Raw genomic sequence first — 538,683 nt, forward strand, 5'->3', positions numbered from 1 at the left:
TGATGGTGGTGGCCCATACTTTAATCCCAGCACTTGGGAGGCAGAGACAGGTGGATCTCTGTGAATTTGAGGCCAGTCTGTTCTACAGAGCGAGTTCCAGGACAGGCTTCAAAGCTACACAGGGAAACCCTGTCTCAAAGAAAACAAAACCAAAACAAACAAAAATAGATTACATCATTCATGTTTTCCTGTGTGAGTGGGAAGTTCAGCAGTTGGGACAGTAATAATAATGAGTATTTTTGCTGGGGCTAAAGCTCAGTGGTAGAGTTCTTGCCTAGTGTATATATGAAGCTGTAGGGTCTGTCTGTCTCCAACACTGAACACACACATACATATGTACATGCACATAAATATATACATAACCATACATGCACATACACATACATGCACATACATGTGCACTCACAGGATGCTAATAGCTGATAGCTGTTTAGTTGCTTTAACTGAGGAACTAATTTCAAGAAGGCTGCAGTAGTAAGAGCATGGAGCCATCATTTGGTGGTATTAATTTTCCCTACTCTGGGTTTGGTTTCACTGCCCCTCTATCCCTGCCCACTTACTGCTGATGATGCAGTGAAACTTAGGCCAGTGAAAGAAAGCAGAAGTCTGGGTGTGCTCTACTCACTTTTCCATTGGTGGTTTAACTTCTCCACTGACTTGTAAATGGTCTTAATCTGGGTATTATTTCCTTCAAGAATTCTATGTTGTCTGAACGTGTTTTTAGCTTTTAGTCCTGTCATTTGTTCAACTTTTTACCTGCAGGGCTTCATATTCACATATATCCACATGCTTCTGCCTCCCAGTTGCTTGAATACAAGGTATATACCACTGTACCAAGTTGCTCCTTTTAGTTTATTAGTGTGAATGAACCCAATCTTTCCCTGACATTTTGTGCTTTTTGTTTTTGGCTTTGCATTGTGTGTGTGTGTGTGTGTGTGTGTGTGTGTGTGTGTGTGTGTGTGTGTGCACTTTTGAATTTTTATTTAAGAATTTCTTTCATCAAGAATTCACTGGAGATTGCGATCTCAATACTCAAGAGACTGAGGTAGAAGGTTTGCCTTGAGTTTGAGGTCAGCCTGGGTCACAGAGTGAGATCCTGTCTCAAAAAACAAACAAAAAACCCAAATAAATAATAAATAAATAAGGGAAACCACTCATTTTCTGTTTTAAAACAGGTTTAATTTTTTTTAATTATGAGTATATACATGGGTTTGTGCACATGAGTACAGATGTCTGCAGAGGCCATAAAGGGACATCAGATCTCTTGGAACTAGAGTTATAGACAGTTGTTAGCCTTTTAGTGTGGTTGCTGGGATTTGAACTCAAGTACTCTGGAAGACCATTACATGCTCCTAACCATCAAGGCATCCCACCAGCCCAGAATTCCTTTTTCTCAAGACATCTACAGGAATATTCTCTACACTTTGCTTTACTACCATAATAGCTGTAACTCTCTCAGTCCACCTGTTTTCTGTGGTCATTCTGGATCTATGTATGTTTAGTTCACTCTGTAGTGAGTCTCCTTCTTTAGGATCTAGACACAACTGTAAAAAACTCTTGTTAAACAAACAAACAAAAAACCCTGTAGAAACGCAAGACCTGTGGCCACCCATATCACGGGATGGTTTATTATTAATCAACCTCCACTGCTGTGCCCTCTTTATGGATCGAGGGACTCTTCTCTTGGCTTGGGTTAATTCTATACCCACAGCCATTGACTGACACAACACACTCAATAGTCTTTAGGGGCTTTTGCTAAACACTGAGAGTATATAGACTCTTTTTACTTAGCAATTTGTCTTTAGCAACTGCAAACCTTAGATCTTTGATGAACTATACAAATCTCTTGCCTGTTCTGCTGTTACCAATTTTTTTTTTTTTTTTTTTTTTAAATCAAGAAAGTAATCTCCTTCCTTCTGAAAAATCAGCACCTCTTTGCTCTCAATATCTTAGTAGAGACTAGGGGATTTTTTTATGGCTAGGCAATATTCCCTGCCCTTCTTACCAATGCAAAACAACTGGCACCTTACTTTCCATGTTGGTGATTGCTGGCTTGTTCTAGGTTGAACATCCTGGGCCATGCTTAGTTTGAAGATGCAAATTGGACATGATCTTTGGTTGCAAGCCTCAGAGTGGTACTCAACAGGTTTATATTTCAGTCTTGAAGCATCAAAAATGCTCAGTTGGTAAACTCTATGTAGAAATTCCCTAGACCTTATAAACTAGCACTTCTGATAAAGAATGTTAAAATTGTTATGTTCTTTTTCATGTTTAACTCTTTGTTGGTCAGCACGGTTTAAGATCAATTTGCTGAAGACATTTGTAGTTTATTCTAGCAAGATATTCACATTTAGCATATGATAGTGAAGATAACAGTATTTCTTAAAGGGAAAAAGAAAAAAATTTAAAAGATGTCACTTACACAGTGCAACAGTTCTGTACTCCGCTGACTCTTTACCTGAAGCCCAAGAACATAAACAACCTGGCCAGGGGCTGCTTATCTCTCAGTTGTGTTCAAAATTTCATTTTAGAGAACTCGGTGGTGATTTACCTTGGGGATGGAAGAAGGAGGGGGAATTGCAAGTATAAGTTAAGATACACAAAAATGAATTGTGACCATAGTCTTGATAAATGTCAGTCAAGTTAAAGCATCACTAGTAAAAAATAAAACTAACAATCAGCATAGAAAAGAGAACTAGGCTAGAGCAACTGTAGCACTCTCCAAATCTAAGAGTAATAGAAGAGCTGTACAGAGAGCAGTTATAATGCATAAGCAGGTGGTTACACTGAGCAGTCTCTTTAATCCATCCAGATTAACAGATAATACCAAGGAAAGGAATTTTTTTTTTTTTTATCCTTTAAGTTCATGTCAGATGGGTAATGTGCCCACGTTGTAACAAGGTTTAATGGGCGGCACACGTCACACAGAGGCGTGAGTCCCAATCATCACGCTTATGAACCAAAAAAGGATTTCTTAAACTACTGAGAATTTGTGTACTGTGATTCCAGGCTGGAAGCATTCACAACCAGAACATTGAACATGCTTCTGAGGTGTGTGTGAAGATGAGACAGGCTTTGAATGTTGTTCAGGGATAGAATGCATGTATAGCATATATCAGACTCTAGTTTGAATTCCTCAGTGTGTGTGTGTGTGTGTGTGTGTGTGTGTGTGTGTGTGTGTGTGTGTGTACAATTAAAACAGAACTTTAAAAAGATGTAATTGGGAAAGAAGTGTCTGGGAACTAAGTGATGAAGAAGGGTAGGCAGACTGTGCAAGTTCATGTCTCTGCCCCTCCTGTCCCTGCTGTCTTATTTTTCTGTTCCCAGCCAGGCTTGCTCAAGAACAGCGTTGACCGACTACACTCTGACATAGATCATTTAGTATTACTCATCATTTATAGTTCTCTCTTTTCCACCAAAGACTTTTCTGTGCCAAATTAGCAAACTGAAGACACTGTCTTGGTACATGGGAATAATGCTTTATTTCTGAACATTCCTGCCTTTTGTGGAAAAGTATACTCTACTGAGAATTGTGAATGGAATTGTAATAAATGAGATCAAGAGGAATTTATAGATAATTTAAACAGAAGGCCTAATTATTTTGCTTCTTTCTTTCGCCAATAGACTGGATAAGGTATATGAATTTTCAGTGACTATTTTTTATAAATGAGACCAAAATTAAAATGATCAAACTATGTATGGTTATACTTTATTATATAATATATTATATTATACTTTAATTTAAAAATAAAACAACATACTTTATATGTGTGCATGCAAGCATTGTGCATCACCATGTCATAGGAAGACCATTTGAAGGCCAGAGACAATTTGGGGAGTTGATTCCAAGCTTCTTTGAGCAACCTGACAGCAAACTGTGCCAGCTGGGCTGGGGAGGCACTGACCTAAGGTGCTGGTCCAGACTCGCCAGTGTACACTTAGAATAAAGTGTTATGTGGCCACCAGAGTGGTATCTATAGGTTAGAATCTATAACCAGTGTGGAGCTGTTCACAAGGGGTGCGAGGGCATGCAGCCATGAATTAGAGTTTTTGCTGGGCAGGAAGCCTTGCTGCTCTTCCTGGCAGCCATTTTCTCCTTGTTGAAGACATTGTTTTCATCTCAGTGCTCAGTGCTTGGTACTTCATTTATATGTGGTGCAGTTTCTGAGATTGAGTCATTATTGGGTTCATAGGTAAATGATAAGTCTCAGAAATGGCTCATACAATTTCTAACTTTTCTTATGAGGGTGGAGGGTCTTCAACATGCAGAATTGGCTCAGGGGAGAGGAAACTCTTAAGAATTTCACAGCTTGTTTGAATGCATTGCAGCAGTTGCAAAGCAGTATCCCGGGGCTCCAGACAGTGGAAGATTGCAGGAGTGGAAGTAAATAGGAAAGATGAAGAAATGTACTGAGAGTGTTCAAGGAAATTAAATGTGTCCTGTAGATAATCAGACATTTCTACACTGTGAGTCAAATTATAGTAGAAGCACATAAGTCTCTGTAACTCGGAAGGCCAAGTGTTGTACAAGACAGCTCCAGTGTGATAGCACCCCCTTCTGTCAACTGTCTTAGCAGCTTATCACGTGTTTCTGAAGGCAGGTTTACTTTAGGTGAGCATGCGCACGCTAATAGTAGTCAGGCTATGACATCACTCCTCTTCATGGGAACAAATTGTGCAGTTCTGGCCCAGTATTTGCCTTTCCCTTTACTTTTTAGAGAAGTGAGAATCAGTCCCTGAGTTAGTTTTTACAGTACAGGAGGGAAAGGGTGGCCATGGAGAACTGCAAGTACCAAGGGAAAAGTAAAACTGTGAGGTATTTCAGCCTATGCCTTCAGAGCAATCTGAGGGCACATCAGCTCAGAAAACCCATTTTTGTGGTGTGGTGAAAGTCCTTGGATAAAAGGGTGTCAAATGCAACAATGTTCTTAACAGTCTAGGACCAGAAAAGGAGAGTCCTCAGGAAAATATCCTCTAGCTGGCATCATATAGAACTTTGCCAGTAGCCATCCTCAAGCATCTTGTGGAGTGGTGGCTAGTTTAATTCCCTAACTGTAGGGGAGTGACAGTTAAGGTACCATCTCCATTATTGCTTAGATTCTCTGTTGAGTTTATCATTGTAGATTCCTGGGCATTTCCCTAGTGCTGGGTTTCTTGTTAACCCCATAATGGCTCCCTCTTTGTCCTTCCCCCAACTCCACTTTGCTAATCCCCCATATTCTCCTCTCCCTCCCCTTCTCCCTTTCCCATCCTTCTACTACCTTTCCCCCTCCCCCCACACTCCTAATTTACCTAGGAGATCTTGTCTATTTCCCCTTGGGGAGGTGGGGGTCCATGTATGTCTCTCTTAGGGTCCTCCTTGTTTCCTAGCTTCTCTGAAAGTGTGGATTGTAGGCTGGTTATCCTTTGCTCTAAGTTATCCACTTATGAGTGAGTATAAACTGCACTTGTTTTTCCATGTCTGGGTTACCTCACTCAGGATATTTTCTTCTAGTTCCATCCATTTGCCTGAAAATTTCAAGATGTCATTGTTTTTACCCATGAGTAGTATAGTAAGTACTCCATTGTGTATATGTACTACATTTTCTTTATCCATTCTTCAGTTAAGAAACATCTAGTTTGCTTCAAGGTTCTGGCTGCCCTTCCCCTATAATGAGATTGATGACTACTTTAATTGCAATCATAGAGCCTGCATCTAGTAACTGATGGAAGCAGATGCAGAGATCCACAACCAAACACTGGGCTGAACTCCTGGAGTCTGTTGTAGAGAGGGAGGGGTGATAATATAAGCAAAGGGGTTTCCATGTTGGGGAAACCCACATAAACAGCTGACCTGAGCAAGTGGGGGCTCACTGGCTCCAGACTGACAGCTGGGGAACCAGCATAAGACAGACCTAGGCCCCCTGAATGTCGGTGACAATTGGGGGGGGGCTTGGGCAGTTTAGGGAGCCGCTGGCCATGGAACCAGTATTTATCCCTAATGCATGAACTGGCTTTTTGGAGCCCATTCTCTTTGGAGGGATACCTTGCTCAGCCTAGATACAGGGGAAGGGCCTTGGTCCTGCTCTAAATGATGTGATAGACTTTGATGATTCCCCATGGGAGGCCTCACCCTCTCTGAGGAGTGGATGGGGGGAGGGGGATGGTAGGGGAAATGGGAGGGAGAGGGAACTAAGGTTGTTTAAAAAAATTCCCTAAAAAAACAAAACTTGCTGGGCAGTGGTGGTACATGCCTTTAATGCCAACACTTGGGAGGTAAGCCAGGCAAATTTCTGTGAGTTTGAGACCAGACCAAATGAGTTCCAGGACTGCCAGGACTGTAGAAACCCCGTATTGAAAACCAAAACCAAACAAAAACCCCACAAAAATAAAGTAGTATTGCTACCTCAGATATATATTTTACAGTCCTAAATGAGATAGCCCAGGCAGATGACTTTAGTGAAGGTAAGCCTGACTAGGAAGGAAGGCCATTGCTAAGTGTAGACCTAAACACTAGTCAGAGCTTACCCAGCATGTCAAAGTCAAAGCGGCTTCTCTCACATCAGCCTCATGCTTTCTGATTGCCATCGTGATGACACAAGGGGGAGAATCCCATGGATCCCATGAGATGGCTCTGTTCAGAATACAGGTACACTAACTGCAAATAGTAGTGCATACATTACCTTCAGACCACATATGTGTACAAGAGAAGTGTCCTGTTCAAGCTGTGTTCAATCCCTAAGCACTTTATGTATGTGCAAATATTTCTCTGTCTGAAACAATGACAAATCTGAACTATTTCTTGTCCTGAGCATTTTGTAAAGGGAGTCAGCATGTGTGTGCTGGGACTATATAGGACTCACATATAGGACTCATTGGGTCTTTGAGGTGTGCATTGCTTCCCAGCTTGTCTGTAGCATTTCAGCATAGGTTATTGTGGCTCCCCCACGCCATGCTGAAAAGGCTAGCTTTGTGTAAATCTGTCTATTGGTAGTGTCACTTGTGCCTTCGTTCCATGCTTAGAAGGTATTCTCATCAGTATAAGAGGGTCTCCAGTGTTTCCCTTCCAGTGCTTAGTGGATTGTTTTTGACATTTAAACTCCTTCTGTTTCTGATTTGCTTATGGGCACAGATAAACACAGGGCTTCGTCCCCCATCTCCATCCCCATCCCAGCAGTCTGAGCTCTCCTTTGCATAGCTTGCATTCCCAGTATGCTCTCTTTGGTATCCACGGGTGTCACAATTGTCCTGATCCAGACTTTTCTGTTTCTATTGGCCCTCCTTTTGTTCATCTTCCTGATCGGCATTCCAGGTGCCTGTCAACCAGCTACTGTTTCTCACTATCAGGGTCTTGGGTTTAGACTAGTGCTAGAGTATGGGCTTGGCATGTACAAGGTGCTTAGTCCGTGCTTAACACCCGACCCAATTAACTAACTAATGAAAACAATCACCTGATTGTTTTCTATTAATATCTTCATTTGTTTACCAAAAGAATTTATGAAAGTAATTAAAAATAGTTTGTCAGTGGAATTTTTAGGTTTCTAAATATGTGGTTTGAAAATAAGATTCCATTGACCCTTGTTGAATTTTTGTGTTCTTTCAGCTGTGTGGCTCACTGCCTTTCAGTGTCTTGGAGAGGAGCAGCAACAGTAGATGTCTGTGCATAGCCTGCTCACATTACAGAAGGCTCATTCCGATGTACTTGTGGGGCTGGGTGTTGAATTTTATTAAGTACCTTTCAACCTGAATTACATTTTAAAATTGTGTGTCTCTGTCTATGTCTTTGTATAGGTATGTGTACAAGAGCACAGGTGCCCATGGAGGCCAGAAAAGTGTCAGCTTCCTTGGAGCTGTAGTTGAAGGTGGTTGTGAGCCACCATGTGGGTGCTGAGAACTGGGTGGGGGTCCTCTGAGCGAGCAATGTGAGCTCTAAACCTCTGTGCTATCTCTCCAGCCCCTCAAATTATATTTTTAATGATTTGTTTCACTTTAGTCTGTTAATAAATTTTTTATGTGCAGTTTTAAATATTAAATTTTCACTGAACATTTATGGTGTTTGCTTTTGATACTTAAATTATATAAATGTCTTAACATTCACAACAGAGTTAATATGAGACTGTATATTCAAATATGTTTTGTTAAAATTGTGCATGAGCTTTCCTTTTGTATACCAGTTGTTTGTTATTCTTCCTTATGCTTTGTAAGTTTTTATGTTTTTTTAAATCTTTATATGCTAGTACCCTTACCTTCCTTTATTATTATGGGCTAGAAGAGAAGCTGGTCAGTGAAAGTATGGCAAAATCAACTTCTGACCGTGTCCCTACTTGGTTTTTTTTTTTTTTCTCCTCCTAAGGAAGCTTTTTCCCTACCTTTTCATCTTAGGAAATTGGGATTTTTAACTAACCAAATAAGCAAATTTTGGTCTGGTTTGCATGGCTTTTCACTGTGGACCCCATTAGCTAATGATAAGTCTCTGTGTTTTTTTTTTTTTTCCCAAGAAAGAACTTCTAAGTTAATACAGGCTGTTTTCTGACTCAGTGGCCTTAACCCTGTCTTAACTTGGATGTTTGTGATACTCCAGTTTCATCATTGTTTGTTTCAGCTGCATGACCAACAAAGTCTGTAACACTTCTGGAAATTTACCTGAACCATCTTTGTGGTCTCTTTGTAGTCAGTCTTGTGAACCCATTACTGGTATTTATTTAGGTCCCAGGTCTGTTGGTTAAGTCTCTAGATCCATATTCTGTTTTCCATACATATTTTTGTGTGTGGACTCAGAGAAGTGAACTAATGTCTTGAGCTCTCTATTCTTGCCAGCATTTCATTTCTTCCTCATAGGTTTTGTATTATAACTGTGTAGGTCTTGATAGTTTGTATGACTGTTTTTTGGCCCCAGGTGCTCTGGGTTCCAAATCCTATGCACTGAGACCCTGGTCCTGCTCATGTTCATGTTTTTAAATTGCTTGTCTGTTTTAATTGTCTGGCAGTATTATACTGTGTGAATATTCTGCATTAAATTTTACAGTATTTTTATTCTTTGAGAATTTCACATGTATTTTGATCATATTCACCATCCTTGATCTCCTCCCACATCTCCTTGCAGTGTGCTTTGCACATTCATTTTCAGTTTTTCTCCTTGTTTTTCATATTGTCACATTTGATGTGCTTTCCATTTTAATTGATTTTTTTTGTTTATGTATTTCAATATATATGGTGTATTGAGATAATTAGAAACTTTTTTGTTCGAAGTTATTTATAAATTTAAATAACCTCTGAGGTAGTTTTTAAAAGCTGTTGATTGAGAATGTGGCAGAATAAGTATGCATGGCCTTCATTTCCTCCCTGACACATTCCTATTTGTTAATTACAGCATCTCCATTGTCAGAATTAATGTTCTGTTCTGTTCTCTAATCAAAATCTCCATGTTTCTGTCTTAGTCCTTCAGTTAATTTATGACAGAAAGAGGAAGTCTGTAAAAGTGAGCTGTCTCCTAAACAGAAAGTCACCATCTTCCCCATGCTGAATGCGGGGTGTGGCACAACCCCTTCTGCTGGTCTCATCTGGACTTTCTCCAGAAAAAGGACAAAAATCCATCTTTTGAATCAACAAGGTCCTTAAAAGCTGTCTTTTTTTTTCTTTTCATTTTCAAAATTGATAAAATTCCTTCTGTCCTGTTTTATTTTCTCTTATTTATTATGATGTATTACTTTCTTTTCTTACATGGGATATTCATGGGAAGAGTCTGAGGCCATTCTGATTGTCTCATAATTTGATTTTTTGTTGTTTTGAGGCAGAGTCTTTGTACCTAGGCTAGCCTTAAACTTGCTATGGAGGCGTTGTATTACAACTTGCCCTTGACTTCAAACTCCTGATGCTGCCGGAGTGCTGGGATTACAAGCAAGCGTCCCCATGCACTCTGTTTTATCTAGATTGGCCAAGGGCTCTTTGGAGACTACTAGTATAGGGAAGAAAAATATTGACATTTTCTGTTGGTTTTCTTCTTCTAATGAATAAAAATAGAAGAAATATATGGTGTTTTGTCTGAAATAAAACCAGTAATAAAGATTAAACTAAGTGAAGTAGAGATGGACATAAACAAGTAGAAAAATGCTAGAGTAAGTGTAGCTGGTGAACACAGGATTTACTATTGTTTTCTGTGGTTCAGAGGAGGGTTATAATGTTTCACTTATTTACTTTTTATTTTTAAAATACCATAAATATGTAAATCCACTAGTGTGTACATTGCCTTCTTGGTGACAACATGTGTCCATGTTCTTAGCAACCATTCACAGTCTCTCACACACTCATTGGTGCAATTTCCTGAGTTCTGAGTACAAGTACTTTTAAAAGTATTAAAAGTATTCTAAAGTCTTTGATGGAGGATTATGAGAGTCTGTCTTTAGAGTCTGCAGAGTAAAGGGAGTAATGAAAAAATTAATTGCTTGTTTGACCCAAGTGTACCCAGGGATTTGTATTTGTCCATTGGGACTCTTTTAAATACTGTTGCTCCAAACATACAGGCTGAAAATAATGTCATGTGCTGCTTAGAAAGCCTGTCTAAAAGGACTGTGTGTTGTTAGGCTGCCCCATCTGGGGTGAAGCTGATTGGATCTTTTCCTTTAGTTCCTTTAGTTTATAATTGTTTGAGCTTTAAAAAAAATATATACTATGCTTAAAAAAAAATGTTTTATGTCTTTAAAAAATGTTTAAAATGTGGCCTAATTCAGAACATTGGAAAATGTCTTTAAAATGAAATGTTAAAATGTTGCAACCTAAAGAACTCTAGTCACAAGTACTTTATGGAGTGATAAGCCTTTGGTTTACATTGGGACACTTTGGAAGGAAATTTTGTGTTGGTAACAATCTTTGAAGAGCTTGGAAATACCTTTGCCAATCCATCATTTTCTTTGGGGGGAAAATAGCGTCATAGAGTTGAGTGCTTGGACACTTTCATGTCCTTCTTTCCCTCCCTTCTTTTCCTTCTTCCCTTTCACCCCCTTTCGCCCATTCTTCCCTACTTCCTTTCCCTTGTTCCTTCCATAAATATAAGTGCTAATAAAAGAGGAACAAATGACCCTTCCTTTTCTTGTTTTTACTCCTTTTTAGTTGGCGTGACTGAGAAATGTATAACTTTGTGTTTCCTCTGTGTTCAGGTATATGTCCCGCGTCCACGGCATGCATCCCAAAGAGACCACCCGTCAGCTGAGCTTAGCTGTGAAAGATGGTCTTATTGTCGAAACTCTAACAGTGGGCTGCAAAGGCTCCAAAGCTGGTATTGAGCAAGAAGGATATTGGTTACCAGGAGATGAGATTGTAAGTATATTTTATCTGATGGATTCAGAAATTTGGACTTTTGGGGGTTTTTTAATGTTAATATAACCTATAGAAATTCATTGTCAGAAAGGTAAGCATTTTTAGCATTTTTATTTACATTATGGCTCTATATTGATAGCATCCTTGTGATTCCTTAGGAGAAAACTTTTACAAAATTCTTGCCATTCTGTCTATTATCTTGCATCTAAAAAAATAAAACTAAATGTACATATGAATCATGGTACTTCCGGTGCTTTCTTGAACTAATACTAGTTTTGAAAACTGCTTTAGTGCAGGACAGTGTTTATACTGACTTGACAGATGGAAAGGACACATTGCCTGTTTAGGATAGCTCACTTGGATGGGATTAAGTCTGAGCTGGACTTTCTACAGAGTTCTCATGTACAACACATGACTGGCCATGGTCCACACTGACCAGTGACTACTGGCAGGCTTCGGGTAGGCCTTGAGCATAAGTCAGTGTGGACGGATAGAAAGTTCCTTCTTCCTGTACCTTCCTTTTGCTCCAGCTGCGCCTCTTGGGGGGAGGGGAGGGTGATTTGTACAACTGAGTCCTTTTCAGGACATGGCTTTATGATGACAGGCAGATAGAGAAGCACTAAATTCTTGCACAAAGATTGCTTTCAGGTGTGGCATTTCTATCTCCCCATCATACTTTTTTTTATATTTTAACCAACACATTAGAAAATGTTATTATAATAAAAGTCTTTTAAGATAATAGGTTTCAAATGTATGTTTGGCCAATTTAATAATTAATTTAAAATCTAAAATTTTGAAAATCTCATAAAATCTTAAAAATTGATTCATTGTGGGAAAACTTCTGAAAGCTTTTGCTTTTTCATTTCATTTTTCTGGTGACGTGGCAGACAAGCCCATGGATTTAGGGAAGCTGAAGAACCAAAACCAAGCGCCTCTGCTAATTCTAAATGTAGGAAGTTGTTCGTGCCTAACAGTTTTGTCATTTTTTTTTTTTTATGCCAAAACATCAGAAAACATGGGGCCAAAAAACATTACTTGTATCAATTTAATTTAGTTTGTTCACCGGAAATATTTCTGAGAAGAAATGTGACTTGCCAGCAGAGCAGCTTCCTTGCAAGTCCTTGCTGCAGCTGGAAGCTTTGCTGTTGCAGTAATAAGATGGAGCACTGAGGGCCAGTGTGAGTGACTTAGGACAGTCTAGGCAAGAGGGTATATACTGTCCCAGGCACTGGGACACTTAGAGCTTCGGAAGTCACACAGAGAATGTGAGGATGGGAATGTAACTGATAACTGAGCTTACATCAGGACTTAGAATTGTGGGTCATGTGTATATATTTCTTAGAATACATGGTTTGTTTTCTCCTTTAAGATTTGTGATTTTTTTTTTTAAATGCGCTTTGTTCTTCCTCAGACTGAAATGTCTTTAATTCATCAAGCAGTAAATTAGCTTATTATATGTTTCTCATAGCATTAGGTTTTCTATTTCTTTTTACTTTTATGTTTTTTTGTGCATACTTGTAGTCTTCTTTTCTTCTCTTTTTACTAAATGAAATCTTAAAGTATATTAGACAGCAATTATACAAGTTTAATGCTAATTAGTTCTTAGTCACAGCAGTTTTATACCAAATTTGCATATGTGATGTAACTGAATATGTCAAACTTATGTTTAGGTTATAAAATATGTACCTATAAAGACTCAAGGATAAAGTAGTATATGGAATGAGATAATGTCCATCTTAAGCATTTCATGCCTACATGTCTGGAATTATTTAAACTTACATGGATTCAGTTCTCAGCTGTAATGTGGGCATATTAATATTTATTTTATTTAATCAAAGATTCTTAGATACTGTTCTATTACTGTGAAGAGACACCATAAGCAAGACAGTTCTTATAAAAGAAAATATTTAACTGGGGACTTGTTTACAGTTTCAGAGAATTAGTCCATTATTATTGTGGCAGGGAGCCATGGTGATAGGCAGACAAAGGGCTGAGTGCTTACATCCTGACCCACAGGCAGGCAGACAGAGAGAGAAACTGGGCCTGATGGGGACTTGTGAAACCTCAGAGCCCACCCCCAAGTGACATACCTCAAACAAGGCCACACCTTCCTATACTTCCTAAACAGTTTACCAACTGGGAACCAAACATGCAAATATATGAGCCTGTGGTGGCCTTTCTCACTCAGACTACAAGGACTGAATGAAAATATGTCCATGAAATAGCCTACACAAATACACTTAAAGCCAAGTGTTTTGACCAGTAAATAAGTATGCTTAGTAATGATCTCTTGTGCAGAAAAGTAATAGAGTTAATAATAATGTTATATCTATTTCAAAACAGCTAAAAGAATAGGCTTTAAATGCATGTGGTAATTATCCTGATTTGGTCATTCCACTACACACACACACACACACACACACACACACACACACACACCAGAGCATCACACTCTATCCTATAAAGTTATGGTTATTACTCACAAATTAAAACATTAAAATGATTAAAATAAGTGTCTGTAGACAGTATAGTAAAAGTGTCAATTTTTTACTAGCCATATAAGCAGTCTTCTTTATACTACTTTGTAACCAGTATTCTCCAATATAAATCCCATGAAGAGCTTGCCCTTGAAAAAGTAGATCTTGTTGAAGGTATAAAATAATGAAGCTAACTGACTAAATTAGGATCTCACTACCTGGGTTGATACACCACTTGACTCGTAGTGAGTGTCCTCATGCCCTATAACATCCACAAACTCATGTGATTAACCATCTCACCTGCAGCACAAAAGAAGATTCTGCATTGCCCAGGCTTTGTGTATTTTTATTGAGTCTGTCATCTGTGCAGGAGGCATGTCTAACCTGTGAACTGACAAGTTAGTAAATGCCCTCACACCATAGACACTGTTATTCAAAGGTCCTCTCCTGAATAACAAGAGTATCTCAAGAAGGGCTGATGGAAGGAAGTTCTGTGGGCCAGAGCTCTGCACACAAACAATTTGGACTTTGTAGTTTCACCACTTTGTGACTTCAATTGCTTTGGTGCTCTAGAAACTTGAGTTTTAGAATTTAGTATGTATGTTGAATACTTCATTCAGGGTTGTGATGAGCGTTAGGAAGAAGGTTCTGTTATTTATGAATAGGTGATGATGCTCTTGTGCCTCTTGAGAGAAGCTGTACTATCAGAAATGAGTAAACAGGGTTCTTTTGGAGTCACACAGGCTTCATCTCCAGAGTTACTTTATGATGTAGTGGTTGGACAATGCTTGTATTCACTCCCATCAATGTGTGGAGAAAGAGAAGCCAATGAGTATAGTTCTCCTTTCTCCCACACAACTATGGTAAAAGGGGCTTAAAAGTCAGTTTGTTGGTATTACATTGTTAATACACTCCTACTACCTCTTTTTCTCTAATGCTTAATTTTAGAACTTGAAGCGATCAGAATACATGCATCTCTGGGTCATTATTTTTATTAAGTACAGCAACCATGTCCTAAAACTCACTGTTCTGTGAGACTATATCTGTCTTTGAGGAAGCCAGTATATTATAATACAAAGGCAGAGGCCCCTGTATTATTAAAATTCCTCCTTCTAGCCCAGAAATATTGTCAGACATTTTCCAACAGTGATAGCATATTTAATTAGCGGCCTCTGTGTAAATGCCAATTCTGTGGAGAAACTATGGTAAAACTGTTTAGTGTCTAAACATCTTTATGGTGATTCTTATATGTATATATGAGATAGTGGAAAAAACAGCAACCATTCACAAGACTACTCCTTTTTCTAGATGGCCTGCTTACACAATAATCAATAAGTAATTATACATACCAATCTGTTTTCTAAATGACATACACACCGTACTCGGGTATTTTTGTGGTCATCCTAGACTAGTAATAACAATAACACTAACTGATAGGGTCCAAATAGTTCCTAAACATGGTTTTCTTAGCTTGTAAAGTTCTGGTGAGAGGATACAGAGTACCTTTTTGCTATCTGAAGTTTAATACTTTGTTTTATCAATACATTTTCTAAGTTTTTAAAGCTAGCAGAGTGCTTTTTTGGCACTCTTGCAAGACTGGCCCAGTTTTGCAACATAATTAATGAATGCATATATACACGTGCACACACACACATGCTTGAATGTGTGCATGCTATACATACATGCGTACATGCTCATGTTCATAGAATGCTTCATCATCTGCTTACTCTAAAGTACACATGATGGGAAGCCATATATTTAATACATATTTCTAGTATTTCATTCTCTATATTCTTAAATTCTGAAAACTATATTTCAAGTTTTAGCACTTGCTAGAGGACTGAAGTTTAGGGTTTACTTTGTGATCAATGTCAGTTAATGGTCTACACATTAGGCTTTTGGCTTATAAAGTGCTCACCAAGGATAGGAAGGTGTTTCCACTTCTTTTAATGTAGGAAGCAGGTAATTCTGAGTTTTGGATCATTTACAGATAAAATATTTACAATATGTATCTTGAAACCAGGTGATTATTGTGAACTATTTAATGATTTCCAACATTATTGACAGTTCCCAGGACAAGGCTGCACTTTTATTTGTGATTTTGATCTGACAGTAAAGATTTTGGTTGCCAGTATTGAATATGGCTTAAAAGTCTGTTATAAAAATGATGTTACTTGTAAAATTACTTTTTCTGTTTATAGACCTGCTGAATTTGGACTCATGACCTCATTTCTTTCATAGTTCATGTCAGTATAGGAATAGGAAATCTACTGAAAGCTTTGATTGCAGTTTCATGTAGAATCCCTGTTTTGCTCTGAGTTCAGACTAATTGCAGGTATGACTAGATTTTTCACTCTGAGCATTTCCAAGTGAATCATCCCTAATATCAGGACTTCAGGCTGCTCCTAGGCCTGAGAACATCGTTCTAAGTAAAAAGGGGCATTCTACATTTTTTTCTCTCTGTATTTTTTATACTTTTTTTTTTTAAAGCATAATTAAGGAAGTATGTGTTTTGTGGTTTCCTAAAGAGAGGAGCATATTATGTTAGCAATGAATGGGCTGAAATCCCAAACCTCAATGGGACAAGATTGATACCTGGAGGGAGTGCTGTCGTCTTCTATTTCCAACTCAAATGCCACCCCCCCAGAAGTGATGATTTCTATTTATCTTGAAATTTAGCTAAGTTCACAAGTCTTAGGTAAAACATTGGATTAGAATTGATGGTCTCATTCCTTGAAGCCACAGCAAGAGGGCCTTCCCCTGTTTCATTCTTGAGGAAACATGTTGAGAGGCTCAGAAGTCATGCTGAAATGGACATTCCAGTACACTGAATACATGTAGCATGTGAATTTTAAGAATTAGTTTTTTCTAAAGCAATTTAAATTTTTTCCCTTTTCTGTTATAGTTTATATTTGACACATTCCTTGTTTTGTTTTTCGAGACGGGGTTTCTCTGTGTAAGCCTTTTTGGTTGTCCTGAAACTTGCTCTGTAGACCAGGCTGGCCTCTGAACTCACGGAGATTCATCTGCTTCTGCCTCCTGAGTGCTGGGTTAAAGGCGCATACCACCACTGCCCGTCTAGTTCATTGTTTTAAATACCTTTAAACACAAATTTCAATGTACCTTTGATGCTGTTGGTGGTTAAAAATTGAAATGTTTTTGTAATTTATGTATTTATGTATGTGTGTACATTTTTTCTTTGAATATTTATTCCCAACCTTAAAGAAGTAAATAATCCTTTATTTACTAACTAGTCAGTAAATGCTGATGATTGTATGTTAACTAGAAACCAGTTACACTAGAGTTCTGTGTGATTTTACACTGTGATTTACTGAGAAGTGACTGCCAAGAGTCTCTATTTGCTCATAATGTGTTGGTGGATTGTGTGCATGAGTTCCTGCTGTTTGGCCCTTTCTCCTTCTCTGAATTCTGAATTCACTGGGCAATATTGTAATTTATTTTCAATATTTAAAACCACTAAAAATATGTAGCCATCATATCCTCCCATGTAAATAATTAAATGAATTGTTAGCAGAATTAAATTAAATTTAGAAAGGTAGAGAACTCACTTTACAGTGTATCTGCATTAAAGCACACTGTCATATACATGCTTTGTAGTGTGTCTGCTCATGAACACACAGCCAATTAAAAAGTTAAAATTGTGCTTCAATTATTGAAGAGCCTTGATCAGAATTTGGAATACCCCTTTTCCAACAGTGCTTCAAACACCTCCCTTGGTACATAGCCAAACATCTTTCTGAGCTTCCTTTTTATCCCTGAATCTGTTTTACCTTGCTCAGAGAAATGTTGTGAAAATCAGATATGATAATGAATTCTAAAATGCTTGGAGAGAAATGCACTCATGTTATTAGAAGCATGTTATTCATCTGTGGCTTGGTTCCTGTTTTGTGCAATACATAGATAATAACACTGGCTAACATCTCCTGAGTGCTCAGGCTGTGCCAGACACTCTTTTGTGCACTTATGTACATATGAGCTCATTTGATTCTTATCAAGACACCGGAAACTAGGCACTGCCATTCTGTTTATTTTACAGACAGAGGAGCTAAGTATTCTGCCCAAGACCATACAGCCATTAGTGTCAAGGTTAGGATTTGAACCAGTTTGGCTCCAGTTTCCCCTAAGCAGTGTATCAGGCTGGAATTTTTTGCTCCGAGGATCTGAGGGCAGCAGTATAAATTTAATGCCTTGGTGAAGTAGAGTTTACCACTCTGAGATTCTTTATTCTGATTGTTTAAAAAGTTCAGTGTAATCCAGTTTCAGACCAATCAGACATGATTTGTGGTGTTGTACAGGTATGGGTGGCACAGATGTTATTTGCTAGTAAGATGTTTCCTGACAAGACTGTATATTTCATGGTACATAAATTCCCCAAGAGTAGAATGCCACTATCTTTTCATTAATAATGAGCTTATTAATAATAGCCTTTTCTGTTAACATTGTCTGCCAAATAGTATGGGTTGTACTTCAAGTAATAAGCCATGTATGAAATCCCTTTAGCCCTGTGTATTACCTGATATGAGCAAAATTATGGTAGAGAGACCAAGATTATCTTGTTTTTATCTTGAAAGGCCTACAGTACGCAGCCTTTCTCCAGGACAGCAGCCCCAGACAAGGTGAACTAATTTTGTGCTGTTATTTTACTTTAAGTCTGATTTTTTTTTTTTTTTTTTTTTTTTTTTTTTTTGTAATAGAGTTCTATCTTGTTTAGGTTAGCTCAGTTAACTCTTACTAGGCTTGTTTGTGAAAACTGTACTATAATTTACTGCTTCCAGCTTTGAACTTTGTGTTAGTGGACTTGCTCTTTAAAAGCATTCTTGTTCTGAAGTGCCATTTTACACACACTGCTAACTAGGCTGTCTCCAGAACAGCTGATGACTTCTGGTGCAAATGTAAACTCAACTTATTAGTGTATGTGGCAGATGTGTGTCAGCCTTGCTGTTTAAATGACTGCTGTTTACTAAAGAGAAACTAAAGGCAGCTTGGCCACAGTCCACATGACCATTTAATAGATTTTGAGTCAGTGACTTCTGTGTATTTTGTGTGTTATGAATGGCTCTTGCCATGATTAAAATAACAAGAAGCACTGTCTTCTTTAACCCATGTGATGATGGGATTAGTGATGTCCATATGAAAAACATACCCAAGCCAGGTGTGTGGGTGCATGCCTGGAGTTCCAGCACTTGAGGGGCAGATCTTTGTGGGTGCCAGGCCAGACTGGCCTACACAGTGAGTTCCTGGCCTGCTAGTGAGGTCCTGTCTTATAAAAGAAAAAAGAAAGTAGTTAAAAAAAATAAAAGTTTCTGCACATTGCTTCATTTAAGTTACGGTTGCATTCCTGCAATTATTTTTCAAAGTGTAGCTCTAGGCACCTCAACAGAGACAGATACATTTTAGTGCCTATTTCTTAAGTAGGTAAAAATCGTGCAGTAGAAGGAGGAAGGCGGTGAAGTGGAAAGACTGGGACTGTGTTCTTCCTGCCCTTGTGGCCATCCCAGTAACCACCATTTGACTCATCATGTGAAGATGGATTAAAATAAAAAATTAAATCATGAAGGATGGCAGTTTCTATTATTAGTCATTATATATAAATCATTAATGTATATGTCTAAATAGTCATGAGAATAAAATATTTTGTTTTAAGCTTAGAATAAGTTCTTTAAAAAAATAGACTAGAATTCTGACGCTTATTTACATCAAAATTTTGAATATGAAAATGAAATAGCTAATATACAATGTATGTATGAGCTGTCTATCTGAAATGTGGCTTTCATACTTGTCTTTGGTGTACCTCAGTCAAACTCCGTAGTGTAGATGCCTTTTTCTGAGTTTTATGTAAAATTAGTATTTTATGATTACAATCCAAAAGGATCATTCCATCAGATGAGTTCACAGGGAATGTATGTACAGCTGCAGTGAGGAACTAAAAACGCTCCTATTTTACCTAATTTTTTCTGGTCAGGGAAGACCATTCATTTCTTATTGAAACATAAACCGAGAACATTTAGATTTCTACAGAACTGACTACTCTCCCCTCACCATGCCTCTGGATAGGGGTTGGAGGACATGCACTTTGAACATTAATAAGTGGATGGTGGCATTCAGTGTGGTTGAAGTAGTCAGTGCTTATTTAGTCAAACTTGAACCCCATTTGCTGGGCTAATATTAGCATCTGAGAAAATGAGGAAGCCACACAGCCTTGGAAAGAGTACAGATATACATAAAAATAGTTTATAGCTGAACCCAAATATGAAATGTCAGGATCCCACTGGAAGTAGCCTTGGTTTTTCCCTTTGTGCATTTGTCTTCCACAGCTCCAAAAGAAGGTCAAGAGTTAACCTTTACTCTGAAGTATATTTTAGAAAAAGTGAAGAGTAACATCTATAAAGAATGAGTTCTAAGCTAAAAGCAAATCTGAGTCTTCCTGTCTATACTCGGCCTACCTGCCCTGGCTGTTCAGAGACCTCACTGATAAGATGTTGAAGAATGCTTGTGCAACTTTTTGTGTTCTTTGATTGCTAGGACTAGCCACATCAATGAATGAGCCTGTTTCCTTTTGTTTCATGTGGTAATCAATCTCTTTCAGATAGTGTGATTAAACCTTTAGTTTCACATTTTCAATTTATTTTTCTAAATTCAACAGACCCTGAATATTTGGCGACCTGTCGGGACATGGGCATTTTGATTAGTTGTTATTTTCAGTTAAGCATCAAATACTGTGAGCTCCACCATTCGAGACTGTGCACCCCGTCCCCGCAGTATGTCAGCACTCAGTTTGTAATCTGTAAAAAGCAGGACAAAACACAGGTTTGTCTGTTTGAAATATTAAGCTGCCAGTTGGTGTGGGGCACTCAACTTACAAAAGACACCATTCCTTAATTTGTAATTTTAAATGAAAAGATAATATTAGACCTGGGATTGGCTCTGGGCATAATTCACTTTGGAGCTGTTTGCTATCAGATCACCTTAAGGTATTTCTGAGTATTGATACTGCATAGGAGAGAATCCATGTTTTAAAGAAGTAAATTTCTAGGTATTTTCTCTCTTGTTTTAACACATTAAATGTCTTAAATTGTTTATAATGCCTAACTTGTTGGACTTTAGTTTCAATTTTGTTGTTAGTTATTGAAGATATTGACAAAATGTCATACGAAATTATTTTGTATTTTTTGTAGGACTGGGAAACAGAAACTCATGACTGGTATTGTTTTGAATGCCATTTGCCTGGAGAGGTGTTGATATGTGACCTGTGTTTTCGTGTGTATCATTCCAAGTGTTTGTCTGATGAGTTCAGGCTTAGAGACAGCAGTAGTCACTGGCAGTGCCCAGTTTGCAGGGTGAGTACCTACGAGCTTTCATGTGCTGGTCAGAGGGTTGAAATTTATGAATATAGTGTCACCAAGATACCCCAAGTGGTCTTGCCAGGTGAATGACAAATCCTGGAGGGTGGGGGTTATCATCTGAAACGACTGTGACAAATGAACACAACACTCACAAATGTGCAGACAGAGCACACCCCATGTGTCAGGGTTTACATTTTACAGAATTTTAATCACATGAAAGTATCTTCTCTTCGCATTTTACACTTATTTCTAGATTATGTGACTGCTTTAAAGCATAGCTTTTCAAAATGTGAGCTGCTTGTCAATAATGATTTTGTAATTTGTGGCAGAGTTGATGCTACTGAAAACACACATGGGCAAAAGGCACAGTGTTGGGATGTCCTTGATGAGCTTCCCATCTTATAGCCATGGAAGTTGCTTTTGTTTCTGTCATCATGACTTAGTTTATTTTTTGCTTGTATTTTATGTGGAGGGTGGAAGGATGGGACATTTGCACATCAAGAATTCTAATTACTCAAAGTAAAATGCATTGTGCGGTTGGTAAATACATATTTGCACAATAACTTTCAGTCATTTTTCTCACTGAAGAATATGCATGCTGTGAGATTGTAGTGTGTCTGTATATGAGTGATGCGTGCTGAGTAAATACTACATTCCACAGGGCACTGATGGTGATGGTATAACCTTATTTGGTTGCAGGCACTGTTGTCGTATAATTTGTATTACTTGACTACTAAGCTGGAATCTCACATTGTCCCAGTTACAACCAGAGTGTGTCTTAAATAATCTTTTAGTAATTTAAGTGGTGAATTTCTCAATTTTATATTTACTATTTTCTCCTCTTTAACATCAAAGATTTCATCTGGGCATGATCAGTGAATATCTAGAACCATCCAATTCCTCCATAGTAACGAAGTCCTTGGTTACCTCAGCTCACTTGGCACAGTGTTTCCTTAGTAACCGAGGTTTGATTACGTGAGCCCACTTCACCCAGAGGTATTCTTAGTAACTGAGGCCTTGAATTACTTGAGCCCATCTCGTCTAGTTGTTGCTTTGAAACTGAGGACTTTAATTAAATGAGCCCACTCTACCTAGTCCTCCTTTGGGAACAGAGGTCTTAATTACTTGAGCCCACTTAGCTTAAGAAGTAGACAAAGGACACTTAGGGTATCTTTAGAAACTGGTTTCATGGTGAAGTATTGGGAAATGTGAGATCACTCACTCACTCAATCAATCAGTGTCAAAGCTGAGATTGTAGATTTCTTGTAGATCTTCAACAGCACTGATGTCCACACAAACTTAGTGCAGGTGTGACCTCAGGTCACCACCCTGAGAGGGGGCTGGTGTCACTTGTGTTCTGTATTTATGGATTTGGATCATGCCTCTTAAAAGCAAACACATATCTTATATTCTAGGAAGTAAAAACTTGATCTCTCAAGAGGAAGAGCTGGGCCTGGTGGCACAGGCCTTTAATCCCAGCTACTCAGGACTGCCTAGGCTATGGAGTAAGCTCAGGACCAAACTAGAAAAATCAGAGGCCCCGTCTGCAAAAACAAGCAAACAAGCAAAAAACTAAAGATGCCTTTTATATATAGCTGAACAGCAGATTCCTGACCAGCTTTCCTAGCCTCTATGAGAGCCTGGATTCAGTCCTTTGTACCTAACCCCTAAAAATGGAACAGTGAAAGCACTGTAGTAGTAAAAACACAGGGGAGCAGGAGACACCCACCCACACCTTGGGTTTTAGTTAATGTTCAATTCTTCACGGATAGTAAGGGATTTAAGCCAAAGCATGGAGAGTTTTGAGGCAGAGTGATCACAATGAGGGTTTTGCATTACTCATATAAAAGATAGAAAAGGAACTATACTTTGAAGAAAATAGTATGAATGTATCTATTTCTGTTTCTTGTCTACAGTTGCTCTGCTGGTTTCTGATTAGGTTTTGTTGTTTGTTTTTTAATATGTCGTTGTCAATGTACTCAAATGCATGGCCAACTCATTTGTTTTTTGTTTTTTGGTTTTTTTACTTTTGTTTTTCCTTATTCAGTTTGGATGAGTTTATGATACAAGGATATAATTGTACTTATGCAAATGATACTATAAGTCACACACAAAAAAACTAAATTATATATATATAGCAAAGTCTGTGAACTAGTCTCTGGCAAGACTCAGAATGTCTGTGTTTGAGGCTGAATGTGGGGAATTTGACCTTCAATTCTGATACCTCCAAAGAAATCATCATGTATAAGTTAGGTCTGTTCTGTGTTTTAAATTGTTATGTTCAAGAAAAAGATAATTGCTAATGGTTCCTTTTCTAGTATGAAAGGAAATAATAACCTTAAAGTTGTAATGGAAATTTAAATGTGTAGAGGGAAGACTTTTTGGTTAATTTAGTTTTAAAACGAAACAAGTAATAAAACCATCTTTAATATTTAACAAATGATTGACCAGATTAAAAAATTCCTGGACTAAGAGAGCTTGGGGTTCACAGATTAAAACTCTAGAATTGTGGTTCCAATTAGAATTGACTTTCCAGTCTCTCTTTCCGTCCATGGAATGTTGGAGAATTACACATGCAAATAGAATTTTGTACAGAAGAACCTTATTTCCTGTCAGGCAAAAACAGCAGATAGAAGTGAGTTATGGCTACAAAAATGAACGTTTAAAGCAGACGTGTTTGTAATACCTGGTAGAGATCTGAAGACTTCTCTGCCTTAGGTCCCAGGTGTTTTAAAGCGCCACTGAGAACAGGCTGTCTCCCTGCTGTCAGCTGTGCTGTCACATTAGTCACATTGTGTCTCAGGGCAAGGTCAAGCTGACTGTGTGCACCTTTCTCAGTCAAGAGGTTTTAGCAGTTTAATTTAGGAATCTTATATTGCCAAGAACATTCCTTTAGAATGGTTGCTTTCTAAACAAAGGCTGTTATTTTGCAGACACAGCCAGTTGTTTCTAAAAAGTAGCCCTGAATATCTATCTAATTAGATTTTACTTTGAAAAAAATACCCTCACTGTCTAGTTATATACTCTTGTTCCTGTAAATGTATTAATTTAGAAAATATTTTAAAATGATTTTTAGAGCTTTGCTGTAAAGTATTCAAGTAAAACAAGAAAAGCAAATGCACAGAATTCCTTTTCTGTTGGTCAATATTCTTCAAACTTCCTGTGTTGCACATATGTGTTTGTGTGTGTGAATTACATGCACTACTGATACAGTCAGCTTATCTCCAGTAAGCTGTGTCCTAGACATCCTATTTGTTCGTCTTACCATAGAGAAAAGTCACAGGCTCCTCACCTGACCATTCTTATCAATGTGACAGCTAGTCAATTCACATTGTTGTGTTTGAAATCATGCCCACTTTCAGCGTGTGAAGACTCTATTTCTTCATGAAGCTAGTTTACATTTTTTTTCATGAAATGATCATGCATTTACCAAGCAAAACTTAAAAATATATATCCTTTTTTGAAAACTCCTTTGAAGTTTTTATTTATGTAAGGAAGTACCTTTAAAACACAATGTAGTTCTCTGGGCGTTAGTGGTGTACACCTTTGATCCCAGCACTTGGGAGGCAGCGGCAGGCAGATCTTTGTGAGTTCGAGACCAGCTTGATCTACAAGAGCTAGTTCTAGGACAGCCTCCAGAGCCACAGAGAAACCCTGTGGGGGGGGGAGGTGAGGGGGAGGGAAGAAAAAAAGCAAAACAAAAAACACACAATGTACTTCATGGTACTTTTCAAAAAGCATTTGTGTGTGTATACATTTTTCTGTCTGGTTACTTTTGGTAGGATGAGTTCACCGACTACAATTCTTAAATCTGACAGGTATGGACATTTATATTATTTGCTAAAATAACATCTTACCCTTCAAAGAGTGTACCCATTTACATCACAACGCGTGGCAGCAATTTCCGTTGACTATTTTTTGTCTGACTTCTCAATTTCACTTCACTTTATTTTGTAAATAGGTTCCAAATTACAAAGTCATTTTCCTCTTTGGTGTAATAGTTTGTGGTGTGTGGGGGGGGGTGTGTGTCTGTCTGTCTGTCTGTCTGTCTACACACTGCATTCTTGTTAGCCTTTAAGCTTTTGTGGGAAAAAATCACAGGGATGTTGGAGTGATGCCTTGAACATTTATTATTGAACTAAGAGAACTGGGAATCATTAGACTAAAATCAGGAACTATGATTACAATCAGAATCAACTTTCCAGTCTACTTTTCCCTTTTAATGTATGGAAAAAAATATAGGATAGTTAGATATACTAATAAGAAACTATTGAGCATTGTTTTAATATACAGGCAAGGTGGTCTGTCATTAAGAACCCCACAGCTGCCTGCTATGGTGGCACCACAGTGCCCCTTGGCGTAGTGTTCCCTGGCATTCTGCAGTGGTGACAGTGCTGTTCAGTGACAGTCTTCAGCCCATGTAGCTCTGGCTACCAGAGCAGACAGTGTTGTTTTCAAACATGCATACTCTGAACCCTATACAGCCCCAAGAGAAGCATCTTCCATGTGAAATGTCAGAGTGGTCTGGCCTCCTTCTCCTCATCAGACCATATTACTTTAAGAATTCTACAGGAATGGTCTGCATGGACTTCCCCTTCCCAGTGTACAGATCTGTAGCAAGCCCTATCAGTGAGAGCAGTGACTTTAGTATCTGAGAGTGTGATGTTTGCTCTCTATCTGGTAACTCATAAAGCATTAGATTAATGAGGGAGGTGGTGCCATAAATCAAGTAAAATGTCTTTTTTCAGACAATAGGTACTTTCCAGTGAATGATAGATAGGGTTTGAGTGTGGGCCCTATTTTCCCCTCCCTCCCTTCAATATGTTCACTCTTCTACTGGTGCATTTTGTTTCCTCTGCTTTTTGTTTGTTTGTTTTTTGACTTAGAGGAGTTGTAGATTCATGTTAGTGCCACAGTTTAAATTCATACACACAGTTTACATCTGTGAACTATGCCATTGGCAGCTGTTAGGACACCAAGTGTGTTACATGCTTGCATAGTCAGTGAATACTGGGAAGCAGGTAATTAGGAGTCATAGTGAGCCCTTGCTCTTTTCTCTGTTTCTGGGAATCAGAGGGAATACTGCTCTGAGATTTTGCCTACAAGGAATAATAACAATGTTACTTGATTGATTATTCATCACCTCATCTGACTAAACTCTATATCACTTCACATCTCATGTAGTGCTCATACACACACATACCACATACATATGTGCATGCATACATACATGTATACCATTAAATACACATATACAATACACCAGACATACCAAAGACATCACACATACTACACACCAGATACTACAACACACCAGGCATATCAGACACCACACACACAAACCACATACTACGCCAGACATCACACACCAAACAATAGACACACACACACACATACACACACACCACATATACCACTCACTACTTTTTAATGAAAGGATCCACTTAAGGAATGAAAATAAGATTGTTACAGTCTTTAAAAACTGCCAAATATTCATTCCTTCTCAGATATCTATGTGGCATTTTTTTCTGTGAAAAATTAATGTTTATGTATGAATTACATGGTAAATGAATGAATGAGGCTCATTAGTAAATTATGGAATCATGGGAAATACAGATAACAAAAAAAAAAGATGAATGTTAGAGAATACTATTATAATGTAGTGCCTTGGGTTTGGGTTATAAAGCTCTCTAGTCCCTTACCCTTGACCTTACCTCTAAAATGTCCACTGAGATCAAAGAAAACGCCTTCCAAAGCCTCTAGCCTGTGGTGATGGCTTTCAGAGTCTTCTGCTACCACAATTTCTGAATGTCCACAAAAGGGAACGGTTTTACCAAACAAACAAACATACAATTTAGAAGCTAACATATTGATGGGCAGGAGATATGCTCAGTGCTTCATAGCATAGACTGTTCTTTCAGAGGACCCAGGTTCACTTCCTGGTGCTCATCTAGGCAGATCATAGACACTTGCAACTCTAGCTCTAGGGCACCTGGTGTGTCTAGTTTCCTCAGGCACCAGCCTGTTCAAGTTAACTTTTAAATTCTGTGTCAAGCCCCTGCTTGCTACTTTTTCTGTTCCCACATGGGTTGCAGTGTGCCCATGGTAGATGGAAATGAAAGGAAGAGAAGTGTCTGCTATTACAATTAACCACAAAGTGTCTACATGGAGGAGCAACAGAGAATCACTGACAGCTTAGGTGGACCTGGTATGGAAGTGAGCCACACTGACTCAATGGTGAGGCATTTGAAAGCTGTCTTATGGAAAGAGCTGGGGTTTCATCTGTACCTCTTGCGTGCTTTGGGGACATGGGCAGTGTAGTATTTTTTCATTCCCGCAGTGGAATGATATGCAGTTAATGCTCACAATGAGACTGAATGTTAAATGAAAGTGGTTTGTATGCAAATTCTTTTTTATGTATCTGCTTTGAAATAGCTATCCTTGTTCTTTGGTTGGTTCACTTTTGTGAATATAGGCAATACGTGTGATGTTTTCAAAGGCTGGTTAGCACTTAACTTTATTATATTTTATTAGATTTATTTTAATTTGGTATATATATATATAGGTGGTTTGCCTGCATGTATGTCTGTACATCACATTAATGTCTGGAACCCATAGAGGTCAGAGAGAGCACTGGATACTCTGAAACTGGAGTTACAGATGGTTTCAAGCCATCATCTGGTCTTTGGAATCAAACCCAAGTCCTCTACAAGGATAAGAACTCTAAATAAATAAGCCAGTGAGCCCCATGAAGCTTATTATAATGCCCAGGTTCAGAGAAGGTAATGCTTATGCTGATTCCTGTACAGATGGGTAAAATCTTAAGCAAAACTTGTTCAGTGTTTACTGTATTGAGGATCAGAAAATACATAATTTCCTCTTGTCTGCAGTGTAAAATACATGGTCTGGGGTGGGAGGGTTGTGGAACTATGCAGGCAGAGGTCTCCCCATCTGCATGTCTTCCTTCTTAAACACAGAACAAGTGGTTAGGTGTGCTTTGGCACAAAACAGCAAAAGAGGGCTAGCAAGGAGGCTCGGTAGTCAAGATTAGGGACCTGTGTTCAATCCTCAGGACTTAACATGGTGGAGGAAAAGAACTAACTCCCTTAAGTTATCCTTTGCCCTCTCTATGTGTGTTAGTGCTGTGTTTGATAATTCAGTAGGACTGGCCTCTTGACCATGGAGGTCCATGCCAATGGAGTCTTACTCACTTGGATTGAAGAAGGCTAAGTCCTGCCTGTGGAGAACATGCATAATCTTCAAAACCAGTGAAGGGGTTTATGGGTGTGTGTGTGTGTGTGTGTGTGTGTGTGTGTGTGTGTGTGTGTGTGTGTTAGTGTTATATGCTAGGGTCAGAAGCATTTACACCTGGTCAGAAATTGGTTAGCGATTCTGACAGTCATGCTTATTTTAAAAGCTATTCCTCCATGGGTTGGAGGAGCTTTTCCTAAGACTACTCAAATCTATTCGTGGCCTGATGCTCACATACTGCAACACTCTGTGTCAGTGCCTAAGTGGGCAGCCCCATTTCCTACAGGCACCCCAGATGTCTTGCTCTGTACATTTTGGTTTTGAGACAAGATCTTTCTATATAGTCCTGGCTATCCTTCTGGAACTCCCTATGTAGACAAGGCTCTGCTTGACCTCACAAAGCTTTCCTACCTCTGCCTCCCAAATGGTGGGATTAAAGGCATGTGCCACCACACACAGCTTTTATGAAATAGTGAACTTGATATATACCTACCTGGTAATGGAGAAAACCTACAAGCCCCTCAGGTATTAAAACATCTTGTGGCCCACATTTTGTTCTCATGCATCCTCGGGAGAGGTTCTGCTCTGTTGAGAAGCCAGTCTTTTGTGGCTCTGTGATCACTACCAGCAGGCAATAACCATCAGGAGTGGGTGTGCAACAAAAGGCTTGAGAGCAGCTTTAGTATCTGAGCAGAATTCCTTGTTAACAGAAAAGAGGGGCTGGGTCTCAAGCAAAAACTACACACTCCACAAACTGGCCTGGTTTGCCTGTGAAACTCCTTTGGGCCAGTCCTATATGACCGAGGATGCTGAAGCTGCGGCTATAGTAGCTAAAATGAACCCACAAATGCTTAAAATATAACCAACTTCCACAGTGTATTTGGTGCATACAGTGAGGGAAGACACTTCCTTTTGTGATCAGCAGACCAAAGCTGGGTGAGGACGGAGAAACAAGTTCAGGTGGACTGGGAAGTAATCTTCAAAAGCAGCTTTAGAAGATTCATCGCTTCACACTTAATCAGTAGGGTAGCAAAAGTGAAATTTCAACTGCTGTCCCAGTATGTGCCTCCAGTGTCTGTTTTGTTTTGTTTTTCTAATGACCTTAGGCAGTGGGTCACACTGAGGATAGCATGTAGACTGTGGCCAGTCATGTCTACATGTGGCATGTAGACTTCAAGCCGCTCAATCAGAACCCCGGGAGTGGCTTATAGATAATCCAGCAGTTTTCATTTAAGGAAAGGTCGGTGTTAGAAGGGTACACACTGGCCCCTGTGCAGCATCTGAATACCATGTGGGTGTGGTTCAGCACAGCAAGATCTTGTCCCTTCTCATTCACAGGAGTTTCCTTGTTTTAGGACTGCATATAAATGGACACTGGCATTACTTCTTATGGCACTTAAATATTCCAGCCACCTGGCTGCAAACAAATTGAAACAGTGTAAGAACTAGCTGTCATCCTCTGTCCTACTATGCATTCCAAGAAAAGCTCTACACTTATACTCTTCCCCAGATAATGTTGCTGTGTACAGCTGTGCAGATCACAGCCTTGATCACACACATAAAGGCAGAAAGGACAGAACTCAGATTCTTCTGTTGAAGCTAGGTAATGATGGGGGCAAGCACCTGATGAGGTTCAGGATGCAGTCACTGCTGTTTTTTCCATGCTGTTGCAAAGTGTTTTAAAGACATAGAATCTAGTGGAGATGTTTTAGCTGCTGTGATATTCCAGTTCCATTCATATCTTCACATGGGAAACATTGTATTGCTTTATTTTGTGAGGCACTGGCATCTTAGGTTCAAGCCAACAGAGTGGAACATATTGTTGGTTTATGTTCAGGGCACAGGTGCTAGAGTTCAAAGATTCCAGGCCACTGCTGCCAGCTAAGCAGCTTCAGACAGCCCAGCTGGGCTTGAGGAACTCAAAGGAGGGTTTGGAGAGGACAGGTTCAGTATTTAGTGAGTATATTTTAGTACTACATAAAGTGTTAATTGTCTATTTCCTTGAAATGAGTTACCTACCTGTAGACTGTAACTGGGTCAGTAGGTATTCATTGCTATTGTACGTGGCTGTGAGGACATTTCTCATCTGAGCAGCAGTGCTAATGATGTGTCCATGGTGTGGTAGAGCAGAACTGACAGGGCGCCTGGATAGGAGCACGTGTTTCCATGCCCCCTTCTTTTTAAAGGATGTAACTTGTTTTCCTGGGAAGAACACTGCTGGGAAGAAGTGCTTGTCTCACCCTCTTCAACTCGTATCTAACCACTTACCATCTGTTTGTGTTAGATGATGGCATAGGGCTGAGAGCCGAAACATGGAGTGTGCCTTCTCTTTGCCAAAGAGGCCAGTGAGAAATGCGAATGGAAGAAAAGCTAGGTCTTCAGTGGTAAATGTCTGAGCAAAGTATGACATATGACTATAATAGCAGCACTCAGCCAGATGAGTTCAATGCCAGGCTAGCTACATAGCAAGTTCCAGGCCAACCTTTTCTATATGATGAGACCCTTTTTCAAGAAATGAAGCAATTATCTGAGATTGTTTATAGATAGTAAATTGTCAATTTTTTTACTAGATATTTTAATATACATATATAATGCATCTGAAAATATTTGCTTTCCTCTCCATGTTTAGCATATTAAAATGACTTTCTGTGTGTAAATAACTTCCTGTGTGTAAAGCTTCCCAGCAGAAGTGATACTAACTGTGGGAAATCATAATCTAGTAGCTGAAAAGTCTTGACATCCTTTCATCTCTCTGCAGTGTGATGTAGCAATGCTGCCTTTGGCCTGGCATGTGCCAGGGGCATTTATCCTAGTTTCTTGGATGTCTAGAAATGACATGAAATGTGAAATCCAATTTTCTTGAGATTAATAAAAAGTCTAATTAGTAATAATTCTATTTCCACTAATCTGGCATATGAACTCAACATGTCTATAGCATGAAAAACAGATATGTTAGTGTACACACCAAGCACAATTCATCAACAGATTACTTTTTAATGTTTTAACAAAGTATGTTATATTGAAATTGTCTATTTGGTAGTATCAGTTTATAGTGTTCCTGAAAAGACATTAACTACTGGTCTTTAGTAAATGTAAGAGAGTCTCTGTTATATATATTTTTTCTCCTTGTCAGAAAATGCTTTGAAGTTTTAAAATATCAATAAAAGATTTTTATTTCTTAGATATTATGTCAAGTACAACATATTTTTCAATTCCTTCTTATTGACAGACTCATTACTTCTGTTATGCAATCATGACAGACTTTATCAAATGTTAGAAGTAATTTAATGAAGTATTTGCTCCAGTCCTTTTTATTTTTCTGCCTTTGACATATGGACACATAAATGATGGACTTGTCTGGCCTCTTCTTTTTTCTCCAGAGCATTAAGAAGAAGCATTCAAACAAGCAGGAGATGGGCACCTACCTGAGGTTCATTGTCTCCCGCATGAAGGAGCGGGTGAGTGTTGCTGGATCCCAGCATCTTGCCAGGCTTGCATTGCTCTGTCTCCTCACACTGTGCTTCTCACATTGGGAACCACAGCAAAGTATGTGGGCATATTTGGCCATGATCTAGTGTTTCCTAAACAAGATCTCAATCTGTAACCCAGAATGGGCTTGAATTTGTAATCCTCTTGCCTTAGCCTCCTGGGATTATAGTATAGGTCTGTACTACCAAATTTGGTTGCTGTTTTGTTCATTTTCTACAACAAATGTTTTTGTATTAGACCGGACTTTGTCTTTTGTTTTGCTTAAGCATTTTATTGACTACCTTCAATTAAACACAGTTTAAAAATTAAATTTATCAAATGAATATTTGAATTTGTTATTGCTATTTAAAATGAAAAGACATTTCTCAAATAGCTGTTCTATCAAACCTTGAAGAATGACATTGCATTAACTGTACACATTTTCCATTAATTGTAAAGGATGTCTTGTAAGATTATAAAATATGCTGAGCTTTAGGAATTGTTGTTTTACATGTCCCTTTATGTATTTAACAACCCTTTAGGCTATAGACCTTAATAAGAAGGGAAAGGACAGTAAGCATCCAATGTACCGGAGGCTGGTCCATTCAGCTGTTGACGTCCCTACCATACAAGAGGTAACTAGGCTCCTTTTATTTCTAATTCCATGTGTCTTAACTACTAAGTTAGAGGGTAAGTAGTAGCATGCACAATGATGGTGGCTGTGGTGTCATGGTATGTTGAGCATTCATGCCTTTAACTGTCACACACTCATGCAGATTTTAAAAGACCCCCTATTTCAACCGCTTACAGCTAGCTTCTTGATATTTGTTGATTACAGAAAGAAGATTCTTGCCTAGGCAGCTTGACATTTTGCATATAAAGTACTGATTTCTGAACATGACTTTCCACTTTAGCAGTGTGCTTGGGAGTTTTAGGCAAAACAGTGTATAGAATGGATTTAGTGTCTTAGGAAACTATAAAAGGAAGAAAACTAGGGTTGAATTTAAAGAAGTAATTCTTAGATCTTTGAGAATTACAAACAGTGAGTTTTGATCATATTCACCTTCTTCCCCAACTCCTCCCAGATCTAACCCCTCTTTCCACTCACCCAAGTTTAGATCCTCTCTCTTTTTTTAATTTTTATTATTTTTTTTAACCTATGAAGTCCAATTTGTGATGCCCATATATCTCAGGCTTTGGTCTTGTCTTCGTGCTACGTTAAAAGGCATGAAGATCTAAAGACACAGCCAGCTGTGTCCCCCCCCCCCAATCCCTCCCACCCCTGTGCTTGTCCCTTCCTGACAAAGCCCTCTAGACCCCACTGCTGTGAGCCTCTGGATCCTGTCAGGCCCCCTGTGAAATGCAATGATGTTAGCTGGGTTAATGACTTGTGTAATATGAGCCGAAGTCCTGAAAGACAGATTAACAGAAAGAAGATTTTTATGATCTTACCAGTTTAAAATCTAAAATATGAATTATGGTTCAGAGCAGAACTTACCAGGAGGCACTTTTAGGGGTGCTGTAAAGAGATATGTAGCCTGGACAAGGCTCTGTACCGGTTCACTGCCTGGTGTACCCCAGCCCTACAGAGGCAGGAATGCAGGGAGGGAAGTCAAGTATCAAAGCTGAGAGATGCCACATGGCATGCCATTTCATGTAGGTAAGGGCCTAGGAGAAGTGGGCTTTTCATGAAGGGTAGTGGATCTAGAACTATACAGAAAGAAGCTGCATGAGGGAAGAGGTGGGGCACATGGGCGGGGCATAGGGAATGAGCAATCTTTAGAGGCCTTGGCCTTCTAAGCCATTTCTATGCCGAGATCACTAGGATTCAGAAATGTTCTCTTGCTATTCCAGGTAGCTTAGCTATATACACACTACCTGAAAAAGTTTGAGCTCCTTTCAAACCTCTCCCAAGTTCTTCTGTAATTCTCTTTGGCCACCAAAGGCAGAGCTACAGAGAGTACATCGAAGAGTCCTTTTCTGTGCCTCATCAGTGTAGACAAAGTTGTGCAGTGCCCTGCTCTATAGAGGAACTCCCAAAACTTCACTTCAAGCTAGTGCCTGTGCCTTCGAGCAGTGGTGACTTTCAGATATTCACAATGCAATTCATAACAGTAGCAAAATCAGTTAAGAAGTAGCAATGAAATATTTTTATGGTTGGGTGTCACCACAACATGAACAGTGTTAAAGGGTTGCAGCATTTGGGGGGTTGAGAGTCACTGTCTTAGAGGTTTGGTGACTGCTGTGGAGGGGAATGGCTCCTTTTTCCAGTCTTCATCCAGCTGTTAGAAAGATGTCAGGCAAGTGTGGTCCTGCTCTCATCTGAGCATTTTCTGATAAAGCCCAGCAGCAGCTGCCACCACTGCAGCAGATGAGCCGTGTCAGCTGTGAGGTCCACTGTGGGAAGTTAACACAATGGGTACAGTACTTGTAGCCCTGTCACTTCTGGTGAGGGCAGCAGGAGGACTCCTGATGTCATCTGGATAGATTCTGTTGTGCCCCCTTCTTAAGTCCTGTTACTCACAACAAATTTGTCCTTCTGTCTTTTGCTCCCACAGAAAGTGAACGAGGGGAAATACCGGAGTTACGAAGAATTCAAAGCTGATGCACAGCTGCTTCTCCACAATACAGTGATTTTCTATGGAGGTTCAGTCCTTTTCCTCTTTTGTGTGCAGTTTTGAAAATATTAAATTCCATGTTGAGAATATCAGTCACAGTCCATTGTAATCCATACATGAGTAATGGTTTTGGTATGTAAACTGGTGGCTGCTTGCTGGTATGGCTTACAGAGGAACAGTGGTGTGAGGAAAATATTCTTTGATTTTTATATTTATGGTGGTAAGATGAGGAGCTAGCCCAGGGCCAGGGCCCCATGCATGCTAATTAAACACTCTACCACTGAGCTACATCTCAGTGAAGTGTGTCCTTTACATTTACAGGTATCTTAGCTAAGAGGTTTGTCCAGGCATTTCATTAATTCTGACATTTTCCCACTAAGATCTCATTCTTAAAATCAATAGGTCATTCTCTACCTAGAAAATTAGTGGTTGTCTTAAATGTAAAAGTGAAAGTTGCCTGTAGGATTTATTTTGTCACCTGACTGTATATAAAATGTATGTTTTGATAAATGTGTCTCCCATTTGGTAACCTGAAATGACAATAGGGTCACTTGACTTGATGGTGGCAGTTTCTAGAGTATTGATGAGAGATTGTGTTTATCTTCAATTACAGCAGACAGTGAGCAAGCGGATATTGCGAGGATGTTATATAAAGACACATGTCATGAGGTACTTACCATTCATAACAATTAAACTTGCTATAGTCCAAGTTTATTTAAGGCTTCTGTCCTTCCTTTCTACATTCTCATTATGGCATTTCCTTTAATGTAATTTGATTTTCATGTTTGGAATACATGGAAAGTAACTTAACAATGTTTCTGAAAAGGCTGACAAAGGATGTCATGGTAGGTTAGTTAGTGACTCTCAAGCACTGCTGGTGCTGATTAAGTGTTGGTGAGGTGTGAACAAGCTGCACTCTGCACCAGAACCATATCTTGGGATGAGAGTTCACCTGTGCTTCCTATAGACCAGTGGGCAAACCAGTTTAGGCACAGAACAACATTTGTATGCATATAGTAAGTGAAGTGCCCACAAATATTCGTGTAAAAATTCTCATGTAAGAATGTGGTTTCTTCAGTTCATTTTAAATTTGACTTTTCCTTTTTAGTTATTGAATAGCCATTTTACTGAATGTCTACAGTGTGCCAGACAGTGTGCTGAAAGGGATGAAATGGTGGAATAGGTATAGACTCCAGTGTATGTCTTCTGAAGAGAGGTTGATGACAGGAAAGAAAAAAGAAGTGGTCTTTACAGTGACAAAGAGAACAGTGTGCAAGCAAGGGATGACAGTGGGCACAGCAAAGGAAGGACACTGTCAACCTTACATGTCTTCTACATGCTGGTCAGTGAGTGGCAGAGTTCAGCCATGCAGGACCTTCTGTCCTAGAAGATTTCAAGTGTGCTAGATTTAAGAAAGGGATATAGTTCAGAGCCTGAGTGAGAGCTGCCTGTCAGTCCCACACAGCCGCATTGGTTGGCTCAGACCATTGCTTTGCTTTTCAGCTGGATGAGCTGCAGCTTTGCAAGAACTGCTTCTATCTATCAAACGCACGGCCCGACAACTGGTTCTGCTATCCTTGCGTATGTGTAATTTTGTCATTTTCATTTGTAGAGTTCCATTTGGATCATAATTACTTCATGTTTACTTAGGGATGATAATACCTGTGAAATTTAGTACATGTGGTCTTAATGAATGTGCACAACTGAAACATGAAAAAATAACAGTAATTGCTTTTCAGTTCTGAATTTCAAACAAAGTACTTAGTAAGGCCATGCACTGGATCCTTTGATAGACAGGAAAGTGAATCTTTGCTTTTTCTCTCATTTTCAATAGGAGACCTATGACTTTGCTTTTGTCTGTAGCTCCATCATATCCTCTGGGTATCTGAGGGCAGAATCCTCAGGAACACTGACATTGGGTGGACGTAGGAGACCTAACAATAATAAAGTCTGTGTGTGGCCTAATTCTCCCCTTTCTGATAAATACCCAGGTGATGTTGGGCACAGAAGCAAAGTCAGAGAACTCTGTGTCCTACTATCATGCACAGGGCCCTTGACTTTAGAGGACCTAATTCCAGTTCCTGCTTCATCTGGGAAATAGTCCTTAATGGTGTTTTCTCTTAAGCATACGAATTGTTTTTCTTGATGGCAAAAAGAAAACAAAACAAAACACTTGTATATGTTTCATTGTTCAAAGGAAACATTATCCATATGGATTATGTCTTACTTAATCCATGATTGTCTATTTAAGTAGTTCAGTATTAAAAGAAATAACGTTTCATTTTCAGATACCTAATCATGAGCTGGTTTGGGCTAAGATGAAAGGTTTTGGGTTTTGGCCAGCCAAAGTCATGCAGAAAGAAGACAATCAAGTTGATGTTCGCTTCTTTGGCCACCACCATCAGAGGTAATCTCCAGCTTACACAGTAGCAAGAGCTGCGCTTATGCATGTGTGCTGACTGCTGTTAGAGAAGTGAGTGCTATGTTTGTTTGAAGTTCATCACGTGCCTGTAGCTGGTAGTAACTTATGCGGGTTTTCTAGTGTTATTGTAAACAGGACATTTAGGTGCGATGCTTGGTTCTCAGGTACAGAGCACACTAGTGCTGAGAATGAGCCCATCTTTGCGGGCATTGGGTGCAGGGCTGAGTCCACAGGCATATCCATTCCACACTGTAAAGATGTGCAGGTATTTGAGTCTTCTCTGTGACCCTATGCTACAATCAACTTGGGATTGTAGCATCAGCCTAAAAATGTGGACAAGCACAGTAAGTGTAGAGGAGAGGGACAGCACACAGTCACAAAGCATCATCTCCACTCCCAGGCATAAGTTTCTAAAGCATAAAAACTTACATATGTGGAATACATAAAATGTATTCTAAAAAACAAAGAAGCTGACTATAAAATTACTTCATGTATTTCATAGATAGCAACCTATGGATGACACAATTACAATACTGTTCTCAGTGTGAGTTATTACATTGAACATTAAAAATTAGGGTATTAACAGTATTGTCATAAAGTATTGTCACCATTAGTTTGGGTTCAAAAAGTGAATTTAACTTTTGAGAAATCCTATTGAACTCAATTTAAGGACTCCAGTGATAAAGCCAGAAAAATTTCCTCTAACACAGATATTAAAGGGAATCCTGATACCAGTCAGTCATGCATGTATTTTGAACATCTCTTTAGATCTTAGTGTCTGGGGCAGAGGTCAGTAATGTACGGAAGCTTCAAGACAAAGGATTGTATTTTCCCCTCCTGGTTTATAGTTTGTCTTATATAATCTGTGAGTACTTTAAATGTCTGTTTTCTCATTCATATAGACACACCTAACCAGACACTGTTAAGAAACATAAACCAATGACACAGTATCCAATTTTAATACAGAGTGAACATTTTTGCCTTTGATGAATAGGTTAGTTTTAGCATTATTTAGCCTATTTAGCTTCATGCATCATATCTCGTTAGTTTCAGGTTCTGACAAGGGGCACTGTACATATGCTAGTGAGGCAAGTCAGTGTCTGTCAGTGTGTGTCCCAGTCTCTGCACCAACTCTGTCACCCAGACACACTAGCCAGGCTCTCTGAACTTTGGGAAAGCTTGGCCTCACTCCTCATGCAAGCTTGATACAGACATAGCATAGCTTGTAGCTGGTAGTGGCAGTGCGCAAAGTGATAAGTTACAAAGCAAACGTAGGGAGGGAAGTTTTTGTTTTTGATAGGTATATTGTATTACACATAGGGGGCAGAAAAAATTGAGCAAGTAATTTTGAACTCTCCTAGACTGGGAGGCTGACTTAGTCTGCAGGAGAAGTCAATTATTGCTTTCACATGGGACCTATGGGGGTGGGTCTGTCTAGGATCGGCAAGATGGTCAGTTGCTTTGGACCAATTAGCTTCTCTAAGGCAGCCAGACCCTTTGCTGCAAGTTGCTAGAGATGGCATGACCCCAGTCAGGAGTCAGCAAGAAAGATGTTGAATAATTTGTAGTAAGTCACAAAATCGGTTCATACATCTTTACTGTATTATACTAGCCTTGAATTTTGGGATATCTTTACTCCTTGCCTTTTTTTTTTATAGTTCAGAGTACCCAGTGTTAATTTAAACTGACACCTATGCATGGAAATGTTTTAAACTGTGTTGAGAATATAAGGAAAGGAGCACCTGTCACAGGATTTTCACTGAAGCAGTGTACTTTTACATTTTTGCCCCCTGCCCCTGTGCAACAGGAGTATATGACTTCCTGTGTCACTTCTTACATTAGCTTGGTCATAAAGGCAGAGACACTATATATCATGAGCATGCATCACATGCTTACAGTTACCAGTGTGCATATACATGCACACACACACTCCTTGTTCCTTACTTTCAAATCTCTGGTATGTGTTATAACTTCTGAGGGCTTGCATTGTTGCTAAAGATTACAGACCCAGCTCTGTGTGTTAGTTTGGTTTGTCTAAAGTACAGGGGCATAGCAGAAATATTACTTAGTTAATATTTTTAAGATACCCTCATTGTATATAGATACATATACATATATAAAGAAAAATTATGTACATTTTGAAATGGTTCCATAATGCTGATCAGCATGTAGCTGGATGGGTCCTACTAGCTTACATCATCCAAAAGAACAAGTAGTATTTTTTAAAAGACTTATTATGACTGTCTGTGAATAGTGGAAGGCTGAGGTGACTAAAGAGGACAATGAGCAAGTCACCTTGTCCTGGGAACTGTTTCCTTACCTCCTGTCTACTGGCTAAGAGTTTGTTAAGGCTGGGTGTCAGCCTTTGTCAAGTTGTTGCAGTATTCTTTACAGTAGGCAGAGTCTACACCGTTTTCTTAACCCTTCCTACTACTGTGGCTTTTTCTAACTCCACCTCCCAAAACTTCCTGTAGGGCCTGGATTCCTTCTGAGAACATTCAGGATATCACTGTCAATGTTCACCGACTGCATGTGAAGCGCAGCATGGGCTGGAAGAAGGCCTGTGATGAGTTGGAACTGCACCAGCGCTTCCTCCGTGAAGGCCGGTTCTGGAAGTCTAAGAATGAGGACGGAGGTGAGGAAGAGGCAGAATCCAGTATCTCCTCCACCAGCAATGAACAGGTGAGTGGTGTCGCGGTAAGAAGGTCCGCCTGGTTCGGATTTTTTTTTTTTTTTCCAACGCAGAAACCTCTGTGTACATTCCTCACTGTCATAGACAGGTTCTGACATCTTCTTTCCCTTTCATACAAACATCTGTAAAGTGCCCTGCATAAGTAAGCAAACCAGTGCAAAGATGTGAGTGGGTAGAAGCGACGTGGAGCCTGACCCAGCCGGTGGGAGGAGAGTAAGCGTGCTGCTCAGCTCTGCAGGCCCGCCCACTGGCTCTTTCTTCACCAATCCACAGCAATAACGAAGCGAGTGACTGCTGAGTACATGGACGGACTCCCTTCTCTCCTGCGGGTCCACCACAAGTATTCTCAGCACAGAGGTATTTCCTAGTGTGCCGAATAATAAGATATTACTTTTGTAATACCCACAGCTGAAGGTCACTCAAGAACCAAGAGCAAAGAAAGGACGACGTAATCAGAGTGTGGAGCCCAAAAAGGAAGTAAGTTGCCCACCTCACAGTGTCCAGGTGGCAATCGAAAGAGGAAAGAGTCTCAAAGTACGGTCAAGACAGTCAAGTAATGTCCGTCAAGTTAAGGCCCAGTCTCCCGACTCGTGCCGTTGTGGACTGCTGCTCGACCAGCACACGAGTGCCCAGACTCCATCCCCAGTAAGCAGCCGTGGAGCAGAGTCCGGGGAGCGAGCAGGGTGCTGCTGTGTTTCCTGAGAACCTGGTGTTTTACAAGGCATTATATAAAACAGAGTGATTATCTGATGAACCAGTGTGCCAGCATTTGCAAACAAGGAGACCATGGTCAAGCTTTCTTTTTTGTGTGAACTGAGCATGTTTTAAAATTGTAAATCTAGGTACATGCCAGACACATTCAGTGAGGTGTGATTTAGGACTGTAAGAAATCTGCTGATAAGTTGGTAATGATTTTAATTTTTTATAAACCAAAAACTTTATTTTACAAGTAAGATCCATTGTGTTAACATACAGTGAAATTATAAATGAATTTGTTTAGAATTTTCTTAAGCTATCATATGATTTTTCATTCACTGTGTTTAGGGAGTATTTATTTAATTGTGTTGAGCTATATAAACAAGATATCAGCATTACTTGCTTGTTAACAGTGTGTGTGTGTATGTATGTATGTATGTATGTATGTGTATGTGTACACATGCACACTCATATACACTGCATTTTTCGCTTAACTGAGCTCGGGTGAGTTACATTGTCCTGTTTTGCTTCTAAACACTTTAGGAACCAGAGCCAGAAACAGAAGCAGTAAGTTCCAGTCAGGAAATCCCCACAATTCCTCAGCCAATTGAGAAGGTGTCAGTGTCAACCCAGACCAAGAAGTTAAGTGCCTCTTCCCCAAGAATGCTGCATCGAAGCACCCAGACGACTACTGATGGCGTCTGTCAGAGCATGTGCCACGACAAATACACCAAAATTTTTAATGACTTTAAAGACAGGATGAAGTCAGACCACAAACGTGAAACAGAAAGAGTGGTCCGAGAGGCGCTGGAAAAGGTGGGGCTGCGCATTGCTGGGGGGCGGTGGGGAGTGGGCCAGCGGGGAGTGGGCCAGCTTCTCGGAGCAGCTGAGCCCGTATCCCTTAAATGAGCAGTGCGTTATGTTAGTAATGCGCTCTTGCTAACGAACATCTTGTGTGTCTACCAAAATAGTGGGAACAGAGCCTGACCTCAGCAGTGAGGCTTTACTTACGTGTGTCCTGTCTGTTGCTGTCTTCATTTTAGCTACGTTCTGAAATGGAAGAAGAAAAAAGACAAGCTGTAAATAAAGCTGTAGCCAACGTGCAGGGTGAGATGGACAGAAAGTGTAAGCAGGTGAAGGAAAAGTGTAAGGAGGAATTTGTAGAGGAGATCAAGAAGCTAGCGACGCAGCACAAGCAGCTCATTTCTCAGACCAAGAAGAAGCAGTGGGTGAGTAGCATACTGTCCCCAGGAATGAGACCAGTTGTGGTGAGGCCAGTTGAGAAAGAGAGGTGCAGTGTAACAGATGGGGGCCCTGGAAGGGTCACTGACTCCACAGCATTCAGGAGTGTCCTGGGAGCCCTCCTGGGCAGAGCACTGCTGCTGTCTACACTCATGTGCAGTTTATTCAGCGGTGTAGATACGAGTGTCAAGTGCCTGGTCTCCACCTTAATGCCAAGATGTCTGTGGTGTCCAAGATGGAAAGCTGCACATGTGTCCCAACAATCGACGTCCCTGTTGCAGATATTTCCCATTTTTCATAGAAATTGCTTCCTTTTGCTTATAGTAAGAGCATGTCCTTACTTGGCAAGTGCCCTCCTTCAACCTGACTGGAGGTGTCACTGAGTCCTGATTCTAAGCCTTTCCTTCCCCTTGGGATAGAGGCTCCTGCACATAGCCTCAAGGGAACTACCTGGTGGGAACAATTCTCCCTTACTCTCCTAATTTGATTTCAATTTTGAAAGGTTCTATATAGCATTTCATGATGATTCTTCCTTTTACCCAGCTTCTATTATGAAGATTCTGTAAATACATGTAAGGTTTTCACAAAGCATGTGTTAAGAAAAGCAAGAATGACACGGTTCTCTGAGCACATATACCTGTATAGACAGCTTGGTGGGAGGAAGTGCTGCCTAAGACGATGGGTAGACAGGACTAAGGTTCATCCCAGCAAGCTCCAGAAGGCCCAGACACCATGGTAGTATTTCTGTCTTATAAAGATGCTAGATTTATTGAAGCCATGACTCTTCCCCACCTTCCCAGCAGCAATATGCCAGGAGTTGCCATTGTTGATGTAGCAGAATCACAAAACTCAAAATATTAATTTTGACAGAAAATAAAACAAATATGTAGGCAAGAAGAAAAATAGAAGGTTGAGTTTTGAATTTTTACCAACCCAATGTAGGCGAGTGTGCTGGGTCCTCACCGTGTCTGTCAGCCTGTGTGCAGAGTACAATGTACATAGCCTTGTGAGTTTTAAGGTCAGCCTGGTCTCTCCTGCTCATCCTCTTCATAGGAGTCTACAGCGATGAAGCTGCTAGCTCATCAGCCCTGCTTAAAACTTGAACATGAACTTTCTCTCATTTCTTCTCCCAAATCTAAAGGTCTAACACTAGGTACTTTTTGACTCACATGGCCATTGTGAGTCTTTTAGTACAAGAGTGACTTCTCCCTGAAAGCTAGGGCTCCAGTCATATGCAGTGGAGGGATGTGAGGGGTGGGAGACAGAGCTACAAATGTCCCTCCCTGTGGAGTCAGAGCAGGTAAAGAATGGGAGGGAAGAGCAGCATGTGGGAAGGAAACAGTTGATGTGGAGTTGATGAACACAGGTGGATGTAGTGTTGGGAAGATGCCTGTGCCCTCACCTTGGGCTCCTCTCCTTCCACGTAAGATACTCCAGTGTCCAGTGTACACGCATGTGCCTGTGGGCTAGCCCACACAACCTTAGAAACTTAGGCAGCTCTGAGCTATTGGCTCCTGGTCTCATGTGTGCCTCCTGCCCTGCAGTGCTACAACTGTGAGGAGGAGGCCATGTACCACTGCTGCTGGAACACATCCTACTGCTCCATCAAGTGCCAGCAGGAACACTGGCACGCAGAGCACAAGCGCACCTGCCGCCGGAAGAGATGAGCCTGCCCGCCACCCTCACACGCAGCGGTTTTTGTTTCCAAGAAGCCAAAATTGTTTAGAATTTGCTTCCCATTTTGCACCAGCCTTTAAACACTTTTCGTGGTGAAATTTTGCACAGTAGTTTAAATCTTTTGTTAATGCTCCTCCGGCATTTTTCGGGGGCTGAAGTAACATCAATGGAGGGTATTACTCTAAATAAATTCTAATTGAGAATTTGTTGCATTTTCAGCAAATTTTAAAACATTTTTAGGTTTTACAGAGATTTTAACCTTTAAACAACAGATCTTAAAACAACAACAACAACAACAGGTGAATACGAGTGAGTCTAACAAAGACGGAACAGAGCTGAATGTAAGAGCGGCAGACGCTTCAGAAGAAGACAGACTACCTGGCCGTGACCTGGCCGTGACCTTGCTGAGCTGGTCTTGTACAGCTTGCTCACTGTTCACAGGTGTTGCCTGTGGCCGTGCTGGCAGCATGTGATTGAATATAGGGAACAGGGTTGACACAGCAGGGCTAGCCCTGCATATTTTTTCTTAAATATTTCCCAATTGTGTTTTCATTATTTCTTTTCAATATATAACTTTTATAACAAATTATTAGCTTTGATCTTGTAGTTTAAAATTGCAGGGAAACTGGGGTAATCTTTTACTGAGCTGGATCTTAGAGAAAAAAATGAATATTTAAAATTTAAAGTTTGCACATTTCATCTTTGTCCTGACATGAGTGCTTGTAACAAAATCAGCAGCAAAAACAAAAATGAAAAGCCAAAAACTACCTGTACTCAGAATGTGGAATACAACTGAGGCATGGAGTTTCTTCAGAGTCCCCTCCCTCCCCAGGGCCACCCCAACCTTACTCCCTGTATCTCCTTGAGTGTGAAGCTACTACTTGGAGAGAGAAAGCACTTACATGTCACAGAAGCCGTTGTGCTGTAGGGAAGGGTCATTGCTACTAACGAACTCCGTCACTGTACACAGTGAATAATGCATGTTACTTTTCTTGTATTAAAGATGCCGTGATTTGTACAAAGTCTGTATTTTGCAGGATGTCTGGTTAAGAAGCATTACCAGTAGGAATGGATCGATAGTTGAATAACATTTTTTATATATACATAGATATATAAAAGACAACCAGGAAAATTAAATTTCTTTAAAACTTTCTCACAATTTGTTTCTTTTTCTCCAAGACTGATCATAGACCAAGCCAAATTCCCACTTTATCCTTTAGTTATTTTTTGAGGTTAGAGAAATAATTTGTAAATATTTATTTAGACCTTTGATATTTATTAAAGCAATCACTCACAACAGAAGTGAAAGGATCGGGAGAAAAGCCTTTCAAAAAGTTCTCTCTGGTCCATCAGGTCACTCTAAAGATGAAAGCTAGTTCTGCAAAACCTCCATCCGGCGCTGACGCTATTGCAGATGGTGGTAACACAAGTTAATTGCAAACTACTGCCAAACGGAGCACACTCTTGTATAAAACCACCAGTAGCCCATCACCTCCGCTCTGCAGCAACTTGGCACCTCCGCTCCCTCCTCTGCCGCATAACCATCATTGCTGCTGCACTGCCCTAACCAAGGACACTCGACAGTCTTCGTTTTCAGGTTTTAAAACTTCGATCCACCCCTGTGAGAGCAAGTTATTGTGGGAATATTTTTGGTGTAAAATCATTCCAGAGTATGTACTATTTACCTGATAGCTGCATGAAAGTGAGGTTCCTGTTACTTTGGCTTCTTGTCTCTGTCGACACGGCTGCACATTTCCAAGTTACTACAGTGTGAAAACTGTGTGTTTAAAAAAAAAAAAAAAAACAAAATTAAAAAAAGATTGTGGCCTGGTTTTGTAAAAGTTTTAGGTAAAATTACAATTGATTGTTTTAGGAATCATTATAATTTTCTGCAATCATAAAGCTCTATCAAGGTGTTGAGGTAAGCCACTCTGCACATTGTAAGTACCCATTGTGGCTGTCCAGTTCTATGATGCATTCTGGCATTTTGTAAGCTGCTCTGACTAGCAATATATAGATTTCATTTACTGTGTTAACATTGGTTAATAAATGTATTTAAAAAAAATGACACAACTCTTGTCAATAAGCTGCTTTGGTCCAGTGTCCTGTGCCAGACAAAAAATACAGCTACACCTAAAGGTCTGTCAAGAGTGGTGGGTTGCTTGTGGGGACTAGAAAACCAGTGTGAGGAGTTGGAGAGATGACTCATCACCTAGGAGCACTGGCTACCATATCAGAGGAACAGTGTTTGATCCCCACATGCTACTTCACAAGCATCTATAGTTCCAGAGAACACAGTGTCCTCTTCAGACCTCTGTGAGCCCTGGGCATATGAACGAGGTGCATACCAGGAAGGCAACACATTAATACACATAAATGTAAAAACAAGTATGTGTATTCTGTTCAGTTCTGTTCTACATTTACCTTGGATGATGTGGGTCATTTCTCAAAGATGAGGATGAGTACATGTGCTCATGCCTGCTCTTGACTGGAATGCTGAGTAGTCAGGGCGACTCTGTTCTCACCTGGGCATGGCAGGTGGGTGCCATTTTACCAGCCTGGGGCTTTCACTCCAGTGTTAACCTGTCTGCATGTAGTTTTCTGTAGTAATTTTTAAAAAGTGGTATAAGAGAGAAATATACCATGTGATAGGAGTTTGAGTGGAGGGTTTGTTTTGTTTTTTAATTAGGGAAAGGGATCATAAGGGGAGTGGCTATCAGAGCCCCAAGGACAGGCCAGTACTGATGCCTGAATGCTAACAGTTTTATCACTGACATCTGTAGTAGTATCATAGTTGGGATGTGGTTTGAACTTACTGTAGGAATATGAAGCTCCCAACAATCATCAAAGAACACCATTCTATTCTCTTCAATTTTGTCTTTGTCTCTAAGCAATGAGCTTACCTGTCCCCCCCCCCCCAAAAAAAAAAACCTGGAACTTGGGACACGTAATTCTATGTATACAGTGTTGTACCTGCTCTCCAGAAGAGAGCACCAGATCTCATTATAGATAGTTGAGAGCCACCATGTGGTTGATGGGAATTGAACTCAGGACCTCTAGAGTGCTCTTAACCTCACAGCTATCTCTCCAGTCCCTTGGATACATAATTCTAGACCTTAAGTGTAACAGTTGTGCTCAGAAAGGTTTTCAACTAAGAAATACTTAACAGATATGAGCCCATACAGTGCAGACTAAGTGACAGTCTCACTGAGACCAGCCAAGGCCAGAGATGATACAGTGCATTGGTGCATGCCAGGAGACAGATAAGCAGCTTGTACCAATGCTTAAACAAAAACCTGCAATAGGAGACTGCATGGAAGTGGCTGTGTTCTAACACATTATTAGAAGGAAGCTTTTCAGTTAGTCTAGCAACCAGTAACCATGGTCTGGCCACTCAAGAGCAGGAAAGTATCGACAGGTCAATTCAAAGTGATTTACTAACCTTCTTAGATGTGCTTAAATGGTGAGTTACAGAGCTCTGCTTCAAACTCAGGTTGGTTTGATTGCAAAAGGCTATTTCATTTTTAACCCATCTTCTGTGCCAGACTTAGAAAAACTTAATGACCATCTGACAGTTGTCAGTGTCAGCAAGTTCCAAGTCCCCTGAGACATACTTGTCATCTGCCCCACCTCAGCTGGCATCTCCCCTCTACCCCACACATTGCTCTCTCAGTCCAGGGCAGCCACACCCCTCACTGACTAAGATGACACACCAAGCAGTACTGTGCCTGTGTTTTCCTTTGCAGTCTCTGGTTTAGAGGACACCAAACTTGATGCCAGGAGGCCTATGCATTTCCAGGTCCCTCCACTTCCCCACAGGCATCATTAATGAGTTCCCAAGGGTGCCACTCTGAGTACCACAGTTGTATTACCTGGAAAATAAAAGTGATGGGTCCATATGCCAATGTGCAAGACAAACTGCATGAAATTCTATAGGAGCCTCTTTCTCTCTTTTTTAAAATATTTATTTTATGTATATGAGTGAGCTGTCTTATCTTCATGCACATCAGAAGAAGGAACCAGATCCCATTACAGATGGCTATGAGCCACCATGTGGTGCTGGGAATTGAACTCAGGACCTCTAGAATAACAACCAGTGCTCTTAACTGCTGAGTTTGTTTGTTTTCATAGTGTAGTGGTTATCATCTTCACCTCACAGGTTAAGAATTCTTGACCTAATCAAATTAATGAAACATCAATAGGTAGAGAGACAAATAGTTCCTATAATCTAGTTCAAACTGCTCAAAGCCACATAGGTAGCTCACCCAACAGCTGTCAGGATCCATGAAGTGGGTCTCTCACATGGACAGCTACAGATCTGTCTGCTTCTTCTAAACTTCCAGGCAGTATGGAGTCTGCTGACCAGGTTGGAAATTCATAGAAGGTGGGTATTACTGCATTAAACCGCAAACTCCATAAAACATAAATGCGGAAAGGGAAATAGAACGTTACCAGAAGTAGACATTTTATAGTAGCCACACTGTATGTATGTATGTATGTATAATCACAACCAGATAAAATTAATGTGTCTTCAAGCACTAATTTGTAAGTAACAAAAATTACTTATGGTTATTACTTTTGAGAAAGGATCTCACATATTCCTGACAACCACAAACTATGTAGCCAAGGGTGGTCTTTCAGGCTGTACCACCAGAATGCTGAGATCACAGGCATGTACTACCACATCTGCCTCATGTGCTTCTGAACATGGAACTCAGGGCTTTGTGCATGCTAGACAAGCTTTCTATCACAGAGCTACATCTCAGTTCTAATATAAAAAATATGACTGGTGCGATTTGCATTCTTGTTTTGTATCAAGCGTTCAAAATCTAGTATTTTATTACTTTCCCCATATCTCCATTGAGAAAAGCCACACTGTCCCTTATGACCACTGACTTCCTTTGTCATAGACAAGTCCCTGTCCTGTCAGTGACTCACTCTAGCATTCACCAACTTACATGTATTAGAGTGCCTAAGAGCTGCAGAAAAAGAAAAAAACAATTCTTGCCAGAATTAGAGCCACTTTGACTCTGCATTGCAGTCTCAAATTTGAGAGCTTGGTCACCACATTCTAAAGAAAATTGAGACCCTCCCTCATCAAAAATTCTGTAACGTGATAAGGATTAACCTTAAGGCAAGAGTAGGCAAGGCAAAATTTTACCTGCATCATCTATGGCTAGGAAAGAATGACTCACATGGAAACAGGGTACATACATTTCACATGGGGCCTCACAGAAAATCTCAACACTCAACTGGCAAATCCTGAATATGATGTGGAACAGCAGTTATATGTGAAAAGGGGGCTGATGATGGGAGCTGACAGAAGCAAATAGCTTCTGGGAAAGACCAAGAAAGATCTCATGGAGTTGTCTGTTCCCTGGCTGACGGCGTTTCTTGTTGGCACATGGGGTCATTCTCAAAAGAGTTTCATTCTCCTGGGTTTTTAAAATTTATTTATTTTTGTTTTATATGCATTGTTGTTTTGCCGTGTGTGTTGGGTCCCCTGGAGCTGAAATTACAGGTGGTTGTGAGCTGTCATGCAGGTGCTGGGAATTGAACCCAGTTCTTCTGGAAGAGCAGTCTGTGCTCTCAAGCACTGAGCTATCTCTCCAGCTCCTCATTCTCCTGTTTTTTGAGAGGGCGCATGAGAACATCCTTTACACCCAACCCTCCTGTAGAAACAGAGCATATCAGATGGTGTATTTTGCCACACTTCAGGGAAATGTAAATGAAGAAGTCAACACTGATCCAACATGGATGAGATTCTAAAGCAGTCCAGGGCAAAGACTCAGCGAACCATGCCTGGCAAGAACCAGGAATGGGAGTTGCTAGTGAATGGCTGGAATCCCAATCTTGCAAGATACATAAGATCTAGAGACCAACAGCAATAGTGTGGCTCCTCAAAGTGTGTTCATTTGGTAGATCTCACACCCATCCTTACCAGTACAGAAAAGATTGAGACCTCAGACAAAGAAGACAGAGTAAAAGCAAAAGCCCTCAAAAATACACCTTCCCTTGAGACCAGGTGACACCCACTAGGACTGCTGTTCACTCATCACCCTCATCTGCAGTCTCACACACACATTCCAGGGTTACAGGAAACCTCAGATACTATTGACTCTACATGTCCATGTCTACCTATGCATAGCAACATTCTCTTCTGTTGACTGTAAGAAAATTCCCGACAAAACTACTTAAGGAAGGAAGGGTTTACTTTGGCTCACCAGTCAAGGTTCCAGGAGGCGCAGTGGCAGAAGTCTGAGGCATCTGGCCATGAATATGCAGCTGTAAGCAGAGATGAACACAGGTGCTCAGCTCATTGTCCCGTTACTCAGTCAAGGACAAATGCCTGACAGATGGTTCCACCCACATTCAAGGTGGATCATTCCTTCTTTCTAAATACCCTCTAAAGCAATGAACTCAGTCTAGTTGACAACGAAGATTAACAATCACAAGTGCATACCTAGAATGAAAATCTAACAATAATTGTATGCTCAGCCCCACTATGATTAGAGAAATCTGCAATGCCTGCATGAGGAGACAGCATGATGTCAGGTGACTGCAGCTAATTAAAAGTGTGGGAACCAAACCCACAGATAGAGGACAGCTGATGGACAAGATGGCAGTACTGTCAAGGATGTAAAAACCCAGACTCCTCACCCACTGCTGGCAAGAATGTAAACGGAGAGCTTGGGAGATGGCTCAGTTGGTAAAATGCTTCCTGTGAGGACCTGAATATGATCTCCAGAACCCATGCAGAAATGGCCAGCCACAGAGTTGTATGCTTGCTTTTAATTCTAGTGCTGGGGAGATGGAGACAGCTGGATTCTAGGAGCTTGCATGGAGCCTTGTCTTGTCTGCCAGGCAAAGTCCAGTCAAAGAGACCCTGTTTAAAAAAAAACAAAATGATGGGAGATACCTATATATCTATTATATAATATCCCTAAGGGGTGATGTGTGTGTGTGTGTGTGTGTGTGTGTGTGTGTGTGTGAGAGAGAGAGAGAGAGAGAGAGAGAGAGAGAGAGAGAAAGAGAGAGAGAAAGAGAGAGGGGGGGAGTGGACAGTGCCTAATGTATGATACCAAAGATTGTCCTTAGGCGATATACACATGCATGGAAATGAGTACAAGCACATGCACATGCACACGCACACACACACACACACACACACACACACACACACAGAGTCACTTCAGGAAAGTTTGGAGTTATTTGGATGCACCATAGAGTATGACTGCATGGTCCAGTCATCTTACTTCTGGGTATGTATACCTCAGAAAGGAAAGCATGGCTGCCAGAAACTGCACACATGTTCATGGCAGTGTTGCTCCTCAAAGTCAGAGTGTGTCCAGATGCCCATCAAAATGTAGTGGCTTAGTTAAAACTAGAAAGGAAGGCAGTGATGGTGAGGGCGAGGAGGAGCAGAGATTTGAAGATGTGCAACATTCTGTTTTAAACCCTGTGCTTGTCTAGCCTGAGTGAAACCAGTGTTCAATCACCAACAACCAAAAACCACACATGGCACACACCTGCAGTCTTACCAATGAGGAGATGGAGGCAGCGGTACCAGAAATTAAATTACCCTTGGTGCTATAGCCCCACACGAGAACTTGAGTTTCAAAAACTGCCATTTGAAAAATGAAGCAAAAGCAGAAAGAAAACATTATATGATGTCAAAAGAAGGCCCTATTATGTGTTTCTGAGTAAAGTTTTACCCAGCAGCATGGAGAGAAACATTCTCAACTTCATACACAGAGGACTCATTTTCCAGTTAATAGAGGTTGGGACACTAGAGAAGCAAAGGCATTTTCAATGACATCTGAGAGGAAGATGCAATCACATGTTTAAAAATAAATGCAGAAACGTATATCCAAGATCTCACTTAGTGGTGGAGAAGCAAGATTCACAACTGGCTCTGAGACTCCCAAAGCCACCATATACACCAAGAACAGAATTCTCAAATGAAATAATAAATAGGTGAATTAAGTCTATCACTAAGTAACAATCAATACACCCACACAAAACAGTTTACTTTTCCATGGGCAGGAGTAATCATTTTCTACCATTCAGTAGAAGTAGCTCAATGATAGAAAGAGGCATGGATAATCTGGTGGCTGAGGACAGGATGGCAGTAGTCCTCATTCACCCATTTAAAAGCCATTCTCCTGCCTGAGAGATGGCTCTTCAGTAAAGAGCATACACTGTTCTTGAAGAGGAACTGAGCTTGGTTCCCGCACCCACATCAGGTGACTTAGCACCACCTGTAACTCTAGCTCCAGGGAATCTGACACCTCTGGCATCTGAAGCCACCTACACTCATGTGCACATATTCACATATACAAAAAATGCAAATTAAAGAGCACCTATAATATTTCTCATATGCTATACTGGCGAAAATTTTTAAAAAGACTGCTTTTTGAGGTAGTTTTGGTGAGTTTCATTTGTGTTGATATAGATGAAATGTGAAACATGTAGGTGTGACAGATGTGTTTATCATTTATCAGTCTTATGTCTGGAAACCTATTGAACATATGTACTTACCACACAGGAAATAAACAAATGAACAATGTGATGTCATAACAAAAGTAAAATGTCTAAAATTGCAGGGTACCTAAAAAGATTTTGTGTCACCAATAGGGACTACGAAGCATCCAGACAATATCACATTATTCTATTGTTTGATATAGTACCAGCCCAGGATCTCATGTGTACTAGACAAGTGCATTACCAAGATAATCCATAAGAAACCAAGGTGTAAACAAAGTGCATACTACACTCTGTTGGGTTATGGGGGTGGAGAGGGGGTGTGGGTAAAAATGTAGTTCCATAATCGGTTTGTATTCACAAACACTGGAAAGATATACCAGAGGTAATATACATGGTTAAACAAGACACAGAGTTCTTGGTTACTGCTTCAGAGTTGCTACATTTGAACCAAGTGACTCAGTTCCTTTTGAAAATTTTATTCTTTGTACAAAATGATTTGCCTTTCCCCTAACAGCCACATGTGCACACTGAGCTGTTTACCACACCAAGTAATGGAGATATATTTGCTTCTCTCTTCAAGTGTGTCATTTCTATCCTATAGGTCTCTCTCTCTACACATACATATTGATTTGTTTGCCCTAGTTAACCTTCACTCTTAGCAAAATTTTGTAGCCTTGGTGTTTGTGAACCCTCCCCTGCTACACAGAGGAGACTGTAAGGAGGAAACATAACCAAACCTCCACCCCAGCCATGGAAAACCAGAAGGGCTGCCTCCAGAGTGTTCTCAGTCACATCTAAGGAGGTCTTTCTGTGGAAACCCATCTCTAAGTCATCCTTTACATAAGTGAACAAACCTTCCTGATGCCAACACCTGAATATTTGATACAAACTTCAGACAGGTCTGATGGAGGGTTTAATTATCCACACTGCAGAAAATCATGGGATCTTTAAGTTGCTTCTCAATGGCATCCTTACATCACTTTAAACACAGAGGGAGTGAGAAATGAAGTGTGTATCTTTGCCTCTGCTAATGGACTACTGAGCAGAAATTAAGACAGAGCAGTTCTGAACTGTGGTGTGGGGATATAGAACTGACAATTTGGGGCAATCTATTATTATCAAGAAACTTGAGGGCTGCCTTATTATCCTTTCCATGGACCACAGCCCTGCACTTCTAAATGAAGAAACAAGGGCTATTAGGTACAACATGGTGCTGCTGTACCAATCAGATACACCAACACTCCAGGACCACCTTTCACTCATCTTTACACAGAAGCTTAGCCAGCCCCATACTGTACACAGGGGGTCTTTGGTATTCTATGCATTAACCTGTTGAAATGAAAATGTCATGTCTGTGCAGCTGGGGACATGGCTTGATTGGTCAAGTGCTTTCCAGGAAAGGTTAAGATTCTACATTAGATCCACAGTACCCACATACAGAGCCAGGCACATCCAGGTGTACCTTTAATCCCAGCATTGGGCAGGCAGAGATAAGAAGATCCCAGAAAGACAGGTATCTGATTCAAAAATAAGGTGAATGACTGAGCAAGACCACTAATGTCACCCTCTGCCCCCCCTTATAAACAAACACAAATGTTATGTCCCTTCTGTTCATCACAGTGCTCCCTGGGTGTTTTCTATCAGGAGCCCAGTTTGCACAGCTTCCTCACTAAAACTAGGGATCTAGGGAGAACAACATTTTCTGAGCTGTTCCAGATACCATGCTGAAAAATTGTCAAGTTGTGAACAAGTTCTCTCAGCAGGCCCAAATGGTAACTCAGAGTAATTCACTGTACCTAAAGCTAAGAACCTAAAAAAACAAAAACAAACAAACACACACACACAAAAAAATAGATTCTCACTTTTTAAAAAAAGTGCTAGCACAGGCTAGCCTTGAAATTACTGTGTAGCCAAGAATGACCTTGAATTTCTGCTCTTCCTGCTTCTACTTCTTGAGTGTCTGGATTACAGGTATGCATCAATATGCCCTGGTGTAAAAGCACTTGTACAGTGAACACTGGGTGCACTCAAGTCATACTGGCTATAGGGAAGGGGTTAAGGAGCAGAGGAGGGAGATTTCACACAGACATGCCAGTCACAGGAGAAGCACCTTTGTTCCCAGGTCCCTTGGAGCCCTGTGGACATTTGAGTCACAATTTTAATTTACCCATCAGGAATATCAAATTTTCTCTTGGGTTTGGCCACAGCTGTTCTCTACCTCTTGTCACTAAAATTGGATATAATTTCTTCACATCAGTAGCTGGTAAGAGGTTAAGAGAGTGAGCCAGCATTTTGATACCCTTGGTTAGATGGATTCAGAGCAGCTCATATGTGTTGGGGAAAAGAAGAGACCTTCCCAGAAAGTAACCTGTTTCCCTGTTGTGTAAATGGACACACTGTGGAAGGACAGAGACTTCCCTCATTGCGCATAGTCTGGTCTTGAGTCTGGGGATGCATCATCCATATCCCCAGCAACAATCAGTGTATGTGGGGTGTGGTGTTTAAGTGTGTGTTGACTGAACACCCAAATGAGACAGAACTTGAATTAAACATTTTCATTCCTTCTTCCTTTCAGTTTACAAAACTTAATTACTCTGTGGGTCATTTGATGACTCCCCTTGGGAGATACTTAAATGGGTACACTTTTCTCACACACAGTGGGACTAAAGGTAAAAGAACACATGTCTCCTCTCATCCTAGCCATGTAATCAGGCTTCCTGGGATATGTTATCTGCTTGCCTCTCCATTCTTAGACTGCCTCTAGAATAAACCCAGGTGAAACAGGCACTATCTCAGCGAGTTCACACAAGGCATTCACCATCAGGTGTCTGAGGCAGCAAGAGGAGCATGACCTCTTTATATTTCTACTCTTTCTAGTTGGACAGCCATATCTCAGTGAAAATGACCTAGCCATTGTCTGGCATTTAGTCCTGTTTCAAGGGAAGGAGCCAAGATGGAGTGTACTCTGGGGAATATAATTAAGATATGGCACAAGTAAATCTTCAATCCAGCCAGATGACCTGGCCTTGCCCATCATGGAAAGACATTATTGCAGTAAAATGACAAACATTGGAACCAGGTGACCAACCATTTGCTGAGGGAAAAAAAAGTATTGGTTGTATGTTCCCTGGTTTTTGCTCACATAACCTGAAAGAAAAAAAGAAAAGAAAGAAAGAAAGGAAGAAAGAAAGAAAGAAAGAAAGAAAGAAAGAAAAAGAAAAGAAACAGTGTAAGGTAGCCAGAGTAGACCTACCTTTGCTCCAAGGAAACAAGAACGCTGACATCTCTGATGCTGCAAAGATAACCCAAAACCTTGGAAAAGGTCATATAGAATTCCACCAAGACATTCTAGCATAAGATAGAAAACAATGTTTAGTATATGGGAAGGATCAGGAATCAAGAGGTCTACCTACAGATGAAGCAAGCTACAGAAACATCACAGTCCATGTGGTAGCTAAGGAATGTTTCCTTCACCCCAGAACTTCTCCTATAGAACTTCACTCCCCTATTTCCAGTAGTCAGACAAACTGTTGGATCTCAACATACTGGGATGTCAAAGGGGACTCAGTCCTAGGATGGAATAATTAGCCAGTAACCAAAGTGCTACAGAACATGCCTCAGGACCTCAGCATTGTCAGAGAGGACTAAGTGTGCAGCACAACACACTAAAACATGCCATTTGTACACACATACATGCATAAGCATAAGTACATGCGCTGGATCTGAAGCAGCCTCCGTGGGCACAGTTCTTAATGGTTACCTGGTTTGTATTTGACCAGTTGTTATCAGGGTGAGAAACCTGGGTCTCTGTAGAAGCACTCCAGTCTTGCAAGATTCTTTCATCTTGATGTTGCCAGGCAGATATTGTACCTTTTGCATACTCAAAGCCACGTTAGCCTTTGTCATGTCTGATACAGCCTGGGCGTAGGTAAGTAGAACTCTAACACAAAGGCTTTAGATTAACCTGGGGGCTCTGCACAGATGCACCTAAGGTCTGATTCTGTGAATAAGCTCTGGCTTCTGAGTGGAAGCCAGATGTCCAACCTAGCTGATATTTTTCAGGACATATCCATCTTGATTTGTGACACAGGGTCTCTCCTTGACCTGGAACTCAGAGGTTAGCCTGATCAGTGAGTCTCAGATTCCGTTTGCTTCCCCAGTGCTAGGGTTAAAGGCCTGTGTCATTGTGGCCTTCTTTAATATCATTTGTGTGTATGATGTATTATGGAGGGTGTACCATTGGGTGCCTGTGGAGACTAAAGAACAGCTTTGTGGAACATTTGTATGTAAGTTCCAGGAATCAAACTCAGATTACCAGGCTGTGTGGCAATCACTTAACCAGCTAAGCAATTTCCCTAGCCTCAGGCTGACCTTTTTATAATCATCAGGCTATAAAGATCTGGTAACTAGTCATGGCTTTCCCAAGACAAAACTATTAAGACCCTAGGATCTTGAGTAAAAGATAGAACCTTTGATTATTAAACAAACAAAGACAGTTTGAATGAGAGAGAACAGGCAACTAGTTGCCTGTCCATACTTGTCAAGTTCCCCTGTGAAACAACAAATAGAAGGGTTCACACCCAGGATATATGCTTATTGTCTGTCCCAAAGAGTTACCAATAATCTGTATACTTGCAGCAAAATGTGAACAAATATATTCAGCTATATTTAAAAGAATAAAAAAAATTCACAAAACATTTGTTGCCATAGGAACTGCTGTTAACTAGAAATGCCTACCTCAAGATTCACAGATTACTTAGAGAAGGATCATCTGCACTAAGTTATGCAACAAGTCATGTAAACAGAATCGGACACATTTCCCAGCAGGAGTCACCTCCTTTTTCACCCGGAAGTGGTGTGACCCAAACATTTTCCCCCAGGGTACCAATTAAGAAACTGCTATTTTCAGAGCAACAAAAATAAAAGCTTTTATTTGTTCATTTGAATATAAAACAGGCGTTATCACAGATGTACAAAGCGTACTGGTGGTTGAACATACAAGAAGGTTGCTGTCCTTTGCACATAAAAATTTTGTTTGAAACTGTGATTGGTTGAGTACATGAGTTCTCTCTAACCAGTCACCACACTCTGAAATAACGCTGCTAACATTCAACTGATAAAGGGACCGTCCCCTCGGGTAAAGTGTCAAGCAGGGTTAAATATATATAATAAACAAGCACCATGAGGAATCTGCTCCTGTTTGATTAGATCTGTGTCTCAATGTTCATTGTGTACCCTCTTTTTGTGCAAGTTGATTACACGGTTTTGGCTGACTCCAAAAGCACATGGTCACAAGACAAACATTTTTTTTTAAAACATTCTCATGAATGATTTATCTACAGTACAATTTCTAATACACAACGATCCTCCTTTATTGCTGAAACTGGTGGTACTTAAGCGTTTCCTTTCCTTTTTCTTGCACAACGAAGCTTCCAACCCAGTCCACCAACTCTTTCAAACCTAAAGTCTAATGTCACAGATGACAGGGTGCAGAAGAGACCTGTTGTGAACTGCTTGTACAACTGTACTGCAGCCTTCGCCCTCCTTGGGTGTGAAGTTGATATGGTGAAAAGTAAAGAGTATGTTTTGAGTGACATCTAAATTTGCTTTGCTTCCTTATATCAGCCAGATGGAAGCTTTCCTGCACACTGCAATGATGTTTACCTATCAGTATCCTATCTGAAATGTTCAACCAAGTTCCCTTTAAGAGAAGGAGGGAGACAAAGAGGGCAAAAAAAAAAAAAAAAAAAAAAAAAAAAAAAAAAAAAAAAAAAAAAAAAAAGGGAGAGAGAGAGAGAGAGAGAGAGAGAGAGAGAGAGAGTATGAGGGTATTACATGAGTCAAGAAAATGTTTTTCTGTATGTGGCAGGGATTCCACCCACCCCCTTAGGAAGCTGCAGACTGTAGGAATGTGTATTTGAAACACATATAAACACATAGCAATGAGCAAACAATATTTGAAAAATCAAATAATTCATGGAGATGGAAGAAAGTTTTGCATATGCAAATTTTTCTAAAAAATTGCCACTTTAAAAACAAACCTAACAGCCTTAGATCTCAGAAGTCAAACAAAACTCTTTCAGCAAATGGCTTACTGTTGACTGCACACAGTGAAGGCAGACAAAGTCCTTGCCCATAATGCAATCAAGAACCTTTTTTCTGCCCAGCAATAATTTTAGTTAGGCTAATCTAGTCCTGGGAGCCACTGCAGGAGCATACTGTGGCAAAAACAAAATACCCCCCTTGCATTGCTGATATATCCTCCTCGGCTAGATGCAGACAGGCCAGATCAACTGAGGGATACAGTGGTCGAGCTGTGGGCACACATAACCAGAGATCAGTTCACCAACAGTTAGTACAAGGATGAAGGTGGAAGAACTCCTTGCTGCAACCAGAGCTCTGTTTTGAGTCCCTGGAACAGTTGGCTACATAGAGCCAAATTAGGAAACTCTCAGGACTATTGGATCAGAGTTAGATGGGTCTACAGTCTCAGGAAGATAGAACACATAGCTTTCCTCTCAAAGCTGTTCTTGACATTTATCTGCTCACAGTGGCCACTGGAAGGGGGTAAATGAGTGATACCTGGTACAAATTACCATAGGGTATCATTCTTTTATTACCAACCAAAAAAATAATTTTTTAAAAGTGATACACACACACACACACACACACACACATACAATGCTAAAATAAAATAGACATTATGCAACGAGTTCTTGCAGCTGATAAAACAGTGCTATTTGCCAACCTGGAGCCCCTCAATGTCATTGGCACATGCTGGCACAAAAGCATTCACTGTCGTCCTCACAGCAAAGGAAAAAATAGTGCACATTAGCATTAAATCCCTTCACCATCTCAGAGACGGCGGTGACTCCACTTGCTGGTCTCTGGTCTAAGACAGGGTTACTGGCAACCTGTGATTGCTTGGAAACAGCCAAGTGTGTGTGAATACAGTGGAGGGCGCACCATGCAAGTGACAAATTCTGCATTTAAACTTTAAAATCTCCTTTGTTCATTAGTGAATTTATATTTCATATATATATATTTGTTGTGATACTATCCACGCAAGATAATACAACACTTTTTTATATTAGCAAACATTACAAGACTTTAATATTCTTGAATGTTTTTTTCTCTTTTATATTTCTAAAGAGATCAAAATAAATTAAACATTTTGTACATAATTACATATCGAGGAAGTTAACTTATTTTTATCTTTTTAGTTTAGTACAAAGATATTTGCAAGATAGTTGCCGAAATACCTTATTTATAATCGCTTCTTGTTCTATGTTAACTTCAAAGGCCATAAACTGGCCCCTGTTTCTTCAGCATAGCTCTGACAAAGAAAGCTGCTAAAATCTAATTGGAAGGTGCTACCTGGAAGGTTCTCGTACCTCAGTAAACTCTCCTAGAAGGGTGACATCTATCGATGGCTTAAATTAGTAACAGATCCATGTCATTAAGATTCCATGACACATTAAAACAGAGAAAACAATTCTTTGCCACACTACATAAATTGTTTAAAAGAACCCATTTGGAGGGTAGAATATTCTTTTTAATCGCTATTTTGGCTTAACAAAATACCACATTTACGAAGAGAACACTTCTTATCCAATAATTAAAAAAAGAAATAAGGAAAAGAAAGTTCTTAAGATGAGCTTTTTCCAGCAAACTGAAGGCAGTGATCCAAAGTCCTTCTGAGCAAAATCCAGCGTAAATTCACATTTCATCTCCCTGCCAGGTGACTGCTCCTAGAAGTCTTCCCCCAACCCCACCACACCAGGCTCTTCCTTTGTGTGTGGCTAAGTGTCTGCATGTCTCTGTGGACACTGAGAAAAAAAAAATGGTCACATCCGTAGAAAAGTCTATGAAAGCCAAAGTGATGAGACTACATATTATAGGCCACATAGATGGGATCCAGCTGGTCTGCCAAGAACCCATCTCGCAGGTGCATCCTTTGTTTCTCTCCCCGGGAGTTGATGGGGATGACACCGATGTCCACCACGACCACCACGCCTACAATCAGGTAATGCTCTTCCAGGACCACATTGGTTACCAAGGGAACCAAGTCCAAGGCTTCCTGTTCTGACCCATCAAGTTCAACCACAACCACTAATAGGTTTGTCCAGGTAAAGACAGCACTAGAAGACAGAGAAGAAAACCACCATCATTGGGAGAGTCTTTTACATAATTACAGCACTTTCTCTTTCTGTTTACACCTGCCTGAGGGATCCCACCCATCTCCTCAGACTGGCACATCCTTCTGAGCTGAGTCAGAATATAGTCTTCCCAGCCACAACATACCTTTTCAAATTTTTCTCCTGGCCTTCTCTCATGGTGGCTTCTGCATGTTATGTGGTGTTTTCTGGATTCTGCTTCTATGGCACAGGGTCACTTCTGTGTCCTTAGGGGAGTCTGGGTTTCAGGTCTGCTGATTTACAGCTGCCTGAGGTGCAATTTCCCCCACCACTTTCATCAGCCTCCTAACTCAGCCTCCCATCATCTCTTTCAGGCACCAAGATCTACTGCTGCAGGGGTTTGAGTAGTAGCGGCTTAGTCCAGCACTCCCATTTCCAGCCCTTGGGTTCAATATGGTACATGGTCAATGTGTGTGAGCAACGTGACACCAACAGAGGGTATAGAGGTGCTGGGATGTTTTCCCTTGTTCTGATGTAGTACTGGCATTGCCAGGCTAGAAATGTGCCTGAGCTGGCCCCAGAGGATAAAACACATGTAGGCCAGCGTCATAAACATGTGAGCATGATTAGTAGTTCTGTCTTAGAGTACTGAGTTTGAAGAGTAGATATTTATTTGGTGGAAGAACCTCCTGAATAATTAGTCTTCTTAATTACTGGAAGATAATCCCAGTGCTTTACTATTTTAAATTCCATTACCCTTGTAACACTGGCTTTTAGGACTGGTATGCACAAGCTCTGGCACAGGTCTGCTTGGCTACAGGAACCAGAATACTGAAGGGTGGAAGGAACTATATGGATAAGACAGAAAGTTTCTGGTAGGGAGCGGGCACATGAAGAAGGGCACCAGATTTAGAACCTATCAAACCAGCTTACCTCTGCCTGTTTAACAATTTCTATCCTATCTTGAGATGGGATGAACTTAGAGGCAATATTTTTCCTACAAGCATGAGAGTAAGTCTACTAGAAAACAGTGCAAATTTTATTCAGTATCATCAATGTGCATGTATTATGCTAAAAGGGAGAACTGCAGAGAGCATTAAGAGGTATGTTGCCGTTGGACACCTCCACCCACCCCCACAGAGATCAGTTTTGAAAATGGTTTCCAAGATGTGCTGACATTTCATTCTCTTAATTTTGAGTTCCCATGACACTGAAATATTGGTTTCCAAGAAACATTGTGTCTGTGATATCAGTGATCACCCATACATTTGGTCAAATGCAATTATGGCATCTGAAATATATGCCACTGTCCTGAAGTACTAGGAACTAGCATTCACAGTGAACGGAAGTCAAGGTGAGCTTTGCTATCACTTCAGGGTTTGCCAAGCAGAATGGGATGGGGACTGGAGACTTCTAACCATCACAGCTTTCTTAGGGGCTGTGTCAACAAAACAAGTCCCCTGATAAGAAATGAATTTAATTGGCTTGAATTTGGCAACATGGAGATGGTTTTGTCTTTTACATGGGGTTTCTCAAGTGGCAGGCAACCTAGAGGACATGATGGGGTGGAGACATGGAGAAGACCAGCAGGACCAGGGAAGGAAGGACCAGAAGCAGGGGAGAAAGTCTGTGTGACTGAACAATTCTTAAAGTCTGGAGTTCATCAGAACCAAATTTCATGATTCATCAGTTTCCTTCCTCTGGGGCTTCTACAAGACCGGGTGAATTGCAGACCTTGACTGACCACCTCAGGGTCAGACTCAGCTCAGGAGCCACATAGTAGGTAATCAACTAATGCTCAGGAAAAAATCCAGAGGGAGGCCCCTCAGCATACATCTTGAGGGAGATGATACAGTCAATTAAACTAAGGCTGCACCTGAGATTTATAGCCACAAAATGAGTTCAGCCCTGGGCCTGTGCCTTGAATACCAAGAGTTGATACTACTTTTGCATTTCTGTCATCTATCCACAGTTAAGGAGGAAATTCTGAAACTGGAGGCCTTGCTCTTTTTTTGTTTTTTTTGTGGTGTTAAGCACCTAATCCAAGGATTTGGGCATGCCAGGTAAGTATGCTAACAAACCCCTGGAGGCTTATGTTGGTAAGGATCTAGGGCAATGTGACTACAGGGCAACTCTTACATACACAAACAGGATCTCAGGTTCTTTGCCAAGAGCTTTATAATCAGACTCAGGACTTGCCTAACATGTAGGAGACACTGTTTCAAATCCTGGCACCACAAAAACCAAACAAGTAAATAAATATACTTGTATTATTTAGATTCAATAAATGGCAATTAAGTCTGAGCCTATTTTTGGAAACCCATTAGAAGAATGAACAATCTCAGAACCAAGGCTTAGAAACTATTCAAAGCCATTCTTGCACCTGTTTCCTTTATTGGTTATACCCCAAGACTGCGAGTGGTCACATCAGCCTCTCTGACAGGGGTGGGGAGGGCATAGTTCCTTCGTGAGTGAACACCTTGCCTGTCATCAAATGAGTGAATAAACCGACACTGAAAAGCATGAAGTCACTTTTCATTCCTAAACACAGTATGAAAGTGTCAAGCAAGTCTAACTGCCATTAGCACTGGAAGCAAAAGTGAGCTCATGAGTGTCAGTCCTTCTGCTTGCCAATGGCACTTTGTAAATACATGGAATGGACTTAGGCAGAAGACAGACGCATGCTTCTGGGAAGGATAATAATTTATAACCCCATCCTTGGGTCACAGTGTGCAAGGCCACTGTGTGCAGGATGTGGCTTGGGCTTTGGTTTAATTGAAGCAATTCTTACCTAGTACACATATTTAGTGAGGCTAGGCTAAAATAATGCCTCTCTCCTCATGTTTTCCTTTCCCACGGAAGTACAATGCTCAGTAGAAGTCATGTTTTGCCTGTTTGCTTTGTTTTGTTGTTGTTTTAATTTGTGAAAATGTGATACATAGAAGTAAAACAAATGCCATAAATACATAATGCAGACAATAACAACTTGGCTTCCTGGAAACACTGTGGCTAAAACTCTGTGGCTTCCAGTCACCTGGGATGTCCTAACAGAGTAGGTTCTTTCCTATATTGTTCTTAGCCTTGAAGAGACACCGCATCCTTCCCAGTACCATATCTTAGGAAAACTCTTCCATATCTCCTGTGATCAGTAACTAGGCTCCTGACTTCAGAACAGGTAATGCCCTCCCATCCACTTACCATTCTGTGACACTTTTGTGGGCTCTGATGACTGAAGTCTCAATATCTATTGGGTGGTACCTCATGCCTCGCAGCTCCATGGCTTCATCTAGTGCCCCCACCACGTAGAGGGCATCATGGCGCTCTGTTGGAGAAGAAACCAAATGCCAATCAAGACTTGTTCTCTCTCTCTCTCTCTCTCTCTCTCTCTCTCTCTCTCTCTCTCTCTCTCTCTCTCTCTCAAGAACATGCCCACTCTAGTGACATAGATAAGCAAGGAAAGGAAGGAAGGTTCACTTCTAGGGATGGTTGGTCCTTTCTCCTGGGGAGTGTCAGCTGCCTCAGGCTCAGGCATCCTCTCTTATCTTCCCATGCTGGATGCCTGGCCACCAGGTTCTCATGTTTTGTTTGTTTGGTTTTTCTTCTTAGATATTTGTATGTATGTATACATGGGGAGGCCATAGTTCAAGGCTAAATGTTTTCCTCTATTGAGCTCCACATCATTTTATGAGATAGTATCTCTCACCAAACCTGGATCTCAGCAATTCAACTAGGTTGGCTGGCTAGCAAGCTCCAGGTATCCTTCTCAGCATTCCTAGTACTGGTATTAAAGCCATATCTGGCTTTTCTTAGATATTTTGTATGAATGTATATTAGTTATATAAAATAATACATTTCATTATAATGCTTTCATAAAGGTATACAGCATGCCTCTCCATCATGCTCTTACCCCTTTTCATTTTTCATCCTATCCTGTCTAATTTCTGAACCTGTCCACTGGGGATAAGCCAATCTTCTTTTGGACCAGCTTCTACCATCAGACACAAGATCACATCTTCATTAGTGACTAAGGGACTAAGTTAACACCAGTTAACACTTAATAGCCTAAACTTTGTGAGGTAGAACTCATTTGCAAGTCCCTAAGGGCTTCATCTGTTCAAAGGCATAAAGGTTACAGTTCAGCCAAAATGCACCTAGTTTTCCTCAACTCAATTACAGGAGGTCCTCAGTGTGTTGATCTCATGTAAATGGGAGGGAAAACAGTTACTTGTCATGTTCATGAATGAAGATTTCTTTAGTCTAGGTAACCTTAACATCTCCCTTCCTCTCTCCCTCCCTCCTTCCCTACCCCCTTCCCACCTCTGTGTGTGTTGTATGAACACATGCATATGCCTGTGCCTGTGGAGAGGAAAGACTGGCATCAGGTATTGTTCTCTCATCTCCTATACTGAGGTGGGATCTCTCACTTGAACTCAAGCCTTCCCAAATAGACTAGTTTAGCTAGTAAGACTGCTCCAAAGATCCCCTGTCTGACTCCTGTGAGTTGAGATTTCAGGCAGGCTGCCATGCCTTCCTAATATTTATGTTGGTTCTGGAGTTCAAACTCTGATTTTCACTTGCTGAGCCATCTTCTCCAGCCCCACAAGACTTACTTTTATCCTGCAGGAAAACCACATAATAATGAAAAAATGGTCAGTCCTATCTTTGCTTGAAAATAAGAACTCTTTCCTTAATTTTGAGCTGGGTAATAAGGATGTCAGGGAAAATTTGAAATAAATGATGAACATGAAGTAACAGCATATAAACCTTTCCTAATATAGGCAGACAGCAAGATAGAGACCACTACTTACTTGCTTCTGCTTACCACAGAGCTTTGTTTCTTTACTTGATGTATGGGTTCATGACATCATCCAGGGACAAGTGAGGTGAAGACAATAACTATATTCTGCTGCCCTGCTCCCTAGGATTCAACTGGCCAGGATTCTATAGGTCTTCCTTGAGGCATGTAAACTGACACCACTTTTTACAACTATGAACGCTACATACGTGATTAAATGAACCTATGACTATTCATCATGAAACTGCCACACTAGCATGTTCAATTTCCCTAAATGCAGAGCTCAGGTTAGCAGGTATGTTTGTGATTTAGGAGATCTCAGTAGAGCCTAGATTCTCATCTGCCCAGGATTTTGGTCTCATCGCAGTTCTAGAAATACATGGTAAGACAGGTTTCTTTTATTTTTACCTGGATTAGGGAGGTAAGAAAGGATTATGAAAGAAGCAGAAGATGAATATTCAGGTCAGTTTATTTTTGTGTGTGTGTGCTTGTGGATGCATCTGCACTTTACTTGTTAAGACTGGGTCTCTGACTGAACCTGAAGCATACCACTTTGGCTAGATTGGCTGGCCTGTGAGCTCTAGGGATACACTCTTCTGTCTTCCTTGTCCTGAGATTACAGGTGTGTGTGTGTGTGTGTGGCTACACCTGAGCACTAGGGATCTTAACTCAGATTATTGCATATCAAGTATTTACAAACTGAATTATCTCCCCAGCTCCTAATTTTAAAATTAATCTCTCTCTCTCTCTCTCTCTGTGTGTGTGTGTGTGTGTTTGTGTGTTGAGAGAGAGAGAGAGAGAAAGAGAGAGAGAGAGGAGCCTCAGGCATGCATTTTGACACTGAACCATCCCCTAGGCTTCTAAGTATGCTTTAGTATCTTGGCTTCATGAAATACCACAGTGTGGCTCCCCATATGGAGGCACAGACAGCTAGCAATAAACTATACCACTATTAAACACAGATCCATGTCCAAATAATGGGAACAGGAAGGCCCAGTTGCTAGCCATCAGGGCCCAGAGCTTCAGGACTACTCCAGTCCAAATGCCATAGGAGTAGTTCTGGCAGGGACAGCATACAGCCCCTGGAACTTATGAGGACATTCAGCACACTTCATCATAGGGAATACTGGGCTGCAGTTTAGCTTTACCTTTGCTCTTGATTCTTAGGAAGACAAAAGAAGGGCTGGGTGGTGGTGGCACATGCCTTTGATGCCAGCACTCAGGAAGCAGAGGCAGGTGGATCTCTGTGAATTCAAGGCCAGCATGGTCTACAGAGCTAATTCAGCTCTGTCTACTGCATTTATATCTTCCTTGCCTGTGTGCACATCTTCATGTGTATGCATTTGTACAGTTGTGTCCTCATTCATGTGTGTGTACATGAGTGTGGAAGATAGAAATCAGCTTCAGAGATTTCTCTTGGTTGTTAGTTACCTTGTTTGTTGAGACAGGGTTTCTCACTGAACTTCTGTCTAGGCTGGGCTGGCTACCATGGCCCCGGAGAACTAAGTTTCTAGCCCTAAGATTATAAGAAGCACATACTTGAGTTCTAGGGATTAAACTCGTCTGATGTTTACATTGTAAACATACTTTACCAACTATACTATCTACCCTACTTGTTTCTCTTTTACTATTAGGCACTTTCAGATCAGTAGGGGCAAGCAGAGGTCCTGGTGTGGCTCTCAAAGCATAAGATCATTTTCAGTGTTTTTCAATTCAGTTTCTATAAAATGCATGTCATCTTCCAGTCTGGACTCACCTCCATTTGCATCTGTGAGCTCAGTTCTCCGCAGGAAGCCCAGGTAGCCTGTTCGGGCCCAGATGGTCTGGGTATCTCCAAAACTCAACCGGGAATTGAAATGATCGGACTGGAGAGACTCATCTCCATAAATGGTAAAATAGCCACTGGCATTGTGGGCACTGTGGACCCATATCTATGGACAGAGAGAAACATCATTGTGCAGGAGCCTCTCTGTGTATCCAGCCTTCTCCAGGGAAGAGATGTTAACTGTCTCTATAACTCAAGTTATTTTCCACAATGCTCAAGGTTTCCTTGGGTCTTTCTGAATACAAGGCAATAGTGATTTTGCTTAGGTGTCTGGGGGTCTGGAGTAGAGAGTGGGGAATACAGACACCCATAAAGTGTTCTATAATAAAGTCCCAAGCAAGATATGTAACAGTCAAGCAACCAACTAAGTTATTCACCTGCTAAAATTTTCATTAAAGCAGATAACTGGAAGGTTATAAAGTGGACACGGTTGTATGAGTTTCCTTATAGTTTTCTAATAGTTATTTCTATGAGCAACTGGAAAATGCTCAAAGCTTTAAGATTTTACTTTCCTTTTTTACTTGGCTAGCAGACTGCTTGAAGCAGACATAAAATACAAGGAAGGGGCAGGCAAAGTCAACAGAAAGATAGGTGCATGTGGGGTCTGTGGTAGCACAGTTAAGTAGAGGCCGACACAGATTCAAAGTAATAGCTATGGATGATGTGGAGCCACATGAAAGGTCTAGGGAAATAGTGTAGACAACACAATTTCAAAGATATCTGTACAATGCATTCAATGATGTTGGCATACAGAGCCAGACCCATGAGGAGGGCTTTGGGATTATGCTGCTTGCAGCACAGGCATTCTGAAATTGGGTATTTCATTATTTTATTAACATTGAAACATGGCTAAGTACCCTGAAGAGAAAACTACATTTGTATTGTTTACCATTGTATCCCAAGAACCCAGAATAGTGCCTGGATCCTAGCAGACATTTACTAAGCACCTGCTGAAGTAATCAAAAGGTAACATATAGATAGAACAACAACAGATGAGGTAGAGACAACTGCTTTCTGTATCAAATATGAAGTATTTCCTTGCTGAGACAATTGTGACAGATTATATTGGTTGTCAACTTGAGTGGATCTATAATCACTTTGGAGACAGGTCTTTGAACACATCTGTGGGGGATTATCTTGATTAGGTTAGCTGAAGTGGGAAGAACCATCCTAAATGTAAGCAGTTCCATTCATTACGCTGCATTCTAGACTACATAAAAAGGAGAAAGCTAGTTGAACACCATCATTCATCTGTCTATGCTCCTTGACTGTAGATATAATGTGACCAACACTCTACAGCTCTTGACATTATGACTTCCCTACTATGATAGACAATACCCTGAGACCACAAGCCAAGATAAACTCTTTCTTATTTTTCTTTTGTCACAATTAATACAGACAATATCATATAATTCAGGGGAAAATGGAAGCCTGACATTGTTAACAACATGAGTGGGAGGAGTAAGAGCAAGATATATATATATATATATATATATATATATATATATATATATATATATATATACACACACACACCACCACCTAATCTCAGCTATATGTGAACTCTAAAAGTTTGCACTCATAGGAAGCAGAAAGCCAAACAGCTGTCATTTATACCTCAGTGTGGACAGGGATGGGGAAATGTTGGCTGAAGGGACTAGCCTCCATTTACATGATGAATGACTTGTGTGAACCAAAACACAACACAGAGACTATGCTTTTTCAGCTTGAAATCTGGCAACAAACTTAAATATTCTCACTAGACATAGAAAAAGATAATTTTATAAGGTGATAGATGTACCAGTTACCTTGAATGTAAATCATTTTACAATGTATGCAACCACTACTGTATCATAAATATCATGTGGTAAACTTGACTTATATGTTTTATTTGCCAATTATCACTCAATAAAGTTGGAGTAAAGAAAAAAAACCAACTTCCTAGCATCTCCAGTCCTGGTTGCCTTGGGAGAGGATAGAACTCTGAATGCAGCACTAGATTAATCCAGTACAGATCAGTTTATATGATCACAATATTCAAACTAAGAGTCACAAAGTACCCAGACAAAAAGGAATGTGGAGAGTATATAGAAATGGTCAGGACTTGATCATGAGTCATGTGTCTACCCATATGGTCTGTGGGAAAGTGTTCCTGTGATACTGTTCTGATGCTGGTAACATATTGGGTAGATGAAGCAAATATGATAACACAAAGACATTCTCAACCAGGCAGCCAAGGTATAGGAAGGATAAATGGAGGGAAAGGAGATATGGTTCTATACAGAAAGTCTGAGACTTGGGCCTTGCCATTTCCTCATGTTCTCTACTTTCTTAGAGAAATATATGGAGAGAGTAAGAGAGGACAAGGTGTGACACTTGACTTCAACAAATGAGTAGCATCAGGGTCCAGCTGATGTCAGGGGGAAAACTTAGAGGCTAGGAAGCATAATGAAATATTTTTCTCCAGCCACACCTTACCAATAGCATGGGGGCACCAAATGACAGGAAACCATAGTGGGTGGGATTTCATCACAGTGGTATAAAGTACCACTGTTTTCTTTTTTATTTTTTTCAGGGTTCACAGTTTATATAATGAAACAATTTAAGAATGACATCTTTAAATATGCATGTGGCCAATGTTTTCTCTCTGGTCTAAAACACATATCTAACTGCTAGTTTGTTGTTATGTGGGCTTTTGAGTTTTGTGGCCATCATGCTAGGTTTCAATAATTTCCTGATGATGGAGTTCTTAGGAATAGAGAAGGCTTATGAGAACACTCTCTAGAGTGAGTCTGCAGAGGTTAAATTTGATGTGCTTTTGGAATTCTCTGATGTCTTCTGTGTCATTAGAGAAATGCCACTCTATAATACTGAGCTTTGCAGGGATGACTGAAGCTATAAAGCACATATTTAGCTCTTTTCTGGCCACCATAACTTGCCTCATGTGAGCAGCATGAGCTGTGGATGACATATCTGGGAGGACACATCTCCCAAAAAACATTTATGGTGATATTTTGTTTATGATTTAACAAATAGAGCTTGCCTAAAGATCAGAGTGCACAGCTAGTCACATTAGTTAGCCACAGAGGCTGCACAGTGTTGGTATACACCTTTAATCCCAGCACTCAGGAGACAGAGGCAGACAGATCTCTGTTAACTGAATGCCATCTTGAGCTACACAAAACTGATCCAGTCTAAAAGAAAAAGCTCATACAAAGGTGATTTCAGCACTTGTGATCCCATGTCTTCAATCCCAGCATTAGAGAGAAATACAGGGTGAGAGGAGGCAGGGGTTCAGTACAGTCTGAGATTTGGTGGGAGACAGATGCAATCTGGAGATGCAGTCTGAGGACAGGATCACCCTTTTGGTCTGAGCACTGACAGAGGTGAGAACTCTCTAGTGGCCGGCCACTTTGCTTCTCTGATCTTCAGCTTTAACCCCAATTGATTTTTATTATTAAGAACAATTAGAATTCATGCTATAGGCTTTTCATGACTCACCTCTCCAAGGTGGGAGTCTCCCAGTGGGCCTTTAGTTTCTGGATTGGCAATAATGATCCGGACTCCAGGAAGTATCTGAGAAAAGAAAGACAATTGCTGATTGCGGCTCATAAGACAGGCAGGTATCACACATTCTTCCATGGCAACTTTGCCTTAATGCCAAGTGGCCATTTCCTTTACCAATACCATTTAGAGAGCATTGTAGCATGAAGCTGAAGTGTATGCCATTACTAAAGGGTGTCCTTGCTGTCAATGCTCTACAATTCTACAGTCTGGGGCAGAGGGACTTTAAAATATGAAACCCAATTGCCAATCATATCTCAAAGCTGATAAATGCCCAAATCTGACCATTTAAAAAGGAATTCTCAAGCAAAATCAGTGATAAATAATGCAACATTTCACATGGTCTGATGTGCAAAACAGGAATTTGTACACATTGATTTAGCAGTCTGGCATGTAGGGATTAAAGAATGAGGGGGTCAGAGTCAACTTGAACTTGAGGAATTGCAGAGGGGATTCAAATATTTACCAAATGATCCTTAGTAAATAAATAATTCAATAGAGGATGCTTTTATAGTAGGTAGAAGTAGGTCAACTCCTAGCCCAACCTGGTGGCTTCTGATTGGAACTTCTGTCCTGCTATCTACTCCTCTCTACTATATTTGCATCTTGAGCCCCCAAGGGACCCATCCCTATAGGCAAACAACTTTTATTATAGACATTGACATTAAGTTCTTCCTCTCAATGTACACTGAACCTAACAACATTCTACTGTATGAAATAGGGCTCAAAGGTCTATTCTAAATATTGGCTACCTAAGTTCAGAAAACTTAACATTCTATAGTCAAGTTGAAGAAAGATACTCTATGGTAGAAACTCATGACATCTTAGAGCAGTCAGGTTGCACCTGAAGGGTGATGACCCTGGTATCTGTACTTAACAGTCTCTCATATTGTGTTGGGCTTGTGGTTACTTTCTACCCTGAAAACAACATCATGAAGGGACAGGACTTGACGAAATGGACATAGAGATTCTAAAAGGCCCACAGCAACATAAACTGCTTTTAGAAGTGTGTCAAGGGCCTGGAGAAATGGCTCAGTGAGTATGAGCACTTGCCATACAAGCATGAATGCATGGGTTTAAATCTCCAGCATCCATATAAGAAGCTATGAATGGCTGTGCATGCTTGTAACAGCAGCACTGGGGATTAGAGTCAGATGGATCCCAAGAGCTCTCCAGTTAATCAACCTAGTCAAAAACACATTAACTTCTACTTCAGTGAAGACCTTGTCTGAAGACAATATGGCAGAGAGTGAGTGACAGAGAGAGGAACCCAACATCCTGCTCTGGCCTCTGCATTTGTGTGTGAACATGGGCATGTAAACCACATAAAAGTCCATAAATAAAATAAACTTAACAATAGAATAATGTTATATGGAGAAAGAGTTGCTATTTAGGGTAAAAGGGAAAAATATATGTAAGTTTAAACATATTTTTAGTTCTTTGAAGACTAACAATATGACAGAAACTAAGCTAATAATTTCCCACTGAGAACCACTATCCACATACTTCTTAATGTGATAGTCTGATCTTTTATCTAGAACACTAGGATAATAAGAATCAACAGAATACTTCATAGCCTTTGCTTCCATTAGGTATGAACAGGTGACTAAGTAGTAGCCAATGGAATTTAAGTATAAGACAGTATGAGAACCTTCTCAATGTTCTAAAAGTCTTTTCTTCTCCTGAGAGCTGGGACTGGCACTGGAAACATGGGACAGATAACTGAACTGGAATAGTCAGTTTAGAACCTAGGCACCCCCTTAGGTCAGAGGCCATAGAAAGAGAGGTAGCATCCAGGCTTCTAGTGGATTGAATTCAGCATAAGTTTGCTATTTAAAAAAATAAACAAGGTTAAAACACTGTTATGGACTTTTTGTACACATAGTCAAACATAGCCAAAGCATCCTGAAATATCTTCAAGAAAGCTTCCCCCTGCCCCTCCGGGGTAATACAGAGTCTCTGAGAACATATTTCTTGATACTTTAAAGCCCATTCATCCTTACCTTTATACTGGAATAGGACCTTAACACTTTTTAATACTTACTTTTCCAGACTCCATCAGAGGTAAGCTGTGAGGAGATCCCCTTTCTACCAACCGGACTCTATAAGTGGAAATACATATCACTCAGTGAGCTTTTGGATCACATCATTGTCTTTGGCCACTTTTAGTACATGGTATGTATATGACAGGTTACCAAGTAAGTTAATTGTTAGCATTATTCCATAGCAAAAGTGGAAATTCCAGCTAGGGCTACTGATAGCAGAGTCAACAATGCACTGGCAAGGACAAATGGCAAGAACACATCTGCAATAACCACTGAGAAAGAAGATGGAGTCTAATTTGCCCCATCTGCAAAACATCTGTAAAGATGCCTCTTTACTCAAAGTATGTCTACATTTAAAGGGGGAAAGGTGAGCATCAAATGGAATTCTTAAACATGCCAGGTGCCTTAGGCCATGAACTTTTAGACCTATGGTTAGCAAAGCTCTGCTTAGGTATAGACAACATGCTGAGGAAGGCAGTGCCTGTGGGTTTAGTAAGCCACAGGTGGCCTGCTGAACTAAGAGTGCCTAACTAAAGAAACAGTGAAAACCCTCTCCAGGAGGGAAAAGTCTTTAGTCTAAAGCATAGTTAAAGGTAACTTTGTCTGGAGAATTGGTGAGAAGGCCATGACCAGAGCTGGTTCACTGTACTTCCCAGGGTTCTACCTTTCAGGCTGTGATCTTCACTATTTATTTTCCTTCCTTACCAGTTAACCAAGGACTAGATTCTGTGCATTTACCTACAAGACAATGTTGTGTGTGTGTGTGTGTGTGTGTGTGTGTGTGTGTGTGTGTGTGTGTGTGTGTGTGTGTAGGGAGGGGATTTGGAGGTCAAAGGTCAACACCTTCTATTTTCTTTTCTTTTCTTTTTTGTTGAGTCACAGAATTACATTTACCCGGAGCTTGCTAAATAGGCTAGGCTGGCTGGCCAGAAAACTTCAGGGATCTCCTGTCTCTGCCTTCTCAGAGCTGATAATGTAAACATGTATCTCCATGCCTGACTTTTTGACAATTTTTATTCACACAAAACAAAAAGAGAGTTGAGTGTTTGCAATTAATTGAATACAAACACAAAGTGGGCCTATGCCTTGGAAAAGAAAGAGCTGGGAGCAGATTTGAGGTCAGAACATCAGATCACAAGAGGCCTTCTTTTTATGTGTTTTAGCACCACATCCCTACAAGACACAGGATACAAAAGACCCCCACTCCTACACACTAATAAAGATATAGCAAAGGCCATGGGAGGGGAAAAACAACAGAAGAAGCACTGGAACACATATCAAAGGGCTAATTTTCTGAACAAATGAACTCTCATAACTACCAACAAGGTGATCTGCCATCACTGTCAACACTAGTGCTCTGTACAGTAACTCTTAACTCTGAGTTGAAACCTAGGGAAGACCTGAGCGTTGACTGATTTCCTCACCATGAGAATACTTACCCACACTGCCAGACTATTGGGCAGGGTGAGGTGAATGAACTAAGAACATGATGTGCCCATTCAGGGGCTCCATTGCAGTTTCTGAGTTACAAAGGTCAATGGCTGTTACTAATAACTACACATTTAGAACTGATTTATAAGGTTAAATCCTCAATATATGACCAAGGAGAGATGGACTAGCTGCAGAGTGGGAAAGGGATTCACATTCAGACTAGGCTGAGGTCTGTGTAGAAGGAGCTCAGTCATGTCACTGGTGCTTCCACCAGTAGAAGCCTCCTCCGTCCATACATGCTTAGTGAAAAGTTTCTACACCCCGGTAAGCCTCTGTACTGCTGCAGCAATCCAAATCAGACCAAATCAAACAGAATCAGAAAAAGCCCACACTTAATGACACACAATGTTCCTGGATGGCCTTCCAGGCCACCGCCCCCCAAGAGAAGATAGGAAAAGAGAGACTGGAGGACAGTTTACCCTGGGGGAATGGTCTTGAGCATCTCTGGGGAAGAAGTAATCATTTGGTAGGCTTTCTGAGACACAGCAGGGTTTGGAGGGAGTTAGGAGAGGGAGGCTTGGGTAGAACTTCCACCAAAACATTCCAGACTCTTTGGGTATATGGATGTCAGGGGCTGGTGTGAAGCTTTCACCAAAACACTTAGTACAAGGAATATTTGAAGAGGACGAGAAATGTGAATACATCTTTCATGAGGCACCAAGAAACGGGTTTGGAAGCAAGTTCCCTGTAAGATTGGGGTTCACCTAAGGGATAGAAAATGGAAATTCTTATCAAAATACCCACAAGTGAGATTCCACAAAAGGCAATTGCCCTTCACTTTCTCCATGGGGACAGTTATCTGATTTTCAAGTATACTTCAGAGTATATTTTCAAGTGCTGGTTAGTCAGAGAAATCACATGACATCACAATCTTGTCATCATATTCTAGCATCAAGTTTAGTCAAACAGTGAGTTAAAGACTTTCCTTGTCTGAAGAGAGTCAACATTGAAATAAAGGAAGCAAAGAAGCTAGTAATTACTCAAGGCATCTGTCAGTCACTTTAGCCAGAGGGAAAATAAGGCCTCAGGGAGCAGGTCAAGAATGGTACAAAATACATAGCAGTCTGTCCAAAACACCCATGTGCATGTAACACACGTAATACTCCCAATATACCAATGAGAAACACACAGGTACACACAGGTACACACACACACACACACACACACACACACACACACACACACACACACCCTTACACACATGAAAGTCCTAATTTACAATCACGGGCATGCATATGTAGCCCATTGATAACATACTACCCAGATGCTCTTACATTTCCAACATAAAATACCCTTGAGCACACATGAGCTTACGTGCACATATATAGAATGCCCATACCATACTACAATACACATATGCAAAACTCATGCCACTCACACAATGCACACCAGAGACCAAGCTAGCAAAAGGCCCTGGCCTTGCTTCTCCAATTCTGCTGCTGACCAAATATAAGCCCACTGAGATGCCCTTTTCTCTGTCCACTGTTCTTGGAATTCTTGACAGGGCAGTGACTAGTCTAGAATCCAGGCTTTTATTTCATTCTTTACTGCCTTTCTCCCAGGATGGTTCTCATAGAGCCCAGGATGATCTCAAACTTGTTATGTGGCTGGTTTTCTGGTCTTCCTATCCTTTCTTTCCTCCTCAGTGCTGTAATTACTGAATGTGCTACAATCTCCAGTTTATGCATTGCTAGGGATGGAACACATGGTTTCTTACACGCTAAGCTAAGCAAGTACTCTACTAACTGAACTATACCACCAGCCTGAGAACTCATACTGTTCTAACCTCACTCTTTAAGCATTACTTCTGTTTAAAGGCGTGATGAAAGCAAACAAATATTTACTCTAAACCTTTATACTGTACTGGGTTAAGCTCTGACAACCCATTAAAACTTTTTTTTTTTTTAACTGTCTGAGAAATATTTTTCTTTCCTAAAGATGTAACAATTCACATGCTTAAGAAAAGGTCAAACTGAAAGAGACTGAGTAACTATGGATTCATTTTAAATACATGGAAAATAATACCTTTACAAATTAACTTCCAAATAGCCCCTGAATACTTTCCCTTGTATATGTGGGAACTAAATTTATTCTGGAAACTAGAGGAATATGTATCCTCATTTGTAAGGCAAAAATGTTCTCCATGGCAACCTGGCTACAAATGCAGATTGCCAAAACCCTAACATTGGGGCTATAAGAATTAAATAAGTATTAAACACATAGGCATAAAACCAAGCTGAAATAGTTAATGTGCCTATTTAATCACTTCTTTCCATTTTGATCTCAGTCTCTGAGCTAGCTAGCACCTACCTGTCCTCTCTCCTTCTTTCCCTCACAATGCAGAGCATACAACAAACTAAGCTTTCCCAGGTTAATTAAGTGATAATTGGGCAGGTGTCATGTCACTCCCAAGTGAATGCCCCATTAAATCAATAGGCAAAGTAATTAATCCTTATGACAGATCCTCACGTAGCTGTAAAGAGAAAACCCCTAGCCCACTTCCATAGGAATACCTTAAGAAGGAAAGAACATTTTTAGCAGCTCTCCTGTCTCATTGCCTTCCAGCAACTGGCTTTGCATTTTCTCTTGAGGGTAGCACATCAAGGTGCTGTGGATAGAGACACTAGGCCTCTGTAGAGAAAGCTTACCTCACTACTAGAATCTCCATCCTCTCTCTGTCCAAGGCTCCCAGCATGTTTCAACCTACCCTAAGATCCTCAGAGTTCTTTTCTTTTCTTTTTTTCTTTCTTTTTTCCTTAGCTATTACAGGTGTCTACAAAGACTCATTTTATTGTGCCCATCCTAAACATAAGGAAATTGAGACCTCCCCAAGAGCTAACACCCTGTTTCAGGGTCATAAGCAGATCTTGTCTTGGACCTTTCAGGTCTTGGAGCCCCTATGTCACAGGAGATACAACAAAAGTATATTTTACATATGTCAATCAAGGTCAAATGCAATGCTGAAGATGTAAAATCTGGGCATTATCTCCTTCTAGAAAGAGTTGGCTTCAATGTGGAGGAGACTTAATTTCAGATGAGAGTGATAGACCCAGCTTTTCAAAAGACTATGAGAGAAAATCCCCTGGAGGATCACAAACCATAGGGGGATCTCAGAGAAAGCAGATGAGGTGGTTAGTGTGTCTAGATGTCAGGAGGGTGGACCTCCACAGACAAGTGAAACAAGGATGAAGATAATACTGAAATTTTATTCAATAGACCAAGGAAAAAGGGCCCAGGCAAATGGAGTGAAGTGGGCAGGACAGATTTAGACAAAAGGCTAAACAAGCAGGGACATTGTAAATGCCTATCTTTTGAAAACTACAGTGGAGGATGAGTCTGAGATAACTCATTCAATAAACCTGAGAGTTAGCCCCAGAATGCATGTTAAAAACACTGGTCATGATAATATGTAAATAAAATATTCCCAATGCCAGGGAGGTGGAGATAGGAGGATCCCTGGAAATCACTGGCTAGTCAGTAGAGTTCCATGAGTGGTTGGTCCTATAGCCAAAACCAATCAATTAAACAAACAAACAAACAAACAAACAAAGGTGGACATAACCTGAGTAATGGCATCCCAGGCTCTTCTATGGCCTACCACATGTGCATTCACATATGAGCTCTCATGTGCATGAATACATATATGAAAACACACATGCACATACACATACACACACACACACACACACACACACACACACACACACACACACACACACCCTCACAGTGTAAATATAAGGAGAGTGAGCTGCAGAGTCATGGAGGAAAGGAAGCATCTCTCAACCCCAGGATAAGGGGAAGAATTGCTGGGATAGAGAAAGAGGAGTGGGTTCATCTACCAGAAAGAGTATACTGACAAGGCCTAAGGCAGACCTGAGTGAAGAAGATAGAGGAGGGGTAAGATCCCAGGAGATAGTCTGGTGGCTGAGGAATAGTCCTCAGTTTTTCTCTGATATAGAAGAGAACTGAGCAGGTTATTTCAAGGAAACTGCACTGTGTCATACCCAAGCTCTAAGAAGGTCCCTGGGAATAATCCACCATGTTGATGTGAGACGTTGGGACTGCTCAGACACTATAAGGTATCCCATGCAGGAGGAGTTGTAGTTTAGAAGTCCATCAAGGGCCATGTCATCCCTGATCATTACAACTGATGACATCCAGTGACATTTAATGACACATGACCCCTGAGCAATTTCTAGCATACAACTCACTATCATGTCTGTTTCTACTTATTTTAATAATAAGCAAAGAGCCTAGACAGGGGAAGACTATTACCACTGACTTGAAATTAAGACAAAAGTGTCACTCAGAAGGCCATGGTCAATATCACAGAATTAACTGGTGGTCACAAAAAGCTCATCTTTGACACAGGCCTCCTACTCTTTCCAGCAGTACAATGCTGATCTGATGTTGAGCATTGATTACTTTATCACTATATACCATGCACACCCTCATGTGTGTACTTTCTCCAAACAGTAAGGATATTTGTCATAATGAAGACAAATGATGGGCTTAAAAGATTAATAAAGACAAACTTGAGGTTTTCCCTCATAACATATGAGGACATCCAACCATACTGCACTGAGAAGTCTGTTCTTCCTATATTTTGGGCGGGGCAGGCCAAAGGTACAACTGCTAAAGGGTCACTAGCATGGGCACTCTTTGAGCAAGCTGTACAAACAAGATGTTTTACAAGTAAGGTTTATAATTAAGTGGATTTGTTTGCAGATGCAGAAGACATCACTTGTAGACCTACATGCCTCTGACCCTGGAAGAAGTTATTCAGTTGTTCTAATGCTGGTTCTGAGTTTTGAAAGTGCTTCAGATTGAACTCTGACCATAACCTGATTCTGTGGGGGAAAATGCTGAGGGGAAAGTAATTTTCATCGGTCCCAGCCATCATTAAGGGGTTTTAATGACACAGTCTCTAATTATCTGTGGTTTGTGAGAGCCTCACATAGAGGCCAGGAAGTCCACCAAAAAGAGTGCTATTGACTTCTGTTTGGTGCTGAAAACTGACTACATGCACTGCACAGTGTGGGCAATGTCTCTGACTGTACCAACTACATAACAGCATATCTATCACTTTTTTTTGTGAAAAAGTCTTTATTTTAAGAAAAAAATTAGTTAACAAAAAATTTAACAAGGTTCACTTAGCAAAATACACCCAAAAGGAAATCACAGTACAAAGAAAGCTTTAAGTCAAGGCCTCACCAATTTCCTACAGTATTAGTATTGTGTCTCAATTCTCAAAACTAACTTTTAAAAAGCTTAAACTTAACCTAAAGATTTAAATGAAAATAAAAACTAGAATGAACATGAGAAATGCTTCTTTGCATCAGGGATCTAGCACCTTTGAGTTCTCCAGAAAAGTACATGTCCCCAGTGTGTTCACTGTGGTGTGCTTAAAGATCCACTCAACATACTTAAACTACTTAACTCAGATAACATCACTCTTAAGTATACTACCAAAAATGTTAATTGAGAAAAGCGGAAGAAAATAGTTTTAGTTTACTCATTATTACATGCTAGAAGAAAAGTTTGCATGAGAAACACTGAAGAGGTAATTTTTTAATCCAGATTTCACAAACTCATGGTGCAAAGTGGGTCCCCCAGCTTCCTCTAGAGTTTAAACTGCTCTTGAATGCTTATTGGCTGCCTGTGAAATTTTTGATTGAAATAACTCAAATGCTCCTATACTTATACTAATCATATCCACCCATGCTGTTCTGACCGCTGTAGCCGGCCCTGTAATAGCCACTCACTGACTGGCTTTCCAGGCCACTGTAAGTTGCTTGGGCAGCTGACACTCCCATGCCCTGCATCACCTGGCTGCTGTAAGCCCCATTGCTAGCCCGTTGTTGAATTCAGGAAGAGTTCTATGTATCTGTGCTGCATGTTGGCCCTGTCCTTGGACATAGCTGCCACTGCTTCTTCATGGGTGGCAAACTCAACATCAGCTTCTCCCGTCACTCTTCCATCAGGACCAATCTCAATATGAACTCTCACAGGGTTGAGTGGAGAGAAGAAGTTGTAAATGTCGTTCTCCGTCGCTTTGTAGGGCAGCCCTCTCATGTGGACGCAGTGCAGTGGCCAGTGGTGCTCTGCACTGTGAACTCGCTGTCTCCGTATCTGTGGTCATACATCCCTGAGAGACAGTAGCTGAGGTCTCTCCCAAACAGGTCAGTGGTGAAGCCATAGCCATCACTGAGGCCACTGTATTCTTCATAGCCCCCATAGCCTGCACTATAGGCACCAGACCTCATCCTATCCAAGCCTGCCTGTTTGACAATGCCAATGTACCTCCATGCTGTGCCAGGCCAGTCACAGGGCCCAGGCCTCTGCACAGACATGAACTTCAGAGGAGGGTCTGAGTATGACCTAACTTCCTCCTGACTTCTCTTGAACACTTCAATATACCTGTGCCCTATTCTCTCCTTGTGCTTTCCTAGAGCTTTCTCAGCTAACTCTTGTGAGGCAAACTGAACGAACGCCTCCCCTGTAATCTTGCCCTCCGGGTCCACAGGTAATGTGATCCCGTTTGGCACAATTTCCAACCCTGAGAAGAACTGAACAATTTCTTCCTTTGTGCATCCAAATGGGAGTCCCCGAAGCCTCACAAAACCATCATTGGCGCTGTCGGCGCTGTTTGGACCACTGTGCTTCAACACCCAATCCATCTCGGTTCTGTGTGACTTGAACACCTCAATATACTGGTGTCCCATGCTTTCCCTGTCTTTTTTCAGAGCCAATTTTACATCATCTTCTGACTCAAGTTCAACAAAAGCCTCACCACTCTGCCTGCCTTCTCTAGTATAAATGAAATGAACACCTGCGACCCCATCATGAATTGTGCAGTCGGAGAGGAAGTTTTGTACGTCCTCAATTGATCAGGACCAGGGTAGGACATGAAGTTTGACCACATAGCCTTCACCTCCCTCAGGGCCCAGCATCATGGACACTTCACAAAGCTGATGTCACACAAGCTTGGGCAATTTTTGGTAGCTTAAAAAACCACCACGGGTGCCTTCTGTAGGAAACACTTATGGAAGGTACAAGTTTTCCACGGAGGAAGGTAGAAGTGACTTCTTTCAGTAAGCAACGCGGCTTACGGAACCAACTCCACCCGATGCTTTAAAAACGCAGAGAGCTCCGGGGAAAGTCCAGGTGCATCTTCTTTTTGTTCTCAACCACGATGAGGAGACCGGCGTTCAGGTCCGGAGTCCGGGAAGCAGAAACTGCGTGATCTAGAGCGGCAGTCGGACTCCATATCTATCACTTTTGATGGCAAATTGTACCAACAAAACTGAACCATCAAATATGGTTCCAGATATGGCTAATATTAGTTAAGGATGAACACAGCCTTGTGGGATTAGGGAGTGGTGACTATCCAGGTCTTCAGGATGGTGCATGTTCCACCTGGCCTCCAAATTTGGATCTCTTCTCAGTTTGCAGAGATACTGTGGTTCCTGTCCTTGAAGAGTCAGGCAGGGGCGCACGCTGCTTTCTATTTCTCACCCCCTAACCACACAACCACTCTTGGCCTGTTTTTCATGTATTATAGTTTTGATAGCTAAGTAAACTTCTAAAAAACACAGGGAAACAGCACACTACCTGGTGTATTGCATCACATTCATGTAAAACCTAACCACCTATGAAATATATTAATCCATGCTTATGTCTGCACACTACAAAAATGCTGGGCCATTTCCATGGCCTTCAAGGAGAACACAAATTATTTCAATGGGTAACATTGATGTAAAATAATGACACTTTTTTTTTTCTTTTCTCTTGGTCATCCCAAAAGGATCGTCTAGTTGAGGCAGGACTTCCTTTAAAAAGCTGTGTCTTGTATGGTCACCTGCCCTCTCTTCCTGAGATATACTTTATACAAAAAAATAAAATTGACACACATTAATAGCCTCATTTTAAAATGCTGTTCAGCAGCTTGACTGAAAAGGTAGGTTCACTTCTACTTTTTCATAGAAACACCTACATATGGTAAGCACGCGCGCGCGCACACACACACACACACACACTCATGTAGAAAAGTTGACATATATTGGCATGCAAAATGGAACCTGACTGAGATGGTATGTCTGACATACATTGTACAACCAAGTTTTCATTTGTAAAGTTTGAGTCAACTTGCTCTGTCATACACTTTATTCATATAATGATACTTTGAACAAGTAAACATGACTCCTTTAATTTTTTTTTAACTTGGACACACAAGTGCTAGACCATCAATAATGGAGAAAGGGAGAAAATGAGAGAGAGAGGAGAGAACTCATACCTGTCATGTCTCAGGGCTCTCATGTCCACATAGACAGTGGTGGGGTCAGGTCCCGATGTCCCCTGCAAACAACAATACAGTATGGTTAACCTGTTTGCAGGGAAAAGGCTGTATTTGTATTATACTAACTGGTAAGCCTTTGTTTGGTAAATACCTTAAAATGAACAAACAACCCAAAAGATTAATGGTACTAAACCTACACTTCTCCAAGTAGCCTTTTAACATCTGGTTCAAGCGTCTAAATTCCCAAGGGAATATTTTAGGGTCACACTGGCCCTTCACAAAGCTTGACCCCATTCATGTCTGTATAATAAGAACAAGGGAGGGATACAACTTGTTTTACTAGAAAATGTTTGGCTACAGAAGTGGATTGTCAAGGATATGAAGTGTTTTGCTCAGAAATTTTCACAACATGCATTCAGAAAGGCTATTTTTAGACTTTAAGATACTGAAGCAGAAGTGTGACAGGAGCTGACAGAATGAGGAGGAAGATACAAGAGATAATTATTTTGTTCCTTTTAGTCCTGCTTGTGCCTCCAGCCTGAGAAGGCTATTTTTGTCTGTGACATAAGTCAGGGAGGTTCTATGTTTCTCCAAGTCAGTTGAGCAGTAAGTACTCTGAACAGTCTTCCTTTAGCCTAACAGTCCAGGAATCTCATCTTAGCATTATAAATACCTTCTAAAAATATACTAGACTGACTTCTGACTAATGACTTCTGTTAAGGAAGGTCTTTATTACTGAAATGACATAATACTTTACATTTAGTGATAAGGCAATAAATACAATGCTGAGGTTGAAAAAATATGGCAAATACAACAGTTTTGTGAAAGGGTAGGAGAAATTAAGCCCTTCAGAATTTACTTAATTTAAAAAGGAATCTCAATTTTGCACCAAAATTATGTTTAAATATAAGAATAAAAACAACAACAGCTTTGCTGAGCATGGTGGTACATGCCATTAACCCCAGTGGTCAGGAAGCAGGGGCAGAAGTAAATGGGTATTTTTAAGTTCCAGGCAAGCTATGGCTACATAGTTGAGACCTTGTCTAAAACAAAAACAAATCACTACTTTTTGTTCTAACACTCATTGATAGTGGTGAGTAGGGTCCTACCACTGAGAGCAGGAAAAAATGAAATACATTTAAGTAAAACTTGGATACTTACAGTGACAGTGGCCTAAAAACAATGTTCTTTCTACCCTGTAATTACTCAATGGAGCTGCCTGATAGAGCAGCAGGTAGTGAAAGCACTGTCTAAAATAATGAACTATAAACAGGCAAAGCATAAAACAGGTCCTGAGAAGCAGGTGGGAAATGGAAGGAAATGGGAGTAGACTCAATCAGCAAGGGAACCAATGATCAAATTTATGATGATGTACCATCTACTGTAGATGGTACCTCAGCCACAAGCCTACAAAATGCCTGCAATTTTTGCATTGCACTTTCAGCCTTTCCCAGTGTTAGAAGCTACAAAGGCAGGAGGTAAGGAAATGGGTATGCACTGGTGTGATGAACAGAAAAGTCCCCTACCTGCTCGGCCAGTGTCCACAGCCTATGGGGCTACAAGCAGCAGGAGGGTAGGGACAAGAAAAAAGGAAAAGACAACAGGCCAACAGACACAAAACACAAAAGACACACATAGGAGAGACACACTCAAAACAATGCAACAATTAAGAATGGGATGAAGAAAAGGGAGGAATGGGATTGGGAAAGAAAATGCAGAAAGCAAGGAATAAAGTAATAACAAGATCAAAACAATGTCAAATATGGAAACCATTAAAATTAACAATACTATACTGTTAAAGGTAGGGAAAAAAACTGAAAAGATGTCAACATATCCACAGAGCACAAAAGAGAAGTAGAGGACAGATCATGGCAATTTTTGTGGCAGTATCTTTATCAGTAAATAGATAGCGCACCTCACCAGTGACTTTATGGTGCTTTGAGTTTTCTCTTTCCAATGGCACTAGCAAGTATATATCTTAATGGTTCACTTCATAGTATATATTTGAAACAGTTTTTAAAAAAGATGTTATTCTATTTTAAATTTTGTATGTACATGTGTACCTGTGCCTGGGAAGTTAGGCACTTATAGAAGACATAAGGGCTGGGAACCACTCAGGTCTTCTTCAAGAACAGTAAGTGCTCTTAACCTCTGGGCCACCTCTTTAGCTCCTTAAATAATTCTATATTTCTCATTATGACATGAAGAGAAGTCTACATTTATGGTTATGGTACCCTATTCATAAGATTAGTAACGAAAAGCATCAGGGTGCATTTGAAGTACGAAGGTATCAGATTCCAGGTTCTTACACTGTATACTTGCTCCTTCATCTTTACACATGGAGTTTGATGTCAGCCAGGGCTACATGAGACCCTGTCTCAAAACAAAACAAAATCAAAAATGGTCCTTTTTTTTTTTTTTTTTTTTTTTGGAGAGTAGGGGTGGGATAGGCAAGGTAGATTATTCAGTTTGGTCTGAGCAAAATATAGTGAAAATACAGCTAATTCACTCAACTGTAATCTGACAGGCTGTCCCATTAGCTGTCAAGTTGGTAAATGAAATGAGAATCACAGGGACCATCTTGTTGGATCTGAACTATTTAACTGAAAAATGATCCATTTATTCATACACTATCTGTTTTTGTTTTGAACTGAATCTTCTGAAAAGCCCATACCAACATCAGATCTGACCTCCTCACTCTGACCCTGTAGGAAAACATTCCCAGTGAAGGCTTCCTTTTAAAGGGCTGGTAAGCAATCAATGTGCAATCATCATTCAGGCTGGAGAGTGCTAGCTTTACTGGTCCCACTGAACTTAAAGGACAACCTCAGGTTCTGGTTTCTTGGTTCAAAGTATAGTCTGAAACCCAGGAATTTTTCTTGACTACAACAAAGAACAAGTCAAGTGACGAAGGATACAGGTTCAGTAATCTTAGATGGGAGTCTTAAATATCAAGGACAACATATAGCAGAAGACGATAGGAAAGTTGTAGCTGACTGTGACTAACTCCCTAGAGCATGCAAAAATCTCTGACAACACTTTATTTTTAACTTCTCTTATCTAAGAACATGGCAGAGGAAAACAAGTGGCTTGAAAGCTCAAATTAATTAAACTCTTATTATAGCTATTTGTTTTATGCTGAGAGAGCATTCCCTTTGAGCATTCCATTTTGTTCTCTTTAATGATAAAGGACTCTTACTTCCATCATTATGATAACTGTATTTTTCTTTGTGGGAGTTTCAAGATTTAAGGTTGACTAGAACTATTACTATTGATTTAATTTCACCAAGTTATTTATAGCTTTCCTCTCAGACAAATCACTCATCTTATCCCATGTAATAAAAAAGTCAGCATTCACAGTTAAGTTTTTTTTTTTTTCCTTAATGAGAAAACAACTGAGGTCTCCTTTGTGAGATGAAAGGCATTATTTTTCCTTCTTTTTCTTTAATAAAAAGAGGATGCTAATTTTCACATTATATAGTTAATGCAGAAAGTTTCTCTGCTTTAAATAGCAGTCAAGGCTATGGGAAATTGTTCCCACACAGGTTAATAAACAATGACATTGCTTAAGGGTACTATAGAAACTGATGTTAATCCAGAATAGTGGCTCACACCTTTTATCCAAGCAGTTAGGAGGAAAAGGAAGGTGGAGCTCTATGAGTTTGAGGCCAACCTGGTCTACATAGTGAGTTCCAGGAAATCAGGGCTACATAGTGAAACCCTGTCTCAAAAAATAAAAAAAATAAAAAAATAAAAAATGAAAGAAAGAAAATAGAGAGAGAGGGAGAGAGAGAAGGAAGGAAGCAAGGAAAAAACTGATGTTAAAGCTAATTAAACATTAAAGTCAATTTGATTTTTCCAATATCTATGTTCATCATAAATTCAATAAATCAAAAATTTTATCATTTTTATAGCTCAAGATTCTGAGAAATACCATTCCTAAAAATGATAAATGGCTCATTCTTATAGATATCTTTGTTTTTACTTCATTTACTCTGTCAATTAGCTAAGTCCACTTAATCTCTCTAGGCTTTTCTCTCATAGTAAAAACCAATGACTAACTTCATCCTTCATGAATATGGGAGGATCTACTAGAAGCTATCCTAATAAAAGGATCCAACATGTTAATGACACTCCTCATTCTGTCTGTCTGTTTGTTTCAGTGTGTTCTTACAGAGCAAAGCCTGAATGGTCATTTTTACTTGCAAGAATAATTCACTTGATAAAGATTCATACGATGAGTTCATTTTGGGAAAATCTCAGAGGTTCTATATGCTTTTTACATGGGGCACTAAACTCCAACCAAACAAGTATTCATTTAACTGATGCAATGTAATTCCTGTTGAAATGCATAGGGGTGAAGGTAAAAGGACTACAGTTTTAGCATTTTCAGAAGTGATGGCATCAGTATATGTGACAGTCTGTTGAGTCCTAGAGGGTCATTAGCAAAGCTTTTCCCAAGCATGGCTGCTTACATAAGACAAGACAAAGTATGGGGCAAGAAAAGGAATGAAGGTCCTTGCACTTATGAAGTCTGAAAGGCCTCAGAAGGGACCAGGAAGGGGGCACAGCCTCTGCCATGCAGAAGGTAAACAGCCCATTTTAGGTAGGATCACTGCAGAGATAAGTGTCAGCAAGCAAAGGCATGGATGAACTCCATAGAAGAGAAGGTTGTTCAACATAAGACAAACCATGGATATAAAGAGATATATGAGGCTGGTTGGTGAAAACAGCTGGTTGGGTGAAAAAGATGTTTGCAAAATAAAAACAAATCCCTAATTTATTCCTTCCAAAGTTTACTTTTTACAATTACATTCATTTATTTGTGTACAGTGTGGGGAAAAGAATGTTGAACACATGCACCATGGTGTAGGTGTAAAGGTCAGAGGACAAGGTGTAGGAGTACTCTCCTCTACCATCTGGGTTCTAGAGATTAAACTCATACCACCAGTCTCCAACAGAAATCACCTTTATACAACTAGTCATTTCTCTAGCTCCCTTGGAAACTTTAAAATGGCATGCTATCTGATATATTTGTATATGTGTGTATACAATTATAGCTGTACCTGTGGAGACCATAGGACATCCTCAAGTACTATTCCTTAGATACTGTCCACTTTTCTTAGACAAGGTGTTTTGCTGGCATTAAATTTGCCAACTAGACTAAGCTGGCCAGTTAATGAGGTGTTAAGATTCTCCTAGTTTAACCTCCTTGGTGTTGGGATTACAAGTGTGTATTACCAGGCCTGGATTCCTTTTTAATGCGGGGTCTAGGTTGCCTGGATTTCACACAATGTTTCACTGTAAAGAATCATTTCAAATAAGCAACATATTTAGGGGAAAACAATAACTGTGTGTGTACACATGTATATACACATTTATGATTTGGGGTTATGATAGTAACTCTATATTCTGTAGATTTTCCTGTGGAGACATGAGCAAATGTCTATTTATACTGACATGAACAAATGCTTAATGAACATGAACAAATGCTCAATAAACTTATTTCAAGTTTAGCTTACTTAATCAATGGGTGTATTGGTTTTACGTAAAGAAACACAGGTGAAGAGTCACTTAGAGGAGAATGGATGACTTAGGCAGCTGAATTACCAGAAAGCCCACCCCAACCCAGCATGGTTGATGACTTATGAAAGCCATATTCCCGAACACCCTATAAAACTTTTCAGGCAGCTCTGCTGAAGATTTTCCTCTCTTTAGTAAGTAATTATTGCTTAAGGAAGAAGCCCTGTGAGGGCTCATATGCCAAGCACTTCAAGGCAAAGATCTATACACTACCTTCATTCTCAGGAAGCCACCTTAAAACATTGTACATCTAGGTGAACAGAAACAATGAACAACTAAAGAGTTAGTTAATAAGTACCTCAGATTTTCAGTTTTGTAAAATAAAGAGCCACAGAGCTTTGCCTTCTGTTGTAGTAATTAATACTAATGGAGTATCCCTTCTCAGCTTCCTCTCTCCTCATCTGTGAGCATCATGTGATCAAGAGGTTGCCCCCACCAACATCCTCTCTCATGGTTGCTTTGCTAAAGTAATGTGCTATCACAAACAGGAGGTTGAAGTATTCCAAAGTGCTATCGATGCACATCCCTGTAAGAGGTGGATTTTTGTGCCTCCCACTTCTAGCACAAAGCATGGAAAACCATTTATTATAACCAATACATGGTAATAAGAAAATAATTTATTTTGCTTCTAAATAAAATTAAGACTTTATTCTTTCCTTGGAAAACTTAAGCTTATTGGTTAAAAAATACGGCCTAAGTATTCCTTCTTGAGACTAATTTCCTCTCCTTATACCTAATAACTGCACATTTTCATTACTAGATACCTGAACAAAATAATGGGTTTATTGACCTTTTCATACATGTATACAAAATACTTTGATCACACTCACCCCTTTCACTACCCACCCCAGTTCTTTTTCCCCCACTAAATAGGACCCATTCTATTTTAATGCCATTTTTTTTCTGTAGAGAAAAATCAAACCCAGTTTATACATATGAGAAGAAATACTTAATATTTGTCTTTATGAAACCAGTTAGTTTAATTTTAACATAATGATCTCTAGTTTCATGTATGTCCTGCAAATGATGTAATTTCATTACCCTTTAGGGCTACAGCATACTCCATTACACACACACACACACACACCCCACACCACATACATACACACACCCTTCACAGTTATCATATTTTGGTATAGGAAAAAAATATGAAAGCTTGAACATTAAAAGAAAACACAGGCTGCTGCGCCCACTGCACTGGGTGAGCATTGGGCCAGAGTGAGGGTCCAACAACCTTTCCACCTTTGTGGGACTTCCTGAGTCTGCTCTGAGCACACTGGATCTGCCTATCCATGAGGGACCACCTTGAGGCTGCACTCATTTGATCTTTGGACACCATTGCCTGACCTCTGCCAGAGGAGAGACCTCCAAGAGAGCTTGGATCATCCAGAGTTGCACACATCAAACTCCTGACCCACCTACAACCACCGGGAGAGCAGGAGAGAGAGAGAGAGAGAGAGAGAGAGAGAGAGAGAGAGAGAGAGAGAGAGAGAGAGAGAGAGAGAGAAACAGAGAGAGAGAAACAGAGAGAGAGACAGAGACTCCACCTGCACCCACTGGAAGAAGCAATGGGAATATGGCAATACAAGAAAACACCCAACAATAGAAAGACCAGTATGACACCATCAGAATCTAGGGACTGTATACCAACTAGACCTGAACACACCAAGCAGATGAAGCAGAATAGAACAACTTAAAAAACAACTTCATAAAAATGATAGAGGCTCTCAAAGATGATATGAGAAAATCCCTTAAAGAAATGGAAGAAAAAACAAACTAAAAATTGGAAAGAATAGAAGGAAAGACCAAGCCAAAATGTAAGAAATGAACAGTAAGGAAAGCCAAGAAAAAATAATTAAGCAGATGAAGGAAACAATTCAAACAGTTCAAGATCTGAAAACTGAAATAGAGACAATAAAGAAAACACAAACTGAGGGAATGCTGGAAATAGAAAAACTTGGCAAATGATCAGGAACTACAGATACAAACATAACAAACAGAATACAAGAGATCAAAGAGAGAATCTCAGGAGCTGAAGATAAACTAGAGGAAATAGATTCATCGACCAAAAAAAATCATAAATCCAACAAATCCTTAGCACAAAATATCCAGGAAATGTGGGACACTGTAAAAAGGCCAAACCTAAGAATAATAGGCATAGAAGAAGACAAAGAAGTCCAGCTCGAAGGTACAGAAAACATATTCAACAAAATCATTGAAGAAAACTTTGCAATCGGAAGGACATGCCTATGAAAGTACATGAAGCATACTGAACACCAAATTGTCCCCTTGCCACATAATAACCAAAACACCTAACATACAGAATAAAGAAAGAATATTAAGGACAGGGAAGGAAAAAGGTCAAGTAACATATAAAATTATACCTGACTTCTCCATGGAAACTGTTAATGCCAGAAGGTCCTGGGTCGATGTTCTACAAGTACTAAGAGTCCACAGATGCCAGCCAAGGCTACTAGACACAGTAAACCCTCAATCACCAAAGCCAGATTTTCACAATATATATCTACAAATCCAGCCCTTCAGAAAGTTCTGGAAGGAAAGCTCCAACTCAAGGAAGTTAACTACACTCACAAAGACATAGGGAACAGATAATCCTACTTCACCAGAACCCAAAAGAAAATGTGGGGCAAATATACTCACAATACTGCCAACAACAAATCTAAAACAAACAAGAGTTAACAATCAATGGTCTTTACTTTCCCTCAACATCAATGGTCTTAACTCATCTATAAAAAGACACAGGCTAACAGAATGGATACGAAGACAGAATCAATCCTTCTGCTGCATACAAGAAATACATCTTAGCTTCAAAGACAGACATTACCTCAATGTAAAGGGTTGGGAAAAGAACTTCCAATCAAATGGACCCAAGAAGCAAGCAGGTGTAGCTATCCTAATATCTAACAAGTTAGACTTCAAACCAAAATCAATCAAAAATATGAAGAAATGTCATTTCATATTCTCACTGGAAAAAACCATCAGTACAAAGTCTCAATTCTAAACACCTATGCCCCTAATACAAAGGCACCCACATTCGTTAAAGAAATGGTACTAAAATTCAAAGCTCACATAAAATCTCACATATTCATAGTGGGAGACTTCAACACCTCACTCTCACCACTAGACAGGACCACCAGACAGAAACTTAACAAAGAAACAAAAGAACTAACAGAAGTTATGTCCCAATAGGGTTTAACAGACATCTATAGTACATTCCATCCAAACACAAAATAATATACCTTCTCAGCTCCACATGGAACCTTCTCTAAAACGACCACATACCATGCAACATAACAAACTTCAACAGATATAAAAGAGTTGGGATAGCCCCTGTATCATATCAGACCACCATGCTTTAAAGGTAGAATTCAACAACAACACAAATTGCAGAATCCCTACAAACTCATGGAAACTGAACAATGCGTAATTGCACCATTCCTGGGTCAAGGAAGAAATAAAAAAAGAAATTAAATATTTCCTAGAATTCAATCACCAAAACACCAAATAACCTTATTAAAAAGTGGGGTACAGAGTTGAATAGAGAATTCTCAATGGAGGAATCCAAAATGGCTGAAAGACATTTAAGAAAATACTCAGCATCCTTAGCCATTAGAGAAGTACAAATCAAAACAACTCTGATATAGCATCTTACTTTTGTCAGAATGACTAAAATTAGAAATACCAATGACAGCTTATGCTGGAGAGGATGTGGAGAAAGGGGAACACTCCTCCACTGCTGGTGGGAGTGCAAACTTGTACAGCCATTTTGGAGATCAGTATGGACTTCCTCAGGAAAAGGGGAATCAGTCTACCACAGGACCCAGCAATCCCACTCTTAGGCATATACCCAAATGATCCACATCCATGCAACAAAGACATCTGTTCAACTACATTTATAGCAGCATTATTTGTAATAGAAAGAACCTGGAAACCTAGATGCCCCTCAACTGAAGAATGGATAAAGAAGATGTGGCACATTTATACAGAGGAATATTACTCAGCACAAAACAAAACAAAGCAGAACAAACAAACAAAAACAAAACAAAACAAAAAACCAAAAACCAAAAAACAAACAAACAAACAAACAAACAAACAAAAAACCCCAGAATCTTGAAATTCCCAGGCAAATGGATGGAACTTAAAGAAACCATCTTGAGTGAGGTAACATAGTCACAGAAAGAGGAACATGGTATGTAATCACTCATATATGGATTTTAGACAGAAAACAAAGGATCACCAACCTATAATTTGCACCACCAAAGAAACTAGGATACAAGAAGGAACCTAAGGGATTTATACAAGGTCCCTCACAGAAGGAGAAAGGAACAAGATCTCCTGAGCAGATTGGGAGTGGAGGGGAAGTGAAGGGGAAGCAGAATGGAGAGGGAGTTAGGAGAAAGAGAAGAGGAGGAAAGGAGAACATGTGGGACCAGGAAGATTGAGTCGGGCGAATAGATGAGAGCAAAAAGAGATACCATAATAGAGGGAGCCATTATAGGTTTGAAGAGAAAACTGACTCTAGAGAAATGTACAGAGACCTACAAGGATGACCCCACCTAACAATCTGAGCAACAGTAGAAAGGCTACCTTAAATGTCTCTCCCTGACAATGAGACTGATAACTAAACTAACTTATATGCCATCCTAGAGCCCTCATCCAGTAGCTGATGGAAACAGAAGCAGACATCCACAGCTAAACACTGAGCCAAACCTCTGGAATCCAGTTGCAGAGAGGGAGGAGTGATAAGAAGAGGGGTCAGGACCAGGCTACAGAAACCCACAAAGACACCTGACCTGAACAAGGGGGAGCTCATGGACTCCCAGACTGATAGCTGGGAAACCAGCATTGGACTGACTCAGACCCCTAAATATGGGTCTCAGTTAGAAGGCCTGAGCAGTCTAAGGGACCTCTGACAGTGGAACCAGGATGTATCCCTGGTCCACAAAAGGACTTTGGGAGCACATTCCCCATGGAGGGATACTCCCTTAGCCTAGAGGCAGGAGGGAGGGCCTAGATCCTACTCCAAATGACTTGACAGATTTTGATGATCCCTCCTGGAAGGCATCACCCTTCCTGTGCAGTGGGGGCGTTGGGATGGGAGGAAGAGTCTGGAGGGCATGGGAGGGAGGGATAGGGAACTGGAATTGATATGTAAAATAAGAAAAAATAATATAGGTATATATATATATCATTCATATATACACATGTATATAAGAAAAGAAAACACAGGTAAATTCATCTAAGAGGGAAAAAACCCTTCCAATAATAGGAGAAAACTGAATGTGGATTTTGAGTGGATTTTACTTATTATTTCTATTTTTAAAAAGTATACAATCAATTTGAAGGGAATGAAGAAAGAAACAAGGGACACCTACATAAAAAAAATTTTCACAAGTTGTTGGTAGGTATTTTCTGCTTTGATCTCCTCAGACACTCCCTCCCTCCCTCCCTCCCTCCCTCCCTCCCTCCCTCCCTCCCTCCCTCCCTCTCTCTCTCTGTGTGTGTGTGTTTTGCCTCCTTTACATAGTGGCTAAATACAAGACTATAAAATTGACAAAAAAGAAGCAGATCAAGAGATTTTTGAGTAGCAGACTGTAGCAGTCACCTTTGGGAATATCAATGGCAGGGACATTGAGTAGGAAGGGAAAGAGGTATAGGCAGGGCCAGTTGCTTTACTTCAACTGCTGTGAGTTCAGCTTTTTTCTGTGTACCCCTTGCACCCCATCCACGACTGATAAGTGCTGGGCACAGACTGGAAGCACTCAAGCATATTTCCCATTTGTTCTTTTTCAGCAATATTAATCTTGCATCTCTTTCCCTTCACAGGTGAGAGAGAGAGAGAGAGTGTGTGTGTGTGTGTGTGTGTGTGTATGTATGTATGTATGTATGTATGTATGTATGTATATATAAAGAAAGAAAGAGTAATGGGAACCAAGAAGTGGACCAATGATGAAAAGGAAAACCACCAAAGTTCCCTTTGCCATCATTGCTGCTAGGCTTCCTTCAGAGAGCTGCCTCCCTCCCAGCTAGTTCATAGAAATTCAGATTTTTTGTTTCTATGTTGCCATGCCATGGCAAAAGTAACTCTCAGACCTGCTCATCATAATAGAATTTCCCCTCCAGAAATTACCACATACACATGAATCCACATAGGTCAGTAATTCTCACCCTGTGGGTCCTAACCCCTTTGAGGGTTGGATGAATCTTTTATAAGGGTCACATATCAGATATTATATTAAAATTCATAAGAGTAGCAAAATTATAGTTATGAAGAAGCAATGAAATAATTTTATGGTTGGGGGTCACTACAACATGAGGAACTGTATTAAAGGGTCATAGCATTACAAAGGTTGAGAAGAACCACTGAAATAGATGTTTTTCTTGTATCTAATTTTTTTAATTAAAGTCTGATAGCCCAATTTTGCTAAGAGTTATTCTTGTGCCAAAGTTAAAACATTACAGGACAGAGTAAGTAATGTGAATAGTGACTATTAATGCAGTCTCCAATTAAAAACAGAAAAAGAAAACAGGTGTGTAGCAATTATATCTGTGTGATCAAATGAGATGCATCTAATGTAGGTAGTTTCTGTCAAGGAAAACTCACTCAATAGGTCTGCAGTACACACCTGGCATTGGGACTCACAGTACTCATGGGTTTCAATGAAACTTACCTGTAAGCAAATTGCCAGGTTCACTCTACAGCCGAAAGAAGTGCTAACAGCCCGTGGGTGGAGGCCCAAGTCTTTAAAGAGCTTTGAGAAAGACTGTGTAAGGGCAATTCGGGGACGCTCTTCTGCCACAACCACACAGGTTCTTACCCGGGACAAGTCCAGTCCTCGTGCCTGGAAATAAGGACAGGGACACTAACTCAGCCTTCAACGTGTGTAGCTATGTAACCTAGATACCCTTCACTCAGAATCCCACAGAAATGATGATAATCCAATACTGCTCTCCAATCTAGTACCATCTATACACAAAATGTTCCATAAGACATTCTAAGAGATCAATACAATAAAATCAAACCAACCAGCCAGCTGAACAAACAATAAATAATCAAAACACAAGATAAAACCATACAGGCATTCAAAATAGTAAAGATGCCATTGAAAACATGTTTGAAGCAATAGCAAGGAAATGGGTGAGGCAAGAACTGTCATTGGGGAAGAGCAAACATCAATGTGCATTCTTTTGGGAATGACCTAACAAGAATATACATAGAAGGGAGCTAGAAAAATGGCTCAGTGGCTAAGAGTGCTTGCTGCTCTTCTAGAGGATCCCAGTTCAGTTCTATCACCCACATCTCATGGCTCACAGCTACCAGTAATTCCAGCTCTAAGGGACTAACACTCTTTTATGGCCTCCACAGGTACCAGGAGACACATAGAATGTTAAACACACACACACACACACACACACACACACACACACACACACACACACTTTTAAAAAAGAACTCACCTAGGGGAATGGGAAATATGTTTAAACAGAAAGGCAAAACTAAAGTGCTTAGACAACTTCCTAATGATGGCTCTCCATTTACATCTTTTTGTTTTATTTTATTTTGTTTTATTTTATTTTTAGAGAGAGGGTTTCACTGTGTAGCCTTGGCTGTCCTAGAAATCACTATGTAGACCAGGCCTCGAACTCATGGAGATCTGCCTGCTTCTGCCTCTTTAGTGCTGGGATGAAAGCCAAGTGCCACCACCACCTAGTCTCCATTTGTATCTTATGAGGTTTGAAAAGTTACAGACTGACTTTCATTATCAAGTGCATTTTCATTTCTACAGTAAACACATCATTAACTATTTCTCAGGTTCTGCAACAAATATAGACAGCTGAACTGTACAATGAAAAGCACATAAGGAGAACTCAATAAACTGAACACAAACACTGAGTAGTTAAAGCCAGCGTGCCTCAGGCTGGACTGAGGAAGATGAGATCAGTCACAGAAGGAGGTGTTGCACAGTAAGCAATGCTGGCTTCAGTGAAAGCAGAGCTGTTGACACAGGAATTACCCTAACTCATCACTCAAGCATTCCCCAGCAGAGATAATTACAAGGGCTTTGCGTGTTTCACCAGTGGGCTACACTTCCAGACTTCCATGATAACTTTGATATTAAAACCTGTTAACTACAAATGCATGCAAATAGTTGCATAGGAACAACTAAACTATGGATGATACTAATAATTTTGTGAATGTTCAAGAGGCTATGCCACAACGAGTCCAACTAGCAATTCAAAATTTATCTCTATAATTCTTCAAGTGTAGAAATGTGGATGGAAAGGTTTCTTAATTTATCTGAATTTAAGGTTCTCATCTTTGAAAGGAAGATCGTAATGTATTCTGCTTCACAGAGCTGTGGCAAGTATCAACTGAAATGTAAAGTGTGTGGTTATCACACAATTATGATATTATTATGTACATGCCAGCAAAAAAATCTAATGGAAATGCACCAGACTACTTTGTAATGCAATATAGATTTAAGAAATAATTACGTTCTGTAATTCTTCCTTATTTAAATGTGTAATATCAAAAATTTTTATTTATTACATAGCTTAACATCATAGTTACATATTTTGTTTTATTGCACTAGGGTAAATAGGGAAAAAATTAAGAGGAGATATATGTACTATGTTCAGCTTCACTATATGTGTACACACACAAACATAAATAACCTACACAGTTGCAGATACACACATACTATACATACAGACAGAAAATAGGTTGGAATACTATCAAAACAGATCTTAGCATTATTTTTTCCCCTCTTACTAATAATTATTCAACTTACTCAGTTGAATGGAGGGAAACACTGTTCTCACTTAGTATAAATCAAAAAGAAAAAGTGAATGCCTGATGATTAAGGATGTTGAGCACTTCCTTAAATGTATTTTGGCCATTTGAGATTCTTCTGGTGAGAATTCTGTTTAGTTTTGTATCCCATTTTTCAATTGGGTTATTTTGTATTTTGATGTCTAGTTTGTTCATAGGACTATGATACAAACTTAGTACATGAACTAGCTTGTTGGAGTCCATTCCCAATGGTAGGATGCCAAGCTCAGTCTTAATGCATGTGAGAGGGACCAGGCACCACCCCAACTTAATGAGCCAGACTATATTGACTCCCTAAGGGAGCCCTTACCCATAAGGAGGAGTGGACTGGGGGTGGACTGGGGGGGAGGAGAAGTGGAAAGGAGAACTGTGGTTGGAATGTAAAGTGAAATAAAAAAAAAAATGGGAAAAAAGTGAACACCAAAACACTCAGCTGTAAAATGAATTTTTGTTACAGTGCAGACCTTCAAATAAAGGCCTTCCAACAAACTAAAGATGAATGTGTAAACTTAAAACTTTCTACTTGAATATTACTATCAGGTAGGAACAGAAAAAAAAGGTATCTCTTCAACACTGTTAGAAGAATTTAGGACAGACTACTTTACAGTCCTGCTTTTTAGTATCTGTGGCAGTAGGAAGCTATTCAAGGGGAAAACCTAAAACCTCATTTTCCCCAAAGTCAATCTGCAAGCAGATCACACTTCAGCTCTCTTTGTTGATTTCAGCCAATGCATAAGTGTCTTTTCTCAAGACTAGAGTGGCCTGCAGTGCTAGTGAGCGATGAGGCCCTAGAGGTTTGCTTACCTTGAGGGACTCAGTTTGTGAGCCCAGCCCCTTGGTGCAAAGCTCCATCACCGAATAGGAACAGAAGGTATCTCGGACTTTGTACTGACTCACAGCAAGAAGCCACAAGGCAGGGTTGGTCTCCAGCTCAGAGGGTGGAATCAAAATGGACTGATGCCCGGAGTATACACTGTAAAGACAAAACAGGCCATCAGGACTGGGACCCAGGGCAGATGGGAAAGAGAAAGTAACATTCACCCCTGATAAATAGGATCACTTCAAGCAAGAAACTTTTATTATATGTAAGATTTATAGAAAAGTCAGATATAAAAAGATTAAGAAAACCACATAGGAAGGAAATTAGGACAATCAAACAAAGTCAGACACTTGACCTTCTTAGTTTCAATATACATTCTAATATGTCCAATCCACCATACAAAAGGACAAGTACAGTCATTCTTATTTTTTAATATATAATTTATTTTTTAAAATTTCATTTTACATATCTATCCCAGTCCCCTCTCCTTCCCTCCCTCCCTCTTTCACTCTTTCCCACCCTCTCATGCCCCCCCAATCACCTTCCCCTCCCTCCCTCCTTTCCATCCCCATCATTCCACATGTAGGGTGATGCCCTGCAGAAGGGGTCATCTAATTCTGTCAAGTCATTTGGAGTAGGGACTAGGTCTTCTCTCCTGTCTCTAGGTTAAGGGAGTATCCCTCCATGGGGGATGTGCCCCCAAAGTCCTTTTGTGCACCAGGAATACATCCTGGCTCCCTTATACTTCCAAAGCCTTCTAGCTGAGACCCATGTTCAGGGGGTCTGAGTCAGTCCCATGCTGGATTCCCAGCTATCAGTCTGGGGGCCCATTAGCTCCTCCTTGTTCAAGTCAGATAGCTATCTCTATGTGTTTCTGAAGCCTGGTCTTGTCCTCTCTCTATGCATTTGGATTCTAGTTCGGCTCAGTGTTTAATTGTGGGTGTTTGCTTTATTTCCATGAGCTACTAGATGAGGGCTCCATGATCATTATCAGGGAAGGGCATTTATGGTAGCCTTCCCACTGTTATTTAAATTGTTAGTTGGGGTCAGTCTTGTAGGTCTCTGGACATTTCTCTAGAGTCAGTTTTCTCTTCAAACCTATAATGGCTCCCTCTTTTATGGTCTCGGTCTCTCTCTCTCTCTCTCTCTCTCTCTCCTCTCTTCTATTCCTCCCCTGACTCAATCTTCCTAGTCCCATGTGCTTTCCTCCCCTTCTCTTTCTCCCGGTTCCTTCCCCTCTCACTGGCCTCCCATCTTTATACTTGATAATATACTTAGGAAAATGACAGATTACATATTTTAATTCACAATCAATTGGGTAGATAATTAGTGTGGCTTTAAAAAAACAAAGTATTTGTTTAAACTGCCATTCTTAGTGTTTATCACTGTGAATTAATAATACTTGTCCTGTTAACAATATAGATTATAATAGATCCAAGACAAATATTCTGAGATTTAGAGAGATATTTTAGCTATACAAAAATTCAAAGATGAAACCTACATCACTATTATGTTGTACCAAAAGATCCTTCCCTTTGTGTGCGTGTACATGCGTTCGTGTGTTTGTGTGTGTGTGTAAAATCTTCCTAGCACAAGCTATTTATTCCTTAATGTGGCCAATCTCATTTTTGAAATTTCAAAACCAAAAGCAAGAAGGCCTAGCTGATTCAAGAAATATAAGGAAACTCAATGACCCCACAAGCTTATTTTGAATGGGATCCTTCACTGAGAGAAGTAGAGAAACACTGTAGAGTAAACATGACAAAAGGGCATTGGTGGCAAATGTTAATTTCTCTATTTCTCCATTTCAAAGTTTCACTTATTTTTGTCAAATGGAAATACAGCAAACACTGACTTTTCTTATGGCCTTTTCAATGCAATTATTAATTTGAGAATGAAGAAATGAGCTACATACAAAGAAGGAAAATCAAACTTTAAATTATCATTACTTTTCAATTTAAAAATGGAAATACAGCAAACACTGACTTTTCTTATGGCCTTTTCAATGCAATTACTAATTTGAGAATGAAGAAATGAGCTACATACAAAGAAGGAAAATAAAACTTTAAATTATCATTATTACTTTTCAATTTAAACTGGCTATTTCTTTTTCTTTCTTTAAAAATTCTTATCTCAGGGCTGGAAAAGTGGGTCAGCATTTAGGAGTAATGCTTGCTTTTCGAAAGGGCCCAGGTTCAATTCCTAGCATCCATGTGGTAGTTCAAAACTGTGTCTGTAATATTTTCTTCCTGTTTTGTTTCATCTTGTTTTCAAGACAGGGTTTCTCTGTGAGCTTTTAGAGAATGTCCTGGAACTCACGTCCTGGAGCCAGCCTCGAATTCACAGAGATCCACCTGCCTCTGCCTTCCGAGTGCTGGGATTAAAGGCACGCAACACCACATCCCAGCCTGCTTTGTCTGTACTTTTATTCTAAGGGATCTTCAGGTTTCCATGGGCGCAGGCACAAATGCCATGCAGAGACATGTATAGAAGCAAATACCCATAAACACAAAATAAAGAAAAATTTGTAAAAATTAAAATTCTTATTATACTTATTTCCACATGAGTATATAATGTACTTTGAGCATCTTCCTCCCAAACATGCCCTACCTCTCTTAAGTAGCTAATTTTTGCCCTGACTTTTAAGATTCATTTTACTACTTTATACATGAGTGTGTCTGAATGTATGTCTATGTATAATATGTATACCTGGTGTCCTTGAAGGTCAAAAGAAGGTGTCAGATCCTCTAGAAATGGAGTTACAGATAGTTGTGAGCTGCTATGTGAGTGTTAGTAATTGCACCTTGGTCTTGAAGAACAGTCAGTGCTTAACCACTGAGCCATCACTCCAGCCTGTCCCCAACTTTACTATTTTAACCAATTCTAAGTATACATATCAGCAGCTTTTGTTGTATTCACAAGGATGTGAAACCATCATTCCTATCTATATCCAAGCTCTTTCTCCACTCAAAGAGAAACTCTGTATCCTTCTAAATGATGCTTCAACATCTCCCTTTTCTCTTGCAAGTGGAATTATGCAAATATGTCCTCTTCAGTATGGCTTACTTTACTTATAATAATGATTTTGAGGTTGCCCACATAGTCATGTATGTCTGAGTTTCCTTCCATGTTACATCTGGATACTATTTAACTAGGTGCACATATCATATGGTGTTTATATATTTGCTGTAGAATAATCCTTTTGTACACTGTGAAGATTTGACACTCAAATTGGTTTAGTAAAAAGCTGATTGGTTGGTAGTCAAGCAGGAATTATAAGCAGGACAACCTAACTAGGAGAATGAGGGAAGAAGAAGGGAGTCAGAGGAGTTGAGAGCCAGCCACAGAGGAAGCAGAATGTGTAGAAAATGAGGTACCAAGCCATGAGCATTTTGGCAAAGCATAGATAAGGAATATGAGTTAATTTAGATGTAATAGTTAGCTAGTAACAAGTTTGAGCTATTGGCCAAGCATTTACAATTCATATTTAGTTTCTGAGTCAGTTATTTGGGAAGTGGCTGCTGGTTATCTGGGAGCAGGTAGCTGGGACAGGCAAACTCTACCTACACACATTCTCCACTGATAGATACTTCACTGGGATGCCCGTTTTAACTACTGTGAGTCAAAATGTAAGAAGCACCATTATACCTATTTAGATACTTCTTAATTCTTTTGAGCTATATCCAGGAATACAATGGCTGAACTACACGGTAATTCTTTGACTAACTTTCTGGGAAATGCTAACACTATGTTTTACACTGACTGTGTTAATTTTCCATTCTTACTGGAATGTATAATATCCCAGTCTCTCTGCATATGTTGCCAGCACCTGGTATTTTCTGCTTCCGTATAGCTACTGTACTATGAAATGATGCTTCACTATGATTTTGATTTGCTTTCCCTAGAGAAATGTGCAAATGTCATAACCAGTAAAATCTCATGTAAATAATTCTAGTATCCAATATAAGAATAGATTTCTACTGATTTGCCATTGAGAAGTTCTTTATTAGGGACCATTTTTGCTTTGTTTTGCTTTGCAGATGTCTTCTTAGCTCTCAGAATGCATTTAAGGGAATAACCTATGCTTCCTCTTCTCCTCATCCAGATTGTGTGTATTAAAAATATATTCCATGTTTAATTACTGTATGTGTGCACAGGTGCAAATGAGTGAAGCAGTGCCTGGGGAGGTCAGAGGCATCATATTCTCATAGGACTGGAGTTACAAGCAGTGGTGATCTGCATGGTATGGGTACTGGAAAAAAAAAAAAAAAGTAGGTCCTTCACAAGAGCAGTATGTGCCCTTAATTACTGAGCCTTCCACTCCAAACCCATGAACAATATTTGAAGACTGGTTACCATTTCCAGAGCACATCAAAACTAAAATAGACACCCCATCCTTCTCCCTCCCTGGCTTGAGAGGTTTGCATAATAACCTCATCCTAGCCTTTTCCACAGAAATGTGCAGCCTTTACCTGGATACTCAGGGAAGTAGAGCATTCCCAACTGGACTGACTTTACTGAAACTTAAGATTGCATTTGCTACCAGGAGGCCCCATTTTCCAGTTGGGTTTGCTGGGACTCCAGGATGAACTTATGGACTCTAATTAGGTATGACTTGGAATTAGAGCTCTACTCATTAGCTAACGTGCTGTCCCCAATTAGAAGCCTTCAGGTAGCACTGAGAAGCAATCAGAACAAATAGAAAATTTACCTTGATTCTATGGATATTAAAAGAACTACCTCAAGGCCAAACACAGGCTCAATCACCAGCAAAAGCCCAAGATCTAATAAGCCTACACACTATACAGCTCCCCAAATCATAATTACCCACCAGAAAGCACTATGTGTCTGTCTATCCTGAGAAGCAAAGGAACATGGTGTTTTCTGTTGATATCAAATACTAAATATTCAGCCTATTCATGATTCTAGACACACAATGCTACCTTAATTAGATGTTATTAAAGGCTTTTTATTGAAGCTGAGATTTAAGCAGCTAGTTGTTCACATTAGGGGCTTTTTAGTACTACCAAACAAGCTTAATGACATTTGAGTCCAATGTCTTAGGGAATAAAAACTGAGGCATATAAACTTACACTAATTTTCCTCTTAATTCTGGCAATCTACTATATCCATATTCCCTGACTGCAATTTTGAAATGCTAGCATAAGAAAGTCCAAACTGAAGAACATTAAATACAAATAACCTACTCTCAAAAATATATATCAGGATTAATGAACCGTGTGGTCTGAGTTTTAGCACACAAAAACCTTGAGTCCAAAATTTGAACTCAGGGCCATCTTATTTCAAGCACATTAGTGAAAGTTATTCATAGATTCACTTACCTCTTTAGCATCCCAGAGAAATAAAAAGAAAACAATCCATACAGCCAATACACACACACACACACACACACACACACACACACTACACATGTGCAAACACACACACACACATATGTGCACATATATATCACAGATAGATATACTGAAGCATTGACAGACTTCAAATAACAACACACAAAAACATGTACTTAGCAAAACAGGCTTGTAACACAGAATAAAATGACATTTAGTAACTGCAAAATTATACAACTGACACCACAATGCTGTTGTGGAATATTGGCAACCATTGTTCTACCATTCCTCTGTCTTGAATCATGAATTTTGGATTTGCCCTAATCAAACCATCCAGCAAATTCTGATCCAACAATTTTTTATACATATTGATTTTTCTGGGCACTGACTATAAATAAAACTCATGACCAAGACCAACCTACTTATAAGCAGGTTACCTATATGGAATAAAATATTTTATGGAACTTGATCTATTCTAGGTTAGAACTAAGTTTCAAATGATGAAAAAGCCATTTTTCTTTATATAATTAATTTGTGTGTTAGCAATCAAGTGACTTCAGATTATTAACCTAACAACTCAAATATAAACAGGTCACAAGTGCACTGTCTTTGACTCTCAACAAAACAGCCACATTATCCCAAGGTACTCCTAGGCCAAGCCTCCTTAATTAGCATAATGATGTCTGGCTGTAGAGTAGCATGCCTTTAATCCCAGCACTGAGGAGGCAGAGCCAGGTTGATGCCTGAGTTCAAAGGCCAGCCTGGTCTACAGAGTGAGTTCCAGAACAGCCAGGACTGTTATACAGAGAATCTTTGGCTCAAAACAAAACAAACAAAGAAACCAAAGGGGGTAAACAAACAAACAAACAAACAAAAAAGTATAGAATGCTACCTTTTTATTTTTAGCTAGCATGCAAAAATAATAGGCTTCCATATGATATCTTTTGTTTGCTTGTTTGTTTTGTTTCATGAGACAGGGTTTTTCTGTATTGCTTTGGAGCCTGTCCAGGAAATAGCTCTGTAGCCAAGGCTGACCTCAAACTCACAGAGATCCACCTGCCTCTGCCTCTCAAGTGCTGGGATTAAAGGTGTGTGTCCCCAACACCTGGCTCAATATGACATCTTAATACACATGAACCACTGTACTTTGATTATATCCCACATTTTGCATATCCTATTATAAGAGCATGTTGGCTAATAGGAGTCCTTGGCATTGTTTCCAGGATCAGCTTTGTCCATTTCTACAATTAAGGCTGCTAAGGGTTGGTGGAGATTATACTCAATCAATAGACCCAGTTTGGTAAAATTGATATTTTCATTAAGCATTCCAATTCATGTATATAAGCATCTGATATATACTTTTAGTAGGTACAATACGGGATCCAACTGAGGGCTTTGCAATATGCTAACCAAGTCCTTTTCCACTCAGATTCATTCCTAGCATCTGTCTATGACACACTTGAAACAATATGTATAACTTAGAATATATTTTAAAACAATTCCATTTTATTAATGAATTTCAATAAAATCTTCAAGTCCATGACTGAAAATTGCTTTAGGATAATTTTGTATGTATGTATGTATGTATGTATGTATGTATACACACACACACACACACACACACACACACACATATATATATATATATTTCTTTTGTATTTACAGTTTTCTTAATTTTCAAACAGCCACAAAGTCATAAACAGGTGTCAAATATAGTCAATAAAAATTTTCCTTTACTTCATTTGATATTGAGTTACCAACCTCATGTCTTATCAACCACACATAATATTGGTGGGGGAGGAAGTGTGGAGGAGTTTCCAGGAACCAAGAATAATTTCCTTTATAAATCAATTAAGCTGTCAAAATCTGAAAACAAATACATTTCTTCCAAGCAAGCTCACAGCCTATTCAGCTTCACCAGCTGTTCTGATTACAAGTTTTGTAGTGAAGGGTCTGGTTCAGACTGCCATCACTTACACTGTCCTCACAGGTTTCTTCTGCCTAAAGCAGATGAATTTTAAAGGTTTATTTACTCTCAATACACCACAACTTGTAAAGATGACAGGCACTTGTGTTCCTCAGCCTAGGTGCCTGATGTTTCCACAGGATTGGATCAGGTCAGTCAGCACTGGCAAGAATGAAGCTGATTCCCTTGTGCAGCACATTATGTGGAGCAGAACCTCACCCCCTGCTGCTGAAGACAGTCCCCTCTGATTCCTTCCCTTAGGATTCTCCACTGTGCAACTTCTCATTTGCCCTTTGCAATGAATACCTGTTTTGTGGGCAGCTAATTTATAATTTCTTATTCACCAACTTTTCAATTTGCTCACCTAATTAAATTTCAATAGTTAGACAGTTTTCTATTTGACTTAGAATGTTATAATCTGCTGCAAGTGTTATTTTGATGCACAATTTGTTCCCAGCTCTCCCAGGGGGAACTCCTTCAAAATGTCTCTCACTTTCATATGACTTCACAAATTTTTGGTCATTTCCTTGTTTCCTAGATGATATTTTGGGGTCATTTTGCACATACTCAACCCCAGCTTGGAAGTAAGCTATTTCTTGAAAGAGGTTCAAGTGTGTTGATAGGAATAAGGTATTTATAAGATGAAATAGGGTTAAAAACTGTGATAACTTCTATTAGGGTATAGCTATTGCCAGGTCCTTTCAAGGACAGTGCTGAGGAATGCATAAGATATATTCATTCATAAACAGAGGACATACATACTTGTGTATGTGTGCACACATGCATGCATGTGAACATGTGGTCATAGAAAAGTGCAGGTATGTATAGGAGCACACTCATGTCAAGTTTAGAGCAAGGCATTAGATGCTTCCTCTACCTCTCTGCATTACTGCTTTGAGACAGGCTCTGTCACTGAACTGGATAGGAGCTAACCATTTTACTTAGGCAGAATAACTGGTGAGGTGGAATTCATTTCTCTCCACCCAGTAATGCTGAGGTTACAGACACACAAACCCATGACCCATGCCACTTTTTTTTTTTTTTTAATGTAGGTGCTGGAGATTCAAATTGAGGGCCTTGTGTTTATAGAGCAAACACTCATATCCACTGAGCCTCCTACAACCACATTTCTAAATCTACTGATTGATGCATGTTTGGAAAACACAAATTCACACTAACACACAAAGCTGAATGCAATACAAGCATTAACTACTTTCTGAACCTATAGCCAGAATCCAGCTTCATTATTTTAAACATTTAAATTTATTTTTAGTCCCCTTGCAAGAAACAATCTCTTCCACTGCTGCCCAGTCCCCTATAGTTCCTCCTATCACTTCACTCTCAAAGCTGGCACCAGTCACTTCCCCATATGGATGCTCTCCTCCCTCTTCCTAAGCTTTCATAGCCATACTATTCTGTTCTCTCATCCTGATACACTCCCTGTGCTATCTGCATATTTACACACCACTTAAAACATTTTTGCACAAAAGATTGTCTTTGGACGGTCCCTAGTCCTAGATGCTGGCTCACATGGGTAATGAAAACTTCTTATTCTTTGTAACGCTTATTAGTGATTGTGCATTAAAACCCAACATGAATTTTTTTTTAAAGCAAGCCCTTTGTGATATGCGTGCAGATCACATTTTGTTTATATTTACATAGTTGCCTTTATTGTTTCAGATCAGAGGCAATCAGCAAAACATTGTAGCTTTTTGTGCATGTATATGTGTATGGAAAATAAGAGGACAACCTTAGCTATTGTTCCTAGGCACCATTCACCTTGGAGTTGTTTCTGTTTTCTGAGACAAGCTCTCACATTAGCCTCTCACATTGTCAAGGAGATTAGGGTGACTGACCACCAACACCAAGGATCCATTTCTACTTCTCTAATCCTTAGTGCTGGGATTATCAGTGTATACCACCATACCTAGCATTTTTAACTTGGGTTCTTGGGATCAAACTCATGCCTTCTATAATATTTTACCAACTGAGCCATCCCAGCCCAGAATACTTTAGCTTTGAACCTTGTGAGTGAATTTGAAAGAACATATGTTAATAAAGGTTGCTAGCTTAACAGCACAGACAACCCTTTTAAGATCATTCAAATCCAGAACATATTCTCTTGAAACAAGCCCCTTCTCTGAGGATGTTGTGGGGATGACACCTGGTAGGCCTGCAGAACCAAACAGTCTTCCATTACTGACTATATGTTGATGAGTTCTTTGCTAAATGCATATAGTTCTCTTAGAGAATAATGTTTAGAACAAACTCATATCTTCCTCTTCCGCTGGCATAGATGGTTTCAAGCATATGGCCCCTGCTGATAGAATAAGATATTCTGAGCTCTCTCCTGAGGGCTAAAAAAATTCAATGCAATTCCATCTGTATTGAGGTACACAGAAAGCTACTAAGCATGTCATTGTTTCAATTCTGTTTGCTTTTTCAAAAAGCTGAATTGTCTAAATACAATGTACTTTTGAAACATACACATTTAGACTTTAGTAGAATTAAATACTAAATTAATATCAGATACTACAAATACACTAAAAATAATTATTCATATTCAAATTCACAAGAAAAGAACCACAATGAACTAATAAGAAATAATGAAAAAAATTACACATAATTACCTCAATTATACAACAGTTTTAATGTATACTTCTGAAATTTATAAGCATAAACACCATAGATAAAATGTTGTATTTGTATTAAAACACAAATAATGCATAATAACACAAAAATAACAGAAAAAAATAATATACAGTGAACAAAAAAGCAACAATAAAAACCAACCCACAGAAAAATACAAGAAAGAAAATTGAGAACCTGTTGATAGTCATGACAGATGGGCAAGGAACACTGCTACCTACTTTAGCATATTTATACACTTAGAGATGTACTAGAAAATGCTAATTGGAAATTATGCTACATTAGAAAAGACACCCTGGAATACTATATGCCATCTTGCTAATCCTGGACACTTACTGAGACCACTACTGATTAACTGGTATTCTTAACAGCTACATTCTTCAGTTTTGTTTTCTGAGAAAGGCTCACATGTCTCCAGGCAAGTTCCAGGCAAGTTTCAAACATGCTACAATGCTCAAGCTCATCTGAACTCCTGATCCTCCTCCTCCTGAAATGCAGCTGAGGCTGAAGATGAACTCCTGATCCTCCGTTCTTTATCTCCTAAGTGCTAGACTTACAGGGGTGTGACATCACACTTACCTTTGTATTTATTTTAAGAAATAAAAATATCTACAGAAAAGAATATATATAAAAAATATATATATATATATATATATATATATATATATATATATTCAGAAAAAAGAGAGCCAGCAATTTGTGTATTCTATTCCATCATTCATTCATTCTTTAAGTATTTGCTGAGCATTTTCTAAGAGCCAGCAACAAGCTGGTATCAATAACCACAGAAGTGAGCTAAGACTTCATAGTCCCCCCCCACAGTCCAAGGCTACCACTTTGTAAAATTAGGGGAAAAGACAAGAGGAGGTGAAAATTTTGATAACCTCTAGAAGGCATGACTCCAGGGTTTCAGGTTGTAGACTTAAATCTGATAGTCTTCTGATGGTAATAAAAACTTAGCTTGCAGAAGACACCACCCTACACCTTAGCAAAGGTAGTTTACCCACTGGCTGTTTCCTTAAAATGCTATTCAACTACTATAGGAAGTAAAAGTGCTACAGAACTCATTCTGGTACTGAGATGGGGTCTCAGTGAGAGACATATGGTTAGGGTTTTTGTACTCAGCTCCACAGAGAAGAAGATAAAGGTTTTTTTTTTTTCTTTGAAAAACAAAAACAATTAATTTAAGGATGTTAGGGAAGAATCTCACCTGCAGAGACACCAGAGGACAAACCCAAGCCCACAGTAAGGGTCCAAGCAGATGGCCACTTCTCTAGAAGGGTAAAGCTCACATTGCAGCTTAATAGAACGGCAAAAGGCACTGGTGGCTGCATGAGACATCTGAAAGACAGAAAGGAAGTAAAAAATAAGTGACTATACACCCAGCTTCCAGTGACATCTGTGGGACATTTCTAATTTCATGGCAATGAACATTAAATGCCCCTAAGATACTTTTAGAGACAGAGATAGCCAAAGTGAGCTTGGGTCACATTGTTCTGGAAGAGTGGATGCTGATGTTCTTTCTCATTACTCTTCCTACTTTCCTTCTTTTTTTTTGAGGGTGGATGGGTAAGGGGAAGGTAGTAGACATGTTCTCTCACATGTCACCCAAGGTGGCCTGGAACTCACTACAAAGCCTACTCTGGCTTTTAATTTGTGGCAATCTTTCTACCTTAACCTTCTGAGTTGTGTGGATTACATTCAGGAGTCATTACACTTAGAAGGCTTCCATTTTGAACAAATAAACCTCACTCAAAACTTCTTGACTCTCCTTGTAACTCCAGCAGTGGAAACGAGAATGCTTTGAATATGAAAAACAGTATATATACAGGGATTCCTGAGTCCACATAACTGCCTACAGGTAGATGAAGGTATGAGGCTCCATGACCACCTCTGCAATAGAGACTGGGTTTTATTTCCCTTGAAGTTCAGGGACCCTTACAGCACCTGCTCACTATATGCAGGTGCCTATACTTTGTAAGCACGGAATCTCATGTTTATGTGCCTCATAAGTGAAAGAACATGCTGAAAATCACATAAATGAGTTTCAGAAGTAAAGCCTGAACCTCCTAGGTAACCCTCAGGTCCTTCCTATATATGACTATTCCACAATGAAATCACAGTCAAACCCTATCTCTGTGTAGTATGGAAGACAGTGAAGCTCTTTCGGTGTAACCCTTTCCTCTCTTCCCCTCAGAATAGATCTTGTACAATAAACACGGTAACGAATTCTGAAACACCACAGATTGTATTTAACAATATCATTGTTTTTGTGAGAACTTGATAACCAAGTCAACTGCTGAGAAGTCAAGGAAGCTTAGAAAGCTGTATTTGATATGATGGGTTAAAATATGTCACAAGTTAAATGTGAAGCAGCTTGCCACTGCAGTGCTAATTTATAAACTGAACTAGTAAAGAACACAAACAAGGAAATCCAATCCATTCATTCAACACTTTATTCACTTAGCCGAGATAAAAGAAAGAAGGGTGGAGCGTCCTTTCATTATCAAGTGTCAGTTCATTGTCAGAAGAAAGGGAAAGGCTGTATTATGATCTACTTGCTGAATTCATCCCAGTAATGGAGAGTTACTTTAAAATGCAATGTATGTATGTATGTATGTATGTATGTATGTATGTATGTATGTATGTGTATATGTAAGTGTATGTACACACACAGATCCATAGCTTCTACTTAATGGAAAAACAAAGCTATAGTTATACCATGTTCCTCTAAGATCCTGTCATTCTTTGAATCTTAGTAAATTCTCCTACCAAGTACTCAAGGTAAGTGATCAAAGCAACCTTTACTTCCTAGATGCACTGGGAAGGGAACCATGCAGAACCAGAAAACAGCCCTTCTGTTCATTAGGTTAAATCTGCTATGCTAAGTGCTTGTTCTGTTACTTTACAAGGCACTGTATTCAGTGCTAGGAATTAAAACAAAACAAAACTACAACCAGGTGTGGTACACTGTTATTCAGCTCTTGGGAATCTTAGGCAAACCGACTGCTGCAAATTTTAAGGCAGTCTGAGCCACATAGTAAATTCCAAACCAGTTTCAGGTACAGAGATTCTCTCTATAACAAATAACAAGAATTCATCATGTGGTGGACAGTTCAGACACAGTGGGAAACTACAAGGTCTGCCAGCACTTTTCCAAATATGATCAATATAAAGACAGTGGAAAGAAGGGTGCTCACATCTCCCTGGCTGGGAGCTATGGAATCTTCTAGGTTTTGAGAGTAGTTCTAACACAGTGGCATGAGGACAAACAGGTTAATAAAAAACAACACAGGGAAAAAAGCCAAAAACCAAAACAACAACAACAACAACAAAACCAAACCACACAAAACCTTCCATCTTCTAAGCACATTCCAATCTGGGCCCTAAATTGGGAATCTATTTTGGTATGAAGTGTAAATTCCTGATTTTTACTAGATAACCTCAGACTTGAATAAAGAATTATCTTTTGCCAGATTCCAAGCAACAAAGGACTTTGAGATGCACCAAAAGCAGATCCCTGAATCCACGTGCATCAGATGTGAGACAGCCTCAAACCTATGTACTGCTTATATTGGTTGCACTATGATCTAATACATGGCATGTACTAAGCAGATTTGTATTTCAGTACCATTTTGCTTTGCCTGATGTTAAGTTAGTGTCCTTTCCCTGGAGGTATACAACTATGCGTGCACAGATCATTCCAAGTCCAACGCAACACAATTAAATGGGTAAAATGTAAGAATTAGCTATAGCACCTTCATGTATCCTTCTGTTTTATATGAATCCTGACATTTCAAAGCATCAATTACAGAGAAAACACACACAGATTCTTCTAACTTTCATGGTATACAACTGAATGCTTTTGTTCAATAGCTAAAATTAAGTAAGAATTTCTTCCAGAGAAAAATGGTGTCTCTGCAACCTTATGGGACTAAAGAGACAGATATTAGAGGAGACAATATGCCAGACAACTTCTCCTATTTTAAGGGCATTTCAGCCCTTAAAATTAAAGGGGTTTTGTTAACTGATACTACAATATACTTCTTTTCACATATTCAGCAAACAGATCATCAAAAATTGGAAAAACATTTTAAGAGTTTGAAATAAATTCTAGTTACCCATCTCTCTGAGTTTTTCTATGGTGCATAAATTAAATTGAGTCACCAGGAAGTAATAACACATATCATAGTATCTGTTTCATGTAGATATATCTTTATTAAATTATGATTTAATATTATAGTTCCCACTTCCATGCTTCATGAGAATAACTGGAAGGATGGGTTTATATTTTGGCTCTGACAGGAAGAAATTCAAAGCTCACTTGAGGATGACAGTAATTAACTCATCTTGCTCTGAGAATATTTCTTTTAGGAAGTTATTTTCTAAAAGAAAAATTATTTAATATTCTTAGATACTTGGGCATGCTTTCTCTATTCCACTGAAGACATCAAATCTGAGAACTAAGTAACAGGTAACCAGCTGAAACTGTCCCAATGCAACACAGAGGAAAAGACTTTAGTTCAGGCTTTAGTTCAAGACCCTGACACCTGAACTGTGAGGATGCTGATGTTAGGTGACATCAGTAGTTCTATCCTTTGACAGTCAAAAGGCTCTCATGGTAGCTTCACCAAGTGTCAATCTTACAGGGTTATGATTATGTTCAAGCTTAATAAGAAAAGAATGCAGTACAAAAATGCAGAGCTGAGTAAGAAGGGTAGCAAGCAAGAAGACTGTATATAGCATTCTAGTATGCAGTAAGCTCTGACAATATGACAAATTTGTTAGGTTTTTTTTTTTCCTTCAGTACTGAAGATTGAATTCAGGGCAGTGAACATGCTAGGTAAGGGATGTATGAGTAAGTCATGTCCCCAGCTTTCCCCAGATTATTTGGAAAGTAGCTATTGGGTATCAAAAGGTCACATATGTCATAGCTTATATGAAAATCATATCACACCTCTCTCTATGCATCATGGGAACACAATCATATATAACATTAGTGAACAATCAGTGCATGGCTTGTCTGTTGTCCACCACTGGTCTGCACATTGGGCAGACCCCTCCTCTTCTTACCTTTACACCAGCTAGCATCCCGGTTGTGGACACACTAAAGTCAAGGTAAGCCAGCGTGTCTGGGTTGGAAGGTTTGTAGATCTGGGTAGGCCGCTTCTTTGGCAAATCATCTGCAGAAGAAAACAAAGCAATCAGTCTACTTTCATACAGTAAAGACCACAACAAACAAATGTATGTGGAAGCTAGTCCAAGTGCTGACCTGTGTCCAGTATGAGAGGCCATGTCCTGACATCTACAGCTGCTGCCGCCTCCCTGGACCTTAGCAGTTTACAGATCAGTTGTGTTGTCATGAGACAAGCAGAGCGACTCACCTGAGGACCAAAGACAAGAAGTAAAGGAATGAATACATCTTGGAAGGGCTCATCATTTATATGCCTATAGATTAAATGTACACAGCTTTAATTCCCAAGAGCTAGCTGAAGAAGTGGAGCTGGTCTGGCTGCAAATGTCACCCATGGTCTGCCAGTGTTGATCCAGCTAATCTCGCTGGCTTGGTGGGTATCTTCTTCCTCCCTGATTGCTCCATGAGCCTCATTGCTGAAGGTTCATTCATGGTTGAAGAGGATGACCTTTTCCAGTAGTAGAAGGCCATTCTCTAGTCTAGGGTCTCCTGCTAGAACATCCAAACTAATTCGCAAGAGCTAGCTGGGGTATGGCAAAACCAGGAGCACTGGTCAAGTATATACCCAGGCAACACTTGGAGGCTAGGTTCCTGAACTCCCTCGCATTATTCTCACACCCTAGAAAACATCAGAGGCTTCTCTCTTAGCATGTGCTAGTCACAAAAGTTACATACGTAGATACATTGCAGCTATTTTCTAGCAGGACTGTCTTTCTTGGCAGTGTTCCCACAAAGCTACTGAGAACATTCACCAGGGTACCAGGACTATTCTTCGTTTCTTTTGACTCTGCTTCCCATAAGAGAAACATACTCTAGTCTATCGCGATAAAATAAGGATCAGATAAACAAATAGGCCGAATAGATGTTTATTCAGGGAGAAATAACTTACAACCTAGACAGATGAACACTAGGAAATTCCACCGGATGCTCGAATCCCGCCAGCAAGAGAGCTTTTCCTGGCTCTTCCTCAGACCTCCTTCCACAGGTCTCATCTGCCCATGGCTCCACCCCAATGGGCGTGGTCAGTGCCACAGAATGACTATGTCACTACACTAGTCTTTTCAACTTCCTTATACTTAAAAACAAACATATACACTCTAAAAACAAGGAAGATAACCTTCTAGATTCAGAAGAAAGGAACTTGAAGAAAATACTGTTTTTCATTCAGATTGCTTCTTTGTGTTTGGTGATGAAGCCTTCTCTATGGAGCCAATATGAGGCACCCTCAGTGTCAATGCATTGCAATAGCTGCTCACAGCTGGCCAAAGCTTCCATGTTACTCAGCTTGGTTCTTACTCCCTAAGCTAGATGATTAATTCCCTGGAGACAGACTATTTCCAATTCTATTACTTTCATTGCAAATCCACTTGTACGGCTAGCAGCTGCCCCAGGAGACTACAGGTCTATGCCTCACAGCATGCCCCTGAGCATAGGCAGGTGAAAGGCACACAGCCTCCTACTCAGGCCTTGGTTACCTCTACAATCATCTTGACTGTAGGCAATGTTGTTGCAATGTTCTGTGGATGTGGCGGACGCACGGTGATTGGCACACAGCCTGCATACAGGCAACCATAGAATGCAGCAATCAGGTCTATTCCTACATGAGAGGAAAGCAGAAATACTTACATGAAGCCAGTCACATTGCTTAATGATCACCACTGCTCTTTCTCAGTGAAAGTTCTAGTCTTGGAAAATTCAGACAGTTAAGGAAACAGACCTTTAAAGAGCTCCTTTCCTGTGCCTTTTGGTCTCAGTAATTACTTTCTTATGGCTTGCCCTTTTTTCCTATTTTTTTCTTTGAAGCAATCTTATTTTATATGTTAATCTCAGTTCCCTCTCCCTTCCATTCTCCCATGCCCCTCGACTGACCCCACCACCCCCAATACACTCCCCAGGGAGGGTGAGGCCTTCCATGGGTGATCATTAAAGTGTGTCATATTATTTGGGGGAGGGCCTAGGCCCTCCCCTGTGTATCTAGGCTGAGAGAGTAGCCCCCAATGGAGAATGGGCTCTCAAAGTCCATTTGTGCACTAGGGATAAATACTGGTTCCACTGTCAGAGGACCCATAGACTGCCCAGTGCTCCTAACAGACACCCATATTTGGAAGGCTTGGTTCAGTCCAATGCTGGTTCCCCAGCTTTATGACTAGGGTCCATGTGTTCCCACTTTATCAGGCAAAGACACAACATGCTAAGACAACTTAGTTGTTTCATTTATATGTCATTTCAATGGTATGATTATGACTAGAGGCTGAAAACTTTACTACTACCAATAATATGAACCACCTTAGCAACTTAATCAAATGTAGCTATAAAAGTTTTGGTATGTATTGTTTTAAGCCTCTAGAGCAGTGTTAACATGTAGCTTAGGCCCCATGAATGAGAACAGCCTGGTGAGAATCTAAACAGATACAGAGAACATGGTAGGCAGTAACCCAGCAACTCCACAAGTATAGTTGGGGACAACAATGTGCCTCCTCCCATTGCTGTCCTTGCTACCTCTCAGGGGTCAGGTCTCATCCTATTGCTTTACCTGGAGGGTAGACTAATGCCACATGGTCTCCATCTTGCAGGTGGCCCCTTTCCATCAGCATAACTGCTATCTTCTCTGCACGTTTGTGAAGCTGAACACATGTCAATGAGTTTGCAATTGTTCCCTGAGCATGATAAGAAGAGGTGGTTAGGGAGATTGTCACCATAGCAGATTATGCAGCATATAATCCATTTATACAAAATTCTTAGGTCAGTGGGTTTAGATGTAGCCATAGTTATGAACCATAATTATAATGGTCATATTTAGAATGTTTTTTTCTTCTAATATATCAGAAGAAACTTGACTCTCCCTCCTCAAAAGCCAACCATCAACAGCTCTCTAGGCAGTTCAAGTACACTTTCATGTAGATTTTTAAAAAATATGTAAAAACAAAAAGAAAACATCTTTAAGCTAAAAATACCTTGAAAGAGGCTTACCAATGTAGAATATTATTTTAAGATGTGCTACATTTGTTTATGCTGTAGAACATTAGTTTAATGATATAAAGATGTGTTGCTTTTGTTTATGCTACATTTGTTTAATTCTTTGCTTGTCTAAAATGCCTGATGTTCTAATAAAGAGCTGAAGGGACAATAGCAAGGCAGCAGAAAGTATAGGCAGGGCTGGCAGGCAAAAAGAATAGGTAGGAGGAGTAAGGAGAAAAGGAAGAAGGAGGAGCAAGATAGAACAATGAGGAAGTCAGGAGCCAGCCAGCCACACAGCCAGTCAGAGTAAGAGTAAAAAAGTAAGCTATATAGAAGTAAGAAAAGGAAAAAGCCCAGAGGCAAAAGGTAGTCGGGACAATTTAAGTTAAGAAAGCTGGCTAGAAACAAGCCAAGCTAAGACAGGGTATTTATAAGAAAAAGTAAGCCTCTGAGTGTATGATTTATTTGGGAGCTGGCAGCCCCCCTCTCCAAAAAGAGCAAAGAGTCAAAGACTAAAATGCAAACAGCAACATAGCAGGAAAGATTAGTGCAGGATAGGAACTGAGAAATATCAAAAGGTATACAATTCATTATTTATGTTGTGAAGAAAAGAATGAATAAACTGTATTACAGCTGGGCATGCAGGTATATGCCTACAGTCCTATATCTTGGGCAAGACAACCAAGAGTTAGAGGTCAGCCTAGGCTATTTAGAAACTTTGTTTTGTTTTATTTTTATTTAAAAATTATTTTTTAATCTTACATAACAACAACCCCAGTTCTCTCCCTCCCTTTCTCCTGTCCCCTGCCTCCCCCCTTTATACTTCCATCCACTCATCAGATTACCCAAGCTAAGACTCCTAGCAATAATGGAGAAGGTGTCTGAACATGCTTTCTCCTTTAATCAGATTAGTGACTACCCTGTCATCATAGAACCTATATCCAGTAACTAATAGAAGCAGATGTAGTGACCCACGAGCTAAGCACTGGACTGTGAGCTACTGGAGTTTTGTTGAAGAGAGGAAGGAGGGATCACATGAATCAGGTGGGATCAAGACTGGGATGGGGAAGACCACAGAGACATCTGACCAGAGCTAGTAGGAGCTCATAGACTATGGACTGACAGCTGAGGATCCCGCATGGGTCCTAACTAGACCCTCTGAGTATGGGTGACAGTTATGTGACCTGATCTGTTTGGCAGGGGTGAGGGGTTGGCAGTGGTACCAGGACCTATTTCAATAGCATGAACTGGTCTTTTAGAGCCCATTCCCTATAGTGGGATACGTTGCTCAGCTTGATACAGGGAATACGGGTGTGGGTGGAGGGGCTTGGTCCTGCCTCAACCTCATTTGCCAGACTTTGTTGACTCCTCAAGGAAGGCTATTTAGAAATTTTGAGAATATCCGGTACTGTCCATATAATCTGTCTTAAAACAAATTAGTGTGTGGGGAGGAGGAGGTGCAAACAAACCCTCTCTCACAAATTACATTCAACTAAAAAAATTCCTGATACAATGTGTAGGTCATTAGCATCAATCATAGGTGCAAAGATCACTGTCTACCGCTACTTTTAAAAGCAATAGACAATTCTGACTAGCAGTTTATGGGGTGAGGAAGACTAGGGGAGCTGAAAATGAAAAGGGATCATGAACAATCTTGGGCTATTAAAGCAAGTAGCTTCAAAGAAGGATGCTGGAGCTTGTGGGACTCATAAGAAAACAGTGAGCTTCAAGACTAGGTTCTGAAACTCCCAAAAGAAAGATATGTGTAAAAGTGAGAGCCTAAAGAAGTTGAGAGGAGGAGCTACTATGTGGAAAACAGCTGTATGGATCACAATTAGGGAGCAATGTCTGGAAAAACACACTTAATTCCTTTCCTAAATGTCCCATGTCATAAACACACATATGGATGGGAGTGCAAGAAAAGTATTTTATGATGCATTAAGATATATACACAAGTACCTCATATTTAGCAAAAAAACATTCACAGTAAATCCAGAGGCCAAGTTGTTGTCTCTGATGACCGACACAATGAAAGGCAAGGTAGTGTGTAACCACCCAGGTTACAGCAGAATCAGCCTTCAGACATCCACTGATGTTGTGATCAGCGTTTTGGATAGAAGAGATGCTAAGCTTGCAAGTCTCCAAATTTATCCTTCTCTCCCACACACTTTTCTTTGCATCACAGGAAAATTAAAATAAGAAAATAGAAACTGGTATGTAAAGTAGACTAGTGAGAAAGAAAGCAGAATACAGCAAAGATGCTGAGTAGGAGTAGGTGTAAGCAAATGAGATGGCATGAGTCTAAGAAACACAGACAAAAATTTATAATTTGGTGCCTTTAAGAATTAGTATTCTCAAGCATTTACTCATGGACATGTCTGTCAACATGACTCAAAACACACATTAAACTGGAATTAAGACCCATTGAATTCTTCAAAGTGGCTATGGGAAATAAAATGAACATCATGGCTCCTCATCAAACCCATTCTTGACACTGGAGTATGGCAGTCTCTTTATAAGGAAAAGCAGCATATCCATGGTCATTCATACACAGCGGATGAGCCTCATGGCATACCAGCAATATGTCTCAGAAGAGAGCTGGCAGAATTAGTGTATACATATGTCCCTATTGGGAACATCTACCCATTTTATGGGGGAGTCCCTCACCATCCTACAGTTAGGGTATGCTTAGTTCTGCCTAAGATAACTACAATTTCTCTAATCAGTTTTCTTCCACTATCAGAAGAGCTAACATGGATCCCTACTATAGTGATCTGAGTTTTTTCTAAAGGACCATGGGTTAAAATTAAATTTCAATTGTGAAATATTAAGACTCCTGGAAATTTATTAGTCCACAGTGTTTAGAGGTAAAGTTTTTGGGGATAGAAAGTAGGATTATTACATAATGCCATTAGAATGGAAACTCCATGGTTGAATCATGGTTGATTTCTGAGAAGAGGAAGAGAACATGTAAATATTCAGGGTTCTTTTTTTTTTTTTTTTTTCTTGGTTTTTCAAGACAGGATTTTGCTGTAGTTTTGGAAGCTGTCCTAGAACCTTCTCAGAAGATCAGACTGGCCTTGAACTAATAAAGATGCCCCTACCTTCTACCTCTTGAGTGCTGGGATTAAAGAAATGTGCCACCACTGCCCAGCTCACAGTTCTACTCTTATCTCAGGATTTTATCAGCAAGATAGCTAGCATAAGATGTGACCTCTCAACTTTGCATTCCAAGAAATATAAGCCAACATAAGCTTTTTAAAGTGAAATGATCTGCCTCAGAGATTTTATTATAGCAACAAAAGGTGGATTAATACAATCACTCATCAATAACCTATTGTTGGAAGACTAAGCCCACGATTTGCCCTTTCCCTTTCTCTGGTTCTGAGAGTTGAGAAGGTGTATAGCTTACAAAGAGCAGTCACTAATTTCTTCAAAAATACACTTTAATTCTAGTTCCTGAAAATTCCTACCTACAGGCTTTTGACAAAATGTGAAATTTAATTTACATGCTAGATTTTATCTTTGATAAAGTTCTTCAACAATTTCTAAAACACTTGGCTTTTGGGGGATTAATAAAAAAAATTAACCCATCACACCCCGTGTGTGGAGAAACACGCTTTATGGGAATTAGGATTGATCTGAAGCTAGCATGTATAGAGACTTGAAATTCATCACTATTACGCTTAAGTCCATTCAGAGGCTGGTATGTTGGAAAGAGGTAGATTATCCTATGTTAGGTAGATCTGACGTGATTTTTTGCTCCATACCTGGAGCTATGTAATGAGGTGACCAACAAATGGGTAACTTTCTTGCTTGTAATAAATAGTCTTCACCGGAACACTGGAATCCCTCACTGGGCCACTAGATGTGAAAAGTGTTAAGATCCTTCTTTCCCATATCTAAAGAGTAACTCACAATAGTCTGACAGTTTGAATGCCAATAATAATTAGACATTATTCTATTCCTTGCTTTTCCTCCTTCCAGCTTGCAAGGTTGACTCCACCATATAATGAATATAAAAAGTGACACAAGTATATAGTCACTTGCTCTTTAATAGTCTTGTGTGTTTGTGTTCATGTATGTGAGGGTGCATGTTTGTGCACATGCACAGAGAGTGAAGAGGGCAACCTCAGATGTAGTTCATCCTCAGCTGCTGTCTACTCCCATCTTTTTTGAGAAGAGTTCTCTCAGTGTCCTTGAACCCAGGGATCCACATGTCTCTACTTTCCCAAGGCTGCAATTATAAGCACTTCATCTTTTTTTCCATTGTACATTACAGGAGTTGAACTCATGTCCTCATACTTACAAGGTAAGCACTTTATTGGATGAACTATTTCTCCAACCTCTATTCAGTTAAGGAATTTAAAAAATCTTTTAATACAATAGAAATACTGCCAATTTTCAGCACATATTTTGTTTTTCCAAGCACTACCTATTAGGAACACACGTTCCAAGTGTTTCCATGATGCTTTAATCATTTAACCTCAGGTAACAGCCATTATTTCCCAACATTCTCATCAGCATTCATGGGAAAAATTTATTTCTAGTCTCAAACCACCAAATAAAAAGCAGATTTCTAGGTAAAGTTATTTTGTCAAGTTAGAACTGTCTTTTAATATATTCATGGGAGAGTTTCTATTGGCAGGATGGTAATGCACAGACATCCTGGGGGTCAGCCTCCATTCTAAACACAACAAATATTAATGTCACTCACTGTGAACTTGACACTATTTTAAAGTTTTATTATAACAACTGAAACAATCAAGGAATGAAGAAAAGGCCAAATAAAAGTCATGGTTTGAAATTACAAAGAAAAATACTCCAAATAAACAAAACTAAAAAATTAAATGATTTGGCTAGAGTTCCTGGTAAAATTAAAAAAGGATATTCTGCATGTTTTGAGAGGGAAAATTTTCCATTGTTAGTGATTATTTTATTTATTTATTTATTTATTTATTTATTTATTTAATAACCAAGTCCATTTAAATGGAAACAAACATTTATAGACAATATTTGGGAATTTGGGGTTAGTGATCATCTTATTATGCAATATTCCAAACTTCAAACTTGCAAACCTCACACCTAATTATGACAGCTAATTGCCATGGATGTAAGTACATGATTGGATACCAAAGGCAACAAGAAGTACCCTTCACATTCTGAAGTCACATGTCCTAATTACCCTAAAAAGATCCATAGTTTAAGAAAGTTAAAGAAAATTAAACTCATAGTTATTAAAATGCTTTGCACAACAATGCAGCATGGGTTGTAAAAAAGCATTGGAAAAGCCACAGGTGACACATAACGGTCCCCCAGACATGTCACAAGAAATTCATTAAAAAAATGAATTCTCATGTATCTATGTACTCTTTTTAATGCTGCATTTAGAAAACATGACTATACACATGACCTATGATGTTTTCCTGTTTGACTAAACAAGACATAGATTTAAGTGGAAATTATACTGTAGTGACCATGTTGCTGCTGTGTTCCAGGTTGAGCACTTATAATTTGCTCCAAGTGCAGAGAGAGGCTACAAGCTGCTTGACTCTGAACTTTTCTGAAGACACTGTGACCCTTCAGACATCTCAGAATGAAACTGCATATAGATCACAGGAGAGTTAGGAATGGGTCACATATAAAAGGAGAAGGTACCCTTGGACCATATTTTTTGCATTCTAAACTAAAGTAAATTTATTAATGGCTTTGACTTTTATAACTGAAGGTCATTTGTTGAAATCACTTTAAAGTATGTGAGTTATTTTCTACTAAACATTTTACCATAGATTCAATGATTTGCTCTAGTAAATGACTATAATAACAGAGTTCAAGGGCCTAGACAATGTTCAAAAGGTCACAAAGATCGGATGTCTGACATCACTCCAAGGAGGTACTTGAGATATTTTCTTCATAGATGATCTGTTCATGAACATACTGCCATCAAGTTTGAATCTTCATATCTCTAAGGATCTACTTCCTCGTGAGCTTAGACTTAGACTTCCACAAAATTTGAACACATGTGTTTATCCATCTTACAAAAATGCAAGCGAGGTATTGAGCAATGTTAATGGGATGGGGTTGGGGGTGGGGAGATTAATAATGAATTAATAATGATTCAAGTCTGACTTGCTCTCTAAATGTTGACAGTTTGTACAGGATTCAATTACCATGGCAGTGTTAGGGAAATTAATGAAAAGGAGAAAGCTCTACTCATTAAAAAAAAAAAAAAAAAAAAAAAAATGTAAAAAGTACCATGCCCAGAGAAAAGGAGGTCAGTTACAGCTAAGACCATACATTCTAGACATCACTTAGGAGGCAATATTGGAAGAGGGAGAGCCAGATAGACAAAGGAAAGTCAAGAGGAACTTACAGGAAAAACAACACGGAGAGAGTCACAAGAATCCAGGAAGAGGGAAGATTAAAGGTAAGTGAAAACATCATAGATGTGAAGGAAGATGAAAATGGACAGTTATGTGAGTAAGGAGAGTCATGTCTATATCTATAGGTTAAAGGTGGATTCAGTAAATAAGATAAAATGGAAGTCTGGGACCAGAGGGATGGATTATCAGGTAAAGAAAGGTACATGCTGATAACCCTGAAGATCTGAGTTCAATATCTAGGATTCATGTAATGGAAAAAGAGAGAACTGACTCCCACAAGTTGTCCTCTAACTTCTAGAAGTTAGTACTGTTTCATACATGTACACATGTAAGAACACAGAAAGACAAAAATGTAATAAAACTGAAATACAGAAAAAAGAGGGAGTCATTTTAGGTGCATGGGTATGTGATTACTGAATTCACAAAGTTCAGGCTCTATGAACAAATGATCATATAAAGGAGGAGGCCTATGGGCTGTGAAGACAGCGTGCCTCTCAGAGAAGAGCTATGCCACTTTACATTCAGAGAATAAGGGGACAATAGGGAAATGTTCTTTCTTGTTTACAAGGACTCTCCTTCAATAGGTCTTAAGCAGATATAGCATATGATGAACCACCATGGCCAATGCCACAAAGGGCAATTTCAAGCTGAGAAGGACTTTTATGACAGAGCAAGTACATATATTCAGAGGAACTCAGATCACACACAAACACCCTGATAACTAGAAACCAAACTTTTGAACACTCAAGACTTTGATAATTAGGAATACTAAACAGCTGCACATTTACTAACTTGCAGGTAGCTGTCCCCACCAAGAAATCATGGTCTGTTTAACAAGCTTTAGTTCTACAGCATAAATAAAAGTTAAAAACAAACAAAAAAAACAAAATTAGATATTTGCAGCATGTAACTTCTACTGTTAATATTTCCTCCTATATTTAAGGTCTCACTTCTAAGGTCTCTTACGGTGGAAGACTTTGATTTCATAATGTGAACTTTAAACAGAAACTTTATAAAGTAGAAATGGTTTTCATTCCCTAGAGCCATGTAACAAACACATATTTATATGTAAACAAATTGGTTTGTAATAAGAATAAGAATATAACTATCTCCTGGAACTGAATTAGTTCTCTTCTGTAGATATTATTACCCTCCCAGTTTTGGGTGGGAAATACTGAGGATAAAGTGAGAGCAGTGAGAAATTTATATTTATTGCTTTGCTCTCTGCTTCTTCACTGCTGACGGAGTATGATTGACTTGCTGCCTCAAGCTCCAGACACTGTGACTTTCTTCATGATGTGAACTGTAACCTCTGAGCAGACGTAAATCCTTTCCCCCATATGTTGCTTTTGTTAGAGTATTTTACCACAGAATCAGGGAAAAGAAGTCTTTGGGAATGTTGTAAAAGGAGGTAACTTTTCAGGGAAAAGTTCAGACTACTAAAGTAAGTAATTAGGAAAATGCGAGCTTTGAGGCTCTGGAGCCTACCCGACAATTGAGCAGTGTGTACAGTAGGTGGTCTGGGGTGGTCTGCGCTCTCCACTGTAAGACCTCTGAGAGGAACAGGAACTGGAAAGACACAAGGATGTTAGAATCATGCCACTGGAGTCTGGATTAGGCAATATCAATATATTTAAGTAAAAATAGTTTGAGTGCATGCTTTTCTACACAGAGGCACGAGGACACATTCACATTTAAAAAAAGTCAAACAAATATATCATCAGCAGAACAAGCAAATACTAGGCTTTCCCCTGTAGTCATTTATAATTCAATGAAACTAATTCAGACGGACAGCTCCAAGGACTGCTATAGTACCCTTGGATAGGCAAGGGCTCTATAAGTCAGCCCAAGGCAGAGGAGAGTTAACACTCTTATAAGTACAACCAGCTAAAATATGTAATGTTGATTTCTGTGATATGCAGGGAAAGAATATAATCTAGTTTACTTTAAAAAAAACTTCTATTAAATGTGATTGTAGAATGCCAATTCTCTGGTGCTATTAAATTGCACTGCAATAACATAGATTATTAAATGTATCTTATTGATTAAGTTTGTAATAAAAAGGATAGCCCTAATTCACATGAGCATATATGAAATATCCATATAATACCCTAACACCTTTTATTAATAGAAATGTATTACATGAGAGGAGTGTGATGGTCAAGTTCTTTTAACAAAGAAATTGCTGTATGTTATTACACTGGCAGTATTTTCATAATTTCATCACTTTCCTAAATAGGCAATACTGAATAGGCCTATCATTGGGCTGTGGGAAACAGAATCCTAAGCATTTTCAGAAAGGAAGTGTTACAATGGGACTGAGAAATACATAGGCAAGTTATGTGCTTTGCTGTATGGGTGAGGAGGAGCTAGATATTTGCTCTTTAAGCTGCAATAAAGAGGTTAACTGTTAAACTCAAAAGACAAAAACTGTGCACCAAGGCCACTATGAGGCAGCATGGGCTTCACATCAGAGCTGACAGGGGGCTACTTAGAAACAAGTGATGAAGATTAATGATTTCTTAACATTTGTCACAGTCCTGCCCATGTTAATGATGTCACTTCTTCATTTCTGTGCCTTGTTGCAATTTCCTAAAGCCTCATGTACCCTGAAACATTCTCCCCTATAAGACTATGAATCTCTACTGTGAAGTCGGGGTAGTATCATCAAAGATGTGAAATCAGTAATAGATATGGAACTGACATAGTGGAGAATCAGGACAGTCACTCTGTGATTCTACAAATAGTTAACACAGCTCTAGAGTCAAGAGAATAATATGAGCTCTGACCTCGGTTCTCACCTTCCGGGCCTGGTCATTGTCCTCTATCTGACCCAGGTCTCTGCCACTAGCCTGGGCAATCCTCTTCCCAGACACCAGGTTTCCCACCATCACAGAGGCAGGGCCAATTTCTGGGGGAACAAAGAGAAGAATAACCTTAAAGATATAAGTGAAATTCTTTTTAGCAAGAATCTTAGTCAATTAATGAAGAATTAAAATTAACCTAGGGAAAACACTTTGAAAGGCCCAGCTTTGAATAACTATTATAAGAGACAGCAAAGAAGTCATTGCTGTGTTTGTGATGGTCAAAATGAACAAACCTGGATGAGGTTACACAGGAGTGATGTTTTCAATACATAGAAAATCAGTTAGCACTACATAGCTGATGCTTCTACTATCTAGCATTAGCACAACATGTGATAATGCATACTCAGCTGTGATTGCAAAAGTGGTACTGAGGGTAAATACAGGGGATAAAGACTTCTAGGTTATACCTCTTCTTGTTTTCTGCTGTTAGTACCTATTAAGAGGGTTGACTCAAACTAAGAAAAGTATAACACATTTACATCTTGGGATAGATTCAGAGATACTCATGAAAGGACATGATAATCACTGATTTTTAAATTTAACTGACTAGTGAGGTTTGAGATGTTCCATCATGCCTACAATGATATGTAAAGAGAGAACCCAGAAGCCACTTTAAAATGAAAGATTTTTTTAAAATCTACTGTTAACAAACTCAGTGAACATTCTTTCCCTAGTTTAAGATAGCAGTTTGAAGAGAACCATCAAACATGTTTCTGATACATTTATTTTTTTTACATTGAAAAGTGTTTCTTATTATTTTATTTTATATAACAAAGTCCAATTAAATGAAAACAAACATTTATACACAATATTTGGGAATTTGGGCATCGTTCTTTCCAAACTACTTCCTGCTGTCAACTTAGAACCTTCTGTAAGGCAAAGGACACAGTGGACAAGACCAAACGGCAGCCCACAGACTGGGAAAAGATTTTCACCAATCCTATATCCGACAAAGGGCTGATCTTCAAAATATACAAACAACTCAAGAAACTAGTCAACAAAACACCAAGTAACCCTATTAAAAAATGGGGTACAGAACTGAAGAAAGAATTCTCAATAGAGGAAATCAAAAAGGCTGAAAGACACTTAAGAAAATGCTCCACATCCTTAGCTATCAGGGAAATGCAAATCAAAACAACTTTGAGATACCATTTTACCCCTGCCAGAATGGCTAAAATTAGAAACACCAGTGATGACTTATGTTGGAGAGGATGTGGAGAAAGTGGAACACTCCTCCACTGCTGGTGGGAGTGCAAACTCATACAGCCATTTTGGAGATCAGTATGGCGGTTCCTCTGGAAAATGGGAATTAGTTTACCACAGGACCCGGCAATCCCCCTCTTAGGCATATACCCAAAGGATTCACATCCATGCAACAAAGACATCTGTTCAACTATGTTCACAGCAGCACTATTGTAATAGCAAGAACCTGGAAGCAACCTAGATGCCCCTCAATTGAAGAATGGGTAATGAAGATGTGGCACATCTACACAATGGAATACTACTCTGCAGAAAAAAAATAATGGTATCTTGAAATTCGCAGGCAAGTGGATGGCACTTGAAGAAACCATCCTGAATGAGGTAACCCAGTCACAAAAAGAGGAACACAGTATGTACTCACTCATATATGGATTTTAGACCTAGAGCAAAGGATCACCAGCCTATAATTCACATCACCAGAGGAACTAGGATACAAGGTGTATTCTAAGAGATTCATATAAAGTCCCTCACAGAACTGGGAAGGGACAAGTCCCCCAGAGCTCAGGTGAAGTGGGGGGGGGCAGGGAATGGAGAGAGAAGTAGGAGAAAATGAGGGGGAGGAAAGGAAAACATTTACTTTTTTAATAAGAAGGAAGTTTATTTTAAAATTTTTTTTGTAAAAAGAATTACTACATTTATTTACTTATGCATGTGCATGCACTTATGTCATGGTATGAGTGTAGAGGTTAGAGGACAACTTGCTAGAGAGTCAGTTCTCTCCTTCCATCATGTGGCTCTTAGGGGATTCCAAATCACATTCAGGATGGTATGAAGTACTTTACTCACTGAGCCATCTTACTGGCCCAGAAATTTCTTATTGAACTGCAGAAACTAATTTTTTGACTGTTAGAAATCCTAACACATTGCTAACATTTCTTTCATTACATGTATACATACAAACCAAGGAATATATATTTAATAGGGAAAGATTAGACACTCTAGATCCCCCCCAATCCCGTGTGTGTGTGCGTGTGCGTGTGTGTGTGTGCGTGTGTGTGTGTGCGTGTGTGTGTATTTGGGTGAAATGGGGGAGGTACTGAGGAGAAGGAAAAGGAAACAGATATTTAATAAAGAATTACATTATAAAGACTGAGAAGATGTTTTGGGGGTTAAATAACTTACTATGCAGGAGAGAGTAGTAGAGTTCAAACTCCAAGAACTCATAAAAAAAGCTAGGTGGGTGTGGTGGTCCCCCTGTAATCTCAGTGCACAGGAGGCAATATATCAGGGCAGAGGCAGCTTTGAACAAGCTGGCTAGACAGATTAGCTGAATCAACAAGCTTTGCATTCAATAAGAGCCCCTCCCTCAGGGTCTTAGGTGGAGAATGATTAAAGACATGTCACATCAAACCTTGAGCCTTCATGCACAAGCACACACAAGTGTACTTACACATGTGAGTGTACACACAAAACACACCACAGACAAATAAGGGAAAAAAAATCACAGTATGATGGGTGATGTCATTCTGTAAGTATGTTTCTCGTATTGGTTAATGAATAAAGCACTGTTGGCCAATAGGAAAGCATGATAGGCAGGACTAGGAGACAAGGAGGAGAGGGGAAGTAGTAGGGAGAAGATTCATGATGGAGGATGGAGAGAGAAGAATGCCAGCCCCTCTCTCCGGTAAGATAAGACCACGTGGAAGTACTTAGATTAGTAGAAATGGGTTAATAATTAAGACAGAGCTAGCCTATAAGAAATTAGTAACAGGCCAACAGAATTATATCTAATACAGTGTCTCTGTATGTTAATTGTGGCTGACATGGCAGTGGGACCAAACCCGCAGGGGAAAAAAACTACTCATAACAAAATGGTGACCAACGCGGACCTAAGAACTTCCACTTAAAAGTTAACAAAAGCTTAAGAAAGGGTTTTAGAAACAAAAGAACAGAGATAAGCAAGACTTCCTGGTAGCAATTTTTTTTTTTGGTTATAATCTGTTTTGCTAGAGACTTGCACGGCTCTTTTAAGGGAGGTTTCCTGACTCAGCATAAGCGGCAAAAACCCACAAGGCTTTTAAAGAGCTCTGCTAACAACTAAATGATATGTATGAGAACTGGCAATGGCAGTAACCACATCTCCAAGCCAGCAACATGCTGGTGGGTGGCAGCATAGACCAAGGCAATGAGCACAGCTCTCAGTTCTGGCAGTAAAAGTACCCGCCACCATCTTGGACAGTCTGAGGCTAATACAGCTGTGGCTTTCATTTTAGCAATGTTGTAGTTTACCAGATAAAAGACTGGTGGACACAAAAAGATAAAGATTTACAGTAAAGACAGATTAACATTAAGAAAAACTGATAAAGGTTTACAGTATGTTTTTAAATATATTTAGGCTTGGCAGAGAAAAAGAATAAAATGGTTTTAAAAAGACAGAGTAGCTGGGTGTGGTGGCACACACCTTTAATTCCAGCACTTGGGAGGTAGAGGCAAGTAGATCTCTGTGATTTCAAAGTAAACCTGGTTAATTACAGGACAGATAAAGTTTCACAGAGAAACCATGTCTCAAAAAAATGAAAAAATAGAAGTAGAAGTAATAGAGTAATAAAGAAGCCACATAAAGATGGGAAGCACAAAAAAGAGTGTGGCTACTATATGCTGTTCTGTTGTCTTTAAATTATTTGACTGCTGAGGAAATAGCAACAACTGTTAAAAGAAATGCCGCTGGATTAATTCAATTTATATATTTTAAAAATGCTTTGACTTCAAAATTTAAGTCTAAGGACAGGTTATTGGGGGAAAGGATTTCTATTTTTGTTTCCACAGAAAATGAAAAGCTGTGGATTCCTTCCAGACTAACATGGTTGGATGAAGCCAGACCCCCTGAAAACGGCATCCCAGGTGATCCAACATTCAAAACAGTTGGGGCAAGGCAGCCTTGCAGACTACAGCCAGGATTTCTTCATCTTCTTAGAATCCCCCATGACAGCGCCCACTACCAACAGGAAGCAGTTTGGAAAGAATGCTGCCCAAATTCCCAAATATTGTTTATAAATGTTTGCTTATATTTAAATAGGCTTGATTATAAATGGTTAATGACCACAACCAATTTCTTTTTAAAGGTAAAAAGGGGATTATGGTATAGATATGAATACTTTGTTTTAGAATGGATTTTCATTTATTGGTATAACTTAATGTCAATTTTGTGATATGTATATTTCTCTTGTTTAGGTATTGTGTTTATATAGCTCATTTAGAAATGTAATGTATAATTTAATAAATATTTTAGATAGTTACCTGTAATAGTTAAAACTTATAGTTAAGTTAGGATTTCTAGATATACAGAGATATATATCTGATGAATAGACATTCTTCCAAACTTTCAAATACTACAAAATATGGCATTTAAAATGGTTTAGGGGTTTTCTTAACAGTGAGACATAACTGCTCCTGGCAACACCACCTACATCAGAAAGGAAGATGGACATCGAAGAAACAAGACTGTTATTTGGGCAAGATATTGCTCTTGTGTGAACTGTTTGATTTTATGCTGTATAAACTGGACATGCAGGACCCACAGAAAAGTGACTGCTGATACAAGATGGACATTGCTACAGGGTTTCTGCTTCATGGAAGAGTCTGCCAGACTTTCTGCAGGGCACAGAGAAAAGTGACTGACAAACTGCCAGAGTAGTCTGTCAGTCACACTATGGCCTATAGGCTGAAGATGAAACATTATAGAAGAACTTCGGGTGACTGACCAGGCAGTGAGTTGTCTGTCATTTCTAGAGTTTATATATTATCCTTCTGTGTTCTTTGAGGGAGTTGATGACAAATAGTTATGATTATAGTTTTCCTTATTTTAGATTAAAGATGAGTTACATATAGGACTTTAGACTCACAAAGATAGGATAGATGATGGAATATTTTCTTTAAATCTTGCTAAATGTTAATGGACTAAATATTGTTAACTGTGGTTCTTATTTGATAACTGTTTTGTTATATATTTTGCTATGTTAAGGTTAAAATCCTTCTCTTTATTGTAGACAGAAAAGAGGAGATGATGGGAGATGTCATTCTGTAAATATGTTCCTCTTATTGGTTAATGAATAAAGCACTGTTGGCCAATAGGAAAGCAAGGTAGGTGGGACTAGGACACTAGGTGGAGAAAGGAAGGAGTAAGTAGGGGACTCAAGGTGGAGGACCTACAGGGTAGTATGCCGGGGCCTCTCTCTGGTAAGATAAGACCATGTGGAAATACATAGGTTAATAGGAATGGGTTAATATTTAAGACAGATCTAGCCAATAAGAAATGCTAGTAACAGGCCAACAGCATTATATCTAATACAAGGTCTCTGTGTGTTATTTGGGGCTGGTGCAGCAGTGGGACCAGGTGGCAGGGAAAACATAATCATAACAACAGCATAAAATAACAAAGGTAGTATAATCAATTTGTATTTGACTTCCGGTTTAATGAAATTTAAGTTGGCAACTGGTAAGTCAAATTGCTACTTAAATTTCTTATGGTTAAGTTCTATGTTCATTAATCAAGCCATATGCATTATTTACTACACACAAAGAGCTGAGAGTGTCCTGCAGCTCAACCAGGAGATCATGGGACACATAAAATAAAATGATGAGATTCACATCAATGGATTTAGAGGCAGAGAACAAGGCATAGAATGGGCCAGTAACCATGACATCCACAATGACCATTATTCTGACTTCCCCTTGAAACCTTTAAAATGCTCACTCAGATCACAAGGCACTCCAGTACCTGTTCATCCTTTAGCTGACTATCCAAGATGAACACAGGGCCCGGGGCCATTTCTCAACAGATATGCTCAATTTCTCATAGCTGCCGAGGAGAAGGTGGGGTGCTTTAAGGTGAGTTGAAATTGAGAGATGAGTCTCTGATCGACTTCTGGGGTTCAAACTGCTACTGTCTTTGGTATGAGGTTAGACTGTTTCAAACACTCAGCTTAAGCATTTACCAGTTTCCCCATATAGTATCTGTAGGCAGATTAAATTCCTTTTCTTGGTTTTTTACTGAAGCACTATGAAAGAGAATTTTTTTTTTCACTTTTAACAAACCAAAACTCAAATCTGGTAGTACTCTGCTTTTTAGTGATGGCTGTGGAAGAAGTCCATTCATGAACTGTTTATGCAAGAACATTATTCTCTCCTGTAGCTGAATCCTCACTCATTAGCCATTTGCTTTCCATTTTTACTATTTGTTAATGATGCACCTTAATGTTCTCTCCCTGGAGACTGAGGCCTGGCAAGATATGCTCTCTAAAAGCTAACTTGAAACCTTCCTTAACTAGTATAAAGATGATTCCATTATGAGTTTGAGAATTCAAGCTAGGGATGTGAACATTACTTTGAGAAGATATAGAGTCTGCACAATGCCTTGCTTTGGGAGCCTTTGATATCTGTGAACTCTTTCCTTACTAAGGTTTACTTCTGCACGTGTACTCTCAAGGTGGAGTCTGGGACCTTAAGTCACTTTCTCTTCACATACATGTAAATGGAGTTCTTAATTGATCTAAACAATAAAAACTTGAAGTCAGAAATAAAAGAAAATGTTGAGAGACCAGAGAAAAAGGATCAAGCCAAAGCAACCTTTTGCTCATTAGCTTCCCAGAGGAAAGGACAGTGAGTTCCTGTTTCTTCCCACTTATATCCTTTCTCTTTTCAGCCATCTCACTTCCTATTTTCAGCCATCTCACTTCCTGTCTGTCTGTATAGACCTCCAGATCTCTATGGTTAGCTAGTGGCAAGCTACATCCTCTGGTCTTCAGACAAGCTTTATTTGTAACAAGCAAGATATGACCACACATACAATTATGACTTAGTTTCCCCAAATGGTGCTTAGAGACTCCAAGTTTTGCTGCTGCATTTCTTTATAAAATATCAGTAGAAATTCATGATAGTGCTCCCTGTTGAAGTAAGGTGGGTATATATGAAATGCTCTTATGGTGAATTACTGTCCCATAGTCTAAAAGCATCAAGTAGAGATACACCCCAAAAAGTGTGTGCTTGAGATTCATGATTATTCTCATGTTTCTACTCATATTTGTGTATCTGCAAGCTAGCAAGAATATCACCAATATTCTTGAATTCCAACCAAAGAATGCTTTACCAGTTGACACAAATTTTTATTACACACACACACACACACACACACACACACACACACACACACACATACACACACACACACACAAACCAAACAACAGATACACAATTCTGAAAGACAAGCAACATTTTTCTCTTCTTGTGCTGCACCCTCTACATAGGTCTCCTCAGTGTTCTTTAGCTATTCTGATGGAACATCCTGAGGCAAACTGTAGCTGTGGACTTGGGTCTTTTCTAGTAACTGTTGTAGAATTGTTGCTAGTTTCTACAATGGTTTAAAGGTCTTTCAGTACTTCTGTGCTCAGGTTTTTAATAACGTTACACACTACTACTAATTGAGTACATAATTTGCCAATAGAAAACAAAATTGTTGTCTGTAAATATGTATTTTAAGAGTTCTATTTGCAGCTCACAGCAAAACCTTTACTCATATTTGGCTACATTCAATGTTTGCTCTGGTTGCCAGTAGCATACTAGTTCAGAATAATTTTAAATATTCCTTCAAAAGGGGCCTTTGGTGTCATTTACTTTAATTCCCTCACCATATATTTAGAAAATGAGGTTCCAAGGCAATGTCTTCTAAGGCCATTACAGATCATCAGCAAATCTAGAGTCATATACAAATGAGTCACAGGGCCTCAGCTTAGTTGCTATTCAGTATCTGTTGAAGGGATGGGGAGTACAGAAGGATAGAAAGAGGGTAAAAAAGAAAATAAGAAAGTGACAAGACACTGTTTAGCATTTGTAAATTCCTGGGTTCTATTTGCAGAATGAAAGAAGAAGAAAAGAAAGAATGTCTTTTGGACACAATTATATAACTACACCTGCACACACAAACACATATGTGCATATATATAATTTCTTCCTTGATTTAATGATTACATACAGCTTTATCAAGTAAGTACAGTATTAAAGTATTAATTTTTAAACAACCATTTCCCTCTATCCCTAATGAAAGCATCTTTCTTTAGGTGTCCTGACCTTTGCTCCAGCCTCAGACCAAGGTCCTTTCCTATGAGCTGATTTTTCAGAACCACTTAGTTTCTTAAGATTGAACAGCTGAGGCCGGTCATTATGAAATTATTTCATTTACTTGCAAATGATTCTCCTTATAACACACAGCTATCCCGAGGCTTCATGTGTTATGGAACAGGCAGGCTTTGCTGTGGAATTACTGCTAGTAGGATCACTAGGGCCAGGCTTCCCACCACTGAAGCCATCAAAATCTAGTCACCTTCAGTTTGATACTGAAGACACATTAGTGAGTACTGACAGAAGCATGACACCTTAATACCATAGATACCAACATGCCTACAAAAAGCAAGCACTCTAACATTTCTAGGGTTATTTATGTTCTTAGACAGTATGGGATAACAGAGGCTGCTTTCCATCCTTCTGTGATGCTCTCTGGAAGGCAGTGCTTCCTATCTTTTGGAAGTTTAATTGTTAAAGCATTACTTATATGTATATAATTTAAAGAAGTGGATACTTTAGTCAGCTACAGTTCCACATTTACCATAGAAATCATATAGACCAAAAACAGTGAAATATATATATATTCTAGGAGAAAAGAAATAGAGGAGATCTATAACATAAGAAAAGCAGAGACAGAAAAAATTAAGGTGTGGTGGCACATGTATAATCTGGCACTTGGGAGACTGAGACAGGAGAATTCTAAATTTAAGGCCAGACTGGGCTACATACCAAGACACCATCTAAGAAAGAGACGGGAAGAGAAAGAGAGGAGGAAGAGAGAAAACAGTGAAATTAGATAGCAACAAGAAAAGTTAATCCAATGTATCTAGAAAATCAACAAAATAAAAAAAACCCCACTTCTTATGATATTTTGCATACTTAAGCATGGCTACTCTAAGAGAGATCACACTCCTCAGCTGCATGAATTCCACACTGCCTACCATGCAAAACATCCCTTAGATGTAGAGATAATAAAAGCATGGGTTCGAAATCAGAAGGCCTCAATTCAAGTCCTCAGCTAATTACGTTTGGCTGATCACTTTTCTCCTTCAAGCTTTACATTCTTAATCTTTGAATTTGAGAAGGTTACCTACCTGTCTCATTGACACACCTATGTCCTGGAGTTGTGCAGGCAGTCTGCACCCTCAAGACCTGGTCAACTCTGAAGAGCATCCAGGATGAGATTGTCAGAAATAGGTTGCATGTATTCAGGCACCTTTAAGATGACTTGCTAAAGACTTCTGCCCAACAGTATCATTCTTTAACAGGTTGGCAATAAAAGATCCCAAGCTAGGCTTAAGAAACAGGGAGTGGAGGAGGGTAATGTTGAGACACAGAGTACCTCACTTATTTTAGATTCTGTGTTAAACACATTGTAGCTATGTAATGTTAGACAAAACAACCTCTCTGTGGTTCATTTTCTTCATCTATACAATGAAGAGCAGCCTTTTTTTCATGGGGTCCTGTGAGAATCAACAGATTAGCACATATAGAGACTGTGATGAGAGTATGGTATACACCATATCATAGTTTTCTGGCTTTGGTCTTGTCTGAATGTATCAGCCCCTCTGCTATCAAGTTAGCAGGAGAGTTCTTGCTTCCTAACTTACATTCTGACAATAAATTCACTGATAAGTGTGTGAGATTTAGTAGTACATCACTGATTTAGTAACTATGAGAAGCACAGCATATAAAAGATGTGTTCTTAATCAGTCAGACAATAGTCTCAGTCAGAAATAAACAGAATACCTCATGTTTCAAAGTCTTAATCCTATAACCTACCACCTTCACTCTTAAATTAGCCACATAAAACCTATAAGGATGAATTACTCAGATACTGTACACAAGGACCCCACCCAAGGGGTTTATGTCTAGTGTACACTTACCAAGAGGTGACTACACATTACCAGTCCCCTGAAAGTGATATCTAACGAGAAGGCTGCATGCCTCTTCTACTGACATGCTCTGTACAGACAACCTGAGTATACTACATCTCAGCAATCAAGGTACAAACACATCTTGTGAGGAGAATGTACTGCCTGGGAGTATGCATCATGCAGAGAACATGAGTGCACAGATTACCAGTATTCACAGATGTATCCCCTCCCAAGCCTGCTATTGATAGGACAAAGCTTACAGAGTCCACTCAAGGCTATGTCAGACCATGCAGGGCTACAGGACATACCTGGCTGCTTCTGACGTGGTTTAGGTAAATTTGTGACACAGGTGTGTGGACACATCAGGACATTGCAGGGGTGGAGGGAACCCTCCAGGAAAAGCTGCTTTGTTTCTGACAGATGGATGCCACCAAGTGGTGTTTTGGGAAGAGTATTTGCTGGTACCAAGGCTAGGCAATAAACTCCAACTTGATGTATACTGTCAATTGCCTGAAAAATAAGAAAGTCACAGTAATATTTAAATAGGATCTATAAACAGAAATAGTACAACAAAGTGTATTACTTAGGTTTTTTTGTTTGTGTATGGGGGTACAGAAATGTGTGTGTGTGTACATGTATATATAAGTGTGTGGAAGCCAGAGGACAACCACTTGTGTTGGTTTTTAAGTACTGCCTACTTTTATTCATTTATCTTGTTGAAGAAAGGGTCTCTTAGTGGTCCAGAATTTGACAATTAGACTAGGCTGACTGGACGGTGTGACCCAAGGATCTGCTTATCTCTGCCTTTCCAACAATATGATCACTAGACCACACCACTGTGCCTGGCTTTTTTACATGGCATCTGGGATTGAGCTCAGGTCTTTATGCATGCACAGCAAGTACTTGACCCACTCCTTATCTCCTTATCCTCTCCATTTTGAGTTCTTATTTTTTTATTTGAATAGAGACATAGCCACACACACTATAGCCCAGGCTGATCTTTAACTAGTGTCAATCCTCCTGTGTCAGCCTCTGAAATGCTGGAATTACAGTAATGAGTCAATATACCTAGCCTTTGAAAATAACTGCATGCACAATAACCTTGTCTATACAAATGTCCAAAAAGGAAAAATTAGTCACAAAAGAAGAATTCATTTTCTATAATGGAGTCTTACTTGGTATATGAACTATATTTAATGGTAAGGCCCCCATGGCCAGCAATAGATAGCTAACACAAAATGAACTCAATGGTATTTTTGGAGGGTTTTGTCTTATAATGCTTTGCAAAAAGGTCTTTTGCTTATGTATTATACTTTCCAATTTTGTGTTTTTTTGAGATTTTAGTGTATAAGTGAGTGTATCTTTGTCTGTATGCATTTTTTTTTTTTTTTTTTTTTTTTTTTTGGCTTCCATTTGTTTTTGTCCTTGTCAGTCTCTGTCGCTGTCAAGCTCTCCCTCTCCTTATATGTGTGTATGTGTGCTTGTGTTCAGTTGCCTGCTTTTTAATGAGAGAAACAAGGGATGTGGATTTGGGTGTGTGGGGAGGTAAGAGGATCTTGGAAAATCTGTGGGAGGGAGAATCGTAATCAGAATATACTTTATGAAAAAAAAAAAGAAATCTATTTTCAATAAAAATTTAAATTATAAAAAACCCACTATCTATTACATACAAGATATATTACAAAAGTATGCATGGTATGGACAGTGCTCTGGGTGTACAAAAGCCAAAGAAGAAATGGTGTTCTCACTACAATAAAAAGGTTGCATAATTTCACAGAGGGCAATTGGAAAGCCATATATAATTAAAGGGGGAGGGTCTGGAGAAAAGAGCATATATTATTATGATTGTAACAACCTGTTTGTTGTCCTCCAATGTAACTACTAAGAAGCAGTTTTGTAGTTCTTGACTTCTGCCCATGATCAGTTCAGTTTATTTCTGGAGACTGCATAGAATTTCTAACCAGACAGTTTAAACAACAGAATATGGACATGTGGGCAAAGGAATGGCTGACAAAGGTTGAGCCACAATCCCTCGGTGAATCAGAAAAGCAGGAACTACTTGAAAGCTTCAAGACACAGCCATATTACCTGGAGTACTCTGCTCATCCACTGAAAACTGTCTTCCTCTGTGGAGTCTGGCCTCTGCTCGGCCACAATCACTATCCTTTCATCATGAAGGACAGTCACAGAGAACACAGCTATCCTGTAGAGACAAAGGGAACCTATGGTGAGTACAGGACAGAGACCTGCTTCCAAGGACTCCAAGAACTCCTACAGCATTAAGGATTTTAAGCAAGATTAATCACACAAATCTTAGGATTCCTTCACTAATGCAGACTAGTCCCAGACTCCCATACATGACCTAATGTTATAAAAATTTGGGGGTGAGGGGAAACAATGTACACCTAACACTAGGATGCTGTTTGTCATCTCCTTAAGGGTTGGAGATGAGATTAAAGGTGTACCCAATATGCAGTCAAAAATAGGTACAGATGAAGCCCAACATAAAATAGTAAACAAACTTATAGTCATGTGACTTTTTTCACATGAATTTTTTTTTTTTTAAAGTAGGGGATAACTCAACTGTGTAGTTGCCTAAATTGGCTATTACTGGAGAATGAGTTTACATATGATTAGCGGAATGTCTAGTATTTGGAGACCAGTATCAGTCTTTCTTGAGTTTGGAACTGTAAAGGAGTCCTTTCCCTAGCAGTAGAAAAGTTTGTTTGCAGCTAATGATACTTTGCTCAAATTTTCATGTTTTGATTGGTCAGCATACAATTTCAGCAACTGAACACACACCTCCCCTTTCAAAAAGAGGTTCTCTGTTGTAGAGTATTTACTTACATTGTAAAAATGTGTTTCTGCCTGAAACAGCTGACCTGAACAAGGGGGAGTTCATGGACCCCAGACTGAAAGCTGGGAAACCAGCACAGGACAGACCTAGACCCCCTAAATGTGGGTCTGTTATGAGGCCTGGGCAGTCTATGGGGCCTCTGACAGTGGAACCAGGCTGTATCCCTGGTGCATGAAAGGACTTCCGGAGCACATTTCCCATGGAGTGATACTCCCTTAGCCTAGAAACATGATGGAAGGCCTAGGCCGTATCCCAAATGACTTGAGAGATTTTGATGATCACTTCTGGAAGCTCTCACTCTCCCTGCAGAGTAGATGGAAGTTGGGATGGGGGGGGCATTGGGGGAATATGGGAGGATAGGAGGGAGAGGGAACTGGGATCAATATGTAAAGTAAGAAAAAAATAAAAAAAAAATAAAAATTAAAAAAGAATGTTCCTGACTAAGGTACCTTCCGATTGGTTTAATAAAGACCTAAATGGCCAATAGCTAAGCAGGAGAGATAGGTGAGACTTCCAGACAGAGAAAAGAAAAGAGGTGAATCCAGGCATTTGAGAGACATCAGCCAAATGTGGAGCCAGCCAGATGTGGAATAAATAAAGACACACCGAATGGGATTAAGATAAAAACCAAGTAGTAGAATGTAGATTAATAAAAATATGGGTTAATTTAAGTTATAAGAGGTAGTTGAAAAGAAGCCCAGGCCAGAGTCCAAACTTTCATAATTAATAATAAGTCTCAATGTCATCACTTGAGAGCTGGATGGAGAGACAGAGAAAGACTCCTTATACATGGCAGTATCCCATATATATCCCATTGGATATGGCATGTCTGATGTAGGGGCATGTATTTCCACATAGAACCTGAGAAAACTTAAAAAAAAAAATTGACACGTGCAAACACAAAGCCAGATGTGGCTTTCTAGTCCCGCAGCCTCTCAGGCAGGCCACTGCATACACATATGCATCTTCCTGTCATTGCCCATGGGCTTGAGTCAACCAGCACCATGTGCTGAGAGCCTTGCAGCTGATTTAAGGTTTGGCCCACATGGTCAGAGAAGGGTAAAGGTGTGCAGTGAAGCAGTCCAGACTGAGAAATAAGCAGATAAAGTAAAAGTGGGTATAAACAGTCATAGAAAATATTTTAAAAATAATAAGTCTTGAAAGATAAGTAATAAAAAAAATAATAAACCATGTAAAGATGGGAAATTCAGTGTGTCTGAATCCTATATGGTACTTTGTTGACTTTGAATGTTTTAAAACATTTAAAAGCAATAGCTGCTGAGAGACATTGGAGTATGGAAACTGCTAAGATAAACTAACGTATATATTTTATAGTTTAAGATGTCTTAACTTCAAAATGGAAGTCAGAAAATGTGTTGTGGGAGAGGTTATGCCTTTGTTTCCACAGGAAACAAAAAGTTATGGATTTTTCATATAAATGAAGATCAGATTTGATTGGGAGAGACCTCCTGAAAATTTTGGCTACAGACATAAAAGAAGAAACCAAGAGAAGACTACAGAACAGATGTCTTATATGTTGACCTATCTCCTATGGGAACATCTCTAATACTGGATGAGAAATGATAAATATTATTGGCTACAGAGTCCTCATGACTTATTATTACATGCTATCCTTTCATATGGCATGGACAGTGGTTTGGTTATACAGCCCAAAGTCAAAAACTGACTTGTATACACTGTACATTCCATACTTCTGTTAGTGCAGCTATATGTGTTACCTTTAAAAGTTTACATGATTTCAGAAAAAAACAGACCAGACACCAATAAATACAAGTAGTCAGGTAATCCAGTCTCTCAGAACACCTCTGTTGCAGTTTGCTCAAAATTCTGCATCCAGAACAACTTGAAAGCTGCTAGTTGAAGATGGTTCAGCCTCACAGACTATCCAGCCAAGATTTCAGATACGTTCTACACTTTCCCATCATACTAAACAAAAAAATAATACAGCTAGGAGTTGACCATTATCCTAATTTTCTCAGGATCTACCACACAGACAACATGAAGCAGTCTAAAGAACATGACACCACATTCCCAAGAGGTGAAGAGGGAGGTTTTTGGCTATTCAGTGGATTATGGATGTTTGTCATAATTTAGGCAAGTTTGTGCCTAGTCTTATAACTTCTTAAGCCTTGTTTGGTTGATATCCCTGGGAGGCCTGCTTTTCTTCCTTCCTTCCTTTTGAAGAGAATTGGAGGAGGAGGAGTAGGTATGAAGGAGAGGAGAGGTGATGGGGGGCTGGGATGAGTAGAAGGAAACTGCAGTTGGGATATAATGTATGAGAGAAGAAGAAAAGAAAAAAAATAAAAAGGCAGCAGCAGCAAAGCCAACAAGCAGCACTCCTCCACAGCCTCTGTATCAGATCCTGCTTACAGGTTCTTGCTCTGCTTGACTTCTTGTCCTGATTTCCATCAATGATGAACAATAATGTGAAAGATTGAGTCAAATAAACTCTTTCATCTTCAAATTGCTTTTCATCATGGTGTTTCATCACAGTAATAGTAACTAACTAGGAAAACCAATTATACCAAATTAAGTATTTAATTAGCACATAAGTACACTAACCTTCCTCTGTAGACAAACTTCATGGGCTCTACAGCCAAGGCTGTGGCTACGATGTCATCAGCATTGTGTCTTCGTCCACTGACTACCATCAGACCATCCATCTTACCCACTACAAAGACAAGGCCTCCAGGACCAACAAATCCAAGCAAACCTGTCCTTATGAATGGGTATTCACTGATCGGAGCACCAGAGCTCGTCATGGGAAATACCTAAGGGAACAAAGCAATAATTAGGCCAACTCCAAGGGTTAGCAGGTTCTACAATCTTATCCCTTCTCTAGAGAGAGACTAAATTTACTTCCCTACCTTTAATAACTCTGTCAACATGAGGTCATGGTGACTTTGTTTGACAGTCTACAAACATGGTATGATATTTAATCATTGTGGTGAGTAAGACTGGATTTTGAATCACCTAGGAGACACACTCTGGTCATACCAGAGAGCTCTACCTGAGGGAAGACCTAATCTGGATGTGGGTGACTCTATTCCATGGGTTGAGGGCTTAGACTGAATACAAAGGAAGCTATGTGCCAATAATCATCACTTCCTGCTTTTTTTTTACCTTGGGTGTAATTAGATAACTTATCTCACATTCCTGCCACCATGGCTTCCCCACCATGATGGATTACACTCTCAAACTATAAACAAAACACTCTTGCCCTGATGTGGCTTTTGTCAGGTAGTTATAGGCAGGTCAAAAGTAACTAATGCACATGGACACATATTTTCCTTTCATTTTCAATGCAAGCTCAGCAAAGTTCTGTTGTTTCTGCATGTCTGGGTTATGTGCATGGGCTACAGGAAGTTCTTCTTACAGTTTCTGAGCATCCAGACAGGCAGCAAACAGAAATCACTGCGCTATGATTAAGATACCAGGTGAAAATGATTAATGGAGACTCAAGGTACATTTTTAAGTAACATATATTGGCAGTAGCTGATCCTATCATTAAAATGTTACTTTTCCTTATTGAAAGCACGCTAAAAAGGAAAATGTAGAGAAAGCATAGCTAGTAAAAAATACAAATCTTGTTTCCTTCAACCTTGAAGATAATCACATAGAAAATGAAAGTTTTACTTAGATCATACACTCATCTGTAGTTTCAGAATTTTTAGAGATTTGAGTTTATATTCACATGTATGTTCACTCTGAGATCGAACATTTAGGAATGAATAATCTGCTCTACTCATGAATCAGTGAAATATTGTGTCAATCCTAAGACTAGATACCATATGAGAAAAAGAAGTTCTAAGAATACTGTGGTACAGGACAAGACACCTAAACCTGTGAACTTAATTCCTTTGACATCTCTGTTCACTGTGTTCACCACCTATACAAAGCAGGTTATGTGACTGTGTACAGCAGTCACATATGAGTATGCCACACACTTCATACATATCTCACACAACACATAGACACACACTAATGTAAATCTATACCCATGATCTGTCACCATATACCTTACATACTCACTGTATTAATGAAATTATATTTAATGTACACATTTGTTCAGGTTCTCCTAAGTTCACATCTAGATAAGTCTTCTATGCTACAAGACTGTGTAGAACAGCCAGCTGACTTCCTGAGTGAGGACATTTACCCACACACTTATGCACATATTCTCCTATCACATATGTTCTTTATTATCACTTGTCAGCTGAGAAAAACAACAAACAAAAACCCCATTTTAAAGAACTGTTTATTCTTCCTGGACACTGGCTAAAAGGTCAAAATGATGCTGCTAACTCAATTATCATACAAAAATATAGTATGAAAATAGCTACCAATTTAATATGAATGCTCTTTTGCAAAGTCATCATCTTAGTAGGTTTCTTGTCTGTTTCTGAACACCTGGCAAAGCTGTTAAGAGGCCAGAACCAGAGAATGAACTGAGGAAAGGAATTTCTCCAACAACCTACCTCAAAGGTGTTTTTGGTCATGCCAGAAAGACCATAATATGATGTTCCTGTGGCCACTGCACAAACACAGAGCTCCCCAATTTCATCTGTCCTGCACAACTGAGGAATCCCATCTGGCTTCACTGAACACATGATAGCTAAAGGCAAAGTGAAAAAGCACAAGGAGAACATGAGCAAAAATGAGGCAAACTAATAACTCCATGAATACCAACGGGGGAACAAATAAACAGAAATACCACCTTGAATAAAATTCCAATTATGTCCAGGTGCTCATTTTCTCTAAGTGTTGTAAATTCTCATGTTGTAGCAAATTGTCAGATTTCATTATTATATCAATTACTTTAATTTTAATATAAAATTATACTTAAAGAGAAATGCCATGTGCCATTTGTGTATGAGATGATATTTAGAGACCTGTCACAGTCATTCACTAGACATGTACCAGAAGAATAGGTAAAAGTTCCAAAGCATATCTTCATTCCTGCAAATGAACCAGCACAGGTATCTCTGTTCTCATGTTTTCCATTGCTTCTTTAGGTTGAAAGCATAATTTACAGCCTCCAGTGTCCTACATAAATCTTTGGTTTTGGTTTAAATGACCTGTTGAACATAATCCTTCAGAGAATACCATTTAATATTTTGGCACTCAGTCTGTGTGTTCATACACACTCATGTCAAGGCTGGAAGTAGAATATCCTATCTTTTCTGCTCACTCTTCCACCTTATTTATTTATTTATTTATTTATTTATTTATTTATTTATTTATGAAGCATGGTCTCTTATTGAACCTGGAGCTCATTATTTCAGCTATGTTATCTGGCCAGTGAGCTCCATGGGTTTACTTGTTCCTACCTTCAACATCTCCCTGCACCTGGATTATACTGCTGTGGCAGATTTTTAAAGAGGTTTTGGGGATGCAAACTCTGATCACAGTAAGCACTTTGCCAACTGAGCCCTTCCCTCTTCAGCCTTTTAAGTACACATTTGACAATGCTAAATTTTCTTTAAGTTGTGACTCACACACTTACTTGATGTCTATGTGACTCCAACATCCTACCTACCATCATCCTACGATAAGCCTGACTAGGGAAACGGGACTACTGTCTTGGGCAAGTGATGTTTATAGCCAGTGACAGTTGAGTGTCAGCCAATTCTACAACCTCCAGAGGCTGGCATTACATCTAAGAAATAGAATTAAAAAAAAAAAAAAAACATGAAAAGCTAAACTGACTCATAAATAGAAAAATATACATCCAAACTACATAAAAAAGCAGAGTAAATTAGTAAGTGAGTTCAAGGTCAGTCTAGTGAAGTTAGTAAAACATTGCCTTAAAGTAAAATATACAGGAAAGGGCCAGACACAGTGGCACAGACCTTTAATGCCAACACTCAAGTGGCAGAGGCAGGCGAATCTCTGCAAATTCAAAGCCAGCCTAGTCTACATAGAGTTTCAGGGCATCAAGGGCTATGTAGAAATACCTCATCTGTCTCAAGAAATAAAACAAAACACAAAAAATGTACTAGAAAGGCTTGGGAGACAGCTCAATGGTAGCATGCTAGCCTAATGTGAGGGTGTGGATTCAATTTCTAGTAGCAGAAACCACAATAAACAAAAACCAAAAGTAGACCAAAATGTTTTATCAGACTAGAAAACATCAAGATGGGAAAGGCAGAAAGAAAGTGGGATTAGCACACATCACTGCCAGGAGTATGAGTTCTTACAAGCTTTCTGGTAACAATTGAATATGATCAAAATTATGTGGGCATGCTGCCCTTGAAGCAGACACAAGACCTACAACTAAGATTGAGTCAGCCAAAATCCCAGCATGGATAGGGGAAGAGGTTTATAAAGTTCTACCCCTAGAGCTGAGAAGCTACTGGTAACCAATGGCGATGCAGGGGGGAAGAGGAGGTTTTTCTTCAAGAATAGTCACTGAATGGCTGCTCATGATGACCCTATACCCATGTACATACAGGCAGCACTAAGTAGACTCAGCAGGTTTAAAAAGAGGTAACTGGAAAAATGACTCAGTAATAAGAGCACTAGCTACTCTTACAGATGACCCAGATTTGGTTCTCTGTTCTCACATGGTGGTTCACAACCATCTGAAACTACAAGGGACCCAATATCTACTTTTAGCTTCCCCTGGGCACCAAGCATACATATGGTAGACAGACACACATGCAGGTAAAACCCTCATACACATACAAAAATTTAAAGAGAAAGAGCATATGAAGTTGGAAGTAAAGTGGGAGGGGGAGAGAATTGGGGGCATATGACGGAATTGCAGAGAAAGGAATGGGGGTAGATTTCATCAAAAACAGCTTATGTAAGCATGAAATTCTTAATAATGAAAAAGAAACACTTAATTTCTGAGAATTTTTTCATTATATTCCTATACCCTTGTAGAGTAAAGCTTAGATGTAGTCCTTCACATCAGAATACAACAGGGTACAACTCCAACTGTGGAAGGTATATATTGTGCATTCAAACTGTGCAATACTGCACTGCATGCAAAGAAGTAGACTGTTTATGTGCTAACAAATGAACATAAGACAGAAAACGTGGTGGTACTATTTCCTATAATTGCATTTAAAAAGCCCAAATCCAAGAAAGACAATATACAAGTAGACATAGATGTGGGCTGTGTTTCTTTGATATAATACTATACTATGAAGTATTTCTGAGTAGAAATTTCTGAAAAGAAGCCTGTGATGCTGTAGGTACTTGAGTGAACAAAACAATTTTTCATTGTTATGCCACCTGAATCTTTTGATGCCTCAGCGTGGGAATCTATTTGTTTAAAAACTAGTTTGCTTGATTTTGTAAAGAAATAAAGCAACAGAGCTAGATGGTCTGGCTAATCCTGGGAAGAGGGCAATGAGTCTGAGACAGCCTGAATTTGGAGTTTAGAGTCCTAAGTTGCTCTGACTCTAAAAGAGCTTTCATGAGAGCAGGTTGAATGGAAACAGTTAGAAAGCTATAAAGAATTAGAAGCACAAAAGCCAGGCTTTATTTCTGTTATACTTTGAACTAGCCAAAAGACCATCCCTTATAGAAAGGCAGTGTGAAAAATCTATCTCTCTGTGAATCCATGAGGGCAATGTGGCCTTTTATCCACTAGGTTTTGACCCAGTACTCAGATTGCATCCTGATCCCATGAGAAGCTAATTGGCTATATGCAGTTATGTAGTATAACTAGACATATAACAATGAGTGCTTTCATGGTCTTGTCACTCTATTGTGTGAAGGAGCATGGAGGGACTTCAAAGAAGGAGGCCTAGATTCTGCGCAGGAACTCTGAGACAGAAATGTGGCTCCATGCTGGAAGACAGAAATTGAAGACAAAAATGCTGATGTGTGGCCCTGTGAAACAGGAATCAGGAACAATATTCAACAAATAAGAACATGGGCCATAATCTAGTATGTGGCTCAGAAGCACCAAAGCACATTATATGAGGGGCTGGAGGGACTAGATAGGAAGGCGAGGATATGACACAGTATTATCTCTTCAGTCAAGTTACTCGTTATACTGCTTTCATGCTAAACAGTAGATTCACAAATAACAAAAACTCTTCCTCAGGTTTCATATATACTGCTCAAAGCCTTCCATAAGGCTGAGCTTTAGAGTCCAGCTTGGGCTGAGTCAGGATGGTTGAAGAGGGGGTGTGAGTTGCAAAAAAAGATAGCAGCTAAGGACCAGTGTAGGGGTACAGAGTCAGTCCATAATGCCTTCCTGGAGAAAAGGGTTCCAGAGGATAGATTTCCTTCATCTATGAATATTTTTTATTTTATTTTCTTGGGAGAGAGAATATTGCTTTTGGTGTCTGAAGATCAATCAGAAACATCCAAATATTAGGAGTTCCAGTGTTGAACCCAAGATATCATATAAAGGGAAATGGATGGAAAGGAAGAGAAGATGCTAACCTTTGTTCAAAAAGCATATACCAACTGATGAATCAGGAGGCCATGCTAGGACTGCCTACTTCATACCTGTGCTGGCTGGTTTTATGCCAACTTGACATAAGCTACAGTCATCTGAAAGGAGGGAACCTCAATTAAGATGTCTCAGTAAGATTCAGCTGTTGGCAAGTCGGCAGGGCATTTTCTGAATCATTGATTGATGTGGGAGGGCCCAGCCCATTGTGGGTAGAGCACCTCTAGGCTGGTGGTCCTGGTTTCTATAAGAAAGCAGATATAGTAAGCCTAAGGGAGCAAGACAATAGGCAGCAATCTCCTTAGCTTCTCTGTATCAGTTCCTGACTCCAGTTTCCTGCCCTGTTTGAGTTCCTGCCTTGGCTTCCCTAATGAAATGTAACCCAGAATTGATAAACCAAATAAAACCTTTCATTCCCAAGCTGTGTATAGTATGTTTTATTGCAACGGTAAAAACTCAAACTAAGCACTTCAGAGCTGTACTCACCTCCAGGCATGACAAGGCCAACATCCTGCACTGTGAGCACCGACAGCTTCTCCTCTGAATCCACTCGGATCACACCATAGGTCAGCCCATGCATGGATAGCACACCCCGCCCTGGTGGCTGGTTGCTGTCATCTGTGGGCCTAAAAGGGTAGTTTTAGCTGAGTATGTGCAAGAAAACAAACCATTCTACTTTTAGATGTGCACATCTTCACATACACATGTACACATATAGTCAGGTATGAATAGGGATCTTCTGGAGAGGAGCTGGCTACCATCTGTGCCAGCACTGAGGAGCACTTGCCTCCTGTTTACTCAGTATTGGTTCTATCCAGGAGTTGATCCCAGAGTTCTCAGGCTAACTAGAAATGCCTTAGAATGTGAAGGTAGTACTAGATCCTCTACCCTCCTCACATTCCCTCAGGATACTGGTCATAATAGATAAACTCACTGATTCATGATGTCCTTTCTGCTCTTTGTGAGGTCTGGTTTCCAAGTCTTGTAAATGGTGAACAAGAGAGAAAAACAATTCTAAGCAATATACATAAACTCAGAGAACAGAAAAGGTGGGCATCCTGGCTGGTCAGCCTCAGTTCAGTCAGATGTATGCTGTCTAAACTTAATCAATTTCATATGCAAGAATCCAAGCTGGGTAGGACAATTACTTAGATGACAGGTATGCTGTAAAAAAACACTTTATGGTTTAGAAAGTATGGATTTTAGACAAGGCACAGTTCTGAAATGATGACCATGTCTGTTTTTCCCCTGTTGCCAGCAGACTCTAAGAACTAAAACATCAGTAACTCCCCGGTCTTCAAACAGCTCTCTCTAAGACCCAAGCTCTTACCCACTGTGGGGTTTCTCATTGTTTTCTTCCTTTGGAACATTCCTTCAGAGGTTTTCTTAATTATGAGACTAGAATTAACTAGTCTAATAAAAATGTATTTGTCTACCACTCTCATTTCCAGAGCCTTGAGCATGTGATTATGTGTAAGCCTTACTCCATCAAACTCTGCCATTCCCAAGAACAAGCAGGCAGGTTATTCATTTCTGCATTCTATCTACTCTTGGAACCGTACCTAGCAATAAAAACCTATTGATGAATAAGTGTGCTAAAGAAAAAGTTCAAGATTATAGACTTCAGCAATTAAAGATTTATGTCTACTAAGTGAAAGATCACCATTTTGGTAATCCCATTTTTTTTTTTTCTATAATTCCCCCCCCCTTTTTTTTTACTATATTTTATTGTGTATGTATGGGGTCATGTGTGTGCTATGACATGCATGTGAAGGACTTCTCCCACTGTGTGGATTGCAGAGATTAAACTTGGGGGGGGGGTTAGGATTAATGACAAGTATCTCTACCTACCGAACCTACCTACCTCATGGGCCCTGCTTCTATAATTTTCCATGGGAAAAATCTTTAAAGGGGCCTTAAAATCTCTACATTTGTCTATAAACGTGAGTTTATGGTTGGACATTAGAATACTGTGAAGGTTTATCAAGAAGCTAAAGAAGTAAAAGTTAAAATATGGGATAGCATAAAAGTTAAAAATTGCAAAAGAAGCTCTTACGTGTATCAAGTAGTTGGATGTTAAAAAATACAAAAGTGTCAGGAAATGTAATTATTCTATTTATAAGAATTAATAAGCGGGAAAAAGGATTTCTATTTTTGTTTCCACAGAAAATGAAAAGATGTGGATTCCTTCCAGACTAATGTGGTTTGATCAAGCCAGACCACCTGAAACAGAGTACCAGGTGATCCTACATTCAAAACAGCTGGACAAAGCAGCCTGACAGACTACAGCCAGGATTTCTAAATCTTGTTCGAATCCCCCATGACAGCGCCCCTTACCAGCAGGAAGTACTTTGGAAAGAACAATGCCCAAATTCCCAAATATTGTCTATAAATGTTTGTTTTCATTTAAAATGACTACCATCCTTTTCCTACCCCATGACAACACTCCACAAAGATTTCATGTGCAAGCCAGGAATTAAAAGCCATAGGACTAAAACTGAGGAAGTAGTTCAGTTGGAACATTGCTTGCCTAGACCACACAATCTGTAGCTCTGCATAAGTTGGGTGCCATGGCATATGCTTTCAATCTCAGTACTTGGGAGGTAGAGGCAGGAGAAAAAGGAATTCAAATCCATCCTTGGCTACATATACCAAGTCCAAGACCAGCCTAGGATACATAAGACTCAGCCCAACAATAAAAGAACAACAAAATTCCTTAGAGCTGGCTGTGAGCTAAATTGTTTGCCCTCAAGGACAATCCTCCTGGTACCTATGCTAACTTTATTTAGAAACAGAACCTTCCCATACTCAACAATATAGGATTATAATACCTAAGTGTAGACCTTAAATTTAATTACAGATGTCTTCAGGATATTCAAAGAAACATAGGCAAAGCTGAATGTCTAATGAAGACAGAAGCAGAATACACTAACACACAAGTGAAAGGATGCCCTGGCTATTGGCTACTTCCAGCAACTGTAGGTAGACCTATGACAGATGCACTCCAAGGTCCTTGAAGGAACAGTTGACTTTGGGTTTCTGATTCCAGGGGGAGAGAATCATCTCATTTTTTTTTAAATAAAGACAGCCAGCTACACTTTGTTATGACAGCCTAAGATACTAACATACTCTTAGAAATAAAAGGGAGAGGATTACATAGAAGCCAACATGGTAGCATACTTTTAAGGTCCAACAATATGTGGTTTATTACCTTAGTTGCAATATTATTAAGTTATAACTGATTCAGAAGTGATTAATACTAACTTTACTTTAACACAGTCCACTATCACTTACTATATATAATAGATTCCCTTGCTTGGCAGAGGAAAAGTTCCCAGAGTTTTCTTCCTTAAAGACTTACAAAATGGCGTATGAAAAGGGACTAGGAGACCAGGAGGAGAGGGGAAGTAGGGGGAGGAGATTCAAGATGGTGGATTGAGAGAGAATAATGGCGGGGCCTTTCTCCGGTAAGATAAGACCACATGGAAATACTTAGATTAATAGAAATGGGTTAATAATTAAGACAGAGCTAGCCAATAAGCAATGATAATAACAGGCCAACAGCTTTATATCTAATACAGCATCTCTGTGTCTTATTTGGGACTGGAAAGGTGGTGGGACTAGACTGGCAGGGAAAACCTACTCATAACATAATGGCGCCAAACATGGACCTGAGAACTTCCACTTAAAACTTAACAAAAGCTTAAAAAATAGTTTTGGAAACAAAAGAACGGAGAGAAGCAAGGCTTCTTGGTAGCAGCATTTTCTGGGTTATCCTCTGTTTTGCTAGAGACAAGCAGAGACTTGTGCAGCTCCTTTAAGGGAGGTTTCCTGACTCAGCAAAAGGGGCAAAACCCCACACAGCTTTTAAAGAGCTCTGCTAACAACTAAATGATATGTATGAGAGTTGGCAATGGCAGTGACCACATCTTCAAGCTGGCAACATGCTGCTGGATGGCAGCATAGACCAAGGCAGTGAGCACAGCTCTCAGTTCTGGCAGTAAAAGTACCCGCCGCCATCTTGGACAGTCCGAGGCTAATACAGCTGTGGCTTTCATTTTAGCAATGTTGTTGTTTACCAGATAAAAGACTTGTGAACACAAAAAGATAAAGATTTACATTAAAGACAGATTCACATTAAGAAAAACCGCTCAAGTTTTACAGTGTATTTTAAAACATATTTAGGCTTGGGAGAGAAAAAAAGAATAAAATGGTTTTTTAAAAGACAGGGTTAATTCCAACACTGGAGAGACAGAGGCAAATAGATCTCTGTGATTTCAAAGTAAACCTGGTATACAGAGTTAATTCCAGGACAGATAAAAGTTACACAAAGAAACCCTGTCTCAAAAATGAAAAAATAGTAGTAGAACAAATAGAGTAATAAAAAAGCCACATAAAGCAGGAAATATATGTGTAAGATACATATGTAGTCAGATAATGAAATAAGTATCTATACTTAAAATTTTAAGGAATCCTAAAAGCATTTTGAAAAGAATATATGACCTTGCTTTCCCTCTAACAGAATGGAATACACTAGCATTTTCTTATTGGTTAGACCTGTATGCAGCACTGGATGAATACAGTTTTACTTATATGTATTCATATATTTCTTTTACAGTAACCCTGTGCAGAAATGAGGAGAGGTTATTTTTAGATCATGACCATAGCTCAAGTATCAAATGCATGTAGCCTCAAGAATGTGTATCTTACTAGTGTCTCACCATTAATTTTATTTACTAAATTGATAAAAGCAGCATTTAGCTTCCTTGTTTCAGTTGTGTTTCTTGATGATTATATTAGGCTTGTTTTTATAATTTGTTATTATGATGAGTACCTTAACTTTGTCAACTTAAGAGAGGAAAGGTTTATTTTGGCTCATAGTTCCAGAGGGAATACTGTACATTATGCTGTAGAAGGCATGGTGGCAGTAGTATAAGGCTGGTTGGTTGCTTTTCATCAGTAGTCCAGAAACAGAGTGAACAAACAGGAAGGGAAGTCAGAATATGAAACTCCTAGGCCTACCCTCAGTAACTTAATTCCTTCAGCAAGGCTCCACTTTCTAATAATTCCATTACATTCTTGAACAACACCACTAATTGGGGACCAAGTGTTCAAATGCATGGGGCCAGTTCACATTCAAATCACATGGATTAATAAATGAGTTATATCTTTTTCTATCACTTAGTATTCAAGGAAATAACAATACTCCAAGGAGATAAAAAGAGATGGCTAAATGGAAAAAAAGTAGTGCTGATAAGCAGAATCCAGACAGATTCAAAACACTTACTGCAATAATCAATATGAACAAAGTGAACAATGGCTGATAAAGACAGAGACCCATTTTTCAACCTTCAGACTCAGCTCAAAAATGGCAGAATATTCTCAGGACTGCAGCAATGCATGCCTACAAAGAACAAGCTTCAAAAAGAGTGAGTTCAGCAATTTCTAGGAATGTTAAAAGGTTTCTCTATCTAGAAGTATGGAAGGAAGAAAATACGCAGCTATGCATTGTACACTATGGTGCAATAATGTATAAAAAGCAACTTAAAAGAAACAGAAAGTAGCATTTCAACCTTGGCAATAAGAAATAAGAAATATGCTCTAAGGTAAATGACTTCAATCTGTGTATGTACTACTTAAGAATATGCTCAGCATTTCATCCCCTTTTCATGGCATTTCTAGTCTCTGTAAAGTACTTGATAAGCTATTAGCTAATCTTGTTATATAATATTTGAAGAAATAGCTACTATAAATTTTTTTAATTTTATTTAATTTTATATAACAGTCCAATTAAATGAAAACAAACATTTATACACAATATTTGGGAATTTGGGCATCGTTCTTTCCAAACTACTTCCTGCTGGTAAGGGGCGCTGTCTTGGGGGATTCGAAGAAGATTCAGATACCCTGGCTGCTACTATAAATTTTAAACTAGAGTTTGTTATTGCCAACAACAGGCAGAGCCAGGCAAGCCTCAAAAAGCATCAACACTAAATAAATAGAGGTGCGTAAATAATTCGCAGTCATGATGATTCCTTTTTCCAGGGCTTTATAGACTAAAGGTGGCTACATCTGGAAAGCCTTGCTGCCATCTGTCATTCACTTACTATTTGCAAAAGAAGATAAAAACAAAGGTCTTTCATCTTTCTGAGTGTATTTAGGGAATGTCCAATGGAGAAATTCTCAACTGAGAAATAGTGGGTTATTTGGGGGAAGGAAACAAATGTGGACAATAACATGTTTCCCTCCACTTGTCTTTAACAGTCAGTCACTGCACTATTTCTATATAACTGTTCATTACAGATCACATACACAATAATAAGCAGTTAGGATTTCTTGAATTCCAGCTATGTATCAGGTATATATTTTCTTTTACTTAAAAGATTTATTATTTATTTAGTGTACATGAGGTTTTGCTTGTATGTCTTTCTGTCTGTGTGAAGGTATGAGATCCCCTGAAACTGGAGTTACGGCAGTTATGAGCTGCCATGTCCATGAGGGGAACTGAAACCTGGTCCTTTGGAAGAGAAGCCACAGGTCTTCATCACTGAGTCATCTGGTATATTTTCAAATACTCAAAGCAGATGGATACAGACCTACGATGCAGGTACTTCTTCATTCCCAGACCACACAAAGCCAATATGTAAACAGTAAGGAGATGGAGACATACAGAGACCAAAAACCTCCAAAGGAGACTAGCTGACCAGGGTACTGATGCTGAGACAGTAAGCAAGATGTGGCTCCATCCCTGGAATGAAGAAATGTCTCCTCATGGACAGTGTGCTCCATGTGGTAGTATCAAACTAGCTCATTCACCTGAGTGTGGTGGCACTAATGCCTGTCAACCCTAATCAGAGAATGTGAGGGCAAAAGCAGGAGAACCAGGAGTTGAAAGCCAGCCTTGGCTACATAGCAAGTTAGAAGCCAGTCAGAATATGTGAGACTCAGCAAGTAGTCCAAAGTAGCTTCGGCAATGCTGCCACTGTGAGAAAATGTCTAGGCTTCTAGTAAGTCAATCACTAAGATGGTACCTTGCAACTCACTTGAGGATTTCTTTGGGACTGCTAAGCAGGGCTAGGAAAGAGGTACTTTTTCTAGGACTTCTGCTTTGCTCTAAAGTCACAAAACCAGTACTGAAGGCTTCCCCCCCCCCCAGATGATGTAAGCTAGCATTTTTAAGTGCCCAAGTCACCAAGCAGTGTGCAGATACAGAGTATCTCCACTGACTATCAATCTTCTTTAGAGGGATCTTTTTAAACTGAAGGAAAATGACTCATAATAAGTTACCATCATATATCCATTTGCTTTGAAGGTTAGAAAGCAGATATTTATTTTAACAAATAGTATTTGTGGGGAATTTTTTTGAATGCAAGGAGAAACTTAAGGTGAAAAAAAAATCCCTAATTCAATGTTTAGTGTGAAAGACATGATAAAATGCAACAGATACTAAAGCTATAACTTTAGACAGTGAAGTTACAAAATAAAAGCAATGCACTATCAGCTCAAAGCAGTGTTCTTTCTCTCCTTTCATTTGAGTAATACATGCTGTTATGCTTTGAATGTGAAATGTGTTCTAGTCTCTTGTGTTTGAACACTTGGTTCCCAGAAGGTAGTATTGTTTGGGGGAGGTTGTAAAGACTTGAGAAGGTAAAATCTTTAACTACAGGAAATGGTTTACTTTGTAAGTATTCGCAGTTATCTGTGATAAGACCAGAAAGGACAGGGTGGAGGCTAGTTTCTTTCCTCTGTGTATGTTCCTTCTTTACCATAATAAGCTTCTGAGTGCAATTTAATTTAACCTAGTGTGGTGGTGTGAATGAAAATGGCCCTGTAGAGTAGTATTGAGTGGTGTTATTGGCTTTGTGACCTTCTTAGAGTAGGTATAGTCTTGTTGGAGAAAGTATGTTACTAGATGGTAGACTCTGAGATTACAGAAGTTCAAGCCAAGCCTAGTGGCTCACTCTCTTCTGCTGCCTTCTGATCCAGATGTGAACTCTCAGTTACTTCAGCAGTATGTCACCATGCTTCTAGAACCGTAAGCCAGCCCCAATTAAATGTTTTCCTTTATAAGAGTTGTCATGGTCATGGTGTCACTTCACAGCAATAGGAACCCTAACTAAGACAGCAAGTGACAGAATCCTTGTGGTCAGAGTCTAAGTGGTCAGGAAAACTGAACAGAAGGCAACTGTTCTCTTAGTGTTACTCAAGTCTGGATCTCATTGATGCAATTTTCATCTCTAAAATATTTTGTGATGAACTATTTATAATTTTCCTACATTTTTACTTAAAATTATAAACACTGTTTTTTATCTTCCTGTGTTTTAAAAACAAAACCATGGTTCTCCAATTCAGTTTTTTTTAAGTAATCATGAATGCCCTTGAAATAGTCATGCTAATTTGTGGACTAGGTTTACAATTTTTTTTTTCTTTTTACAACTATGTGTCCCTGATTACATCCCAGGAAGAAACTACTTAATTTCATTATTAGATGAGTATCAGATGGTAGATATTGCCTTTTGGTTGTCCTTTTCCTCTTGATTTTCTCCCAGCTTTTAATCTTGTGACTTTTCAAAAAGCAGATAATTGTAGAGACTAGGGCATCATTATTTCACTGAAATTATATTTTGATTGCTTTTTTTATATTATCATTACTTTTCTTTGCTATTATCAAGGTACTGAAGCAGAATCCTGTTTTTAAAACCTAAGAAACATTTTTCAATTGAATAAATTATTACAATCTAGCATAAAAAGTCAAATACCATGTGGGGATATGCTCAGAGACCACGTGACTGCTCTTTCAGCAGTCCCAGGTTCAATTCCACATAACCATGTGGTAGTTCACAACCATCCCTAACTCTAATTCCAGGAGATCTGACGTCATCTTCTGGCTTCCATGCCATATACACAGGCTAAATACCCATACACATAAAAATTTAAAAATGATGTCAAATATGGCTGGGTTTGATACTGCATACTGCATACCTGCAATTTCCTGTATTTGGGAGGTAGAGGCAAGAATACCAGGAGTTCAATGCCATTCTCAACTACATAGTGAATCCAAAGCCAGCTTGGACAACATGAGATAGTGTAAAAAAAAAAAAACTAATAAAATCAAGTCTGTTTCACATTCTGTGTCCTGTATATAAAATAGACCTGAATGTCAGGCTAGTAGGGGCCTGGGAGACACTTGATAGATTACTATTAATTGTTTATCATTGATCTTCATCCTTCTGATGAGTTTGGTACCATATTCCATGTTTCCCTAATATTTTTCGATTCTACAATTTTCCTTGAGAAAAGGGGAGCATACAAAATATTATGGTATGGTGACTGTAGTTTTTAATACTTGGGTGTCTCAGTCTGTTTTCTCTTCTTAAAACAAAATGTTATACAAACTGATCAACATGCGGAATAGAGAGATTTGTTGAGCTTCCAGTTCTAGAGGTTTGGAAGAAATCCAAGTACAGGTTGCTGGGCCTGGTAAGTATCTTGTAAGTATCATAACATGACAGAAGGACTCACATGACGAGATAGGACAAGCATATTAACATTCTACTTTTTTTTTTCTTATAAAACCTTTATTATCATCATGGGACAGTGACCTGAAATAATCCTAATCATCCTCCAAAGGCCTTTCCTCCAGACACCATGAACACATGGGTTTGAGGACCAAGTTTCTAACAATAACCATACCACAGAACTTACTAAATAAATATCTTCTATAGGAAGCCAGAACATAACTGTATGACTTCCTGCTGTTACCTGCCTGACCCTCATGATGCTAGGAACACATGTAAATGATGCATGCATACAGACACACATAAAGATGAGGTCATGTGATGCTCTTGTTACTTCTTGTTAACTTCTGTTCTTTCTTTAAAAGCTTCAACATGACACCCCAATACTGCTAATTCTGCTTGGAGACTGCCTTTATCTGAGAACACTGACCAGATTAGTTAACAGCCAGGCATATCACCCTAAGGTTGCCTGTCAGACTTTTCCTTTTCCCTATTGCTCATGGTCCTCTGCTGTTACTTAGAAGCATCCTTACAGTCTGTCTATCAAGCAGAATACTGGAAGTTTCATTCATTATCCATACCCATTCATGATCCATAACCTTCCAATATTTTCTATTTTGTACAAGAGATAAATGGTAAAATACTCAACAGTTAGTGGGCCTCACTAAGTAACCACCTCACCAGGTCTGAAGCCCTGGAAGACCTGACTTTTCACACCTCTCTAAGTCTGATCCAAGGGCATATCCTCAATGGCACCCAATGGCCCATACGCAGGTGCCACCTAAATCACTTTCCTATAACTCACCCAGCTTGCTGATTTTTGATTTGTACTTGCTTTTTGTTTGTTTTGCTTTTTTCATTAAAGAAAAGAACCACAAAGCAATAGATATGTCAAAGGGTTAAAAGTCTACCAAGAATCCACAAATGCATCTGCAATTTTATCTTCACTGATTACCATGGATAATAATTGAACATCTTTTAATTAAATGGACTAAAAGCCAGACAAGCAATCAGCTGTACTGTAATGTTTACTGGAAGTTCAATCTCTCCTTCATTACCAGGGCAGAATAAGCTATCCCTGAAGATTATTAAACATGAGACACAATTTGCTTAGATGACAACATAGAAGAAATGTCAGTCCTCCTACACACTTCAAGACAGAGTAATTAGTCCTCTGAAGTAATTTCTCTACAACAGAACAACAAAATATAACAGCCAAATGCTTGTTTTCCTTTAAAACCGTATTATGTAAAATACACGCCATGGTTAATTTGAACTGTCAACTTGATTGGATTACGAAACACATTGGATACCTTTGGGTATGTCCAAGGGGGCATATCCAGAGAAAATTAACTGAAGGAAGAAGTTAAATAGAAGATCCTCCTTAAATGTGGGCAGAGCTACCCCATGGGCTGGGATCCTGGATTGAATAAAAAGGGAGAAAATGAGAGAACAGAGTCCCACCATTCTCTACTCTCTCTTTGCTTCCTGGTCTGCTGAGAAATAAGCAAGCAGCTGCTTCATGCTCCTATCACCAGTGAGCTGCCCCCTTAAACCACCACCATCAGTTCATGCCCCCTTAAACCATGAACCAACACAAATATCTCCTTTAAGTTGCTTCTTGTCAGGTATTTGATAACAACAATGAAAGCAATGAAAAATAATACACAAAAGGATTGCCAATACCTTCTACATTGTACTTTAGGAGATATTTAAGAAAGCCCCATTTTTGTCTTTGCACTAAAATCTTTAATGAAACTTTTCCATAGACCCAGGTGAAATAGTTTCATAGGATATATCAAAGCTATTTTTCCTTTTAAAAAAATTACTTAATTTTCCTGTAAGTTGTTGTTGTGGTAACATGTATGCCTGTGCAACAGTAGCGGATCCCTGGAACTGAAGTTACAGACAGTTGTGAGATGCCTGCCATGTGGGTGCTGGGAATTAAACCCAGGTTGTCTAGAAGAGAACCAGTGATCTTAACCGCTAAGCCATCTTTCCAGCCCCAATAAAACTGGTTTTCTTTAACCTAATAATCTAGCAACAGAATTCGTACACATGAAAAATTCATGTCAAGTAATCAGTACATGTTTTGGAGAAGGTGGTATACAGTCAACACAAATGCAATGAGAGTCACTTGTGTCAGCTCATTTCCCCAAAACAACAATCCTTATCCTATCCACAAGATACAATACATGAAACATCAGCCAGAGGACATTTTTCTCTGTTAACATATTATAGAAACAATCCATACTGAATGTTGAAACAAATGCAAGTATGTATACTACTTTTCATCAAATGTATTCAATAACAAATTAAAAGAAGAATGAGAAAAAGACAAAATCTAAACTAAGGAAAAATGCTTTGTTTCCTAAAGATATTCAGTACTCATCAATGTCGACTGCAGCACTACTCATAACAACCTAGGTGCCCAACAACAGAGAAAACCATAAGGAAAATGTGGCACATATATACAGTGGGATTATTTTACAGCCATAGAAGAGAGTAAACTTAGGTTGTGTAGAAAGTGCAGCTTACAGAAACCAGGGCTTTCAATCACTAAGGTCTATTTTCTTCAAAAGAAGGGAATGAATGATACCTAGTCACCTAGAATGCCACTGTGAAAAGCAGTCAATCAACCTGTTGATTCTTTGCTATTCTATTTGAAGTCAGCTTCCACCTGAATCTCCCCAATATCTTGAGCAATTGTTCAGGCCTTAATCCTGCAGTGAATAGAACACATTCTTTTGACAGGAGCCCCATGTACTTTGTACCCTCCATCAATACAATTTATCCTTATGTTTATGATACATTCTTCCTCTAGATCAGTGGTTGATTCTCAACAAGTGGGTCAAGACATCTTTGGGGTCATCTATCAGATATCCTGCATGTCAGATATTTACAGAAAAATTACAGTTATGAAGTAGCAATGGAATCATTTTGTAGTTGCAGGTCACCTCAACATGAGGAGCTATATGAAAGGATCATAGCATTAGGAAGGTTGACAATCACTGCTCTAGGCACTAGTCCTGACCTCTGTTTATCAGCCAACAGAATTCATTCATATTGCAAAGGTCACAGGTCACAGTAAACGATAAGGTCAGTCTTTGAAAGGCTACAACCCAATGCCTGCAAAGACCATACTGAGTTTCATTCTTCACTTCTCTAGAATGTGTCTCCCTACAGGCTGTGAGGTTTGTGGGTGGGGTGAGGGGCTAGGCAATCTATGGAGCCTCTTGCAGTGGAACCAGTATTCATCCCTAGTGCATGAATGGGATTTCCATCTTAGATTTTTCTTACACTGTTTTTCTTAAAGCAAATAAATAAAAATCCAAAAATCCAAAATGGCAGGATCTATAAAATAGGAGGTAGTATCTCGTCCTCAAAGACTCCTAGATCAGACCCCAAGTCTCAGTGATGTTATTCTTGAAATACTTTCATCAGAAATTGGAGGAGAGGATAACAAATAGAGGACCTGTGAAACTAAGTTGGGACATAGCTGATGAAATAAGAGGGTTTTTTTTTTCTTTTTATTGTATTACAAGTGCTACTGATATAGAAGTATTAGCTAAAGCAGAAGTTAGTTTAAAAAATACAGGTAACCTAAAACCTCTTGGAAGAAGACATACCTAAATTCCAGCTGTTACTATAGCCCTCCTTTAAGGGACAGGATATGTAGCATGTCAACTAAAGTCTCAGAGTCATACATGTTGATGACATGCTGGGAGTGTTTGACTTACCTAAAGAATAAATGTGAATGTATATTAGCAGTGCATGACATCCCTTGAAGTGAGCTAATTTTGATGTCAAGTTTATCGTGGGTTCTCATTTATAGGCAACACTAGAACAATGAAGTTTCTAAAATGCTGCACACCTTTAAATAGCACCCGGCCAAATTGGAGAATGCTTGCTATGCCTGAAAACATAGGCCTTGGAGATTCCCCAAACATGTGTTGGCAGAGGTATTCTTAGTTAAGAAAGAAACAACAGATTAGAAAGAGGGCATTTATTAAAAATCACTCCAGTTGGTTTCTCTCTGAGAAGCTCCTGAGACACCAGTCTGTGACTGTTACTTAGATTGCATTTGACTTTATTATGGTTTTTGTGTAGACATATAGACATATTTATGAAAAATGCTTCTAGTTGTACTAGTTTGAAGTTATACACAAGACATACTTAAGTTTATTCAAATGAGTGTTTCTCCCATTCATCAATGTTTTCACAACTATTTGCCTTCTTGAGTCCTTTCCTAGTTAACCTTTGCTTGTTTATCCATGTTATATGAACATAGATCAAGTGTACTGTCAGATCTACTCTAATTCATTCCTTGTAGATTTTACAGTCATTTAAGGTGTGTACAGATGCCCTAAAAGCTTGCAAATTCAGCTAGACAGGCTAGTTAACAAGCCTCAGCATCCCCCTTTCTTTGCCTTCCAAGCTCTGAGGTTATAGATGTGTACAATCATGCCAGCCTTTTTTCTGGTTGTTTGGATTCTGAACTTAGGTCTACATGCTTATGCAGCAATCACTTTACTCACTGTTTATTTCACCAGGCCTATGAAGTAGTAATTTTTAGTGGAAGCTGCTAAAGCTATGATTTTGTTGCATAGACAAAATATTTCTCAGTGAAACTTTTGCACTTGAGCTTCTCCTTAATTCTGTAGTAATAGTAGTTTTTTAAGCTCCCCAAATAGGTTTAATTCGTGGAACAACAATTAAATTTCTGTGCATTTTTAAGCCATTGTGAATTTCCATTAAACAGTCTTCCAGAAAAGCTGACAGTGACCTACATGTATTTCAGAAAATGTGGTGAGGAACAGGAGTTAACAGCAATTTTGCTGACAAATCTGAATTGAATTACATTTGTATATAAAACAGCAAACCTCTCAGTAGTGATTAGTTACTAGGTTATTATTTTTTGTCATTATATCTAAAGCCTGTTTATAGACATTCCTATTCTAGTACCTATAAGAAATCACATTAAACCTTTCTATTTGTCCCATGAAGTTAATAGACTATGTTGCCAAGAAAATGTATTATGTGGAACTCAGCAACAAGACAGTTGTCAGTGGCCCTGAGAGGAGACTTGCAGTCTATAGCAGCCTGCAATCTGACTGAACTGGTTACCAATCATCAATATGAATGTAAGCCAGACTTGAGTGTGACTGTGCTGACTGACTACCACATATCTCTAACTTGTCCTGAGTTTTTTTCAGAGGTTAGATACCACACCTTATTTTTGTGTGTAAGAGCCAAGGTTTTGAAAATATCTATCAAAAATATTAGCTAAAGAAAATTAAAATATAGATAGGCCTAATTATTCAAAAGCACACAGATATGTCCATGTAAAACAATACAAGTTCTAGCATAGCACAGTAAAGGGGCAAGCTTTGTACAGACTTGGCACTGTGGCAACTCAGGAGATCCCTTAAAGACAAGCATCAATGATCGTTGTTTTGAGCATGGAGATCAGAGGTTGATCAGGTTGACCAATACTGGATGTCTTCTCAATTACTCTCCACCTTATTTTTCTGAGACAGGGTCTCTCATTGGACCTGTAGATCACCATTTCACTAGACCGGCTGGCCATCAAGCTCCAAATTTGCCCATCTCCAAGTCTCCAGCACTAGGCTAAAGATGTGTACCATTGCACCCAGCTTTTTATATGACTGGTGGAGACCCAAACTCAGATCATCATGCTTATAAAGCAAGTACACTACCAATTAAGCCATTTCCTTAGGCCCTTCATTGATTATTTTTTGTCATAAGCAGCCATGTTTCTCTAAAGAACCACAGGTCTCCTCTAGGACATGAATCAGTCATCCAAAAATTACTCAAGGTAGCATTCAGAAATAAAATTTAGATTAGAAACTATACTATAATTTCCAACATTACTCAAACCCTGCTGCTTCATTTTAAGGGTGTTTAGTGTGAGTTGAAGGAATGTGGTGTCACATACCTGTCTTTCTATACCTAAGGTCTCCGAATAATTTTCATAACCATCTACACAAAGGGTAGGGGGCACAGGTACAGAAAAGTCTTATTTGCCACGCCAGTATACAATCCCATTCCTCTACTGGCTTCGAGATTGTTCAGAGGAACTTGGAAAGGACTTTGTGCAGAAGCGCTAAACTCTGCCAGGCAAACTCTACAGGACTGAAGTATCCTTGGCCCTGAAATATTGTCTTCCAGAGATGTAAACCAAAATATAACCATCAGAGAAGAATCATACCATTCTACTCTCTGCTTAGCAAAGGGAAGATGGCACTATGAGGCAAAGGTAGTCCCTCAACACTGGAAGAGAAACTGAATCAGTTTCAGGGAAGGACAAAGCAAGGTACTCTGTGAGGGACCATTTTTCTTTTCTCACTTGGCCAAAACTTGGAGAAGTAAAGTTATTTCTAGAGATTAGATCATTGAATTTTCAGTAAAACCAATTTAGACCCAGAATGTAGGCAGGAATTGAATTGTCAAGAAGAATTATATTATTTGTTACCAGTTGAGATAACTAAGAAAGAAATTTGTGTTATAACATCATAGAAAATAGTTGCACTTATTACTTCACGATCACATTTGCTCTCTGAACACAGAATTTGGCCTCATATTCTATTCTGTTTCCAGAGAGTACATGGTGATGGGAAAATGAAGATAAACTGAAGATATACTTGTTACAGCACCTACTTAAGTGGTATATTTTTCTTGTGTGTGTGTGTGTGTGTGTGTGTGTGTGTGTGTGTGTGTGTGTGGTGTACCAGTGGAGATCAGAGATTGATATGAGGTGTTTTCCTAAATCACTCTCCACCTTATATTTTGAGGCAGAACCTCTCATTAAACCTGGAGCTCCACAGTTTGTCTGAACTGTCTAAGCCTGGGATCTTCCTCTGTCTCTGCTTACTAGTGCTACAATTACAGGCATGCACTGTGTGCCCAACAACTACCCCCATTTTCAAAACGTAGATAGTTCGGATTGAACTCAGTCTTCATGCTTAAATACTAAGTCATCTCTATTTAGCCCCACATATCTTTCCAGATATTTTCCTCTTTTCTATAGATATTTAAAACCCAAAGAGCTCATAGAAATTATTTCTACCTCCTATAGTGTCTTGAGATAACAATCTCAGTCACATTAGCTTCCTCAAAACAACTCTAGCATGCTATGTTTAGGGCAGTACTATAGTAACTACAGCCACAAGTATGAGTGACGGAGTCCAAGAGAACATATGCTAGCTTGTACCAGAGAGGTCAAACAGCAAGGGCTGAATGTAAGGATATAAAAGTGAATAAATGGAATTCTTAAGGCTTATAAAATATTCTTACTGAAAATATTTCAGGATTATACACAGATATTTTGGCTCTCAAAATGATGAATCTTTCTTCTTTTGACCTATAATCTTTTAAATTTCTGGAGGAAAAAAAAAAAAGGTTTACAAGAGAAAATTCTGACAAGGTAACCAAGCATGGTAAGACATGCTTGTAAATGCAGGAGGATTCTTCAGTGGTTTGAATAAGAATGGCCATATATTTGAATGCTTGCTCATCAGAGAGTGGCACTGTACAAGAAGGATTAGGAGGTGTGGCCTTGGGTGGTTGGTTTTGAGGTTTCATAAAGTACATGCCAGACCCAGTGTCTCTCTCTGTCTGTTGCCAACAGATCAGGATGTAGCTCTTGACTATTACCAAAGCACCATGCCTGCCTGCATGGGGCCATGCTCTTTGACATGATAATGAACTTAATCTCTGAAACTCTAAGCAAGCCCTGAGTTAAATACTTTCTTTTATAAGAGTTGCCTTGGTCATGGTATTTCTTCACAGCAATAGAACAGGGACTAGGACAGGGTCCAAGTTCAAAGCCAGACTGAGCTACATATCAAGACTCTTGTGTTTCAATAAAATAAAACCAACAGCAACAACTAAATTAGCCTCAGTGATCATATCACATATTCTATTTTCTGCTCAGTTAACACCAGTTAAAAAATGGTGATGAAAGTGAAGCATCCTTTGAGAACAATGAACCTAGATACTTTTTTTGTGGTGATTAACATTTAAGACCTACAATGAAAACTTCACCATCAAGGACAAATTTGCAGGAAGAGCAAATTATCCAATCCAATCTATACATGTGGATCACATTTGTGACCTATTTAATGGCTATTTATCATCTATTTATCATCACTGTAAAATCTTAAATATTTATACAAAAGACAATTTAGAAATTACTGTATCCAATCTCTCACTTTTAATGGAATAAACTAAAGCTCTGGAACATGTGCTGTTGTGAAGGTTATGTGGCCAAGCATCAGTAAGGTTGAAGTCAAACTTAAGACTCTGGACTCTTGGCCCCCATCTACTTGGTATCTACTCTTAGGAGCACAAATAAAGCACATTTAAAAACTGATCTTGGAAGAAGACAATTAGGATACATCTCCTGTGCTATACAACCCTATGTATGCTTTATGTTTCAAGGTCAAACACAAACGTCAGGTAATTCAGAGAGCACCTACAATACAATACTTCTAAAGGATGGAGAATAAACTCTTGCTAATAACATGTTTCATCATGTTTTCTAGTTTGACAAGATTAAAAGTAGCTCATACTTTAGAAAATTTTATTTTCTCAAGCCTACAATATAGTTAATAATACAACAAAAATCTAAGAATGTCACAGAGTTTCTTACTTACAGAAATTATCTGTAATGGTTAAATTTCATGACCAACTTCACTAAAAGTGAAATTACCTAGAAAATAAACCTCTTGGGGCACATGAAAGGGTATTTGCAGGAAGTTTAACTGATGATCAAAGATACACACTGAATAAATATGACATCATCTATTGAACTGGGGTTCCAATTGAACAAAAGAGAGAAAGCTAGCTGAACTAGCATTTATCTCTCTCAGCCTCTTAACAATGACACAATGTAAACTGTTATCTCACACTCTTGCTACCATGCTTCCCTGCCCCAATGGACTATATTCTCAATCTGTTCCACAAAAAAGGAGCCCTTCCTTCCCTAAGTTCCTTTTGTCAAATATTTCATCACAACAAGAAAAGTAACTAATACATTCTTCAGATCAATATTTTTAGGAAGCTCTATTTTTAAATTTTAAAAATTCTTTGACAATTTCAAACACATGTGTAATATGTTTTGGTTATTTTCATCCTCCAATTACCCTCCCTTCATTTCCTTCCTACCTATGTTGAGCCTCTTCCAAACATGTTCCTCTGCTACTTTCACGATTGGTTTTCACATGTGTATGATCCATTGAATTTATAAGGGATGGAACATACTCTCTTCTACTGAAATAATAAAACATAGCTTCTACGTTTGAATGTTACCTATTTTCTCAATGTTACCTATTTTCATAATGGAGTGCACATCCATTACATGGAATACAAGCCACTTAAAGGTAAGACCCAAAATCATTTTAAAGACATTTATGCTGCCAACGCTTCTTTATGTTAGTGTTGATAACTGAAAGGCCAGCAATTACTGATGATGTTGATCACGTGATCCTTCCTTTTATTCCTTTACAGGGCCTAGCTTTTCTCAGTGGAGTAGAATAAACCTTACATATCTAGAACTACTTCCCCTCCCCTGTACTGCACTACTCTGAAGCAAGCTGGAGTGACTTATTATTAATAGTGAATAATATCATTCCCAGCAAAAGCAGCTCATAACACTCAATGGCCAGGCTGTGAGACAACTAGTTATCACAGTCCTCAGAGCTACTGATGTACCACCACGCTGCTCAGAAAACCATGGTTTCATTTCTTTTCCTTTCCTTCTTTTTTTTTTCTCCCAACAGTATCTTACTATGTGATGCCTATCTGGCCTATGTGGACCAGATAGGCCATGAACTTACAAAGATCCAGTTACCTCTGCCTCCTATGTAGGAATTAAAGGTGTTAAAGGTGTGTGCTTTTACATCTGGCTAAGTTTCTTAAAGTACATTTTTCCATGGGACAAAAAGTAGAGATGACAATAATACCACATTCCAGGATCATGTTCAATAATTACTTCATTCCACCCCATAAATAAAAACCAGAGATTTGCACAAGCCAATGAAAATTGAATACTGCATTTGAAAATCATATGGGTCCCACATATTCTGAAACAAAGATCTAACAACTCAGGAAAGACAGTGAAACTGGAAAAAAAAAAAATAGAAATATTTCTCTAACTAACCAATCTAGAGAATTCAAGAGAATCCACAAAGAACTTGAAGGCTATTCCTAAGACTATTCCTAAGCTCATACTAAGCACTAATTACTATGATTTCTCCCTTTTTCAGTTATTCCATTATGACCCAGTACCTCCGGATTGCCACAGTTAGGGCCTCTGGTGAGCTAGCACAGGGACAGATGACCTCCTGTCGAAGGCCTTTACTCTGGAAGACATTGAGAAATGCATCACAAGAAGAAATAGACCCTAGAGAAAAAGAGAGACAATGGTCAGATAAGTGTAACACTGCGAATGACTTAAAATTATCCCAAAATAGCAAAATAATTTTGAAGTTTGGATTCAGATATAAACAGAATAAGGCACCATGGAGAAATAAAAACATTAACTACAGTTATTTTTTGTTACACTGAAAGATAATAATGGTAAGCCTTTAGAACAAGAATTCAAAAATTGCAACTTCTAGTTTTTGCTAACTAATGAATTTATTTTATTAACTTCCCTGAAACCTGGTCTACCACTTTGAATATGCACATTCCAGAAAAATGTGTCAATCTAAACAAAGAAAAGGTTAATTGATAAGAACTCATAAAATTCATACTTTCAAAAACAAAATTTACTTTGTTTTATGCAAGATATTCTGTGGTGATGTCTATTAAAATTAATTATTTAACTAGTTCACATTTTATTCAATTATTTTAGAAGTGAAGGAATCATTTATAAACCCAGTGATCTGTTTCTAAGCTCACTTTCACTTGCCAGGTATCAATAAAATGTAGCCTGCTTTAATTTAGAAATACAGCTATGCCTAGTTTACAGATGAGATCGAAACAGTCTTTCATTCAGTTCTATTCTGACACATGGCTTCTGACTTTATAGACCTGTTTCACAAAAAAAAAAAAAAAAAAAAAAAAACAAGCTATTTCAAGGCACATAAGGAATATTTTATGGAATGCTAATTTATTTTATCTGAGTTTTTGTTAAAGTATTTTATAGCAAAGTTTTATTAAAAATGAAAGCTTAGCTGGGGGGGCAGTGGTATATGCCTTTAATCTCACACCTGGGAAGCAGAGACAGGTGGATCTCTGTGAGTTCAAGACCAGCCTTGCCTACAGACTAAGTTCCAGGACAGCCAGGGCTGTTACATAGATTAAACCCTGTCTTGTACAACTAATAAGTAAGTAAGTAAGAAAGTAAGTAAATTACATATATATATATATATATATATATATATATATATATATATATATCTTGATGTTGATCAAAGGACCATAACATAGTGTTTCCTGTGCTTTCATTATATGCCAAAGAACTATACTTAGGAATTGACCCTTTTAATACTCAAGCATTATGCTCTGACTATCACTGTAGAGTTGAGAAAACAAAATTCAAAAAGGAAGTATCTCTTCTTTTGATTCTAGGCCTGCAGTCTGTAAACATCCTGTTCTTAAGCATTCTGTTATCCTGGTATTTAAGAAGAGCATTACTTGGTTAATTTAAGATAATCTCAACCAAGATACAGATTAGGAAAACAAACAAACAAACAAATAAAAAGCCATTTAGGTGACAAGAACAACATGTGGAAAACAAGGAACGCTGAAACTTGCCCATCTTCAAATCTACAATTGATGCTTCACTTACAGGGATTTGCTCCATCAGCCACTATTAACATTCGAAGAGAGGATAGGTTGACATCTCTCTGATCTCTATGTGCTACAAGTGCCCAGTGCATGTCTCTTGATTTCACACAAGCCACTTTTGCTACAAAGGAAAACAGAAGTTATGATATGTCTCTGCCAGACTGTACAAACCTGAAAAAGACAGATGATTGCAATTCACAGGGAATAGTGAATTATCTTGTCACCAAATCACCCACAGGCCCAGGAGAGACCAACCTTTGTATTGGCAGACTTTCTGGATCCAGGAGAGGGGGTTTACCTTCATCAGTGAGTATGGGATGCTGATGACGTGCATCATGTTCATGACACTCTGAAACCAACAATGAACATAAGAGGTAAGAAAAGAGGTTGAAATACAAGAGGAGAGAGGCTCACTGTTATGATGAAGGGTAAGTAAGCCAGAGCTCAGCAGTCAGAAGAATAAACATGAGCACTTCAAGGAGGTATTGAGGTTAACTAACACAAAAGGAGCTTTGGGGGACAAGCAGATGGCTGACTCAGGTAAGGCTCTGTGTTATTAGGGTATACTCTGGTACAATCTTTTAAGACAAAGTGACCTCTTGGAGATCCTCTCTGCTTCTCAACTACTACTTACAGAATCAAAGAATTTTAAGTTCCAAATACTTTTCTCATTAAAACCTTGTATTAAAAAGAACCTCAAAAGGCACTTTTCATAAGTAGATGCACAGGGTGTGCAAATGGTTCAGTTGGAAAAGTGCCTGCCAGTCAAGTTCTGATCCCCCAATATGCATGAAAAAGTTGTATATGATGTCATGTGTCTGTAAGTCCCACCCTTGGGGGGGAGTGAAGAGACAAAGACAGGGAAATCTCTGAAGCTCACTAGTTAGCCAGCCCAATCCAATCAATGAGCTTCAGCTTCAGAAAAAGACCCTGTATAAAAATGTTAAAGGTATCAGACATTTAACTTTGGCTTCTACACACACATATGCACAGGAACCTGCATATATCTACACTAACAAGAACATATACCACACATGGGCACATATACAGAGTACAATACACACATCAAACCAGGGAAATGAAAGTCAAAACTAAATGAGTTATCATCCTTCTCAGAATGGTTATCACAAAAAAAAAAAAAAAAAAAAAAAAAAAAAAAAAAAAAGAGGGAAAATGCTAGTAAATACTCAGAGAAGTGGTAATCTCAAAGAAACTTAGTGGCAATGTACATTAGTATAGCCATACTGAAAAACTGTTCAAGGACTGCAAAACACACATACATGAAACCCCAAATACAAACAATAATAACAAGATAACTAAAATATGATCCACCAGGATCACTGCTGTGCATATTTACAGAAGAACTGAAATCATTATGTTGAAGAGACATCATATTCATGAGCTCACTATAGCTCTATCTCAAACAGCCATGATACAAACTTAATCTAGCTACCTGTCAATGGAGGAATGGGTAGAAAATATGATACATGAACACATGAAGATATAAGAATGGAATCCTGCTATGTGTTGCAATATGGGACTGACTGGGGGACATGATGTTAATCAGCCAGACACAGGAAGACAAAATACTGCATGGTGTTATTTATATGTGGAAGCTTAAATGTTGGTCTCAAAGAAGAGGTAAATAAAGCAGTGTTATTAGAAGAAGCTTGAAATGGAAGATACAATGGGATGAAGAGGTGGTAAATACACATAGAACATAGCTAGACAGGAAGATTAACCTCTAATATCCTACACTTAATTTTAGTCAACTGAACAATAAATGGTAACTTTTAAATTTCTTCAGCACAATAGGATAACAAAGATGGACAAGACTGATAGCTTTAGTATAAGGACTAGAGAAATTCTGAATGTTTCTGTAATTACAATGATACATGTCCCCACACCAATTACTCTACTCTCATCTTAACACATAGTACATATACTGAAATGTCACATGAGACTACTTAAACAGATAATTGTCAATTACTAACAAATATATAACACTTAGCTTTATAGTCTTTTATTCTAAATCTGATTCATTTTTAAAGAAGAGTATAATAGCTGTCTCCACAATTAATGTTGCTAGCTAATAGACTATAAAGAAAGCAACTTTGGAAAGGTGTCAGAAACAGTCTCCATCCAGCCTTGCCAACATAGATTGAAACTCTCTGACAGTTCCTAAAAGCAGATGATGCAAGCTGACTATAAAAATGGTCAACACACATAGGTTGTGATTAAGACTCACATGCCTTGCAGATATACTGATCTTCAGCACAACCCCAGGAAGGACTACAGACTGTAAAGAGCAAGTCAGTGCTTTGGCTTGGCTTATGTACACTGGGGAATCACAGCTTCAAAGGAAGAAGCTCCAAATGAAAAGACCACCATATATCCCTTAACAAGAATAAGGTCTCCATAGAGCTTATGCAAACCCAGCTTTATTTTTTTGGGAGGGGATTCTTACCACTGAGTTCTGGGAACAAGGAGCTTATACACCCCAAGGATGAGGCAAAGAATATCCTATACAATGTATTCGATCATCTGGCTTTAGAAGAAGTCAACAAAAGAGACTCACAAATTACCAGGTAAGACAGGGAAGCAGAACAACAGAATTAAAGTGTGTTAAAAAAGAAAGCCTCTTGAGCAGAATTGGTGATACTGTCAGTGAGGAATAGGAAGCAGAAATACAGAAGACAATGCATAATCAGAACCATGGCATGTGCTACTAGAGATACTAACTCTAATAGTAACCATTTCTGTTCTTGAGGATGTGACAAGGGAAACACATGTAGGCTATATGCTTACTCAACACCAAGCCACATCATTCTTATGCCAAACACAACAGGCTAGACTATTCTCATTTGATTCTATTAATAAATGGATGTTGCCAGGTGACCTAGCTACTTGGAAGGTTGAGGCAGGATGATTCCATATTCAAGATCAGTCAAGATACCAAATTTGGCTTGGGGTGTGGTGGCACACACCTTTAATCCCAGCACTTGGGAGGAAGAGCCTGGTCTATAAAGCAAGTTCCCGGATACCAGGGCTGTTAAACAGAGAAACCCATCAAACAAACAAACAAAAAGACAAAAAACCAAAACCACAACCAAATAAACAAACAAAAAACAAAATAGCCAAGCTCTGCTCAATGGAAGCATTTGTCTAAGATTCAAAAAGCCTTGCATTTAATTTCCAGTGCTGGGAAAAAAAGAAAGAAAAAAAAATAAAAACAAAAAAAACAAAAAAAAAAACCCACCATCTTTTATACACGAATATTACAATCCCTAGAGTCACAGATACAAGCTCAGGTTTCTTAATTTTATAATCCCAAACCTGTGTTATTCCCTTTGCAATAGCACACACCAGTATACCAACATTTCAAACCATCCAGATGTTAAAAGTAAGCCTTACTGAGCTATCTACAAGATATTATATGTTCATGGATCATACAAATAGATCTGGCTCACCAGCAAACAGCAAACTGCAATGTTTATATTCTCATCATTTATGTAAAAATTACTGGAGTCTTCTACTTCAGAAAATAAAATGACGTTTAAGCATAAAAAACTACTAAGAAAAAAAAATCAGTTAAAACTGCCCTAATGAGATAGAGAATCCCAAGCATGTGTTTTTGTTCTCTCCTCTCTTTCTCTCTTCTTTTATTAAGTACCAACAAGACATTCAAAAATCTAAGATCATTTCTCTCCTAATGTACCCACAGCCAGCTCAGTCATCACTTTGCAAGTGGCACTAATAATGAGACAAATATCTCTCCAATCAGGTCCAAGATTCAAAACAGCTTTTCTGAGATCAAATGTCTTTACTATACTGTTAAAGTAAGCTGGCTGAATGGGCAATATGACTCCTACCACAAGATTTCTTTGTTTACAAGGTAAGAAGCGACTTTGCAGAAGTTGGACACATGTATAATAGATACTTTGAGGCATGAAGAGGGCTTACTTACTGTCAATATGCCATGCCATAGCCCCACATCCTTTTTGAAGTCTAGAACATTCACAATGGTTTCAGCTGTATAAGAAAAATAAAATCACAGCTTTACTTGACATGATAGAGCAGCAACAGGAGTGAAATTGCAAGAAAAACCCATCATCTGAAGGGGTCATCCTGGATCTTAGAATACCATATTACTCTTTATTCACAGAAATTTTACAGTCATTTACAGAAATGCTGGCCAGGTTGGAGAGTGTTTTCAGGATAATATTTGGGTATGTCAGTGAACAGCAATAGCTGCCCACACATCACCATTGAAAAGCATGTTACCAGTATCAGACATGGTGATGCAGGGCTGTGATGACAGCACTTGAGATGCTGAGAGAGGATCACCACAGGCCTGGCTATACAGCTAATTCAAAGCCAGCTTGAGCATACAGTGAGACTTCTAAAACACTGCACATAACAACCTATCCCCAAACAGAGTATTACCATTCTATTTATGTTCCACCTTCCTGGGGTTTTCTTTTAATTTTTCCCACATGACCTAGTTTTCCATCACAGGAAAACATTGGGGGGGCAGAGATTTTAGTAATGCACAGGCTTGTTTTGTCATAATAGAACTGTTTAACAGCAGTAGGGGTGAGTTAATAAAGGGTCTAAGGTACCTCAAGACAGGGATGGTATAATATTGGAGCAGCATGGGGATGAGAATTCCAAAAGGAAAAGGACAGGGAAAAAAGCTGCAAAGTATGTTGTTGAAAACAATTATTTCCAAAGACTGAGGAAGTGATGCTGGACAGCCTGGCACTGAAGATTTTAGTCCTTCATTTGACCTTATTCTTATCAAATTGATTCTAGGGCACTTTGGTCATCTGTATACAGGCTCCTGGCCACTTTTCAGTGTCCTGGGCATTTACCAATGTGAGGTCTTAGGGTTACTCATTCCTTCTGGAAATATTTAACAAAGGCTCAAACATTCTATCTCCTGGTCACCTATCAGAGACTAAAATATGGAGGTAGACCAGACAAACAAAATTGAAATGCAGATATCTAAAGAAAATATCCTAGATACCTTTTTATAAATTTAAAGTAGAAAAATTTTATATGTGTATGTGTTTATATTTGCTTCTGATATCTAAAGGGTAACAGCCTCAGAACTTCAAAGCATGCAGGCCAGGACACCCAAGTCATTATGTTTTGACAAAAAGAATAGCACAGATTAGAGGACTAAGTGTTAAACAGTCTAACCACTAATAGAGCACATCTAACAGACAAATCATTCTTAAAAGGGGCAAGGATGGGAAGATCATATAAACTGCAAGAAAAAGAAAAATCACTTAGAAGTGAATTTAGAGAATACCACTTGCTTCCTCAGGTCTCAGAAACTGATGTCAGTGTAGAGTTGTCTGCTGTGACTATGCCCTCCCTGAAAAGGTAGTTGGGGCAACAAATCAAAGGCTCTTGGAGGTGGTTGCATTAGCTTCCTTCTCTATGTCCACTCAAACCTATTATCATAGTTACTACCATACACTCTACCTCTGCTTCTCATAACCAGAGAAAACACACCAGGAAAAACTGTCCTCTAGCAAAGCTTAAAAACCTATTCTCAAAACTTCTTATTCAACAGTGCACAGTGGTCTGAAACATGGCACACAAAGAAAAAGAGATTCTAAAGATATATATTCACATGCTGGTGGGGATTAATATGGTGCGCCAACTGTGAACTAAACCACAAATCTCCAAATCCATGTGTTAATACCTCTTGTGGGGATGAGCCTTCAAGAATGTAATAAATATTAAATGAGGACATGGGCAGGACTCCATAGGTGCCACATAGAAAATGTCATAAGAGGTCACAATAAGATTATCTAGAAGGATGGTAGAGCCTATATTGCCAGCATTCTCATTTCAGAATTTCTTTTGTAGTACCTGTGCCTCTGTAACACCAGTTCAAGTTGATGTCCTAACTCAACCACTTAAAGTCACAAACCGATAGATGGAATTGGGCACAAACAGAATACACTTTTTTGAGTACCAGTAGGAACCACACAAGTTGGCTTGCCATTAGGCATCCCTGGTCAGTGGGGCATCTCCAAAAACCCAGATCCAAGGGAGTCTCATGGCCATCCACACCTTCTGTATAGCCGCAGGCCTGTGTGAGTGCCTGGCAATGTGTCAGCAGTGCTATCCTCGTCACGGTCACCCCAAGAACACTTCCGTCTTTACATGTCTTATACTGAAACGAGACAGAAAGTTAGGAAAGGGATTTTAACATACTTCTGGTCCTCACTCAATAGCTTTTAGCTATTTGAGACTCTGTGAGTCTCTCCACACTGGAACTAGTTTAATGAGGAGAAACGCATGCCTTTTCCCAGTTTAAACACCCAGATCCTGGGGAAGGATGACATCCATCTTACCTCAATATAAGCTGTGTCATTATTTGCATCTTTGATGTGTGGAAACCAGTCCCTAGGAGGTTTAGAGAGGTGTTTTGATTCTGTGACAAACCATAGCAGCTTTGGCCAACCTTAGAAATAAATCATGAATTCCTTTTAAGTAAATAGAAACTACAAAACAGGTCTATAAAATTTCTTTTTGATTACACAGCTTGTTTTCAAACATCACTTCAGACTACATGGACTCTCTAGCATACCCATATGCTAAACTGAAGACAGTATCATCAAAAGGGTACTCAAGACACCACCAGTCACAGATGAGCTACACCTATTATCAAAATGTTGATCTAGAAAAATTTTAACCTGGACTCAATTGAACATTGTTTCACAATGAAGAGCCAGTTTATAGAATGAAAGATTGAAAGGGGAAGCAAATTCTCAGAGGCTCTGACATACCTTTGAACTGTGGGATCTCTCCTGTTGGGCTTTTTGGAAGTCCTTTGTGACAAGCATCGCTAGTCAAGGCAACAGTTACTCCACAGCTTCCAAGCAAGAAACCTATCTGTTGGCTCCCTGCATCCTGAAAAGTGATAAAAAAAAAAAAAAAAAAAAAAAAGAGTCTAAGACAAGCCAGCCAATGGTGGTGCATGCCTTTAATCCCAGCACTCATGAGGCAGAGGCAGGGAAATCTCTGTGAGTTTGAGGTCAGCCTGGTCTACAGAATGAGTTCCAGAACAGCTAGGGCTTCACAGAGAAACCCTGTCTCAAACAACAAAAATCTAAGACAAAACTGTACTCCTGGCCAAGGAACTGCCTCATCATCTAGGGTACATGGAAATGAACTGCCCTCCCCAAGACCCTTTTCTCCCATTTGTGTGCACAAATGTATATGTGTAACAGAAAGAGAGAGAAGTGGAAGAGAGACAAGACTGAAAGACAGCACGAGAAAGCTCCTAAGTGTGAGCACACACATAAAAAATTTGGGTGGATAGGAAAGTGAAGAGAATTTGGGAGGGGTTATATATTCAATAAAAGTTTTAAATTAAAAAAACAAAGACAGTGATCTTAAGGCTTCATTATCATGGAGAGAAATTATCTATAACATGAATACATAGCAAACTGATTTTTCACACAGTCACAGACTTGTTAGAACCAAGAGGAATCTTCATCCAGAAGGAGGATCACCTTTTTTATATAGTATACATCACATCTCAATGGAGTAACCAATGTACATTAAAATTGGCTATGGATATAGGGCAATGACTCTGGAGACAGAAAGCCTAGGAAGGCACCAAGATGTCAGGACTAAATGTCACCTTTCAGTAGATGTCACAGATGGGGCTGTCCCAGACTGCAATAGCCATAGTAGCTGCCTCCCAATGTGAGTTTTACTATCCCTGCTTCTCATGAAGACATATGATTAAATAGCCTAGTCAACTAGATTCAACTTTTTTCCCATCAGCTCTACTACTATGTTGTTGGCTTGAAAAGCAAAATTAAGTCTCATAGTATCCAGCATTTCTAGAACTAAAAACATATCATGGTGTAGGATAGCTGAGGCTACTACACCCAGCTTGACCCTATGAACAACCTTCAGGAAGTCTGGCTTGTTGAATCTCCTGCCTGTCTCAGGAATAACTGGAGAAAGTAGAGTACTTTAGTATTCATCAGCATTAAGATTTCAAAGCTGTTTTCTGCTAAATGTTCAGATTATACTTTTCCTAATGTAAATTGAAAATCTGCTTACATGGATTTTTTTTTTTTTTTTTTTTTGTTCAGGGAGCAAAAGCCAACAAGCTAATTGTATAATTAAGACAACTCTGCAATGAGAGAGATGATATGGACTTTACTATACAGGGTCAGTCCCTATTTTGAACACTTGTTTTTGTGGAACTTTTTATTGTTGCAATATTGTTTTCAAGTAAAGTCAAAATTAAACACTACTCCTCAGATGGAGTGAAGCAGGCAGAAGAGGTAGGTTTTAGCATCAGCAAGTGGGCTGATGCTAAACTTATGAATGCCTTGCTGAGACAGGCAAACACCACAGCTGTCTCCCAGTGAGGAGTGACTGGGGTCAGAGTTACCCACAGCTACTTGCAGCATACATACAAACAATAGGGTATGACATGCTGACCTTGGGCCTAACACCAGGAGCCCAACTTTTCCTTTCTCCAAAATAGACCCCTAAAAGCTAGAAACATAATTAAGTAGAAAGAGCATTTAGTAGACATGTATGAATTCCTGGGGTATTCAATCCCAGTATGGATAAAATTTTTAAAAAGAGACAGTGCATGACAAAATGGGAGAGGAGACTGGCACAAGAAGGACAGCCCTGAAATATAAAAAAGAATAAAAACCATATGAAAGCAGGACCAAGATTTCAAGACTGTTGTCAGTATTAAATGTTGTCTCTAATTTTACCTCCCATTCTATAAACGTTCTTTTCCAGGCACTAGACATAGCTTCCTAAAAAAGTCTGCCAAGTCATTCACAGTACCCTCAGGGTAGCAGCAACAAACATACTATAGCCTGCTTCGCCTACATTCAACATTCAACCAAGATGGTGCATCAGACCACATCAAAACAAAAGGCAAAACAAGAACTTTGGGGTCCTCACAATCTCTGCTCCTGACCCAAGAAGAAGATAAACAGCTACAAATCCCCATAGCAGCAATGGCTTCCTATGGTCTACAAGGTCCCTGGAAAGGTATCTGCCTCCATCTGGCTGGAGTAAAGGCTAAGCCAGGGAAATACCACATCTCAGGATGTGAAATGAGATAAATCCTCACAGATACATACTCTGACCTTGATATCATTTGCCAAATACTTTGCCCATATGAAAAATCATGGCTCTGACAGGCAGTCTCTTTCTCAATTCAGAGCAGATATGTAAACATACCACACTCTGAGAGGGAGGAGAGGCACAACTCCCACCCATCAATCCCTGGCAGTTCTATAACACTAAGGGCAGCAGATGATCATTCCCTTTACAATCAAAGTCTATAATTTTTCCCATTTAATAAAAGTCACACCAAACATGAATTCAAATATCTCTATTTCCAAAAATTTCTTCAACATAGAAAAGGCTACTTGATGTCATTGTTTATAAATAACTTGTATGTGGCCTCTGTAGCAGTAACTCCTCACACTATCATATCAAATTTTCATCAAATGTTTATCAATTGTCTTTTTAACTCTGTCTATAATGGGAATGTTTAAGCACATACAAAGTCAGATAAGAAAAAGCATCCTCATGTATAGATCATTCAATGTTAATAATGATAAATTTTTAATCATGCTGGCCTCATCAATCATCCTCACTATACAAGTGTATATTCATAGGAAATGTTTACCAAGGAACTCAACATATAAGCATGAGCATGCAATACACACACACACACACACACACACACACACACACACACACACGAGCTTATCCACCCATGTACAATATCTAGCACATGAATACACATAAGGGTCACACATGCTCAAATAAATACTTGTATGTCCACAAACATTAACGAACACTCACATACCATATCCAGGCATATAAGAAAGTGAATCAGGTGTTTGCCATGCTGTATAAATAATAACACTTCAGCTAGGGGTTACCCTTTCTGGAGCAGCTCTTCCTCACCCTAGCATGCAACTGCTCCTCATCTCTCCTAGCCTTCACCAACTCTACTATTTTCCCTCTATGTGGTTCAAGATTCCAAGTCTATCGAGTGCCTGTTTCAAAATGTCACTCTGTTTATATAAAGTTGTAAGCATATAAGACTTTGATTACTCCTTCCAGAGGTTTCATCTGAAATAGTATTGGAAACATCTGTTTTGTTTTGTTTTTTTTTTCCCAGACAGGGTCTCATTCAGTAGCCTACATTGACCTCATTGAGGGAAATCTGCCTGTTTCAGTATCCCTATTGCTATGATTACATTCAAGTGCCACATGCCCCCATTTGGAAACATTTACTAACACAAGCAACCAATCAACCATGATCAGAGCTCTCTGGAGAAAGCCAGATACCCTTGACAGCACACACAAAGGCTCAGGCAGCATAGATCCCAATGACTGTTACACAGCTGCTCAAGTTACAGCAAGAAGGGAATGACCAGGCCAGAACAGGCTGTACACACACACACACACACACACACACACACACACACACACACACACACACACACACAGAGAGAGAGAGAGTCAGATTCTTTATTCTGCCAGCCTGGCTGGGTCTGCACAGTAGCTATCACATTGTATACAGATCATCACACCTATGGATAATCTTTGGTCTTGAAGGACATCTTGGCTTAACTTACTTTTCAGGTTAGCAAACTCACTTGGTTGAAAGAAATGTGTACAGGTTCAGACACCATGAGAATAGTAACAGTCAATTTCCAAATGTACAATGGCATTCAAGTCCCACTGATAAGGTTATAGGTTGGCTTTCTCTTGTGCCCCTTCCTGTCCTGTAAGTTGGATCACCAACTATTCTGTAAAAAAAATGCCTAGGTGTTTCCCTTTTACTACTAGGATTAGAGAAAAAAAAAAAAAAAAAAAAAAAAAAAAAACTAAAGGCAAGTTGTTACTTAGGCATTAAACAAGTTTCAGGATTGAGAATGAGGAGTGTTCAATGAGGCCTTTACAGGAACTCTAATGGATGTTTGGACAAGAAGATACAAGAATTAGGCTCCACACACTGTTACCTACTCATACACATCTTATTCCACTTCCAATTGTCCTCAGGTAAGAACAGGCAGGTAAAATTAAGAAAAATACACACAGGCCAACAGGATACTATGTTCTACAGGCACAGGGCAGGAAAGAAAGTTCAGCAGCACTGTTAGAAAAATGCAAATTAAAACCACAGTGAGATTGTTTTAGACCTGTTGGAATAGTTTTTTATCAAACAGGTGAACAGTAAGAGGTGAGGGCAAGACTGTGAAGAAAAGTAAACCCACAGAAGCTGCTGACCTGAACAAGGGGAGCTCATGGACCCCAGTCTGTTAGCTAGGACCCACCCAGAGCCCCTGATCATGGGTGTTAGTTAGGAGGACTGGGCAGTGTATGGGGCCTCAGTATTTATATCTATTATACAAATGGACTTTGGGAGCCCATTCCACATAGAGGGATACTCTCTCAGCCTAGACACATGGGGGAGGGCCTAGGCCCTGCTCCAAATGATATGACAGACTTTGAAGACTCCCCATGGAAGGCCACACCCTCCCAGGGGAGCAAAAAGGGGATTAGATCGGAGTTGGGGGGGGGGGCGGGAAGAATGGGAGGGTTCAGGAACTGGAATTGACATGTAAAACAAGTTTGTTTCTAATTTAAATTAAAAAATTTAAAACTACAAAAAATTTTTTTAAAAGTAAAAAGAAAAGTAAACCCTCAAGACTATTAGTGGTGCTGAAAACTACTATAGTGATCCTGGAAATGGTGTGGAGATTCCCAAAAACACTAACATCAGAGCTTGTACAGCTCTGGTGGCTATGACAGCAAATCATATTAGGGACTGGCAATTATGTTAGTGAGCAGTATATACAATATTAGCTTCTTATTGGTTCCACAGTAAGAATACATAATAAAGATAACAGCAAACTTAGTCATCTTAATTAAAGCGATATGACCAACCAGAGGTGAACCTGGAAATTGACAATATCAAGACAACTGAACACAAGGCAAGAACCACCACCCACAATCAAGACGAGTCATTGAGTGCTATCATGGACCTGGCTTTCTATGAATGATACTAAGGAATGGGAAAATAGATCGAGATAAGACAGTTCCATGTTGTACTAACAAATAAACTTACCTCTAAGAGATCTCATACCTGCAGGTGAGACATGCTGTATGTGTGAATAACTGCTCCCTTAATAGATGAAACAGATGAAAATCTGTTCTAAGTCTTAGAGACAATGATTACACATCACTGCACTTGGCACAGCAAAGATAAAAAGTCATTTATAAAATGGCAGTCGGCACATTCTCACCCAGAACATTCAATTGCCACTGAGCCTGTCACTTCCCTATAAGTAGGATTAATGAACAAGGAATTCTTTACCTTTCTTGTGAGTGGCACTTCAATGGGGACAGGGACAACTTCAGCCAAAAGGCAACCATAGAAGGCCACCATGAAAGCAGCAGGGTCATTGTTAGGAAACACTAGTGCCACCTGGAGACAAGAATGACACAGAGCAGACACAACAGAACAATTTATCTTTCCACAGACAACAGCATGAAAATTCCAAAACTCCAACACAGTATAGTAAAGACCTATAAGACCAGTACTCAGGAGGCTGAGGAAGAAGGAGTGTAAGTTCAGGGCCATAGTGGGCTACCTAGCAAAAATACATTTCAAAGTGATGGATGATGAGAAAAAAATTTTATGTAAAATGTATAGTAAGAAATACATTAATAAATGTTCCATGCTTTTTTTCCCAACTTACACGGAAGAGAAACATTAACAGCTACAAACTATAGCACCATTACTAGACAATAGCTCATTTTATACTTTCCTCTTATCTTCTATAGCCATGTAATTTTTATATGCATAAAAAGTGTACATAATGTGTTCTTACTTTTTTCACTGATCTACATAAACAACTCCTTGCATTCTGATATGCAGTTTTCACAACTATAAAATTAATTATACATAATTAAATGCTTGTACAATTCTTTACTAGTACATTCTGATATACAGTTTTCACAACTATAAAATTAATTATACATAATTAAATGCTTGTATAATTCTTTACTAGGGAGATGGGCAAAAAGCTTGAGATCTATACCTAGATAACACTTAATTCAGATCCTAAGGTTCTTCTGAGTTCTGGGATCTTAGGTATAATTCTGGCCTCTCTAAGCATTGGTTTCCAAGTATGAAAAAAGGAGCAATAATAGAAACTAGACATGATTGTCATGGTAAAGGTCAAATAACATAGGGTTTACAGAGTTCTGTGTAGAGCATGACATACCACATCATATGTATCTATAAATATGTACTACTAGTAATATTCACGTTACTAGTCCTGGCATAATTTCAACATCAGTCTCTTACATTGTACAATGCACATTTTCACTGCCAACTATTATAAGTATTTAACCAGTATTTGATTGTTCCTGGTCCTTCCTTGTTCATCCAACCTGCTCAGTTCAGCCAGTCTGAGAGTAGAATATTATAAACCACTACTGAATGAAGCTGGATGTAATTACTAAATAGATTTTTCCAACACTCCTTAACAACATGGCATATCTTAATGTTACAATTTTTCCTCTTATAGATTAATTTACATTTCCAAAATTTTTCCTTTCAGTGTCTTGTTATGTTCCCTGGAATTTGTGTCTAATATATTTGAAACAAAGATTTCCTGATATATTTCCACATTTTGGTATATTTTGATGTTTTAAATGTGTTTCCTTTATATTCACAGGTAATAAATATTTGACTCAAATTCTCCATACTTTTTAAATGAATAGAGACTTAATTTTGGTGTTGACATATTTCTGAGAAATGTGTTTGGTTGTTTTATAATTATGGCAGTATCAGAGAATGTATTCATGCAGACTAAAATGACTACGACTTGATTAAGCAACATCTTCTGGGATGCATCCTACATGCAAACTGTCACTGGATATTAGTGTGTGGTACATGACTAAAGCACAGCCAATTTAATGTTTATCATACCCTAATGCTCTCTTAATGTTCCTTCCTACTTTCTGGTTTCAGAAAGCTCCTATATGGTACTTTTGTTTGTTCTGTTTTGTTTTTATAGGATCCCTACTATGTTCTTCAGGATGCCGCCTCTAATTTTAAACAAGCTCCTCTAGCATGTTGTGGCACCTTTAGTATTAATACTTTACAAACCAAAGTGGGTATATTTTCCCAGGCACATACATATAGTGATTTAGCACATCTGCATCATTTTTACAGTTTCTTATTCTGGAGTTTCAAATGGGTTCTTTAAAAAATGTTCTAAATAGACCTTATTAATTTTGGTAAGAACATTTAAATAAGCTAAACAGGCTAGCATAAAAGGATTGTGATGGTAGTAATGAAAGCAGGAGTTATTGGTTAATGAATAACCCTATTGGCCTATAGGGAAACAAGATAGGTGGGACTAGGAGACAAGGAGGATTCTGGGAGATGTAGTAGAAAGGATTCAAAATGTAGGTCCGCAAGAGGAGTAAGAGGTCCAGACCCTCTCTCTGGAAAGATAAGACCATTATGAAACACTTAGATTGGTAGAAATGAGTTAATATTTAAGACAGAGCTAGCCAATAAGAAATCCTAGTAACAGGGCAACAGCTTTATAACTAATACATTGTCTCTCTGTATTATTTGGGACTGAAGTGGATGTGGGACCAGGCTGGCAGGAAAGTGCTTGTAACAGAGCTGTATATCTTAAATTTGGTCATGCTGGCTATTTAACAATATAGGATGGTTGGTGGAAAAATTAAGTTCTAGAATACATGATTTCTTTTCTACATGCTATAAAACCAGCTAGATGAACAAGTTGGAAAAGGAATAAGACTTATTTGTGTATGTAAGCATATTAACAAAAACCAATTCTTTGAGACTGAGGTGTCCTGTGTATCTGCTTTTATCTGAGGAAGTCTGTGTGTATGGAGAAACATATTTTCAGATGGTTGAGGCTCATGAAGCAACAAGAAACAATTATAAGTTTATAATGTTCTCAGGTGACTACTGCCTCATGATTTCTTCCCACAAAGCAGGCCAAGAAGTCTAAGGAAACTGATCAAAGCAGTAAAACACACAAAACTTCCCAAAATTATGAATGTTTATCTTTCATATCCAATCTTACTCTGCTAAGGAAGAACAGGCTGAATCCGTGGATTGTGAGACAGAAGTTATCTAATTATTTGAACCTCACTTACCCTGTCTCCGGGTCGTACCATAGGTTCTTGTTTTGTACCTAATTTATGTAGAATGTTGTAAGCAACCTTCATACTTCTTGTCCACAGTTTACCTGTTAATATGAAGAATGAACACACACGCAACTTTAACAACATACACTTGCATTTTCAGTTATACACAACTGTAAATATTAAACCAGGGAACATTTTATAGGCAAACACATACATCTATTTTGCTCAGTATATGTGGTTGGAAATATCTGTCATGTAGGAGACTATTGACAAAAAGGAAGACAGGAAACAAGACTATAAAACTGAAAGCTACTACTCAGAAGTAGTAGAGATTTTAAAAACAGAAGAGAGACAAGGGTAGGAGGGAAGAGGAAGAAAGAGAGGAGAGAGGGAGAGGGGAGAAGAAAAAGAGAAAAAGCAGGAGAGGGAGGAAGGAGAGAGGAAAGGAGAAGGATTGAATTCCTTAATTTTTGCCAGTTTTGCCAGTCTTATGATTGGCCTATGACAGGGAAGGAGTTGTAGGACATGAAACCATAAGTTTCTTATTAATAGTATACAGCCATAGGAATGTGAGGGATGAAGGTCTTGAAAATTCCTCTCTCACAAACTTTGCCCAAAGATTTTTGTTGTTTTCATTTTAAGCCTTCAACTTAAATTCTCAGAATCAAGAAGGAAAATAAGTGCTAATCCTGACACATTGCCAGAGATCATGAGAGCAAGGCCTTAACACCCTTAACTCCTCCAAGTATATGACACACTTACTGAAAGCTATAGAAATGTTTAAAAGTTTGCCAAATTTCTTCTGGATTAAGCATTGGGGATAGAAGTGCCAGTGAGAGGTTATAAATCTCTATTAGTGACCTATTAATGTGTCCTGTCTTAGGTAACTGTAATGAACACAAACTGTAAAAATGCCTCTAACTAGTCATTCAAAACCTGATCCCCTGCAAATTGTAAACTTCTCAGAATGAACATTTTCTAATCTCAGGATTTAGAGATTTTGGAAGAGGAATCTATCCACTTAAAAATTATGATAAATATCATTTATCATTTTTAAAATTATGAACTCTGAGAAAAAATTCTCAAGTATAATATAAGTGTAATTTTTTTTCTTTTCCTAAAGTTTCTACAAGTTTTATTTAAGAACAAAACCAAGCTCTGAAGGAACTTTGCCTTTCAAGCCTTACTCCTGTGCCAGTACATTTCCAGGTAATCATGAGTAGTATAAGGTGGAATAAAAGTGACTTCAAATCTAAGGAGAGTTCTTGCATACATTTTATAGCACAGTCTAAGATACTCAACTATTAACAGCTTTCAAAATAAATCAAGATTCAAGTTAATACATTATATATTATATATATTATATATATAATAATATAATACAGATCAATCTAATTATGTCTCAATATAGTCAATGTCTAGTTTTCCTCTTGTAAATAGAAATGATTTTAATTTATAACACAGTTTTAATTTAAAAAATGATTTAAATTTATTTCCCATTAGAACTACATATACTTAAATTAATTTTGCTATTATTTACCATTCATAGGATTCATCTACTTGTCTGCTTCTCAGTGGATAATGAGCAAGAAGAATGTTTTATCTTCCATTGTCCATTGTCTTGATTCTCAGTACATGCTAGCCATTTTTGGGGGGGTCATTTATGTCATAGGCAAACACCAATCAACTCCACAATCAAGGTATGCAAGTTAATATAACTATTAAGTATTTCATTACTATATGTTAAGGTTTAATTCATGATCACTTCCTCACCTGAACCCCCTAGGTCTTTAAAGTCATTTGATATCTTATTTGGGGAGTATACATCTCTATCACTAACCATCAGTTCATAAGAAACAACAGAGTGAATTGGTTTTTTCCCATAAATACTTTAAGGCTTCAGACTTTTTTGCTTACTGTAAACAAAACTAGGGAAGTATTCTAGCTGAATAATTACATTTTGTTAACACTGAATAAAATAAAAAGTAACGTGTTATAAATAAACCAATCAATTAAAACCATTACAGTTTGTTAATGATTCAACTTCATTTTCAGCTGTGATTCTTAGACGTTGGCATCATTACACACACACAATCCAGTTTTACATCTTCTAGTTTTCAGAGAAAAGGCAATTGAGTAAGCACAGTTGATAGTATAATCAATGACAAGAGATACTTCCAGAGTGGGTGACAAGGACTATTGTCTTTAGTTTCTCTTAGATTTAAGTGAAATCTAGGCTACTCTGCAGACAATGTAACTGCAGAGAAAGGAGACAGTTATGCAGGGATAATACAATTATCAGAAGAATATTACATCTATAAAACCGGGGCAATAATTGGAGAGACTTATCATTTAACAACTTATAATAAATGGCAGAAAGACCTGTAATTCAGGCAGCTAAAACCCTGCCATACTTGAAGTAACTCAGTTACTCCAGAGCTATTGTAGCTCTACCCCTGCATGGGGGAGCTATTGACAACAGAATCTACTGGGGAGGAAGAGTCAATTTTCTTCAGGAAAGCAAGCCTGAAGCCTACCCATGCCCCCAATAGATGGTCCTATAGTCACACATATACAGAGAGCACTAAATGGACTCAGTGGGTATTAGGAGGAAAAAAAAAATGAGCACATTAGGTTGTAAGTGAAAAGAGATGGTGGAGATAGGGGAGTAATTGAAAGGGAAAGAATGGGAAATGGATTTCATCAAATATACCACACGTGTATAGATGTTAAATATTTTAAAAACAAAAAAGATAAACAGGAACATTTATGTGGTAGAAAAGAAAAATTTATTTACAGGTATCCTAACAAAACAAGAGGAAGTAGATGAAGCCTGTTTTCTACCAAGTGAGAATGAAAAAGGAAATACTGTGCAGTATGGTTATTTTTTATTACTAAAGGTTGCAGTAGCCCATGGGTACTGCTTAGTATGCTTCCTATTTCTACTGCAATGTGAAGTCTTAAGTATAAGATATTTTAAAGGTTTACTCTATCTACATTTTCTACCAAACATTCAAAATTTCTCAGCTAAAAATTCTGCTGTCTCAGGACTTTACATGGAATTAAATTTGAGATCTGAAGGGATATTTGAAGATGTTAAGTACTATGGAACTTCAATTATATCAATTTTCTCAGGCATTAAATCAACTGAAATTCAAGGAGCCTTGTTTTCCTTGAATTTTCTCGGAAATAACAAATCTTCAGTTCATTTATTTTTGTTTCCCACAGAGATAGCATTCATGTATAGTATTCACTGTCTCAGTGAAGATTTTCATTTATGTACTGATACAGTGTAAGCTATATTTGAAAATATCTTATTTTCTAATGTTTTCTTAGAAACAAGCAAAATTAAAGTGAACCATAACACATTACTGACAAATTATATCAAAATACAGAACATAAGAGGCTTACAAGCATGAATTGGAACATTTTGGTACAAGTATGACGCATATGTAAAAATATGTATCCCTTGAAGCAACAATCTGTTTCTTGTATTTCAAACTTACTATAGCCTTTCCAGCAAGGCAAAGAGGCAAGCACTAGCTTCCTGAATAAGCAGTTAACAGAGAGGGGCTGCAGTTTTACTCTTATGATAATCCTCTTAAGAAATACGTTTTGTTCAACTTGGAGTTCCAAAGCCAGAGTGCTTGGAACTCAGTGCATGCTTGCAGGTCACTAAAATGCACACAACTTCAGGGACAAACACAAAGGTTGGTGCTAGGTTCCCCGACACAAAGACAGGCAAGTGTTGGAGTCATTAGCTTTAAAACAGCAGTGACTCCAAGTACACAATTAGCTTTCAGAATTAATTTGAGCAGACATGAGGGTCACACAGAAAAAGTCTTCTCTTTTTGATTAATAAAACCTTTCTCTGAGTGCATACTTTAAAAACAACAACAAAAGTTTTATGCTCTATCTATTTTAAAGGTCCAAATGTAGCCACAAATACAGACCATAAAAAATAGACTGACAAATCCAACATACTTCTAAGCCCAAATCTCATTTTGGTACATGGAATGCAGAGGTACCTCTGGGGTGCCACCCTCAAAATGTTGGGTTCTACTTAGTTATATTACTTGCAGAACATCTGGCTATTAACCTTGGTGGCTAATTTAAAGCTGAAGCTCTTTCCTCATAATTATCCAAAGTGTTTGCAATATAGACACAAAGCCAGTTCTTTTTTTTTTTTTTTAAAGCACCATCGAATGTCATGCATGCAGATGTAAAACGAGCCATATATTCTTGTAGCCATGAAGCTTAAAAACTGAAGCCAGGAGTATGAAAATAACCGTAATCTGTTTTCTCCATGATGATGGAACTATGAGAAAGGCCCCTCTCCAGCACAGCTGGCCATGAGCAAAATTTTAGTCTGCATTAAGTATACTGTGGAAAGAATTAAGTGAAGCCTGTTCCTCTAACTTTTTGCAATGTGTATCCAGATTTTGCTGCTTCTGAGTGATAGATGTCAATGTGGAGCCAGTCATAAATAATCATAAATACTAGAAGCCTGAATGTTGATATAATTATCTGAAATCTGAAATGCTGAAATCCCCAAGGGACAAATCCTAAAAACAATTCTCACTGAGAGAGTATGGAAAGACTTTGTAAGAGGGACAGAATAGTAGCAAGGTCTGCGTAGGGGGTTATTGTCTCTACTTACATGAAGGATGATATCATGTTATGTAGAAGAAATACCTAGAACTCTGGTCAAACACCATCTTGGATATGTCTGTGAGGTGGTCCAAAGATCAGTGTGGGTCTAAATGGATCATTTAGGGATGCTCACCCTTAATATTGACTGATAATCATTTAGCCAGTCAGGAGACCAGAAAAAAACAGAGGCAAGTGAACTGCTCTTTCTCTGAGAATTACAAAGTTTTTCTTTGCTGCACCAGAGATCAGAACACTAAGCATGGGCAGAGGAGTTAGCTCATTGACAGTATGTGTTCCTGACATGCACAAAGTCCTGAGTTCAACCTCTACCAGTGCAAAAACAAAGGCATAAAACAAGCACAAGACAAAAATCAGCAGCCTCTAGATTCAACAACCCACAATACACCATTAGCTTCCTCAGAGTCAGCAGACTTTTAGCTTCCTACTATTTTAAAATGTCAGCATTACAATGCTGTGTCTTTTATTGTATTGTTCCCATTCCAACATTGGAGGTACAAATGATACAGACTTTCAGACAGCTCTAACTCATTTTAGTCTCTGTGAAGGTACCTGAGATATCGCCTTTCAGTATCAATATTGTTTGAATATGTAAATGCACTGAAATTTCCTCAAATTAATGACTGCCCTCATTATGCACTTGTAGTCTTCTAGGATAAAACTTTCCAAGATTCCAAATGTTTTTTGATTAGCTACGTCAGAAGACTTGGACTATCCATCATTGCATTACAGAGGACCACAGTTATAAAGCTGGATTATGTAATCGCCAACATGATACACATGTAGACATTTGCTTTCTGACTTGGTTCTTTATGGATGAAGTGTATCTGCTTGTAATTCTATTTTTAAAATTAATTTTTGTTTAAATTAAAAACAATCTTATTTTAGATACCAATCCCAGTTCCCTCTCCCTCCTGCCCTCCCATTTACCCCACCAAACTTCCTATCCCCCATCCACTCCTTAGGAAAGGTGAGGTCTCCCATGGGAATATCATCAAAGTCTGTTACATCATTTGGGGCAGGACCTAGGCCCTCCCCTGCGTATCTAGGCTGAGAGAGTATCCCTCCATAGGAAATGGGCTCCCAAAGCCCATTCATGCACTATGAATAAACAGTGGTTCCACTGCCAGAGGCACTATAGACTTCCCAGGATCCCAAATGACACCCATGTTCAGGGGGCCTGGTTCAGTCGTATGCTGGTTCCCCAGTTGTCAAAATGGGGTTAATGAGCTCCCTGTTGTTCAAGTCAGCTGTTTCTGTGGATTTCCCCAGCATGATCTGGACCATTTGCTCATCACTCCTCCTTTATTACAACTGGATTCCAGGAGTTTGACTCAGTGTTTAGCTGGGAATCTCTGCTTCTGTTTGCATGAGTTACTAGATAAATGAAGTCTCTGATGGCATTTAAAGTAGTCATCAATCTCAGGATAGGGGAAGGGCATTTAAGGTAGCCTCTTTATTATTGCTTAGATTCTTGTTGGCATCATCCTTGTGGATCCCTGGAGATTTCCCTAGTGCCAGATTTCTTGTTACTGCTTGTAATTCTTAAAGCTATATGACTTGTATAAATAAATCTGAATATTTACCTTAGCAAAAATTTCTGTATTCTTAATACAGAAATATTATAGAAGTATTATGTCAACATTTTCATACCTTCCTTATATAAATCTCCCATTAAAAATGTACATGAAGCACTTGCCCCTGGCCAATCATGCAATCCAGAGTCTGCTGACATTGCTGTGCTAGTTTCTTTCCTTCCCCCACTCCTCTCAGAGAAGAGGTGAGCTTGGGCCCGTCTCAGGCCTGACTTCCACTCTCCCTCTTTGGGATCTCCTGGCCTGGGGACTGAGGGTAGGTAGACTTGCTCCCAGCAGATCAAGCCATCCAGAGTCTACTGACATCACAATGTTAGCGCCTCTACAACCTACCCAGAGAGGGAGTCCCTCAGACCTGCCTGTACCCATCATGAGACCACTGCAGTATTGGACCTTCTTGTACCCACCGGAAGAGAACATTGAACCCACCAGGAAAGGAAGAGACCCCACCTGCACCAACTGGAAGAAGGGATGGGAAGATTACAATATAAGAACACATTCAACAACAGAAAAACCAGTATGACACCACCAGAGTCTGGGGACTCTATACCTGCAAATCTGAACATTCCAACACAGATGAAGCAGAAGAGAATGACCTTAAAAACAACTTAATGAAGATGATAGAGACCCAAAAAGAGGAAATGAGAAAATAAATTGCAAGAAACAATTCAAATAGTGCAATGTTTGACAACTGACAAAAAAAGACACACACACACACACACACCCACACACACACACCCCACACACCAAAAAAATTGATCAAAAATTACAGATGCAAGCATAACCAACAGAATACAAGGGATAGAAGAGACAATCTCTGGCACTGAAGATGCACTAGGAGAAATAGATTCATCAACCAAAGAAAATCTTAAGTCCAACAAATCCCTAACACAAAATATTCAGAAAATAAGGGACACTGGGAAAAGGCCAAATCTAAGAATAATAGGTATGGATGAAGGTGAAGAAACCCAACTCAAAGGTGCAGAAAATATACTCAACAAAATCATAGAAGAAAACTTTCCCAACATAAAGAATGGCATGCCAATGAAAGTACAAGAAGCTTAAAGAACACCAAATAGAGTGGACCACAAATAACTCCCCTCAACACATAATAATCAAAATACCAAACATACAGATAAAGAAAGAATATTAAGAGCAGCAAAGGAAAAAGGCCAAGTAACATATAAAGGCAAACCTATCAGAATTACACCTGACTTCTCCATGGAAACTCTGAAAGCCAAAAGGTCCTAATTCTACCAACACTAAGAGACCACGTATGCCAGACCAGACTACTATACCTTGCAAAGCTTTCAATCACTATAGATGGAGAAAATAAGATATTCCATGACAATTCCAGATTTAAAATATACTTATCCACTAAACCAGCCCTACAGAAAGTTGTTGGGGGGAAAACAACACAAAACTTACAAAAACATAGGCAATTCATAATCCCACTTTACCAAAAGCCAAAAGAAAAAGCAGGGTAAATCTACTCACAATACCACCAACAACAACAAATACAAAACAAAGAAAAATTAACAATCAATGGCACCCAAAAAAAAAGAAGAAAGAAAAAGAAAAAAAATTAAAAAACAAAACAAAACAAAAAAACAATCAATGGCCCTTAATTTCCCTCAATATTAATGGTCTTAACTCACCTATAAAAAAAACATAGGCTAACAGTATGGACATGAATACAGAACCATCCTTCTGCTGCATACAAGAAACACAGCTCAACTTCAAAAACAGATGTTACTTAAGAGTAATAAGTTGGGAAAAGATTTTCCAATCAAATGGACCCAAGAAACAAATTGGTGTAGCTAATATCCTAATATCTAACAAATTAGACTTCAAACTAAAATCAATCAAAAGAGATAAAGATCATTTTATATGCATCACAGGAAAAATCCATCAGGATGAAGTCTTAGTTCTGAACATCTATTCCCCAAATACAAAGGCACCCACATTCATAAAAGAAACATTACAAAAACTCAAATCTCACATAAAACCTCACACACTTATATAGTGGGAGACTTCAACACCCCACTCACACCACTGGATGGACCACCAGACAGAAACTTAACAAAGAAACAAAAGAACTAACAGAAGTTGTGACCCCAATGGGTTTAACAGACATCTACAAAAAATTCCATCCAAACACAAAAGAATATACCTTATACATGGTCCCCAGGAGAAGGGGAAAGGGAAAAGATCTCCTGAGCAAATTGGGAGGGGGAGGGAGGGAGTCAGGACAAAGAGAAGAGGTGAAAAGGAGGGGAGAGGAGGATAAGAGGGAACAGGAAGATTGAGTCAGGGGAAGAATAAAGGAGAGTAAGAAAAGAGGGAGCCATTATAGGTTTAAAGAGAAATCTGGCACTAGGGAAATGTCCAGAGATCTACAAGGATGACCCCAACTAACAATCTAAGCAATAGTGGAGAGGCTACCTTAAATGCCCTTCCCTGATAATGAGATTGATGACTACCTTATATGCCATCCAAGAGCCTTCATCCAGTAGCTAATGGAAGCGGAAGCTGACACCCACAGCCAAACACTGAGCTGAACTCCTGGAATCCAGGTGCAAAGAGGGAGGAATGGTGAGCAAAGGGGCCAAGATCATCAGCCTGGAAAAACTCCTAGAAACAGCTGACCTGAACATGAGGGAGCTCATGGGCCCCAGACAGATAGCTGGGAAACCAGCATCGGACACAGGCAGACCACTTGAGCATGGGTCTCAGTTAGGAGGTATGGATAGTCTATGGAGCCTCTGACAGTGAGTGGATCAGTATTTATCCCTAGTATACTAATGGACTTTGGGAGCCTATTCCACATAGAGGAAAACTCCCTCAGCCTAGAAACATGAGGGAGGGCCTAAACCCTGCTCCAAATGATATGGCAGACTTTGAAGATCTCCCATGGAAGGCCTCACCCTCCCTGGGAAGCAAAAAAAGGGTGTGAAAGGGGGTAGGTTGGGGGCAGGGGAGGAGGAGGAGAGAGAACTGGAATTAACTTGTAAAAAAAAGCTTGTTTCTAGTTTAAATTTAAAAAAAAAAAGTAAATGAAGCCAGGTGTAGTGTATGCCTTTAATTCTGGCTCCAGGGAATCCTGAGGTGGGTAGATCTCTGCATATTGGAGCCCATTCTGGTCTACATAGCAAATTCCAGGGCAGCAAGGGCCACATACAGAGATTCTGTCTCAAAACAAAACAAAACAAAAAACAAAAAACAAAAAACAAAAAAACAAAACCATACACACACGTGTTTGTATGTATAATAAATGTCATTTAAAGAATTTTAAATACTTTTTCATAACTGTATTTTTGGGATTTTAAACTTCAGGAATTTCCAATACCTTTCAGTGTCAGCATTTGTGATTACAGCATTTTGGTGTTTGGGGGTCTTATAATTCAAATCTAGACTCAAAGTTTTGATACATACTCCCTATTGTCATCAGTGAAAGTATTCTTTTGAAAACAAAAGCAAAAACAAGATCTAGCATCACAGTGAAGTTATAATCACAGCTTTATACATCCATTTCTGGTTTAACTTTTTTTTTTAAGTAGTAACTCTTTTGTCATCACAAAATAATATATTTTAGAATAATTTTAGATAAATGAGTCACCCAGAAGTTTTTTTTTCCCCCCATTTTGTAGTGGTTATGCCATTTTGTAGTGGTAATATGCAGGAATGACAAAGGACAGATAGTGAACTTTATAGGATTGCTATAAGTAACAGTATGAGATTACCATAAGTGAGGATATACAAGGGTTTTCCATTTGTGTCCATGGTAGTCAGGCAGGGGGCCTTTGGTGAGATGGTTCCCCATCGCTGTAGTGCTGCTTCTAAAGAGGGTGGCCAGTTCGTGACCACTCCCAACTGCTCCCCTCTTGTGGCCAGCATCTGGGCACCTTCTGGCTTTGGCTGATTTGGATCTGGTTGTTGAACTAAATACATTTAAAAATACAAGATTTTCAAGAAAAATGCATCCATGTTAGCATAATATTTTTAAAGTTTATAAAAAATCTAAGAGATTTGTATTTAAGGCATAAATGTATCAGCTGACAGTAAACATGCTTTTCTAGAATTAAAATCATTACAGATGTAACAAAAGAATTGAGCTCTTACAATTTCCAAAGCAACACAGAATGGAGAATTTAGGTGGGTGTGAGAACATTTGTAGATAACAGACAAAACTGAACCATATGCCTAGAGTCTCACATTTAAATGCATGGGTTTGAAGTTCTACTTATTAGCACACAGTATTCAAGACTACAAAAGGCTCAGTTCTTACATTATATTTTTCCCTTCAAAGATGAAATATAGGCAGAAATCATCTACCAATACTCTGTATAACAAAAGCACGGTGAAAGTACTTGAGTGAATAAAACTAAAATAAATGCCTCACTGAAAACACTGTGTTCTTCTTTTAGTTTAGATAGGTCTTAGCTAGTAGTGGTGCTGCAAGCTTTTGATCCCAGCACTCAGGAGACAGAGGCAGGTGAATCTCTGTGAGTTGAAGGTCATCCTGGTTTACAGAGAGATCCATGATAGTCAGGGCTACACAGAGAAACCATGTCTCGAGAAAAACAAAAAGTTTAGACAGGTGTGAAAGAAAGATATCTAGAAAGAAATTCTCTCTCAGAAATTGAGTGATTGCCTCCACCTGCTATCTGGAAAATCAACTAAGCCTTCTATAAATTTTATTTTTCAATTTTCAGGTGCATGAATGTGTAGTATGGATATATATGTGCCTCTGTGTGTGTGTGTGTGTGTGGTCCCATGTGTACATGAGTATGAATGTGTAGGTTGAAGTTTGATGTTAGGAACTGTCCTCCATAATTCTTCTACCTTATTCATTAAGGCAGCCCAGCCTCACAATCAAGCCCAGCACTCAAGGTTGAGGCTAGTCTCATTCATCAACTTGACCTAGTGATCTCGTCTATACTTTTCAAGATTGCATTTAACATGGGTTCTGAAATCCTACCTTCACACTTGCACTAAAATGCTTTATCCCATTAGTCATCTGTCTCACCATCATTCAGCTGAGTCTTAACTTCAGTTAACAGATAACAAGAAGCATACTAAGAAACATACTAATAACAAGAAACATACTAATCATTTTGTTTCAATTTTAAGTTATCTAGTTGCAGACTCCCATTCATCATAGGTGAGATGGAGGGCAGAGTTCCCACCATACTCCAGCAATCTTATTATAAGCTTGTGTAGAAAGTACCCTTTGGCTTTGAGCCAAGGATCTCTATAGTTTCATTTTGCTTTGCTATCACAGCATTGAGTCCTTATAAAGAGGCCTAAATCACATAACAGAGTCACATTCCACTAAAGGGGGGGGGGGAACAGATGGCTTCAAAGCTCTAAAATGCTAGCCACTTGGTGTACTGTTACCATATTCATTGGAAGCAGCAACCTGCATTCTGACTTAGAGTGCTATTGTCAAGAAAAGGCAAGATTATCACTTTTTTAAAATTATATTTTATTTTACATGTCAATCCCAGTTCCCTCCCTCTTACCCTTTCTGCCCCCTCACATGCACCCAGACCACCCTCCCCTCCCATCCCCCAACCCCAATTCCACCTGTAGGGCAATGCCATCCAGGTGGGGTCATGTAAATCTGTCAAGTCATTTGAAGTAGGGACTAGGACTTCTCTTCTGTCTCTAGGTTAAGGTAGTATCCCTCCATAGGGGATGTGTCCACAAGGTCATTTTGTGCACCAGGAATACATCCTGGTTCCACTGTCTGAGATCCCTTAGACTGCTCAGTCCTTCTAGCTTAGACCGATATTCAGGGGGCCTGAGTCAGTCCCGTGCTTGCTTCCCAGCTATCAGTCTGGGGACCCGTTAGCTCCTCCTTGTTCAGGTCAGCTGTCTCTATGTGTTTCTGCAACCTGGTCTTGTCCTCTTCCTCTGCATCTGGATTCTAGTTCGACTCAATGTTTAGTTATGGGTGTTTGCTTCTGTTTCCAACAGGTACTAGATAAGGGCTCCATGGTGGTGGATAAGTTAGTTGTTGATCTCACTATCCAGGAAGGGCATATATGGTAGCCTTTGAACTCAAATTGTTAGTTGGTGGCAGTCTTGTAGGTCTCTAGACATTTCTTTAGGTTCAGTTTTCTCTTCAAACCAATAATGGCTCCCTCTTTTATGTTTGTTCTCTCTCTCTCTCTCTCTCTCTCTCTCTCTCTCTCTCTCTCTCTCTCTCTCTCTCTGTCTCTCTCTGTCTCTCTCTCTCTCGTCTTCCCTGACTCAATCTTCCTAGTCACACCTCTCCTCCCCTTCTCTTTCTCCTACTTCTCTCTCCATTCACTGCCCCCCCCACTTCCCATGTGCTCTGGGGGACTTGTCCCTTCCCCCTTCTGTGAGGGTCTTTAAATGAATCTCTTAGAATAAACCTTGTATCCTAGTTCCTCTGGTGTTGTGAATTATAGGCTGGTATCACTCTAAACAAAATAAAGGCATTTTGCAGAAAATGTAGTATTGTACCATGGAACTATAGGATCTCATAAAAGAAGAGGTAAAAACATTACCTTCTAACAATTCCTCAAAGTCATCAACAAAGAATTCCCGTAATGGGGGTCGCTTCGGTCGTTTAAGGGTATTGACAAGCTGCTGAATTTTTGCAGATACCCTGCTACTTACTGGTACACCTAACGAAAAAGAAAAAAGAAAAAAAAAAGAAAGAAAGAAAGAAAAGGGAATCAGAGTGAAAATGAACAAACACTGGAGGAAACATGGTAACTTGCAAAAAAATTTCCCCAAACAATAGTGTTTTTGTTTCCTGTAGTGGACACAGCATAAGGCCTTATACATGCCAGACAAGGTATCTAAGCAATGACATATACCTCCATTACTTCAAAATCATTTTAATCTTAAATGTACTTTCAGATTAAAAAAAAAATTATAGCACTGACAACATGGAAAAATTGCCACAATTCTCAACATCTAAATATAGTATCTTCTCAATTAATCCCAAACAATTTGTTTCAGATGAATCCAAGACCAGTGGTTTTGAAGCTTAGGTGAGAATGTTAGTACTAGCTGTGGGTGTGATTCTGAGTTGATGGTGTACACAATGAGAAGCGCTGGACTACATAATACAGGAGCCAGAATTTACCTAATTCCAGAACTTGACAGATTTTAAAGATAATGTAAGTTCTTAAATAATGGCAAGAATAATATCTATGATCATTTTCAATAATGGGTATGTCAGAGAATGAAAGCCAACTTGGTAGAATAAAAGGACAGCCAATTCTGTAAGAAATGTAATTGCTACAGTTTTTATTAAATTGATCTTTATGAATAAGTAGTATTAGGGCTTCAACCATGCTGAGGACAGTATGCCATTTGTTAAAGATATGGCTAGTATTAGGTATTTAATTGTGAACCACCCCAGTCATCATAACAACATCAACAAACACTGTCAGGTACATTGACTGTGGCGTGTTGATACTGTTCAATTTTTCATAAAGAAATAAGTAATTTTACTGATAGATTCTAATCTAACTTTTATGACCGGTGCAGGAATATAACACAATTCAACTAGAATACAGAGAAAGTTCATATCTGTGGTTTGCTGATTGGTATTCCATACTTGGAACTATTAATGTTACTATAATACACCAAGATTAGAAATTTGGAAACTAGGGAAACCCTTTTATTCTGTAAGTTATCAAAGCAGTGATCATTTATTTCCAATTTTAATAAAAAAAAAAAAAGGTACCTCCTTCTTCCAAAATCTAAGGCTACAACACCTCTATAAATCACTTTGTTTTCCCATTTATCTTCATGTTGCTCTTTGAAATAAGCATTCACAGTCTTAACACTTATACTGTAAATTCTTAGATTCTAATGACTCATCCAACATTAGTTATACACTAGAAAAATATCAGCATCTAATTAAATCTTTATCTTCTCATGGCTAAATTACTGCAATATCTACATTGTTTTTAATAAGGATAAATCCTTAGACAATGTGGAAATGATTTACATTTTTCAAAGTTAGGTCACCTAGAAAAGTTCCAAAGGAACATGATAAGCAGGACTGAAGGAACCAAGGAGTATCTAGAAGCAGCACCTTCACTCAAAAAGAGTAATACTAATCATAGTAAAGACAGCAGTAGAGCATTCACATTGGAGGAAGCACCTCACTGTATGACATACCATCCCCAGTCTCCATGAGCTCAGCATTGCCATACTTTGGTGCTGTCCGGGATGTGGTAGAGCCCTGTGGCCTTTCTACTTGTATTGAGTGTTCTGAGGTGTATGTGGTTACATCAGGAGGTGCAGAATGATTTTCTGTAAAGAAGCACAGAAGACAATTTTCTCATGAACATGGTTATTCCAAAGGCTAAGCAATAGGGCCTCAAAAATGTCTAGAAAATACTCTATAAAAAGATACTTTGACCAAACATGGTGACACAAGCCTGTATTCCTAATACTTGGAAGCATATGCAATGAAGTCCATTATCATCACAGCAAGAGTAGGGCAGGAGGCAAGGCAGGAATAGTGCTAGAGAAGTAGTTGAGAGCTACATCATGATCTGCAGGCAGGAGAGGCTGCCTGGGCCCAGCATGAGCTTTTGAAACCTTACCTCCTATTCTAGTGACTCACTCCCCCCAAAAAGGCCACACCTCCCAATCCTTCTAATATTTATTTTTTTGGAGGGGGGAGTTGAGACAGAATTTCTCTGTATTACTTTGGAACTTGATCTGTAGACCATGCTGGCCTGGAACTCACAAAGATCCACCTGCCTCTGCCTCCCGAGTGCACCAACAATGCCTGGCTCCTTCTTATCTTTTTAAACACTGTCCATTTCAACCTTACAGTAAAATTCTGGTTCATATAAGCTTTCATCAATAAAATCACAAAAACATCACAGAGGGCATGCTGTAAAAAGCACAAAAATTTGGGGTTGAAGAGATGGCTCAGCAGATAAAGCATCAGCTGCTCTTTCAGAAAACCAGAAGCTGAATCCCCAATGACACCTCACAACTGTCTGTAACTCCAGTTCCAGGGGATCCTACAGCTTCACACAGACATACATGTAGACAAAACACCAATGCATATAAAATTAATTAAAAAAAAACACACTTCTATTGACAGAGAACTAAAACAAGAGGGCCAGGGCAATCCTATTGGGACCTAAGTCACAAATGTGTACTTCAGGCAACAAGAATTTTAAGGGTTCGGCACATGTTCATGAATAATAGAAAACTCTCCACTATTTGCGGAGGGGCACTAATTACCTCCAGAGTGGAATGTGAACAGGATGAAGGCTTAGCATATTTTTTGGAGGCAAGAAGTATAATTTGGATTTTAACAACTTAATGTAAAATGTGTTTTGAAAGATCACACCATGAAATTATTTCTAGCAAAAAGTGACAATCCCAAATCCATGTTTTAACCATCCTGATGGGACATGGAGGATTAGGCACATAACATGGGCCACCACTGACAGTTTCCATTCAGCCTGGTATTATCTTAGAGAAGATTCATATTTTTCAGTTTGCTTTTGGAGTAAAGTTTAAAATTCTAAAATGTGGATCAAAAAACTATGAGTAGCTGTTTACCAGGCACCTGACTTTAGAAATATTAGCATATAGATGTGTCTTTGTATTTGTAGCTTATTTTGTGATAAAGGTACCATGTTCAATAGCTGCAGCAGTAAAATATTTAATTATCTATCCATTTATAGGAAAAATTTGTTGATCTGCTCTAAAATTATAATATTCTAACTGCAATACCACCCAAGTTGAGAGGGATGGGACATTAGGGAGATACTAGCCCTTAATACGCAGGCTGTGGCAACATCACCAATTTTGGTATATATGTGCTATATTAGGGCAACATATGTTTTAAAAGCTTAAATACTTAGGACGATTACAGATAAATAAACAAGGGTAATTTATAATAGTGGCTATTCAAACTGAATAAATTTCCCTAATAAAACAGACTCCACAATCAAAACATCCAATTGCCAGGCTCTTGCTTATTATGTAATAACTAATACATCTCTGGGATAAATAAAGATTTTTATAAATTCATTCTGTTAGTTTTTTCATTTATTTGTTTACATTCACACATACTAGTTATCTACTTATGTGGAAGTGCACATATGTGGGGACAGAAGTTGACATTGTTGATCTAACCTTATTTTTTTGGGACAGGGTCTGTGATATCTACTTTTAGTTGTAAAATTGATTACATCTGAAATTAACAAAAACCCAAGTGGCTGGATACACCTGTGAAGGATTTTTCTTAATCAAATAATTTGAAATGGGAAGAGTCACTGCTTTTAATCCAAATCTTTTCAGGAGGGCAGATTCGCCTTTAATCTGGGCATTATGGTCTGGTGACAGGCCTATGTAAAGGAGATAGAAGAAGGAAGTTTTTGCTCTTTGCCTGGTTGCTCTCAATCTCACTAGCAAATTCATACCTTCATGAGTCTATTTCTTCAAGATTACAATGTATAAACACAAACTGAACAACTACTGGATTCTTAGACTTTCAAGTTGTTAGACAGTCATTGTTGGACTAGCTGAACCACATGTAAGTAATTCGAATAAATCTAACACACACACACACTTATTTTCACTCTATAAATTCTGTTCTTCTAGAGAACATTGAATAATACAGGGTCTCTTGTAGAACCAGAAACTCATTAGTTGTCCACACTAGCTCCAAGAATCTATAGCTGACTCACTGGGACAGGAATTACAGGCAAGGGTTACCAGATCCAGCTTTTTTAGATGGTGCTGGAGATTCAAACTCAGGTCCTGGTGCTTGCATAGCCAGCCCATACCAACTGAAAGATCACCCCAGCTCAACTTCATATCTTCTTAGCAGGGATGGATACAAGAATTCTTACGAGAATTCTAAAACATTCTGGGAAAAATCAATTACTTTTATAAAGACTGGATTAATAAAAATACACTCTCAATATACTCTGACAATGTTGTCAGATAAAGACATTATCAAAAGATTACAGAGGCTTAAAACTAAAATAAGTTCATGTGAAAGTCTAATTTCATATATATATATATATATATATATATATATATATATATTCTGCATTGTCTTTAGTTCTTACTCTATGACTGTATTAATACAGTATGTGTCCAATTTCCCTAGTTATGTTATCTAAGTAATTCCTATAATTTACTCAACATTTTTTCAAATATAAATCTTGGAGTTTAAAATAATTCAAGTAATTATACTGTCTAGTCTAAGTTACATTTCTCAAGTTTTCATTTTGAGCATTAAACCCCTCATTTCTAACTAAGGTTGTTTAATTTTTAACTTTATTTTTGTGGTATTTAGGATTGAAACAAAGCCACAAGAAGCAAACACTGAGCTACAATGCTCAGCCTTAAGGCACTTAATAAGTATGTTCCAATAATTACCATGAGTGATCCAGAGTCATTCTAGGGCTAGCAAGTGCCTCAAAGGTACACAGTTTTGCTAGTATGCACAAGGATCTAGGTTTTGATGTTTGGTAAACAGGTTACCCTGGTTATAGTGATATGGAAAAAATACACAAGTCAGCCAAAGGCACACAATATTCTGCCAGTAATGTAGGAAGTCAGAACATAAGGTCTGACTCCTTGTACTAGCAGTCTACACAATCTCAAAATTTAGCACTGTCAAGTTTGAGGTTTTGCTGTCAGGGTCCTTGGTTACAGATTAACAAGTATATCTTGTAATATACACAACAAGCACTATAGGAGAAAGTAAAATTGATAGCCCAGAATAGAATTTTTCATCCTCTAGTAAGCCATCCTGGCTCACCAAAATACATGGGAGATGTCTTAGGTGTGTGCCCAAGGAAATTTGCAGAAAAAAAAATACAGAAAGGCTTGAGGTTTTGCTTTAACCAAGAAGCAAAAGAATGCCCATTTTGAGAGAGACTATGTGGTTGTTATCTCTTGGCTTTCCTCATTAATGTGCAAAAGAAGTCTCTATAGACTCCACATGATGCAACTTGCCCAAAGGGATCAAACATGATTTTGGAGTTTATTTGTTTTCAGCTTTGCCAAACGTGCATGCATGTATATGCAGGCACACACTCATGCTATTTTCTTTTTCCCAAGATTTTGATGATCTCAGCAAAAGGTCAAGTGGTGACAACTTTGACTCTCCACCTCTCCCCTTGGCTGCCTTTGTCTCTGGAATAAAGTATTCTTAATTCTCATCAGGTTTCATTGTTTTGTCTTTGGGGGGGGGGGAAGCCAATGCCTACAGATAAATTCCAGATATTCTAGGAACTTAGCCTTGTGCCAAATAAGAAATTACTGAAATGTCACACACTCAGGAGTTATATTTAAGACACACTGAGCCTTGGTTGTATATGAGTAATGCAACCTTTTATAGTTTGGATAAATTTAATTCTGCATGCTATAATTTCCTCCAGTATTCCAAGTGTAAACTCACAAGGGGAAAGCCAAAGGCAGGGATTAATCTGTTCAGAAATATTTGGTCCTCTTAGAAAGATTCTGACAACCTTCTTAAAAGAACAAAATCAGAGAACTTCCATGTTCAAGTTGGTGGGTATACTGTCTGTCTGCTCAGGTACCATGGACAGCTGACAGCTTCAGCAGCCATTCTAAGCTGCAATAAGCAAAGAAATGACTTGTGTTATCTAAATATATTTAATGGTGACATTTATATGCAATGTTTAATCTTCTGATATTTTAAATGTAAGTTATCTGGTAACACTGACTAGTAATTTTCTTCAAAATGTGTTAAGCTTAAGTAACTGCTTCAAAAACTTGTTCAGATGTTCCTGTATTCTCCTTTTTACTTGCAACAGTTCAGAAAGTAAAAAGGGCAAGAAACTATGGTTCCCATTTTTTTCCCCTTCACTGAAAATGTGACTTCAAGATCCCAGTGGTTGTTAATGACAGAACTCAAAGCAGATGCTGTTCTTCAGGCAATGAACCAAACAAACTTACTTGAATATAAAAAGGGCAATGCTTTTAACTTTGTTCACTGAGTTCAAATGGGATGAAGCTTAAAACGTCAGTTTGAAATGACTTTAACTGCCCATCAATTAGTTAAAGATCCACATTCTGGGTATCTGAGCTGACTTTGCCATGTTTAACTCATTTATTCCACTTCCTGTTTCCTGATGTGGAAAGGTATTCCTACAGTATTGCAGGTGTGACTTGGGAGAACTACATCTATATCTCACTCAACCTCTAGGTATATATATGACCGTATAATATGCAACTGCCTCTAAGTACCTGGCTATTTCTCTACCTGGTGGCTACATGACAGATAGAACATATTGGATCATATCCAAACAATTTACCTTCTGAAAACCTCTTACCATTGACCTGTTTGAGCTCTTAATCCACAGAAAACAATGGATGAGAACAGAGATCTAGATGTCTCACTTCACACCTAAGAATGAGGACTAGACTGGGACATAGTAAATAATAAGCACATGGGCAGGAATGATATCATCTCCACATTTCATAGAACCAATTACTCATCTAGAACATGTTTCTTCTAATCGCTTACTTCTTTTCTTAAACTATTTTCAGATGCCCCGTGGTCATGCTTCTGACCATGTGGGTTTAATTTTTTTACTTTTCATTATGTATATGAATGTGGGGGATGGGTATATATGAGTATAGCTGCCTGTGGAAGACAAGAGAGGCAGCTAGATTCCCTGGAGTTTAAGTTACAGGGAGCTGTGAATAGTCCAATGTTTGTGCTTCAAACAAACCTCAGGTCCTCTGCAAGAACAGTATGTGCTCTTAACTGCTGGGCCACCTTTCTAGCCCACCTTCTACTTTTTCTAATCTATACAGCCTTCTTCATTCTAGAGCCCACATAAAGAATAATAGTATGAAGTATCTAAACAATGTGAATGCCTTTGGCAGAAATCATTAAGTCCATCAAGTTCCTCAAATGACACTCTCCAAGTAATAACAACTGTACGTTATAATCTCTTGTCTATACCAGCACCACAAAACTTCACTGAGTAGTGTATTTAGCATAAAACACAAACATATAAGTTGATATGGCTGCAAGCTTTCCTAATGAATAAGAACACATTGAAAACTAACACAAAGCTGGAAGAATTCCTGTAACAAAAGACTGAGGTATTGAATAAACATAACAATAGTTTTAGAAATGTTTAGTCCAAAGCAGTAACCCAGGTGTCCATCAGATTCTATAACCAGAGCATTCCTGGAGAACAAACCAATATTCAGTGCTAGCTCAGATAATTCCAAGAGCAAACCAGACACCAAAAAAAGGCAAAGGTATCCATCCCTCCAGGCTATGTACATCTTACTCACCTATGTGTGTCTGGGCCATGACGTCTGCCAGCCGGTGTGCTGCCCCACTGCCCCCACTCTGAGTGGAGGAAGAGGAGGTGGTTGATGTAGTAGAGCCATGGATGGCCTGGCTAATCCAATGCTCCATGTTGATGCTGCCCTGGCTAGAGGTTGGAGTTCCCTGGGAATCACCCTGCACTGAGCCTTCATCTTCTGAACCGGACGAGGTATCTGTTTTCAAGAAGAGATTTGATTTGTTAAATAGTGCTGCAAAGATGATCCTCAACCTCACTGCTTTTCCACACACTGCCAAAAGATACACCTCAGATCAGATAATAACTTCCCAGTGACTTTTGATGAAGGGTTAGTAAGTCTGTGGACCAAATCATGCCTACTGCATGTTTTGTAAACTTTTACTAGAACACAGCACTTCCATCCACTGACACACGAAAATGCCTGCTTTTATGCCACAACAGTAGAGTTGTTGAGCCACAGAGTTGAAGAGCTGTTAAAGCCTACAGAAGCTAAATTACTGTCTCACATTCCACAGGCAAAGCCTAGTGACTCCTGTTTTGGGTCACCATCTGAATTGATTGACAAAGGTCGATTGGTTTCTTCCACAATATAATAATATAGGATATTAGTATTGTAAAATTTTAAGGATATGTGTGTGTATATACGTACACATCTTTCTAGCAGAAGAAAGATCTATATAATTTCAATTATACTTAAAAGGTATAATATTTTCTATATGGGTAAATAATTGAGTAAAATTTTATGTTTTTGAGTAATCATAGTTGAGTCTTCATGAAAATCTAAAATACTGACTAATATAGGTATATATGTAACAATGTTAAAATTTCCCTCCCAAGTTAAACTCATATACTATTTTTGAAGTATGGTTCATGAAGTTCTTACCTCCTGGGCATATACCTGAAGGACTCTATGTCAACACACTACAGATACTTATATATGCTTGCTTATTGAAGCAGAAGTCACAATAGCCAATTATAGAACCAACTTATATGCCCATCAATAAATGAATGAATAAAATGTAGTTAAATATACATAATAGACTTTTATTCGGCTGCAAAAAGACCACCCTGGTCTACAAGAGCTAGTTCCAGGACAGCAGCCAAAGCCAAAGAGAAACACTATCTCAAAAAACTGAAAAACAAAACAAAATAAAACACAAAAACAGAATAAAATCATGACATTTGCAAGAGAATGGACAGAGAAGAGTTCCTTATGTTAAGGGCAAACAACAACAACAACAACAAAATAATACAAATGAGGGTTATTATTGCATATTTCCATTCATATATGAAATCTAGGGTGTATGTAGGTCATGAAAGCAGAAAGAGGAAAGGTAAGATCTAAAGTGGGGAGAACAATAGAGATATTGGATATGTGTGGCATAAAAGGGAAAGAGTTAAAAAAAAATTGGGGGAATGAAAGGGACAAAAAGAGAGATAGAGGGGATCACAAAGACTCTGGGGAGGGTGAGTAACTAATAAACATGTGAACATGACATGATGAGACCGTTATTTTGTATCCTAACTAAAAGTTTTTTTTTTTTTTTTAAAAGACTGATATGACCTAGTTACCAATTAATTCTAAGGCACACATTTACGAAGCAGAAACATGGAAGGCATTGCTCACCTGGGGGTGTATAGGCATCCATGGAAGTCTGTACAACCAGGGATCTTCGTTTGGAAGGCATTGGCACTGCCATCTTCCTTTCTTTGTGTTTAGCAAGAGCTGCCTGGACAGCTTCTGTATGAACATCTGAAACCAACAGAGAACACAATTATCCCACCATTAAGACCAAAGTCCTAAGACCAAAGCCTTCATCCAACCCTCTGTCCCTATAGTACATGGGATCTTTGTACTTGTGCTAAGAAATAAATGGGTAAAGGAAAGCAAAGCAGTTAGTCCCATGAGTCTGATATCCCCAGTAGAAAGAAACATTAAGATTCACTCACTTTATTAGCATTCAATTTTATAAACAAACATTGACTCCAAAATGTTCATGGCTTTCATAGAGTAAATGGACCCTGACCATTGCAGGTCATGTGTTCAAACATGAAAACTCTTTCTAATATTACATTAGAGGAAGTATATATGCCTCATAACTCATAGTCAGAAAGTTTAAGCTACAATCCAGGTACTATGTTAGACATTTTATAAATATTAACACATGAATCAATTCCACACATATTAACTGAATGCCAATTTTGTGTTTATTTTCCTTCACTGCTGGAGATGGAAGGACAAAAGCTCTAACAATGAACTACATCCCTAGCCTGAATGCTTACTTCATAAGGCAGCATCATTACAAAGGACTTGGGGTAATAAGACAGAAGCAAGCACTGAGTTACATTCAGCAAATTTCTTCTTTTTTGAATCTGTGACAATTCTGACAACTATTTATTTAAGGAGGAATATATATTTTTACATACACTTTATTCTAATTGAGGTTTCTCCATCACCTTTCAGGTCCTCCTGATTCCCCATTCACCCAAATTCACACCTTTTCTTAATCTCTCTTATTAAAATACAAATAGGTATTTAAAAATGATAAGGTAAAATAAAAACAAAGAAGCCAGAATAGGACAAAGCAAAAACCTAAGAGAAAGCACAAAAAATATATATAGATTCATATATGCACATTTTCAGAAACACAGAAACCCCACAAAAATACAATTGTGTATATAATATATACACAAAAGATCTGTAAAGAAAAAAAAAATGCCCAGACAAAGCATTACGAGACAAGGAACCTCCAAAAATGGCATTGAGTTGGCCATTTACTGTTGAGCATATAGTCTGTCCTTAAAAATGATTTGTATACCCAGTGGGACTCCATTAGAGAAAACTAATTTTCCTTTGTGAGTAGTTATCAATTGGACATAGCTTCTAAATTAGGGATGAGGGCTTGTGTCCCCTTCCCCTCTCAGTGCTAGCACCACATTAGGGCTTAGACCTGGGCTTGTTATCACAGCCTCTGTCAATTCTTATGTGCATAAGTTCCACTGTGTTTGGAAGGTCTTGTTTTCTTGTTTCCTTGATGTCATGCATCCCCACTGGCTCTTAAAATCTTCCTGCCTCCTCTTCCACAGGTTTCTTGAGCTCTGAGGAGAGGGATTTGGTGGAGACATCACATTTAGGACTGAGTGTTACAAAGTCTCTTATTCTCTGCATTGTCCCATTGTGACTCTGTTTTTGTTCTCATCTATTGCAGGTAGAAGGAAGCCTCTTTAATGATGGCTGAACAAAACAGGGCTCTATGAGTTTAGTAGAATTTCTTTAGGAATCTTTTTATTGCTACCTTCCTTTAGCAGAAAAGTAGTTTTTGGATTTCCGCTAGGTCCCTGATCTCTCTAGTCAGGTTCCTGTCCACTCCAGCAACATCAGGGATGAGTTCTATCTCATGAAGTGGACCTTAAATCTAATCAGAGATTAGTTGGTACCTTAGTTAAGGTTTCTGTTGCTGTGATGAAACACCATGACAAAAAAGCAAGTTGGAAAGGAAAGGGTTTATATGGCTTGCACTTCCACTGCACATGTTCATCTTCAAAGAAGTCAGGGCAGGAGCTGAAACAGGGAAGGAATCTAAAGGCTGAAGCTGATGCAGATGCAATGGAGAGGTTCTGCTTACTGGCTTGTTCAACATGCTTTCTTATAGAACCCAGGACCACTAGCCCAGGGATGGCACCACCCACCATGGGCTAGCCTTTCCCCCATCAATCACTAATTAAAAGAGTGCCCCTACAGGCTTGCTTACAGTCTTATCTTCTGGAGGCATTTTCTTAATTGAGGTTCCTTTCTCTAAGATGGCTTTAGCTTGTACTAAATTAACATAAAACTATTGAGCACAGTTGGTTACTCCCACAAGTTTTGTGTCACTACTGTTCTAGCATATCATGCAGGCAGGTCACCCTTATAGAGCTTAGAGTTTGTAGCTGGGTTGATGTTTACCATTTTTCTCTGGTATAGAGAGTACCTTCCAGTACCATGAACACTAGTCAGTAGGGGTAAAGACTCTAAGTAGGCACCAGCTTTACTTCTCTGTGCTAATGAGGTATATAGGTATATATACCTCCAGTTACCAACAGTTTGTGAAGAACAACCAAATAGCTCTGGAAATAGCCTCAGTTGTTAGGTGGTGTTCATGGGGCCCTTTTAGCCAACAAATTGATTAGATGTAACCCATTCTTGGAACTAGAGGTTCATTTGGTGAAAAGAGATGTCTACTTGGGGCTTTGTCTCCCTGTTATTTGGTGATTCCATTTAGATTTATTTCACATATGTGAATTTTAAGAAGCTCCTACTATATTAGATTTCTATTTGATCCCTCAAATGGCCCTTAGTTTTCGTTGTCCTCCCCTATATTACCTCCCTCACTTCTTCCCTTCCTTTCTCCCTTTGATCCTAACTTTCAAATCCCAAGTCTTATATTCCCTATCTGTTTTATTTCCCCTTCCTAGGGAGATCCACCATCACAACCATGGACACATACATGTCAAGTCCCTTACTCTATATCTAACCTCTGCAGTTATATGGGCTATAGCCTGCTTATCAAAGAATTCACCACTAGCATCCACATGTAAGCAAATATATACCATATTCATCATTGGGTATTAGGGTTACCTCACCCAGAATTTTTTTTTCTAAGTTCCTTCAATTTACCAGCAAATTTCATGATTTCATTTTTTTAACAGGTAAACATTATTCTATTGTATAACTGTACTGCATTTTCTTTATCCATTCTTGTGTTGACAGACATCTAGGCTATTATGAATAGAGCAGCAATGAACAAGACTGAGCAACTGTCTGTAGCAGGATGCAGAGTCCTTTGGAGATAAGTCTGTCTTAGTGGTTCTATTGCTACAAAGAGACAACATGACCATTGCAACTCTTATTAGAGAAAACATTTAACATGGGGCTTGCTTACACTTTCATAGGCTTAATCAATTAACATCAGGGTAGGGAGTATGACAGCAGGCATGGCAGGCATAGTGCAGAGTGAAAGTGAGCCTGGGTGTGTCATGGGCACTTGAAACGCAGTGATACACTTGTTCCAGCAAGGCCAAACCTCCCAATCCTTCTAATGCTATAAATAAGTTCCACTCCAGGGTGACTAAGCATTCAAATAAATGAGCTTATTGGAGCCATTATTATTCAAGGCACCACAATACCAAAGAGTGGTATAGCCAGATCTTGAGGTAAATTTAGTCCCAGATTCTTAACAAACCACCACAATGATCTCCATGGTAGCTGTACAAGATTGCAATCCCACCAGCAATGGATTAGTGTTACCCTTACTGTATATCCTCACTAGCATGAGCTCTCATTTATTTTATTTATTTTATTGATCATTCTGACTGGTATAAGATGAAATGACAAAGTAGTTTTGATTTGTATTTCCCTGATGAGTAAGTACATTTATGTAAGAACATTTCTTTAATTGCTTCTCAGCCATTTGTGTTCCTCTTTTGACAATTCTGTTTGGATCTCTATTCCATTTTTTATGAATTTTATTTAAAATAGAAACAAACTTATTTTACATATCAATCCCAGTTCCCTCTCCCTCTTGCCCTCCCATTCATCCATCAACCCTCCCCCTCCCCCACTCCTGTCCCACCCACCCCTCATCCACTCCACAGGGAGGGTGAGGCCTTTCATGGGGGATCATCAATGTCTGTCAAGTCATTTGGGGTAGGGCCTAGGACCTCCCCCATGTATCTAGGCTAAGAGAGTATCACTCTATGGGGAATGGGCTCCTGAAGTTCATTCATGTCCTAGGGATAAATACTGGTTCCACTGCCAGTGGCTTTATAGACTGCCCAGGCCTCCTAGCTGACACACACATGACAGGCCACCTCCTGGCCTGGTTCAGACCTATATTTGTTCCCCAGCTGTCAGACTGGGGTCCATGAGCTCCCCTTTGTTCAAGTCAGCTATTTCTGTGGGTTTCCCCAGTATGGTCATGACCTCTCTGTTCATCCTCCTCCTTCTCTATAACCAGATTCCAGGAGTTCAGCTCTGTGTTTAGCTATGGATCTCTACTTCTGTTTACATCAGCTACTAGATGCAGGCTCTAGGATGGCATTAAGGTAGTCATCAATCTCATTATAGGGGAAGGGCATTTAAGATAGCCTCTCCACTATTGCTTAGATTCTTGGTTGGGGTCATCCTGTGGATCTCTGGACATTTCCCTGGTGCCATATTTCTCTTTAAACCTATAATGGCTCCCTCTATTAAGGTATCTATTTGCATTATTCTGCATTCAGATATCCATTTTACCCAGCATAAACTGTTGCCTGGTCATTTATCCAGTACGTATTTCTGGCTTTTTTAATAATAATAATAATAATAACAATAAAGTCAGGTATCCATAGGTGTGTGGATTTATGTCTGGGACTTCAATTCAATTCCATTGATAAACATGTCTTTTTTTTTTTTATGTCAATGACATGCTATTTTCATTACTATTAACTCTGTGGTTCAATTTGAGATTGGGAATGATGATACCTCCAGTGGTGCCGATATTATTTAGTATTGTTTCCATATAAAGATGAAAACTATCCTTTCAAGCTCTGTGAAGAACTGTGTTCACATTTTGATGGGGATTGTACTGAGTCTGTAGATTGCATTGGTAGGATGGTCCATTCTGCTGAATTCATCCTACAAAGTTAGGAGCATGGGAAAGCCTTCCATTTCCTAGTATCTTTTTCAATGACTTGACGTTTTTATCATACAAGTCTTTAACTTACTTCGTGAGAGTTATCATAAGATATTTTTCTTAAGGCTATTGTGAAAGATATAGTTTCCCAGATTTCATTCTCAGTCTGTCATACAGGACGACTATGGACTTCCGTATGTTTTTTGCCCTGATATTTTGTGAAAGTGTTTATCAGCTAGCTGTAGGGTTTTCCTGGTGCAATTTCGGGGGTCATTTATATATGTAATCATAGATCTGTAAATAAAGCTATTTTGACTTCTTCCTTTCCTATTTATATCCCTTAATCTCCTTCAGTTATCTTATTGCTCTAGCTAAAACTTCAAGTTCTATGAGTAGGTGTAGAGACAGTGGACAACCTTATCTTGCTCCTGATTTAATGGAAAATGCTTTGTTTTTCTCCATTTAGGTTGATGCTAGCTGTGAGCTTTGCATGTTGCAACATTCTGAGATGAGATAGACAAGAGACAAGCAGCTAGAGTAGAGAACTACTCTGAATTGTGAGGCCAGAGGTATTTCTGAGAGTACAAGTGAACAGGAGTTCCATGCTTCTAAAGCATTGGAGAATACTGAAGTTCTAGGCACCAAACAGTACATGGAATATGTTGGCTGAGATAGTAAAAACCAGAGGCCAAGGAGGATACAAACCTACTGGGACAGGAAATGGTATACATTCTGTTCCAAGTAGGACCAAAAACAGATGATTTTAAGCAGGCAAAGGACATGGGTGTGTGTGTGTGCGTGCGTGTGTGTGTGTGTGAGAGAGAGAGAGACAGAGATAGAGAGAGAAAGGCAGAGACAGAGAAAGAGAAAGAGAGATCCTTCTGAAATGTGCATAAAGATTGTAGAAAGCTACAAGAAAAAATGAGAGCATTATCAGAGAAGAGGACCTCTTATTCCCACTGTACCAGGGAGAAAACAGAGGCTATACAACTTAAGAGCTATTATTTGAAGACAGGTGTGACTAACTCCAAGGATCCACCATCCACCTACTAATCACTCCCTAATGGTTTAACCATTAACTAGGGCAGGCTCCTTCTTCACATCTTCCCCAAATTCCACAGAGGAAATCCAGCTTCATATTGGAGCAGGCATCAGCCAATTATAGCTTCAGACTCTTCACTGGCATGAAACCACACTGCTGATCCATAGGCTATGGCAATGGTTCTCAGTCTTCCTAATGTTTCAACCTGTAGTGAGGTAGTCCTTCTCATGTGGTGACCCCCAATCATTAATATTATTGCTACTTCACAACTGTAATTCTGCTATTGAGCAGTGTCTCGGTTCATAAAGCCACTGGAAATCTGTGTTTTCGACGGCTGCAAAAATAAAGTTGACAAATGCTGGTCTATGAGTATTTCACACCAAAGGGGGCACCATGATGTTCCAAAAGGTCCAAAGCATTTGCTATCTTGAGCTTTAGAGAAAGCATTTGCTGATCTCAAGGTAAAACTATTAAATGACATGTATAATTAACTTATTATACTGCTTAATCTTTTTCAGCCTTTGTATGCACTGTGTTCTCTCTCAACAACTAGACTCAGTATCATGAGACAATCCAGTTTTCTAGTAATTATTTTTCTTATAAGAACAAAAGCCAGTAAACAGAAGAACACAGATACATGGTCTACTTAAAGTTTTCAAAGGTCAGATGGTATTAATTTTCTTCACAGCCAACATTTTCAGTTTTATGTATCTTTTTTTTAAAACTTTTTTGTGGTAACTTGGAAGTTGGAGAAAATCCTCAAAGGCAACAGAGAGAACTCCTATGTAATTTTATCCTGACTGATAAACTACTTACACTTTCTCCTCTCTTTTTGCTTCATGAATTACTTCAAAACTGAAAGTAAGCTGTAGAACATATATCACATGCCTAAATATTTCTGTTTATTTCCCCAAAACAAGGATTTTCTTTTACAAAACAATTATTTCTCTAAAAATCTGGAAATTTAACAATGATATACTATTATTTAATCCAACAACCATGTTCGAAATCAACCTAGTAATTTTCTTTATATTTATTTATTTGCAAACATGTGATCTCTACCATGATAACAGACTGGATTTGTCACATTACCTTTACTTTCTTTCAGTCTTGAAGTTTCTCAGCTTTTATTCACCACAAGGTGGACATTTTAAAGAGGGAAGACCACTTTCTTCACAGCTTGTACTGTTTCCTCATGATTGTATTTAGATTATGTTTGCCAATGGCAGCATCACAGACTAATTCACCTCAGTAGGTAAATGTCACACAGGTTACTTTGTACAGTGTTGTACATCACATTTTCCAGAGAAAAGATACTGTTTCCCACTGCAAACAAATATTTTGGAGCAGGCTGAGCAGGCCTAACAATCCCAGCTACTTAGGAAGTGAATGCAGAGGGAGTACAAGTTCAAGGTCTGCCTGAGCACTACAGTGAACTCAAAACTAATCTGAGAGGCATAGCTAGAACCCAAGTCAAATAAAAGGTAAAAAGTGGACTGAGGATATAGCCCTGTGGTAGAACACTTACACGAGAGACACTAGGTTCAATTTCCATTATGCCCTCACCCCACTGGCAATGTAAAAAGAGATACTTTGAAACTATGGATACATTTCAAAGTAAAAAAAAAAATTAATTGCTCAACTTCTCTACCTGACTGAGCAAAAAAAAAAAAAAAAAAATCTATATATATATATATATATATATATATATATATATATAGAACAAAACAAATTAACCATGATTTAAAGATTTATTCCTCTGCTGAATTTGATTTTAGTTACTACTACTACTCTCAGACAAGCCAGGGTGAAGTTGTACACTGCATATATATAGTAATAGCTATATATAAATATTACTTATTTTAAAAAATATTTTAAATATTCCTGAGAAGGGAATATATAACAGTGAAAAGTGATTATGTAGATTAGCCCAGGCTAAGTAGTAAAAAGGCTAATACAGTCTAATTAAATAAATGACTTTTATAATTGGAAAACTGGAGAACATTACATCATTGGAAGATGCCAGTTTATCAAGGAGGGGTTAAATGAATCTTGTGGAAGTAATGGGTGAGGATTGGCATAACCACCCCAATCATTAAGTAGTGTCTCCAATAAACCCAACCATTTTGAAAGATTGAAGTTCACTCTATGCTGTGTTTAGTCACTCCTACAAAATACAAGTTATTTGAGCAGTAAGTAAAACAATCATTTGATTATACAAGGAAAGTATACCATACATAATTATGGATGTTTTCATAAGACTTTCAAACAGCTTCATATACAATTTTACTAAGCTCATCCTATGAATTTGAAAGAAAACAAAACAAAAAAATATATTTCAAAACATACACATATACACACCACACACACACACACACACACACACACACACACACACACCAGCATCCCTTTGTCATGGAATGCTCTTCATAATAAATAAGAAATATGAAGAACTCTGCTTGCAGTTGAGCTACAAGGATCCAGCAATACAAACAAGAAATATATATTGCAGCAGTCTTAATAAGGTCAGATTTTTTTACTTACTAGCCAAGTCAAGAAACACAAATTTAATAAAGTAAATAAGATTTAAAAATCAAATTTAAGGCCCAATAGATGAGTCAGTAAGGAATGTTACCTACCACCATCCCACGGTCTGAGATTGATACCCAGGACCTACATGGAAGAACACAAGAACCTTCTCTCACAAATTGTTTTCTGGCTTCTATGTGTATGCCATTAAGTACCTACACACATCATACACAAAATAAATATACTAGACTATATATATTAAAATATTTTCAATAACAGCAAATCTAAATTTTACATTAACCTTAAAGCATCACATTGGTTTAAAACATCTAAGAGAGCACTATGATAACTCTATCAGATTATATAGTGAATAATAATTATAAGGGAGATAATAGTATCTCTTCTTCAAACTGATTTTTGTAGACCCCTTCAACAGCACATAAGTCACTTCCAAATATGGCAAAAAGGTAGGAAAGAGTTAACTTTCTAGAGCTGAAGAGAAGCCTCTTGAGCCTGCCGCTTCATTGTGGCCTACAACATTCTATACAACGCTGAGTAAGAATGTTTCAGACAGAATTTTCCCTCATGCATTAAGATGATCCAGTGTTACACAATCCAAATCAAACCTCAACTACGCAAACCAAACAGGAGTGTTAGACTGCTAACATCTTGGAAAAGTGACCAGCCAGATCAGAAACTGGACCTCTGTCAGTTTCTGCTTCAGTGAGAGGAGAGACTAAACCCACATCACTGTGTGATTTTCCTTCCAGGTGCACTTCTCCCTTTTGTTACTATCCACAAAGTTGACTGTATGTCTACCTCTCAACTAGAAAGGAAATGCCCACTGTTGTTACCGGGGAGGCTTCCAAGAATCTGATTTTAAAAGCTGCAAATCTGTGGTGTTTAAAAATAATTGCCAATTTGAAAGGATCTGAACTCACCTTCAAGACAAACCTCTGTCATGTCTGCTAGAGATTTTCTAAATTAGGTTAACTGACATAGGAATAAGAACCTCTAAATGTTCGTGGCATCATTCTAGGGCTTTGTGTGCTGTAGGTGAATCCCAGACTGCATAAAAAAAGGAGAAAGATATTGAGCATTGGCAATCATTGCTCTCTGCTTGACCATGGATACACTGGGACCAGCAACCTTTTGTTCTTGCCAAGATACCTTCACAGCAATGGTGGATTATATCCCCTCAAACTATAAACCAAAATAAATCCTTCCTTAAGCCTTGTAACAGCCACAGGAAAAGTGATTGGTATAATGTCTAACAACCAGAGTCAAATTCTGAAGGGGAAAAGGGCAAGTCTAAGATCTGGGCTCAGAAAATGAGAATACAATGATGTATGTTCTGTCTCTCCTGAAGGTGTGAGAACCAAGGAATCACAGGAAGTCTCCCAAAAACCCAGCCAGTCTCAGTACCCTGGACACAGGAAACAAGAACTGTTGAAACATGTAAGAGTAGAAAGGGTAGATATTACCTGAGATGTAGGGTGAAATCCCACATAAATTGTAAAAGAACACATATGTTTAAACACTTTGAGGGCAAAATAGTAATATGATAAATAGGCTGCTACAAAACAGGTCTTCTTTTTTTAATCTTCATTGACTGTATGAATGAAATGTACCAACTGTGATGCATTAGAAACCCATTAAAGCACTTGATTAAGCATCCCATAAAATCTTAATTAAAATGTTCTTGGTGCAGTTTTTCCAGCCAAATGAATTAAAGATTACATGAGAGGCTATGAAAGGGAAATGATGTAAAGAAAAAAATAAACCTCATTCATGTGAAGGTATTTGGCAGGATAATGAAGATCAGTTTACACAGAGATGCCATGATGTCTTTCTAATGACAATATGTAGTGTCCACAAATCCTTAATAGGACCTGATGATCACACTAGAAACACAGACCCTGTCATGAATTCCAATTGAGTGTCAGAAATACAAATGGCTACAAAGACAAACCTCACAGGAAAAGACTTAGATCCTAGGTGTGTACTATGCTGCAGAAGCTAACTAACTTCCTCTCATGGTACTCACTACTCATGAGTACCAAAAGATGACCAAAATATCAGGGAAATGGAAAAATAACTTTGGGATAGATCCCAAGGTATCCATACCACAGTATCATCATCATCACCATCATCATCATCATCATAAATAAATAAATAAAAATAAAAAACATAAAAAAATAAAGCTAAGCTACAAAGTTATAACATAAAGACAGTCATAAAGGAATCCAGGAGGGACAGCTGGACTAAGGACTCCCACAAGGAGTCCTGATTTGGTAGCACGGACTGTGGTGCTCAGAGAAAAATGTGTTGTGTTTGGCAGTTCTGTCTTCGCAGTGGGGGGGGGGGGGAGAGGGGATTGTTGCATCAGTAAGCATCAGGTAACCTATCGTTGATGTGTAAGAGAAGTTGGGAGCCCTACAGAAGACACAAGGACAAAGAAGTAAAGTCACTGCTCCTGAACCACATTTTGCTGTCCTCTATGAACAGCTAGCCCAAATCTGTAAAGGGCTCAGATTCCCTGTTAATAAAGAACATCATGGAAATTGTCCTTGGAACTGGGTGACAAGCAAATCAATAGTTTGCTCCTTCGATGATCAGAGTCAATTTTCTTGTCTGTGCCCTTGTCTGCTTTAACAGTTTACATTTTATTCACTTTATTGACTTTCCTTCTATTAATTGCCCCAAAACATTCAAATATATATGTACACACACACACACACACACACACACACACACACACACACACACACACACACACATCACTATATGGCGCAAGGCCACCTTCACACAGCACAGATCACTATTGTTAGTAAACAATAAGAAGTTAGGAACTTCTTATATTTATAGCACCAAACACATCATACTAAGAAACATTTCTTCAGCAGAATTTCAGAAAGTACTGGGAATACTAAACACCTTTGCATGACACACAGTGCTTGTGGAAAAGACACTAGTCTCCCTCAGCAAGAGTATATTAAAAGCTCAGTAATACAGCAAAATGTTGGGTAACTCTGGCTCATTTGTCTCCATTTCCTGCAAATATCTCTTTCTAAAATAATCACCATGGGTAACTGGCTTGTACATCTACTCATACCCACACCTCCAACTGGGTTGGAAGATAGACCTTTATGGCTTCTAACAATTTATAGACATAGGAAGTTTTTCTTTTCATTTGGTTCTATGAGCTAAGGTTCTATATTAATGATAGAAGACACAATGAATATAGCAATGGAAAAATCCATCTGTATTTCTTTAGAAACAACAGGATTAAGTAAGTATCCAGGCTTTGGTGGAAAAATACCAGTTCTATTGTTACCATCTACATTAACTCTAAATACAATTTTTGTTTTGGTGTCTTGTGTTTTAAGACAGTATATCAATACATTATCCAGGCTGGCTGACAAACTCAATGGCAATTCTCCTACCACCCAAGTGCTGGGATTACAGCTATGCACCCCCATACTAGGCTTCAATAGATTTTCTTAAGGCAAGAATACAATTTCATCATCTATAAAATGTGAATACCATCACATAGTTGCTGAATTACATAAGATAAAACTCACAAAGTAAAACAGTAAATACCTTTTGAACAAGTACAAGATGACAGCTTCCTTCATCAATATTTTGAGGCAAACACTATTAATACTGAGTATACAACCCTTGAAATCAGAGAGGTGTTAGGCTTCTGACTGATTCAACCTAGTCTTCTTAGACTATACCATGAATTCTTGGAACAATAATGCTGTGGAACATATGACAATTATGGTGCACGTGTGAACAGCAGTCACCCAAATACACTTATTCTGATGTAGGTGTTCCTGTTGGGCCAAAGACTGCAAGAAAAAAAAAAATCTATGAATTGCATGTGAACAGCAAGGAAGAATATGGACACTGTTCAACTCTCTATAGGAGCCACTGAATTACTCCATTTCACTTACCTACCATTAGTCATACCATTTACCTACAGGCTCTGATACAGAATTCTGAAGTAATCCCTCTCCCAAAAACACCAGTAGGATCATACAGGTTCTTTCCATTTATGAGACTTTCTAAGTCAAAAGTCTAAGACCACTGGACAGAAAAATTCAGGAAATGGGCAGATGTTCTTAAAGAACAGAGAACTCAACTTTTGGAGTTATGAATTTTGTCTCGAGATAGAACCTCCATATGTAACTCAAATTCACATAAAATTTTGGTTCATCTGCCTCAGCCTCTCAAGTGCTGGGAATGAAGGTGAGCAAGAGCACACTAAGAAATATTGTCTCACACTGGAAATAACTAGTATCTTGAAAAAATGAAGAGCAAATATTACCATCTGCTCCCATCTCAGTAAGATACATTGGCTGATATTAATAAGGGAACACGGGTAAATTACTAACTAACATCCATTCTATCAAGCACACATTTGACATTAATAATCAGTGTGTTTAATAACATTAAGCATGAATAACAGTGTGAAACAACATGAAGGTACCAATGTAGTGTCCTACATAATAGCTTCACTCCTCAAGCCCTCTGTGCTCATTCATCCATCTCTATTATCTATCAACTCCTGACTTTGTTTTTACCCTCTCTAGATATACATTTTCCATAATGACATGAATGGAGTCACAGGACACCTGCCCTTTTCAGATTGACTCTTTCACTTAGGAAGACACCTTTAGGTTTCAATGCTATCTTTCCATGGATCATTAGAGCACTTCCTTTTACCATTAGTAAAATACTCCGTGATGTATGTAAAAATTGATAAATGAAGATACATCTTGGTTTCTTCCAATTTTACCCATCAAGAACAAAGTTGCTATGAACACTGGCATGCAGGTTATTTGGTTTTCATCCTTTGTGTAAACACCAAAGAGTATGTTTAGCTTTATACGAAACTGCCCAACTATCTCCTTAAATAGCTATGTAATTATGCATCCTCAGCACCAATGACTGTCCCTGATGCTCCATGTCTTTCCTAGCCTTGGATTTTCATTATTTTCATAGCATCTTGCCTTATTAATCTGTATTTCTCATTTAACATATGCAGAGCATCGTCTCCCATGCTCTATTTACCATCTGTGCATCACTTGGTGAGGTTGCCTTTTTAAATCTTCTGTCCATGTTTTAATTTGGTTGCTTTATTACTTTTAAATAGGCTGGCTATTATAACTTTATAATTTATTGTTGAAAGGTTAAAAGAAACCCACATCTGTGGCCTATCTTTCAATATATTAAGGGCACAGGTTTCTAATTTCAGTGGAGCCCAACTTTTAATTTTTCCTGTGTGGATTGCACTTTTGGCATTACCTAAAATTCATCACCAAAATGAAGTTGATCTCTATTTCCTCCATGCTGGCCTCCAGGAACTTTGTGTTTTACATATGGAGTTATAATCCTTTTTCAATTCAGACCTAAATTCAGTGTCTAGTTTTTGTTTTGTTTTTATATACATGTGCAATTAGCCTATTGTCATTTGCTGAAAGGATAATCTTTCCCCATTGCTGGTCCATTCCTGGGCAATCTATGATGCCCCACTGGCTAACATTTTTGCTCTTTTCTCATTTACTTTCACAGTAGGCCATGAACTAAAATGGGTATTGGTCCTATTTCTCCTACACTGTTCTAGGTCTTCACATTTCTATATGAACTTAAGAACAAATTTGTTGATAATAACAGCAGCCAAAACTGATTTTTAATAACCTTCTCAAAACTGTATGCAATTGGAATTATATTTAACATACTGATAAAGTTATAGGAATTTTTGTCTTTTTCTTTTAGTGTTGGGACTCAAATATAAGGCCTTGTTTATACTAAGCATTGGCTTTACCATTGAGACAAATTCCTAGCCTGATAGATGAAGTTATTTGAATTTTATATAATACCATTTTCAAATTATACTTTATTGTAATACTTTCTGCATGGCTGCCCTTGAGTTGACAACATACATTTATAATTAATCCAAGTAGACTTTGATATTAGATAATACCATCTCATGGGTGGTGTAAGGACTTCATTACAAATTATTCCCCAAATCTACCTCCTATCATTTATTATACTAATATACATTGGCTATAATCACTTCATCTTTGTCTGTTAGGTCAATTTAAAAATTATTTTATTGCCATTTATTCCTTTTTAATTGAAATAGAATTATAACACTTTCCCCTTTCCCTTTCCTCCCAATAGCTCTCCCTTTCATATCCCCTCTCTCAAGTTTATATTCTTTTTCTACATACGTGTGTAGCCAAATATATATGTGTGTGTATATATACAAACAAAAAGACATAGCTCCTAAATCTTTGGCTCAGAGAACAGGGGGTAGAAAGATTATAAGTGCCAGAATAATAGGGAGTCTGCTGTTAAACAGTCTGTCCTAGAAATGGCTACATAAACAATACTAGAACAATAGCCATATCATTGTACATATTAACATAGAAAAGGAAATTTTTCACAGGATCTCAGTCCTAGAGAAAGAACTGCAGGCAAGTAATGACTGCAGGAAGAAGGAAAATGAGCCACTGTAGGTATTTGTTTTTTATCACATCTTGAGGATTAGGCTCTCCATATCCCTGCTTACATTATCCATTTGCAATTTTGAGCCAACAACTCTTTGATGAATCTGGGAAGAATCCTTAGTTTTCAGAATGTTCAGTTTTTTCCTTATGAGGACAAGCCTAATAGCTTCTGAGTGCCTTACAATCTAACAATAGGTCTGTATTTTCTTGATTTTAGTTTACCTTCCTTATTTTCTCATTTCTTCTTTATGTGGAGTTAATTTTTCTTTTCTAATGTCCTAAGTCAAGTGATTATTTTTTCACTTTCAAGGATGTCTCCTTTTCCTGAGTATTTGACACGAATTTCCTTCTAAGAACTGTTTCCATTGCATCCTACTGATTTTAATTCTGCATCTTTCCCTCATACCTATAATCCAACAGGTCTTTAATATGTTTCTGCTTAGAATTAGATAACCATCCCAATTCTACCAGACTATCCTATATATTTTCTACTTTATTTGCATTTCTAAAATCTCGTACTGACTAGGCATAGTAAACCAAACTAATTTCACTTTCTTTAGTGTGGAGCCAACCAACCTTTATGCTCTTTTAAGCATCCTTTGCCATTTATTCCATGAGTACCCAGAACAATTTTCCTGTAAAAGGGCATTTGGTAGGTATGACAAAGTTCCTATATGCAGTGTGCAGCATAGAAGCTATACATCTTTAAATGTTGCTAGTCAGGTGGAACAGAATTATAAATTTAATTTAATCTTCATTCATTTAAAATTAAGGTCTCACATATATACGGACAACCCTACAGACAGGGCATCTCTCTAGAGATGGATTGTCACCATTCTGGGAATAGTAAGTGAAAATCACAGACTAATTCAATACTACCACGTGTACTTTTGTCTAATAGCTTATAGTATTCTAATAAACATAATAAGGAAATAAGCATGTTTCTGTTACTATCAATAAGGAAGAAACTGAATTGTTCAGTGAAAGCACAAGTTATACCCTAAGAATCTCCATGAAGTCAGTAAAACCAGATGTCTTGAGAAATAAAAACATCAAAATAGAAAATTAAACTTCAGGATGAAGGTAGAAATTATTCTAGGAAGCTCTCTGAATGCAGGGACTATGTGTTGGTACAGTTTTGCCTCTGCCACAGTTCATAGCAAAGTGCTGAGAACACAAAATATTTTGTACATTTGTTGAAAGAATGGAAGAGAAGGAAAAAAAAAAAAAAAAAAAAACAGAGGCAGAAGATACAAATCTATCCCTAGAAACTAAGTGTATCTTGGCTCACTATATATAGAGAAATTAAGTTTGTTACTATATAGATAGCTGAATTGATTCCAAATTAGTTCAATTATCTATAAGGTAACAATTACTTCATAGGTAATAAAATTTGATCACTGAAGCAACGAAAGCAACTTTACTACAAGTGGTTAAAACTTCAGACCTCTTAAGGAGCTAGGAGGCTCTTCACTTGCAAATGACTTAGATCTTCCTTTGGCTCAAGAAAAATAAAATCTACTAGAAAACTAAAAAGATAGAACATCAGTAGGAAAAAGTTATCCCACCTCTTTTTAGATATTTATCTTTTAAAATATGTATATCTATGTATAGGAATGTACACAGGTGAATGCAAGTACCTACAGAGTCCAGAAGAGTGGGTGAGGAACAAGAAAGGGCAGTGGGAAGGGGTGAATTTAAAAAAAAAAAAAGCAAAACACCTCCTATTGAAAGCCTTCTGAGTGTAAAACCCAGTGTTATAGTAGACTGGTCATCTCTGTTTACAGGTAACAAGCATTTAAAGAGGTAATAATTATTGTAATTATTACTTACCAAAACATAAAAGACTTGCTATGGATCGAGTGGGTAGATCAGTGGTTCTCAACCTATGGATCGTGACCCCCTTTGGGGTTGAATAACCCTTTCACAACAGTTATATATCAGATATCCTACATATCAGATATTTATATTACGATTCCTAACAGTAGCAAAATTACAGTTATAAAGTATCAAAAAAAAATTTTTACAGTGGGGGGGGTCAACACAACATGAGGAACTATATTAAAGGATAGCAGAATTAGGAAGACTGAAAACCACTGGCCTAGAACATACATTGGTACGTGAGCTAGAGCTCCACCTGTGTAAAATCCAAATGTCCTGAACTTGTGCTTCATACATAGCCAATAGGAAGGTGGAGCCTTTATTCACAGTATCAGATCCATGTACAGGGAGTCTAGTGCCTCCATACAATTCCTTACCTGACCTATAACGTTCATCTCGAGAGCCTGAGGATCTTCGACGGTGGTATCGAGAGGCTGAGGAAGGGGTGACAGGTGCCCGTCGCTCTTGGGGCAAAGCTTGGTCCACTCCTGGATACAAGGTAAAACAGCAGTATGAGGGTGAGGCTGTTCTCAGTAGCTAAACTAAAGAAACTCAGTTATAATAAATATTCACTCATTACATTGCCATCACATATTAGACTAGGTGGTGCTGAGAAGCCTTGGGGGTCACTCTGTAGGTCAATAGGAAAGTGAGACACAAGCAAGGCTCAGAGCCCTAGAGAAGTTCATCGCTCCACAATCTCTCAGCTTAGATCCAACTCTTCAGACAGATCCTGTACTAATGCCATTGTAGCCATGCTAAGTACAGATATAATTATTTGATTAAAGGAATAAAACTTCACCTAGCCACCTATGTGTTTAAGACAAGTAACTAAAGTTGAAGTTTGTCTATTCAGATATACTCAATAGATAGCCCTCAACTGCTCAGAGATACAGAGAATATGGCATTTAAAATGTTTTATTAAAAACGTCAGCTCCTGGCAGCACCCCATTTCCTCCAAAAAAAGACAGAGAGGGCTGAACTCTACTTGCAACTTGCTTCGTAAGTAGCAGCACTAGCCACTGAGAAATTCTGCCTTTCACCTCAGCTGCTACAAAGAGCTCTTCAGACCATGGGCAATAGGACACTGAAATCGATTGCCTCCATATTGCCTAGACAACAGTAGACTGGTCTTCCTTAAAAGCTACTAGTCCACAGGATCTTCTGGTACCTGGGAGGCCCTGTGGTGACAGTGGAAGGCAAATATCCTGAGGGCTCTGCCCTCAACAACTATGGAAGACTCTGGGAGTTTCTGTCCAAGTGGCAAGCTAGTATGTCTCTGTCATTCTATAATCATTAATTCAGGTAAAATTTACTCTTCTCAAAAACTCTGATGCTTTTGACGACTGTTAGCTTTACCAGCCTAAACAAACAGCCAAGGCTTCAAGTGCCTTATAAGGTCCCTGTGTAAAAATTCAAGTCACAGGACCTACTTTCTTAGAGTCAATCCTAAGTTTATCTCAATATCAGACTCAAAAAGGGAATAAACTCACAAAACAAATTTCAGGAACAGGTGCTTTAAGGTTTATTTATATAAAGACATGAGAGCTTAAGGTATGAAGATGAAAAGAACTAAGAAGATGTTTTAAAGTGTATGTATGTAAGTTATAAAGGTCTGAAGATGGAAAGGTCTAAGAAACTAAACTAAGGTGTGTGAATACAAGTTATGAAGACAGAAAGGCTTAAATAATGAAAAGGAGTAAGTGATTTGAATGTTTAAAAGAATAAAATATGTTCCAGATTTCTCTCTCTCTCTCTCTCTCTCTCTCTCTCTCTCTCTCTCTCTCTCTCTCTCTGCTACTACTGTTAAGACTCCAAAAGTTCATAGTCTAACATTAATCAATAAAACTCTGATAAGCTATTAGTCCAATTCTGACAGAGTACTAAACACCATCCTATACCACTATACAATCAAATCTCCAAGATTAAGGTGCTTTTCATTGTGCTAAAAACATCTGCCAGTTTTCCAGATGAAAGGAAGAGTGTTGATGTTTTTAATCAAAATAATTTCTGATATGAGTACACTGTCATTTCTACAATGTAAATGTAGATTATTAACAATGGAAATACTAATGTGTCTAAAAGTTACATTTTTACAAACTCAAAGGATTCTTATAAGTACCAGGAATTTGACTTGGATTCACTTTGAATAGGTCAGATGCACTCCAGATAGGTACTGTCAATAAACAATTCAAGGTCCCCACCTTTCTCTGGTCCTGATACCCTCCCCTTCAAACACCAAGAGCTAATTTTTCTTTTTTTTTCCTAAAGCTAACCTTGTCCTCTTCTCTGGCAACATCTTGCCAAGTCTAAGAGGCACCAGAGAGTTCCATACAGCGTGGACCACAATAAAACAACCAGCTACCCTAGGACATGTCAGCATCCAAGATTCCAGGTCCCCCAAAGATGGTCGACACCCCCTAGGTCAGCAGGAAGTAGCCTCGAGAACTGGACATCCTCATTCCCTAACCTGCCACACCTAACTCCTCAACTTTTAAATAATAAAAATGGGAATGTTAAGATTCAGGCAGTATGCTGGCAGAATGTACTCAGGCAGTACCCTGGCCAGTCCAGTGTGCTATGGCTGTTATGTCACTATGTAGTCTGCACACAGGTGCAAAGGTTCCCTTTAAGAGGCAAACTCAGCCCACTTCTGCTCTCCTACTGTCCCTTTGGAGGGACAGACAGGACTTTTCTGCCTCTCTTCTCCTCCCCTCCCCTCCTCTCTCCTCTCTCTCTCCCTCTCTCATCTCTCCTCCCATCCTTCCCTTTCTCCACTCCATTCCCTTTCCCCATAAAACTTACTGTAGTGATATATTATTTATGACTTATTAAAGTTTGTCTAAGGATTCAGAAACAAAGACAGCCACAAGCCATAGACGACAGACACATACCTTTAATCCCAGCAGCCAGAAGCTAGGAGGTGGTGGTACACATCTTTAATCCTAGGACTCAGGATTAAGAGATAGATGGATCTCTGTGAGTCCAAAGCCACCCAGGTCTACACAAGAATGAATCAGTCTAAAAAAGAATTAAAAGCTTACGCCTTTAATCCCAACATTAGGGAAGTATATAAGCCAGAAGCAAGGTCTCAGAGAGGTATTCATTCTCCAGCCACACTGAGGAGAGGCAGTAGTTTTGGACTTGGTGAAGAGCTCATTCATGGATCAGCCCTTTCAGCCTGAGCTAGAGGTGAGAGCTAGTGGCTGGGCCCATTTCTTTCTCATGTTACAACTTCCTTCCCGTGTAATTTCTGCCTGATGGAGTGTTTGTCTCCCACAATAGGATCCACTGCGGTCCTACCTTACACCATATTCCTAACAGTGGGCAGGCTATAGGCAAGTGTTCTTTCTTATTATAGTGTCCACCAAAGCATGAAGTCCAAAACATAAAATCAAATTATTATTGTCTTTTGTTTTGTAGAATGAATAAAAAACCATAAATGCCCTGAGAGATTTTAAAATTACAGTTATCAATAATGTCAACTTTAAAATAAACTTTATAAACTATCTATCTGTATTTGGTAATTGGTAAGTTATCCATTTGTAGCATCCACTTTCAGCTTTTGTCATTCCCAATTACAAACTCTGGAAACTTGCTCCATTTAGTGCTAAGTAGTTGAATAGGATGAACTTGAACATGGATTTTATGAATTATTAAAAATGTGATCTTAGATTCAAAGACAAAAGACAAAATTGCTCCCACTGTGTACTAATGACTATCACTTCTTCTTTAGAAGAGTGATACCTAGAAGACCTAAAACATGAGCTCCCACCACCACCACCAAAAAAGGGCAATGCCTGGATTTCAGTAACAATTAGCTCTCACATAAGCCTATTTTATTGTCCCTTATCACATGTCAAATTTATGAAGCCAAATAGTTCTGCTCTGAGCTGACATTTACTTTTGGACTTAGAGCCCTGATTTCTTTTTCTGCTTTTTGTTTGTTTTTAATTATTTTTTTCAGCCCAATCACTGTTTCCCCTCCCTCCCTACTCTCCCCCAAGTCCCTCTCCCCTACCTCTGCTACCCTAACCATCCACTCTTCTTCCTTTTTCTTCAGAAAAGAGCAGACCTCCCATGTTTATCAGTCAGATATCAAGTTACAGTAAGACTAGGCACTTCCTTTCCTATTAAGGCTGGGTGAAGCAACCTAGTAAAAGAAAAGGGTCCCAAATGCAGGCAAAAGACACAGCCCCTGTTCCCACTGTTAGGAGTCTCACAAGAAGACCAAGCTACATAACTGTTACATATATGCAGAGAGCCTACCTCAGTCCCATTCAGGTTCCCTGATTATTGGTTTAGACTCTGTGGGCCCCTATGAATCCAAATTTGTTGATTCTGTGGGTTTTCTTGTGCTGTCCTTGATCCTGCTGGCTCCTAGAACCCTCCCCTCCCCCTCTTCTTCAAAATTCCCTGAGCTCTGCCTAATGTTTGACTATGGGTCTCTGCAACTGTTTTCCATCAGTTGCTAGGTGAAGCCTCTCTGATAACTACTGATAAGCCTCACTCTAAGACAGCATATTGGCTTCTTGTTATTCACCATAGTTTCTACTACTTACATACATGATCAGGATTATGCTGAGATGAAAAGCTCACATCAGAATGGGTTTAATATATTCCCATTTTATTTATACTGTCCTAGTGTCATGCTTTTAATGTACTTATTTTCTGATACTTTCAAAATACTCTAACTGGAAAACAAAACAAAAACAAACCCTTCCCATACTTTTTTTTCCTCCCCTAGTCAAACACTCACAATCTAGTAATGGTTTTTCAGTTCTTTTTGTTTGTTAGTTTGTTTGATTTCACTGAAGTTTATTTGGAGACCCTTTTTCCTCTAACCTGAGTCACCAAACCTGCTGTGCCATTTGGGATCTCTTTCATCTTGGACTTGTTTTGGTTTTACAGAATTTTAGGTCACTGGTTCCTTGAATCTATCCATGTCTTTCTCCTTGTATTTTAAAGAGGCATCTAAAGTAGGTTTTTCAGAAAAGAGAAATAGCACATAGAGGTCTTGGGTTGTTTTTCTACTGTAACAGGAATAGATCCTGTTTACTTCTTGCCTTTCATTTTCATTATTTCCCCAAAGTTCATTACGATGCTATAATCCTACACTGTCTCTTCTGTGATAACTTTTATTATTTCCTCTTTACTTTTATTTAAGGAGCTGATAGCCAGTTCTCTTCTTGTGGCAGAACACTAATGGACCTCTTTCATATACATCTTTTATTTGGGTTGATTGAGACCTTGAGTATAGTATCCTGCATCTTGAGAAAATTCCTCACTCTGTGGCTGAGACTATTTTCAGGACAATGTAGGTACTCTGACATAGTACTTTTGACTGTAGGACTTGTCTGGTTATGTCCAAACCTAGAGCCTTGTTAACTTTAATTCCTCAGAGAGTACACATGTTCATAAGGACTGAGCAGAGTGGCTGGAGAGATAGTTCAGCCATTAAGAGTACTGGCGGCTCTTCCAGAGGACGGGGGTTCAATTCTCAGCACCCACATGGCAGCTCACAACTGTACCAAGTTCCAAGGGATCTAACTCCTTTACACCAATGCACATACAATTATATACATACATAAATACATACATACATACATACATACATGCATATGACTGAGCAGAGGTAGACACCATTTCCCACAGGTTGTTTCAGCTACTTGCTAAGTAATACCCATGATGTCCACTTAGCATCTGAATGTACTGGCTTTCACTTTGCCAAGTGGCTCCTCTACTTTACATATTATTTACCACTTGTCATTGTTTTTCACATTCCTTTTACACACTGACTGGCATTTTGGAATAGCTCAAGGAACAGCAGAGGTAAACACACACTTCCAAGTTTCCAGGTTCACCAGCTGTAAATCTCTGTACTATTAGTACTATTTTCCTATATAGTCCATGAGTATAAACCTCCTCAGAACTACTTTCACCCTTCATCTCTTCTCAAGATCCATAGTATACAGAGCCAATTCGGCTGTCTGGTTTATTGATAAGCTTTCTATGGCTGTCATCCAGTGGGGTAATTTTGTATACTTGCTCTCATGGAGTGAAATGCAATCAACCACAGATGTTTTAAAAAAAAAAAATTAATATCATGAGGCAGAAGAGCTCCAATAGGTTGCTGGTAACAAAATATATTTTAAAATAGTATTTGAGTCAATATTTCATTCATTACATTTTATCTGACCTTGTTCCAATCAATATTTGAAATGGTGCATTAACACACACACACACACACACACACACACACACACACACAAAAAAAAAAAATCAACAATTGAGTATGTAACTCTCTACAGAACTGAACCTGTCACCATAATGTCACTTGCATGCTCTACCGCAAGGCAACTGACCAATCTCTTGCTGCTGAGGCTGATAAACCATCAACAACATGAATACGAATAATTAGTGAAGCAGTTACAGTTCAGTATTCACCACTGGGGAGAATTCAACACTCACTATAGTGTTTAATTTAGGGAACCATGATTGAAGACCAGTTTTTTAAAAACATACAGAGACCAGCATTCTCACAACAGGAAGTATATTGAGAGTTAAGAGGCTAATGTGGGCAATGGGAAAGAAGACATCATGAAAGATAAAGGGTGATGGTCCCCAACATGTAACAGTCAAGAATTATCAAACTATTGATTCTCATTCATTAAAAAAAAAGTGTCAATATTAAATCCCTTCTCCTACAATAATAATGAGGCAATTGCACACAAGCCATATGCCAAGCACCAAGTCAGCTCTAGGACCCATAAGCTCTAGAACCCAGAGAAACATAGATAATAATTTAATAGCCTTAGATCCCACTGGCTTAGACTCTTCAGACTCACTCTTCTAACAATGCACTCAGCAACCTAGATCTCTCAATTGCATGTACTATGTACACACACACCCTCTTCTAAAAATACAAATACCAACTTAAGACTATCATCTTTATTGAGCAGTATGTACACCCCTCTCTGAACAATGGAATAATTTCTCTTTAATGACTTGGACATCAAACTTGGACAAGTTTTATTAAAATAAATTTCCATAAATTTGGTAGGAAAGGCAGGGGTCTGATCTGGCCTGAACTGTTTCGTGCACCTACACAGTAAGGCAAACTGTATCTTTTAAGTTAACTTTCTGGTAGATTCCCCCTATTTACAATTTTATATGCCTATGCATAATTGGATGTGCATACAATTTAAATCTGATGTTATCAAAGATGGTAGAGTAATAGTTTAATCCCAGCACTCAGGAGGCAGACACAGGTGGATTTCTGTGAGTTCAAGACAAGCTTGATCTACACATAGTAAATTGCAGGCCAGCTAGGCCTACATGGTGAGATTCTGTGTGTCTGTCAGCTTGTTCCCTCACATCAGATGCAGATCCTTTCTCATGAGAAGGGACATACACAGTAAGCAAAGACTTATATAATCAAATTTGTAGATCAAAACAGAAAACCACCCAGGTAATCAAACTCTTCCTTTCCTTAGACAGCATAAAAGGAGGCCCCAAACAAAATCAGGTTCTTGAACACTTTCTTACTCTCTTGCAATGTGTTCCTTTCCTATGTGCATGATTCCTTTGCTTTTTAATGGTTCCTTAGCTACTCTGCAGGCTTTGTAGGCTTTTATTTCATCCTTTAATAAAAGACCAAGAACTGGATATTCCAGGCCCAGATCCCACATGCCTTGGTTTCTGTGACCTTCGACAAGTTCCTTAACCTTTCCTAGGCCTTGCTTTCCATCTGTATTAGAAAACCAACAACAGGTAACAAACACTTCAAATCATTGGTTTAGGGCTCTATTAAAAGCAGGAGATGAATTCTGTTATTTCTGCCATTTTGTTGATGAGGTAATACAGACAAAGAAGTAGAGATCAAACACTGTGCCACTCTTAGATCTAAGCTTTCTCTTCATTCAGAATTGCTTTGTGTTTGTGCTAAGGGTCCTTCCCAGTTGCTCACAGATACCTCTCCCCCAAGCACAAAGCATTCTGGTCACCTCACTTTCTGGCCCTGATGACCACAAAAGCAAGCACCAAACTCATCTATCTGGAACAGAAGACACCCCCAACTGTTGCCTACCTTCCTCTCTGGCTGAAGGAAGAGTTTGACTTCCAAGTCAAACAAAAATTGTGTTTCTTCCCAACTTCTGCTTTGTCTCACTAATTCCACCTCTTTAAATGCCTTGTGTACAAAACAGATTTGGAAATCTGATGACAAATGTGAGAAAAAAAGCTGGAATATCAATTACTTATGGATTGCCATTAAAGGACTCCTCAACAAAAGTTTCTGTAATAGTTGTTACACCTAACCAATCCAACCATTGAAGATGAGAAAACAATGTAGTATCTTTCATAACACTGTGATCAGAAAGACAGTAGACACTACAATAATCTCCATGTTACCCCTAAGGACAGGAACAGGTAGGCCACCTGTCTGTCTTTCTAACTTGCAACTCAATAGGTTAGAGGCCACAAGGCAGGAAAGAAAACCTTGTGTTACTTAAGACACGATATTATTGGAAGGGGGAGTGGATTTCTAAATGTATATTATAAAAGAACTACACTAAAAGTCTTTGTTTTCAAATATAATATAAAATGTCAGATATATGAGAAATACTTTAAAATATTATTTGTGAACTAAGATAAGAAGACCTTGATCCAAACTGGTCTGCATACTTTCAACACTGAATACCTTCAGTGGATTATTGTGCCTCTGTATCTAGGATTTCAAATGTACCATGGAAAGCTTCAGTGAACAAAAACTCTGAAGTGCTCCCAGGACATCCAGTATAACTCACCTCTCCTAGCTTCTTCCCTGGCACAGAAAATAAGCTCCCTGGTGGAGACCCAAAGCTACCATATGCCATAAGGCATGTGAGCCTATCTGAGATACTCTGAAATTGCTGGAGAATTTTTCTAATTTCCAGACTGTCCAAAACTGAATTGAGTCCCACTGTCTTCTAGCACCTCATTATATTCCCTGGATCACATAGCAAGCCCTATTTTTACAGTAACTTTAATTATGGAATTACTCAGGAAGTAAAAAGTACTTGTATGATTAGGTAAATGCATTTTCTATGTTTGCTTTACACTAACACAGATGAGCACAACACAAAACAGAAAATTGAAACTTCATTCTGAGCACCTTAGTACCTACCCTACCATGCAAACCAAATTCTCACATTACTTTCACTGTTACTTCCTTCTCATATTTTACTAACACAGAGCTACTGTGTAATATCATACATTTGTTTTGTAATCATGTTTCTATTACAGTATGTTGATAGGGGAATTTATGAGCTAGCAAAGTTGAATCATCTGAAGCTTGTGAAAATTTGACATTTGCCTTAAACTGCTATCCTGCATTATTTGTTTGTTTCATTTGGGTGCCATTTCTGTTACTGATTAGCACTAATATGGCCAAATGACACTTAGATTCATCCAAATTAAAAAAAAAAAAATAGAATTGTTACCACGGCTTCTGCAAAAGCACTATGCATATCTGAGCAGTGAATGATTTTTGTATAAACTTTGGCTACAGTGTTTGTTAGGAGTGCTCTCTTATAGCTCTACTGGCAAGGCAACAGTGGTCTTGCTGAGCCTCACTGGCACGATAGGAGTTTAGTGGGCACAGGAGGGGGAGAAAAGAACTCAGGGCCCAGGAGAAACCAGCCACTGCCTTGTTCTAACTCTTCCTGCTATGTGCAAATTCTTGAACTAAGTAAACTTACCTACAAGTGCATTGTACTTACTGTGGGCAGGTAATGAGAGATCCTCAGTCAATTCATATCTTACTATTGTAGGGTAATACAATACCAAACTACAACTGCCTGGAAATATTACACAAATAGATCATAAGACTAGGACCTAGGCTTGTCCTAATTAGAAGGACCACGTGAAAAATCCTTCAAAAAGTAAATTTCAGCTGAACATTAAAGAAAACAGAATAGGCAAACATAACACCTACCCAATATAAATATTATAAGAAAGGAGGTGGGTATTTGGGTTAGGGATAGTTTGCTATTTATAATAACATTGAAATTTTGCTACTTTTTGTTACAAGTAAGTCTTCTAAAAGTAGCAAAGACTCTCTATACAGTCTATAATGTATTATAAAAACTCCTCTGAGAACAGTACTAGGTGGCTGGCCTTATTTTCTAATTTTGTCAATTTGATCTGGTTTAAAAGACAACAAAGGCTCATTTGAAACCCACACTTTCTTACTAAAAAGTATAAGAGAAAGTGTCAAACAATTCCCTTAAGTAGTACCATCTCTTAGAAAATAATTTTTCTCCTATTTTCTCCTATTATTTCTCCTATTTAATTCTCATCTGGCTTCATAACTCCCAGAACATTGTTCCCTATCTAAATGGAGGTGCTCACTCAGCCTTGTGCTCAACCAAGAGAAGACATCTTCCCAAGCAGGTGCATCACTTCCATTCCTCTCAGAGTGTTGATGCCCTGAGAAGAAGTAAAAATCCTGGAAAAGAAACTGTGTCTTGAGCATTCTCACTAGGAAAGAACCTCAGCCTGGCAACTCTGTCTCCAGTATCCTAACTTCATCTTATGGCACTCTATTCATAAAAATATGTACCAAACACCTCAGAAATATTTTTGGAATACTTTCTAGGGATCTTAACTTATATTGGTAAATTTAACAGGCACATTCAACTATAAGCTCCATACAGATCATATTGTGACAAACAACTTTCCAGATGGGCTGTTCAAGAAAGATCTCCCAGCTTCAGAAACACCTGCTTTCCTCACTATCTTCCTAAGTCCTGAGGATAATGAGTATTCATGCAATGGCAACTTTTCAGAAGCAGATATCTATAAAATGCTTTTGCTAGGAAATAGGGTAGTTAGAATGAGAATGGTCTCCATAAACTCATATATTTAAATGCTTAGTCACTAGAGGCATAACCTAGAACATGGACGGTTTGGGAAGGATTAGGAGGTGTGACCTAGTGGGAGGAGGTGTGTCACTGGGAGTGAGCTTTGAGGTTTCAAAGTCCCATTCCAGGATCTTCTCTACCACCACCACCACCACCCCCACATTTGCCTCTCTGCCTGCAGACCAGGATGTAACTAAAGCTTTAAGGTATGGTTCAGCACTATGCCTCTAAAACTAAAAGCAAGCCCACAATTAAATGCTTAGTTTCAAAAGTGTTGCCTTAGCTGTGGTGTTGCTTCACTGCAATAGAACAGTAACTACCAAAGGAACCAAGTCCTCCATCCTAAAATGATACCCTCTCCCATATCATAGGAGGGCTGGATGGTTCTCACAACTCAAAATATCCACATTTTTACATTCAATTTTTATTACACTCACATCAGAAACCCCCCCCCCCCAAGACAGGGTTTCTCTATATTGCTTTGGAGGCTGTCCTGGAACTTGCTCTGTAGACCAGGCTGGCCTCGAACTCACAGAGATCTGCCTGCTTCTGCCTCTGGAATACTGGGATTAAAGGTATGTGCCACCATTGCTAGGCAAGAAATTCTTAAATGGAATCTACAGTTAGCATCCAACCTGGTCACCTACTCTGCAAACCTCTGTCCATTTCAACAAGATTACAGTAACTGTCAATAAGGTCACTGGGAGGACAAATATAGGCAGAGATGGAAGACTGTTGAGATGTCCATTTCTAAATATTGAAGTTCACTTCAATATTTTTATGTGATTTGTTTGTTGTATTAGAGATCAAACTCAGGACCTCTCCCATATTCAGCAGGTGTTCTACTACTGAACTATAAGCCCAGCCTATTATTAGCACATAAGCAATGTATTCTACCAGATGTATGACCCAGACCATATACCTACAAATCCAGTTTGCAAATACATATGTTCCTATTTTAAATGTTCTTATTATACGAAAGAGTACATAAAGTCACATTCTGCTTCTTGAATTTCCTAAGTTCCAAAATAAATGGTCCAAACCTTTTAGAAGGGCCCTGACTTTGAAAACATGTACTCTAAGATTACTTGTCTTTCTATTTAAGAAATCAAACACTTTGATCCTTAATGATAGGAGTAAGAGCATGTAGGTCTCAAAATCTTTCTCTTTAGCACATCTCAGGGCTCAAGATTCAATTACTTATCCTCTTCCTAGCTATGTGTCTCTAAGACAAAACAGTGCAACAACTTTAACGGGGAAAAACACCACTGGGCATGCATCCTTCTTTCTTAAGATCTTGGTACTAGAAGAGTCAGTTGACCAGGACCCTGATTCTGGGACAGTCATCACCCATGCATGAGCTCAAGGTGCATGGTAGGTATTCTCTTGGGGGACTGAACCTTTAGGGCCTTTAGTGCCAGCCCTATACTTCGGGAATGACTTCCAAAACTGTTCTTTGCCCATTGGCTGGTCTCTCTCAGGGATAAAGGGCTCACCGAAACGAAAGTAAAACAGAGGCCGATTCCCTGCTGCACTGGCCGCCCTCTCCCTGGCTGCTGCTTCTCGGATGTCGCACACCCCGATGTGGGTGGAGCGGAACGGTCTCCTCGGCACGCCTTCCCCGGGCTGCAGTCTACACCGAACCACGGCAGCTCCATTCGCTGCTGTAACAAGTTGAAAAAAAACTAATTAATTCAGACTTTAGTTTTTTTTAAATTTGTTACAGCGCTGAGCAGAGCTGCCGACCCCATGCAGAAACAGCACAAAGACCAACAAAGGTTCCAGTAGGTGCAGAAACCCTCTGCCCCCAGCCAGACCCGGTCCAGTGAAGACTACAGAACACCTCAGGTAAGCCAGTAACTGCTCATTTTTCACTTTTGTTTGGTATGGCAAATGAATATCCAACAGCTCATCAAATTAACCAAGTAGTCTTCCTCAAGGACAGGGAAGACACACAGAGACATCAACAAGTGACCAGGCCTTTCTGACAATCACACAGGGGTAGACTAAAGTAGAGAACTCTTTTCCCAACACGTGTCCTTAAATCCATTACCAGCCTATTTACTTTGTTTCTTCCAAATGAAACCATGCTTCTTCCTTTCTTCAGCCATGAGAAATCAGTCCCTCAGCTAACACACACGGGCCCACTTTTACACCAATATCCTTAAAAATCACATGAAAAGACATAGCAAGCAGAACTACAAGCACAGCAGACTCCTGATATCAAGTTCAGAAGCCACAGAGCTATTTTTTGCAACTCTATAACATTGGGGTAACACGTTCTGGAGTTTTGTGAACATGCACTTTCAGCCTTGTAGGTTTTGTTTCACCCACAGAAACTGCAGTTTCAGTTTTTACCTTTAACAGGTGCGTTATGAACTTTTTACCTCAAGGAGGGCTATTGTTTGCATTCACTTTGACCAATTTCTAAAGCCTGGCAAACACTCAAGGTTACCCTCTAAGTGATATGATCTGACACACGGAATCCATGCCAATGTAGCTCCATTTTCTTTTTCTTACATCTACAATCTTGCTCAAGTACAGAAATTCTCCGAAGCCACACATGAAACAATAGTGACAGGAAGTATACCTTGTACTTTGCAAGTATAAATAATGCATATTTTACCACCATCTCTAAAAACACCAAACCTTTACAATAATATCCTCTGAGTCAGGCTACCACAACATTTTCTAATAGTCTCAAATCTTGTATTAATTTAAACCATAATCAATAGCAAAGTCAAAAATCATGTTTAAACTCAAGTGCTCCTATTTTTATAATTACAGTGTTTTAAAGACACCAATGTATTGTTGATCTCCAACTATACATAAAATATCTATTAAACTGTATTAGGTATGTTTATAGAAAAATTACATATGCCTTCAAAATTCACAAAAACTATGAGTAATTATACAAAGAAGCCTTTTGTAGAGAACTCAGGTGTCAAGTGTGCACTCTTCAGGCAGATTCCAGAGTGAAGGAAAAGCCTCTTTCAAATGTAGCTATTAACTTTTAAAACTAGACCATTTATACTATTCAAGTTTTACATACTTGGAGGCTGGGGAAGGTAGGCTCCAATTAATTTTGACCTCTTCTTTTCATATCCCTTTTGTGTAATGTCACCTATAAGAGAAGGAAAAACAGAAAGCATTCAGGATAGTTTCAATGGATAGAGTTGGTCATTTAATGAACAAAATATATAACTTTTGTTTGCTTTACAATTAGGTATTTATAAATGTGTATCATTTACTTTAACATTTTCCTTTACCACCCCTTTTCCCCCTGCCCCGCCAAAAGAAAATCATAGGCATTCATGTTATATAAAAACTCATTTTCTCAGTACATATTCATCTATGGCAACTTTTGGCTTGAGTTTCCACACTGAGGGTGCAAAATTAGATCTGTGCAATTTTATTCACATCTGCAGGCACAGGAAGCCTGCTCAATCTTTAGGGGCCCTCATTAACTTAATCAACAATGGATTGGACAACTGTCTTGGGTTGGAAAGCTGGCAAAAACATTACAAACAGGCACTGCATTTCATTAATGAGATTTCTTTTCCTTTTTTTTTTTTTTTTACTTCCCCTAATCAAGCATGTCAGTCACAAGGACTTTACACTGCTAAGTTATCTTTGAAAACAACAACAAAGAAATAACCAAAATTAAATTAACAAAAAAATAAAGAAAGACTAAGACCAAAGAAAGCATTAGATAAAAACCAAGGAAATGAACATGGGACCCATAGAGATTTAAAAGACACCCATTGTTCAAATAAGAATTAAAATGATAAAGACAAATATTCATACACAGGTCAAAGGAGGTCAGATCTTTCCCTAAGGGTTAGGTCACTAAGGATACAGGCAAAATAACATTAATTAATATGTAATAGTCTTTCCTAACTGTAAGCTCCAAAACGCAATGCTAAGTTTGCCCTTCATTTTCAAAAAGAAAAAAATACACATGTAGACATGTGCACAAGAGCACAAGCACTCCAGCGCAAGTGTGCAGGCAAATACACACTCATGCAGATACACCACAGGCTTTGTCCTTGAATTTGAGGGGGTTATAAAATTTACTTTGCCCTTTAATTTTTTGAGGATGTTTCAGATTTTTATTCCTTGCATTCTGACCTACCTCTTCAAAGAGAAAAAAGATTTGAGCTTCTATGAAAACAAAGCAAACCAAAGAATAATAATTATTATTATGCATGGTCAAGATGGTAAATTAGCCTAATGATATGTGTTTACTATGGCCATGTAACCCTACAGATCTGAGGGCTGATTTTATTAGTCAAAGCTGTTCTACACAAATTTGCTTAGGTAAAAAATTAATGTATGGCCAACATTTAAATGTGAGCCATAAAGAGAGAAAATGAATATTTTCCCTTATCAACTACTAAGTGGTTTTATGCTAAATGTTATGATTATACCATTATGAATGAAGGGGGCTGTATAAATGTTGCATAAACATTATTTTGCATTATGTTTGGCTATACTTTGCAATCTCAACCATCAGCTGTATATCACTGAGATTGGGGCATTATTCTTATAACTCTCCTCTGCAAATCTCACTTCTTCATCACCATAGTCACTATAGACATATTAGCACAGTCCAGAATATTCTCATGATTGGCTAGGAAAATAAGGGAATGGAGTAATGTATTACAGACTGGCTGTGAAACTTTCTTTTGCCCTCTCTCTATAGTTGTCTGTACCTATAGCACTAAAAGATGAAGAGAATTGTCTGGCTTTGAAGAAATAATAGTTTGTAAACAAGATAAAATCTCTAGTGCCTTGCTCTGTGACATTTAAAGCAAGGGTCTAGGACCAGTAATCACAGGAGACCTGATTTACTGCCCCACTTCAACATTCCTGATAATAAAAAGGAATGGGGTAGAGTACTGGCACCCATTCTGGCTAACCTAAACATCCCATTCCTACTCACAGGAAAGGCAGAGCATCCTATCCTAGAAAGCAAAACACAAACAACCTCCCATCCCATATGCACAGCTTCTTGAGAAATCCCCCAAAAAACAGATCAATAGCACCCCAGAAGCAGTTGCTTTACTACCTGTCTCCACATGGGATATAGTAACCTTGACTAACAAGCAACAGCTTTTACTAACAGTAATCCTTCTTTAAACATTAAAACTGAAGAAGCTAGTTTTCATGTTAATCGTAATGCTACATAATCCATCTTGTCTCTGCCTGAGACAAAACCTCAAACCACTGCCAGCTAAATTAAAGAGAAAGAGGTAGGCTCATAAGAAAATGAAAATTAGTAAGAACTGTATGTAGAAAGCCCCAGTAAAGAGTACCTCATCTGGGCCTCAGGCAAGATGCTATCTTTGCACTTTTCCACCTACTGCCCATGTCCAGATTGAGTAGTTGCTTTGATAACTCTACTATCAAATTCTAGTCCAGGTAAACCAAGTCATTTCACAGGTTAATTATACCCAAACTTCAGCTCAAGTTTCACTAATTTCTCAACTGAATACTTAAAGGCCAGAGGGAACTCTTCCTTATTTTTTACTATAGATCAACTTCAAAGAAAACGAACTTTCTGCCTTACTTCAGAGTTGGTATTATTTTGGAAATTTCTGATTGCTTTAAGGCTAACAAGATATAAGGACATTTTTTTTTAAAGCCCTGGAAGTCTCTCCTAGACTAAAAACCAAACCAAACAAAAACAAAAACCACTGAGCATCCCCATAGAAGATACTGAAGAATTGCTGGTGACCACCACCACCAGAACCTGGGAGAGTGAAGAAAAACACTACAGAAGGACGTCTACCTGTCACAGTAGCCACACAGGTGTGAGCAAACAGTCATGTAGGCCAATGGGAACTCTCTGGTCTGTGTTTTTAAAAAGCTTAAGTAGCTGGCAGCCTGTTCCAATATCAATAAACTATGTCACATGCAAAACTACATTTATATATTAGATGGTTCTTTACAGAAAGTTCTGAAGCACTCTGTCCTGAATGTCCTAAGCAATCCCTTTTATTCCTAACATCAACTGATTTTAGAGGGGGAAACAAAGGCATAAATACTATATGGTTCTTTACTCAGACTTTAGATATAAAGAAAAATGTATCCTGAACGCCAACTTTTCTTTCTATTATAGCCACACCTAGTACTGCTCCCTGTACTCTGGACAAAACTGGGGTAGACACTGTCCCAAGAAGAGACACACTGGCATTGGCATTCCTGACTTTGTTAGTGGATTTTTTTTTCCTGTCTGATATCTTTTTACCCAGGTCTTTAAATGGTTCTGTCCATTCTCATCTCTGGAACACAACCCTGCAAACCATTTCCTATTTGACTCCTCCCAATCCCTACCCAAGGAGGATAGCACTTCCAAGTTTTGGGTAACCACAGCATAGATGATGACTATCTAGTTTTCATAGGAGTTATGGCTATGATGTACTTGTCTATGCTGCATTTCTGTAACATATATTTACATACAACTTATCCTGAAACCAGAGTGTTGAGCTTTTGTGAAAAAGCCCCTAACTTACAGAACTTAGTCTTGACCACACTATTTTCCCACTCTAGGACTATAAGTTGATCAATATATTCAAACAGCAAGAGACATTGAGAAACACCAATGTCTATCTCTGACAAAGACGTAGTTGGCAACAGCAGCAGCAGCAAAGACAATCAGCACAGACACTGGGATGATTAGCTATTTGATGATTCTGTGTGGTAGAGGGCAGGGGGAAAATCCATATTGACTCTGTTATTAAAATATGCCAGACAACAGGCCAACTTGTAGTGGTCAAAAAAAAAAAAAAAAATGTGCTACCATCTGTAGCACTGAGACTAGACTCATTTTTGGCTTCAAAGCATCAGGGCTAAAAATACCATTGCCATTTTCTAAATCCAGAACTACTTAAGCATCTGGTAGCCAGAAGTCCAGCATATTATGACCAACTCTCCCTGAAAATTTATAGCAAACTTTCCAATTGAGCTTTTTGTGTTGGAGCTTTCTGAAACCAATGATTTGTGTACTAATGAAGTTACAGATACATAGTTACAGATTATCATCTGTACAGAACAAAAAATATAGTAGATTATAGGCAAATGATAGCTAATACATTAAAATAGGTAAATGAACAGATTATTAATAAATGGCAAATAAAAATAGGAAAGAAGTAGGAAAAAAGTGGTTGATGGGCAAATGACATACAGACAGACACACACACATACAGACATACAGACACAGACAGACACACAGACAGACAGACAGACAGAAAGCAGATAGTAAATTTTGCAAACATCTTCTTTCTAGACACCTCTGTGGCTTCTGTTCAAGCCTTGACCACTGTCAATACCCTAGTGTCCCCATGGAAGCACAGGGCTCTCTGCAAGTACATATGGTTTCCTAATTTATGTTAGTTCAGGCTAAACAGCCAATTGGTTGCCCCCTTTCTCTGCTTCCTACAGGGATCTGTGCTATACAGTCTGCAGGATAAAGCCACATAAATTCAAGAAGGAAAGGTTACAAGACCAAGGTAGCAAATCTTCGGCTTATATGTCTAAGCAAGGCTTCATTTTCTATCTCTTATTATAAGGCATACCACCCCATGGTTTACAGCAGGTTAGCTAAAATTCCTTTAACTTGCAAACTAAAGTCAGTATCATTCAAAACTATTTTAAAAGGCAATTCCAATCAATATAAAAGCTTCTTAGGCAATAAGCAATTTAGCTAATTCTAAATGCATATCTAAAGAGGTTTCTTCCTCCAAAATGTGGCTCATCACATTAAGTCTTCAACCACAGAATTACTTGTTTATTTTCCACAAAAATTCCAAATAGCACACTTTTCATCTTTTAATACCCAAGATACTCATAAGCACAAATAAGAAAGTATGAAAAAAGTCAGTGCAGAAATTTTAACCTCAGCAAGGATAAATTAAAAGTGATCTCTTGAAACAAAGATTAATTTCAAGAAAAATGCTCCTGTTCTTAAGTTCTCCAACACTTCAGATACAAGAACTATAGTTATTTTTTAAACAAAGAACAGGGATGCAGTTGTGCTCGGAGGTGCAGGCTTAAAATTCTAGCTACTCAGAGAGCTGAGTCAGAAGATAACACATTCAAAGCCAGTCTGAGCTACACACAGTAAAGACCCAATTTCAAAATACAAAGTGAAGAAAATGTTGGAACTATATCTATGTGAAATGTTTGCATAGCATGTCCAAGCCCTAAATTCAATCCCCAGTACTACAAAAATACAACAGAAAGACTAGTAAACAAATCATACGTTTACAGAGAAAAATACAAGCAAAAACCATGAGAAGTTGAAGAGCACTTTGAGAGAAGATACAGTTCTTTTCTCTCCTCCACAGGAAGAATCCTCTTATTTTGCAGACTAGTGTTTCAAAGAAAAAAAATTTAAGTCAGAAAAGTAACAGTTGACACAGCAAATGCAAAAGTTACAGTGATCAAAACGAATATGTCATTGTAGCCACAAGGCAAGTTTGGAAATTTTGACCCCATGGACTTGGTACAAAGCCAACCTAATTGCTGCCTAGCTCTAGACATGAAATCTTGGAGAGCCCCTTGGTTCTCCAGGATAAAGCGTGTACCACTGAACTACTCTCAGGGGATGGGATTAGTTCTGAGTAAACAGACAAGTTTAACAGTGATCATTTCCATTCTTGGTGTTGAGAGTTTATTTTATTATTTAATGCTGGAACAAATGTTTTGTATAACAAAGCCATCATTTCCATGTTTGGAATTTTATGGTTGTCAGAAGTCTTCCTAAGGCTCCTCTCTTTAGTCAACTACTTGATATGGCTTGGGCAGGGGAGGAGTAAAGGAGGCATACATAAGGGCTCCAGTTCTCTCATACAAAATGTGTGTTTTTAGCTCTGTGATAAGCTTTTCTCCTGAAAGAAACTATCACTCACAACAATTTTTACATGCACTATTTATTCACCTGCACTGGGAACAGAAGCAGGCATACATGGGGACTGTTCTCACCTAAATCAACCTGCATTCAACCTAGGGTACTTGGTGGACCACCTAGTGTCATTTTATTCTCACTGGTAAGACAAAGGTAATACATGTCAACTTTCTATTAGTGTTGGAAACAGCATGTGCAAAATCTCAACATTAGACCAAGGAAATGACTCAAAGGTTGAAGTACTTGCTATACAAGCATGAGGACCTGAGTTTGGATCCCCAGAAGTCACAACACCCAGCTAGAAAAGCACCCATTTATAATCTCAGCACTCCCATGGTAGGATAACACACACAAACAGGGGATCTCCAGAAGCTCACAGGCCAACTAGCCTGGTATGGGTAGCAATAGTTGTAAACAAGATAGACCCCCATCTTAAACAAAGCAGAAGTCTAGGACCAACAACTGAGTTTGTACTCCAATCCACACATACCTGCCTTGCTACATGAGCACTTGCACTCAATGCACAGAGACATCATTCACAAACTTTTTTCTTAATTTTTCAACAAATATTTCAATTAAGCATGACATATTCAAATTTATGAGAATCTAAATTTATGAGATGGCTCAGTGGTTAAGAGTACTTGTTCTTGTAGAGGACTCAGGTTGGATTCCCAGCACCCACATGATGGTTCACAATCATACACAACTGTAGTCTCAGAGAATCTGACACCTCTTCTGGCCTCATATATATATATATATATATATATATATATATATATATATATATATATATTTCAAAAGTAATCTTCTACTGCCATTTATTTACCACCCTAATTCCTAACAAAATTCTAAAAGGTAACTCCCACCCCTCATCAACAAAGCTTCTTTTTACAGTAAATGGAGACAATTATAGAAAACCACAATTTGACACAATGCAGAAACCAAAGATCCTGGGAAAGCCAGCCTCCAATGGATACATTTACAACAAAACAGGGAACACTGTGGAAGGAGGTAAATATCTTTTAACCATATTCAGTGTAGGATTATTTCAATATGATATTGTTGGTAGAGTAACTACTGCCTTCACCTATAATTACTTTTTACTTCATGAAAAAGAAAGGAAAAGGATACATATAGATATATTGTAGCCAACAAGAGTGTCTTCATCACATTTCTGAACCTCACTGGGCCCTAAGCCCTGAAGGTACTCAAACCAAGTGACTGTAAACCAAGTCTCCTAATGTCACTTACCCAAAATGTATACATAGCTAAATGCCATTGGTAAGCCTTGATCATAGCTTTACCCCCTGAGCTTGGGCAACTTTTACTCAAACAGGATGATATATTCAGACCTTGTCATCTTTACATACTAACAACACCCTGGTAACCCCACAAAATTCCCCTTGCATGCTCCTTAGGTATCAGGTACCTGAGATGCAAGCAGGGCCTCCATGTTGACCTCTGTGTTACAGTACACTCAGTCCTTCCAGCCAAGCTCTTTGTCCTGGCTTCCTTTCCTTGAGGCACATAGCCCCCACAGCTTTCAATTCCTCCAGCACAAGTTATCAAGCACCATACAAAGGAATAGTCCTGACCTTTGAAAAAAATCTAAGAGTATGACAAGAGGATATGACTACAACTTAACATATCCACAATTTACAGATACACAAAAAGGTATTGCTACTTCAACATGGTCTCTTTTATCTAAGAAATTTTGTTCTCATGCTTATTTTACACTAAAATATCTAAATGCCATAGAAATAATTCTGTACTTATTCATTCATTCAACAAATAGCCATAGTTACAATGTGGCCCTGTCAATCAATAAAGCATAGAAAAGGATACTGACCACTTCATGTTTGCTAAAAGATTAAGTCATACTTTATGTTTCAAAACCTTTTTAAGAGTAAAAATAAAGTTGAGTGATGTTAAGTTAAAAACCCCAATGATTTTCTAAGCAAATAGTCCATAAAAGGCAAATATGCAAAATGTTTTAATAAGATTTCCCATTTATAGTTTTATGAAATATAGAATGTACCCTTTTTCTTGATAATTGTGTTTTAAAAATAATGGTTTAACCTTGAAAAGATTTACAGTTGGGAGGGGGCTTAGGGACATTTTTGGAGGGGCAGTTAATAACATACCAGAAGATGTATATAACAAGTTCATGTGGTAGCAGGAAGTCTGTACAACTGTGACTTTTTATGAAATCAGAGAGCCACAGGAAATCCTTCAGCACATACACTGAGCCATCCTATGCTCAATCCCAAAGGCCAAAATAGCTTATACTATTGGGGATAAAACAGATGGGTAATTCCTGCCACAAAATATATACTTGATTACATTTAGATGCATTCACTACCTAATTAAAAAATAATAACTGTGACAGTATGAATTTCAGCTTTGGAAATATCCTTTCTAAATATATTCTGTCTTTTTCAAAGGACAATGATTAGTAATATATTTCATTCAGAAGGTAGACAGTAAAACATACTGTTTGAAATAGTATATTAGTGAATTTATATTTGAGGGAAGGAGTGACAAGTTCTTAAGTAGTCCACACTGCCCAAGGATGATGGTGAATGCCTGACCTACTGCCTCTACTTTCCAAGTGGGATTGCTAGGATTACAGTGTACATTACCTTATTAAACTTGCTAGGGGGAGGGGTTGTTTTTGTTTTGAGACAGGATATCATGGCATAGCCCTAGCTGGCTTAAAGCTCACTAAGTAGACCAGGCAGGCCTCAAACTCACTGAGACCCATGTGTCTCTACTTACTGTATACTGGAATTGAAGTCACTTTTACCTGGCCTCTTATCTGTTGCTTCTTATTCAAAACTCTCTATTGTATATGTGAACACATTTGTATTTAAAGCAACATGTATTGGGACCACATAGTCCCATTGCAGGAAAAACAAAACAAAAAATAAACAAGTAAACCAGTGCATCACCATAACTATGAATTTTAATCTTACTCACTATCTAAAGTGGTGGTAGAATGAGCAGCATAACCGCAACTCAATTGAATTCTCAATGAGAAATTCAAAGTACTTTACAGAACAGGTTGGAGATATACTTTTAAAATAAGAAAACAAGTGTAAAGGCCAAAATCTAATTCAGAATACTAATATAGTTTTCAACATGAGGTCATAGTGCCAAGTAATTTGGATAAAAAAACATTTCAGAGAAGTGAAGAGACTCATAGAAGTGGCAATGGCATTTAATTAAAAACTCAAGCAAACAAACACCAAAATACATACCAAATAGTTACATGTCAAGTACCAATTCACAAAACTCCTGTGCAATCATGCCAATTATATTATCCCCAATGTTCTTACTGCTTTTACATCACTGGTAAGTCCCACACCAACTACTGGCTTGATAATTCAATTATTATTTGCTGGTCAACACAGAGAATGTAAAAACATTATGAGTCAAATACAGAATACAGATATGCTTCAATTTTAGTATTTTGTTTTTTCTTAAAATTTCCTATGTAGCCTTGACTAGTTTCCAAAAAATTTTCCTCACTCTGCTTCATCAGCTCTAGAATCATGGACATCTCCAACATACCTGGTTATGAATTCTCACTTTGATCAAAATGTAAAATGAGATATGAATAAGCCACACATCCATGGATCTCAAAAAAAAGGATACTTCAACTAAAAAAATACAAATTAAAATATATCAAGTGTAGCCAATAAGTATATAATAATAAATGTTGACATGTGAATAAAAAGAAAATCAAAGCTTGTTCTAAACTAAAGCCATGCATCTAAAGAATGAGATAGTAAGCAGCAAAAAAATTAATGGGAAAGAAGCTATATCAGTAATACCTAAAGCCCATATAAGATATCCCAAGGGATTTGGCAACATTAATTTCCAGATCAAATCACTGAGCTTAGCAAGGTCACAGCATACAAAGTAAAATTAAGTTTCAATATGCTAGCAATTATCTAGAAACAAAATTTAAATTATCATTGAGGCTGAATAGATAACTCAGCTATTAAGAGCATTTGCCAGTCTTCCACAGGAGTGACTCTCTCTCTCTCTCTCTCTTCTCTCTCTCTCTCTCTCTCTCCCCACACTCACACTCACACACACACACACACACACTTCTAAAAAAGAAAATACAAGATAAAAATCACCTTAACTCTGGAGTAGACAAATAATTCTCACAAATGGCATCAAAAGATAAGCCACTAAAACAAACAAACAAAAAAAAATAAATGAACTGAACATCAGAACTCAAAGCATTTTAAAATATTTTCCACAAGTAGCATTATAAAGAGAGTAACAACCAGGTGAGGGGATGAAGCTCAGTGGCAGAACATTTGCTTAGTTTGTAGTTTGTAGATGGTCTTGAGTTCAAGCCCTATCTCACACACACACACACAAAACAAACAAACAAACAAACAAACAAAAGGCAGGGAGAGGGAATCAAGTTACTACCAGGTAAGAAGTTATCGTTAAACTATATATGTACAAAAGCCAATAAACATTCCAATTAAACTAAACACTGGCAAATACACTGATGAAATAACTAAGTACTTTGTAACTAAGCACAATAAAAGCACACTATTCACACAGAATTAATTTTACAAGATGTGGATTTAAAAAGAAAACTATGAAGGGGGCATGGGAAATGAAATCATGTTATAAGGCACAGATTTTAAAGATGAGCAGGCAACTGTGGAAGGCTACCATCCATCTCTCACACAAGATCAAGAAAGGAGATTACTGACAGTCTAAACTGAGAGCTATTAACTAAAGCTGAAGTACACATAGAAGAGAAAAAGTAACATCAAGCATCAGCAAAAAATTATTAAGCCTGGCACTAAACGAACACTGTTTTAACAGATCATTGGGTAGTAAAAACAATTAAGTGACTAGAGGGAAATATATATATATATATATATATATATATATATATATATATATATATATATATTCCTTATTTTACATGTCGATCCCAGTTCCCTCTCCCTCCCATGCCCACCCCATTGTATTCATCCTACCCCCTCCCACTCAACAGGTGGTGCCTTTCAGGAGGGGTCATCAAAATCTGTCAAGTCATTAGGAGTAGGACCTGGGCCCACCCTCCTGCCTCTAGGCTAAGGGAGTGTCCCTCCATGGAGAATGTGCTCCCAAAGTCCTTTCATGCACCAGGAATACATCCTGGTTCCACTGTAAGAGGTCCCATAGACTGCCCAGGCCTTCAAACTGTGACCCATGTTCAGGGAGTCTGAGTCAGTCCAATGCTGGTTTCCCAGCTATCAGTCTGGGGGGGGCCATGACCTTGTTCAGGTCAGCTGTCTCTGTGGGTTTCTGAAGCCTGGTCTTAACCTTTTTCTTTTTACTTCTCCCTCTCTGCAACTGGATTCCAGCAGTTTGGCTCGGTATTTAGCTGTGGGCATCTGCTTCTGTTTTCAACAGCTAATATATTAGGGCTCTATGATGGCATCAATCTCATTATCAGGGAATGACATTCAAGGCCTCTCCACTATTGCTCAGATTGTTAGCTGGGGTCATCCTTGTAGGTCTCTGAACATTTTTCTAGAGTTAGTTTTCTCTTCAAACTAATAATGGCTCCCTCTATTATGGTATCTCTCTCTCTCTTTTTTTTTTTTTTTGCTCTTGTCTATTCTTTCCCTGACTCAATCTTCCTAGTCCCACATGTTCTCCTCTCCTCCCCTTCTCTTTCTCCTAACTCCCTCTCCACTTACGCCCCCACCACCACCACCACATGTGCTCAGGAGAACTTGTTCCTTTTCACTTCTGAGAGGGACCTTGTATGAATCTCTTAGGTTCCTCCATTTCCTAGTTTCTCTGGTGGTATGAATTATAGGCTGGTGATCCTTTGCTCTATGTCTAAAATCCATATATGAGTGAGTACATACCATGTTCTACAGAAAACTTTTGACATCTATATATCCAACTAAGGATTAATACCTAGAGTTCACAAACATAGGAATTCAAAAATAAACTGTTCAAAACATGGACTAGAAGAAAGTTTTCAAAAGACGGACTTCAAAGAGCTAATAATCATTTTTAAAGTGTTCAACTTTAAAAGGTTATGGCTAAAGATTGTTAATACAAATTAAAATTATTTTGCAATTCCATATCTTCCCAGTCACTAGAACTATCACCAAGAAACAAATGACAAGTGTTACTGAGGAGGTGGGGAAAGTAACACTTGTATACTATTTGTGAGAATGTAGTGTGGTGCAGATACCATGGAAATTAGATTTTGAAAACAAAATTAATTAATTAATGTTCCTGTTATTTGTATATGAATAAATTCCATATATAGAAAATTCCAAGGTATGTAAGTACAAATAAATAAACTATATGAATGGGGGGTAACATTAAGCAAAACAAATAAGTAAATAAATCAATAAGGCGAGGAGATGGTTCAATCAGCAAAGTATCTGACATACAAGCATACCCTCAGTTAAGAGCTCCAAAATTTTCATATAAAGTCATGGGCAATGGTGCAGGACTGTAACCCAAGCCTTTACAGAAGAATGGGTGCATACACAGGTAGATCCCTAGAGCTCATTGGCTAACCAACTTAAGATCACAGGGTGAAAGAAATATGTATAGTCAGAATGGCATATGGAGGTATGAACATTTTAAATCAGAAATAACACTCTCTAGCACCACTTCTTATTAACTTCTTAGTAATTTACAAATGTGTTTTAGGAAATGCATAAGTAGACTAACATTCTCTAAGGTAACAAACTGTGAATTCTTGCTCAAGGAGAAACGCCAAAGCACACTTTTGAAGGACTCCATGAAACATGAAATAATCCAAATTCAAAAGACTGATTCTAAAGGTTGAAACTAAGACTTGCAAGCAAAGCTCATCAATTTTTTCCCATATTTTTCTGTCATATTTCTATAGTATAGCACTCTAAATAGAGTAACTTGTGCAAAAAAAAAAAAAAAAAAAAAAAAAAAAAAAAAAGACACAGTGGGTTGTGCCAAAATTGTTAGCTGAGAGAACAGGAATGAGACAAAAGAGGAAAGTTCCTGTAAAGATCCTTTTGTAAAAGACACTGAAGAGTCATAACAGCAAGATGAACAATGAAGAAAGCCTAGGAAAGGATCAGAGCTTAAGCAGAGATGAAAAGAGGAAAGAAGTTATTTGTAAAAACATACAGCTTCAATTCTGCTATTACAGTAGCTCATGAACATCTTTCCTAGAGCCCCAATCCCCTAAAACACTCATGAGCCCTAAGGGATGAAGTGGGAAGGGAATAGAATTACTTGCCTTTTTATGGAGCCCCATTTTGAAAAAAAAATTTCAGGTTGCAAAGCTGTGTGAATACAACTATATAGTCTTCCATGAATATGTCAATCTCATCCCACATGCCAGTTCTACACTGCCCCTCAGAAGTCTCAGGGGATACAGGGCCTAGTGATGGTTCCTGTAACATGGACAGGCCATGGATTCAATCTCCAGAACACACATGCACAGTACACACATGCACATGTGCACAAGCACACACACAGACACACACACACACACACACACACACACACACACACACACACGGCTTCTTTGCTACCCTAATAGGGAGAATCACAAAACTTATCTTGTATAGCTATCTGGATTTGAAAAGAAAGTTCCACCCCTTTGCTCATATGGGAGTTGCTGAAGATCTTTCCCATTCTGTAGGCTATCATTTTTGCCTTGTTCACTGTGTTCTTTGCCTTACAGAGTGTATTTCTTTTTAGTTCAATAGGGGAATGGTATGTGTGCATGAAGATTTTAAAAGTTCTCAAGAAAACACAAAGTAATGCTGAAGATGTTCAGAGACCTGACAACGTAGTCACAGTACCATAACCATGTATGTTTCTAATTGTATGGATGTGGTGCTAGAGGGAAGCTTGTTTGACAAATGTAATACAAGAATTATATGTAGTTCATTTACTTCGCTTTCAATTCCTAAGATAGTACTTTGCATGGGTTTGGGCAGCCAGAGGTGCTACTTTTTTTTATTTGTTTGTTTGTTTGTTTGTTTGCATGCTGTCACAGCTTCTCTTGCCTAGGAGCCATAGCTTAGCATCATGCTTCTGTCTTCCTGGTACATCTAAGTCTATGGAAGAACAGAAGATCCCCTGGGTACAAAACAGAATACTACTGGTGTAAACTTTTCTGGGAGAGATGTTATTGAATTCCCAGGACTAGTATGTCCAAGCCAGTTAAGGTTTGAGGGTATCAGTGGCTGGATAGTTATAGAAGGAAGTAGTCAGGTGCTCCTGGGCTAAAGCCTTAAGCAAATATACCTCCCAACCAGAAACAACCATCAGCCCATTTTAGACCTAAGCCAGGGACACAGACAAAAATTTCTGTTCACTTGGACTGAACAAAATTTAAGTGAAATCCTAATAAAGTGTCCTAAACTGCTAATGCCCATAAAGTTACCCAAAGAACTATTAAAAAAAAAAAATGTAATGTAGGCCAACAAGATGGCTCAGCAGGTAAAATCACTTGCTACCAAGTTTTATGAGCTGAATTATATCCCCAAGGCCCACATTTTAGGAGGGAATTGACTTCAAATCACCCTCTGACTTCCACACATGTACTGTGTACACAAAATAACTAAATGTTAAACATTATTCTTAGGAGAAACTTAATGCTTAGGATTTTAAGACTGAAACTTGAAGACTAATTCTATTGACCTAAATCAGATGCTGCAGGCTTGACAGAGCCTACCTCCATGAAAAGGAAGTAGCTAACTTGAAGCATCTGAGACCATTGCTACCACAGAACAGCCAACACTGTTACTACCACTTCCTTCCTTAACACTTCCCACAGCTCTCCAGAACTGTGATTAATGATCAATTATAGCAGGATCTCAAGAAATTTTCTATCACAACTCTATAACCATCAACTCTCAATATGGACATTTAAAACTTAGCATTTCTTTCCTCAAACCCTGCCATGCCCAAAGAGGAAGCAGAACAGACTCATTTTCTTTCTTATGTGGCTTATGCCAATATCAATGACCACTGGTGCTGACTCATGTGTACTTGACCAAGAACACTCATGAATCAAAGCCTTGGTTTCCTCAAAGTGCTTTCTGACCATAAATACAAGGCTGTGGGTTTTAATTTTATTTTAAATTTTATTTCCTTCCTTCTTTCTTTTCTTACGGTGGTGTTCATGTTCACCCCCATAATTTTGCACATTCTGGGCAAGCATTCTACCGCTGAGCTTTATCCTCAACCTAAACTCATTCTTTAAAAGTGGTTATCATTCATTCATTCTATCACAGGCACTACTAATTTAGGACCACTGTCTGAAGACCTGGAACCCAGTCTCTGGTGTTTTTCTGGGTGTATTGCTTTGTTCCTCTTAACCTGACTTTTCATGGCCTCATATTTTCTCTATTCATCACACATCCAGTCAATTCACCCATCACAACTCTTTGGTCCTGGCCCCTCTCATCACCTTCTCCCCAGGGGGAACCCTCCCTGTCAGATACTCTCACTCCCTGCCCTCAGTCATCCTGTGCCATTCTTCTACAACGACATTTCTTCTGAGAACATCTGCTGTCCATGACAAATTTGGCCTTTCCACAAAAGCCCATGAACCACCTCTGACCACAGTCTTCACTGCCATTGCAGCCAAACCCTATTTAGGCCTGCAGTCAAACACCACCTTTCAGTAGTCACAAGCTGCAGCCTATTAGCACCCCTCCACCTGCTAGCCTCCTGTATCTCCTTTTGCTTCCTATTCTCGTACCTTTCTTCCTTTCTCTCAGAATTACTGTTCCTAAGCTTCCATTTGCTAATAACTAAAAGGATAACCCAGCAGGACTTACCTAACAGGGAACTAATTAACATAGCATGTGGCATAGAATAATCACTCAATAAATGAGCACTATTGCTGTGTTATTATTTGTATGTGCTCATTTTGATTTCCTATGAGCCTTTAAGCTCTTTAAAGAAGAGGCCACTCAAAGGATCCAGTTGAAAGCCAGGTACAGGGGCTCAACCTTCATCTACTTAGTGGGTAGACAAATAAGCCACTGGTAGTGACATGTGGTGCATAATGAGATCACACTTAAAATTAATTCCATTTGCTATAGGCAACAGTCAGAATAAAATGTCTCAGATGTTTGTCCTATGTTGGTCTCAATTTCTAGGTGTTCCTAGAAAATGGTTCTAGGTGAACCATTTACATACATCTTACATACCTTGCAGTCATTTAGAAGGGCCAAGATAGGCAAAATACACAGGTGTTTGGGATTCACTAATTCATGAGGATGCACAAGTTTGTTCTGCAAGTACCTTCTTGGCTAAGAGAAAAGCAATGGAGATGGTGAGCTGGAAAGAGAAAGACTACTAACTAAATATTTAACACTTGCATTATATACCACTCAAAACTGCCATCCCATTCCAACAATCATGCTCAGATCCAATTGTCCCACACTCAAGATCAAGTGTTATATGGCTATAGTCTCACTGAGACAGATACCAAGGAGCACTGTGCCTGAGATGGGTCGTCTTCTTTGTTAGTCTGGGCACTCTTTCCGTAGATTAAGTCCTCTGCTTTCATGCTCTCCTTCCCAGAAAACTGGAAAGCTATAGTTGGAGGTTTTTCTCTGTCTTGTCAGGTCCTACTGGACTGGTTTTTCTCCTGCCCACTGGTCCCCACAGCCACTTATAAAATAATCACTCTGAGGCTTAAAATTAATTATGGCTCGTGGCTTGTTACCTCACATCTTGTTTCTCCTGAGGCTACATGGCAACTCCCTGACCCTGCTTCCTTTCATTCTCTGTCTCTGTTTGGATTTCCTGCTATATTCTGCCCTGTCATAGTAAAAGCAACACATATTCACAGCATACAAAAGAACATCCCACATCAGACACCCAACCTTCTATAAGCCAAGATAGCTCATTGAAGGAGTCACTAAGAAAATCCATATATAACAAAAGACAACTCATGGTGTTTCCTGGAAAGGACATGTATGCTGTTTTATCATATAACCAGGAATGAAAGAATGAGTGAATAGTTGGTGCAGTAACTTTTCAAGTAACACTCACAGATTGTACTTTACCTAATAGGAACCAAGAGGAAACTGGAGAATTTGCAACACTGAGCATTTTCCACAAGCCAGACATTTCCACACACACCAATATCATTGGAGTTAAATGATAAATATTTTTTCTTACAGGTGAGACAAGGGATATTCATGAAATTAAGGCCTGAATCCTAAAACAACATGCACATGAAGCTGCCAAAATTTGTTGAGGTGCTTCCATGGGCTTCTTACACTGTTGGAGCTCCTAATATGCAATAGGGGATTAAATATCTATTCACAATGTAAATTATGGACAAGAGCTGGCCCTGCAGGTGCAAGCCAAATGTAGCCTATTTCATACTTGCTGGATGACTCAGTGACTCCATGCATTCAAGTTTGCAGATGTGACCTCATTCCAAACTAAGAAACCTAGGCTATGAAATGATGTTACCTACCACTTCTTTGGGTAGAGGTAGGACAACTGAACAGGAACATTCAGAAGAGAAGGCCCAAGCTCATCCAGTTCTCCATTAACCTTGTGGCAGCTCTAGGGGAAGACTATCCATTAAGCCTCTCTCAACCAGTAACACCTTGAGTTCCTCAGCTCTCTATCACCTCCTCCTAACCTCATAGCCTGATATTTTGGAGAGGTGTCTTGATCATGTTACTGTCATAAATGAGTATGGTAGTTTGAATGTAATTAGCCTCCACAAGCTCATAGAAAATGACACTATTGAGAGGTGTGGCTTTGTTGGAGTGGGTACAGCCTTGTTAGAGGAAATATGTCACTGTGGGGGCAGGTTCTGAGGTTTCCTATACTCAGTATACTGTCAAGTGTCCGGTCCATTTCCTGGGATCTATATCAAATGACTCTCAGCTAATATTCCAGCACATCTGCCTGCCAGCCACCATGTTCCCCACCATGATGATAATGGACTGGACCTCTGAAACTGTAAGCAAGCCACTCCAATCAAATGTTTTCCATGTAACAGTTGCCTTATATGTTGTCTCTTCACAGAAATAGAAGCCCAAACTAAATCAATGGGTCATACTTTATAGGAATGCAGTCAGTCAAGATTGTCTATATACAAGTAGGCTTCTAATAATTGGAATGGCATTGGCACTGACTTTGCACCAATGGGATGCAACCATAGTAACAAGAGTTGTGGGAAATCCTGAGATGATTGAATGTTATGGGCTCACTAGTCCAGGGTTCCTGACAGACTGCTCATATCAGAGTCCCTTCCTGGATGAAGAACCCATGCATGATAGAGTGGGGAGAGACATAGATAGTACATTAAAAGAAAGATTCAACATCCCTCTTGGTGAATATTAACTGTCGTAAAATGTCACTGAACTGATAATCAATTGACTTACATTGTCACTGTACTGTGAGTAATCTAAGTGATACAATTTAAGAGTGTACTGAGCAGTGTTGGCACGTGCCTTTAATCCCAGTACTCGGTAGGCAGAGGCAGGTGGACCTCTGTGAGTTCGAGGCCAGCCTGGTCTATAGATCAAGTTCCAGAACAGCCTCCAATGCTACATAGAGAAACCCTGTCTCCAAAAACAAACAAACAAATAATAATAATAACAATAAAATAAAAAATTTAAAAAAGAAAAAGGTGTACTGAGACATAAGACAAAGACCAATTAGAGTAAGAATGAAGGCTCTTCAAAACAAAGTTCTGTAAAGGACAATTAAATACACTACTTGACATCTGAGAGAACAGACTATAAATTTCACAATGTTACTTTAGGCTTAGAAATCAACTAAAGGCAAATTGAACTGAGACAAGTTCACTTCCCACAAGTTTATAGCCCTCTCGGAAAGAGGAACATTCAGGCAGATCCCTCTGAGGCATTTCTTGTTCTTCATCCAAAGTGACTGGAAAAGAAACATTTCAGGGCCCACTGCTTCCTGGGGCCCAGCTTTTTATTTAATAGCTTCAAGCACAAAAGGCAATCAATTAGCTCAGCTCTAAAAAGCACTTTCATACATAAGCTTGAGTACAACTTACCAAAATCCAAGTTACCAGTTTAATATTCAGTAGCATCTTATAGATCAATGTGTGTGTATCAATCTTTAAAACATTAACAATAGCAAATCTTATTGACACCCCCCCTTACCTTGGTTCTAAGTGCTATAGTTACCATTATTACAACATAGGCTTCATTCAAGAAATGTATAAATCACAGGGAACTCAGTGTTACAGATCATTATTTAAAGAACAGGAAAATGGGTTTTATAACATAAAGAATAAGTCAGTTAAGGATCTTAATGTGCTCACTGTGTTCTAGAGTCTCCTCACAAGGGCTGGTTTGGTTTTACACTCTGAAAATCATTAATTTCACTCAAATTTCTTCCTTTGTAAATATACTATTTAGCCTGATATGTACCCTAAATTGCAGGTGCTCATCCCACAGAGGGATGAGCAAAGCCATTCCTCTTTCAAGTTATTCCCATTAGTTCACAGGGCCCTGGATTCTGCCATACAATTGTGCCAGGGAAGCTTGGAAATATACTGCAGTAAAATCACTATGGTGTGAAAACTGTGATGTCTGGCATTTTAAACAGTAGATCTGCTTAAACAAGGAAAAACTGAATAAAAATTTTTGTATTTTAGAACAGACAAACGTCTCAAAAATGTAAATTAAGGTTTCCAGAGAACAAATAACACATATGTTAAAGATCAAGGCTGATTAACTAGGTAAAGTTGATAATGTTGAAAATCCCAAAGCCAAATTGGGCTATATCTATCACTTAGTAGTCATTCATTGACCATCTCTGTGTTTGACCTAATATCTTGTGACTATCAGGTTAAACCTTTTGGAATATATTAATTTATTAGGTCACTACCTTCTTGGCAACCTAAAAGAATATTAGATAGCATCTCATTTCACCAATTTGAGGTAGCCCAGGTACCTTAAGTTCTGACCAATTTATCTGAAAAGATCTTTAATGATTATCTTCTCTTATTCTGTAATTACAAAAACCTCATGAAGTTGGTAAAGATCAATGGAATCTAAAATGAGCCAATGACCATATTAAGATCATCAATAGTACACAGAACCCTGGGGAATCCTCAGTCATCTAGCACAGACCACACCACTAATCTGATGATGGAGTTTTCTGTCCTGCCTGGTCCCACAGCTGTTTAGCCCCAAATAAGCACACAGAGGCTTATATTAATTATAAACTGGCCAATGGCTCAGGCATCTTATTTACTAGCTCTCTCTTTATCATTAATCCATTTCTATGAAACTATGTATTGCCACAGGCTGTGGCTTACCTGTAATACTCCAGTATGTTACTCCTTCGACAGCTACATGGTGTCTCCCTCTCATGACTCCTTCTCCCCATTTCTTTCTCTAGCCTTCTCCTAGTCCAGTAGTCCCACCTATACTTCCTGCCTGGCTACATCCTGCCTGTCCATTGGCTGAAACAGTTTTATCATCAACCAATAAACATATATTTACAGCATACAGAAGGACCTCTCCCATCACTATTCTGTTCCTATTTTCTTTAAATCTACTTTATCAAAACCTATTGTATTCTACTCAATATCAATTATTAGCCTAGTTAAGTCTATTTGCCTTCTGGACATATTTTCAGTATAGTTATAGTCAAAATGTTTAAGACTATTTAAAACCCCTTACTATCTTTATCATGTACATAAAACTCACACACACACAATCTGTTACTGAAATCTAATATTAGGGGAGGAAAGGCATCAGTGCCCCAACAGACAACTCACAGAAGTTAATTTTATATTAAACACTAGAGGGCAGTAGGAGCAACAAAACACTAGTGCTCTATCAATAACAACAGTGCCACAATGGTCATATAGAAGTTCACGCCTACAGAATGCTCCTACATATGTGATTATGTCAAAGTGAGGTTCCATTACTAACATGTTAGCAGTACCGCACTAGCTATTAAACTACTTTCAAATGGATCTGCCATGAGAAGCTAGAAGATTTAACAAGAGTTCTTATGAGAAAGACAATATTAGATTCAGTGTAAAGTAGCCAGATATGTTATCCTACAAAGCTTGTTAAACACTGAAAAGATAAAGCAGCATGACATTTACTTAAGAAACTTCTTTTAGGTTCTGAATTTGCCTAGCTCATGGCTATTTACCATTGTGGGTTCTTTTAAGAAACAGACTAGGAAAACTCGATTGTAAATCTTACCCAGCTCCTATCAGGCAAACTACTTTCTGCAAAACATTAGACCTACTCAATTTCTGTCACCTCAACACAGTCATGTCACCAATTTAAATCTTTTCCCAGAGAATATCAAATTGAAGCTGGAGATGGAAACAGACACTAACACACAATTGCTTTAAACATTAGTAAGTGTAATGGGCCTGGAGATATTCTAGCTCAGAGGTTAAGAGTGCTTGTTGCTCTTGTAGAGGATCCGGATTTGATTCCTAATATCCACATGATGGCTCACAACTATCTGTAATTCCAGTACCCAGGGTCTCCAATGCAATCTACTGGCCTCCAAGGACACTGGGCATGCACATGATACACTACATAGATGCAAGCAAAACACTCACACATATATAAGTTTAAAATAAATTTTAGATGTAATAAAGATTTAAGCAATTATGTGATATTCACTAGAAATAAAACCCAGAGTCTAAAGCTTGCAAGGAAAGTCATCTACCCACTAAACTATATCTTCAGCCTTAGTGTTTTAAAACTGTAAAAACAAATTAAACCCAGCTTTAACTTTTGTGCTGCAATAAAATAAGGCAAGTATCCTCTGTTATTTTTACATTTGATTCCTTGTAGGTATTCCCTATCTTAGTGACTTGACAGTAGGTATCCTGTATAATATTCTAGCTTAGGACCCTGTAGTCAAAGTGCTATCCCTATGATGCTGTGAACATTGGCATAACCCACAGACAAAATACACTCAATGAGCTTTTTCACATTTTCTATACATAAAAGTTTGCCTTCTTCAGGTACCTGGGACTGAAAGTTTAAAAATGCAATCTACAAATAAATACTTGTGCATTCTTCTGTTTTGTTCTGGTGCTACTATCATCTTATTAAGTCAAACTGATTTTAAAAGGTAAAAAAAGAATGTTAAGATTGATTTCTAACCATGGAATGGATATTTATACTCACTCCACTGGTTTTTTATAAACTGAACATGGTCTTGCTCTGAAACCCTGGCTGGCCTAAAACTCCCTACATAGCCCAGGCTGACCTCAAATTCAAGGTAATCCTCCTGGCACAGCATTGATACAATTCTAGGATGACAGGTATGAGCCACTTTACCCATTTTTTGAGTTTTTATAAGACTAAGAAGACAGATGAAAACATTCATCATTCATTATGTCCTTATACACACACCACAATAGCACCATTACCTCCTACTGAATACTTGTAATCCTTTCTGACAAGACACACTGCTGAAAGTATCAACATCTAAGAGTCTTATTCTAAGTCTCATAAGGACAGGTATCCAAGTCTTTACACAAATTAGCTGACTGTCCTTTAGAAACAATGGACCTTACTATCTGGTTAGATGTAACTTTAAAATTTGTGTTTAAATTTTGATGAAATAAATACATTGAGGAATTAATGACAGGAAAATAGATACTAGACATACAATAGCAAATGAGAAAAATTAAATTTGTAAATTGAAAATTCAGAATGTACTAATAACCAAACTAAAGATCTCCCTGAATGTCCCTTCACCATAGCAGATGAGTTCTGGGAAGACTATTTCTGTTCTATGTTTGCTCCCTGAAAATGCAAGTCTCTATTTCTTGATCCTGAGCTCAAAAGGAGCAGGCCCTTATGCACAGGTTTTAAACAAATATTCTAACAAAGAAGCAAAACTAATATCCCTTGAACCTTGGATCCTATATTCTGTTCACGCATCTTGAAGTAAGAAATGGTTAATCACAAAACAAAACAAAACAAAACAAAAGCCACAATCATCAACATTCACCATCATGGCCCCGAAATCCAGGCCTCTGCTAAAGAAAGAGGCCTCAGCTGGAGTGTTCCAGTTTCCAGTGAGATCCCACTATCCTGTAAAACCTTCCCATGTTCCAGCTCAGCCCTTGTTCTCTTCCGCCACCTATTGGCCAGAGGTGAGTCTGGGCCCAATCGGGGCTGCCTGTCCCCTACAACCTCTTCCCCAACCTCCCCTGCCTGAACTCCCTGGGTTAGCCCATGATCCTGCTGCTCCTGTCTCCAGTCCCCATCAAGAGCACCCTTGGAGCTCTGATACGACCCCACCCATCCCCACCGCGAGCCTACCCCTCTACCCAGTGCCCTATCCTACCCACAGTCCTGCTGCTCTGGTTGAGCACTGGGACAGAGGGTGGAGCCAACAGTCCACCCTACTTCAGAGACTTCTGGGAGCAACTCTGAACAAAGGAGACCTGACTATCCACTGGCCCACAATATCCACCTGCTTGGTCTCTGACCCCACCTCCAGTCCTTTGCTGGAGTCCCGGGCCCCTCCCAGAGATCCGCCTATCTCTGCAGGACCATTGTGAGCACCTGCTGGCATCTTATACTGGATCCTCATCCTTGACCCCATCCCTGGGTCCCTGTCTGCAGAGAAACCTCCTAGAGAGCTTGGACCACACAGAGCTACAGATAGTGAATCTCAGACCCACATAAGCCCATCGGGGAAGTACCATGGAGAGAGGGGGAGACCCCACCAACACCTACTGGAAGAAGCTATGGGAAGAGAACACCTAACAACAGAGAGACAAGCATGACACCACCAGAATCTAGGGAATCTACACCAACTAGAATGGAACACAACATCAAAGCAGAGGAAGCAGAAGGGTACAACTTAAAAATTACCATCATAAAAATAATAGAGGCCCTCAAAGAAGATGTGAGAAAATCCCTTAAAGAAATGGAGGATAAAACAAACAAAAAAGTGGAAGAAATGAACAAATTCCTTAAGGAAAGTACAGAAAGCCAAGAAACAACAATTAAGCAGGTGAAGGAAACAGTTCAAGACTTGAAAACTGAAATGGAGAAAATAAAGGCAACACAAACTGAAAAAATGCTGGAAATAGAAAAGATGAGCAAAAAATCTGCAACTACAGACACAAGCATAACCAATAGAATTCAAGAGATCGAAGAGAGAATCTCAGGCGCAGAAGATAAACTAGAAGAAATAGATTCATCGACCAAAGAAAATCATAAATCCACAAATCCTTAACACACAATATCCAGGAAATGTGGGACACCATGAAAAGGCCAAACCTAAGAATAATAGGCATAGACGAAGGTGAGGAAGCCCAGCTCAAAGGTGCCGAAAAAATATTCAACAAAATCATCGAGGAAAACTTTCCAAATCTGAAGAAGGACATGCCCATGAAAGTACAAGAAGCATACCGAACCCCAAATAGGCTGGACCAAAAAAAAAAGACCCCTCGACATATAATAATCAAAACACCTAGCATACAGAATAAAGAAAGAATATTAAGAGCAGCGAAGGAAAAAGGACAGGTAACATATAAAGGCAGACCGATCAAAATTACACCTGACTTCTCCATGGAAACACTCAAGGCCAGAAGGTCCTGGATAGATGTTCTAAAAGTATTAAGAGAACACGGATGCCAGCCTAGGCTACTATATCCAGCAAAACTCTCAGTCAATATAGATGGAGAGAACAAGATATTCAATGACAAAACCAGATTTTCCCAATATGTATCTACAAATCCAGCCCTACAGAAAGTATTGGAAGGAAAACTCCAACCCAAGGAAGGTAACTACGCCCAAAAAAATGTAGGCAACAGAGAATCCAACTACACCAGAAACCAAGGGAAAAGCAGAACTAATATATTCACAATACCACTGCCAACAACAAACCTAAATCAAACAAGCATCAACAATCAATGGTCCTTACTCACCCTCAACATTAATGGTCTTAACTCACCAAAAAAAAAAAAAAAAAAACCACAGGCTAACAGAATGGATACGAAGGCAGAAACCATCCTTCTGCTGCATACAAGAAACACATCTAAGCTTCAAAGATAGACATTACCACAGGGTAAAGGGTTGGGAAAAGATTTTCCAATCAAATGGAAATAAGAAGCAAGCAGGCATAGCTATCCTAATATCTAACAAGTTAGACTTCAAACCAAAATTACTCAAAACAGATGAAGACAGTCATTTCATATTCATCTCAGGAGAAATCCATCAACACAAACTCTCAGTTCTGAACATCTATGCCCCTAATACAAAGGCACCCACATTTGTAAAAGAAACACTACTAAAATTCAAAGCTCATATATAACCTCACACACTTATAGTGGGAGACTTCAATACACCACTCTCAACACTAGACAGGACCACAAATCAGAAACTCAACAAAGAAACAAAAGAATTAACAGAAGTTATGTCTCAACTGGGGTTAACAGACATCTATAGAATATTCCATACAAAGACAAAAGAATATACCTTCTTCTCTGCTCCACATGGAAACTTCTCTAAATTCGACCACATACTAGGTGACATAACAAACCTCAACAGATACAAGAGAATAGGAATAGTTCCCTGTATCTTATCGGACCACCATCCTTTAAAATTGGAATTCAACAACAACACAAATAGCAGAAAACCTGCAAACTCATGGAAACTGAACAATGTGCAATTGCACCACTCCTGGCTCAAAGAAGAAATAAAGAAAGAAATTCAGGACTTTCTAATATTCAACAAGAAAGAGGATACAACATACCCGAAATTATGGGACATCTTGAAAGCGATGCTACTTGGGAAGTTCATTGCACTAAGTGCCCATATGAAGAAAACAAAGGATAGTCACATAAGAGAATTAACCTATAGTTCTGAAAACAGCCTGGTATTGGCATAAAAATAGACAGGTAGACCAATGGAATCGAATTGAAAATCCTGATATTAATCCACACACCTATGAACACCTGGTTTTCGAAAAAACACCTAAACTTATACAATGGGGCGAGGACAGCATCTTCAACAAATGGTGCTGGCACAATTGGATGAGGGTATGTAGAAGACTGCAAATAGACCCATGTCTGTCGCCATGCACAAAACTCAAGTCCAAATGGATCAAAGACCTCAACATCAATCCAGCCACATTGAACCTCTTAGAAGAGAAAGTAGGAGGTACCCTTAAACAAATTGGTATAGGAGATCGCTTCCTGAACATAACTCCAGGGGCACAGACACTGAGAGAAACAATTAATAAATGGGACCTCTTCAAACTTAGAAGCTTCTGTAAGGCAAAGGACACAGTGGACAAGACCAAACGGCAGCCCACTGACTAGGAAAAGATTTTCACCAATCCTATATCCGACAAAGGGCTGATCTCTAAAATATACAAAGAACTCAAGAAACTAGTCAACAAAACACCAAGTAACCCTATTAAAAAATGGGGTACAGAACTGAAGAAAGAATTCTCAATAGAGGAAATCAAAAAGGCTGAAAGACACTTAAGAAAATGCTCCACATCCTTAGCTATCAGGGAAATGCAAATCAAAACAACTTTGAGATACCATCTTACCCCTGCCAGAATGGCTAAAATTAGAAACACCAGTGATGACTTATGTTGGAGAGGATGTGGAGAAAGTGGAACACTCCTCCACTGCTGGTGGGAGTGCAAACTCATACAGCCATTTTGGAGATCAGTATGGCGGTTCCTCTGGAAAATGGGAATTAGTTTACCACAGGACCCGGCAATCCCCCTCTTAGGCATATACCCAAAGGATTCACATCCATGCAACAAAGACATCTGTTCAACTATGTTCATAGCAGCACTATTTGTAATAGCAAGAACCTGGAAGCAACCTAGATGCCCCTCAATTGAAGAATGGGTAATGAAGATGTGGCACATCTACACAATGGAATACTACTCTGCAGAAAAACATAATGGTATCTTGAAATTCGCAGGCAAGTGGATGGCACTTGAAGAAACCATCCTGAATGAGGTAACCCAGTCACAAAAAGAGGAACACAGTATGTTCTCACTCATATATGGATTTTAGACCTAGATCAAAGGATCACCAGCCTATAATTCACATCACCAGACGAACTAGGATACAAGGTGTATTCTAAGAGATTCATATAAAGTCCCTCACAGAACTGGGAAGGGACAAGTCCCCCAGAGCTCAGGTGAAGTGGGGGGGGGGGGCAGCAAATGGAGAGAGAAGTAGGAGAAAATGAGGGGGAGGAAAGGAAAACATGTGCGACCAGGAATATTGAGCCTGGTTAGGAATAGAAGATAGGAAAGAGAGAGAGAGAGAGAGAGAGAGAGAGGGAGGGGGAGACAGAGACAGAGAGAGAGGGGGGGGGGGGGGGGGGGGGGGGGGGAGGAAACATAAAAGAGGGAGCCAATATTGGTTTGAAGATAAAATTGAACACAAAGAAAGGTCTAGAGAACTACAAGACTGCTCCCAACTATCGATCTCAGCTTCCGTGGAAAGGCTATCATAAATGCCCTTCCTGGAGAATGAGATCAACAACTAACTTCTCCACGGAGCCCTCAACTAATGCCTGTTGAAAACAGGATCAAACACCCATACATAAACACTGAGTCGAACTAGAACCCAGATGCAGATGGAGAGGACAAGACCATGCGGCAGAAACACATACAGACAGTTTACCTGAACAAGGAGGAGCTAAGGGCCACTAGACTGATAGCTGGGAAGCCAGCATGGGACTGACTCAGGCCCCCTGAATATGGGTCTCAGCCAGAAGGACTGAGCAGTCTAAGAGACCTCAGACAGTGGAGCCAGGATGTATCCCTGGTGCACAAAAGGACTTTGCGAACACATCCCCCATGGAGGGATAACTGCCTTAATCTGGAGACAGGAGAGAAGCCCTAGTCCCTACTTCACAGGACCTGTCAGATCTACATGACCCCAACTGAATGGCATTCCCCTACATATGGAATTGGGGTGGGGGGAATGGGAGGGGAGGGTGGTTAGAGTGCATGTGAAAGGGCAGAGAGGGTAAAAGGGAGGGAAGAAGGGAGGGAGGGATGGGGGGAGGGAGGGAGGGAGGGAGGGAGAAGGAACTGGGATTGACATGTAAAATAATAAATATTATTTAAAAAAATGCTTTGACTCCAAAATTTAAGTTGAAGGACAAGTTACTGGGAAAAAGGATTTCTATTTTTGTTTCCACAGAAAATGAAAAGATGTGGATTCCTTCCAGACTAATGTGGTTTGATCAAGCCAGACTGCCTGAAACAGAGTAGGAGGTGATCCTACATTCAAAACAGCTGGACAAAGCAGCCTTACAGACTACAGCCAGGATTTCTGAATCTTCTTCGAATTTCCCATGACAGCGCCCCTTACCAGCAGAAAGTAGTTTGGAAAGAACAAAGCCCAAATTCCCAAATATTGGCTATAAATATTTGTTTTCATTTAAATGGACTTTGTTATATAAAATTAAAAAGATTCACCATCATGAAATTTATAGTACTCCTTCTAAAAAAAATAAACAAAAAGAAAGTATTAACTCATGATTCCAACTGGTAGATTCATTTGCATGATAGTTTTTTTAATAAAACAATTTAAATAAAATGACTTAGCTAATCTTCCAGGAAAAATGGAATTTTGTATGAAAATGCATTTGTAATGCATTGGAAGTTAACAGGGCCTTCCATCCAGCTAGCTTCAGATCCTATAGCTAAGCAAGCAATATAAAACCACAACCACCACATGCAGAAAAGTGTTGGAAAAATGTTCATTCTCAGCAATACACAAAGTCAGGTGTGAACTGTATAGAAACCTTAACAATAAAAAAAAGAGAACAAATGAGCCATGAGCCAGTGTCAACAAAACAATGTTTATGCCATACTTCAAGCATGTGCAACAAGAATATTAGAACACCACAGTGGACCAGTGGTTCTCTATGTCTTATTTGCTCTTAGTGGCCCACGTTTGGTTCCTTCCACAGAAACCTGCCAACACTCATAAAATACATTATTTCCTTGAGTTATATTGCATTTAAATATCCTAATCAGAAGTCTGTTTATAGAATCCTCATGGATATAACACAGCGACACTTCATGACAGACCAGTTCTGCTCCTCTTTTCCAGTCTTTACAGAAGCCCTGCATAGTAGCGTCTACTAACATCTACCAGGGTCCTGAAATATAGAGGCTATCGCCTTCAGACTATCTATGAAGCCTACCACATATCCATCCAAGTATCCTTTAGGCAGTGTCTCACTTCCCAAGATCTTCGCAAGCAGGACTTTCTTATTGTGACTCCCTGATCCAACCCTCATTCTGTTGGCAATTTTTTTCCTACTGTGCTCCTGCAATGATGAGATTCCTGATGCACCCTCATTCCTGCCTCCCAGTAGTCTAGATTTAGGTTGGGAGAGCTCTAATACACTCCCAAATTGCATCATTTATCCAGCTAGTTCTGACTTTCAATTTTTACTTTGTTGCTTATTTAAAAATTTTTTTCTTCCAACCATGAAAATGATAGAGGTAAGAGTCTAAGTGCCTGAAATGACCTCATTTCTGCAGCAAGGCAACAAGAGAAGTAACAAAAATACAAAAGGGTTTTTTAACTTCATCTCTTCACACAAAAAAAAAAAAAAGAGAGAAAAAAAAAGATGAAGAAAAATATTAATTGTTTTTTGTTTGCTTTGTTTTCCCTGTATCAGGATCTCAAAAGATCCCACCAAACAGGCATCCACATACACCTCCAAGAAAACCAGTTGTTACATATTATGATCACTTAGCCTAATCATCACTATTTAACAAGAACTATCCCAAATATACAAGTTGATCATGTTATAGGGTTAACAAATTAAAAGGCACACAGGAAAAAACAAAAAAAAATTAATAAAAGGGAATGTTTCACTTCTGGTTTCTGAACAAAAAGAAAAAGTTGATTTCTGGCAAAGCAATAAACATTAATTAGATAAGTGCACAAAATGCCTCAGGAAGATTTAAACAAATAATATAATCCAATTAATCCTTTAAAGTGTTATGAATGCAGCTGAGTTGTAATGGTAATTTTTCTATAATCACAAAATCTTTTAAAATTTTAATGCCAAAATAACCATAAATGGGTAGGAAAATGCAAAATAGAGGTGTTAACATTTGGCACCATTTTTGTCTGGCATTTCTCTAATACATGGTTATTATTTTCTCAACAGAAGCATATCCCTCTCCTACGTACTTCAAAGGTGATTTTTAAAACACAGGCTGATTTCTGGTATTTGAAAATAGCTTTAAAAGATGTCTAAGGCACCTAAACATAAAAACTTAATCCTTAAATAATTCAACAAGCCTCCTCCCAGGAATCAGCCTACAATGGTTGCACAATAAAAATCTCAGTGCCTTTTCACACTTTAGTATACACTCATCACTAGTTAAAAATTAAACAGAGAATTAAAGGCCATGAGTGAGTTCACCATTAGGAAATTGTGTCAAAGAAGACTGGTCAATTTGGGGAAAGGGCAGGCATCTCAGAGATCAACTAACCAAGGAGAGTGGCTTCCATTTCCAAGTTCACAAACAGAAGTTATTCTGAAAATTCTGATTAAGACTGGAGATCTAGCTCCTGCTCTCTTCTCTGTTCTCCCTGTCACAGGAATGACAGTGTGAAAAATTAGATGATTATGAAGGTGGGTTTGTTCTCCATTACTCAAGGAGGAATGAAAGATGAAAATTCAAAATGGTTGGTTTAAGCCTTCCTTGTTTAACAACTCCCTGATAGGCCTGGGGTCCTTGAAAATGGACAAGCAGCATCTACAGTCTAATGACAATCCAGAAGTATAGTAGAGAAGAAGAATGAGCATTAGGATTATGTCCATTGCTGTATTTTGTTCCCAGGCCTTGCTCTGCCAGCTATCAAGTAGGTGACCAGGGCTGACCAGTGGCTTTCAAACTGAGCCAAGGAAGAGTACTGAGGAGAAGAGGTGCCATTGCGGTCCATATCCCTGCAGAGCCTTTCAAGAGTCCCCAGGAAGCACACATTGCTTCTAGACCTCCCTGCTGCCAAAGTTTCAGCTTTTATATGTTCTTATTTGTATTTAATTTTTTTAAATTCTTAAGAGAAGGCAAAAGAAACTCTAAACCTCAATTTTAATAAGAGTCTAGATTCTGTATCAGAGTCTCCAAGGACCTCAAATCATTGGATCATTGGCAAGTGAGCAGTATTGAGCATGAAAGAAAACAGATATGGGAAACAGATGGGTCTGAGCAACATAAAGTAATGTAGAATCTCAGCCAGTCTTCTTTTCTTACTATGCTTTTCATTTTCTGACAGTTTTTATCAAGATACCTAACTTTTTAGTTAAAGCAACACATTTACTCACTTCCTGAAACACCCTGTGATGGTAAGTGCACAGTCACCATAGGATCAGTCAGCACCCAGCCGCCCACTCACAGAACATCCTTCCTTGGCTCCCCTTAGAAGTTTGATCTCTATTATCTCTCAGCTCCTAATCAGTCTCTTGCTACTGCCCCTCTGTCTTTATGATATTTTTCATAATGAGAAGAGCTAGCTAGACTATGTACTCACCATTGATATCAAGACTACTTTCCACTTGATGAAACTGTGATAATTCCTAATTGTCATGCCGTTCCACATTAAGTCCTGAAGGAGATATGTGAGCTTTATGTCTCCAATGTTAGCTAACCTATGAACATACAAACAGGATGTCAGACATGTTCTCAATGTTTGTATTCTCAGAGAAACCAAACTTTGAAATCTGGTTTTCCATGATATCAGGAAGCAGGGGCTTTAAGAGAGAGATAGGTCACAAGGGTATTCTCTATTAGTTACTTTTGTATTAGTTACTTCTGTATTGGTTACTTTTTGTTGTTGTTGTTGTGATAAAATGCTATGACCAAAAAGAGACTTAGGGAAGAAGGATGTTATTTTGGCTTATTGTTTAAAAAAGTTAAGAGTCTATAATTGCAGGGAAGCATGATAACAGTAGGCACTGCAGAAAGGCATGGTTGCCAGAAATGAAAGCTGAGAATTCACATCCTCATCCATAACCATAAAGAAGAAAGAGCAAACTGCAAGTGTGAAACTAGGTTTTAAACTCTCAAATCCTGTCTCTAGTGACCCACTTCCTCAACAAAGTCACATCTAAACCTCTCAATAAATTGTCACTAACTGGGGACAAAGCTCAAATATTTGAGCTTATGGGGAATGTTGTTCATTCACAGTCCACAAATGGAATCATTATCCTCATAAAAGAACTGCCAGTGAGTATCCTGCCACCTTTCCACTTACAGGGAAAAGTTAGTCTATCTGTACCTGCAAGACGCTCTAACTAGATCACCTAGATCACTCAGACTTCTTTCCTGATTTTTTAGTGCCCAGTCCATGGTACTTCCTTATGGAAGCCTCAGCAGGTCAGACACTGAGTTTCAGTAGCACATGAACATGACTACCTTTTTGTTGTTGTTGAATGTATTTTTTACAATTTATTTATTTTTTAAAATTTCATTTACATTCTCCATCTCACCCCTCCTCCCCCTAGCCCCATCCCCCATACCTCCTCACTAGTAAGAGTTCCCATGAGGAGTCTGGCATAGTAAATTAGGACAGGACCAAGCCCCTCTCCCATGCATTAAGGCTGAGCATGGCATCTCACCATAAGGAATGGGCTCCAACAAGCTAGCTCATGTGCTAGCATTAGACACTGGTCCCACTGCCAGGGGACATTCAGATAGTGTTGAATGTATTTTTATATTTATTGACCATTTGTATTTCTTCATGTGAAAAATATCTGTTCACCCCATTTGTCCATTCAATGGCTGGACTGATTATTATTTAAACTGTTTAGTTCTTTATATATTCTGGATATTAATCCTAAATTGGATGAGTAATTGACAAACATTTTCTCTCACTTTGTAGGGTACGTCTTAATTCTTGCTTTGGCTTTGTAGGCTTTCCACTTTTGTTTGCAATGCAAATTCTTTATAAGTTTTTGAAGTCTCCTTGCTTAGGACATAACTACTCTTTCACAGAAACTGAGACACTGAAATGATTTAAAATCCCTGTATAGGTGACTGTGTTTTGATTAACCCACGTCCACATTTTGGGTGTGTACTATCCTTTCCATGGGTCTATTATATTCTACTAGAATTTAAATTTTCTGCTAAAATCTTTGTGTGTGTATGTGTGTATGGATTTGATACACATACACACATGCATGTTCATGTTGTGCAGGTGCATATGAATGTGTGCATGTGCATCTAGAGGCTGGAGAACAACTTCTGACATGATCCTCAGGAAAATCATCCTCCTTTGAGATAGGGACTCTCATTGGCTTAGAACTAATCATTTAGGTAAACTGACTGCCCAGGGGTCCTCAAAAATCCTCCTGTATCTACCTCCCCAACACTGAGATTATAAGCACACCCCACCACACTCATCTGTTTGTGTGGGTGCTGAGATTGAACTCAGTTTCTTGTGCCTGGGACATCTCTCCAGGACAAAAATCTTTTAGCAAAATCTAACAATAAATAAGTTAGTAGTAAATTATACAAAAACCCTCTATGTTGCAATAACATTCAGACTTGGTCTTCATCTTTGTGTTGTGTAGGCAAATGGCAGTGATGATTAAATGAAAGAGATCATTAGAGATCAATATATTCCCTAAGTGTAAAGGTGGTTTCACTATTTGTCTATGTCAATAACCTAATGCCTAGTCTACATGTGGAATTAATTGCACACTTTAAATTGTTCATGCAATGCTTACTTCTTTCCTATTTTGCTACTAGTGTGCAAACTTTCCTAAATATACCTCTTCTTTCTGTAGCCAAACCATTCCTAGTGAGGCTAGTCTGTTGCCCAGGACAGTATAAACAAGCAGCTAATGTTTTCTTGGCCCTAGTGCTGGCGTGGCCCTCTGTCTGGCACTAAGCCAACCTCCCCAGCCTGTTGTCCTGGATCCTTGAAAGAGCCATAGAGAAATTATCTTCTGAGGTTCTTGGCAGTTATTCCATGACAGATGTGGACGAGCAGACACCAATGAGGAAAAAACAAATGTAAATGCAACATCAGCGATTGAACGGTAGTGGTGAGCCACTAAACAGAGACAAACCAAAGCCTATATCAATTCTGGGCTTACCAGGTCATGAACTTACTTTTTTTCACCACTGTCTATCCAGTTATTATGTCTGGATGGTCCACCCTGGCCCAGCCATCAAGGATACAGTGAAAAACAAAATAGGGCCTCCAGCTAATAAAATGACAACAGCTACATGGCCATGCTAATTTCTACCTGCCACCACAAAGCTCTCAGTAGGTATAGGTTCACACAGTGCTGCTGCTCACAGCCTCTTCAAGGAACCTCCCAAAGCATCTCAACTGTTAAAAGATCAACCTGAGGCAGGACTCCACAGAAATCCATTACTCTCCAGTTAAGGACAGAAACTGGATCTTATCTTTCTTATTCTCCCTCTGTACACCAGGTTACAAAATGATGCTGCAGCTAAGTTGTGTTTAACTTATCTACAAGAGTCCAGGTCACATTGATGCTCCTATCTGATACCATTTTAGAGGTAAAATGGCATGTGTTGACATTAGAACCTTAAACCATCTAAAAGTAGACAATATAGCTTTCAATGGTACTTCTTCCTCAAAAGCCTTGCTTTATACTTGAAATGTTATATATTGAAAATGTGAAACTCAATCCATGGAAAAAGATGGCTTTCCTTAGAGTAAAAACATATACATAACAAAGTTCATGCTGAGAACCCCCTCACAATGCAAAATCACATTAGTAAATTATACTGAAGGAAATGGTTGTGTAGTAAATTTCCAAGGCCATATAATATCTCAGTGAGCCCACCATTTCTGAAAGAGGACTGCTAAAGGAAATAAGGCAGAGCAGCAAAAACTTACACAAAGGACCTGCATCAAGGAAAGTGTACACCACCTCACATTGACACTGGGGCTGACATGTTGGGAACACCACACAGAAAAAGTGAAAAGGGGAATGACAGTTCAATAATACAATGAAAAATTGTATTTTTCTAATTTTGGTAAGTATGTGCATAAAATCATGTGATTAAGATGAAAAAAATAAGTAAGTTTGTATGTGGGATAATGTAACTAATATTCAGTAATAAATCCTGTGCTAGTGACATTCATTTGTGAGCACATTTTAAATTCAGAGAATTTAAGCAATCAAATTTAAACTTGCTGGTAATTATTAATTAAATGGATGTAATAAACTAACAATGGTTATAAAACACAGAAAGGTCTAATATAAATAATGAAACTTTAAGACTACATAAATGCAATGTGCGAATTTATCCATGAATGCTTAAAATTCAGCATTTTCAAATAATTCAATCTAAATGACCTAACTTTTAAAATACACTCCTCCTCCCTTTCTCTTTAGGAAAGGACAGGTCTCCCATGAGTATTAACAAAACTAATCAGTGTACTCAGGAAGCTGGACTAGAGACCAACCATCCTCTATATAAGCAACTTGTTGAACATGAGAACATACAAATTTTCAGACACCCCTGAAATCAGGCCTCCTGGCTGTCCAAGCCAAGACTGTCCTATATGGTCTGCAGCAATTATTGCTATGGCAAGAACTAGTGGAGCTAAAGACTGGCTCATCTGCTTAAAATAATAAAAATCTGGCTAGCAATTTATCCCTAACACTCCACAGAAAGCTGAGAGTTCTAGTTTCATATCTGTCCCACGTAGCCTTCTTCTCAGTATAATTCTACTATAGCTGGCACTATGACAATGGAAGTCACCTGAGCTGTAAGGTAAGAAACAAGGAGAAGAACAAGTTAGCCTGGAGCAACTCTGAAGCAAATTGATATGGTGATTAACCTCTCCATTAGTTCGGGTCAGGTTCAAATTATGAATAATTTAGATATCCATATGTCAACAGAGACTCCTGCACACACTGGCCACATCCACACAGATTTCAACTGGTTAGCACTATGGTTACACTTTTCTTCCTAAATAGGCTTTATTTTTAAAGTACTTTTTAATACAGAGTATAATTTACTTCAAAGTACACAGGTTGCCCACATCCCTCTTGTGCTTATACAGCAATCAGTCCCACCATCAATGAACCACATCAGAGTGGTACATTGGTACAAATGAGGAATCTACACTGACAAACATATCATCTCACACCTGTAGTTTATATCAGGGCTGTCGTGTAGCCTATTTCTTCCTAATTTAAACAGTCCCCTCCCCCCTCAATGAAGGAGGAGGGAGGCTCATAAGATTCAAGAAGTATATGACATTTATGAAGTTAAAAAAGATCCTGAAAGTTACAAGACTAAAATGCTTCCTCCTCCAGAGACTCTACCCACCAGGCTTTCAGCCGAGTTTTCTCACAAATCATGCAGCAGCTCCAGAAGCCAACTTTTGCAAGCTGTCACCATGCTGGGGCGGGCTTTTTTTGGATGTTAGTGCCTTTGACTCATACATGCTCCTGTAAATAATCCTAAGAAACTCACTAGTTTACAAAGACAGACTTGGGTGATATCATTTCTTTGATCTGTCATCAGTTCCCTATGAGAAATTAAGAAACATTTGGCTCACATATGCCCAAGGAAACTCACACAACAAGGGCTCACAAAACCATAATAAACGCATATGAGTTTTCTTAATGATCTCGAAGCTTGAAGTTTATTGAGAGGTAGTAGGAACTTTAAGAAGTGTAGCCTAATTGAACAATATCACTAAGCTGAGAGAGTATAGAGGCCTCTTCCCCCCCCTTTTTTTTTTTTTTTTTTTACTTGCTGGTTTCCTTGTGAGGTACACAGCTTTCCCATGACAAAGAAGTCTGCTATAGTGTACTACCAAGTCATAGACTTTAAACCAAACAAGACAATTGACCATGAGCTAAAACCATGCAACAAGGAATTTTTCACGTAAATTGATTTCACTCAGTTATTTTATCAGAATGGAAGACTAATACAGCACTCCATTAGTTTGGGCAGATTTACTATCCCAAGTATGGTGTTACAACAAAATACATTATAAAAATAATACTCTGTGCTCCATCTATTTAATCTCTGCCCCATCAATCCACAAAACCACTGATCTGTTCACTGTCCCCATGCACTTTTGCCTCTTTGAGAATGTCACAAATAGTCACATATTAGGTTACTAATTGCAAACCTGATGATACATCCCTATACTGTTACATGCTGGGATTACAGGCCTCATCCACCATTCCTGGATCCAGAATTAAATTTTTGACTGAAAGTTTTATATAAGACAGAAGAAATACCTCAAACCTATCATATCAGTTTTATCTTACCTATGAATGAAAATAATTTCGTGAGAATCACTTGAAGAAAACAGGTGAAATCTCATACTATCCCTTTTAGAGTGAACCTTTTAGAGGAAGAGTATCCCCAGCTATAAAAGCATAGGAGACAAGGGACAGAACACCCTGGAAGACCTTGACGTTTCCATAGGACTTCAGCAGTAAATCACATCAAGTCTTGCTGCCTACTTCAGACAAAGATTACACAAGAGATACCTTGCTTTGTGGGCATGCCAAGCACCTATGAGGGCACCTACCTAGTTATACCATTAAATCTTCACTATAGTGGATATTAAGTTCTTAGAGGAAAGGAGAAATACTGAGATTTAAGTCACTTGTCTATATTCTGGATTCTCACACTGGGGCAAAATTTTCAGGAGGAGGGTAAATCCAGTGTCCTCAAACCTCATCCCAGATTCCAATGCCTCAAGGTCCACATCTAAGAATTTGTATCCCCTAGCTGCCAGAAACTACAATGGAGGTCACAGGAGACAGAGTGAACACTCCCATACACTCCCTTCCTTACTGCAGTACCTGGTATCAAGAGCCTCCTAAATTGCTTGAACCACTCTATTGAGCTCCTACTCTTTTTTCTCATGCGCATTAAACTTATACATAGAATGAAAAGATAAATGAATTCAACACTTCTGTAAGTCTAAAAAGGAGAATTTACCTGAAATAAAAATTAACTGATACTAGGATCATTAAGAGCAGAAAAATGCAATAGAATGTGCATTAGAAATAGCTCTCTCCTGTTCAACCTAGAGCAATATAGCTTCAACTTGCAAAGTTCACTGATGGACAGAAAGGAGATGACAAACAATTATTATGCTAATAAAGTTTTATTTCATTGCATAAAACAAGCTATATAAAAATAGCATGATAATATGCAGATGTCTATTTACATGCTAAATACAAAAGAAACAAAAGCCAGGTATTTTAAGTAATACCACTGTGAACATGATTACATTTCCTTTTCATACACACAGAAATTGTCTGCCTATGGCACAGAATCAACACAGGACAGATATGTTATCATATTCATAATTTTACGATTACACCTCCAGCTCTAACCACCAAACTAAAAATCTTATCATTTAATATAAAAAATTGATATAAAAAAACAGGCTTACAACATTTTTAGAACTAGTCCTGTATTATATCTCAAGACTGCTTCATATAATGCTTGTCAAATGACAATATTCTATCATGTCATAAATCCATCAACAACATTAACTAGAAATAGTTCAACTATTTCTACATAAGTAACTTTCCATAGGCATTTCATTTCATGTCAATATCTAAACTCTGAAACTTTCATTCTCCAATAGTTTATGACTATTTACTTCCCTGCTTTATGACAGCACCATCTCCCCCAAGGAGTCAGTGGAATGCTCTGAAGTATTACAACTCATTGTAACATTGTGACAAGAGAAAGACTCAAAGACTTAGCTCTAACAGTGTTCAGCTGGAATGGTATGAAATAACTTCATATAAATGTCTTTTTTAGAAAAACCATACACTTAGGATAAGTAGGAAATGAAAAGAGGAAGGCTATAGAGAGCAGGGATTAAACTGGATACATTCAAGTTAGTGGGGTAACTGGTATATTATCAGCCAGGCAATCTTTCAGTAGTAATCTACCATGACATGAGAATCTACCAAAGTGCTGTCGCTCCCTATTTCCAGTCCTTTTAATCCTGAGAAGCCTGGATTCTTTCACACCATTTTAGCCTTCACCAAGTTCACAGCTGATGGCAAACCCACTTATGGCCTTTAATCTTGTGTACATTTATCTTGCCTTCCTAACAGACTTCACTCCAGTAGAGCTATCTTGACCACATATTGTCTATGACTTCATACACATAAATACAGATGATTGGCTAGAATAAGGTCTCACTCTATTGGTCAGGTTTTGCCCACAATTTCTGATATTAGATCATATTCCAGAATAGGAAATAATATGAGAAACACTACTGTATTCAGCTTAGAAATCACTTAACCTTTATCTCTGTCACTACTTTTATAAATTCTATCATATATTCTCTAATTTTTGTAAGACTTTTGGAAATTTTTTTAAAAAGATTAAAATATCACTTACACTTTTTACCTTAAATACTCACACAGTAGCAAAGATTTACTAAAAGTAACTTCCACAGAATAGAATTCTACAAATAATCTGTATACTAGCAAACTACTAAATATGCATACAAAGAGAGCTATAGAACACAATGGTTAAATCAAATCAAGAAATATATACCAGTTTGTGGCCCTTCTAAAACTGCTGTAGGATCCAGACTAATCTTCCCAGCAGAAATCAACAAGTATATTAATTCTACTTTGAAAGAAAAAGATAGCATATTACAGCATAATCAATCTTTTCTTCACATCCCTATCCACTAGACCAGCTCTAAGAAATGTTGCCAGATGGTCATCAAAATATACTACCTACCTAGTCTGAAGGCATAGTTCAGTCAGCCAAGTGCCTCCCATATAAGCATGGGGCCCTAAATTCTGATCCCGAACACCCACTTTAAAAGCCAAGCAGAGTGATGAGTCTTTGTAATTCTCTAGAGATCACAGAGACAGGAGTGTCCCTGGGGCTTTCTATTCAGCCAGTCTAGCCTACAGTGAACTCCAGGTTTTGAAATACTTTTTCAAAAAAAATAAGACAGAGGGCTAGAAAACAGCTGATCAGTTAAAAGCACTTGTTACTCTTCCAGAACACTGGGATTCAATTTGCAGCACCCACATGAAGGCTTACAACTCCAACTCCAGTCCTAGGGGTCTGGACTCTTCTGGCCTCTACTGGTATTGTATATGCATGGTGCATGACATACATTCAAATACTCATTTTATATGTATATATGTGCATATACATGTATAACTATATGTTATATATGTTTTATGCATTACTATTTAACTATATATACTACAACTATAAATAACTATATATAAATATATGTATAAGTTATATAAATAATCTCCCAGAATCTTTTAAAAAAAAATAGGTAAGTTGCTAGAGTTTTTCTTACCCACCAGGTCCCACTGCCTCCTCATCTAAAATAAGCACACAAACTATAAAACTGTTGGGCAATGTCTAGGGCTTCTTGTTAGCTAACTCTGTCTTAATTATCAACCAGTTTCTATTAATCTAAGTATTTCCATGTGGTCTTGGCTTACTGGAGAATGCCCAGACCTGTTACTCCTTTCACAGCTATATTGAGTCACTTTTTGCCTACCTTTACCAGAATTCTCCTTGTCTCCTAGTCCCACATAGCTTCCCGCCTCTATTGGCTAAACAGTGTTTTATTCATCAACCAATAGGAGAAACATATATACAGATGGACATTCCTCATCGTCTCCTCTTTTCTATTTAAATAAAAAGATTTTAACTTTAACATAGTAAAATTATATATAACAAAACATCTGTCAAGCAAGAACTACAGTTAACAATATTTAGTTCATTAACATTTGGCAAAATTTATAGAAAATATTCTATCATCTATCTTTGTGAGTCTAAAAAAGTTTTATATGTAACTTATCTTTCATCATAATTAAGGAAAACTATAAGGACATCCCCCATCATAGGTAGAGAGTGAGTAATGCATACATCTGATGGTTATGTGAATTCCACATTCACACATCTATTTCAATGCATAGCTATTACTTACTCCTAAGGAATACTAAATTGAAGGCTTTGGCTGTAAACTTTCCATCCAAGCTCTTTCTTATTCCCACCAGCATCAATAGAACCTTCACATTCAACCACATAAATAATAGGACTATTCTGCTCTCACCTTGGGAATTCAATGGAGAAATTTGTATCTCTGAATGGCTATATGGAACAGAGTCATGACCTTGAGCATGCCGTTAAACAATTTTGATAGAAAACTACTTTGTTTTTTAAGCTACTACACTGATATCTTGTTATAGGAGCTTTTTGCCCTAATGCAGTACCCTTTATTTAATAATGTCATAATTAAATAAAAATATGTTAAAGCATTTATGCACACTAAAAATTTATCACTAATCTATTGCTCACATTTGTTTTATCAAAAATCTGCCAAAGTTAACATTTTTGATTTGAGTAACATGGCTTTTGTTGTTTTCTTTTTAAGCATGGTCTCCTTTTGCCACTTAGCATTCTAAAAGAAGTTTGCTTCAGGGCAGAATTCACTCCCAGGCCCCAAACCTTCATTCTTGCCCCTATGCAACATACCCACCAGCTTAAGAATACATATGAAGTATTTACAAAATATATGTAATGCTTCTTGACTAAAACTTTTCATTTTACTTTTAATTCTAACTTATGGAGATGAGGAGTTTTTACCTCCAAGGAGAAGGAAATAATCATGAAGTGTGAGTGTGTGTGTGTGTGTGTGTGTGTGTGTGTGTGTGTGTGTGTGTGTGTGTGTGTTGGGGATCTCTCTGAGTTCTCAAGGAATCTTTTCACTGATTATCTGTTTCCTGTTTGTTTCATTGTTTCAATCCTTAAAAGACATGAAAGATAATTCTCAAAACAGCCTATTTTACTGACACCTCTGTATATAGAAGCTGACAAGTCCAAGAAGTGGAGTAACAAGGGAGAACAGAAGAAAAGATCACCAACAAGGTTGAAAAGGAAAACATTAATAAGAAGACTCCAGCAGGCAGACAATGAAGAGGCAGAGTTCAGTTGTCATGTCTATTAAGGAGTCAGATAATACAAAGTAACTCAACCTCAAGAGATTTTCACTGCAATGGCTTTAAATTGGTATGAAGGAAAAAGTTTAGTACATTACTTGGCTAACAAATTCCTAATGTACATATTGAGCAGTTGTTTTCTTGTTAACCTCCTTGCTTCTCCTAACGCACACCATCCTGTACCCAAGCTATTTAATCTCTACTGATGTCAGTTACACAATATATTTCTGTCCAAATTTGGCTAACAAACTCACCAGCTCTTCAAAACCACATGGCCGAATACCTCCGCCCAGCCAAATAAGCCCAAAATACTTCTTGATTTGTTAGTGCATGTGATATTTTATTCCACAGTCCCACTTCTCCTCGGATTATTAGATATGGCATGTGATGAAACTAAAAGGTTAAACAGATACTAAACAATCAGAGAAAAGCTTAGTTCCTGTATATTTGCTATGGGCTTGATTCAAAATAGCTTTTCAGATTCCCAGAGAAACAATTGTCATTAGATGGGATTCCAGCTTTATCTACAGAACAGTCATTAAGGGCCCAATTCACAACAGCTGTTCTTATTAGAACTTAAGACCAGAAGGGAAAAGGGAGGCAGGGAAAACATCTGATTTTATGAGGCTGACCAGTATGCTCAAGGGGTAGGTAAACAGGGTATCAATGCCAGTTTTAAAGCATGGTTGTAACAAAAACAGTAAGAAGGTAAACTCAAATGCTAATACAAATAAAGCAATCAAATTTTATGAAGGCAACACATAGCAGATATAAGCTTCAAGAGCACTCAGTCCAGCTGCTGTTCCTTAGAAACTACTTCAGCAGCAAAGGAAGGCACGACAGAGGCAGGAAAGCAGAAGCTGTCCTCCCCTATGTGTAGAGACCAAAAGAACTTTGACAATGGGATGCAAGAAATTCTCAGGTCTGCCATATGGTTGGGAGAAAAATCAGGAAGCCAAGAGGTAATGGCCATCTGTGATCAGGGCACTATGTGTATGGGACTCAAGGAATATTTAAGGACAGGTTCCAAAGACCTCAAATGGGAAACCCATGAGATGCACACCAATGCTGAGGAAAGATGTCCTGGGAGGAAGAGATCAATGTATTCAAGATTCTCTACTAAAAAGGCAGGATATGAGTGGCCAAGCTCCACCAGAAGTGCCCTACAATTTTATTAAAAGATTTAAAGAATCAGCTTTATCTAGTTATAATACTGAAACTGACTTTACAGGAAAATTTGGTGTACACAGGTTCCAACAGACTCCACAAGTCTAGCCCAAGATCTAGCTACAATGTGGAAAGCCACTGCTCTAGGTACTACATGGCATTCTTAGAACCACCATGCTTCTTGATCTACATGCTTCAAAATCTTTGTAAGACCAAAGGAAGCCTTGGAGCAACCTATTTTCTTCCTCCACTTTACTGCAATCTCATGCCAAGCATTGCTATCTCTGGACCATTCCTGGTTTCGGTTGAATGGATGTGAATCTTAAGAAGTATTAAGTCCTTCCTCCTGGCAGCTTCCATTCATTTGATCCACCTCATCCTCTGAAGAGCCCCATGTGGTCCCAACTCAAATAAGACACATCTACTGCCATTAAACTATTCATTCCAGATGGTTATTCATGTTTTGCCACAAAAAAAAATAATAAAAAATAAGCAATCTACAGGCACCACCTCTAATTTCTTGCAGCCTATAAGGTACATTTACTTTTAAATATATTTTCTTCCATAATGAAAAATAACTACCACTACACCTTATAAGATACAAGGAAAAATTCTTTTATTTGTTAATGGACTTAATAAACTCTATAAATAGTGCCTGGATCTAGTCTGTAAGCATTTTTGCTTGGTGACTTTAGGGACAGCTTACTTTGAAATTCACATGAAGGCTATCCCCACCTCAAGCCTGTTTCATGCAGGGCATACCCAGCTCTTCCTTGACCCAGATCTAAGATATAAAAGCCTTATCAAATCCTGGAAATTTTGGGGTGCTATTACACCTTGCCCAACACCCGTTATTCTGTTTGGGTTCTCTATTCTTCAGGTTCTTCTCTCCAGGTTGACTTTTTCCCTTTATTAGCATGCAAGGGCCAAGTTTGTGGCAAGCTTACACCTAGACCCCTCCTCTACTCAATCTCTACAGGATCAACATTGTATCCAAGTCACATGTCCAATCCAGATGCTGATAAGGCTCTCCAGAGCCACAATTGGCCTGTGTTCAAATTCCATGTGTTGTTCTTTTGCTGTGCAGCTAATGCCTAAGAAACACAAACACGAGACTCAGCGCCCACGTGGAGTTTATTGAGAGAGGGGAGAGAAAGAGGGGGTAGCTGGTGGCCAACCGAAAGCAGGAGAGGGGGGGGGGAACAGGGAGAGAAACCAGAGAGAGAGCAGAGAGAGAAGCACTAGGCGCACTTGAGGCTTGCACATGCATAACTGAGTCCTCTGGCCGCCATGACACGGCCATGAGCATCCCGCCCATCTTCAGGACGGGGGACAGCTGGCTGCTAGTTCCTAACACCATGGATACCACCTTTCATCAATATAACAAGAGGTAATATACTTCATCTCCCTTGCTATAGTATCAAATGATTGAATTGAGGAACATTTATAGAATTGTAACAAAACAGGTCCTAGAGCACATCCTTCCACTAATACTGCACCCTCTCATTTTATAATGTGAGGAGGAGGCTATTTCCTAGGTGTTTCTACTTTAAAATTCCACAAACATATACAACTTCTAAGATACAAGGAAACTTAGCCCATAGCATTTCAGGAATCACTAACTATTCCCAAATCAAACACAAAAGAAAAGAAAGATAATTTTAATTCTGTAATTAAAAACAGCAATAGTGCTCTAAAGGCAAATAGCACTCCACAACCTAATTGACGGAGGGGTGTTCTGACTCTGACCTTAGCAAATGGAATCTATGACTGAGTGTCTGTGGGAGAAGGGGGGTTGCAGAGTGGGGAAGGGAGCTGGTGTGCACAGAACTCAGAGGTCAACCTCAGGTACTGTTCTTCAGTTGCTGTCTACTGTGTTTCTTAAAACAGCATCTTTTATTGGCCTGGAGCTTCCTAGTTAGAGCCCTGGAAGATCCATAGGTATCCACCTTCACAGCACTGAGATAGTAAGCATATGCCACCACACGCCTGTTTGTTCTTGTTCTTGGTGATAAGTTCTGGGGGATTGAACTCAAGCCTCCCTACATGGTAAACTCTTCACTACACCTCCCTGATTACTTTTATATCTACCATACATAAGCATCTTTGTTCCAGAAAATCTGAGCGCTGAACCACTAAGCCTTAGTCAGCAGAGACATTTTATCATTCAAAAGTCAAAAGATAATGAGCTATTTTTATCATGCTTGATAAACACCAAGCAACAGTGTTGATGGCTATACATACTAACATAGCTTTAGCAGGAGAAGGTTAACTGGCTGTGTAGATACACCAAAGAACATTTCAGGTGTTCCAAATGATTTTGTTCGTGAGCATTCTGCATATCACTCAAACTGTTACAAAATAAATCTTGCTCCATTGCCAAATTCTCTGGAGCCATGTTTCCTGCTTCCTGGCCATATAGCCGCTTCCCTAGGTTATGTGAAACTTTCTATGTGAATAATCTTACAGGTTCTAATACTTCTTTCTGTGGAGGGAATATATAATATACAGACTCTGCAGAGAGATAGGAAACCCTATGAGAAACTCTGCAGGAAAGCATCAAGTAACAAAATGTGCTACACTTAGGTTGCTATGGAGATGAGGCTACTATACCACGACAGCACCTCTTAATACATTACACAAAGACCATCTGGGTATGAGAAATTTGATTTTTCAGGATACTCAGCTCAGTCAGTTTTCCACGCACACACTTATTCTGAGATACAGCTTAATAAAATGAACTGTAGCATACTGTGTGTGGCTCACTAATATGCTTAAACGTACAGTGTAAGATTCTACAATGGAGTAGGAATGTAATACAGATAGGTGGTACACCACTTTGCCTAGTATGTGTGCATGTTTATGTTCAATTACAGCAATGAAAGGCAAAAAGAATTTTTTTTTTAATTTTGAATTTAGGCATAGCCTAGGTGTAACCTACAATTGCATTAAATTGTTGTGTCACCAAACTACTTTCTAAATATTTATATCAATAGATTTGTGCTGCTCTTAACCTTGGTTAAAGAAACTTTTGCACTGAGTAGTATTAATGCAACTCAGAACAGGTCAAAGTTCTGGAAATAAATACTAGATATAACAATTATATTAATTTCTCAGGTTCTGGAAGCACCTTGGGAGAAATAGCATAAAGAATTAATTTTAGACCTAGAGCAAATGATCACCAGCCTATAATTCACACCACCAGAGAAACTAGGATACAAGTTGTATTCTAAGAGATCCATATAAAGTCCCTCCAGAAGCGGGAAGGGACAAGTCTCCCAGAGCACAGGGGAAGTGGGGGAGGGGGCAGTGAATGGAGAGAGAAGTAGGAGAAAGAGAGGGGGAGGAGATGGGGACTAGGAAGATTGAGTCAGGGTAGGAATAGAAGACAGGAGAGAGAGGAGAGAGAACATAAAAGAGGGAGCCAATATTGGTTTGAAGATAAAATTGAACACAAATAAAGGTCTAGACACCTACAAGACTGCCATCAACTATCAATTTGAGCATCTGTGGAAAGGCTACAGTAAATATCCTTCCCGGATAGTGAGATCAACAACTAACTTATCCATGGAGCCCTCATCTAATACTTGTTGGAAACAGAAGCAAACACCCATACATAAACACTGAGTCAGTCAAACTAGAACCCAGATACAGATGGAGAGGACAAGACCATGCGGCAGAAACACATACAGACAGCTGACCTGAACAAGGAGGAGCTAACAGGCCCCCAGACTGATAGCTGGGAAGCCAGCATGGGACTGACTCAGGCCCCCCTGCATATGGGTCTCAGCCAGAAGGACTGAGCAGTCTAAGGGACCTCAGACAGTGGAGCCAGGATGTATCCCTGGTGCACAAAAGGACTTTGCGAACACATCCCCCATGGAGGGAAAACTGCCTTAATCTAGAGACAGGAGAGAAGCCCTAGTCCCTACTTCACATGACCTGTCAGACCTACTTGACCCCACCTGGATGGCATTCCCCTACATATGTATTGGGGTGGGGGGATGGGAGAGGAGGGTGGTTAGAGTGCATGTGAGAGAGCAGAGAGGGTAAAAGGAAGGGAGGGAGGGAGGGAGGGAGGGAGGGAGGGAGGGAGGGAGGGAGGGAGAGGGAACTGGGATCGACATGTAAAATAATAAATTAAAAAAAAAAAAGAATTAAGAACCACAGATGAGAGGGAACATGCAGTTTTCTCTTCGTGGGTCTAGGTTACCTCATTCAATATAATCTTTCCTACTTTCATCCATTTACCTGCAAATTTCATTTTTCTTTGCATCTGAATAATATTCCATTATGTATATGTACATTTTCATTATCCATTCATGTGTTGAAGGACATTTAGGTTACTTCTATTTCCTGAATATTATAAATAGGGCTGAGCAAATATATGTGAAATAGTATGCCAAGTCCTTTAGGCCATATGTCAAGGAGCAGTATAGCTGAGTCATATGGTAAATTTTATCTTTTTTTTTTTTTTTTTTTTTTTTTTTTTTTTTTTTTTGAGAATTCTCCATGTTCTCTCTCATCTGTGTGCGATTCCTAGCACCAAAACCACAGACATGAGTATACAACTGCAACCAAAGAAACCATAAAATTAATGGTGATGGCATAACGGGATTCTTGTGTGTAGAAGACTGCAGATAGATCCATATCTATTGCTATGCACGTAACTTAGGTCAAATGGACCAAAGACCTCAACATAAATCCAGGTGCACTGAACTTCTTAGAAGAGAAAGTGGGAGGTACCCCTTGAACCAATTGGTACAAGAGACTACTTCCTGAACAAAACACTAGTAGCACAGACACTGAGATCAAAATTTAATAAATGGGACCTCCTGAAATTTAAAAGCTTCTGTAAGGCAAAGGACACAGTCAACAAGACAAAATGGCAGCCCACAGACTGGGAAAATATCTTCACCAACCCCACATCTGACAGAGGGCTGATTTCTAAAATATACAAAGAACCCAAGTAGCTAATTACCAAAACACCAAATAATCCAATTAAAAAGTGTGGTTCAGAACTAAATAGAGAATTCTCAATAGAGGAATCTAAAATGGCTGAAAGACACTTAAGAAAGTACTCAACATCCTTAGCCATCAAGGAAATGCAAATCAAAACTACACTGAGATATCATCTTATTTTTGCCAGAATAGCTAAAATCAAAAATACCATGCTGAAGAGGATGTGGAGAATGGGCTACACTCCTCCACTGCTGGTGTGAGGTCAAACTCATATAGCCACTTTGGAAATCAGTATGGTGGTTCCTCAGGAAAATGGGAATCAGACTACCTTAAGATCCAGTAATTCCACTCTTAGGCATATACCCAAAAGATGCACATTCATACAACAAGGATATCTGTACAGTTATGCTCATAGCAGCATTATTTGTAACAGCAAGAACCTGGAAGCAATGAAATTATAAAGGGACTATAGGTGGGGGGCTTGGGAGGGAAATGGCAGGATATAGGTGATATAAAGTGGGGAAGGAAATGAATAATAGAGACAGGGTTTCAACTGGGAAGGAGGGAAGGAAGTAAATACAGAAGGAAGAAGAGGGATGAAGGACAAATAACACCAAGGTTGGTAAAGCCTCAATGAATTGTACACATACATATATCTTAAAGGAAATTAAACCTACTTGGGCTGACAATACCCCCATAAGAAATACACAAACCATAACCATATACAAACAAAAACGCTTTCATAGACAAACATAATTCCTTACTACATTCTAAATCTTATCCTATACCCCCAAATAAGTATAACTACCACCCATCATTATAGAAGCTACACTCCAACAAATGGAGATCATCACAGAAAAACACACTTGGACATAAAGTAGTGATCAACAGAGGATTGGGAATCCCAGCCCCAACAGATTCATCTACATCACAGCTCCTGCATCTATCCAAAAACATCTTGGAAAGTTGAACATACATTTTGTTAAGACCCAGAATACCAGGAAGTCTGCAGTTAAATAGTTTCTCCTAGAAATAGCTGCATATATATGATCAGAACAAAAGCAATGTCAGTGAACATGATAAAGGAGGAAACTTCTGTGTGTCTCAATTCTAGATAAATAACTAAAGTTAGCTAATGATAGCTGGGAGGAGAATTGGACTCTCCCATGGATGAATCTCCTTACTGATTGTCCAAAGCAGAGTGGTCAGCCCTAAAACCGTGTGTGTATGTGTGTGTGTGTGTGTGTGTATGAATTTATGTATGTATGAATGTATTATTATGTATGTATGTGTATATGTATGTGTATAAAAAACAAAATCAGCAAAATTGTATTTATTTGTGTGCATGTGCACATGCTTGCACTTGCACATACATATACATGAACACATACATATGTATGTACATAGCAATGATCAAAGAAAAAAAGGCTATCTATGATGGGGGGGACATGACCTGGGAGGGGTATGAAGGAAAGTCATTGGAGGCGACTACAGGGATGAAAGGGTGAAAGTAATGTAATTCTATTTCAATTAAAAATAAATTTTTAAAGAATTATTAAGAGAAATAAAGTGGGGACAAGTGATGTAAAATGCTATCTTCTGGATATGACGTGGTCATTGCACTCAAGTATTCACAGCAGCTGTGGTTGCCAGCAAAAGATATGTACAATATCAAGCCAATTAAAATTCCTACATGGATAGGAGGAAGGTCCACATGACCCCAGCCCTAGCTGAAGACCTATTGTCAATTGATAGCTGCAAGGAAGAAGAAGAGTCCTTTTGCCTTTGTAAGTCTGGCCACTGGGAAGGTTTCCCATGCTCCAGTGGATAGCTGCACACATACCATGTGCATAAAGATTTTACAAGTGACTATGCAGGGGGTGAAGTTCAGAGGAGGGATATGGTATTGGTTAGTTGAGGGAAAGGGTGAGAGAGGTGAAAAGGGGAGTGAGAGCTGGATCTAACCAAAATATATTATATACGTGTATGAAATACTCCAAGGAGTATTAAGAAAATGTGGACAAAGGGTTTGGGATAGTCTGTAAAAATATACAGACAGCTAACACACACACACACACACACACACACACACACACACACACACACACACACACACACCATGTACCCAAACATATTCTGATATTTGTCAACTTAGAATGCAAACTAAAAACACAAAATGCCACTTCACCTTTTAAACTGGGTTTTCTTTTTCAGTCACAAAAGTTGTTTATATAATCCAGACATGAGGCCTGTGTCATTCATGTGTGTGTGTGTGTGTGTGTGTGTGTAAAATATTCTTTGAATTGCTCTACTTGACAGTATCCTTCAAAACAAAGGGGTTTTTACTGGTTTGTTTGTTTGTTTGTTTGTTTGTTTGTTTTTAATTTGGCTGTTTAATCTAATTTTCTTTTGGTTTTTCATTCTTTAGATGCTACATTTAAGAGACTGTTTCATGTGTGCTGACTAGATTTATGTCAACTTGACACAAACTAGAGTCACTGTAGAGGAGGGAGCCTTAACTGAGAAAATGTCTCAATAAGATCAGGCTATAAGCAGGCCTATAGGGCATTTTCTTATTGGTTGATGTAGGAGAGCAATCCCTGGGCAGGTGGTCTAGAGTTCTATAAGAAAGCAGGCTAAACAAGCCATGGGGAGCAAGCAAGCTAGTAAGCAGCACCCCTTCATGGCCTCACCATCTGCTCCTGCCTCCGGGTTCCTGCCCTGTTTGAATTTCTTTCCTCTGATAATGAACAGTAAGATGAATAAACCCCATTCCTCCCAGGTTGCTGGTCATGTTGTTTCATCACAGCAAAACTAACCCTTGAACATAATGTAAGAGTTTTTTAGATTTTTTTTTTTTTTTTTAAAGCTCAGTCTCTCATCTCAACTTCCCTGAAAAACATTGATATTCTGACCAGAAATAACTGGAAATGCCACACCATACTTAATGACAGGGCTTTAAACAGGTAAATCACAGCTACATTAAGTCATACAGCTTGACTCTGGTTTCAAATGACCAAATCTAAAAAAAAGAAAACTGGACATACCCAGAGACACAAAAGATGCAAATAAAGAAAATAGCAAGGTGAGGACAAAAAGGAAAAATACATGCTAAGGAATGCCACTATACAAGTAACCAACCATGCAAACACCTTGGTCATAGAAAGTAAACTTCAAAAGCATCAATAGCTAAGTTTACATTATTTATGCCATCTAGACAGTAGTATTTTGTCATGGCCACCTTACCACTATAACAAAGAATTTTATTTTTGATCTCACAGATCCATTTAGTTTTTTTTTTTAATTATTTTATGTTCATGGGTGTTCTTCATGCATGTATGTCTATGTACCACATGAATGCCTAGCGTCTTCAGATTACAGAAGAGGATGTCAGACTCCCTAGTACTAGAGTTACAGATGGTTGTTAGCCACTATGTGGGAATCCAGATTCTCTCTATCATAGAGAGCTCTACTCTACAAGTATGCTCAGTCACTGAGACAATGCTTCAGCACTCATTTAATGCATTTTGAGCTATATTTTACCTAGGGTATAGAGCAGAAATGTGTTCTTCTTATCTATTGACTAATATAATAAATTGTGTAGATGACTGTCCTTTTCCCACCTAATAATCAGTACATTTTTCATGTCTATGGTATACACTCATGTATGTGGAATGCACACATATATGCAACTGTGTGAGCAAGTATGGCATTCAGAGGCTGACAACAAGTGTATTTTTAAATCAGACCTTCCTCGAACCCAAGGCATAAGCTAGCCTTCTTCTCCCACACTAACGTTAAAAGAAGAATGCCATGGTTGCATGGTAATTTATTGCATTTTAATTTTTTAGGAAATTTAAAAAAAATATATGTGCTTTAATATTTAATATATTAACCTGGCCCAAGAAAGGTTAAATTTGACACTCTCTTTAATCCAAGCACTTGGGAAGCAGAGGCAGGAGGATTTCTCAGCCTGATCTATAAAACTAATTATAGGACTGCCAGAGCTGTTACACAGAGAAACCCTGTCTGGAACAACACCCTCCCCAACCCCACCAAAAAAATGTCATGATCTATGCTAGCTGTATGGTTTATTGTGTGGGCCTCAAGCCATGAAGAATGAGTTTTATCTACTAAAGGGTATAGAAATAGAGTGTTCATATGGGTCACCAACTTGTGAACATGATTAGCCACCAGTAAAAACTGGACCTTGAGGCTCAAATGAGTTTTCTTGTTTAGCAATAGTTTATTGTGGTGACACATATAATTACCTGACAGGCAAGACAAATGGAAGTCACACCAGGTACTCTCCCCCCTCATGTCTCCCCTTGATGTTTTAATACTCATTCGGTGAAATATTTATAAATGTGACTAAAAGAGCTTCACTAGTCTGCATTCAAGTGAATTACTGAATCCAGTGGTAGTCTAAGAGAACCCCAACTTGCAAAATCATTTAAAACAGAGATCATTTGCTAGGTACTAATGATCTTTGATTTCCATGGTTCTTTTCAGTGTATGTAAACGCTCCAATCAGGCTAATGGCTGAGTTCTATGGGCTGTTGTCTTAAAATACAACTACATGAAACTGAGCCTTCATTGTTGAGCATCAGTAGTATCTTCCAAGTCACATCCAATAGAAATCTTCCAGTAAGTGGCCTTTATCAGATTAGCATTATGCAAAGGTTATTCAAAATATGCAATATCCTGATCTGTCAAAGAGAGGAAATGTAATAGATTCAACCATCTAGCAATAGATCCAATGATGAACTGAAAAGGGTAAACATCTCACCATCAATTTACCTAAGTGGTTTTCTATTTAGAGGCTCTCTGGCACCCGTTGCAATCTTACGAAAGTACTCAATGTCAGAAAAAGCAATTCTGTGGGTTACACCTATCAACATTTACCATATAAGAAAATTAGATTTTATCCATTTTAAAATAATAAATTGTGGGGTAGCAAGATAACTCAGCAGGCCAAATGACTCGATTTCAATCCCTGGAAACCATGTGTCTTAGGGTTTTCTATTGCTGTGAAGAGACATCATGACCACAGTAACTCCTATAAAGGAAACATTTAATTGTGGTGACTGACATACAGTTCAGAGGTTCCGTCTGTCATGGCAGGGAGCATGGTGGCATTCAGGCAGGCATGGTACTAGAGAAATAGCCAAGTTTCCTAGATCTTACAGGCAACAAGAAGTTGACTAACACACTGGGTGATATCCTGAGTACTTGACATCTCAAAGCCCACCTTCACAGTGACATACTTCCTCCAACAGAGCCATACTCACTCCAACAAAGCCACACCTCCTAATAGTGCCACTCCCTATGAGGTTATGGGATTATGATATTATGGGATTTGGGGGGTTGTGGGGTTATGGGATTATGGTGGCCAATTACATTCAAACTACCACACTATACAATGGTGAAAGGAGAAAAACAACTGTGGTAAGTTGTCCTCTAGTCTCCACATGCATACCATGACATGTATGTACATATATTCACAATAATAAATGTATTTAATAATATAATCAATTTGAAAATCAAAAGTACTGTTTCCTAAAATAAAGAATGAGTATGCCAATGTTTCCCTTGAACTTTTTTACATCTCATTTCATACTAGATAGACAAGTTCTCGTACCTGTCTCCACATTCAGCTCATGGCATAGCAACTTCATTAGTATATGAAAAGACTCTAGAGCCTTACACTGATACACAGTTTAAGACCCAGTAAAAGTTCCCCTCTAGGGAACTTTTTTCTGCTATGCAAATAAAACAAATGATATTTCCATAACGGCTATTTGGAATATGGAATCTGGGATTTCATCAACAAGTCTTCCAGACTTGATTCCTTCCAAACCTACTGTCCATCCTGAACTTTAAGGCTCTTTTGCTGGCACAAGATCTCTAAGCGCATTTCAATCATTTAGATAACACCGGTTTACACAGCTTCCAATGTTGATAATTCACCTTATAACAACAAAAATTATAGATATGTATTTTTCACCATCAATCACATCATCAATACTGGGTACAAGGATTTCTGAAAATTATCATATTCATTTGAAATCTCAAATGTCCATCATTGGGGGAAAGTAACGTAAAAGAGTTGCTCTCAGTCTTTCAAAAAAAAAAAAAATATATATATATATATATATATATATATATATGTAAATACATACTCCCAAAAATCCAGAACATGCAATTCATTCTTTTAAATAAAAGAGGCATTTCCATGGAAAAAGTGGTTCAGAAAGTTGAGCCCATAACAGAAACACATGCATACTTCTTCTATGAGGTGACTGTCAGACTTGAGTATCTGGTTCTCACTTCAAGTCTTAAAGAGAAGAGGGCCTCACTGGTGAGGCTGAGTAAAACTAATACTTCCATTATTTCACCAAGAATATTCCAAGTGAAATAATCCTTTTCTTCCTTCAATGTGTTATACAGAGTGAAAATTAATTTGATGGACTAATACTGCTGCTCTACCTTGGGCCAAGACACCTTTTATTCCAAATTTCATGACAGCCCTGTATCCTCACCAGAAAAATTCTCAGAGGTTACAGGTAGGGCCCCTGTGGGCACATGAAATGCTGAACAGCCAAAGGCTACAGCTGAAAATCAAGAAAGCCACATCCTAGGAAACAGGCTATAAGACCTATCCATGTGCCCAAGGCATGAGGACATGGAGCCTCTACACAGCCAGAAGAGTAGTGAGACAGGGGTGTGAGGAGGTTTTGAGAAACGCTGTCTTCAAAAATCCTTCAAACTGCCAAAAATACTTCAGTTGTACTAACCAGGAGAATGTCTGCGCCTGATTTCATTTTAATGAAAATTTTATAACTTTCCCAAAAAGTAGCAATTCAGAACTATCATGTATATTTACAGCTCAATACAAATATAGCATACTTCCAAGAGCAAAGAATAATACACTGGCAGAAAAAATACAAAGCAGTTCAACTCTTCTCCAAAAAGGCAAATAAATGCATAAAGAAGAAACCATTTAGGGTTATGGACAAAAATTTGGTCCTCCCACATGTGACAGACCATCTCCACCTTGATGTAATTGTAGGAAAATAGAAAGCTGATTCAATTTACTTAGTTGAAAACTAAAAAGCTGTTCAGTTTATTTTCCTCCACATAGAAAACAAGATGGCAATCTCCAAATGCCCAAATTTCTGTGTATTCAATTTAATCAGCTGAATGTGTGCATATAAAGCTTTGTCACCATTAAAGGACTTTGCAAAACTTTTTCCCTAAATACCTTAGACCAAGGAATTTGATGGCCATAAACACATTGTGTGTAGTTTTATTCTGTAGTCCTTAAGAGGGCACAAACCATTGTTATAGCTAGGATTTTCTCCTTCTAAAGACCCGACTGAACATATACAATGCACACATAGGGATGTAAACCCACTTTTAAAAGGTAAGCTCCCCATTTTAGAACAAATAAAAGCAGCAAGTTTGAATTCTGAAATGACTAAAGAGTAGGCAATACAATTTCATCAAATGCCAAGTGACTTTCTAGAGAAGAGCTGGCCTTCAGAGACACAGCTCTCCCAGGCTTGGAAGATATAAGTTTTAAGCCTTGAACTTGCTCTCGTTCTTTAACCTTGTATTTTTCCCTCAAATACACAGCAGACAGCCCATAAGACAGTATATAATACAAAAAAACCAGCCTCTGCTATAAATAAGCACCTTAGTCAGCTGATGCCACACAAAATGCTACAACTTTTTGGCAACAGGAACAAGTTACTTTAGAAGTGGGAGAGAGGGGTATAGCTCAACAGTAGTGTTTGCCTAGCATATACAAAACACTGGTTTCTATTCCAGTATTATTTAAAAACAACAACAACAATGTCTGTATCATGAATTACTGTAGACAATATCCACTCAAAGTTATCATCAAGAATCATGTTGTCCTCCACCATAGGCAATAGCCATATGTGGCTAAGCTCAAAATAAAATTAAACATTCACTTCCTCATTTGAACCAATCTAATCCCAATGGCTCTAGAGTCACATCTGGCTATCACTTACCTTCTGCAGACATCAGCACAGCTATCACAAAATAAGGTTCTATGATAAGGACATGTGGCTCTAGATCATCACGTTATCGATACTATAGCCCTTCATGTTTTACTTATGTCTGAGGAGAATTACCTTGTTAATTAAGTAGAAAGAACCACCTATTAGGAATGGTATCCTCACCTGGCTGGAGTCCTGGACTTTGTAAGTAGAAAAGGGGGATTGAACAACAGCATGTATTCATTGCTCTGTACTTCCTGAGTGCAGATGCAATGTGACCAGCCAGCCTCCTGCTCCTTCTGCCATATCTTCCCCACTATTATGGACAGTATCTCCACAGACTGCAAGCCAAAATAAGCCCATTCTTAAGCTGCTTTTGTCTGAGTATTTTGTCTCAGCAATAGAAAAGTAAAACACTTTGTTTTTGAGAACAAAGACCAATGGTTATAAGTAATTCAGGAGATTTACTATTCATTTCCTATATGATATTTAAGGTAAAAGCATCATTAAGCTCCAGCATGGAAAAAATTATAAAATCTGTCTCAGTGGGATAGAAAATTTAGCTAGGATATTAATAGATCTATGCAATGAAACAGATGGGCCTATTTTAAGAACAGTGTTTGATGGCTTTTTAGAAACATAGTAAAGCCCCTGCCAAGTAAAGGGTTGTTTATGCCTTTGCTTTGGAAACAGAGAAGGGAAGTTTTCCTTTAATACTTTGGCATATTAAGTATTTGAATATTCTGGCATATGAAGTATACTTCTATTTGGTTGACTTTAATTCTAACTTTTAAAAAAGAGTGACAAAATACCCCAAGTCAGCCCAGGTTTGAGCAAGTCTATATGAAATGGACAAAAGTATTAGAAAATACTCATTCTACTGCCATAGCTGCAATGCTCTAGTTCAACCTACTATGTGGAGGCCATGGCTGTGATGATGCTAATGGCAACAAGAAGAAAACCCACATCTGTATTTGACTGATGGTGGTCCAAAAATATATTTCCCTCCATTTGATATTAATGTGCTTCAGATCTGAATCTGAGTTACAGTTATAGCTGATTTTTGCCAACTGAACTATATACCAGCTGCAGCTAACATGGCACCATCTTACATTGAGCCAGAGTTCATGTTTAGTCAACAAGCTAGGAAAAGCCTTTATTCACTTGAACTCTCTTCATCACCTGGAGCAGGCACATCTAGAAAGCACGGGCAGAGATGGTTTCCCTATAATGAAGAGATACACACTCAGTCTTACTCCATGACATCAAGGGCTCAGTGTGAACTGGGACACCAAGAACTGCATTCTTCACTCTTGTACCTGCATCTAGTTTGCTCTTGGAAACCAAGCAACAGTGCATGCCATTTGTGAGAAGTCCCTTGCAGTAGTCAGCTACAATGCAGGACTCTGTACACTCACAATGGTCACACAAGTAGATTTGTAGAAATTCCCTTCTTGATGCTTCTAGTCATTTCATTTAAATTGTTGGATGATTTTTTATCCACCTACATAAATGCATTATTTATCCAGACAGCAACACAAGTTTGAGTCCAAAAACTTAAAATTTGAAATAACACATTTAAAATTCACATAAAAATCTATGTCACTATTTGTATCTTTCACCAATTTATTTGTCAGATAACTATAAAGGAGAGCTACAAATACAGTCCAACACAACCTTGCAAGCATCCTTATTTTTTTTTTCTAGTAATCAGATTATGGGAACTTGTAGTTGACAATGTCACATCAGAATGTCTAATGGCTGGACATATATGTGGTATGTAGCATAGAAATCAATATAAATGCAGTAAATGTAACACAATGTTTAAAGCAAGGGAACCTCAAAGGATTAACTGCAAAGAGCTTAAAGATGAAAAGAAAGCTATTATTTTCACTTGGAATAGACCAGATACTTCACTGGCAGAAAAACATTTTTCTAGTGATAAAGGATTTTTTACAGTTTGCTTTGTCAAATATTAAACTACCACATTTTACATATTTATATAAAATGCACCATTCTTAGAAGAACTGTAAGTTGTCATAAAATAACTTAAAATCTTTCACACAACTTTCAACTGAAAACAGCTTGAAGGAATGAGAGACCATGTGTTCCTCAGCACTAAGAAGCAAAAAAGGAAATGAGGTCCTTTCTGCCCCTTTCTCTATTTCTAGGAAAGACCACAAGGAGATGTCTCATTCTACATGAAGTCTCAAAGATCCATCCATGCCCAATAAAGACTCTTTTCATCACAGGAAAGAACTGCAAGCCTTAAGGATAAGTCATCCCATCACCAGGCATTGAGTAGGGAATCTTTCACCGAAACTTTGCTGCCAGAGGACAAAGCAGGAGGCAGGAGGAAACCTCTTAAGGTTATTCCCCAAATCTAGACAAACAAGAGATGCAGACAAGGAAGGACTGGTGATTCATAAAAAGCCTTCTGGAATATAGCAGCAATTCCCACATGTTCAATGTCAGAGCTGATCTTCTAGGAACAGCTTTCTCACTTGTGAACCTGGCCAGTTCCTACCCATCTTTAACAATGAGGACATTGTTAAAGGATTTTGAGAAGGAAACAGACCAACACCATCTGATAGTCATAAATTACAACTGATACCCTTACACTTGGAGCCTTTCATTAGGACAAGAACCAAAAACCATCTGACACAACTCACTTACCACACATGCATTGTGGTTTATTATTATTGTTTGGAGCTTCACTTTTACACTTTATGTTTTAAAATACAAAATTATCACAAAGACTTTATACAAATATCCCTAGGATTATATTTGTCTCTACTTCCTCCTTGTAAAAAGCAATTTCCTTCTATAATAAAGTGACAACATTGAATTTATCGGATTGCCTTTTCACAGTGAACAAAGACACCACTTTTATTCCCTAAATTGTTTATGAATTTTTGTCATCTTATATGGTTTTCCCAAAATAAAATTCTTGACACTAGCTACAACTCCTTCTACTGTGGTATGGAGAGCACTGTGCTTGCTCAGCTTTCAAAATTCTTATCTTATTCCAGTTCTTGGTAATAATAGAATCTACACATACTACCAAGAAGTTTCCAGAAATACTAACTTGTTCATATTTACCTTTTTAGTCAACATGTTTTAACTGTTTCTACTTTTAGATTTCTGTTCTCTTTGAGTATTCCTAAATTTTCACCCATGTAATGTGCTTTTAAAAATATTCTAATAACCCTGTTTCTAGGGCTATAGCCTAGCTGGGACAGTCTTTTCACAGTTAAACTGGCAAGTAGAAATTAAACAACACAGCTTCATAGTGTTAAGAATAAGCATCTATCTAATTTGATGGTACACACCTTTTATCCCAGCACATGGATTTTTGTGTTTATAGTATGTACTGGGACTATCTTAAGCAATTCAGTAAATCTTAAAAATATATCAAGAAGCAGGTAACTAGAGACTAGATTCCTAGCCAGGAATGCTGAATATGGAATATCTCAGTACCTAAGGGCCAGGATTGCATCCAGGAAATCTAGCTCGGGCACACATTTACATAGTCTTCTCTCAGTCAACACCCCTCACTGGAATTCTCACCAGACAGAAAACTGATTTTAATTCATAGGAGATTTTACATAAAAATTTTCAATTAAAATTCAGGCAACAAACTTTGCCTGAAGAAGGACTAATTGAACAAAGCATGATAAATAGGTCTTAATTCCAAATGGCTTAAGAGGTCATCATTGGCCTAGCATTAGGACAACTGTGGAAATAAGTGATGGCTCTCTCCAGAATGTGAGGTGCTGCCAAGAAAGAGTGGGTCTTTTCTACCCTGATTCAGAAAATAAATCAGGAAGTCAGCATTAAGTTATACATAAAGAATAACTCAAGAAACTGAGGGACCAGACCTCAGGCTGAATGACTCTAACAGTCCCATCTCAGTTCTACAGGTCTCATATTCTGTGCTGACAGAGAATCAGGATAGCTTGACCAAGGAGACTTATTTAGACCTGACACCAGTGGCACAAAGCCAGGCCTAGCAGTCTGCCTATAACTACAGCACTGAAGGCTTTGCTTTAAAGTAGACAGAATAAGGGAGCTCCTGGTTGCCTCGAGTCTTAAGGTGCCATTTCACACCACTTTACCAATTGCCATTTTGGAAATATTCCTGTCATTATTTTCAGTTACACTTATTCTAAGGCTTGCACATTATCTCTGTTGCAAAAATTCAAGTAAATAAATAACCTGTTATAAGCAACACTTAAGAAAAAATTTGGTAATTTCTATCAACTAGTTTCTGCTATTATCTTAACTGTTAATCCTTTTCTTTTGATTGTGACAGTCATTCTCTGCAACAGACCTATTACCCAGTATAAGGTCCTGTCTTGAAGTATGATCCACAGGATGTTGTGCAAGGATGTGACAGGAGATGAGGAAAAATGTCTCATAACCAATGTGCCTCACAGCACACACATAACAGAGACTCTAGCACTCCTTCAAGATCTATCAATGGGGCAGCTAAGAAATATTTGTTTAGGAGGGGAAATGTAAGATGTTTTCCTTTCTTAAAACCCCAGTGAAATATACAAATTCATTTCCTGGGCTTTTGAGCAGAGTTTTGAATCCATGACCCTTCATAAGCCCTACTCATTTCACATCTGGCAGAATAAAACAGATGTAAGCTTATGTGACTGGGTAAACAGCTTTCTTCCTTCAAACAGCATTCCACAAAAACAAAAAAGAATAAACTTTGCTAGGTGCCTCCTGGAGATGCTATATACCTGCCAAGATCCCTAAATGTCATTTGACATCCCAGCTATTTCCTGCAATCTTTTAGGATCACAATAGATAACAAAAGGTCAAATTATACTGGAAATATCACTCAAGAGAGACTGGAAAAAAAAATCCAGTTCCTTTTCTGACATCTCCAGTTTTTTCTTCCTGAATCATGAATCTGCCAAATCAAGTAAAATAAATGCTACCTCACAAGCTCACCAAGCTTGGCAGGGCATGTACAGCTACCCAACAATCAAACAACATTTTCCAGCCTCTGTCAACAGGTTGACCATGGGATCTAGTGCTGGTTTATGAAAGATAAGGCAGATATGGCTCCTGGCACTTCTAGGTATAGTCTGAGTCTTCCTCATACCTCCATGAAGGAAAAAAGTGACATTCAGTACAGTACAACACATGACAATGGTCAGGAAGCCAGAGAGGAACATCTCTATTCTGGCTAGGCCACTCCTAGGTAGAATTTCAATCACATAGCATTGAACATAATCCCAAGTAAGGTGATGCCTGGAAAGGTAGTGAAAACTTTAAGACAGCTGTGCTTAGTTTGGCACAAATAGGTAAAAAGGAGACACTGAGAGAGAGGGAAGAAACACTAGGGGGAAAGGAGAAACACTGAGGAAGAGGAAGGAAGCCCCCAGAGAGAGGAGGGAAATATGGAGAAAGGAGTGGATAGTGCAGAGGGTAAGGAGAACATTCACTATATATAAATTTACAGAGCAATTCCAGAGGCAGTTGCTCATCATGTGACTTTTCTTTGGGGGTAAAATTTTTGTTGTTTTGTTCTTTAAAAGTCTCAGTATATAATTCTGGCTACTCTGAAATACACTACTTGGACCAGGCTGGCTATCAAACTCAGAAATATGCCTATTAATGTCTTCTGAGTACTAGGATTAAGACATATGCTACTTCTCCGGCAACTTTTTCTTCTGACACTACAAAAGCTGCAGATAAGATCTACGCTATTTATCACACTCTTGCAAGCCCTTCATAAGGGTTCTTTTCACTTTTTTGACCTGTGGACTATCTTTAAGAGCTAGATGCTATCTCAGCACACCAAGACACACCTCAGTATTTATTCTTCTACCTGTGGCCAAACCTAAAATCTCTCATCTGGTCCCTCCCTGCTAACATCAGCTACCATTGCAGGATTTGAAATGCAATCAAGAAATCATCACCCACTACAGAGTGTGAATGTGATTAGTCATTCAGCTCAAAGGCTCTCAGCAAAATAACAGCATCACCTTCCACCTTCACCATCCAGATGACAGGAGGTACCCCTTAACCTTCCTACACACCTTTCAGTCCAACTCACATGCTCCACATTTGACCCTTGAATCTTAGCTATGGAAGGTTCAATCCCACATTGTGATAGACACAAGGACCAGCCATAGGGTAGCTACAGGAGGCAGGATCATCCAAAAGTTAGTTACATACATATTCCCAAACTTCTAGTTTCCTGAACACCCATTGCCTACCCAGATTAAGTGCAAGTCAGGTAACAGGAACAAGAAAGAGCCAATTCCCTGCCCTCATTGGGGCCTTCTGTTTCACAGGCAGAATAGTCAAAATGAAGGCAAATTCACAGCGTACTGGTAGTAAGTAGCCAATGCTGTAGCAAAGCACAGCAGAACAAAAGAACAGAGAGTTATTTCAAACAGCAATTGCCAGAGGTGCATTTCAAAGTCAGGCCCTTTCCTAGAGGAATGAATCGAGGAAAGAGCTCAGAAGCCTGCAGGGCTGGATCAGACACATCAGAGAACTTATTTGGACTGCAACAAAGACATTGTAGGAAGTCTTGAGTACTCATTCCAGCTTTACAAATTTCTTGTGAGCAGCTAATGTAGGTCCCAGAATCTCCCTTTCAGCTAGGCACCTCATCAAATGTGGGGCAGGTTGGATTACAGCCATGGTGCCCCAGCTCTTGGAGGAGCTTGGCTTCCAGCCAGTTTGTCAACCCTGGAAGCTCTCTAACAAAGTGTCACCCCAGCCAAAGAGAAAGTCAATCTGCACAGTACTCCATATTTCACATGCTCAGATGCTAGCAATGCTCGCTGAGCATGCTCAGTGAGGTCCCAGATACATAAAGGCAAGGCTATCCATTGACAAGGACTGCTGCACCAAGTAGAATGTCCCATTGAATGGAGAGACAGGTGGGATGAAGATTCATTCTCTCTTAAGAATGCTAAGATTTCTTCAAACACTTTAACTTCTGTGAGCTACATTTTCCAGAAGTGCTGGCATGCATGACCGAGTAACAACAAGGATAACTATAATGATGAAACTAAGTACATACAACAGTATACATGTGAAGCAGACAATGATGCCTCTGGTTTTCTCAATTTTATTTGTGGCCTATTCGGTAGTATATACTGGTACAAATTTGGACAGAATTAGAAATCTTTCCAATTGTCCTCCAAAATAAGTACACATACTTGACTAAACCAACACATACCAATTTTGCTTAATAATAAAGTAGAATATCTAATAATAAAAATTAGAATCTGACTCCCCTCAAAGCAATAATGTATCTTTCAATACCCAAGTCTATTCGATTCCTACTCATTCATTCCTGCATAAAGACAAAGCTGTAACACCAAACCTCAAGCAAATGGCTTATAAGTGCTCAGAAGCCAGAGACAACTGGTAGGGCTAAACCACATAGCAGCATTTCCCACAGAGAGAGAGGGGGGAACGGAGGAGAGGAGAGAGGAGAGAGGAGAGAAGAGAGAGGAGAGGGGAGAGAGGGGGGGAGAAAGAAAGAAAGAAAGAAAGAAAGAAAGAAAGAAAGAAAGAAAGAAAGAAAGGCAGGAAGGAAGGGAGAGAGAAAGAGAAAGAGAAAGAGAGAAAGAGAAAGAGAAAGAGAAAGAGAAAGAGAAAGAGAAAGAGAAAGAGAAAGAGAAAGAGAAAGAGAAAGAGAAAGAGAAAGAGAAAGAGAAAGAGAAAGAGAAAGAGAAAGAGAAAGAGAAAGAGAAAGAGAAAGAGAAAGAGAAAGAATAAAGAAGGGAAAAGAAAAAAATTCTTTCAAGTTTAGTTTGATTCTACCCTTCTTACAGGTAAATAATTACTGTTTCATAGGTGCTAGCAAAACACAGGAAACTCTTAGATCTGAGGATCTGAGACAAAGGAGTTGATTTCTCATGGCCTATTGGGTGCATGATTTTCACAATTATGCCCATTGGTTCAGTAGATGTTGTACATACATCAAGCCAAGGAAAACAGAAAGTAAAAAGAAAGCTCATTCTTTGCCAGATTGAAACATCACACCTTATTTTTAAACTGCAACATTGAGCAACAAGTCAAAATGAAAGTACCAGGGTCCTATGTTTTTTGGCAAACCCAGAAAGTCAACTGTTCAAATAAGGGTTCTGATACATTAGTGAGGGGAAGGAACTAAAATTATGCATTCCTGAGAGCATCCGAGTACAAAAACCACTATGAAAGTGGCTAGACCATGGGGGGGGGGGGGTGATGAGGGCAGCAGTGCATCTCTGTAGAGCATGACATTGAGCTCAGAGGGCTTCCTAGGTTGGTAGAGTGCTGACAAGGGAATATGAAATAAATGGAAACATGCTGCATCACTAGCCCATGGTTCACAGCACCACAACACAAATCTGAGCATTCCTAATCCAATGGTGTCTCTACACAACTCCACAAAAGCTGACAAAAGTTGATTTCATTTCACTCAAGAACAACCACAGTGTGTGTGTGTGTGTGTGTGTGTGTGTGTGTGTGTGTGTGTGTGTGTGTATGCGCGAGCGCAGCATGATCTCTCTATATTCTAACGTCTTCTGACTTGTCTCATGTGCTATAGCTATAGTGTCTCCTAACCAAGCATCCAACTATATATATTCCCATCACTTGTCTGTTCCCCAAAGATACCTATATAGCATGGTTTCCTTAGTTCTCTGTTTATGTCATCAATGAGAATTCCCCTGAGTATTCAACCCCTAAAACCAATATACATGGGGTTGAGGATATAGCTCAATTGATAAAATGTTTACCTAGCATGCAGGAAGCTACTCCTAGCACCGCATAAAAACCAAGCATGGTTGTACACACTTGCAAACCCAACACTTGGGAGGTGGAGCAAAAATATCAGAAGGTTCAAGATCATGCTCAGTTACATAATGAATTTTGAGAACCAGCCTGGGCTTTGTCTCTAAAAAGTAAAATCAATGTATGTGTACACACACACACAGAGAGAGAGAGAGAGAGAGAGAGAGAGAGAGAGAGAGAGAGAGAGAGACAGAGAGAGAGAGAGAGAGAGAGAGAGAGAGAGAGAGAGAGAGAGAGAGAGAGAGAGAGAGAGAACAGACCAACCTACACAATTCTTTAACCAGTTATCACCTACATTCTACATATGCTTGCTTGGCTCTTGGACAGCACATTCAAACTCCAACCTAGTTCTTGACAGAGAAGTGCTTTTTGGGCAGCAACTATAAATAGGAGACCCCTACAAAAAATAAAGTTTTACCTTATTTATCTTTTTGTAATTCTCTACTACCTAGTAGAGAAGCCAACAATGCATTAGGGCTTCTTCCCACATGAAACAATGGAAGGAGATGGGATAGAGTTCTTTAATAAAGTAGTGTCACCTCTGTTCTATGAAGTCTAATCAAACTGTCATTTTTGTACATAAAGTAACTATAGCCTAAAACTGTACCCCAACCTCAGCTTAAGTGAGATGGGAGCCTGAGGACCTGCTAAGCCCATTGTTGTCAAAGTCCTTGTCTATCTGATAGCAATGTGTCCCATGATAATTATGCTGTTCTCCACTGCTATGACTTTAAGAAAGGGTCCAGTCCAGACAATATCTAAAAGAACAGGTATTATTTACCATGAAGTTGCTTCTAAGAGGGAGGCATTATCCAGTTTGACAGATTCCTTAAGACACAGACTTTAAAGATTTCTTAGTTCAGTTCACTGAAAATACCAAGTGGATAGAAAGAAGTAACATGTGGGCTAAGTATTCATATGTTTGATACTGTACTCACTATAAGATCAGGGCAGAGTGGTTCCATTTCAAAAGCAAGATACAGAATTCAGACCATAGAATCGCATACTTCTGTTTTCTCTTATTCAAAAATCCCTCTACTTTGGACTATCTTATTGGTTTGGTTCCTCTATCATTCAGAAATAGAGAAACACAAGCCACCACCATCACAACTCAGCACACATTCCAGGCAAATAAACCCCATACTTATGCAAAACACAAAATAAAGATATTTCATTGCTGAGGTATTTTAATATTTGTGCCTTTTTTTTTTCTTAAGACAAGAGTCTTATGCAGTCTATGAATGTGTTCCATAGCTGAAAATGACCTTGAATTTCTAAATCTTCCTTCCTCTCCCTCCCAAATGCAGAGGTTACAGTTGTGTGGCATCACATCCAATATTAGGCAATATTGGGAATTGAACCCAGAGCTCAATGTATGCTACACAGACAAGTACTATCAACTGAGCAGTGTATCTCTAGTCTCTTTTCTTCCTGTCTTTACTTGCAAGATATGCTTACAAGTCAAGTACAACCAAACACAACCTACATTTAAACCTATGCAGTGAAACAGCAAAAGCTGTCACTTTCTTCTGCTGCTTGTAGCTGTTTTTCTCAATTTTGATCACCATGGATCAAAGGCTATGCTGACAGGGACACCAAGGTCTTGTTCTTGATCCAGCCAATGTCCGAAGAATATCAAAAACTAGATGTTCCTCGACTCCTTTATGGGAGTATGGAGGTACAAAGGAACCAAATTAACAATTTATAAACAAAAGGCAGACAGGTGCAGAGAAACCAGGTCATTTCCATTATTAACATGCAAATGTGACTATTTTCCTTGCAAAACAGTAAGGATTAAGGAGTCAGGGCACCCTTCCACCCAACTCTTTTACCCTCCATCTCTAAACCCTCTGATTTCCCCCACTTTTCTCCATAAGTCTTTCGTAAGTCTACCTTGAGAACAATTATCCTCAAGCTCAATGTTCTTTCTAAGTCTTCACCATTACAATCAATCACTATTCCTTCCAAGGTACTAATTCTAAAGTACTTTTCCTGATTGGCTATCACAAGCATGCTTACTGTTCTAATACTGATTCATTAAAATTAGAGTATTTTATACTATACAACTAGCTAACTATTAACCAACAACACACACAATGCCATGCAAAATAAAGAAGTTTTAAGCACATTAGTATCATCAATATTAAAACCTCAGAATAAGCCAACCATGATTGCATAAACCTGCAATCACAAACACTCAGGAGGCTGAGGCAGGAAGATGGATCAAGAATTCCAGGCCAGCCTCAGTTACATATTAAGACTATTTAAACACACACACAGGTGGGGGGGGGGAGGGTAGGGGTATCTAAAAGAACTCTGAGTTGGTTCACTGCAGGGAGAGGGAGGCTTGTTTTGACCACCCAGCCAGTTCTACTACCTTGTTCCTAGAAAACAGCTCACACTAAGTATTTGGAAGCAGGAGCCTTTCAATTCAGGATGACCTTGGGACAAGGAACAATTTCAGGAAAATCATCTCTCTGGGACTCTTGGCATTCTTGTGATATAAGTACACTGGGAAAAGAGCTTAGTACCCTCATCACAGGATTTCACTGTCTAATCACTGACTTCTAGCAAGCTGCTTCTGTTCCAACACTGTCTTTTTCTTTTATACATGGCCCACCTGGATGGCATTACCCTACCTGTGGAATTGGAGTGGGGGGATGGGAGGGGAGGGCGGTCAGGGTGCATGTGAGAGGGCAACACTGTCTTTTTCCACCCACCCACTGCATCACATTCTTTCTCATTTTTCTATTTTTTAACTGAACTGAATTACTTTTCCATTTCCAAACATTTTATTCAGACATGCAAATTAGTTAAATATACAAATGTCAAAATCAGGTGGATGCTAAAAACAATACCTCTTTGTTGGCACATTCACAGCCAGGTCTCTCCGCTGATGGATAAATCCCTGCAGACTCAAGGTCACTGTATCTCACAGAAAACATAGCACTTTGAAAAGGAAAGATATTTCAGATGTCAAGCTGGCTTCCCCAGTGTGTCCACAATTCCCATATCAGTATTTCTTAGGCTCTGTTTTGGGTCCCATTGGCTGCACCATTATAGATACCCCAACTTCACAGCAGTCAACCCCTTTCCACACAGATGTTATCACCCTGCCCAAATTGCTCCCAGCTCCTCGCCTTCTCACCCACACTTCCACTTCCAGGCATTAAGCACAACCTCTAGGATGCCTACAAAACCCCCCTCGCAAACTTATTTACAATCCTATTCTAAAAAATTAGAACATAGACTAGTCGCATTAACAAACACATGTTTTATAACTTAACTTTTCTTTGGAAGCACAATAAAGTAAAGAAAACTAACTCTGAAACTTACCCTACAAGATATCTATGTGCCAGGTCCTGTCACAAAATTCCATTCTTAGTCAGTATCCTAACAGCCACAACTATAGCCCAAAGTTGGATCACCTCTTCTCTTCTCCTCATTCTCCATATTACAGTCAGTCATTTTCCTACTTTAAATGTTTTCAAGTTTAACTCAACTTTGAAACAATGTCTAAAATTTTTCACATGACATAGGAGAGTTTCAAGATGAGCCTTAAGGAGCTCCACCACAGTAGGATCCCACTGCAGTTTATTTTCTGTGGTGGTGTTCACACCATTATTTAGGGGTCTCTCGTTTAATATCAGGGGTAAGCAGTACCATCAACAAAATATGACAGAAGAAAAGTTATGTGCTTCCAGCACTGAGTTATAAAGGACAGGCTCAATTACATATTTAGTTCTCGTTGTAATCCCAGCAAACCTGGCCCTACCTTTCACCGACTTGTGCATGGCAAGTGTTATGCCCTGGCTCTTTAAAAGAAAAAGTCCATCTACTTCCATTCTCTGTTTCTCTGACAGGCAGACAAGACATTTTCTGCTACTCCCTTCTCTTCTATCCTGTCTCTGTGTCTCTTTACCTTATTTTCTTTATATATGTATGTGTGTATGTATGTATGTATATATATATATGTGTGTGTGTGTGTATGTATGTATGTGTATATGTGTGTATATATATATGTATATGTATACATATATAATTCTTTTACTTAAATTTGAAACAGGTTTGTTTTACATACCGATTTCAGATAGAAGCAGTCATCGAAAGCCTTCCAACGAAAAAAAGTCCAGGGCCAGATGGATTCAGTGCAGAATTCTACCAGACATTCAAGGAAGAACTAATACCACTACTCCTCAAACTGTTCCACAAGATAGAAACAGAAGGTTTATTGCCAATCTCTTTTTATGAGGCCACAATAACTTTGGTACCCAAACCTCACAAAGACACAACTAAGAAAGAAAACTACAGACCAATATCCCTGATGAACATCGATGCAAAAATACTCAATAAAATAATGGCAAACCGAATTCAAAAATACATCAGAGAAATCATCCACCATGATCAAGTAGGCTTCATACCTGGATTGCAGGGATGGTTTAACATACGAAAATCTATCAACGTGATCCACCATATAAACAAACTGAAAAAGAAAAACCATATGATTATCTCCCTAGATGCAGAAAAAGCCTTCGATAAAATTCAACACCCTTTCATGATAAAGGTATTAGAGAGGTCAGGGATAACAGGAACATACCTAAACATAATAAGAGCAATATACAGCAAACCAACTGCCAACATCAAACTGAATGGAGAGAAACTTAAGCCAATTCCTCTAAAATCAGGAACAAGACAAGGCTGTCCTCTCTCTCCATATCTCTTCAATATCGTACTAGAAGTTCTAGCTAATGCTATAAGACAACAAAAGGAGATCAAGGGCATCCAAATTGGAAAGGAAGAAGTCAAACTGTCTCTATTTGCAGATGATATGATAGTTTACATAAGCGACCCAATAAACTCTACCAGGGAACTCCTACAGCTGATAAACACCTTCAGCAAACTAGCAGGATACAAGATAAACTCAAAAAAATCAGTAGCCCTATTTTTTTCAGACGACAAAGAGGCAGAGAAAGAAATCAGAGAAACATCACCCTTTACAATAGCCACAAGCAACATAAAGTATCTTGGTGTAACGCTTACCAAACAAGTAAAAGATCTATATAATAAGAACTTTGTGACTCTAAAGAAAGAAATTAAAGAAGATACCAGAAAATGGAAAGACCTCCCATGCTCTTGGATAGGTAGGATAAACATAGTAAAAATGGCAATCTTACCAAAAGCAATCTACAGATTCAATGCAATCCCCATTAAAATCCCACCACAATTCTTCACCGACCTTGAAAGGATAATAATCAACTTTATATGGAAAAACAAAAGACCCAGGATAGCCAAAACAACCCTATACAATAAAAGAACATCAGGAGGCATCACCATTCCTGACTTTAAGCTCTACTACAGAGCTATAGTTCTGAAAACAGCCTGGTATTGGCATAAAAATAGACAGGTAGACCAATGGAATCGAATTGAAAATCCTGATATTAATCCATGCACCTATGAACACCTGATTTTCGACAAAACAGCTAAAATGATACAATGGGGCAAAGACAGCATCTTCAACAAATGGTGCTGGCACAATTGGATGAGGGTGTGTAGAAGACTGCAGATAGACCCATGTCTGTCGCCATGCACAAAACTCAAGTCCAAATGGATCAAAGACCTCAACATCAATCCAGCCACATTGAACCTCTTAGAAGAGAAAGTAGGAGGTACCCTTGAACAAATTGGTATAGGAGACCGCTTCTTGAACATAACTCCAGGGGCACAGACACTGAAAGAAACAATTAATAAATGGGACCTCTTCAAACTTAGAAGCTTCTGTAAGGCAAAGGACACAGTTGACAAGACCAAACGGCAGCCCACTGACTGGGAAAAGATTTTCACTAATCCTATATCCGACAAAGGGCTGATCTCCAAAATATACAAAGAACTCAAGAAACTAGTCAACAAAACACCAAATAACCCTATTAAAAAATGGGGTACAGAACTGAAGAAAGAATTCTCAATGGAGGAAATCAAAAAGGCTGAAAGACACTTAAGAAAATGCTCCACATCCTTAGCTATCAGGGAAATGCAAATCAAAACAACTTTGAGATACCATCTTACCCCTGCCAGAATGGCTAAAATTAGAAACACCAGTGATGACTTATGTTGGAGAGGATGTGGAGAAAGTGGAACACTCCTCCACTGCTGGTGGGAGTGCAAACTCATACAGCCACTTTGGAGATCAGTATGGCGGTTCCTCAGGAAAATGGGAATTAGTTTACCACAGGACCCGGCAATCCCCCTCTTAGGCATATACCCAAAGGATTCACATCAATGCAACAAAGACATCTGTTCAACTATGTTCATAGCAGCACTATTTGTAATAGCAAGAACCTGGAAGCAACCTAGATGCCCTTCAATTGAAGAATGGTTAATGAAGATGTGGCACATCTACACAATGGAATACTACTCTGCAGAAAAAAATAATGGTATCTTGAAATTCGCAGGCAAGTGGATGGCACTTGAAGAAACCATCCTGAATGAGGTAACCCAGTCACAAAAAGAGGAACACAGTATGTACTCACTCATATATGGATTTTAGACCTAGATCAAATGATCACCAGAGGAACTAGGATACAAGTTGTATTCTAAGAGATTCATATAAAGTCCCTCACAGAACTGGGAAGGGACAAGTCCCCCAGACCTCAGGTATAGTGGGGGAGGACAGCTAATGGAGAGAGAAGTAGGAGAAAATGAGAGGGAGGAGAGGAAGGCATGTGTGACTAGGAGGATTGAGCCTGGTTAGGAATGGAAAATAGGAAAGAGAGAGAGAGACAGAGACAGAGAGAGAGAACATAAAAGAGGGAGCCAATATTGGTTTGAAGATAAAGTTGAACACAAAGAAAGGTCGAGGGAACTACAAGACTGCTCCCAACTAACAATCTCAGCTTCCGTGGAAAGGCTATCATAAATGCCCTTCCCGGAGAGTGAGATCAACAACTAACTTCTCCATGGAGTCCTCAACTAATGCCTGTTGAAAACAGGAGCAAACACCCATACATAAACACTGAGTCAAACTAGAACCCAGAAGCAGATGGAGAGGACAAGACCATGCGGTAGAAGTACATAGAGACAGCTTACCTGAACAAGGAGGAGCTAAGGGCCACTAGACTGATAGCTGGGAAGCCAACAGAGGTCTGACTCGGACTCCCCTGAATATGGGTCTCAGCCAGAAGGTCTGAGCAGTCTAAGAGACCTCAGACAGTGGAGCCAGGATGTATCCCTGGTGCACAAAAGGACTTTGCAAACATATCCCCCATGGAGGGATAACTGCCTTATTCTAGAGATAGGAGAGAAGCCCTAGTCCCTACTTCACAGGACCTGTCAGATCTACATGACCCCAACTGGATGGCATTCCCCTACATATTGTATTGTGGTGGGGGGTTGGGAGGGGAGGGTGTTTAGAGTGCATGGGAGAGGGTAGAGAGGGAAAAAGGGAGGGAAGGAGGGAGGGAGGGCTTGGGGGGAGGGAGGGAGGGACGGAGAGGGAACTGGGATCGACATGTAAAATAATAAAAAAAAAAAAAAAAAAAAAAACGCTTTGACTCCAAAATTTAAGTTGAAGAACAAGTTACTGGGGAAAAGTATTTCTATTTTTGTTTCCACAGAAAATGAAAAGATGTGGATTCCTTCCAGACTAATGTGGTTTGATCACACCAGACCGCCTGAAACAGAGTACAAGCTGATCCTACATTCCAAACAGCTGGACAAAACAGCCCTACAGACTACAGCTAGGATATCTGAATCTTCTTCGAATCCCCCAAAACAGCGCCCCTTACCAGCAGGAAGTAGTTTGGAAAGAACGACGCCCAAATTCCCAAATATTGTGTATAAATGTTTGTTTTCATTTAATTGGACTTTGTTATATAAAATTAAATAAAAAATACTCTATATGCAAAAAAAAAAAAAAACATACCGATTTCAGTTCCCGCGCCCTCCCATCCTCCCCTGTTCCCCCCACCATCTCCCATCCCATCCCCTTTCTGTTCCCATCCCCTTTCTGTTCCATGGAGAGTCCTCAAAGTCTGTCATATCATTTGGAGCAGGGCCCAGGCCCTCTCCCTATATCTAGGCTGAGAGTATCCCTCTATGTGGAATGGGCTCCCAAAGTCCATTCAGATACTAGGGATAAATACTGATCCACTACCAGAGGCCCCAAAGACTGTCCAGTCCTCCGAACTAACACCACATTCTATACCTTTATCTGTATCTCTGTCTCCCTAGTTCTCAGTCTCTCCTGGAATGGATGTCTATCACTATACCTAAGAACAGACTCCAAGTTTCACTTGCAAGTTAAACTTAAAAGAACAGATCAAAGGAGTTATATACAGCAAATATTTATGCAGCATCTGCTATATATATGGTATAGGCAAGGTTTCCTTGATATTACCAGCCTAGAGGTGGTCTTCCTTAACATAATCTGCTAAAGGAGAAGAGAGCATTATGAAGGGACCACACAGAGAGGAAACACAACAATTGGAACAGGAATCCAGACAAAGGAGAGGAAAGATAAAAATTATTCAGTGGCTGAAGCACAAGCAAAACCCCAACATAGCATGAGTCAAATAAACACCAACTGAAACAAAAATGTCAGAAATCTTCCTGTTAACTGTCCATCAGGATTTACATTTTTCAGCTACTTTGCATCAGCATGCAAACTTCTTCAATGTCGTTATATACATGGCAGAACATTTCTGTAATGTGACTGAATTTGTCCCTATTGTTTTGACACACCAAAACCTTATTTTCTATTTGCCGATAAACTCAACACATAATATTCTTGAAAACCCACTGACTTCCAACAAGATCTACTAATTTGAGAACAAACTGACTACCAAACAACAGAAAATTACAATAAACACAAAACCACTTTTTGATATTTTCATATATGCTTATTTTCTGGCAGTGAAAACTACCCTAATCAAAAGAAGGAAATTATCCTGTGGCACAAATATACTCAGGAATCTCTCTGGTCAGGGGGATCCTGAGCCCCATATGATGATGGCTCTCTCACATATGACAGCTCATAAGGTTCTACACTAATCTCGACCTCTGGGACTTTGGACTGCAAAACTTCAAATAGCAAGGCTCCCAACCTTTGGTCTAGCTCACAAATTTGTCAAGGCTTTGTTTTTGTTGTTATTCTCTGAATTTATTTCCTCTATACATTGCAAAAGAGTCCTAGTTACACTGCACTTCAAAATACCCCTGGCTCTCACCCTGAACCCAGTTTCCTGAGAGACCCTTCCCTGCCTACTGTGGTCTTCTTGGAGACTCAGAAACCTCTTCCTTTAAGAGGACTATTTTCCCAATTGGTCATGCAAAACCCCACTTTCACTTCCTCTCTAGCCTGTTTGTGGGAAGGAAACATTTTCCCATCCCAGAAACAAGAGGTTCCTCAGAGTCAGACTTTGACCACTGTGGAAATGAATACTAAAGAAACTTTTTTTTCCTTAAAAATGATTTATTTTCTCTTGTATAGGTTGCCTCAGTCTTCATAGTCATCTGTGGGGAAGTCATATCTCTGTTCTCTAAGACTGTGAAGACCTTCTCATTTGCAGGGTACTGTGTCTAATCGCTGTTCTTAATTAGATGCAAGTAGAAGAACCAACCAAAGTTACAATCCTAAATTAATAAAGTAGATCAAACTAAGTGAAAAAGTTACTTTCTTAAAGGATACAAGTTCATTAGCATGACATTTGATACATCTTTTATTTTAGAATTTTAACAGTAAAGGTCTCCAGTAATAGGAGAGTCTAAAGGCTACTTCTGAGGTTTAAATCTTACAGGGGTATCTTTACGACAAAATCCTCTTTGGTTACCAAAAAGATAAATTTTAAAATTGGTAATGTTTTTCTACCCTGGAAAATTAAGCTCACTAGAAAACCAAAGTCACAGATGTATTCTTGGCTAAACTGCATGTGGTTTTTATCTCAGTAAGCAAATCATTACTTTAGGAAAAATAGGAGCTTACCATTTAAATACATCTCTGTCAACCAATTTCGATTTTTTTCTAATTTCATTTTCATATATTAGAATCATTAAGCAATACAGTCCTGCCTGGTAAATCACAGAATCTCACTAAATATTGTAACAGACCAGCAGAAGGCTTTATCAACACTGCATACTGGGGCTTCATAGGTTCTGTAGGCCTAACTTGAAAATCCAGCATTATGTTTGATTAGAGACTTCTCCCTGTACAAAAGTCACATGACTACTAAACCACAAATCAGACCCTTATAGTAATCCAAACACAGGTCATCACTCAGGGCATCACTCATAATGACAACCATGTAGACTATTCTTAAAGCACTTTAAGAGGACTTTGCAGCAATAATATTTATAAACTGTGGAGTTCTTAATTTGGTTGTTTGCTTTGGCCATTCACTCATAAATTCTCCAAGCAATGACTATTTTAATACTTATCCTTTAATTATGATGATAATGGTATAACTTCTCCAGTGAAGGTTAAAAAAAAAAAAAAAAAAAAAAAAAAAAAGGCCCTGCCAAGAGAATTTGTAATTCATTTCTCCTCTTCATAAGCTAATAACAGGATTTCCCAAACTGGATGAAGTTCCCAATGGAAAATGATAACACATGTCTGATTCAAGTGCAGTATATTAACATTAATTTAATGTTCAAACTAACTACCGCCTATTAGGCAGTGTGCCTCTTGTTTTTGTACAGTCCATAAACTAAAAATTAAAGAATACAACAAGATATATGAATATGATTGAAACGTAAATGTGAATGAACAAAGTTTTGAGAATAGAGAGAGCGTCATGTCTATTTGTCTGCATCTAATTTACAACCAACTGCTTTCCCTTTGCAAAGACAGTCATTGAATGGCTATTACGACTGTATGTCTCAAAGCCCACAACAGGTCATACAGTGTGGTTATAGGTAACCACTATTTGAGTGGCACAGTTTTCTTACCATAGAATTTTATTGTAAAATGTCTTTTAAAGGGCAATCCTCAAGTGTACCACTACCACTTTTAAGCACAGAAAAAAATGACTAGTTATCAATTCAGAGGACAAATCACTGTATATGGATTATGAGATGAGGTAGGAATGCATGCATGCAGTCAGTATATGTGACCAGGTATACAAAGATTTTATATATGTATATACATGTTTAATACTGTGATATATATGTAAGAAAGCCTGTCATGAAAATTAGAAAACTTAAAATGTTTTTATTGCATTAAAAGACCTCACAAACAGAAAAAAAAATTAGACTGATACCAAAATTTAAAATTCTTTTATTAACAAGAAAAGCTAGTAAGTGTAGCTAGCCAGAGATACATTCCACAAAGGAAAATTAATACATTTGTGTGGTCTATGTGCCAGACCTTTTACTCTATCTCAGCTACTAGAAAATAGAATATAGCAACAGTTTTGAATGGCTTCTACTCAAAAGCTATACTATACACCCATGATAAAATCTCAGATCTGCCATTTAACTCTCTAGTCTTTGCAAGTATTACATTTACCTCAGTCTCTTTAAAATGAGGCTATTTTGGGACCTGGTGTCAAGGGTCTATAATCATAGCTACTCGGGAGGTGAAGGCAGGGAGACTGCAAATTTAAAAGCCTGTCTTGAGATGGGGTCAGCCTGGCAACTTAGATACTGTCTTAAAACTATATTGCCAAGTGGTGGTGGCATATGCCTTTGATTCCAGCACTCAAGAGGCAGAGGCAGGCAGATCTTTGGTCTGCAGAGAGAGTTCCAGGATAGCCAGGGCTACAAAGAGAAATCCTATCTTGAAAACCAAACAATTAAACTATAAACAAAAAGCAGAGAATATAACACAGTGGAAGGATACTTCCAAAAGGATGCATGTGGCCTTGGATTCAATCCCCAGAGGTAGCAAAAATAAAAGTAAAAAGTTATAATACTGCTTGACTTGGAAACTTGTAGACCCAACAAAGCATCTACTTTAAAAACTATTTATGCTAAATACTTGATCTACATCCATTTGTGCTCAGTATCTCTTATGATAATTCCACAACCAACCAGGCATGATGTACATCTGTCACCTGATCGAGAAGATCAGAATTCAAAGCCATTGTTTTTCTGGAGACAGACTCTTACTATATAATCAAGTAAGTATCAACTCAAAACCCTTTCTGCCTCAGCCTTCCAACTACTGGGATCATAAAGAGTACTCTCAGCCAGGTGGGACTGGTGGTGATACACAACTTTATTACTAGCACTCAGAGGCAGGTGGATCTCTGTGAGTCCCAGGTCAGCCAGGGCTGTTACACAGAAAAACCCTGTCTCCAAAAACAAAAACAAAAACAAAAACAAAAAAAAAAAAAAAGAAAAAGAATAATTCTCTGAGCTGAGGGCCACCATAAATCAGTAAAAAAAGCAAGGTACTAACCTAGCATTCCTGAGGTCCTGTGTTCCATATCCAACGAGAAGGTGGTTAAAATTACTCTTTCATAAGTGTGAATTCCATGAAGGAAGTCACTTCTAAACTTGTAGAACAGTATAAAATCCAAAACAGTATTATAGTCAGGGAGAAAATAGGAGGGAAAGGTCAGTACTCAGTCAAAAACAATTACACATTACCATGAAATAAAGTTTTAACTATCCCAATAGATTTATTTTCCATATTGATTCTATTTTTTAAACAATGTGTATGAGAGTTATGTTTTTCCAATTTTAAAAGAAGACATTTTCCACAGACTACTAACCCAACTTTGCCTAGAATTTAAAAAGAGAGAGTTCACATGTGCTTAGGTAGTAAGATGGAATTGTGTTTTGTTCTTTTGCCACCTGCAAGCTTCAGTTTTTAAACAGCATATTATCTAACACATTGTGATTTCTTACTGAAGAAGTCACCCTTAGAAAGGAAGAATGCTTATTAACAGTGTAAATTTGGGAAGTACATGTTCTCCAAGTTGGCACACTGCTTACAAGCACCTAATACTTTAATAACTTAATAAAAATAGCTACTCAGAATGAAGAAAGACACTGCAGTCTATATCACCATTAATGGTTTCTTCTTCTGGGAAGAAGCCCCATGGATGACTTGTTTCAAATACATATCCTGTAAAATTACAGCCTCAAGCTAGCACACTACCCTACATTTCCATCCTGATGTCTTTGAAGTTAATGGTTAACAAAACAGACTTCAAACCAAATCCAATACCTATTTCTAAATTGGAAGAGATTCTAAATAATCAAAAGCTTTAAAACTAACACTTTCTTATGAGGCTTTGTTACATCAAAATTCTTATTTCAAAGCAAATGTATATGGTTCAGCTTTTGTGAAGAGCTGTAATAAACTTATTTTTACTGATTTTAAAATCCTAATGACTACCCTGATGTAGTCAAAGCCTAATCAGGAATCTTACAAACACACTATCTCTTTGACTTAACTTATTGTAAACACATAAATCTTTCTTTTGAGGGCTGCACTACTGTGTTTCCTATGAAAGTGAACTGTCAGCCAGCAGGAAGCTAACACTTTGCTGTTTCAGAGTTTCCTTTTTCTTTTAAACAACACACTCCAAATAAGTTCTGGTAGGCTCCAACACAGTTGCTATTTTTACAGTTCATTTTGACTTTGAAGGTTTTTGGAAGCTTTCAGATGCTGGCACCATCTCCTGCCCTTTCCAGCTGTGCAGCTCCACAGGCTATCCACACGCTGAGAACCTAAGCTTTTCTTCAAAACACTGTGGCTCAGACTCCCTTAGCATCTCACCTGTTTCTAAAGAAATTGGTAGTGACCCCAACTGTGACCAATATAAGTAAGTACTGTAGCTCTTCATTCTGTATGTAAAGCCACATCCACTTAGCAGGCTACCTAGGATCACTACACAGTCTATACACAGATGAGGTCCCAGGTAAGAATCCTGCTGGCTCTTTCACATGTTACATCCCATCTCAGGTAAGATTAGGAGCATCCACTCATCCTAGCCAGGTAAGCATGAATGGGGTAGGGGATAGATGTCTGCTGATAATACAGGCAATTTTAACAAAAGAAAAGAAACTCCACAGATAATAAACAGCAATGCAGATTCTACAGTTAAAACATACTTTCTACATAATCAAATTCTGACAAATTGTTTTCTACTTGGTATATGATCCTTGCACATCAATAAGCATGATGTGGATGTTCTGGGAAGTTTATTTCCAGTGTTGAGGACATCAAGCTTACAAATAATGCTGACTATGACAATATCCACATCACTAGGATGAACATAATTGTGACATTTCTGTGTGAAGATGGCTGGACTCACCATAGTTCTCTGTACATGACAATATTACAAACCTAAAATGCCAAGACCCCTGATTGCTATTTAGCCTGGACATCAGAAACGGGATGTATGTGTTTTGGACACATCACAGCAGAACTCACCTGCTTTCCAGAAGAGAAAATCATCACTCATACCAAAAAAAAAAAAAAAAAAAAAAAAAAAAAAGTTAAGTCTAGGGGGCTGCTAGGTAGACCAGTCACCCAAATACACTTATCTTAACAACTTTTAGAGTTCAAAGAAAAAAAGGGAGAAATGAATAGGCTTTTGTGTGATTGTTTTTTTAAAAATTCAAAAGAGTAAGAACAAGAATTCCCTTGTGAAATCATAGCAGGTTCTTAAATGGGAAGGTAGTCTATTTTTCCAGGAAATTTTATAAATCTGGATGGGAACAAAGTGGCAATCCCTTTTAAGAATGGATTGTAGGAAGCTGGAACTTGAATCTCAGAGACATGCTTATCTGTATAAAGTTCTGACCTGCACAAAATTTATATATGGACTAGCAGCTTCTCTACAGCTGTCCATCAGCTATGGATAATCTCAGCAATGTACTCTCTAGAGCAATAATAAAACCAAAACACTATTGCTTCTCTGTGTTGCGTTTGGTTTTGCAGTATAAAACTTAGCAGCAAGACATTCACATGTGTGGAGAGATGCTTAGGCCATGCAGGAAGGAAAATCTTTTGAAGAAAAAAAAAAAGTTAGGTAACTTTTTGGCATGAAGTTAAAGAATTTTTAAATGAAATAACCAAAGGTATACCTTTTCATAATATATAAGCTGAAACTTCTGAGCAAGATATAATCAATGGCTACAAATTATGATGTTGAGCCACATTCAGGGAAGAATGAAAGCATTTCAAATTTTTTTTTTTTTTTAACAGAATATATACAAGCCAGGTGTTGGTGGCACATGCTTTTAGCCCCAGCACTTGGGAGGCAGAGACAGGTAGATCTCTGTGAGTTCAAGGTCAGCCTGGTCTGTTGTATTTCTTCTCTCTCTCCCAGCCCTGCTGTTCTTTGCTTTCCCACTCTTCCTCACCACTTTTCCAGTAGTCAGAGGTACTCAATTGAACAAGCCAACTTACTTTCAAATCACTAGTGAGATTCTTACCTTCTGTTTAGGTAGGGGTGTGTGTGTGTGTGTGTGTGTGTGTGTGTGTGTGTGTGTGTGTGTGTGTCTGTGTGTGTGTGTGTGTGTGTGTTCATGTAACTGCATATATGTGGAGGACTGAAATGAACCTCAGCAGTCATCCTCAGGCACTATCAACCTATTTATTCTTCTCCTTTTGGGTGGGGGGGGAGAAACATTGTTCTTCACTAGCCTGAAACTCATCAAATAGGCTACACTGGCCAGGCAACAAGTCCCAGATTTCTGGCTGTCTCAACCTCTGCAAATGGGATTGGATATGCTATCACACCTGGCTTTTTAATGTAGGTTCTGGAAACTAAGCACTGTTTCCCAAATAAGCAACTAAACCAAACCCTAGACCCTGCTTTACCCTTTGAAAAGAACACATATTGAATAACTACCTTTAAATTACAGATATCCAAACAGGTATTAGTGTGGATTTGTCAAAATTCTCTGAAGCAAACACATTAGTGTTTCAAGGGTCAGGAAGTGTCAAGAGAGAGCTGGGGATGTGGATCAGTAGTAAAGCATTTGACTAGCTTGTCTAGCATGCACAAAACCCTGGGTTATATGCCAAGCATTAAAGAGGGATGGAGGGGTGTGCAAAAATGTTACCTAGATGTCTTAAATACAGCAATTTTTGCTGACATGCCCAAAATATCTTGTTCATACCAACCATCTCTCTTCTCTTACCTTCCACCATCATATGGTAATATATATATTACACACCCTACCTTCCACCAAAGTTTTTCAGCTACAACATAATGAAAGCTTGAACTTATTAAAAACCTTTACCAGCAGCAGAAGCTTTTGAAAGAATGGACAAATCTACTGTTAACAAGATTCTCAATGTATCTTCAGTACCCTTCCCCCAAAAATAAAAATGGCCTTAATGACAAGGGGGAAAAAATATTTCCACTCTTTGCCACTTGACAAGTAACCTATTTGTGAAGAATGTGGACCTAAATGGATACCACACACAGAACTGGAAAACAATGAACACCAGGAAGATCAAACCTTGTAATATACACACTGCCAAGGATACATTTACCTACCAATCCCTAAGACAAATTAAGAGAGAATTCTTCAGTATAAACTTTACTAAACAGACTGCCATACACATGAATTTTCCTTTATAACAATCCATTAAGTTCTACATGGTTTAAATGCATCCAGGTAGGAGACTCTCCTCCATGACCAGAAACAGCTCCTTCACATCTACCAGAGTCAGACAGTGAGAAGCCACTTTAAGGAACCACCAAGGTCATCAAGAATCTTTCTCCAATACTAGGCTAAATGAGTAGATCAAAAACCAAGATCCCTCAGAAAATAGAAAGCACAAATCCGGGCCCCTGCCAAAGAACGAGGTCTCAGCTGGAGAGCGCCAGTTTCCAGTGAGATCCCACTACCCTGCAAAACCTTCTCAAGTTCCAGCCCAGCCCTCGTCCTATTCTGCTGGCTATTGGCCAGAGGTGAGTCTGGGCCCAATTGGGGCTGCCTGTCCCCTTCAACCTCTTTTCCCCCCTCCCCCGCCTGAACTCCCTGGATTGGCCCCTGATCCTGCTGCTCCTGTCTCCTGTCCCCTTTGAGAGCACCCTTGGAGCTCTGATACACCCCCACCCATCCCAACCTCCAGCCTACCCCCCCCCCACCCTGTGCCCTACCCCACCTACGGTCCTGCCTCTCTGGTTGAGCACTGGGACAGAGGGTGGAGCCAACAGTCCACCCTACTTCGGAGACCTCTCAGAGCAACTCCGAACAAAGGAGACCTGACTATCCACGTGGGACCACCTGTAATTTCCACCGGCTTGGTCCCTGACCCCGCCTCCAGTCCTCTGCTGGAGTCCCAGGCCCCTCCCAGAGATCCGCCTATCTCTGCAGGTCCACTTGGAGTTCCTGCAGGCAAGATCCTTGACCCACAAATCCAGGCCCCTGCCAAAGAATGAGGTCTCAGCTGGAGAGCGCCAGTTTCCAGTGAGATCCCACTACCCTGCAAAACCTTCTCAAGTTCCAGTCCAGCCCTCGTCCTCTTCTCCCGGCTATTGGCCAGAGAGAAGCCTCCTAGAGAGCTTGGACCACACAGAGATACAGACATTGAATCTTTGATCCACATAAGCCCATCTGGGAAGGACCATAGAGAGAGGGAAGAGACACCACCAACACCTACAGGAAGAAACTATGGGAAGAAGGCAATACAAGAGAACACCTAACAACAGAAAGACAAACATGACACCACCAGAATCTAGGGAATCTACACCAACTAGAATGGAACACAACAACAAAGCAGAGGAAGCAGAAGGGTACGACTTAAAAATCACCATCATAAAAATGATAGAGGCCCTCAAAGAAGATATGAGAAAATCCCTTAAAGAAATAGAGGAAAAAAACAAACAAAAAAGTGGAAGAAATGAACAAATTCCTTAAGGAAAGTACAGAAAGCCAAGAAAAAACAATTAACCAGGTGAAGGAAACGGTTCAAGATTTGAAAACCGAAATTGAGAAAATAAAGGCAACACAAATGGAAGGAAAGCTGGAAATTGAAAAGCTGGGCAAAAAATCGGAAACAACGGACACAAGCATAACCAATAGAATTCAAGAGATGGAAGAGAGAATCTCAGGCGCAGAAGATAAACTAGAAGAAATAGATTCATCGACCAAAGAAAACCATAAATCCAACAAATCCTTAACACACAATATCCAGGAAATGTGGGACACCATGAAAAGGCCAAACCTAAGAATAATAGGCATAGAGGAAGGTGAGGAAGCCCAGCTCAAAGGTGCTGAAAACATATTCAACAAAATCATCGAGGAAAACTTTCCAAATCTGAAGAAGGACATGCCCATGAAAGTACAAGAAGCATACCGAACCCCAAATAGGCTGGACCAAAGAAAAAGACCCCTCGACATATAATAATCAAAACACCTAGCATACAGAATAAAGAAAGAATATTAAGAGCAGCGAAGGAAAAAGGACAGGTAACATATAAAGGCAGACCTATCAAAATTACACCTGACTTCTCCATGGAAACACTCAAGGCCAGAAGGTCCTGGATAGATGTTCTAAAAGTATTAAGAGAACACGGATGCCAGCCTAGGCTACTATATCCAGCAAAACTCTCAGTCAATATAGATGGAGAGAACAAGATATTCAATGACAAAACCAGATTTTCCCAATATGTATCTACAAATCCAGCCCTACAGAAAGTATTGGAAGGAAAACTCCAACCCAAGGAAGGTAACTACGCCCAAAAAAATGTAGGCAACAGAGAATCCAACTACACCAGAAACCAAGGGAAAAGCAGAACTAATATATTCACAATACCACTGCCAACAACAAACCTAAATCAAACAACCATCAACAATCAAGGGTCCTTACTCACCCTCAACATTAATGGTCTTAACTCACCTATAAAAAGACACAGATTAACAGAATGGATACGAAGACAGAATCCATCCTTCTGCTGCATACAAGAAACACATCTTAGCTCCAAAGATAGACATTACCTCAGGGTAAAGGGTTGGGAAAAGATTTTCCAATCAAATGGAAATAAGAAGCAAGCAGGCGTAGCTATCCTAATATCTAACAAGCTAGACTTCAAACCAAAACTAGTCAAAAGAGATGAAGACGGTCATTTCATATTCATCTCAGGAGAAATCCATCAACACAAAGTCTCAATTCTGAACATCTATGCCCCTAATACAAAGCCACCCACATTCGTAAAAGAAATGCTACTAAAACTCAAAGCTCATATAAAACCTCACACACTTATAGTGGGAGACTTCAATACACCACTCTCAACACTAGACAGGACCACAAATCAGAAACTCAACAAAGAAACAAAAGAATTAACAGAAGTTATGTCTCAACTGGGGCTAACAGACATCTATAGAACATTCCATCCAAAGACAAAAGAATATACCTTCTTCTCTGCTCCACATGGAACCTTCTCTAAAATCGACCACATACTAGGAGACATAACAAACCTCAACAGATACAAGAGAATAGAAATAGTCCCCTGTATCTTATCGGACCACCATGCTTTAAAATTGGAATTCAACAACAATACAAATAGCAGAAAACCTGCAAACTCATGGAAACTTAACAATGTGCAATTGCACCACTCCTGGGTCAAAGAAGAAATAAAGAAATTAAAGACTTTCTAATATTCAACGAGAATGAGGATACAACATACCCGAACTTATGGGACACCTTGAAAGCAGTGCTACGAGGGAAGTTCATTGCACTAAGTGCCCATATGAAGAAAACAGAGGATAGTCACATAAATGAATTAACAGCGCAACTGAAAACCTTAGAACAGAGAGAAACGAATTCACCCCCCAGGAGCAGACGTCAGGAAATAATCAACTTGAGGGCTGAAATCAACAAAATAGAAACCAGGAAAACAATACAAAAAATCAATGCAACAAAGAGTTGGTTTTTTGAGAAAATCAACAAGATTGATAAACCTTTATCCAAATTAACGAAAAAGCAGAGAGAGAACATGCAAATTAACAAAATCAGAAACGAAATGGGGAACATAACAACAGACACAGAGGAAATCCAGACAATTTTCAGGTCATACTTCGAAAATCTGTATTCCACAAAAATTGAAAATTCAAAGGAAATGGACAAGTTTCTGGATAACTATCACTTACCAAAATTAAATCAAGAACAGACAAACAACTTAAATAGACCTATAACCCGAAATGAAATAGAAGCAGTCATCGAAAGCCTCCCAACGAAAAAAAGTCCAGGGCCAGATGGATTCAGTGCAGAATTCTACCAGACATTCAAGGAAGAACTAATACCACTACTCCTCAAACTGTTCCACAAGATAGAAACAGAAGGTTTATTGCCAATCTCTTTTTATGAGGCCACAATAACTTTGGTACCCAAACCTCACAAAGACACAACTAAGAAAGAAAACTACAGACCAATACCCCTGATGAACATCGATGCAAAAATACTCAATAAAATAATGGCAAACCGAATTCAAAAATACATCAGAGAAATCATCCACCATGATCAAGTAGGCTTCATACCTGGATTGCAGGGATGGTTTAACATACGAAAATCTATCAACGTGATCCACCATATAAACAAACGGAAAAAGAAAAACCATATGATTATCTCCCTAGATGCAGAAAAAGCCTTCGATAAAATTCAACACCCTTTCATGATAAAGGTATTAGAGAGGTCAGGGATAACAGGAACATACCTAAACATAATAAGAGCAATATACAGCAAACCAACTGCCAACATCAAACTGAATGGAGAGAAACTTAAGCCAATTCCTCTAAAATCAGGAACAAGACAAGGCTGTCCTCTCTCTCCATATCTCTTCAATATCGTACTAGAAGTTCTAGCTAATGCTATAAGACAACAAAAGGAGATCAAGGGGATCCAAATTGGAAAGGAAGAAGTCAAACTGTCTCTATTTGCAGATGATATGATAGTTTACATAAGCGACCCAATAAACTCTACCAGGGAACTCCTACAGCTGATAAACACCTTCAGCAAACTAGCAGGATACAAGATAAACTCAAAAAAAATCAGTAGCCCTATTTTTTTCAGACGACAAAGAGGCAGAGAAAGAAATCAGAGAAACATCACCCTTTACAATAGCCACAAGCAACATAAAGTATCTTGGTGTAACGCTTACCAAACAAGTAAAAGATCTATATAATAAGAACTTTGTGACTCTAAAGAAAGAAATTAAAGAAGATACCAGAAAATGGAAAGACCTCCCATGCTCTTGGATAGGTAGGATAAACATAGTAAAAATGGCAATCTTACCAAAAGCAATCTACAGATTCAATGCAATCCCCATTAAAATCCCACCACAATTCTTCACCGACCTTGAAAGGATAATAATCAACTTTATATGGAAAAACAAAAGACCCAGGATAGCCAAAACAACCCTATACAATAAAAGAACATCAGGAGGCATCTCCATTCCTGACTTTAAGCTCTACTACAGAGCTATAGTTCTGAAAACAGCCTGGTATTGGCATAAAAATAGACAGGTAGACCAATGGAATCGAATTGAAAATCCTGATATTAATCCACGCACCTATGAACACCTGATTTTTGACAAAACAGCTAAAATTATACAATGGGGCAAAGACAGCATCTTCAACAAATGGTGCTGGCACAATTGGATGAGAGTGTGTAGAAGACTGCAGATAGACCCATGTCTGTCGCCATGCACAAAACTCAAGTCCAAATGGATCAAAGACCTCAACATCAATCCAGCCACATTGAACCTCTTAGAAGAGAAAGTAGGAGGTACCCTTGAACAAATTGGTATAGGAGACCGCTTCTTGAACATAACTCCAGGGGCACAGACACTGAAAGAAACAATTAATAAATGGGACCTCTTCAAACTTAGAAGCTTCTGTAAGGCAAAGGACACAGTTGACAAGACCAAACGGCAGCCCACTGACTGGGAAAAGATTTTCACTAATCCTATATCCGACAAAGGGCTGATCTCCAAAATATACAAAGAACTCAAGAAACTGGTCAACAAAACACCAAATAACCCTATTAAAAAATGGGGTACAGAACTGAAGAAAGAATTCTCAATGGAGAAATCAAAAAGGCTGAAAGACACTTAAGAAAATGCTCCACATCCTTAGCTATCAGGGAAATGCAAATCAAAACAACTTTGAGATACCATCTTACCCCTGCCAGAATGGCTAAAATTAGAAACACCAGTGATGACTTATGTTGGAGAGGATGTGGAGAAAGTGGAACACTCCTCCACTGCTGGTGGGAGTGCAAACTCATACAGCCACTTTGGAGATCAGTATGGCGGTTCCTCAGGAAAATGGGAATTAGTTTACCACAGGACCCGGCAATCCCCCTCTTAGGCATATACCCAAAGGATTCACATCAATGCAACAAAGACATCTGTTCAACTATGTTCATAGCAGCACTATTTGTAATAGCAAGAACCTGGAAGCAACCTAGATGCCCTTCAATTGAAGAATGGTTAATGAAGATGTGGCACATCTACACAATGGAATACTCCTCTGCATAAAAAAATAATGGTATCTTGAAATTCGCAGGCAAGTGGATGGCACTTGAAGAAACCATCCTGAATGAGGTAACCCAGTCACAAAAAGAGGAACACAGTATGTACTCACTCATATATGGATTTTAGACCTAGATCAAATGATCACCAGCCTATAATTCACATCACCAGAGGAACTAGGATACAAGTTGTATTCTAAGAGATTCATATAAAGTCCCTCACAGAACTGGGAAGGGACAAGTCCCCCAGACCTCAGGTATAGTGGGGGAGGACAGCTAATGGAGAGAGAAGTAGGAGAAAATGAGAGGGAGGAGAGGAAGGCATGTGCGACCAGGAGGATTGAGCCTGGTTAGGAATGGAAAATAGGAAAAAGAGAGAGAGAGACAGAGACAGAGAGAGAGAACATAAAAGAGGGAGCCAATATTGGTTTGAAGATAAAGTTGAACACAAAGAAAGGTCGAGGGAAGTACAAGAGTGCTCCCAACTAACAATCTCAGCTTCCGTGGAAAGGCTATCATAAATGCCCTTCCCCGGAGAGTGAGATCAACAACTAACTTCTCCATGGAGTCCTCAACTAATGCCTGTTGAAAACAGGAGCAAACACCCATACATAAACACTGAGTCAAACTAGAACCCAGAAGCAGATGGAGAGGACAAGACCATGCGGTAGAAGTACATAGAGACAGCTTACCTGAACAAGGAGGAGCTAAGGGCCACTAGACTGATAGCTGGGAAGCCAACAGGGGTCTGACTCGGACCCCCCTGAATATGGGTCTCAGCCAGAAGGTCTGAGCAGCCTAAGAGACCTCAGACAGTGGAGCCAGGATGTATCCCTGGTGCACAAAAGGACTTTGCAAACATATCCCCCATGGAGGGATAACTGCCTTATTCTAGAGATAGGAGAGAAGCCCTAGTCCCTACTTCACAGGACCTGTCAGATCTACATGACCCCAACTGGATGGCATTCCCCTACATATTGTATTGTGGTGGGGGGTTGGGAGGGGAGGGTGTTTAGAGTGCATGGGAGAGGGTAGAGAGGGAAAAAGGGAGGGAAGGAGGGAGGGAGGGCTGGGGGGAGGGAGGGAGGGACGGAGAGGGAACTGGGATCGACATGTAAAATAATAAAAAAAAAAAAAAAAAAAAAAAAAAAACGCTTTGACTCCAAAATTTAAGTTGAAGAACAAGTTACTGGGGAAAAGTATTTCTATTTTTGTTTCCACAGAAAATGAAAAGATGTGGATTCCTTCCAGACTAATGTGGTTTGATCACACCAGACCGCCTGAAACAGAGTACAAGCTGATCCTACATTCCAAACAGCTGGACAAAACAGCCCTACAGACTACAGCTAGGATATCTGAATCTTCTTCGAATCCCCCAAGACAGCGCCCCTTACCAGCAGGAAGTAGTTTGGAAAGAACGACGCCCAAATTCCCAAATATTGTGTATAAATGTTTGTTTTCATTTAATTGGACTTTGTTATATAAAATTAAATAAAAAATACTCTATATGCATAAAAAAAAAAAAAAAAGAAAATAGAAAGCACTTGAACAGTCAAAATGTCCCACACTCTTGAATTTTCTACAAATAAGAAATGAGAATACCAAATGCTGGATAAGGTAATAATACAAAATGTTTTCAGGTAATGAAGCATCATTCTATAGGCTGACTTCATTCTATATGGAAAGTGCTTTGAACTCCTTTAACTGTAATAATAAAAAGAACCCGTTGGGTTTATTCTGTTGTTGAGTATAGCTAATCATCACAAAAGTCAAAATTAAAGGAAATGCATAACAAATCATTCCAACTTATAGCAGTAACTTCCTCAAGTGAATTCTCCTACTCCAGATTTTAAGAACAAAATAAAGATGATGGACAGGAAAATTTTTGATACTAATAAAACATAATTCCATGACTCAAGTTAAGACTACAGAAGGCAATTGAATAGTGGGTACTCCTACACTTTTATTTTTAAATGACTGTTTTATACTCCTTTGAGGCAAATGTATAGAAAGGCTATGCTAATCCCGTAAGAAAAAAAGTGAAAGTTTTCACACCTCAGTCTGACAACTTAAATTCTAAGGCTAAAATTGTTTTATTTTAGAAACAGCATTCAGATCCTTTCCACAGCAATGCTGCAGATGAACAGTCTGACTATCCAATAACTCAAGGCAACAACTCAAGTTTTACAAAAACTGGTCCCAAGGGGCTTCAGACTCACAATCTTCTACCTCAACCTCCAAAACATTGGTATTACAGTATACACCATTGCATAAGTTGAATGCATTCTCAAAACAAATTAATATATGATAAATATACTTGACTAAGTGGATTCTAAGCTAAAACCCTTTATCCACATGGAAAAGACTGTTCTTAGCAATAAAGCCATTTATCATTTACATAGATTATATGTAATTTGAACTAACAATTTAGTCAGTCCTTTTACATGAAGATTAGATATAAGTCTTGGGAAGGTTTTTAGCTAGGTCAACCTGACCACTTTCTAAAACTAAATAGCCAATACAAATTACATACTATTTATGAAAGTATCTATTAGTGAATGCATACATAAGCAAAATGAGACTTAATGTGCTTTGGGAACCCTATTTCAAATAATGGCAGCAGTATAATTAAAAAAAAAAAAAAAAAAACTCAAATGACAGCCTCACATGACATAAGACAAACTAAAGTAACCTGACCCCAACCTGTTAACAGAATCAGGAAATAAAGTTCATTAGTTACTTGGCAGAGTAAAATGATAACTAACGTTTATTTTGTCTTCCTAATGGGAAAAGCAACATGTTGTCTTTTCAAGATCTATTATTTACTCTTTAAAAAAACAATATGCTCCAATATTAACAACCTTTTATTAATAAACACTCATAAAATTCTTATATCATTCATGTTTTTGGATAGGTTTTCAAAGACCAAAGCATGGTACATAACTAAGCTTTCAAACACTCAAAGTTACACATCTTTTAATTGCCTTTAAGTATCCGATGGTTTATATCTACAAAGACTGCTATTAAAATTTAATCTTATATTCTTATTTGGATGCTGTTACAAAACATCTTAGAATAGGTAACTGATAACATAAACCACAGGAATTTACTACCTACATACATCTCTAGATTTTGAGAAGCCCTTTATCAAGTTGCCAGTCATGCCAGATATTTCTAAAGAATTATTAGCAGAAACTGCGAAATTATTTCTTAGGTTGGTAAATGCAGCCCTGTTTTTTTTTGGTTTGTTGGTTTGGTTTGGTTTGTTTAGGAAGGGAATGGTAGGCTGCAATATACTATTTTTTTTAAATTGCTCCTCCACCAACAAACACACACAGGACTGGCAATTCAAACAGTGTACTTCCCATAAGGAAAACTGAGAATTTTTTTCCAGGTGGCCAGAAGTGTTTTTTACTACTGGGTCATTTATATGATCCTTGCAAAAATATAACTCAGTACCCTCAAAACTCAAAAGAGCACAGTCCTTGCAATGTGAGATAGGGCAGTAAAACGTAAAGCTTCCATAGTAAACACATCCACAGAAGAATAATGCACAGAGGGTAACAGTGGGGTGGGGATGAGGCAAAAATTGTCAAAACACAGAGGAAAGTAAGTTTTATCCCATCCCACCGGAGCCTGAAACACAGGAAGCAAATGGGTCAATGGTGAAGCAGCTGGCTCCATCTGTGACCAAGCTCTTGATAAATTCTCCTCCAGTTCCAATTGCAATGCACTGGAGATCAACATCTGTCTTTCAGAAGCCCTATGTTCATACAGTTAGTTGTAGGTTACTCTACTCAACACCCCTTGGGGTGAGAAGATGCAGCACCAACAACTCAGGCACTAGGAGTCAGTGAGTAGCAGAACTTGCTACAGACTTGTTTATTAAGTAAGTTAGACCTACCTTTATACCCCCTCCCAAGGTCCTACTGGCTCAGGCGGCTGACTCTGCTACGTGATCCTTTCTTCACTGGTGTCTCTGGGTGAGGGTGTCTCTTGTCAGCAGTCTCTGGGTGTTGAGGTAGGTGTCTTAGCTCAAAGAGGAAGTGCCACCCATGGGCATGAGGGCTGGCCAGGGCCCTGGGGACAGAGTGATTTCTGTGTGGCTAGACTAGCCACAATTTCTCCTACACCTTATCTTTTTAACGTTCAATTTGATTCTATTAAATAAAGCCTAGGTATAAAAACCTAGACTTAATAACATGTTAGGCTATGAAGCATCTGTAAGAATCAACAAAGTTGAGACACCATTCCTCTACCCTAGTAAGCTCAAGTGCTGCAAGTAACCTCACACTTACTACCAACACACAGAAGACACAGTGCTTACTGTCACTCTGTGTGGCATGAAGGACATCTGATAAAGAGTTCCTTCATCCCAGGGTTCTCTTTGGACACACTTCTATTCAAGTAAAATTTAAAAATCATCTCTGAAGGCCAGGTGGTAGTGGCATACGCTTTTAATCCCAGCACTTGGGAGGCACAGGCAGGCAAATCTCTGTGAGTTTGAGACCTGCCTGGTCTACAAGAGCTAGTTCCAGGACAGGCTACAAAGATACACAGAGAAACCCTGTCTCTTGAAAAACAAAACAAAGCAAACAAACAAAAACCATAATCTTTGTAAATATATACTTTTCCATGGGGGAGGGAGCTGAATGAGGGTCAGGCACATAACTCAGTGGTTAAGCACATACCAAACACAACCTAAGCCCTTGGGTTCAATCTTCAGCACCCACCAAAACCAAGAAAAAGACCATGGAGTGATGAACATATGTATACAACACACAGAACACCCAGATGCACACACATAACTAAAGTAAGATGTTCTGTAACTAATATCAGGAAGGACACTATATTTCTAAACTGAGCTTGATTCAGAAATCACTCACAAAGCCACCTGCTGACTTGTTGTTTTTAACAAAATGACACCAAATTCTGTAATAATATAAAGGAGCTAAGAAAAGTCTTTAGCATCCTAGAATTTCTCTTTAATAAAATGTAATCACTGTAAATCAAATGTGGCAGTGTGTTCCTAATGGAACAGGACTGCCATAAGTACAAAATCAGCTTGGAGGGGAGGGAGGGAAGGAGAAGGAACTGGGATGGATATGTAGAATAAGAAAAAAAGAAAGAAACTAGGAAGGAAGGAAGGAAGGAAGGAAGGAAGGAAGGAAGGAAGGAAGGAAGGAAGGAAGGCAGGCAGGCAGGCAGGCAGGAAGGAAGGAAGGAAGGAAGGAAGGAAAAAAGGAAGGAAGGAGCTGTAGTCTGAAAACAATGTAAGGCACTACTTTTAAATAAGAAACAATTTACACATCACAAGTATGTTTTTGTTGTTGTTGTTGTTTTCAGGGAAGGTACAAATTTCCTTCATAAGTAAAGTTTAGGGTTTGGAATATAATTCAATAGTGTAATGCTTTCCCAGTTTGCTCAAGGTCCTGAATTCAAATCAATTCCAAACAACAGGAGAGTAGTTTGGATAGATGGATGGGCGCCCAGACAGACAAACTATTTAGAGACAGAGATTGTCCTAATTTTCTTTCTGATGCTGTGATAACACCATGAGCAAAGCAAACTGGGGCAGAAAGGGTTTACTTCAATGTCCATCAATGAGGAAAACAAGAGCAGAAACTGAACAACTTAAATAGAAATCATGAAGGAATTCCACTCACTGGCTTGCTCAGCTACCTTTCTATAAGAACCTAGGTTCATAGTGGGCTGGGCCCTACTCTATTAATCATCAATTAAGGAAATTTTTCTGCATGCCCACGGGGCAATCTGATAGATTACCTCACAGGTAACTCTAATTTGTGTCAAGTTCACAATAAAAACTATACACAAAGGGACATACCCACATACATGCCTTCTATTATGTGATGAAATGGTATAATAATTTATAAACTACCATGTTTTCACTGCAGCACTATGAACAACTTGGTTTACAAAATTATCTGATGACTGTTATTCTCCAGAGAAGTGTTCAATCTTATTTCCTCTAAAGGATGACTTCAGTCATGCTAAATGAGCTTATAACAACATCAAAAAAGAACAGTTATAATTAAAGTAAATCTTATAAACACCATTTCCTCCTGAAAACCAAAGTTCATTCTGTAAAAGCCGTTATACTCTGAGGATATACAAATTATCAGCTGACCACAAGCAGAACTAACAATGGCCATTGACTCTCCTGTGGGGCAATCTGATGTTCCCACCAAGAGTCTTGAGAATCTGTCTGTATGTCAGCTAGTCAAGTCATCATGCTTTTGGTGTTGTCAAGTAATCATCTGTCATGAAGAAAGCATCCTTTATTACACGTTGGGGAAGTCAAATGCATGGAGAAAAGTACCCTGCAGAGAAGTAAAGAAGAGCCACATCATATGGAATAATCCTCTGTACACTGTTAATATATGTTACTCTCATTAGTTAATCAAAAAAACTAACTTGCCAGTAGCCAGGCAGGCAGTATAGGTGAGACAACACAGCTGAGAATGCTGGAGGAAGAAGGGCAGAGTTAAAGATCAGCTACAAGATCAGCTATCACAAGTGCTAAGCTCAAAACTCCAGGGCTTCAAAATGGTCATTCTTTTAGAAGTTCACTAAGATATACAGTTTTTGACTAGGAAAATGAATGGCTGCATTTGGAATCAACTAAAATCCAAGCAGCTGTGCACACCTATGAAGGATTTTCTTCATTGTATCATTTGAGGTGAGAAAACCCACCCAAAATTTAAGACACACCTAGTGGTAGCCTACATAAAAGGACAAGGAAAAAGAAGCTTTTGCCCATTCCTGCTTCCCTTCACACTCACTGGCAAGTTCATTTATCCTGTTGTTGAGGCATTCCTTTGCTGGTATTAGAACCTACTTCTTTGGGATTCCAAAGAAGACCAGCCAAGATATCCAGACTCATGGATGAACAACTACTAAATTTTTGGCCTTTCCATCAGAAGATAGGCATTGTTGGACTAGCTCAATGATAGCCTGTAAGTCGCTTTAATGCATCCCACAGTGTGTGGGGCCGGTTTGTGAGAGAGAGTTTTGTCATTCTATCAGTTCTGTTCCTAGAGAACTGTAATACATACTTTCAATTACATTTTTATGTACTTATCCAACACACACAACACACACATACACACACACACAATGGCAGAAGTAAAAGGAGGGGAGGGAGTTTTCTTTCCTCTTTCATGGCCTTTTGCATATACTTCATCCTTCCTCATCACTTCAACACCTTCTGTTTTAAATCAGTGAAATCTTTGTGGCTGTGCTCAGCTTAGCCTTCCAAATACTATTGTCTTCCTAGTGACTCATCTGACCTTGGATAAGCTAATCACTCTCATTCATATTAAAACAAGTTAAGCAACTTCCTCTCATTTAGGAAAGTATCCATGTGCCATGAATGCAATCACATGCATTAATTAATGATCTCTCTGATCACTCATGTTAAGGTTAAGTAGGGAATCTGGTTTCAACAGCATAGGTTCCAGGGGTCAATTTACAGACATGTACTCAATGTGAAAGGAAGAGGCCTTTATTATTAACAGCAGAAGTACCTAGTGGGACATAACAAAGAAAAAGTTTACATGAATTACTGCCAAGAGCTTATTCAGTACTTACAGAAGAGATGAAAGGTAATTTATTCTACACAATAATACTTAAAAAAAGAAGATGATTTACAGTGACACCATCTTAAATAGCAAGTTCACCCAGTAAATGTTAAATACTGAGATTTTAGTATACACACAACTTCATAGAAAGTTACCCAGGAGTATGGTTCAAAGCATATTGTAATAGTAAAAGAAACAAGGATGAGACCTAGCTAGTCCACTTTGCTAGGTGGTTTTTGACTGGTTTATAAGTTTTCTCCCTAAAGTGCAGTTTCTAAGTAAGCAAATCAGGGTAACATCTATTTCTATGGACTTCTTCCAAGATGCAACTTATATGTGTGCAAAAAAGCTCACTGCTGATCCACAATCAGCCCCTTGGTAAATGGAACTCACTTCCCCCATATCACCACCTTGATGATTAGAAAAATAGTGCCTGCACAATACTGAGTTTGCAAAAGTGTGTGTTTGTGTGTGAGAGAGAGAGTGTGTGTGAGAGAGTGAGAGAGAAAGAAAGAGAGAGAGAGAGACAGAGGGAGACAGAGACAGAGAGGGGGAGAGCATGCACAAACACAAACACCTAAAGACGGTTGAGCTTCTCCAAGAGGCAAGCTACACAGGCTGGTTTATCCTACTCCAACATTGGAGGAGCAGCACTGAGCAGATAAGCAATGTGAAAATTTTTCTAGATGAAATCCAGGGTGCCAGGCCTTGGTTGACCACTGCCTAACATCTCAGAAACTGCTAACCTAGAAATAAAATTCCCCCAAACTCTTTAAAGAGGTGTCCACCAACCACAGTGATTAACGTTAGTATTGCACCTGCTTTCAGATTCTCCTATCAAGCACACACCCACCTAGTTATCAACCAAAATCAACTATTCAGACAGAAAGCAAGAAAGAGAATCCCGACTTATTCAATGGGCAGTTTCATAAAGCAAAAGAACAGTTACAATCATTGCTAAAAGAAAAATAACATTGAAACATGCCCTTTTGAAATGTTTGGGGTGATCAGAAACATTTCTACCTGTCACATGTTTAGGAAATTAGTTAGCAGGTTCTAAATAATCTCCAAGCCTGCAACCTGACCTGCATTCCCTTTGGTGGAACAAGCAGGGGATACTATTCAGATTGCAGGTCAAGTTTGGTTTTGCCTTTTAAAACTGGTGCTGGGACAGGATAATTGACTCTTAGAAGCTGGAAGAAGCATTCATTTAGAGACCATCCCTAAGTTGGTAACTCAGCATTTCCTCCCTGTACATTCTAGGTCCCTTTGACAAAATGAAGTGGCATGTGTCCTCATAATCATCAGTGCACTCACAAAGGTAAAGGCTACATCCACCGGGGCCTTTCTTAATCATCCATTGTGTCTGAGGGGAACAGTGACCTTCAAACACATCCTGTTCTATCCCCATTACAAACATGTACATGATACTTGAATAGCAAGTAAACAGAAGAGAAATGCAATGCCTAATTTTCCTCAGAGAAAACCATGAGGGTTATACTATAAAGGGCCTACAGAAAAACTGCTGGTAAAGAAAGGAAGCATTTATGCTCACATTTTACAGATTTGCTACCTTAGCAGAACTCAGGAGAGATCACCTGTGCTCACCTACAATTGAGGGTAGAAGCTTGCCACAGGGAATGTTACTAGAAGGAAGCTTGAGTGCATATCCTTTGTGCTGCCTCCTATAGTCATGGGCCAGGCATGGAAACTGGAAGAGGGAAAAAGAAAGGAGGGGAGAGACTGAGAAGATTCAGAATGGAATGAGACTCTCAGCTCGGGGCAGGCTCTGGTGCAAAGTACTGAAGGACACCACAGTGGTTTACTACGAAGAAAGAATCCATCCTTCTGCTGCATACAAGAAACACATCTAAGCTTCAAAGATAGACATTACCTCAGGGTAAAGGGTTGGGAAAAGATTTTCCAATCAAATGGAACCAAGAGGCAAACAGGCATGGCTATCCTAATATCTAACAAGTTAGACTTCAAACCAAAATTAATCAAAAGAGATGAAGATGGTCATTTCCTATCATCTCAGGAGAAATCCATCAACACAAAGTCTCAGTTCTGAACATCTATGCCCCTAATACAAAGGCACCCACATTCATAAAAGAAATGCTACTAAAACTCAAAGCTCATATAAAACCTCACACACTTATACTGGGAGACTTCAATACACCATTCTCAACACTAGACAGGAACACAAATCAGAAATTCAACAAAGAAACAAAAGAACTAACAGAAGTTATGTCTCAACTGGGGTTAACAGACATCTATAGAACATTCCATACAAAGACAAAAGAATATACATACCTTCTTCTCTGCTCCACATGGAACCTTCTCTAAAATCGACCACATACTAGGTGGCATAACAAACCTCAACAGATACAAGAGAATAGGAATAGTCCCTTGTACTTTATCAGACCACCATGCTTTAAAATTGGAATTCAACAAGAACACAAATAGGAGAAAACCTGCAAACTCATGGAAACTGAACAATGTGCAATTGCACCACTCCTGGGTCAAAGAAGAAATAAAGAAAGAAATTAAGGACTTTCTAATATTCAACGAGAATGAGGATACAACATACCGGAACTTATGGGACACCTTGAAAGCAGTGCTACGAGGGAAGTTCATTGCACTAAGTGCCCATATGAAGAAAACAGGGGATAGTCACATAAGAGAATTAACAGCACAATTGAAAACCTTAGAACAGAGAGAAGCGAACTCACCCCGTAGGAATAGACGCCAGGAAATAATCAACTTGAGGGCTGAAATCAACAAAATAGAAACCAGGAAAACAATACAAAAAAAATCAATGCAACGAAGAGTTGGCTTTTTGAGAAAATCAACAAGATACACAAACCTTTATCCAAATTAACGAAAAAGCAGAGAGAGAACATGCAAATTAACAAAATCAGAAACAAAAAGGGGAACATAACAACGGACACAGAGGAAATCCAGACAATTTTCAGCTCATACTTTTAAAATCTGTATTCCACAAAAATTGAAAATTCAAAGGAAATGGACAAGTTTCTGGATAACTATCACTTACCAAAATTAAATCAAGAACACACAAACAACTTAAATAGACCTATAACCCGCAATGAAATAGAAGCAGTCATCGAAAGCCTTCCAACCAAAAAAAGTCCAGGGCCAGATGGATTCAGTGCAGAATTCTACCAGACATTCAAGGAAGAACTAATACCACTACTCTTCAAACTGTTCCACAAGATAGAAACAGAAGGTTCATTGCCAAACTCTTTTTATGAGGCCACAATAACTTTGGTACCCAAACCTCACAAAGACACAACTAAGAAAGAAAACTACAGACCAATACCCCTGATGAACATCGATGCAAAAATACTCAATAAAATACTGGCAAATTGAATTCAAGAATACATCAGAGAAATCATCCACCATGACCAAGTAGGCTTCATCCCTGGAATGCAGGGATGGTTTAACATACGAAAATCTATCAACGTGATCCACCATATAAACAAACTGAAAAAGAAAAAACATATGATTATCTCCCTAGATGCTGAAAAGGCCTTCGACAAAATTCAACACCCTTTCATGATAAAGGTCTTGGAGAAGTCAGGGATAACAGGAACATACTTAAACATAATAAGAGCAATATACAGCAAACCAACTGCCAACATCAAACTGAATGGAGAGAAACTTAAGCCAATTCCTCTAAAATCAGGAACAAGACAAGGCTGTCCTCTCTCTCCATATCTCTTCAATATCGTACTAGAAGTTCTAGCTAATGCTATAAGACAACAAAAGGAGATCAAGGGGATCCAAATTGGAAAGGAAGAAGTCAAACTGTCTCTATTTGCAGATGATATGATAGTTTACATAAGCGACCCAATAAACTCTACCAGGGAACTCCTACAGCTGATAAACACCTTCAGCAAACTAGCAGGATACAAGATAAACTCAAAAAAAATCAGTAGCCCTACTTTTTTCAGACGACAAAGAGGCAGAGAAAGAAATCAGAGAAACATCACCCTTTACAATAGCCACAAGCAACATAAAGTATCTTGGTGTAATGCTTACCAAACAAGTAAAAGACCTATATAATAAGAACTTTGTGGCTCTAAAGAAAGAAATTAAAGAAGATACCAGAAAATGGAAAGATCTCCCATGCTCTTGGATAGGTAGGATAAACATAGTAAAAATGGCAGTCTTGCCAATAGCAATCTACAGACTGCAAATATTTTTAAAGGAACAGTACAATGATACCATTTGATTAGGGGAATCTGCCTCTTTTTTTTTTTTTTTTTTTTTTTTTTTTTGTTTGTTTGTTTTTTAGTTAATATTAAAGAAAAGAGGCAGACTTGATGTATCATGCCTATAGTCTCATCACCTGAGAGGCTGAGGCAGAATGATTTCCATTAGTTGTAAACAAGCTTAGGCTAAGAACAAAGATGTATCTGAAGGAGAAAAAGGACAAAGGTGAAAGAGGAAAGTAAGGCAGAGGAATTGAAACATGTTTCTCAGAATTTAAAATCTATAATATGCAAGTACACAGAAAAAGAAGCAATACTTTCAATAATTATTAAGTATTTAAAATATTTAATAATAAACTTGAAGCAGTAGGATGAAAAGGTAATTATAATTTCTAAGTTTTTTTTTAAGTTCACAGTAAAAAAAAATTGTTCTAAGATGGGCATGGTGCCACACATCTTTTATCCTAGGACAACCAATACATAGAGAGGCATTCTCAAAAAGAAAGAAGGAAGAAAGAGAGTGAGGGGAGGAGACAGCAGAAGAGGAAGGAAGAAAGGAGGGAAGGAATAAATTGTTCCATTAGTTACATACCATTCTTTTGTGTATTGGAATTTTGTTGTTGTTGTTGTTGTTGTTGTTGTTGTTGTTGTTGTTGGAAAGAGTATCATTACGCAGCTCCAGCTTGTTTGGAGCTAACTATGTAGACCAGGTTGGTCTCAAACTCAATATCCCTCTGTGTCTGTGCCATGCTGGTATTAAAGGAATGCACCACCACATCCTGCATGCACCACTTTTAAAATTACTTGTGTAAAACAAAGTTATAAACAGTATATAGAGCAAAACAGTAGATAATATCTCAAAAGGTTTTACCAAACAGCTTAACTGTTATAGTTTCATTACATCTGCATCTTAAATGTGTGAGTCACACATAACTACTCTTTGTGTCTTGCTGGTACCCATATTAACAGGAGGTTATCACTATGAAAATGTGCTTTAATATTTCTACCATCTACTTTCCCATTTCTATAAATATGCCTAGTCAAATGCATCTTAGTATACCTACTGGAAATAATGCATAAGAAAAAACTAGTGAACATATCAATGGGACCAGATGCCAAAACAATGTATGCAAATAAAGGACTTTAAAAAACAAGGTCAAGGGGTTGCAGCAGCTTATTGCAGCAACTTATCTTCCCACAACATGAGTACAATACTGAACTCATTCCACCTCATCATTGAATTGATTCTGTTCCATGATTAATGGGGAAAATTCACTCTAAGTACCAACACACTTTACTCCTGGAAAATCTATTTAAATATTCATGAGTTGTGCTTACTATTCTATGCAACCCAGAATCATCAGCAGATATGATTGATGTCTTGCTTTTATTTATTTGTTTATCCATATTCCAGATAGGGGGGAGCATTTGTCTGCAAAAGACATGTCTACAGATGAAAGCACTGGGTACCCCAGAAGAGGGCCTCACAAAAGCATGGTAGGTGACCTGCCTCAGCTGCTAATACTCATGTTAGAATTTCATGTTCCCAGGTTTTCTCCTTCTCCAGAAAGAAAATTAGGCCAAGTTATCTTCCTTACTTATGCTCTCATGCGAGGTGCCTCAATGACTCCTGGTCACAATAGAGACCATGGCTGAGGTCATTCTTGTTATAAATAACTATCACAATATCCATGTTCCTGTCATTCAAATGCCAACTTTCTTCTTCCCACCCCCTAACATGAATACAAGTTTGTCCCAATTTCCTTCTATTCCCATTCCTGTGGGATCCATAAAAGCTGGTCTATGAATCCATGGGACATTAAGATACTAAAAATAAACACCCTTTCATGAGTCACACTGAAAAGCTGGGCACATACCTTTAATCCCATCACTCAGAAGGCAGAGGCAGGGGGATCTCTATGCATTCAAGGTCAACCAGGACAGCTAGGACTGTTTCACAGGAAAACCCTACCTCAAAAACCAAACAAACAAAAACATAACAGAAAAAAAAAAAAAAAAAAAAAAAAAAGTCACACTGAAGTTCCTTCCATGTCAGTACAAGATCCTAAAACACTCTGGAATCCTAAGGTAACATGACTGATTTTCTTCAAGGATAAACACAGATGAGGCTATAGCTGTGACACAGAATACCTGCTTGCCATACACAACAGAGTGATGAGACAGACTGAACTGGAGTCAGGAAAATCGTAAGTTCAAGGTCATCCTTGACTATTTAATTCATTCTCTACTGCCAGTCTGAGCTACATGAGACCAAGAAAGAATTAATGCAGGTTATATAGGTGCAAATGTGACTATAAAATAGAGAAATGGAAGATTGTAACTGGGTATCCAAAAAGGTGGGCCAGACTTAACCTTCAAGTTTCTACCTGAATAACTTACATAGTAAAGTCATCCTTTAGGAGCATGCCTATTCTGATGAGATGCCTGAAGATGCACACATAAAATAAACAGCTATGAATAAAATTAACCTGCTAGATTTTACATTCATTTTCATCAAGTAAGGCAAAGATACCATGAAAAGCTTTTTTTCTTTTTCCTTTTTTTTTTTTTTTTTTTTTTTGAAAACAGATAAAATAATGCTGGAAAACAGGTTAAGAGTTCACTGAGCCCTGGCCAAGGAAGATGTTTCCTGGTACAGTGCTTTCCATGTAAGCATGAAGGCCTTACATTTGGATCCCTAGAGCCCTCAAAAAAAAAAAAAAAAAAAAAAAAAAAGCCAGGTATGTGACATGAGCCTATAACTGGAGTGGAGGAGTGGAGATAGATGAATCCTGAAGGTCATGGTCTAGCCAGTAGCACATTCTATGAACTTCAGGGTCAGTAAAAGAGGTGGACAGTCATCAACAATGGCACTGAACATTAATGTTGGGCCTCCACACAACTGAATAAACATGCCCGCACCCATACTAACAAGTATATACATACGTATCTTGGGGGAGGATAAAATTAATATCTTTAAGTCCTTTTTCAAGTAATAGAATTTTAGATAAAAATTTCTACACAAGCACCTTTTTTGTTTCACTGATTGAAACAGAGTACTTATGATATGTACTGTTTTGTCTATTTATTTGCTGGCAATATAGGGACTGAGCCTAGGGCCCCATGCATGCTAGGCAAGTACTCTACCATTGAAGTATAACCACAGGACTAAGATCACATTTTTAATCTAATAAATATAATCTTTCTAGTCCTTTGACAGGTACTTCCACATCTCAGGGATGGTTGGGACTGTGGCTGTAACAGCAACTTAAGTTTCTAATATTTAGTATCCAAGCAGACTTGGCTTGGTACCTCACAGGCATGGTCTCCTTTCAACATCCTCATCATATGTACAAGTAAAATGAGGCTCTAAGAGAGACAAACTCTTGCCAGAGTACCCTGAAACTTAGAATGCAGCTCTGACTCCTACTCATTATTCATCACCATCAAACAGAAGAACTTCTGCCTTTTTGTTGTGTTTTATTACAAGATATTTAAATTTTTTAAGTCCTACTGTCAAAGTCATTGCCAATTTAAAAATTCTAATACTGGCCCAATTTGGGAAATGACACAACACAGTTTTGTTTGTCTTCACATCCTCCATGGTTCTAAAACAATTCCTGACAGAATTAATAAGACACAAGCTAGAATTTGTTTTGCTCTGATTTGAAAAGCCTGCAAAGGGACTTTTTCTTTTTAATTGAAAAGTTCTCCTATTACTACCTTCTTTATCACTGATTAGTTAATAAGTACAAACAACAAGAGAAAGTTACCATTCTCCTATAAGTAGTGAAGGCATAAAACAAGCATTTCTATCTGCTGGGCTGGAACAAACAGGTGCTCTCAATAGGCCAATGACCATGGACTAGAATGTGTTAGGTTCCTTTAGTGTGTGTCTTGGGAACACTGCAATCTAAGCCAAAAATTGCATTTCCTGAATGAATCACATGAATCTACGAAGCCAAAAACTCTCCATGCAACCAAATTGCATCAGAAATCTACAAGATGCCTTTAAAAGCCACTCAGTACCTGTGAGGAGGGTTCTGCTCAGTCAGACCCTTCAATCTCTCATGAGTCCCTTAAATCCCCATGTACTCCTATCAGTGGCGACTTTATCCTTTTCTAGCTATACTGTTTTAATATCATGCTATGAAACAAACAGGTCTCCAAAATTCTGAAGATGATTAGTGCAATCCTTCCTGCCCTGCCACAGTACAAATAATTTTGCCTTCCTCACTGTGAACACACCTATATGCTATACCATGTCCCATCTGGCAGAGCAGCAAGTGCTGATTCCATGAAGGAGGCTTTACTGGGCAGAAAGAAAAAACAACCTAGAATGCTTAAATTTTAATAATACATTTTAAGTTGAAAATGAGTTAAGTCTCATTTCTAAACCTCTAAAAGCAGTGCAGGGCTTTGGTGGGAGAGAGTGATGTGCAATACACAAAAGGCTATGTCTGTAATTGCCAAGACTGAATGATGGCTCAAACATCCAGTGGAAGTAGAAAGTCTGAAAATGCTTCTCTCTCTTGCAGCAGTCCTCTTCCATAAGATAGTGGGGTTTTTGACAGTTCAAGACAAGTCATGAAAATGGGAGGGGGCTAAAGCTCCAGAATGGATCTCTGTGGGTCACCTTAGCAACCTAGCAAGACACACAAGAGGTACCAGCCCCTTCTTACCCACACTCAGTCATGCAATGCCAAGTGGAAAATGAGACCACAGCACCCTTCCAAAAGAAAATAAAAGGTAGTATGCTTCATCTTGGATGTGCGATATGACAAATAGTCAGAAAACAGTTAATCATGCTTACATCAGGGAAAGAGTGGAATGAAGTGTTCCACTCCTGATTCTGACTTTGTGCTCCCTCTCTCTTTGCATGATTCGTTCTAGTCTTAAATGACAGAAAATGAAAGTTACTGATATCCAGTAAAGAGTCCAGATGCACATCAAAGTATGTATTTCCTTGTGTTAGCCAGTTTTATAACACAGTAACAAAATACCCAAGAAAAAGAAAAACTCGGAGGATTTATTCTGGCTCATTCGGGAGTTTTAATCCTTTGTCACTAGATTAATTGTTTGGGACTGTGGGGTAAGACAACATCATTAAGAAGGCATAGGGGGCATATAATATAGCTTCTCACCTCATGGTGGCCAGAAAAGAGGAAGAGAAGGGTATAAATTGAGAGAGGAGAAAGGGGGAAGTAAGGTGGTGCAAATAATAGAAAACTGCAAACAGAGGGCAAACAAGAAAAAGGTAGAAAATGTATGAGAGTATGTGTCCCTATGCACACATACATATGTATTGTGACATAAGACATACTCTTCAAAAGCATAGCACCCTCAATGACCTACTTTGTCTATCCAGGCTCCACTTGCTAGGAATGTATTCAGTTATGAATTTAACAATGGATTGATTCGTATATGAAGTTAGTGCCCTTCATATATAATCACATCTGGCTAGGAACTTTGCCTTTGAAACCCATTTTAGATTCAAACCTCAATACTCCTTAGAAAGAATACTAGCTAAACAAGGCATGGTTCATGTCTACAATGCAAAAAAGGATAACAAGTTAAAAACTGGACTAAAGAATGAGGTGCCAAAAAAGTAAGAAATATATATTAATTGTACACTCAGAATAGAGCACTCTAAGGTACTTCTACTTTTTTTCTTTTTTCATGCTTTTACTTTTAATAATTACTTTTAATAATTCTAATCAACCAAGAATCACAACTCAGATAACATGATCATGTATGTTCTGAAGCAGGGACAGTTAAATTTACATCTGTCATTTTTAGCACCTCAACTGACAGATGTTGTAAGTTTATAGTCACATGAAAACAAGATGTGCTAGCAACTTCTAAACTAGACATACTCCAGTCTCTATAGTGGGTTAGCTAAATATTTCTCCAAGGAGTGGGGTGGGAAGAATATTAAGCAAAACTGAAGGATATGGCATAATACATTTCTCAGAGGATTTTAATTACCAATAGTACTAACTGCATGACCCAAAGAAAATAAACTCCCATTTGGGCCTTAAACTGTAACTACAATGAAATGCACTTAATTGCCATTTTTAAATGAAAGGGGGCATCCTCTATTTCTTTGTCTTGTATGTAGCAAATACTTTCAACTGGCCTGTAATAGTGAAAATCAATTTGTTCAGTCAAAAGACAAAGCCTCTTCAAGGATCCTATGAAGCATGAGGAGATTTTGTTCTCAAATGGAATAAAAGGTAAGGACTTCTGTCTTAGTTACTTTCCTATTGCTGTGAAGACACCATTATCAAGACAATTTATAAAAGAAAGGGATTACTGGGGCTTATAGTTCTAACTGGGAGTGTCTTGAGCTTTTGAAACCTCATAGCCCATTCCCAGTGACCTACTTCCTTCAATAAGTCCACACTTCATAATCCTTCCCAGACAGTTTCACTAATTGTGGACTAAGCATTCAACTACAGAAGCCTACAGGAGCCATTCTCATTCAAATCACATCCTAACAGAAATAAATGGTCCTGCTACTTCCAAACCAGGGATGTCACTAAGCACATCTGCCAACACAAAGTATGGCCCTGGGGTTTGCACTGGCCCTTTTCAGCAATTTTAAGTTGCAACCTAGTTCTCAAGTATCTTTAGGAGAGAATCAAATGATGGCAAGTGTATGGCTAGTTTTGTGTTTCAACTTGATACAAGCAAGACTCATCAGAAGAAAGAGCCTCAGGTGATGGAATGCCTCCATGAGATGCAGCTGTAAGTCATTTTCTCTGTTAATGATCAGTGGGGAAGGGCCAGCCCATGATGGGTGGTACCATCCCTAGGCTGCTGGTCCTGGATTCTATAAGAAAGCAGGCTGAGCAAGCCATGGGAAGCAATCTAGTAGGCAACATCCCCTCCATGACTCTGTATCAGTTCCTGTCTCCAAGTTCCTGCCCTGTTTAAGTTCCTGTCCTGACTTCCTTCAGTGATTGAACAGCAATGCTGAAGTGTAAGCCAAATAAACCCTTTTCTCCTAGCTTGCTTTTTGGTCATGGTGTTTTGGTACAGCAAGAGAAACCCTAACAAAGACACCAAGGGACTTTACAGAGTTTAACATACCAAATACATAGCCAGTTTTTGTAAAGCTAAAAGTAGAAGTCTATGGTGGCTTAAATAATGTCCCCACCCCCACCCCCCAAGCAGGCTCATATATTTGAATGCTTAGTCACCAGGGAGTGGCACTATTTAAAAGGATTAAAAGGCTTAGGAAATGTGGCAATGTTAGAGGAAGTTGTGTCCTTAGGGGGTGGGCTCTAAGGTTTCAAAAGCCTATGCCAAGCCCAGAGTCCCTTCCCATTCACTGCCTGCAGGTCCAGATGTAGAACTCTCAGCTACTTCTCTAGCTCTGCCTATGTGCGGCCATGGGGCCGAACATGATGATAATGGACTAAACCTCTGAAACTGTAAGCAAGCCCCAATTAAATGTTTTCTTTCATAAGAGTTGCCTTGGTCATGGAGCATGTCTCTTCACAGCAACAGAATACTAAGACAAAGTCCATATGGTATTATAAAGTAACAACTGAATCACTTTTGAACTTGATCTAAAAGAGGCATGAAATGAGAGCATAGGAATGCACTGTAAAGCCAAGAATAAAACAATTAAGTCATGTCTGTGATAGCACACTCTATCATTTAGGACCTGCTGTCCATGCTTGAGAACTTCCCTAAAGGCAATAGATACTCACTAACAGGTCCCTCTGCTTCTTCACTAAGGCATAACGAACTAATACTCCTTTGTGGACTTTTTCCAATCCAATTTTCAAATATGCTCGTCTCAGCTTGTTTCTATGAATTCATTCATACTGGGGTGGAGGAGGTTAGCTGTGAATGGTACAACTCATTTCCTTTACAGTTCAAAAAAAAAAAAAAAAAATGTCAACTAGAAACTCAAGCCCTTTTCCTACTTATACAATAATTAGTATCTGTAACATTTCTTATAATATGCTACAAGAAAAATTTTGGCTGAGGGCAAGAAAAATGTTTCAGGAGCCATGATGACACACAAGACAGATACCCACAAGATTTGTATGTACCCCAAGAATGCAAATTTCAGGAAGAATTTCAGGTTTCAAAATAATAAGAGTTTCATCCATTACTAAGTAAGTGGTGGTCTTGTTTCACAGACTATGAAAATGCTGTTTTAAAGTGAGGAAAGAAAACCACATCCATTCTAGAAGTTAAGCAATGAAACAGGACTAAAGATTCTAAAGCTAGGTTGCCCAGGTCTCCAACTGACAGTGTGTAACCTTAACTCTCTACAGTTTAAGCTCCTCAATCAGTAAAACAGAACAGTAGGAACAACAGTAGCAAACTTCCCCATGTGATTGCAAGGGAACAGATCACACAGGCGCGCGCACACGCACACACACACACACACACACACACACACACACACACACACACACACGAGTAAATAAATCTAAACAACAAAAGTTAAGTAGGAGTTCTAAGCAGTGCCTGATGCAATATAATAGGTTCAAATACTATACTGCCTCAAGTGCAATCAATTAACTGAATGTACAGGAAATGAAAATACTCAGCCTTTGAGAGGCTTGAATTACTGATGCTCCCCAATGATCAGAAGGTGATCTCAGGTGACAGGATTTCTAAGCCCCTCAACCCAAAAAGTTCAATGAACTTTATTAACCCTTTGGTAACATGGTGGAGTTTCTTTAAAATTTGGTGTTTCATGAGTAATATACTTGCTGATTCATTCTCATTTGGATTAAACAAGATAACTCACATCCTGACCATTGCAAACAAGAGCTTTCTACAACCTTGGGAGGAGGGGGGAAGCTACAATTTGTTCCTGTGTAACACTCACCACCACCACTCAAATTATATGGGTTTTTATATTCCATATCCTTCTCTTCCGAAAACCAGAAATAAGATACTCTACAGAAGAGAACCAAACATCTCACTGTAAGAATTTTTGATGAAATATTTCTTAGAAGCAAAATGCTCTCTCTTGAGTACCATGCAAACTCAAGCATATTTACTATGATTCTCTTTAAGTCTACCACCATGAAACAGTGCAGAATGAAGGGCTGAGCACACCATGTAAATTTATACAAGGTTAAGAATATTTGGTATAGTGATTGACTGTTGCAGCAAACATACTAGCAAGTATGTCATTGCTGATCCTTTAAAAAGAACCACCACAAAACTCATTCATGTATCTCAATTAATTAGTGGCAAAGCCACAAATACTTCTAGAAACTTTCTCTAGCAGTATTTCCCTTCAAGTAGCCTGAAATAAATTTACAAAATTCTCTGAGGTAGGAAAGACTTCAAAGGTCTCCTCAATGTAACTAGGCCTCAATTTCTTAGGCATACAGTAAGGTAATATGATCTCAAACCCAATGTTCTAACATGTTAGGCATGGTGTCCAGTAACAGTATGTTCACATACTTGAAAGGATTAAACTTTCATAAACTTTCATAGTCAACAGCAAGATAACTATTTCCAGTAATTTAACACAAGGCATGAATACAAATCAATGTGACTGCTTTTCACATGTGGGGTATAACCTGAACAAAAAGGAGAAAATGGAGGAAACTTGCTGTATACCAAACTCACATGTTCCCATTGTGCACGATCAACCAAATAATCACTGGATATTCAGTAATCTGACTTATAAATACAGAAAACTCTGAAGTCAGGACTACTCTCCCTCCTCCGGAATGCAAGGAACAGATCTGGAGCACCTTTATGTACACAGGGATCTTTCACCTCTCCAATCCTATAGGGAGGGTAGCAAAAAATTCAACTGTACCAGGCTTTTTTTAAGCTACCAGCCAACTCCCAAGTCATGATACAGAGACTTACTAGTTTTGAATGCTCAACCTTAGCTTAGGCACATTTCTGGCTAGCTCCTTTAATTTAAATTAGCCTATTTCTCCTTATCTACCCTTTTGCCTTGGGGCTTTTTACTTATCTTTGCTTCTATATATCCTACTTTCACTGTTTGTTTCTGGTTGGCTGGATGGCTGGTGGCAGCCTGGCTTCTTCTTGCAACAGGCATGTCCTTTGTTCTCTCTTCCTCCTCCCACTTACTGTTTCATATCTCTCTCTCTCTCCCTCCCTCCCTCCCTCCCTCCCTCCCTCCCTCCCTCCCTCCCTCCCTCCCTCTCTCTCTCTCTCTCTCTCTCTCTCTCTCTCTCTCTCTCTCTGAGATTTCTCCTCCTATTCCTGCTTATCCTTTCTCCACCTAGCTATTGTATGTTTGGATTTTTATTAGACCAACCTGCCTTAGGCAGGCAAGATGTAACAAGCAACATAATTTTACACGCAGCATAAACTAAAGTAACACACCTTTACACGGTTAAAGTACTAGTCGGCAGCATAAATAAATGTAACACACTTTTGTCTAGTTAAAATACTATTTCACAACAGTTGATGCTCTCTGCTCCTTCTCTGGCTCTACAGTTTGGGTTGCCTCCTCATGGTAAAAGTATCACCTTCTAGAAACTCTACAGTACCTGGTGCTAAATGTTTGCTACCTTTGATGCTTTGGTCAATATCCTGAGAGTTCAATGACCATGGTCAGCACCTCTGTGGTTCACTCCTCCTTCACTCAGTCCCCATATCTTCATTGATCCCAATTCATCAAAGGAAACACAGTAATCTAAGCCCTATCCCCAACCCCAAGGAGCCAGGAGGAAACTCTCAGCCATAGCTCATGGCTCACTGATCACACTAATTCTCAGAACCCTTCCTTCTCATCTCCATCAGAACACAGTTGGGTAAAGTTTGCACTTTCAATATGCCACTTCAAGCATCAACACTGATATGGATTTTATGCATGTCATTAAAAAAATGATTCTATTGGGTACAATAATCACCAAAGACAGAGGCATTTTTTTTTCTTATTTAAATCATTTGTAAAAACAAGCTTCTTACCTATATGTTTTATTGACAGAACCATTAAGCACTAATGTATCTAGAGAACAAATGACACTTTCTAGAAACAAAAACTACCATTTATTTGCCTAGATGCTTCCATCATTCAGTTGACTTGAGCCATGACAACAAAGGCAGATAGTTTACTACTTAAGATTTCCCTTTCAGAGGACTTTGGGAGCACATTCCCCATGGAGAAATACTCCCTTAACCTAGAGGCAGGAGGAAGGGCCTATGCCCTATACTCCAAATGACTTGACAGATTTTGATGATCCCTCCTAGTATGCCTCACCCTCCCAGTGGAGTGAGTGGGGAATGGGATAGGAAGGGAGTCAGGGAGCATGGGAGGATGGGAGGGAGAGGGAACTGGGATCAATATATAAAATAAGAATAATAAAAAGAAAAAGAAAAAAAAAAGATTTCCCTTTCAGATACTCCCTCAGCCTAGACACATGAGGGAGGGCCTAGGCCATCCTCCAAATGATGTGACAGACTTTGAGGGCTCACCATGGAAGGCCTCACCCTCCCTGGGGAGCAGAAAGGGGATGGGAGGGGAATTGCTGGGGGGAACAGGGGAGGTTGGGAGGGTACAGGAACTGGGATTGATATATAAAACAAGCGTGTTTCTAATTTAAATAAAAAATTTTGTGTATGTGTGCGTGCATGCGTGTATAAGAAAAAAAAATTCCCTTTCATCTGTTCATCTTGAGTTAAAAACAGAGTCAGTTCATGGGCTAGAAATATCAACACAAGCCAATGAAGCAAAGGAAACTGCCCAAGAAACACTTGCTATAAACACAGAGCTATGTATCTCAGAGTTCTGACTTCTCTTTTGAAGGACTTCAAAACACTGGGACTCTTCTCAGAAAACCAGTCTGCCTATAAACAAATCCCCACATGTTAAAGGTAACTAGAGTGGTCTATCTGAATATCCTCTAATGGTCACAGAAGCACAAAAACAAGCACAGCTGAAGACCAAGTGAGCACAGGAAATTCAGTTATTAGAAAGAAGGCATGCCACAAACCAAATATTCACTGAAGAACCACATGCAGGCCTAAATATGAAGCTAGAGAACAACATTTCAAATGGGAATCACTGTGACACAAGAAAAAAGGCATGGCCACATAATGATATTTTTATGTTCTCAATATGTTATATCCTCAAATTTCAACATAATAGATTCACTGACTGTCATAAGTGTTAATAAAACTGAATTACAAACTTAAGATTAGAAGAATATTTTCTATAATTATAAGTTCTGTATTTGTAGATATTTGAATACAAAAAGGTTCTGTATCAACCTGAGATCAGGAACACATTATCATGCAGTATTCGTATCTTCTATAAATCTAATATAAATTGACACATTAACCATTTCCCCCAAATAATCCAATGTCCAATAATATCACAAATGGATGTTCACATTGTGCGTACACACACACACACACACACACACACACACACAGTATGTTCACATAATACTCAATAGAAAAATCACATAAACTAGAGCTACAGAAATGAAGTTAATTGTATACATTAAGAACATGGACTAGAAAGAACTGCTTTGGTTTGTTTCAAAGAGATGTTGTTAAGCATGTTACTAAAAGTTAAAATTGACAATGCTTACAGGTGCAAACAGTGACTATACATAATTTTAAGTTTTTATGATTACCTTAAATTTTTAAAATTCGGAAAGCCTTTTCCCCTAATTGTCACTTTGTAGCTTCAAAATTAATCCCATGAAATAAAGCTTCAATGAAGATAGGCTCATTAAAACCTAGCTGTCTTTGTTCCATGTATACCTACAAATCCATTACAAACAAAAAATGCACATCATAAAACTGAATTGTAGTTCTGGCTATCTTTCTAATCCACATTTAAGTGTATTTTTGAAGGCATCTGTTTAGTCAGTCTTTTTCCTGTGCAATCCCAACATGCTTATCTAAGTTTCCATTCCCTCTTTCTCCTCTGAACAACTGCAACTTGGGTTTCTCATCCTGTGGAAAACTCAGTTCTAACTCAAGGACACCCATATTCAGGGTGACTAAAAAGGTATCTGCTGTGGGGAATATATTTATGTGTTTTCCAAGCATGAGTTGAACTGCATTAAATGACTCTCCACTTACAGTAGGAAATTGAACTGCCTTTATACCTAACTTTGTATGTATATGAATGCTGATTGTCATTTGATGGTCCATATGTTTCAGGTTTATGTCTTAAAGGGGTGGTGCTGTTCAAAGGTGATAAAACCTATTGGAAGTCATGGGAAGCATATTCCAAGGGAACTGAATCCCTAGTATCTCTTCTTGTTTATTTCCTGCTCCACAGTGCCAGCAACTGTTCCTCCATGTATTTCTACATTACTATCAGAACTCACCAGCAGCCCAAAGCAAACAAGTCCAAATTTTTGAATTATGATATCTAGAACTATAAGATAGCATAGACCTTCCCAAAAGTTATTTTATTTCAAGTATTTTAACCAGGAAATGTAAAGCTGACTAATGCCCTCTATGCTCCAGTCAGGACATCCCCTCTCAGAATGCCTGCCTTCCTTAACAAGTGTACCAGCCCTCAGCAGCAAACTCCAAACTGCAGTATACTATTCTCACTACCAGGCCACCGACTCTTGTCCCTCTCACAAGGATCCAGCAAAGCTCTGCTTGCTCAAATATAGCCATCCTCAATTCTGATCACTAATCTTCTTGGAACAAGTCAAGAGACCTTCTGTGCTTTCCTTATTGCTAGGGGCACAAATGAGAACACTGATCTTAGCTATGTTTTCTGGATGCCTTGGGCAAAGTCTTCAACTTTCTATATTTGGGAGTTTGCCCATAACCTTGAAGAATAAATGAAGACATCAGTTATACAGTGTTCATAACACTACCTGAATATTCACAGCAAGGGCCAAAAAGATGACTCAGTGAGAAGATGGCTTAGTGCACAGCTAACATGAGGACCTCAAGTTCAGATCCCTAACACTTAATGTAAAAGGCCAGGTTTATCACCCCAACACTCACGAGTAGGAACAGGAAGATTGCAGGGGTTTGCTGGCCAGGAAGTCTATTCAAATTGATCATCTTCAGGTTCAGTGAGAGACTGTCTCAAAAAATAGACTCAAGATTGATAGAGGAGGATAGCAAACCATCAATCTCTGGCCTCCACACGTATTTGAACTCACGAATGCACACACATGCACACTGTACGCTCACTGAACACACACACACACACACAACATTCATAGCCTGAAGATTCCCTCATTGCTATTCAAATATCCCAAATAACCTGGCATATAAAAGAGACCAATGAATATTTTCTTAAGGATAGAATTGCATAAAGTAAATAAACAAAAAAGAATCTGTTTTCTGCTGCAATGAAAGAGCCTCTGAAATACAAAACCCTCTAGAGCAATCTGATACAATTTGTTAATGAACCCAATCACAGCACAAAAACTGTTTTCAGAAATCACTGCTAAAAACTTAAGACTTGCTAACTGTTTTCTTCATTCAATTTATTATCACAACTTATCCTAACAAAGTAGCCTAATATAAACCTGAAGGTGAGGGTGTTTATAGGGGAGCACTTACACAGATAATAATAAAGAACCACCACAGCGTTTCTCTACCCCTCCAATAAGATCCACTGACCCAAAAGAAAAGACCCCAAGAGAGACCATGCCTCACGCTTTCCTCTTTCTGATTTGGTCTGCCTGAAGCCACTGCCAAAGGGGTATGGCCACCATTACAGGTTCACAGGCAAGACTCTGCTACATAAAACCCTAATGGTCTATCTAAAGAATCTGATGACAATGAGATTAAAAGTATATTGTAACATGACAAACCATTACATTTTGTGTGAAAAATACCATAGACATAGGAACAAGCATCTAGGTTATCTTTCATGCTGTTATATGTAACACTTCATCCCCTTAACAAGAGCCTTTTCTTATTTATATAAGTTCTAGCAACACTTGTATCCAAAACATGTACAGGAAGGATGTGATAGTTAATTTTAATTGTCAACTTAACAGCACCTGGAGTCACCTAGGAACCACACATATGGCAGTATTGGGGGGGGGGGCCTGAAAGGTTTAATTGGTATATGTAGAAACTACCATCCCATGGACTGGTACTCTGGACTGAATAAAGAGAAAGAATGTGAAATACAACCATTCCTGGCTTTTTGCTTCTTAACTGTGGTTACAATCTAACCAGCCATCTGGCATTCCTGCTTATATGTACTAGCTACCTTAATGGACTACATGCTTCAATGGTAAGCCTAAATAAATGAACTTCCTTTGGTTAGGAACTTCTGTCAAGAGCAAGGAGAAAAGTAGTTAATATAAAGAGAAAGCATCTAACAGATATCCTACAAAATTATATGAAACCTTCCTATTATATGTTGCCAAAATGATACCTGCCATGAGCTAAAAAGAAATGATCTAAAGTTTGAGGGGAACTTCAGGGCAAGAAGACTTCATCTTAAGTTTTCAGTGTATGTACCACCACTTTTTGTTTGTTTGTTTGTTTGTTTTTCTGGGGGGTTGTTATGTTTTGTATATCAAGGCATGGTTTCTCTGTGTAGCTTTGGCTGTCCTTGAACTCATTATATAGACCAGGCTGGTCTTGAACTCACAAACATCCACCTGACTCTGTCACCTGAGAGCTGGGATTAAAGACATGAGCTACCACCACCACCCAGCTGCCACTTCTTGATAAGCCAACCCCAATTCTTTCATTATTAGTGCAAGTAGAATAGTATTATCTCCATTTTAGAGTTAAGAAAACTCAAGTTCAAAGTTTTCAAGACAGCACAGTAGGGATTCAAACCCAGTCTTTTAATTCAACTGATATTACATTAGTCACTGTTCATGACACCCTTAAGTTTTAATGCCAAGTTACTCTGAAATATCAGGGCTAGGGACCCACTGATATCACAACCATTTGCACTTCCTGACCATCTTGGCTACTCAGTGACATACAAAATCCAAAAACAAAGTATGAAAAACACCTTAGTGAAGAAGTCTGGGGTAACGAAGGCACAAACTACCAAGATCCTTTTTCAGAGATTGTAGAAGGGGCACATGGGGGAGGGATCCACAAGGAGGCATCATTATTATTTCTCTAGCCACGTGTGATGTGGGCTGCAGTTCCCTAGAAAGCATCCCCTTGGGAGACATTCACTGGCTAATGGAGAAAAAGCAGGAACTGATCCCAAACAGCCAATGGGGCTACAAAGAGGACCAAGATTCATAACACCCCCAGTTTCACCAGAAAAGGAAATGGGAAAACCAGATGCTAGGACTGGAAGCAGAGATTCCATCCTCACAGAAATCCAGCCATTGGGCAAATTTACAGTACACTGGACAGATTCCTGTGCCATCTCAGAGCTGATGTTTGTAACGGCCTGTGCCTGTGCCAACATGTCTATTTGAGAAGTATGGATAGGCCTGTGGATCTCAGAGCCTATTCCTAAAATGGAAAAACAGCCACGTTGGCAAATAGCTGGATATGAGCTCATGGCAACTGCTGCTTTCCAGAGCACAGTAAGAGTGAAAACAGCAACGGCCAATGTGTGAGTCTGGCTGTAGGAACTGCTTGACACCCTGCCCTCAATATTCAACACACAAGCTCATAAAGCGTCATGGCCCCTGGAGTGGAGCATTCGTCCCTGAGCACCTTTTCACTTATGAGGACCACCATCATGAAGAGCAGCAATCCTACGAAGTTAATAAGAACCAAAAACAAGAGAACCAAAAACAAGAGTGAGAGGCTTTGCATGCCAGGATCTTGAGTGAGGACCCCTGGAGCAAATGCTGGGCCATCCCTGTACCTTTTTTTCTTTTTCTTTTTTTCTTTTTTTTTTTTTTTTTTTTTTTTTTTTTTAATTATTTTTTTGGTTGGGGGGGTAGGAACAAGCCTTCTACAAACAAAATTTTTATGGGCCTTAAAATGTCCTACAACCAGGCAAGGAAAGTCCTTTGGCAGCAGTAATAGGAAATTCTAAGCTAAAATAATTTACATTTTTACTGTTCTCCTTCAGGAAAACAAAGCCCACAGTTCCATTTTTTCTTTATAATTCTAACAATCTATTATAGTATAGGAGCTATGTAACAATAACTGTTTTCTCCATTAAAACAAAGAAGTGTAACAGAAAAACAAAAATACCTGGAAACCACATCTTTAACCTCACAGCAGCAATTCACTATTGCATGTACATACAATCTACCATCTCTCAATGTTGTAATTATTAATTGTAATGTCTAAGACATCATAGCACCTGTCAATGATGGAAACTTTGTATAAGAACCAGGCTGTGATGAGATCACCAAAGTAGTTGTCATAATGTCCAGAGACAAACTACAGTGAAGCTCATCCAATAGGACAGGAAGTTCTGAAATGACTTGCCCAAGCCAGCTCTAGCCCACTGAATTCTGTATGACACTAATGATGTTTCATGTTCTGAATACCTCAGGAGACAGTACAGGGTTCATGCAGACACAGTCTACAGGAGGGGCTGGACAAGCACTTCTTGGCCTCAGGTTCAGTATGAGCCCCTTTGATTTGAACTGCCCCAGTGTGGAAGTCTAACTATCATTGGAAAGATACCTACATCTAATCACCACAAACATTACACAATTTTAACCATATCCATAAAGAGCTGCCATGAGCCAAGAACTCTGGGTCTTTGTCCTCATGCCAAACACAGAGCAGTATAGCTTGCTCTGACATTTAAATGTTTAATATGCTCTCTATGGCCAGCAGCACCTCTATATTGCTGCTGAGTTACAAAGCTATAGCATGACAGTTACAAAATACAAAGTCATTGCTGCTTTCCTTCCTCATGATTCCTAGTAACCAGAGAGATCCTGCTATAGAAGCCTATTCCTCACACTCTCGGGTTTTTTTTTTTTTTTTTTTTGTTTTTTTTTTTGTTTGTTTTTTTTTGTGGCAGGGTCTCATGTATTCTAAGCTAACCTCAAACTTGCTAGATAGCCCAGGCTAGCCTCAAAGTTCTGATCCTTCTATGCTGGAATTACAAGTGTGTCATTTATTTATGGGGCTGGGGGAGCAGGGGTGCCTGAGAATAACCTTGACTCCACACTACAGTTTTCGGGGAAAATCATGAAAGTCAAAAATTTATCTCAGCTCTTTGTTGAATTGAGCAAGCCTACAAAGAGGCCAAGGCCTACATAACCCAGACCCTATTCCACCAGCACTCAGGCATGAAGAAGGAAGCCAGGAAAAGACACATCACAAGAAGAGGACCTGAGGACACCTGCAAAATCAGCATCAAATGGCAGATCGGAGTCCTATTATTAAGTTCCCAGTTATTTTTTTTTAACAATTTTTTTTTATTTTATGTTTATTGGTCCTTTGCTTGCATACTTTTCTGTGTGTGTTGGGGGAGAGTGTCAGATCCTGGAGTTGCAAACAGTTGTTTGCCATGTGGGTGCTGGGAATTGAACCCAGGTCCTGAAAGAACAGTTAGTGCTCTTAACTGCTGAGCCATCTCTCCAGACCAAGTTCCCACTGTTCTTAAGTGCTGCAAGTCAATTGCCTACTGTGCAGTCTTTGTTACTGTAGTGTATGTACAAGGCAGCAGATACATATTCTGGCTGGGGATCAGTGAATAAAAGCACTTGCCACACAAACATTAAGAACTAGAGTTTACATCTCCAGGACCCATACATAAGTCTGGCAGGTGGGCTGGCCACATATAAGCCCATCAAGCAAAAGTTGACAATCAACTTTGTATAAATGGAATAGAGAGCAATCAATGAATAAATCCAATGTCGGCTTTGGGAGTACACACACATGCTCAGGTTATCATCAAAGGTACTTAGTTATTTCACTTCCCAACATCATCTTCAATGGCCAGAAAAGATAAAGGCAGCTGGGTCAAAGCAAGCAAAGGCAGGCCTCTTCTTGGAACTTGAAAGCTGGCTTCCCATTCATGAAGGCTGAGCTCACATTCACAAGCCTAGTGTGGTGTAATGCCTGTTCACATCCACCCAATCTACAGATCTTCCATATGGTATCACTGGTCTTCTGGGCATTTCTTTCTGAGACAAAAGATAAAATAACAACTCCTCTTGCCAGTAAGGATAGGCAACAGGGAGTGGGACCAAGGAAGGAATCAGAGCTTAGAGGATGCTCAACAGTCTGGCACTAGAAGTTCAACACCAGAAAAAAGATTGGAAAATCCATTGAAGTGATTTTTTTTTTTTTTTAGAGCCTTCCCTTTCGTTAATGCTTCATGAGGAAATCCTATAGAGCTGAAGCCTCTATTAAAACTATGGTAGAGTTCTAAAACAGAATGTGGTGTCTTTATTGGTTTCTACTTTCTCCATAAAGGAGGTCTCTTTGAATAATTATTACACACTAGATTATAGAATATGAAATTAGCATTTTATGAGTCAAAAACAGGTAAATATTGGTAATTTCATATGGTTCAATGGAGCAAAACACTCATGTGTTTCAATGAAACTTCATCACATAGTCAAGGTTGGCACAGTAAATATTTGATTCAAAACTGATGATTTCATATTGAAGCATAAATTCATCTTTCATTCACTCAAGATTTTATACACTTGAAAGACAAGCATCAATATCATAACAAGGAAACTGAATGAAATAACTTCTTTCCCTGTGGATACTTTTTAGAATAAGACAGGACACAAAGTTTTTGCTACTTACTATTATATCATGATAATCAGAAGTCCAAAAACAATCATTTTGACACGTTAACTTGGTATCAGTTAAAGAAGGGAAAGTATATTTTTAAGCTACCAATTTGAGAAGTTGTAATTGTGGAAACATACAAAAGTAAAGACTACAAGTCCATGACTATAATCCTGAACTGATTACCCACTGATGTAAGTGATCAGACATTCATTTAAGAATCTGCTCCTTTTCCTGTTTTGCGTTGTGTCAAAATAAGCAATAGTAGTGAGGGTGTAACTCCGTTGGTAAAGTTAGTTGCCTGGCATGCACAAAACCCTGGTGTTCAATCCCCAGCACTATATAAATCTTACATGGTTGATAATCTATAATCTCAGTACTCTGGGAGTATAGGCAAGAGAATTCAAAGTTCAAAGGTCAGGCTCCATGACACATGTCTCAATAAAAGGAAGGAAAAGAAATGTAGTAGTGGGGAATGGGGACGACTCAGGCTCAGTTCCCAGAACTCCCAGAGATGGCTCACAACCATGTCTAACACCTGTTCCAGGGTATCTGGCAACCTCTTTGATCTACCTAGGCACTAGGTACACATGTAGTATACATATATATGTTCAGGCCAAACATTCATATACATACATGTGTGTGTGCGCGTGCATGCGTGCTTGAGTGTGTGTGTGTGTGTGTGTGTGTGTGTGTGTGTGTGTGTGTGTGTGTGTGTATCCCTGCCCTTGACTTTATTGCTGAAGGGCATTTTGATTCACACTATTAGGGTTATGGAAATCTGAAATGAAACAAATACTATAGTCTGGTTCTATATACAGTTTTCCACCACACAGCTTATCATTTACTCATCCTTGTATCATGAATACAACTGTTCCTGCTGAGCACAGTGGTTCATACCTATAATCTAGCACAAATTATGTAGAAGAAGCAAGAAGATTACAAGTTCAATGTCTTTTTCAGCTACATATCTAGTTCAAAGCCAGCCTGAGAAACATGATAACTGAAAACAAAACAAAAGCAAAGAAAAACCTATACTTCAGGAGATAAAAAGACGGATCTTAAAAACTAGTTAACCTGATGTTAAGATAAAAAATGAACACATTCTGAACTAGATCAACATAAAATATTCCAATAGACAAGCTTTCCGTAACACCTTTCCAAGTGTTCCAAGTCTGTTGATAATTTCATCTTCTACACCTCAGTCACCTCATTCAGACCTACTAACACTCAATGCAGGGGTGTAATAAGGACATACAAGAACCAGCACTCAAGAGTTGTACACTTAAAGGAAATGGAAGAGGACACAATGTGGAGACACATATGAGTGAAAACATGTAATTTTATGTACCAAATCATCTAAGCCATACACAGGACGCCCTGATTGCAGATAAAAGCCTGTGAGAATGTTTCTAGAAGAGATTATAGGAATACCTATCCATAAACTGTATAAAGCAGATGGTCTTCCTCCACTTTGGGTGGGTACCATCCAATATGTCTAGGACACAACAAAGTGGAGGAGACTGGATCAATTCTGTGCTTGATTTCTAAAAAGGTAATATCCCATCTTTTCCAGACTTCAGAGGCTCAGGCCCTCAGAGACAGTCTGGATGTACACCATGGACACTGTGATTCTCAGGTTTTCACCAAGCTGTGCCCTGGATGTCTACACATCACAGGGCTTTTAACTTCCATCATTGCTTGAGACAGTGCTTTCCAATAAATCTCACTCTAGACATGCATATACATCTTACTGGTTCTGCTTCCTTGAAGAATCTGACTACCACAGCCCTCAAGTTATTTTATACATACAGATGATCTCATTAAAGGAATTTCACTTTACAAGTAGCCTCTGAGCTTCCCTCTAGTCCCTAGTCTTTAGAGCCCTCAGTCCCAGTCACAATTCCAGGTATGAAGGAAAGATAAACTAAGAATCATCACTAAGAATGTGTGTGCAGAGAAGTCTCAGAGTACAAGTGGCAATACCCACTAAGAAAGATGGCATACTCACCAAAAATTTAAATATTTTTACTAAACCAAGTTATGTGGATGCTTACCACAAAAACACTTTATATCAATTTGTTCAAAATATATAATTTGTTCATAATACATGATGAATCAAAACTTTGCCTATTAAGAATTATGTAAGTCTTTAAATGCCCTTGAACTATTTCTGTCTCTTCATATTTTTAGAGCAAATAAGCCTAAGGTTAAAAAGTATAAATAGTATTACTGACAACAGCTGGATGACATGAAAACAGGCTTAATACCCATAAGGTACTGGTGACCCCAATTGCTTCCCTTTCTCTAAATATAAAAATATGGAAGAAGGGCAGAGGCCAGAATGTGTACCTTCCCTGTGTTTCCAATGGCCAACAACTATCCCTCATTTTTCTGAGGGTAATTCTGTTGTCCCAGAACCCCCTCAATACACAGCCTCTGCAACCCATGTATCTCCACATACTTCTATCTTATAGCACTCATCCATCCAGCATGATAAATACACGTTTATTTTTTTCACTGATAATTCATGTTCTGGAAAAGCTGATGGAACCTAGAATCAAGTCAAGACACCACACTACTCACAGACTAAAGCTAGATCATACCACAGAGTCAATCCATAAGAAATTCTTTATTAAGGTCTCCAGATTCTCCCCTCACCAAGATGCCAAGGAGAAACAATTTAAGAAGTGTCATTTATTTATTAAAGAGGGATATAATATCAGAGCAGCATTTATTTGTAGGAATGCATCCTAAAGCAACTGTGTTCCCACAGAGGCATCCATGGTCATATCTCATAGGCAGCAACAAATACCCATCACAATATGGTTTTTCTCTTTATTGGTCCAAATGCCCACCTCCATAAAACATTAAGTCTGACAGATACATATTTTCTGTGGAAATTTAATAATCATAATACTCAAGTCCTCAAGAAGCATGGCATAAATGAAACACGTTCCCCAAGATCCTCTTTTCCACTCCTACACAACACTCCACAGCTCTGGCTACCCATCACTCCTTTACATAAAGCGTCCTTGATAAGTAAGTCATCCCTCAAATCCAAAGCAATTGAAAGCATACTTACAGAAATGGTACTTACAAGACTATCTATACTAGGATTAGTTCTTCAAAATTCTTGGGCTGGGAAGATGGCTTAGCTGGTAAAGTGCTTGGTATAAAAGCACAAGGACCTAAGCCCAAAGACATTAATTAAATAAAAAAAAAAAAAAAAAAAAAAAAGCTGGTGTTATGGTACACATTTGGAATCCTAGAGCCAGAGAGGCCAAGACAGGCAGATCCCTGGGCCTGGCTAGTTATCTAGGCTAGTCTAATCTGAGAATTTCAGGTCAGTAAAAGACCTCCTTCTCAAAAAATAAGGTCGTCTCTGTTTGCTATAAAGAGAGACTTCTTTGATAAGAAGTAGCAGCTACAATTATGTGTGGCTATAATAAGAGACCACACTGGATACAATTCAGAGATCATTGGAGAGATCTTCAGAAGCCCATATTGCATCTATGGCTCAGGGAACATCTTGGAAGAGGGGAGAGAAATATTGTAAGAGCCAAAATACCAGGAAGTCTGCTGTGAAATACTCTCTCCCAGAAATGGCTATATTAATAAGATCAGAACAATGGCAATATCATTGGACATGTTAATATGGAAGGGGGAAATTTTTCATGGGGTCGAACCTCAAAACAAAGAACTACAGGCTACTAATAACAGCTGAGAGTAGAAGAATTATCCTCTCTACCAGGGATGAGCCCTCTTACTGTTTCTACCAATGCAAAGTGGCCAGCCTTGAAACCTTATACATACAATCAAGAAAACCAGACTCATCAGTGTGTGTGTGTGTGTGTGTGTGTGTGTGTGTGTGTGTGTGTGTGTGTGTGTAGCAATCAAAAAAAAAGAGGCTATCAAATTGAGAGTGGGGGGAACATGGAAAAGATTCAAGAGAGGGTAGCTAGGAGGAGCTAGAGGGAGGAAAGAGAAGGGAGAAAGTGATATAATTCTATTTCAATTAAAACATTTTTAAAGTCATGCAATTGTTATTATATCATTCTTAGGATTCAGTAATCCTCCAAATAACCAGACATAAATAAAAGTATACCAAGTAATAAAAATAAAGCTTACGTTGCGGTTTCAAAATATACCCACACTTTAAGAACCACTATTTCCAATTTAGGTGTCAAGGTACATATGAAGAAAATAGAAGTATTTGAAACATTGGTCTCAATTGTGGGTTGAGACCCCTTTAGGGCTCCAAGTGACCCTTTCACAGGGGTCACCTAACACCATCCAAAAACATAGATATTTGCATTATTATTCATAACAGTAACAAAATTACAGTTACAAAGAAGCAATGAAATTGTTTTATGGTTGGAGTTCACCACAGCACAAGGGACTGTATTAAAGTATCACAGTATTACGAAGGTTGAGAACCATTGATTTAAAAGTATTTTTCTTTGAGAAATCCTACACAGAAATGCCTGCTTTTAGAAATACAAGAGTTTATGGTTCTAAATGGAACTGGGTTGCTCATTCTATAAGGATTGCTCCCTGATGCTGGAAATTGGAAGACCATGGCTTGGAGGTTACCATCACCTAAAGCTTGGAATGCACTCTCATAGCACAGTCCTACCTGCAGGCTTTGGCTTTTCTCTGCAGAAGACTAGAAGTCAAAACAACACTAATCAAAACCTGCTAAGGAGAGATTCCAGTGGGAAGCATTGTGAAGTAGTAGAGACTGTCACTGCCTATCTGCAGTCTTTCAGTGGTGTAAACAAGAGGCTTTTCTTTCAAAGAGATGGGTATACAGGGCTAGAAGCCACAAAACCACATATAGGATAACAAGGTGGCTGACCACAAGGCTGCGTGTTACCAAGGGGAAGGATGGGAGATGAAGCTTGGGTCAAATGTTCAGGGGGTCTGAGCTGAAGACAAGAGTACAAGATTTGGTTGACCAGAATTTGTTTTGGTTGATCAGTGGAAACAAACTCTACAACTAATCAATTGTATTGCAGAGAATGGGTGTTCATAGGACACGTTGGCCTAGATAAAACCAGTCATCCACAAGTCTTTCCTAAGACATTTGTTAAAGTATTTTTTTAGCAGGAAAACAAAAACTGTAGGGTTTTGTGTATTTACTTATTAAGAAACAGGCGCTTATGCTGGACAGTGATAGCACACGCCTTTAAACACCAGCATTCAGGAGGCAGAGGCAGGTGGATCTCTGTGAGTTCAAGGCCAGGCTGGTCTATAAAGCAGATTCCAGAAAGCCAGGACTACAAAAAGAAACCCTGTCTCAAAAAAAAAAAAAAAAAAAAAAAAAAAAAAAAAAAACAAGAAACCTAAAAAAAAAAAAAAATTTAAATAAAGAAATAGGGACTTGCTCTGTAACACAAGTTTGCTTAAACTCAAGGTCCTCCAGCTTTTGGAGTGCTGAGATGAGACGTATACATGGCCTCAACTTGGCAAGGTAGAAAAAAAACCTCACCACCCCTTTGTGCAGAATCCAGGGGTTTGAGGAAGTTCAACATGGGCAGATGCCAAGTACTATGAGGCACTTTCCTATCACCATCCTCATATCTCGAGCCTTTACATTAAGCTCTTCCTGAAGATGTTCTCTTTTTTTTTAATTTTTTTAAATCATTTTTAATGTGCATTGGTGTTTTGTTATGAGTGTCAGGTCCCCTATAACTGGAATTACAGACAGTTATGAGCTGCCAAGGAGGTGCTGGGGATTACCTGAGTCCTTTGGAAGAACAGTCAGTGCTCTAAACCACTGAGCTGTATCTCCAGCTCCCCTGAAGATATTTCTAAGGAATGTTTTCCACTTCCTACATCAAGCCCTAACTCATTCAAGATACTTTATCCTGCTTTTATAATAAATAGTAACAATAGGGCTCTGCAGTAATAAATCACAACAGTCCCACGATTACAGCACCATCACTCCTAGGCTATGAACAGCCCACCATTTGTGTTGATATATTTGTGTTGTCCTCAGTGTGACAGTGTGAAAAGTTGGGATGCCCTTAAATAGGAGGCATAAGGGACTGACTCCATTTTGTTCTTCTGCCACATGAGGATGAGTAAGAAGTTAATCTCTGAGCAGCAGGCCTTCACCAGACCATACAACCTCTCCTCTATCTCATACCTCCTTGCACTCCCAATACTGTAAGCACTGCATTTCTCTTGTTTAGGAATTGCCCAGTCTGAGGCATTCTGTTATAGAAATCTGAATATACTCAGACTGTAACATTACATCATTATGTCTCCATGAACTGAAGCACTGTGAGGAGGCACTGAAATATAGCAAATGGAATTCACTAGAAGGTAGAAAACGGGCTTGAAAATAATTCTACCTACAATAAGAGCACTGATGTATGTTTGTAATAGGATAGACCATAGCAAAATACTACAGTTAGAACAAGATGGCAACATACCACACCCTTACTCTTTGGAGCCTCCACTTCCTATGATGGCTATAGTGATATAAATGGGCATTACTGAGGTGATGCTCAGTGTTCAGACAACTGTGAGTTCATAGTAACTAGGTAAACACACCCTACACTGTACAAAAATGAAATAAAACCAGCCCAAGGAACCATACTACCACTTTGCTGTAATATCACATTTAGGTTCTGGGACATGAAGTCTATGTGAAATTAATTATGAACCACATACAATAAGAAAATAAAAACAAATTGTGTCACTGTGCATTCAAAATTAACACTATTTCAACTTCTACTTCTGATATTCTTGTATTTACAATTCAAACTATAAAGTGTATAAAAGAATAGTCCCCTTAGAGTAAGCTCCTTACTAGTATTTTAGATAAATGTTATTTTAATAAGACTATAATACATGACTATAAGGTAGATCTTTAAAGCATTAAAATGACAAGCCTATAGAAAACACACTGCTTCTGTCCATTTTCCTTGTCACTATAGTTTAAATATTTGTTTGCTAGAAACCAGCTTTCTTTATAATTTAGGGTACACAAGAGGCTCATACAACAGTCATTTTTAAAAGACACAGTCGGGGAAAAGAAACTGTAAAATTGCTTATTACTACCATAACAAATTGCCTCAAAGGTAACTACTTCAAACAACACAAATCTATTCTCTTAGTTCTAGATTTGAGAGTAATCAGTATGCTTAAATCAAGGTGATAGCAGATAAAGTTTCTTCCCTTTCCTTATCCTCTACGGCTTCTAGAGGCCATTAGAGTCCCTTGACTCATGTCCTTGTCCCTCTCCTACTTCTGCTTCTGTCCCCACATCCTATAAGTCTGTCTGTTCTCCTCTGTGACTACACTGGGCCTGCCTCTATAGTCCAAGATCATCTTCAACCCAAAACCCTTAACAGTTACTTCAGAAGTATTCCTTTCCCACCTAACATGTTCACAGGAATCGGGTACAAAAACACGGACATCACTGAAATCCATTATGACTATTACAGATGCTAATAAAATAAACATTTTATAGCGTGTCTATGGAGACTTTTGTTTTCCTTTTAAGAAAGTATTACCTCAATTGACTATTAGCAGAATCAGAGATAACCAGCAGTATTTTCTTTTTAAATCTAGCCAAACAAGAACTCAGTGCCTAACCATATTCAAAGTATTACTTAATAAACATTTAATCCAATAAAAATACTATAAACTTTGCTCTATTAAATAAATTTATGTCACCAGGTGGAGATGGCACACACCTTTAATTTCAGCACCGGGGAGACAAAAGCAGGTGGGTCTCTGTGTGTTAGAGACCAGCTACAAAGAGAAACCCTGTCTTGAAAAACTAAAATAAAAATAAACTAGTTAAGTAAACACATTTTATGTCATTGCAACAAAGTAGTCTTTGATTTAATTTCTATAGCTTGGGATTTTTTAACCATCAAAAGATTTCTCTTATTACATAAATTAACTTTTCCCACAAAGCACACTTCAATTCTATTATTTCATAGGCACTAAAAAGGTGCAAAGAAAAAAGACAAGAAATATTTATAGGATTTGCCTATGAACATGACTTTTGGCTGACTAAGTAAGGAACCACACAAAATTCAGCAGGAACAACAAAGCTTTTTCACATAGTGAAGCCCAAATGCATTGGGTTTCTCTATCAAGCTGTTTATCTGAAGATTTAGACACCAATGTCTTAGAAAACACACACACTTATTTCTGAAAAATCCACAATATACGGGTAAATTAAATCCATGAACACTGAAACTAAAACAACATAAAAGATTTCAACATCTCTCTGCACCTAACTGGTTGGTTCATAGAAAAGAGAATTATTCCCACATGAGGGACCAGAGAACTGGCTCCTAACTGCATTGTTCATTAATGTAGCTGTAACTTCCTGCCTATAGAATAGAGTTTGGAATTTGGTATCTGAGCTACTTTAGTCATCAGATCTCAGATAGAACATGTGAAACCTGAATAATATGTTCCTCTTAAGAAGGGGAGCTAGAATACTACAACTGTGAACTTATTTTAGTTTTATTAGTCTGTATTAATGATAGAAAGTAATGGGTTTTAGTGTGACATTTTCATACATGCACAGTAATACACTCTGATCAAATCCCACCCAACTCCAACCATCTTCTTATCCCTTCTGCCTACATCTCAATCATTACAATTGTCTCAACTACGGTTATTGGAGTAAATGTTTAGAAACCTAAGCCTCTTAGTTTTGTATTAGATTCAGATTTTACTGTGGATTTAGGAATAACTTGAAACATTATTCAAAGTATCACTCAAGATTCCCTGGAAAAAAAATCTAAAAATGTCTAAAATCTGAATGAATTCTCTACCAAAATAAATGCAAGCTAAACATAAATAATTATGTATAAACCATACCTTGTCACTAGAATTATCCAAACATATTATTAATATGAGATGGTTCTTCAAGTAAATCCCATCTCAAACTAGAATCTATGACATTTCATTGTACCCATTATGGATCTTAGTGTGTAGTTGGTTACCAAAATAAATCTCTAACCTCAAAGCACATATTTATAAATCATAAATGTGCTTTATCTCCTTATCCACCCCTGAGTAATGATCTCCCTTAAGGCCACTAAATAATTCACTCATACTTGTGCATCATTCATGCAGCCCAAAAAACAATAATGGCAGTCATAAAGGTTCTTTTTAGGGAACACTGCTATACTAGAGCAACTCAGAACTCAATATAAAACTAATAGGTCAATGAAGAAAGAACAGTTATGTCAAAACAACAAGACACACACAACAGGCAGTGGTGCAGCATGCCTTTAATCCCAGCACTTGGGAGGCAGAGGCAGGTGGATCTCTGTGAGTTCGAGACCAGCCTGGTCTACAAGAGCTAGTTCCAGCACAGGCTCTAAAGTGACACAGAGAAACCCTATCTCAAAAAACCAAACACACACACACACACACACACACACCCACCACCACCACCACCACTACCACCACCACCACCACCACACACCCATACACCACACTACACCACACCACACAACCCCACAAACACCACACCACATCTGGGCATCTACAACTACATAATAAGTTCAAATCTAGTTTTGGATACAGAAGGATGTTCCTCCCGCATAAAATACACCTTATGAAGACTCAAGACAAATGAAACAACAACAACAAAATTACCACTGATTATTTCAAACCCATCATACCTCTGTAAGAACACAGTATTACTGTAGACTAATCCCTCTATTTCAAGGGCTCCTGTTTGCAAAACTTCTACCCCACTTCCATTCTGCACAAAAGTTCAAATCTGCAGCTCTCCTTTGTCTAAGGATGAAGGACTCCTAGGGTGGCTGATTACAGCCTTGCCTTTGCTTGGTGTTCCACATTAAAAAATCTCAAAAAAAAAAAAAAAATGCTGAATGAGCATGGATAAATGAACCCTGCTCTAGTCACATTGCTCTAGTCAAACTAAAAGCCTGAGGAACATGGATACACACACCACTCTATGTAGGCCCTATTGCATGCTTCAACACTGAGGATTAATCAGAGTGCAGAACAGTACTCTTTGGACAATTTCCCTGAGGAAAACTTCTAGACCCCAGCATCCTCCCTCCCTCCCTGACTCTGAAAGGGCAACAGGAGGCCAGCTGGAGTCTCTATTGTTCAGCACAAGGAATACTGCCAACCACCATAATTATCTTCTGTGCAATTCGAACAAAAGCATCTCAAACTCCATACTGCCCCCTGAAAACTTAAAAACTCAACTGGGGTTAACAGACATCTATAGAACATTCCATACAAAGACAAAAGAATATATCTTCTTCTCTGCTCCACATGGAAACTTCTCTAAAATCGACCACATACTAGGTGACATAACAAACCTCAACAGATACAAGAGAATAGGAATAGTCCCCTGTATCTTATCGGACCACCATGCTTTAAATTGGAATTCAACAACAACACAAATAGCTGAAAACCTGCAACTCATGGAAATTGAACAATGTGCAATTGCACCACTCCTGGGTCAAAGAAGAAATAAAGAAAGAAATTAAGGACTTTCTAATATTCAACGAGAATGAGGATACAACATACCAGAATTTATGGGACACCTTGAAAGCAGTGCTACAAGGGAAGTTGATTGCACTAAGTGCCCATATGAAGAAAACAGGGGATAGTCACATAAGAGAATTAACAGCCCAACTGAAAACCTTAGAACAGAGAGAAGAGAATTCACCCCACAGGAGTAGACGCCAGGAAATAATCAACTTGAAGGCTGAAATCAACAAAATAGAAACCAAAAAAATACAAACAAATCAATGCAACGAAGAGTTGGTTTTTTGAGAAAATCAACAAGATTGATAAACCTTTATCCAAATTAACGAAAAAGCAGAGAGAGAACATGCAAATTAACAAAATCAGAAACAAAAAGGGGAACATAACAACGGACACAGAGGAAATCCAGACAATTTTCAGCTCATACTTTTAAAATCTGTATTCCACAAAAATTGAAAATTCAAAGGAAATGGACAAGTTTCTGGATAACTATCACTTACCAAAATTAAATCAAGAACACACAAACAACTTAAATAGACCTATAACCCGCAATGAAATAGAAGCAGTCATCGAAAGCCTTCCAACCAAAAAAAGTCCAGGGCCAGATGGATTCAGTGCAGAATTCTACCAGACATTCAAGGAAGAACTAATACCACTACTCTTCAAACTGTTCCACAAGATAGAAACAGAAGGTTCATTGCCAAACTCTTTTTATGAGGCCACAATAACTTTGGTACCCAAACCTCACAAAGACTCAACTAAGAAAGAAAACTACAGACCAATACCCCTGATGAACATCGATGCAAAAATACTCAATAAAATACTGGCAAATTGAATTCAAGAATACATCAGAGAAATCATCCACCATGACCAAGTAGGCTTCATCCCTGGAATGCAGGGATGGTTTAACATACGAAAATCTATCAACGTGATCCACCATATAAACAAACTGAAAAAGAAAAAACATATGATTATCTCCCTAGATGCTGAAAAGGCCTTCGACAAAATTCAACACCCTTTCATGATAAAGGTCTTGGAGAAGTCAGGGATAACAGGAACATACTTAAACATAATAAGAGCAATATACAGCAAACCAACTGCCAACATCAAACTGAATGGAGAGAGAACTTAAGCCAATTCCTCTAAAATCAGGAACAAGACAAGGCTGTCCTCTCTCTCCATATCTCTTCAATATCGTACTAGAAGTTCTAGCTAATGCTATAAGACAACAAAAGGAGATCAAGGGGATCCAAATTGGAAAGGAAGAAGTCAAACTGTCTCTATTTGCAGATGATATGATAGTTTACATAAGCGACCCAATAAACTCTACCAGGGAACTCCTACAGCTGATAAACACCTTCAGCAAACTAGCAGGATACAAGATAAACTCAAAAAAATCAGTAGCCCTACTTTTTTCAGACGACAAAGAGACAGAGAAAGAAATCAGAGAAACATCACCCTTTACAATAGCCACAAGCAACATAAAGTATCTTGGTGTAATGCTTACCAAACAAGTAAAAGACCTATATAATAAGAACTTTGTGACTCTAAAGAAAGAAATTAAAGAAGATACCAGAAAATGGAAAGATCTCCTCCCATGCTCTTGGTTAGGTAGGATAAACATAGTAAAAATGGCAATCTTACCAAAAGCAATCTACAGATTCAATGCAATCCCCATTAAAATCCCACCGCAATCCTTCATCGACCTTGAAAGGATAATAATCAACTTTATATGGAAAAACAAAAGACCCAGGATAGCCACAACAACCCTATACAATAAAAGAACTTCAGGAGGCATCACCATTCCTGACTTTAAGCTCTACTACAGAGCTATAGTTCTGAAAACAGCCTGGTATTGGCATAAAAATAGACAGGTAGACCAATGGAATCGAATTGAAAATCCTGATATTAATCCACGCACCTATGAACACCTGGTTTTCAACAAAACACCTAAAATTATACAATGGGGCGAGGACAGCATCTTCAACAAATGGTGCTGGCACAATTGGATGAGGATGTGTAGAAGACTGCAGATAGACCCATGTCTGTCGCCATGCACAAAACTCAAGTCCAAATGGATCAAAGACCTCAACATCAATCCAGCCACATTGAACCTCTTAGAAGAGAAAGTAGGAGGTACCCTTAAACAAATTGGTATAGGAGATCGCTTCTTGAACATAACTCCAGGGGCACAGACACTGAGAGAAACAATTAATAAATGGGACCTCTTCAAACTTAGAAGCTTCTGTAAGGCAAAGGACACAGTGGACAAGACCAAACGGCAGCCCACAGACTGGGAAGAGATTTTCACCAATCCTATATCCGACAAAGGGCTGATCTCTAAAATATACAAACAACTCAAGAAACTAGTCAACAAAACACCAAATAACCATATTAAAAAATGGGGTACAGAACTGAAGAAAGAATTCTCAATGGAGGAAATCAAAAAGGCTGAAAGACACTTAAGAAAATGCTCCACATCCTTAGCTATCAGGGAAATGCAAATTAAAACAACTTTGAGATACCATCTTACCCCTGCCAGAATGGCTAAAATTAGAAACACCAGTGATGACTTATGTTGGAGAGGATGTGGAGAAAGTGGAACACTCCTCCACTGCTGGTGGGAGTGCAAACTCATACAGCCATTTTGGAGATCAGTATGGCGGTTCCTCTGGAAAATGGGAATTAGTTTACCACAGGACCCGGCAATCCCCCTCTTAGGCATATACCCAAAGGATTCACATCCATGCAACAAAGACATCTGTTCAACTATGTTCATAGCAGCACTATTTGTAATAGCAAGAACCTGGAAGCAACCTAGATGCCCCTCAATTGAAGAATGGGTAATGAAGATGTGGCACATCTACACAATGGAATACTACTCTGCAGAAAAACATAATGGTATCTTGAAATTCGCAGGCAAGTGGATGGCACTTGAAGAAACCATCCTGAATGAGGTAACCCAGTCACAAAAAGAGGAACACAGTATGTACTCACTCATATATGGATTTTAGACCTAGATCAAAGGATCACCAGCCTATAATTCACATCACCAGACGAACTAGGATACAAGGTGTATTCTAAGAGATTCATATAAAGTCCCTCACAGAACTGGGAAGGGACAAGTCCCCCAGAGCTCAGGTGAAGTGGGGGGGGGGCAGCAAATGGAGAGAGAAGTAGGAGAAAATGAGGGGGAGGAAAGGAAAACATGTGCGACCAGGAATATTGAGCCTGGTTAGGAATAGAAGATAGGAGAGAGAGAGAGAGAGAGAGAGAGAGAGAGAGAGAGAGAGAGGGAGGGAGGGAGACAGAGACAGAGAGAGAAAACATAAAAGAGGGAGCCAATATTGGTTTGAAGATAAAATTGAACACAAAGAAAGGTCTAGAGAACTACAAGACTGCTCCCAACTATCGATCTCAGCTTCCGTGGAAAGGCTATCATAAATGCCCTTCCTGGAGAATGAGATCAACAACTAACTTCTCCACGGAGCCCTCAACTAATGCCTGTTGAAAACAGGATCAAACACCCATACATAAACACTGAGTCGAACTAGAACCCAGATGCAGATGGAGAGGACAAGACCATGCGGCAGAAACACATACAGACAGTTTACCTGAACAAGGAGGAGCTAAGGGCCACTAGACTGATAGCTGGGAAGCCAGCATGGGACTGACTCAGGCCCCCTGAATATGGGTCTCAGCCAGAAGGACTGAGCAGTCTAAGAGACCTCAGACAGTGGAGCCAGGATGTATCCCTGGTGCACAAAAGGACTTTGCGAACACATCCCCCATGGAGGGATAACTGCCTTAATCTGGAGACAGGAGAGAAGCCCTAGTCCCTACTTCACAGGACCTGTCAGATCTACATGACCCCAACTGAATGGCATTCCCCTACATATGGAATTGGGGTGGGGGGAATGGGAGGGGAGGGTGGTTAGAGTGCATGTGAAAGGGCAGAGAGGGTAAAAGGGAGGGAAGAAGGGAGGGAGGGATGGGGGGAGGGAGGGAGGGGGGAGGGAGAAGGAACTGGGATTGACATGTAAAATAATAAATATTATTTAAAAAAATGCTTTGACTCCAAAATTTAAGTTGAAGGACAAGTTACTGGGAAAAAGGATTTCTATTTTTGTTTCCACAGAAAATGAAAAGATGTGGATTCCTTCCAGACTAATGTGGTTTGATCACGCCAGACTACCTGAAACAGAGTACAAGGTGATCCTACATTCAAACAGCTGGACAAAACAGCCCTACAGACTACAGCAAGGATATCTGAATCTTCTTCGAATCCCCCATGACAGCGCCCCTTACCAGCAGGAAGTAGTTTGGAAAGAACAAAGCCCAAATTCCCAAATATTGTGTATAAATGCTTGTTTTCATTTAATTGGACTTTGTTATATAAAATTAAATAAAATAATAAAATAAAAAAAGACAAAAACCAAGTCACCCTTGCTGAATCAACACTGGGAGGCGTGAGGCTGTTTATTCTAGACACAACACGCTGATATTGAGACACACATTTCACATTCCATTTATATTGTACATTTTATTATTACATGAAAAGAAATTGTTCTTAAGTAATTAAATATAAACAACAAAACTAAAAAAAAAAAAAAAAAAAAAAAGACAGACCTGTTTTAAAGGTCCTTTAGTGGGCTCAGTACAGAGTCAGAAACAGAGCAAAAATAAAAAGGATCATATTTTTCCCTAAATGTGTGTGCTGTGGTCCAAGGAAGAAGGCACTGAAGTCTAGCAATAAAGTTTCTGTTGCTTCCATTTGTTGAAAAATAAAATTAAAAATAAACCCAAGGTCAGGAAGATATGGTAAAAATCAAAGTGTGTCTTTAGAAGATTCAAACATAGACCTTTTTAAAGATAATTCAAATATATGTATTAATTAACTCAGACACAGACTATTCTACTCTGTTCTCTTTGATCATTCTGCCATTAGAAAGTGTTCTAAAATGAAAATATTCCTCCAAAGACAGTGAAAAAGACCATACACAATCTAGGAGCCCACCTATGCCAAACTCTTTTTGGATTCTCAAGACATAATTGAAGATTATTCTTTATAATCATATACTTTGTTAATACACATAATGTTCTTCATAGAACTAGACATAGAGCAGAGTATAGACATACAACTCAGGTATAAAACACTTGCCTAGCATACATGAGATCACCAGTTTGATCCTTGCCCACCAGAGAAAGGCTAGGAAGGAGAGAGGAAGAGGCATCCATTAACTGATAAAAAGAACCTCAAAATAGATAAGGGGAAAAATATCTAGACTCTCAGCATTCTACCAGAGCAAAGTCATTTTCACCAAGATATACAAACCTATTATTAGTGTTGACTTTCACTCCAGCTCCACAGGCTAAATGATTATTATTACTAAACCCAAAACCCAACTCCTTAGATTCAGTTCCATGACATTCACAAATTAATATTAATCAGAAAACCTGTTATCTTTGCTGTATCTCCCTCATAGCCTGAAAACTAATCTACCTGCACACAAAAAGATCAAGGCCAATAAACCCAATACCATGATTGAATTCTGGCCACTCAGACTTTCTAGATAAATCTTCCTTTAACCAACTGCATAGTTTTATAAGATGCAAGACTCCATGTAATAAAGTTTAGTCTATGAAACATCTCTAAAATAACTTTCATATGACTCTCATTATAATGATGCATCTAGCATTACTAGTCACCCAAGCACAGGTAGCCTATTAAAGTGACTCACTTATTCCCTTAAAAATCATGATACTCAAAACCAGCCCCCATATACCAGCCCAATTCTTTTTGTCATTCTTTACTACTGTCATAAATCAGTTTTGCATCACAAAACAAAAAGAAAAAATACACCAAGCTCTTATGATTCACTGTTCTATCTTTAATGAAAAATTTGGTGGGGGGGGGGAGGACAGACAAATCTGATAGCAGAGTGTTTATTTCCACCTAAACTGAAGTCACTTGTTCAATTACTGCTATTTTTATTCTTCTTAGAGGAATTTTCTCTTAAAAGGGTCTCCCACAAACAAGACAAATTAGGGAGGAGAGATAAAAATCAGGAAGAAATTGATTAAACATTCTTCTCTGTCAAGAACTTTTCTGCTGCAAAATATTGTTGAAATAAAATAATTCAATTGATCATCCCATTCACTTGCAATGTTGTAAAGATTATCAGAACAGACATAAAGTATTTGCATCATATTCCAAATCAAAGCTACCTTTCCTAAAAACTTAGGTATACACAATCATTTCAGGACTACTTTATTTAGGAAAAAAGTAAGTAGTCCCTTTAAATTTTCAAGTCAAGACATCTTTTTTGCTAAAAGGCTGAATTCAATTCAGAAATAGTAAAATTATCCACTTACCTTTGAAACGAGCTCTTTTTTCCCCAAAAACAAGCTGTTTCTTTCTAATACTTTATAGTTAAGAGTATTTAACTATAAGTATTAGTTTATGTTCCTTTAATACTCAAGATAACAAAAATATTGGTAAAATCACAGCAAAATCAGGTTAAAACCACAGTAAGTGAAATAGTTATATATAGCTTTGGGTATATTGAGAAATATATTTCAGTTTTCATTCACACATCTCCTTGCAATAACCCAGCTACTATATGAATTAGCTACAAGTCTTTTGTTTTTGTTTTTGTTTCTTTTCCCAGTTTTTCAAGACAGGGTTTATCTTTGTAGAGCCCAGGCTGGCCTTAAACTCACAAAGATCTGGCTCCCTCTGCCTCCTGAGTTCTGGGATTAAAGGCATGCACCACCACTGCCCATTGAATTAGCCACAAATCTAATTGCCCAAGCTCCAGTTCCTTCCCATTGTATATACAGAAGGGTTTGACACTGCATTAGCAAAAGAGATTAGAGTTAGTACTGGAGTGGCAACATACTAGAGCATAAAGACAGTGAGAAAACTAAGATAAATATATAGTAAGAAAGGATCCAATACTGACAAATGTCTTCCTTTGGTCCAACATGCATCAAGTCATCCTGAGGCTGTTTCAGAGTTACACATTTCTCCCATCTCACTCATACCCCATCTGTCTATCAAATACATCCCTCATAATCTTTTCTTTTTCAATGCCTGTTCATTATTTGTTATTCATAAAGACTTATTTTTTTACTGGCCTCAGTCTTGGAGGCTTTCAGCAAGGATAGCCTATGTCTCTTGGAAATCAGTTTCTGGAGTTTAGTCTTGGCTTCCTTCATTCTCTTGGCCAAACGTTTAGCATATTCAACAGTCTCCTGTATCATTTGTGTCATGGGACAAACTGAGTAACAAGAAGATAATCTTGAGTGCTTTGGTCCTGGGTGTCTTATCTTCTTTAAGGGCTTTCTGACAACACACTGGCAGAAATCATCTTGTTTAGAGAGACTGAAAAATTTTGCGATTCTACTAGCTCTTTTGGGCCCCAGCCACCAAGATATAGTAGGACAGGGCAGCCCCAAGAATATCCTTCTCTCTTAAAAAAAAAAAAAAACAAAAACAAAAAACAAAAAACCCACCACCAAGTTGAGAACACTTATATTGGCATCCACAATGCATCTGCAAACAGACCTGCACATCTGCACATCCTCTCTCTGGTTTCCCTTAGTCTATAACAATAATGTTCTTTATTCAGCAGTAAGTACATTCTACCATGAGTCAAGACAACTTACTTCATGGGAAAATCTTGTTTGTTTTTTCCACCACTAATTCAGACTACATAACTCTTTTACTCTTCACCCAGAACATCAGCAGCTACTTCTGTGTCCATGTGCTTCTCACAGAAAATACAAAGCTTAGGTTCATTATTTATTTCAATGAGTTTCTGACAGCCAATGGCTATGAAGAAAATAAAAGACATTCGGCTTTTGACACAGCCAACAACCTAGAAGGTACCATTTTTAAAAAAAGCCCTCACACTCTTTCTCAGAAAGACACGTCTAGAATATCTTCCTTGCCAAGAGCCCTCTTTTGTCTGTATTCCTAAACATCTTCCATCAGAGAAACTTTTCTGGAGTAATGTTTTTCCAGAGAAAAGTTTGTATGTACTTTCACTTCACTTATTCTGGATAAGTAAGTAGTTCCCAGAACCACATGGTGACCTACAGCTATCCCAAATTCCAGTTCCAGGACATTCAACACCTTCTTCTAGGCTCCACAGACAACAGGCACACATATGGTACACAAAAATGGATGCATCCAAAACACACATACACATAAGATTTGGGGGTGGGGGAACTATAGACCTTGCTTGCTTAGCTGTAAAGCTTACAGAAAGGGACATTCAGCCCTAGAGTATTCACTCTGTCTCTGAACAAACCTACTAGACAAACAGTGACACTTATTGAACAAGCAGAATCATGGCCTGTCTCCATTCAAGGATTCTATCAACTCCCCAGCAATGAGGTATGCTCACCTGCATTTCCACCTCACAGGGAGAAACCAAGTTAAAGTACCACCTGGGAATGAATACTCTCACAGTAGGTACCAGAATGGGCAATGTTGGGAATCCTCCCTTCTCCTATTCAGACACAGAATAAGTACTACAAGGATAGCCCCTACACCCCTATGAGCATCTGCAAGCACCTGCAGAGCTCCAGTCAGGAGTTAGCAATATGCCACCACCCAAGAGCTGGAACATAACCAAGAGTGTGACCTTCCCTCAGCCTCAGTTTCCACACCTATAAAATATCAATTCAAACAGACAATAATGTGGTGTGATTTTCTATAAATAATAAGCACATCTTGGCATGTGAATTGAGACTCTGATGCCTGGAATGTGCAGCCAGACCTGAGAAGATCTGCAGCAGCTGAGGGAACATGAGCCAGCAAAGGAATCTGATTTGGAGCCAATTCAAGGCGCCTAAAATTGGTTCCACTGGTTTTATATTCTTGGCAAGGCCTGATCAAGAAAACAACTGCAGTAGTTTCCACCTAGGATATCTCAGATTCCTTACCTCTTTTTATAATTACCGCTGTTTCTAATTCATGATAATTGGGATGGAGACTTAACAGCAGGTAATTAAAGCATTTGCACAATTTGTTACTGCATTACAATGCCATAAGTTCCTAGTAAGAATGGACTCTATGGGAGGAACTGTTGCCTGGGAATGGAGGTCAACAGTTTCTCCCCACAACCAGGGAAAAGCAGCTTTTTACACAATTACTCCTAAAGATCAAGGCCCAAGTCACTTCCCTGTTAAGAAAGTATTGCATATAACTCCCTTGACAAAATTTCAATCTCAAATTGTCACCCAACCTGACACTTCCCTCCAACTCAAGATATTCTAATGTTCCCTCCATAATCTTGGGCTTTGTGAGACCAAGGGCTGTGTTCCTACTCAGAAATCTGAATCCGCTCTAGCACTTTGATACTAAGGACCAGAAATCAAACTCAGCAAATATGCAATGAATCTTTCCTTTTAAAAAAAAGTACACACACATTTGTACCCACATAGACTCCAATTAGCAACCATGTTTGTGTTCATATGTACACACTTGCATGTGTCATTTCTAGACCAAAGGCTAGTTTTTCATTCTATGCAAGAGAGAAAAGCAATTACCTGTCCCCAAACTCCTAAAATAAAATGCATACAGTTTTCCAGAACACATCTGTGCTACTCAATGAAATGTGAAATGTAAATTCTATTGTGAAATATATAAGGTTTGAGCACTGGGCCAGCTCTGACAGCAAATACTCAGGTAACAAAACAGAAATCTGTGCATTTCATTTGCTTTTTTATATCAGAAGAAATGACTTGTCCAAACATTAAACAAAAGGCAAATGGTTTCAATCCTCCATCTAACCAAATAATACTGTAGCTATCTTTCCAAACTCAAAAACTTAAACTTGTACATCATCTTAGTTACTTGTTCTATAGCTGTAAAAGAGGCCAATAGAGGCAGCTTATAGAAGAAATTACTTAACTGGGTGCTTGCTTATAGTTTCAGAAGGTTTGTTCACAATTGTAGTTAGTTCAGGAACATGGTGGGATGCAGGCAGGCCTGGAGCTTAAGTAATAAGTAGCTGAGAGCTTACATCCTGATCCAAAAATTGAACAGAGAGAAAAATTGAAACTGGGCCTAGGCTGGGCTTTTGAAACCTCAAAGTCCACTCCTAGTGACAAACCTCCTCCAACAAGGCACACCTCCTAATCCTTCCTAAACAGCCATCAACTGGGAACCAAACACTCAAATATATGAGCCTATGGGGGGTGGGGACATTCTACAGACTTCTAATGAAGGAACAAGCTATTGTGCTATTTTACTTCTCAGGTCATTTTAATTTATGCTTACACCAAGAAAGAATAAAAGGCCATTATACTAACATATAACCTATCAGATTTAGGTATGCTTCAAAGGTTAACGTACTTGAGATGCTTTGAAAAGGCAGCTTTAAAAAATAAGGCTTTATTAAGCTTTCTTTACTAGAATTTTAGAATCACCCAATACAAAGTCACTTACAGACTCAACTGAAGAACACAGACACACTTCATCCATGCACATCTCACAGAAAGCCACTTCAAACAGAGCCATAACCAACAACTCCATGGCTGTGCTGTTTAAAATTAGATAGCATTGCCCTGCCAACAACAGGCTCACCTTGTCACCCAAGGGGACTCTAGGAGATAAAACATTGCTTAGATATCCAATTTCACAGGTTATTTCTAAACTAATGTTTTGCCCTCAAATAGGTTGCACTGATTAATTTAGTCATGTTGAAGGGCAATGGAAAGCTCTGGGTTATAAGGAACTTCAGTACTATCTGCCAATACTTTCCTTTCTGCTTTATTCCAAACCGATAATCAGTAACTCCTCTCCTGGCTCCCAAACACCTCAAATCACCACACCCTCCCATTATGTATCTTTTTAGAAACTATCCTGTCCTTTTTGTTCTGGGCTCTAAAACTAGAACAATTTTTAAAACAACTTTATCAGTTAAATTATTAGGTAGCAGTTCATAATTTGAACCTTATACAAAATTTAAATTTAATTTTGGCTGTGGTAATAGCTCCTGCTCACATCACAGACTAGCAGATGAAAACTTCCAATTCCTCTGATGTATTTTTGATGGGGCCAATTCTGTAAACAAACCAATTAATGTACTTTCTTCCTAATTTTTTTCCCAGTACGAATTTTCATGGTCTTAAGGAAAACTGTCATTAGTGTTTACTTCACCTATTTCTATGTCTATACGTTTTCCCCAAATTGTTCACACAGCAATCTCAATGAACATACAGCAATCATGACATGCTATATTCTAAACCAGGAGTCAAATCAAAGGCAAATGATCTCATATTCCTCACTGGATCAAGTACCTCAAAATAAATATTAAGACTAATGCTGCAGCACTTATTAAGAGCTGAGTGCCAAACCAGGCTATGGTGGCATACACCTTTAATTCCAGCACCTGGGAGGCAGAGGCAGACAGATCTCACCTCATCTACAAAGTGAGTTCCAGGATAGCCAGGATTGTTACAAAAAGAAATCCTGCCTCAAACCCCCACCTGGAGAGAGGGGGGGAGGGAGGGAGGGAGGGAGGGAGGGAGGGAGGGAGGGAGGGAGGGAAGGAAGGGGGGAGGGAGGGAGGAGTGCTGGAGGCTGAGATAAGGAGTCACATCAGTCTAGGCAAAAGAGCAAGCCCAGCAAAGCTTGCTGTCCAGTACATAGTTAGGTGTTCAAAAATATGAATTCCTTTCTTGGAAGAAGCAGTTCACCACAAGAACAATATCCTTTTTTGGCTTTTTCAAACAATATATGTTCAGGCATAAAAATTCTAATTGGTTTACCCTAAAAAGTATACCCTTTGTTGGGATATTTACGGATATGCAAGTTAGAGGATTGTTGTGGTTTGAATGGAAAATGCCCTCCATAGGCTCCTGTGTTTGAACATTTGGTTGTATATTAGACAACAAATGGCTGAGAATGTGTCATGGGACTATCAGGTACCACCAAAAGAGACAGGGTGGCCCTGCTTCATTTGTAGCAAAACGTGAGAAGGAAAGATGCAGAGACTATCCAAGGTACTAAGGAAAATCCACCTAAATTTTTAACAGAATGCTGAAGGCTGAGGATGGGCAAGCTGAGGCACTGAGTCATAGATCCAGACCAGCCCCCTCCCCCCCCAACACACACACACACACACACACACACACACACACACACTGAAGCAGTATAAAAACCACTTTGGTGCCCAAAACTGGGGTGGATGGAGATGAACCAGCACTGAGTACAAGCAAGAAAGACCCCTATTCCAACAGGACAACAGCCTTCAAGGCACTGGGTTGGGGAGGGATGGGGAGTTGGCAAAGCTCTGTCCCTAGAAGACAGGCAAGAAATGAGTTCTATAAAAGAACTATTTGCTATACAGGTGGGGACTAACTGTCAAGGGAGAAGGAACACAGATCATCAAAATCAGCACTTTGCTTTGGACTCAAGGACACAAGATGGGCAAACCAAAAGTGACCACTAACAAGCAACAAGGAACAAGCAACCTACCCTGAAGACAGGGTAGGTCCACCAAAGCTTGAGAGCCTACCTTCTGAGGGCAGGTCAAAACTCAGGGCAGATCAGGACTAATCAGTTAAAACTCAGGCAACACCAAGCCAGAGTACAGGCAGGGACAGAGATAGCTGAAGACCACCATAACAAAACCAAACCCAGTTCATATCCTAATCAGACAGACACAGTATCTGCTATGATAACTTGGAAGCCACTACCATTTCCTACTACTTTCACTCCATCTTTTTCCCCTCACATCCATCAGATAATTCAATCGAAGTATGATACAGAGAGAACACAACCAATAAATAAAGCAATGACTGAAATATTCATCAAAAGCACTAGTAATTTTATAAGTTTCCAAGCTTAGGTCAATAAATTTGATAGAAAAAAAATGGCCAATATGCATGAAAACTTTCAGGCAAAGAAAGGAATATATTTCCTCATTACACTAGAGTCAGGTATGGCTCGAGCCTTTAATCCCAGCAAAGGAAGAGCTCTGTGAGTTTGAGGTCAATCTGGACTATATAGTAAGTTCCAAGACAACCAAAGCTACCTTTTATAGGCTCAGCAGTGCATGTAAACTTCCTGAAAGAGAATGGTCAGGAGAGGAACCGATGAACTTGAGTGACAATCAGTAACTAACTGCCCAAACTGAAACAGAGAAAAGAAGGTATGAAAGAGAGGGCAACATCAACAATTTATTGTGGATGCCGAGTCAATTAGGAAAAAAAATTGAAAATTTTCCAAAATTAAAACATAAAAGAATCTAAAACCTGAAAAATACAAACAGAAGAAGACTTCTTCGTTGTCAGAATAATTCAGATTTTCCCATTTATAATGATCTGTGAGTCACTTTTAAGGGTAGGAAGGAATCTCTACATTCCCACTTCAGCAAATCTGTCATTCAGATCTGTTGGTCCAGGGTAAAGAATATCTTCCTTTTGGACCATTCAAACATCCATTTTAACACACCTTTTTTAAAAGATCTCCATAGTTTAATTACAGGAAAAAGTGTCTATGGTTCCTGGAGAATACTATAATCAGCGTGTTTTGTTTTGTTTTGTTTTTTAATACAAAATGCCAGCCTAATATACCCAAATGATCTGCATCCATGCAACAAAGACATCTGTTCAACTATGTTCACAGCAGCATTATTTGTATAGCAAGAACCTGGGAGCAACCTATATGCCCCTCAACTGAAGAATGGATAAAGATGATGTGCCACATTTACACAATGGAATACTACTCTATGGAAAAAAAAAAAAAACAATGGAATTTTGAAGTTTGCAGGCAAAAGGATGGGGCTTGAAGAAACCATCCTGAGGTAACCCAGTCACAAAAAAGAGGAACCTGGTATGAACTCACTGATATATGGATTTTAGACATAGATCAAAGGATCACCAGCCTATAATTCATACCGCCAGAGAAACTAGGATACAAGGAGGAATCTAAGAGATTCTTACAAGGTCCCTAACAGAAAGGGAAAGGAATAAGATCTTCTGAGCATATTGGGAGTGTGTGTGTGGGGGGGGGCAGTGAGTAGAGAGGGAGCTGGGAGAAAGAGACGGGGAGGAGGGGAGAAGATTGAGTCAGGGGGCGAATAGACGAGAGCAAAGAGAGAGAGAGAGAGAGATACCATAATAGAGAGAGCTATTATAGGTTTGAAGAGTAAACTGACTCTAGAGAAATGTCCAGAGACCTACAAGGATAATCCCAACAATCTGAGTAAAAGTGGAGAGTTTACCTTAAATGCCCTTCCCTGATAATGAGATTGATAACTAACTTATATGCCATTCTAGAACCTTCATGTAGTAGCTGTTGGAAACAGAAGCAGACATCCACAGCTAAACACTGAGCTGAACCCCTGGAATCCAGTTGCAGAGAGGGAGGAGTGATAAGAAAAGGGGTCAAGACCAGGCTACAGAAACCCACAGAGACAGCTGACCTGAACAAGGAGGACCCCCAGACTGATAGCTGGGAAACCAGCATTGGACCAACTCAGATCCCCTGATCATGGGTCTCAGTTAGGAGTCTGGTAGTCTAAGGGACCTCTGACAATGAAACCAGGATGTAGCACATTCCCATGAAGAGATATTCCCTTAGCCTAGAAGCAGCAGAGAGGGCCAGAGTCCCTACTCCAAACAACTTGACAGATTTTGATGATCCTACCTGGAAGGCATCAATCACCCTCCTTAAAATGTTTTTGGCATTTATTTTATGCATATACTGAAAAAGAAAAACCTTCTATGGTAGTTGGAATGAAAATGGACACCTTAAGCTCATATATTTGAATACCTGGTCCCTAGATGGAGAAATTGTTTGGAAAGGATCAGGAGTGGTGGCCTTATGGAAGAGGTGTGTCACTGGAGGGGGGGCACTTAGAGATTTCACAAAACTCATGCCATTCCCAGTGTTCCCTCTCAGCTTCCTAATTGTGAATCAAAACGTGAGGTCTCAGCTGTTCCTGCCACCATGCCTTTGCTCCATCATCATGGATTCTTACCCTCTGAAATCACAAGCCCAATTAAATGCTTTCTTTTGTAAGTTGCTTTGGTCATGGTGTTTTATCACAGCCAATAGAAAAGGCTATGTTATTATTTCATTGTAATACTTAATAAGAAAAATAAGATACTATATTACATGTATTTTAGGTATTTAAACAGTTCAGTAGTAAAAACAGTAACTACCTCTCTTAAAATTATGGTTTTAAATTGTGCATAATTACACACTTGTAATCCCAGCACTTAGGAGATAGACAGAAAGACTAGGAGTTCAAGGTCAACTTCAGCCTCAAAGCAATTTCTAGTCCTGACTGGGCTACAGAAGACCTGTCTTAAAAAAATAAATAATGCTACTTTTCTGGAAATAGATTATAAAAGAAAACTAAGACATGGCAGACATACAGGTTTGTAGAGGCATATGACCAATGCTGAGCAAAAACTGAAGTACCAGATATAAATGTAGCTCTGAACCCCATCTCTCACCATTTACCATGTGTCCCCATGTGGGACAGCTCACTACCCAGATGCAGAAGTGCTATTCAACACAACACCACAATTATTACCCCACAACTGAAAAAGGCTCTGATCAATATGGAAAATACCCATTAGTACCCACACCACAGGTGGCAATGGACTTTTAGCATGATATACTGTATTCTAAAGACATAACTATAGGGCACATACACTTACAGCAATGAGTATGTCATTTTTAAAACAGCATTACTTGTTTGTCAGCTTTTAGGCAACCTATTAGAGACATATCAGTTGGGGAACAGACTAACACCACAGAAAATTTTATTATTTAGGGGAACGAAACATCTTATAGATAATGAGAATAATCGTTCAAAGTCGCAGTGACTTCCTGAGAACAAATACAAACACAACTCAAGAGGAAAAGCAGTCCTAAAGCCAGGCACAGAACCCAGAACCCAACCTGTCCATTTACTATTTCCAGTCTACAGTGGCACAACAGCATAAAAATCTTTGTGGAACACTAATGTAGCTTTTACCTTTTCCATAATTTAAAAACCCAAAGGGAAAAGGCACATCAAATATATTCAGAGTTTTCTCCAACGTGTAATAAATAAGTTTATTTCAATCTTAACCAAGGCTGTGGCAGGTTTTTGTTTTGTTTTTCTTCATTGAAATGCAATAAACCCAAAACAGTGGCTACCTCCTTAGCTATATACATGACATGTCTGTGAAAAGCTGTACCTTAGATTATGCTAAAATTTTAATAACAATTTTTTCAGAAACAAACTCTTCCTCAAAACTACACAGTGTGTGTGTGTGTGTGTGTGTGTGTGTGTGTGTGTGTGTGTGTGTGTGTGTGTAGTTTTTTAAGACAGTTTTTCTTTGTGCAACCCTGGTAACCTTGGCTGTCCTGGAACTTGCTCTGTAGACCAACCTCAAACCCACCTGCCTCTGCCTCCTGAGTGCTGGGATTAAAGGTGTATGACACCACTTCCCGGCTATTACTGATCTAGATAACACACATTTTTAGTACTCCTATAAGAAACTACCACAAACTTACAGACTTTAGCAATGTACATGTATCTCCCATTTCTGGGAGTTAAGTCTGAAACTGTCTCACCTGGCTACAAGAAGAGTAAACACAGGGCTGGTCACTTCCAGACACTTCAAAAGGAACCTGTCTCCTTTCCACATCATCCCCCTTCTGCAGAGTCTTACAGTCCCTTGGTTGAAAATGAGCACTCACCTTCAAAATCAAAGATGAAAAGCATGCTGAGTCCTCACTGGGTATCACCTTGACCTCTTCCATAGTCACATAAACTAACTTAACATGATATTCTTTGACCTGCTTCTCTCACATCACTTGATAAAAACATACATGACCACAAAAAAGGCAGCGTTCAAGGGCCTGCAGTATCTTCTAGCTTCTATGTCAACCCTTCGAACTCAGTTCACATGAGTTTATATGGGTTTTACTATAACTGGATTTCATCTGTGCAAGGGTACAAGAGACAACACCAAGACCCATACAATACTCATAAAAAACTAAACTTACTTGTGTATGAGTTATATAGGGAATAACAACAAAGCATGGAGTATCGGTATAGAAAGTACTGAGATGAGCCCAAGGACTTATCAACACCTCTTCCAGAAGTGGGCTCAGAAACCCCCTCCAGCTGCCTCCCGGTTCTACTTTAGCCAAGGAACATTGAGCAAAAATAGCCACTTCATTATTAGTGGAGTCATCTATTCACTTAATGTTCCCCCCACCCCAACCATTCTGCATATACATGCTAGATGAGCAACACCAGGGATAATTCCAAAGCTCAAACAACCTTTACATCTTACCCCGTGTCCTACCACCCACTTCTGCCTGCATACTACTCTTTAAACAGTCACCTTCATGGTGTCCACTTAAACATATTTGCTTGGGCAACATGGGGGTAGCTCCAGTAAAAATACTTTTAACCAAAATTACATATTGTTGGAACATAGTCCAAGAATGGAGTCAGGTAAGGAATTCTGAGTATTTGTGAGAAAACTCCAAGAAAGCAAGACAAAAGCCTTGAGACCCCAGTCTTGTCAAAAATATGGAATTATTATTGGAATGTGTTTTCATACTCCTCCCAGGTGTAGTGGATAGAAGTGTGTTTAGTTCAAATTACTTATTACAACTGGCTATTGTTATTTGTTTCTATGCCTCTATGGAAAAACATGTTTTTGTCACATGATCTCCCACAAACTGTATTTAACAAATTAGCAAACAAAAAAGTTATGATTTATTTTTCTTTCCAAATACCTTATTGTGGTGGTTTTACATAAGAATCACTAAGGTTTCTTTTTCATTCACTTCAACTCTTAAAAACCACCAACCTTCTGTGATACACTTTAAGATACATTAAGATTTCCATTAAGAATACTTTCTGCAGACATCTGCCAGGGTTGGTAAAGCAGCTGGTATTGACTCTAGCTGTGTGAATCTGTTCAGACCAAGTGTGCAGATTTCTGAGGGGTCTCTTCTCTTCCACCCTCCCCCTCCATAACCCTCAAGGAAAAAGAGAGAAAACTATTTCATCTCAGTCTGTAAAAAGAAAAAAAAAAAAAAAGATGCTCTATCACTGACCTAGCAACAACTCTATACCTGATATCTATTTGATTAAATGCCCAACGTGAACTAATATTTACATATGGGATGCCTTTTCCTATACGAGTAAAGACACAAAATAGCACTAACACTCATGTACTAAATTGCTCAGTGAACAGGTTCCTTCTCAGGGTAAGAATGCTAAGCTGAGTTTAGCTTGCTTCCTTAAGCATTTATTAATTGACTAGGCCAAGAGCTGTTGAACACTAGAGATAGTGGGATACAAGACAGTCAATGAGATCTCAAGAATCTTCAAAGTTCTCTCTTTTGATAATATGTATTTCTAAAAGTACTAAGGATAATTACCTAACTTCAGACCAATGATTATAATAGTTACTTTTCATTTCATCCCAATTCCAAACTTCAAAGCATAAACATCACTAATTTTTCTGAATTTTGGAATATCCAAATGGACTAAGAAGAAAGTTTCTAACAGGTATGGGACATATTAACTATTCTCAAAGAGTTTACATAACAGCTGAACAAAGCACAGATATGTGAGTAATTGAACTGACTAAAGAAGTAGTTAACAATAGAGAAGAATAAAAGACAAAACTGGCTCATCTCTATTCTGATCACATTGGGAATAACTGCAGAGGCTTTAAGAGAAGAAAAAAGATTCGTATACTGTCAGAACAAAAAAAAAAAAAATGTAAATGTATACACATGTCATCTCCAACTTCCAGCTTATGGCTCTTGTGAGCACATGAGTCCAGAGCTGGGGTATGTCTAAATCAAAATAGTTTACGACTGAGATGAAGTGATAAGGAAAAAACCAAAACAAGTTTGGAGATCACAGAAGAACATCAGAAACAGCACAAATAAGGGAAGCACCATATTTTATATTCATTCTACCAAAATAAGCCTCAACAGTGTAAAACGTCAAGAAAAGTGGCAGGGCTGCTGACCATGTTTCCATAGTAAATGTATTTCAAATCCACAGATTATGTAATCATTAAAATACTTCTGAGATTTCATTTTGTTTACTTACAAGATGATATTTAAATATAAAATAAAGGGTTAAAGTAGCTAAAATAACTGTGCCCAAGTCCCTGCTTTATTACTTGACTCATAGATTTGAGCATATGCTAGAACCTTTTGGTAAAAAAAGAAATTGTCCATGAGCCACCTTGTTTCCAGCAGGCTGGGCAGGAAAAGGGACCTTGCATCTGACCTCTGAAATTGGGGCAATGCTGCTTGAGCTATCTGCAAATTATCAAATAAACAAAGAAATGGGAATGAACTTTACATTAACTCTACACTCCTAATTGAAAAAAGTCTAAGGAACTCTTATCTAAAACTTTGTTTTCATCTGTTTCATCAAGACTAGGAAAGAAAAAAAAAGAGAGAAAGAGAAAGAAAAGAAATGGAACAATTAGACTAAACACAAAAGTATGCCTGCTTCCTCCTCAGAAGTGCAACACCTCAGCAGCTGCTCTAGTTAGAGCTCCAATTTGAGTTAAGGTACCAAAGTCTGAATCAAAAGCTAAACTTAGATGCCTTCAGGAAGTAATGTAGTGCGTACAAGTGGGCAAAGCAGCTTGCCTGAAGACATGGAACAGTTGGGAAACTGAATTTTTATGCCCTTCTTAAGATACTTAAATGCAAAATATTTTTAAAACCTAAACCAACCATGTTTGAAACCTAGGATATATTTTTCGGCCTGTGCTGAATGAAAGAGACCACTCTATAAAGGGCAAATCTCTCAAAGTTCTTATTAGCATCACCTGATAAGAAAATAGTCTACACTGACACATTACTATTTCATCATTAAAGCTTTAAAATAAGTGCATTAGGTTATTTAAATCCACACTATATATAACAGTGCCTGCTATATAATAATTAATTAAATCTTAGATTGGTGGTAGTAGGATCTGAGCCCTCCTATTGGACATCAGGTATTTCTGTATAGTCATCTACCTTTCAGCTTCTACAGCTACACAGCAAGGTCTCCACATTAATGCTGGCTGTTTCCCATCATACCTTGTCTATACAGCAAGATGTCATTTTGTGAATTGTAACATCTGACTTCAAGTAGACAAACTGTACTCTCAGTAGGTCTGAAACTGGTCAATACTAACTACAGCAATGGTTCTTAAGCTTCGTCCTGCAGGAGAACCATTCAGAAAGCTTGCTCCAACAGGACACAGAAGCATGGGAATGGTGGCATACACCTGTAATCTCAGCACTTGGGAAGCTGGAGCAGGAGCTTTGTGAGTCAGAAACCAGCCTTAGCACATTACATCAAGGAACACAAGAGTTAAACAGAGGAATGGATGCTGTGGAGGTGTATAACTTTTTTTTTTAAACTGGTTTTAAAATATTTTCACAAGTATGTTTCCTTAAAGCTTCATAGAATGCTCATTCTCACTGAACCCAGAGTGGGTGGATGTCTGGCAATGGCAAAGCGCACAGTCTGAATACCAAAAACCTACCCTTGCCTTTGTATCTGCCAAGATGAAGACAACAGCTGACCTGTGCACACTAAGTCTTGGAGAAAACAATGAAATCATCTGTTCTTTTGAAGACTCTGAAGCATCAATGCAGCACAAGACCTTAGCTTAGAGATTCTGATTTTGCTAATCAGCTCCACTTGAAAGCCCAGCTTTTTTACTTTTGTTTGTTTGTTTTCCATTTGCTGTCTACCACGGTCAAAAAGCACAATAAACCTGCATATTAAAATTTAATGTGATTGAGTTTTTATAATGTATGATACAAAAAGAAAGCACCCTTGAGTGACTTGGAATTGACTCTATAAGAAGGCCTTCCATTTCTGCCAGCAAAAATCTGAGGAAAGCATGCCAACTCATCTCCACAGCCCTAACACCCTACCACAGAGTCATAAGGGAAGGAGAGCATTTGGAAACCCTCTGTCTTCAGTTTGTCTGATTATAAATATCTTAAGTATACCAGTATATACATAGCTAAGTAACTTAACAATTCAAAAAGGATTTACTAACTGTATGCCAGGCACAGCTGAAAAGAAGGGACTGGAATATAAACTGTCAGCAAGTGTTCACCTAGTGGGCACTAGTGAGAAAAATCACACGTTACTAAGGTAGAGATGAGACACATCACACAAGGGCAAGTCCTCATGGGCAAACAAAGCACTCCAGACTCCTGAAAATTATCTGGGCTCTAAAGCCTGGGAAACATCTCCCATCTACTCACTTGATTCCAAAGAGCACACATCATCTGAAAGTAGACACTTACTTTATCTTAAAGAGATATCAAGAAAGATTATCATGAGTTGCATTTTTGCTACAGAGTCACCTGTACTGATATCAACTTAAAATAAATAAATAAATATAAATATAAATATATATATATATGTAAAATTACAAACATTTCTTCAGTGAGTGTCTTTATGCAAAAAAGAAAAAAAAACTACAAAACAGCTTGAACACAACTGTAACCAACAAACAACAAACCCCTTATTATCCATCCTCCAGCCAGCCCCATGAACTGCTGGACAAGGGCTCTAGACAGCAAGCCTCCTTCTACCAGTTCTAGGAATATCAGCACCAAGTCCTAAGACAATCACTAGGAGCTAGACATATGTTAGCCTTCCTGCAGTAAAGAACATGATCATGTTAAAACTGCATCCTATCTGGGTAGTGGTGGCACACACCTTTCATCCCAGCACTTGGGAGGCAAAGGCAAGTGGATCTCTGTGAGTTCAAGGCCAGCCTAGTCTACAGAGCCAGTTCCAGAACAAGGAGGGGGGGACAGGGGGGGAGGGAAAAAAACTTCATCCTAGAAAGATGCAACAAGTAGCACTTTTTAAATTACTCCTCTAGCAATAGGATCATGGTAGTCACTACACTGAAAGATGACTAAAGTGCTGGACTTACTTTTGTATAACTTGTTCTGAAACCTCAGCTGCCAGCATCATACAGGTCACACTAACTTTGTCAAATGTCAGCAACTCAGCTTTCTAATGCTGGGGAAGGGAAGTTCAAAAGTAAACAAAGATGAAAAAGGTTTAGAGAAGAACAGCAAAAATTACTTGCAGTCAGGTATGCATACTGATGAGGCAGCAGGATCACTGAAACTTCCAGGCAAGCATAGCTAGCCTACATAGTGAGTAGGATTCTGTATCACAATGAAAAAAATAAGTAAATAAACATACTAGGCCAGCAAAGCCTTGTGTATAATGCTTTTTTATTCTTGCTACCTGAGTTACAAACTCATAATAATATCCCCACAATAAGTACAAAAAAAAAGCTACTAATGAGAAACCATTTCCTAAAATACAAACAAAAGAAAAATCAACCTGAAAATGGATAAAAGTTTATCTTAATTTGATAGCAAATTTAAAAGAATTAGATACTAAAGTATATCCTAGCAGAAGGTAATGGAATGAAATTATGAAGGTTATATAAAGTTCTTTGAGGAAGGGCTGCCAGAATTTTATTTCCTACATCATACATCATATGTTCAAAGAGATTTTTTTACTGGAAAACAGAAAGGATGTACCTAAAGAAATATACAATAAGTTACCAGGCCTCCCTACATTGATCTTTAAAAACCTAAGTCTGTTAACACAGTTGCCATCTAGCTACTCAGGAGAATATTGCAAATTCAAGGCCTGAGCAAGACCCTGTGATGAAATAAGTTAAAAGAGAGCTAAGAAAATCTCAATGGTAGAGGGCTAGTTTTACATACATAAATTCTAGGACTGCAGAAAAATAAAGAAAAGAAAAAAATTGAAAGAAAATACCTCTAAGTCAAGGACTCAGGAAACTAAGGCAAGGGAACTGCTATGAATCTGAGACCACTCTGGGCTCCAGCCAGCCTGGGTTATTGAGACAGTTTCACACTGTATCAAAAAAAAAAAAAAAAAAAAATTTTTTTTTTTAATAAAAGAAGAAAGGAAGGAAGGAAGGAGGAAGGAAGGGAAGAGGAAGGGGGAGGGAGGGAGGGAAGGAGGGAGGAAGGGAGAAAGGGAGGGAAGGAAGAAAAAGGAAAACTCAGATGAAAAAGTAGGAGGGTTACCACAGTTCAACGCTAGCCTGGTCTACATAATGAGTTCCAGGATGAGCCATAGCTATATAGCAAGACCTGTCTCAGGAAAAAGGCTACGATTTTGTTTGTTTGTTTGTTTTCAAAAAAGAAATCAACCTCCTAAGATATAAATAAATGAACAAAAAGGAAATACTGATCAAGGGATATTTCAGTTTTCTATTATGCTTAACCCTTAGTCATGTCAAAATAAATATTAATAACCGATAACATTCTGTCAGTGCTGAGACTTCACTGGGCATTGCCTTAAGGACTCTACATCTGAACTCACTCTGTGACTTAGATACAGTTGTGATCCCACTTTAAAAAACAAGAATATTGAGGTAAATAAGGATCAGGATAAACAAATAGGCCGAATAGATGTTTATTCAGGGAGAAATAACTTACAACCTAGACAGATGAACACCAGGAAATTCAACCCGATCCTCTCCTGTCCGAGTCATGCCAGAAAGAGAGAGCGCCTTCCTGGCCCCCTCCGACCTCCTTCCTCAGGTCACCTCCGCCCATCGCTCCACCCCCCCAATGGGAGTGGTCAGTGCTACAGAATGAATAGACTGTATCCCAAGGATCTCAAACACAGACAGCCCAGAGCTGCAAGAATGAAAAGCAACAATATAACAACTCACATTGTAGATGTTCCCCTTTCTGTTCCCTACACAGCCATATTTGCATAGCTGAACTAGCAGGGATTTAACCTGGGCTTTGAGGATGAAGCTCACACTCACAAAAGGTGAGTAATTCCCATAAGATTGTAATTCCCATAAATGCCTATTACAAAGCAGCGGCCAACCTTAAGATTGGCCTCTTTGAGGGAGAAGTGGTGAACAAAGGGGTCAAGACCAGGCTGGAGAAACCCACGGAAACAGCTGACCTCAACAAGGGGGAGCTCATGGACCCCAAACTGATAGATGGGAAACCAGCATAAGATGGACCCAGACCCCTTGAACATGTGTCTAAGTCTATAGTACCTATGACAATGGAACCAGGATGTATCCCTAGTGCAGGAATGGATTCCAGGAGCCCATTCCCCATGGAGGAATGTTCCCTTAGTCTAGAGACACAGGAGAAGGCCTAGGCCCTACCCCGAAATGATTAGACAGACTTTGATGATTCCTCATGGAAGGCCTCACCTTCCCTGGGAAGTGGAAAGGGGATGGGATGGGGGGGGGGGGTCTGTGCAGGACATGGGAGAATGGGAGGGAGAGGGAACTGGGATGGATATGTAGAATAAAAAAGAAAGAAAAAAGGAAGGAAGGTAGGAAGGAAGGAAGGAAGGAAGGAAGGAAGGAAGGAAGGAAGGAAGGAAAGTTGGCCTCTTTGCTACAGCACAGCCTGAAAATCATCAAAATATGACTAAGTCGCTATAGCAGGTTTGGTGAATAAAGACTGGGAGGTGTCCCAAAGCAGAACAGAAAAGGGTTACATGAAAAGAAGCCACTCAGCTTACAGGACACTTTAAACTGACCACTCTACATCCTTGAACTTTGCTTTCTAGTCTAATCCAATATAGCCAGATTTGAATGAAATTCCTCCCAATCTTTAGTAGTAGTAGTAGTAGTAGTAGTAGTAGTAGTAGTAACAGCTTGAGTCCCCCAAAAATTGCTAACTAGAGCTGATGTCAGACCCTCAGGAGAGAGGTCCTATCCCAATGATTGATAACTGGAACTGATACTAAGCCCCTCCACTGGCCGGGAGGATACTTCTTGTCCCTCAGTACAGCCCTTAGGGGCTATGCTTAAACTGAAGACAATGCTTTCTCAGTCATTAAAAAAAAAAAAATAGAAGGAAATTGTCTCCAGATTTGCTTCTGGCTCTTATGGTTTGCAGGAAAAAAATAAATAAATAAAAGATGTTCACATACTGGACTTGGACTAACCCAAGAAGCAAAATATCTAAGCTAATGAAGGTACACCTTTCAGAACACCAATGATTTCTTTTCTTCTCTGGATTATTTTTCTCCTTTTGCTTAAATAATTACAAATAATGATTAGTATGTAAATTTTTCTCTATAGAATTGTATGGTTTTCTTTCTAATAAAAAGTTTTTGAATTTTTCCATATATATTTTAAGTTGTAATTATATCCCTAGTTAATGTTAAGTATTTTAAATAATTGGAAGATTAATTATTGAGACTATGGTAATCACAAAAAGTAAAATAATAACATGTAAACTGTTATCATGAATAATTAATTTACTTCTTTGATTTGGTGCAGATCAGAAAAGCTATTATGAGAACATCTTGTTAAATAAATCAAATATGTGGTGGCCCAAAACAGGAGATCATAATATCCATTTAACTCTACTTAAAAGTATAAGTGAACATTTTCAGTTAGTTGCTTATAACACCCCAAAACTGAGGAATGGCCTTTCACATGCTTCATGTACAGGTAGTTAAGAATAACATTGCCCAATGTGCTGGTTCCTGTTGGGCTGCATTATAGAGCCATCTTGTTATAGTGAAGGCCTCCAGACTGAAGTAAGCAGGGCAATAAGAAACACAATGTTGTAGGAGGAGGGTTTCTTGCCCCAAGGAACATGGTATGGCTTCTCAGAAGGTCAAACAAAAAATAAAGCCTACAGCCACAGAATCCAGGCCAGAGTTCCTGGGCCACACCCACATGCCAGCTGCTCAGGCACCTCAGGAAACCAGCCCTGCACAAGCAGCTGCAGGGCCCAGAACACACAGGACTCAGTTCTGGGTCTGCAGAGCTATTGAGGACAGAGTCAGTGCTGAAGGGAGATGCTGCAGAAACCAATCTTCTGGCCCAGCTCCCCTCCTGTTGCTAACTGCTTCTCAGACATTTCTACTCAACCTACCCTCAGCTTATCTTTTTACTCTAATTTCTAAGTCCTGAGAAGAACGCCCACACTTATCAATTCTGTTCTACTCACTCAAATACTCAAATAATTCAAATAATTTACAAAATCAATTTATATTATTTCAAATATTAAACTGAAATAACAAAAATTCAAATAATTCACACAAATTATTAAAATTATTTTGGTCATGCACAGTGTCTTAGGCTTATAATATCTGCACTGAGGAGACTAAGGCAGGTTGAGCTACATGGTCATAGCCAGGACAGCCTGCACTACAAAGTGAAAAAAATGTCTTAATAAAACAAAAAAAAAAAAGTTTTCATTATTAACCTAAGTAACTAAAATAATTTTAATTATTTGTTAGGTCTCAAACTGGGACAAATGGCTGAGGTGCCTATTAACATATCAAAGTGAACTCTGGCTGCTGGTTTCCCTCAATTCCTACCTGTTATGGAGAAATCCTGCTGGCATACCCTGACCCCTCCTATCCTGAACTTTCCAGCACAGGGACTGGGCTGAGTTTTCCCTCTCTCAGCTTTTCTGATTCCTATATAACTCAGCCATTTTACTATGCTGGCCTGGTGGCCTCTTTTCCTCTTGGTCATAACTTTGTTCACACTCCTCCCCTGTCCTGGTCCAGTTTGCATGTCATGTTCACTCTTCACTCTCCCAGATGCCTCTGCCTCTGCCTCTGCCTGTGCTCTCCCTTATATCTAAAATAAAAATCTCAACCCCTTAGAAGGAGTCATATACTCCTCTTATTTATTTTTACATTCATTACTAAGCTACTCAAAATAACTAAAATAATAAGCATCACTTGGCTTGATACATATAACTTCACATCTTTCCGAAGAAAGGAAGATGCCCTCTACAAAAATATATTCTGGAATCTTTTATTTCCCAAGCTTTTCTCAGTCCCTTGGGGGCTATACAGTTCTAAGTGATCTCCACTATAAATAGATCTGCAGAAGATTATTTCATCTGCAGGGAGCACATTGTACAATAACACATATGATCACATATGACACACAGCTAACTATGAACACCAGTGCTGCATATGTCCATTCATGACAAGTAATATCTAGAGAGTAGAATAGGTTAGCATTTAGCACCTCTAAGTTTCAAAGCTCTTAACATACTGGCAAACCACTACAGAAAATACAAATATTTTTTAACTAGTTTTAGATAGAAACAAATCTTTACCAAATGTTCATTCAGTATGAAATTCTTCTTCTTTACCCAATATTTCAAAAATAACTAGATTTAAAAAAAAAAAAAAAACAGTGTCTGTGATTGAACTCTACTAATGTACATCTATTGTCTATAGGCTATAGCTCAGCACTTCAACATTTTCATTTTACAAGAATATTCTTTGAAGATATTTTAGTATTTTAATTGATCAATTAATTACATTTAACTATGTAAAAATGTGTTATATTTGTTTATGCTGCATTTGTTTCATGAAGTAACGATGTACTCTGCCTGCCTAAGGCACCTGATTGGTCTCATAAAAAGCTGAACAGCCAATAGCTATGTAGGAAAGGAATAGGTGGGGCTGGCAGGCAAAGAAAATAAATGGCAGGAGGAATATAGGCTGTAAAGAGAAGGAGAAAGAGGAGAGAATGAGGGATAAAGAGAGAAAGACACCCAGGGCCAGCTAGCCAGGCAGCTGCCAGACAGACAAACAGAGTAAGACATACAGAATCAAAGAAAGTAGAGCCAGGTGGTGGTGGCACATTCGGGAGGTGGAGGTAGGTGGAACTTTATGAGTTCAAGGCCAGCCTGGTCTACAAAACTACACAGAGAAACCATGTCTGGAAAAACCCAAAAGCCCGAAGTCAAAAAATAGATGAAGAGAAATAGGCTAAATTAACTTATAAAAGCTAGTGAAACAAGTATAAGATAAGGCCAAGTATTCATAACTAATAATAAGTCTCTCTGTCATGATTTGGGAGCAGGTGTGTGGCATTTAGCACCCAACACGAGGCACAAATTGCCACAGAGAGCCTGGAAAAAGAAAAGAAAAGAAAGAAAAAAAGATACACGTCCTTTAAGAGGTTCTCCCATACAGCAAGCATTTGAGTAGCAGGTATGCTAAGTAGAAACAGCAAGCTAAATAAAAACACCTATCACAGTGTGGGGTACCAGATTCCTAGAGCTGAGGCAGTTGAACACAGTTGCTCCCAGTTGAAAGCAGCTCTTTTCCAGGTTCATGGAGCTTAAAGCTCAATTTCAAGGACACAGAGCAGGGTAGAGCCAGCCATCAGTTCAAAACTGCTTAGCAATTTAAGGTTTAACTCACATGGTCAGAAAAGGCTAGAGACATGCAGTAAAGACAGGTTCAGACTGAAAAAAATCAAATCATCTAAATAGGTTACAGTTTGTTTAAAAATGTGCATAGGCTTAAGAAAAGAAATGGGTATAGATAGTAGTAGGAAAAATAGTTTATAAATCATAAAGTCTTTAAAGAGAGAGTAATATAAAAAAAAAGCTGAGTAATGATGGGAAATACACTGGGAGTCTGGATCCTATATAGTGTTGTGTTGAATTGTTTTTGAATGCTATAAAACAAATGACAGCTGCTGAGATGCATGGGATTGTAAAAGGGACTCCTAAATTAAACCAACCTAGATACTTTAGCAATACCTTAACTTTAAAATAAATTCAGAAAATGTATTGCATTGGGAAAGATATTATGCTTTTATTTCCACAGAAAAGGAAAAGCTGTGGATTCCTTCAAGGTTAATAGAGATCATGTTTGATCAGAGGAGACACCCTGAAAATCTTGGCTACAGACATAAAGAAATAAACCCAGAAAAACTATAAAACTGATCCCTCTGCATGGGAACAGTTATGAAACTGGATAACAAATGTTACAACCAGTTTTCCCAGGATTTGACCATTATCTCAATTTTCTCAGGATCCCCTAAAGATACCATCTCCCTCAGACAACAGAAAGAAGCCTAGAGAACACAACACCCAGATTCCTAAGAGGTAGGCTGGGTGATTTTTGGTTATTTGGAGGATTATGGATGTTTGTCATCATTTACTGGGGATATAGCAATATAGTATAAAAAGAAAACTACTCATCTCAAATATTGTACACTGGTATGGATCTTGGTATATAGATATAAATTTAAAGTTATTTATGTTAATCTGTGTTTATGTTTCTACTCGTTTGGGGTATTGTGATTATGCAGCTCATTTTTAAAATGTAGTATATAATTAAGAAATACAGGTTAGTAGTTAGTCATCAATAATAATCAAACTTGTAGTTATGTTAGATATACATATATACATATACAGGTTAAACAGAGATATATTTTAGATAGGTGATCTTCAAATGCTTTTGTCAACATCAGCTTTTCATGACAGTGAGACAGGTCTGTTCCTAACAGCACCAATCTAGTTCATAAAAGGATGATGGATATTGAAGAACCTCCATATGAAGTTTGCTTTCGTTGTAGCAAAGCTAGCCATTTGAGCAAGAAAGCACCCTTGCCTCGACTGCTGACAGTATGCTGTATAAACTGAACAAGCAGGAAGGAAGAACACAGGAAAAACACTGCCAGACTTTGCCAAGATAAGGCAGTAAAGTCCTTCAAAATTTCTGCTTCATAGAAAAGTCTGCCAGATATTCTAAACCTGTAAACTGAAAGTGGATGACCCAACACTATAGGGAAACCTTGGGTGACTGTCCAGCCAACCAGATATCTCTATCATTTCTACAGTTTTGGAAGTTGCTTGCTCTGCACTTCCTGTTTACTCAGGTAATATATCTTTACAGGGTCTTTGATGGAGTTGAAGACTAGATAGTTATAGTTACAGTTTTCCTTAGTTATGATAGGAGGTAAATTAGGTATAGAGTTTGGACTCATCGAGATAGGATAGATACTAGAGGGATTTCTCCAAATTTACCAAATGCAAAGGGCTGGATATTGTAAATGTAATTCTTACCTGATAATTGTTCTTACTGTATAGTCTTACTATGTTAAAATTAAAACCTTTCTTTTTTAAAAACAAATAGGAGGGATCTATTAATACAATCAAAGTATCATTTTTCACTTAAGTATTCTTTTTAGAATGTAATGTCCTAATTGACATAACCAATATGCCAATAAACTTTTGAAAACTTTAGAAACTATGAAGTATGGTCAAACTTTATATGAAGTGTGTACTTCACATGGAGTAGGCGTTTAGGAGCTAAAGGACTCTGTATTAGGAAAGATGGTAGGGACTGAATCAATGCATAACAACCTCAATTACTTAATTAGAGGGTAGTGACACACAAAAGAATTATGATTCTGCAAAGCAAGAGAATCCATTGTCAGGAAAGGCAGAAGTGGAAGCAGGTATGTTAGTATGCACATGCCACTCTACCATTCAGAAGGCTTAGACTGAGGATGAAACTGCAATAAGACCCAGGCCAGCCTAGGCTATAGAATGAGCTTGAGGTACATGAGATGATGAGCTACACATAGACCATATCTCAAAAAATATAAATAAATAAAAATAGGTAAAGATCATAAGAAACATAAAATAATCAGTGCTATCTTCACTATAACTTGTAATTGACCATAATAAAATCAGATTAGGAAAACAGAGTGAGATGAAGTAATTCCTTGTTCTAACCTTAGCAGGGTACATGGCAGTTTTAGAAGTTTTAGAATGCTGTCTTAGAAGCCATTTGAGCACAGGGTATGAAATCAGATTTTGAGTGACCCTTGTACTAATAATCAATGGATCACTCTACATGACTATCACTACACCTCTACAGCTGAATTCAAAATTCAGCAAGGACATGACCAAAAGGAACAGGTGAGGATTCCTATTTCAATGAGTTCTATTTACTAAATGATGGCATCTCTCTAAGAAACCTATAACAAAACACTGTTATATAACAAAACACTGTTATGCAAAACCACACTGGCTTTCCATCGTATTTCTATTCTTTGGTATTTGCTTCAAAGTTCAGGCATATCAATTGCTTTGTTGTTCTTTGTATCCCTTTAAAAATAAAACCTGGATCCCTCTATGTGCTCAAGGGTCTAAACACAGAACAAATAAAAAAGGAAATATCCCTCAAAGGTGTAAAGGGAGAGGAGTACTACAGAGACCTTTCTTCCTCTGCTAGTCTATCTACATAAGGACATATGATCAGCCCTGCTCCCTTACACCAATCCCTTCTGTGCAACACAGCTCTTATAAGCAGCCAACTGGTTAAGCCCTGTTATCATTATTGCAGCTGGTTTACTGAGATCTATGCCACCAGAGGCAGGTTAGGATGAAATTTTTCTAGGATTTTTCTCTCAAAAATCATGAAGAGAATGTTTACCACACACATCCTGTTGAGAGAAGGCACCCAGGAAGAAAACTGGCCATTTGGCAGATTATTAGCCATTTCTTCTTTCACATGGTGCCCTTGAAGAAATGTGTACTTATCTGTTAAAGGAATCTAACTAATTGCTCCCAAGACAGGAACCTGTGGAATAGGACCCAAGTCACTGTACATAACAAGCCTCTTACTACCCATTTCCATCAGCCTGTTGCTCCAAAAATTTAAAAAAAAAAAAAAAAGCATCCAGATAGCTTAAAGGCTAACAAAATTACATATATCTAGATACTGGTGCTGGATGAAAAGTTATATCTGAATTTCAAGCACAAGTTTATATACAAAGGGCTTCTCAATTTCTTCTATGCATTGGGATCCTATGAGGAGCTTTCAAGCTGCCAACATGAACCAAGTGTTACAGGTGAACAAATCTGAGCCCCATGGTCATGACTCACTGACCTGTTCAACAACCTGTCCACCACTGCTCTTACCCTGACCAAGAATACAGGTAAGTTCAGTTATTCCCCAACAACATGAAAAAATTACTTTTAACAGTAGCAAATTTTACAAGTTGTTTCTCCAACCAATTCTCTCATTTTTAAGACAAATCAAACTAAGTGGGTTTTTTTTTGTTTGTTTGTTTGTTTGTTTTTGCCATCATCTACGCTCTCAGCTATTTATAAAATAACTTCATTTTATAAATAAACCATATGGCAAACCCAAAAGAAAGAAGTCACAAAGCACTTAGGGTGTCATACATACTTAATTTTTCTGTCTGTCATAGTTCATCTTATCAACTTGGCTGGATTTGGAATCACCATGTAAACATATTCTGGGTTTGTCCTTGAGGCATTTTTAAAGAGGTTTAAGGAAGGAAGGAAGGGAGGGAGGGAGGGAGGGAAGGAAGGAGGGAGGGAGCTGAGCACCAACATTCATCTCTCTCTGCTTCCTAACTTCAGGCACAATGAGACCAGTCACATTAGGCTCCTGCTTTTGCCATGTATTTTGCCACAACAATGACAGAAGCAACTAACTGTGTGTGTGTGTGTGTGTGTGTGTGTGTACGCATGCGTGTGCGTGTGTGTACATTGATGATTTGCCTGCATGTATGTCTGAGTGAGTGTGTTAGACCCTGGAGTTATACACAGTAGTTAGCTGCCATGTGGATGCTGGGAATTGAACCCAGGTCCTCTGGAAGAGTAGCCAGTGCGCTTAACCACTGAACCATTTCTCTATGCCACTAACTTTGTCTTAATCTACAAAAGTACAGTTTCAAATTAACTTCTTTTTTAATTTCCAGTTTTATTTGTATTTCCCCCATTTTTGTTACACAGATGTTCAAACATATTAAGAAGCAGAGAGTAATACTGTGAATAGTTGGACTTTCTCTACTCGCAGCCAATAACTGCTTAAATTTTCTCTGCCCTTCCTCTGCCCATACATGTATCATCATCGGCCCAGACAAGTAGTGGACAGATGAGAGCCTCGGATAAATCAAGACAGGCTTCAGTTGTGTGCTAAGTCTGAGAAAATGTTTTCTAATAGAAATAAAAGAAGAACTGCTTTGGGAAAGGATCTTCCTTAATCACCCCCAAGCTAAGCCCTAAATGCATGCTTATTTTAGTACTGGAGGGCAGGAACTCTTTAAAAATATATATGAACAGTGACGAGGCAACCAAGATGGCAAGCTCTCAATACATGTTTGATGAATTTAAGTGTATGAAAAGAACCTGCTCTATTTATGGAAATCATATTTAATTTGACATCCCTACTATACCACTATTTCTTCACATTGGCAGAAGGCAAAGCTTGCTTCCGGTAAATAATTCTAATAGGGAACCAAAAAGCTTTACAAAGAATACAATTATACTGCCAATTCTGTCACACATGACAATTTCAACTAAATATTTAAGTTCCCAAAGCACCTACTCAAAAAGGCAAGCCACTTAACAACACTTGATTTTGAAGAATAAGAAAAGGACTGGTTAGGTGAGGGTCTTCCCTCTCCTTGCATTACATTTTGGAAAAAAAAAAAATACTTAGTAAAGTTTCTGGTTTACAGACATGTGAGTACTTCTAGAGTTCATTTTCTTCATAAATAATTCAAAAGAGAATGGAGATCTCCAAGGTTAACATTCAAAATTCCACATTTAATATTTTAAATGCACCTTGCCTAGTAGAAAGGAATACAGACTAACATATTCCGTCATATCCTGCAGGTTCCAATTCTCTCCCTGGGCTGTGTAACAAAAATGATCTTGATATAGCCCCACGGCAATCAGAAGTTCATGTGGGGAACACCTCTAGTCTGTGCCTCCCTTCCCAGAATGTCTCCAGAAGATAAACTATGAAACTTACTCAGTCTGCCCTGAGTTCAATTGAATATGTGTTTAGGCTACCACCTGCTTGGATGAAAAAGGTCCCATGACTCTAGAAATATATCTGCCTGTGTGACCCTTGCTATAAAATAAGTCCTCTAATTCAGCTAAAGCTACAAAGGATTCAAAATGTCTGCTTCCTTGTTTAGAAATGTCCAGCCCCCATGCTTTAGTGTCTGCTCCAGAAGCTGCACTGGTAAACTATAAAACACAAACCCAAGTAAGTGGAGGAACATACTACAGGTAATGAGACAAGTGCTATGCACTCATCACAGATGTTATTCACCAAAGAAACCAAGAAACAATTGTCCTTGCCTTATTACTGATTTTTTTAACTACTAATTATGCATACATTAAGATCTGTAAATGCCTAGCACATAAACTGACACAATGGGATCATTTGGTACAGCAAGGATATGGACCCTCATCTCAATATTAACAGCAGAGGAAGTGAGTTTTTTGGGGGGATGGGAGGCTTCCAGACAGTTTCTCTGTATTGCTTTGGAGCCTGTCCTTGAACTAGCTCTGTAGACCAGACTGACCTCGAACTAACAGAGATCCACCTGCCTCTGCCTCCAGAATGCTGGGATTAAAGGCGTGCACCACCAATGCCTGGCCAGGAAATTTTTTAATAGGAGCCACCTTAAGCATTTCTGGCAGAATCAAAACTCCTGTCCAATATCAGAAAGCCTACACCATAGGTTTTGGACTTCGTTAATGAAAAAAAAAAAAAATTTCCACTACACTTAATAGTTTATAGAACATTTTAAGTCTAGGATCTCCTTCAAATGCACAGATTGTACCTATACTACAGATTAAGCCAAGACCCTGATCACTTTAGACATTTAACCTAGGTCACCACAAATCATCACCATCATTATAATAACTTCATTTTGGGCATCAGGGAGAAAGTCTTTCAACATTACCCATTGGTGTAATTAAAAGTCAACTGCCAAGTGTGTATAAAAAATTCTTCATGTCTGGCTAGTATGGTTTAAGTGTTTCATTCTGTTAATTTTGGGCATTCCCAGGGTGCCTTGAAACTTGTTCAGCCATTCCTCATATTCCTGAGCGTATACATGTTCCTCCACAAGTTTACAAACAGGTGCAGGCCTCCACTAGGGCACAGCAGCTGACTGCACATTCCAGCAGCTGGCAGGACACCCAGGAACAGGAACAGGAGGCTAATAAGATACATGAAGGTATCCTAAGACCTTCTATCAGGGTTGTGGAGAGCTGTGATGTCCCTTCAGAATTTGATTAAGAACTGTGTCCTACAATAGCAACAAGTATTTTTCTCTTAGGGTCCTCCTTGTCTCCTAGTTTCTCTGGTGGCATGAATTGTAGGCTGGTGATCCTTTGCTCTATGTCTAATATTCATATATGAATGAGTACAAACCATGCTTGTCTTTTTGTGGCTGGGTTACCTCACTCAGGATGGTTTCTTCCAGTTCCATCCATTTGCCTGTGAATTTCAAGATTTCATTGTTTTTTGTTTTGTTTTGTTTTGCTTTGCTTTGGTTTGCTTTTTTTCCTCGGCTGAGTAGTACTCCACTATGTAAATGTACATTTTCTCCATCCATTCATCAGTTCAGGGACATTCAGGTTGCTTCCAGGTTCGGGCTATTACAAACAAAGCTGCAATGAACATATGTCCTTATTGTATGAATGTGCATCCTTTGAGTATATGCCCAAACCTACAGAACCAGCTGACCTGACCTAGTAAGAACTCATTGACCCCAGTAGTAAAGCTGGGAAATCAGCATTTGATTGAACCTAACCCTCTGAATGTGGGTGCCAGTTAGGAGGCCTGGGCAGTCTATGGGACCTCTGACAGTGGAACCAGTATTTATCCTTAATGAAAAAATGGACTTCGGGAGCCCATTCCCTTTGGAAGGATACTATTTCAGCCCAGATACATGGAGGTTGGCTTAGGCCCTCCCACAAATGATGTGACAGACTTTGATGATCCGACATCGAAGGCCTCACCATCCTTGGGGAGTAGGTGGGGAGGTAGGTTGGGAGTTTGGTAGGGGGCATAGGAGAATGGGAGGGAGAAGGGGGTATTAATATGTAAAATGATTGTTTCTAAATAAATAAAATAAAATAAAAATGTTTAAAAATAGCAACAAGTATCCAAGTGTTAGAAAACTAAGGTTTAGCAAAGAGTATAGCCTGGCTTTTAAAGGAACTAGCTGTTTTATGTGGAGAACAACACTCAGAGATAACTGGGCCACTAGCACTGGGGAAAGGTCATTCCATGGCACAACTCTTCCTTGAAAGATTTTGAAACATTCTCTTCTATTAGTGTCTCATCACACCCTAAAAACCAAGCTCACAATGGAAGGCAGAGTAGAAGCCAGACTTCCTCAGGCCCCAAGAATCAGGAACAAGACAGGGTAGGCATGGTATCTTAAGCACTGAATGTGCCACAGCCATATCCTAGACCCCAAAAGGAATGTCATCCCCAGCCAACATGTTAACTGAGCTTGTACATATGGGATGCATAGACACACATACATGAATATATTAATCCCAATGGATCTGGCTTACTGTGAAACATGCCATGTGGCACCCTAAGCCTCAGAGAAAGGGGAGGGGTTCAAGATCAAGCACAGAACAAATTACTGTTAAAAGCTTAAAAAGAGCTCATTAGAACTCTTCAAAGATCACAAGGTCACACTATATTCTTCTAGCTCATACCTGGGAAAACAAAGAACTTCAACAGTTCTGTGTAACTACAAAGAATTCACCTTTAATGGCAATTTGGAGGGTAAGTTATTAGTGTTCTTTTTTTACATTCTAAGGCTAAAGGCTACTCTGTGACCATAGCCAAGACAGCAGTAACCTTTTTCTATACTTTAGAGACCATCAAGTACAGAACAAAGGCAATAAAGGCTGGGATAAGGCACACAGGGAACTCCAATTACAATAGGTATGCATAGGAACTCGTCTGGCATTGTTTCTGAGTCTAGATCACTCCTATCACTCCTTACTGTCACTGTATTTCTGGACTTTTACTCATAATTTGATACTAATTACCTTGAAGATGACATTGCCTCCGAACAGATCACATCAGAAAGATAATTCCTCAATAACAACCCTTCTCTCTTGTTGCTGACTAACTGTTGCTCCTTTCAATCAACACTTGATAAAGCAAATTCAACATTTAAATTCTTTTCCTATTAGCCAATCAAAATTATTGCTAGCTACTATCATTGCCTATATTATTATTAGAATGTAAGGGAGGATCATGTGTTGAAATTGATAAATGGTTTCATATCCCCTCCCTCATAAAAGAAAAGCAAGAAAATTAGTAGTCTAATAATCTTATTTTTATATAGAAAAAGAATAAGCTAATAGGGTATATTAGACATTACGCAATACCTTTGTACATTTCTACAAGTTGGCATCATCAGAACCACCTGGAAACCAGGGGAGAGGCTTACAGGAGGTTCCTCCTCTCTGGAAGTCCTAAATTCTCAAGTATGAGACAGGAAAGAGTTTCCAAATTCTAATAGATTGTCCAAGGGGAACTGCTAGTGACAATGCTGGAACCACCACCACAGAGGGTACAGAGCAAGTATGCAAATTTCTGTAAAAACATAGTGGCCATTTGGGGGTCAAGTTATATGTAAAAGAAGAAGTAAGAACACATCTATCTACAAATACTAATCTTACCTTAGACCTTTTGCTTACTAATTCTGTTCAGAATAATAGTATGTCAAAGGATCTGCACCATGGTCAGACATACACACACTCCATACCATGTCTATGGCCATCACAGTATAGATGTACACACACACATTGAAGCTACATCAGGCACCCATCATCTCACCTCTTTACTTTTCTGCCAACTTGTCCTAGTTAGGGCTGCTATTGCTGCAACAAAACACCATGACCAAAAAGCAAGTTGGGAAGGAAAGGGTTTATTTGGCTTACACTTCAGCATTGCTGTTCACCACTGAGGGAAATCAGGACAGGACCTCAAACAGGGCACAATTTCTGAGGCAGGAACTGATGGAGGGGCCATGGAGGAGTACTGCTTACTGATCTGCTTCCTCCCTAGCTTGCTCAGTCTCTTTCTTATAGAATCCAGGACCACCAGTCCAGGGATAGCACAACCTACCATGGGCTGGGTCCTCCCCCATTGATCACTAGTTGAGAAAATGCCTTACAGCTGGGTCTCAATGGCAGCATTTACTCAACTGAGGCTCTTTCCTCTCTGAGGACTCTAGCTTGTGTCATTGACACACAAAACCAGCCAGTATACAACTATAGTTGACACTTGAGAGGATAATGTGAGAAAAGAATGGCATGCGTCCATACATGAACTCCACTCTACATCAACTATCTGGTTCTCCTCCAGAGGAAGAGGTGTTTTATTTTTGTTTTTTATTTTGTTTTCAATATAAGTGTTCTAAGGGACTACAGAGGTGGGTCAGTCAGTAAAGTATTCATTGTACAATCATAAGGACCTGAAATCAGATCCCCAACACCCACAAAAAAGACAAGCATGGTTGCATGCACCTGTAAGTTTAGTGATAGGAAGTAGAGATAGGCATATCCCTAGAGCTCACTGACTTGTCAAGACAAGCGGCCAGTGAGCTCCAAGTTCAATTAGAGACTTTGTCTCAAAAACTAAGCAATAGAGAAAGACACACAACACACACACACACACACACACACACACACACACACACACACACACACAAAATGTTTTAACTGTTTTAAATGAAATTAAATAAAATGCCACAACATTTCACATTTGTTATACATGTGTCACACAATAATAAGATGAATGCAAAAGTATCCACACAGGGCACTATTATTCTAAAGATAGAACAGAACTTGAAATAGAATAGAACGTGAGAGAAGCTTGACCTACATCAAATCTTTCATTAAGTCCATTTTATTTAATAAATATTCATTAGGCATCAATGATGTGTAGGAAGTCATGTCTAGCCACCCAATGGCTTCCAGTCTGTAAACTTAAGGGGGGGGGGTGCATTTGAAATGTTACATATAGCAATACATATTACTAGTTTTACCTTGAGTTCTAAAAGGCTTTCTAGGCCCGTGCCTTTCTCTACCTACAGATGGGACATTCTCCCACAAGTTAAAAAAGCATTCATAGTCATTTAAAGCAAATCTTCCAAACTGGAGTTTGTTTAGATACTCAACCAAGAACAGCAGTAGACCTCCTGGGCCAGAGCTCTGTTGCCTAATTTCCCATTCCCAAAACAAACCAAAATTTATTTATAAAATTGTGTTATTTGCTATATATAAAATCTGTCATTTAAGTATATAAAAAAACAAATTTTTATAAAATTTAATGATGTGATAATGGTAATACAGATAATTTTAAAAAAAATCTAAATTTCCCACTATGAACACATATTATTTTAATAATAATAAAGGCTTTTAAAGTCATCCTAAATCATTATATATTCGCCATTGGATAAAGATGATACAATAAAAAAATGAACAGCAAAAAACAGTACACAGTGACTGTGTGCTGCTTGAACCTTTTACCCCCTTACCTTATTACCATTAATGGCTACAAGGCTTCAAAATCTGCATGGAATCACAGCACATCCCCACCCATCAGGGCCATACACTAAAAAAAGAGCCTTCAAGCAGGAGAAAAAAAAGAGAGAGAGAAGAAGGGGGAGGAGAAGATAATAGGACATATTGGAAGAGGGAATATTAGGATATAAATGAGGTATGGGAGAAAGGGGGTGAGGGCAGAGAGGTGGAGAAAGGGGGTGAGGGCAGAGAGATGAGAGATGGGAAAAGAATCTCCCCATATGGAAATGAAAATTTCCCATATGGAAACTTATTACTTTGTAAACCCATTTTCTTTTTCTTTTTACTAACTTGTTTAATGTTATTTTATGTGCATTAGTATAAAGGTGTCAGATTCCCCTGGACCTGTAGTTACAGACAGTAGTAAGCTGCCATGTGGGTGCTGGGAATTGAACCTGGATTCTCTGGAAGAACAGCCAGTGCTCTTAACCACTGGGCCATCTCTCCAGCCCCAGTAAACACATTTTTGTATTAAATTTCAGATAAATTCTAATACTAGGAAAAATCACTTTTTTGTTGGAAATGGTAAAAATTAAGTAAATATGAAATAGTGCAATCAACTGAAAGTAAAACAACAGAAAATGAATTTTTCCTTTTTACATTTTCCAAAAATTCGAAGATTTCACAAGTTTTGTCGTTATAGAATATGCTATGGGTTACAGAGAATCAGAATCAGAATACTGTACATATGTATTATATAAGCTTTCAAAGAATAATTAACTCAAATGTCATGTTCAGAGTGCTACAAAATAAAATTACCTTTAGTTTAACCCCAAATCTCAAACAATTTGCCAATAGTTCTCTATTTTAAGAAAGGAATGACAGTGTTAACTGAATCTGCCCTCCTTGTTTTATTCTGTCTCTCTGTCGTTTCTTGTCATCTATAGCTAGCCTTTTCCTCATCCACACACCCCCCAACTCACGTATGAACTTGGAACTGCTGGACTGGTTCTGACTGTAGCCCAAATGAGGACCATTAAGAGTCCCCTGGTGAAGAGGAAAGGGGCAAGGACCACTGAACAAATTGGAAGCATGGGGAGAGGTGGGAAGGAGGTAGGAGAAAGAAGAGGGGAGAAGAAGAGGGTGAGGAGAACATGAGGGATCAGGAAGACTGAATGGGGAGATGAATAGAGGAGAACAAGAAAAGAGACACATCAATAGAGGGAGCCATTATAAGTTTAAAGAAAAATATGGCACTAGGAAATTGTACAGAGATCCATGAGGATGACCCCAACTAGGAATATAAGAAATAGTGAAGAGGCTACTTTAAATGCCCTTCCTCTATAATGAGAATGATGACTACCTTAAATGCCATCCTAGAGCTTTCATCCAGTAGCTGATGGAAGCAGAAGCAAAGATCCACATCTAAGCATTGAGCCAAACTCCTGGAATCCAGTTTCAGAGAGGAAGGAGTAACGAACAAAGGGACCAAGACTATGCTGGGAAAACCCACAGAAACAGTTGACCTGAGCAAGTGGAAACTCATGAACTTCAGTCTGACATCTGGGGAACAAACATAGGACCAAACCAGACCCCCTGAACATGGGCACCAGCTAAGAGGACGGGGAAGTCTATGGGGTCTCTGGCAGTAGAACCAGGATATATCCTGAGTGCACGAATGGACTTCGGGAGCCCATTTACCATGGAGGGATACTCCCTTAGCCTAGTGACACAGGAGAGGGCCTAGGCCCTACTCCAAATGATTTGACAGATTTTGATGATCCTTCATAGAAGGCCTGGGACTCCCCAGGGAGTGGATGGGGGATGGAATTGGGGGGATTAATGGGGGAGGGCATGGGAGGGTCATGGGGGGCATGGGAGGATGGGAAAGAGAGGGAACTGGGATTAATATGTAAAGTAATATAGTTTCTAATTTAAATAAAATTTCCTAGAAAAGAAAAAAAGGGATGTATAAAAGAGCAGAAAATAGAATAACAGATATACAACAATTACAACTTTTTGGTAGTAAGAACCCACATGGAAGACACTCAAAAAGCACTTCAGAGCCAGGTGTGGTGGCTATGCTTCCAGCATTTGAGAAGCTGAAGTTTCAGGACAGCCTGGGCTATACAGAAAACTCAAGACTAGTCTGAGTTACATAGCAAGGCCCTGTCTCAAAAACACAGGCTAACAAACAGAAACCTTACAATTTTAATTTTTGTTCCAATCCAATAAAATACATTTCTAAAAAGTACTTCATCTAAAACACACTGTATTTTATAAGACTATGTGCCTCTGAAAGCATTTTTTATATATATAATTTTTTTATTTAATTTTATATAACAAAGTCCAATTAAATGAAAACAAACATTTATACACAATATTTGGGAATTTGGGCATCGTTCTTCTGAAAGCATTTTTTACAAAATAATTTCTTATGTTTTAAAGGTGGTATCTATGTGTGTACGTGTGTGTGCACACACACACATGCATGTACATTTATGAGTATATGTCATCCGTATGGATAACCAAGAGGTCAGAATGGTGTATTAGATCCCCTAGAGCTGGAGTGACAGGCAGTTGTGAGCCATCCAATACTAGAATACTGGAAAACTGAATGTGTACTCTCTAAGAGCAGGAAGTGCTCTTAACTTCTGAGCTATCTCTCCAACCCCCTGAAAGCATCTGAATGTTTACTCTGAACATTTGCCTAAGAGTTCTCACCTTAAAACGTTTCCTCATCCTGAATCTGGGGGTTATCTAAATACCAACCCTGCTATAGCCTACTGAAGCAGGCTAAGTAAGTGGCCAGAAAAAAAGATGCCCTGTTCCCTATTCCTGGGTAATCCTTCATCATCAGCACTGACACCATCACAAAAGGAAACATGGGAAAAGAAATTTAAAGGACAGCTATATAGAAAAAAAATAACCTACTGGGAAAATATGTGGTTCATACAAATTACAAATTGAGCTATCCCACATTTTGAATACCCAGGATAGCTAACAGAATAAAAGTTAAAATTTTAAAAAAAAAAAAAATCTAGGCAACAGGTAGACATGATGAATCATGCTGAGGATGCTAGCCATCAACAAACTGAGGCAGTAAGACTGTGACTTCAAATCTAACCTGAGCTACATAGTGAAACCCCAGATCAGACTTTGCTACAGTAGTAGGACCTTATTTCAAAATAATCATTTTTTTAAAGCTTAAGCAATATCAACTTCAATAAACTGGCATATGTATTCCCCCTATACAAAGCCTGCTGCTGTCTGTGAACTGCCTGATCATACTCCCAAACACTCTGAGACGAGGACCCAGTCAAAAAAACATGAAGTGTGTCACCTCAAGTCCACCATACACCCTCCCAACTCTCTTCCATCATGGCCATAGGCTGAGACAGAGTGGCCTATAATGCCACTTGCTGAGGCTACAGAGAAGCTGGGCTCAACCTTAACTTGAATATTTTATTTTAGAAAAGAAAATAGTATAAAGGTAGCACCTAATAGCTTTTTCTACCCACTCAACCTGCCCCGCTTAATTCTCATATCTAACCACCACCCTCTCCAAAAAAAAAAAAAAAAAAAAAACTGAGAGCTGGAAATATATCTCAGTGGGTGAGGGTGCTTGCTTCACAAGCAGGAGGACCTGAGTTTGAACTTCCAGCACCTACATAACAAAAACCAAACGAAACAAACAAACAAAAAAGACAGAATGTGGCCAAGTATGTCTGTAACCCCAGCATTTCAGGGCAGAGTTCCTAAAAGTTCTAAAGACAGCCCGATAGCCTAACTGAAATAGCAAGCTTCCAGTCCAGTGAGAGACAAGGCAATAAGGCATAGAGCAATAAAAGGAAACACCTGAGGTTCTGGTCTAGCCTCCATATGCACATACAAGGCATGTCTACCTACATATACAAGCAAATTTCTTTCTCTCTCTCTCTCTCTCTCTCTCTCACACACACACACACAAATTAATTAATTAAAACTTCATCTTTCTAAATATTTTCTACCCTTAAATTAATGCGAAAGTATAAGTACTTTTTTTTTTTTTACATATTTCCTTACTTTTCTGAGCACTTATCCAAGACCCACAATTGTGAGCATCTCTCTTGATGATGCATATCTTGATGATATAATAGGAGATATGGCTCGGATTCATTAACTAAAAATAGCACACGGCCATCAGAGCCTTGGACCTAGGCATACAACCAGAACAATCCTAGAGAAAGAATCCTGGAGGATATGTCTACATTGCCTGCCCCTAAAAAAGAGGCAGATATTCAGAGCAGCATCCAAAATCATATTACAGAAAAGCCATAAGAGAGCCAGAACAGTCTTTGTAAGGCTATCTGTTGCTTTTCTTAACAAATGTCCTTCTTGCTAACTGTAGTTGCCTGTCTCTGTGGAGCCAAAAAGCGGAAAGGTTAACTTCTCCCTTCATACTAACATGGGCCCATCTCTATTTCTCATCTTCACACTATAAATCACTTGAGATGAATTCTTGGACCAATAATAACTTAGGGGAATGAAGAGCTTTTTCAGTTTCACTCACAGTCAATTGGGCATTTATACTTTGTAACCATGGAAATTGTTTTTCTCCTAATAAAATGATTAATCCTACACTCATGTTCAATGTGAATTCAATACAAATAATTCATTGCCACAATGCTTTAATTTCACTTCCTTAGGATGTGGCTCATAGGTGAGTTAAAAATTTGGCTTTAGAGCCTGAGTTCAATATTAAATATTTCTAGATTTGGGATGTACATCATTCATGTCTTCTCATATTTAAAAACACTCACTTATAATTAGAAAACATCTTGATGCCTAGAAAACAAAATCCCCACTCCTCAAAACAGGTTCTTAAGCTGATATGTCATCTATACAGTTGTATAATCCATACCATTCATGGTCAAACTGAATGATTTTTTACATGTATATCATTTGAGATATTTCTGAGCTTGGCTGGGACTACACCAGCAATTCACTAGATTTGTTGATCCTGGGTATAAAGCCAGGATACAGAAATAATATGCAAGGAAAGCCAAGGGCTGTTTCCACAGGGAGAAGGCGAGTGCCACATGTCCATTCACATCTATCTCCAAGCATGCAAACATCCACACGATGCAGCGCTGAGCCTATCCTTCCCATAGGCTTCATTAATTTACAAACTGAGGAAAGACCTCTGCCATGCCACATAGAAGAGATGCCCTGCATGCAGATGCAGCCAGCTCTGAATATCATTTCATATAAGCCAGGCAACCCAGCCTCGCACATACCCCACAAATCCATTCCCCAGAGGCTGCTGGAACTAGAGTACTTTCCTACAGGGATGTCAGCAAGGCTAACGCCCTGGTACAGGGCTCAGAAGTAGAAATGCTTGGTAAGGAAGGGAATCAGATTCTCTGGCAGTTGCTTGTGGGGAGACACACAATGTAGCAGGATTATGTGACTGGGCTGCTGTCTGTTAACTATGAACAGGAGCTTGCCAGAAAATATGTTGATGGGGTAAATTCAGGAAACCACCAGGATTCTAATAGCAATTAACAGTCCAAAAAGCCCTAATAGTTGAAATAAAAAGTCTACAATGACTTGGCAACTAAATAATCTCTTTTAAATGTTTATTAATAAGCTTTAATGCTGTAACACAATCAACATATGCAACCTGCATGCCCAGCCCCTTTACACAGCCTGTATTCCCATAACACTGTGAAGTGTACTTTAGAAAATGGATTCTCTTAAATAAATCCAATGAGTTTCCTGCAACATTTTAGGGAAATGTTTCAAGAAATATGTATTATCAAGACACTTGAGACTTCTGCATGGGTCCCTCTACCCACTAGCAAATCAACAGTTCTGAACCTAAAAGACAAAGATAACATTTAAACAAGTACTGTCCCAATCCAGGTAAGGAAACAAATTTCACTAAACAATTATTTACCCTGGGGGAGGAAAAAGTGTTCATTTCAGGCTCTCCACTGATATAAAAGGCTTCTCAGAAATCCCAAGCAGCCATACCACACCCTCTTCTGATTCCTTCCACTTCCAGGCACTCCACAGAAACAGCTGTAGAGGAACATAGAGAAAGGCATCCAGAGTACTACAGACCTTCCAATGTCAAGCACGCCCAAGTACCTAGCACTTTACCCTGGGCAACACCCAAGGCCCAGCAGAAAAGAAACAGGACCTGTCTGCAGGGGACTAAAATTATGCATCAAGATCTAATAATGATCCAAAAAAATTACTCAATGACAATTAAAAGCATGTAACTTTTAATTTTTAGGACAAATCAAGTACAGTGACACAGTCTGGAATCTTAGCAGTTAGAAGATAGAGACAGGAGGATCAAAAGTTCAAAATAACCTTTCATCTCACAGGGACTTTAAAGACAGTCTTGGCTGTGCAAGACAGTATCTCAAGAAAGAGGGCAGGGAGTGTTGTGTGATATTTTGTGTTCTGACAAATAAAGCTTGCCTGGAACTAGCCACTAGTTAACCATAGAAGCTAAGCACTCATGGCACAGGCCTTTAATCCCAGCAATGGAAGGTGGACACAGGAAATGATAAGGTGGGGTACAGACAGGATCTCAGCATTTTGGATGGAGGATTCAGTTAGGAAGCCACTGGCAGCTGCTCCCAGATCTCTGATCTTCCAGGTTTTCTCCCAATATTTGACTCATATTTTTCAGTGATTAAAATTAACTAGATTAATGGGGAGGGGCCTAAAGTTATAGTCCAATTGATAGGGTGCCTCCTCGTGTGGTTTGAACTCTAGCACTATATAAACTGAGCATGGTGACTCTCACATGTCATACTAGAATGAACTCTAGCACTATATAAACTGAGCATGGTGGCTCTCACATGTCATACTAGAACCCAGGAATCAGAGGCAGAAAGATCAGAAGTTCAAAACCATTGACTACATGGTTGCAGGCTAGCCTGGGCTACATATGACCTTGTCTTAAAACCAAGCAAATAAATAAATATCAAAGATATTCTGTGATCTGACATGTCTCCACTAGAGAACTTCAGGAAAATGAGCCTCTCTAGGTCAAGCAGTACCTCAGCAGGTAAAGTACATGAATTTATCATGCCTTTGGCAATGGACTGGGCTGCTTTTTTTTTTTTTAAGCTACTTACAGTCAATGTCTCATATTAACTATATCAAAAGTCTAATTCTTGATCTTGCTAGTTTAATCATTTATCACAAACTAAAGAAAGTACTTTAAATATCTCATTAAATGCCCTGGTTCAGAAATATTGAAAGAATGTATTTCTTTGGGTAAGGAAAAGTCTCCTACCAGGTTGAGAAATAGAGGGTCTGCAAAGTATGTTATGGCCTCCTAACCCCCAAAGATTTGACCTACTCGCATAGCTATTAAGTCTCAAACCCTAGGGCAAATGGCTGAGGTGCCTATTTAAAATATCAAAGTGGACCTGGTTGTCAGGTCCTCCCAGAGTCCCTCAAACCCTATCTGTAACAGGGTATGGCTAGCAGACCACACCCTCTACCCTGACCTCTCCAGTCCAGGGGCTTGAGTTGCCCCTCCCAATATAATTCAGACATTTTGGTTATCCTATTCTACGTTTGCTCTCTTGACTGTTGAGAGGGCATCTGGCTCCACCATCTCTACTTCTTCCCCTTTACCCTCTGCATCTCCATACATATACCACACTGCAGTCAGAGTCATGACTATTCTGGACACTCCCAGATGTCTCTGCCTCTGGCTATGCTATCCCTCTTATCTACCATAAACTTTCTCCTCTACCATTCCCAGAAGCAGTCATGCCCTTTCCTTTTTATTTCTCTTTTTCAATAGCAAGGCAGACAGCCCAAAGAAAGTACTGAATTTTTCTTTGACTGTAGTTGTTGAGCTTGAAAAACTAATATTCTCTTTAGAGAGAATGAAATAAAAAATAGCTCATCAAAGTGGCTCCAATTGTCTTATCTAAAGGGGCTGTCCTTTGCTAATCACATTTAGATTAACAGATACTGTACAAGGACAGGCAGGTCAAGGACAACACCACCTGACATTCACACTACTCCTTGGGAGGCAACCCCAAGTCCAATTAGAAGATGCCCCTCTGGGTATGTTAACTGTGGTGTTTTAAATAAGATTGGACTCCACAGACTCATATATTCAAAAGCTTAGTCATCAGGGAGTAGCACTCCTTAGAGGGATAAAGGGATGTGGCTTTGTTGAAGTGTATTACTGGGTGTGAGCTTTGGTTTCAAAAGCTCAACCAATCCCAGTGTATCTCTTTCTGCTGCCTGTGGATTGGGACATAAGACTCTCAGCTATTTCTCCAGCACCATGCCTGCCTGCATGCTGCTGTGCTTCTTGCTATGATGAAAATGGACTAAACCTCTGAAACTGTAAGCAAGTCAATTAAAAGCTTTCCTTTATAACAGTTACTGTGGTCATGATGTCTCTCACAGCAACAGAACTAAAACACTAATCAAAGAAGGTAAGGACAGCAGAGAATTCTGAGAGTATCCTGTAATCCTCTGCAGCATCTCTCCTTAGCACTACAACATAGGATATTTCCCAGCTGGGCTTTCATGGCAGCTGACCAATTCTTGAGCTACTCATCCCCCACAATAAACTTCGGTATCTCTGAAACAGTCACCCAATGAAAGAAGTGAGAAAAAAAATTTTAGAAATGTTCTGCCCAGTACACACTAGCCCACTACACACTAGACATATGGAGTCATTTACAATACAGAATACTAAGAGAGTCTTGCTTTCTGAAGATGAGGGGGTTTTCTGTTCTTATTCAAATACAACTTCAAATAATGAAGAGGCTCTGACTTTACACAATACATGGCATTAATATATGCCTTTTCTCCAAAATAATGCAAGGAAATAATTAGAATACTGACCATAGGTATAATCTACTGAGGTTGTGACAGGTGCCAGACATATGCAACTATTTTCATAAGAGATAATACTGAATTCTACAAAGAATGAATAGAATGCTACATCAAATTCTACCAGATAAACAAGGCCTACCAGATAATCCCAACAAGTAATGGCCTTGAAAGCAAAAAATTTAAAATAATAATAATAATAATATTAATACAAAGCCAGCTTCCTCGCCCTCTTATGTCTCTGTCCTGATTCTCAGAATAAATTAAAGATGAAAGACAGATGCTATAATACACAGTCTAATACTAGAATCCCAATTCTATTGACATTATACTGTTCTATACTACACTACAGATGTTCCTTGACCTATATATACAATCTGTTGATTTACAATTTTCTGACTTCTCAAAAGCACAAAAGCAATACACAGTCAAAAGTATACCTTGAATTACAGATTTTGAATTTTCCACAAGCTATTGTGATATAGTGTAATAATTTCTCATGATTCTGAGAAATGGCCACAGGCTGGAGCTCTCCATCCAGCTACACAATGAAAAAGAAAGACAACTGCCCAGCTACGAATAAAGAACCATCATTATATGTGCTACTCACATTTTCAGGCTTTTTAGACACAGCCCTATCATAAGTCAAGGAGCTATAGCAAATTATTTATTCTGTTCTATAAAACACTGTTAGCTAGTCGACTATTCTAGTCTATGTGACATTATTTTATAGTATGCTAACAAATACTTCTGTTCTATACTATACAACACTATATTGTTCTAGGCTGCCCTGATTTTCTGATTTTACATGCTCTATATAAATGAACACTTTACATATTCATAACATTACCTATCTTTGAATAATTCTTTATGTATTTTTCTATGAATTCTTCCTATCTTTGCCAAATTTGGTGTCATAATAAGAAAAACTAAGGTTACCACTGAGATCTCGGGGAACCTATGCTAGTATACACACACCTTCACACACATGTCCAAGGGTCTTACATGTTGAAGAGATGAGATTAAGACCAAGAGTTTTAGTGGAATGTCAGACAATCACCATTCAAAATAGTGATAGCTGCCAATGCTCTAGCACAGCTGGAGGTAGGTCACAATTCAACTTCACCCAAAGAAGGTCAGGGATTATTATTATTCATCATAAACAGTATGAAACATTACTTTTTTTTTTTTTTTTTTTTTTTTTTTTTTTGTTCCTGAGTGTGATGTGTGTGTATGCTTGCATGTGCTCCTGCGCACGCGCGCACTGTGCACAAGCATGTGTATATCAGAGGTTGATATCAAGTGTCTTCCTTAATCATTTTCTACTTTATTGAGACAATCTCTTGCTGATCCCGGAGTTCACCAATTCCAGATAGTGTAGCCAGATTCCTCCAGAGATAGCCTCTGCCTCTTTAGTGCTGGAATTATAGGCAGCCAGTATACCAATCCACCACCACCCCATATATGGACACTGGGAATCTAAATTCCAAGCCAAGTACTTTTCCACTTAGCTATCTCCCCATACCTCTAACTTTATTCTGATAAAAGTGATGAACCTGAGAAAGAAATAACAATCAACTCTATTAATGGCTACTTTCTACTTGAAGAGACTGGGTAGAAAGGGAGGTCTGCAAATAAGCCTCATGGAAAGGCAGCTAGATCTCCCATTAAGAGAATTCAACACTACACATTTCTATGGAAAGAAAATTCTTCAGAGATCAGCTGTAGATAAAACTAATATAAGACTAAAAGGAACGAAGATGCTAAAGTATTAAATAGACAGCATGTCAGTGCCCTTATCCAAAATTCTAACCAGATGTTTGTGAATATAAAAATCATTAGCCAGACCTCCTAGCCAATATCACCACTAACTCCCTGTCATTTTGTACTGCATCTTATATCCTGTTTCAAAAAAACACACACACACAAAGCAAACAAAAATACTGCATTATTTTAATATAATGCATTAACACCTTTAAACCTTTAAAATATATTTAACCTTAAATTATATACAAATATGCACTTCATACAAATTCAATGGTGAGAATATTTACAATTCCAAACCCTTCCTGAGAGAGCAACTAGAAAGTCACCACAGGCTACAGAGAAATAACTGCCCTTTAAGGAATAAAATATGTCCGTACACACAAAAATATAAGTATGCGATGCATTAAGATTGGCATACATGTAATTGTATACATAATCTGCACATATTCACACACAATCATGTACTTACATGTACTGGTATGCACACACAAGTGTAACACAACTACATATACAAATTCATACCTTCCACATAAATGCATGGAATGCATATGCACACATGGATAAACACATTTACATAGAGATATACATTCATTCACAATCACATAAATAAAAAAGTTATATGTAAACAAATAACATTCACATGTGTATCACATACACATGCATGCATATATATTCATACATAGCACAATATATGCAAACATTCACATACATAAATATGAGCATGAGTACATATACATGTCCTCAGAGGAGGTCAACCATTCAATTCTATGAAAAAAAATAGTATCAACATGCATACATATACTCATTTCAGACACATGAAAAAAACAAGAGTTCAGAAGTTAAAGGCTAACTGTGAAAGCAAGAGGACTAGAGTTCAGATCCCCATGTAAACACCCAAATACAGATAGGCTACCTGTATTTCCCACCTCAGAAGGCAGAGACAGGGAATCTCCAGAGAAGTTCACTAGCACACTAGCTGCATTGGCAAACTCTGGGTTTGACTGAGACCCTACCTCAAGGTATAAGAAAGAGGAGCTATTGAAAAAGCTTGTAGGAGTACTGTGGGCCTCCACATGTACCCCCACAAATTTACATATACACAAATACCATATACACAAGAAAAAAAAAAGATGGTATATTTCCTGAGTGTACCCTTCTGGAAATGAAATGAATAGGCTTGCTTTGTTGCACATTATTTTTTATTTCAGATAATAAGATTATAGGCACACACACATATGAACACATTCATACTCACACACACAGAACACACATTCTTAAACTTGAACAAATTCTGCTAATTATAGTCAGACATATATTTGACCTCCGAATGAATACACTCATTCTTTCAGTTGCCACAGTAACAACAATGAAGTAAAATAGGGCTGTGTATAGGGCTGTGTAACATGGTGCCACTTATTCAGTCCAACTTCCTGGGATCTGACCCACTTCTAACATTTTTTTGGTGGGGAGGAGGTCTGAGTGATTTCCTTCTGACTAAAATCATGAGATAATTTCTTCCCTTCCTGCTTTTTCTTTCCATGCTCTTTTCATTACCCTTTCATCATCTCAGAAACTAAATCATAGTTGTCAAAACTGAAGGCAAAGAAACAGCCTCAGGAGATATTTCCACAGAGAATAAGCCAAAGAGAAGAAAGGGATTCTTTATACAAATCTATAAAAACAGAAAGTCAAGTCTGAGTTACTTCACAGAATAGAGACTAACAGAAGGAAATCAGGGAAATAGATCCCTCAGCCCAGTTGAGAGCGTTGTGTATAAAACATCTGTTTGTCCCCTGTTTCATAAAGCTGAAAGTATAGAAAATAAGACAGGCAAGGACTAGCTGACTAGAAAAAAAAAAAGAGAGAGAGAAAGGGAGATATTTTTTTAAACTGCAACTGCTCTTCAAGGGTACAATGAGGACAGACTCTCAGCACACCACCTTATTTATAAGAGAGGGCTATAAGGAGTCACCGAACCATATTTTATAAGAAGGGGCTATTTATTAAGAGTCTGTAATGCCTTTAGACTTATTTTTAAAAACAAAAAGCAAATAATATCCTTGTAGCAGCATGAATCAGGTGCTCTACAAATACTAAGAATAGCCTGTGTGATAGGAGTCTTCTAGACTGCTCAAAACATAACCCAGGCAGACCAAGGGCTCCTCATGCCTGATTTCTAGGAATCTAATTTTAAACATTTTTACAGTTGAAATATCACAAAAAAATATAATGTGCCAAGTGCTATTCACACAAGAACAAAAAAAAAAAAAACTAACCAAAAATAAAGGTAGCATTTCAAGGGGGAAATCCTAGTAACTGAAGTATACAAACTATACCTCCTAAAGTTTTTCAACAGCTTTGTTTTTCTTTCAACTATACAGATAACCAATTTTCATAAGATAATAAGGATAATAATTAATTAAATAATTTGCTAAAGAATCTAAGATTTTCTTTCCCATGCAGGGAAAAAGTCTCACCTCCTAAAACTAGGCTGACAGCTCAATAGGTAAACTGATTTTTGTATCAGCAAAAGGACCTAAGTTCAGGTCTTCAACACCCACATAAAAGCTCACTATGTAACAATGCATATCTGTAACCTCAGTATTAGGAAGGGACATGATGATAGGGACAGCCTAGAGGCTCCCTGGCCAGCCAGTCTTAATAGATAACCACAGGTTCAGTGAAAGACCTGTCTCAAAAATTAAGGTGAAGAGAATAGAACAAGACTGGCTTCTACATGTGTACTCATCGGTGAGCACACATACACCACAAATGAGTACATATGGGAGTGGAAAAGGAGGCCATTTTCCTCTTCTCTCATCATCCATCATTTGGTAAAGTATTTACCATGCAAATAGAGGACCCTAAGTTCCATCTCTATCATCCAAGTAAAAGCCCATGTGTCATGCAGTCCTATAATAACAGAAATGAGAAAAGATAAAGGATCCCTTGAGCTTGCTGGATGCCCAGTCTTGCCAAATCAGTGAGTTCTAGGTTTAATGAAAGAACCTGTCTCAAAAGATAAGTAGAGAACAATTAAGAAAACACTCAACATCAACTTCTTGCCTACATATCCTTGCACATATGCCCAGAGAGGGGGGAGAGAGAAAGAGAGAAAGAAAAGGGAGAAATGTGGGGAGAATGAATTACATAACTACATACTCTAAAATAAACTCTCATAGTACTCCCTGATGTAAATTACTTCCAAACAGCCTTGGAATGACCAACAGGGTTACATTTACTTTCAAAAGGCTCTTCCACAGATTTAGATAGCATGCTAAAAATTAGCCATCAATAATAAACCGAAAATCAAAGTACACAGTGTTCTGTTGTAGAATATTAGTTTAAGATGTGTTATATTCATCTCTGCTGTGGAATATTTGTTTAATGATGCAAAGATGTGTTGCATTCTTTTATGTTGCATTTGTTTAATTCTGTAAAGCTATGTTACTTTGTCTAAAACACCTGATTGGTCTAATTAAGAGCTGAATGGCCAATAGCTAAGCAGGAAGAAGGAATAGGAGGGGCTAGCAGACAAAGAGACTAAAGAGGAGACATTTAAAAGAGCAAGAAGTATGGAAAGAAGCCAGCCATACAGCCACACAGCCAGTCACAGAAGAAGAAGAAAAAAAAAACAAAAAACAAAAAAAAAACAGTGTTTTAAGAATCACAAGACATACTCCAGATCTGAAAGTTCTCAGAACTTCCTTTAGGCTGCATGAGTGGGTTCAAAATAAAAGTCAATTCACAAATAAAGATAGGAAAGCATGTCCATCCTTGGGAACCTGGCACCACTGTTTATCATTTCCATGTATTTCAGTCTTCCTCTACCCTGATTGCTTCCTCTAGCCCTCTCCCTATATAAAGCTGTCACTTTACCCAATGTGTACCTTCAACACAAGCATCCTTTGAACCTAACACTTAGAACATGACTGTTCTCGGGGCCCAGCTTCCTCCAAGGTTTCATAGGAACTATTCCTCTGAATACTTGCCCTTTTTGTAATTGATTTCTGGGAAAACCTTTCTTCTCTAAGCTTTTCTTCTATTGTACCATTTAGTTCTCTTAAAATCAACCAGGCCTTTTCTCTGTTGTCTGACTCTTTCCAAATTTCCAAATTTGAACTTTCCTTTGACTTCTCTATTCCTAGATGCAGATGTTCTCAGCTACTAAACTTGTTTCTACATTCCAGATTCCCCAGTCTACCGCAGTCCAGGTTCTTCCCCAAATATCACTCCACATTCCCCAATTCACTACTTAATGCTATCCATAACTATCTCAAAGTTATGCCTGAAATGAAACTTGTCCTCTTCCCAAATTTGTTGCTTGGGATAATTAAGTCTTGATGATCAATTTTATGAGATTCAGAATTAACATGGATATGAATGACTATGATGTTGTTTCCATAAAGATTTAACAGCACTAGGAAGACATGCCCTTAATGTGGGTGATACCATTCCACAGGTTTGCATTCTGAAGGAAAAAGTCAACTAAGTACAATCATCCCCCTCTTCTCTCTCTCTCAAATCTCTCAAAGCTAACAATCATCCCCCCCTCTCTCTCTTGCTCCCTGTCTCTCTTCTCTCTCTCTCTCTCTCTCTCCTTCCTTCCTGAAGGGAGACACAATGTGACCAACTACCTCATGTCCCTGCTGCCATGCCTTCCCCACCAAGATGAACTGTACCCTCAAATTGTGAGTCAAAATAAACCAACCAACCTCTACCCTCCTTCCTTCCTTCCTTTTTATTTTTAACCAGTTCCTTGGAAACCAGAAAAATAATTAATGCACTTCCTAACTGCTAAAACTCACCATTACCAACTTCACTCAAAAATGAAAACCTCCAGCCTGGTCTACAAAAAGCAAGTTCCAGGACAGACAGAATTGTTATACAGAGAAACCCTGTCTTCAGGCTTCAGGCCTATCCCCATCCTCCTTCATTTTCTACCTCTACTCGGTCAATAAGTCTTTCCAGTTCACTTGTTCCCTGCTCCTTCTCTTTTCCTCTATTTACCAAGGTTAGTGACAGCCTCTAGGGTCATCTTCCCATCTCTCCTGGCTCAGGGATATGCAGCACCCAACCATCTCATGATTCTTTCCAAAAACCTTGGGACTCTATCCTAAGTTAAGAACTTCTCCATTCTGCCCTTGGATATTATGCACATTCATATTCTATCTCCCAAAGTCATAACAAGCAACAGAGCTGCAAAACATTCCTAGTCCCAACACCTAAAAGTACTACATAGAATATCTATGTTTATTCTATATAGTGCATGCAAACTCTTTAAAAATTATCTTCTTGATAATTTTGTGCCATGACCAAAAAGGTTGAACTGCCACAAAACATTCTCTAAGTAAGACTGGTATACACCTTGCTTAAGCAGCTGTTTCACTAGAGCAGAGATTTCATCCTTTCATCCAGCCACCCCTGGATACCACAGCAAGCTGGGCTTTTCACTGCTGGAGGTCCTGCAAGCTTCTGCTCTCACCAGCTGAGTTATACACTAATGATGAGACTGTTTTATTTGTTCCTAAATAAGTTTATGTAAGTTCTACTTGTTACTCAATAAAATATGACTTGAAAAAGAAAATAAGTGAGTCTATGAAAACTAAAATGAGTGCTCTACAAAGACCTGACATAGAAAAAAAAATGTTTTTAATTTTATTTTTAAAGGCAGAGTCTCACTATAGCCCAGACTGGCCTTGAATTCATAACCATCCTGCCCGTGCTAGGAATTTCATGTGAACACCACCTTACCTACCTGTGTTTCTTAATTTTATTTTTTAATGCTTTAAACTAGGTGTGAATAAAATAATTAAGACACACTAAGAAAATTTCAAATTATTTAAGGCTTAGGTTGTTTCCCTACTGGCTGTTCTTTCTTTTAGAAAACTCTAATCTGTAATAAAAGACCACTGTTACACATGTACTACAGGCAAGAAAGAGGAGGCAGCCACCAGTTAGCAAAACCATCCTCAGAATTATCAAAAGAATATGACAGTTAATCTTCACTGGCAGCTTAACTAGAGTCAGAACTACTTAGGAAATACATACACCTCTGAATATGTCTGTGAGTACATTTCCAGAGCATTAACTGAAGTTGGAAGAACCACCTGAATGTAAATAGTACCATCCCATGGGCAGGGGTCTCAGACTGAGTAAACACAAAAAAAGGAGAAAGATGGTTCCTTTCTCTGTGTCATGGTCCTCCAAGATGTGAGCAAGCAATCTCATGCTCTCACTGCCTCAGATGAGACTTCCACTATTACTTCATATCTACCACGATGCATAATCTTAAGTCATGAGCCAAAATAAATCCTCCTTTTAAATCACTTCTTGTCAAGTGTTTAGCAATAGCACTGTGAAAAGTAAATAATATATGGAACACAGTGACTCTAACCACATCAATCAAAGGGTTTCTACTGTCTAGGAAAGATTTTGAAATATTCTGGACCTTAGCAGGGCAATTGGTAAGCTAAATAAAGAAACACTGCTCTCCAAGGAACAGTACTATTTCAAAGGAGTCAGGACCAAGAATTGCCTGACAGAAACTGAGTTTCTGTTGTAAGTCTGTCTACTTTTTTAAAACAGCTTAAGTAAACTTTGGAAAACTCAGATATGGTTCAAGAAAGCAATTGCACTGAGTACATGAAAGATCTGAAAGAAAAGGCTTTTAAAATCTAGAGTTGGTTTAGGAAAGGAGAGGCCCTGGGAACACTTAATATGGATTTTCAAAACTATTATGCAAGAACGAGACAATGTCTGCCTTCCTCCATCCCTGGAAGGGAGCACACAGAAATGCCAAACACATCCCTAACTGAAAGTGTTTAGTTTTTATAAATTTCCCTCTTGGAACCCTCCCCCAACCTCACTCCACCACCCACCCCAAAAATCACTTAACTCTTTTAGAAGCTTAGCATAGATTTCTAGTCCTGCATCTTGGGCATCAAGAATCTCACAGCCTTAAGTACAAATATGGCAGAAGCATTTTAGTGCAGCTAAAGATGTCAGGAATGAGGATATGTCTCAGTAGTGAAGTGCTTGCCTACCACTCATAAGGGCCCTTGATTCCATCCCCAGCACCAGAAAAAGGGGGTTGGGAATAGAAAGTAAATAAACTTAAAAAGCTAAAATGTACAGTTCAGAAACATATCTGTTCCAAAAAAAAAAAGGGAGTTTGGCTACATTTCATGTTCATCACAACTATACTTACAAACACATTCACAAACTATTACCAAAAAAACTCAAACCTCCATGTGTCATAGCACCTTCTAAAGCAAGAGCAATTCTGTTGGGAAGGACAGGTGCAATGGCATCTGATGGGCAGAATACAAATGGTACTCTGATGCTTCCCATGATGCATGGACAGTTTCACAAAAGATCTATAAGTCCAAAATGTCAAGAATGGCAGAGCAAAATATCCTGATTTGAAGTACTTTTTTGGTTGGTTGGTTGGTTGGTTGGTTGGTTGGTTGGTTGGTTGGTTGGTTGGTTTTTTTGAGGCAGAGTTTCTCTGTGTAACTTTGGAGCCTATTCTGGTACTTGCTCTGTAGATCAGGCTGGCCTCAAACTCACAGAGATCCACCTGCCTCTGCCTCCCAAGTGCTGGAATTAAAGGACTGTACCACCACTGCCTGGCCTTGAAGGACTTTTATGCCTTCAACAAAGTCATAGGTATCTTCTATATAAACATATTTTGCAAAGTACAGTGCCTTGCAACAAACAGACAAATCTCTGTAAACATCATATAACCCATCATATAAACCCAACAGTTTTATTTTTCTTTAAATAAAAAGTCTTGGGTGAGCTACTGAAATTCTGAGTATTTCTGACTAGGAATGACCAAATCCACTGTACTGTGGAATCAGGAACCCTGAGGTGGGCTTAAGCTTCAGTGAGACTCAAGCAAGACATTCAACATCAAGATACATGTTTTATTTTTCCTTTCTAATATTACCTGCTTCGAATGCTTAAAGGATCTGACAATAAAATAATTCATGTAAAACTGTAATAAATTAGATAGCCTAAACCAGGCAGTGGTGGCACATGCCTTTAATCCCAGCACTTAGGAGGCAGAGGCAGGTGGATCTCTGTGAGTTTGAGACCAGCCTGATCTACAGAGCAAGTGCCAAAATAGACTTCAAAGCTACACAAAGAAACCCTGTCTAGAAAAACAAAAAAATGTTAGATAGCCTTAACATTGTTTACCAATGTTATCTTTGTAAACAATTAACTTAAAGTACCATGAAGAAAATAAAATACAGTAGTACCATATTAGAGTTGTAAGATTATGAATTTTTAAAATCTATATAGCCAAATCATTTATATTATTAATTATGAAATAGAAACAAATATTTATTCTGAAACTTCTGATGTTTAATGAAATTTATTATTTTAAAAAGCATTAAAAGTCTACCTGTAGTTACTGGAAATCTATGAATATCAGAGAAAAAAGAAATTACAACTTCAAACAAAACACATGATAACTCACAATAGATGGCAAGAAGATGGAGAGTTACAGTGATTCCTTCCCTGGAGGAATCTACAGCAATAAAACTCAAAAAGGTACATTGAAACCTTTCCTACTATAAAATGTTAATTGTCAACTAATAAGAAACTATGCTGAATTATGATCAGCAAGTCTCATAACCATCTATCTAACACCTGTACTCTTTACCCTCAGGCCAGTGAAGAACAGAAAAATTCTAGTGGAATCCATCTTGAAAGAGAAAATACAAAGTGAAGATTGAGATTGCCTAAATAAACAGAAAATAAGCAGAACATTTCCACAACACTAGTCTTCTTAATATGCACTTTATTTTCATGTGTGGTTTTGTGTCTCTTTTTTAAGGCTTATAAAATACAGACACACTGTAACTGTGTTTTATTGTTATAAACTGATGACCTCTATTTCATTATTCATTTAAATAATTATATCTAGTATTATTAGTACTACATACTGTTCTATCTGGCATTTACTCACCAGAGAAGCAAATAATTTTGTTGCCTAACAAAGGGGTTATAATGATATTACCCAGCATGGAAAATAAGAGCTAATAATTACATTAGACTGCAATGTAACAAAACATGAAATGAACTACACATGTTACAAATGACAAGGACCTCTTGAGTTTTCTCTGGGTTCTTCTGGGTTCTTTCAACACAAAAGCTTTGTAAAATTTACATCTTCGGTACCATGTGACAAGACCCAAGTCAACTGGGCTGTCATCTCCTATGAATTTTGACTCAAAGAAACTATAGGTTCTTACAGTGGGGAAACCCCCAGCAAGAATCTCAAATCACTTTCCTCTCTAGTCACTTTCCTAAAATAACTCCATCAATGGAGTGGAGCAGATGAGCTCTATAGTAATAATATAAAAACAAAAGCCAGGTTCTTCTGGATCTAACATTATGATTTCATAAATCTTACATTCAATTCATGAGTCCCTCAACACAATATACCCATATTAAATCAGGTAGAAATTACTTACAGAAGCATTTGTTTCCTCCCTTCCCATAATGTTAAAAGTCTTCACAGTAGCCTTTATATAAAGCCTTCACCTTTGAAACCTCCACCACCGCCAAGTCATGCTGACAAAGCACCCAGCAAGTAGAAAATTCACTGCTCTTCTTTCTGCCTCAAGGTACTGCTGAGGCCTTTCTCCTTTGCATAGTGGGAGAGGAGGGCTTTTTACTCCAAATAATAAGAATCTATATTACATGTGTAATTCTGCATTTCAGATTTCTTTAACTTCTATATACATCTTACCTACTTGGAAAGCCAAAATAAAGCAAAGAGTCCTTTTCCAAAATCAAAATGCTTATAATTCCAAAATCAAAATGCTTATAATATCTATGAGAAAACAATAGGATATGGTTCATCCAAATTTACAGAGCTAGACAGTAGCAGCAGCAAGACAAAAACCAGAATTGCCTCATTCTTTGCAAATCTGTTATGAATATATGGTAGACCAGATGAGAGAAGTAACCACTGGCTCCTAAAGACTGGACAGCTGTACTAAAATCACCAGAGACTGGCTTCTGGAGGCCTGCATTGGGGCAGAAGAAACCCAAACAGGATCTTTGGGTGACTGTAGTAAATGGCCTGGTTTCTGTACTACAGGTAGGAGAAAACTAGTTAGACAGTGATAATGACATCAGCCTGCCATTGCAGTATTTACTCACAGGTATTGAGCCTTTTGTGGCAGTGGTAGCAACCAAGAAAACGTCTAGCTGCTGGAATGTGGTAAGGACAGCTGGTCACACACGCAGAGCCAGCTAACATCTGAACATAGACCCAGACAGGGCCTGGCGGAAGATAACTCAGTTTAGTGTGGCTGAAGGCTTGCTTCTGCCAAGATCCACAAGGACAAAGGTAGGTAGCGCCTCAGGAACTACTCCAAAGCAGGCCCCACCCAGCAGGCATGTCACTCTGACCAATAAAGTATACTTCCCCATATCATAGTCCACAGCAAAAGGCCTCAAAGGAATATCAGAGCAAAGGACATTCATGAGAAAACAAGCAAAAGGCTTGGCTCCAATTAATTCACAAACTTGCAATGACCAACCACTGTTTTAGTTTACTTTGCCAAAATTTCCTGATTATTTCAGAAGCTATTATAAATCACAACTTTACTATTAGAGTGTAAAATTTCTTGTTTTAAAAAATAAAATATGGAAATATGTCAAATATTACCTCTAAAAGATAACCACTATTAAGAGATGACAGATTCCCTTTTAAGCATCTGCAAACACTTTTAAACCAAAAAAAAAAAAGAAGTAAAATATACCCAGAGTTCTCCTACAAGAAGCTTCCCTATACCTATCTGATTATTAAGAAAGTTACATGTTTGACAAAGCATGTAACTACTCCTAGCCCATGCCAAGGCCAAACCATCTGAAACATATCCTGGCCTCAAGGAGAGACTGATGATACAGCCCCAACCTCTAGTAATAAAGTAAATTAACAGCAGCACCTTCCAAAAGAAACACTATCATTCTGACCTGAAAAATCCAAAACATAGTGCACTCTAACCAGAATGCAGTCCAGACAAAAGATTGTCACTAATCTTAAAAAAAAAAAAAAAAAAAAAAAAAAAAAAATGCAGTTTTACAGCCTAGATAACTAAAGGTGTAAACATTCCACTGAGCAATAGAAATTATCTAGTGCCCCACCCATTACAGCACAACAGGCTAAGGGACCAGAGGAGAGGTGAGGGGATGGTATAAGGTAGGCAGATAGGCATTGAACATAGAAAGTAAGTTATTAAGGTATCCCTATCCAGAAAGGGTTCCCCTAGAGCACATTCCTTAGGAAGAAGGGCTGTGCCTGCCTGGCTGACTCAGTTTACTCTAAGACTATGATATTCTCTAATATTAAACATACCCCCAGCCAGGCATTGGTGCCACATTCCTTTAATCTCAGCTCTCGGGAGGCAGAGGCAAGTGGATCTTTGTGAGTTGGAGGCCAGCCTGATCTACAGAGCTAGTTCCAGGACAACCTTCAAAGCCACACAGAAACTATGTCTCGAAAAAACAAAAACAAAAAACCATGCCCCATTTCTTTCACTGTAATTGACTGTAGGCCTATCAAGAGAAAAACTCTTCAGAATTACAAAGTCATTGCTTTGAGGGTTAGGAGAGATGACCATTGTACTTCCTGCTAAGGCCAAAGTAAGATCTGGTATGGGAAGACAGAGAAGTAAAAAAAGAAAAATGCTTAAAAACAGCTGAGGAATGCCAGGCACTGTGGCACACAACTGAACTCTAAGAGAGTAGGAGAAAGAGGCAGGAGACTCAGTAGTTCAAGACCAGCCTCACCTACATAGAAATTGAGGCAAGCCTGTGCTGTACTTGACTCAAAAAAAAAAAGCAAACAAACAAACAGGCTGGAGAGATGGCTCGGCAGTTAACACTGCACAAAGCTTTAGCAGAGGACCAAGTTCAGCTCCCAGCACCCATATCAGATGGCTTATAACCTTCTGTAAGTTCAGATACAGGGGACCCAACACCCTACTCTGGCCTCTACGAAAGCATCTGTACACCTATACTCACATGAACATACCCATACCCAGACACACACATATGCATAATTTAATTTTTTGTTAAATAACTCTGAAAATACACACACACACACACACACACACACACATATCCATAAGGAAGAAGCACACCCAAAGCTCTATTGTGTCTAAAGATAACACAAAGACAGAAACCATGTTGAACTCAGTAAAGCTGAAGAGTCAGCCATATCTGTGTAGGCCTGTTATTTCAGTACTCCGGAGGCAGAAGCAGTAAGATCAAAAGTTCAAATGTCATTCTCAGCTACACAGCAAGTTTGAGTGACAAGTGACCTTGTCTCAAAACAAACAAAGGAATTTTGGACCTGAGCAATCTGTAGCTATATAAAATCTCCTGAGGTGAAATTTTAAAGAAAAAGCTTGCTGCTTTCTGACTGGTCAAGATTCACTGACTCAGAAAGATCTAGAAGGTATGACCCATGGAACAGTTTTAGTTTTGTTTATATATTCGACTCTCTTTTCTTTCTTACACAATGGAAATAGAAAACTGACCCCTGCAAGTTGTTTTCTGACCTCCACATGCATGCCATAGCACATGTGTATACACACACACCAAAATCAACAAATAAAAGAACAAGGTGGATGGAGTGAATTATCTCCAAAATTTCTTCTCTAATCTCTACACACATCATGGCACTCACTTATACACACACATCATAAGCACACCCAAAATTAACTAATCAAAAAAAGTTTTAAGTATTTTTTGTTTAAAGAACAAAGATAGGGGCTGGAGAAATGGCTCGGTGGTTAAGAGCACTGACAATTCTTCCAGAGGACCCACGTTCAATTCCCAGCATCAACATGGCAGCTCACAACTGTCTGTAACTCCAAGATCTGACACCCTCGCACAGACATGCATGCAGACAAAACACCAATGCACATAAAATAAAAATAAATAAATTTAAAAGAATAAATAAAGGTAACTGCAACTTTAAAAAATAATAATAATTTTTGTTTAAAGAAAACAAAGATATATATTAAATGTAAATATACAATTTAACAAGATTCTTTAGTCTTGTTACTCTAATCTGGTTACTTTCACAATTATACATAATCTCTAGCTTCCTCTCAAAAACTGAAAATAAATATGTAAAAACTAAAAGCTACCACACATACTCTGAAATTTATCTTTTAAAACATGTTGTTGCCTTGGGCTGGGATGTAGCTCAATGGTACCCAGTGCTTACCCAGCATGCTCATAGTTCTGCTTTCATTCCCAAGGTAGCAACAAAAGAAAAGGTAATTCTATTTCCTCCTTTAGATATGCTTGACCTGCTTCAAACAGGGAAAAGGTAGAGCTGAATCCAAACATGTAACAGAAATGCTTAAGCAAAGACTGAAGCCAGACTCCCCAGAGTCTAATCTGAAGCTCAGTCACATGACTTAAACTAACATCACATCAGCTCTCAGAACACATTTTCCTGTTCATAAAAAAAGCATGGCATTTGTATTATAAATATAAAAAATAAAAGCAGTATGTTCATGATAATTTGATATTCAGCATATAGTAAACAACCAGTAAGTGGTGACAGAGAAAGACCTATGCCCCATGGTCAGAAATAAGAACTTATACTAGGAAGTAATAATATATGAGTTACAAGTTCCAGCTACCAGGCAAAGCAGCAAGAAGCTACTCAGGATACTGATGCAAGATCTCTTTTGCCCAGGAATTACTAAAAACAAAAACAAAAAATCTACCAAAATCACAATTATAGACCATCTACTTCTACTTGTACTTCATGGTAGGGAGTACAAAAATGAGCTGTACTCCCACATCTATTAACTATGGTCCAATCCTTGCAAGAACTGAAGATCACTATTAAACTGAATAGGCACTTAACATGAAATCAAAGCACTCAACATAAAATCGCTAAACATCGATTGCATCATAAGTGATTGGTAGCTGCTTTAAAATGATCATAATCATTCTGGCTAGAATAAATGAAGCTTTAGTAGAAGTCATTCTTTTCCTGTAGGGATGCTGAAGAGGTGATTCCTAGAACCTCATATAGAATCATTTAGAATATTTTTTTCCAACAACACAGCCAAGAATGGTCAGCATTTTCTTAACCAAACCAAAAAAAAAAAAAAAAAAAAAAAATCAAAATTCCTAATGAAGCTCTAACATACCCAACCTTCTGATTCTTAAACTACACTACAGAGAAAAGTTAACCACAAGGGATTTTTCTATATCAGCCTTCTATGAAAAACCTGCAAAATTTTCAAGCATAGAGAAAATTTAAAGAGTTACACATCAGACACTCTTATCAATCCCTAAGATCATAAATGTTGCATATAGTTTTATATATTGAGACAGGGTTTTACGTATCTCAGAGTGACCTTGAGCTTCCTGCCTCCACTTCCCAAATATCGAGATTACGGACACATACCACTGTATCTGGTTTATGTGGTGCTAGGAATCTAACTCAGAGCTTCATGCATGCTAGGCAAGAACTCTACCAACTGAGCTATATTCCTAGCCATGGATTATATTTGAAATAAGGTTCTAGAGGCTGGGAGCTACAAAAAAAACATAGTATAGGTCTCTACCCATCACAGCCAAGTAGAATGAAAACTTGAGTTCTCCTCATGGTCTTGCTGCTTGACTGGGATATACTGCCAGGGCTTGACCCTCTACCATTGATCTCCCTAGGCCACCTCACAGGCAAAAGCTAGATACCCAACTTTGGTGTTAATTGTAGCTTAGTTGCTTTGACCTTTCATACACTTTCATTGTACAGTGTATACTTTCATTGGCAAATATTCAGGAAACCACAGATCACAGTATGCGTGATAAATTCAAACCACTTGAAGTTCTAGCTCATTGTCTATCCCGGGACTCTGCCTCAATAAATAGAATGAAGAGCAAGAAGTTGATGCCAACCTCTGTCCTACACACACACACACACACACACACATATCCAACAGGGAGAGGGTGTGTCCAGGACCAGAATTAAAGAAGGTTACTGTGAGAGAAATAGAAAATGAGACACAAAAGGGTAAGTTGAAGACATTCAAACTATTACTGGAAGAGTACAGGAACTCACCAGACTTTGTCTTCCTAATAATAGAAGGTTTAAAAAGATCTAAAATACTAACAAGCCCTTTTATTATATGAAAATCAAAGTGAAATATCATTGTTTACAATGAATCAAAGAAAAGCAGATTCTACTTCTCCTTTTCTCATTAATTGCAGGTAACTATGTGGGAAACATTATAATCTGGATTATGGAAACAACAACAAAATAACCCAAAACACTATTTCTGATTGGGCCCATATCAATGTTGTGACCCATGGGTGGGAGCCCATACTTTTGCAAATAAGACTACAGCCACCTATGTTAATAGACTAAATAATGAAAACCAAGTCTTGTGTTTCTAGAATTTCCCTATATAACACAGCACTGAAATTGTAATTATTGGAATAAAATGTAACTAGTAACAAAGTTTCAACTCTGCAGGGATGACACCACTATGTATATTTCAAAGACTTGCCTTAGATGAAATTGCCCCCTTGCTTACATAAGTACTTAAAGATTACTATGTATTACTAAATCTCAACAGCTTGGAAGCAACCATTATATCCTCTAAGGAAAATAAGACCAGAACATGTTTTCAGAGCCCGATAACATTCACTTAAGAATCCAGAATAAAGTACCCTGAAATGGCAATTCTGCATCATTACTTTGTTTCTTTTTAAATAGGTAGTTACACATAATCGAAATTATGATTTCTGTAACACCATTAAATTCACAGAAAGGGAGGGTAGACTTCAAAGCCTATCTCTCAGTTTTTATTTTAAAAGAAAAAGCTTATCAGAGAGAGTAAGAAAAATAAGTATGCCCAAAAATCTAAACAGTGCTCAAAGCTTAAAGGTTCCATGGCCAATCACAGGTGTCCAGTACATGGAGAGTGAGCCATGGTCAGCAGTTTTGGTCCAGCCTGAGCTACAGAAAACCCTGTTAAAAATATACAAAACAATAAGTTTAAAATACCACCTCAACATCACTGTTACTTCAAACTACTAGATAAAGTGCTATTTAAAAAAAAAAAAACAAGCTAGGGCTAGAGAGTTGGCTCAGGGGCTACAAGTTCTCATTGTTCTTGAAGAAACTGTGGTACTGTACCCAGTTACCCACATTAGGCAGCAACTGCCTATAATTCCAGTTCCAAGGGATTCAATAACCTGTAGCCTCCATCTGCACATGAATGTACTTTGAACATCTAAGCAGTGGGTATTCACATGGGCACACATACAGACAAATAATTCCTTTTTTTTCTTTTTGTTTTGGTTTGTTTTGTTTAGCTAAGTGGTTGGGGATGTGGCTTAGTTGCTAGAGTGCTTGACTAGCAAGTCCAAAGCCCTAAATTCAATTCCTAGCACTTTATGAATCAAGAATGGTGTTGGGACACAATCCAGTAATCCCAGCACTCTGTGAACTAAAGAGAGTAGGATCAAAAGTTCATAGTAACCTACATAGTAAAGTTCAGTGACAACCTCCCAAGACTATATCAAGAAAAATATTTTTTTCTTCTTCAGATATAAGAGGTTTGGAGAACTCTGCCCAAGCTAATGACACTGTGAAGGAAAGAAATACAAGTGTGGAGGAAAGAAATACAAGTGGACCTTACACAGTAAGAGTGGGACTCTGCCTCATCTAATCCCATTCTCACCACTTTTTTTTTTTTTTTTTAAATTAGGGAAAGAGGCTATTTATGTAGCCCATGTTGACCATGAACTCTTCATCCTCTTGCTCCTGACTGCTGAATATTGGAATAAGGGGGTATGCACTACCACGCCCAGGTATTCATTTCAATCCTAGGTTTCCCTAACACCATCAGTCAGCAGAGGAAAAAGACTGAAACTGACTAGCAGAGCCTAGAACTCAACAGAGCCAAGGAAGAGGGCTTTCCAACAGGTAAATACAGAGATTCAGCCCTGAAAACTCTTAAGAGTCCTAGCACAAACACCTTCACATAAGAATTCAAAGACAAAACCAGGCAATGGTAGTAGTGCACATCTTTAATCCCAGCAATTGGGAGGCAGAAGGAGCCATATCTCCAAGTTCAAACCAGCCTGGTCACCGAGTTCCAGGACAGCCAAGGAAACCTGTCTTGAAACCGCACCCCACCCCACCCCCAAAAATTAAAAATAATCCAAAGAAATCCAAGATCACTAAAAGTTAAATGGATCTTGGTGCTTTAAATCCCCACAACCCTATCTTTTCATACAAATAGCTCTTAAGTGAATCTAGTCTTCTGTAGCATTTGGTCAACTAAAAGATTCTCCTTGTTCGTCTTCTCTGAGACTATCAGCTTTACAACCACTCTTAGATGTTCTTGACATTACTATGGTTATAATTATTATCACTACTGTTATTGTTACTACTCTGAGATGTTACCCAAGCTAATCTCAAACTCTCAGCATCCTGAGTAGCTGGAACTACAGGTGTACAAGCATCAAACACAGCTCCTTGACATTTTTATGCAAGATTTAATAAGCTACATTTTGTTAGTATCTGTAATTTCAATACTGAGTCTCCCAATAAGATTTAGTAACCCCATTTACTTTTTGATATTCATTTCAAGTTAATATGCCCCCTTACCCCCTGCCCCCCCCAAAAAAAATCCTTCCTGATTCTTCTTTAGAAAGATTGAGGAAACCCTTCAATTTTCATCTCTATAGGGAAGCAGATTTTAGTTTGGCAAAAAAGGAAACTGAATAAAAAAGTATACAAAATAAATGTTACTCTTTTTCCTTGGGGTGACAGTCAACAAATGTGGCCAGGAGAAGCCTGGAACAAATCCACCATGATCTGAGAGTGAAAAGAGGTTGCATGGAATGAATTGTTTAAATAGACCAACTGAGGAAAGGCTGGGGTGGATATGTCTCCCATCTCTCCAGAAATAAGTGCCCAGATAAGAAGCTAGCACATGAACCCAACTCTTTTATCTTCCTTAAATAAAGGTTCAACCTGAGGCTGGTATGACTAAAGCAGCTATGATGCTTTGTCTCCAAACCACCCCATCAGCAGTAGCTAAAGACAGTCCTAGAGGACAAAGGGTCATGTCTCCTTATTCCATCCCACAATATGCTCAGGATCCCAAAAAGAACACAACCTACTAATGAATTTCAACTCTGATTCTGTAACACTAGCCAACCAAAAGAGAATCACATAGCTCCCAAATCAACTACATATTCATTATGGTTTGACATTTTTTTTTTTCAAGAAAGAGGCTAAGTTGCCACCATCCTCCCCAACTGACAATCATAAAAGTAGATACAACTCCTTCCACTGGGATTAGCTTAAAATCTTGTGAAATGATCAACCAAATACTACATTTATATTACAAGAAAAGGAAAACAGCAAAAAGCTAAGACTCAACCAAACACCAATAAGAATCAGCTAAACTAAAATATCAGCCCAATGACTAAAACTCAAACAACAAAGTAGTATAAGGTTTAAACTTGAACAATTTCCATCTCTTATAACTCCAATGAGGAAAAGTGATAAGTTTACACAGAAAATTTTTATTTTGTAATTTTAATATTCTGTTATGTCTCAAATAAGTAAGGGCACAAATATGTAATAGACTAACCAGAGAATTCAGTCTTTTAACAAATAATGATGCTTGGAAGATGGAAGGCATGTGTAAGGAATTACCTTCTCTAGTACTGACAGAATTGATTTAGGTCAGGCTCATAGTCTCCAGTTGTTTCAGAAAATAAGATTTTCACAGAAACCATTTCCCAAGTTAATAATCAGAAATGATTTAAAGTCATCAACACAGAAGAAAAAAAATCGACTCAGTCCACATCAATCATAGAATCCCTCCATACTTAGAAAGATAGTTTCCCTCCATCCTTCTTTCCTTTCTTCTGATTTTACATCTATTATCCAAAGCACTTCTGCAAGGAACTATCTCAACTCATAGTTCACACCACACAGAGAGCTCGTGTTAACACCCAAGATATACAACAACAATGAAACAAAACTGCTACCTTCACATACACACACACACACACACACACCCAAAAAAAAGGGGGGGGGGTGAGACGAAAAAACTAGTAATTTTAACTCAGTTTTACAACTCAGTATCACACCATTTCCCTACTGTCTCTCCTGACTGAATGCTGAAGAAAGGAAAAGGATATTCTGGATATGTTTGCTAAGATGACTTTAAATAGTCATTCCTCTGGCATGCTGACTTCTAGATGTATGTGTGCCACCATCACCACCCCCCACCAGCTGGGATTCCCAATTAGAGTCTCCTATTTAAGAGAGCTATTTATCATCATCAGGAACAAATGAATGCAATTACTTCTTTTGAGATGTGACAAGATTTTGACCCACAGCAAAAAAATAACAGAGCACTGACAACAGGGGGTAACCTTTGTATAACACATTTACAAAAAGAAAAAAAAAATCACAAAAGAAGGAAAATTAAAGTCAGATATCTTGAAAGTAGAATAAGTAAAGGGGAAAAGGAACAGGAACAAAAAAAATGAAACAAAACTGTCATCTACATTACAAAAAAAAAAAGGAACATGAAGAGGAAGAAAGGAAAGAGGGAGGGAAGAAGGAAGGGAGGGAAGAAGGAAGTATCCTTCCCAGAATAAATATCAATGTTAAAAATAAACCAGTAACTGCAACTATGCAACCAGGAGTTTGCTTCTTAAGGTGCTTTTTTTCCCCTTAAGAACTAGAAATGATCTGATAACAAGGATTTGAACAGGTCAGTCAATTGATTATGTGACATCAAAACTAAAATTAACAATGTTAAAATGTTATTTGCAATTCAGAAGAATGCTACAACTCATCCCATAAATCACTGCTTTATTTAAAAGAAAAAACCCATTTGGAAGAGGATGGGAGGAGGAAGGCAAAAAATGACTCATAACATCCAACAGTGTCTAGCCTCCAAACCATAAGAGGAAGATAAAACTAGTGGGCCCCAGTTGAAACAAAATAGACACATTGATACATTTTTACCTCTTAGTCAGATCTAAGAAGTGTGACCATGGCACTGCAAATATCTTACTAGTACCTGAAACAATCTTACTGTGTGTGTGTGTGTGTGTGTGTAACTTCCCTAGCTAAATCTGACACCTGGAATTATTCATTAAAGAAAGAACATTCAAATCCAACTATGAAGAATTCTTAAAACTCAAGCCCATTTAAAACTCTAACAACATTGCTATCAACATCTTTGTTTTTTGTTCAAGTGTACAAAATAGTAGGTTTTATGTGACATTTTCATACATATACATCCATTATACCCTGCTTTCATTCACCACCCATGCTCAACTATGTCCCTTCTATCCCCCTCATTTCTCTCCCTGCAAACCGTTCTCCTTCTGCTTTTGTCTATCATATTCATGTGTGTACAGGTGGGCAAGCAGACAGACAGAGACAGATCTGGAAGAAAACATGTAGAAACACACTTGTTTTCCAGTGTGTTTTCCAATGAAAAGACACAAAATTGGATGGCATTAGAGATGCTGGAAGTCTCCCTTCCAGACTCCCAAAAGTGGTCATAACACAGAAGCTATGCAGAAATATATCTTGCTCATTCTGTAGCAGAAATGTATCTTCTTCATTCTGTAGCAACAGAACACCTAAGCAAGGCTCAGGACTTGGGAGAAGAGTAGGGGAGGGACCTACTTGAGTAGATTATAAACAAAACAGTATTGATTCCTGACCAATACAGAAAAGTAGGCTTTTCACCAATTTCCTGGAGTAATTTTATGTAGTGAAAAATGCTGAATAGGACTCTATTTTGGAGCATAAGTAATAGCTGAAGTAATCTGATGTGTTAATTAATAAGGCAGAGCATAAACTAAGCAACTACCATTAGAGGAAGTCACAAAGATAACACAGCTGTGACATGCTCACAATTTCAAAGCAACAAAGTTTAAGCACAGCGTATATATTTTTTAAAAGACTTCCCCTTCTACAAAAGCTAGATACCTCTTATGGGCTACATCTTAAGACAGTTTTCTTGAATTTTGTAAAAATAAGAAGTCAACCCTAACCAAGCATAGTAGTGCAATTCTGTCTACTGGGGACACTGAGGCAGAAGAATGGCTAAAACCATGCAAAAACCAACCAGCCAGAGCAACACAGATATCACCTCACTGTGAAAAAACAAACATATGGGCTGGAGAGGTAGATCAGTTGGCCTAACAAGCTTGAAGCCCCAGGTTCCAACTCCAATACCACATAAATTGAGCATGGTGGCACATGCAAGGACCAGCACTAGGGAGGCAGAAACAGGAAGATCAGAAATTTCAAGTCCTCCTTGGTTACATAGGGAATTCAAGTCCAGCCTGGACTACATGAGACAGTATCAAGACAAGCTAAAATGAAAGAGTATGAAGGAGCTTCTTCTATAGCTCTTCTAAGCCCAATGAAGTAAAGGCATAGCCAGGAAACAAGTGACTGGTTAACAAAGAAACCTACTGACATATCAGTAACTAAATCGAGCTATTTTTCATACTTAATCTTAGCCACAAGGCTGTCAAGCAATGTTTTTTTTTTCTTTAATAAAATATAGGTCTGTTTTTATACCATGTTTTCTGTTTCCTCCCCTAATTTGCTTGCTGATCCTGTATAATTTTTTCCTTAAGTCAAATAATGTTTAATCACATATTAATGAAGCCAAAAGGGGGGAGGGGGAGTGTGATTCCAAAAGGCAAGAATAGAGGTGTTTTTTTAAAAGAAGAAAAATAAGAATTATGAGTGTGAGAAAGGCACCACCTAGCATACTACAGGGGCCAGCTCTGACATGACTTCTTCCCCAGCTCATGTGCAAGCCCAAGTATCTGGACAGATTCAGGATCCCTAGCCCCATAACAATGAATGTCTCCACACATGTAGGTCCAAGGTTGTCAGAATCAATATGAGAGGCTGTATACTACACCTCCTCCAAAAACCTCTTGGGTTTTTCTGAAAAGGTTCTACAACAGTAAGCAAAGCCTAGCTGCTAGCTAGAAAAAAAGGGAAGGTACAACAAAGCAAAAAGGTTAAAAAAAAAAAAATCAAAATGTCAATGGGTAAATCTTTATCAAACCAATAATAACCAAAGCAAATAAATAAAAACAGCAAATAAATACATATACATATGCATACATACATACATACATATATCAGCACACAGTAGATGGTACAGACCCAAAATAACAATACTAGAAAACAAGTTGATTCATCTCTTCCAGTAAACACTCCTTTTAGTTTTAAGACATGGAATTTCAAGTGACCTTTTATAAATCAACTCCAAAAATTCAACAAATACAAGCCACACTTTATAATAAAGTCAAGGATGAGACAATTAATAGATTTGGGGGGGGGGGCGAGCAGGTTCCAGGAAGTGGCAGGGGCTGAACATAGTGACACAAGGCTTTGATTTTTTTTTTTTTTTTTTAATTCTTGAAAGTTTAGGTCAGGTCTCTCTCAACATAGCTTATATTTAAAAATGCAATCATACATACACACCTCTCTGAGCACACCCATTCACCAAGAAACTCATTAAATCCTTTAAGTTCTATACAGACACAAAGTGCTCACAGGGAGTTGAGCTAATTTCATCTCATCTAAAGTGGTCTTCCATACTTCTCTGAGCAACCGGAAATGAATGATAACAGGTGACTACTGTCAACGAAAAACAAAACAGATACTCTCAACACAGGCATTATCTGAGACTGTGAGATTAAAGGTGAATCAACTTCCTGGTGGGCAAGGAGATTGGGATCCTGTAGAAACGGCTCGACGCTGGTAAGTTGAGATAACTTCTCACTTTTCAAGTATGGATGGGTACACACTCATCACATTAATGCAATGCAGGCACAGCAGAGGTGCTTGCTTTGGGTCAGAACATGAATGAGAGGGGATGCTGTAAACACAACAGGTGCAAAAGATCAACTAGAGCTGGTAAACTGGGGGAGAAAGTCTATCCCAAGGTTGACAAAACTCAAGTATGCTTCCTCATAGCTATTGTCTGTCCATAATGCACATTTCATCTGCCAGTTTAAATCTAAAGGCTGTTCCCTGTGGAATCCAGCCCTGTATTTTCTGACGGTGGACCCTCTCAGGTGCTCTCATCATCATTTCTAGCTGGTCAGAACAGAGACAAGAAAACAGAGCCCAGGACACATTATCTTTTTCCTTCCACTGGAGTTTCCCACGACCGGCCCCCAAAACACCTCACAAATTACCAAATTTGTAATAGAAGAAAAAGTCCAGTCTATGAGACTCTGATAACAAAAGCAACACCGCAGCCACCACGTTCATTTCCTTCTCCACCCTGAAAGTGTTAAAGGGAAAAACACAAAGTCAACTTCAGCTCCTCCCCGATGATGAAAATTGGCACGAATGAATTTATGTTCTGGCTGCTGGCCCTCACAAACCGTTACAAGGAGGGAAAAAAAAGTTCACCATGCTAAACCTCTCCAAATACTAATTCAAGGAAAGACAACCTATCTCCACCCCATTACATAGTAACCTTTTCAGAATGAGTGGGATGACTGCTAAATATTTATTATTGAACACATTTTAGAACTTTAGTACGGGGGAGGGGGGGACACCTACAAGACCCAAGCTGAAACATATGACCGTTGAGCACATGATGTCCACCATGAACAGCAAAGACAAAACCGTATATAACGCTCCGTGAAATCACCGTGGCAGGGCAGCCGCAAATTCTCAGTATCTCTTTCCAACACACCGATGGGAATGAGGCATCCAACCTGGCCTGGGGGGGGGGGGGAGGTTTTAGGGCTCTAACTCAACCTGCACATCACACAACACGCCCGAACAATAGTACTACTATCCTCTTCCCCGCTGACAGGACCGTGTGCCCGCAAGCTCGGAGAGATCCAACCCCGAAGTCCACTGACAAGTTTCGCATTAAAATCAGGCCATTCGGAGGCCGCCCCCAAGCATGAGACGTGGTGGCAGCACGCCGCTGCTGCCGACGGTGGTAGCGGTGGTGGTGCTACTGCTGGTGCAGCTGCATCAAGGACGCGGCGCCTCTCCATTGGGGCAGAGCGCACATCCCCACCGAGGCCGTTCCCCGGAGGCCCCAAAGGCTGCTCTAGCTTGCTTCCCTAGGCGGGCACCCCGGGCCCAGCCGCAGCGGGCACCCCGGGCCCAGCCGCAGCGGGCACCCCGGGCCCAGCCGCAGCGGGCACCCCGGGCCCAGCCGCAGCGGGCAGAGGGCATCGCCGCTGCACCGCGCCAGCTGAGCCTGGAGGGCGGGGGCCGCGGCACGCACACGCGCGCGCGCGTACACACACACACACACACACTCACACACACACTCACACACACACAAACACACTCTCACACCACAGGCAAGCACGCGCGCACACAAGCACACGCACACACACGCACCCGCCCCGGGGCCACCTCTCGGGGCCAAGGCCGGGGCCGGGGCCGGGTCCCCGCCGCCCCCAGGCCCTGAGCGCGTCCTCCACCCCCGGGTGACAGCGCGGCTCGGCCCGCGGGGCCCCGAGCGCGCGGCAGAGAAGAGGTGTCCGGACCCGAGCCGGACGCGGGGCTGAGGGGAGGGGGGCCGCTGTTACCTTCCGACAGCTCCAGCTCCAGTTCGGCCAGCCGGGCCCTCACCTCCAGCGGGAGAGCCATGCCTTCCAGGCTGCGGTCCGCCATGCTCGCCGCAGACGCCCCCGCCCTGCCGGCCTCCTCTTTGTTCGCCGGCGGAGGGCTCCTCAGCGGCCGCCGCTCGAACCTGGAGGAACCGCACCGAGGAGGCGGCGGCGGCGGCTGCGGGCGGGCGGGCGCGGGAGGCCGGGCGGCGGCGGGCAGGCGCGCGGGGATTTTCTCCTCAGCCTCCTCAGCCTCGTCAGTCTCCTCAGCGCCTCCTCAGTCTCCTCGGCGCCTCGTCAGCCTCCTCAGCGTCTCCTCAGCGATTCCTCAGCGCCTCGTCAGCCTCCTCAGCGCCTCCTCAGCCTCCTCAGCGCGGCCCCGACCCTGGCGGCGGCCTCGCGCCCGGCTTTCTCTGCGCGCCTCCCCCCAGCCGCGGGCTCCGGCCCCGTTCGGCCGGCTCCGGATCACGGGCCCGCCCGCGGTCACGGCCACAGGGCTGGCTCTCTTGCTGCTCCGCGGCCGCCCTGCCCCGGCGGGAGCGAGCGCCGCTGCGCGCGCACCGGGCAGCAGGAGGGCGCGCGCGGAGAGGCGGGAGCGCGCGGACGTGCCGCGGCGGCGCGCGCTCGGGGGGCGGGGCCTCCGGCGGCTACTTCGAGAGCGCGCTGGTGGGACAGTCTCAGGTTTGGCCTGGGGTCCTTCTCAACCCCGAGGCTTAGAAGACTCAAGGGGGAAAAAAAGAAAGCGTTCTGAAGTACAGTTTAGCTTACTTGATAAAACTTCAAATGTTCTAGATCCTTGAGGACTGATCTTTTTTAATGAATACTTTTAAAGGGGAAAATGATTTAAAAAAAAAAAACGGCATGAGCCATAGATTGAGTACCCAGGTTTGAAGTTTAAAAGCATATGACCTTGATCATCCAATGTTGTCCAGGCACCACTTCCCCATCTGTGGAAAGAAGACAGAGGAAATGGCTGGGTCTGTTACACGCTGTCCAGCCCCTCCTGAGGCTGAGGCATGCCTGTCATCCCTGAGTCTTTTGCAAGTGTCTTCTCCCCGACACCCTACAATCTTGTTTCCTTTTTTCTCCTACCTCTTGTGTGTTCTTTTCCCTTTGGTCATTACCCCTGGTGTATCAATACCTCTTCTGCATGGCTGATACCGAATCTGTATCTCTAGCCTACTTGAGGGCACTTTTAATAGCCAGCTGTCTGATGAATGACCTCACCTAGCTTCTCCTTAAGCACCAAACACCACAAAGCCAAAGAAAAACTAACATCTCCCAACATTAAATATCCACTTGCTTTTGTAAAGTTTACTATTAATTCTTTGAGAATTTCTTACCATGCATGAAATGTATTCCAACTCCTCCCTTAACTCCTCCCAGGATCATCCCCACCTCCCTACCCTCCCAATCTCATGTCCCTGTTTATTATTATTTAATAACCTATGGGCTCCAATTTCTTCTGTTCAGATATTCCTGGGTATGAGACCATCCACTGTAACACAGTCTACCTCCCAGTAGCCACAATCTTATTAAAAAAAAAAAAAAAAAAAAAAAAGACTCTCCTTTCCCCAGAAGCCATCAACTGTCCACAGAGAGAGGAGTTCATCAGCTCTTTCCTGTGCCATGCTAGAACACTGACTGGCTTGATCGTGTACAGGCAACCATACCTGTTGTGTATCCAGAGGTCTTGTCTTGTCCAGATGACAAATTTTGCTCCAGTCCTCTTCAACCGATGGCTCCTACGATCTTTCTACCCGCTCTTTTGCGGTGGTTCCTGTGCCTTGGGAGTGGGGTTATGATATAGATGTCCTATGTATGGCTGAGTATCCCACTGACATTTATTCTCTGCAGAATTATCAGTTGTGAGTTTCCATGCTAACCACTGCACAAAGAAATTTCTCCAATGAGGGCTGAACGCTGCACTAGTCTGTGGATAGAAAGATACAAATTTAGAGGGCAGTTTGATTCCACATCTATTTAGCAGGAAAATAACAGTAGGTTAGGTTCACCTGTGCAGCCTGTGATCTCCCCAGCAAGTTTTGCAGTACCCAGTAGATGTTTCCTCCTGTGGAACAGACTTGGAATCCATTCAGAAAGCATTTGCGAAAGCCTGTGATCTTGATCTTCACTCATAGCATTCATGTCATTCAGATTATTATTGTAAGGTTCATAGCTGGGTAAGACTGTTAATGACCCCCGCCAGACCCATCAACAGCCTACATAGCACCTTCCAGTACTATGCAAGATAGCCATCAGAGAAGCTTCCTAACCAACACTGACTAGATTTCTCCATGCCCTGTGACCAATGTGTGTGGTGTCTTCAGCCCTAGGGTCTTAACTGTTATTTACCTGCTTTCATTAACTACTGGCACTTTTTTAATTATCAAGGATAACACCATCATGACTTCTCTATCTTCCTTGATCTCCACACATTTTTGCTTCTCAGTCCCCTCAACCCCATCCCACATAAATGCTGCTTATCTGCTTCCTTCCCATGCCTGTGAACACTCTTTCTAGTCCCCATACTCCCTCTTGCCTATAATAGTCTATAGACACATTGAGATAGTGACCACCACTAATGAAGCCCCACAATTGCATTCACTCCTCTTTCAGAATGAGACATTGCATTGTCTCTTGAATGCAAGTACAATTCTTAGCTTGAGATAAGTGAACCCTTATCAGCATCTCCAAACTTCAGCCTAGCCTTACTTCTCCCATAGGTTCTTGAAAAAATGATGGCTAATCTTCAGTATCCTTGCTTATTGTACAGCTATCTGTTTCTAAGCAGGACTTCATGTATTCCAGGCTAGCCTTCAATTTACTGTTACCAAAGAGAGTGTGCACCACACTGCCCAGTTTATGCAATGCTGGGGATCAATCCCAGGGCTAAACAAACATCCTAAAAACTGAGCTACATTCCTACCCCCTCACTGCATGTCTTTTTTTTAATTTGTTTATTTTTAATTTTTGTATAAACTTGGAAGAAAGTATTGTGGATTATTAGTTGAAAATGTGTTACATTTGTTTATGCTTTAGAACATTTGTTTAATAATACAAATGTGTGTTGCATTTTTCCAACCCTATGCAGCTGTATTACTTTGCCTGTCTGAAACACCTGATTGGGGTAATAAAGATCTGAATGGCCAATAGCTAGGCAGAAGAAAGGATAGGTAAGGTAGAGAAAACATACAGGAGAAGAAATCTGGGAAGAGGAGGAATGAGAGAGGACACCAGGGGCCAGCTACTAAGCAAGCAAAGGAGTAAGAAGGAAAAAAGATACACAGAGATAGAGAAGGTTAAAGCCCAGAGGCAAAAGTTAGACTGGATAATTTAAGAGAAGCTGACTAGAAAGACAAGCTGAGCTGGGCAGTGGTGGTGCATGCCTTTATGCCTTTAATCCCAGCACTAGGGAGGCAGAGGCAGGCTGATCTTTGTGAGTTTGAGGCCTGCCTAGGCTACAGACTGGGTACCAGGATATGCTCCAGAGAAATCCTTTCTCTGAAAACTGAGAGGGAGAGAGAGGGAGAGAGGGAGAGAAAGAGAGAGAAAGAGAGAGAGAGAGAGAGAGAGGCTAAGGCTAAACATTCATAAGAAAGAATAAAATTCCATGTATTTATTTGGGAGCTAGGTGGTGAGCCCCCAAAAAAGCCAAAGGGGGGGAAACCAAGGTGTTAGATCTTCTGGAACTGGAGTTACAGGCAGTTGTGAACTACCGTGTGGTGCTGGAATGGCATCCATGTCCTCTGGAGAGCAGCTAGTGAGTGTTCTTAATTGCTGAGCTATCTCAGCTTGATCAGGAGTTCCTGTCTTGTCTGTTCAGACTTTCCCCTGATATCAACTCTCTTCTCCTTATTATGTTCCTATCACTCTGTCCTCATCCAATTTGACCTTCAGTTAATGTTCCTCATTAGCCTGTGGGTAAACTCCTTGAAGACAGGGAACAAGCCTATCCACCTTTATAAATTCCATTCATTTGACAAGTGTTGTCTTCTTATGAACATCTGCTTCTCAGTAGAAAACTGTGAGAAATAAATTGGCCACTAGCAATGAGAAACTTGGAAGTTGTCATTCCCAAATTGCTGGCTCTTTGTGTTCTATGCTGTGTCCTATACTGTGATACATGTCCATTGATTTGGTCTTTACTCAAGAACATATTAAAATACAGTACATACTGCAGGCACAATGTTTGACCCTACTACCATCTCCACTCTTTTCTCTGTGAATAATTCAATCACTAATTAAGAAAGCCCTAGCGATCTCATTGTATGGATGAAAGACCTTAAGGAAATAAAACATAGTAAAACCAGGACTTAAATCCTATTCTCCATTTTTATACCATAATGCTTTGTCTGGACATTATTTTTTTTTTAACCTTACTGGTCTTTGGCATATACATTATGGTCTCCAAATTTGTGTTGTTAATGGATTTTCTGTGTGTGGGGGAAGGTGTATGTGTGTGTATCTCATGGGGTTTCTTTGTTTTTGTTTTTTTTTTTTTTTTGTCCACTGTGTTTTTTATTTGCCTGTTTATTTTCTAAAGGGAGAAAGGTATGGAGTTGGATGGCTGGGAAGGCAGGGAGGATCTGGAAGGAAATGAGGGAGAAACCATGATCAGAATATATTGTATGAAAAAAAATCCATTTCAATTAAAATAAATAAAATAAACACAATAATAATGTCCTAAAGTTATAAGATAGTTCATCAGCTATAGTGTCTACACAGTACAAGTGTAAGAACAAGCCAGTCAGCACCCTAGCATGAAGTAAGGGGGCTTTATGAGCCCTATCTAACTGAGAAACTATAGATATCTGATGGCTTCTGGGGGGAAAAGATGATCAATTTTCTTTAAAGCTGTGATTCTTGGCACCACATGTCATTGGATAGCCACATATCAATGAGCATATGGGCAGAACAAATTGGTCTTGGTGGGTAGCTCAATTAAAAGGGGGTGGGAGCTGAAGGGATGGCTCAACGGTTAAGAGCACTGGCTGCTCTTCCAGAGGTTCTGACTTCAATTCCCAGCACCCACATGGTGCCTCACAATAATATGTAACTGTAGTCCCATGGGATCCAATACCTTTTTCTAGTGTGCAAATGTACACACAGACAAAACACTCATATACATAAAGTACATAAATAAATAAATATTTGAAAAAAGTGATCTGAAAGAAATTAGGGCAAATCTAATGAAAATACCTTGTATAAAACTCTCAATTAATAACAAAAGTGTTTAATTTTTAAGAATATCCTATTCTCTAAAGTAGGAATTGCCATATTGACTTTACATTCCAAACAGTAAATGGTACCATGTAAATTTAAGGCAGGATGCCAAAAAAAAAGTGTATTCCCCTTTTAGGAATGATGTGGGTCAGGCTGGTTAGATAGCTCAGTAAGTAAAGGTGTTTGCCATCGCATCTGACAATCTGAATTGGATGCCTGGGATCCACATGGTGGAAGGAGAAAACTCCTTCCAGCAACACACACACAATCTTTTAAAAACTGTATAGGTCATAATTTATTTGTGTATGTTATAACTGATGCTGATCTCCAAAAAAAAAAGCCTGTATTCGTCATTAAATATGTAAGTTAGAAAGTTAGATTTTCGATTTAGAGCTGACGGTCTTAATTTCAGCAAGTCTTTGACTAACTACAAAATACACTGGAGAGGGTGTGTGCTCTTGGCTCTTAACAGTGTTTTTAATAACATGATACCCAGCGTTATCAGGAAGTTCTACCATTTCCTCAAAACTGTGATGTCCAAAACTAAACTCATCTTACCTATTGGTCCTCACCCGGGGTTCATTATTTCTGATAATAACATTCCTTTCTCTTTCGTATCCATTCTCATCCCAGAGACCAAGTTTCAGTAACCTCTGCCCATAATATTTCTCTCATGTATCTCTCTCCTTTCTTCCTGTCCTGTTGATATAGTACAAACCAGGCCTGGTTTGAGAGGTAGAGAAAAAAACCTGTGGGGACAAGAAAAGGAGGAGAGAGAAGCTAGGAGAGACAAATTTTGTGTTTTCAAAAATAAGTGAGAGTTTTTTAACTTGTGTGCAGAGAATTGCTACCGAGTGCAAAGCAGAAACTGAAGCCTACTCTGTGAGCACTTTACATCTGCTTTTTCTCTTCCAGACACCTATGTTCAGCTGCAGGATTCCCATGGCCATGAGGAGCCCTGCCTACTTGTATCTGTGTTTCATTAACTTCCTCCTTCATTTTCTCCAGCCAGGTCTCCAATATGTGCCATAGCTGTTAGTATTCAGGCATCTCTACTGACCTGTCTTTGGGGTTCTGACAAGATATGCCCTCAGCTGCAGCCACTAAGAGCACCACCTGTACACTATGATCCCTTTTAGAAGGGCCCTGCCCACTTCCCATTTTTCTCTCTTTCTCTCTGCTTCTCTGCCTGTCTCTCCTCTCTCCCTTTCTTCCTCCCTTTCTCTTTCCCTCCCCCTCCCTCTCTTTTCTGGCTCTCCTGTCTCTAGAGGTCAGACTCCCCACTCCTCTTCCCCCTTTTCCCATTCACCTTCACCCAATTAAAAAAAAAAAAAACCCTCCACCCAAGCTCTATCACATGGCTCCTTTCTCTCCTTTGCCACTTTTTAAAATTACAATAGCCACATGTCAAATTTTATACAGTGACTCAGCACAGTAATATGCATCACTATCTGCAGGAAGACCCTTTGACTACTTTGACTAAAATGTTTGAGGCCAATCCAGCCTGGGGGCTTGCACCTTTAGTCCCAGCACTTGGAAGGCAGAGGAAGGTAGAGAGCTCTGAGTTTGAGGCTAGCTTGCTCCACATAATAATTCCAGGACAGACAGAGCAACACAGTGAGACCCCATCTTAAAAAAAAAAAAAAAAAAAAAAAAAAAAAAACAGGTTTGAGGCCAATATAATAACAAACCTGTCTTCTAATTTTTCTCTCTTGAACAAATGCCACTCCTTCCATGAAGCCAACCCTAATCTCACCTCTGGAATTACACACCTCTTTATCTGTTCTCTCTGGGATTTGTAATTAATAGGTGTGTCTTATCTGACAGCTAACTTATCTACAACCCTAGCATTGGGTTAAATAGCATAAGAAAATAATTGTTTCCTGAAGAGTAGTCCTACTCTGGGACTGTCTGTGTCATCATGTCCAGTTCCACTCTTGCTCAACCTCACAGAAAGCAAGTTTTAGTACATATGCTAGATACACATATGTTTACATGTACAGAAAACTGGTTTAAATGTACATCAAGGCCTGCATCAGGAAGCCTAGCTGGTATTGGTTCAGATGAATGGAATAGACTCACAGGTCTATTGTCTCAAAAACTCTGCCAAAAGCCCTAACACTTCCATCTGAGACCAGAGTCACATGTTTGGTCTCTAGTAAGTTATCTCCACTAAACCAATATATAACCCCATTTAGGAAATGGCTCCTCAGTCATTGACATTATTATTATTATTATTATTATTATTATTATTATTATTATTATTATTATAAACAAGGTCTTTGCAGCTTATGCTAGTCACCAACTTGCTGGGTAGGTGAGGATGACTTGAGTTCCTGATCCTCCTCCCAAAGCCTGGGATTTTACCCACTTATACAGTGCTGGGAACTCAACCTAAGGCACTTACAGCACCATTACAGTGTGAAGATAATCAACTTATGGAAGTTGATTCTCTTCCACCAGATGGATCCTAGGGATGGAATTTAGATCATTAGGCTTGGTGATAAGTGCCATTATCCACTAAATTATCCCACCAGTCTGTGTCAGCATTTATTAACACAATAGAATGATTTATATCATCTAAGAAATCAGTCTTTATATAATTAAGGCTAGGAGACATGGGACATAGGACACAGTTCAGAGCATTTAAATAGCTAGGAAGAAGATGGCCTCCAAATCAAGGATGCAGGTTCAGGAATAGGAGGCAAGGAAGAAGCTTGCTAAAGAGACAGAAAGACATGCTGTTACAAACCATCTTTGCTGTTCTGCAATTTTTCCCAGACACATCCTCGACAGGAGTTTGCATTTTCATGAAGGGGCAGCAATGAATGTCTAACTAAACAATGACATAGCCATCACACCAGCTTGTAGTAGAGTACTTCTTTCCATATCTTACTCACTAACAGGTCATCATTTGCCTATCTTCCAGGACCATGCCTCATTTTTTTTTTTTTTTAAAGTTCCAATGATCTCCAAGCCTATTCTCTTGAGATAATTATCTAACCTCTACCTGGATTCTTGATTTCAGCAAATCTGAGCTGTAAGAGAGTAGTAAAGGAACGTGCTAAATGAGAGTGTGTCAGAGGTGCCAGTGCTGGGCAGGGAGGATTTATTTATTCAAGAGATCACTAACAGAAAGGAAAAGGAAGCCTCGTGATAACTGATCCTCTTGAAGAAAAGTATCTCAGAACCGCACCCTGGCTTCTTAAGTCTTATTGCTGTTGCTATAATAAAATACCAAGACCAAGGCAACTTACAGAAGAAACAGTTTAATTGGTTTATGGATCCAGAGAGGCAGCAGGAGCAGGGAGCTGAGAGATCATATCTTCAACCACAAACACAAAACAAAGAAAGCTGACCAGAAGTGAGGCATGGCTACAAACTCTGAAAGCTCACCCCCAATGACATACTTCCACCAGCAATACTACATCTCCTCCCCAAACAGTACCACCAACCCAGGGATAGATGTTCTCATATCTGGGGACATTTCTCATTCAAGCCACCACACTGTGAGAGATGATTTCAAACCTTATCAGGATAACAAATTGTGTATTCGTGTTGTGCTTTTCTCTGCTTGTCCTGATTTGGTGAATTTTCTTCCACCCACACCTCACCCCAAGGTTCTTGGGAAGAGCTGTTTTTAAAATATTGCTTAGAGTTCTCAGGCACTTGAGTATAATAAATCTTATGGAGGAGAGTGGCATATGGACCTATGGTGGCAGATCTTCCTAAACTGCAATTTCCATGAAGAATTATGCCTGGAAACTCATGCTTTGCTTTGGGATCATTCATATCTTAACATATTATCAGAACTGGGCTTAAAGATGGGAGTGATGTGACACAAAGTTTGAGTTTAATTAACTGGCATTTAGGAAACAGCTGGAGATGCTTGAATGAAATTGTGCATTTCAAGATCATTAGCATTGTAGCAACACATTTTCACAGCATAGGTAAGGTAGATACATCAATATATAGCAGATATAAAAATTATATCAATGTAATTACATGAATATAACTAAGTTCAGAGAATTCTATGTTCATTTCTACTTCTGCTTTTGTTACTGTTTTCTTCCAGAAACAACAAACCATCTGTGATGGTCCATTTTCTTTGTCAACTTGACTGGATTTGGAATCATCTAGGAGACACATGTGTTTGGGGGAGTATTTTTATAGAGGAAGGAAGATCCACCCTAGTGCAGATGACATCATCTTATGGTGTGGGATCTCACATTGCACTAAAAGGGGTAAGGAAGAAGTTAGCTGAGCACCTGCGTTCATCTTTCTCTGCTTCCTCATTGAAGATACAGTGTGACCAGCTGCCTCATGCTTTTGCCTGATGTCATGCTCTCTTCACCACAATGGACTGAGCACTCAAACTGAAAGCCAGAGTAAGCTCTTCCTCCATTAAGTTGATTCTTTCAGATATTTTTGTCATACCAACGAGATAGCAATTAATGTACCATTCAACCAATTACCTAAGAGCCATTACAGTGGCAAAGGAAAAGAAACCACAAATAATTTCATAGAGTCTGAAACAACATTGATTTTGTTTTTCACACCATGGATGCAAATACTGAGAATTCAACTGCCAGTCAAAGATGTTTTCATGGGAAAACAAGTTGTAAAATGTGTCCTAGGCAAGTCGCCTAAATGTTTTATTGTATATGTTTTCACACATCTAAGTATAATTATCAATGAGGTAATTATTTCTGATATTTTAGATAATTTGGTGAAGTCTAAATCACTTCTGTTAATGATGCTGTGGCTAACACAAAGTAGCAAATTATGTGAACATTATTCGTGTTTGGTCTTAGATTGTATGAGTTTTCTGCAGCATATTTCCTTTGCCAATTATGATTGATTAATGCCTAGTATAATTGAACTATTGTTAAAATTGTCATTCCCAGAATTTGCATCTGCAAATAGCTGAGATAAATGACACACAGACATTTGAAGTAGAAAAGGAAGAATTTGGAAACTAAAATTTTGCCACTGAAAATTCACTGTGGGATTGGACCTGGTGGCACATTCCTTTAATCCACTAATTGGGAGGCTAGATAAGACAGATCTCTATGAGTTCAGTGCCAGCCTGGCTTACATAGTGGATGCAAGGCTAGTCAGGCCTCTACATTAAGACTCTGCCTCAGAAAAGACAATAACAGGAGGAAGAGAGGAAGGAAGGAAGGAAGGAAGGAAGGAAGGAAGGAAGGAAGGAAGGAAGGAAGGAAGAAAGGAAGAAAGGAAGGAAGGAAGGTTATAGGAGATGTCATTCTGTAAATATGTTTCTCATACTGGTTAATGAATCAAAGCACTGTTGGCCAATAGGAGAGCAAGATAGGAGGGACTAGAAGACATGGAGGATTTGAGGAAGTAGTAGAGAGGAGTCAGCATGGAGAGACTGGGGAGACCAGATGCCGGCCCCATTCCCTGGTAAGATGAAACCACGTGGAAATACTAAGATTAACAGAAATAGGTTAATACTTAAGACAGAGCTAGCCGATAAGAAACTAGTACCTGGCCAACAGCATTATATCAAATACAGAGTCTAGGTGTGTTAATTGGGACTGCCGCCGTGGTGGGTCCAGGCCGGCAGGGGAAAAACCTTACTCCTTGCAGGAAGGAGGGAAGGAAAGAAAGAAGGAAAGAAGGAAAGAAAGAAAGAAAGAAAGAAAGGAAGAAAGAAAGAAAGAAATCCACAGTAGGGCTAGAAAAATTACTCTTTGGATAAAGCCTCTCCAGTGTAAGTATGAAGGCCTAAGCTTGGGTTCTTAGCATCCACAGGCACCTGCAATTCTAAGTGCTACAATGAGATAGGGGTAAGAACAGGAGAATCTCTAAAAAGCTTTGGGGTCGGCTATTCTAGCAAACAAGAGACCCTGCCTCAAACAACACAGAAGGTGAGGACTGGCAGCTGAAATTATGGTTGTCCTCTGATATCCACACATGCCCACCCACACACACACACACACACACACACACACACAATTTACAATACAGTGGGCTGGAGATGTAGTTTAGTGGTTCAGCCTTTGCCTAGCATACATGAGGTCCTAAGCTCAATTCCCAGCACTACTGTGAACAAAGCCCACACAGTAGAAAGGAGTCATAAAAAGGATATTTTTAAATTGTCCTCATTCCTTCAAAATGCAAAACAAGCAAACATACAAACAGAGTCAAGTACACTCCTGAATGACTTCTACTCTGCCAAGTAGAACTGCATCACAAAGCTCACAAGAATGCAGAAGAATCATGTCACTGTATGGCTAAGAGCAATATTTCCCAGTCATTATGTACTATTTCATTCCTACAGCCTGAGATGGTGTGACCTCCATTGCTTATAATAGGACATGCTTGTCCAAGAACATCCCAGGGAATTAGGCCTTCCCAACTATCACCCAGTCCTTTGACAATGGGAATGAGCAGGGAGCATGAGATGATGGGAATCAAGAAAGTCAACTCCCTGTCTGGTTGGAAGTTTTGTTTAGTAGGTACTGTTTATTCTAGTTCGTGACAAATTCCAAATGTGTCAATGAAACAGGAAGATGTCTTAGGTTGGATCACTGGGAAGCAGGTCCTGAGGCAAGGGTTTGGGGATCTGTGACTTACTGAACACCTGCTCTCACAGGAAGAAGTGTTTACATCAGGAAAAGGAAAGAGAAAGAACACATCCCTATGGCTCCATCCAAACACCAAGCATTTTGTTCTAGAGCATCAGTGACCAGAACTATCTGAGAAGAATGGCTAGCCTCTTTGTTGTGGAACAGTTAGTAATTACTTATTGTGGTGGAAAGGCACTTCTGGGGGGGGGTCTAAGAAAAAAAAACATACCTGTGTTAAAGATTCTATAAGGCTGGTTAACTGTAGAAAAGAATTTCATCACTGTGAGAGCCAATCTCTATCTTTAGTCCCCTTAATGATCATCTATTCCTTACTTTACTCTGACATAACACCCTCCTCCCCTATAAGGTAAAACCTGTGGAATGTGTTGACTTAGTAAACCATAAGGTTCCACCAACCCTAAAGCCAAGAATATCATTAGATAATATCTAAACCTACAGCATAATTGTCCCTTCTACTGTAATTCATCCTATGCCCCTGCTTCTATATTGGGAAAATGCCTTGATCTGTAATTTTTATTCTTTTTCTATGACTATAAAGATTTGTGGATTTGGGTGGATTTGTACAAAGAAAATCACCAAACTAACCTGTAAAATCTCAGAAATGACAGATGGATTTAAGTGACTGAGCATTGGAGAGATTGTTTTGTTTTTATTCTTTTTATAATTATATAAGACAAAGAACTATTTAAAGGATTCCACTTACACTTCTTTAAAACACAATTTCTAAATGTGTGTGTGTGTGTGTGTGTGTGTGTGTGTCGTGTACAAACACATGGTACAGTGCATGTTTGAAGAGCAGAGCAGAGTACACTCTTGGCAGTTGGCTATTTCTTTTCACCTTGTTGAAGCAGGGTCTCCTGTTTCTGTGGCTGCGCTCTGTCTTCCAGGCTAGCTGCCAAGATGTTGATATTACAGACATGTGCTGCTGTTGCTGCTGCTGCTGCTTCTTCTTCTTCTTCTTCTTCTTCTTCTTCTTCTTCTTCTTCTTCTTCTTCTTCTTCTTCTTCTTCTTCTTCTTCCTCTTCTTCCTCTTCTTTCTCTTCTTCCTCTTCTTCCTCTTCCTTTCCCTCTCCTTCTCCCTCTCCCTCTCCTTCTTCCTCCTCCTCCTCTTCTTCCTTTTATTGCATGGGTTCTGGAGATCAAACTCACGTCAACTGGCTTGTATGGCAAGTGCTTTTACTTGCTGGGCCATCTCCCTACCCCATAAATTGATTTTACAGGGTATTTTGTCAAGTAAGAGGAAAGTAACTTACACAAGGCCAAATGTAAATAAAGGCTAGTGAATGTTCAAAGAGATAAAGGTGCATGCTTTAGACACACCTAATGAACATTTGGCTATAAAGCATTATGCACTGTGCAAAAGATCTAATTCAATGAAGTGTTTTTCCCAGCTGTACCTCATTTTACCTCAGCCTTCTAATGCACTGTGTGGATTCATTCACACTGGCTTACTGCAAAATCAGCTGCTAAATCTATTCTGTCACCAATAATGCTAATGCCCAGTTACGTTTTCTCTCTTGCATTGAGACTTTGGGCACTAGTATGGGCAGACATTAGGCAGAAGGGAGCAATGCTGGAATTCTAGCAATGCTAGGATGTTGGATATCAGAGTCTTATAGATTTGCATGGATTTGTTATTCCTTACCTCACCACCTTGCCTCTGTCATAGAGATGAGATAAGATACCTCAGAGCTTCTAGATTTATTGTCTCTCATTCCTGTTATGTCCCTTGTCGATGTATGATAAGAGGAAGCCCCAACCCTTGACCTTTTGCCCAATACCAAAGCTAAGGACATGGTCTCCTTGTTAAATATGACCAAAACATGGTCATGCATACAGTTCTCAGCATCTCAAACAAAATGCTTGTATTGGGTAACCTTTCAACACCTGCACTGAGGAGACAGCTGGCTTCTCAGTAGCTGGCCATAGTCAGCTACTTAGTTATAACAATCCTCATAGCATCCTCTCTCTCTGTCTCCCTCCCTCTCTCTCTCTCTCTCTCCCTCCCTCCCTCCCTCCCTTCCTCTCTCTCTCTCTCTCTCTCTCTCTCTCTCTCTCTCTCTCTCTCTCTCTCTCTGTGTGTGTGTGTTATGAATGCGAGAATGTGTATACAAATATCTAAGCATACATGTGAAGACCAGATGTCAATGGCAGGTGCTTCCTTCAATCCATCTCCACATTCCTCTCTGAAACAGGGTCTCTCACAGTATCTGGAACTCACTGACTAGGCTAAACTTGCTGACCTTCAAGCTCCAGGAAGCCTCTTGTTTCCCCCTCAAGGACATTGATTACAATTGCATGGCACTGAACCAGCTTTTTACATGGGTACATGGTTCATATGTTTATGCAATGAGTACTTTACCAACTAAGCCATTTCCCCAGCCCCTGAGAATCATATTTTCCAGAGTAAGCAGCATAATCAAGGGTGTCACTAGCTTTTGTGGTGTTTATAGACCCCTAGGAAGCAAAGGATATGCACACAAATCACTACAGAATAAAGCAAGATTAATAAATGCCATATGAACAATGTGTTTCTGAGGAAGGTCAAGAATGAGGAAATTGATATTGAAGATGTGTTAACTCCAGAGTTATTGCTTTGATTTCTAAACCACATTTTTAACTCATGAAAGAAATTTAACTCATAGTAAAGAAATGCTACCTTCTTTTCACCTCTGATCACCCATGAATCATAAAATTCTAAACAAAAAGAGATAGCAACAAGAAGTGACAGATGGAAGGAATAAGATGAATGGAGGGGCTGGAGAAAAATTGCTTAGAGGTCAAGAGCACTTACTGCACAATTATGAAGACCAGAATTTGGATTCCAGCATCCATTAAATGAGGTGAGCACACCAAGCATGCCTGATACCCCAGGTCCAAGGGAGGTAGAAACTAGAGGATTACTAGGGCTTGCAGGCTTCCAGCCTAGCTGTGAAAACTCCAGCTCCAGGTTCAGGGAGAGACCTTGCTTCAAAGGAATAGGTGAATAGTAACAGATAAGGATTCTTGATGACCTCTTCTGGTCTCCATGCACATGTACAGAAGCATGTACCTACTCACACACATGAGCATACACTCATAGGCACATGTACATACATGTAAAAAAATAAATACATAAATAAATCTTTAAAATAGGTAACCAATAGAGAGAGGATAAGAGAAAACAGTGGGGGTAAAGATTGAGGGAAAATAGACATGTACACGATTTACCTTTTCAAAGAGATACATCTTCAAGGAAAAAACAATTGAGTCAAAAACAGCAAAAGAGATTAGTGAAGCAAAACACAAACAAGGCAGAAATATAGTCAAATGAAATGGATGGTTTTTAGGATGTAATGTATTAGACAAAATATTTTAAAATAAAGAAGCAACATGCTATTTTTAGATGCTGCAATGGAAATTAGTTGTGGTTATAAATTTCCAGTGCCACCACAACAGAATGCCACACATAGGTGGTTCTAAATGCCACAGTGTATTGCCTCATTGTGGGAGTGAAAATCTGAAGTCAAAACTGGGCAGTGATGGTACGCACCTTTAATCTCAGCACTGGGGAGGCAGAGGCAGACAGATCTCTGTGAGTTGGAGACCAGCCTGGTCTACAAGAACTAGTTCTAGGACAGCCTCCAAAGTCACAGAGAAACCCTGTCTCAAACAAACAAACAAACAAACAAACAAATCTGAAGCTGAGGTATCCACAGGACCGTATTCTCTGATAGCACTAGGGGATAACTTTTGCTTTTCCCAGCAAGTTTGTAGACTCCCTGGAATTTGTTTGTCTCCCTGGCTCCATCTCTCTTTGTCTCTCTCACTATCTTTCTCTCTCTCAAGATAATACATCAGTATGGAAGGGTAGATAAACACATCCATGCATATTCACACGAAGACCAGAGGTGAACCTTGGGCATTGTTCCTTGGGACAGTTTCTTGGGTTTTGTTTGTTTGTTTGTTTGTTTGTTTTGTTTTTTAAGACAGGATTTCTTACTGTTCTGTAACTTACCAATTTGGGTAGAGTAGCTGGTCAGCAAGCCTCAGAGATCTATGTCAGGCAACCTCCCCAGCATGGGTGTTACACATGCACACCAGCATATATTTATTTAGTGTGTGTGTGTGTGTGTGTGTGTGTGTGTGTGTGTGTGTGTGTGTGTGTGTGTAAGTCAAAGTCCACAGCTGGCTTTTTTTATGTAGGTTCTAGGATCAAACTTATATCCTCATGCTTACAGAGCAAAGCAAGCTGTTTACTGACTGGAATACCTCCCCAGCCCAACCCACAAGAGTTCCAGCTTGAGAAGCATCCCTCCAAACTCTGACTCCAGGATAATACAGCCATCTTTATACTGTCTTGCTTTTGTCAGTGCTTGCATCCAATTTATGCAGGACTGAGAACCAACACTGGGGCTTCCTGTATGATAGGAAAGCCAGATAGCCTCTGAGTTCCACTCTCGCCTCACAATACAGGTCTGGGCTGGTTTAATTGTCTGCAACCAGGTCTCTGTGTAACCCCAGCTGGGCTGGAACTCACTATGTAGACCAAGTTGGCCTCAAACTCAGAGAGGTTTTTCTGCCTCTGCTTCCAGGTACTGGGATTAAAGGCATGTGCCACCATGCCTGACCCACAATGCAACTTTTATTAGTAAGTGGCTCATAGATTGCCAGGTAAATAGACTTCTTGGTCCTGGTCCCTGAACAGTCCTTCTCTTGCAAACCTTCTGTCTTGTCAATGTCAACAGAGCATGTGCCCCGTACACAGTCACCTGAAGGAGGAAGAAGAGATGGCACTAGCTGTCAATATTTGCCCAATTTCTTCTTCATTCCCACCCATTAGGTAAAGCACTTCACTTTTTCTGGAGCAGAGTAAGTTTGTATGTCTGAATGCATTTCCAAATAAAAAGGGTCTTAAAATCTTGCATGCATACAGCTTCCTCTACTTGGAAGAAAGTGAAAGACATTGTATCTGAAAAAAAAAAATGAAACAATTAAACTGGAATTGATAGAGTCACTCAAATGATTTCCTTAGCAGTGGCACTGAATGGCCTGTTGTAAAGTATGGGGGAAGATTACATTTGGTTACCGAAAAAAGAAAATCACTAATCTAATAGGCAGAATATGGCAATTATCTACAATCATAGTACATTACATTACCAAGCTCTGAATATTATAACACAATAACAATGTATCATACATTCATTTGCTTGTTTTTTAGGCCCATCCTGTAGTGCTGTGTGTTATCTGCTTTCTTCTTTCCTTACTTTCTTTTTCTTTTCTGATTCCTCTTTTCCTGGCTCCATTTGGATCAATCATTTTAGTTCCATTTTAATTCATCTATGTTTCCTTATACCTCTGTTTTAATGTTTTCTTGGTTCATTTCTGTTGTTTATAACAAAATGGGTAAGTTATAGAAAAAAAAAAAGGTTTATGGCAGGCATCATTACAAACACTCAATCTATCCCAGTTCTAGGGATGTTAAGGTGTGAAGACACCATCTTCCCCACAATGAGTTCCAGTGCTGCACAGTGAAAAACCATCTCAAAAAAAAAAAAAAAAATGGAGTGGGAGATCGGGGAGGATGGATGGAAAGGTAGGACACTGGAAAAATCATTTTAAATAAAGCTTGGTGATGCATACCTGTAATTTCAGCACTTAGACAGTAGAAGCAGGAGTTTTCAGGCGTTTCCAGTCATCCTTGACTATATAGTGAGTTCAATGGGAGGCTGGGCTATGTGAGACTGTCTCAAAAACAAACAAAACAAAAAGAAGGAAGAAACAGGAAAAGTGGAAGAAAAAATTTAGGCAGAGACAGGCTTAGGGACTGCATCAGCTAAGAGCCTTTTGGTCTAGATGTCCCTAGGGGAAGCAGGTTAGCACATGACAAGAGCCAGATGGAGTTTGGATGCATCTCTTCCTGTCTCTCTTCTTACAGAGCCACCAGGATCCAATCATGGTAGCTCTGTCCTGAGCACTTCTTTAACCCTAGTCACTCCTAAAGTCTCCATCTCCAAATACTAGAACTGGATTAAGCTTCTACTCCCTTCACACATCTCTAGCATGACCCTCATAAGGATTAAGCTCTCCCGGAGAGCTGTTGTTTCTGATTATATATTCTTATCAGATCATATATGCACATATACTATAAACTTAACATGAATGGGATAAAATTTAGTTTACCAATAGCATGTCTTTTTACAAATTAGGAGAGAAAAATTTTTAAAGTATATCATGGTTTTTCTTTTCAATGTGCATTCTGACCCTCTTTCTTCACTCCTACAGATGTAAATTGCTCTCTAGGGTCAAGAATACCTTCCTTTGTACAATTATGCCAGCAATGAAATATCTTTACTTCATCTTCAATATTAAATGATAGCTTTGCTTGATTTAGTATTCTAAGTTGGTGGATTAATTCCTTAACATTTAAAAAATCATACTGTATTTTATTCTGTTGCCACTATTTCTGAAAAGAAGTGAATCATGATTCATATAATCACAATTGTGTCTAATTGTCACTTTTCCTGTGTGTGTGTGTGTGTGTGTATGTGTGTGTGTGTGTGTGTGTATGTGTGTGTGCGCGCGCGCGCTTGCCTGCATGCTTGAACATGTGTATGCAAGCCTCAGATCCCTCCCCAGTCATTCTCCATCTTGGTTTTTGCTGTTGTTGTTGTTGTCTGTTTGTTTTTGAGACTTAAGTCTCACTATGTAGCACCAGGCTGGTCTCAAATTATCAGAGATTCTTTCTAGTTCTTCTACCTCCCAAGAGCTTGGATTAAAGGTGTACACCACCATGCCCAGCTTTCCACATTGGTTTGGTTTTTGGTTTTTGAGACAGAGTCTCTCATTTTTATTTAAGATTTGCTGGTTCAGCTAAACTAGCTAGCCAATAAGCTCCAGGAATCCATCTATCTCTACCTCCTAAGCACATGCATCATACCTGGCTTTTTGTTTTTTTCTAGATTTTTGGAACAAAACTCAGGCTTTCATGATTGTCCAGCGAGAACTTCACCAGCTGAACCATCAACATATTCCTTTTTTTCCCCCCCAAGTATTTCATATATTTTATTTGCAAAAATCCTGATTTGTTCCCATGTTTAATTTACAAAAGTTGTCTAAAGTGAACTGACATTTTATAGATACAAGTTAGGTTGGGACATTCTGTGTGCAGTGTCATGTGAATGTGGCCCCTGCATTGGCGCTGTTCCTGTCTGGCTTGACCCTGCTGAGGAGACGAGCCCTGGAGCCAGATGCAGTCAGCAAGTGTTTCCTGGCTTTTTGTTAGGCACCCCATGATGTGTCCTCAGTGGCTGCCACTGCAAAAGGGCCTGCATCACTTTCGCTGATGCAAACCAGCCTGGAGTATGGTATGAGTAGAGGGTCCCCACTTGTGTACTGTCTTCCTCGGGTTTGCAGCCAGTCATCTAACTTGTACTTCCAGAGACATGAGTTTCTAAAAACAGGAAGGATGCTTCAGCTTCATTCTAGAACTAGGAACAGGTTTCAGATGTGACAGAGCTGAGTTAAAAGGGTTTTCCAGGACTGTGTCACTTTCCAATGTGAGCCCTTTGCATTCAAATCTGGAAGTCTGATTCAGTTTTGGCTCCTGGCTGGAGTGGAGAGGAGGCTGCTCACCCTGTAGAGCTCTGTACACATGCTCCCTGCAAGTTGATAGGAGGGGACTGTGCTCATAGGTACAGCATGATGAGTTCATCGCTTACAGCAGATGGTGTCAGCACACCCAGGTCTGTAAACAGCAGGGTAATCAAGGATGGGGAAGTATAGTCAACCCAGGGGTGTTCCTCTTTGAGATCCTGCCCAGTCTGCATGGACTTCAGAGTGTCTGCCTTGTACTTAAACTTATCTGGGACGTCTTGCTGATTAAGCGGGAAGAGCCGTACAAACTTGAAACTTTCTGCAACCACATAGAAGGGCTTGTTTTGGGCTTTGGCACACACGGCCATCTGGTTGGTTCCAATCTTGTTAATAATTCCTCTGTTCTCAACCACTCCTTCAGCACCAACTATGACAAGATCTGCTTTCTCCATGATATAGCCAACAGCAGCATCTAGCACCACAGTGACAGGGACATTGAGGTGGCAGAGGGCTTTGGCCATTTTCTTCCTGGATAAATCAGGTTGAGACTCCATGATGTACACACTGAACCGCTTCTTGGCTGCCACAGCTTCTTCCAGGACCTTTAGAACAACTCTGGAGTATGCGTGAGTCAAAATTCTCGCCCCATCTTTGATGAAGGTATTTTGCAATTTTGTTTCTTGACAAGGATATTCTCCTGAGGAAAAGCTCCCCTCTCTCAATCATGATCTTACATTTAGAGTAATCAGAGTACTCCAGGGAGATGAGACTGATGAATTGAAGGAAGAGCTCTCCACCAGAGGACACGGCCACGGTGGAGTCCACACCACATAGGGTTTCTATGGTGCTGGTGAGATTTGCTCTCAGGCCCTGGAGTGTCTCCCCTTTATCTCTCTTCAAGAACTCCAGCAAAGTCCAGATGGCAGCCACTGCTGAGGCCATGTTAGGATTGCCTTTCATCTGAGACTTGAAGTATTCGATTAACTCATGGTTCTCCATGGCTCCCTCGTGAACCCCGCAACCGCGCCGGCAGCAAGCCACAGGGTGACCCAACATATTCCTTAACTGTCATTTTTTTCTGGGTGTTTTCAAGACTTTCTCTTCGGCTAAGCACAATGACTCACACAGATATTCCCATTATTTGGGAGGCTGAAGCAAGAGGATCTCTGAATTTTGGTCACCCTGAGACCACTTCTCAAAACACAAAAATAAACACTTCAACTTTGGTTTAACAATTTGACCATGGATGACATTAGGGTTGCTTACCTTATTTTTATCCTAGCTAGGGCTTGTTGAGACTTTGTAACCTACATATAGGTTCAGGTTGTGAAAGACCCTTCTTAGATGATTCTAATTTTCTATTTCTTGCTGAATTAATTTTGGCAGACTTCACTAAAACATTGCCCATTTCATCTATATTTTCAAATTCACCAGCATAAAGTTGTTAATATCTTTTTCTTGAGTTGTGTGCAGTGGCTATAGTGACAGACCTTTTTTGAATCCCAGAACAGTACTTGTGCCTTCTCTCTAATTTTGGTCAACTCCACAACTGTTACTTTCATAATTCCAGCTTTTGTCACTATGATCTATGTCATTGAGGACAAACCCTTGTTTGTCCCAAAGCTTCTCTTTGACTTTTATGTTTGTTTTTTAATTGCTATCATTATTCTTTGCTTTGTTTTTCATGTTTGCTATTTATAATTTAGTATCAACTTTTAAGAGCTTATTTGATGGATAATAAGCATATTCATTGAAAGATAATTTTACAGTCATTTATTTATTCTTTGTGTGTGTGTGTGTGTTCACACATTCATGCATGGATGTGTGAGGTCAGAGGGCAACTTGGAGGAATAAGTCCTCTCTTTCCATCATTTGGGTCCTGGGAATCAAACTCAGGTAGTTAATCTTGGCAGCAAGCACCCTTACCCACTGGCCCATCTTGCCACTGAACTTCACTAATACTGGTCTTCATTATTTTCTTATGTAGGATAGAAAACTATGCATGTTCCTCTCATTACATTTTTGGCTTCATACCTCCATTTGTAGTTTGTAGCACTGCCATTATTGTTTCACATATGATTTGTGTAAAATAATATCCTTTATTTATAAATGTAAAAGTAATTTCCACTTACCTGTTACTGGTGTCTCCAGTAGTTACATGGATTGTAGAAATATTTGGATATTGTTTAATTCTTTTTTGCTTTGTTCTTCTATCAGAGATAATGTTATAAAACCCAGACTTGAGCTCACTATGTAGCCCAGGCTGCCCAGATGTGCATGCAATGCCATAGCTGACTCTTTCAAGACATTTTCATTCTTGCTTTACAGTCACATTTAACATACTGGGTACTTGGTGGGAAGTATGTGTTTTCTTGACTTCCGTGTAGTTGTAGTATTTAACAGATATTTATGAATCTGCCTATCAATGTATATTGATCATTTTATATTTTAAGTGATTGGTTTTCTTATTTGATAACTTCTATCAGTAAATGATACAAGCATATTGGGGTTTTCCCTTTTAATTGAAAGTCTGTGCCTTTCTCCTCAGAATAGGAAAGCTACTTCAGGAATTTCAGTTGAGGACCCCAGCTGTGCATAAGTGTCAATCATTTGTAAGTGATGTAGCCATTTTCATTAGCTGATTTTAAGATTTTGCTGGCCTTACAATGTATCTATTGAGCTTTAAATTTTGGTTATTTTTCATTTCTAGAATCTGTATCACTTTTTATAATGTCATGTTACCTAGAAAGCATTTCATTTTCTTTTTATTTCTTTAAACATGACATAATTATTTCCAAATACATGTCTAATAATTCCACTTTTTAAAATCTATACAGATGGTGGGTGGTGGTGGTGCACACTTTTAATCTTAGCACTCAGTGGGCAGAGACAGGCAGATCTCTGTGAGTCTGAGGCCGTCCTGGTCTACAGAATGAATTCCAGGACAGGCTCCAAAGCTACTGAGAAACCCTTGTCAAAATAACAAAACCTATACAAGTATATATACATGTATGTGTCTATGCATGCTCCACATACGTGTGAAGGTCAGAGGAGTCCCATCTTACCTTCCTTCTCTTGGGTCCTGAGGATGGAACAAGTTATCATATTTAGTGGCACATCTTTGCCCACCAAGTCATCTCTCTGGCCCCTATCAGTCTTTTGTGTCTCCTGATTTTCATTCATGATGTCTCTTTGCCTCTATACCACCACTACCACAAGTATCTTATAATCACTGTCTTTGAAAATTACTTCTGTCAGTTGCCCAAATTCTGGCATAGATGTACTGTTAAGAAAGCATACATGTTTCTCCTTAGGATATTGTAAGGACCAACAGCTACAGCTACATCTTAGCTCAAGTTTGCCACGGGCATGTCTTTAGTTTCTGAGTTGTAGATACTATGATCCTGGATGCAAAGCTATCTAAAAGCTGCCATGTCCCCAAATCAAATCCCATAAGGTTTTTTTTTTTTTCATGTTATATTTATTTCCAAGGAATACTTTGTCACAATCTCTCTTGGTTGGACTGGAGAATGAGTTTAGATATGGTTTACTTTATTTATTCTGAGTGTGAATCTCATCCCAATTTAACATCAGGACTATCTCCTTTAAGATCTTGGATACTGGGCATGACTTCTGTCTTTCTTGTCTAAGGAGGATATATACCCACAACTCAGTTTTGCAGATATAGCAAATGCTGTCAAGATATTAGCCTCATGGATGAGCATGTATACTTACATATACATACACATTCATAAAATGAACATGTATGCTCATAAATCTTGTAAACGACTTTTTTATAATAATTTACAGTTTCTACTATAATTTCACATTCATAATTCATGAAGTCTAATTGGTCTTAATAATAAAAACTCAGAATCAGCTATGGGGGTGGGGGAGTTAAAAGATCAAAGAAGCAAAGCAGTCAGCCATTAGCTCTTACCTCTACCTCAGACCAAATGGGCGATCATGTCTCCATGAATCCTCAGACTGAATGCTCAGACTGACTGCCTATACTGCCTAGACTACATCCTTAGACTGCTTCAGACTAACTGCTCAGACTGCCCTGAGCTCCAATCTCCTTCCGCCTATATTCTTCTCTCTGCCCAGCCATATTACTCCTGTCTCCACCTCCTTAGTACTGGGATTAAAAGCATGTCACTCCAAGTGCCGTGATAACCTTCGTGTAAGCTCTGTTCCTCTTTAGACTGAATCAGTTTCATGTAGCCCATGATAGCCTTGAACTAACAGAGATCCCTCTGCCTCTTTCTCCCAAGTGCTAAGATTAAACATGTGTACCACTACTTCCTGGCTCCTATGGCTATCTAGTGTGGCTAGCTTTGTTTGCACTCTGGTCTTCAGGCAAGCTTTATTTGTTAAAGCTCAAACAAAATATCACCACAAGATAGCTAAAGAGAGCCCTAACTTTCTGATCCTTCTATCTCTTCTATGCTCCATCAGGAGCATTGAGATTAAAGGCTGTTTTTTGTCATTGGTTTTTGTTTTGTTTTGAGTTGTTTTATTTTTGGTTCTGGGGATCAAATCATCCCGAATGCTAGGGAAACACTTTGCTAATTGAACTACACCCCCAGCTCCTCAGGTTCTTGATATTAAAAAAGAAAGTTTAATGTGTCAAACTATATTACATAATATTCCCCATTGTTTTTAGCTGAGGAGATTATCTAAAGAATCCAATTTGCTGGTTTTGGAAACCAGAAGCTACTACTTAACATCAAACTATTTTTATATGTTACTTCTATTAAAATGAAACTTGAATAAAAGAAAAACGCAAGCAGGCACCAAAAATGGGAAGATATAGAAAGAGTCATGTAGGAAAGGGATGGAGAACTATTAAGGACTAAAATTCTGACTTGGGGGAAGAATTCACACCACAGACAAACTTCCAGCTTAGTCTCAAATGGTCCAACAACAGAGAGAAACCGTGCCCATTTCAGGAAAACATACCACTATGTGGCAAATTTGAAGAGGCAAGGAAGGATGACATATTGGAGAAAGGATGGTGTGCGGCCATTCCAGTGTAGGCATGTGCAGCAGCTTCAAGGTACCCAACAGTGGTGGGTGCTCTCCATTCCTCACCTTTGTTCCCTTCACCAATGATCTGACTCTTGACTTAATACTCCAATTTCAGTCCATTCCATGACCACCAGATCTGAAGGTAGGGCTTGGTTTCCAGGCACTGACTATGAATATTCTCAATGAGTTTCTCTCTTCGTGACCTGATCTCCTTGGCTGGCTTTAAAGCTAACACAAAATCCCTGGTGCCAATCAGTTAGGATCACTATAGCTCTTCTCCTGACAATCAATTATCCTAATTACCAAGATATAGAAGAGAGAGAGATATATAGATATGTGGGAGAGGATGACGTTGAATTTAAAGCATTCCAAGGAGGTGGGGATGCAGCTTTGTTAAAGTACTTGTCCAGCAAGCATGAAGCCCTATGTGTGATCCCTGAATGATGTAGCACAGGACTTTAATCCCAGCACTTGGGAGGGAGAGGCAGGTGGATTTCTTGTGAGTTCGAGGCCAGCCTGGTCTACAAAGCAAGTCCAGGACAGCTAGGGTTGTGACACAGAGAAATACTGTCTTGAAAAGATAAAGAAAAAAAAAAAGTTAAAAGTCATCATCAGCTATATAATGAATTCCAAGCCATCATGACCTACGTGAGACCCTTTCAAAAGAAAACAGTTGAGACTGAAATACAAAAACCTTATTAAGTTGCTAGCTATATTAAATTCAGAACTCAAAATGACACTTAAAAATAAAGACAAGAAGACTCAGTATATGGAAGGTAACTATAGGGCTGGAGACGTAGCTCAATAGTTAGAGCGCCTACTGTGGGGCTGGAAAGAGAGCTCAGCGGTTAAGAGTCTCTGCTGCTTTTGTAAGGATCTCAGTTTGTTTCTAATATTGGCTCATAATCACCTGTAAATCAGCTCCAGGGGTTCTAATACCATCTCTGGTCTTCACTGACACCTGAACTTACATGCACACACATGGGCATACAAATATATGTGGAATTTTAAAAGTCTTATATAAAAATAAAATAGGCAGCTAAAACCACAAGAAGGGATGATTTTGCATTATATAGAATGAGAAGATAAATGTTCTAAGAATGAGCTCTGGAAACCACCTCTATTTCATGGTGGCCCAAGAAAGAAAAAAAAAAAATGACTCAGTCTGTACTGCAGCAGTTGTAAGGCATCCATCCCTTCCTGTTGCTCTGGACTTGGAGCCTAAATGTTAACAGTTTCTAAAGCACCCAACTGGTCACCAGAAGACCTGAAACTCTGCAAAAATCCAGCTCAATAGCAATTAAGATGCATTATTCTCCTTGAATATGTACTCTTTGAAAAGTAAACAGTATTGTTTCACAGGCCTCCTAGGTACTGGTTTTTTATTGCTGTATTTTTTATATAGTTCATGGAATTGGGATAATAGAGGCTTTAGACAGCATGGTCCCTGAATTACTTTCCACTAAACCTCTTAAGCCCTTAAGATGCCCTCTTCAGAGAGAAGGTAGAAAAGTGAACAGTGTTATGCAATCAGAAGTCCTTAAACTAGAAGAACCTTCATATTTTCTGAACCAACCAATCAATGGATTTAAAAAAAAGAAAAGAAAAGAAGGAAGAGATGTAAGAACTCTGAAGGTCAAGTGACTTGCTCAACAGCAACCCTGCAATGTTAAATTGCAGAGCTCCAAGTGGAGGTTGCCCTCTGCCTTTCAGGTCACAATCTAATGTGGACACGGAAACACAGCTTTCACTACATGGGGAATAAAGGATAGTTTATTCTGGAGCCAAATAGAAGGGACTGAAGCCTGAAAACACAGATTTAGGTTATTTCAAATACCATTTTCCAATGTAGTAATAGTTTCATGAAGTTTGGATAGTTGCAGAACAAAAAGAAAGTCATAAATCAAGGCAGTTTTCCAATACCTTGGTGGGAACTATGGGTGGACAGCTTACAGCAGAACTGGAAAATATATCTCAGTGGAATCCTGTCAACTTGACAGTATTTAGAACACATAGCCGACAAGCCTCTAGGCATAGCCATGATGGACTATCTAAATGAGGTTAGGTCTCTCATTGGCTTGCAGCTCTCCAGGTAGGCTAGGCTAGCTGATCAGTGAGCTCCAGGACTTGCCTATCTCTAACTCCTGTGCTAGAATTATAATTATGAGTCCTGATCAAACTCAGGCCCTCATATGTTATGCCCACAAGGGCATAACAGATCCACTACCTTAGTCATTGTTTTTGTTCATCTTAAAACAAGAATATAGTTATCCCTCATAATATTTGTGATGCTGACAATCACAACATGCATAGAATAATATTATATGTGATTCAACCAATGGTGCTGCATCTATCCCCTTGTGACCACCATACCAAACAAACAAGAGAACATGATATATAAGGGGGACAGAGAAGGAGGAGGAGAAAGGTAGGCAGGCAAACTTAGTTTTCCCTATATTTGTTCTAATCAGTAGTATGGGGACTCCCCTGCCACCACACACACAGCAAGCCAATAATCCCAGCCTCCTCAACCTGTCCACTCTGATGGTCAATGGGACCCTTAGGTTGTGTCACTTGTACTACTTCTGCCCAAACTTGGGTCTGACTATTTTGCACAGTGGCTAACTTAACTCAGGGATCTATGCTTTCTGGTTTTATTGCAAAGGACACAAATTAGGGTGGCACATTGTCTCAGAGAGTAAAGATGCCTGCCTGATGGCCCAAGTTTGAGTCTCAGGATCTACATGGTGAAAGGAGAGAACCAACCCTTCAAAGTTGCCATCTGACCTCCACAAGCATGCCATGGCACAGGAAAACAAACAAACAAACAAGCAAACAAATAACCTATACAAAGGACAGAGATAAGCAAAAGCACTGGGTGGGGTACTTGGGAGGCCTGAGGACCTTACTTCCTTCTGTGTGCACCTTGAGTTCAAGCTTGTTGAGGTTTTCATTGACTATGCATGATTGATTAAGTCATTAGCCATCAACATTCAGGCCTTTACCCTCTATTCTCTCCCTGAAGGCTGCCAGGAGTTCAAAATCCAGCTCTCTAATCCTGCTTTAGTCTTTCCACTAACCAGCCCCATTCCAAAGCTAAACAGGAGTTATCAGTCATCAGTCAGCTAATTAGCATATGTCACTTTGGAAATGCCAAGGGCATAATGAATGTGATGATTTGAAAGAAAATACCCCCCCCCAGAGGAGTGGCACTATTAGGAAGTGTGGCTTTGTCTGAGTAGGCTTGGCCTTGTTGGAGGAAGTGTGTCACTATGTGGGTGGCTTTGAAACCCAATGTTTCAGACCACTTCCTATTGCCTACAAGATGTAGGACTGTTAGCTACTTCTCTAGCACCATGTCTGCCTGTACACTGCCAAGTCCCACCATGATGATAATGGTCTGAACCTCTGAACTTTAAGTGAGCCACCCAATTAAATATTTCCTTTATAAGAATTGTTGTGGTCATGGTGTCTCTTCACAGCAAAAACAAACAAACAAACAAAAACCCTAACTAAGACAATAAGTTTCATATCCAGAGATGGGAAAAGACCAAATGTATATTTCATAATGTCACTATTACAAATCCTTTTTCAGCCCTTCCTAATCCCAAGCCCCCCACCCAAGGGAGTATCTCAAATTTCCAGTGAACATTACTTTTTTTCCCTTCATTTATTTTCTCTTTTTATTTTCTGAAACAGGGTCTCACTCTGAAGTTCAGGCTGGTCTCAAATTTGATGTAATCCTCCTACCTCTACTTCCCAAAAGTGCTGCCATTACAGTAGTGTGCTACCTTGTCTAACCTCATTGCTTCTTTTTTCTCTTTTTCCATTTCTCCATGTATGCATTTGAGTGGGGTGGGGGCATGGAGTTTCTGTGTGTGTGTGTTATGTGCTGTATATGTGGTATGTGCAAATATATATGTGTGGTGTGTGTGGTATATATGTTGTGTGTGTATGTCTGTGTCTGTGTGTATAGTGTGTATAAGTTGTATGTGTGGTATGTGTGTGTGTGTGTGTGTGTGTATGTGTCTATGTCTGTGTTCTATGTCTATGTGTGTTTCTCTGTCTGTATATGTATTTTTATACACAGCTCAGTCTATCACAGTAATAACCCCACCCTCAGTACCAATTTCTTTTCTAGATTCTTTCTCTGTTGCTGTGATAAAACCATCTGACCAAAAACAACTTTCAACTCACAATTCTAGGTCTATTATTGAGGGAAGTTAGGGCAGGGACTCAAGCAAGAATGGAAGCAGAAAACACAGTGGCTTGCTCAGTTAGCTTTCTTTATACCTTTCAGGACAACCTGCCCAAGAATGGTTCTTCCATGGTGGGTTGGACCCACCTACATCAGTTAACAGTTAAGACAATCCCTCCCCAAGGCATGCCAATAGGTCAATTGGATCTAGAAAATTCTTCAACTAAGGTTCCTTTTCCCCAGGTGATACTTGGTTGTGTCAAGTTGACAATTAAATGAACCCACACAATCCATTTCTTGTGAACTGGATGGTCAGTCGTGTGGAGGTCTCAGGTTGATGTTGGGACTTGATCTTGATTGCTCTTCTCCTCATTCAATGAGGCAGGGTCTCTCAATAAATCCCAGAGATCCCACCTCCACCTCCCAAGGCTGGGATTAAGGCAGCCCACAACATCCACTCACATGGATTCTGAAGTTTTAAACTTTTCTCCTCAAACTTATGTATCAAGAACTTAACCACTGAGACACTTCAACAACCCTTGTTTATTTTCTTTGTAGTTTGACAATATGTGTGTCCTTCTTTAAAACATACAGTGGAGTCTTTTCTTCTGTTTTTGAATTTTATACAAATTAAAACAGTCTGGGTGTATTATTTGGGGATTTATAATCACCATCACATGTGTGTATTAGAGTTGCCCATGCTACTGTATATATCTGGCACACATTAATCTTCACTACTGAATAGAATCTATGAAATAAATACACTCCAGCTTATTTATCCATCTGTTATTGATGAGCATTAAATGGTTTCCAGTTCTGATCTGCTTTGAGCAACACCCTATTGAACATGATTATGCTATCTTTTAATACATTCTTAGGAGGAAAATGTCTACAAGTGGGGTATCAATATCTTCCCTTCCTAGGAATGACAACTGCTCTAAAATGATTCCATACATTTGCAACATTATAATGATTAATATTAACTCTCAATTTGATAGTCAATCAAAAAGAGCCAGAATCTGGGCCTCTGAGATGGCTTACCAGGTTGAAGGTTCCGGTCACCAAACCTGAAGACCTGTGTTCAATCCACATGGTAGTAGGAGATGCCTGCAAGCTGCCTTCTGACTTCCATGTGCATGCCATAGCACTTGCAAGTGTGAGCATCCACACTCAGGACATATTTTCAAGCAAAAGCAAGTCAGGGAAGGTTGACTCTGAATTCAGTTCCAGTTGTTGAGATTTTTTATTCCTTTCTTTAGTCTGTTTGTATCTGTGTATATTGTTAAAAGGAGCCTGTATTTACTCTCTCCCTCTCATTCTTGTCTCATTTTTTGCACTTTGTTCTCAATTCTGACCCATTATTTCATTAGAGGTTTGATTTTTGTTTTGTTTTGTTTTGTTTGTTTGTTTTTTGTTTTTGTTTTGTTTTCTCTTAATTTATTGCCAGGCTGTGTGACATAGTTAAGTTGGTTAGAGTGCCTACCATGCACAAAGCACTGGATTTGACCCCCAGCACCATTTAAAACTGGGTGTGGTGGTACACACCTGTAAAGACAATACTAAGAAGAAAGTGGGGGCAGAAGGACCAAAAGTTCAAGGTCATCCTCAGCTACCTACAAGTTCAAAGCTAGCCTGGAAAAAGAAAAAAAAAAATCTGGGCTGGGAAGGTGCTGTTGGTGAAGGTGCTGTGGAACAATCTTTTTGTACATTGTGAACATTTGCTGCTGTCATTGGTTTAAAAAGGGGCTAAATGGCCAATAGCTAGGCAAGTAGAGGGTAGATGGGACTTGTGGACAAAAAGAGAGTGCAGGGAAAAAGGAAGGTGGAATCACCAGGACGGAGAGAGAAGCAAGACAAACATACTGTGCTGAAAAAAGGTATTGAGCCATGTGGTAGTACATAGATAAGAAATATGGGTTAATTTACGTTATAAGAGTAAGTTATAAATAAGCCTTAAACTATCAACCAATCATTTATAATTAAAATAAGTCTCAGTGTGATAATTTGGGAACTGGCTGGTAGGACAGAAAATCCCACCTACATGAAGTGCCTTCTGCACAAGTATGAGGATGACAGTTAGGATAACCCATAACCTAAACAGAAAAGGCTAAGTATGGGGCTGGAGCGATGGCTCAGTGGTTCAGAGTGCTTGCTACTCTTACAGAGAGGACCAGGGTTCAATCCCCTGTACCTACATGGTGGCTCACAATAATCTTCTATCTACAACTGCAATTCCAGGGGATCCAATGCCCACTTCTGACCTCCATGAGTACCAGGCATGAATGTGGTGCAAAACATCAATGCACACTAAAATAAACTAAAACTTAAAAATAAATCTGGTTATAGCAACTCATGCTGGTAATCTTAGCTTTGCTGGATCGGGGGAAGGCTGATTCCTGATGCTTAGTAGCCAGCCAGCTTAGAAGAAATGACAAGCTTCATGCTCACTGAGAGGTCTATTGAAAAAATATAAAATAAAATAGAAGAAATTAAGGAAAGATACCTGATGTCCCACAGGCATGTTTACATACACACACACACCTCCATGTTGTTCTACTGACCTGCTATTTATTTTCAAACAGCCATATATCATTGTCATATGTTTGACTTCATCAAGGTTTTTTATTATTATTCATTTAGTTCAACTGTCAATCACCAGGATACTGTAATTACAAAACTGTATAATGTATAATTCTGTGAGTGTTTTTCAGGTTGAGCCCAGATACCCATGTATATTAGGAATGCAGTTCCACTGCACACAAAACCTTTGAACTGATGTTTAATAAACCATGGCTGCTCATGGCACTTTACAATTCCATGTATGTTTTCTGAACAGTGCATTCCATTCCACTAAATGAACATGGACAGTGGTTGAGGCTCCTTGACATTGCTCAGTCTGTTTGGAAAGCAGCTCTGTGATAGTGCTGAGCAGTGACATCAGAGCCATTAGGGCTGCTACAATTGTTGCCTTGACTTGGGAAGGGTCCATGAAATGTGACCAATCCTACAAACTCAAAAACATTCTTTAGGTTTCCATATCTCTAGGCTTTCTGGATGTCTCATGATGAATTTTTATAATTTCCCCCATAGAAGTCTTTTATTAGGTTTCTTTCAGGCTATGTGACATTTTTGATGCATCTTTTAAGATGTTTATTCTTTGTTCCTCAAGAACAGATATATAAGTTTTAGTACATACACCTCATACCCAGTAAAATTATCATGTATTGATTCCAGGAATTTATGTGTAAGTTGCTCTGTTTTTCCATGTGAACAATAATGTATAAATAGTAGTTTTATTTGTTCTTTTTTTGTTTTGTTTTGTTTTTGTTTTTGTTTTTTTTTTGTTTTGTTTTGTTTTGTTTTGTTTTTTGAGACAGGGTTTCTCTGTGTAGCCTGGCTGTCGCTGTCCTGGAATTCATTCTGTAGATCAGGATGGCCTTGAATTCGAAGAGCTCTGCCTTCCTCTGCCTCCCAAGTGCTGTGATTAAAAGTGTGCATCACTACCATCCACCTATTTATTCTTTTTAAAATGTCTTTACTATCTTGGGCCTCTAATCCAAAATTGGTCTGAAATGGTGGTATTAGCTTACATTGTTGTTTTCATCTCTAAGTCAAGTTCTGGACTTCTCCCCAGAGAGAATGATGCTGGCTATTGGCATTTGACAGACATCTTTTATTAGATCAGGGACACTTCTCACCATGTTGAGCTTGTTAAGAGGTGGTATTTGTGTTTAATTAGAAACTAAGACTGTGCTGTGATGGCTGGCTTCAGTTGTCAGCCTGATGGGATTAATAAAACACCTAGGACATTAATGAAGTGCACTTTTGGATATGAATATGAGGATGTTTGCTGAGAGTTTGAGAAGACCCACCCTGAATGTAGGTGGTGCTATTCCATGGGTTATGGCCCAGACTGAATAAAAAGGAGGGATGAAGGGATAACTCATTTGGTAAGGTGCTTGCTTGCCATACAAACTTGAGTACCTAAAATTGGTCCCAAGCACCCATACAAAAATCTGGGCAGGATACAAGTGTTTGCAATCCCAGTGTTGGGGAGGTGGAGTCAGAAGGACCCTTGGGCCTCAATGGCCAGCCAGCCTAACCTAAATAGGTGAGCCACAAGTCCCTATTACAGCTCCTCTATCAAAAAATAAAGTGGGGTATAAGATGCTTTAGAGAAGAGGTTCTCAACCTACAAGGCATGACTCCCTTGGGAATTGAACAACACTTTCACAGGGGTCACCTAAGACCATCAAAACATGCAGATAATTACATTACAACTCCCAACAGTAGCAAAATAATGTTATGAAGTAGCAACAAAAATAATTTTACAGTTGGGGGTCATCACAACATGAGGAACTGCATCAAAGTGTCCCAGTATTAGGGAGGTTGAGAACCACTGCCTTGAGAATCTGCACTTGAATCTCTGGCACCCCTATGAAGAAAGTGAGGTGACTACACACACCTGTAACCCCAGCACTGTGGAGGGTGGAGATAGGAGAACTGCTGGGACTTGTTGCCCGGCAGCCTAGCTCCAAGTTCAATGAAACCCTGTCTCAAGGGATTAAGGTGGAGAGTAATAGAGTAGGACACCCAAATGTTCTCCTCTGGTTCCACTCCAGCTTTGGCACATATACTCTCTCCCCCAAACGCATGTGCACATGCCCATTCACACACATACATATACACACCAATAAATAAATAAACAAATATAGGAGCTGGAGAGCCCCTGAGGAACAACATCTGAGGCTGGCCTCTGGCCTCACACATGCCAACACGCACACCCACAATTTTTTGAAGAAAAGAAGGAGAAACCTAACAGAGTATCAGCTTCCTTTGCTCTACTTCCTGTTAGCTCTGTGAAGCAAGATGCTACTATGGCCATGACCTCCCTGTCATGATGGACTGTGGTTTTTCTGAACTGGGAATGGAAATAAGCCCTTCTTCCCTTAAGTTACCTTTTGTAAGGAACTATGTCTCAGCAACAAGAAGGGTAATTAATGCACATGCTGAACTCTTACCAAACGCTCTTTATAAACCAGAGTGATCGTGTCATTTTTCTCTCATTTACTGTGTTTATGTGATGAATGATGTTCATTGAATCTCTCAGACTAAACCTACTCTTAAAATACTCAGTAATGACATACACTTCCTTCTATTGCTGACTTCAACTTTCTGAGTTTGTTTAACATTTTTGTGCCTATGTTCACAAGGCAGATTAGTTTTCTGAAGTGCCCTTATCTTGTTTCCGTATCAAGGCTGCACTTGGTTTGTAAACAGGTTAGGACGTGTTCCGTCTTTTACTATTTTCTGGTAGTATTTATATAAGATCAGAGTTAGTTGCCCTTGGAAGCTTTCTCAGAAATGAGATGATCACAGCCTTCAGGAGAGGATCAAACCTGGCTTTGACAGCTTGTACACACAGGTTCCTCAATAAATAGCCTTCCCTCTCTTTCTCTGCTTGACTAACTCTCTGGAGAGTTTCCAGGGGTTGAGTCAGACAGGGGACCCAGTATTGACCTGGGTAAATCTCTCAGAAGGTCTCCATAGCCATGCGCTTTCTGCTCCTGCCCTAGGTCGCTTTGCCCATATTTTATGACCTCAGCTCAGAAGTGTGACTCTAGATAGCACCCTTAAACTTTTTTGTTTCTGCCAACAGTTGACCTTGAGCTGCCCTACTGCCTTTTCAGATCCTGAATGCTTTCATGGTATCTTTTTCTTTCCCTGAATGCAGTTTTTTTCATTTCAGTTGGAAGGTTTAGCTTTCAAAGTTACAAATATGAGAAGCATCAACCATCTGCTTTTGTCCTGTCAAATAAACTCTCTGAAATAAACCTTTGTCTACTTGAGCCAAACAAACCCCTTCACAGCAAAACCTTACTGGGATGTACATCTTCAAAATCAGCCCACACACTCCAACCAAGTAGCCATAACTATAAAACAAAAACAAGATAGCATGTTAACATTTTTTTAAATTGGAAAATGCCTTAGTGTTCTTGTTTAAATGAATAAAAATGGAAAGCAAAAAAAATTATTTGTCTGATATGTGGGGTGGGGGTGGAGAGGAATCTCAGAATAGATAATGTCAAGGTGTACACTTAAGAATAACAAAACAGTACTAGGGAGCATTGTAGAACAGACCAGAAGCACCAGACAAATCTAGAATTATAAAAATGCTTATACAAGTGCTTATGAGGAAGAAGAAAATGGTAGCACTGTGAGCCACCCAATGAGGATGCTGGAAACAGCACTCTGGATGGTCCTTGGAAGCCTAGAGAGTGCTTTTAACAACCAGCTATCTCTCCAGCCCCTTAGTTCCATATTTTTTGTGAGATCCCATACATATTTAACAACTCTTATATTATCATTTTTGTCCCAATTATAAAAGAGCATTAGGCTTTATTCCTTCTGAACTGAAAGTCATATTTTTTTAATTTTAAAACTTGTATTATTACTGTTCCGCTCATGTGCATGATAAGGGATGTGCAGGAGGGGGCTATCTCAACATGAAGGACAGTTTTGTAGAATTGCTTCTCTCCTTCCACCCTTACCTGGGTGTTGGGGATTGAATCCAGGTCACCAGAATTACACAGAGTGTCTTTACCTGCTGAGCCATCTCACTAGCTCATCATCATTAATTTTTTTAAAAAAGGGAGTCAGAAACTAGTCTAAGTGGCTCATGCCTATACTCTCAGGACTTAGGAGGCCATGAGAGGAGGATTTCTTGACTTCAAGGTCAACCTGGCTCTAGAATGAGAATCTCCCTACACAGCAACAGGGCCAACTGGATGGCTCAGTGAGTTAAGGCACTTGCTTCCCAGTCTGATGACTTAAGTTTGGCCCCCTAGGACCCACATAGTGACTGACACCAGAAAGTTGTCCTCTGACCTCCACACATGTACAAAATAAATAAATAAAAATAGATGTAATTTAAGAGTTTAATGGAGTAATAAACAAGATTCCATTGGGACTTTATGTATCAAAGTACCACTCCTGTTATATAGTGGTAGAAGGCAGAGTCTGTGTGTTCTCTGCATGTGTTACCACATGGAAATTATTCTGTGAGAGATTACTTCACCCAGGTGATATTTATAGGAAGCATTAGGCCACTGCATGAAAGCCATGTATAAACAAATTTAATGAAGGAGTTGTACAGGAGAAAAGAAGCTAAACATTAAGGATTTCAATATTATGCAGAAGAGTATTTTAGAAGGTGAATTGTTCTTCTATGCTCTAGGACACAGGCTTTTCCTATTCTTTTACAGACTGAATGTGATGTTGAGAATAGACACTAGACACTTAGTAACCACATGGGCCCAGAGCAGGACTGGTCTCTGGCAGCCTGTCTTCCTTCCTGTTTTAGTTTCATTTCTGTTGCTATGATGAAACATTTTCCTTAGAAAAAGGAACGTTTATTGGCTTTCTCTTCCTGGTCTCAGTCCATCATCAAGGGCACTCAAGCAGGAACTTGGAGGCAGGCCTGCTTGCTATTCTATGAGATGCCACCTCTAACCAAGGAACTCATAGCCCTCTCCCTACCCCATCTGCCTCGTGGATGCCCAGTAGAAACGATGCAGGCTCATGCATCAGGCGATGCAGGCTCAGCTGGCTTCCTCAAATAGCCCATGACCACTTACTCAGGAAGAGTATTGCCCATAGTGAGCTGAGTCTGCCTACAGCAGCCAACAATAAGACATTTCTCTATAGACTTCTCAGAGGCCAATACAATCAAGGTAGCACCTCAGTTGGGGATCTTGTCTCGGACGATTCTAGGCTATATCAAGTTGACAGAGCTAACTAGGACACCCACTTTCCTCAACAAGGGCCCAGTATGGGAAGACTGACTGAGACAAATCATCAGATGTGTAACAGCACACAAGAATGTTGAAGACCCCTCAGTCTTCAAACTGTAGAAATTATATCATAGTGTATAGTAAGTGCTTGGAGAAGATAGGAAAGGCCTCTCAGATTTGCCACTCTTTCCCCCCCCCCCCCCCCCCCTCTGTGTGTGTGTGTGTGTGTGTGTGTGTGTGTGTGTTTCTTTTTAGCTTTAAGTTTTTGATACAAAAAAAGCCATGTAGCCAGGCTGGTCTTACATGCTGCCAATCCTTACATATTAAACTGCTTGTTTACACATAATTTTATTTGCATGTATATAGTTCTGGAAACAATAGGCTAAGGATTCATGCAAAAAAAAACATGCTAACTATATGAACTTGAAAGGAAATATGATTCCATTGGTCTTGATTTCATTTCATCTTTCTCTTCATTCTAAAATCCAGCAAGAAAAGAATGTTTTCCTCCTCAAGTGCTTGCCCATAAGTGTCCAGTCTTGCTGCCACTGGCTTGGCTTGGCTCTGAGACAATAATTGAGTGCAGGTGCAGAGGTAAAAGAGTCACAGGGAAAAGGAAGCCATGCCATCCCCATGTCATGCTCTCTGAAACAGTGGTGACAAAAGTTGGCTCTATAAGACCTCAGTTTGAGGTGAGTGTCAGGTGAGCAAGGATTCTGGAGAAAACCGGGCTTGTCACTAACATACAAAATGAGTGAAACCCAAGCAGGAGCTGAGGGCATAGCCCAGCTGGTACAGTGCTTTCCTAGCACACAGAAGCCTTGGGTTTGATCCCTAGTGTTGCATAAACAAGGCATGGGGTACACCCCTGCATTCCCACCCCTGAGGAGGTGAAAGATCAGAAGTTCAAGGCCATCTACATAAAAAGTCTGAGACCAACCTGGAACTATCTAAAATTTAAGTCTCAAATAGCAAACACAACATAAATGTCATGGCCAAGTCCACAGGAGGAAGTGAGGAAAACAAGTCCAACGACTCAACTGATGCAACCCTACAACACCAATGGCTCCCTGGAAATGAGACCCAAAAGGCCATTCAGGAAACCGGCATAGGTTCTGCTGTGGTCTGAGTGAGAATATCCCCATATCCCCCATAGACTCCAGTACTTGAACACTTGGGCCCTGTTTGAGTGGCTTGGAATTGCAGCCTTGTTGGAGGAAGTGTGTCACTGGAGGAGGGCTTTGAGTACTTAGAGTCTCACCCTACTTTCAGTTCATGACTTTTGCTTTGTAGTTCAAGAGGTGAGCTCTCAGCTTCCTGCTGCCTAATGCTTGATGTCATGCCTCTGCTCTGCCATCATGGACTCTGAACACTATGATAGCACTGAAATCATAAGGCAAAACACTCTGTCCCCTAAGTTGCCTTTGGTCATGGTGTTTTATCATAGCAGCAGAAGTGGCCAATGCAAGTTCTATGAATGGGTGACTGAATAAATAAAATTTTATATATATATATATATATATATATATATATATATATATTCCATTTAAAAAGACAAAATCAAGACATTTTTAGGAATATGAATGGAACTGGAGGTCATCATGCCAAGTGATATAAGCCTGACTCAGAATGATAAATGCTATGTTTTCTCTCACATGCAGACTCTATTCATGTGTTTATATGTCATAAATGTAGATGGAGGACTATTTATTAGGAGGAAGAAAGTTAGAGGGAAGAAGGGAACAAGAAAGAGTAATAGGATACTCTTGATATCCTATGATATCACACATGATAACCATATGTGAACTCATAATGAACTCATTATTTGGTATGTGAAGACTATTCAGGTTGAAATTTTCCTTTCTATTTAACACTATCTGAAATGCTCACCACCAACCATATTTTCATTTCTCATTTCTTCTACTACTTTGGTTTTTTGAGAAAGAGTTTTTCTCTGTAGCCTTGGCTGTCCTATAATTAGTTCTATGTATCAGGCTGGCCTCAAAGTCTCAGAGATCCACATGCCTCTGCCTCCCCAGTGCTGGGATTAAAGGCATGTGCCACCACTGCCTGGCCCTTATTTTTTTCTTAAAAAAAAAAATACCTTAAGAATTTATGTGTAACTGGCTGGTGAGATGGCTCAGTGACTAAGAGCACTGACTGCTCTTCCAGAGGACCCAGGTTCAATTCTCAGCATCCACATGGCAGCTAACAACTGTAACAACTGTTTGTAACTCACACAGACATACATGCAGGAAAAACACCAATGCAAATAAAATAAAAAACAAATATTTTTTTAAAAGAATTTATGTGTATGTGCATGAGTTTATGAGTAACATGTAAGTGCAGTACTTATAGAGGCCAGAAAAAGGTGTCGGATCCCTGGAACTGGAATTACAGGCGACTGTGAGATGGTAGATGCGGGTGCTGGGAACTGACCTGAATCCTTCACTAGAGCAGCAAGTACTCTTAACCACTGAGACATTACTTCAGTCCCTCATTTTCTTAACTCTGCTACTACCATTAATGCTGGATCCTGCTGTTACTCTAACATTTCTTTCTAGACTCACAACAATCATTTTTAGATATACAAGAAGATTAGATGCATTTATACTAAGATGCAATCATCTCATTCATTGGTGAACATTTATTAGACAACATCTACTTGGTGTGAGGTGATGCATTAATCTGTCTGTCCACCAGTGAACAAAAACACTTTCTCCATGGTGCTCAGGGTGAGAGACTGACAGTAATTAAATAGGCACATATATGTAAGATCCATTAGGTAATGAAAGCTGTGTCATAACCAAGTTCTGCATCACACACACACATAGGTGGTCAGCATGTCAGATGACATCAAAAGCTTTGGAGCATAGCTAATGCAGCCTATTTGTAACTGACCAGAAACCAATCTACAATTTTTTTTTCTTTCCCAAACTAGTGTTGCATTACTTCTTGTGTGAAATCAAGCATTTGTTTAACAAACATCTGTTGAGTGTATGCTATTTGTTGTGTGCCCTTGTGCTCAGCTACTGGGATGCAGAGGTGAAATGACAGTGCCATGTCTGTCCTAAGCTGAATCACCAAAGAATTCTTCTGGATCCTCTGCTCTTTATGATGTGTGTCCAAGGCTGTGATACAAAATCAACATGTGCATCTACAGGTACATTCTTCTGGGTCCAGGCCTGTCACTCTGGACAACACTCACAGTCATGGTCTGGCCATTCTCAAACCCACTGATGTCTTTCTTAGTAAAACATCATAGCTCATCTTCAAAGGAAGTCAGGTCAGGAACTCAAGCAAGGCAGGAACCTGCAGGCAAGAGCTGATGCAGAGGCCATGGATGGGTACTGCTTATAGGCTTGCTCAGTCTGCTTTCTTATAGAACTCAGGACCACCAGTCCAGGGATGGCACCCATAATGGGCTGGGCCTTACCCATCAATCACCAATTAATAAAATATCCTACAGGCTTGCCAATAGACCAATCTTAAGGAGACATCTTTAAAATTGAGGTTCCCTCCTCTCAAATGACTTTATTTTGTGTCAAGTTGACAGAACACTGTCCAGCATTAACAAATAACTATCCTCTAATGTGTTAGTTTTTTTTTTTAAACCAAGAAGTTTAAACAGAAACATTCTGGTACATAGCCCCTGTATTTAGAAATTGTTAGGGTCCTTAAGAAGAACAGAGGATATTTCTTTCTCTCTTTGGAGAGACTGGTACAGAAGGGAGCGTAGAATACTATAAGCATATTGTATTAATCACCTTCTTCATTGCTATGACAAAAGACCAGACAAAAGCAATCAAAGAAAGAAGAGTTTGTTTTGGGTCACTGTTTAAGAATTGGTACAGTCCGTTGGAGTGAGGAAGGCATGGTGGCAGAACCAGGAAGTGGCTGGTGGCATCCCATCAGCCATCAGGCAGAAAGCAGAAAGATCCATGCTGCTGTTCAGCTTGTTGTCTCCCTTTCGTTCAGTTAGGGACACCAGTCCAGGGAATGGTCCTGTCCACAGTTATGCCGATCTCTCTCTACCTTCATGAACCCAATTCAGGAACTCCCTTGCAAACATGCCCAGAAACTGGTCTCCTGTCAAATAAAAAGTTAATATCAATCAAAATGTAATGAAATGGGAGGTTTATGGGAAGAACAGGATAAAACTTCTAACTGGATTTGTATCATAGATACTAACCTTTTGATGCAAAGCCATTTTCTCTGTATCATACGCTAACCCTTGTCAGAATAAGCAGCCTTCTTTTCCACATCATATGTACCACAGTTTACTCTTCTCTCTCCTTTTTGATCTGGGTCCCAAGTATTGAATAGCTTTTGGGCTGGCCCTGAGGGCCCAGAGTAAACTCTAAACCAACTTTTCCTGGACTGAACTTCTCTAACAATAAAGGTCTGTGTTGGGAGTCTACCTCAATCAGCTCATACTTGGGGACATAAGTAGGCTGGTTACAGGTGGGGATGTGGCCTGTTTGGTAGAGTGCTTGCCTAGCATGTGCTAAGGTCTGGGTTCAAACCCCAGCACCTCTTAAATTGCATATGGTGGTACATGTCTGTCATCTCAGCATTTAGGAAGTGGCAGAAGGATCAAGAAGTGCAAAGTCATCCTCAGCTATATACTTTCAGGCTAATTTCAGCTATACGAAACCCAGTCTCAATCTTTGGAATCCTTATGTCTCCTAATAGTAAAGATTATTGTAGAACACAAAGCCTTGGTAGAGATTTGCAGAACAATAGACAGTGATCATTAATCTTGTCCTTACCTGCAGGGCTTCCAAATTCTTCCCTGTATCCTCCTCCACACCCAGATCAATCCCTGCTGCGCTCCACCCCCCCCCCGACCCCCAAGCATCATTTCCCACACTCTGAGCCTTTTAGCTCCTGGACTTGACTGTGAATTTTTTTACCTCACTTTTCCTCCTGCTATTGCAGTAAAAAATGTTGACTGTGTTCTAGTCAAAACGATAAATTTGACTTACAACGTATCCAAAAAGTGATGTCATGCATGAGAACTTAATGCTTGGCTAACACTGTCTTAAGCATGCAAATTGAATCAGAGGCCTTCCCAAGAAATCAATGTGGTAGCAAACACTGCTTTGCCATGTTCTGCCAGCACAGTGGATACTATAAGAGACAAACCTAGCCCCAGCTTCTGAGGACATTCGAGGTAGCGATGCCTCATAGCAGCAACAGAATAGAACCTGCTCCGTCTCCTCCCACTCGGCCTGCTAAAGTCACTGATTCCAATCTGAGTCTCTCTCCTGACTCGTGATGATGACTGTTCTCTGACTCAGAATGCTCACCATATTCATTCACATGTTCATCTGCTCAGGCATTCAATGAATATTTATTGTCTAAATTACGTACAGTGTAGACACAGAGGCCAAATGAAGAAGAGTTTGACTATCACCGTTGTCATGGCTTGGGTAACAGGCCGTGAAGTGGAGAGTTGCTGCAGGGGCTGCTGCGGGATTGGGAAACCCAGATTGGAGAGGACCAGAATCGTCCCTGGGGGGTCACAAGCACCTCAGTCCAAGCGCCACTGGGTCCCAATAACTTGCAGAACAACACATGCCCACCTGTGCCAGGTGATTCTGAAGCCCAACACACATGCTTGATGGTTTTTTTGAATCCAAAATGTCTTCTGTAAGGTCATGATTTCATCAGGTCACCTCCAGGTGGTAGGTAGCGCTGTTTTGGGAGGTAGGTGTTAGGGCGGAGGTTCCACCCAAATCCCCCTCCCCTGTCTCCCTCCAAACCCTGCTGCATCTCAGAAAGCCCGCCAAATAATGTCCCCACTCCCCCGGAGAAGCTCAAGACCACAGGGTATTTAAGCTATTTCCCGGAAAATAGACTCGTGGTTTTCTGGTCTCTCTTTCCCATCTCCTCTCTGGGGAAAACCACCTGTGAGCTCTTTCTAATTTGGTTTGGTTTGGATTGCTGCATCAGCAGAGAGGCTTATCGGGGTACAGAAACTTTTCAATGGGGTATCTTTGAGGTCAGGTTCTAGCTGGTAGAAGTAGAATACCAAGAGTTAGGTGTTCCAGGTTATTGCAGGCTCCCAGTTCCACCATGATGTGAACACCTTACACCTTTCTCATGGAGCCGTGACTTGAGCTGTTCTGCCGTGCCTTCCTCATCTTTCATCCCTTATGCTGTTCCTATTAGGCATACTTCCCAGCAATAAAAGGTAATTAACATGCCTCATCAGTCCAGGACACAGGTTTACTTTCTATGTTGTTTTCTGTATACAGATGTATGTGCATGTGTGTACATATACAGAGGACAGCCTAAAGCTCGTATTCTGCAGGTGCCAATCACCATTTTTTTTAAATTACATTTATTTATTTATTAACTTATATACAGAGAAATGGAGGGTACAGATGAATGCCATAGCACATGTGTGTAGAGGTCAAGGATAACTTGTAGCAGTTTGTTCTTTCTACAACATGGGTCCTGGGGAGAAAATTCAGGTTCTTATCCCTAGGTTAGTAGTAAGAGCATTTACTCTCTCTCTCTCTCTCTCTCTCTCTCTCTCTCTCTCTCTCCCTTCCTTCTATCATCCCTTTCTTTCTTTGTTTTATATCAGGGTCTTTCACTGGCCTGTAACTCATCAAGCAGGCTAGACAGCTAGCCATAGAGCCCCAAGGATCCTCCTGTCTCTGCCTTTCTAGTGTTGACTTACAACTGTACACCATCACATCTGGCTTTTTTTTTTTTTAATGTGGGTTCTGGGATATCAACCTCAGTTTCTCATGCTTGAAAGAGAACCCTTTACCAACTGAGTGAGAACCAGTCCACCACTTCCTAGACTTAAGATGCTGGTCTTAACTTGCTCATATGTTTATTCATCCTGCATCAGATCTTCAGAAATTACAGAAAGTCAGTTTTATAATTGTGTCTCTGCTTTAGAACAAAAAAAGGACTCAGATGCTTTGACTCCATAAAGGCAGCTAGGATGAGAGATAGGGCTGTCACTAGGACCCACAAGGGTATTCAGCAATGGAGACACACAGGGTTAAGGGTCAAAGCAGGAAGCACCCACTCTCATCCAGGACCCAGCAAAAGATCTTGCAGTCCCATCTCAACTCCAGGGATATGGGAAAACAAAATAAACCACACAATCAATTTACAACAGTCACCGATGACTAGAATCATAAGAGGGCATGAAAATAAGAGGATAAAAGCTTCCATACAGAGCAGTGGAATTAAAGTAAGAATTGGAGCTGGTGGCTTTAAAAAAGTATATCTCTATCTCGAATAGTCAGGCACAGAAAGATAAATATCAAATGCTGCCACCTGTAATGGAAACTGACAAGTTGATCTGAACCACAGCATGAGAATTTAGGAACGGGTGGGGCATGGAGGGAGATTCACAGATATAGAGGTGCAGCTGGGCCTAGATAATCACAGTTGAGTAACTGTTGTAAATGTTGGTGCCATTAACTGAATATTTCTAAATAGCTAATGGGATTTAGAAATTCTCAAAACAAATAAAAGATAAATATTTAGATGACAGATACACCAGTCACCCTGATCTAATTAATCATTATACACATATTGATGACCACACTATTCTGTAAAGGTGAATGATTGCTTTGTATCAAAGTTTAATTGAAGCCAGCTGTAGTGCCTTTCACCTGTGATCCCAGCATTCAGAAGGTGGAATCAGGAGGCCCAGGATTTTCAAGGTCATTCTCGGTGAAAAACCATGTCAAGGCCAGCCTGATAGCAAGCTCTACAACATCTGATGCCACATAGTAAGCCCTATTTTAAAACAGCAACAAAAAAGAGTGAATTTTCCCTCTTTCTAATGCTAAGTCAAATAAAGCTCTTGGTTTATGTAATTTGGTTTTGTTGTTGTCTTTTGGCTTTAAAAAATGTATTAGCCTTTGACAATTTCAAACTTGTGTATAATATGCTTTGGTCATTTGAGAGTGTGTCTGTGTCTGTGTGTGTAGTATGCATGCATATTTGTATGCATGCTTGTGTGCATGTGTGTAAGGCAGAGGTTGTCTTTGGGTGCCCTCCTTAATTGTTTTCCACTTTGTGTATTGACCAAAGCTTGCCAACCAAGCTAGTCTAGCTAGCCATTTTGTTCTGGGAATCCCCTTCTGCCTAGTGAATGGTGGGACTGCAAGTAAGTTGCCATACTCACCCAGATTTTACTTGGGTTATGGATGTCTAAACTCTTGTCCTCATATTTATGTGGGACAAGCACTTTGCCCACTGGCTCATCTTTATAGCCCCTGTTTTGTTTTTATGAGACAAGAGTTTCAGGCCCAGACTGGCCTGAACTTGCTATGTAGTCAAGGATAGCCTTGATCCTTCTGCCTCTGCTTCCCAGGTACCAGAATTGTGGGCACATGCCACTGCACCTTGTTTTTTTTTGGTAAAATATTATTTATTGTTGAGAATAGGAGTCAGTGTTATTTTTCCCCTTTCATTCAACAGCACCAACAAGAAATGTACTTGACTCAGATTGGTGTTATACCTGCACTGATGTTGAGGCTAAAGTATTCCTTGTGAAATCTTTACAAGTCTGATGGGAAGCAGTTATGTGAGTAATTTAGAAAGATTATTGTGCCTTGCTCTCTTGAAATAATTTTCCATTGGAAAAATGAAGAGATGTTTAAAGAGATAATGGTATGTTTTTCACCTGCTATATGAACACTGCTAGCTCTTTCTTGTCTTCCACCCTTACCCCCACATCACCCCCTCCCCCACCCCTTAGACTGTTAATTTGGAATGAAAGCTGTTTGTTAACTTGTTTCTGAGTCAGACAGATTTAAGGATAATATTAAAAGAAAAAATATGAAGGCTGTATGCCAGAAAAAGAAAGAAAACAAATCTACTGAATACCAGTGCTGTGTCATGTAAAAATTATGAACATTTAGTGAGTGCAGATTAGTGAGTGCAGATTGAGATGCAATGAATTACATACAAGGTTAACAGACCCAAAATGAGACATTGAGGAAAACCAGATATTTGAAGATCTTTCTACAGTTTAAGATGGGGCTCTAAAGACATTAGAGGATATTAGACCCAGCCCTTCATTTCCCTTACAAAAGTGGGATTACTACTACTCTTTCTTATCTATCTATCTATCTATCTATCTATCTATCTATCTATCTATCTATCTATCTATCTATGGGTTTCTCTATGTATCTAGGCTGTCTGGAACTCAATTTGTAGATCAGGCTGACCTCAGAGATCCTGCCTCTGCCTCCCAAGTGCTAGAATTAAAGGCCTGTGCCATTACAGCTCAGCTTTTTCTTTAAAAACAAAATGTATTGTGTATGTATGGGTGTTTTGTCTGCAAAAATGTCTGCATAAATGTGGAATACATATTCACATGTGTTCTTGGATCAAGAAAAATGTTCACTATCTGTAACTAACACAGAGATCTGATGTGCCTGATCTATCTTTTTATCCTATGCTACAGACATATAAGTCTATACATTTAGTTTTTAAGTTTGTCTTACACAGTAAGTCTGTTTAACTCTAATATACTTTTGAGCTGGTACATACACTTTTGTGTGCTGAAACTGGAACTGGAATGTAAGTGCTTCTAACTGAAGGGCAGATTTTGAGTGGTTTGTTTTGTTTTTAAGATACTTCATGTGGCTCAAGCTGTCCTTGAATTCAACATATTAGTCAAAGCTAGTCTTGAACTCCTGATCCACCTCCCTATATCTGCTAAAGGCTAGGATTTACAGGCCTGTGTCACTACTATGCCAAAACAAAACCCTAGGCCAAGCAAACAAATACAACTTTGGTTTTAAAAAAGAATCCTTTTGCTGGGCAGTGGTGATGCATGACTTTAATCCCAGCATTTGGGAGGCAGAGGCAGGAGGCTCTCTGTGAGTTTCAAGGCCAGCCTGGTCTGCAGAGTCGGTTCCAGGACAGCCAAGATTACCCAGAAAAACACTCTCAAACAACAACAACAAAAACCCAACAAAACAAAACAAAAAACCCAGAAATAAAATATCCTTCCATTAGATCTGACTCAGTTGATGATTACTTGCTGTGAGAGCATGATACCATTCGTTTGATCCCTAAAAGACAATTTTAAAAGCCAGGTGAGGTGTTTCACACACAACAGCTTCAGCTAAAGAGGCAGACACAGAAGAGTCTCTGGGGCTTACTGGCCAGCTAATGTAGTCAACTTGGTGAGTTGCAGACCAATGAGAAAAAAACCTGTCTTGAAAAACAAAGTGAACGGCACCTCAGGTTACCCTTCGGCTTTTCTCTACATGTGGATTCGAGTATATACCCTCACAAACACTCACTACCACCATCAGTTCTTCTGTTGACAATTTTCTTTTCAATTGTTTTGTCCACAGATTTTCTTTACCATCTCACTGATATTTTAAAAAGTATCTACCAGCCTTCTACCTCCAGCAGATGTAGTAAACAGTCCTGTTTCCACCTCCCAAGTGTTGGAATGACAGGCATTTATTACCAAACTTTTCTTTTTGTAGGTGCTCTGAACTCAGGTCCTCACACTGACAAGACAAGCTCTTTCTCAACTGAGCAATCTTTCTGGCCCCTAAGGCCCACTGCTTAAAGTTTCTACCAAAGTTCCTCCCAATAGTCCCAGAGGCTTGGGACTACTGAGAAATATTTGCCCAAACCACAGCAAGAAATATGGGAGGTAACATAGTTAAGTGGTAGTCAAAGGACCTGGTCGGTGGGCATATCATTTTGTCTATTATGATGTTAGAGGTTTTTTGTTTGTTTTTGTTTTTGTCTTTTAGATAGAGTTTCTCTGTGAAACAGTTTTGGCTGCCCTGGAACTTACTGTGTAGATCAGGCTGGCCTCAAACTCACTGAGACTGACCTGCCTCTGCCTCCCAAGTGCTGGGATTAAAGGTGTGCCCCACTAACACCCATGGTGTTAGTTTTTTATTACTATTTTGATACAATATAGAGTTATTTGGGAAGAGTGAACCTCAACTGAAAAATTTCTTAATCCTGGGGGCATATCTGTGGGGCATTTTCTTGTTTGCTGACTGATGTGGGTAGACTCAGCATTCTACAGGCGATACCATCCTTAGGCTGGTGATCATGTACTGAGCATAAGACAGCTAGCTGAGCATGAGTCACAGACAGCCAGAAAGTGAGCCAGAAGGCAACATTTCTCCATGGGACCTGCTTTGAGTTACTACCACAATGTCCCTCAATAATGGATTATAGCCAGGAAGTGTAACCAAATAACCCCCTTCCATCCCAAGTTGGTTTTGTTTTATCACATCAACAGCAATGTAACTAGAATGCCTATATACACAGTGAACTCCATGGCATGCACACCACATTCCTCCAACACAGATTTACACTGGCACTCTTCCTGCACCAAGCTCACCCCCCCACACACACACACACACTGACTTTTTACCACTTTGCCCTTTGAATTAATGACTTTTCTCATTTCTGTGCTCAATCACCTAAAAAGAAGCAACTTAAGAGGGAAAAGGCTTATTTGGTTTACAGTTCATCCTGAAGGGGGAAGCCATGGTGCAGGAGCACAAGGCAGCTGGTCACACTGTATCTGCAGTCCCAGAGCAGAAGGTGAAGAATGCTGGTGTTCTGCTGGCTCTCTCCTTTGTTTGCAGTCAAGGCAACTCTTCTCAAATAAGTTACCCCAGTCTAGAAATTCCCTTACAAACAGGCCCAGAAGTTTGTTTCCTAGGTGACTTCAGGCCGTGTCAAACTAACAGCCAATCTTAATCGCCACAGCCTTCAGGGATGCCCTTCATGTCTCTTCTGTTACGGGTGGAAAGCATTGTGGGCCAGGTTGTGTGCTATGTCATGGAGACTCCTCGCCAGAGGTGGCTCAGCTTAGGGAACCCTGAGAAGTACCTATCAGAACAGGCACAGCCAGAGTCTATTTTTAAGTATGCCTTACTGGGGATAAAATTAACTTTGCAATTTCACTGACAGTCTGTCTGCATTTCATGACAACCCAGGAAGCACTTTTAAATTTTACATTTTGGCTTATTTTTTTTTCATCTGCTTAAATATCTTTTAGGCTTCCAGTTAAAAATTAAGATAAAATTGCTTATGCCTAGTTAAGCAGCATAAATACTTCATGGCATATATAGAAACCAAGCACCATAAAAATAAAGAACATGAAAACGCACCACCAGATGCATGGCACTGGATGAAACCTTCTATCAGGATAAGGCAGTTCTTCCCAGAGATATGGTAAGGCACAGTAGTGGGCAGAGGGGGAAAGATGGGCTCTGATACAGTGAACATGGAGCGAAATGGTTTGAACAATGTTGAGTGATTTTCTTATAGCTGAAGAGCTTGTTTGTTGGCTTGTTTGTTTGTGGCAGCATTTCATGTTTCCCAGAACCAGGCTAGACTGACAGTTGGTCATAGTGATGTCTGTGGCATGCTTCCTTTCTCTGTGATTTGTTTAATGATGCTGTGCCTTGTGGTTGCAACCATCTTAGATCACATGCAATATGCCCCATTGAGCTTTACTTTCTTCTGTCCTTTGAGCAGTGTTTAATAGAGATGAGAATGTGAGTGTGTGGTCTGCTCAATGTTTTAAAATACATAAAAGTCAAGTATCTTTCCTTATACCCTAAAGTCCTCTTTTTCACCCATATCCTTTAAAAATTTTTTGTTACATGGTAAATTACTCATTTATTTGTTTGTTTGTTTGGGAGAGTAGCAAGCACCACAGCTCACTCCTGTGGAAGTCAGAGGACAACTAGTGGGAATCAGTTCTCTCCTTCTGCCATGTGGGCTACAGAGATGAAATTAAGGTTATCAGACTTGTTGGTAAATGCCCTTAGCATTGAGCCATCTCCCTGGCCCTTGCCTGCATCTTTCATACCAGATGTTTTTCCACTAAAAGTATGAAAACTGAGAGATTTCCCCCATAGCTTGAGGTGCTCTCTCTCTCTCTCTCCTTTCTCTCCTCTCTCTCTCTCTCTCTCTCTCTCTCTCTCTCTCTCTCTCTCTCTCTCTCTCTCTCTGTGTGTGTGTGTGTGTGTGTGTAAGAGAGAGAAAAAGAGAAAAAAACAGATAGGTGGGGTGGGAATAGAGGGAAAGACTTGCTTGGAAGGGCTCTGAGTCACCTGACTACATACCCAGATCTCCTGTTTGGCTCTAAAATCCAAGTATTCACACCCCAGGACCTCTCCTCCCAGCCAGGAGTGCTCCCAGGTCTGTCGAATTGCAGCAGCCTTCTTCAACCTAGAAGGATGCTCTGGATGCCAGGACAAACTTCTGTGCTCATAGGGAACTATCTGCTCAAGATGACAGGCTGCTTCCCTGTAACTGGTGGGTTATTAGCGGAAATCTCTAGAAATACTTCCCTGGGCACCTAAGGTCAAATGAGAGGTCATGTCAGTAGCCATCTTCTCTTCTGGGGTCCCATTTAGGACTGGAGGTACTCCTCCTCCTTTCTTTCACTAATGCTTGTGCCAGGTTGATTTTACTTTTCCTGTTCCTCTTTCTGAGCAAGCAGAATGGGGAGGCTCCTACTCTAGGATGCTCTAACAAGTGTTTTTCTATTTTTGGTTCTAACTCCATTACCTCATGGTCACAGGATAGCTGTGTCCAAATTGTGTCTCTTGATCCTTAACTGGCTACCTTGTAATACAAGTCTATCTGTTTCTGTCTTTGTTAGGCATTATATTGGACTTGAGAAGCTCCCTAGTCTCTAGAATGCTTTTTACTCAGTGTTAAATTTCTAGAATTCCCGAGTCTAGATGAGATCTGAAGGGAATAAAAGCTATACGAATCAAACACCACAACTCCTGGAGACCAATTGAGAGACACCTCCTGGATTCTTGAGTTTATTTTAGCATATTCTTTTTTTCCTTTTTTATTTAAATATATTTTAATATTCTTATGTATCAATCTCAGTTGCCTTTCCCTCCCTCCCATTCCATCCCCCCCCTACTCCACAGGGAGGGTGAAGTCTTCCAGGAGGGATCATCAAAAATCTGTCAAGTCATTTGGCATAGGGTCTAGGCCCTCCCTCCTGCCTCTAGGTTAAGGGAGTATCCCTCCATGGGGAATGTGCTTCCAAAGTCCTTTTGTGCACTAGGGATATATCCTGGGTCCACTGACTGAGGTCCCTTAGTCTGCCCAGGCCTTCTAACTGAGACCCATGTTCAGGGGAACTGAGTTGGTCCAATGCTGGTTTCCCAGCTATCAGTCTGGGGGCCCATTAGCTCTTCCTTGTTCAGGTCAGCTGTCTCTGTAGGTTTCTGTAGCCTGGTCTTGACCCCTTTTCTTATCACTCCTCCCTCTCTGCAACTGGATTCCAGGGGTTCAGCTCAGTGTTTAGCTGTGGATGTCTGCTTCTGTTTCCAACAGCTACTACATGAAGGTTCTAGAATGGCATATAAATTAGTTATAAATCTCATTATCAGGGAAGGGCATTTAAGGTAAACTCTCCACTTTTACTCAGATTGTTGGGATTATCCTTGTAGGTCTCTGGATATTTCTCTAAAGTCAGTTTTCTCTTCAATCCTATAATGGCTCCCTCTATAATGATATCTCTTTTTGCTCTCATCTATTCGTCCCCCAACTCAATCTTCCTGGTCCCACATGTTCTCCTCTCCTTCCCTTCTCTTTCTCCTAACTCACTGCCCCACACACGCGCACAATCCCAATATGCCCAGGAGAGCTTGTCCCTTTTCCCTTCTGTGAGGGACCTTGTATGAATCTCTTAGGTTCCTCCTCATATTCTAGTTTCTCTAGCAGTGTGAATTGTAGTCTGGTGATCCTTTACTTTATGTCTAAAATCCATATATGAGCAAGTACATACCATGTTCCAGCTTTTTGTGACTGGGGTACCTCACTCAGGATGGTTTATTTTAGTTCCATCCATTTGCCTGCAAATTTCAAGATTCCATTGGTTTTTTGTTCCACTGAGTAGTATTCCATTACGTAAATGTACCATATCTTCTTTATCTATTCTTCAGTTGAGGGACATCTAGGTTGCTTCCAGGTTCTTTCTATTACAAATAATGCTGCTGTGAACATAGTTGAACAGATGTCTTTATTGCATGTATGTGGATCATTTGGGTATATGCCAAAGAGTGGAATTGCCAGGTCCTATGGTACATTGATTCCCATTTTCCTGAGGAACCGCCATACTGTACAAATGGCTGTACAAGTTTGCACTCCCACCAGCAGTGTAGGAGTGTTCCCCTTTCTCCATATCCTCTCCAGCATAAACTGTCATTGGAGTTTCTGATTTTAGCCATTCTGGCAGGAGTAAGATGGTATCTCAGAGTTGTTTTGATTTGTATTTCCCTGATAGCTAAGAATGTGAAGCATTTTCTTAAGTGTCTTTCAGCCTTTTTGGATTCCTTTATTGAGAATTCTCTCTTCAGTTCTGTACCCCATTTTAAATAGGGTTATTTGGTGTTTTGGTGACTAGTTTGAGATCTTTGTGTATTTTGGAGATCACCCCTCTGCCAGATGTGGGGTTAATGAAGATCTTTTCCCAGTCTGTGGGCTGCAGTCCTTTGCCTTACAGAAGCTTCTCAGTTTCAGGAGGTCCCATTTATTAATTGTCAATCTCAGTGTCTGTACTACTGGTGTTATGTTCAGGAAGCGGTCTCCTGTACCAATTTGTTCAAGGTACCTCTCACTTTCTCTTCTAACAGGTTCAGCATGGCTGGATTTATGTTAAGGTCTTTGATCCATTTGGACTTAAGTTTTGTGCATAGTGATAGACAAGGGTCTATCTGCAGTCTTCTACACACCATCTGTCAGGTGTGCCAGCACCATTTGTTAAAAATGCTTTCTTGTTTCCATTGTATAATTTTAGCTGTTTTGTCAAAAATCAGGTGTTTGTAGGTGTGTGGGTTAATAACAGGATTTTCAATTTGATTCCATTGGTCTATCTGTCTATTTTTGCACCAATACCAAGCTGTTTTCAGGACTATAGCTCTATAGTAGAGCTTGAAATCAGGGATGGTGATGCCTCCTGAAGTTCCTTTATTGTACAGCGTTGTTTTGGCTATCCTAGGTCTTTTGTTTTTCCATATAAAGTTAAGGATTATCCTTTCAAAGTCAGTGAAGAATTGTGCTGGGATTTTGATAGGGATTGCATTGAATCTGTAGATTGCTTTTGGCAAGATTGCCATTTTTACTATATTTATCCTTCCTATCCAAGAGCATGGGAGATCTTTCCATTTTCTGGTATCTTTTTTAATTTCTTTCTTTAAAGATGCAAAGTTCTTGCTATATATGTCTTTCACTTGTTTGGTTAGCATTACCCCAAAATAGTTTATGTTGTTTGTGGCTATTGTAAAGGGTGATGTTTCTCTGATTTCTTTTTCAGAGTTTGGCAATAAACCTTCTGCTTCTATTGTGTGGAACAATTTGAGGAGTATTGATATTAGCTCTTATTTGAATTTCTGGTAGAATTCTGCACTGAAGCCATCTGGCCCTGGGCATTTTTTTTTTTTTTTGATTGGGAGGCTTTTGATGACTGTTTCTATTTCATTTGGGGTTATAGGTCTATTTAAATTGCTTATCAGTTCTTGATTTAATTTTGGTAAGTGATAGCTATCCAGAAATTTGTCCATTTCCTTTGAATTTTTAAATTTTGTGGAGTACAGATTTTCAAAGTATGACCTGAAAATTGTCTGGATATTCTCAGTGCCCATTGTTATGCCCCCCTTTTCATTTCTGATTTTGCTGATTTGCATGTTCTCTCTCTGCTTTTTGGTTAGTTTGGACAAAGGTTTGTCTTGTTGATTTTCTCAAAGAACCAACTCTTTGTTACATTGATTCTTTGTATTGTTTTCCTAGTTTCTACTTTATTGATTTCAGTCCTCAAATTGATTATTTCCGGTCATCTACTCCTCCGGAGTGAGTTTGCTTCTTTTTGTTTAGGGCTTTCACTTGTGCTATTAATTCTCCAATGTGACTATCCTCTGTTTTCTTCATATGGGCACTTAGTAAGATGAACTTTTCTTGTAGCATTGCTTTCAAAGTGTCCCCATAAGTTTGGGAATGCTGTGTCTTCATTCTCGTTGAATTCTAGGAAATCTTTAATTTGTTTCTTTATTTCTTCCTTGATCCAGGAATGGTACCACTGAGCATTGTTCAATTTCCATGAGTTTGTAGGGTTTCTGCAATTTGTATTGTTGTTGAATTCCAACTTTAAAGCATTGTTATTTTAGCGTATTCTAAATTGGTTAGAGAGCCCAAGTCCATGAGATGCCTTAACAGTGTGCAGATGCCTGACAATCCCAGTATGATCTCCAGTGCCTACATGGTAGGAGAGACTCACGCCAGCAAGTTATCCTCCATACATGCCCTGGCATGTAATAAAAATAAATACTAAAAATTGAAAATAAACACCAATTTTGTCTAAAGCTGATTTCAATAAATATCTTTGCTATTTTGTTTGTTACTTATTCAGATTGAAGAATTAGTAAAGGAAAATTATATTTCCTGGAAAATGCAATTTGGGTAAAATAGCAATTATTAACAGATGCTTCCTCCTCACAAATCAGTTGACATTGGTGGCAGCACAGAAGAAAAATCAGCTTGGAATCTTTTACTTCAAAATATATCAAAGCTGGGTGTGGTGGCCGACACCTGTAATCCCAAAGCCTGGACTACAGCAGGGAGATGGAGAGTTCAGGGGCATCCTGGGCTATATAGTAAGATCCTAGCTCAAAAACCAATATGTGTGCTGGGAATTGAATTTGGATGCTCAGCAAGAGCAATGCAGGTGCTTAACCATTGAGCCATTTCCCTGGGCTCCAAGTTAAAGGGCCTTCGTTTGGTATTGAAAGTCAAGACTGTTTCAGAGTTGGATGAAACTGAATAGTTTGGCTTGCAAAATGTTAGGATTCTTAGTGGCTGGAGAGGGAGGTGATAGAGATGGTAGAAAAGGAAGGAAGTAGACTAGGGCCAGTCAGGAACAATAACTTCAGCTCCAGGAAATATGACTCCCACTTCTGGCCTCCATTTCACAAGTATGAGCCACACACACACACACACATCCCATAACTTCTCCTTCCATTGATTTCTTTCAACCTCCAAGTTGGCCAAACACAGAACCGAAAATCACACATGTAATGGATACTTTTGCTAAAAAGCACTGACCTCTCACTTTGGCTCATGAGGTCATGTCACTAAAACCTGGGCACCTCTGCCTCCATTTTGTGTCTGGTTCCTTCACTGGAGGTCAGACCCTCCCTCCTGCTTGATTCTGGATAGGCATGACAGACTAAAGAATGTCTGTCTACCTGACCATCTCATCACCCTCTATAGCTGAAGACTTAGAGACAAGTCATTGTTCTAAACTTGCAGTCACCCTGAATTCCAGAAACCCTTGGGATGGAGGACCCCCCACAGTGGAGATAATTTTCGGTGATGGAAAGGCTATACCCTGGAGCAGTTTGTCTTGTAGAGACCAGGTTAGCCCTCTCTAAGCTGTTGTAACCACCCTGGTAAGAGAGATATTCTAAAGAGAAACATATGTGCCTTTCTTGGGCTATTAGACCTTTGAAGCAATGGTGTAGCAGCATCTTCCTTGCCAGTGTATTTGTGTTAATGACCACATCCATTTGGGCGTGGCTTCAGGTGTGGAGGGACCTGGAAAGAGGAAAGCATGAGGTGAGGCTTGCTTGCCAGTGCCCTTTCTCTCTCTCGGGTCGCAGATTGGATTGGAAGAGCAGAGAAACGCTATAGCAGTTCTTTTACTGTTCTGTGTAAGTGTTCTCCAATAAAACACCCTTTATCATTCATTCACAATAAACCCCCAAGAAACTGGAATTAATGCAGGAAACTCAGTGCTGGGGGAAGGGGGAAGGCTGAAATACTGAAGTTAGCCAGAAGAACAACTTATTTCCCAGGAAGAGATTTAAACCAACTCTGAAACCCTTGTCCAACCATCTTGCAAGATACAATAGCGCCAAGACAATGATGGATGGGGTAAAAGATGGGCAAAACCATGCCTAGATCAGAACTGCTTAACATATATATGTGTGTGTGTGTGTGTGTGTGTACGTATGTATGTATGTATGTATGTATATATCACCCTTCGTGTAAACCTAAACATCACATCAAGATCCCTGAAGACAGACTGGGGGTGGTGGTGTCTATCACTGAACCTTTTTATTTGTTCCTCTTCCCAGTGGTCACATTGAATAAATCTCCTTTCTCTGCTTTGCCTTGTCTCATTCAGAATTGGTGGCTAAGCCTTGCTTGTTAGAACTGCCAGAATCTAGGCTCTGACCCTAACAACTCTGGTAACAATGACAGATTAGTAGACTAACAATTCATCAAAAGTACAGTGAAGGCTCAGAGCTGAGACAATGATGGGAGGGACCACACCTTGACCAGGAATGCTTAATTATGCACCTGGCTGCTCCCTTCTTTGATTCTTCCCCTTTAACTTAAATCAATGTCAGTGCCATGAAGGTGAACTTGGGAGTGCATCCCTCTATTCTTCCCATGTGTTGATTAAAGGCTAAATTGTTCTCTGCTTTTCCCTATTACTCATCCCTTTAATTGGTGTGTTGAGATTGGTGGCAAAGCTTAGATTGGGGAGGTTGGTGCTGTTGTTCTGAAATTCAATTCTGGCTATGAGAAGACCTTGAGTTCTCTCTTTTCTCTCTCTCTTGCTCTCTCTCTCTCTCTTTCCATCCTTTTCCTCTCTCCCCCCTCTCTTCATGAGTGTGCTTTTTTGTGTGTGTTCATGTATGTGTGCACATATGTGGGTGAGTAAGGGTATGTGTAGAGATGAGAGGTCAGTGTCCCATATAGTCCTCCATCTCTCTTCATTTTATTTTTTTAATTATATATTATTGTGTATATGTGTGATGTGCTTGCCTATGGGGACACATGTACCAAGGTAAACGTAGTGACATTAGAGGGTCACTTTGCAGAACTGTGTCTCTTCCCATACTGTGTGCATTCTGGGCATTGGTCTCAGGTGGTCAGTTTTGTGTGACAAATGCCTTTACCCACTAAGTCATGTTGTCAGCCCTTCCATCTTAGTTTTTGAGACAGGATCTCTCAATAAACCTAGACTGACTGACTGGTCAACAAGCCAAAAGAAATCCTTCTGTCTCTGCCTCCCCAGCACCAGAATTAGTTAAATACCACCCCGTTCAAATTTTAATTACATGCTGGGGGTCCAAGCTAGAGTCCTAATGCTTGTGTGACAAGCATTTCACCAATCAAGCCTGCTCCCTTTCGAGACAGTCTCATGTAGCACAGACTGTCATTGAACTTAGTTTAGTGGTGGCAGGATTTTAACTCCTGATCCTCCTGCCTTTACCTTCTGAGTGCTGGGATTACAGGCTGCACCACCAAAGCCAGCTCAAGGCTCTCTTTTTGTGTGTGTTTAAGTGTGTGTGTGTGTGTGTGTGTACGCGCGTGCACACGCACGCCTCTGTGTGTGTGCAGGTGTGTATCCTTGTGCACACAAAGGCCAAAAGAGGATGAGAGGATGTTGAGTGTCCTCTATGGCTTCCCACTCTAATCCTTGAGACAGGATATTTCACGGAATCCGGAGCTCACCCTTGGTTTTTTGCTCAGATAGGTATATGGCCAGTCAACCTCAGGGGTGATTCTGTCTGTGCCCACCTAAGTGCTGGGGTTACAGGCACATGTGACAATGCCAAGCTTTTTATGTGGGTGTGGGGATCCGAACTCAGGTCCTCATGATTGTGCAGCCCGTGCTCTTACACACTTAACCATCTCCCAGTCCTCAATGCTTTCTTAAGTATCCTTTACTTAGCCAGCTTGTTGTCAGAGTTTCTGTTCCACAGTCCTCTGTGGAGATCCTGACTGATGCCACCCACTAAACCCTGAGCATCAAGAGTCCCCTGCCCAGCAGCTTACTGACACAGAAATGGGTTCTATCAGCTCTCAGAACTGCTGCTATCAGCAATTGCCCTTTGTGCTTTCTATGAAAAGAGAACAATCTCCAGTAAGAAAGCATCTGCTCAGCCATGGGGCAGAGGCCTGCTCCTCACCTGCCCACCTGATCACCCTGACTTCTGATGGAGGGATTCCCCAGGATGATATGTGGTCTAGGAATACCTGGCAACTGGCCTTAGATGATGGTCCCTACTGCAGGCACTGACACAAACTGCAGGCTTAGTGTTAAATGCTGCTATTTCCTGGGAATAGCTGCTACCTCAGCAGAGGTAGTAAGAACTTCTAAGAACCTACTGTATCTAGTAAATTACAAAATGCCAGCCTGCCAACCCATCCAGGAAAAGTTTAATCACTTTTTAAAAGAAAAAGCAGACATTTGTCCTGGGGCAGAGAGAATGAGTAATAAGTAAATAATTTATATTGGATTCCAAATTTCCTGGGCAGCTCCCGCACAAGACTACTGCACAGCCCAAGTCAATAACTGTCAGCTAACAGTATAATCAAAGGCCAGATGTGCCTGGGGGTTGGACACCAGACTCACATAGCTGTAGCCCAAGTTGATAATCTTTCTCGACAGAAACAACTGCTTTCACGTAATTTTGAGAGAGAGAGAGAGAGAGAGAGCATTTAGAGAGTGTTTAACCTCTTAACTGCAGCCCAGAATGACCTTGAACTTCTGATCCTCTGTCCTCTATTTCCCAAGTTCTGGGATTACAGGTGTGCATCATCATGGCCAGTTTGTGCCATGCTGAGGATTAAACCCAGGGCTCTGTGCTTGCTAAACAAGCAGTCTACAAAGTTATGTCCCTAACTGAATTCTGACAGTTACTTCACTTGGCCATGACAAGAATGGTGTATGGAGTGGGTAGACCATATAAACAGAATTTTGTATGTTTGTAATGTTGGAGAAATCATTTGAAACTGCCCATTAATAGGGCTATCAATTACCAGCCAGTGATGGGAATCAGAGTATCCTAAGCAGGTAGTTTAAGTCTGAGTTTGCTCAGAGAAATAAGGTTATCAGGGGGATCAAGACCAGGTTCGTACAGGAATGGGTGCTTGTGTAGGGGGCCTGGACCCTGAATGGCTAAATGTTGAGAGGACAGTATGTCACCACTCCACAGAGTTCCTCCCTGCTACTGAGTCCTTCAGCAACACTGCAGCTTTGCCTTCCCAAAGCTGTTTCTGAGGCACTCTTCCCAGGCCCTACCAGTCTGCAATCCACCTTGTGTACCTGGCCCTGTGCTGCAGGAATAGGTGGCTGGCTCTCGGGGTGCAGACATCACACCCAAGTGAGGGAACTGAGGGAGACAAAACTGGTTGGTGTTGAGGTCAGGGAGTGAGGATTGGGAAGACCTAGGTTGACAAAATCAGGGACATAGAGAGTCCTGGATTTACAGAGACAAGGGGAAATGGGGAAATAGAAGAGAGACCGAGATAGGTAGTATAGGGCAATAAAAGGGAGGGAGAATGGAAGAGAAAGAGGAGAAGGAAGAGAGGGGGAAGGGAAGGAGACAGAGTACCAGCATTCACTGTTCTTTGCTTCCTGGCTGTAGATACAAAGGGACCAGCCATCTCATGTTTCTCCTGCCATGCCTCCCCTGCTATGATGGACTGCACCTTCAGATAATGAGCCAAAATAGATCCTTCCTGCCTTAAGAAAAGAAGAGAGAGAAGCTTAACCTCCAAAGCAGCAGTACTAAGAGATGAAGGTTTAAGAGACTACACCCGAGGGCGCAGCTCTCATTAATGGAACTAAGGACCCTGTTGTAGAACTGGAGGGGACATGACATTCACCCCTTTTGACCTTCTGACTAGTAATGCTACAGCATTTGTGCCCCTGAAGGATACAGCTGCAAGGTGCCTTTTTGGAAGCAGAGTCAAGAGCCCTCCCCAGATGTAGGAAGTACTAGTACTTGACCTTGGATATCCCAGCCTCTGGAGCTACAAGAAATAAACTTCTGTTCTCTCAAGTATTTTGTTATGACACTATATCATGTTACTCAGACATACTCTAATTTATTCAGTCATTTCCCACTGAAATAAATTCACAGTATTTAAACCACTTCTCTACAATAAGCAATGCTTCCATGAACATCTTGGAAGCATTAGTTTATAAATATTTTTGTTTTATCCTAAATTATAGTTGCTTGGTCAAGTATTAGGCATTTAAAAAATCTTTACAGTCACCAGGTATGTCAGTGCATGCATGTAACACTCGTCCTTCAAAGGTGGAGGCAGAAAGACCAGGAGTTTAAGGCTATCTTTGGCTACATGGAGAGTTCAAAGCCAGCCTGGGGTACATGAGACCCCAGCATAAACCAACCAACCAACCTACCTATGGAAAACTGTTCTGCAGGAAGGGAAGCTAAGCAGGTACAAGGAGAGAGGGCTAGCTGTCAAGTCCTTGTTTTCCATGGCTACAGCAAGTCATAGGGTTGAGCCCAGAATCAGGAAGAAAGAGAATCACAAAGCCAAGAGTGTTGATTCATAGAGAGGTAAAGAGTAAAGGATACTAATGATGCCTGTAGTGGTTTGGATGATAATGGCCCCCATAGGGCCATATATTTGAATGCTTAGTCATCAGGGAGTGACACTACTTGAGAGAGATTAGGAGCTAAGGTGTTGGAGTAGATGTGGCCTTGTTGGAGGAAGTGTGTCACTAAGGGGTGGGATTTGGGGTTTCAAAAGCCTAAAGTAGTCCCAGTGTTGTTCTCTTCCTGATAACCTGTGGATCAATCTGGATGTAGAACTGTCAGCTACTTCTCCAGCACCATGTCTGCCTTCATGCTACCATGCTTTCTGCCATGAGCATAATGAACTAACTTCTGAAACTGTCAGCCAGCTCCAATTAAATGTTTTCTTTTATAAGAATTGCCAAGGTCATGGTATCTCTTTACAGCAGTAGAACTATGACTACAACACTAATCAAATAGTTCAAGCCAATGCACACAGTCTTCCAATATCAGTTAAGAGCATTTATTTCACTCAAAGTTTATCAACACTGGATAATAACATTTTTTCAAATATTTGCTAATATAATAGGCAAAAAGTTATATTAACAATTATATTCATAATTAGTCTGAATTTATTTCTCAGACTAATGGTGAAGTATAAGTCATTTCTATTTGTTTATTGACTAACTCTTTTTATTATAATAAGCAATACAGATTAATTATACAGATTAATGGGTTTCATGCTGACATTTCCACACATGCATATTGTACTTCAGTCGGGTCTACCCTCTTTTTCCTAACCCTCATCTAACAGCCCCTTTATCTTCCTGAGACTATTTTTACTTGTATTTTTAGAATTGCATCTTCACATACTTGCCTTGTTTCCCTACTAGGTGTGTTGTTATTGCTAATGTTGAAACAGGTTCTTGTGCAGGCCGACTGGCCTCAAATATGTTGTGTAACCACAGATGACCTTGAACTTCTGATTTTCCTACCCCCATCTCCTGAGTATGGGTATCACAGGTGGACACCACCCTGCTTGGTTTTATGCAGAACTAGAGCTAGAACCCAGACCTTCATGTACATGAAGTAAGCACTCAGTCAACTGAACTATATCTCTGCCTCTGTCTTTATTCTGTTTAAGAAGATATTTTAAAATGTTGGTGCTGGCAAGATAACCCCAGGACCCATACCAACTCCTCCGAACCTCTATGCATATATCATGTCATCTGTGCACCCACTCATATGTACACACACACACACACACACACACACACACACACACATTAATAACTGTACTAAAGACTTTTAAAAAAAAAAAATTTCTGAGACAGGATATGCCACCACACCCAGCTACTAAGGGTTTTTAAATGTCTTTTCCTAGACTCTCTATTTTTTCCTCTGGAAGATAAAATAATTTTGCAGGTCATGTGAGCAAATAAAGTCTTCATTTGTGTCCGACTATCTGGCTACTCCATGGGCAGATTTTGACATGAATTATCCATGTATATTTGCGAATTCTCTATTTTGTATTTTATCCAAGAATAGGTATATTATTTCCTTTGTACATCTATTGCAAAATTCAAAAGTAAATTTCTGCTCAACTTTGTCCTAAACAAAATCAAATTCTAACACTATAAATTAATTCCAATTCTTCTAGTCTCTGTGGGCTCTCGGCAGACTTTCATAATGTTCTTGCTGAATGGCCTTCTTCTAAGGCTTTGTGTCTGGGCATGTTTTTCCTGGCCATTGTCATGGAAATCACTAATCAAGTTGCAAAGGAAAAAAAGAAAATCAATAGAGCCTTGATCTAGTTGGCCTGCCCCAACCTAGCCATTTCATCTTCAGGGAGGTAGCAGAACAGGAGAATTATCACTGAAGGGTAAAAACCAAAATGATGGCTAAGAAGGAAAATAAAATTTCCAGTCAGAAGGAAAATGAAAAGCAATGAATGACACTTACCAGGCTAGGGGTGAAGTCAGTGCAGAGCACCTGCCTGACAGGAAGTACAAGGTCCTGGCACTATCTTCATCTCAACACAGACCCACATGTCTATAATCATTCATTATAAAGAAGAATACTTTCCCTAGAAATGAAAAAGAAACACAATGGAAAAAAAATCACTATAATTTTGTGGCAAGCAAGGTAGCTCAGCAGGCAAATAATCTTGCCACCAAAACAAAGGCTCTTGCCATGACCTAAATTCAATCCCTAGAACTCATATGGTAGATGGAGAGAGGCAATTCCCTATAGTTGTCCTCTGGTCTCCACATGTGTGACCAAATATATAGACATAAATAAATAAGCAAGTGTACATAAACTTTTTAAACAAATTTGTTTAGTTAAGGGGTGGTATAAAGGATAGGGTACAAATTTTCTCTAATTCACAGCTATATCCTAATGACAGTGACTAATTAGGAAATGAAGAACAGATGAGGAGGAGCATGGATACTACTATTCTATCTAAAGAAAATGTATTATTTATGGTGTGTGTGTTTGTGTCTGTGTCTGTCTGTCTGTGCACCACATGCATGCAGGTACATGCAAATTGCAAGAAAGACCCAAAGAAGGCATCAGATTCTCTGGAACTGGAGCTACAGGCAGCTATGAGCCACTTGGTATGGGTGCTAAAAACTGAACCCTGGTCCTTTACAAGAGCAGCAAGTGCTTTTAACTGCTAACCCATCTCTCTAGCCCTACACACTAACATTAGATCTTGACAAGATCTAAAAGCTAAAATGCCATTGGAATTTTAATTAAAAAGATGGAGAGCATCTGTGCTAGAAATCCAAACAAGTTCTTATGAGGTAAGAGAAACCTTTTTGTTCTTTGTTGTTATGTTTTAAATTTTCATTGTGCATATTCACTGCTTTTAATAATGACTAGTAAGCTCCTACTAGGCCAATAGTCATGTAGTAACTGGCTATATAATTCAGATATAGTACAAAAGACTATAGAAGGAGGGAAAGGATGTGGAACCTTGGTAGATGAGAGGTGGATTCCGCATTCAAAGAGGACCCTTGCATAGGCCAGGCCTGTAGCATTATAGCTACTATGTAGGGGCTAGGTGTGGTTAAGAAAGAGGCAGAGCCAGGAAAGGTGGGGAGGGGTATGAATAACAGAGAGAAAAATCATAGAAATTTCAACCAGAAAGGGAATTATCTATCCTGCCAATCTTTGAACTACATGTATGTAGGACAGATTGGAAGAAGACTTACTTAAAAGAAAAAATATGAATGAATACTGGAAGCTGCTACCCAATCAACACTGTAGACTATGAAATTCAGGAACTGACACTCATCAGTAAATACAAAACAAAACAGAACCCTTAGTCTTCACAGGTAATGTTTGCAATATCTTAGCAGGTCCAGAATTATCTCACATTTACACAAGCAAAGCTTAGGTAAATAGAACCCACTTTCCAGAGAAAAGATACTGATGCAACCAGAGATGAAGCAAATGTTGGAACTAATGATTTTCAATTATAGGGCTGGAGAGGTGGCTCAGCAGTTAAGAACATGTGCTGCCATTGCAGAGGACCAAGGCTTAGTTTCCAGCACCCACACAGCAGCTCTCAATGGTATGTAACTCCAGGTCCAGAGGATCTAATGCCCTCTTCTGGCCTCTTCAGGCACTGCATACATATAGAGCATATACATATTTCAGACACTCAATCACATGGAATAAAAACAAACGTTAAAATAGTATTTTTTTCTAACTGCTATTTATTGTAATAAAGTCAAATAAAGCATGTTCACAGAAAAACAAAACATGTTTACAAAACAAATGAGCAGATGAATATAAACATATCTCCATAACTGAAAAAAAAATGTGTCTGAAGTAGAAGATTCACTGTACATGTTCAATGTCCAAATGGAAAGAATAAATTTAAGGAATAAATAAATAAGAAGGTTGATTAAAAATAACAGGATGTCTTAGTCACTGTTCTATTGCTGAGAAGAGACGCCATGACCAAGGCAACTCTTATAAAACAAAAGCATTTAATTGGGGGTTTGCTTATAGTTTCAGAGGGTGAATTCATGATCTTCACAGTGGGGAGCATAAAAGCAGGCAGGCAGACATGGCATGGAGTAGTAGCTGAGAGCTACATCCTGATCCACAGGCAACAGGCAGGGAGTGAGAAAGAGAGAGAAACTAGGCTGAGCATGGGCTTTTAAAACCTCAAAACCCATCCTCAGCAACACCTCCTCCAATAATAACACATCTACTCTGATGAGGCCATACCTAATCTTTCCAAACAGCTTACCAACTGGGGACTAAGCACACAAATATATGAGCCTATATTTGGGACATTTTCATTCAAACCACCTCACAACATATAAAGACTGATGAGAAATGATGAAAGCCTAAGGAATTCAGTAGGCAATGTCAAACAATATAACTTATGGTGTAGACATGCAATCCAAGTACACCGGAAACTGGGTCATGAGGACCACAAATCAAGCACAGCCTAGGTTATGAAGTGAGATCCTGTCTTAGAAACAACAGAGGGACTGGAAAGATGGTGCAGCTGTTAAGGGTGTGAACTGCTCTTTCAGAGGACCTGAGTTCAGTTCCCAGCACCCATTTCAGGTAGCTCACAACCATTTGTAACTCCAGCTCTGGGAGACTTGGTACCTATGGCATCTGAGGGCACCCACACTTACAATCACATACCCACACACAGACATATGATGTGGGATGTCCTTCTGTATGTATGTTTCTCTTATTGGTTCATGCATAAAACACTGATTGGCCAGTTGCCAGGCGGAAAGTATAGGTGGGGCCAGAAGAATTCTGGGAAGAGGAGGTAGAGAGAATGAGCCATCAGGGAAATACCATATAGCCACTGGGAAGATAGAACGCACCAGACATTCTCTGTTAAGATAAGCCATGTAGAAATACACAGATTTATAGTTACAGATTAATAAGAGAGAGCTAGCCAGTAAGAAGCCTGACCCATCAGCCAAACAGTTTATAATTAATATAAGTCTTTGTTTATTTGGGGCTGAAAGGCGGCAGGACTAAGAGCAACAGAAACTTCCAACTATAGACATACACATAACTTAAGAAAATGAATGTTTAAAAATATGATAGGTTGAGTGGTGGTAGTATACACCTGTAATTCTAGAATTTGAGAGGCAGAGGCAGGTGGATCTCTGTGAGCTCAAGGCTAGCCTGGTCTACCAAAGCTACACACAAAAACCCTGTCTTGGCATGGAGAGATGGCTTGGTGGTGAGGAAAAACCCTGTCTCAAAAAATAAAATAAAAATATGATAATAACAGCAACAATATGTGACACATGAGCAACAATATGCAACATATGAGAGGAGTTGCAAGAGAGAAAAAAGAATGGGACAAGACATTTGAAGGCATAGTAGCTACAGTTTTCCTGAAATTTGATGGGAGGTATATATTTACCAAGTACAGATGCTCAATAAATAGTAAGGTAGGCAAATACAAAGAAGGCCATGTAGGGAATGCCATAAACTGCTAAACAGTGAAAGTCAGATAACGAACAGTGCATCAGGAAAGTAGCAGAAATTCAACACTTCACAATCAGTGAGCAGCAATTGCGATACTGGTTCATCCTTCATTAGATATTAATGAGAACAAAAGAGTCTCATCATTAAGGTACAGAAAGAAGTAAGCAAGCCATCACTACTGCTACAGATGACAACAAACCCTCCTTAATTCAGAATTTTCTGTATCATAAAAGATTATACTTAAGGAATCAAAATAAAACAAAGTTATTTTCATATGAAAGATAAGTTTGTCGCCAACAGAGCCACACTACAGGAAATTCTAAAGGAAGTTCTTTGGAATAAAAGATGACAGATGAAAGCCCAGACCCTCAGACATGAAAGAAGAAGCTGTGCATGATGGCTCCTATTTGTTATCCCAGTACTAGAGAGCTGAGGCAGTGGGATTGCTGCAAGTTCAAAGTCAACCTGAGCTACTGTGTGAGACCCTGTCTCAATACTCTGCCTGGAAGAAAAGCCAGTCAAGGTAACATATTCTTGTGTCTCCCCATGTGGGAGGTGGAGGCAGCAGGATCAGGAGTTTGAGGTTGTCTACTGTAGTTGGAGGGAGAACAACCCTCATCGGCTCACGCATTTGAATTCTTGGTCTCCAGCTGACAAAAATGTTTTGGGAAGAATTTGGAAGCGTAGTCTTGTTGGAAGAAGTGTGTCACTGGGGGTTGGCTTTAAGGTTTGGAGCACCCGTGACATTCCCAGTTAGTGCCTGCTCCCATGTTCCCCACGATGATGGTCATAAACTCTAACCTTCTGGGACTGTAAGCCCCAATATACTTTTCCTTCTTTAAGTTGTCATGGTCATGATATCTCTTCACAGCAATGGAAAACTAAGGTAACCACTAAGATAGGAAGTTCAAGGCCAGCCTGGACTACATGAGACCCTGCTCACCTAAGACCATACCAGCAAAAACAAGAAAGAAGAAAGAAAAAGAAATGAAGGCCATAAAAATTGAATGTATATAAAGCATATCTAACAAATATAGCATGCATACCAGGAAGAATATTTGTGAAGTTTCTGCCTTTATGTGAAAAATTAAAATAGTAAGTTTTCATAGGGCTGTGAGAAGCTACAGAGACAGAATATGGGTTCTTGTCTTAACAGAGGGTTACACGTGACTACTGTCTTGTCTCTCCCACTAAACACAGCTATTCAAACCTCTAATAGAACACATGGAGCAGCTAACTGAAGTCTCTGAAAAATAAACAGTAACAGACACATGGGGGAAGATGAGCAGATGTGCAGTGATGCACATGCCATGACCTTACTAGGTCTTCTTCCTTTAGTGTCACCCAGAAAAAACTCAACCCTGCCTAGAATTCAAACTAGATGCCAACACAGAAAGCCCCAGAAGAACTCTCCAGTTCTGACTTGGAGAATGGGGAAAGGATTGTCTAACACTCAGAAAGCGCCAATCTTTCCCTTTTTCTAGCCATTCATGCCTCCATCCCTGTGGCTATTTAGTGGTTGGTGTAGCAGCAACAGCAGGGCCTGTCTATAGAGCTTAAAGTCATGATAAATAGGGCCTCCCCTGGAGGAGCTAGGAGAGCAAGCGGGTGGAAAGTGATTCCATAACTTTCACTCTTTGTTCTCCACTGGACTGCTCCTTGATGCAGAAGCTGCAGCTTGAATTATTAAGCAGAGCAAGGTAAGCACAAGCATTTGGCTGAATTACTGAATTGAGGAGCTCAGGACATTTGAAAAGTAGCATGGACTGTAGAAAGAGCAACTCAGGAAATGAATTTATAGCGATGCTTAGGAACATCCAAGCTTACCTCTGAATTATGCAAGCATGTATTTGACTTTCCACATGCATATCCTATGGAAGAACACACACACACACACACACACACACACACACACACACACACACACACATACCCCACATCACATCTTCCATAGGATTTCAAAGAATCTAAAGTCTTTTAATGTAATATCAAATTGTCCAGTATACAATCCTGAATTAATTGACATAAGAAGGACCAATGAAAATCTCTAGCTTTTTGGAAAAGGCAATCCACAAGCACAATGCTAAGGGGTGTGAATGTTACCTGATGAGACTTTAAGTCAACTATCTTCAGAATGTTCTATGAAGTGAGGGTGGATGCTCTTGAAATGAATCATAGCAAAGAAACTGAAGACAAAACTTATTGGAGTAAGTACGGTCAAGTGGACTCCATACACAGGTTGTCAATACTAAGGTGTAGGATTTGGAATACCTGTGTGCCATTGGTTAAGATATAGAATACAGAAATGGGGAGATGACTCAGTGGGTAAGAGTACTTACTTCATAAATATGCAGAATTGAGTTCAATTTCTCAGCACCCATGTGAAAAAAAAATGGTTGGGTATGGCTAAGTATACCTATAATCCCAGTACTAATGTGGATAGAAACAGGAGGCTCACTGGGCTTGCTGGCTGCTACCCTAACTTGAGGGAGTAAGGCAGAAAGTGATAAAGTAGGACATCAAATGTCCCCCTTTGGCTTTCATACATACACAAGTATGCCCACACACATACACATACTTGTATGTTACACATACCATACATACATGTACATGTAGATATAATATAAATATAAATACATACCTAGGTCATTAATAAGGTATACATCTGCATATGTCTATTAGGGTCTAAGGAAGGAAGGCCCACCCTAAATATGGGTGGAACCATCTATTTCATCAGCTAGGGTCCAAAACCGAATAAGGAAGAGAAAGACAGTTGAACACCATCATTCATTTCTTTCTGCTTCCTGACTACAGAAACAGTGTAATAGCAACCTCGGTTCTTGCTGCCACCCTTCCCTGCCGTGTGGACTTCATCTCCTCCAATCTTAAACCAAAATGAACTCTCCCCTCCCTCCCTCCCTCCCTCCCTTCCTCCCTCCCTCTCTTCCTCTCCTTCCATTCTTTATGTTGCTCTTGTGATGCATTTAATCACAGTAATAAGTAATTAACACAAAAAGGTTATAAAAAAAGAAAATCACTACAAAATTTATTTAAAGAAACAATAGGAAAGATATAAGATATAAGCACTGGTGTATAGGAAGGTCAAAGATTGAATCAAATTACGAATGCCCACAGATATATTACAAGAAAGGGTCTTATAAAGCAGAAAGAAAAGAAAGTTAATCACAAAAGGAAGTTTCAATACATCTGGGAACAAATTCTCAGCAGGAACTTATGGCTAAAAGAGATAGGAGAAAAATCCAAAAGAAGCAGCAACCAATACTTCTATATCCAGCAAAGCTGGCCTGCAGAAATGAAGCTATTATGGGGGTTTTGGGTGAGGGGTGGTCAGTTAGGAGCCTCTCAGAGTTCATTCCACAGGATCGATGAAGAATGGTGCATCCTAGAAAGAAGACACACAAAGACAGAAAAGTGAAGTGGCATTTGGATTCAGAGGGCTCACTGACAGACTGTGACAGCTAGAGAGCTGAAGTAGGGGACCTGAAAGCAGGCCACTGCTCTAGAGTGAAAGTAGCAGAGATCCTTAGGGTCCTAGACAGAAAATAACAGTTCACGATCCTGGAGGTGGCTAAGAGGGTGAAAGTAAGTTACATATTGACAGGGAACAGAGAAACACCAGCCACAAAAAGGAAAAGAAGGCCATTGGATAGTGACAGAGGCACAAACATGATCAGAGGTTGACTAGAAGTATATACACTTCAACATTAAAGGCACAGGCATGGTGGCACATGCTTTTAATTCCTGCACTTGGGAGGCAGAGGTAGAAAGATCTCCATGAGTTTGAGGCCAGCCCAGCAGATTCATAGATAGCAAGCTCTAGGCCAGCCAAGATTACATGGTGAGACACTGTCTTAAAAAAAAAAAAAGACAAAAACAAGCTTCAAAGCCTTAGAGTTTTAAAATACATAAAGCAAATATAAGTTGTTACGTAGGGAGGGAGAAACTGTAAAACAATAAGAGCTGAGGAATCCAACATCCCATTCTCAAAAACAGATCACATAGTCAGAAAAATCAAGAGACATCTTATTCATCTGTACTCTTGGCCAAACCGACCTAGCAGATACTTATAAAATCCTCAACCCACTGTAGAATGTGAACTACACATTCTTTGCAACTATACGTAAATAACTGGAGTTGAGTTCCCAGCACACATAACAGGCAGTTCACAGCCTCCTTAACTCCAGCTTCAGGGAATCCAATGCCCTCTTTGCACCTCTACATGTACTTGTATGCATCTGTACATATTCACCCACATATTCACAAACAAAAATAAAATCTATTTTGAAAAATGATGGTAACAAAACAAGTTCACCAACCATGCATGGTGGGGTCACAGATGAGTCTTTACAAATTCAAAAAGGTCAAAGTATACTTTCAGACCGTGAGGCCATAAAAGTAGAAACCAATTTTGGGAGGAAGCTCAGAATCACTATAAACCCCTGAAAAGTAAACACCAGTTTCAATAGGCCAATAGTGAAATTCAAAATGAAATTAAATTTTTTCTTAAGACAATATAAATGAAACGCGACATGAAAGGCAGTCTGAGAGGCAACTTTGATGCAGTAAGTGGTACAAGATTATTAGGTGCCTTTGAGAGTGATGGAACTTTTCTCCATCCTTGGTGAGCTTGGCTTCAGGGCTAGGATTCTGAAACACTTGGTAGCAACCCAAAACCATGCAGAGCAGGTGGCTTTCTGGTTCTTGTCTCCTGAATCCAACCAACGGAATGCACAGACCATACAGGGTGAGTTTTAGGGAGAACTTTATTATAGATTCATAGGTGGGTACTTAAGAAGGAGGGAGAGATGGAAGGGGCAGGGGGTGAAAGGAGACTCCTTAGACAGCAGGAGGGGGGTCCCAGGAAACAGGGCACCATCAAGATGCTGGTCTGGGGGGCTTCTTAAAGGACTTTTGGCAGAAACTGGTGTGGGAAATGGGGAGAGGGATGAGCTGATTCATCCAGCTGGCCCACCCATGAGCTTCCAGGTGTCTCCCCTCAATTGCAATCATGTCCTCGCCTATAGCCTCCAGGTGCTCATTTAGGGAGTAGGTAAGAAGGAACCAGGAACCAGAGCTCTCCTCTGGCCTTGCTGACTGGACAGCAAGGACATTCTCAGGACTGCTGCTATGGGGTCCCTACCCTACCTGACAGCAAGGACATCCTCAGGACTGCTGATATGCAAGGACATCCTCAGGACTACCCTACCTAACTAGTTTCTATCTCCAGTTACCATCATAAGCAGTCAAGAAAGATCTCAGAGAACCTGAGGTTTTCCATTATGGAACTAGATAATAAAGTATTAAGAAAAGAAGGAAAAAAAGAAACCAAATCAGTATAAGAAATGAAGACCAGAGAGGTAATTTTTGTAAGTCTATAAAAGATCAATGTAACAGAAGGGTTTTTGAGACTATGAACAATACTGAGAAATTATTAGATGAACTAACTAAAAGAGAAAAAGTAGACTTGAAATAAATGGCAAAAGGACACATTATAATAGTTACTACAGAAATGCAAAGGATCATAAGCGTACCATAAACAAAACAAAACAAACAAACCAACCCTAGAAATGGGATAAATTCTTGGATACCCACAACCTACCAAGACTGAACTTCAAAGAAACAGAACAAGAAAAAAGGTTGACTCTGTAATAGAAACACTTTTCATGAGAAAAAAAACCCAGCAGCTAATGGCTTCAATGCCAATCACTGTCAAACATTTAAGAAAGAACACTGATTCTTCACAAATCACCCCAAGAACTGGGGAGAAAGCTGTTCTTCCAAACCCACTCTATAGAGCCAGTATTGTTAAGGACACCACAGATAAACCTCAAATTAAAATTAATCTCAAAAGAGATAAAGAAGGGCATTTCCTATTCATCACAGGAAAAAAACCCATCAAGATGAAGACTCAATTCTGAATATCTGTGCCACAAACACAAGAGCACCCACATTTGTGATTAAAAAAAAAAAAAAAAAAAAAAAAAAAACAATGTCTTGACTGGGGAGGGGCTTTTCAGGGTTAGGGAGAAACCTGGTCCCAAGGAAACTCCCAAGAATCTACAAAGATGACCTCAGCTAAGACTCCTAGTAATAGTGGAGAGGGTGCCTGAATTGACCATCTCCTGTAATCAGATTGGTGACTTCCCTAATTATCATCAGAGAGCCTTCATCCAGTAACTGATGGAAACAGATACAGAGATCCACAGCCAAGCACTGGGCAGAGCCTAGGGAATCCTGTTGAAGAGAGGGAGAACGGACTGTATGAGCCAGGAAGGTCAAGGTCATCATAAGGAAACACACACCAACAACTAACCTGGGCTCATAGGAGTTCACAGACTCTGGAGCCACAGCTAGGGAGTCTGCATGGGACTGACCTATGCCCTCTACATTTTGTGATAGTTGTGTAGCTTGGTCTATTTGTGGGACTCCTAGTAGAGGGAGCAGGGCCTGTCCCTAATGCTTGAGCTGGCTTTTGGGAACTTCAAACAGCCTTGATACAAAGGGAGGAGCTTAGTAGTACCTCAACTTGATATGCCATTCTTTGTTGATATCTCTAGGAGGCCTGCCCCTTTCTGAGTAGGGGGAGGGAGGGTGAAGGGGAGGCTGGGGGAAGGATAGGGAGAAGAAGAGGGAGGGGAAACTGCAATTGGGATGTAAAATAAATAAAAATTTTAATTAATTAAAAGAAAAGGAAATGGAAGAAGACACATGTCACACATTTATAGACTGGAAAAATGAATATTGCTAAAACAATCATACAGTTCAAAGCAACCTACCCATTCATTGCAATTCCCATAAAAATACCAATAACATTATTCACAGAAATAGGAAAAATGCAATCTTTTTGAAATTTTTTGTCCATTAATTATTTATTACTCTCTGTCTGTGATATATTAGGGCACACAGCATGCATGTGGAGGTCAGAAGACAGCTTTGTGAAGCCAGGTCTCTCCCTCCACCTTTATGTGGGTTGCAGGGATTGAACTCAGGTCACAGGGCTTGTGTGACAAGCACCTTTACCCACTGAGCCATCTCACTGGCCCAGAAAAAGTAACCTTAACAGATGTACAGAAGCACAAAGGATATGGAACAGCCAAAGCAATGGTATTAATCCGGTTGTTTTCAACCCTCCTGATGCTTCGACCCTTTTAATACAATTCCTCATGTTGTGGTGACCAACAATCATAAAACTATTTCATTGCTACTTCATAACTGTATTTTTGCTACTGTTATGAATTATAATATAAAGGATCACTGAATCCCCAAAGGGGTAGGGATCCACAGGTTGAGAACCATTGTATTAATTATTTTTCTAATTTCTGTGACAAGATATCTAAAAAGAAGCAACTTCCAGGAGGAAGGGTTAATGTGGGACACAGCTTTAGGGTAGTCTTCACAACAGAGGTAGTGTGGCAGCACAAACATGAGACACTTGAGCCCACTGTATTTACAGGAAGCACAGACTGGTGGCTGCTGGCACTCAACTCTTCACTTTCAACTCTTTCCTATTCAGTCCTGGACCTCAGCCTGTGGAACGATGCCACCCACAAACAACTCTGTTAAACCACGGGATGGTGCTGCCCATGCTCTGTCTTCTTACTACAGGTGAGTTGTTCTGAAGCATTCTTTTAGACACACCCAGGAGTGTGTTTCTGTGATGATCCTAAACCCAGTTAGGCTGATGACAAAGACTGACCATCCCAACCATCTTGACCAAAACAAATGTATTAGTCACTTTCTGATGCTATGACAAAACATCATGAATCAGGGCAGCTTACAGAAGACACACATTGTTTTGGCCTGTGGTTCAAGAGGAATAAGAGTACATCATGAGAGTAATGACAGGAAGCAGAAGGCATAAAGAGCTGAGAGCTCACATCTTCAAAAGAAACCATAAAGCAACGTGCAGACTGGAGAGGCATAAAGCTTTTAATCAATTTCAAAGCTCCAGCAAGGCTACACCACCTAAACCTACCCAAACAGGGCCACCAACTTGGGACCAAGTATTTAAACACCCAAGACTGTGGGAGACATTTCTCAGTCAAACTGTCACAATGAACAAACAAACAAATTAACAGAAAAGAATGGCATCAGTGTCCACACTGCCTAACTTTAAAATATAGTCTAAAACCACAGTAATGAGCTATACATGCTGGAGCACACCTTTAATCCCAGAACTCAGGAGGAAGAAACAAGTGGATCTCTGTGAGTTCAAGGCCAGCCTGGTCTATAGAGCAAGTTTCAGGACAGTCTCCAAAGCCACAGAGAAACCCCATCTCGAAAAACCAAAATAAAAATAAATAAATAAATAATAAATAAATTAATTAATTAATTAACCGATCAGCAAGAATACAGAGAAAGGGTAACTTTCACACATTATTTCTGGGGGATATGGATCAGTATCAACATTATAGAAAACAGTTTCTCAAAAAATTAAAAATATCAACCAGGATGACTCAGAGGGCAAAGGTGCTTGTCACATAAGCCTAGCCACTGGGTTTGATGCCTGGAATTCATATAAGGAGAGAGGGGAGAGCTGATCTACACATGCTCTGGCATGCCATTTCCTATCATATATGTACACACATAATAATAATTTTTAAAGAACAAAATATCAAATAAAACTAAAAATAGGGGCAATGGTGTAGAGTGCTCACCTATCATGTCTAAGGCCTTGGGTTTTATCCCCAGTACTACATAAATAAAAACAAACAAACAAACAAAAATACCACTTAAGACAAACAAAAAAAAAACTGTAAAGCTAAATAAAACTGCCAGCAACCCCTCCATTGAGAGTATATATCCAAAGAGAATGAAAACAGTATGTATGTAAATGAGATATCTGTGCTTCTATGTTTAGGCAATAGCCAAAATACAATGCCCATCAAAAAAATTAATAAGGGGCCGGAAAGATGATTAACTGGTTAAGAGTACTGTTGCTATTGCAGAGGACCGGGTTAAGTTTCTAGCTCTCACACCCACCTGAAACTCCAGTTTTAGGATTCTGACAACCTCTTTTGCCCTTTGTGGGCACTGCAACCATGTGGTGTGTCTACATACACAAAAGAAAATCACTAATACACACAAAATAAAAATAAATAAAATCTCTTAGAAAATAAGATGAATCAGTGAAGAAAATGTGGTACACATACACAGTGGGATAATATTTGTTCGTACAAAAAAGGTAAAATCCTATCATTTTTAAAAACACAGGCAAACCTGGAGAGCATTATGTTAAGTGAAATAAGCTACACACAGAAAGACAAGTACTACCTAAAATTGTTGATGTTGGCCTATAAGATAGCTCAGTGGGTAAAGACACTTGCCACCAAGCCTGAAAATCAATCTAAGTTTGAGTCCTAGAACCCACAGGGTGGGAGGAGACTCTTCCAAAAGTTGTCTTCTGGCTGGGTGTTGATAACACAGACCTTTAATCCCAGCACTCAGGAGGCAGAGACTGGTGGATCTCTGCCAGTTCAAGGCCAGCCTGATCTACAGAGTAAGTTCCATAACAGCCAAAGAAACTATGTCTCAAAAAACCAAAAAGAAAAAAGTTATCTTGTGACTGTTTCACTCAACTCCACCCCAATCAGTTAATCATCAATCAATCAATCAATTAATCAATCAAATTTTAGTTTAAAAGTTGATGTCACTGAAGCAGAAAGTCAAATGGCAGTCACCTGGGGGTTGGGCAGTTGGCAGGGAAAAGGAACAAGGAAATATTGATGAATACATATAATTACTGGTAGAGCCAGAAAGTAGACAGGTGATCGCTGGGATGGGAGTAGGGTAAGGTTCAGAAGGGAAAGAGAATGAGGAACAACACCTGATGTTTACTGTATTTCTTTTCACATGGTGATAATATTCTATAGCCAATTGTGCTGATGCTGACACAACTCAAGGGACACTTTAAGTGGGCAAATAGTGTGATGCAGGAGTTGCATGGCCTTAACACAAGCTTAAAAAAAAAAAGGAAGGAAAGTTGTCACTTTGGGGCCATAAAGGAGTAAACGATTTATAGACTTGACTTTCTATTTTAAAAGTTGTAAAATTAAGTGTAATATATTCAATAAATGAATGAAAATACACATGGTATTGAAATTGTTTCTAGGTGCAGATCACAGTGTGTTGGGGACCATGATTCTTAGGAAGGAAAACAGTGGATGTGAGTTTGAAGTGCCTGAAGGCAGTTTGCAGTCAACCATAAGGCCTAGAAAGCACAGATCACGCGGTTTCCTCGGGCTAAACGATGCAGACATTGGAGCATGGAACAGGCTGAGGAAGGCCCAGACTTTTACTAGAGTGGAGAAAGTCATGCTGGCAAAGCTCAGTTGCTTGTGGAGGGATTTTAGTGAGTCCAGGTAAACACCTTTGCCCATGATCAGTATAACCTTCTTAGTGGGCAAAGAGCTATCGCCAAGGAAATCATCAGCATTAGAGTTATCCATAGAGTAATTCCCAGGGCTCACCCAGGGCTGGAGAGTGTTCATACCCTCTACAGAGTGGAGTAGATGGTCTCAGTTGTGAGTTCCAAGTAGAACCACATTAATCAGTTTAAAAGTCCTGTTTACACCAGCTGTGGTGGTGCACACTTTTGATCCCTGCACTCAGGAGGAAGAGACCACTGTGAGTTCAAGGCCAGCCTGGTCTACAGAGCAAGTTCCAGGACAGCCAGGGATGTTATACAGAGAAACCATGTCTCCAAAACAAACACACAAACATACACCTTGTTTACAGCCACAAAGGAACAGCTGGAAGCCTGAAGGTAGAAACAGTATATATCTCAAACAGTATAAGTTACACTGTATTCTCTATGTATGGTACTGAGTTACATCAGAACATGTTTGTTTTAAAAGAAGAGACTTGTTGGGTGTGGGTGGCACCTCAAATCCCAGTACTTAGGTCACAAGGCAGGTGTGCGTCTATCAGTGCTCAAATCCCAGTACTTAGGTCACAAGGCAGGTGGGTCTCTATCAATCAGTTTGAGGCCAGCCTGTTTAACATAGTGAGTTCCAGGCTGGTCAGGGTTACGAAGTGAGACCCTTACTCAAAAACAAATAAAAAAATAAATAAATAAAGACCAATTATGGGGCTGCAAAGATGGTGCAGCTCTTGCAGAAGACCTGAATTTGGAACCAGAATCCAAGTCAGGCGGCTCACAACCACCTGTAACTCCAGTTCCAGGGGAGTCTGATGCCTTCTTCTGGCCTCTGCAGATACATTCACTTATATGCAATTACCCACATAAAAACATTCTCATACATATAATTAGAAATAAAATAAATCTTTAAATAAATACAGAGGGTTTTTTTTTATTTAAAAAGAGGTGGACATCCCAGACTGATAGCTGGGAATCCAGCATGGGACTGACTCAGGCCCCCCTGAATATGGGTCTCAGCCAGAAGGACTGAGCAGTCTAAGGGATTTCAGACAGTGGAACCAGGGTGTATCCCTGGTGCACAAAAGGACCTTGCGGACACACCTCCCATGGAGGGATACTGCCTTAACCTACAGGAGAAAAGTCCTAGTCTCTACTTCAAATGATTTGACAGATCTACATGACCCCACCTGAATGGCATTGCCCTATATGTGGAATTGGGGCAGGGGGATGGGAGGGGAGGGTGGTCAGGGTGCATGTGAGGGGGTAGAGAGGGTAGGAGGGAGGGAGAGAGAGGGAACTGGGATTGACATGTAAAATAATAAATTTTAAATAAGGTGGGCATGCTAGATGGGTGCTTGTGATGCCAGCACTGGGGATTTCAGGGAGGGAAAGCAGACAGATGCCCAGGGCTCTCCAACCAGTTAGCCTAGCCTACTTGGCAAGTTCCAGGCCAGTGAGAGACCCTGTCTCAAAAAAGTAGGCTGTTCCTGAGGAAGGGAAGCAGAGGATGACCTCTGGATTCCACATTCACAGGGACACAGATTTGCACACAAAAGCAAACACATAATTAAGAGAGAAAGAGACAGAGATTCCTTTGCAGCAATTAAGAAACTATCTTCTCCACAGGCTGTTTTCCAAAACAAGGAGAGGTGTCTCTGCAGTGTGCATGTTCTGAAAGAAGCAAAAATGGGTGTACCTGGATGGTGGAGACTTGGAGGCAGGGTGGCCCCAGGCTGTGCTAGTATCCTGAGCAATGAATTCTTGCCCCTGCCTGAGGCACTTAACTCTCTGGTTGCCTGAGGCCCTAAGTTCTTCCTGCAGTTTCAGAGAAAGCTTAGCCAGGCTGGATAGCCTCACACTGGTGGCTGCTGATCAGTACCTAGATGACTGTGTTGGGTGCAGGTGAAAGTCACAACAGCTGGTGCTCTTACACAATCAGCCTCTCCTTCACAGCCCATCTCTCCCTGCTTCTCGAGGCAGGTGAGGTGATCAGGGCTTTATTTTCTCCACTGTCCTCTGGAGCAATCTCTCAACCATGCCATCTCTGGCCCACCGGCGATAAAAGATGTGCTGCAAGTGGAGCGTGCCAGAGCCTTGGGAACAGAGGCCCAGGCATTAACGAGGATGGGAGAGAGGAAGGGCACACCTGGGTGTGGCTGGATGGAGCAGACTGAGGCTAGCAAGTTATACACAGATGAAAAGAAGCACAGCTACAGGGCGGCTCCCATCCTGTTTGCATTAGAGGGAGCTGGCTGGATGAAAGGAAAGATATGACAGGTGCACCATTAATTAAAAGCCAGTGACCCTTCCTCTTGGACAGCTTGGGGCCCTACTTGGCTCTACTTAGGCCACTGAAACTCCAAGCCAGGCCAGGTCAGAACACTCCTTGAACTAGGGCAGAACAAAATCTGAAGTGAAAGCACTATAATTAAAAACAAAAACAAAACTCTTTGTGTGGTGGTGGTGGTGGTGGTGGTGCTGCTGCTGCTGCTGCTGCTGGTGGTGGTGATGGCGGTGGTGGTGGTGGTGGTGGTGTGTGTGTGTGTGTGTGTGTGTGTGTGTGTGTGTGCGCGCGTGACTGCAGGCATAGGCATGGCATAGCATCTATATGGAAATAAAAGGATAGCCTCTGCTGTTGGTTCTTGATAGAGACAAAGCCTGTTGTTGTCACTGTGCACTCCAGGCTAGCTGGCCCACAAGCTTCCAGGGATTGTGTTCTCTGTGCCGTAGGAGGGCTGGGGTTACGCACAAACATTAGTGCACTTGGTGCCTCATTGTTGTTCAGCAATTACTTTATCCATTGAGCCATCTTCCCAGCCCAGGATCACCCTCTTTTGAGTGACAAACCCTCTGAAAGGGGGGCAAAGTAGAGAAACTGAACTGGTAATATTTAATTTCTGTGTTTAGGTAACTCTAGCCTGTACAAGATCAGGGGAGATATAGGTAAAAATTTAAAAGAAAAAGAACCCTGTGGGGGGGGCAGTCATGTGAATGCCATAATCTGTCATGTCAGTCATTATCTGGTTCCTGAAATACAGTAACTACTATTCAAGCATTCATTCGACAAATGATCAAGCAACACCAATCACGTCACGTGCCCAGGGGCCTGAGTGACCAGGCCCTGCCCTAGTTACAAACAAATTCATGGTGGCCTAAAGCCTCTTGGGAAAATAAAGCCACGGAATGGATAGAGGATGTGGACTCAAAAGGCACTAGCTGGTGTAGAGCTGCCCAGCATCTGTAAAGGGACAAGATGAGCATGTACCTAACTGAGGGAGTAGTCAAAAATGGGAGAGACTTGGGCCAAGATATTCAGAACCTTGCAAAACATTCTGAAAACTTTAAATGTGTTATCCACAGTCTACTGGACCATTATTAGAGCAGGGATACAGATTGGCTGCTTATGTCCTAAAATAGCTAGCCCTGATGACTGACTATTTCAGGGACACAAGTGTGAGGCAGGAACCTGCTGGAGATAGGGGTGGCTGAGACCAAGGGGAGATAGTTTGGACAGGTATGCAGAAAGTGAACATATCTGAGCATGCTGGTCCTCAGGAAGGCAGGAAGGAGCCCTTAGACTTCAAATCAGCTTGGGGGTGGGGTACACATGCCCAGGCTCCTGGGTATTCTTCAGTGGCAAATGCCTGTCAGCCATCCCTGAATTTTATATACCTCCCCCTGGTGACTTATTAATTGTAAATCCTAAGTTAAGCATGTTTGAAAGCACAACAGGGACTTTCCAGCCATCCTGTGTTTAAAATACCTAGATATTAAGGAGAGATGTAAAGAGAATGGGGAGCTGGGGAGCTGGCTCAGCGGGTAAGATGCTTGCCATACAAACATGAAGACCTTACTTAGTTTGATCCCCAGCTCCCACATACAAAAGCAAGGTGCAGCAGTGGTGTGTTTGTGTGCCTATAATCCCAGTACTGCCATAAGGGGGGTGGGGTGGGGTCCTTGTAGCTCATTGGCCGGTCAGTGTAGCAGGTTCTGAGAGCTCTAGATTCAGTGAGAGCCTGTCTCAGATAAGTTAGGGAGTGAGCAAAGGAAACGCTTGATGTTAGGCTCTAGCCTACATATGCACACAAAAGAAGGGAAGAAGGGCTGGGGCAGAGTGAACCTGTTCCTTAGAAACAAAAGAGTAGGACCAGAAATGGCGGTCCATGTCTATAATCCCAGCACTTGGGAGGCTGAAGCAAGAAGATTGAAAGCTTGGAGTCAGCCTATGCTACATAAAAAGATCTTGTTATGAAAGGGGAGTGGAAAGGAAGGAGAGGAGGATGAGGCCAGTCTAGCTGAGATCAGCATACCCAAGCTCATAGGTGAGTGCTTGTGTATGGCTGCAGACCTTGCTAACATGCAGGATCTGAATTAGTAGCTTTTCTGGAACTGACATTCTATTGTTTGTAACATCTGAGTAAAGTCATGCTCTGGGTCAGTGGGTTAAACTTGGAGCAGCAAATCCCTAAGCTGGAGCCCACACTCCCTGGTCCTTAGGAGGTCTGCTCAGAATGAGGCTAGAGAGTACATATAGCAAAGTAGGAAACTGAAAAAACATTATAATTGTGTAATATTATTTTCCCTCACCTTGCTCTTATGCCCTGGGGTATTTGCCCTAATTCTAACTCTGATAGGAGTTTGGAAACAGAATTTGTTAATACAGATTATCTTCCTGAAATGGTTTTCTGAGGGCTGAAACCTAATCTCTGCCCCTGCATGGAAGGGTGGTGATGTGGTCCAGAGCTGTGCAGGTGTGGACCCCTGCATGGGAGGTGGGGATGTGGTCCAGAGCTGTGCAGGTGTGGACCCCTGCATGGGAGGTGGGGATGTTGTCTAGAGATGAGCAGATGTGGACCCTGCATGGGAGGTGAGGATGTTGTCAAGAGATGAGCAGATGTGGACCCTGCATGGGAGGTGAGGATGTTGTCAAGAGATGAACAGATGTGGACCCTGCATGGGAGGTAAGGATGTTGTCTAGAGATGAGCAGATGCACAGCTGTCACAGTGCTAAGGATAAGTACAATACACACTGTCATCTTATTTCTTACTCTGACTTCTTAAAATGTTTGAGACAGAGTCTTGAATACACCCCAGGCTAGCCTGGAATTTGTGGCTATTCCCCTGCCTCCACTTCATAGAGTGCTAAGATTATAGGCAATACAACTGGCTCCGACATCTCACTTGAAGCTCTCTGATTCTCCACATTGCTGGGACCAACCATAGACAGGAACAGCTGTTTCCTGTGAACTTAATGAAGACAAGAAGATCCCAAGGCAGAAGCTGGTACGAGCTCTGTGAGTTCAAGAACAACCTGGTCTACATGACGATTTCCAGGCCAATCTATCTGAAAGGAAGGAAGGAAGGAAGGAAGACGCAAACAGTAATCTATTTCAAAGTCTTTTGAGCCTTTTCATTTTAATTCACAAAGGAATCAACAGAGTCCTAACCATTACTCTGGAGTGTGACTCTCTCAGCACCATAGTCACCCAGAGGATCTAGCCAGTAGAAAGAGCTGCAGATGCCATGCTGTCTCTGGTTTGGCCATGTACTTAAAAACTTGTCTCTCACAGAATTCTAGTGTCTGTCTAGGGTTCACCTCATCCTACTTGAAAAGATTTGTTCTCAAATAAATGGCATGACTTTATAAAACACTTGCGAGAATACCATTTTCCAATTGACTTTCATTTCACAATTTTGTGGTAAAAAAGTATTCTCCAGGGGGCTAGAGAGATGGCTTAACAGTTAAGAGCATGTCCAGCTCTTCCAGAGGACTCAAGTTCAATTCCCAGCACCCACATGGAATCTGACACCGTCTCCTGGCCTCCATTGGAATTTTGTGCATGTGATGCATAGGCATAGGCAAAGCACCCTCCCAGACATAAAATAACAATTATTTTTTAAAAGGTATTCTCCAAAAAGATTCAGCCAAAAGTTTTGTGTTTTGTAAAGAAACCTCTGGGAGCACCCCAGTCAGCTCTATCCATCCTGGACATCATCCATTGCTACTTTCCACTAGGAGTGTCCATTACCTACCACTGAATTCTTAATGTACAAACTCCAGTTCTCTTACTGAAGGAGTAACACCCAATGTAGTTGGGATGCAATACCAGAATTGGCCAGTAGGTGCTGCTGTCCAACACCCAATAGAGTGAGTGGGGTTTAAGTTTGCCTAGAGTACTGGTTGTCTAGTTTTCTGAGAGTTCAGCAGGATACAAGCATTTTTCAGGGGTGCTGTCAATCATAAGCATTGCTTTTCATGCTTTCTAGGAATCTATGATTTTTAGCAAGTTCCTAAAATTTAATCTGGGATAATATTCTCATGTTTACATGATTTATCCACCTACACAACCTGTATAACTGAGCTACCGCCATGCAACAGACACAGTGGGCATGCAGTAGTCTATAAAGACAGCCAAGAGTTCTTTCTAATAGTTGGGTTCCAGTCTCTTAGTCTTGGGTCTGCAAAGATATTGTGGTGATGTGAATGAAAATGGTCTCCCTATTTTAAATATATTAAATGCTTGGTCACCAATTAATGGAACTATTTGAAAAGGATTAGAAGGAAAAAAAGAAAAAAAGAAAAAAGAAAAGGATTAGAAGGACTAGGAGGTGTGGCCTTGTTGGGGGAAATGTGTCTCTGGGGGTTGGCTTTGAGTCTTCAAACACCTATGCCAGGCCCAGTCCCTTTCTTTCCCTCCCTTCCCTCCGTTTCCCTTCAATCCCCTTCCCTCAACCTATGGCCTGCATATGCTTGTGCACTGGTGTACCTGCACACACACACATACACAGGCCATAGGTTGACACCAGGTGCCTTTCTCAATTACTGTCCACTTTACTGTTTGAGACATGTTCTCTCCCTGAACCCACAGCTCACTCACAGGTTTGAAAGGATTGGCTGGTCAGTGAATGAAGTGATCTCCTGCCTCGGCTCTAATTAGCACCTCACTGGGGACCCAAACTCAGGTCCTCATGTTCACACAGCAGGCACTGTACTCACTGAGCCATCTCCCCAGCTCTCTGCATGCAGTTTAATTCCAAGGGTGCAGAGGTCAAGCCCACGTCCTGGGCCTGAGGTCTTAACCGTGTATCTCTGCATCCAGAAAGGCTCATCTGTGCTTTCTGAAATCAAAACAAAACAACTCTGTTGAGCATCTCCTGAGCTCCTTTCCCATGGCTCACAGCAGACCTGGCCTTGGGGGAGGCAGCTCAGCTCTCTTGGATTATTTATAAGTTAGGGTCAGTGCAGCCCATCTATGCAATCTAAGCTCTCCCTCAAGGTCTGGCAGTCAGCCAGGGATGCACTCAGCCTGCCCTGCATACCCAGCTGAGATTGCAGTGTTGGGAGAAGCCAGGGAACCCTGTCTCCTTTTGAAGAAACTGTTTTCATTCGGCATTGCTCTGTCAAACTGTGCCCAGCACTCACGTGCCTGAAAATCTGGGGCACAAAGGAATGTTTCAATGGGAAACCCTTCAAGCCAGCCGCTTCGCCTACTAACTAATGGCTCTCAAGCTCGTCGTTGCTAGTGCTGTCAGCAGCACATGGCAGTTTCCAAGTTCTATGTATAGCTGATGTGGGTTTTATTTACTGGTGCCTCCCTCCCCCTCCGCCCCTCCCTTCTCCCCTCCACTCCTTCCCATTCTCCTCCCCCTCCCTCTCCTCCTCCTCCTTTTGACAGGATCTCATGTAGTCTAGGCTGCCCTCCAGTACTGGAGGATGACTCTAATCTAGACCCACCCTGGAGAGAATGAGGAGTGAGAAACTGAGCTGGAGAGAGAGCTCAGCGCTTAAGAGCACCAGCTGCTCTTACACAGAGAGGATCTGGGTTTCATTCCACGTGGTGGCTTCAAATTATCTGTAACTCTAGTTCTGGGGGAGGGGGGGGTCAGACTCCGTTTTCTGACCTTTGACCTACGTGACCAGGCATGTACATAATGAACATATATACATGCAGGTAAAGCACTCAAACACATAAAATATAAATAAATCGAAAACATTTTTCCTAAAACAAAAACAAACCAAACCAACCAAACAACCAAAAAACAAAATCAAAACCGGACCTGAACTCCATCCCCAAACCCCCATGTGAAAAGCCAGGCACTGTGGAAATACTTGTAATTCCAGTGCTGGGGGGCAGAGACAAGCAAATCCACAGGACTCACTGAGTTCCAGACTAGACCCAGTCTCAGAAAAGGACTGCTGGCTCTTCAGGAGTGACCCCAGAGGTCACTTTTTGGCCTTCACATGTACACGCATGTGTGCGCATGTGCACCACAAGCCCCACCCTCACGCAGGGCTGTCTCGTTCCGGGGCCAGGGCTTGCACCTGACAGTGATCTAAGGTGCCGCTTGTTGAAGCAGAGTCTGTCTCAGAAAGGCTGCCCTGTCGGTGAGGAGAGGGGAAAGCAGGTTAGGGGCCCTGCTAATAGTTGGCTCAGCCACTCAAAATTCACCTTGCTTCCCCTGCATCCACTTCTCGAGTGGGGGAAAAGAGGCAGAGAGGGAGTCCAGCATCAAGCCAGGGGGTTGCTGTCAAAGGCTTTCCCCTGGCCTCAGGCAAGAAGGGATGAGTCATGCCTTCCTACTCAGAAGGAATGCAACCAAATGCCTCCTTCACCACTGAGTCAGGGCTCGGAAGTGCCGTTTTTAGAAGTCTCCGGAGGCTTAGAGCTGGTGAATCAGAATACCCAGTACTGAGCTAGACTTTACCAAAGCCTGAAATCCAAGAGGCGGATCCTGGTGCATGGAGCACACACAATAGATAGGCACTGCCTACATAGCCTGCTGGCCTGCAGACCGACTTCAAGGAGGGTTAACCCTGCTTCTATCAAATGGAAGTGTGCTACACTCCCTGGGAAGTGTACAGGAGACAGGGCTCAGGCTACATTGGAGAATGTAGCGCAGGACCCAGGCTACAGTGGGAGGTACATAATGTGACATGGTCTCAAGTTGTCACCACGTCACCTGTTCAGTGTATCTCAGGGTTCTTTGAAAACAACAGCAGCTTCTCACACTTGCTTGCAGCAGGGGTATGCTGGTAGCATTCCTAGGATACTAGCGTGGGATATGTAGAGTACATGGCTGAGTCTCACAAGGTCTGGGTAAAGGAATGGTTAGCCCACTCTTGTCTGTGTCGGTCTGTCTGTCTGTCTGTCTGTCTGTCTGTCTGTCTGTCTGTCTCTCTCTCTCTCTCTCTCTCTCTCTCTGTGTGTGTGTGTGTGTGTAAGTGTTTCTCCGTCTCTCACAGCATCTCTGTTGAGTATATAACCAACCATGGACACCTGTGCAAAGCCCAAGAGTTAAGGCTAGAAAAGTTCTGGGGCAGGTGGGGGTGTTGTGTTTGGCTGGTTACACAGAGGCATGGTGCCTGTCCTTCTGATGAGGAGACCCTAGAGAAACTGACAGATTCTGGAGAGAGGCTGAGAATAAAGGAATGTGTCAAAGAAAGTGATTGCTGAACCAAAACTGGGCCTCTGTGGGGAGGCCCAATTAACCCATTCTGGAATCTGCAATTCCCATTAGGGCTTGAGGCAGAAGGGCCTGACTGTGTATACAAGGTCCCTATCCTGACTCTCAAGAGACAGAATTTCATGTAACCTGGTCTTGAACTCTGTACATAGCTGAGGGTGGATTTGAGCTTCTAATCCTCCTGTGTCTACTTCCCATGTGCTGGAATTAAAGTGTGCACTACCATGCCTGGTTTGTGTGATGCTGGGGATGAAACCCAGGGCTCTGTGCCTGCTATCCCAGCATTCTACCAGTTCACCCACACCCCTGTCCCCTATATGGGCTTTTAAAGCTGTCCTTAAGTCCTTTTCAAAGACCTAACAGGTAGGCTTTATTTCCCTGTCTGCAGAGAGGCCAAGTGACATAGTTAAGACGGCAATGCCTGGGTCTGGGAGGTGGCCTATGGTGTGCTGTATGATGTGTGACTTATCCAGGCCTGCTGAGTGATCTGTGGCTTGCCAACCAAGTATCTAAACCTGCCCATCTTCTGTGGAGTGAATAGTGTCAGTGACTCGGAGTCTCACTGTGACCTGTGGCCATCCTAACTGAGGGACCATGTGGCAGGATGGGACCCTGGCCTTATCAGAGCTTTCTGGCCCCAGGAAGAGCACAGTCAGCCCCTCCTGAGGACTGGCCTGTTGTACCTGGGCAAGGTTGTGTGCCACATCTCAGTTTGGAACCCAGAAAAGGGACACACACTGCCTTTGTAACATCCACCAGGCTGCCAGCACCTCCCTCCCCAAATGCTTTTCCATCCCTTGGTTAAGGTGAAGAACAGCTTCGACCACATTGAAGCTGTTACCAGAGTTGTCCTGCTCAAAGTCTGGGCCTCACTAGCTCCAACAAGCCAGATGCAACCTACTGTTTTCAATAGTGGAATTAAACAGATAAGTACTATTCAAAAGAGAGTTCAATGTGGCCACTTTGGGAAGAGGATCTTGATATGAGGTTTAGATTTAACAGAAAGATGTTTGCACAACTAAGTGGCCTTGGTCTAGGTAAGGTCCTACCCATCACTAGCCACCATTGACCGGGTTCTAATCTGTCCTACAAGGTGGTCTGATAGGCTGTCAACATAATATGAAATCTCTTTTCTGGGGTTGAGCTTCCTTCTGGCTGGTACCAGGTTTCGATCATTTCCTTCTAGCATCATTGTTCCTTGGGGCATCTATTGTTTCAATAGTCAAGAGACAGGAGGATCACTGGGGTTTGCTGGCTGTCAGCCTAGTTCTAGGTTTATTGAGAGAGCTGTCTCGGGGTGTAAGACTAATAGACCAGGGCAACCTGTGGCTTCCATGTATGCAAGGGCATCTACACACACATATGCCACATATACATGCATGCAAATACACGTACACCACATATACATACAAATAAATAAAAAGTGAAAGATGTTAAAAATAGGAAGACGATAGGCTATGCTGTAATGTGGATGAGCCTTGAGACATTTGCTGAGTACAATACTATACAAAGCCAAGTACACAAAGGCCTTATGTGAAGGCTCTAGAGTAGTCAAATGCATAGAGACAGGAAGTAGAGTGGAGGTTGCCAGGGACTAGGGAAGAGGAATTAGTGTTTTGCAGAGGCAGAACTCCAGTTTGGAAGGATGAAATGTTCTGCAGATGGATGGTGATGTTGGCTGTGCAGGTGGGTGGTTATGCTCACTAGCCCTAGATATACGAGTAAGAGAATGGTCAAGACAGGGGAAGTGGAGGGGGGTGGGAGGGGGAGGGAAAGAGAGACTCCACATGCCCTTCTCCTTTATACAGTCCCCATTTTTTTTTTTTTGAATCCTGGATGGAGTGGGGGCACGCTTTCTTGGTGATGCTTGGGAGGAGCTTGGATTACATGGAAATCTTGACATGTGAACATGGTCCGGTAGATCCCTGAGCTGTCTGAGTGACATCATCCCCCCCCCCCCAATTAGGGAGGTAGACTCAATAGGATTGGGAGTTCAAGTTTATCCTTAGCTACACATGGAACTCAAGGCCATTCTGGGCTACATGACACTGTCCCACCACAAAACAGGTAAGAGTCCCCCTCCCTCCACAAGGCTGGGGATTCTTGAGCTACAGGGTAGTCTTGGGTGAGGACTTGGCAGTTTGTCCAACTTGGCGACATTCATGCCAGGTAGTAGTAGAAGGATAAGAGCATCTCTATTTCTGTGGTTCTCAACCTCCTCAAAGCAGCCACCCTGTAATACAGCTCCTTACATTGTGGGACCCCCAACCATAAAATGGTTTCCATCTCTACTTCATCATTTTGCTACTGTTATGGATCATAACATAAATATTTGCCAAAGTGGTCAAGATCCACAGGTTGAGAATTACTGCTCTAGTGCAAACCTCACTAAGGGATCAGGGCACACTGAGCCTGACAGCTCCCCCTGGCTCTGCATTCAGCCAGAGCCCACTGTGACAGTCGTACAAGCTGCTGCATTCCTCTGTGAGCCAGCATGTGGCTCCGTACCGGTCCACCACTGACCTCTGTGACCAGACCAAGCTAAAAAAAAAATCCCCAGGGGCTTTCACACCAGCTCCATTTATGTAGGAAAAATCAGGACTAAGCTGGTCAGTGAGTGATGGAAAGAGACTGTCCTTCCCTTCATCTCTCTGAGCACCTTTGTGGGTGGAGAATGTGTGGCTGGTGTGGTCCAGCTGGAGCACATGGCAGGATCTGCCAGCAGTACACGGGACAAGTGTGTGATATGCCTGCATGTCGATGGGAGAGGAACCAACTCACCCGTTTCTACCACATCATGAGCTTAGTTAGCATCCCCCAGGCTGAGCCACCTGTCTGCTGCGCCAAGAGAAGCCATTTCCTCGTGTAGCATTCTTGCCATTCTTTCCCTGGATGGCTCCTGTCTTTGTCTCCTTCAGCTTCCTGAATCTCGGAGCTGGTTTCCCAGCTGTGCTGCTGCAGATGACGATGACGAGGGAAGGGTTTTCATCGTCACTTTCCGCAGCAGCATCAGGGAGTGAAATCCTCCAGCATCACTCCCTGGCTGCTGCTTCCGTTCACTCCTGTGAGGAGTTAATCTCCCATCATCTCAGGCAGGCAATCAGTTGCTTCCTGCCTGAGCCGGTGCTCCCCTCCTCAGAGCTAACTCTTGCGTTTGAGGAGCAGTGGAGAACAACTTAATTATGATAAGGCACAAAGCAGCCTCATTTTTAAAAGTATGTTAGTGCTGATCTCTTTTCTCCTCATTCTATATTGTTTACTCGGCTGATTAGCTTTAACGAGCACCTGGAGAGTAATTCGGCAGAACGTTAGAGAATTCATGGCCCAGTAAATGGGAAAACGAATCTGTTGGCACTCGAGAGATTGCCCCTCTCAGGTGGTCCCTCTCCAGGAAACACACCTGACGCCTCACGTGCACAGAACTACACACCGGTATGTGTGGAAAAGCTGTGTGTATCCAACAGCCAGTGCCAGCCCACGGAGTTGCAGAGCTGCTGCTTCTGGGCCTGGTTTGTTGGTAAGTGTGATAGTACTGACTGTCAACTTGGCAGGATCTAGAATCAACTCTGGACACATCAGTATGTGAGGAGGGAGTTTCTAGACTGGGTCAGCTGAGGTGCGAATTCCACCCTAAATGTGTCTAGAGCCCCATTCCATGGGCTGAGGCCCCATACTGAGTGAAATGGAGGCAGTTAGCCTAGTGCTGCCATTCGTGTCTGCTTCCTGACAGTAGCATGAGCCACCTCAAGCACCTCCCTCCCGTCTTTCCCCACTATCACCCAAACTTGTAGTGCCCCATTCCTCAGACTCTGAAGTACTGAGATTACAGCCTTAAACCACTATGCTTGTGGTGTCTCCCCCCTCCCAGTCACAGAGGGGGTTTTTGCCTTACTAGAGTGAACCATATGCCCCACCCTGGAATTCCTTCTAGAGTCTCCCTATGAGTTCCAAGGCTCAGCTGCCCTCAGTAGAAGAGGGCTACATCTAGGCCTCTGAACCTGTGTCTAACAGCGACTGACACTGGACAGTCAAAGGGGTCCAGCTCAGAAGTCAATAGAACACAATTTTAACCAGTGGCTTTGAGAAGGTCAATCACTGCATATGAAAATACATGTATACTTATGTGCATACACATATTAATGTATATATGCATTATGTGTACATGTAAGTGTCTTAAATCCCATGCAGATTCCCCCAAGGAAGTGTGCTCTGCAGCAAGCATCTCTGAGATGATTCTCAGGGTACACAAATCAAAGCCCGGATGACAGGGTCTGCATGAACAGCTACCTTGAGTGCCATAGGTTTCTCTACAGCTCCAGACATGGCTGCTGCTCTTCCAAGTCATCTTTAAGGGGGCAGCCATCCTGCCGAAAAGGATGACTTCCTAGGTATGGCTATCTAAGAAATCCCAGAAGGGTCACTGCCTCAGAGCAGGGTCTCTTCTCATCTGACCACAGTGACATAACAGCCTGGACATCAGAATCTGGCATCCTGAGAGTCTTTGAGACTCTGTTCTTGCAGGCGCTACCTCACAAGGCCACCAAGTAATGCCCATTCTTTGACCTTTCAGGCAGTATCACAAACTAGCAGAGAGTAATGGGCTTATATGCCAAAACCAGGGGATGGGCTAAGCATAGAAGGAAGTTATGCACCACCCACACCTGGGGTCAAGGCATGGGCACTGCACACAGGAAAGTTATGAGAATAACCTTGTTTGATCAGCCTTGAGAGAATGGAAGTTCTACAGCTGGGTGGGCAGGAAGAGAGCTGTAAGGGACAAGTACTTAAATTTCCCAACAGACTTTGAGAATTACTGAGCTAGGATGGTCACCTACACTTTGAATCCCAGAAGCTGGGCGACAGCATCAGGCAAATTTCTGAATTGGAGGCCAGGCCAGTCGACAGAATGAGTTCCAAGCCCAGGACTACATAGTAAGATCCCGTCTTTTTGTTGTTTGTTTTTTTGAAACAGGGTTTTATAGCCCCGACTGTCCTGGAACTCACTCTGTACACCAAGCTGGCCTCAAATTCAATTCACCTGCCTCTTCCTCCTGAACGCTGTGATTAAGGCATGTGCCACCACCTCCAGCAAGACCCCATCTTTAAAAGCAAAACAAACAAACAAAAAAAAAAAAGGAAATCTAGCAGGAAATGAAAAGAGGGAAAGGCTATAAGGGTGGCTAGCAGACATGGAAGGAATGGGAAATGAATGAGGTTGGGGGGCATGATGTGAAATTCCCAAAGAATCAATAAAAATATTATGTTAAATTTAAAAGAAAAGTGTCTAAGGCCACTGTTAATGGCCTCAGAAATCACCACACAGAGCTTCTGGGACACATAAATGTGGCCCCACCAAGACCAGTAGGGTCAGACTCCCTGATAGTGGGCCCAACACCCACAGTTGTAAGGTGTCCCCAGGTGGTTGAGATCTGAGCTCTATAATCAGGCAAAGCTAAGGAGAACTTCGGCCCCAGAAACAGGAGCCTTGAGAGTACACACAGCTCTCTGCCCAGTCCTGGATGTGCTGGCCTGTGAGTGTTCATAATAGGTGCCTGCATCAGAACAGATTCGATGGGATTCCACCTTGTCACCTTAGACAATTGTGTCAGCAGGCATTACAGTTTGGGTATTTACAGAGTACTTTTCAAAGTCAGCTCAGCAGAGATCTGGGAATGAAGATGCCAAGTGATTCCGGTCTGGGCAAAATGCCAAAAGCCCCAGGTGCAGATTCTAACTGTGGAACACTCAACCGGCTTAGAAGATGGTGACAGCTTTGTTCTCAGGCTACAGGTGCACAGCTGTGGCCCCTGAGCCCTGCCACTCTGCCATGAAGCTCTGTCATGTAGCTGCTAATGTCAGGTCCTCTCCTCCCCAGCTCAATGACTGGTCCTGGGTTCCTTGGCAGTGAATGGGCTGGGCTCCTGTTACCAGTTAGGTTACCAGTTAGGTCAGTAACAACTGATGAGAGAGGGGTAGGGTTGAGACTCACACAGACCTGAGCAGAGCTGGGCAGCAGGGCCGGCCCATGAGGAGGAATGACTTTAAGACATCAGCACTTGGCCACCCATAGGCATAGCAAGAATTCTGGATTTATGAATCTTGTAGAACCACACAACTGATGGTAAGAACCTATTGTGGAAGACACACACACTGTTAACATGGTGAAGTTGAGTTGGTGCCTAACTAGAGCCTTCACCCCTGCTGACTAGAGTTCCTGGTATTGGATGGTACTCTGTATACTACCAGAGGAGAAAGGTAAATACCAATCCAGCTACAAACCCTGCAATGATCACCTGTGCCTATGATAAGCTGGTGCATTAGTAACACAAATGTCATGAGAGTAACCAGCCACTGTCTGATGGCATTTAAGGCTCACCCCATGAGATGGAACCAATGCCTAGCACTGTTCAGGTCCAAGAGTCTGAGACAAGACAGACAATGAATCTAGAGGAAAATGAAATACTATTGCTAAAGGAACATAGCAATAGTATGACTCATAAGGACATTCTGCTATATCCATAGACCAGTGTCTTACTCAGCCATCATCAGAGAAGCCTCCTCCTGCAATTAATGGAAACCGATACAGATAATACAAAGAGTGAGACACTTTGGAGCACTCAGTCCCTAAATGGGTTATTGTCATCAAACTCCTTCCCCCGGGCTCAAAGATCCCTACAGAAGATGAGACAGGAAAATTCTAAGAGCTCGAGGGGAAGGATGACACCAAGATCTTAGAGACACAACAGAACCAATGCACATAAGTCACAGACGCTGTGGCAAAATGCACAGGGCTTGTGCAGAACCAGCCAGATAGGATTCCAGTGCTGAGACACAGAAGTGGACAGGTTCCACCCCTAACCAAGAACCTACCTCCCATTGACAACCATTTGCAAAGGAAAAACTAGTTTTCCCCAATGGAGTCTCACTGGGTAGACATACTGCACTTAAGGACAGGCCCATGCCCATGGCCAACACAAAACAAACTCAATGGTATGGTTTTTTTTTTTTTTTTTTTTGGTCCCATATTGCTTTGTTTGGATTTTTCCTTCCTTCCTTCCTTCCTTCCTTCCTTCCTTCCTTCCTTCCTTCCTTCCTTTGGTATTTTGCTTGTAATTGTGGTTTCCAATAATGTATTTTTATGGGTTTTGTTTGTGTTTTTTGTGTTTTTCCTTGTTTTTTTTTTTTTTTTTTTTTTTTTTTCTATTTTCTAAGAAAGAAAGGTGTGTGGTTGGATGAATGGGGAGGAGGGGAGGATCTGGGAGAATGAAGGGAAAACCACACTCAGAATATATTGCATGAAAACAATTTATTTTCCATTAAAAAATAAAACAAATCCTGTTTTATTTTATGAATATATATATTCTCCACATCTGTGATCAGTCGGGTTTCTGGCAGCCTCTGAGAAGCCATCACAAAGTCTCTTCTACAAACACCAGGCAGAAAAAAGGAAACATTCCACAGAAGACAAGGATGACACTGCCTCAGGGGCGGGCTTGAATTTCTAAGCCTTTTAAATAAGAACACAAAAGAGATTGTCCCACCTTCTCCATTGCCGCAAACAAAGGGACCAGTCTTGAGCACTTTAGGATGTGAATTGGGCGCCCCCTTGTGGTAACACTGAGCAATCACTATGTGGACCATTAGAAAGCAAGGCCTTTAGGGGTGGGTCCTGGATCTCTAAAGACACCAGAGATTTCAATCATTTCCCTGGGCTGGTGCAGTGGGAGGGATGTAAGTCAGTGAGTTGCTTGCTTGCTGAGCGGGCATAAAGCCGGGAGTAAAATCTCTAGCACCACATAGAATTTGCATGGTGGCCCAAGCCTACAATCCCAGCAGGCAGGAAGATTTGAAGTTCAAGCTCATTCTCACTTACATATTAAGTTAGAGGCCAGTTTGAGATACACGAGCCCCTCCCGCCCCCCCCCAAAAAAAAACAACCAAAAACTCCAGCAATGTTAAAACAACAAAACAAAACACTGAACTGTTTCACATTGATGCACTCTGTTTTAGCCTGCTGAAATGGAGGGAGTATTTTGGAATTGATTTCATCAGCATCTTCTTACGTTTTACTCTGATTACTGTGATGGTCACAGGGACACACATGGCTCCTATGGTTTTCCTCAAGCACTGAGTTTAACCCTACTGAACCTGTTACAAGCTTTGGCTGTACTTACTGAAAAATGAAACATTGGCTATTTGGCCAAGGTTGGGGCACACAGAGCCAAAGAGGGAGGAGGGATGAGATCTGGCCCCTTCTGGTTTTTGGAGTCAGGGACAGAGTCCCATCTACTGAAGCAGAGCTGAAATTTCTGAAGCATGAGGGATGGGATAGCAACACGAGATCACCAGATAACTGACACACCACTTGCTCTGCCATGCGTCTGACAGGAACACAGTCATGTTGTGACTGCAGACAGCTCTGGCTGGGTGACACCTTGGCATCAAGGTGCCTGTTGACCTGTGGGGGCCTTTCACTGAAAACTAGAGTTCCCCATCCTCACAGGCCCTTCAGGGACCCTTCTAATGTACTGTGGCTGTCACTGAGGACAAGCCCACCTACTTGTGTATCTAAGAGGAGGGGCGAGACCCAAAAGTTTGCCCCTGGTCCTGAAAATGATTGCTCCATTTGTCCCTGCCTTCTGATGTTGTTCACCCATCATCTTTCCCTGGCCACAATGGCATGACTTGGAGAAAATACTGCATCTATTTATTCTTAAGAATAGGTAAATACCACCAAAGCTATATTGTCACCTTGACAGATCTAAACTAACCTAGGAAACAAATCTTCGGGCACGTCTGCGAGGAAATTTCTAGACTGGGTTAAGTGAGCTGATTATTAATTGTCTGAGATGTGGGCAGTGTCATTCCTGGAGCTGGAATCCCACTCTACCTGAGGATGCGTGCACAAGCTGAACAACTGGGGGAAGGGCTCATTCCCACTTACAGGTCAAGGGGGATACAGTCCATGATGGTGGGGAAGTCCCCACAGCAGGAGACAGCTGGTCACACCTCACCCAGTTAGGAAACAGAGTGAACAAAAAATGAGACTTAAACCTCCAGGCTTGACCCCAGTAACCAATTTCCTCCTGTGAGCTTTCACCTCCTAAAGGTTCCAAGAGCACCACTGGCTGGGAACTGAGTGTTCAAAAGCATGAGTCTAAAGAAGAATTTCACATTCAAACTGCAACACTGTGGATGCTTCATATTTGAGGAGAAGAAGGTGATGACTTTGGGCATTCTGGTCAAAAGCCAGTAAACTACCAGATAAATTTAAGTTACCGTAAGTAACAGAGTAAACAAAGTAACAAGTGAACAGAACTGTGTGTCAGGTGGCCTGGGGCAAAGGATCACTGCCAGGCAGACTAGGGTATTTGAACTAAGGCGTCAGGTTGGAGGCTTTGCTATGGAGCAATTTGGCATGACTGAAGAAGAGGAAGTGGCAATGTGTGGAGAAGGGCTTAGTGGTTGGAGGTGAAGTCAGATGAAAGTGGGTGACAACTCCATCTGTTCATGCTGGTCAGTTACTCTGCTGCCGCAAGTGCCCAAGGAGCTAAGCAATCGGATGGCATAGGACAGCTCAGACGGCAAGAGGGATCCCTGGACTGCTGGAACAAACAGGGAACTGGACACCATTTAAAGGCACCCGTGAGGACTGTGCTGCTTGTAGGTGAAGGAAAATGTCAAGAGTCGTGTTTGGAGGTCCAATGATCAGAGCTTGCCCAAGGCAGAGGGGAAACGGATGCCTCCAGTTTCTGAGTGAGTGGTTAAGGATACCACTTTGGGGGCAGAAGGAATGGAGGGAGGGCCCTACTTTGGGAGTATTATGTCATGTGTATGCTGACTCAAAATCAGCATGTCAAGTAAGTAGCTCAGCACCAATCTGGCAGCCAGAGGGCCGGTGAGATGGGGACACTGGAGTACTTCAACCATCTGGTGACTGTCCTAGTTTGGGTTTCTATTGTGTTGATGGCACATTATGACCAGAAAGCAAGTTGGGGAGTTAATTTGGCTTACACTTCAGCATTGTTGTTCATCACTACATTTCTTTAATGATGCAAAGGTATGTTGCATTCTTTTATGCTGCATTTGTTTAACTCTGTGAAGCTGTGTGACTTTGCCTGTCTAAAACACCTGATTGGTTTAATAAAGAGCTGAGAAAGTCTGAGGACTGGAGGCACCGAGATGTTTCCAACCTTGGTCCTTGGGTGTGATCCTCAATCTTTATTATGTTTACCTGCTCTATGGGGAAAGTCGAGTAGACCCATCCACTCATCTCTTCTGGGAAGTCTAGTTACAGATTGTCTGGCCTGCGTAAGACCTCTTCACCTGCCTATCTCTGTCAAACCAGTCTCTGTCAAACAGGTGCTGGGTGAGAACAGTTTCATTAAGAAAATGCCTTGGGAGACAAGTGAAATGTATTCGGCCTTTGGCTGTAGAAAGTCTCAGGGGACCTGATAACATGTATACATGAAGACTGTAAAGGCAGCTATGTCTTCTGTACCTTCTTGGCTCAAGGTTTTGTGACGTCAGAGTCCTCTTCTACGGTTCTTCAAGTTCTATTAAATACTATGCCTGTCTTCAAGATGGCTGTTCGTAGTCTCTGCCAGTCTAAACTTAAACTTACAATAGGAGACAGATCCTAAAAAGCTCCTACACATCTTGTTAACTCACTGGCACGTGGTTATAGGCTCACCTTAAAGTAACCTGAGTAGCCAGGGGAATACAGTGTATAGTCTGTGGTGTGGTCAAGCATGCTGAAGATGGGGAACAGGCAGTTCCTCAAACAAATTGAGTACTGATGGCTGGGGTGTGAGTCAAGGAACTGGTTGCTGGGAGGAGGAGGTGTCCAAATTCTTACTGTGACTTCTGAACAGCCCGATGTAGGCAGTCAAAATCTCATTTTAAAAAATAATGTAGCTGGTTTAAAGGAATCACGTTCATGAATTAGAGACTACCCTGGTAAAGGTAGTTTGATGGGCACAGAGCCGCTGCATTCTTGAATACAGAACTAGCAAATGATAACATCCAGGAATGCAAGAAAAAAAGACAGACCTTGGCCTGGGGAGATGGCTCAGCAGGAAAGGGAACTTGCCACCAGGCCTTACTACGGGGACTCAATTGGTGGGAAGAGACTTGACTCCTAAAAATTGTCCTCTACCTTCTGTGTCCTCTTCCCAAATAAATAAATGTAAAATAATAATAATAAATGAAAAAAACCCAAACTGACCACAGAAAGCCAATGGGAGACAAAAAAAAAAAAAAAAAATGACAATCATTGTAATTCTCAATGTGTTATGTACAGTGGGTAAAAGGCAGAAAATGGCAGAATGGGATGAACACAATCCAACTATATCCTATCTACAAGCAACTCACTTCAAACATGATGGTACAGGTAGGTTGAAAATAAAAAAGGAAACAGTTACCATCCAAACTGAGAAAAAAACAAAACAAAAAAACAACAGACAGAAATTGGTGCATTAGCATCAAATAAAGAAAGTTCAGAGCAAAGGAAATTACTAGGAGTCCAAAAGGGAGTGTCTTTAACAACAGAGGGGTAGATCCAGCAAATCTAAACATGTACATACACATCAAACAAGAGCTTCAAAGATATGTAAAGCAAAAAACCTTACTATGCTGTAAAGAGAAAACAGCAAAGCACAGGAATAGGTATTACCAATTATATAGCTGCTACTCCACCTACAGAGACAGAACTAAAGTCAAAAAGGACAAAGAACCAGCAACCCCCTTATCCCAGGGGACACAACCTTTACCAAGGTAACCACGCACAGAACAGCTCTCACACAAATTCAAGAAGACTGGAAGCATAGTGTGTGCTCTGGCCACAGGGGAATCACTTTAACAATCTGAAACAGGAAGACAAGAGGACAATCCCCAGCTAGTTGGAAGCTGGATAGCACACCTCTAAATAATCCACAGTACGAAGAGGATGACACTGAAGGAAACCAAACACAGAACTAGCATGCAACTGGAAGAAGGTTACAGCTTACTTTAGAAAACAAGCTCTTGAGCTAATAACCCAAACCTTAAGCTAGCAAAAGGAGCAAGATGAGCCCAAAGCAAACAAGAGGAAATGAAGATTAGCTTCCCCACTGCAGGGATCTCCATGGGGCTGCTTGCTTCTTTTTCTTTGGGGGGGGGGTGTCAAGACAGGGTTTCTTTTTTTTTTTTTTTTTTTTTTTGTAGCGTTGGAGCCTGTCCTGGAACTCCATTTGTAGACCAGGCTGGCCTTGAGTCAAAAGAGATCTGCTAGCTCTGCCTCCCCAGTGCTGGGATTCAAGGCATGCACCACCGCCGCCGCCGCCGCCGCCGCCAGCTATTGTTAACAGCTGCCTGCATGATGGGTGAGCACCTCAAGCCTCACATTCATGGCAGGCCAGTAGGCTATGTCCTTTAACTTTGCAAATTCAGCTCTGGTATTTCTCTTGATGTGGATTCCAGCAGTCCTGGGAGCACTGGCCACACAGCAGGCTTTGTGCAGAAGGGTACTGAGTTCTGTGCACTGTTTTCCAATTCTGTCACCAAGAGAAAGCCTGCCCCTATTCTGTTCCCACAGACATTACTAGGTTGGGTGGGCCTAGAAAAGAGCTGACAACTAAATAGAAGCCCTTATACACACATCGGGGCAGTAACTTCTAGGAAACTGGGCCTTCCCACCAGTGTAAGCCTCAACAATCTCTAACAGCCCAATTAGAGGTTATGTGTGGGACGGAAGACAAGCTCCAAGCTTGCTTTCCCTACCCTCTACTTCTGTCCCCTCTGCTGCCTGCTGGTTTTCAAGACTTCACAGTTCAACCCATAGAATCAGATGTGGTAAACCTAATGCTTCTGTGTCAGAATGCATTGGAGGTCTGAGGGCCTACAAATGGACCAATACCAAATACCAAGTCACAGCATAAGACACCAGAACACATGTATCTACTGTAGCCCTTCATCCTTCAGACCATCCAAATGGGTCCAATCACAGCAGGTCACAAGATTTCTAGGCCTCTTCTGTGAGCCTGGGATGGAGCCACAAAAATATTTGTCAACATTCTTCCTATGACCATGCTGAAGACACACTTAAGTACAACTAAACTGTTGGGAGGCAGGTGGATCTTTGAGTTCAAGGCCAACCTGGTCTACAGAGAAAGTTCTAGGACAGCCAAAGAAAAACTTAAAAAAAAAAAAAAAAATTAAAGCTACTACTATGGCCTGGGGACAAGCAGCCACCACAATCCACGTTGGATCCAGTTGGCCACCTACTTTATCAGCTGTTTTCTCCAGTGATTTGGGAAAGGATCTCTGTGTATGTATGTTAAACAAGGTTTGGTTCTTGCCTATCTCCTTGAGTCATGAAGAAAAGCATCTTGCTCTCTGGCAGACCTAACCAGCAGATCACCAGAAGCACCTGCCCAAGGCTCTAACAGGCAATCCAGCGGGCTATGATTACCACTGCAAATTAGTGACCTTTGTAAAGCTTTGTTACAATGCACAGCAAACCAAGTCATACTACATCCCTTTCTAAATTTCTGAGGCCAGTGCTGCACATGGAGAACATATAATCAGCAAATCCTACAGTTAACTCTGCACACTCTCCTACTATGCCAGATGCAGCACACAGGACAGGAAGTAGGACAGATTTTCACGGATGGAAACACACACACACACACACACGCACGTGCGCGCCTTCAGGGGGCACAACTACCTGAACCTGGGATGACTTGCACAAGAGAAACTTTTAAGAATAATAGAAGACAGATCAATTAAGGGGAATGGCGTCACAGAAATAGAAACAGCCTAGATAGAGACCCAAGCATATGCAGATGGTTAGTGTGAGGCATCCCAAGTCTGGGGAAATAATTTACTATTGAGAACCCCTGGAAGGTGTGTGGTGGGGCACACTGAATCAGTACTCTGGAGGAAGACCTGAGTCCCAGACTAACCTGGTCCTCACAGTTTCACACAAGTCTCAAAACAAAGCAAACAAAAAGGGGCTGGAGAAGTGGCTCAGTGGTTACGAGCACTTGTGCTCTTCC

At 39.5% G+C, this 538,683-nt stretch overlaps 3 protein-coding genes, 1 non-coding gene and 1 pseudogene across 16 annotated transcripts in view; 1 reads left to right on the forward strand and 4 right to left on the reverse strand.

Annotated features, from left to right (window-relative positions):
* Zmynd11 (zinc finger MYND-type containing 11) overlaps nt 1-44,352 on the forward strand; it is an 83,180-nt gene extending 38,828 nt beyond the window's left edge. For 6 of the 13 annotated variants that reach the window (XM_051194758.1, XM_051194757.1, XM_051194754.1 and 3 more), the window contains exons 3-15: nt 11,133-11,292; nt 20,966-21,127; nt 31,765-31,842; nt 32,395-32,487; nt 34,411-34,498; nt 35,084-35,139; nt 35,974-36,051; nt 36,759-36,877; nt 39,367-39,574; nt 39,993-40,229; nt 40,824-41,096; nt 41,324-41,509; nt 43,067-44,352. In XM_051194758.1, the coding sequence (XP_051050715.1) occupies nt 11,133-11,292; nt 20,966-21,127; nt 31,765-31,842; nt 32,395-32,487; nt 34,411-34,498; nt 35,084-35,139; nt 35,974-36,051; nt 36,759-36,877; nt 39,367-39,574; nt 39,993-40,229; nt 40,824-41,096; nt 41,324-41,509; nt 43,067-43,189 (1,861 nt within the window). In that variant the 3' untranslated portion in view covers nt 43,190-44,352. Of the gene's footprint in view, nt 1-11,132; nt 11,293-20,433; nt 20,598-20,965; nt 21,128-31,764; nt 31,843-32,394; nt 32,488-34,410; nt 34,499-35,083; nt 35,140-35,973; nt 36,052-36,758; nt 36,878-39,366; nt 39,575-39,992; nt 40,230-40,823; nt 41,097-41,323; nt 41,510-43,066 lie in introns of those variants that run through there. The other 7 variants (XM_051194760.1, XM_051194759.1, XM_051194763.1 and 4 more) reach the window with 7 other exon arrangements.
* Nucleotides 2,868-2,971, reverse strand: LOC127229965 (small nucleolar RNA U13). Its single transcript, XR_007835154.1, has one exon. It is a non-coding gene; the product is annotated as a small nucleolar RNA U13 (small nucleolar RNA).
* A 15,168-nt stretch (nt 44,353-59,520) lies between the features above and the next one.
* On the reverse strand, nt 59,521-439,684 carry Dip2c (disco interacting protein 2 homolog C). Its single transcript, XM_051194770.1, has 38 exons — nt 439,473-439,684; nt 235,712-235,783; nt 234,156-234,323; nt 222,133-222,243; nt 204,757-204,882; nt 203,116-203,325; nt 196,969-197,103; nt 195,336-195,455; nt 192,540-192,737; nt 182,540-182,631; nt 179,706-179,816; nt 174,103-174,226; nt 173,668-173,777; nt 173,384-173,486; nt 171,261-171,325; nt 167,549-167,642; nt 167,295-167,414; nt 165,788-165,902; nt 146,445-146,584; nt 142,021-142,157; nt 140,105-140,313; nt 136,753-136,867; nt 134,973-135,174; nt 124,406-124,515; nt 123,093-123,173; nt 114,797-114,920; nt 113,739-113,860; nt 112,342-112,453; nt 112,143-112,252; nt 108,280-108,410; nt 97,085-97,253; nt 94,119-94,289; nt 81,841-81,902; nt 72,053-72,110; nt 69,946-70,020; nt 66,376-66,550; nt 63,023-63,146; nt 59,521-59,827 (listed from the first exon to the last, which is right to left on the reverse strand). The coding sequence occupies exons 1-38, from the start codon at nt 439,555-439,557 to the stop codon at nt 59,575-59,577; spliced, it is 4,839 nt and encodes a 1,612-aa protein (XP_051050727.1). The 5' UTR covers nt 439,558-439,684; the 3' UTR covers nt 59,521-59,574.
* On the reverse strand, nt 79,096-80,740 carry LOC127229783 (heterogeneous nuclear ribonucleoprotein F-like; annotated as a pseudogene).
* Nucleotides 439,685-458,947: 19,263 nt separating the features above from the next.
* Nucleotides 458,948-459,955, reverse strand: LOC127229948 (translation initiation factor eIF-2B subunit alpha-like). Its single transcript, XM_051195056.1, is given in 2 exon segments — nt 458,948-459,580; nt 459,582-459,955. Coding segments are annotated over 2 exon segments (906 nt in total). The 5' UTR covers nt 459,914-459,955; the 3' UTR covers nt 458,948-459,006.
* Nucleotides 459,956-538,683: the final 78,728 nt, after the last annotated feature.

This window comes from Phodopus roborovskii, unplaced genomic scaffold (genome assembly GCF_943737965.1).
Source record: "Phodopus roborovskii unplaced genomic scaffold, PHOROB, whole genome shotgun sequence".
NCBI classification, from domain to species: domain Eukaryota; kingdom Metazoa; phylum Chordata; class Mammalia; order Rodentia; family Cricetidae; genus Phodopus; species Phodopus roborovskii.

What these genes read in the sequence shown, in the direction of transcription:
- Dip2c (XM_051194770.1), bottom strand. Translation starts at nt 439,557, where the DNA reads ATGGCGGACCGCAGCCTGGAAGGCATGGCTCTCCCGCTGGAGGTGAGG. An exon ending in GGATGCTAGCTGGTGTAAAG is followed by an intron (nt 108,411 to 112,142) that starts GTAAGAAGAGGA and finishes TCTGTCTTTCAG; the next exon opens with ATGTCTCATGCAGCCACCAG. An exon ending in ACCTGGCAATTTGCTTACAG is followed by an intron (nt 81,903 to 94,118) that starts GTAAGTTTCATT and finishes TGTTGTTTGCAG; the next exon opens with GGGACATCGGGACCTGACCC.